This window comes from Colletotrichum navitas, assembly GCF_030913465.1.
Source record: "Colletotrichum navitas strain CBS 125086 chromosome Unknown LY79scaffold_2, whole genome shotgun sequence".
Lineage (NCBI taxonomy): Eukaryota > Fungi > Ascomycota > Sordariomycetes > Glomerellales > Glomerellaceae > Colletotrichum > Colletotrichum navitas.
In genome coordinates this window covers 1-467,618 of record NW_026850548.1, presented here as the reverse complement: position 1 = coordinate 467,618, position 467,618 = coordinate 1, and the positions used below count along the sequence as shown (strand labels likewise).

Genomic DNA, 467,618 nt, shown 5'->3' with positions numbered 1-467,618 from the left:
AGGCGACAAAGGCTCGAAGGGAGGTGGAGACGTATCTTTCTTCTGTTGTAAGCTGCTTCTCCTCCTTGTCCCATACAAGCAAGTCGAGACCAGGTCCTCGGATTCTGTTTGGAGCGTGCCTCGTTCTGCACTGTGCTGCTGATCGTCAAGCTGAGTGTCAAACTGAGTGTCAAAGCAGGGCCTGGGGTGGGCACGTTGTGAAAGCACGCCGTGCGAGAATTTGAAGCAGGAGTGATATAAACTGTATTTTAGGCTAGGCAGCACAGCAGGTACCAGGGGTTTTAATTGAAGTGGGACCAGCAAGTTGACGGGAAGACGTGGGGCAGGCACAGCTTCTGGTGGAAGGAGCCACTACACCGGAGACTTCGGGGACTGGATCGATCGCCCCAAAATCGAATCGTCACACTGGAGATCCTCATACCTAGACATGACATCGACCTCCTTTTTGTTTGACAGTAAGTCTGCATCTGAATGCTATTGTAAACCTTCCATGGAACCGGACTTAAATCACATAGGGTTCCCAATGACTTGGAAAGTATATTTTCACCCTCAATAGAAATCAGCAGCCAGGGTCAAGTAGGTACATCAAGCTACTTAGCTGCAGTCCCTCCACGTGCAGCATGTCAAAGTGGTTGCATCAACAGCGTCAGAACCACCTCTTCAAAATGGCTAGGGCACCAGCTAACAAACTTTTTTTTCTCGGTTGCCGCCAATAGGTATCTGCCTAGGTAGGTACTGTTCATGACAAAGGGAGATCATGTGACTTCGTGTACAGAGCCCGCCAGTGAAGGGCGCGTCTCAGGTTCCTCTCCCTCCCCTCTTGTCCGGCTTTTTTCTCTTCACAGCCAGTCTGCCCAATAAAGGAGTCTTTGGTGGCAATAAGACCGGTTCTTTCCTTGCCCAGTCATTGAACCGCCATTAACCATTCCCCCCCCTCCTTCCTTCCATCTACACCTTGCCCTTTCAGACCGCACCCTTTACCTTCACCGAAGGCCAGCTTGATTCGGCAATTCTCTTTTTCCTCTCTCTCTACAACCAGTCTCAATCTTCCCCCCCTGGCAAAGCGCACACAGTCTCTACCCTACTTCGGCGATAAGCTGAGACTGTTCGCCACCACCAGCCGAGCTTTATTCTGGGTCATCCCAACTTCCCTTAATTCAAGCGACATCAAACTTTTATCTTGTTGTGAATCGCGCGTCCTGAGGGAACTTTTTTCTTCCTCGTCTTTTTAGTGCAGAGGGTGCGATCCGACAAGTTCATCTACAGTAAAGCTTACGGCCACCGCCGAAATGACTGGTCGCCGTGCTCGTGCTGCTCTCGCCGCAGAGGAGAGCTTGGCTTCCACCCGAAGCAGTAAGTAATCACAACGCGCAATAATATACTCACTCTTTTCACATTCAAATAAATGTTACCGAAGAGGACATTCAATCTGACGTTATCTAGATTCACCTGACGCTGCTCCACACACTGGTACAGGCCGCCGCCTCACCAGATCTGCTTCGGCCAAGAACCTTGCAGTTCCGGATCAACCAGTCACTTCAGCCCCTTCCGTTGCGAAGAGAGGCAGAGGCCGGCCTAGCAAGAAATTCTCCCTTGCCAATGATTCGGCCTCCTCAGCTCCCTCTGCTGCTGCATCTGCCGACTTCACCTCAGCTAGCGAGGGCTCTACCCCGGCAACTAGCAATGTCGCCACACCCGCACCGTCCATCACTGCAGATGGTCTGGGGTCTCGCAAGATCGCCTCCAAGATTGAGGTACAGCTCCCCACCGCTGCTGGCCTCCAGAGTGAGCGCGCTCTGCGTCGGAGCCAGTACTCTATGGCACCCATCAAGCGCAAGCGGGTTGAGACTGGAGATAGCGATGACGAGGACGACGAGGAGTACTCCGACAATGATCGCGATGCTATCGTCGCTCGTCGTCTGCAGAAAGTGGAGAACCGCAAAGCGAAAACGACTACTCGACTTTCGGATGCTGCCCTCGCTAGACGTCTTCAGGAAGAGGAGTTCGGAATGGACAACCCCGATGCCCTCGTCACTACTCGACGCGGCCGACGCAACATGATTTCTACCCAGGCAGCTATCGCACCCAGTGACGCCGAAATGTCAGAAGACATACCTCTTGCTGCCCGAGCCACATCTGGCGGCCGCCAGCGAGGTAGACCTGCTAGGAGCAACGCCTCCCTTGCACAGCGACCTACGAAAAGGCAGAAGAACATTCTTCACCATGAAGACGAAGATGAATTGGCCGTTTCTGCGCTTGAGGACGAGCATGATGGCGCTGAATTTGGTCTCCCATCGGACGAAGAAGACTCGGGTGACGAGTTTGAACCCAAGAAATCGGCGTTCAAGGGCAAGAAGCCCGTCAGACAGACCAGAAACACAGCCTCTTCTTCCAACCAACCGCATGCGGCACTTGAAGAGCTTGTGGTTGACGATGAGGACGCCTTGTCGAGCCTTTCGGGCTTTTCCACCGATGACAGCGACGCTAGCAACGTCGCCTCGGCCGTCTCCACCGCGTCCGATAGTGATGGACGCCTCCAGAACGCCGTTGCCAGACAGTCTCGTGGGCGACGTGCTCTTCAACGTGGCTCCAGACGACGTGGTCAGCTCGAGCGTGATAGATTGGTGCATCATCATCCCGAGCTTCTAACCATGTGGCAGGAGCTCGAGGCTTTGCCGCCTTTGAGGCCCGAGAAAATCGCACAACCCAAGCAAATCTCGCGCCAGCTCAAGCCGTTCCAGCTACAGGGTGTTGCATGGATGATTGCTATGGAGCAGACCGACTACAGGGGGGGCCTCCTTGGCGACGAGATGGGCCTTGGCAAGACCATTCAGGCGGTGTCGCTGATAATGTCCGATTTCCCCTCCAAGAAGCCCTCTTTGGTCTTGGTACCGCCTGTCGCCCTAATGCAGTGGCAGTCGGAGATCACCGCCTACACTGACGGCACGCTCAAGACGTTTGTCTACCACGGTTCCTTGGCCAAGGCAAAGAACGTTAGCCTCAAGGAACTGAAGAAGTTCGATGTCATCATGATGTCTTACAACAGCCTAGAGTCCATGTACCGCAAACAAGAGAAAGGCTTCACCCGCAAGGATGGAATCTACAAGGAGCGGAGTCTGATACACCAGATTGAGTTCCATCGCATCATACTCGATGAAGCTCACAGCATAAAAACACGAACCACCATGACGGCAAAGGCCTGCTTCGCCCTCACGACCGACTTCAGATGGTGCTTGACCGGTACCCCGCTGCAGAACCGCATCGGCGAGTTTTTCTCCTTGGTCCGTTTCCTACAGGTCAAGCCTTTCGCCTCGTACTTCTGCAAGCAGTGTCCCTGCGCCAGCTTGGACTGGGACCTCGATGATGATCATCGATGCCGCAAGTGCCACCATGCCGGCATGCAGCATGTTTCCGTGTTCAACCAGGAGCTGCTCACTCCCATTCAGAAGTGGGGCAACAGGGGAGAAGGTGCAGATGCTTTCCGAAAGCTTCGCACGATGACTGATCGTATCATGCTTCGCCGCCTGAAGAAAGATCACACGGATTCCATGGAGCTTCCCGTCAAAGAGGTCTACGTAGACCGCCAATTTTTCGGCGAAGTTGAGAACGACTTTGCGAACAGCATCATGACGAATGGTCAGCGCAAATTTGATACCTACGTCGCTCAGGGTGTGTTGCTCAACAACTACGCCAACATCTTTGGTCTCATCATGCAGATGCGCCAGGTTGCCGATCATCCCGATTTGATCCTGCGGAAGAACGGTGAGGGCGGCCAGAACACGCTCATGTGCAACCTGTGTGACGAGGTTGCTGAGGATTGCATCAGGAGCCGCTGCAAGCACGATTTCTGTCGCGCCTGTGCCAGAACCTGGCTCGCGGCTAACGATCAGCCCGACTGTCCTAAATGCCACATTCCTTTGGCCATCGACTTGGAGCAGCCAGAGATCGAGCAGAACGAGGCCGACGTTAAGAAGTCGTCGATTATCAATCGAATCAAGATGGAAGAGTGGACCTCTTCGTCCAAGATTGAGCTCCTCGTCCATGAACTTCACAAGCTTCGCTCTGACAACGCGTCTCACAAGTCCATCATCTTCTCGCAGTTTTCGTCTATGCTTCAGCTCATCGAGTGGCGACTCCGCCGTGCCGGCATCACCACCGTCATGCTGGACGGCAGCATGAATCCTGCACAGCGCCAAGCGTCCATCAACCACTTCATGACGAAGACGGACTGCGAGTGCTTCCTCGTATCTCTCAAGGCTGGCGGTGTTGCCTTGAACCTCACGGAAGCGTCGCGTGTTTTTATCGTCGACCCGTAAGTATTTTGTGCCCTATGGTCTGACGTTGGCTAACAAACATCACAGCTGGTGGAATCCTGCCGCCGAGTGGCAGTCCGCTGATCGGTGCCACCGTATCGGCCAAACCCGCCCTTGCACCATCACCCGCCTCTGTATCGAGGATTCTGTCGAGAGCCGCATGGTCTTGATCCAGGAGAAGAAGACAAACATGATCAACTCAACTGTCAACGCCGACGACAAGGCTATGGAGTCCCTGAGCCCCGAGGACATGCAGTTCCTCTTCCGTGGATCTTGAGCTTGTCTGGCCAGCGGAAATTCTCGCAGCAGCCAGTGGGTATGGTTTGTCGATGGCTTTGAGGACCAGGAAAGGATACGCATTGGGGCCTTGATCCGGGTCGCTATGGAGTTGGGCGTACGTCGTGTCCTTGTTATACCCTTATTCCCGCGGCGTTATAGCTGCGATCATGGACCGCATTTCTGAAACATGAGAATCATGGTTACGCTTTGGCCTTTCAAACTAGGTAGACTTGGGTTCGGCTAGCTAGGTCCACATTGCTCAATGAATCTGGACGTCAGATCCAGTTGTTAGTCACACTTCAGTGTCCCCTTCGACTGCAGCGTGTATGAGGCGTTGAGCGTCCCGCACAAGCGAGTCCTCCCCCGTGTCGCTGACCAACTTGTTGTCGAGTTCCGCGTTCAATATACGAGGAGCGCGGGCCTTGCCAATCTTGGAATGGGGGAGTAGCGTTGAATCTAACCAAACTGACTGTTTAAGGCTCCCGGGATGGCGCAATCTAGTGGCGAGTCAGGTATTACCTGGTTCCGGGCCCTAAAACTACCTACGCATCTCGGACGGCGGGGAATATTTCAAAGGTTCCCGACACCAATACGGATACTGTCGTCATGGTATCGTTGCGCCGAGAACACCCCCATCGCTGAGTGTCGCGAAGAGAGAGATGAAGTAGCGAATTAGAACGTCGGAAGTCGGCAAAGATGAAAAATCAATAACTATTTACGCGGAAATATGTCTCAACCACGGGGACGCTGCAAAATCCTGGTTCCGATATCCTCTGATAATATCTCTGCCCCAGAAAGAAAGCTCGTTCCTGCTTTAACGGCCATGCCGTGATATATGTGCCGTTTGGTCCGTAATTATGTACATTATTAATAAGTCGGGTTCTGCGATTTAAGCCTGCATAATAGTGTTGCTGAACTCGACGTCTTGAGCAGCCCAGGCCGCGAGGCGCGCCGCGAGGTCCTCATCCGAGATGTCTTCCTCTATCGAGCGGAGCTCGAAGCCGTCGGCATTGCAGGCTTCAATATCGCGCAAGTAGTGCACGTGAGCGTCGGTGTCGAGTTTAAGTGTGAAGCGGCCGTTGCACTCGGTGTTGCGGTCGCCCTCGCAGACCTTGATGTCGGCAAGGGTGTAGTCGATCGTGGTGCCGTTGCCGGTAGACAGCCAGTACTCGGGGCTCGTGTGGCGGTAGCCGAATAGGATAGGGGGCAGGCGGGGGACAGGGTCATCGACGTGAGTGACGCGGTACTCGGCGCCGGGCTGGACGGTGACGAAGTTGGTAAAGGCCTCGTTGCCGACGCGAGGGGAGCCGTAGGTGTAGATGTCGACGGGATAGCCGTCAAGACGGAGGTAGGCGGCGGCAATAGTGACGACAGCACCGCCGAGGGAGTGGCCGGTCCCGACGATGGTGTAGCTGGGGTTGGCGGTCTTGGCCGCCTTGATGGCACTCAAGACCTCCCCCTTGACCTCGTTCCAGGCGTTGGCGAAGCCGGAGTGGACTTTGCAGCCATCGACCAAGTCGCAGTCTTCTAAGCCGAAAAGGAGATTGGTGAGCCAGTTGCGAACGTTGCTGGAGCCGCGGATGGCGAGGACAATGTTCTCCCTTGTGGGGTCCAAGGCGACGAAGCCTTGGAGTCCGGTAGTAGCACCGCTAAAGGTCTGTATCAGCTCTGAGCTAGGAACCGGTAACCGCAAAAGGTAAACTCACGAGAAGGTGTGAATCATCTTTGCACCGTTGACTTGGACGTCGGGGCAGGCGTCCGCGCCGCAGGTAATGGAGGTATTGGCGGCAGTTTCGTCGTTGCAAGAGGTTGCTGCGACCATCTGGACGTAGTACTCGAAGTTGGACAGGTCGCCAGCAGTCACGGTCACGGCTAATGCAAAGTCAGCAGCTGCTCCAAGACACTCTAACCGGCGCTCTTACCTCTCTCGTCGAGTGCAGCCACCGGAGCTCTGGCACCAAGCAGGGGAGTCGCCGCGACTGCGGCGGACAGCAGAGGAAGGAGAGACAGCTTGGCCAACATGATGAAGGGCGTGCAGAATCAGTAAAAACAGCAAAAACGGAACTCGAGGACTTGCTCCTGGGGCACAAGGAACAGAAGGGCGGTTGGTTTAACCATCGTCGCGCGGCCCACGACGTCTTATATATCGCAGGGGCGGGGACGGGAAAATAGAGTGCGGTGGGCCAGCGCCCGCTCGTGGTCCTTGACGGACGGTTGGGTCTGCGGTGGTATCCCACTTCTGAATCCATTTCCCCTCGAAGGGGGATTGGGGTCTGGAAGCAACCCTGCGTGTTGACTGGAGGTGGGTGTGCCGGGATAAGACTCTGAACGCAAGGCCTTGTTTATTCCGGCCGTTCCTCCGATATCCAGGAGCCATATCGCGGGGCACAACTTATAAGACAGGTGGGAAATCGACGCCAAAAGCGCCAGCCGCTCACGAAATGGAAGCGCCTCGCCCCTGCAACGGGCAGTTCCATCTACAAGGGTGTGGTCCTACCAGGAGGGGGGAGCGGTGCGGGATAGATGACAGCTTCGATCATTGGGTGGTCTGGTCAGGCTGACGTGACTGGATACAGTGCACAAGCAAGTGGTGAGGGATGAACGGCATCCATTGTCCAATGGGCTGTGATATCTCCCCGCCCTCTCACTCACCGTTAAGTCCCATACCATCCCATATAATGTACTATGTAAGATTCAACCCCACTCTTCCTTCACCAACATCCTGATTTCCTTCAACCTGTATAGAAACTCTCCTAAGAAAAATTAAAATTGTAGTAACAACGTGTTACGTGGCGTTTCTTAGGATTAGGGTAGAGTTTGGGTTAGGGTACACCTCTACAGGGATTATAAACGTTAGTGATTTAGTTACTAACCAGAAGGGGGGAGGGATCAGTAGGTCAGTATACTTATTAAAAGGTGTAAAATACGCTATATCTAAAGTACTAGTACTGTATCCCTCCTCTATTATCCTAAAGGTACAAGGCTGTAACTGTAGGAAGAGTTACATGGAGCAGCACATGACTCCTATAGACTCTCCTTACTTAGTAGCTTCAGTAAGTAGTTAGGTAGGTTAACTACTCTATAGGTAAATAGTAGGCAATATATAGCTGGCTGGTGATAGTGATAAAGTCATAAAACCTACTAGTACTAGTACTAATCTTTATATGAGAAACTCTTATTAAAATAAGTACTGCTCCTTGCTGTTGTATGTGGGGCATCTCACTGCGCTAACGTTTATAATCCCTGTGGAGGTGTAGAGTCTGAAATGTGGGAGGCGTGCGGCTGTTCGGCATGGTCAGAGGTTAGGACAAGGCTCAGCGTGGCTGGGTGGCAGTAAGTCGCGACAGTGAAGTCAGAGACTGTGGGGAGCCATTCACTACATCGTATGTACCAATAGGCGCCACGTGAGCCAAGCCTCTCCGTCGCGGGGCTTGTTACTCATTGAGCAGCGTTGTCTAAATGGTGGTTCCTGAGCTGTAACGAGCAAGGGTGTTGCTGGGTAGATTCCACTTCTGTTGGACTTTATCAAAACAATAGCGCCTAAGTCGGCAGAGACCCAAGTGGTCACAAGCTGTGACGAAATGGTTACCGGTACTCGACCGCGGGTGCGCGCGGCCCACCTATATGTTCATTGCAATATAGAAACTCCAGTTCGATCCTGCACGTGGCACGCTAAAGCTCAATAAAATGCTACCCACACTTGGGGGTTTGTGTCCGAATTACCGTTGAAGGGCCGGAGCACGAAGACGCATTGAACCGTTCGTGTGGTAAATAATACGTGTAATACGTGGTGGCTGTTACAGGTGGGCAGCCATGATGTCGCGCGGGCGTTGCGTTGCCAGCTTCCGATTCGAGTAAGTAAATCGGCCAAGTAGAGCTGATTCAAGGAAATGACGGCCATTGCCAAGTTAAGTCTGATCATGTCCGAAAAAGACAGGAAAAAGCATGTGGATGTGATTGGAGACGAGCAAGATGCAACCATGCGCCACAAAATGGCAAACTATTGATGCGCGCGAGAGTGAGGCACAGAAAATAAATAAATAAATAACGATAACGTGTTGTTCAAAGGAGTGGGATATATTTCATATGCCTGCCTGCCCAGGTATGATCTATCAGATATGTACGTACTATGTTATGTCATGCCGCTTCCTGCCACTTCTTCCCCCCATGTTCATATGTATCCATCCATCACTATCTCTGTCTCTAACTCTCTCTCTCTCTCTCTCTCTCTCTCTCTCTCTCTCTCTCTCTCTCTCTCTCGTCTCCTGCCTTCCCCGCTTCCATGCGCCGACCTACCATACAGAAATCGTCTCTTCATCCTTTCGGTGCCTGATGATCGGATAAGCATGGATGCAGCAACATAGGTGCATGCGTGCATGATGCAGCTGCGAAGCTAGGCAAGGCTAGGCAAGATTATGGACAATTCCCGTGGTCACGTCTGCAACTGAGGTACTTCTGCTCGCCCTTCCCCTCATCTACCATCGTGATCGATTCCATACCGGTACATCCGCGTCTATACCTCTCGTGCCTGCTTGCATCACGCGCAGATTTCGATGGTTCTCACCGTCATCCAATTCCCCTGTCTTCATGCAGCCATGGCAGTCAACAGCCGAAACCCAACATGCGCGACCCCTGTTCCCTGTCATTGACCTCTACCGCTGGTTTGCGTTGGGCGATCCGCTCTTCGCTTGTAGGTTTCCTTGTAGTTTTCCTTGTAGTTTTCCCTGTAGTTTTCCCTGTAGTATACTACTATGTAATATAAGGACGCCTCAGGGACCCGACCTCGCTAGCTCAAAAGGACGCTTCAGAAAGTCCTCGGGGCATCATAAACTAGCTGACAACCACGCGCGTAATGCAGTGCCTGATGATCTGGCAGCCCTTCCCCGCGTCGGAGCCGGGCCGGATGGGACAAGCATCTTACTGACCGCTCGGGGCTAGTCAGGTCTTCCTTCCAGGTCACGCACACGACAAGTAGTCATGTTTGCATCTATTCCCCGTTCTACTGAATACTACTTAAACCAAACCAAGGTAGCATCGCTGGTCGGATGTCGGATATGTCGACATTTACGGTGACTACGCCCGCCTTGCCCAGCTCCAGAAGTGGGGCCTCTCAGGGGTTAATCTTGTATTTTCCGCACCTTCTCTCAACGCCCTACTTCGCGCCCGGCAAGCATTTTCTCAGTCGAGGTCTACGCAGTAGGAATGAATGCCTGAGAATGCTGCCGCTTCACCTGCTCCCCCTTTTCTTATCTCCCGTCAAGTCTCATAAACATTATCGACGGACGTATATCCCTCCCCGCCTTCTGCTACTAAGTAACTCTACCGTGACTACGGAGTACGTTGTTTCGTTTACGCTATATGCCGATCGACCGGCCTATGCTAGACCTTAACAGGCGTATACCCAAAAGCCCAGCCGCCAAGAGTGCAGTGTGCAACCCTTACATGCTGCAATATTGCACCCTCGTGCCCGCAGCCCCCTTTTGGCCGGTGTCGAGTTCGTACGAACCATCTGCTTTCTGCACGCCTATCCTTGCATCCAATATCACTCGCGCTCTGGAACTGTGATTGGGTCCGTACGTCAACATGTCGAGTGTGAAGCCGATGAAGGATTAGCTCCCATGTATATATAATAATGCTACGCCCGGGAAGTCTCACAGTCGCTTTGGATCGTCTGCCCGCGTCACCCTTGTGCCATCGCACCACGTATTTCTGTGCTCAAGTTCTACTTCGACTGCAGCTCCAAGTAGTGTCAAGGGCCAACCAGCACCATGGCGAGCACAGTCTCTGTCAAATCACTGGCCATAGCCCTCCTTGCCAGCCAGCTTTCCTTGTGCGATGGCGCCGTGATCAGTGCCAGAGCCGACGTACCTGCTGGTTATGTTGCCGCGCCATACTACCCGTCGCCGTACGGCGGCTGGGTCTCGGACTGGTCTGCCAGCTACGAAAAAAGTCTTTCGCTCGTCAAGACGATGACGTTAGCGGAGCTAACTAATATAACTACTGGTACTGGTATATATATGGGTAAGGATTATTAGTCTCCAATGTGTGCTTTTCGTTCAACTTCACTAACACACATGTAGGGTACGTCTTATCTGTCCGTTTCACCAGCTCGTACTGACTAGGCCAAGCCGTTGCGTTGGAAACTCCGGCAGCGTCCCCCGGCTCGGCATCCCTCAACTATGCCTTGCAGACTCGGCAACCGGCGTTCGTCTAGCTGACAACGTCACCGTATTCCCGGCGGGTATTACGACTGGAGCTACCTTCAGCAAGGACTTGATGTACGCCAGAGCGGTTGCAATGGGTAAGGAGTTCCGGGGCAAAGGCGCCAATGTGTTTCTGGGACCGGCCATTGGGCCCATGGGCAGGAAGCCCAGGTGAGTGAGTCCGCTCGCGAATATAACGCCACCCTTCTGATCCCATCTGCAGAGGCGGCCGAAACTGGGAAGGGTTTGGAAGCGATCCTGCGCTTAACGGTCACGCCGCATACTTGACTGTGAAGGGAGTACAGGAGCAGGGTGTCATCGCCACAGTCAAGCATCTTATAGGCAATGAACAGGAGATTTCAAGGATGTTTACGCCCCTTTGGAAAGGTTACAGTTCCAATATTGGTCAGAGCTCCCTCTCGTGTGAGCAAGATGTTTAACCACTAACCGAGTTAACCGAGCAGATGACCGAACGCTCCATGAGCTGTATCTATACCCATTTGCTTTGGCCCTTAGAGCAAGCCCTGGATCAGTCATGACTGCCTATAACGCGGTGAGTTAATTCCTATCATATGACGCTGTGAATAGCATCAAGTTGTAGTATCGGTTGTGAATGTACCCTCTGTGACTAGTGCAGGCTGTGGCTTGTGTCGGCTGTGGCTAGTACCCGTTGTAGCCAGCACCGGCATCGGTACGACTGCGCCTCACCGTACGCACAGATCACTTCATGTATTATGTATTACTACTGGCGTCGTCTCATGCGTAGTCTGGCGACGACAACCACCTACTTTACAGTCCTTTTTTCTCCTTTTTGTTTTTTTTTCTTCTTCCTTTTTTATCTACTGTTCATCACATGTGAAGTTCTCTGACTGACATTTCTAAAGGTCAACGGTTCAGCATGCAGCCAGAACAGCTACTTGATCAACGGCATCTTGAAAGACGAACTCGGCTTCCAAGGATTCGTCATGAGTGACTGGCTTTCGCACATGTCAGGTGTTGGGTCTGCCCTAGCTGGGCTTGACTTCAATGCGCCAGGCGATCAGCAGATACCACTCACTGGGTACAGTTATTGGGCATACGACCTAACGCGTGCTGTTTTGAACGGATCGGTTCCTATGGACCGTATGAACGACATGGCCACCAGGGTCCTGGCAGCTTGGTACCAGATGGGGCAGGACGATTCGTTTCCGGCTACTAACTTTGATACCAACACCCGTAACAGGGTGGCAGACTTGTACCCCGCAGCGTGGCCCTTCTCCCCAAGCGGCGTCGTCAACGAATATGTCCAGGTGCAGGCCGATCACTACCTCGTCGCAAGACAGGTCGCGCAGGAGGCCGTCACACTGCTCAAGAACAACGGTAGCCTTTTGCCCATCACGGCCTCAACACCGATCAAGATCTTTGGCACCGGCGCACAGACAAACCCCAACGGACCCAATGCTTGTACCGACAGGTCCTGTAACAAGGGCACTCTCGGAATCGGCTGGGGCTCGGGAACGGTTGACTACGAGTATTTGGACGATCCGCTTACTGCCTTTAAGAAGAGGTCCAGCAATGTTGTCTACTACAACACTGACTCTTTCCCGTCGGTCTCGACGCCCACGGCCGACGACGTGGCATTTGTGTTCATCTCCTCCGACTCTGGTGAGAACTCGTACACTGTAGAGGGCAACGCCGGAGATCGCAGCTCGACTGGCCTCAATGCCTATTACAACGGCAACAAGCTTGTAAAGGATGCGGCCGCCAAGTACCAAAACGTTGTGGTCGTCATCCATACAGTCGGTCCCGTCCTCGTGGACGAGTGGATTGATCTTCCCAGCGTCAAGAGCGTTCTCGTCGCCCATCTTCCCGGCCAAGAGGCTGGTGAGTCACTCGCCTCCATCATCTACGGTGAAGCCTCTCCCTCTGGTCATCTTCCGTATAGCATGACCAAGCAGGAGTCCGACCTGCCTGACTCCGTCACCAAGCTGCTCAGCGTCCAACTTTTCGGCCAACCCCAAGACACCTACTCCGAGGGGCTCTATATCGATTACCGCTACCTCAACAAGAACGGCATCAAGCCGCGCTTCGCCTTCGGCCACGGACTGAGCTACACCACCTTCTCCTACTCCAACGCGACCATTAACTCCGTGACGCCCCTGACCGCCACACCTCCAGCCCGGCCGGCCAAACAAGGTATCCTTGAGTACGACGCCCCCATCCCCGCCTGGACCGAGGGCGTGGCGCCGGCCGGCTTCAAAAAGATCTTCAGGTACATCTACTCGTGGTGCACCGAGTCCGAGGCCAAAGAAGCCGTCGCCGCCTCCACGACGAAGACGTACCCGTATCCAGAGGGATACAGCACTACGCAGAAGCCAGGCCCCCCCGCCGGCGGCGGCGAGGGAGGAAACCCTGCGCTCTTCGATGTAGCCTTCACTGTCTCAGTGAAGGTGACCAACACGGGCGCCCAGTACTCGGGTAAGGCCTCGGCGCAGGCGTATGTGCAGTTCCCCGATGGCGGACCCGAGACTCCCGTGATCCAGCTGCGGAACTTTGAGAAGACGGCAAACCTGGCGCCCGGGGAGAGCACCACGGTGACGCTGGAGCTGACGAGGCGGGATTTGAGCGTTTGGGATGTGGTCAGCCAGAATTGGATTGTGCCCAGCCCGACGGGCAGGTACAAGATCTGGGTCGGGGAGGCGAGTGACAAGTTGTTCTTGGCCTGTTACACGGACTCTGGGAACTGTGAGGAAGGACTCGCGAGCCCCGTCTAGCTTCAGTCTGCAGTGGTTAGAGTCAACCTGGACCGAGACCGAGGTAAGATGGCGTTGTCTTTTAATCTAAATTCTTCATCGACTAGCCATGGTGAATTCCATTTATTACTAATTACTTAATAAAACCATACGAAAGACTTGATACCTTTTAGTCTGTTGTGCTGGGCAACGTCGAAACCCAGGTGTTTCGTCCGCGCGTTAAAAAACAACAGAATGTTATCCCAATCAGAAGCGGAAGCTGCGGCCGAAGCTCGCTTTCATATTCACAGTAACTGCTGTCGCGACTTATTGCGTTTGTCAGCAACCGTCATTCATCCATGGAGACTTTGCGAGGTACTGCCTTCAAAAGGCTTTAAACTGACGGAGAACTCTTTAAATCATTCGCTCCAAAGCCGAACCTCAAAAGAGGCCGGTGGCCAGGTTAATATCTTCGGGTACTGGAACAACGTGAATGACGCTACAGTGAACAATCCGCGGCCAAGCCCCTAAGAGCCCCTCGGTGCCACCGGGAGGGTTCAGAGACTTGACCGAAGTGTATTCACACACACACACACACTATGGTAAGTACTGTCGGAAGCGCCTTCTTCTTCGTAATGATTCCAACAGTGTGGTAAGTCAACCGTAATCGACAGACAATACAAACACAGACTGTAGCTATGATTCATTAACTTCGTTTGAGATTGCCTCCTCATTGTCTGTGTGATTTATCGGGTCCTGCTCTGAGTGAATGCCTATCTTCTCATGCGCGGCAGCCAGGGAACCCTGAATTACCCTTTTGCTAAGGGAGGCGTTGAGCTCTCTGATCCTATATCAAGTAAGTAATCAGACAGGAGATAGGCAAAAAATGGGTAGAAGACAGACAGTAAATGGATATGAAATAAACATACCTTCTTGGGGCCGCTCTGCGTGTTGCGGCCGTCCTGTAGAGTAATTAGAGAAGCTGACTGAACAAGAGATGTACAACATGCCCGCGCGTCAGGGCTATTCTTTGAATTGAATACATTGCCAGGCGGGAACTTTGGCTGGTACTGGCCCTGGTTCTACCCAACGTGGCATGCAAGAGGGCCAGCAGATCAAAGCGGCAGCCGTCCGACTACTCGATGCTGAACACCGTCAAACGTCCAACAGCCTGATTCTTGCAATGGGGGAATGGTGAGGTTAGGGGTGCTGTCCTCGGTGGTAGTTGAATGTGACGCCCTACTTAGTCGCCAACCGAAGTGCTCGACGAAGACGCGTTGCTGGACTATCCGACATAGGAGTTAAGGGTCTGAGGGAAAGGCAAGGTCATAGATGCTGTCCTCATGGTGTTGTTGACTGGGACGTCCTTACCGAAAGTGTTACTTGGCGAACAAGAAAACGCGTTACAGAGGACTTGGGGTCTACTTCAGGTAGCCGATTGTCCAAGTGGTCGAAGATGAAGACGCTATCAAACAGTCTCAAGATTACCAACAGAGAAAAGAGGACGATGCATTAACAAAAGGCATGGGGCCAGAGATACTGTCCTCGAAGACAAGGGTGGGGGGGGGGGGGGGGTTGCTAAGTGCGGTGTCCTAGTTCTTAACAGTATTGCTTGACGAAAAGGAAGATGGGCTAACGAAGGGCTCGGGGTTAGAGATGCGGTACCTGGGCATTAAATGAGCGCGACGTCCTGCTTCAGGCTGAAGGCCCAAGGAGTGGTTGAGGTTGACCTACTGTTCCAGTTCGCCAACAGTATTGCTCGACGACGAGGACACATTGCCAAAGGACTCAAGGTCGGAGATGCTGTGCTCAAGGGTAGTTGAGCGCCACACCCTGCTTATCGCCACCAGTGTTCCTCGACGGAGACAAAGACGCGCTGCCAAACAGGCCTGACATTAGAGAGGAAAACATATGACTGAGGTGCCTAAGGGTGCCGTCCTCAGCGGGGTTTGTCAAGTACAACGTCCTGGTTTAGTTGCCAACTGTGTTGCTCAATGTAATTAGCAATACTAGCCCTAACCTACGAGTCCATATTCAATACGCCTAGCCAAAGAGACAATAATATAGACTGACCTCGACTTGAATATTTTTTGCGGGAGAGGAAGACTTAGAAGGATACACACAGGACGGATTCTAATATAGGCCACATTGAAGTAGAAATGCCTTCAACAGCTGACTAGTTAAGCCAGCTAACCATGTTGCCTTCTATTTATTCCTCATTCCCCTATTCAGAGGATTGTTCCTATTACAACTTCAACGAGGAGTTCCTGATAAGCGCAAATCACCAGCTTGCATTGACTACGTCCCTGCTACCTATACACACCGTCTGTCGCTACTACCAATTGAATATCTCGGAGAGAATTTCGAACTAGCCCAGAGAGATGAACAATAACTACCTCAGAGAATGGCATCTTACATCTGACCTCACCTTTCTCCGGGCCAGAATCAAGCTAGTGACTCTCGCCGTGTCCCTTTGGGACAAGAAGAATAGAACATACGAGATTGCATAAAACAGCCAGAGCGAGGTAAAGTACGACCACGTTAGACTTGTATTGATCCGTAATTCTTCAAGACGGGAGATTCCAGTGCTTCATCCGGTGATTAGCTATATCGTGAATCATTCGTACGAGAGACAACCAGGTTGCCGCTGCTGTGTTCATTGATCAGAAGGTAGCAGTCGCTTCGCAGCACACTGTTACGGCAACAACCGCCTACTCAAAGAGAATTACTGAGGCTGGCCAGGTCTTGAGGTTAGGTAGTGTTGCGATGCTGGAGGCTTACTCGTCTTGCTGAGCCCTTCTCTAGTTTCCTCGACAAGAAAGTGTTGAATCGAATTTCTTGCCGTTCACCACCAGACCGATGTCAGTGCTGAACTGGGTACCAGCACTTCTCTGTGTACGTAATGCTTCGATAAACTCGAACCGAATCGTATGGTAGCGTCAGCGTTGCCTTCCTAGAGTCAAAAGGTAGACTTTAACTTGTGAGTTACCGTCAGTTGGCGATCAGACATGAAGTCCTCGGTGCGACTGCCGATTGGCGAATTCCTCGCGTATGCACATACTAATTACATACCTACCTACCTAGGTAAGCCGCACCAATAAGCACAGACTGCCAGATAAGCCACAGAGGCGACGGCAGCTAAATACGGGCGGGTATAAGGTACCTACCCAGCGCGGTAGTTGTGACACGGGAAAAGGGACCGTTGGACGCCGAAGCAAAGGTTCGTCCAGATCGCCAATCTTCGACCGGGCGAACATAGTCGGCCTTGCCGACCTCGCCGAAGTCATTGCTCTTCCAGCCAATGCTTCCAGTACCCGGACTGCTAGTTTCTCTTTTCTGTTATTTACTTAGTGTCATGTTTATTCAGGTAGCTAATCTGATGGTGGTTGGGTAGGATAACATTTATAAGGCACCGATGAAAGATTGGAGTTTCGACGCTGCCAAAGCAACAGGCTGTATACGAATTGGCAGAAGCCGCAAAGCCTTGTGACAAATTTCAAAAGTTTCTGTTAGTACCTAGGCCGAAGGGGTGACAAACAGTTGGGATATGGTGGCCATTTTCAATAATTGGTGAAGAAAAGAAGCTATCGCTGGTTACCCTGGTGAAATATGAGATGATACCCACTGTACTAGTGGATACTGTGCCGTATTGTACATAATCCTCTTACCGGCGATAGCTGACGATGTCCGGCATCGCTACAAGTTCAACAACAACGCAGCCAAGTTTCACCAGCAAGCTAGACCAACGCTCCAAATCGCAGAGATCACAACCGATCTATCCAGGCATCATGAACATGCCGTTCTTGATGGCTTCAATCTCCTTCTTCCCCAGAGGGTCCTTGTTGTTGAACGAGGCCCTCTTGCGCTCCACGCTCGGCCAGCTCGTGATGTCGAGATCGTCGCCGCCAATCTTCCTCCCCTTCTTATACTCCGAGAAAGCCATCTCCCAACCCCAGAGATCGTCGCCGTGAGTTTCCTTTGGCAGCTTGACGCTGTCATCCACGTCCGCCAGCAGGTTCTTGAGCCCGGGGACGTCGCGCAGCGTGATGCCGTGCTTCTTGGCGTAGGCGGCGACGTAGTTGTCGAACGTGTCCTCGTCGAAGGGATACGGTCACTTCTTGGTGGACTTCTTCATCCGGGTCTCTTCCTCAAGGAGGAAGTAGTTGCGGAAGATGGCTGCAACCTTCAGCATGCCCGCCATAACGTGGCCGAGGTCCTTGACCTTCGAGTCCGGGGTCAGGACGCACTCGCGCTCGAGGCGGGCGAGCATGGCGAGCATGGCGAGGAAGAGTTTGCCGATGAGGCGGGCGGTGTGGCTGCAGAGCTCGCCGTCGTCGGCCCTGTGACGGGTTTATTCTCGTCAACGAGCCGGCCTCGATGCAGATTGCCTGACAGGGGAGGCCGTGGAGGGGAGAATCACTTACATGGCGAAGTCACCGCCGGAGAGGTACCAGATGAACGGCACCATGGCCTCGCAGATCAACCACTGCTCCCTCCAGTTGTCCTTGGCCTCCTCGAAGTCGAGGACGAGGTTCTGGATGACATGCAAGACTCTACACGTAAAGGCCAAAGTTATCGGGATCGCGAATCTCGCAGTGAATCTGCTGGGTTATGAGCTTGCGGTAGCCGGCATTCGTCATGAAGAAGGGCGCGTCGGGGTGCTCTTCCGCAGGCTTCGTGCAGAGGCAGGTTTCGTCGCCGTCACACCTAGGCTGTTGATTGCCTTCGTCGTCTTCATCATCCCCATATTCATCTTCATCATCGTCGTCAAGATCTCCTCCGGGTTTGGCCCCAAAGGGACATCTGCAGGTGTATGCATAGGCGTCAATGTCTTCCAAGGCCTTCTTATAGTCATTAAGCTCCTCTTCAAATCAACTTTCTGGGATGGTTAATTCATATAGTCACTGCCGAAACTCAAATGACAGCAATGAGCTCGTTCATTGCTGTTTCTCGACGCGCTCTGAACGCGTGTCGAGCTTCCCTGGATTGCTATGGGTCTTGAACCCCTGACCGCATGTGACAGGATTTGGATTGCAATCTCGATGTCTTTTTTTTTTCGCGAGCCAGCTATATTGCTCACAGTGGGATGGGTGTCTCAGTCTGGAAGAGTTTGGGGGTTTCGTGTTGGCTGCGCAATGACGCGATCGCTTGTTCTCCAACTGGGTTGGTTGAGGAGACGGCAGGCAGGGGTGCAAGCGGCATATGCATTTGTTCCCTTGAGATCGATACGTGCTTGTGTTTGCCCGTTTCTCTCATCGTGAGCATCCGATAGTGACGAGACTGGGGCCTGGGTGCCAATTCAATATCAATAACAAGGAATCGGTGAGGCGTCAAGCGTTGAGAGAAAGTGCGGGCGCGGACAGTTGCTGTTACATGCCATTACTTATCTTCCCAAGCACTGGATGCTGCGTGCCTACCTATGAGTGCAAGCCTTTACTGCTTGTTTGGGCTTTGGGCGACACGAGATGATATCCGAGATGATATGCTATGAGTTAAGCCTCCACCGCGTGTCAAAAGCGAGCCTCCAACTCCTAGTCCTGCCACGCCATTTCCGCCAAGCGCAATTGTCGATACCGGACCTTGAAGCAACATGTGGTTGGTATGTTGTACATTTGACTTCATATTGATACATATTGAACACTACCTCTCGTGGAGGCCCTGATGTCTAAATCTCTAGGCCATGCCTAGCCCACAGCCATCCAAGCCAAGCTCGTCTATCGCCTGCGGCTTGCTTGAAGCTCAACTTTCGGATGACAACGGCCCGCCTATGCTTCGGTTAACGCTGCTATCCACGGAGATTCTTTCGTTTTTGCTGTCGCCCCTGGGCAACGCATCACTCAAACGCCCAGCTTCTTGCGCCCCTTCGCCCGTCTTCGCGCCACAATCTTGCGACCGTCCTTGGACTTCATGCGCGAAAGGAAGCCGTGCCTCCTCTTCTGAATCAATCGGGTGTTCCGGTTCATCGTGTTACGAGGGCCGCAGCGGACCTGCATGGCGCCCATGGCAGGGTGCTCTGTGATGGCGCTTGTCGGGACCACGTCGGCGGCACCAGCTGTTGAGGGGGTGAAGGGCGTTGCGGTCGGCCGGCGGAAGGCGGATGTGAGAGGCGTGATAGAGGGACGCAGCGAGGGAAGAGAGGAGAACATCCTAATGGCCAATGTTAGCTGATCAAAGCATTGGCTGGTCCAGCGAACTTGTGGCTGGGCCTTACCTTTGCGAGCACGCCTGTGTAGCGACACGGACAGGTTGGGTTGCTGGGCGGGAGAGGAAGCCCCTCGCCAGACTTGTGATGGGCTGGCGCATCATCTTGGCAGCAGTCGTGTGGTCGTTGTCGTGGACTGCGTGGAGCTCTCACTGATCGCGATCACCAAGCTTGAGATTTTGCGGAAGACTTTCTTCCAACCCGTCGGCAGTTCCCGTCTCTCATGCATAAAACGGGGTACTGCGGCTCATACGGGGTATTTCTGTATGCATGAAGGGCATTGCATGAGGCGGATGTTTCAGACAAATAAAGTCGGGGTAGACTAGGCGGGTGACCCCACTTGGTTGTCGGTTCATGTGGACAGCTTGCCTTAGCTTGCTGCGCCGATGGGTCTGACCAGCTTACGAAAAAGATCCAGAGCTTGGCCCTGTTTCCTCATTCAACATACTCATCATTCCTGTCCCTCCTTTTGTAATCCCTCTGGATCCCGTCGAAGAAGCAAGTTGTGGCCACAATGGATTTCCTCCAACGTCTTGCGCGGTTCCTGGACCAGCCGCTCTTCCCATGGAAGCGCCTCATCCTCGGCTTCTCCATCGGCCAGTTCGCCTTTGAGAGCCTGCTCTCGCTGCGTCAGTACCAAGTCTTGAAGAAGAGCAAGCCGCCCAAGGTGCTCGAGCAAGAAGTCTCCCAGGAAGTTTTCGACAAGTCGCAAGCCTACAACCGCGCCAAAGCCGAGTTTGGTTTCATCAGCAATCTCTGGGGTCAGATCCAGAACATCGCCTTCATCCAGTTCGACGTCCTCCCCAAGTTATGGTCCTGGTCCGGTAACCTGCTGCTGAAGTTCGCGCCGGAGCGCTTCACCGGCGAGATTTCCCAGTCCATCGTCTTCGTCCTCGCTTTCATCATGATCCAGCAAGTCCTCTCACTGCCCACCTCCATCTACCAGACCTTTGTGCTCGAGGAGAAGTTTGGCTTCAACAAGCAGACACCCAAGCTTTTCATTACCGACATGATCAAGTCTCAGTTCCTCGCTTTCGTCATCGCGCCTCCTGTTCTGGCCGGTTTTCTCTCCATTGTCAAGAAAACGGGCAACCAGTTCTTCTTCTACCTATGGGCGTTTGCCGCTGGCCTGCAGGTCTTCATGATCACCATCTACCCGATCGCCATCCTGCCCTTATTCAACAAGCTGTCGCCTTTGGAAGAAGGCGAGTTGAAGAACAGTGTCGAGAGCCTCGCCAAGAGCTTGAAATTCCCCCTTCACGAACTTTACGTTATCGACGGAAGCAAGCGCAGCGCTCACAGCAACGCCTACTTCTTTGGTCTTCCCTGGAAGAAGCACATTGTCATTTACGACACCCTCATCGAGAAGAGCGATACCCAAGAGGTTGTTGCTGTCCTTGCCCACGAGCTTGGCCACTGGAGCCTTGGCCACACCACCCGTCTCTTTGGAATCTCCCAGGTATGTTTTGTGTGGTAATATATTATGGGGTATCACACAGCTAACACCTCACAGGCCCACTTTTTATACATCTTCACCCTCTTCTCTGTCTTCATTAGCAACCAATCGCTTTACGCCGACTTTGGGTTCCTTAAGGAGCACCCCATCATCGTCGGCTTTATCCTCTTCTCTGATGCTCTCTCGCCCATGGACACCGTCGTCAAGCTTCTCATGAATATTTTGAGCCGCAAGTATGAGTTCCAGGCTGATGCCTTTGCCCAAAAGCTTGGCTACTCGGCTGAGCTGGCCCGCTCCCTCCTTAAGCTCCAGATCCAGAACCTCAGCTCGATGGACGCCGACTGGATGTACGCGACCTACCACTTTTCTCACCCTCACTTGTCCGAGCGCCTTAAGGCCCTTAACTGGAAGTCTACCAACAAGGTTACGACGGATGAGCCGACGGTTGCAAAGACGTCGGGAAGGGATGAGTTGTAGGGGTTTGCAATAGAAGTGCTTTGGCACCGAGAATTTAAGGAGGCAACTCGTTCTAGAATCCTTTGTACAATACTATGCTACGTGTAAAACAATGGGCAGTCTCCTCATAAGTGAGGATCACAAGCAATAGATCATCGTATGTTGCGTGGCGAAGGCCCTCTCCCTCAAGTGGGAGAGTTCATTTTCACCGTCTTGGAGCCCTCATGTTGGCCAGCACTCGTGCTAGGAGCTCCTCTCGCGTGTCGTTATCATTGGGAAAGAGATTCCTCTGACAGTTGTAAGCAAAGACCACGATGAACTAGTTGAGATTGCGCGCATACCGCGGCCAGCCATCTCCTCATCTCCTCTCTGGTCCAATTTTCTGGGTTGCCGGTCGGGTCCGGAGCAGCAGGAAACATGTCGCCGCCATAAATGGCCCAGACAGCCGCGGCCGTCACCAATCCACCGAATGCTGTGGCACAATGAGCACCAAATTCACGAGTAACCATTTGATTCGTATACTCACCAAGAACTGCACTCTATTTAGAGTGTTAGCAGACTCGTCAAGGAACCAAAAAAGGCGAGGGAAATGAATACTGACTCTGGACTTCATGGCATTGTCTAAAGGCGTGGGCATCTTATCGCTATGGGTATCTGTGGTGGTGCGCTGGTTCTCTGCTCCGTGTAACGAACGGAACGAAGCTTGGCTTGTTTTCTTGCTTTCTACAAGCGCTACCTATATAAGGACAGAAAACGGGAGGGGAACAGATTGCACAACTGCAGCAACGTGTTTGCAAACAACTTTGAGTTGGAAAGCGTCGTCAACCCACCCCCCGGTGCCACGGGACAGACCGAAGCGGTTGCTCACTGTCCCAGCGCCACGCCTTGCCCGAGAGCTTTTGGCTGACGCGTGCCACAGTGACGTTTCACTGCCACCCAACTTTCCGACCCAAAGCCCCAAGTGGCTGCTGCCTATGGCAGAATAGGTGCATTGAGGCGGAGTGACAGAGTGGGGAAATATGGGGCTCACTCAGTACGGAACCCCCGACCAGCCCTCGGGCTCTCCCGATAAGATAAGGTCGGCACCTCGATAGATTCAACCCGACCTAGTGCCTCGAGTCCAGTACTCAAGAATGGCCCGTGCACCCTTCGAGCGAGCGCTCTCGCCAGGGGTCCATCCCACAAAATCATTTTTGCCCTCAAATCCCAAAACCAAGAAAAGACAACCACCCACTCCGACCAGACAAGACCCCCTCCGTTGTCGCCAAATCCCCCCCAAATACCGCCAAGATGCCTCGCGAAATCGGTGATATCAAGCAGGTACGCTCAATCCAGCGGCGAAACGCTGCGTGGTGACTGTTATCTGGGAAAGATTGGCTAACAATTGACGTTTCTGTAGTTCATTGAGATTGCCCGGAGAAAGGACGCTTCCTGTATGCAGATTCCCTTAAACCCCCACTGCCACCAAAGACTCGAAAAGATGCTGCCCTCTGTCCCAAGACACGGCTGCGAAATTGTTGTGCGAACGGAAAACAAGGGATAGGACAGTCTTCTAACGCTTTCGTGATGTAGCCGCTCGCATCAAGCGCAGCAGCAAGAGCGCCCAGATCAAGTTCAAGGTTCGCTGCCAGCGCCACCTCTACACCCTTGTCCTTAAGGACTCCGACAAGGCCGAGAAGCTCAAGCAGTCCCTCCCTCCTCGTACGTGTCCCTCTGGCCTGAATCCGGTCGCCGCTCTTGGTAACCCATGGAGAGGTGTCGAATTGAAGGAAAGGATGCTAACTACGACCCAACCCAACAGAGCTCCAGATCAAGGACGTCCCCAAGAAGAACCCCAAGGGTGGCAAGGCTTCCGCATAAGCGCTCTCCAACACTGGAACTGGGAAAAGTCAAAATCGCTTCGATGGAGGAATGGAAGAGCATGAGTAGCCCATCTTATGAGGTCTATGGAATGACTTGGTGAGGGGCCATTGGCCGGTGGGTCCTTGGGAAAAATAAAGTGACGGGTTGTGTCTGTTTCCTCGGAAGAGGAGTACGGACCGTCTGTTCACACAAGACATACGGCGTCAAGGGATTATTACCTAGGCAAATTGCGGATTGAGATGGACCTGTCTACTCCTTGCTAGTCGGACATTTCGCCAATGAAGAAATCATTGAACACAACCAAAACGCAGGCCTCGCGAAACAAAACATGAAAAGTCGCGACGAAGATGCCACCCCCGGCTAGGCATGCTTACGCTTATCCAGACAGCCTCGAGCTCCATGGTGGCAAAAATACCTACATGATCCTCTGGTAATGCCAAATGTCAGTACCCGTGACAAACTCCTGAATGCCAGCCCACTCCTTGAACCCCTCGCGCTGCGCAATCGCCTTGTGCTGCTCGACCGTCGACCACCCGCAGTACATGACAAACTCCTCGAGATCCTCGACTGCCTTCTCCATCCGCCACCCGCCGCGGACGGGGTACGGCCTCGCGGCTTCCTCGACGACCCACTTCGACTCGTAGTACTTGCTGGTGAAGTCCTCCTTCTTCTCCGACCGTACACCGAAGCGTCCGACGCTAAGCACCGGCGCCGTCAACAGCGAAGGGGTCTTCCCCTCGGCCTTGCTCTCCGTCTCTGGTGCAGCGGCAGCGGGGGCTTCTGGGTCCTTGCCCTTGGACGTCGTCTCCGCGTCGGTCTCTGTCTTGCTCCCCGCCTCTGCTGCGGCGTCGCCGCCGCCCGCGTGTTCGCCGTTGGCCTGGGTCGGCTGCGCCACCGGCGTCGCAAAGATGGGCGCGTCGACGTGAAAGAACAGCACAGCTCGCGGGCCCTCGACTTGGATGTGTGGCATCAGCTTGGCCATGACATTCTGGTTCTCGGGCGACGCGATCCAATCGAGGTGCGCCTGCTGCGAGTCCCACTGCGCTGCGATGAGGATCACGCTCGGGTCCTCGACCTGCTGGAGGATGGCGGTGCCGCGGTCTACCCGGGTAGGCGGGAGTCCTGGCTGCTGGCGCAAGACCCAGGTGTCCTGGACCGTCTGGCAATAGTCCAAGAGCTCCTTGAGCTCTTCAGTCAGCGGCTCATTGAACTGGAGAAGTGCGAACTCCGTCACAGTCATCTTGGGCTGTGGGTGTGGTGGACGAGGTCGAAAAGATCTGTAGCTTGTGGCACGAGGCGACGTCGGGAATACGGAATACCGGGGCTCGCGGGGTCGAAGCTCTCTTTACCTACCTAGCTACCTAGGTACACGGGGTTCGGTACGGGCCGGAGGCTGAAAGGACAGAAACCAGGGAAGCGGTCTATTCGTACTTTTTGCTTAGAATGATGTCTCAGAAAAGAAGAATTTCACGATTTGCTGAAGACGGTATGTTTTCTGCGCACTCTAGCCTGCCGTCGGGGACTGGGAGGGTCCACTCGGCGGGGTAGGCAGTTAGGCATGCAGGTCAACGTCCTCGCACAGAACAAAGTGACGTTGCTCGCTAGACAAAGTGCAGCACAGACAGAGACAGACTTGAGGGCCACAGGGCCCCGAGACCAGGTACGAGCAGGTGAGCGGCCATTTGTTAACAGACGCGGATTGACTTTCCATGCGGCCGCATTGATCTTATCTCACTAATCGAAATCCCTTAAAAAATTAGAAATAAGCAAGCTGGAGGTCACTACCGGTAGGTAGCCAGTTGGCAAAGACTGGTACGTACGCCATCTTGACCTTAAGTTGAAGATGAATAGGCGCTCATTGGTAGTCCGTGGGACACGAGGCATCGCAGCCATGGCCAGGCAGCTCGCAATATCTCTCTTACTCGCGGGAGGGAGCCTTGAAATGGATGCCTGTCGAACAGATGTCGCGGTCCAGGAGTGAACACAGCTGATTTGACAGCTTGCGGGCTCCGGATTCCGCGGCAATGGCACGCACTATTGGCGCGGATGTAGATGGATGCATACTTACGTACACTCACGGAATGAGCACTCAACCATGACCTCAAACGGCTGGGTCAACGTAACTCGATGGCTCATCTCACTACGGACACCACACAGCCCATATGTATCTGCCAGGCGTCGGTTTGTCCCTGGCCGCCGTCCGCGGCGATCCAAGACCAGGGGAGGAGAGGCAGTGGACCCGTAGAAGCACTGCGCTTTCATCTGAGTGATCAGACAAGCTGATATTGCCCCCCCCTGTCAACCCGAGAGTACTGTGCATAATAACAGCAATAAAGCTCAGCAGACAGTGGATTTAGTGATAACACAACTATCTCTAGAGGCAAAAGGGATAGTTTTGGCCTATCCTGACCCAGAGCGCAACGTAGGAAGCAGGGTGGGTTAGACTATTCTAACCCTCCCTAGCGGAGCCATTTTGGAATTAAAAAAATCTAAGAAAACTGGATTTGAACTGGATTTGAACCTGCAGCCTTTAGGATATGAGGTTTATTGCTGTTATCGCTGTTATTGCGCATAGTACTCTCGGGTTGACAGGGGGGGGGACACTATTAGCTTGTCTGTAGACTCCTTTAATCTTGGAGCTGACAGCTTGTGTCGGTAAGGTATCGATAAGCTCTGCTTACGTGTGTTACTCATTCCGGAGCAGAGAACAATTCCCTGGCGGCAACGGTTTCTTCTATTTTTCTTATTTCTTTTCAGCAGAAACAGACTCTCCCAGGCCCGGCAGTCCGGCTACATTCGACCTAGCCGTTAGGAACTGGGCCAGTTCTCCAAATACCATGTTACGGCGGGGCAAAGCGGTGTTCATCTTCCGAGACACGGCCATGCCAGATCTTGATGTCATGCGAATGGTGTCTCGAATGGAGAGACAAGTTGGCCTCATGTGACGGCATTTCGGTTGTTCCCCTCTTCATAGTATCTGCGCGACCCAACGAAAGACTGACTACCTTGGATACGTATCTCAGTTCTCCTTTGAGGTCGTGATTCTTCACCGCCTCCAGTACCGTATCCTCTCATCGGATGCAAAATCCGCACAGATCATACGCTAGTCCTATAATAGAAGGCGGTCAACCTTCTTACATCCACTCACCCATATAACCCTAACCCTTGCCACTTAACTTGCTGCTGACGTAAATGACTCTCTGCATTTGCTACATCTAGATCCCTGTTTCTGCCAGCCCGCTTACCCCTTTCCAGCAGACCGTGACCCGTGCGGATCTTGTATTTGATGAGAGGATACGGTAGTTTGTTGCTCTGCCTGAATCATACTGTAGGCCAGCAAGGTATAGGGTAACTCCTATCGTCACCCGATTGAAGGGTGCATGAGTTTGGCTCCAATTGAGCCTGGCATCGAGGCTGTTGTTCGCGTCGGACTGCCATTGTTGGACCAGAGACACTTAGCCATCCGTTATGGGAAGCCACTCCCGTCTCGACTCCTCTCGAGGGATCAGACAAAACGGCACTGGCACTCGGCGGCATCAACGGTAATATGCTGCTGGTGACCTAGAGCTCATGATTGGATGAAAGCGTACTGTGCATGACTTGCTGGGTCAGTCTTAGCTGGCTTCAATGACTGTGGTCGGAAGCTTGAGCCACGCAGCAACTCGCCGTAAAAGCTTCCTTCTTGCAACCATGACTTCGGCATCCTCTGAAGTTGTTATCAGATACTGTTGTCCGACTCGCCGCTACTATTTAAGATTTACCGATGGGTCTTTACAATAACATGTAATGCTTGCTATGCGAGGCGGAAGCAGGATAGCACGCAGTACGTCAACATTCAATCTCGCAAGGTATCTCGCAAGCTCGTGAGGACGTCGACGAGCGATGGCAGAGACTGATGGTGCCCAAGCTCCCCGACACCACCGTCAGGGCTGAGCGACTCGTAGCACCGGAGCATGGAATCCCAAAATTGCTTCCAGATTGCGGCCGCCGTCCTTCCACCTGCAGCAGCCCCTGTCAAACCCTTGTCAATTTGCTCGGCGTTTGCCGGGAAAACGCCCATCAGAACGGGAGTGTCGTCAGGGGGGAGGGGCAATGGCCAATAGAGCCGCGCATGAACAAAGCAAGGTACGAATACATTGGGATGAAAAGGTGCAGGTTGGACAGTCCCTGACAGCCTGGCAAATGTAGAAGCAAACCTACAGAGAAATGCAACGGTACCGTATCCTCTGACTTAACTGAATAACCGCACAGACCATACGCTAGACCCCTTATAGAAAGCGGTCAATCTATCTCTACACACACCCACCCATGTAACCCTAACCCTTGCCGCCTAACTTGCTGCTGACGTAAATGACTCCCTGTATTTGCCACATCTAGATCCCTGTTTCTGCCACCACGCCAGCCCCTTTTCAGCAGCCCGCGGTCTGTGCGGTTATTCAGTTAAGTCAGAGGATACGGTAATATACCTACAGTACCACGTTAAGTTGAGCGTCCGTATGTAAAGACAAAGCAATAGGATCATAACACGGTACACCGGTCATGAGGTACTAATCTAGCGAGTCAGAGAGACAGTCGGCCTGCACCTCGAGGGCATCATTGTGTTTCTAAGAACCAAGTCCCAACAAGACCTGCAGCGCCGTAGGCATAGCACAACGCGTCGCGGCGCAGCAGCTTCTATACTGACACCCAAGCTCGAAAGGCCTAGCAGGACAACCAGGAGGTGAGATAATACGTTCCCGCCCAAGACTGACGTTGCCATCACCCGTTTGCCTGCACCGAATTCTGAATCAAGTGTCAGCTCCGCCACGTTTATTTAGGTTTGGTTCTTCCCTGTCGGTTACAAAAGAAGGAGGGGAGAGTTCACTCCAAAGTTCCACTCATCCTTGTTGGCCCCTCCGTGTCTTCCATCCGTACCAGTAAGGCACTTTTGTTATGGGATTACTCTGCAGCTGTCCGTCATGTTCCCCTCCGTCGTGTCTTACGTACGTGTACGGTACTGTTACCGTAGATAGATAGTCCTTGCTACCTAATTATCAGCCCCTCTGGTGATCGTCTTTCCTCACGTTGCCTGTGCTATAGGTGCCAGATCCGTTTCCGTGTTAAGCTCCAGCAACCACGCCGCGGAATTAATTTGCTTGTCGACAACCCCCCGGGACCTGGGAAAGCTAGATTGGCCAACTAAAAGTCTAATGTCCCGTCCTCTCGTCCTCTAATCAAAGTGCTTGTATTACTGTATTACACTGCACACCTTACCCCCAAAACGCCACCACACCCTCTCCTTCTTCTACTTCTCTCTTGCGCGCCGCTATCGTCACTCGCATTGGCCTCGCTTCTCTCTCAACACTTTTTTTTTCTCTCCCGCTTCGCTGTTCCCGCGCCGGTATTTGCGCTAGCTAACACACCCGACTTTCTCGACCTTCCACGACGGCCTATCTTGCAGCTGCAGTCTCGATTCGTTCCGCTCTTGGCACCATCCACCAATTGGCCTCTCAACACCAGCTCCTCGGTTCCTAGACGACCCTGACGGTTGGTTTGCGCCACACCTCCACGAGCTCATTCGACGACTGCGCGACGACCCCAAGGTCTCTCCTCGCGCCTGCCGATCCCTTCACCGATAAGATATCATGGCTGTTTTTGCCCCAGAAACAGAAACGCGGGATGGGGCTGACACCATCGCCGTCAATGGCGTGTCGGCCGCCTCATATGTAAACGGCAATGCCAACCTGGCCACCCGTCTCAAAACGAGTCGTAAACAGTCGAGCCCCATGATGCCTGCTTTTATGGTCTCTGCGCCCGGCAAGGTCATTGTCTTTGGAGAACATGCTGTGGTTCACCGTAAGGTACGGTTGTCCGCGACGCCCCTTTTCCTCGCTCATCCCGTCGCATGGACTGACTCGTAAAACAAACAGGCTGCTATCGCTGCTGCCATCTCTCTGCGATCATACCTCCTCGTCACCTCTCTTTCTAAATCGAGGAGAACGGTTACGCTGCGCTTCCCAGACATCGACCTGGAACACACTTGGAACATCGACGAACTGCCCTGGGAGACCTTCCAGCGCCCCGACAAGAAGAAGTACTACTACGATCTCGTGACGGAGCTTGATCCAGAACTTGTTGAAGCCATCCAGCCACACCTTGCTGAAGTATCACCGCACAAGTCCGAAGAAGTGCGCAAAGTGCACCATAACTCTGCCTCGGCCTTCCTCTACATCTTCCTCTCCTTGGGTTCCCAGTCGTTTACAGGATGCCTCTACACCTTGAGATCAACCATTCCTATTGGCGCCGGCCTAGGTAGCAGCGCATCAATCGCTGTTTGTTTAGCGGCAGCTCTTCTTCTGCAGCTGCGCACGCTATCCGGCCCACACCCAGATCAACCTCCTGATGAAGCACGATTGCAAGTGGAGAGAATCAACAGATGGGCCTTTGTTTGCGAGATGTGTATACACGGCAACCCTTCCGGCGTTGACAATACCGTAGCAACGCAGGGCAAAGCTGTCGTCTTCCAACGGACGGATTACAACAAGCCACCTGCGGTACGGCCACTTTGGGATTTTCCCGAACTGCCCCTTCTTCTCGTCGACACGAAGCAGGCCAAGTCAACGGCATTCGAAGTCGCCAAGGTCGCTAAGCTCAAGAAGACGCATCCCGAGCTTGTTGGCTGTATTCTAGACGCCATCGACAAGGTTACTAATGCGGCAGATAAGCTCATTGGTGATGAGGAGTTCGATAACGAGGAGGCTGAAAGTCTGCGCAAGGTTGGAGAGCTCATGAGCATCAACCACGGCTTGCTGGCCTCTTTGGGAGTGTCGCATCCGCGTCTCGAGCGGATACGAGAGTTAGTGGACCACGAAGGCATTGGTTGGACTAAGTTGACCGGCGCTGGCGGCGGCGGTTGCTCCATCACACTGATTAAGCCCGATGTGGAGAAGGAGAAGCTTCTGAAACTAGAGACCCAACTGGCGGACGAGGGCTACGAAAAGTTCGAGACGACCCTGGGTGGTGATGGTGTTGGTGTGCTCTGGCCAGCCGTGCTCAAGAATGGAATGGACGAGGACAATGACGGAGGTATGGAAATTGACCAGGAGAGCTTTCTGAACGCCGACGGAAATGAAGGCGTCGAAAAACTGGTTGGCGTCCACGGAGGGGCAGGGGAGCGCGAGGGGTGGAAGTTCTGGAGAGTTGAGAGCCGATAGTCAACGTGGTGACGCTCGCTTGGTCTGCTTCTAATAACACTACTGTGCTCTACCAGATTTGCCAGGGCGCAAATTTGGGCAGGATCTTTTTTAACTTTACATTTTATTGCCGGACGACATGATAATGGCGCTGAGGGTGGGGACAGGAACATTTAGCAGGCCACGGTCCATATGTGTAGTTTGGATTAGTTTTTTTTTTGTATCGTACACCTAGATCTTAGAAGCCTACCTAACAACGGTGCTTGAACTTATGCCGTGTAGGTTAAATCGAAACTGGATTGTTTGATAGTTGTGTGTTGGGCATTCGTTCGTATTGTTTATTACATACACCTAGATGTTCAAGAATGAATGAATGCCTTGCCTTGGTCAGGCCTGGGTGGCTGTACCTACTACCTAAGGCAAGGTAAGGGAGGTAGTCCAGGAGCTAGCTGTCTGTGGTGGGGTACTGCGGCTGTAGGCGTAACGTTTCCCATAGTCAGACCAGACCTCGCCGAATCATCCAACCCCGCCATCGATTCAAACCGGCCGCAGACATGCCCGCCAAATCCAAGGTCAGCTCCAAAGCCAAGGAAGCTGAGGGCAAGAGTGAGTTTTTAGCAATTACTCAATCAATCGCTGCTTCTTGCAGCGTCTCTTGGCCTTTGCGCGGCTCGAAAATGCCGAGGCTAGCCTTTCCTTTCCCCTGTATGTGCTAACCTGGCTTTGCTGAAAACAGGCAAGCAAACACAACCTGCTGCCCAGGCCCCGGAGCCCCCAAAGACGGTCAACGAGCGCTCCCTTCAACGTTACTACCAGACGAACCCTCACGAACGGAAACGGGAGGAAGCTGGTGGCCTGCATAGCCTCACACCTGCCGAACGACAGTCGTGGGTCAACGCAACTCTGGTACGCCGCGTAGCGAATAAGGACATCTACCTCACCAACAAGGCGGAGCGCGAATTCTGGAAGCAGGCCAACCGCGAGAGCCCGCCGATCCGCCGCCTCGACCGGCACAAGACCGAGAAGGGTGCCGCTGTCGTCTACGACTGGGGTAAAGACAAGAACGGCCGCGACGTCGGAGAATACTCGCTCGAGCAGTTCGCCGCTCGGGCCGCGAAACAGGCACAGCTCACAGCGCTCGGGGTCCTGCACCGGCGTTTCCTCCAACGGAGGGAGTTTGCGAGGAACGGTGTGACGGACGCGACAACGGGAGAGGTCACGCACATCACCCAGGAGGACATCCAGGAGGAGACGCAGAGACGACGAGAGATGTCGGCTATCAGGAAAGAGCTTTACGGTGACAAGATGGGCCCTTATGCGACGGACCCGGAGTGGGACGACGTCGTGCCCATTCCCGCCGACGAGCCCGAGGGTGCACTGGCTACTATCGCTTACCCGGAGGATTACGCTGAGGGTAAATAATTCAAACCTACTTGTGTCTCGGACAGTGGCATGCATTCGGGGCCTCGTTTTCACTGACACACTGTGCGTTTTCCCAGTCATGAGCTACCTCCGCGCCGTCATGGTGGCCGAAGAGTACACCCCACGGTGCCTTCGGCTGACAGAGCACGTCATTTCCATGAACCCGGCGCACTACACAGTTTGGCTGTACCGCTTCAAAATAGTTGAGACCCTCAACATCCCGCTCGCCGATGAGATCGAGTGGCTGAACGCCGTCTCTCTCGAGCACATCAAGAATTACCAGATCTGGCACCATCGACAGCTGCTGCTTGACCACCACTACGAGGCCATCAAGGCGACGCCAGATGAGGTCAAGCGCTTTGCCCGGTCCGAGGTCGAGTTCCTCACGCGCATGCTCGAGGAGGACACTAAGAACTACCATGTATGGAGCTATCGGCAATACCTCGTGCGAAAGCTGGGGTTGTGGAACCTGTCAGAGCTGCTGTCGACGCAGAACTGGATCGAGGAGGACGTGCGCAATAACTCGGCCTGGTCGCACCGCTTCTTCCTTGTCTTCAACGACCCGGCCGCCTCCACCAAGGGCTCGCACGCGACGGAGCCCGACCCAAAGGTTCCCGCCGACGTTATCGACCGCGAGGTAAAGTACGCTGAGGAGAAGACGCTCCTGGCGCCGCAGAACCAGGCCGCCTGGAACTACCTGCGCGGTGTGCTGGTCAAGGGCGGGCGCAAGCTCGAGACGGCTGAGGCGTTTGCAGCACAGTTCGTTAAGGGCGTTGGCGAGGGCGACGACAAGGAGGAGGTGCGCAGCAGCCACGCGCTAGACTTCCTGGCAGAGGTGCTTGCGGAAAAGGGACAAAAGGCCGAGGCGGTAAAGTACCTCGACCGGCTGGCGGAGAAGTGGGATCCCGTGAGGGCAGGGTACTGGAAATATAGAAAGCAGCAGCTGGAGTAGTCCATTGTAGCAAACAATGTGCCTTGAGGTATTTCTTATTTTGATCTGTCCCGACTTTGAACGTCCACCGTAGTGTGGTTCGATAAGATTGATGGTACCTTGTCCATTCATTTACATCATGTCAGTGCCACGCCAATACCGTCAGGAGCCCGGCCCCAGAGCGTGGCATCTCTTCATACTCATTTCTCGGTTCTGTGGATGATCGGTCAGGACGCCGGAAGTGCAAATCGATGAGATGAGGCAAGCAACCATACCTTCTAATTCGTTTCTCAGAAGCAAACCCAACACCAGTGATGTCGCTTGCAATTTTATACCTACTCTCGTTCGGGAATCTCGACGCCTCACAACGCGCGGAAGTTTTGGCTCATGATCAACCACCGCCTAGCGCCTCTCGGCGGGTTCTTGCCAAACGTATCCCAGTTCGGCACCAGCACAAAGACCTCGTTGAACGTCTTGGCCGGCGCGTCGCGGCCCTTGCCGTAGTAGATGCGGCCGGTGACCTGCGCGGCGATGCTGCACTTGGCGCCCTTCTCGTCACCGCGCTGCAGATGCTCGGGACAGCCGAGCGAGAAGTCGTTATTGACGACATGGGCGTCGAGCGCCTCGATCTCGTAGCGCACGTCAGCGCCTTGGGTATCGAGGAGGGCAATGTACTCGTCGGGCCCGCCCTGCAGGACGGCGCCGTTGATGGAGATGTCGGGTGGCGAGGGGTATTTGGAGCAGGTTGTCGTGTAGAAGTTTGAGAGGGTGCCGGCGGGCTTGCGGCGGTTAAGGGCTTCGTAGTAGGCGTCGGCGAAGTTTGAGGCCGCTTGAGTCTGTGAGTTGAGGATTGAGAGGGATAGGGGGTTGAAGGGGGAGCGTACCGTCAGCTGACGCTCTCATTTCTGTTTCGCGGGAGGGAAGCGACATGATTGCAGTTGTTTTTTCTGGGTACTAAGTCGCAGATTCGCGTGGATGAGGTAAGTCATGGTAATGTTTATTTGGTGATGTTGTCGCAAAGTACTCGGGCAATAAGTTTGGCGGGGCAGCATGGACCCTCGGCGGATAAGAGCTCTGTACCGTTATCGGAGAATAAATTAGTACGGTATCCTTAGCCTGAACAGCATTACCAGAACACCACTCCAAGCTCGACATATCGCGTAATTTTGAAGTCTCCTTCAACTGCATGCTCTCCAAACGGCGGACGCAATCCTCCCACGCTCAATGAGACCAGCGAGAGTACCCACAGTTTCGGCCTTCCGCAGCCGTCGCTATGCCCCGGCACTACGACCAACCTGGTCTTGTCCTTCATGCAGCCATGGCCAGACATCGGGTCGCCGGTTCATGAGCTCTGACAGCAAGAGCGATAAGCCGTACTACGTGACGACGCCGATTTTTTACGTCAATGCATGTATGTGAAGCTGTGCTTGCATCTCAATGCCACATACCGGGACTAATTGATATCATTGTAGCGCCGCATGTCGGCCACATGTACTCGATGCTCCTCGGCGACGTCCTGAAGCGCTGGCAAGTTCTCAAGGGCCGGCCTGCGATCCTCTGCACCGGCACAGACGAACACGGCTCCAAGGTACAACAAGCGGCTGCGCGTCAGGGTGTGGCGCCCAAGGATTTCTGCGACACAACGGCCGAAAAGTTCCGGGACCTGGCGCGCGCGATTGGCATGGACAACGACCACTTCATCCGCACGACAGACCCGGACCACAAGGAGGCGGTACAGCACTTCTGGCATCTTCTTAAGGAAAAGGGTTACATCTACGAGGCCAAGCATGAGGGATGGTACTGCATCAGCGACGAGTGCTTTTACGCGGCCAACGAGATCGAGCGCAAAGTTGTGCCGCAGACGGGAAGAACGGTGATGGCTTCAATCGAGTCCGGGAACGAGGTCGAGTGGATCGAGGAGAAGAACTATCACTTCCGCATGACAGCGTTGAAGGACAGACTGTTGGCGTTTTACGCGGCGAACCCTGACTGGATCGTGCCGAGGGCGCGTATGAATGAGGTCGTCGCGTGGGTGTCGAACAATCTTGAAGACCTCTCCATCTCGCGGCCGGTACAGAGGCTGGACTGGGGCGTGCGCGTCCCCGACGACCCAAGCCAGACCGTTTACGTGTGGGTAGACGCACTCATCAATTACCTCACCAAGGCGGGCTTCCCCGGGTGGCAGCCGGGTCGTGAGCACGAGGGCGGGTGGCCCGTAGACGTGCATGTTATCGGCAAGGACATTGTGCGGTTCCACGGCGTGTACTGGCCGGCGTTGCTCATGGCGCTGGATCTTCCGCTTCCCAAGCAGCTGCTGACCCACGCGCACTGGACGCTGGGCAAGAAGAAGATGTCCAAGTCGCTCGGAAACGTCGTGAACCCTTTCTTCGCGATCGACCGCTGGGGGCTGGATGCGATACGATACTTCATGATGCGCGACGGGGGCATCGAGAAAGATGCCGACTACGAGAATTCACTTGTCTTGGCGAGGTATCAGAAGGACCTGCAGGCAACTTTGGGCAACTTGCTGAACCGTGTCGCAAAGAGCAAGGTGTGGAAGCTTAGAGATTCTGTGGCATGGGCGGATCAGAATGGCGCATCCATGGGACGCACCGTCAATGGGAGCGATGCGCTAAAGGCGACAGTTGATGGGATGGCGGCGACCATGTCGAAGCACATGGACGAGCTGAAGCCCAATGCCGCTATTCGCAGCGTGCTGAGTGTTCTCGAGGAGGTGAGAAGAACCACATGGATTTCCCCTATGGGCTGAACTGACTCGACAACTTAGGCGAACAAGTACATTAGTAAGACGGCGCCGTGGAACCTGGTCAAGTCGACCAAGGCCACGGATCAGGCCGCGCTGCACGAGATCATCTACCATGCCTCGGAGGCTGTTAGGTGCGCGGGGATTCTACTTCAGCCCATCATGCCAGCTAAGATGGGCGCAATGCTGGACATTGTCGGCGTTCAAGTCGACAAGCGCGGGTTTGACCACGCAGTGTTTGGCGCGGATCTGACGTACGGCGCACCGGTGATTGACCCAGGACCGCCTGGGGAGTGGGACAGCCTCTTCCCGCCGCCAGCTTCTAAGAAGTGAGCTTGAGGTTTGGGTATCAATAGTCGCGATGACGAATGTACTTTTTTATGTCTGTATATCTGTAATTTACCAAAAACAGGAGCTCTTTATAAGATTGTATGTAGTACTGTGCAACATCAAAGTGGCAACATCACAAGAGCCGATTACAGAGTTCGGATGACATTTCGGGGTGACCCTGCTCAAGATAAAAACCCATGAGGTGACATCTCCAGTGTTATTTGGTGTCACGGTCTGATGGCATTTCCGAAGACCGGTTCACAATCGTATTTCCTGGACAAGAGGTTGTTCGTTTATACTAGTTTCCTGGAAAACCAACGAGTCACTGCAGTAGCTCGCGGCAGCTTGCAGCTGAGCCCCTGTAGAGTTCTCCACACCACTTGTCAACGGCGCCCTTTGCTTGACGACAGCGAAGTCACTTTGCTGCAAACCGTAACGTGTTAATATATGTTGCCTCCCTGAACATATCAGAAGTTTCCAAGAAGTTGGTTGTCTCTATCTACATTCTTTCAATTCACACTAGTCTTTGGGGGTTTCTGGGTAAATTTTCACACCTAATACAATCATGGGTTCGCTCTCCTCAAATGCCGAGAAGCCATGGATCGAGACACCCTGCATAAGATCGGCAGCCCTATCTCGCATAGCAGGATGGTGAGTCTTCAGCCTACCTCATAGCAAGGACCACGCTAACACACTCTCAGTAACATCTACCTCAAGCTCGAGAACCTCCAGCCGTCAGGATCGTTCAAGTCGCGCGGGGTCGGGAATTTGATGGCCCGCGCTGCGGAAGCCGCCCCGGAGGCAGCAGACGCCCACTTCTACTGCTCGTCCGGCGGCAACGCCGGCCTCGCGTGCGCAACCTCGGCCATCGCGCTCAAGCGCAAGGCCACCATCGTTGTGCCCAAGACGACGTCGCCTCTCATGATCTCAAAGCTCAAGCTCCTGGGCGCGGACTGTGTCCAGGTCGGTGAGAACTGGGCCGAGGCGGACCGACACCTCCGTGAAGTGTTGCTGGCAAATGACCCGGCCGGCGTATATGTGCCGCCCTTCGACCACCTACATATCTGGGACGGCGCATCCACCATCATTGACGAGGTGGCCTCACAACTTGGACGCCGCGAGATCAACGGCATTGTGTGTTCTGTCGGCGGTGGTGGCCTGCTCGCTGGTCTCAGCCAGGGTATTTCCCAGTACCACTGGATCAACCGGCCTGTGCCGAGGCTGCTGGCGGTCGAAACCGTTGGCGCGGACAGCCTAAACGCCAGCGTGCGTGCCGGAGAACACGTCACGCTCCTGGGCATCACATCCATTGCGGGCTCGCTCGGCGCGGTTCGTGTCGCGAATAAGGCGTGGGAACTTGTGCGGGATTTCCCCGAACGGCACAAAAGTGTGACGGTCACTGACGCAGAGGCGGCCATGGCTTGTGTGCGTTTCGTTGACGACGCCCGGTTGGTAGTTGAGGTCGCTTGCGGAGCAACGATTGCGACTGTGTATAACGGCACTCTGCGTAAGCAGCTGGGCCACTTCATGTCGGACAAGGAGTGGGCGGAGATGAACATCGTCCTCATTGTTTGCGGGGGGTCAAATGTGACCATGGAAATTTTAGACGGATACCGTGCCACGTACGGCATCGCCGTGTGAATGGTATATATGTATAACCAATGAACTGGGTAGCTACGCAGTTGATCATATGCTTGTAGATTAAAGGCGACGCCAGAGGGGCGTATGACCTCTATAGACGAAATGGGGCTAAGACAGGTTGTTAGGTGTGTTCATGTAACGCCCCTCAGTTTACTGTTTAATCCAGGGAGTTGATTCTACGGATGAAGGCTGGGTTCATGAACACAAACGAATTTACGCACAACGAACAGATACTGGGTTTCTGACCATAAATAGAGATTCGTATATATCAAAAGGGAAATAAAAGGGAGAAACCCCTAACCTTCTCCTCCTGCCTGATTAATAGACATTTTCCGTTACTTTAAAAGAAACTTGCTCATCGAAGTCGTGTGCGTACGTACGTACAAGCACAATCCGGGCGTGGACGGTGGACCTAGTAGAACCTTATTCCAAGCGACCTCTTCACCAATTCTTTGGTGGGTGCAATGTTTAACGTCTTGCACGGGATGTTTACTTATTGATAGCTCTTGAGAAATATCCTGCTATCGGCGAGGCGCTGCATAGTGCAGCCAGCGTGATGGCTTGAACAAAATGAAAGATGGATAGTATCAAAATGGAGGATGTGTTTCATAACAACCGCTAGTCAAGGTGCCAGAGTGGTTAATGGGCTGCCCTGCTACCAACCTTTGGTTCCAGTTTAGGCAGTGGCTTCGGTCGCGCAGGTTCGAATCCTGTCCTTGACGGTTTGTTTTTGCCATTTTAGCTCTGCTAATCTACCACCTAATTAATCTAGTGCACTTGTTATTCCTTGATATTTACTACTTGTTGTAGTGGTAAGTAAGTATCCGTAGGCCTGTTGTAAAAGGAAACTGTTGCATGTTGCAGGAAGTGTGTAGATGTGGGGCGTGGAAGGGTAGAGAGACAACCACGGACAGCTGTTGCTACCTCAGTGCTAGAAAAACATAACTAAGATAATACCAAATGACTCACTCCAACCACTCGCTCTCTGTGGCCTCACAAAAGACTGCCTGCGACGAGAGAGAAAAAAGTAACACCGTCAACGACAAGATTCGAACTTGCGCGACCGAAGCCACTGCCTAAACTGTAGGGACCAGATCCGAGGACCGAGAATCCGTAGCAGGGCAGCCCATTAACCACTCTGGCACGTTGACATCCACTCAGTTAGAGCTGTTGTGCAACCGAGCAGAATCAACTCCACACTTGACCGTTGTTTGTCTGTGACGCACTTCCTCTTTGGGACGCCGGCAGGAGAGAGCGCGGAGCTGCAAGCGGGCCAGACTGGCGAGGTCTTGGTGTTTGCTTTTAGGCTCCCAGAGTTGAAGTGGAGTTTTACGAATATAGTTATTACAGATTATGCAAGCACACAATGAGGCTGAACGAACATTCAGGCATGTCATCCACTCCTGCTTGTGTCAAGTCCAAACCACAAGACATCTTGAAAGCCAGTATTTACTTACACGTAAAGAGCAGCCATTGCGACGCCGCGGGTGACTCTGGTCCCATATGAGGCGAGACATGTAGAGCGGTATCATGAGTGGATGAGCGACCCAGTCAGCAAACCCCCCAGCTATTCCCTCCTTTCATTTATGACGGCTTCGGTGAAGATGGAGGATGCAACGAGCTAACTCCACTCATTGCTCGATATAGGACATTCAAGAAGCCACGGCCTCAGAACCGTTAACACTCGAGGAGGAGTACGAGAACCAGCAGTCGTGGCGGACATCGCACGACAAGCTCACCTTCATCATCTGCCATCCGCTGCCTGCATCATCCGAGACGAAGCTCGAAGTGGTACAGGCTGGGGAAATTGACGCCCCGGGGCAAATGATTGGCGACATCAATTTCTTCATTTACCCCAATGACGACGATGGCGATGACGATGAGGCAACCCAGGCCGCGGCTGAGAGCTCGTACGTCGGCGAGGTGGATGTTATGATTGCGTCTAAGGATCATCGCGGAAAGGGCATTGGACACGCCGCGGTGACGACACTCCTGACCTACGTACACCGCAACAGGGAGCGCATTATTGCCGAGTACGTTGAGGGCGAGGGTAAGTCTGGCGAGGGGAAGGCACCCGAGCTTAAGGGCTTGATGGTCAAGATCAAGGAGACCAATGCGGCGAGCATCGCGCTGTTCAGGCGGTTGGGCTTCGTACAGAAGGGAGATGTGAATTACTTTGGAGAAATTCAGATGGTCATGGAGGACCTGGGACAGTTTGTGGCGTCTTCTGCTGGCGTCAAGGCCGCCGAGGAGTATAGCGAGGTCGTGTATTCTAGATGACCAAGCATCGTAAATGACATAACGAGAAGCCTTGGCAGTACCGATCAATCCATGCCATTATCCTTTACGCATCCCACTTAACAACTTGACCAATATTATTATTTCCTTGACTGGTGAAATTCATTATATCTGTCTCATGCGGCGACAACGCCTTGTTCTGACAGCCAATTCTCTACTTTACCAATCGATACTTCCAGTAGAACACAAGATTGCTAACGCCAGTCAACGGGAACTTTCTATGCCATACACGCTCTTTCTTTAAGGGTCAGGTAATTAGATACTCTTTCCCTCCTTTTAATCTACTGGCATACCCCCTAGACTGCAGATACCTCATGAGTAATATTAGAGGGATACTCCTTCCCCAACCATCTCATACATAATCGTTAGCTTATCTCTCACCATAACAACCACCTTCCTAGCTTGCTACTCGAAGATCGGGGCTGGCTTCTTTCTACAGGCAGGCGAACAAGATATCACTACGTGCTGGCCTCAGACGACTGAACTGCAAAACACCCCGATTCCTTTCTCAATATTTGGCTTTAGGATCAGATTGCTATCACGTCTCAGTCCGGCTATCTCCGTGCGCTCTTAGGAAGAGCCCTCGGTTTCGGGACTTCTTCTCGCGACCGCAAATACCTTTCCAGGTCGGTCGTTCTTCCCTATAAAAAACTGCGAAAAAGGGTCCTACAGTAGAAACGACTTTGTGCCACAGGTTCCTTTTTTATCTTTGACAGGCAGAAAAGCCGTATTTCTAACTTTCCTCATGCCACCAAGTTATTATACACCAAGACAAAGCACCGGTTAACGGAAAAGGGCATTTGTCCTTCATAGCCACGCAAAAGTTACACCAAACAAACACCAAGGCCTTTTCTGCCACTTAAGCTGATGCTTTTCTCAAGGCCCATGAATAAAGGATAGCTTCATTCGACAACATAACAAGACTATCTACTATTCGCTACATTAAACCCCAAGACCCCAAGCTCAGGTGAGCCGCAAAGTAGAGGCCTACATAGATCAAGTGACGTTCGACGGAACTCTGATCTTAAGTTCCGTCACTCGTCCTCCACAATCCTTTATCAGGTAAGTACCGATAGCTTTCAACCAATTACTCTTGATGAACCCATACTCACTGGCCTCTCTCTCAGCCTCATATCCTCGCAGCATGGCTCCAGGTAAGAACACGGGAGGGGCCAAAAAGAAACAGGACTCTGCTGCTGCATCTCGGAACAAGGCCAACGTTTCTAAGGGTAAAGGCAAAGCACCCAAAGTCAAGGCTCGCGCTTCTGCTTCGAAATCCAAGTCTACAGGACGAACCCAGGCTACGAACAGCGACGGAAGGCACAAGCGCCCAATTCCCCTCGACGAGGAAGGCAGCAGCGATGATGGCACCATCAGACCTACCAAGCGACGCAAAGGGGCCAAAGCCCCCAACCCTCACGACTATCATGCGGTACGTGAGATGCCTCCAGCGCGGGACCATGGTGCGAGCTTTGCAAGAAAGTCGACCGCCCTTTACACATGGGGAGCCAACCCCAAACTTTCCCTTCCGTCTCAACTCAAGACTCAGCCGAAGAAAGCTGAGAGAGCCGTGGCAACTACACGCAAAGAAAAGGCAGCGGTCTACCCTACGAACTCTCCGCAGTCAGGTTTCCAACCTGGTCGTGGCGACCTCTCTTCGAGGATGACCAGCCCCAAGACACCAGACGATGAGAACGCCTTCCCCTTGATGAAGCTTCCCATCGAGATCCGACGAAAGATTTACAAGGAAATTCTCGTTGTCAAGGATCCCATCCGAGTTCGACAAGGTTGGTCCGCAGTCTACCCTCGCAATCGGCCTATGGTCGAGACGAGCATCTTACGAGCCTGCCGCCAGGTCAGAAACGAAGCAGTAGACGTGCTCTATGGCGATAACACATTTCTCTACCTCCTCAGAGAAACCGCCAAATTACCAGCCACCAACATACTGGGTGAGAACGAAATTGTGGTTCATCATCCCTTGATGGCAGATGAGCTTCCCCTTTCAGAATACGAGGGCAGCAGCGAGGACGAGTATGACGAGGACGACCTGCTTCCAGCGGCGCGATCAGCCCGAGACCCCGAAGTCGAGATTGACATCTGCCGCTACGGCCACAAGTTTCGCAATCTCATGATCGTCGCAGAACCGAACCGCTTCGACAAGGGATACCTCTTGAGCATGGCGAACGCCATCGGCGTCTTCCGCAATCTGAAGCCTCTGAGGGCCCGCGTGCATACCATCACCATCGAAATCACACCTATCCGCCAGGTTGATACAGGCGAGATCAGCTTTCTTGACTTTTTCGAGAAGACGTCCGAAGTCATGCGCGCACTCAAAGGGCTGCCCTGCCAGTTCATCCAGGTCCTCGTCAACACAGGCGGCGGCAACCAAGAGTGCATCCGGCTCAACATGAAGTACGCGGCCAGAATCCGGCGCGCGAAGCGCGGCCAGGAGGACATTTGGAAGAACGACCAGGTCATGCAGTCGTACCGCAGCATGAAGGCGGGCGAGACGCAGCGAAGCCTCGAGAAGCTGTCGGTCATGGTTCGTGATATCTGGGAGGGGCCGAACGGACGGTTCGTGGGCTCTCGGGCTGGCGATGATGAGAGCGACGAAGAAGACGATTGGGGTTTTTGAAGGAGAGTAGTTGAGGGGACGGGGGTGCGTATCATCTCGATCGACTCAGTTGGCGCGAGGAAGAATTTGCTTTGGGTTTTGGGTTCACGGGTGTGTATATGCATTTGGGAGGAGATCCCAGGTTAGGGCGATGGCTGCGTCTGATCTCTTCGCATTTGAGGTTGAACGGGTGCGTGCAATAGGCAAGATCGCATCGATCTTCTCCGGGACAGGCGGTCGGGGGGTACTTGGCATGATTTCTTCACATGAAAGCGCTTGGTTTTTCTGAAGGGCCGATTCATTAGGTAGCATTAATATTCACTCCACGAATCTAGACACCTGCGATTTCCATTTCCTTTCCATAGCTTATGGGGGGGGTATATCAAATCATAACTTTCTTGGTGAACGTGCTCTCTCTCTCTCCTTTTCTTTCTTCAACACTCAAGTCTCGACTTGCCCATCATGATGCTGTCGCAGCTGCCGTGGTGATCTTGACCTTGGAGACCTCCAGCGTTTCCGTGTCAACCAGGACGAGCTCCTTGGTCTCGGCGAAGGACGGCACGGTGATGAGCCGGACCTGCTGGCCGTCGCTGCCCTGGATGACCTTTGTCGAGAACTCGGGCTGGCAACCGACGAAGTAGAGGTGGGGGGCGTCCTTCATGACAAAGGGGTCATTGTCTTGGAACGGGTAGGCCCCTTTGGACGAGCGTCAGCAAAGCGTCGAGGGAAAGAAGGGGGTTATAGTGGGGGTTAGTTGCTTACAGAGTGTGTCCGGCGCAGTGGGAGCGCTGCAGCGCCACCTACACATGGCCTCCATCATGCCCAGGCGGTCGTCGCTGTCGACGTACTTGAAGACGTCGTCGACGTTCTGGCCGCCAGTGCCGAGGACCCGCCACCCGTCGACCTCGCCCTCCCAGGGGTTGGTCACGGTGTCGAACCAGCCGGGTTCCTTGGCGCCGGGGGCCGCGCAGTAGGGCCGCGAGCGCGGGAACATGGCCGCGTGGATGGGCTGCTGCGGGTAGCTCGCATTGGCGGGGTCCTCGGCGCCGGGCATGAGGGTGACGGGGATAGAGGGGAGGAGGTCGGCGAGGAAATCGTCGAAGAGCTGGCTGGGGAGGGGGTTGTAGGCGCTGGCGTCGTAGCCGTACTTCTTGTTGGCCGCGGCCCCGGAAGCCGGGTTCGCGGTGGACGTGGAGGAGCTGATGGAGTTCCCTGCGATGATGAGGCGGGAGATGTGGGCGAGCTCGGAGGACTGGGCGGCCGGGGTGAGGGCCTCGCCGAGGAGGAACTCGAGGAGGAGGGAGAGCTCGAGGGCGTAGGAGGCGTCGGAGCCGGAGAAGGAGAGGCCCGAGACGATGGCGATCTTGGACGAAGGCCGTTGGGATGGGTTGGAGGTGCCGGACATGTCGTGGTCTTGGGAGGGGCTGTCGGTGAGGGTCCAGCGGGAGGGCTGCGGGGCAAGGTCCGGGAACTTCACGTCGATGACCTCGAGCTCGCCGTTTGCGTTCTCGATGCCCATGACGCCGATGATTGTGCCGGTGACGAGGTGGATGGACTTGAGGACGTCGCCGACGAGGCGGACGCGACCCGAGTCGTCCTCGAGCATGATGGTGTTATTGTCGTCGTCCGAGTAGTAGCGGTCCGTGGAGACGGGGGCCGAGATCCAGCGCTGCGCGGGGTTAGTCAGTTGCGGCCCTGCGGTGCCGGGATATGAAGGGAGAGACGTACGTCCTTGGACACGTCCTCGAGGATGTTGGGCTTCAGCGCCATGTCCATGTAGACGGTGCCCGTCACCCAGCAGAGCTCGCCCTGGCGGACGTCGAGGACGCGGTTCACGTGCTTGGCCTCCTCGCCGCCGATGACGGTGCCGTCCCAGGCCTCGGCGGCGACGGCGTTGACGGCGGGCTGAATGGAGGTGAGGCGTAGGAAGTACACGTCGGCATACTGCTGCTGGTACGAGCGCTCCTTGGGCAGAGCGAAGGTGTTGAGGGGTTTGTAGTGCGAAGGGGCGCGGACGAGGGTCGTGGAGGCTGCGGCTGCGTCGCTGCGGGCGGGAGAACGTACGGGTTAGATGTTTGGTGGGTTTCTTTGCATATCCATACACGGTTGACTTACGCCGGCTTTTGGAGAAGCGCGGTGGCTTCTTCGAGGGTCACCATGATTTTATTTTACTTTAATTTTCTTCCCTTCTTTTTCGGTCCGGCTTGTGACGTTGCGACTGGAGACTGCTGATGTACCGTTAACGAGGTCAAAGAAGCTCTTGGGCGGTGTCAATGGCTGACGGCAGGGCGTTGAAGCTGGGGTTCGGCATTGCGAGTAAAACCCGGACGCGTCGAAAGAGCTTCGGACCGGAAAAGTCGCGAATTTTGGCGTAAATGGGGTTGGGGCGGGGCGGGGAGGGGTCTCCCGTCTTTGGCGGTCCGGTGGATCGGTTCAGAGACTGGTTCCCGCCTATTATGTCATCCCAGTGCACGGAATGAGGGAATGAGAATGAGGGGCACTGTAATTTTTTCTTTCTTGCTGACAAGTCAAGGAAAGGGCGCGCGGATCCAATTGCCCGCCTGGACCAGACATCCTAGACTTCCCGTGTTATCGCCGCCGGGCGTCCGGTCAGGTCATGACGCCTTCAGTCGTGGGCGGTGTGAATGCTTGGTTGCTTTTCTTCTCAGAGTGCTCTCTATTAACTTTCCTTCCTCACAACCGCACATCAGCCTTCCCCCCCCCCAGGTAATTCGCCTTTCTTCGTGACACCCTTTCTCGCTCTACCTCCCGCATTGTCGAACCCCGCCCCCCCTCCTTCACGCCCACCCATCATGGCCCAGAAATCCCCCACCATTGAGGTGACCAACCTCAGCTACAACTTCCAGGGTTCCACCTCGGGCCTTAAAGACATCTCCCTCTCCGTGCCCTCGCGCTCGCGCACCCTCCTCATCGGCGCCAACGGCGCCGGCAAGACCACCCTCCTCCGCCTCCTCGCCGGCAAGCGCCTCGCCCCGCAGGGCGGCATCTCCATCGCCGGCGTCGATCCCTTCAAGGAAGGGCTCGAGGGCGTCACCTACCTCGGCCTCGAATGGGTCCTGAACCCCATCGTCCGCACCGACATTGGTGTTCTTGAGCTCCTCCGCTCCGTCGGCGGCGATGCCTACCCGGACCGCCGCGACGAGCTCGTCTCCGTCCTCGATATCGACACCGCCTGGCGCATGCACGCCGTCTCCGACGGCGAGCGCCGCCGCGTCCAGCTCGCCATGGGCCTCATCCGCCCCTGGACCATCCTCCTGCTTGACGAGATCACCGTCGACCTCGACGTGCTCAGCCGCGCCGAGTTCCTGGCCTGGCTCCGCCACGAGACGGAGATCCGGGACTGCACCATCGTCTACGCGACCCACATCCTCGACAACCTCGCCGGCTGGCCGACGCACCTTGTCCACATGCACCTCGGCACCGTCCGCGAGTGGGACACGGCCGGCAAGTTCCTCGACGGCGTCGGGGGTGGCACCGGGAACAGCACCCTCGGCGAGCTGGTGCTCGGCTGGCTGCGCCAGGACCTCAAAGACCGCGGCCCGAGGTCGCAGTCCCGTGTTGAGTCCGAGGGCAAGACGTATGCCGCTGGCGGGTACGGGGGCTACGGTGACGAGTCTGACAAGCTGAAATAAGACTGTCGGAGGGCAGGGGACAACCCGCTTGCGGCGGTTGCCTGTGGATCGTGTGGTTCAACAATTTTGCTTTTGCTTTCTTGGGTTAGGAGTGGCGAAACGGCGTCTTGGGCACTCAACTGCTTTCTGGACAGCGTTTTGCGGTCTTTGCCTCGACTGGAGATGAGCACCGGGTCCACTCCGTATAGGTGTCTTTTTCAACTTAGACTACGGGGATATCAGGTAGTCGGTCTCGCATGGGCAAGGATTAGCGGGGGAACGCGCAAGAGGAGAGAACGGAGACGGATACGGAAAGGGTACTCTCAACTGGCCTTCCAGACGGCTTTTAGTTGCATAGACCTTGTTCAACAACGGGCATACATGTCACAGAGGGGGCGGCTTGGTTTCTTTCAGGATTTCCGCGGCTTTCAAGATACCCTAGTCTTCAACCATAAAAGGGGGGCTTTAGATCTGGGCGGAGGAACACTGTCGACTCAACGAGACAGACATACAAACACTTAGATATCGGCGAGATATAGAACGCCAGAAGCACAATTCACCTTCGATGCTGCAGGTCTCTTCTCTCATAAGGGGGGTATCATGACAATATCCATCTCAGGCCGGAAACCGACCAGCCTTTGTTGCCCCGGCGAAGACTGCGCAAAGCCAGTCTTTACGCCACGTTCTTTGAGCTCATGAGGACCTTCATGGTATTCTTCATCAACGCCGGAATGCCGCTTAACCCCTTGCTCTCCAGCGCCCGCAGTACGATTATCCTATACTCAGACCACGTAATGCGCAGGCCTCGCGCTTCGGCCAGCCTCGCCAGACTGTTGGCAGTAACGGGCCCTGCGTGCCGAGTAGAGATGGCGTCCTCGTTCGCGGCCTGCTCACGGTCTTCGAGTTCGCGGACGCACTCGATGGCCTGGAAGCTCAGCAACGGCGAGTACGAGAACCCAAACAGCGTGGGTAGCGCGAGATCCATGCCCAGGTCCTCGACATATCTCTGCAGGCGCAGGGTGACCGAGCGAGCATTGAGACAACCCAGCGCATTCTTGTCGCCGTCATTGAAGGCCTTGCCACGCCAAAGGCAGTTGCAGATGTCCATGAGGAAACCGTTGAAGTGGTTCACGTAGCTCGGGGCGTATATCGTCGGCTGCCGCCTAGACATGGCCGTTTCGAAGCCCTTCTTATACGTGGCTAGAACGGCGCAAAGGCGTGAGACATTGGCGAGAGAGTGGCTGAAGAAGAGGAGGTAGATGAGCTGGGCCGGCGGGTTCGCGATGCGGAGTAGGGGTTGGAGGGTTGGGTCTGAAATGCTGGCGGCGGCTTGTTCGTAGAGGTCGAGCACACTGCCATGAACAGCGACGCTTGGGGAGGCCTGGACAAGGCTGAGGGCAACGATACTTGCGTGCTCCATGACATCATAATAGGCACTGACGGGCGTATCTTTGGGTATCTGATCGATAGACCTCAGGACAAAAGTCCAGCGGCGGATCAAGTTCTGGTAGAGGCTGAGAAGAGCCACCTGAGAGTCGGGTGTGGGAGGGAGGCATTTTTCCAGGGGCTTGAGGACGAAATCGTACAATTCTGTGCTGTGGTCAGCGGCGCACCTGAGTAATCGTCCCGAAGCACTTGCCTTTAAACGCCACCAGCGGTGCGTAATGGAGAATGCTCATGATAGGGTCCCGGGCATCGACGCCGTTCCATGTCGTAAAAAGTTTGGCGAAGAAGCTCAGGAGGACAAATGGGGTTTCCTGGATAGTCAGACAAGCCCGACCACATAAGGGGCATGGAGACACTCACCTTGACGCGCGAAACGTAGTCCGCAAGAACCTCCATTGTTTCCCTGAACAGCTTCTCGTCGGCGTTGCCATTGAGGACGTCCTCGAGAACAGCGTCGATCCAATGGACCACACGTTTCGAGGCTGCATGATCGTTCTTCAAAGCGATAAACTTTTGAAGCAAGGGATCCGCCAACACAGCCGCAAGCTGATTAGGAAGCTCGATCTTTTCAATTGACTGGACAAAGCGATCGGCACTATCAATCTCTTCCAACGTGACAGAGTTCTGTTACGACCGTCAGTCTCGAGATTGTTATGGATTTTCTTGTTGGTCCATCTCACCTCCGTAGCCTCTGAAGTATGGACGGACGGGAGATTATGTGCCTTGCCTCTCCGCGCCTTCAGAGCCAGGTGGTTGACACTGAAGCCATTTCGAGGTTGGCCGGCAGCCTCAGCAGCACGCTGCGAGTGGTCTCTTTGGATCTGGTCAAGCCTCTCCCTCCATTCTGTATCGGGATGCTGCAAAGGTCAGACTAGTTTCCTCAGGCATGTGTTGCTTCCTACCTTGAAGACCGATGCCCTGCCTCGCAGTGCATCGCTGACAATGATTTCGGGATAGTAATCTTTGTAGACCCGCAGGAGCCCTGTCAAGGCTGGATCATTGCCCGTGTTCCTGGAGAGATTTAGTCTGAAACGTAGGGTTAGCATCAAGCAAACTGGCGGTGTGATCAGGACGTCACTTACAATGCTTGGATCCTGAAGGGCCGGACGTGTTTCCGGCGCGTTATCAGGGCGAGCAAATGACACAGTTGCGGTCTGGCCCGCGTTAGCATCCTTCTTTACGCAGTAGGCGATAATTTCTGACCGAATAGCAGCCGTTTCGAGCAGATTGAACAGTACAGCGTATGCTTGCGACAAGACAACCGGCTCCTCGATAACATGATAAACCATGATCAACCATTTGAGCAAGTTAGATTGTAGGGCCAGTGACGGCTTCAGCTCACCGTGCCCTAGGCACCCGACTACCCTCAATACGACATCCCTGGACAGGCGAGTCGCGGGATACAGATTCTTCACCAACGCGTTCAGGCTTGCCTGGTCCAGGTGGCTGGGCCGTGTCAGCAGGTCGATGAGTTCGCTCAGGGGCTCGGGCAACAGCCCTTTGTCATAGGCGAAGGCCGCGATTGTCTCGACGGTAGGCTTAATGCTGGCAGCTCGCCGTTTGGCTGGCAGCTTGGAGGCTGAAAGATGTGTAAGTATGATTGTGTGCTAGAAATGACACGATTCGCAACTCACCCTCGATGACATCCTCAACCAAACGGTGAATGTCCTCAACGCCTTCATCCAAAGACATATCGCCAGTGGGCGAAGCCATTGTGGCCGGCGCTCGTGAAGCCAAGGACGCGAAGGCTCTCTAGTGGCCCTGTAGCCGGCTCTCAAGACGTTTGAGGCTGCAGGCGGGGGCGCAGTGTCGTGATGCCCCTGTAACGACAATGATGCCGAACCGGACAGACGCGTCAGGGGGTCAAGACCAAGGTGAGCGCGTTCAGACCGGAAAAAGAGGGACCGTGCACGGCCCTCATCGGCTTGTCATCCCATGGGTGGAAACGGCCGGGGGGGTGTTATCGTCCCACATTTCAGTGCCTTACAGACCCAGGGCGGAGTACCGGTAGGATGTATTGGTAGGTTCGCAACGCCTGTGGTTCGCTCGATGAGTGCAGCTGCTGCAATAACCAACCAGAGCAGCATCGGCAAGTAATCATCTGCCCTCGCAATATACCTATGTACATGTGCGGGGTTATCTCGGTCAGTGTCAACCAGTGCAAATGTAATGTGTACGGAAGGGGGGATTATTGGCAGATGGGTCTCAATCAGCGAATACACAGTAGGCGAAGTGAGACGGGCCCCTTGGGTTGGTGCGTTGCATTACCATGTTGTTGGTTTGGTGGGTAGTTGGAACCACAGCCAGCGGTTGGAGTCAAGTCGTTTCAAGATCCGAGGGTTTGGCCATTGTGGTTCATGTTGCAAGAAGACGTAGCTGGGGTCGACTATCAGACATGACATTCGGACGACCCAGGACTGCAGAGACGAAGGTGTGGCAAACGTCCAGGCCGTGAGAAGCGCGTATGCCGTCTTGGCCGCCATGGTAAGCTCAAAGACACTAACTAGTGCAGCCGGATTTATGTTCCAAGGCCGGGAATTGGTTTGGGGTCGAAAGAAGAATGAGCTCATGTGAGATGTGAGCTGCAGCAGTAATTTGGAGGGTGGCGATGGGGTAAACTACCTGGCAGTTGGCCTGCCTGTTCACAGTCTTCTCCCCCTTCTTCTTACCTACCCAGGCACTAACCAGGTAGGGTACCCTACCTACCACCCTACCTACCTACCTAGGTAACGTGGACATTGGACATGGACAAAATGCAAGAGCGAGCACACGACAACAACAAAAGCGTAAGGAAGGTGTCATTCATCGTCTCATTTAGGGTTGCACAAAGCGCAATTGTAAGGATAAAAGTGGAACCCCAAATGGAATGTAAGCAAGCACGCAGGTACCTGTACTTGGTTGGATACTTGGTAAAGGCAGCTAAAAACAGATGCATTCATTGTCTTGCCATACATTACCTGCTGGCTCGAGGCTTACGAAGAACTTGGAGGTGACTGACTACCTATACAGATTGATTGCCCAGGTGCCTACCTAGGTAGGTAGGTAGCTAGGTAGGTAGGTAGATAGGTAGGTAGGTAGATAGGTGAGCTTAGGTAGGTAGGGTAGAAACAAGGTACGGAAGTGCAGACGTTGTTCGAGTCAAGCGCGCAGGGTGTGCCTACCTACCTAGGTACCCACCCACCGTATCTGGTACCGTACTATGTACGTACCTACCTACCTAGGTACCAGGCATACTGCTGTATCCCATCCCGCAGGGCCCGTTCCGCAACCAGCTCTCAGTCTTGGTCTTGTCGACATGACATGATCGTCCCGAAATGTGCTTCACTGCACCACAACAACTCCACCATTGTTGGGATTGGTCGGCCTGGCTGACCGGGACACTAGGCGGCTCACCTGCTTTTTTCTCGCCATCTCTGCTTTGCTTGTTGTTCCACAAGCTGGCTAACTAATGCCTCGTCAGAATCCTTCGGCCCCTTCTTGACCCATCACGTCAACCAGACACTTCATCCAACCTCCACCTACTGCTGCAGGACGTCATCCGTGCTTCTCCTCACCCTACAGCTTACTTACACAACTGTTTGTCCATCGAGGAAGGTGTCGCCGTCGTCGTCGTCGTCGACGACGTCTCGTCAGCATCCATCCGTACCCGAACTGTATTTCCACGATCCATCACTGACGTTGCCGCCAGCTCCACCTCACTCACCTGTGCCCAAGGTCATGGTGCGCTGCTGGATGTCTAGTCCACCCCGATTGCCAAATCAATAAGCGGCCGCCGTGCATCACCCATCACGGCCCGGTGTTTCCACAGTCAAGACGACGGATGACGACGAGCTGGGCGAGCTTTGATGTTTATTCACCCTTGTTGCACGGATACACTGTTGCTTGTTCCCCGTCCCTCATTTCACCAGTGCGATACTCCCGGCAAACCCTATGTTTCTGGCCCCGACAAGCATAATTTTAGCCCTGAAGCCTGTTTCTCCTCTCCTCTTGGTTTTTGGCGGGCCTACCCCGGCCCATTGTTGGTTGAGTGGCCCCAGGACCGTGGTCGTGGATGATTAGGGGGTGTCACGGAATCCAGAAGCGCGCTTCGAGTGACCGCTTCGCATGACCGCATCCAAAAGGCATCAGAGGCTGCTATCGCAACTTGCTGCTCGGACGCACTCTTCAATCCCCGCTCCTGAGCCATGGCTCTGGCCCTGGCCCTGACCCTGGCCAACGAAGCAATCTTCTTTTCTCTGCCGTGGGGGTTTTCTCGGGCCGCTACTAAGTCTTGACTGCGTAGTGTCGTATGTCATAGCCTTGGCTCTCTGTCACACGTCGGCCGCCGTGTGGCGGTGTCTGCGTCTGCTTACCCGTCTTACCTCACCTTCTCTAGCTAGCTAGGGATACTGAGGCGCCTCTACGCTGGGCGGAGGATTCTGGACGCCAATTTCGTCTGCAGAAGCGTTTGTGTAACCTCGTGCCTCCACTTCTCGTGTTTTATAGTCGCAAGTGCATGACTCCCCAGGTGGTCAGCATAGTATTGATGTAAATCCCCGTCTTTCTCATCGTTTGGTGATTTCCCTCTCCCGCTTCCAAACCTAGGACGACGGAGATATTGCCGCTCCGTAACGCGTCGGTTACATCGGGATCCATCCATCCTTCCCGCCCACCACTTCTCATTCCATGGGTACACACACACACACTCACGCACACACACACGCACGCACGCACACACTTGCGCTCGCTCGCACACCTACGACCAATCTGCCATCACATCAGTCAGACGGATGTGCCCCAGACCAGACCAGACCAGACCAGGAACCGCGGGGCTCTTGATTTGATTAACCGCTGCCACCAAGACCCACCACATACGGTGAGAGGCGTGGCGGCCCTTGGAGATTAGCCGCTCCCTGTTCGTCTTCCGCTCACCTCTTGTACCACCTTACTCACTCTTACATACACCTTCGCTCAAGTTCGGCATACTCAAGTTATGCATCCCGCCAATGATGCCCCCATGCAGATCCCCTTCATTCAAGATTTTTCTCTCCCTCTCCCCCTCTCCCCTTCGCTCATTTGTGTCCGTGTTCCATCCAACCTGGCGGGCTGGCTGGCTGGCCCTGTCCGCTGAGCCGGTCGCCTCTGCCACACACACTCACACACACACACACACATACCCCCACTCCGGTGCTGCTGCCCCGATGTATTCCCTCCCACACCTATCATGATAAAGATCTGTGTCGAACCCACCAACTTTGACATTCCCGCCTGCTACTAACCGGCCATAGTATGTGCAACCTGTCTTGCTGCTCTCCGAAAATGCGCCTGCTAACATTTAGTCTTACTCTCCCCTCCCGGCTTACACTACCGTAGTCCGGCCGATGTTGTATCTACAGCAATCTTTCCATTTACTGTGTTCATTGAGAACGGTCAAAGACTTTGTTTGCACCTTACATACCGGACAGTGGACGGCACTTATCTCCGTCTTGACCGCTGTTACAGCTTCGCTCAACCGCAACACACCGAATTGCGTCAAATCTGGGGTTTCTATAGTGAACCTTGTCTGACGTCAAACGACTGACATCCCTTCATCTGGTTCATGCTCATCGACTCGCCCGTACTTCCTATCGGCAGTATCATCTCTTATGAAGTGAAAAATCCAGGCTATTGCTAAATCGCTGAGTGGTCACGGCTCTCCTCTACCGGGTCGCATTCATCTGTTCAGGCGGGCCTGAGCAGAAAGGGTGGCTTTGGATTCGTCTCACCACTGCATGTATGGGCTTATTCCTCCCCTGGTAAGAATTGAAGCCTTTGGTCCCGGTATAAAGCTTACTCAACTGGCACAACACTGGTTCGGGCAACCACGCACTAACTTTGAATAGGAATGACCTGAAAGGTGCCGCGTTCTTATATTGCTGCCCTGAGATATTCCCCGGAAATGCGGATCGACCGCCATGCTACGTCCAGAAATAACACAAACCCCAAGCAAAACCTCTCAGCCATGTTGTTGTGGGACCGGCAATACTGTATCCCCTTGAGAAAGATCCTTTCCGAAGACGACGTCATTGTCCTTCTCACGCCCGTTGTCGTGCCTCACGACAGACTCGCAGACAACGACAAGGACCCCTTTGAACCACTGGGCCGTGCCATCGCCTCGAGGCACCCATTAGTCCGACACGTCCCATACACGAAGCGAGGGGGCATCACCAGTATTCACTTTGAGTTTATCAAGAGAGCCAAAGCCATTATATTTGTCATATCAGGGGCTCCTGTAGGCGACGATGTCTCGCAAATCGACTTGGCCGATGCTGCCAGGACAATGGCAGACGAGCGCCCTCAAATCATAGTCGCATGCTGCAACCTACAAGCCTACAACCTGCATGTTGACCATTTTGCCACAATTGTGCAAATTCAAGGCTATTTACCGTCGGAACTCGAGATTGCCGCGTCCGTGATTTTTGGGGATGCTCGACCATCCATGGGACACGCGGTTCCTTTGCAAAATCTTGTCATTACGCCGCAAGTATGGCCGGTTGAGGTTTGCGGTACCGACATGGCACCAATCCACCAGCTTTGGACAGAATGTCTTCCGCCCAAATATCACCTCCCGCAGTATGCACTTGTCCTTCTCCTCCAACGAGATGGTTTTTCCAGGCATTACGTTGTCCGCGAACTCGAGAGTAAGCAGATAATCGGCTTTTGCGCCACGTACACCACGTATCCCGACGGAGGTCAGGACAATCTGCTCGGTTCACTGGCCATCCTGATGGTCAAAAACTCGTACCGAGGGCGTGGGGTTGGTCTGAGTCTTCATGACCACGCGCTCAAACAGCTGCAGAGGACTCGCGGCGTGAATAGACTGCAACTCGGCTCAGCCTTTCCGCGCCTTCTTTATGGCGTTCCCTCCGACTCCTTCTCGGTAGACTGGTTTTCGCGTCGGGGTTGGCAGATGAACGGCGTTCAGCCCGGCCAAGGGCTAGGGGTTTCAGATTGGCTCCTCAAGTTTGATGATATGCCGTTGAAGACCTTCTCGTCAGCTGGACTGACGTTCAGGCGATGCGGCATGGTTGAGTATCACCGGGTTTTGGATATCGTGAGCCGAGATGCGGCCCGCAAGGATAACATGGGGTGGTACGACCAGTACTATACACTGGATGGCACGCCACACATAGAGGATATCATCCTTGGCCTAGAGGGCGACACCATCGTGGTCATTGCTTTGACCTACACTCCCAACTCTGGGAGTCCAGCAGACAACGATATTCCGTGGGCAAAGGCTATTGGGGCCGATGTTGGGGGGGTGACATGCATTTGCATCATAGGTTCGTGACTAAGCTGGGAGACTTTGGCGGTTCTGTTCGCTCACCCCAACTCAGATGATCATCCCGAGATGGTGAACAGCCGAGACTCAGTCATGATCAGGTTGCTCGACACGTGTGTCAAGCTGCTAGCCGAGCAAGGCATGCGGCATATGTTCATCGATGGCGTCAGGGGAGGAGACGCAGGGTTTCGGTCCCTGGGTAAGTGCCAAGCAAACAAGCTGTACTCGGTTTTCTAATTCTGTTATACAGGCTTCCGGGAATGGGCGAGATATAAGGATGTCTGGCGCAAGGTTTGAGGAGAGACGCACTCGTATGTAATACCACACGGTCAACGACTCCTCGTCCGGGCCAAGATGCGGCATGTTGCAATCTGCAGACTCTATAAGCGATCTCAGGAGGCCGTGGAGCCGCTCGGTTCACCTCCTAGGCGGTGAAGTCTGACAACCCGTTCACGACATCTATCTCCCCACGTTGGGCGCTTGGTTCAGTTCATGTCAGCCCCCAGCTGGTAAATCCTGGTGGCTCATACATACTTCGAAAGGCATGGTAGTCACATCGGTACCAGCCGCCAAAGCATCCATGTTTGGAAGAAGCCCACACAGTGAAGTGCGCCTCAAATACCAGCACGGATTCACAAATCAGCAGCAGGGTGGCCATCCTTTCCTGTGACCCTAGACAGGGGCCGCGGGACAGTAAGCAGAGCGCCCAGTCGAGCTCCTTGGCTCTGCTGACCGTGTCTGACATGGGTACATGATGGGGTAATCGTGACACCTATCATGGCCACCCTTCATTGACAATGGTCACTTCGATTTCGCCCTGCCGTGAGTCCTCATGTCAGTTGACTATTTATCTCCACCTTGATTTGAGTTTTGGCCTGATGTCATCCGCCTCACGCTATTCGTCACCCGAACATCAGGACGCATGTTTGATACGTCGGCACCTAGTTCACTTGCAGCCGCCTTTGCCTGGTTCGATGGCTCTGAATTGAACCCAACAAAACTTCGTTGAGGGTCAGCGGCAAACAGATACCTGGGAGTGGTCCTTGAGGGAGTTCAGCAAATGGATGTGTGTCCCAGACAGCCATCTATTCAAACATGCGGGTTACAGGGGGGGGGCAAACACGCACACATTAGAGCCTACTACAATAGATACCACCAGCCCACCTATCGTACAGCAATCATATAAGCATCAGCTTAACAGAAATTCTCTTACAAATGAATTAAAATTTAACATGGACTTTTAACGCTTCTCATTAGTTGTTTATCTTTTGTATTGGATATCTGTAGGTGCTGAGTAACTATACCTTTTTGTTGTTAGTCCGACGTCTTATTATGTTGAAGTGTGCGTTCTTTTTTCTTACAACCTGCATGCCAACGTCCTTAGATAAGATTCCAACTATGCCGAACAGATTTGAATTGCATGAGCACACCCAGAGACTTAGCAACACCTTCGCTTTACCATCTGCGGCGGATAGGCTCAATCTAGACACACTTGGTATAAGCAGTAAAACTCGCACATCTAGACCCTTCATCGCCGGACTTGCCCGAGCTGCAAGCCCGAACTTTGCCTCAAGTTGGGGGGTAGAAATTGGCGAAATACTGACTGGGGGCTGCCGAGACAAGCCGTGGACGTCCGCTACCCTGTTCGGAATGGCGGAGTCATCTCCGCTTTATGGTCCACCTAGTTCGTCCAGATATGTATGGTCATCACCCATGTTCCCCAGACCCCTGGTCGCAGGTTCAGTCACGGTTAACATCAAGAGCACGAAATGGAGAACTTCTGCAGCAGCAGCTCCGGTAAAAGTTGCCATCGGCTGGACTTGCCTGGTGCCGGTTCAACAACAGTCAGGCATCCGAGATACATACATTGGTAATTTAAACACCACGTGAATGGTTGTAGGGCGCGTAGGAGAAGCATGAACATGGGAACGTACACATCTTGACGACGAGCCCAAAGCAGCGGCAAAGGATTCTTAAGTGAGTCATGGAGCACACAAACCACCACTACTGCGTTGTCTAAGCGGCAAAGTGGACTTGGGGAGACCCCATGCCCTAAATTTCTTTCCCGAGCCCGTGGCTGATTCTGCACCCCCTTTGACCAGCAAGTACAGAAACAGAGCCCTCGGCAGCCTATCTTAGGGGTAAAGCAAGTGGCAGCGGCCGCCCTGGACGCAGAACTGAGCCGGAGAGCCATCCCCAACACCCTTGAAGCGGCCGGTTAGCAATGCCGACGAGTAGACGACCAGGGTCAGTGGTGGGAAAGGAGGGTGACAAGGGCTCGAGAAGGATGCTACAGACCGTGGGTGTCTCGAGGATGCGTTGGATCACCTGTTGTGTGGCCACTTGTCGAGATCAAGCGCCTGCTCCAGTAGACACGACACACACACACATACAATCATCATCTGCCCCAAGGCCTCAATCTAACTACACCATTTTCACCGTCGAACCAGGGCGTTATAGGGGCCTGGAACCGAGCGAACTTCACAACCAGGGAGTCTCCCCAGCAAGTTCTGGTGGCTTTGGCGAGGTGAGCAATCCCATCTCCACCACAGGGCCGTAATCAAGGAGCATCGGCTACCTGGCACAAAATGAGCAACTCCTTGGCATCCTCGCCCACCACTGAATACTGGGTTCATGTTGGAGACAGTCTTATCTTTCCCCCTTTCTCTATCGACACTATAAACTTTCGGGCTTGCATGTTGCTCTATCCTCAATCTTGGAGACAGCCTAGCTCCTGAAGCTTCCAGCACTAGAGTACTGGAGCATAACGGGGACAAAGTTGCCTAAACAGGCTTTAAAACCCGAGTGGCATCAGAGAGAACCCGAAGGATACATATCAGCTGCCGGTATCACAAACAGTCGTCAGCCAAGCAGCCTTGGAGACGGTCTTGGCCTTCCGATTTGGCAGTACTGAGGCCGCTCAGTACTCCCAGCATCCAAGCTCGCCCACCAGCGTCCTCCACCGTAATTTCATGTGATAAATATGCCTGGCGGAGATACAGCATGTCAAATTATAATGCTACCCTGATTGTTTGCTCAACAAGCGGCAGTGTGTCTCTGAGAACGACGGAAGTTGTCAGGTTAGCCCTGAGTCAGTCCACCTCATCGATCCTGCTCAAGACGGCCGTTGATTTCGACCTGGAGTAGCATTCTCACGACTGCCTGTATTTGCAGGAGTCAATCCGAGAATTAAATGGCCCGCAGGTTCATTTGGTGAAGGCACCCGTCTCGGAGGGACGCCACCGCTGTGCTGATATTGGCTCACGTTGGGCCAGCGTCTCCAGAACGAGAGCGCACCCCCGTTGGGCAGCGGGATATCCGAGTTCAAAATTGTGAACTCAGGCATAGCATATTACACTTGGTAGCCTTGCGCCGCCTAGACAACCTCCTGGGCTTTCCCAAGCTGCAGGAATTTAGGAGATGTTCCCACGGGTGAAGTATTTTGCTTAGAGAAATAGGGGAGGAAGTTGCCTATTTATAACAAAACCAAGCTAGCCACGTGGATGAAAGGACAGTCCCATTATCCACAGCTAGTATGTCCGTTTCCCCTCATCACTGTTTTATAATGCAGTATTGAATAACTAACAAAGGTGCTTCTTGTTCTGGTTATCATCTCTGGGAACTTTTTCGTGAAAAAAATCATTGACTGTTGGTTCGTGGGGACTGGACAACAGCTCGGGCCGGCCTCCCATATCCTACCCTCAACCCCTCCAATGCCAAGCCATTACGACCAACGGAACATGTTGGCTCTAACCTGCAAACAAGTGGAACCGTAATTTCAAAAACAGGTGACAAGGTCGGCGTGGATCATGACCAAGGTCAAAACATCGTGCTCGTCACGTCGACAGGCCAAGTCGCGCTTTGCGAGCTGCTGTTCACGCCAAGGCGGATAACGGTACCTATAAAGCCTCGCGTAGAGCGGCAACATCCTTTTTGTGTCGATCGACTCCTCTGGAGGGTTACGGGCGCCGTATAGATTTTACCCGGTTACAAGAAAAAGGAAAACCTTAGTCGCACAAACTGAAAGTGTGCCGCGGGAGGGGTGGACGGGAAGACGTTTTGGGCCACCAAGTAGCCAATGAGCGCTGAGGAGCGGCAGGGGGCACTTTTAGGGAACGTCAGTTTATACATTTTTAATCTTTTTTCTTCAAAGTTTTCTTTTGTCGCTTTACCCCAATGATAGTAAGAGCCTGGAACGGGGAAGAGGGATAGACATGGGACGAACGTGAAGCCCAGAACACACGATCAGGGCTCGTAAGGCGATGAGTGATGACGTCAGCTTTGATGCTGGGTAAGTATGAATCTTGAACCGCCCCCTGGGCGACGAATTTCACCTACCGAGTCTATGCCGGCATCTATTTGAGGGCATAGAAGCATCGAACGTAGGCCTCTAGGTTCATCGTAACCTTTGTGCCCTCGGCCTTGACCCTACAGAAAGCCACCGCCATTCCATTGCTAATATCGGCTTGTTTACCTGTGACTTCGCAAAGCACTTTTTCTCGTGGGCATATGGCCACATTCCGTCTTCCTCACCACACGTTTCCAGGGCCCTTCTGACAGCTTCACTATATGCATCTCGTTGGGAGATTCGGATTGTGTCCTGCGCTGGAGGATACCGAAAACTGCCATTTAACCCTATATCACTTTCTCCTCCAACTTCATCGCAGGAATACTGATGCGTAAAGCAGAGCAGAGTCTCGCAGTCCTCCCTTGTTGTCTGACGTCGCAGCTGTTCACACCTTACATCCTACTTTGGAAATAGCCCAGGCTTCGGGATAATGGGATATTTGATCTCGTTGACGAGTAAACACGTGGGCGCAGTGTCGCCATGTCCTTGGGCATTAGCCACGTACGATTGGAGAGGCCTCATGCCCGTTACACAGCCAAAACAAGAAGCGGGACACAAAATGGCATTGAGTTTGGTGGGAGAAGTGGAACAAATCTTTTTCGCGTCAAACTAGCCTACACACATCAGGACTCAACAGTTTTTTGGAAGAGCAAACAACAAGAAAAACAAAAAACTTTTGGTGGTATTCGTTCCCAAAGGTCCGCCGCCCTCATTTACCCCACATCTCCGTGCCTAGTAAGAAGTCGTCAAAGACGCCATGTGTTGAGTGTTTTGATCCGGTTTTCGTCTTTCGCCATTAAGTCCAACACACACATTGACGCCTACTTTTTGTATTTCGTTTTTCGTCGTGGTGGTTTGAGAAGAGATGGCATATCACTGTGTTACGCCCACTTGGAAAAGTCAACCGACTCGATAAGGGATTCGATGCCGTTTCCTGGTGAAACCTCCGTGTCGTTGGTCGTGGTAGAAAGCATTGAACTTCGGTGACTAGTCTGTTCGCTTGTGCTAGTGAAGAAGGTAGCAACCGAAGACCGACGCAGGCTGCTAAAGCTGTCGCGCACATTCGCCGAAGACTTGGACGCATCCACACCCTGGGCGGCAGAGAGGCTGTTGCCAACGACTGCGCCACCCAGGGATGTCGGAGGCGGTGAGGGCGTCGAAGCGCTGTTGATATGGCCGAAATGAGGATGCGACGTCTGATGCATGGTTGGCGCGTTCTTGGGGCCGTACTTCTCACGTAGCCGCTTGATCTCCCTGAGCCTGTTGCGCCAAGAACTTACATGTTCGCCACCTTCTCGATTGGCCCAGACCAGACAAAACACGGAAGCGTTGAGTGCCAGCAACCGAATGAACCCTGGCAACGCCCTCAGGCTAACCATCTTGGTCTCGGATGCTGGGGAGATCTCCGGGAAGCCTGGCTTGCTCATGACTTGGACTTTGTAGAAAGGCGGATGTTTTCCTTCGCTCGGCGGGTTTTCCCTTATGGTCAAAAAAGATGCCCTCGCCTCTGGGGTGATGACTATGTTGACGTAGTTGAACTCGCTCGGGAAGGTATCGAATCTGAAGGGCATGCCAGAGTCGTTGAAGATGATGTTGACAAAGTCGTTGCCAATGTGGCGTTTTTTCAGGATGCATTGAGGATCCCGTTCCAGATTGGTAGGCATCTGAGTGATGACGTGGAACACCATTTCTGTTACCTTGTCACGCCAACAGAAGGTGTACTCGCCGTCGGTATCGTATTCTCTGTCTAGTCCCTGGGTATTGAACTTTGAACCCTTGAGCCTCGTCAGTGTGCCCAGCCCATTGAGGAAAGCCACGTAATCGCTGCTGCCCGAGACATTGGCAAGGATCTCCGTCTCTTGCGTTTGGCCTTCACCGATGTACACCACTCCGACCTTGTGCCCATCCACTGTCGAGTTGCGGTCAAAGACTCTCATAGCTCTCTGGATCGCGTCGTCGTCTGGGAGAGGTATAGGCCGACCGGTCTCCTGAGTTTGAGGAGTAGAGGTCATCAGCTGGACCATCAGATGACTAGGCAAGATATTGTTGTTGGTCAACTGGCCGTCTCTCGATACATCGGAGATGTACGGATCTTGGTGCGCTGGGCGTGGGCGGAAATTCTCGTGGACGATGTATGAAGACGTTCCCGAAGGCTGTCGCTTGGTGATCTGAGCCCATCCAGTCGTTGTTGATTGCTCTATTGTCACAATGCTGTTGCCCATCAGCCATCTTCGCTTTAAAATCTCGCCGAACCGCTCTCTAATAAAGAGAACATCTTCCGAAGATTCGTCTGCGTCAGCAAAGGCGACTCTTTGCATAAAATCGAGCGTGACCAAGGCCTGCTCTTCAGGGTTCTGTCCGCCATCCACGTCGCTGAGTAAATTCTTGGCAATCCATCCGACGTGATTGGCACGATCTGGTAGCTTCAAGGCCAGAAACCAGAACGTGATGACATGGTACGCCAGAGCATATACATACTGAGGTAGGTCGTCTGCAGCGTTCGGATGCAGAAGATCCGGGGTGGAACTAGTCGGCGTTGATGCTTCGCTGTGAAGACTGCTTCGCGGTGTTTGTTTTTTGTCTCGCACGTACTGGAGGTAGCGGACGCAGATTCCAAACACGATGCGGTACTCATCTTCGCGGAAGTTGACGTACAGATTCTGCATTCTGCTCAGGCAAGCAAGAAACTCCAGAATGTGCATGGCCACATGGGACTGCGTGATGATTTGTGCCATCTTCTGCAACATTTGCACCAGCGTTTTGCTCGTAGATAGAGGCAGTTCATGGCAGCATATTGAGAGTGCATGGATACAATACTTGGCGCACCGCTCCCAAGTCGAAATGCCCTTGACGAAAGCCTGTACAATTTCGTCCTCTTGATCCTTGAGGAAAAACTCGTGATAGCTCAGAATCATGGTCAGGCTGTGGAAGAGACAGATAGCCACATCAGCACGCCGCAAGCCTGTAGATATCGGTGGCTCCTGGAAGTTGTTTGTCCGTATCTGCTCGCACGTCACTCGCCGGAGCTCTTGTATCTGCGGCACAGCGCCACGGAATATCGCATGGTTTGTGAGTTGCGAGGGCAAATGGACCAAAACCATACTGTACACCTCCCACTCACAGCCGTGCTCGATGATGTGTACAATGGTGTCGAGCCAAGCATTCATGTTCAATACGATTTGCTTCGCTTCAACAGAGGATGACTCGCTTTCCTCCACGGTCTCCGATCCCAGGTCTTCAACATACGACGCTAGAATGGGGCTTGCAGTGGCTGTTGGGGTTTCAGGCAGGGCCTCCGGATCTGGCAGGACCCATAGTTGTTTGTAAGGATACGATGATTTTGCCCCGCTAATGGAACGGATTGGAAAGACTCTATCCTGGGTTCCGGAGCTGCTAAATGAAATGCCTCGCGTAGTCCGTGAGACGGCACCTTGTTCTGCTCTTGTGGCCCGAACGGGTTGCGATGCGTCTTCGGCCTGCTTCCGTGCCCGGGAAGAGGCTGTGTGTAGGAGTGTGGCCGCAAGACCTTCGGATTCAGTGTCATTGATCAAGAAAACTCGGTTTGCCCAATCAGCTCGGAGTCGGAATAGTAGTTTCATCGCCGTAAGTCGAGCATCAGTCTTGCAATGATTTGTCTTGGCGATGTTGACGAGAGTGTCGTAGAGTTTAATTGACTTGGCTCCGTCGAGGTTCATGCATCGCATGAATAACTTGACATAGCCCCTCGTAACGACTCCCGAGGCCGTGTGAGTCTTTGGGGGAGCTGCTTCGCCACCGACAGGAGTCGTGGGCCTAGACGCTGATGATGTGACGGGAGACAATAGACGGTCATTCACGACAATCGTCCTTAGCGTGTCGGTAATGTAGTTGAAGAGCTCCAAGTCCGAGGAAACAGCGACAGAGACCATAAAAGCAACAACCGATTCCAGTACAAGAAGGTTAGTCTCATCAGCTATGTTATTGAGGAGGTCCCTGATAAGCTTGGGAACGCAATCATTGTCACCGAGCTCTTCTCCGACCAGATCCATCATATCGTAAGATTCAGTCGCCGCCTGTAGAGACAGAAGGCGGGTTTCAGAACTCCGACTTCGGTTTGCATAAAATTCTTTCAGTACCAAGGACAGGTTCTCCTCCCACTGCAGGTCTGAAGGTGAACAGCATCGGAATTCTTGGAAATAGGTCAGCACCACGCGGGCTGTCGAGTCCGGGAGTCGATTGTGAATGTCAATGAAGAACGTGATGATGGTCTGCCGCGGGACGAACTCGCCCGATTTGCGGCAAGCCAGCTCTTCCAGTCGCTTGATCAGCTTCAGCAACTCGACTCCGATGGCTTCATCCGGCCGGTCAGGCTCATTTGCGAGGGCAATCATTTCGCTCCCGACGACGATGCCCGGAGGTGCCTTTTTGGAGCATTCGGCGGCGATGGACAGTAGGGTTGACCAGTCCTCCTCGACAATCAGGCCGTGAATCTTGCCGTCGCCGTCCCGGAAGAGAGAGTTGATCAGCTTGAGGACGGCGCAGTGGACTCGGCCGGAATCTGTGCTGTTGACTGCTGCTACCAACCCATCGAGGAGCAGTGCGAATGGAACAGGGGGATAGCCCCTCTCCGTGCTCTTGGTCAGCAACTTCTCCAAAACAGCCAACACACCCCGAATATCCCTGGTGTCCTTTCCTTTGCTGCTACCATCTGCCGGGAGGTGCCGCAACAAGTCGATCAAGACTCTCACTGCTGCAGGGCCACTGTGCGATTTCAATAGAATGGATATAGTGTGCCATGCGGTCTTGGAAAGCCTTGGCACAAGACAGAATATCGAGCCCAGCACCAAGACGCACTCTTTGAAGCTTGCGGCGGGTAAGGCGCCGAAAGTGACAACAGCGTCAATGACATTGATTGAGGCCCGCAAGTCGTCTTCGATGGTTGTGCTCAAACAAATGGCGATCAGAGTGTCCATCAGAGCAGACATTGCAGTTTCCTCAGCTACGTTGGAACTGAACTTGATGACCTCTGCGATGAAGGAAAAAAGCTGGTGCAAGTTCTTCTCCTCTCCCGCGGCAGAGGCTCTAGCCTTGCCGGCGTTCTTCTTAGCATCACGGCTGGCTTGCTTTCGTGCTGCCTTGACTGCCTGGTATACCTCACGGAGCCATCTTTGCAGCACCCCGATGACTTGATAGTCGAATCCAGATAAATCACGGCCGTGGTTGGTGAGGTCAACAACGGCAGCAAGTTGCAGGTGGAAATCTTCGGGGTTCGCAGGAGCCGTCAGTGTGAGGAAGTACTCTTGGCGCTCGAGATCTGTAGACGACTTGTGCTTGACACACTCCGAGAGGAGCTCCCAGCCAGCGATTCGCTCAGCCTCCGACTTTGACGCATCAATCATGCCCTTTGCGGCGTACCAAATCTCCAGCACCGGATTCATGGGGTATTCCGCAATGGCGTAGCGAAGCGAGTTGGCAGCCGCGATACGATCGGCGATGCTGCCATTCCCATTCTTGAGCAGCTCGAACGACTCCATGTGGTTCGGCGATAAGCCGGGTAGGTTCGTGCGAGTGGCATTTACGTGATCGGCGAGCGGGGATAGGATCGAGGAGGAGGACTGAAGACTCGGTGGAGGGGATTTCGTCAACTTGGCCCCGGTCAGACCCTTGAAGACGCTCGCCAGGCCGCTGGGGCGGGCCGGATCTGGCGACGACGGCGCATCGCCTGGCGAGGGCGACATGTGCTCGTCAGGGTGACGGTGCTCCGGCTGGTAGCCCTTGGACAGGGCTATGCGACGGAGCGTGTTAGCAGAGTAGCAACGCAGCAATTTCCATATCAACTTTGGGTTTTGGGAAGGGCGGGCGGGAGTGGGCTGATACTATCATACGTGTTGCAAATGACGACGATAGACTTTTTGAGGGTCCACAGCCTGCGATGTTGACGGAAAAAGGCAATATGAGAACCGGCGGATGGGCCTCAGAAACGAGGCATTTGCAGATGACAACTTACAGGAAAAGGTTGTATTAAATCAGCTGGGAAAGTTGTCGCAGATGTCTGGGAAGGTACGATGGCCTGCGATCACCCATTCAAGGCAACGAGCTGAGCTGCAGGCCAGATGGTCCCAAAGTGGAAGTGGGAGGGAGCGGGAGGGGTCGGGCGAGCAGGCGAGCAGCAAGGTCCCCGGCGCAAATGGACCGGCAGGCCTAGCGACAAGACGAAGGGAGAGGATAGCGGCCGACGAATAGTGCAAGGATGGGTGACCGGCGACGTAGAATAGTGGTCTGCAATCAGTAAGGGTGGTCTCTTTGGGGGAAGTTTTGTGTCGGTTGTGCTGCTAATGCACTATCACGACATGATATCGCATCGTGGGCTTTTGGTAGAGGTTTGGGCTGGTGGTGCAGCTAGTAGGAAAAGTGACCGGGAGGAAAACTCGACGGAATGCTGATCCCATCGAGTTGGCGCAGCTAAGGGGGGTGGTCTATGGAGTCAAGAAATGCGGGTAGTACCTGCAGCAGGAACCAACAGTTCATGGAAGCACCTGCTCTTTTCCACTCAATGCTATGCCAAAGAGAGCGTACCAGTTTCCAGTGTTGTTCCCCGTTGCAGGTCATTGGGGCCCCACTTGCGAAGCCCAGGTGATCTTGTGTGCTCGGCACCATTATTGTTCCGGCTTAGAGGCCCGGGACCTGCCTTTTCAGTCCCAATCACCCCCCAGTGGTGACGAAATTCTGTGGCGGTGGCGTCATCCAGCGTGTTTGACGCCAGCCCGGACCCAGCATCGTGGGGTGGTTAAACCTAGAGCTATGTACGATGTACAATACCAAGAGGTGGACGAGGTGGGATTGATTCTGGTGCTGGGTTACGCAGCCTATGTACTCCGTCCCAACACACGGAGGCTTCAGAATGGCGTATGCCAGGAACCACAAATTCCATCCAATCTGCCTTCAGAAGCACAGATGCTACCAGTAGTGTATGGCAGCAGATGAAAGAAGGCAGCGGCCAGAGAAGCAGGAACAGGGGAGGAGCCCCGTGTCTCTCGTTTACCTCTTTCATTGTCAGTTTGTCATCCCATACCTGAGGTACCTAAGCCACCATGAAATCTAAGTACTATGTACGTGTTTTGAAGATAGGAAGGCTGGCATTCCTAGCCAAGACATTATCTTCGGCAGCGGTGGCTGTGGCGGCTTCATCTCTCTTTTATCCGCATACCGAACAAACAGTTGTCTGGATGTACAGGACCCCCTCCCTCCCCGCAGTTTTTCCGACTGCATCTCACTCGGACAGGCACTTGTCAGTGTCTTGTCGGTCACCAACCAATAACGGCCACAGCCCCACAGCACCTTCCATGTCTTTTCCACCAACTAAGGTACTGTGAAGGCAGCCTCGTCCCCCACAGCAACACATCCCATCCCAAAAAGTTCCGCGCAGAAAAAGAGTCCAAGAACAGACACTTTTCACCGCCCCTCTTCCTCATTACCATCTACACGACGCTGTGAGCTCTGTCAAGATGGCCTCCCAAATGGGCACCATTGCCCAGCTGCTGGATGCAACTTTAGATCCCGGCACCCATAAGAAAGGTACACCAACCCTCCCGCGCTGCCCTTTTACCCCGCCAAGTTTGTTTGCGTGCTGAAAAACAAACGTGCAAAACAGCCGAGCAAGCCCTCAAACTCGAGCAGGCCAAGCCTCAATACTCCCTCCACCTGCTCAACATCGTCGCCTCAGAACCTCTTCCTCTCAAGACCCGTTTAGCCGCTGCCCTGGCCTTCAAGAACTTCATCCGTTCTAACTGGGTCGACGCCGACGGCAACTATAAGCTCCCCGGCGATGAGGTGCAAACAATCAAGTCCCAGCTCATTGGCTTGATGATTTCTTGCCCACCCACTATTCAGACCCAGCTCGGCGATGCTATAAGTATCATCGCTGACTCCGACTTCTGGGAGCGCTGGCAAACACTGACCCAGGAGCTCGTCGAGCGTTTCTCTCCCGTCGACCCCAAGGTCAACATTGGCGTCCTCGAGGTCGCCCACTCCATCTTCGTCCGCTGGCGCCCTCTCTTCAGAACTGACGAGCTCTACACCGAGATCAACCATGTCATCAGCACTTTTGCACAACCCTTCGTGCAACTGCTGATCCAAACTGACGAGCAGATTACCAAGAACACCCAGAACAAGGATGTTCTAAAGAGCTGGTTCGAGGCTCTCAGTCTCATGATCAAGATTTTCTACGATCTCTCCTCTCACGACATGCCCCCAATCTTCGAGGAACACCTGGCTTCCATCTCCGAGCTTCTCCACAAGTACCTCACGTACACGAACCCGATTCTCGAGACCGACGACGATAGCGAAGTCAGTGTTATCGACACCGTCAAGGCAGACATTTGCGAGGCACTGGAGCTCTACACGCTCAAGTACGATGAGGACTTTGGAAAGTACACCGAGCCCTTCATCACCAACGCCTGGAACCTTCTCTCCAGCACCGGGGCCGAGACCAAGTACGACTTGCTGGTGAGCAAGGCTCTGCACTTCTTAACCGCGGTCGCTGGCACATCACAACACTCGGGTGTCTTCGCCGATGAGAACGTTCTGGGTCAGGTGGTCGAGAAAGTCATCCTGCCCAACGTCGCTCTGCGTGAGTCCGACTTGGAGTTGTTCGAGGATGAGCCCATCGAGTACATCCGCCGGGATTTGGAGGGCTCCGACACCGATTCCAGACGGCGGTCTGCTACCGATTTCTTGAGGAGACTTCAAGAAAAGTACGAGCAGCTGGTCACCGGTGTTGTCTACAAGTACATCAACCACTACTTGGAGCAGGGCAAGTCTGATTGGAAGGCAAAGGACACAGCCGTATATCTCTTCATCTCCATCGCTGCCAAGGGATCTGTCACAGCTGCTCAGGGTGTCAAGACGGTCAATTCTTTGGTCAACGTCGTAGACTTCTTTGAGCAGCACATCGCAGCGGACCTGATGGCGAGCGGAGGCGTCGAGCCCATTTCCAAGGTTGACGCCATCAAATACCTGCACACGTTCCGCAGTCAGTTGACAAAGGAGCAATGGAAACTGGCGTTCCCCCCTCTGATCCAGAACCTGGCCTCCGACAACTACGTCGTCTACTCGTATGCCGCAATTGCGGTTGAGCGCCTGCTCTTTTTGACGGATGATTCCGGCAAAGCCATGTTCCCCCGCGAGGACATTCAGCCCTTCGCCAAGGACTTGCTCGACCACCTGTTCAAACTAATCGAGAAGGAGAGGACGCCTGCCAAATTGCAAGAGAACGAGTTCTTGATGAGATGTGTCATGAGAATCCTCATCGTTCTCAAGGATGGCGCTGCCCCTCTCGTTGAAGGTGTCCTGATTCACTTGGTTGCTATCACCAACATGATCAAACAGAACCCCAGCAACCCGCGCTTCTACTACTACCACTTCGAGGCTCTCGGTGCGCTCGTCAGATACTGTTCTTCCACACATGCGCCCCTGTTCAACCAGCGCCTCTGGGAGCCGTTCAACCAGATTCTGGTCGAGGACGTTACTGGTGCGTTACATCGTTTGCTTTGATGCAATTACAGAACATCGCTGACAACTTCACAGAGTTTTTGCAGTATATCTTCCAAATCCTCGCACAGCTCCTGGAATCGAGCCCCGCAGAAGCCATCTCAGACAACTACCGGGCCTTCCTGTCCCCTCTCCTCGAGCCGGCGCTGTGGGATACCAAGGGCAATGTTCCAGCCTGCACCCGGCTTCTCTCATCAATCATCCCAGCAACTGCGGCCTACGTTGTTTCCGACAACAAGCTCGAGCAAATCCTGGGTATCTTCCAGCGTCTCCTCGCCCTCAAGAAGTACCAGTTATACGCCTTTGACGTCTTGGAGTCGGTTGTGAAGTCTCTTGAGCCGTAAGTCATCACCTCGCCGTGGTTTTGTCGCACTTTATGCTAAGTGGATCTAGTGGCGCCGTCGACCCGTACTTCGGTACTATTCTCAGCTTGATGTTCACCAAGCTACAGGGTAACCCTCCCGACTCGCTGAAGCTCCGCTTCGCTCGGTTCTTCCATCTCGTCTCGGCCCGCGTCGAGGCTGGTTACGGAGCCGACTACTTCATGCAGCACTCGGAGAAGATCCAAGAGGGCATTTTTGCCAAGGTGTACCCGCCATTCGTCTTGGCCGAGACGGAGAAACTGGCTCGTCCTGTTGACCGTAAGCTTGCAGTGGTCAGTCTTACCAAGACTCTCTGCGAGTCGCAGGCTTTCGCACAGAAGTTTGCCAAGGGCTGGGCCAACACGTGCAAAATACTCCTTGCCCTGCTCGTCAACCCACCTATTGTATCGGCTGGACTTGGAGACGAGATCATCGCCGAGGCCGACGTCGACGATATTGGCTTCGGCCTATCGTACACGGCGCTCAACACCTGCAAGCCGATTGCGCGCGACGATTACCCAGAAGTCACAGCGGTGGCTCCCTGGGTCAGCGCGTACATCAGCTCCGCCAACCAGCGCCACAATGGCGCCATCGTCAACTTTGTCAATACGCGTTTGACGCCCGAGCAGCAGCAAGCACTGCAGCAGTACTTGCAATAGGAGACGCTACCGAGCGGTGGGATGGGTTTACCAGACGATTGTGCATTCTCCACGGCCTATGGTGGATGGAAGAAGCTCCAGTAGGGGCCACAATGTAAGGGGCGTAGGGGAGACTAAAATGGTGCAGGACAGCGTCACCAGTGAGGTAATGAGAAGAACAGGAAAGGGGCTTCCAGAAGGAACCAATTGAGTTATGGCGTCTGTCGCGAAGGAAATATCATGAGCAACTCGATCACGGCCTCTGAGCAGACGATATCAATCGGCCCAAAAGACACTGGGCTTGCCGCTCAGCTGTTCCAGTGTTTTCAGCGCGAGAGTATGTTGCAGTGAGCCCATGGAGGTGTTGACAACACGTGTCTACACCCTTTTAGAATCGAGCATAGAAAAAGTAAAAAGCAATTCGTTACCCCAAAGGCTTTATTTAGCCTATGCCCCCCTCCGATCCCAGTGCCGGCGTATACATATACGTGCGTGGCCTTTGACCGCCCTGGTGCGGGAGCGAAAATGGCTGGGCGCCAATCTTTACTGGGGCTAGGAGGCATGTTGTCTGCATCACCGGGCGCCGACCACTAGTTGTTCCGCACGGCCCACACCGCTCCGGGCCGACCAGGCCGGGAACGGGGAACTTTTTATCCCCAAACCTTGGTCCCCCCCGGATGTTCGCCCCCCCCTGGACCCCTGGTGCCCGAATGAAGTGTCTATCGCATTACCCAGGGCCTGGCACTTCGTCGCGCCTTTCATCCAGGGGCATGGCACTTTCCTTGTGGCGTGTAGACTGGCGAGACTTGGCACGTCAAGCTACGGATAGCACGTCGATTGTTTGGTCACCGTGCTTTCCATCCCCCTCTCCCGGGATCAAGAAGCCTAGACTCTACCAGAGCGCATTATCATCATCTTCAGCCGTCCCACCCCCTCCTGCTCCTTCCCCTGGCTCTTGAATCTTTTCTCCATTCCCTTTTTTCCCTTGTCATCATCGAGACGACAGATTCGGTTACCGTATCCGCGCGTTTTGCCCCTCCTTTTTTTTTCTTTTTTTTCCCTTGCTTTCGCTCTAGAAGGTGTGGAGATGGTGGGGGAGGGTGGGGGGGAGGGGGGAAGGGAGGGAGACTATCCGTAGTATGTTGAGAGAAATTCTTCACCGACTCCAGGCCCCTGGTCCTGGAGCCCGTTTGCGGTGACAAGGGCCATGTCATCAGTCAGCGGCGAACCCCTAGAAGTATTCTTTTCTCTGGGGGTTTCCCTGCTTCTTTCTTTCCATCGAAAATCATAATGGATACTCATCTTGATGCTCCGTAGTGGGAGAGGACCGGGGGTTAGAGTTGGCCAAGGCGCTGCTCGGCTCGTCCGGGATACCCTCTTTGTGATCTATCCGCCTGCTTGGATTTATACACTAGTGTACTAGTGTAGAAAAGATATGGTGATGATGGTAGAGTACTATTCGTATCCTGGCTAAGAAGGGTTTTGCCGTGGAGGATGAAGAAACTATTGGTGCCAATCCCAAGAGCTATCGGCCCGGAGGGGGGGGGGGGCCTCAGGGAATGGAGACATCATAAGATGAACGGGGCCACATTGGCGGGGCGTCATGGTTGGCAGTGAGGCCGTTGACCGCCGCTTCAATCTCCTTCACTGGTTGTCGATTCGTTCAGGGCTTTTCAATGGAGATGCCAAGCGTTTCATAGGCAAGGCTTTCTTAGAAATTATTCATTTACTTTGTATGTATCATGCGTTGACTCTTATGTACTATCATTTCTATATGTTCATAAGAACGTAAATCGGTCCCAGATCAGAAAATCGGCACATCATGAACGTCCCACAGACATTCCACATTGTAATGAGATGGTGGCATACACCGCTGTCTGTCGTGTGCATACCGGAGAAGGGTGTGCGGTACGAGGCTGTCAGATTTGAGCTGCTCCATTAGACCCCTGGTAATAATGCTTTTCAAAAACAAAACGGACAAGGGAAAAGTCCCTTCTGGAAGTCGCGTATAAAGCCGGGCTGCAAAAGCAACGCGGAATGAACTGAAGCCAAGATAAACGCCAGAATCCATTTCTGTGAACCGCAATCATAAGTCGTTATTAGATGCGAACAATGGTATCGTAAGATCAGAAATCGTACAACATATGTCAACAATGTTGTAGCTTGTGTTGGGTATAAGGCCGAGTGTAGATGGTAGTGACTTAAGAAGATCGAGTCGGGTCCGGCCAGATTTGATGATGATGATGATGATGATGATGATGATGATGATGATGATGATGATAATGATGGCGACGACGATGAGGGTTGATGAAAGCTGACGGGCACCGTCAGATCAAGCCGCCTTCTATGAATCCGACGCTGTTCCGCCATCCATAATGCCGCTCCTGTTCCTCACGTTCGACATCGTGAGGCTTCGGGGGAACACCCCTAGCGTTCAAAGCACCTTTGGGTGCCAGAGAGGGACTTAGGTCGTATTCGCTGCTGCGGCGACTGCTCCCGCCGCTGGTGTTGGTCTGGACGAGAAGTAAGCTGCTGGTGCTCGAGAGACGCTTGGTGAACTCGGTGAAGCTAAGTCGCTTGGCGCTGGAGCCGGACGCCCGCTTTCCCCCGCTGGCTCGGAAGTTGGCATCTTCGGATGTCTTACCGGATGAAGAGATCGGCACATCGAGCCTTTCCTGGCCCATGGACTGAGTCTGGCTGGTTGTCCTTTGCGTGACGCTCGACCGCATCTTGGAATGAGCCGTATGTGGTCGGGCAGGAGCCTGCAAGGGGACACTGAAGTTGGCGGGCGAACTCCTCATCACGGCTGACCGGGGTGACATTGCGTCGTCTTGACGGCTGGCGAGGAATTCGAGAGCGCGCTGAGCATTTGGCGGGATCAAGGTCTGACGGTTGCCATTGGCATCTGCTTCATGCGCGTACTCTTCATGGTCTTCGTCGTCGTCGTCTTCATCATCCTCCTCTGTCTCATCCTCGGATGAGTCGTCATCCTCGTCAAATGCGCTTAGCATCGCCATCTTCTCGGCGTGCGCCTCCTTTGCCTGCTGACGCATCTTTTGGTCTGCTTCGCGCATCAAGGCATCAAAGCGGGCCAAGGAGGTGAGCTTCTCTTCACCCGGCGTCTCACGTTCAGAGCCAGGAATACAGCGCAGCTGGAAGGCTCTGTCAAGGATCGTCTCTCGTTGATTTGGTGGGGAACTGGAGTCGGCCCCAGGAAAAGGCTGTGCGCCGCCAGAGCTGACGCTGCCGCGTCCGCGGATCGGCGAGCTGACTGTAGACGATCTCCCTTGTGCGACAGTCCAGCCCTCAATCAGTTCGCTTCTTTGATAATCGCTCATCGTAGCCACAGGCGAGGGAATATCGGACGGGAGCACCGTTGTGTATTTGTTGGGGTCCGGCATGGCGAAGCCCATGTGGGCTGGGTGGTTGCCGCTGGTTGGTGAAGAGACGTCACTCGCCTTTGACCGTAAACTTGGGGAATCGGAGCTGTAGGTAGTAGGGCGATCCCGGCTAGAGTACGTCTGCACCGAGTTCTTGTGCTGCAAGGTGGTACGGGAATTCGGGTTTCCACTGGGAGGTCGTGGGAAATAATCGACATCCCGCGACCGCTGCTGTGTAAACGGATTGGTGAAAGATGGAGAGGCCGGGCTCTCGGGGCTCATGGGGAGCTTCCTCGAAAGAATGAAACGGGCCCAGTCGTGGAGACTAATGTGGTGATCATCGGGAGGTGTGCGGAACCACAAGGTGGTGGCGGAAGATTCTTTGCTGGAGATCAGACCAGCAGCTCTACTAGAACGCCGTTTCTTCTCCTTGTCGTTGATCGTGATGACGAGAGTCGGCAGGACGGGGCCTTGTTTGCGATGGGCGAGCATTTGGACTTGACAGTCCACGACAGAGCTGACGGAGTACTGATACGAGGCTTCCCAATCGTCCTGCAAGTTCAGGAGGCTTAGGTTGGGGCCAGAGAACTCCGTCATATTGAGCCTTACCTTGGGCTTGAAAATGGTTATGTAATAGTCGTCGTTGGCGGGAATTTTGGGCTGGATCTTTGGAGGGACGCCATTGCGGTTTATGCCTGTGGTTTGAGGACCAGTCGGGTTGGTGAGGGCTTCTCTCTGGACGTTGCGAGGCCCGACAACTACATATCGTGGCTAAAAAGATGGGGTATCAGAGGTTGGCATTGTAAGGAAGAAAGAGGCGAATGGGCGGAAACAAGCAAATGCGTACCTTCCAGATGGCGCGGCCCAAGATCTGACCGCGGTCAGGAGGGATCAAAAGAAGTCCCTCGCAGGTTTCCATAGCTGGCAGGCTGTCTTGGATTGTTTAACGACAGAGGAGAGGTGCGATAGGCACCGACGTTGCCTTTCAAGAGAAAGGAATGAGATGTCGAAAGTGGTTAGATGGTGTATTAATGAGGCATACTGGAGCAAAAGGGTCTCGGTGATGGTGGACAGAACGCAGTAACGAGGGATGGCGAATGGGCATGCGGAAGAAGAAACGGCAGCCGGTGGTGACGATGGTCGAAATCGGGGTTCGGTGTATGCCGGTTCTGTAGAGAGGGACGAACCAGTTGTGGCTCTCGGTTCTCTGACTACCCCGGAAGCCCTTGAGTTTGCACGTCGGGAACAGGGGGTTTGCGTTCAAACAGAGCTATGGACGGCGCGGAGGAAAAGAGAGGTGAAGAAAGGCAAATCGGCCGGGAGAGGTGAAGGAAGAGAGAGGTCGGAGGTGGTGGGAGAGTGGCCGTCAATAACAGAGGGGAGGGGGGGGGTGGGGGATGGATAATCCAAGTGGAAGGGGGGTGGAAGTGTTCCTAGATGTTCTAAGCTTGAGGTGCAGGAATGCGAATGCAAGAGGTTGAAAAGAAAAACAACTGGGACAGGGAAATGGAAAGGAAGGCGGTTTTCCCCCCTCTTCCCTTTCCTTTCCCTTGTTTCTTTTTGCCTTTCTTCTTGTCTTCGACGGGTACAGAATTCTTTTTGTTTTAAGATTATCGTCATTAACGGCGAATGGAGTGGACGTGCTCTTGGGGGTGGGCGGGCGAGCGGGCGTTCTTGGATTACAATTGTCGAAGACGGAGGGCCATTCCACATATAACCCGCAATGATGGAGCCGGAAAGAGGGAGAGACTAAACCAAGGTCGGGAAGGGGGTTTGAAAAGGATAGGATACAGTACGGTACTACAGGTAGGTAGGTGGTGTACGGAGTAAATGGAATATGGGATCTATGCGGTAGGCGAAATTAAAGCAGACTCGCGCACCTCCATGGGCCAACGCCTCCTCCGTGTGTAAGAGCTCTCCTAACAGGTAGGTAGGTAGTGTGGGGTCTGAACCCATATAAACCGTGTCTCTCACTGGTCAGATTTGCGGTGGATATGCATAATAATCTCCAGTATCCATCGCTGACATAATTGAAGAAGCGCAGCCAGATACCCGAATAGAAACCGCAGTACGGAGTATCCGTATACCTTTCATTTCTCCCCGTTCTCACTGCTGCAATATCTGGGGCCAAGACCTCCGAGGGTGTGTGGATGCGCCGCAATGGGCTTCCAGGGTCAGGGACCAGGCTAGCCGTCAAGATCAAGGGGAAGAAGAAGAAGAAGAAGAAGAAGAAGGGGAAAAGAAAAAGAAAAAGAACCGGGCACCCTTGAAAGCCAAACAGCACGGACGAACGGTACCTGCGCAAAGCTAGGATAGCAGGTGGGAGCTGCAAGTACCAGGACCCGGCCAAGGCCGATTGAACGTGGGAGGAAATCACCCCTTGCCCCCTGTCAATCCTGCTTTTGAGCTCCATTACGGTGGACATCTGCCATAACAGTTTGGGCTGGCCTTTCGCGCTATCCAATAGAAGAATGTTTTCGGGAAGGGTTGAATCGAAAGGTGGGTACTGCGGAAGAGGCAAGACACGAGACACGGTACACTACCTACCTACCTAGGTAGCTAGGTATACCGCCGTGCGGATATACTAGGTAGGTAGGTACTTGGGTAAGTACTGTACACTACGGGTACGTACTCTGTATCGCTCCTCCCCCCTTCTCCTAATCTCTGTCCTGTTCTGTTCTATTCTGTCTGAATACATACGGGCAGGAGGACTGAAGCTGATATTGCTGACAGTAATTGGTATCTCAAGGTAGGAAGGTAGGTAGGTAGGTAGGTACCAATTGGCAACTACCCTTTTCCGCCTGCAATCGAGCAAGTCATAACCAGTTGCTGGTGGTTTCTCCCTCTTTCTCAATCAATCAATTAATCAGCCAATCAGCCAATCCACCACCAGACAGACAGAACTGGCATGGTCAGATGCCCCTCCGAGTCCGGTCCCGTTCCGTCTTACACTCACACACACAACGTTCACGATTGCCTCCCAGGTCTCTCTCTCCCCTGAACAGGAATGTGCTCAGAGTGGAGACGAGGAAGCCTGGGACGACCGTGGTCCTTCTCCTCCTTCTCTTCGGGCCTACTGTTATTACCGGGCATGGTACGGAGTATGCCACCACCACCATCACCACCATCTCTGGGGAGGGACTCGTCTCCTGGGTGCCCCAGCATATACAACGTCTCCTGTCGAATTGCCAACGCTGCTCCGTACCGACCGACGGACCGACCGCATCGTGACGCTTCCACTGTGGCTTCCACTGGGAGGGGCGGAAACAGTCGAAGGCTTCCATCGCTAAAACAGAAACACACTATTTAACACCCATCGAGCCACGCTAGTCCGGGCTCATGCTCAGCCGTCCTGGTCGGCTCTTGGCACCTTGCAGCCACACCCTTGGGTACCCTGGTCGCCCTCTCTCTCCCCATGGCCGTTGATTAATTAGCCGTCCCGTATCTAGGGCCACTTACTCGCTGCCATCTGCCTGTTTTCAGACGACCCCGGGCTCTGTTGCTACCCCAAGGCCGCTTGCGGACATGCAAACTGCCGCATCATGATCCGCCCAACGCCTCGGGAGTCAGTCGTCAGGCCTACGCAGTTGTCTTGTTCACGCCGCCTCCTTCCAACTCATTGCCGGCTTTTGCTGTCTGTGTGGGGTCCTTCACCTTCCACCACCACCCTTTCCCACACCCGGGCCACGCTCTACCGCCGGCCTTGTCGCACAGTTTCAGGCCGCCTTTGCTTGCCATGCAGAGCACCAGGAATGAAGGCACCCGGATCGCACCCGGCGTCACACAAGACCAGAATTGGGATACTATTGGAACTTGCTTGACTCACCTTGCCCCCATCACCTTGTCCGACGCTCGATAATCACCGCTATGTCGGTACCGAGTGTCTTTGCACCACTGCATGACGACCTGGTACGCGGGGGAGGGTTTCAACTCGTCGTCGACCTACGTATCAGACAGATGCAAGACATATGCACCTCCACGCGCTCCCTCCTCGGGGAGACACCACCGGCGGCACGGGAGGCTATACGGCGTACTCGGGCCATGGTCTTTTGATGGCGCGCAACCGGTGCCCGCTCGTTGGGCTGCTTCATGCACCACTCGCTAGGTTGTCGAGGGCGACAGGCACAAGCCTCTTATGAAGCCGCGTCACACAAGTCAAGTTCTGTTTTGGGGTTCGACTCGCTTTGCGCCAGCCCAGAAACGGGTTCCTGACGCTTGTCATCTGCATCACACTAGTCATTCTGACATGCGGCCTCGAGCCTCCAATGCAACACAACACCACCCTTGGGTCATGCTCTACCACATTTGATGGCTGCTCCTGCCGATCGTCGACGATGATGACAAAAGGAAACGAAAGAGAGTGCCAAAAGGTCGACAAAGGCTTGACCGGACACTTTCGTCGGTTCGACAATGTGCGCCCAGGAATGATCACTCTCACTCCAGCACGGTTGTCAGAGAGACCGACACGCCATATTCCCCCTACCGTCACTTCCAAAGACAAGACTGAGGTGTCGAACCATGCCTCAATCAAGCCTCCTCTCCTTCCCCTCGCCCGTGCCCGTCACCTTTATTAGCCGTGCGAAAACGACGTCCCATGTGTGGGAATTTGCAGTGCGGACCTTACGGATGCCAGGGACCGAACCGTCGTCTCCTTCCAATCCCCACACGCCCTCTCCACATAGGTTTCATTGCCCCTCCGCCATCATCGCGTCCGTTTGTCAACCTCGCGGTCTAGTCCTGGGCAGGGCGCAGGTTCTTGCAGGAAAGCTGCAGTTGGGCGGGCGCCCTCGAGCATGCAATGCAGCACATGCAGGCAGCGCAGAGCAGCGCAGTGCATCGCATGGCATCGCGTCGCATCGCATTTCCCATCGACGCTAAAAAAGATTTAAAAAATAAAAATTTAAAAAAAAAATTCCATGTGGTCTCTCTGCCTTCAGGCCAGGCCGTCTTGCACCGCGCCTGACTGGCTAGTCGCCGTCATACCATCTACGTAGTATATAGACTAATGAGCACTAGGCCTGCGGTTGGTCCGAGTAGAGACTTGGCCAGTCCGTCCTACGTTTGCCAATTTGCCAACCCCCTCGCCATGATGCTGCACCATTGCGGAGATTTCAATGCATGCAGCGTAGCGTACGTACCCAGACTTTCCGAGGATCCATACATTGTGCCTTGCCTCGAAATGTGCGTCTCCTGAACTAGGCAGACCAGCCTGCACCACTTGTTCCTGGCACACAAACTGGCTGGCCTGTGAGGCTAAAAGGTCGCTGGTCAGGTGCGGGAACCGAACCAGGGCCGTTGACGCTTGATTGCCAAAGGTGGTGTCGACCTGTTTGCTCTAGTGCAGAAGTTCCGGCAATCAGCTACGGACAACATTCTACTTTGGATGGGCCCGTGCAGCTGACATCCCCTCTCAGTCGTCTTGTCATTGAGATGGATTTTAACTCTAGAGCGTCACGGTGCGAGACAGGTGTCACGACACCTGGTTCCTCCGATTGGCCGGTACTGTCTCCCCGTCATCTTGGCTTACATTTGTTGGAACAAACACGCAAGCCGCTGCATCCCCTGATACCGCCCGGCTCTGTTCGTGAGGAACCTGTCAACGGCTGGAGTAACAACGGGTATGCTTTTGCCTAACACAGCCTTTGTGAAAGTTAGGCACAAGCAAGATGTCTGGTTCACCCAGTGTGTGTGCCCCCGGGCCAATGTCACCATTCTCACGAGGCACGCAGGAACAGAATCGTCTAGCTAGGATCAGGGGTGGCGCCCAACGGATTTACAGGAAGCGCCCCAAATTCGGAGCCGAACATTGGGTCTGCTCTGTTGTCGCCGGAGCAGTTCTCGGGATAATTAATGGCCATTGGAGACAACACCGACATCAGCAGACAACCTCGCCGCTGTTATCTATCTACCCCTAAGCCTGCTCCTGATAGCCGCCCGAAGCCGTCCGCAAGCCTCCCGCTTCGTGCACGAGCAACGATCATCGTCCTGGCTTATCACCGCGCCACCTTACTCACGGTTGACCCACGATGGCGTCCGCCGGTGCCTCGGGTGCAGCCTCTCTGCTGACTACAGCTGTAATACAGAGTGAAAGATGCCGAAGTCCCAGGGGTTCGTTGCATGAAGCATGACAGAACAGACTGATGGTACCCCTAATCGGCAACTCACGTCGAAGCAACTCACTTTCTTTGTCTTCTTCCGTCTAATCACATAGAATTGAGTGCCTTGCATGGGTACCAATTGCATGACGACACGGCCATGGCACCGACATGAAAGCTTTTGAACATCCAGCTTACGGGTGGCATACCAAACATTGCCCCCTAAAGGCCCGCCAAGCTCCCGACCAACATCGAGGTTCTTGTGTGGCTTACAGTATGTGCCGATAGCACCGTCTGCTTACTCGAATGCCTCGTTCTCCTTCCTCCCGTTACTCCATCTGTCAGCTGTGCCGCTGCCGCCACCTCTCTTGCATGCGACGACGTTGACGATCTGAGGAGCCGTTTAGCTGGCAGAAAGCTAGCGCAGGCACACGCCCTGCTTTCACTAGAAGGCATGTCTTGTATCAGGGAGATGAATCCGTTCTTATCGTCCGGATACAGAACGCCCCCCCCCTAGCCGCAGACAGGATCAGCCACTATCTTCTCAAGCCGGCAGTGTCTCACAGGCAAGCAAACCCCACGAATGCGATTGTGTTGTTACTTTGCCCCCCCCCTTTCTTTCCTGGTCTTGTCTTCATCGCTATTGATTACACCCCTGCCGATGAGCACACAAATCGCCCTATGAGCACTAGCTAGCCTGCTGTCGCATTGGGGGCATTGTCTTCAGAACGTGGGGAGACCGGGATGTTGACTCGTATTCTGTGCTAAAGGCCTACTATGTAAAGCACATGGACGACTGGGCCCATCTCGCCTCCCTTGGGCATCACGGAGCCCTCCTCATATGGGAACTTCGCTCATGATGATTCCACAGCGGCTCGTCACACCGACGATTTTGTCTGAGACAAGAACTTGAATGCCTGCGCATCAACGAGCATCACCCCTGAGTGAAGTCCTTTCCCAGCCATCCGGTCTGTAACCCACCAAGGCCCCAGCACGACTTGGACAAGTTTTGACAGCCGAACAAAGTTCAGCTGCAATGGTATCCAATCAACCGGGTCGGTGTCACATAAGAGCTCGTCCTCCGTTTCTTGTTTACCGTGCAAGCTGAAAATGCTCGCGGCAGAGGGGGCAACTTATGTTAACTATCGATAGCCATATATATCCACCCCTCCCAAGCGAGGACGATCGCGAGGTCTGGCGAGTGCACTTGCGACAAGCTAACTTACGCCCCCTTTTCTCCACGTCGTTAATCATCGATGGTAAGCTTACTGCTCTTGCCAGCCCTCAGATCCGAGACACCCGGATCTAATACTTTCGCGAGCTGACTGACAACGGACCGAGGGGCCCAGACAAGCCCAGCTTGGCATCGAGTCAGTTTCTGTGTTTACTCACTAAATCCTGAGTAAACATGGCTTGGACAAGGAAAGCTCCGACCCCGTGCATCTCGGGCTCAGGCTGCATCGCCTGCTTGTCTCCAGGCATTCACCTTACGTTTGTGGCTGAAAGCCATTGCAACGTTTGTTAGAGGCCGGCACGAGTCGAGAGGTCATGGAAGCAGGGGGAGAGATGTGCTTAGTAACGATGCTTGGCTGCAAGGCCACCAGCAAGATGAGGAACGCACGAACGTGCGAAAGGGTGTCAGAATTGTTGTACAAATTGTTGCCCTCCCCCCACCTCCCCGGGATGTACCCGAAAGTGATTGATCTTCCCTAGTCGAGAAAAGCCCGGGTGAAGACTTTCATACCTGCAGAGGCCCAGGCAGACAGGTAGAGGTCATGGAGGCGATGGGACATTGGCGTCTATTAGGGGTCTTGCCAGCTGCAAATAAGCCACCGCAGAAGGCTGCCTTCGATAGATAGTTGGCGCTACCATCTTGTAGCCATCACTCTTGCGGCGGGCTCGAACAGCGTGGCGATACCTTTTATACGTGCTGCATGTGTTGACATCAGAGACTGAAAGGAAGCCATACGTTCCGACGTCGAGGCGGACATGACTGCGAGATATCCCTAGTTTCATTCGTATTTTACAGTAACCGTCAAAGAATACTCTGATAGTGTCGAGAAACGTATCTAGATGTTAGCCAGTATGTCGAACTCCACGTGTTCTCACCACATAAAGCAATCACTAGTGCTCCCTTCTTTTTTTCTTTTTTTTTCCCCCTTGAACCGGAGTCTCTTGATTTCTTTCCGTTTCCTACTGATGTCTTCGCCGAGACAAACCCATCACCCATGAGGCTTGAGTGGTTCACGCCTCTCTTGGCCATAGGTCCGCATGCAGTGGTCTGGCTATGTGGTGGCGGGTCATCGAGACTGGGCATGCAAAACAGACAGACACCTCTCGGCATTCCGAGTTAAGATAAAAAGGGTGAGCAGGTCAGTTCTTGCATTTGTTTGACAATATTTCTCAGCCCAAAGCCTCCTCGGTTTTTCATAGATAGACAGATGCAGGCTGTTCGACGTGCAGCTCCAGACGAGAAGGGGGGTTCTCCTCTGGTGGCTTCACTCCTCTCGTCCATGTCGACTAGACTATCTAGAAGCCGAAAGAAAGGGGGAAGTCATATAACAATCTCATCGTTTTGTCTACCACATACGCCCTGGGTCCAGATACGCCTAGCCACCATGTTACGCGGCGTCTCACTACAGGGCTCATGTCCTATTAATATCATTACCCTTGGCCGTGCTCCATGGTTTCGCTTGTGGGTTCGTTGTTCGATGCGCTTTCTCCCACGCATTATACTCGACTATAGGTGATGCACCTCGTCGGTAGGTGTACGGGTTGTCTTTGTGGAGGTGGAGTATCAATAGCACATCAGCCAAGCCCGGCACGCCTCGGATATATTTTGAGTGGCAAGGGAGACGATTCAACTACTTACGAAGGGCACTGTTCCCATGGCGAGCTCTTCCTCTGACGTTGTTGCCATTCACTTCATCGTGGTGTAAGTGGACAATCCAATCATATCTGACGCCCTCGCACTTCTTCTGGGCCTCGATGTGAAGACGTGAGATCCCCGCCGGGCACATCCAAAAAAACAAGCTCGCGTCGTGCCGGCCTAATTTTCTCCAAGAACATCCAACGGCAGCCAACACGTTTCTCAACCCCTTCCCCCCCAGGGTCCTACCCTGCCTGCATCAACCTAACGCTCACCAGCAACGACCCTTTTCTGCTCCGCATCCAATTAGTGGCCCTTCTGGATGGTTGTGATTTGTTATGTTCAAGGGCCTGCATCAGCGTCGTTGTATTTAGCGAAAAATGGCCCGATGCACGGGACACCCCGGATCGGCGCGCATCCGGCATATGGTTTCGGGTTGGTGGACTTGAAGGGGCCTTTCCCCTCAACCTCTTCCGCGGGCGGGGCGGTGAACGGTAGACGAGACCAAGACTATTGAGAAGAGGGTTCTCTTTTGATGTATCAAATTTTCAACTGTGAGAGAGGGCAAGAGAATCGGTGTTTGATTGTATCCTGTTTTCTTCTTTTTCCCTTCCTGTCTCGACCACAAGGAAAGAACAGCGAGTCTCGGAATTTTCCCTCGTCCCCTGCGACTTCCAGGTTGCCTTGCAGCGAGCATTGTTCCGTTTCTTGGATAGGACAAAATACGGCTCAGCCAAGGAACGGTTCGGGAAGTGCTCTCGGCAAGTTGCGCAACTCGGTGTGCTTGGACGGCGGCTCGTCTGGCTCCTAGGGGTTCCTAGCCCGTTTTACGGCCTTGGCGATATATGCCAAAGTATTTGAGGGACAACAAGGTGGGCCATGTCCGCTCCTCTCTCGACTTCGGCCCTGAGGCGGCGGCTCCGGACAGCTATAGAGGACGATTCCACCAGGCGGCGGCTGTGGAGCTGGGGGAGTGTAGAAGAGTGTGGGAGGAAAGCGGGGAGGGAGACTCCCCTGCTGTCGTGGGAGGAACTCCGTAAGTGTCCTGTACCGTAATGATGTGATCAAAATCGTTTTCTAAGAGGCTGTACAGCCGAATGGCAACAGTGGGTTACGTGTCAACTCCTAGAGGGACAGTGACTTATAGCTGTGATAGATGCGGGAGCGATCACATCAAGACCGGGTATCGGTAGGTCAACTACCCGATGGCCGTCGATTGAGACTGGCTTACAAACTTGGTTTATAGAAAGGCCTGCAATTCGGTGCTTGAATGTTTTGCGAGCTGGGCTTATATTCACAACGAGTCGAGTAAGAGACCTCGGCCCCTTCGTCTTGCGGCTTCGCCCAATTTAATGCTCTGCGTAGTCAACATCTACTCCCATGTCTTTGGCGCAGTTTTGTTCGTCTTGCTGCCGTTCTACGTCTTCGGTAATGGGATCCCGCCCAGATGGGGCATTGCCTCGACAGCAGACGTTGTCGTCTGTAGCGTCTACGCCCTCGGCGTGACCGTCTGCTTCGTCCTCTCAACCGCGTGAGTAGAGCCTGTTCCTGGTCTTTGAGCTGGCCCGAGTCTTCCATTGTGCCTTCTTCTAATTTTGGCCCTGGGGGCTTCGCGAGAGGGTCCAGGTCGACCGTCAAAGTTCGGGGGATAGCATTCGTTAACCCGCACAAAGCTTCCACACTCTCATGTCCCACAGCGAGGCCGTCTATCTCTCGGGCATCAAGGCCGACTTCCACGGCGTCCTCGTGCTGATGTGGTCCTCCGTCTATCCCCTCGCGCACTACGCGTTCCCGTGCAGTCCCCGCACGCGAGACGCATACGTCGCGTCGACGGGCCTGCTCGCTGCCCTCTGCGCTGCGGCGACGGCGCGGCCGGACCTCGGGGCCGTGGACCTGGGCCACCACCGCGCGGCGCTGTTCGCGGCGTTCGGACTCGCGGCATTCGTGCTCCCCATCGGTCACGGGGCGGCAGTGGACGGCGCCGGCGAGGTGTGGGAGCGGGTGGGTGGCGGGTGGGTTCTGGCGACGGCCGGGTTCAACCTCGTTGCTGTTCTGGTATACTGGGCCAAGGTGAGTCGCTTGTTGCGAGAGCATTTGCGGCGGCGAGGGAGGCTTGGCGCCCGTCGCCGGGAACGAATCCTGGCGGTGTTTGCTAACCGTGCGAGAAGTTTCCTGAGCGGTGGTTCCCGAGAACCTTTGACTTGGTAGGGGCGAGCCATCAGATCATGCACATCATGGTGAGTGGAAAATGTCCAAGTCGAAGGGATATCTGCAGCTCCTGCAATGAAGACCTAGGTTGCTGAGTGATGACAGGTATTGGCTGCGGCTCTTGCGTACGCCGAAGCAGTTATTGTCGCCTTCGATTATAGACATGGACGAAGCCTAGTGTGTTGAGCGTCGGCTCAGCCCATTGCAAACCCCCTTTGAACATGCAGAAGGCCGCTCGGGTGGGTAGTTTTTACAAACCATGGATGTTGGGTTGCGGACAACAAAAGAAAGGCAGCTCGCCATCCCGTACATATCAACATTATTCGATGATGAGGGGCCCGTTGTTTCTTCATACTCCATATATACCATAGAGATATAGAACGATGATCAAAAATATACAGAGTAAAGCATTCTAGTCTATCTATGCAGCCGCCAGTAAGGAGAAACGTTTACTCGCCGTCAACCTTGACAACAACCTTTCCTCTCGCCCTCCCGCTCCCAAGGATGTCATACCCGTCCGCAACCTGCTCGAACGCAACCTCTCTCTCGATGACAGCCTTGATCCTCCCGTCCGATAGCATCCCCATAACGTCTTCCATCAAACCCTTACCGGGGTCCATCATGGCCGTTGCCGCCCACCGACGGCCCGTGCCGCCCAACCAGGTCGAACGGGGCCAGAGCGCGTTCATCTGCATGTGCCAGACCGCCTTGGCGAAGGCTCCATACGAGAGAGTCGCCGGCTTGATCCCGACCGCGGAGTACACACCGTCGGGGACGAGATAGGCGGCGCAGTTGACGTAGACGTCCTGCACGCCGACGCAGTCGACCACGGCGTCGAACTGGCTCCCTTCCCGGCCGAACCTCTCCCTCAGGGACTCAGACACGGGCGACGGGGACGCGGTATAGTCGATGACTTCATCCGCCCCCAGCGCCCCGGACCATGTCGGCGTTCCGGCCCGAGCACACGCCGACGACGTAGCCCTCGGGCCCGACGGCGGCACGGGTCATCTGTACCGCCAGAGAGCCGACGCCGCCGCTGGCCCCGTTGACGAGGACCCGTGCTCCCCTCTTCGGCGCTGCGGCGCGCAGCGTCATGGCGGCCGTGCAGCCCGCTGTCAACAGGCTGCTCGCGTCCCGAAGCGATACGTGCGGCGGGACGGGCACGGCGTACCGCACGGGGAGGATGACGTGTTCGGCCAGGGCGCCGGTGCCGGTCGGCCAGCCGTAGGATATGGGGATAAAGGCGGCGATACGTTTGCCTTTGGCGAAGCGGCGGCTCTTGTTCTCTGGTCCTGCGCCGTACACGGGCGACGCTTCCTTGTCCATTGTTCTCGGCGTTGTCGCCGCCGGCGCCTCTCCCGGGGCGGATGCGGACCCGGGGATCCACACTTCTGTGATGGTTCCGCTTAGATCCATCTCCGGAACGGCCGTGCTTGCGCGGGCGAACCTGGGGATCAGGGAAATGTAGAACTGGCCGCCGTGGTTCAGCGCGGCGTATGCGACCTTGACGCGGAGCCACTCGTCGCCGTCTTGGGCGTGGGGTACGGGCCTCGCCTTGGCGAGGAGGGAGGGCGCCGGCGGGAGGGTGGGGGTCGGTCGCGGGGCGAGCGAGAGGACGGAACGGGGGCTGCCGCGGGCCGTGAAGGTCCAGGCACGAGAGGTCGCCATGGCTCTGTGGCGATGGAGGTTCCGTGGAGCTGAAAAAAAGGAGTTATTTTTGTAGGAAGGGCAGGTTGACGGTGTTTTCTTGAAGGATGATGAGTGATATACTTGATGAGAATGTAAATGTGCTTCAAGTTATCTGTCTTCCTCGACCTTCAAGTGAGAGATGGACTAAGGATTGATAGTAGGAACTGGATTGCAACACCAGATCCAAGCGCGTCTAGTTATCTTATAAATCGCGTGCCTAGTGATACGGCAACCATCGGCCGGCAGATTGACGGAATTCGATGCATGTAAGTGTATGCAGCATAACGCCTAAGCATAACGGCAACGTCCACCCCACAGGAGGAATGGCCTGCAGCACCGCGCCCTCGCCCACAGCCAAGGCAGCAGACTCGGCGACATAACGATGCGAGCACGTCCACCTTTATCCTTTTCAGGAACTCTTTCTTGCACATCCGTGGGCGCGTGGGTGAAGTTATGCTGCCCTTACTGGCCTGCGTAACGTCAGAGTTTTGCGGTCGTGAGACATGTAAGACTGACAGCCCAGCCCTGGCCGCCGTTATCATCGCTGGGTCCCTTGGTCAGAGACTCGAGGTTGCCGTTATATCATGATTGGCAGCATTCTCGCTCAACAACCTCTCGACAGAACGGCCTTCAAGTTGGTGAACTCGGTGCGAGGCGATAGGATATGGGATGGGAGTCGGCGTATTCAGACTCGTCTGGGGTCCGGACGATTGACGGGGCTTTGAGGGTCGTCCGTCGTCTGAAGTGAGCCAGCCCAGTGGTCTGCATCAGCATCGGATGCTTTCTGGGGCAAACGAAACAGTGACTAAGGCCAAGAAAGAAATTCCGCGTTGTAATTCCTGCGGCGTGGCGGACCAAAATAGGTACTCGGTCTCGCGAAACTTGGTATCTGTCGCCAAGCGTCCTTGGCTCGGAATGCAGTCAATCAAGTCCGGGCGACTGCCTAAACCACGCGGCAAAAGCCAACATGCCCTTGACACGGCCACTGTGTCCGAAGCCGCGGCGAAGAGAACAATGACAAGAAAGATCCGATGCGCACCTGGCAAGGCTCGCCTCGCCTCGCCTCGAGCCGGGCCGGGTTCATCGCATGAAGTCGGTGGCACGGGAGACGTCTCGACAGTGGGACGAGACAAGCCAGCCGTGAGTCGTGATATGAGCCGAGCCACGCCACGCCAACGCCACGCCAACGCCACGCCACAGAGCCAGCTGGTGGGCAGATACGGTACTTGAAATTCAATACATAGGTAGGTAGGTGTCTTGGTGTTGAAACTCAAGTGGGTAAGATAGACTGGGAATAATAGACAGTGTCGAGATTGAGAAAGCTAAACCCCCCCAACGATGACTACCTCCCTCCTGGGGTGGGTGGCCAAACCGTTCTCCCTCATTGTTGGGTGGCTGACGCCGAGGGGGGCGGCTGAGGCTGCCCCAACACGATAGCTTCGCTAGCGGCTCTGCATTTTGCATTTTGCATTCTGCAATTCAATTCTGCCTATGTACCACGTTTGACCGAATGTGACGGGCCGCATTGCGCGCTGGGTGGCCATCCCGCGGTCGGATCTTCGTGGGGGAAGGGGGGAAAGGGGGGGTTTTTTATGTTGAAAAATAAAGAATAAAAAAAATAAAAAATAAAAATAAAAATACCATTTGGGACAGGAGGACCCTTGGGATGCCGGTTCCAGGGCCTAGAACCTTGTCTAGCCGAAATACAACATACTTACTGTGCCTCCTGCGACATCACAACGACGCCTGACCATTCCTTTTTCCAATCTTTCTCCTTCACCTCCACTCCCCGTGATCGTCTCTCGTTGATTTTGTTTGTGTGTGTTTGGTTTGTCGTGGCTGTCTGGAAGTTCGCTCACTCGCTCTGCTCTACACCGTCTCCATCCATTTCTGTATCTCCGCATCTATATCCATAGTCGATCCTACTGTGCATCACCAACCCAGGGTCCCTTTATCGCCCCCAACTGAGGACATCCTCCGCCTCCCTCGAACCCCCTTTGCCTCTGTATACAAAACAAAGCATCAACACCCGAAAATGTCCATGCCAGGCGCCTTCTCCCCGGACTTCTCACCTTTCGAGCCCGACTCCAAGAAGGACGCATCCTCCTCCAATAACCCTCCCGACCTTCGCCTCGACCAGCCCACCGACGCCTGCTCCCTGCACACGAACGATCCCTACTTCGACGACGTCGCTGCCTCCTCCTCCTCCTCCTCCTCCTCGGCCGTCGCACACGACCTCCCGCCATCATACACGGATGAACCCCAAGACCCGTCCTCCGCCTCGAAGAGCCCCATCACCTCATCCACAACCGCCCTCCTCGCAGACGAAGCCGGCCCCTCCCCGCTTCTCTTCCGTAAAGACCCAGTCACCGGCGCCGAGATCCACACCTCCCGCCGCCTCGACACCGACCCGACCTACCTCGAATCTTACATCACCGCCCTCGCCGAGCTCCCGCCCAGGCCCTACGTCCGTGTCCGCGGCACCCACAACGAGAGCGTCCGCAAACGCGAGGATAAGACCGAGTCCAAGACCGTCGTCGACTTCGACGTCCGCCTCGACCTCACCCCCTTCCTCTACCGAGACATCACCGCCCGCCGCTCCTGGCGCGAGCTGCGCACCGTCGACAACTTCCAAAAGGTCCGTCGGGGCACCGTCTTTCCCACCCGCGCCCCCGGCTTCGGCGGTTCCTCTTCGTCCTCCCACACCGCCGCCGACGGTAACAGGCAGCCCACCCTGCGCGAGTGGTGCCACCGCTACTGTGCCTCCCACGCCGGCCTAAAGTCCTTCACCCTGCTCCGCACCGTCACGGGCTTCGACGAAGACGAGAAGCTCAAGGGCCGCCTCGAGGACCTCGTCCGCGCCACCCACTACTGCGGCCACATTGAAGTTTCCTTCCCCGTCCAGGACGCCCGCGTCGACGTCTACAACACCTGCCGCGTCAACCGCTGGCGCTGGACCCCCTGGGTCCGCTGGCTGTTCTACCTGACCTTCCTCTGGGTCTTTGCCTGGCCCTACCTCTTCTTCCGCACCAAGTGCTTCGAGGTCGTCGAGGCCGAGTGGCCCTTCTCCCGCCGGAGGAGGGACCCGCAGACGGGAAGGGTCACCGGGCGCGAGTACGTCACTCTCTCAGAGCTCGACTGGTACAACATGTGGGGGAGGGCCATCTCCAAGGCCGTCCTCGAGAGGCGCCAGGGCGAGCTGGACCAGCGCGACCTAAGGGACGCCGAAGGGAGGCAGGACACCAGCTTCGAGGAGGTCCTGGCGGGCATGGAAGGGGGCGCGACGAGGGGCCTCGTGATGGCCGGCGTGAGCGCGATGAACGTTGTCAACCGCCACTTTGGATGGGGGGGTAACTGCTGAGCGACACGCTGTCGAGGTGCACGCTCGGGCATTTTCTATACTCTCGACTCCTTCGCTGTATGGTCTATTTTGCATGGCATGTTTGTTTTTTTCGCACGTTTCTTGCTGCTTTCGTTTCTCCTCATGGCCGGAATTGCGGGTGTCTTTTGGGTTTTCTTTCTCTCCTCCCCCCTCTCTCTATCCGTCTACTTGCATCGCCACAAAACGTTACCCAGATTGACGCCTTACGATTTTTATTTTTTTCTTTACGTCTCCTTGTTTCGGTTCTCTGGTGTTGCAAGCCAAGAGATCACTGCTTTCGAGTATAATAGCGAGGGTCGGGAATACTTACACTAAGGAAAAGCATAACTCGATATACCTACATATACACGGCCCAATCGTTACACTGTGAAGAAACATTATGGCCTAGCAAGATTAGAAATCAGCCGTATCGTTAGAGGTGTGTCTGAGAGGATATTTGTACAAGTTAAAGTCGGCCGTACGCGGCATACGCCACAACACAGAAAGAGAGAAGGGAGGCATTTAAATGAACAAAAAGACGCTATACTAAGCATGCAGCAGCCGGAGCTTCCGCACCACGTCGTAGGGTCGCTAGCTCCCCTGCTGCACGCTCGGCCCTAGGTACCTAGGTGGGTAGGTTCTCGGCCAAAAGTTTAGGTAATCCATTTTCCAACCCCCGGTCCTGGACCCTGCGTCCCGTGCCCCGCCATTCCCTCTCCCACCTCGCCGCCCGGGAGCCTCAAAGCTGTCTTTGATGCCTTCGTCACACACCTGCTAGACAACCCGTAGAAAGATCGACGGAGAATGGATATCAAGAACCCGCGCCGGGTCCTGGCTGTCTCGCTCGCCGACTCGAAACAGCACCTGAGCAGAGTCATCAAAGGTGAGTCCCGTCCGAGTTTACTTATCTTATCAACGCCGATCCTCTGACGCGGGATGCGTCCTGCACCGCCGTGACGCTTGAGTGAGAAAGATCAGTGAGAGTGAAGGCGAGCATCACGGGCTCGATGAGCCTCGCAGCGCAACCGCCCCCCCCCCCCCCCCCCCTCCCCCCTCAGACAAAATTAAAATAAAATGGAAAGGAGAGGCGGGAAAGCAGCTCTGGTAGAACCGACGGGAAAGAACAGCATCTGACGCAAGAGGCAGACCTGACGGGCAACCACCCGGAACCCGCATCAACCACACTCGCCGGCACAACGCACGTCCTTTCCCTCAAGACGAGCTACTACAGTGCCGACGTTCCAATCTGGTTGGACCTCATCTCCTCGCCGGCGGAATGGTCCGAATCTTTCCTCTCGCCCGAGGCCAAGGAGGTCCTCTCCGTGCTCGGCGGTATGGCTGTCGTCTTCGCCCTGCCCTCGACATCATCGTCCAGCACGGCTGCACCCGTTGCTGACAAATCACCGGTGACGGCTACAGCGCCTGCAGCACCTCCGGCACCGCCATCTGCAGACGAGACCCGCGCCCTCATCACCGAGGTCGGCAGGGTGGTCCGTGAAGGGCTCGGCGGCTGGGGGTGGGACGGCGTCAGCCTGGGCATCGGTGTCGGCGACGGCGACGCGGACGAGTGGGAAGAGCTCTGTGCCGAGTGGGGGCTCGAGTTTGTTCAAGTCCGAGGAGGGAAGAAGGACGAGGGAAAGAATGAGTTTGGAGGTTCGTGGGTTGATCCTTCCTTTCTTTCTTCCTGGATTTCTTCTATTATTACTCCCACGCCCCCTCCCCCCCCCCGTTATGCCCACTCATTCCGAGCCTATGGCTTGGCACATAGCGGGTGGTGTTACTACGAATGAACGATGATACCGAGCAAGGACCTGTGCTGACACGACGGCCTAGAGAAAATGGGCATCCCCCGAGTCCTAGAGGCCCTGGAGTCCAACGACTGGGATGCTGCAGACGACCTCGACGGCGGGCTCTCCGACCTCGACTCCGACGAGGAGCCCCCATCGGGCCTCCCCAGGAGCCGCAGGCCCCTAGCTGAGGCTGACGGCGACGGCGATGAGGATGAAAATGATCTGGACCCCGAGAGTTTGGACTTTGGCTTCGACAAGTCCGACTTTGAGGGTCTGAAGAAGGCGATCTGGAACCTGGATCAGGAGCAGCAGCCCGAAACGGACGAGGCAGACGATGACGACTACAACGAAAAGAAGTGTGCCACGCGAGAGGCCTTGGCCAAAAACAATACCGAAGAGGGCGCCGGGAAGAGCAGGGACGGAGACGACGAGGATGAGGAGCTGGACGGCGACGAAGTGGAGAAGATTGAGCGGATGATGCGGAAGCTGCAGGCCGTGAGGGACATGAGTGCGGGGTTGCCGGAGGAGCAGAGGCGAAAGATGGCCAAGAAGGCCGTTGGGGAGGTGATGAAGGAGCTGTGAAAGCCTTGAGATCAAGCCATCCCGGCCGTGGCTCTCGGGCAGTATGCAGAACGGTGGACCGCCTCAAGCAACTTATTGCATACCGAAACCTCTGTCTATCTGCCTTGGGCGAGCGAGGCCAGCTGCTCCGGAGACCCGAATGGATGCATCCATGACCTGACGGGCTTCCAAGCCACAACGCAAACTTGCATTTCGGGCGAGCGTTGAACGCGTCCGACATCCGAGCGGGCCACGAGAAGGTCACTCATCACCTAGCTTTTGCTGTGAGCCCGCTACGGCTGGCTGAGCTTGATAGTTCCAGAGTGGAACGTTCGACACGAGGAGTTATGTATGCATACATATATATACGAGGAAAGCTACGCCTAGTGAATGGACGAGATATCTCGTCCACAGTCGCAACTGCAGCAAACACATCCACACGCTTTGAGCTATCCGCGCATACACTAAGCTTCCATCTAAGACATAAGGTCCCAGACCGTATGTCGCCTTCGATATGCGCTACAAGGCTTGACGTTGAGGTTTTAAAACAAAGCACCCCAAAACTTCGACACGGCCCAGAAACCTGTCTCGCAGGACAACGTTTGGGGCCCGTGTCCGAGTAACCCGCCTTGCAGGTGCATATTGATATCTGACGTTTCAACTTCTCTGATATCTCGGGGGGTTGCATCGAAAGAAGACCTCGAAGCTCTTAAGACTGCCACACATGTGCCAGTGCTTGCTAGCACGAGAGACTCGAGCGAGACCACTCGGCCTGGTGCACTGGGGAGTCGGCAATCTCGAGAGCCCGCCTTCCATCTCTATTGTACGTTACTTGATCCCGCTGGGCTCAACTTCGAGAATTCAATCTTTAGGCAGATGCAGATGGTTGTATAATGTCAACGCCGCCGGCCCCATTTTGCCGCTTATCGAGGCCGAAAGAGTGGAATTTCAACGGCGATCCATGCCCGAGAGGTTTGTGTTCGCTGTACTTATCTGGGCCGATTCCAGGTGTTTTCTCACGTACGAGCGTCGATGGAGCGAGGCGGAAGGTTTACATTGCATCAGATGAAGCGAATGCAAGTCGTGCTAACCTGGCGACTGAATATATAGGCCGAGCAAGTAGCCTTTTGGTGTTTTCTTCTGACGGCCCAAGAAGCTGGCATCGTGGTCTCAACATTCAGACATTGTAGTGCTTTCCGTAGCCCTTTGACGGATACCACACTCAGCAGCTTCCAAAGCGCAAGCAAAGCAACATCGCGTTCAGATTCCCAGTCGGCAGGTTCCGAGCGTTGTCGTGCCCTTTTCCACACAGACCACCAACCTGCTACGACGCTGCGCGGGATGATGCTTGTAATATCTATATCGTTGTCTCTTATACGGCTCCCCCGCCACTGTCGAATTAAGATCTGTCGGACCGAGGCGGTGCCTTGCTAGGCAGATACGGTGATACCGGCAGTCATACATACGAGGGCAGACCTTATGCGGATCGGATTGCAATGTAAGCGGCAGACCAACAAGGCGTGCGTAGAGATGGTTGGAGTCATCATGCAACAACATATAGTTTTCTCTTCTGTAGGTAATTCTTGAGTACCATTTATCCCAGTGGGAGCGTGTTGAGTCATGTGCGTCTACCGCTTTCGGATGGGCCGAGTCTCACAAGAAGCTGGGACTACCCAGAGACGATGAACTGGCCCAAACACCCTTGGCCTTCACACTCCATACCGGTCGAGCAGCTGTCAACGGCAGGCCAGCTAGGGATCCCGTCTCGGACAGGGCCGGTGAACACCAGACGATCGATAGCGTCGATCGCTGACAAGCCTTGGATGTGTGATCCTTTACGGATGCGCGACGTCGACGTCGCAGACAAGACGGCGACAGGGACCACGCCGGCACAGTCTCCCTCGTGAGGCCCATAGACTTTATGCTGCCGTGGTCTCCTCCCCCTCCCCTGAAAACCCGAGCACGGAGGTGTTGGCAACAATGTTCTGATGCGCATCGCAAAACAATATGGCGGAGCCGCGTCGAAGCTGGTGTTTCTTTCCGAATCCCCTTGCACCAGCGGGGGGGACTAGACTGAATCGGAAGTTTCTTTGTGACGCCTGCAATGTTTGTCGAAGAAGCGAAGTCTGGTCAGTTTCAGCAGTCTTAATTGGGATTGCTTGGCCCGGTGCCACGACAGGTTTGTATGCCCTGTCAGTCCGTCACATTGTCAGATTCAAACTTTTAGACGAGAAATTTTCCGAACAACTTTAGTTGACTGGTGTGAGCCATGGTCTTTGACTCCATGTCGGTCAGGGTCGTTTCGTAATGCCAGACTCTTCCCGTAATAACTGATACGTTGCGTGCAGCACATTGTCGGGGCGAGTGTATCGATGAGATGTTTAGTAGGAGTCGATGTTCGAGCTCAAAGAAGTACGGAGAAGGGGGAAAAAAAAAAAAAAAAACACCGGGCGCGTCGGAGCGCGTTCTTCAATGCCATATTGAGGAGGCGTGGTGACCTCTCATGCCTCAACGGGATTCTAGGCTGCCGCGACCCAACCACTGTTCGAAGTCGGGTGTTCTGCGCTCTTGATACTCGCTGTGGAAGCTGATGCTCATCTGGTACGATGGCAACCTACAAACAACAATGGGCACAAACCTTGGTTTACCAACTGGGCCCAAACAAAGGAAAAGGCGGTTGTTGATGCGCCACATTATCGTCAAGCCAACCGCCTGTCTTGAGGTGCTGACGTTGTCGATTTCTTTTTGACCCGAGTCTCCTATTTGCCAGTTACTACAGCGCAGGTTTGATGGTGGCCAGCTGTCAAGCACACGTCTGAGAGACATACCCTGCGACGCCGCATTTTCGTGATGGCGGCTTGTCAGCAACGGACCTCCAGGCCACTGGTTCGATTAGTGGGCTAGTGCCACGGACGTCGCAACGGATAACGCCAGATCAGAGATACCTCTGACCGCCCCCCCCCCCCCCCCCCCCCCTTTTGAGCAACTTGCTTGCAAGCCGCCTCGTCTACTTCATGCGGCAATATTACGCGTTATCCATAAAGGGCCCAGCGACAAGAGTCGGTCGTCCCAGGGCTTCCTGTAAGCGAGGTTTAACTTAACAGGGCTTCAGATAGGGGGAGGGGTAGGTCAAGGGAGTAATCCAGGGATCTCAGGTTCGCAGCGTTCGACGGTTATTCTGGAACGACTTTGACCGACCAGGCGATTGGGGGTCTGGTCCAGTGGCTTTGGCCATGGACCCTGAGCGAAACGGGCAGTTGTCGGCGTTATGAAATTCCATCATGAGAGCAGCGGGTCTACGTCGTACGGGGTATACCGTCAACTTCCGCGGGCTTCAAGGGCCGAGTCAGTAAAAGAGCATTGGAGATTCATTGTCTTTGCATCTACACTGAAGCCGCCAGTGAGTGAACTTTGCACATTGACGATCTCTCCAAAGTGCACGGGGTATTGTTACATGCGGCTGTTGCTCGTCACCGCTCGACCGCTTGCCCCTATCTCCTTTATGCGACGACAGTCCTGTTTAAAGACACCGATCAATGTGTCACGTCTTCTCCAGGGACCATGGATGGTTCTGCGGAGAAAGAGAGAACGGCGGCCGCGGTTTGACGGGGCTCTGGGAACCTGACAAGTTGGTGTCGAATGGGAGCAGAAGGCAGACCGGGACCAGGATTGTAGGCGAGAGAGCCTGAAGCGGGAGGAGGAAAGATCAGATGAAAGAAGCACGGTGGAGACGAACTTCGACGACTATGACCACTCACCATTTCCTCTGGTGTCTTGTCATTTTGCGCAAGATCTATGGGCCTCGAATCTTGAGCATTGGGCCTTGAGCTTTGAGCCATGAGATGCCACGGCAGTGGCTCTCTTGGTCTCTCCCCTTGCTTGACTAACCCGGTAAGGTAAACTTTCGGCGATCTTTCGCCTGACTCAATTCGGGCAAGCTCCAACCGTGAGAGCCAATGATGACGACCCTCCGGTCAATCTGGTCAATACCCCTGTCGGCTGTTTCGAGATTGGTTGGCTTGGTCGCGACGCCCCCTTGAGATGCTGTAAGGTACCGACACCGACACTCAGGGGTAAAAGTGGACATTGCTGAAGACAAACCTAGAGCCTTGATACCTGACGAGGTTTCGGGGACAGTCTCATGCATTCCTCAGCACTGTGCTGCACCACTCGCGCGCACGCATGGTGGATGTCATGGATCCTGCCAGCGAGGCTCCTTCTAGTGTAGGAAACGGAGCCGATCCATCATGCGTAGCCGATTCCAATGCCGCCTAGGGAGTCTGCTCCGGGCATTCGTACAGTTTCGATATTGTGGTGCTGACGGAGGTGCTTTCTCGTTCTAGCATAAACTTGCTAGAAATGCATTTGCTCTTTCACAGGCGTATGCATTCGACATGGACTAAGATGTGGTCGTCCAGAACAATGGTAGTGTCGTCATCAAAGTCTGGCCTGGCTGAGACAGGAGACGAATATGAACATGAGCCGGTGAGCCGCTCCATGGGTTTCGTCTGCCGCTGAAGCCATCCGGTCCGTTGCAGAACACCTGGATAGGTAATCTTCGCCGTCGACATTGGGCAGTCTGAGGAACGCCTGACGCTACCACCGATCTCTGGATGTTGAACTACATCGTAGCCACCTTTGCAGGTGCTTCGGCGGCTTATTAGTAGCGCACCGACGCGTGCGTGAACAAATTTCGATCGCGTGAACCGTCAGTCGACGGCGTTACGCCCTGAGAGACGATGCTAGCGGCAGCGTACGCCGGCCAACGTTTGGTCAGAAGGGTGCGACTAAACCCGGTGTCCTTTCATCAGCGGAGAGGATCGGAGCAATCGAAAGGGATCTGATCAAATATAACCAGCAGTGTCCGTAGTTGATGTCCAAGCTTTGGCACTTGTACCCGGAAGCCGACTGCCCCGTTTACAGCCGTGAATTGCCATCTAGAGTTGGATTCGAAAAGGTCTCTATTGGATGTTTTGTACGGAGCTGGTTGAACGGCCAAAAACAGTTAGCGCCGCTGTACGAGTGCCTTGGGCGCATGTGGGACACTGGCGTGTACTACGTAGTGGTCAAGCTGCATGACGCTTCTGCAGGTACGATGCAAGAGAAGCTGCGAACTCTCGAGAATCAAGGCCGAAGAGCAGTGCTTCGTAGAGCTTCCTGCGAGTGACGATGACGGCAAATCAGAACCTTCCAGCTAGACATGGGATGCAGAAGTAGCGGAGGGAGTGACAGGGATTCCACAGTTCGTCTCGAGTCTTGTGCAGGAACGGCGACCCGTAGCAGATGGTATTGGCTCTTGGGATGTTTACTGGAACGCTTCGAGGTGGACACAAGGCCCTCGGCCGTGGACAGCGGCCTTTGTGATGCCCTGTCTGAGACATCCCTTTGGTTCCAAGAGGAATGGCGAAGCAAGCGCCTCGACGCGTTGTTGCCCGATGCTGGCTTTACAGCTCCGTCCCAGGCGTGAGACGGACACTGCCATAATACTTAAGGGAGACGCCGAGCATGCAGCTGCGACCAAAGCCGAAGGGCAAAAAAGACCAATGCCAATTGTCCATGAACCGTCACGGTCGTATAGATCAGGCGACCGCGACTTGAATTGGCGTGACCACCCCTTCCCAGACATGCCGTTCGTGGACGTCGACGACTGGCTATCTGTTCCAGGACGCGCCGCCAACTGAGCCATTGTGGAAGCTCTTTCAAGTCCAGTCTGTCGTCTCGCACGGAGATGACTGGGGGGTTGGCAGTCTAACGGGAGAACAGCTTCCGGATCTGCAGCGCCTGTCTTATTGAGCCTCGAGTTGAGCAGCCTCGCAACGACAGGAATCAAGCCAAGGGCACCGACGATGTCAGAGAGCCGCCGTCAATCAGCCAACTAAAGCGATACGGAGGTGAAGACCAAGGCCGCCTGTCTTCTGCCCGGCCACCCAGCCCACCCAGCCTAACGGGTGGCGGACAGGCAGGTGAGCGATTGCCAGAGGTGCGAGCGAACAGTGTGGTTACGATCATGCACCAGGTCATTTCCAATACTGGGTTGCCTTGTCTGTTAGTCGACTTCCAATGCGTGCCGAGCGCGCCAACGGCGTTCTTTGCATGGCCAAGTCGGCGTTCTTCGTTGTCGACCAAGTCCAAACCGGCAACGCAGCTTTTACCACCGAGACCTTGCAAGCACTCGGCGATGGGCGCACTAGCGCAACTTGAAGCTGTACAGGGTTCGGTCCCAAGACGGATGGATCCACTAGGCTCGCAAAATCGGGACGCCAGCATCTGAGCGGGCGCTTGACTGCCTGCAAGAGCCTCGTCGTCCAACAGCCTGACCATCCCGTCATCGGATGGCAGCTGTCTGCGATGCATTGTTGTTTTGCCACCGCCAGCGTCCCCTCTTTCGAAGACTCCGGGAAGCGGATTGTTGCAGATCCAAGCTCCAAATAGTATGTGTGTGCGTGGTTGAGGAGGGGGGCAAAGGCGGGAAGTCATGGCATCCCTCTCCACAGGTATGCGTGGGACGAGGGGTCGGCTGGAGCAACGTTCCACGGCCGCAGGTGCGCGATGAGGCGATGGGTGGTGCACTCTGTCCGAATGCTGGACGATGATTGCTTGAGGCGGCGAAACGTGCTGTGCTATTTCGAGAGATGCTGGATTGATATGGTGCCCTTGCTGACGTTTTGTTTGGGATCGGCTGCAAGACAACATGTCGGGATGCTGTTGGCTGTTGACATGCTGCGAACTTGTGGCTGCTGCTGCCGCCATTGTGCACTCGTCCGGAGAGACCTGACACAGCTCGTGTCGTGTGAAAGAAGAAGACGCGTCTTGGGTCCTGGAGACTAGAGGGGACAAGCGGAGAGCCGACCAGACACGGATCGCCAGAGACAGGGACAGGCTGGGTACTTGGATGAAGTACAGTGCGGGCGCACAGGCTGACCACACGCGTCGTGCATCAAGTACGGTGTACACCACGCCTATGGTATAGGTAAGGCATGGGTGCGCAGGCGCATTGTCCAATTGCCCGTGCAGTGATGCAGAGTGATCGACCAGCGCCAACCGAGAACGACTGTGGAGCAAGAGAGCGAGAGCAAGAGCAAGAGAGAGATCCCGACGGCGGCAGAGGAAGAGGAGGAGTCTGACAAAGTTCCAGAGCAGGAAGGGACGAACGGACGCCAACAGGGGGACAGGGGTCAAGCGCCGAACGTCTGTTGTGACGGACCCGCTTGCAGTCAGCTGGGTGTCTCTCCTTCCTGTGACTTTTATAGTGCAAATGCGAGAGTAACGGAAGACGGGTTAGCCGCGCACAGTGAGCGCGCCGGTGTGGGTCCATCGCTGCTTCCTCACGAGTCCAAGCCCTCCCCGTGACTGTCTTTTCACAACCGACCGAATTCTAAGTTGCGAGAGTGTGTCTGTCTACCTAGGTAGGTATGTATGTAGGTAGGTAAGGTGCCTTTGGGGTAGGAAGCAGGGCTCGATTCAGCGTAGTAGTTTCCCGATGTGGGCGTGACACTGCAACGGGAGGCAGCCCAGAATGATGGATGGATGGTGGGTTGGCTGGATGGAAAGTGCGGGATAGAATGGAGTATGTGCATACTATCCGTATGTCTCCGTACTATAGTAGGAAAGACGGGATGGATTGGCGGGACAGAGGTGCACCCGGGTACGCACGCACATACATACTAATAGTACAGAGCACGATATGGCAATGCATAGCAAACGACAATATAGGTAGTGTAAGTATTCGAAGTGCCCTCCCTCCCCTCCCTACCTTTATGCCGGTATGGGCTAACGGTTGGGATGTTCTCGCAGAAACAAACCCCTGCTCAAACAGCCCCGACGAGACGGCTGTGGCTTTGCAGTACTTCTTCTGGCGTTGCTTGAATCAATCACCTTTTGCATGATAAAGGCCCGGCACTGTTGGTTCGTACGAGAGACGGCTCCTTGGGCGTGTTTACATACCTACCCAGGTAGATGGGTGCGAAGCAGTATACCTACCTGCTGCTCTATGTCGGTCCTTTCTTGCCTGTTTCTGTTTCTGTCCTTTCCCTGCCCTGTCTTCTTCCTCCCATCCATCCCGTCTGCTGGAGTGACATGAGTACGTACCTCAACGGCGTTACTCACTTCTACTGTACATCCCTGACCGAATGCCCCACTCGGCCCCGAAGAGTCCGTTCTGACCCACACAGTCCCTCCAGCCACAACAGCAAGTAACTTTTTTCCCCCAAGCCCAGTTGAGCAGGTTGCGTTACGCTGGATCTTTCGTCCATCGTTCCACTATCGACTCTGCTCTCCCCCATGAACAAAAGCGATCGTCTGCACAAGCACCAGGCACACGCGGACCCCGGTCCTTCGACCCCCCTGCCAGTGTGAGCAGCGGAGCGAGCAAGTGCACTGTCGTCTCTTCTCGGATGCTGAGCATGAGGCGTTGCAGCAAGTGACTTTCCAGACGGCCCCCAAAAAGGATGGGGACATACCCGTCTGATGAAAGAGCACCATAGCACGCACGTACGAGGCTCGCGGGTATCGCAACACATTTGGCGTGTGCCTGCCTACCCGGCCACGGTCCACCGCGTTTCCTTCTCGACAACACAATGAGCCTAGGTCATGTCCTTCTGGCCTCGTGTGCATGCATAACATCCGTCGCTAGCTTTCCTTCAGCAGTGTGTCTGTCCGTCTGCCAGCTTCACCAAGTACTCACCTAGCGACCACCGCAGTTTGACATGTCGCGCTTCAAAACGGCAGCAGGTGGTGAAGTTGCAAAAACTGAGCCATTGGCCCATTGGGGACGACGCGCTTGCCGGTGTCTCTCCCTTTTCCTTGCCCGCCCGCCTGCTGGGATCGGCGGTGTCTTTCTCCGCCGCTGCGTGTTTCTGCTTGCCTCCACCTTTTCATCGACACCCACTGGACACAAGGAGCAGCCCAGTCAGTATCAAGACGGCAAGGAGCTGCAGCAGACGGTGCAGGCCCGCCAGGTTGTCTAGCAGGGCCAGTCCATGTGTGATGGGATGCAATGATGTATATCTCCTACATAAGCTAGTACCAACAGCCCCGCCAAACCAACGGGCGGCGGTGTGGGAGCTGGGGTGGAGCGAAGACAAGAACCAAGCCGAGAGACCAGCTTGCCTGGAGCATACGGACAGTGATGCACAAGCAGCATGTCATGTTATGCCATGGCACGGCACAGGAACGGGAGACGGAGGTCGAAGAAGTACCTGTCTATCCATCAATCATCCATCCGCGCTACGTAAGCCTACCTAGCAGACAGACAAGCTCGAGAAAAGACTAAACGGGGAGGGAGGATGCCCGCTAAAAAGCCACTTGAAGCAAGGTTTACAAGCTTGAAGCAGGCAGAGGTACGTACCGTTCATCGGCCGCAGGTACGAACGGTGGAGTGGCTTTTCCCCACCAATGAGAGAAGGCGCGTACCTGACACTACCCCTGTTTTTTCCCTTGTCGTATGTGTGAGAGGGTGTGTGTGCCCCGTTCGAGTTGCCCACACATCCAGCCCCGGTCCACGCCCGCGCGCCATCCTCCACTGCTGCTTCTCCGGCTGTCTGGCCTTTTATATTTTTATACTATTTTATCTTACTCCCCCAAACTCTCTCCTCTCCCATTCCCTCCCCTTTTTATCTATCCAAAATTCATATCCTTGCGCATTCTCTCATCCGTAGTACACATCTTAGTCGCCGTTGTGGATCGTCTCTGACAGTGGGGGAAAAAGACTGAGGAGCCAGACGAAACGAGAGAGGGAAAGGGGGAGGCGGGGGCAGAGGTACATGAAGCTGTCAAAAGGGGGAGAGGGGGGAACGGGGAGGGTTATGGGAGTACATGCGTAGCCTTGGCCGATGTGTGCGGTCTCCATGTACCTTGCTCCGTACCTTTCTGACTGGCGATTGTGCAGGTTGTATCCCTCCATCCCATCCCCATCCCATCCCGCACACACTACTGGCTACTGAGCCGCTGCACACCCATCCATCCATACCCCCCCTTGTCCCCAAAATCCCACATCCACACCTCCCACTCTAACTCACGCCCTCGTCCCTCACCCATATTCGTAAGTGCACAAACACATACACGCCTCGCTTCCCTAGGGGGCTCCTCGCTGGAAACCGACTCGACTAGGCTGGGCTGGGCTGAGCTGGCTGTAGACTTCCCTGGACTATGAGGGGAGGAGTGTGGGAGGGAGGGAGGGAGGGAGTGCGTGGGCGTGAACCGTTCCCGACAGAAACCAACCAGCCTAGCTCACTCACACCCACCATCAGAGGAGAACGAGTGGACTGGCACCGGTTCTTTCGTCCGTTCGTCTGTTCCCTTTTTTTTCCTTCCCAGCTGGGGGGATCCGCCCTCCACCTCGCGCCCTTTTCCTTTTTCTCCTCTCTTGCCCCCCATCCCTCCTCCTTCCTCGTCGTCCCATCTATCTCCCCATCGTCATCCTCGTCGTTCACGGCAATCCCTTCCTCTACTTTTCCTCTTCCCCCACTCCTTTTTTATTTCCTATTCACAGTCACTCCTTCAAATAATTCAACCATCAACTCAACTTCCGAATCCCGTCACTCCTTTCCGGGACTTCTCATTACATTCCTTCCAGTCTGGTCGAAGTTGAAACATTCATTCTTCGCGAATCCACGACACTATTTACACATCCCATCTCTTGATCCTCTTGTTGGATCTCGGACCACGCTCCTTAGCATCTTTGCCTCGCGGCTCCTTCTATACCTTCCCTAGCTGTGCAGCACACCATTTTACCACCTTACCCTCCACCTCTTGTGCCTTTGAGCGTCCCCGAGAACTACCCACCCTATTCGAACCCTCACGTCGCCTTCCGGACACGGTTTATACCGAGCCAACTCGACTCGCAAACTATCCGTACCCTGACCGGACATACTCCGCGCTAGAGCGATCAACCACCTTGCCTTCATCTTATCGGACGGAGAAGCACGAAAAAGACTAGCTATGGCTACTGAGATCGATATCCCAGTGGCTCTTGCCCAAAACGCCTCAACTCCTGGCGCTTCGTCTCCTCAGGACACCTCCCCCACGTCCGCGACCAAGATGAACCAGACCCCGTCTCCCTCGGCTTCAGGCCAGAACGGCCAGGGTTCCTCCTCGCAATCGAGGCGCCCGCCTCGCAAGAGTACCCTGACCCAGCAGCAAAAGAACCAGAAGAGACAACGAGCCACCCAGGACCAGTTGACGACTTTGGAGATCGAGTTTAACAAGAACCCGACCCCTACTGCCACCGTTCGTGAGCGGATAGCGGAAGAAATCAACATGACCGAAAGGTCAGTCCAGATCTGGTTCCAGAACAGGTATGCTGCCCGTCCCTCTTCACCGTGCCCTCCCCGCCAACGTTTCTGACCCCCTTCGCAGACGCGCCAAGATCAAGCTTCTGGCGAAGAAGAGCCTCGAGACTGGAGAAGACATTGATTCGATCCCCGAATCCATGCGAGCCTACCTCGCTATGCAGGCGATGGAGTCTGGTAAGGGCCTGGGCGGCCCCTTCCTCGGCCGAACCGGCCTTCTCCCCTACGGCCACAGCAACATGCTTGTCGGCGGCGACCAGAACGGCCAGGGCAAAGTTTGTAAGTGATGCTAGGCTTCGAGACTATTAAGGCATCCTACTAAACATCCCCAGTGATCCACCATCTTACCTGCCGTTCTCTCAGCATCGGCAAGTGGACTCGCGTCGGACAGAACACGATGGATCTCATCATTTTCTACTCCCCTGACAAGTGCACCATGACCTACTACATCAACAACGAACAGGCAGGTTACAAGATCGAATATCCCTTTGCCTGCATCAAGAACATCTTCCTCGAAAACCAAGAGGGCGACCCCAACAAGCCTGGTGGCATTGTCATCGAGCTGAACCGTCCACCCAGCTTCTTCATGGACTCGTCCCCTCAAGCAAACGGGTTCTTCCAGTGTGGCGACTTCACCGAGGACCAGCAGGCCTCGCACTGCATGGTCCACCACCTCGGCGGCAACCCCAAGGTTCTGAGTGGCCAGTTGGCCAAGCTCGTTTCTCTGGAGGCTTTCATGAACCGCAACAACCCCCACCAATTCATCGACCAACAACACGCCCTCTCCGTGTCCGCGCCCGTGTCGCCCACCGGACGTCCCTCGTCCCAGCCCAACTTCGCTCAGCCCCACATTGGCATGTTCCAGGAGTCTTGGGGTATCAACAACATGCATCCTGGCATGCGTGGTCCTGGTCACAAGCGCCAGCGAAGTCGCTCGGTGCCCATGGCCGTTGACTTCTCCATGCTTCAAAACCCCATGCCTTCCTTCTACATCCAGCAACCGGGTGAGATGTCGGCTCCTCAGACTCCTGGCCCCAGCATCTACGCCCCGATCCCCCAGCAGCCTGGTGGCTTGGGTCCGAACCTGAGAATCGACACTCAGGCTGGATTCGGTCTGGACATGAGACAGTATCCCATGTCGGCAACGACCGCTTCTCCCTCCGACTTCCCGACGAGCCCCAACTTCTTCTCTCAGGGTCCGGAGCCGAGCCCTCTCCCGGCCTCGAGCTACAACACGCCGTACGGCAGCGCTTTCCTGTCTCCGATGGCGAGCCATTCACCAAGCATGATCCCGCCTTCCGTATCCCCTCTTTCATTCGGAAGCCATCACGGGGAGCCTTCGATTGTTGAGCAGTCGCCCCCCTTTTCCATGCCAGGCAGATCGGCCTCGGCCGACATCTACCAGCAAGGCGACAACGGGTCATGCGCAGTGTCTGACGACGGCACCGGCCTGAACGAGATGTACTCGAAGCACACCATCAACCTGCCGATGCATCCTCACTCACCGGCATATGGCGACCAGGGCCACGCCGACCTTGACATGAACCAGCTGGTTCAGTTTGACAACGTCGACCCCAACTCCATGTCCCCCGAGTCCATGCATCACACACCTCACTGAGTGGTTCTTTCTACTGCCTGGCAGGGCTTAGCATACCAGAGTTGACTGGGAGCTCCTAGGTATAGGACAACATGGCGTACATACAAATTTGGGGCGTGCTCCCAGATGCTTTCTTGAGAAAGAAAGGGGAGTTGCTTGCCTTTGGTCATTCACAGCTGGCGTTGAGGCGCTCGATATATACCAGATGGGTTTCGCTTGGTTTGCTTCCAACACCGATGATTGCATTGCGTGATCCAGTTCTCGCTCATTCACCCATCGGCCACGACGACTCTGCATGACGATACTTCTATTCGGAATCTCGATCATGCATGTCTGGCACAAGCGATCGTACAATTTGCACGTCGTTTGGATATTACTCCAACACTCGAGTCATTTATTGTCGCGAACGAACAAACTTTGCGTGCTGCGATGGTTAATGGCATATGTTCGTGCCATACTTTGTCATCATTATCATTTTTGCCACGCCGATTGCGAACAGACGACGGCGTGACCCCTAATAACAATTCCCTTCGTCCTCGGTTGGCTTGCGCTGCACATTACTGTCTCGTTCATCTTTTTTTTATCTATTCATTTCACCTGTCGTCGTTCATGAAACTCAGATGTCCTTGGCTGCAGGCTTGGGAGGAATGGAAAATTGGAGAAAAGGCCCGGGTGGCTTGGGATTTCTCCTGGTTCTTAGTCAGTCACACACACTTTTGTGAGGATATACAACTCTCCGACACACTATTTTGTCTCCCTTATACTGTTGGGTATTTTCTTGGGTTGATGGGCTGTGTGGGAGAGGCAGGGGCTTTTGTGGCTTGCGTGTTTTGTATGCCGACATCGCAGCGGCGGTAATGGGAAGCCGCCTGCTCGAGGGTCGAGCAGCGAGGAGGCTTAGCCAGCCGTTGCTCGAAAGAGACGGCTAGCTTATAAGCATTGACGATAGAGTTGAGAGACAGACGGGCATCGAATCCCTATTTTTTCTCACTTTGCACCGACATGAATCCTTGATTCCGTGAAGTTGAAATTTGCCCATACAGTGAGTCGCGAATTGTTGGGGATGTGGAGCCGGCCGTGAAGACTGGCGATGATTTGCGACTAGTGCAAAGACATGGGATGATGCTCCACGGCGTTCGGTTGATCCAGCCCATCGCAGCGACACGATGCGACAACGTCCGGGGCGAGTCGAAGCCCGATGTCCCAAGGCAGGTGACAAGGGTTGATGCGAGATTGCAGAGTTGGATCCGAAGCAGATCGGGGTTAGGAAAGCGCAAACCAGAGTCGGCTGTTGGTTGGTACTGCAACCAAATGTTGAGAGCAGACGTAACATTAATTAGACGGACCTGTTTGTTCTAGAAGGCGCGCGGGGGCTCGTAAGACGCGGTTGTCGCCATTTTTCTCACGTTTACGGTATGGGTATCATGCCAGGTGGGCGCGCATTTAAGCACGGCTTACGTATAGCAATACTCCGTAGTAAGGCTGAGTATGCGACTCAGTTTACGTGTTACGCAAGAATAAGAGGGCACCGCCAGCAGTTTCGTTGACGCCGGCGTGTCCATCCCCCGTTTTCTCTCGTATATGTTCCTGATCTAAGGAACACTGCGAACCTTGTGTGTTGAGTGTCGGCCATGTCACTTTTACTGCGTTTTTCGGACCGTGTTACTGTATCATTTGTGGACTCGTAAGGCTCCGAGATGGACCGACCGCCTTGGATACGAGCGTCTGCGCCACCACGGCAGCCAGAGTTAGTTCTGGTTTGTTGTGACATTGTTTGTGAGCGTGGCGGGGAAGACGTCCGGAACGCGACATCATGTTGGTCGCTTTTTTAGCTCGTCTTTCTTGGCTGGGGTTCCCCTGTGGCAGGACCCGGCATCCTAGCTGTGCGGCCACGTTCGTCTGAAGGTTGAAGGTTTCTGATGCTGTCAGCAGAGGGGCACTTCTGGCCGGCCTAAATCAACGGCGGGCTAAAAATAATGATAAAACGACAACAAGAAGCAAGAAAGGGGAGGGGATAGACACATGATCCATGATGTGAAGGCTGACAGCACAAATCAGTTTGTTTGCCTGCCAATGCGGCCATGGAATCGGCAGCGGATGTTTCGGAAAAACACAGAAACATGACGGAGAAAGTGTGGTGGAAGTCATGACTGTCGCCAAGACGTCTTGGCTTTTTTACCCTTTGGTGGTTCCCGCGGCTTCCGTACTGAGTGGGCTCCGTACGTTGAAGTGCAGTCGCATCCTGGCATCTTCTCACCCGAAGATGCGCACGATGCGGGGCACGCAACACGTGAGATGCTTACTACTTGGGCGATCTGTGCTATGACTACTTCGTGGGTCGTCACTGCACTACGTAAGGCAAGGTAGGTAAGCAGTCCTTTTCTCTGCGTGTGTTGTAAGTGTCCTATGCGGACTGCATACTACCTAGCTAGGCATGTACTCCGTACATACCTGGCCTACCCTCCACTCCATCTCACTCTCCATAATGCACCAGGCAAAAGGGAAGAACAGTGATGGTGGTGGCAGTGCTGAATGCGGGCCAAGACTCGTTGGAGCCACCAACACCGACTCGAGCGTCGTTCCTCACCTCGTGGTTGGATCCCAATGGTTATCTCACCCTACCTACCTACCTACCTAGGTACCTTAGGTAGTGTATTCCTTACCTACTTCCTCACGCCGACGCCTTGACTCTCTCTCTCCCCCACTCCTTCCTTCCCTTTCCAATCCGTCACCCCCTCCCTCCGAATATGAGCCACTGCCACCCACGTCTTGACTTTTTGCCAAGCGCCTTGTTGCGCCCGAATCTCTTGCGTGTCAATGGTGGCACAGCGCAGCCTCTGGACGCTGCCAACCTTTTCCGCGTCCCGCCAGTGACCCTATCTCTTGTCCTTGGCTCTCCCCATCCGCTGCTTTCTCTACCATTCCCAAAGGCGCGACAGAACGTAGGATCGGTCGGTCCCCATTCACGGGGTCTCCGCCGACGCTTACTTCCGCGACTTTCCTCTTTGTATGCCGCCCGAGCCATATTCTTTCTTTCCCGCCTTGCCTTTCTCTGTTGCATCACATTGTCTTCTTGCCTCGACTCGCTCAAACTCGTCTGACTCTGATCTACACCAGACGATTTCAGCCCTGCCAGCATATCTTCCATTCTTCGCCCGCGGCCCTTAGTTAATTAATTGCGCTGACCCGCTGCTTGGAATCCTCACGCTACCAGCAGCCACGTCAGATCTAGAAAGGAACGCGCCACCACAACCGCGCCGGGGCCCAATGAGGAGGGACTTCATGGCAGAGTCACTGTTGTGAACCCGGGCCGCCATCTTAGGGGATCTGGAATAAGCCCAAATTCGCTTCCCGTCTAGTCGCAAAAGAAAACCCTAAAAAAATTAAATAAAAAAAACTAGGTAGACTCAACCACTAACCCCGAGCGCGCCCCTCGATCTGCACTCCTGGCGGGTCTAGGCCGAGACGGCCACGATCTAGACGGGAAATGGCCAAGCCTGTTCCCTCAAGAATGCCCCGACGAGACATGGCCGACGCCCCTTCGCAGCAAGATGAAGACTGCGACCCCGCCACCACCGTTCCATCGAGCTCAAACCTCTTCGACAACGACACCCAGGAACATTCTTATGACCTGCTCCAGTCCTCAGTGAACCCGGCGCATCGCCCAGCGCAACGACTTCACCCGAGACGAGCCGTCACCGATCCGATGGGTAGCAAGCGCACCCTCGACGGCGGCTATGTCCGCTTCTCGGACGAGCTGCCTCGCGACGTTGTGCGCGGCTTCGACCCGGATGAATCCCACCCGAATATGAGCAACCCGGGACTCTACACAATCCCCTCTAGAGGTGACCTGGAAGGCCATCTCTCGCCCGAGCCGTCCTCCTCGCGGCGCGTCCGCCCAAATAGCGACCAGAGCTCCGCTCAACCCTCGGATACCGACCTCAAGTATCCCGTTTACCGGCCAGAGCCGACCAAAAGGACGAAATGGCGTGTTGCTAAGGAGTCGATGAGCGACCAGCTCAAAAAGGCTTATCATGTCTACATCGTCCAGGGGCTGTTGCGCCAGAAGCCCCTTCCCCACAGCGCAGACGGACGACACATCCCGCTTGACATGTCGAGGAAGCGAAGCGACGTCCTCGTTGATGAGCGCACCAAGAAACCGTATGCAAGCAACTTCATCCGATCTAGCCGATACACGATATGGAGCTTCTTGCCGAAGCAGCTCCTGTTCCAGTTCAGCAAGATGGGCAACTTTTACTTCCTCCTCATCGGTATCATCCAGGCCATACCGGGTCTCAGCACCACGGGACAGTGGACAACGATTGCGCCTCTCGCCGTCTTTGTGTCGTTGTCGATGGCCAAGGAAGGCTACGATGACTACCGTCGCTATCTTTTGGCCAAAACTGAAAACCTAAGCCGTACCTGGGTTCTGGGAGAACGGTCGAAAAGGGCGACGGCAAGGATGAAGAGCCGTAAGGGACTCGAAATGGCCGAGGCTTCGGTGGACGGGTGGACCGAGATTGAATGGCAAGACCTAAAGGTCGGCGATGTGGTCAGGCTTCACCGCGACGATGACGTTCCGGCCGACATTGTCTTGCTGCATGCAACCGGACCGAACGGCACAGCCTACATCGAGACCATGGCTTTGGACGGAGAAACGAATCTCAAAGCGAAGAGGGCATCCCCAATCCTGGCCGAAAGATGTCAAACTGTGGAGGGAATCAAGTCTTGTCAGGCGACCATTGTTTCCGAGGACCCCAACATGGATCTCTACAGGTATGACGGCCGTGTGACCGTCAAAGAAGAGACGCTGCCGTTGTCACTCGACAACGTCATTTATCGCGGTTCCACCGTCCGCAACACCACGGAAGTGATCGGTATCGTCGTTAACTCGGGTGAGGAGTGCAAGATCAGGATGAATGCCCATAAGCACGTGCGTACCAAGGCGCCGGCCATGCAGCGCGTTCTCAACAGAATTGTCATCTGGCTCATCTTCGTGCTCCTTGCGCTGAGCAGCGGACTGACGTTGGGCTACTATCTCTGGAGCGACCCTACCGAGGCGGCGTCCTGGTATCTCATGGGCGACAGCATCAGCATGAGAAAAATATTCATCGCCTTCATCCTGATGTTCAACACCCTGATCCCGCTATCTCTGTATATCAGCTTGGAGATTATCAAGATCATCCAGTTCTACATGATGGGAGATGTCGAAATGTATGATCCTGTCACCAACACACCCATGGTTGCCAACACCACAACTATTTTGGAGGACCTTGGTCAGGTCAACTACGTCTTCTCGGATAAGACGGGTACTTTGACCGAAAACGTGATGCGCTTCCGAAAGATGAGTGTTGCCGGTACTGCCTGGCTGCACGACATGGATATCGAACGAGACGAGCACGCCAAGCAGAAGCTTATCGAGATGGCCCGAAAGAAGCGTAAAGGAAAAGGGAAGGATAAGAAACGCGGAAAGACGACAATCGATAACGAGCATGGCTCGTCTCAGCTACAGCCGGCCCAGGGACGTCCGTCCACCAGTTCCTATGGCCGAGGGCAATCCGCCAGCAAGGCCCCTCGTGATGAGCCAGAGCTCAAGACCGAGGATCTCCTCGACTATCTGCGACGCAAGCCGGACACCGCGTTCTCCAAGAAGGTCAAGCAGTTCCTGCTCTGCATCGCTCTCTGCCACACCTGCCTACCCGAGGTCAAAGACGACGGCAAAATTGATTACCAAGCTGCGTCCCCCGACGAGTTGGCCTTGGTCGAAGCAGCGCGTGACCTAGGATACCTCCTCATCGATCGACCCGCACAATCGGTTGTTTTGCAGCTCCCAGAAGCCGATGGGACAGCCAAGAGGGAAACGTACCAGGTCCTCGACGTGATCGAGTTTAGCAGCCAGAGAAAGAGAATGTCCATTATCATTCGTATGCCTGATGGTAAGGTCTGCGTCTTCTGTAAAGGCGCCGACAACGTTATTCTGCCTCGTCTCAAGCTCAGTAGCTTAGCCACGCAAAAAGCCAATGAAGTCAATCGGAGAGCTTCAGTCCGCAGAAGCGTCGAAAAGGAAAAGGCTCAGCAGCAACGCCTGAGCACCAGCGGCACACCTCGCAACAGCTTCATGATTGGGAGAACGTCAATGTCGGACCGACGCAGCATGATGAACCAGAGGATCTCGGGCGACATGTACAGACGTTCGAGTGTCGTCAATGACGATCCTGAAGCCTGGTCCCCACGTAGAGGGTCGGCAGATATCCTCTCACCCATGGGAGCCCACGACATGTGGTCATCCCCCCGTCACAGCATGGCAATGTCGGCGAGTGAAGCTGAGGTCGACGAGCTCATTGACGAGACGATCGCGCTCAACGAGGGCGCAATGTTTGAGCGGTGCTTTCAGCACATCAATGACTTTGCCTCCGACGGTCTGCGGACTTTGCTCTACGGTTACAGATACATCAGCGAAGATGAGTACAGCTCGTGGAGGAAAATCTACCAAGGTGCCACTACCAGTCTAGACAACCGACAAGAGAAGATCGAGGCCGCCGGCGAGTTGATTGAGGATAAATTCGATCTTGCCGGGGCCACCGCTATCGAGGATCGCCTGCAAGAGGGTGTGCCAGACACCATTGATAAGCTTCGTCGTGCCGAAATCAAGGTCTGGATGTTGACGGGAGATAAGCGCGAGACTGCCATCAACATCGGACACTCTGCCGGTCTGTGCAAACCGTTTTCGGAGGTCTTTGTTCTGGACGTCACGATGGGCAACTTGCAAGACTCTATCCTGTCGACCCTTGGCGAGGTTGCGCGTGGTATGGCCCCTCACTCTGTAGTCGTGGTCGATGGCCAGACCTTGAACGTTATTGAAGGGGATGAGGACCTCAGTTTCCTCTTTTTCGATCTCGTGGTGAGAGTCGACTCGGTCATTTGTTGCCGTGCCTCTCCCTCACAGAAAGCCTCTCTTGTGAAGCGCATCCGTCGACAGGTGCCACATTCCCTGACCTTGGCTATTGGGGACGGAGCCAACGACATCGGCATGATCCAAGCTTCTCATGTCGGTATCGGCATTTCGGGTCGTGAGGGTCTGCAGGCTGCTCGTATTTCCGACTACGCCATCGCACAGTTCCGCTTCCTGCAGCGTCTCCTGTTCGTTCACGGGCGCTGGAACTACCTGCGAACCGGCAAATACATCCTCGCCACCTTTTGGAAAGAGATCGTTTTTTTCCTGCCGCAAGCCTACTTCCAACGATACACGGGTTACACCGGAACATCTCTGTACGAAAACTGGAGTTTGACGGTGTTCAACACGTTCTTCACTTCATTGTCGGTCATCATGCTCGGTGGGTTGGAGAAGGACCTGCAGCCAGAGACGCTCCTCCGGTTCCCCGAGCTGTACACATACGGCCACAAGAACAGAGCTTTCAATATCAAGCTTTACATCGGCTGGACATTCCTTGGCCTGATTGAATCGTTGATGATTTTTTGGGTGACTTGGGCTGTCTACAACTCTCTGCCGTTCGACCAGGACACGTCGCTCTACGCGATGGGCAGCGTTCCCTTTACCGTCTGTGTAGTGTTCATCAACATCAAGCTGATGTAAGTCAACCCTGTATGAAGTTGTACCTGAATCCCCCTCTAACGTTCATCCAGGGTTCTCGAGATGGAGAACAAGAACGTGATCATCTTGATCGGGTTTATCATCTCAGTTGGCGGCTGGTTTCTCTGGAACATCATACTCTCAGCCTCTTTCCAGAATGTCTTGCGCAGATACCAAATTCGCCATGCTTTCCTGCAGAATTTCGGTCGAACGCTAAGCTTCTGGACCACGATACTCCTCGCGCTTGCGGCTGTCATCTGTCTCGAGTTAGTGGTCAACGCCATACGCCGCATCTACTGGCCCTACGATGTGGACCTGATGCAGCGTCTGGAGAGAAAGGGACTCGACGAAAGCGATAGGGAGGCCGGACACGGGCACGCTTCGGGAACGATATTAGAAGCAATGGGAAGCAAGACCAAGTCGGTCGTTGGTCAAGAGGAGGAGGTGCGGCTGTCTAACTTGGATGGTGCCCCTAGATTGAGCCATGCCAAAAACCGACCGTCGTTCCACCAGACACGGCATTCGAGAATGTCGAGGGAGGAACATGCTCCCAGGCCCTTTACGCCCCCGGTTGAGGAGAGCAATGGAACTCTGGAGGCGGAGCAGGATGAGCAGAGCTCGCCCAAGAAATCACAGCTTTCTTTGGCAACAAAGTGGTTGGGTAGCGTCAAGGACACCCGTACGGATGGGCCGATTGAGTTGCAGTCCACAAAGGGATGAAGGACGTTGGGTTGGACGCATTCACACAATTAAAGATGTATATGACGTGGGGGTTCGTAATCTGTTGGCATAGGAGTTAGGGTCATGATAAATGGGGAACATACGTGATCTGTACATGCAAACGGTTGCACTTGGGAAGGAGGGCTTCAACCTTGTAGCAGCTTGTGCTGTACTTTACTTTGGTTTTTCTTTCTCTTCCTCTTTTTCTCTAGATACCACGCAGAGGGAGACCTAGGGTCCCCGTGCCTAGCACATGTAGTAGGCCGAAAAGTCAAACACTTAAAACAAGGGGGCTGACTGAATGCATTGTACGTAGCACCCAGGTCGCAAAGAAATAAAGCTTCTCTCCACTTGAAAACCCGGCAACATGGGTTCTCCGCCGACATCCTCTCACCTTTGGATTGCTCACGTTCAGGGAGACAGCGGCGGCTTGCAGGATGTCAATGAGTGAAGCCAATGGGTTCTAGCACAGGGATGTGTGCCATTATGCATTAGAAAAAAAGGGGCAGACATGAAGTGTCGCTTCTATGTACACGGTTATAGTGGGAGCAAATCCCTCTGCCCTCCCTCACAATGGACAAGTCGTGGGCTCGTTTTTGTAGCGTGATTGTGGGTGCTGAGGGCAAGCTTGTCACAATCATGATTGCGCGGAGGTTGAGGCCGGCGGTGAAGGGATCAGTTGCCCTTCTTGTCCTCAGATTCCTCCTTCTTGTCGTCGGGCTTTTCCTCCTTCTTGTCGTCCGGTTTTCCCTCCTTCTTGTCGTCGGACTTTTCCTCCTTCTTGTCGTCGGACTGGCTCTCCTTCTTGGAGTCATCGCCCGACTTCTTGTCGTCCTCGGGCTTCTCCTTAGGCTCATCGCCGGACGATTCTTCCTTCTCAGGCTTGAAGTCTTCTTTTGAGTCCTCGGACTTCTCATTAGAGTCGGATTTCTCCTCCTCCTTCTCCTTGGGCTTGTCCTTGGACTCTTCCTTCTTAGAGCTGTCCTCGGACTTCCCTTCAGACTTGTCCGACTTTTGGTCCTTCTCCTCTTCCTTGGGTTCCTCTTCAGCTTCCTCGTGCTTCCCCTCGTGTTTCTCCTCGTGCCCAGCGTGGGCGCCGTGGCTCTTGGGAGACGGACTGTTCCAAGGTTGGATGACGGCAATGCCGGCAAGGAATACGGCTAGTGAGCCAATGGCACTATTGTGAAAACACTTATCAGCAAAACACACAGAAGAAAAAAAACGAAATAAAAGGGAGGGAGAGAGGCAAGGTTGAAATACAGAGGAAGCTCGCTCTGGGGCTTTGCGCCGTGTTGGCTGGCATAAGTCCTCTGGGCGAGCTGAGGACGGTACTGGGGCCGAATTGTACGACGCGCCGAAACGCGGAGGGCGGAGCGAATGGAAGCAGCTCTGGCGAAAGACATGTTGAAGAAAACAGGAATTGGGCTTCAGAGAGAATCGATATGTCTTGTAATTGCAAGAATATCAAGTAGAAGAGCTCAAATACCAGTCAATTGAGTCGGTGGAAACGTATTCCTGTGATAATCATGGAGCGAAAAAGGACAAAGAATCAGACAGGTGCGCTTGGAAGAAAGGCAAGCAAAAGCAACATTCAACCAAGCCAAGCCGGAGCGGGAGGGATTTCGGGCGGCTGGCCAGGCCTGCCATCCGAAGTTGGGAGTTCGGAGCTGCAAGCTGCACAACAACAGCCACAAAAGCTGGGGTGGAAACTGGATGGGGAACGAGCTTGGAGAGCATCGACCAATGGAAGCTAAGAAACTGGATGCTTCCAGATGCTGGGGTGGGCTAGTTTCCCCATAGCTTGTGGTGACGACATCGCCGGGGATGGAAGCACATGGGCGCAGACCGATCCCGACTTAGGCCCAAAGCTAAGGCCGATTATATAAGCAGACCGCGTCGGGAACTGGATATACCAAATTTCCGACACCTCCTGTTGACGGAGTGCACTGCACGGTGCTCCCGGCAGCAGCTTCAGTCAGCGGAGGTCATTGCGGGCAGGTGGGGTCCACTCCGCGGGGCAGGAACGTCCTGTAGCAGACAGTGAGGGACCTAACCTTGACTGATCTTCCACCCAACGGAGCCGGACCATTCTGCCTGGAGCTCGCTCGCTAGGAAGACATCACGAACCCCACCTTAAAGCGCCTTTTGACGAGGGGTCGATCTACTTCACATACAAACAACAAATCACCCCAATCCGCCTACCATATCCTTCTCAAACACTCACCAATCTTCCATTCTCGCAGGACGGTCCATTTTATCCTCGTCCTCTGCATGGTCAGAGCCACCGAGTCCCGCTAACACGCCACCTGCTGCGACCTCCTCCTCCTCCTCCTCCTCCTCCTCCTCCTCTCACGTCTTGCTTCCTTCCACTGCAGTCGATAGATACCCCCGTCAACCTGCGCCAACGCGACCATCAAGATGTCTTCGTCTAGCGTGCCCCAGAACCCGACGCCCCAGACGGTTATCCAGCTCGTCCAGAAGCTGGGAGATGCTGACCCAGACTTCCGCTTCATGTCCCTCAACGACTTGCTCCAGGTTCTGGCCAACGGCAAGCCCGACTTCTTGCACCACGACTACAATGTTGCCGCGCGTACCGTCGATAGTATTATCAAGACCCTCGACGACCAGAACGGCGAGGTCCAGAACCTGGCCATCAAATGGTACGAGCAGGGCCCACTCCCAACCCTCCTGACACCGTTGGAAAGAGCTGACCGTTTGCCGCTGCAGTCTTGGCCCGCTGGTCATGAAAGTCCCGACACCCATTATTGCCCCGATGATCGAGAAGCTCTCCGCCATCAAGCTGAAGAACTCCGTTGACAACGCTGTGCCGTCGTTGGCCCTGCGCGCCGTCATTATGGCCCTGCCGAAACCCACACCCGGCCTGCCGCCTTCGAAAGAGGTCCAGGAGTCCTATCAGGCCGTCAGCCGGGTGCTCATCCCGCGACTGCTAGGCCCCGGTGGCAAGGTCCAGCTCCAGAACCCCTCCAACAACATTCAATTGCCGCCTGTTCCGCAAGGGCTCCTTAAGGTGGACAAAGACCTGAGCGCAGAGTCGGTTGATATCCTCATCGAGGTCGTCAGGTGCTTCGGTACAATGCTCTCCGCCCTTGAGGTTGAGGCGATGCAGGATGCGGTCATCAGCTTGCTGGAGAACGATAAGACATCCTCGGTCGTCAAGAAGAGGGCCGTGGTGGCGATCTCGATTCTCGCTGTACATCTATCGGATGATCTGCTGAACCAGTTGGTCCAGCGGATGGCCAACGACCTTGGCAAGCCCGAACTCTCCACCGTAACGCGTCGCCTATATATCTCCATTACCGGCTCTCTCGCGAGATCGATCCCCGCCCGCTTCGGTACACATCTCGCCACGCTGGTGCCCTTCATTCTCCAGGCCCTTAGCGAGGATGAGCTTGAGAAGCACTTGGAGGAGATTAGCGACGGAGATGATGTCGGACAGGACTTCAACGAGGTGCGGGAGTCTGCCCTAGTGGCTCTAGAGTCATTCCTGGCGGCGTGCCCGACAGAGATGCGCCCTTTCACCGACGAAACCATCAAGGCGACCCTCAGATATCTCAAGTACGACCCCAACTACGCCATGGGCGACGACGATGACGAAGATATGGAGGTCGACGAGGAAGAAGATGAGGAGGATGCGGACGACGAGTTCGAGGACGATGCCGGTTTCGATGATGACGACGACGCGAGCTGGAAGGTCCGTCGTTGTGCCGCCAAGGCTCTGTACACTCTCATTTCTACCCGAGGAAGCGGCGACTTGCTGGAGAACGGTGTCCTATACAGCCAGGCCGGCCCCACGCTGGTCAAGAGATTCGACGAGCGGGAAGAGAATGTACGTCTCGAGGTTATCTCCTGCCTGTCCCTGCTTGTCTGCAAGACTGGCGAGGGCATCTACCCCACCGATCTATCGCTCGACGACCAAGAGCCGGAGGCTCCTAGCTTGATCCCTGTCAGCCGGAAGCGTAGACGGCAAAGCAGCGGTGGCGGATCTATGAGCGCTCCACACACTGCCACCGGTCTGACATCTCCAACCCTTGAGAGAATCCCTTCTAGTGGCCCTCGCGCCGACCTAGCCCGCTTTACACCGACGATTGTCAAGGCTTCCACCAAGCTGCTCAAGGGCAAGGTCATCCCTACGAAGCAGGCCATCATCAACCTCCTGGACGACATCATCACGGTCCAGCGGGGCGGCCTGTCGGACTACTTCAACGATGCTATTGGTCCCATCATCGAGTCCATCAAGCCCACCGGAGCTTCTGCTCTCGCTTCGTCCCTTGCGGCCTCTGGCGGAAATGCGTCGGCCACGCCCAGTACCCTGCGTGTTGCTGCTCTGAAGCTCACTAGCGATATTGCCAAGACTCATTCTTCGAGCCTTCTGCAGCCGTATCTGACCAAGATCGTTGCCGGTGTGACCGCGGCAGCCAACGATCGATTCTACAAAATCTCAAGCGAAGCCATTGGGACGATTGAGGAACTGGTGAAGGCAATCACACCTCCTCGTTCGAAGATGACGGCTCAGAAATTCAAGGGCGAGCTCCAGAAGCTTTTCGACACCATCATGGACAGGATCACTGCAACCGATGCCGATGCCGAGGTCAAGCAGCGTGGCATCCACGCTTTGGGCGTGTTGCTATCAAGGACTTCTGGTGCCGACGGCGCTGGTTTGATCCAGCAAGACAAGCGTCAAGCAGCCTTGGTTGCTCTGCTCGACCGACTGAAGAATGAGACGACCCGCCTTGCTGCTGTCAGAGCTGTCGACAACGTTGCTGCCTTCAGCACCAGCAGTGGACAGCTCGAGACGTCGTGGATTCGGGAGGTTGCTTTGGAGCTAGCAGGACAGCTGCGCAAGGCCAATCGATCCCTTCGTGGTTCCAGCATCATCGCTTTAAAGCACCTTGTCGTGTCGCCGACGGCTAGAGGCGAGTTAGATGCAAACACCATCCAAGGTCTCGTCTCGGCATTGGTACCCGTGGTTAGCAACAACGATACCCACCTGTTGGGGCCAGCCCTGCTCATTCTTGCAGCCCTTGTCGAAGAGAGTGCGGATCTTGTTGTTACACAATCAATGACTGCTACCATCTGCAGCCTCCTCAAGTCTAGCTATGCTAGCATTGTCTTGGACCAGATTCTCATTCTCGTCACGAAAGTGGGCGAAAGCGGTGTCGGCCAGCCCCTCATGCAAGGCCTTCTCAAGGATGTGAGCATCGAAGGCGACCCAGTCGTGGTTGGCAAGGTCATTGGCGCGCTTCTTGTGGCCAGCGGAAGTTCTGCTGGTGTTACGGTCGAGAGCTTCATCTCCGAGCTGCAGACTAGCTCGAATAACAAGGACGACGCCCGACTGAGCTTGGCACTGGCAGTGCTCGGCGAGGCCGGTCTTCGTCTTGGGGCCAACTCGCCCTTGAAGCCGGACCTATTCTTGCAGCAGTTCCATGACGAGCCCGACAAGGTCTCGATATCGGCCGCAGTGGCGCTCGGCCGCGCGGGCTCGGGCAACGTTTCCGAGTACCTCCCAGTCATTCTGGAAACCATGCAGAAGGGTGGCAACACGCAGTACTTGCTGATTCAATCGATCAAGGAGATCTTGCAGCAAGTCACCGTTCTGTCCTCGGAGGTTGCCAAGTTTGCCGGCGACATCTGGCAGCATCTTCTCTCTGCCTCAACCATCCCCGACAACCGTGTTGTTTGCGCAGAGTGTGTGGGCCGGCTGACCATCATCGACTCCCAGACGTATATGCCCCAGTTGCAGGTGGGTTGACGCTGTTCGTGACGAGAACGAATGTGTGCTAACCTTTGGCAGTCACTTTTGAGAGACCAGAACCCTGATATCCGCGGCATGTCGGTGCAAGCCGTTCGTTACACGCTGCCTGACAGTGATGAAGCCTTCGACGCCATGCTCAAGAACGTCCTTGTTGACATGCTTCTCGTCATGCTCCAAGACTCGGAGATGGACAACCGCCGCCTGGCCATGTCAACATTGAACTCGGCGGCCCACAACAAGCCCGACCTGATTCTGCCTCACCTTGGCGAGCTGATGCCGTTTGTGCTGGCCGAGTCGGTAATCAAGCCGCAGCTGATTCGTGAAGTTATGATGGGCCCCTTCAAACATATGGTGGATGACGGCCTTGAAGTCCGCAAGGTATGTTTCATCTTAATACACGGCTTGAGACTATGCTGACCATGACTAGAGCGCATACGAGACTTTGTACGCTCTTATGGAAACGGCTTTCTCAAGGATCAACAACATCGACTTTTACGACCGTGTGGTCGCTGGTCTGAAGGACGACAATGATATTCGTAGCCTCTGCAACCTGATGGTGTCTAAGCTTATCGTCCTCGATCCTGATGAGACGAGCCGTCGCCTGGACTCTATCGCCGAAGCGTACCGCGCCATTCTCTCAACGAAGTTGAAGGATGGTGCCGTCAAGCAGGATGTGGAGAAGCAGGAGGAGGCCAACAAGAGCGTTCTCAGAGTGACGCTCCTCCTTGGCGACAGGCTCAAGGGTGCCAAGGGTGGTTCTAGCAAGGCGGCAGCAAACGCCAACGCGGGCGGTGCCAGCCAAACTTGGAACGCCTACTGGGAATGGGTTAATAAGGAGTTCCAGACGCAGCTTAGAAATTTGCGTGAGGAGAGCAAGGAGAATCGCGTGTTGTAAGCGAGGAAAAGTTCGAGATTGGTCTGGGAACCGTCAGGCGTCAATTATAGCGATATGAGTAGCAGAAAAAGAACCTGATTCCTGCATTGCCCTGGTGTTTTCCACGCCTGTGCGGTTTTGCCACTGACTCGGAAGGTAGACTAGTTGGTTTCCTGTATGACTGTCAGCAACATAAGAACACATGTGTGAGGTTTGTTACAAGTACTGGTTCGTTCCGAGGAGAGATTCTGCTTGATAACTATCTATTCTAACTACCTACCTACAAGCGTACGCCCGCCTCGCAGGCTCTGATCGCTACACGGAGATTACATTAGGTTTTACTTTCTTCGAGAAGGGTATCGTGTTCTGCTCTACAAATGACCAACCCGGCCACTTACCTTTTCCAAGCTCTGTTGATTCTGTTCGTGATCAGTTTTCTAGTCTTTCTTCGTTGCTCCGGGCTCCGATCCAACAGTCGTCACTTCATCCTCCTGAAGAGAGACTGCGTTGCTGTTCAGCCCGCTTTCCACCTTGGCCGGAGCGACGCCGCCATCCACGCTTCGTTCCCGGAGCTTCTCGTCTTCCAGCTCCTTCTCACTCTCCTCATCAACTTCCTTCTCCTTCCGCGCCTCCCCGGCAACGGCGGCCGCAGCGACCCCGGAAGTCCCGCCCACCGCGGCTCCAGCCTGGGCCGCTTCGACGTCTTCGGTGGCCTTCATCGTCGCCTGCTGCCCCTTCTTGACGCTCTTCCACTCCATCCCTGCCGCGCCGATCAGCGCAGAACAGACCAGCACCAGGCCGACCACAAACACAACCCTCAGCGCCTCGTTGTAGGCCTCCAGCACAGGTCCCCTCACGTCGGCCGGCAGCTTCGTCAGAGTCGTGGCCCCGGTCCCCTTGAGGTCGATCCCTTGGAGCCCAGGGAGGCCTCTGACGCGCTTCACGAGCTCGTTGTTGAGCACGTTCTGCCCGACCGAGATGAAGACGGCGCCGCCCAGCGTCTGCGAGAAGAACATGGCGCTCGCGCCGATGGGCACGTCCTTTTTATCCAGGACCGTCTGGGCGGCGAGGTTGGGCGCCTGGAAGCACATGCCCATGCCGACGCCGTAGATGACCTGGTACCCGATCCACTTGCCCGGGCCGGAGTGGACCTCAAGGGTGGTGAGGAGGCCGGCGCCGATGGCCATGATACTGGCGCCCACGAGCATGACGGGGGTGTAGTACCCGATACGGGTGATGACGCCGCCAGAGACGCCGGCGAAGACGGTCATGGAGAGAACGAGCGGGAGGGTACGGATGCCCGATTCGACGGCGGAGACGCCCTGGATGGCCTGGAAGTAGATGGGGATGTAGTAGGTGAAGACCATCATCTGCGCGCCGATGGAGAAGGCGGCCCAGGCGGCGAAGGCAATGGAGCGGTTGCGCAAGATGCGGGGCGGGATGGTAGCGGTCTCGGGGAGGAGGATCTGGATCGCGACGAAGGAGGCGAGGAGGACGAAGGCAAGGACGAAGAGGGCGATAATGCGTGAGTTGTTCCACTGGACGGTAGTGTTAGTCGTTCGTTCATACGAAAAATGCGCGAGCAAGGATTCCAGAAGGACCCTTGGGGAAAAAAAGGAAAAAAAGGGGGGGGAGGGGGGGACGGTTTGGGTGAGACTCACTGCATACTCGACACCTCCCCATTGCAACGCGAGAAGGAGACACACAACACCGGGGATGAAGACGGTCGTCCCCGCAAAGTCCAGCTGCCTCAGCTTGAACCACAGCGAGGTGTCCTTAAGATCCTGTTCCGGCGGGCTCATGATGAGGGCGATGACGACGAGGGCAACGCCGCCCAGGGGTAGGTTGATGTAGAAGCACCACCGCCACGTGACCTTGGTGGTGAAGGCACCGCCGAGGAGGGGGCCGACGACGGAGGCGATGCCGAAGACGGCGCCGAAGGCGCCCTGGTACTTGGGGCGGCGGTGGAGCGGGACCGAGTGGACCATGACGACGATGGTGCCGGCGATGATGCCGGCGCCGCCGACGCCGGCGATGGCGCGGCCGGCGATGAAGGCGGCGCTGGAGGGGGCGGCGCCGCAGACGGCGGAGCCGACCTCGAAGAGGACGACGGACGAGAGGAAGACGTTCTTGATGGGGAAGAAGGCGTAGAGCTTGCCGAAGAGGAGCTGGAAGGCGCAGGTCGTGAGGAGGTAGGCGGAGCCGTACCAGCCTATGTCGGTGACGGAGTGGAAGTCGTCGGTGATTTGGGGCACGGCGGTGGCGATGATGAGGCGGTCCTACGGTGGTGGTGATGGTGGTGTTAGTCTGGTGAACATTGGAGAAAGAGGAGGAAGGGGCTTGCTTACCAGCGCGACGAGGAACATGGTCATGAAGACTGACATCAAGACGAGGAAGAGCTTGAGGCCGGCAGGGTACTGCATCTCGGAGCGGGATGTCGCGGTCTGAGTGAGGACATTCTGAGGTTGCTGTGCTTGCTGCTGCTGCTGCTGGTCCTCGTCATCGTGGATCTTGCTCGTCCGCGAAGAGGCGGGCTGGTCGACCGCCGTGGTCGTCGTCGGGACGGCGGCGCCCTTGTCGTGTTTCTTGAAGGGCATCGTCGTCGTAAACGCTCGAGGTATCGGTATCAAAAACAGGGTATGCTAACTTCGCCCTTTACGATATTTCCTTTTGGTCTTTCGTGATATTGTTGATATGACTGATACTAGCGACAGGTCTCACACCCAGGACGAGTCCGGTATGGAGGAGGGGGGGGGGGGGGGCGGGGGGGAGCAGTTCAGTTCAAAACTTGACCTTTTTGTTATGAAACGAGAAAAGAAGAAGGAGTAATGGCGATGAGAAGCAAGCAGGCAAACGGTATGCCAAGAAGGATGTCGCGTCTATATGTTATATCTCTCATCTTGATCGCTTCAGTCCTATCATCCCCCCTTTGGAAGTAATGGGCGCGCCTAGTCGAAACGAGAAAAACGAACACAAGCCTCCCCCCCCTTTCCCAGACACCCCTAGTACGCCATTCGGCCTCGAAACAAAAGTCAACGACGTAGATGTTCCGCCTGCTCTTCTTTTTTTTTCGGCCCAGGTTCCCGTTCCTACGCTAGAAAGAGCCGCCTCCAATCTTGGCTCCCGCCCTCCCTGCATGTTCCGGGCTGGACCAATCACAATGGCGCGCGTCGGGCCCAGCACCTCGATTCCGCATCTCTCCTAGCACGGCTATGGCTAACTCGCATGCAGGCAGGGCCGGTCTCATGCTCCGCGAAAGACAAGATTGGATGGTCGGGTGAGCGGCGCCTCTTCCCCCCGTCCACCGATTCATTCGCGTGTCTGGCCCTATTCCCGCCTGCTTGCTGCCTGTCTGACGAGAAGCGACGACGACGACGGCAGGGCATAGTTCAGATTTGTTCCATGCCCGCGAACGCTGAAAAGGAGGAAGAGGCGCCTCCCTATTATCAAACGACAAAGAAGAAGAAAAAAACAATAGATTAAAAAAACAAGCCGTCATGTCAGACGGGGCCGTGCGGGCCGAAAAAAGATAAATTAAAAGGTATGCACGCATGGCCTAGATGAGATTTGCATGCCAGCGATCGTCGGGGCGGATTCGTGGTGGCTACCTACCCACCTAACCTTAACTGGCGAATTCGGTCCCGAGCCCCTCTAAGAGGGGGAGCGGCCGGATAACGGGTAACTCTAGCGCCGAACTCCGAGGGTTGTTTACACATCGGGGATATGCAAAGCTCCACTCCGTCGACTATCCGTCTCTCCCCCCAAAAGTCCTTTTTCGGTTCTTATGGTGTCAACTAGGTACCCCTCACTCAAACAGTATGACTCTTTCGTCTTTTTTTTTTTTTGTTACCCCCCCTCCTTTTCTTCCAAGGCACGTGGTTCCCCCCCCCCCCCCCCCTCCGAACACAACGAATGGCGAGCCGATGTCTCGGAACTGTTGAAGCCTTGACATCCTCCCTTCCCCATCCCTTCTCGCGCAATGGGACCCCATGTTGACATAGTCTGACAAGGAAGCCCTTGCTCGCTGCCTTCAGCCGACTTCCCAAAACGGTCGCGCAGAGACGTGTCGACGGGGATTGGGGCCAGGCGCTGCGTCTTCAACGTGATTCGAAAGGTAAGACGGGACAAACGTCGAGAGTCCATGACGCACCCCCGCGAAGGAATATGCAAGTCTCGTAAGTTCACGGGCTGGTTGGTTGGAGGCGCGCGTTCAGGCACCGGCGGCGCTCGTCGCATCGCGAAATGCCGCCGGAAACCACCGATAGGACCTGGCACCATTTCACCTTTCCCATTTCGTTTCGTCGCAAGGCCAATGACCAAATCCATCACGTAGAGCAGGAGCATGCTGTCGGTCTTCATAGTGCAGTCTCAAAGGGGTCTCTATAGACACCTGTCTTGTTTACCGTTCGGTAGTTTCGTCATCTCATGGCAGTATCGTTACAGATGGGGGAGAGTTGTCACTTTGACTCCCAAACACCGGAGAAAGACGACCCAAAGCCAAAGGGCTCCCCTGGTACAGCCCGCCTTCTCTTTTCCTCTCTCTTTCTCTCTGAATAACGAGACATGTCCAACCGGCACGCAAATGCTCCTTTCTTTTCCAGTGTCCCAAGCATCATGATGCAAACCCATGCAATTGATCACCAGCCTCTATTCGATGGAGGCACGCCAAAGTTTCCAAACTGCCCAAACATGTTTGCAGTGGACTGCTGGTTCATGTTGCCGTTGGGGACCCCCAAGTCCGCCCACATGTCCAAGTCGTAGAAGTTTGTAGTGTCAAGGAAGTTGCCCAGGAACTGATCCATGGGTTGTTGATCTTGCCTTTGCGGTATATCCGCCTTCACCGTCTGCGCCGGGGAGGGTCCACACGACGACGCCTCCGAGCTTGGTTGAGGAACGATCTCCTGCAGTCGCGGGATGGCGACGGGGGTTTCGTAGGGCAGGCCAATCTGGGCCAGTGCCCGCTCTCGTGCCCTCCAGGCTTTCAGCATGTAGACACCCAACTGCGTGTTCTCCTTCTTCGACATGTCCCACAGTTCCTCGTGGTACTGGTATATCTTGTCAACAACTCTCCAGGCGCGATCCGCCAGTTTGCCGGTCGGTCTCTGAAACAGCTGCCCGGCCATGACGATGAAGACATCGATCTGGAAGTGCAGCTTGAAGAACCATACGAAGCCTGTGTTCTCCATGAAGCTGTACAGCTCGACATTGTGCTCGTGGTGCACCAGAGATATCCGAAACATGTTGTCCTGCAAGTTGAAAACCTCGGTGCCCCACTCCGGCAGTTCGCGCATTGGTATCATCATGGTCCGCAGCTTATCGAGGATCATGGAACGGATCTTGGTCGCAACGATGTGGATGTTGCCGGCCAAGGGGTCGCAATATTGCTTTTCCAGGGCAATGAGTTTCGCGTCGAGATTATCGACCAGAGCCCGGTACTTTACTAAAGACGCCTGCAATGCCAGTTTGGAGTCCTGGGTATCGTTGTCCATGGCGCCAAGGACAACGGCCTCGAAGTCAGGGATTCGGTTCTCGACGATGAAGCGGCCCACCTCGTACAAGAGCAGGCAGAAGACCATTTCCGTAGGTCCTTCTCGGGGCTGGACGGGTTCGGTCGACCCGGGGAACAAGTCGGCGTCGTTTACGTTTTGCGGCGTCTGCGTATCCCAGTTCCAAGGCAGCAACGTGTCGGAGAAACCCGACACCAAGGCGTACTTGGTGTCCAGCATGATGATCTGCCACCAGACCCTCCGTCGCATTTCCGTCTCGTACGGTGTTAGGTTGAGAAGCTCGCCGTCCCTGTGGAGACCCATCTTTTGGGCGATTCTGATCAGGATACCACTGAGGACCCAGGCCGCATGGCGGCTGTAGCGGCCCTGAAGAGAAATCTGGCGACAATTAGCAAGTGCGGCTTTTGGATCCGACGTAGTCATGCAGACGAACCAGATACAACAGCAAGGCTTGTAGCGTCATCAGGTCATGGTTCTTGAGAAAGTTGACCTTGGTCAGTGCCGCCTTGACGCCCGCAGTAAACTTCTTGAGCGCCTCCTCTCTAGAAATATCGAGCATCTGTTTCGCTTCTGACTCGGTCATGGTGAGGGATGCCACGAGGTAAATGGCAAAGAGCAAAGCTTGACAATTGTTGGCGACATTGGGGTGATTCGCAGCCGCCTCCACAACTAGTGGCTGTAGACTAGGCACGTGGATGAGTTTGGTGATGGGGTTTACCCTTTCCAAGAAGACCTGCCAGAGTCTAAATATCTGAACAGGGGAGGGCGTGACATCCTCCAGGTCAATCGTGGCAATATCGTTCAGGAGAAGGTCGACGTTGTCGTCAGGGGTAAGGGCGTCGGATCCGAGGACACTCTGTTCTTCTTCCTCGGCCTCGATGATTTGTCGCATAGCCGACAACTAGAAGCAGGTTAGAACGGACTGGCGCAGGTTATGCGGCCACGGACGGGGATTACGCACCTGATCATGGACGGTTGCCCAGACGTAGCTGTCCATGAACCTCACACTGCCATCCTCGACCACTACTTTGCCAGCGGGCTTCCATGACGTAGTCGGTGGGGAAGTATCCTCAGACACTGAAACGGAGCCCGAGGGTAGAGGCAGCTGAGGTATGCTTGGCGAGGGACCAGTTGACGAGGGCGTGTTGAAGGTTGGGGGTGAGTGGGCGCTGGGCGGCGTTGCGGAGGCGGTGGCATATTGCTTTAGCAGAGCCTCACATCTTGCCAACCTTTCTTGCAAGTCCTGGTTCGGCCTCCTCCTCTTGCGCGCGGGAGCCGGTGTAGAGGGAGTGCATGTGACGTTTGCCTAAAAAAATAAAAATAAAAAGTCAGCGCACATCGGGAGGCGGCACAATGAGGGGGCGGGGCACCTTGATGCAGTTGGAGCAAGGAGTGTTCCGGTCGCATTTGATCTTACGATGCTGGCAGAGGACACAAGCCAGAACCCTCTGGCTCTTGTTGTGGTTCGGATTGGTACTCATTGGCAGGGCCGAGGCTGAATAGCCGAATGGGGATGCAGTAGCTGCCACGGCAGGAGCTGGAACTGAGACGAGGTCGTCCGTACAACGGGGTTAACACAACCCAGATTTTCGGAACGTGTGGGCACGCGGCCCTTATGGATGATTCCCTGGCGGGAGCTGTCGGCGACGAAGTGGCAGGGGTTCCGTTCCAGGTAATAAAGGCTAACGGATCTGGACGTGAATGACGGGAGGGGCCTCTTTGGCGAGGTCTGCCCCAGTCGAAAGCTAAAATAAAAATTAAAGTAGAAAATAGAATAAAAAAGTTTCCCGACTTAGGCAGAAGTGAGATGCCGGGTTGCCTTAGGCGTCGGACGCAGTTGATGACCAAGCAAGTATGGGCGCGCGCGCGCGCGAGAGAGAGAGAGAGATACTTTAAAAAACCGTTATGGCAGCGGATGAAGCGGGAAGGGAAAGGAAGCGAAGGGGGGCGACTATGAGTCTTTTAGGACGCTGCAGGCATGGGTTGATCGCAGGTGGGGCCGGGAAGCGCGGGCGGGAGGCCCAGAGTCGAGGTTCTGCTGGGCTGGCAAGGTTGGATAAGTCGTTTAGATTGTGCTGGCGTGAGATGGATCAGGGCGCTTTGTTGGAGACAAGGCAGGTGATAGATATGGACGATGGTTCCTTGAGCCCATAGATTGGCTTACGTGGTAGTAAGCACAGATACCAGTCGGGTGTGAATGGGAGTGCGGGAATGGGCGGGGAGTTGGAGAATCGGTGGCGGAAATTCGAGGGTAGAATGACAAGGGCCAATGCTTGTTGAGGTGTGTGAGTGTGAGTGTGTGAGTGTGTGTGCTAGAGGGAGAGGGAGAGGGAGTATGCTCGGTTGGCGGCGGTGGGCGATGTTGACAGCAGAGCGAAGGCGGTCGGCGCTAACACACACACAGGTGGCTCGATCTGGCTCGTTCGGGATTCCAGCAAAGCCGATGCAGCGCAGGGCAATCTACCTAGCCAAGATGTCGTGTGCGTCTCACTACTAGTAGTGGAGGAGGGGATTCTCTCGCTCGTTTGGCTGCTTCGTTTACCTGTAAGATGCCCTACTGCTGACGGTTTCGCGTCTGTTCCGTTGAGATGTTGACCAAGTAACTCGGAGAAGCCCGGCTCCCCTGTGATTTTTAAAGGGACCGCATTACTGTTGCAGGTACGAGTAATTAGAGAAGAATAAGGGGCAGGGCAGATCATGGAAAAGAGACAAGAGGGGGAGAGGGGGGAGGTGAGGTTGAGGCCGTCGGAAGGAACGGACGAAAAGGCCGAGGAATGACGCCAAACAGCTAAGACAACCTACCTAGGTAGCTAGGTAGGCAGGGCTGTGTAGCATGCAAGGAGCCCAGGCGGACTTTGTGCGTGTGCTGCAGTCCGTCTCCCTTTCTCCCCTAACACCAATAGCCAGTAAGTCCACAGCGGGCCGGCGGGGGGTTAACAGAACTTTGAGACACCACTCAGCAGATGGTGGTTTCTAGAAACACTGATGTTGTGCCGCGTAGCAGTCAATGAGCAGATGTCCTGACCGGGAAGGGATCGAGGGTCGACGAGGGGTGTAGCGTAGACCACCTCCAGACTTCATTGTCAACAATTGCAAGGGCTCCTCGGTCGGTCCGTCACCTAGGTACGATGCGATGCCGACTCAGGGCGCTGATGGAAGAAAGTTGGATGAATGGAAGTCATCGCCTACACACACGATGCTGTCGAATGAATGTGACGCGCCGCGGGGCCGGGATAAGGAGCTCGGGAACAAAGGGGGGAAACGTGGCAGAGATGGGCCATGTGAGCTGAGCCTTCCAAACAGACAGACTCCGGGTCAAAGAGAGGGCGATGATGGCTTGGTTTGCGGAGAGCAGACAACAGACGAGGGCTGGATGGCGGGGGAAAACTCAAAAGCGCGGAAAGAGGCCTAAGATCCACCAGCGGCATATGCCATCATAAGCCATCATGAGCCAGATCCCATCATCTTACCACACCTCCTCATCTTACCTCCTCTCACATACCCAAGCTGCCTCGTCGAGGCCGACTGCCCAGGATAAGGGATAGTGCATCATGACTGCCAGCTAAGTACTACATGAACGGTGAAGCATAATCCGGTTGCGCTTGCTTGCGTGGCCTCGGTCGTGAAAGCACCAACATCCTCCCCCACCTAAGTAGGTACAGGGAGCTGTGTCAAGGTCACACACGTCTTTGCGCCGCGCTGTTACGCTAGCAAATGACCCAGACACCCAGAAGAGTTACGGCAGCTGCAGGCCGAGCACAGCCTACCCCAGCTATTTGTCGTTCCATTGCATGTTGCATGTGGCCTATGGACGGACTTATGCAACGCCAAGCAACGCCAACTCCCGGGGAGATTCACTAACAGCTAAGCTGGAACATTGCCTAGGTAACTTCGGCCTGGTACCATCGTACTATTTATGCAACCTAGGTAGTAAACCAGGATGTTTGGGCCGCCGAGCTGCGGATGCTTCTCGAAACGCGGCGGAGTTTTCTTATCCACTCAGTCTACTCCGTATGGCTTTTTATCTCCGCCATCCGGCTTGCTGCCGGGCCTGAACAACGTCGTATTCCGTGTTCGTTCCCGGTGGTGGGTCAGGGAGGCTGCCTGCATATTTTGTACAGAAGCTAGTAGCAGGGACACGCTGACATACGTAGTAGATAGATGATCGTGAGTAGATAGACAAGCTGATAATGTCCCCACCCTGTTAACTCAAGAGTACCGTACGTTCTAGCCTATACAAGCCTATATCAGTAGGTCTATTGGTTACCTTTTTAGCTATATATCTACCAACTAATACTATATATATAACACTTAAGAATAAAGAAGTTACCTTCCGTCCTAGCTTCTATACGACCTCGGCCCGCCACCGTCAGAATGCGCTCCATTTCCATACCGAGACCGGCCCTACCGCCACCGACTTTCTCGTCTCCAAGCCCACCTTGAAGATTGAGAACCCGCAGACCTTGGTCGAGAAGATTGTTCAGCGATACGCAGTCGGCCTCGCCCCCGGCAAGAAAGTACGCGCTGGCGAATACGTAACCATCAAGCCTGCTGCATGCATGACACACGACAATTCCTTCCCCGTCGCCAAAAAGTTCATGGGACTCGGCGCTGAGAAGATAAGGGACCCAAGCATGGTCGTCTTCACAATAAATCATGACGTCCAAAATCGATCACCACAAAATTTGGAGATCGTTTAATCTAGGAGTTTGCCAAGAAGCACGGCATCGATTTCTATGGTGCTGGCAGAGGAACTGGTCATCAGGTGATGGTGGAGGAAGGCTATGCCTGGCCAGGTACCATGGCCGTTGCATCGGATAGTCACAGCAACGTTTATGGTAGAATCAGTTGTCTCGGGACGCCTGCTGTCAGGACTGATGCTGCGTCGATATGGGCGACTGGCCGTACCTGGTGGCAGGTTCCTCCCATTGCCAAGATCACGTAAGTCGTCTTCTGTCCGTAGCAGGCGTAGGTGTACTTACTTTTGCAAGACTTCCCATCGACGCGAGGCTGACGATATCAAACATGTCCACCGAGCATGGAGCGTTGTCCGCCATGTTTGTGAGTATACCATCTCTTGGGGGAAGTCCTCTGTTGGCTGACTTACTGCTCCACTAGCCAATTGCTGCGACCTTAGAAGCCTGGCTGAGGGCTAGGGCAACAGTCTCAGCCATGATGAGCCCAGATAGTAAGGCGCACAGCCGCCTGAGTCACGAACGCATCGACAGCCTCTTCGAGAACCCTAAGGTTTTGACGCCTCTCAAGGACCTCGAGGCCCAAGATATCAAGATTGACAAGGCCTACCTCGTTTCGTGCACGAAATCCCGCGCCTCGGACATTGCAGCCGCAGCGCGTGTTTTCCGCGAGGCCGCTAAGAACGGTCAACCCGCCAAGACTGCCCCTGGTGTCAAGTTCTACTTGGCTGCTGCGTCTTCCCTCGTACAAGAGGCTGCCGAAGAAGCAGGCGACTGGCAGGTGCTCCACGAAGCAGGCGCGGAGCTTCCCCCTGCAGGGTGCGGGCCTTGTATCGGACTGGTTCGTTTACCGCCTTGTACATCAATCTTATACTTTCACTGATTCTGTAACCAGGGTACTGGTCTTTTGGAGCCCGGCGAGGTTGGCATTTCGGCAAGCAACAGGAGCTTCAAGGGCCGCATGGGCTTTACCAAAGCCAAGGCACATCGCGCTAGCCCCGAGGTTGTCGCTGCTAGCGCCCTGCAAGGCAAGATTGCTGGCCCCGGCTGGTACTAGAAGCCGGAGGGGTTTGACAAGGTAATTCTTGGCGCGGGCGTCGGCAATATAACTGCCGACATTGCAACGTCGATTGAGGATGCTCTCGAGAAGCTCATATCCCAGGCCGACAGCATCATCGCCGAGTCGGAGAAGGGACTCTCCGGCGCCCCTGCCAGAGATACCGCTGCGGCTGAAGGCGAAGAGACGCTGACCGAGATTCTGCCCGGATTCCCCGAGAAGATGTAGGGCGAGATTGTTTTCTGCGATGCTGATAACCTTAACACTTACCCTGGTACGTTTCACGCCCCGTGCATCCATCCCGTGAAGCGCCCACTAACAAACCAAACCAACAGGTAAGTACACGTATCGGGAAAACGTCTCGGTGGAGAAGATGGCCGAGATGTATGGAAAACTACGACCCATCCTTCCGCGACATCGCCAAGGCCGGCGACATTCTCGTGTCCGGCTTCAACTTCGGCACGGGTAGCTCCCGTGAGCAGGCGGCGATGGCGATCCTGGCCAAGAAGATCCCGGTCGTGATGGCGGGTAGTTTCGGCAATATCTTCAGCGGCAACAGCATTAACAATGCGCTCATGGGCGTTGAGGTGCCTAAGCTCGTGCAGCGGCTGCGCGAGACATTCAAGGGCGAGGGCGACGACAAGGTGCTAACACGCCGCACCGGCTGGAAGCTGAAGTGGGACGTGCGCAGGAGCAAGGTCACGATCACGGAGAAGGGCGGCGAGACCTGGAGCGTCAGGGTCGGCGAGCTGCCGCCCAACGTGCAGGAGATCATTGCCTGCGGTCCGGGGCAATGGGTAAAGGCCGATATCCGGAAAGAGAGCGCCAACAACTAGAGATGGCAGAGAGAAGCAGGGGATGGACTATACCAACAGTACTGTGTTTTGAGTACGTACTGATACATATGGGAAACTTAGGGGCTTTGTGTAACTATGGGCTCTAGAAAAGTACTTGATGCAACCGAGAAGTTTGACTGTTGTATTCGGGATCTGGCCTCGCTGTGCTACCATTCCGATGTCATTGGTTCGCCATTGTGGAAGGGGTTTTTAACCGTCCTTCACAGCATTTTAACCCACCCAGAGGGGGAGCGACGCCGGATAACTACAACCTATAGCAGACTTGGGCTCCATGTAGCCTTCCTCAAATGTCAAAAGCTCTTCAGATGGGTTAAAAACGTAGTGGACTTTCGTATGCAAGAGGCCCCCAAGGTAGATTGAAAGTGCCGCATAGGGGTGAACGGACGAGCCAGTAAATGGTAGGTTTAACCTCCCGTGGAGGTCCAGATCTTCATTCCACAATGTGACGCAGAGTTACATTAGAGGGGTCTGTAAGGATGTCGACCCTGTCCCGTAAAACCAAGACGAAGCTACTCCATGAGGGGGGAGGGGGAGGCTTCCAAAGACAAAAGTCAAGCAGGGGCACGGGATCCATGATGATGAGTCGGGAAAGGAGCTCGAAGTGGCGAGCCCTCGATAAACGAACCCGAGGAGATGCGGAGAGAGCAGAGCTGCCGAACGCGAAAGAGAGCCAGAGCGTAAATAGCGTTGGCTTCAACATGCGCGGTCCATCCTGAGATGAGGGAGGAATCCTGGTTCGGGTGAGGGACTGACCACATCGGCTGAGGAGGAAGGAGGGGGGAAGGCCATGGGATGCGTGACTGCAGACCCCCAAGACGAGCCGAGACACTTGCGCCTTTGCAAAAGGTACGTACACGTCAGATGAACGGCGAGGAATGCCGAGATCAGCAGAGTTTCTTCGTATTTCTATTCTTCTGTTCCTTTTGTTATGTTTCGCTTCCGCTTTCTCTTTTCATTACTTCCCGATCTCTTGACGGCGTTCGAGATTCACGCAGGGGCATCGAACATGCCTAGCCCACCGACCTCGGGACTCGAGCCCCTGTCCGCCACTACGGCATCCTCCTCTCGCTTGGCCTCGACCGGGACGACGGCCAGCGGTCTCTCGGCGGCAGTCAGCGCCCTCCTCTTGGTCTTCTTCAGCAGCACATTGTGCCGCCTGCTCTTAACGTGCTTCGTCCAGTCCTGCTCCGTGACGCACGTCGTCTTGCAGACCTCGCACGTCCGGCGGCACAGCGTGCGCGCCGTCTGCGCCGTCGCCTCGCTCAGCACGTCCCGGGCCGTCTCCGACAGCCCCGCGGGCGCGGGCATCTCTTGGCCCTGGAGGAAGCGTCCGGCGATGTCGACGGCCGGGTCCGCGACATTGGCCGACCACCGCGAGACGTCGGTGCTGTCCACGACGAAGAGGTGGTCCAGCGCGCCGGGCCGCTCTTGGAGGAGGGGTACGGTCTTTGTGCGGATCCAGCGGGTCTGGTACTTGGCGTACTGCCGCGTCGACGTCTTCATCTCTTCGAGCCCAGTGGCCTTGAGGGCCTCAAGGGCGGAGGGGTCCGCGGGCGGATCACTCGCGTTGAGGGCCTTGAGGTAGGGCGAAAACTCCTTGAAGCCAATCGACTGCCAGATGCCGCGGGTGTAGTCCACCTCCTGACCGGCGGCCTCCTTGGCGCGGACATACTCGTACATGGACTGCGTCTCATCGTTGAGGCCGACGGCAAGCATTTTGTCCACGCGCTTGTCGAGACGCTCCTTCAGGACCTCGGGGTCCGAGTAGACCCAAAAAAGCAGCGCCTGCCAAGGGCCGGCGCTTGCGGTCTCCGTTTTGCTCTCTGCTGCCTTGCGCTGGCGCTGTTCGGCGTAGATTTCGGACGCCGGGCGGCCGTGTTGCAGGTAGATCTGTAGTGAGCGCGAGATCTTGCGCCTGTCGTTCGGGTGCCAGCGGTCTGCCATGACAGGGTCTACCTCGCGCAACTTGGCCAGTATGACGTCGGTCGGCTCGTCGAGGATGGGGAAGGCGGAGGCGTCTTCGTCAACCTTGACATCGTCGTCCTTTGTCTTGTCGTCGTCGGCGCCGACGAGGGTGTCGTCGAAGAGCAGGGCGTTGGTGTAGTAGTGAGTGCCGCCGACGACGATGGGCAAGTTACCGCGGCTGCGGATCTCGTCGATGACCCTGTTCGCTTCGCGCTTGAAGTCCTCGACGATCCAGGTGGGCTGGTCGAGGCTGATGTGGTCGAGCAGGTGGTGGGGCACGCCGCGGCGCTCTTGGGGGGTGATTTTGTTGGTGATGATGGGCAGGCCCTTGTACATCTGCATGGCGTCTGCGTTGATGATTTCGCCATTGAAACGGGTAGCGAGCTCTACGGCGAGCTATGCCGTGTCAGCATACGGGCAAGCCGTCGCGTGGCCAGAGCAAAGAGGAGCGCGACTCACCTCTGATTTTCCAGTTCCTGTCGAGCCCAGGATGACGACCAAAGGGTCCGAGGGCGGGACATTTCGGGCTGTCATGTTGCCAACAACATTGTGTATGAACCTTCGGCTGATGACAGACCGAAGCGTCATGCCCAGGAAGCCGCCGAAAACAAGAACAGCGAAGGGGCCTCACAGCATCGCGCGATGCTACTTCGTGTCCTGCGACGGGTGACTCAACCTTGGGCCAGTAACTGACTGACTCTGCCTGGTTGACTGAATATCGTTGTCCCAAAACGTGGCATCAGAACGCATCGGAACGCGCCAGAAGGAAAAAGTTTAGCGGGCAGGCAGTGGATTGGGCCACGGTAGGGGGGATTCATGGATCCTTGGTGCCTCGAAGACCCCTTGGAATAATTAAGCACTGGCTGGCCTGGCCTGGCCTGGGAGCTCTTTTCCGAAATGTGGAGGGAACAGCGGTGGTGGTGTGCCCCTTCCCCCCTGTCTCCCCCTTCCCTTCCCTCAGCCATCCATAACGGCTTCAAGAAGTAAAATTGCATGTCAATTGGCTACGGTCACGTGCCATAGGCTCCACTGAATTTTGGACACATCGACAATTTGGCGTTTCTTGAAGCCAGATCGCAGCCGACCCTCTTTTTGTCGCCGCGTCCCTTAGGTCCCAACGCTGAAGCTGTCCTTTTGCTTCCTCTCCCCTTAATAACCTAAACCTTCCTCCTCTCTCCATCTCCCCCATCACCTCCCTCCCCCCCCCTCCCCTCGCCACAACCCCGAGCCATTGTCGCTCTCTACCTCACTCTCTTCTTCTGCCTCCCCTTCATCTGGATGAATTAAGTCCTTTGTTTATTGTTTTCTCTCAGTGTAACAACCCATCATGAGTTCCCGTAAGTTGCATCCCCTCCCCATGCTCCATGCCTATAGCTCCAAGAAAGGACACGCGCGCGATAAATGTTGCAAACCTGCCCAACCACGCCCAGCCCCCAAGACAGCAACCGCATGACATGAAAGAACATCCCAATGGCTAACGCACGCGCTTTCGCATCACAGTACGGTTCCTCGATCTGGTCAAGCCGTTCGTGCCGTTCCTCCCCGAGGTTCAGCAGCCGGAGACCAAGATCCCCTTCAACCAGAAGCTGATGTGGACGGCCTTGACCCTTCTCATCTTCCTGGTCATGAGCCAGATGCCTCTCTACGGCATTGTCTCCTCCGACAACTCGGACCCCCTATACTGGCTGCGTATGGTTATGGCGAGTAACCGTGGAACCCTGATGGAGCTGGGTATTACCCCCATCATCTCCTCTGGCATGGTCTTCCAGCTCCTCGCTGGTACCCACATGATCGACGTCAACCTCGACCTCAAGAGCGACCGCGAGCTGTACCAGACCGCCCAGAAGCTCTTCGCCTTTATTCTCTCCGCCGGCACTGCCACTGTCTACGTCTTCACCGGCCTCTACGGCCGACCCTCTGATCTCGGCGCCGGCATCGTCTTCCTCCTCGTCCTCCAGCTCTTCGTCGCCGGCATGATCGTCATTCTCCTCGACGAGCTCCTGCAGAAGGGATACGGCCTGGGCTCGGGTATCTCCCTCTTCATTGCCACCAACATTTGCGAGTCCATCATGTGGAAGGCATTCTCTCCCACCACCATCAACACCGGCCGTGGCCCCGAGTTCGAGGGTGCCGTCATTGCCCTCTTCCACCTGCTCCTCACCTGGCCCAACAAGCAGCGCGCTCTCCAGGAGGCCTTCTACCGCCAGAACCTCCCCAACATCATGAACCTTCTGGCCACCATCCTCGTCTTCGCCGCCGTCATCTACCTCCAAGGTTTCCGCGTCGAGATCCCCGTCAAGTCTTCCCGCCAGCGTGGTGCCCGCGGCTCTTACCCCGTGCGCCTCTTCTACACCTCCAACATGCCCATCATGCTGCAGTCCGCTCTGTCCTCCAACGTCTTTCTCATCAGCCAGATGCTGTACTCCCGCTTCTCTGACAACCTCCTCGTCCGTCTTTTCGGTGTCTGGGAGGCCAAGGACGGTTCCGCCCAGCTCTCCGCCATCTCCGGCCTGGCTTACTACATGTCTCCTCCCTTGAACTTCAAGGACGCCCTCCTTGACCCCATCCACACAGCTGTCTACATCATCTACATGCTGGGTGCCTGCGCCATCTTCTCCAAGACCTGGATTGAGGTTTCTGGCTCCAGCCCCCGCGATGTTGCCAAACAGCTCAAGGACCAGGGTCTCGTCATGGCCGGTCACCGCGACCAGAGCATGTACAAAGAGCTCAAGCGCATCATTCCCACCGCCGCTGCTTTTGGTGGTGCCTGTATCGGTGCCCTCTCCGTTGCCAGCGACCTCATGGGCGCTCTCGGTTCCGGTACCGGTACCCTTTTGGCTGTCACGTAAGTTTTAAAGTCCCATTCCACGTCAAAGTGCAGTACCTGTCGCTAACAGCATCCCAGTATCATCTACGGTTACTTCGAGATTGCTGCCAAGGAGGGTGACCTGGCCGGTATGAAGGGCATGATTATGGGTTAATGTTGCCAGCCAACGAGAAAGACATGCCCTCTTCAGAATTATCGAAGCTTCTTCCTTTGTGCATGCGAGGCTTCCAGCAACCATTATTATCAATGGCGGCTATCTGTGTAATATCACGGTATACATTTGTTTTAAAAAAGAAAAGTCGCAAAGAGGCCTTGTTTCCTGGTTGGAAAACAAAAGCTATGGGATTTCATGATGATGGGTTAAGGTAGCATTGGGCAACGGGGGCGAGTTCATTCTAGACAGCCGCTCGGCATGGCATGGCGGGCCAGAAGGGACGCCGCGGACTCTTGACTGAATACGTCGTGGTTCGAGGAGGTCCTTGGTCTGATTGCTACTGGGAGCCGCTGATCTAGGAGTATTGTATCTAAAACCACGAATGCGAACAAATCCATTTCACGAACCCCAAAGACCGGACCCTCATCCCACATTTGACTTGCAGTGGCAATGTTATGTGGGGCTCTACCTTTTCGGACCCGATCCGTCTGGTCGACGCTTTCAACGGCCAAGGAGCGGACATGATTCTGCCGCCTATGGTGCGAGAGATATGACATATCATACAGCAAAGCAGCAAGCGAGTCGTCATTATGGGCCGGCCGTAAGAAGGCTGGAGGTAGAAAACCCGAGTTGGTAACACGTTCGCGTCTTAACCGTAATTTACTGGACAAGAACCGAAATGCACAAAGACCCAAGGCCATGTAAGCAACCCCCCCCCAATTGGCCATAATATTCAGCATAAGAGGGACATGTTAATCGAATATCTACTGAGGTCAAACCCGCCCAATGATGTTCTCCGGAGGATGGGTTAGGGTAGTGTGAGCGTGTATGTCTTGGCATGGGGGCTCAATTGTACCCAGACTGGTGCTGGAGGCGTCGAGCCGGCGATGTTGGCCCTCCCTGGTGGCCTAATTGTATATACATACTCATGCGTGTTGACTCAAGGTAGACGGTCCGCCTTGACAGCGCTTGCCGTGGAACGGCTCAGTCTCGAACACCGCGGCGAGGCGACGTTGAAGCTTCTGCATGAGACGGGGGTTCATCCATTGGCATCGACCATTGCTCATGTCTTTGGTCGTTTGAAAAGAGACAGCTGACCACTCGAATAACATGAACCTCCTTGAGGGGCAAGAGGGGGGTGCATACCCTGAGGCTACGCGATGACTGCACTTGATGCTGCAAACTGCATGCCCTGGATACCTAGGCAGCCGGATGGGAGTATATTACAAGCAGTTGCGGGAGGTCTGGCGACGGTTGATGTCCGCAGCTGCGGGGACTTTTAGGCAGCATCGGCACGGGAAGCCGGGTACTGTAGCATGTTCATGCCCCCTCCCGAGAACTGATATCTGCCGAAAAGGCTGCCGCCCCCCTTATCAGCCAATGTGACGCACACCGGAGGTTCCGAAAATCAACATGCGGTCGAGTCGTGAGTGCTTCCTTCACAAGTCATTGTTTTGGCTCAAGGTGGGACATGCAAGGGCCTTTGTCTTTCTCTCTGGCCCGGGCTCCGAGTAGTATCTGAGATCTGTCTCAGGTTTCCATTCTTCTCGTCGAATTCTGCAGTGGAGTTTATATGAAAGGTCATACGTGAGGCATGTCTCCTGAATTGCGCATACCAACCTAGTTACAAACCACTCCCGTTTCCTTCTTCCCCCCGCTCTGAGATGCCGGTCGAGGATAGAAAAGACGGGTGATTGACGAAGGCCTAGGGTTCCCCAGAGAAGCCAGCCTTGTGCCAAGCTGTGCTGCAACGTATAAAAAAAAAAGGGAGTGAAGTGACAGACAAAGCTTTGTCGACCCTGCACTTGCAGAAAGGGAAGAAGAGTACTCCGTACCCTCCCTACCTCTAGGGCCTTGGCTGGGGCAGTCCGATCTGACCTTGGTGCGTGCGCTGCTTCTCGATACACCCATGCTGTTGCGTGTGCTTGCCTGCAAGCCGTCCAGCACGTGAGGGACGGCTCGGCCAATTGACAACGTTGGGAACAGCAATGGCTGACCTGCAGCGCGCTTCCGACCCTGCAACGGCGGGCTGGATGCAGCCGTGGTCGGGTAATTAGTAGCGTTCTGTCCCCCGTTGTGGCCGGGGCAGATGCCAGGACTGGCCAAGGCCGAGATGCTCGTAGCATCAAGTCATCTGAATGGCGGTGAAGGTGACTCATTGGCCGGTTTGTGGTCGTAGCCCGCAGGCCGTATGGACGTGATAGGGATGGACCGGTGAATGGAGTTCGAGCGAAAAAACAACTCAAAAAGGATCGGCCTCCTAGCAGTGCCTTGCCTCAATTGGAAGGTCAGCAACTAGTGGGGGCGGTGGTGGTGGTGGTGGTGGAGGAGGTGCGGCAGGTTCGTTTCCCAAGGGGTCCAGAAGAGGCTCTCGGCTCAAGCAACGCGATACGTGATTCAGTGCTCGAGAAGCGGGAGCACGACGACGAGATTGATGGTAGTGTACAGGGTCGAAGACCAACCGCATGACTTGTGAATAGGCAGATCAGTTGACACACCAGAGCCTTGTATGTCTGTCATGAAAGAGAGCAAGATCGGAGACAGATGCATTGTGGCTCGGTTCTGACCGTTGTTTTCTGCTTCTACTTCCATTTCTATTTCTAATTTTGTTTTTATTCTTATTTTTTTTTTTAAATTCCATTTCTTCATTTCTCGCCATTGTTTTTATAGTATAAGTTGGCGGTACCACTCGAACAGCCAATGGCTGGTGTGCAACGCATCGGGGTAGACGGCGCGTCTGTTCCTGGTACCTGGAGTAGTTTAGACGTTGAAAACCTTGGGCCTGGGACGCTAACAGCGGACTGACTGGGATGTTAGCAAAATCTGTTCCCTCGCTTGAGAGAGGCAGGGAGGGTGTTGGCAGCCTTCCCAGCAAAGGCATTGTCACGGATGGTTATTGTCGACCGGGTTAACATGCAATGGAGGTGCCGTGCTCGGCGATAGGACACTGGTAGACGGACGAAGCGTGCTCAAGATAAGGTGCAGACGAGAGGGACGAGCACACACAACAGTCATCATGCTCGTTTCAAGCATCGACAGTGGTGGCGCAGGCGGACGTGACAAGAGTGCCAAAGTTGTTGCTGTAGTGCGGCCCTCCGTGTCGGGGGGTGTCGAGAAACGGTCCGGATCCGGGTCTGGAGTCTGGCTTGGCTTGAGACATGCATCATCATGCTGATGGCGTGGACCGTTGTAGGCGGCAGCTGTCGTTGGCAGAAGCGTCTTGTCTCTACACTGGGCGAGTGTGCCAGGACTTTCGCTGCTGATGACACGAGCGTTTGCCACCATATCCTGCAACAGCGCACATTGTCAAGTCGACGGTTCAAGACAGGCATCTGCTTGTAAGGGAGCTAGGCTGCCGGGAGCAGCAGCAGAAGCTAAGGGTGCATTGCGAGTGTATGTGTGAGCGGCGGTGGATGGATGTTGTGTTGTAGCAGTAGGTACGTAGGGAAGGGGGAGCATCGTGTGGTCAGCAACTGATCGTTGGCTGCATGGTCACCATCCTACGAGTATGTATGTATGCATGATGGGTAGCTATGGCATGTATGTACCTACGGTAGGTAGGTGGGTTATGATGCATCTAGAAGTGCAGGTGCGGCCTGCTCTTGTTCTTGCTTGTTCTGGCTTTTGCACCTGCCTCGAATGGACGGGGTACCACACACAACAGCACGGACTGTCGGTTCGGTATATACGTACCGACCTACCTAGGTAGCTTACCTACCGGTAGTCAAGCTGGGTAGGTACCGAAGACAAAGGAAAAGAAGACTTCTTTCCATTTTATTCGAAGCAGTACGCTAGAGTGTGGGCCCGAGCTTTCCAACAAGGTGGTCTGGCCTCTCTGGGGGGGAGGCAAGAAGAAAAAAATCGATTACAATAAGATAAAACGGCGAGCTGGGAGAACCACAGTGACGCAAGAACCGATTGTTTGTCCGAGGCGGACTTATACATCAGCAACAGCATCGGGATTCGGCCACGGTGTTTCCTGATGTCATTTCATTCAAACGAGAACCTTGTCTGTAAGTGACTCAGGTCAGGTAGTTCACATGCATGTTATCATCGCCGACCGGACTTCCTTGTCTTTGGGGGGGGGGGGGGGGGCAGAAGAAGTTTTGCATTAATAGTATCCGTACACAGATACACTGCGCAGGGTGCCGCATGCAAGCAAGCTACGTACATCCCTACTTTGGAGCGTACCTATCTGATAAACGTTGCGAGTATCTATACATGCTTGCTGCCAATTGAAGCATCCCACTGGCCAATATTTTGTTATCATGGTGTGTATAGCGGGGACATGATCCCCCACCACCTTCGCATCCTGGATGGGTCTTGGAACTTGAGGGACCCGCTGCTAAGGTGTGCAAGTCAGAAACCAACTGCAGCTGACCCGTTGTTGCTCGCCGCGGATTGTCGTGGGTACTGTGCCATCCTCTCGCTGAACCTATCTGCAGAGTACGAATACCTTGACGAGGGGGTTGTGGTTTGCGTGCCTGTCCACGCATACCTAATGCAAGTGTCACTGTGGGTTCTCATCCACCAGCCGCCCACCTCTTCCGTTCCAGTTCCAACCCAATCCACCTAGGCCAGACAGGCAAGCACGCAGGCAGTCGGTCAGTCAGTCAGTCAGTCCGGCATGACACCACCAGCATAACAAACCGGCACAGGCAACTGCTTTTCACAGACCTAGACGCAGAATAGGTAGTAGGTACTGCTTGCTACCCGGAACCGAAACAGAGGTAGCTTTAACCTCCCTCCCCTCCCCACTCCCCCCGAACCTCTTGATTCTGCAACAGTGTGCCCCCGTCCTTCATCCTCCTCTTCTCTTTTCCTCTTTTTTGTTTTTTTTTGTTTGCATCCTTCCTTCCTCCCTCCACCCCCAGGACCTCACCTGTCCGCGCCGCAACTCCGGTCTCGTCTCGTCTCGTCTCTTACAGATCTCCCTTGCGTGATCTTTGGAGTCCGGAAGACACGGCTTGCCGCTTCCTCTCCCTCACTCTTTCCGCCCGCCCGCGAGGAAACAAGCAAACAAACGCCCTGCCGTTTCTCGTTTCTTCTTCCGCCGCCGCCGCCTCCTCCTCCCTTGCCTTGCCTTTCAGGGCTCCGACCTCGGCCATCGCTCCCGCGCCCTCTCAACCGCTGCCAACCGAAGTGTCTAGCCCGTCGCAAGTCATATTCGTATTACCCCAAACAGCTCCAACCCGCCGCTGTGCCGTCAGAGCTCGACCACTGACCGCTGTCTCTTGGGTTTTTATCCCCGCCACCCGGGAGTGCGGGTACCACCAAACATGAGCAACTTTGCTCAGTGCAGCTGGCCGATATGGGACATTGATGATCTCACCCCGTGCTTCCAGCAAGAGTGAGTCGCCCCCCAATCTTGTTGCGCCCTGCCTCTGCGCATCGTAAACCCAACTTGCCGCGATGCTATCTACCACCCCGTGATTCATCCCGATATAGGCTTTGCTTGGCTTGACTTCAGTTGCTGACCATTCATCTTCCGCAGCTACCTCAAGATTCTTTTCCCCTTAATTGTTATAGGCTTTTCCATCCTCCACCTGGGTCTGCAAGCCATACGAACTATCGCCAAACACCGCAAGCATGGCTACGAGCACGTTCCCCAAGATCAACATCACGGCCACACCAACATCCCTCCCGAAGAAACCGCCGACGGGTATGAAGATGAAGACGATGAGGCTTTGACTATGAACGGCGGCGGCCGCCTAGCTCTGGTAAAGACCACAACCAAGGGTTCCATCGTCCAGGCCGATAGTCCTCCCGCCCAGAACCTGACCATTGTTGTCGAGGAGATCGCAATTGCCGGTCTGATTGCGCTTCACGTTATCGCCTTGGTTACCGGCACCGCCCCTGGTCACCACGGCCTGCTCGTCGCCATTGTCGGCCTTGTCACCTGGGTCTACGTTGCCATCCTCGTCACTCTGCGTCTCTTCCTCGGAAACACAAAGTGGCGCGTGCCTCGCATCTGGAACCACACCGCCTTCATCTATCTCTTTCAGTGGATCTTCACCGTTGCCGTATTCCGCTCCGTCATTGTCCACCCTAGCAGCCGCCTTTCGCAAATCCTCACTATTGTCGAGTTCGCCCTTACCACTCTCCTTTTCGGCCTTGCCATCACGACGAGAAAGGGAAACAAGACGGTGCTGTTGGAGTGGGAAGATGGAATCGAGCCGTCGCGCGAGCCCCTCGCCTCTCTCTTCTCCCTCGCCACATTCTCCTGGGTCGATCCCGTCATCTACCGCGGTTACAAGGAGACTCTCGAGTTGAAGAGTGTGTGGAATCTGGTTCCCAAGGAAAAGGCCGCTGCCGTCATCGCCGACTACCGCGCTCTCAAGAGAACGTCCAGCCTGGCCTGGCATTTGATCAAGTACTTCAAGGGCGAGCTTTTGGTTCAGTTCGCTCTCGCTTCCTTTGCTGGTGTGTTCACTTTCGCCCCAACCCTGCTGCTCAAGGCCATCCTAGAGTACGTCGAGCGGCCCGAAGGTGCTCCCATCAACGTCTTGTGGTTATACGTGATCCTCTTGCCCGTCCTTGACCTTGTTAGATCCTTTGCGGACAACTACGCTCTGTGGATCGGCCGCAAGATATGCATCCGCATCCGAGCCATCATCATTGGTGAGATCTACAGCAAGGCCCTCAGACGCAAAGCCTCCGCAGGCAAAGACAAGGAACTCGGCCAAAACAAGAGCCCGGCAAAGCAGGGCTGGTTTGGCAAGATCAAGGCGAAACTTGGCTTCAAGAAGGCCAAGGCGGATGCCGAGGCAGCTGCCAACGGTCCCGCCAAGGACCCCGCCAAGGACGACGAGCAGGCCAACTTGGGTACCATTATCAACCTCATGTCCGTCGACAGCTTCAAGATTTCCGAGGTCACGGCCTACTTGCACTTCATCTGCGCATCCGCCCCGACCCAGCTCATCATCGCCATCATCCTCCTTTGGGATGTCATGGGACTCAGTGCCATCCCCGGATTGATTGTCATGGCCCTGCTGCTCCCCATCAACTACAGCTTTGCCAGAGGCTTTGCCAACACTTCCAAAAAGATTTTGGCCGCGACCGACAAACGCATCAACGTCACCAACGAGGTTTTGCAGAATATCCGCATCATTAAGTACTTTGCCTGGGAGGCCAAGTTCGGCCGCATCGTGGACGAGAAGCGCGCCGCTGAGCTGAAGGCGCTCCGATCCCGCTACGTCATCTGGTCTTTCGCTGTTGCCGTGTGGAACTCGGTCCCTGTCCTCATCACCTTCTTCTCCTTCCTGATGTACACCCTTGTGGAGCACAAGCCTCTCTATCCATCCGTGGCCTTCACTGCCATCTCCCTCTTTATGCTCCTCCGTGTTCCTCTCGACCAGATGGGCGACATGTTTGCTCACGTCCAAGAGACCAAGGTTTCACTGGATCGTGTCGAAGAATTCCTCACCGAGGAGGAGACCGAGAAGTACGAGCAGCTCGGAGAGGACAATGTCGACGAAAACGGCAACAAGGTCATCGGTTTCCGAAAGGGCAACTTCATCTGGGGCGGCAAGGACGTCGTTGCCGAAGATGGCACCATGGCTTTCCGGCTTATGGACTTGGATGTCGACTTCCAGATTGGCAAGCTTAGCATCATCTCGGGACCCACTGGTTCTGGAAAGACGTCCATGCTGATGGCCCTGCTTGGTGAAATGACCCTCGTCGGCGGCAAGGTCTACTGTCCTGGTGGTCGAAGCCGCGAGGATGTCCGGGCTGATCCCGAGACTGGCCTTGCTGACACGGTCGCCTACGTCGCGCAGGCCGCATGGCTCGTGAATGCTAACATCAAGGAGAACATCCTTTTTGCTGCGCCGTACGATGAAAAGAGATACCGGGACGTTATCGTCGCTTGCGCGCTGGAGCGTGACCTTGAGATTCTCGACAACGGCGATGAGACCTTGGTCGGAGAAAAGGGTATCACTCTGTCTGGCGGCCAAAAGCAGCGCATTTCCCTTGCCCGTGCCGTTTACTCCAACTCTCGGCACATCTTTTTGGACGATTGTCTCAGTGCTGTCGACTCCCATACTGCGCAATGGATTTTTAACAACGCCATCAAGGGTCCTTTGATGGCTGGCCGAACCTGCATTCTGGTTACCCACAACCTCCAGCTCTGTGCTCCCTCCTCTCACTACATCGTCGCACTGGAGAATGGCAGGATTGCTGCCCAGGGCCCCTCTGCTGAGCTGATCGCCTCGGGCAAGCTTGGCGAAGAAATTCAAAAGGCTGCTGTTAACTCGGCCTCGGTTTCCCGCATCCCGTCCCGAGTCCCTTCTAGCGTCGGTGAAGATGGCTCGGAAACTGTGGTCAACCCTGGCGACGAGGGCACCACTGACGCGCGGGCTAAGAAGAATGAAAAGAAGAAGGAGCAGAAGGACGCCATGGAGGAGAAGAAGGCCGAGGGTTCCGTCAAGTGGCCCGTCATCCAACTCTACCTCTCCTCTATGGGTTCCTGGTGGTTCTGGGTCGTAGCTGCCGCCGTGTTCGGTCTTCAGCAGATGTCTGGTGTTGCTACCAACTTCTGGGTGCGAGAGTGGGCAAACCAATACGTCGATGAGGAGGTGGAGCGGATCGCTTTCTCAACCTCGTCCCTCACTTATAGCCAGCAATCGTTCTCCCCGACCTACCTCGCCTCCATCGCCAACTACGGCAGCCGCATCGGCTCTACTGTTTCTGCCACTGCTGCTGCTGCTGACGTCGACGTCAAGTACTACCTCACCGTCCTTGCCGCCATTGGTATCGCTGGCTCAGCCGCTGCGTTCATCAGAGACGTCTGGGTCTTTTATGGCTCCTTGACTGCCTCCAAGAAAATCCACAACGACCTGATTTCCCGTGTATCCAGAGCCAAGTTCAAATTCTTCGACGTCACTCCTCTCGGCCAGTTGATGAACCGCTTCAGCAAGGATCTCGAGGCAGTGGACCAGGAAGTCGCTCCGATCGCCATTGGCGTCTTCGGCTGCGCCCTTGGGATTTTGGTGACAGTCGTTTTGATCACTTGGGTCACCCCTGGCTTCTTGGTTGCCGGCGTCTTCATCACTGCCGCATACTGGCTCGTCGGCGCCTTTTACCTGCGTGCCTCCAGAGACTTGAAGCGTCTTGAATCCGTCCAACGGAGTCCCTTGTTCCAACAGTTCGGAGAGACGCTCTCAGGCATGACAACCATCCGAGCTTATGGCGACGAGCGCCGCTTCATCCGGGAAAACCTGTCCAAGATCAACGTCCAGGCTCGTCCTTTCATCTACCTCTGGGCTGCGAACCGTTGGCTTGCCTTCAGAACCGATGTCCTCGGCGACTTGGTTTCATTCTTTGCCGGTGTTTTCATCATCATCAGCATGAGCACGGGCACCGTCGATCCGGGTTCTGCCGGTATTTCCCTTAGCTACGCCATTGGCTTCACCGAGAACGTCTTGTGGCTCATTCGCCTGTACGCCATCAACGAGCAGAACATGAACTCTGTCGAACGCATCAAGGAGTATCTGGATGTCGAGCAAGAGGCCGAGCCGGTCATCGAGAAGAACCGCCCTCCCGAAAACTGGCCCAGCCAAGGCTCTGTCGAGTTCATCAACTATTCCACCCGCTACCGCGCCGACCTCGAACCTGTCCTGCGGAACCTCACCTTCAAGATTAACCCCAGCGAGAAGGTCGGCATCGTCGGTAGAACGGGTGCCGGCAAGAGTTCGCTGGCCCTGGCCATCTTCCGCGCTCTCGAGGCCGATGAGGGCAAGATTCTCATCGACGACATCGATATTGGCTTGATTGGACTCCGCGATTTGCGCGAGGCAATTACCATTGTGCCACAGGACCCCACGCTCTTCATGGGCACTATCCGTTCCAACTTGGACCCCTTCGACACGTACACCGATGAGCAGATCTTCGAAGCGCTTCGCAAGGTGCAGCTTATCGGCCCCCACGAGTCGACCTCCAGGCCGACGACACCATCGGCCGGCGCAATGCTGCCAACCACGCCCAACCTTGGACTCATCCAGGAAAACGCCAACTCGAGCTCCGGCTCCTCGACTGCGCCTACCAACAAGAACGTCTTCCTCAACCTCTCATCGACCGTCTCAGAGTCTGGTTCCAACCTATCTCAGGGCCAGCGCCAACTTCTTTGTCTAGCCCGTGCTCTCCTGAAACGACCCAACGTGCTCGTCATGGACGAGGCAACCGCTTCGATTGACTACGCCACCGACACCAAGATCCAAGAGACCATCCGTGAGCTTACCAGTACCATCATCACCATTGCCCATCGGCTGCAGACCATTGTAGACTACGACAAGGTACTCGTCCTGGACAAGGGCGCCGTCGTCGAGTATGGCCACCCGTACGAGTTGATCCGCAAAGAAAACAGCAGCTTCCGAAGCATGTGCGACATGAGCGGAGAATACCAGGTGTTGCTCAAGGCTGCCAAGAAGAAGTGGGATTCGGGAAGGTTGGTCGATGTTGACGATGAGGAGGAGGTCACCCAGGACGACAGCAAGACCAAGGCTGTCGAGGACGAGGCTCAAAAGGCCGCCGAGGAGGTAAAGAAGCAGGCCGAAGCTGAAGCCAAGAAGGCCGAAGCCGAGGCTGAAGCGCGGAAGAGGGCAGAGGAAGACGCCAAGAAGGCTAGACAAGCCGAAGAGGAGGCCAAGAAGGCCGAGGAGGAGGCTACGAAGAAGGCCGAGGAGGAGGCTACGAAGAAGGCCGAAGAAGAAGCCAAGAAGAAGGCGGCCGAAGAGCAGGCGAAAAAGCGTGCTGAAGAAGCGAAGAAGAAGGCTGAGGAAGAGGCCAAGAAGGCGGGCGGCGGATAGATAGACGGCCCCTTGGTCCTACATATAAGCGCCCCCTTTTTGTTCGTGTACTATTGTTGCTTGACAGCGACCAGCACGGGGTTGGCCTTTCTTCTCGGAAGCTCTCCCCGACTGTTTGTCTTATCTTAATAAGGGCTAGCTAGTCAGAGATTCGTAGATACTTGGGATAAAAAAAAACTTTCCTTGTCTGTTCAAATAATGGCCTTGCTGCGAGATTGCTCCATTGGTGAGATTATACATGTATGATGGAGAGCATGATGAAGTTGCTGGAGTCCACTTCTGCTCTACTACCTTCCCAGATCTCACTTCTCCGAGGCACCTTTCAGCAGCGAGGCATGTCGCACAAACGAAGAGCGTTATGTTGCGAGTGGTCTTGAAGAAGAGGCAGACGGGGGACCGGGGGGGGGGGGGGGGTCCAATGTATCTTTGCATCAAGCATTTAGACTGAGCAAGCAGGAGAGCCCTGGTACCCAACGGGGAAAGCCTACTGAATGCTATCGTGTAATGACACCGTCGACGATCCAAAAGATCAGCCGCACGCCACCTTTGTGTAGACTCGTGGACGGAGAACTCCCCTCAAGGGCAACTAACCACTAACTTTTAAATCTTCTTGACCGCATAATTTACTCGCTGACCAGACCCAAGGCCCAAGATTCTCCCTTCAATCACCACAACCCGCTTGCCTCATCTGGACCCGAAATCACGACCCCACTAACACAATCTTCGTCGCCAACCCAACTTTTCTACCGCCCCCCTCCATGCTCAACATCCACAGTCCCCGGGCTTCCAGTTCCACAGTCTCTCTCCATCCGATATGAGTTCACAGTAGGGGATGGTAGGCATCGCCTTGTTGGCTCAGTGGTAAAGCGTCTCACTAGTAATGAGAAGATCGGCGGTTCGATTCCGCCACGAGGCATTCTCGTGAGCATTCCGGGGGGGTTGACGCAGTTTACCTTGGAACGTATCTTTTGAAACTTTTTTCTTTCTTTCTTGTTGGCCCCCTCCCCCTCCGAGAGATGGAAACACGTTCCCCGTTCTGCTTGCGGACCTCACTAGGTATTCGGGAACTCGAACAGTTTACTTCCCTCGTGTGTGTGTGTGCCGCTGGTGCTGTTGCTTGTGCTAGTATGGCAGGCTCTCGAGACAAATGCTTTGAAGGCGTGGTGCGACTGCGGCGAGTTCCCGCATAGCTCGGCTACTTTTACTGCCGTTCACGGTTTGCAAGGCAGACGCCGTCGCGGGCTGGTCAAGTCTTGCCCATGTATTCCAGAGATAGAGACCGACGGCCACGTTGGCGCGGTCATTACGGGATTCGAGCTCCGCATGGCATGAGACTTGCAATAGACGTCAATGAACATTGATGTCAACAACATGTTGGACCCCCACCCCCCTTGACCAGTATAAGTACTTCATCTGAGACTTGTTCACACGACAGTGTCAACCCCCATCTCTCTCCTGCCAGCGGTATCACCACACCGACCGAGTACGGCGTGCCTTGAACCATTTTTTTCCCCAGCCTTGTAGCGGAGACTGCGAGTCCCCTTTCCGCAGCGCTCCGCTTCAGCGGTGTTTGAAGACATCTGGTGGACGTTCGTTTCCGTAGATCTCGGGAACCAGCGGCGTATGATTCCATCGACATAGTGCGGTGAAAGGGAGCAAAGCCTCCCCCCAGTCTCGCTCTGGTGCTCGTTCTGTATATTTGCAGGGTGACCGTGTTTGAGACATAGCCTTTTTGATAACAACTCATAGTTTGCCTAAAAACCGACTGTGTGGGTTCATCGTGCAGTCCCGCATGATAGACACACCTATCTGTAGAGGAAATCTCGCCTTCTCGTTGCTGTCGTTCAAACCAAGTCCGGAAGGACGAAAATTCCACCCTGTGAGGCGAAACTGTCGGTCTGTTGTATGTCGCTCCGTCCTCCTCCCTTCTTCTTTCCGTGCCGGGGTTGAACTCTAGGTTTCTAGATTTGCGTATATGCACAAGTAGGATTGTCAATCTTTCTTATACTTGTGGAGTAGGCGGGAGCAAAGGAAGTCGAGTCAACATCGTTGACTTAAAGTCTAGATTACGCTTTAAGCTTATTGTTATCGAAAGCAGGCGACGCCCGGTATCTCAAAGCATGGGAGTTGCCAAACCTACAATAACGTTTGCGCTCCACAGCACCACCGGTCACTTATTTGAGGATCGCGGCAAACGGTTTACCAAGCCGCAGCAAAATCTGCGGACCAGCCGCCAGGACATACACACACATACACACACAGAGCCGGGGCCCGGATGGAAACCACCGGCCGAGTGCCGGTGCCGCCCCTTTTCAGTATTTCTCTCTACAGCAAACGGACATCAAACACAAAGACGAAGAAGAAGAAGAAGAAGAAGAAGAAGAAGAAGAAGAAGAAAAACATACAAAGCGAGCCAAGAACTCTTAGATCACGGACATTGAGACGCAAGTTGGCAGCAAGGTATTCTGAACGACCGCGTCCATCGATGACACGCGGCTGTTGCGCGCGGCTTACGTCTGGGGGCCTATTTCCGGCAAACTTTTCATTTTTATTTAATCTTTTTTTATCGTGGTGATTTGATTTGCTTGGACCCTGCATGGCTCAGCTCGGGTCGTATTAGCCAAAAGGGGGAGGGGGAGGAAAAAAGAAAGAAAAAAGCACCATCATGAACTCTAAGCACCGACCACGGCCTCATCTATCGGCGCCCTGCGAGCCGGGCGGCAGAAGCATTCAGGCAAGGCCCCTTCCGTCCAAAGCTGACACTCGGGCCCGGGTGTGGCGGCACCTGCTTGTTCCCCCCCTCGAATGCCGTGCCCGCGGGCCGCCGGCAGAGAATCCCAAACCCCTCCGCGTCCCAAGCTGTAGGGGGTTACGATGCGGCGTCTCCGACGCCAGGATCTACATGGTAGACACTAGCAATATTTCACTTATCTTGCCGAAACGGTCTCAGCGTTGGAGTTACGAGCCGGTGGGAAGCATCATGCCTTTGGTTTCTCTTTCTCTCCCCCCCCCCCCCCCCCCCCCCCCCTCTCTCTTCCTCCCTCTCCACTTCCCTTCAATCACCACACGTGGATATTGTGCCGCGGAAAATCAGACACAGGGCATAGGAACCATGCTGCCGACTTGGCGGATGAAAGACTCCGCAAGACTGGCGGGGGTTTACCTGACTGACTCGTCACGAGCAAGCATCTTGCCTACTACATCCACTTCCTCGTATTGCATTGCGCGAACGAGCTCAGATAAAACGCTAGCAGCAGCAACTCGCAAGAGCGACAAGTAACCGCAGGCGCGAGATACTTCCGCGGCAGCATCGAATCGCGAAACCCGCTCGTACGGAAGAGTTGGGAGCCGGAGGATGCCCGATATCGCCAACCTGCATATGGCAGATGGAAGAATCGCAAACAGGGTTCTTAACCTCTCCTCCTGCTGACCTCGTCTAACTACCTGTATGTGCCGACCCTCAGATGCATACAACTGGGGAGGAGGGGGGGTGGAGATATGGGAGAAGGAGAAAGAGAAAGGGAGAAAGGACAGCTGAAAGAACGCCATCCAAAGCTTGTGGTTCGTGATGCATGGTGCAGATGATATCTTTCCTCAAATTGTCTGTTCCAGAACGAGTAACAACCCTTGTCGTAACGCAGGCCACGCTCTTGTCGTTTTTGAGTGTCTGCCCGGTATCAGCCGGTCCAGCGTCTACCCCTCCTCGCCTGCACGTCGTGTAGAGTGAGAAAGATAGAGAGAGATATACAAATACCTCAAGCAGCGAGCTAGAACTGCATAGCACGTCTCGATCGGGCACGGCACGTGGGGGCGGGGAGGTTTGATGCTCGGTTATCGTCTCTCCAATTGGGAAACCAGTCTCTGCCGCAAGATCAGCAGTAAGTGAAGCTGGACCGAAGCTTGAGGCAGCACGACTCGGACACCTGGTTTCTCATCGTTTGGTTCACTGCGTCAGTAGGCGGAGAAAATGCCAGATTGTGGACTGAGCGCGAACGAGAGACAACAGATCAAGCCAACCGTCGGCATCCCCCAGTCTAGTCCAGCCAAGTCCAGTCCACCAGGCGGACCCCCCTACCTCCCCTCCGAACGCAACCCGTCTGGCGGGTTTTCCGTCCTAGGCTAAACCCTTCCTCACATCCGTCGAGGTTGCAATGCCTCAACGCTCGTCACCTCTTTTCACTTTTCGCAATCAGTCTTGTCATTTCCGGCCCGGATGGGGTTAGAGAGGCATTCGAACAAGTGCCATCATGTCTTTGCGTCTGTGCCATCAGGGGCAAGCAACCCTCTGGTCCGTCCACGACGTCAACTCGTAGGCTACCCGGTCAGCTCGTTGGTCTCCGACGCTAGAACACGACGGCGGCATCCTACTACCGGTAGCATTCCACTAGCATCCAACTGACATTCCACGCCAGGCGTCGACGCCGTGAAAGGGCCGGCCACCACGCAACTATCCCCCTAGCAAGCCACAGCCATACAGCTTGGCAAATGAGCTTGGCTCTTTTTTTAGCTTCCCCCTCTTGCTGCAACCTTGAACCGTCACGCAGCGCCTCAGTCCAACGCATCAGTTCGTTTTTCGGAGTCCGTATCCCATCCCACCTTGGAGAATGTTTACTTCTGACCCTCGGGTTGGGACATTCGCATGCGCGCACTGTTCTGGGATGAGATGAAAAATCTGAAGAAGTGGGCGCGCACAATGATGGGATGGCGCGAGGGTAACCCCGCCAGTGCGTGCATGAGTCGCTGGTGTTCCGTTTGTGGTGAAGCCTGCGTGCATTTCTTCGTGTGGAGGCAAGTGCGCCACGAGTTGGGCGACGATGGACGACGATACGGTATACGACGAATGAGGGACGATCTGTTTGCCCCTTTGCAGATGACATGTTAGTCCGACTCGTATGCTTGCCCTCGGCAGAAGCAACACGGTGGGGGCGAGTCCGGGATATTTGACCGCTGAGAGGCACAGCAGAGGGATTCACGATGATGACTGGCACGTCCTCCCACTTCCCATTGCAATGCACATGCAGGCCGCGTCAGGCCAGCCGCACAAGGTGGAAGTGTGGCCCCGAATAAATAGGCTTGTGTTGTGTTGTGTTGGCCACGAGAGCCAAGAGACGGAAAAGTGACCCAATAGATGCAAGCTTATCTCGTAGTCTTCCGGCTCGTCATCGTGGTTTTGCAAAAAGGGGGCGGGGGGATTGGGCAGACGACAAGAGGGCAAAACCGCAGGACCGCGACGAGCAGCAGGGCTACAGAGTGAAAGGTGACAGCGCGCACTGAACCACAGGTTCGCTTGGGCTTCTCTCGTGATAGGGGTCGTTCTGGAAAAGTCAAAAGGTGTGAGCTGAGTGGACCGTGGTTGGATGTGCCTTGCATTAGTGGCGAAGTTGTGGTCCTGGACAGTCGGCGACGACGAGAATGTACTGCGAACTGCTGTATGTCGGCGCGCAGAAAAGGGGCCTTTCTTTCCCCTCGTTTTTGCCGGCCAGATTTTGCGTAGTCTGTACGGAGCAGACAGCGCGATTGCGAGAACAAAATGCGGTAATGCTTCAGTTCCAAGCAGCTCATTTGAAAATGGATGCGAAATTTGAGATGCGACACAGACAGCGGCACCGCAACGGTCGACCGCCAACGGCGTAATCTGTTCTGTCTCGCTCCTCATCATGGCGTAAAAGAAACAATGTGTGTGGTATCCGCCATGACGCAGGGAGAAGGGGTCTCTCCGGGAGGACCATAGTTGACGCAGTAAGCGAGACAGGCGGTAAAGTCAAGAATGGGTCCTGTCTGCATCATCCAGAGTCCTGACCTGATGTTAGCTCCAGGGTTGTTCCGCAAGCTTTATGAATGGGTCTTGGATGTGACGGAGCCTGGCAAGCCAGGAGTGACAAGACAGGGGACGCATTGGCAGCATTGTCGGTCATGATTTCAATTTGGGAGCATATGCGGTTGAAGATGCCCGGATGGAAGGGTATTTGTGGGGAGGAAGAAACAGGTAAATGCCGCCATGGAGACGCCGATGAACGGACGGGGACTCGGCCGGATGGCCGAAAAGAACCAGTAAGGAACTGAGCGTGCATGTCAACAATACGAGTGTGCGAGAGGACCGGCGGCAGGCATAATAATCAAAATAGATGTCCCAATACGCCGGGACAGAATGCAATCAATGGTCCTGACTTGCTGCAGCCCAGGCTGCTGCCAGGACGTACGGTAGGCAAGAGAGGGAGCCGACTTGGTCTGGTCCTCTTTTACTGGCTAGGACGAGTATAGATTATGTTGGATAGGACCCGGGGGTGTAAGTGTAGGCGACAGATGGGTGAGCCTAGCTTGCACTTGCAGGCCAGGCCAGAAGCGGGAGAAGGCAGTCGACATTCCCTCATCTCGGGATGAGTTGAGTGAGAAAAGGATAAGAAGCACCAGACCAGCCAGCATATTGCGGATTCGAGGTTAGTAACGCGTCGATGGGCGTGGAAAAGACGGAAACGGCAAGAATTCCAGTGTTTCGTCACCGGCGGTGGCTTGGCTTGGAGGTGGTGGAGGTGGTGGTGGCGTCTTTTGGTTTGGTGACTGACGCGGGCGTAGTGTAGGTAGTTAGACAGGAGGAGACGAGACCAAGACTTGAGTGGCATTGCTGAAAGCTTCTTGACGGCGGCGACGACGACGACGACAACAACGACAAAGGGACGCTGCGGCGTCGGCGCCAGTGGCTGGGTAAGAAGTCTAATAGGAAGGGACGATTAGGCAGGCATTCATGTGAGGATGAGGGGGCAGCAAAATCCACGTACCTGTCCAATGCGCCGGAGTGAGAGAGAGGAGCTTGATCGAAGGAGATGGATGGCGATATGCGCTCGCTGGCTGGAGAATGGAATCCCCCTGCTTGCTGCAGGATGAATTGAGTGTGGTGTGGTGGTATGGGCAAGCGGTACGTACTTATGCAAAGATGTGCACTAACCATGAAAGGCAAAGATGGGTCCTGCCACCCGCTCGACAGTCGACGACACCACACCCACAAGCCAGGAACGAGATGAACCAATCAGAATAAGAGGGGAGGTGTATGTATGGAGATGAGATTGCCGCTTGTGGTCTTCATAAAAAAAGAGGAAAGGAAGCCAGGGCCAAAAACAGCAGCGCAGATGCTGAGGTGACCAGAACCCACAATCTTGCTCATCCAAGCAAGGCAGGACCACCAGCACCATGACCAGGATGGTTCCTGTTTGTGGTACGGATAGCGCGAACCAACCCATCGCAATCGCTGTAAGAGTATCCGTACTAGGTAGTAGGTAGGTACGTACTGCAACCTTCTTTCCAGGTGCGAGGGAAGGTGCGTAGTTCTTTCTTGCTCCTTGAGCTATCGATCTATCTAGGTATCTCCTTCCCCCAGTTCGAGCAGGAGCAGTAGCAGTAGCAGAAAGACCCGCATGAAGCAAAGGAAGGAAGACCGCGGAAGGGGGAGGGGCTTGAGGAAGTAGACAACCGTGCTCCGTAGAACCAACGTGGAATCGACTGCGTGGTCGCCGTCCGACTTGTCCTCCTCTTCCAGCCGGCTGCCGCGCCTTTTCTCCTAATGCTTTGACTGACAAGGTCGTTCGCTGCTGGTCTAGCCTAGCATCGTCTTGGGTCTGTTTACAGTCATCGTCGCCGAACCGAGTCGATGGGCCGAAGGCGGCTCCGTTTCACCCATTGTTCGCCTCCAGTCCACCCAACAACCCACCTAGGCACCATGGCCTTCCTCGACGACCTGGCGACAAGCTGAACGAAGAGAGTGTAGTTCCCCCGCAAACACACAGCTGAATGTAGCCTCTGTCGGCCTTGCACTAGCGACGGCGCATGGCGGGGTGCCTGGCCTGGCAAGTTCCAATGCTGGGCCCCGTGGAGAGTTCACATACCGGTAGTGGAACTACTTACTGCCTAGATACCTAGGTAGATAGGTAGATAGGTAGGTAGTGGCCGGCTGCCTTTGTCACGGACATGTGCCATGGTCGCGCGACGGTCAGACCCGTCAACCGCTGGCTCCCTTCTTTTCATCCCGTCTACGGCCGACGGGATCTGTTGCTGGCTGATGCTACCGCTCTGCGGGATGCCGCCGGTCTCGTGCGGTTTGGACGGAGGGCCTTGCGCCGCTGAGATGACTCGACCAAAGATTGCAATAATGGACCCGTCCGCCCTCGAACAAACCATGAGCCCCAACCGATTCCACGAACCACCACCCGTGACCCTTGTCCAGCTGGTTGGCTTCGAAAATCACTGCTGGCCCACACGGCATGGGCCCACTCATCTGGAAAAGGGGATGCGCCTCCACCACCTACCGAACCGACAAAGAGATGCTAGTGGTACGTACTTGACCCAGTCCGATTTACGGGCTTTGCAGTATCGGTGAACACATCATTACTATGTAGGTACGCAAACCTACCGTTAGTGTGTATTTTGGACGACCAAAGAGAAAGAAAGAAACAACAGGAAGGGGAAGACGAGAAAAAAAAAAAAGATGATTATGGAATGAAAACGAAAACGAATAAGGCGAAGAAGCGAAACGCTAAAAGGAAAGAAGAGTAGAAAGTAGAAACACGCGCGGCCTGGAAGTGCGTTGGACATCAGTGCGTGCGGCTTCTCGACGCATTCGCCGCTGCCGCCGCCTAGCCCTAAACCCCAAGTGCCCCAAGCTCCAGCCTTAGGCCCTGCACTGGAAACAATACCTACAGTAGATGTGAACTTTGCATCAACACCCGGTCTGTCTGTCTATCTGCCTGGTTCCTACTGGTGTTGTGTTGGGGTTGGTGTCGCAGCTAGACCGAGAGCCACAGCACTCGTTTGGCTGGTGGGGCTTACCTAAGGTACGTATTGGTGGGAGAGAAAGAGAGAAATGAAGATACAGTCCTCACGACACACACACGCGCGCGCGCGCAAAGAAAACGACGGGCAGTGGAAAGACGGGAGAAGAGGCGGGAAAATACTGTACCTAATGTACACTGGCACAGTCGTATGCCAAGAGAGGAGAGAGAACCCCGGCCGCCAAGGCTGTACCGCACAATCTTGGCTCCATTCAACTCTTCTCACCCCCAGTAACTCTCCACATGGACTCCCTCCCCCCCAGTCGTCTGGCACTCTCCCCGGGCTAGGTCCCAGACCTCTCTGGTCTCTCATCGGCCCATCTGCCAAGTGCAGGCGGTACGTACCCCATTATCGTGACTACTACGGATACTAGTACAGAGATACACTACCTAACCTAGGTACCTACCTACGTAGGCTGATAACCTCCCCCTGGGTAGAATGGTAGCTACGGTAGGTGCTCCGTACGCAGGAGCAAACCGAGAGATACGTACCGATACGTACCGGGTGTTCCCTGAGCGATGCACATCCACAATCTCGCCCATCCCATGTCTGTCACTCATCAAATCGCCCTCTCACACCACAGAGGAATCAGACAAGCTGATATTGTCCCCCCCCTGTCAACCCGAGAGTACCGTGCACACTGGTCTATGCAGAGTCCAGCAGACAGTGGATTCAGGTGATAACACAACTATCTTAGAGGCAAAAGGGATGGTCTTGGCCCATCCCGACCCGGAGCGCAGCGTAGGAAGTAGGGTGGGTTAGACCATTCCAACCCTCCCCGGCGGAGCCGTTTTGGAATTAAAAAAATCTAAGAAAACTGGACTTGAACTGGATTTGAACCTACAGCCTTTAGGATATAAGGTTTATTGCTGTTATCGCTGGTATCGTGCACGGTACTCTCGGGTTGACAGGGGGGGGACACTATCAGCTTGTCTGTAGACTCCACACCACACCACACTCGTGCTGCTCTCCTCCATCCCGTGCATGTCTCCCATCTGTCTCTCTCTCTCTCTCTCTCTGTCAAAACCCACACGCGCAATCGCTATGCCTGGTGTAATAAAACCATCGTGACACCCCCGTGCCTGCACGCTTTCTCTCCTCTCAGTCCACTCCTTTCCCGCCCGTGTCTTGTCTTCGAGGGTCCAGCTTTGCAACAAGTCCGCCAAGCCCCCAAGGTCGAGCCAAAAGCCCTGCTGTCAAACGGGCCGACACTTTCTGGTTTCAACGTCGTTCAATTCGCCATCCTCGTCCCGTCTTCGCTGCTTCTCCCTCTCCCTCTCTCGCGTCCTTCGCTAGGCTAAAACACCCTCCTCTTCACTTCCACCACAGGCTGGGACGAGATTCCGACAGATACTTAGCTACTTCTGCTTCTGAGGACCCTTCTTCTACCTCGCTCCCCCTCCTCCCTCTACTCGCCTCTCTCCATCTCTCCCTTTCCTCGCCTCGTGCCTCGCTCCTTACAACTTGCCGCCAACCACCATTCATTCCATTGCCAGGTTGACATCACCATACCGACCCTCCCTACCCCGAAGACTTCGATTCCACTACCCGCCTGCCCGTGGAAAAGACAATTCGGCTTGGTACTTGCACAGAACCTTTCTAGCGGCTTGATATCAGGTCACTGCTCCATCACGAAAACTACTCCCCCGTCGGCCGACGCTGTCATTCTCCATTCCTTCCATTCCAGACTGCCTCTCGGGGGTATCTTCTGATGTACGTCACCCCAATTCTTCCCGTCGATTGGATGGATCCTGTTGATCTCAATTCCTGCCCTGCCTTGCCTCCTTCCCCCAGCCTCTCTGGCCGATTCATACTTCTCGACCTCGTCATGCCCTGACTAACTCGTCTTTTCCTTGATAGACTTGGGCAACCGCTTGTTCTCTCCATTTCTTGGATCATACACCTCGGGACACCGAGCTCTTTTGACTCCTCGACACGATACTGTGACCGCACATATTGTTAGCCCGCCTAGCTAGTCTCGCCGAAAACATCCCCTCCGCACCCATGGCCGTCCCGCAGGAAAAGGTGGCTGTCCACCACCAGGTCACCAGCGTCGCCCTCCCCGAGAAGGCAGCGTACGCAAAACTCTCCGATGGCCTCACCTCCGGCAACCTGACTCCCGTCGCCTCGACTCCCGAGAAGAGCTTGGAGATGCCCCGTGACAGCAATCTCTCTACCCCGCGGTCGTACCGCAACGATAACCCCTTTGATACGGATATTGAGGCTATGATCACCACGACGTCATCCACCGACCCTTACGCCATGAAGAGCATCACAACTACAAAGGACTGCCCAACGATATGGCCCGGCAAGCAGGATTGGAAGGCCAAGGCAAAGGCTGCGAAGCGTGACCGTGGCTCTTGCGCCTGCATGGCCCGCATGAGCAAGAAGAACCGCATCATCATGAAGGTCGCAATCGGCCTTCTTATTATCGGTATCGGTGTTGGCGTGGGATTCGGCGTCAGCAAGCCTCTGGGCGCACCCATCTGGGGCGATTCTAATAAGAGCCACTGAGGGAAATACCTTTCGCACCACTTTCCAACAGAAGTCTGCTTGAGATCTTTCTCACCATTCTGCCGATACATATATCGAATGCTCGCCAAGGCATTCACCCGCCACCACCACCACCACCACCGCCGCCGCCGGCCCCACCACTACTACTTTCGATGCCGTACATTTGAGCCGCTTTTCCCTTCAGCTTGTATCATATACAACAACTTTGTTTTACGATCACCCAAAGGCCACATCGGGTGGTTTTCAGCCTCATATTCTCTTTTTTGTCGGTTCGTGTCATCAATCACAGGGAAAATGGGCCACCATAATTACGACCAGGCGTTTTTCGGAGTCAGGGCATGGACAATCGATTACTAGCGAGCAAGCAGTGGCACTTTTTCGATTCGGTATCCTGCCGAGAGGGTTTTTCCCTGGGTCATAATATACGAAAGGGCAGTAGGGCTACGAGTCGCGGAGTACGGGTTGAGCCTCTGCGTGTGCCGCAAGAGCAGGGCTTCTACATGTCGATTCTTCGCTGGGAGAACAGTACCACCACTTTGATGTACAACGGTTTTGGGGAACGTTTGCAGTCTTGGGGGGAAAAGGTGTGTAGTTGCGTCACCACTTGCGAATTGGGAGGAAAATGGTGTACTGTAAGGGATATTACTGTCCTCCTTTTGTTAGACGGCCACTCCATACATTTGGGTGTTTGGCAAGGGAATCAAAGAGTTCACAGGGACACCGCAGTCAAGAAGCGCTCTGGCTGACGGCTCATCCCTCATCATTTCTTTTCGCTTACACACATCTTTCATACTCGATCTTGGTCTTCATTGAATGTCTAGACATGGGTCACCCTTCCCATTAACATTTTGGCTAAAGCGATGACATGAAACTCCACACATTCGTTAGGGTAGACCCCATCTCCCCCCATCAAAAGATGAGCGCTGACATACAAAGCTGGTCCACATCGGCGATCACATTCATGCCATAACCATTGTGAAAGGGGAAAAGAAAAAAAAGCCACAGATACGTGCCGAATCCCGATCTATTCCCACAACAGTAATAGTTTAGGTACCAGTACTGTACCAGTATCCTCGCTCTACACGCAAACAAACTTCGGCCGCCCCTCCATCTCATCCAAGATCCAAGAGGGAACTAAACTATAATGAAGCCACACGCACATGTTAGAAAGGTGTGCCATACTAAGATGGGCAGAGGGCATGTATGTTACCTGTCTCAGTCAAAAGAACAGGGTGGCATCGTCGTCGACCCTGATGCGTAAATCGACGATGAACTCCAGCATTCTGACATGGAAAGCTAAGTCGCCTAGACGGGCCGCAGGGGCCGTTACTTTTCGTCCAGAGAGTTCTTGCAAAGCGATCAAAGCCCATCTCGCCGGCAACCCTGTTCATCCCCCTCCACCGCACGCTTACCGAGCCTTGCTTCCTTCCCGAACCTTGCTTCCTTCCCGAACTTTGCTTCCTCTCGCACGCGTTCCGCACACCACTTTGCCGTACCTTGGCGCTGATGGGGAACAGACCTACCCTACCTGGCCACAGCCGGAGCAGACACGGGGCCACTCGTTGGGCGATGATCTGCGATGGCGCTGACGCCCGATCTCCGTTGCCGCAGTGGCGGGTTGCTGGGATGCCCCGGAAGAAGAGGGGCTGTCGGCTATCGGGCGCCGAGCGGGGGAGGACGACGAGGAGGCGTAGCGTGATGATTCAGCACGACCTCCCGATTTGAATTTGCCTGCACAGCTGACTCCAGGTCTGGCCTCAGCCCCAGCTTTGGCTTTCGATCCGGACTTGGCGGCGGCGGTAGAGGTACCGGAAGTTCCAGCTGCGATTACCGCCACGTCCGGGCCATCGACCTGGTCTCGCCCGTCGTCGCTGTTCTAGGGCTTGACGGGCCGCTTGCCGGCTCTGGTGCTAGGGTCGGCGTAGTAAGAGTGCTGCGGCTCGGCGGGCTGACCACCGGTCTCGTCCTCGGAGGAGGAGAGGTCGAAGCGGTTGCGGCTTCGGTCGGCGCGGCGCTGGACAGTCGTTGGGATCTCGGCCTGGACCTGCGCCTCAACCGTGTTGCTCGAGCCAGCACCGGTGGCGCCGTTGCCCTGAGAGGGAGAGGGCTTGGAGACGGGGGACACGGGGAGGGGTAGGTTGCCGTAGTACGAGGGGATGTGGGCGGCCCAGGGGTTCGGGCTAGCGGCCTCGGTGTTGCCGCCGCCGCGGACACTGCTGATCCAGGGGCCGATATCTGGAGAGGCCCGGCCGGTCGTTGCGGTGACGGAGTCGTTGTCGCTGGCGGTCTCGTCGTCGACTTTGGTGAGCTCCTCTGGGTCCGCGTTGCGGCGGGACCCGGTTCGGCCGTAGATCTGTTTGTCGGAGTAGTCAGCGACCGCTGCTTGTCTTCTGCGTTGGGGCGTCAGGGGGTTCGCGTAGGCCGAATGATAGGCCGCGACTTCCCACCACGAGTGGCGGCGGCCCCAGGAGGGCGGGTCGCTGTAGATGGTCACGGGGGGCATGGGGTCCTCGTCGGAGGGGTGCCACGCGTCTCTGTGTTCCTTCCGGCTGAGGCCTCGGGCGGCGGCGGCGGCGGGTCTACTTACCTCGTTGGGTACCTCACCCGGGTCGAGCTCGCGCCAGGGAAACCAGAACTTCTGGAAGGACTGCATCTCGATGTCCTGGTTGGAGACGCGGCGATGGCGGTCGCGGTGGTTGCTGTACAGGGCGACGGCGAGGACGACAAAGGGGACGCAGATGAGGACGACGTAGGACCAGGTGAGGTCGCCGTAGACGGGGTCCCGGTGCTCGGGCTCCTCAGGGGCCGAGGTGGTTGGGGTGACGTAGACCGTGGTGTAGGAGGCCGCTCTCGGGCCCAGGCTGACGACAGTTGTCATCGAGGGGACCCGGTCGGCGGTGAGGACGATAGAGGTGTGGGTGAGGATCATGAAGGTTGGGGTTGGGGATGGAGAGGGGATGATGGGGAGGTAGGTGAATCTCAGAGCGGCAGCCATCTTGGCGAGTGAGAGAGAGGCTGTTGCTTGTGTTGAGAGCGGTCTTGAGTGCCGTGTGAGCGTGATGGGGTTAGGTGAGTCTCGAGGTGTTGAATTGTTGCCGTCACTGACGTAGGCCGTATTGTGAGTGAGGTGAGTCTCAGTGTGCGAGTTGTAGCCAGTTGCTGATTACAAGACAAAAGTCAGGTAACCAACTGTTGATATTCAATGCCAACAGTGCAAGATCTTTCACTCAAGGACCTGTGAGAGTGAGATTGTCAGTATTCTAGATAAGACTGAGTGAAGGTTGGTGAGGAATTGTTCACATACCAATGGAGCTGCAGGGTGAGTTTCGTTGTTGTCGTTGTTGTTATTCTCTTGTTTGTTTGCGAGTGCAAAAGGAGAAAGAACGCAGTTCGCGCCTCAAAAAGGTCTGGGCCCTGACGTGCTATATATCTCGCTCTGTTCTCAGGTCTCAAGTGAGAGCTCACGAGAATATATCAATCTTGAGTGAACGCAAGACGCAAGTGTGTACAGGTGAGTAAGGTAAATAATGGCTTTTGAGTGTAAGTTGGAGGGGCTGCGGCTGAGGAGGGAAGGCGCGTGGATATCGGCCTTGTTCGGTCGAGGCCCCAAAGGGAAAAAGTCGGGCAGGCTCAAACAACCACTGTGTAAGAGCAAAAGGGAAAGAAAAGGAAAATAAGAATAGAGAGTCGGCTGGATGAACAAGGTAAACAGACGCGGAGACGAGGTTGCTCGCGTCGCGCGCCTGCCGTGGAAGGACGGGAGCCTGTTACAGAATGACCCGGGAGAAACGGGTTGGTTGTGTGTGAAGAGCCCGAGGCCTTGATGGAAGGAGATGGAAGGGATGGATGGAAAGAGGGCGAGAGAAGGCGAGGTTCGTTCTCCTTTGTGGACGTTTGTGTCGTGCCCGCGGCCTTGTTCAGGGGCGAGGGGCTGCTTTGTTTGCGAGAGGGCGTATATATGACTGCGCGGGTTCGATGACTGGATGAAGAACAAGTCTCCAACTGTACCAATACATACAATACACCTGGGTTATACAAAAACGCAGAGCACCTCGAGAGGAAGGCCGGGTTCCATCATCACCAATCAACATCGTCACCATCCGCTTTAGGTTTGCTTGCTAACCATCGCGCTTCCTGGCACACAGGCCCCCGCCCCCAAGCGCTTGACAGGCCCGTCAATGTGTCCCGACCCGACCCCGCCGCGATCCGCCGGGCACGTCACCCTCAGCAGGACGAGGACCATCGAGACGCGGGTTTCGGGCACGGCGGAGCGGAGCGGAGCGCCGAGACGGGAGGAGGGGCGCGCGGATATACCAGCACGGGCCGCGGGCAGCGACGGGACCGGGCGGGCGACGGAGTCATGGACCCTCTCTTGGTCGTCGCCGCCGTGGTCTCCGCTGTCGTCGTTCTTGCTGCTTGCGGGGTTGGAGCGGCATTTCAAGTTCGGAAGGAGATTCGGCGACTGGCTGAAGAGGATAAGAAGGTGATGCAGATGGTTTCTTAAGGGGGAAGGTGTGATTTGGGGAATAAGGGGTAGTTGGGTACGATATATTCCAGGACATATGCTTTTGGTGTGTGTATAGACGTCATTTATATCGTGGAGTAAGTAATTAGGATGTGGTTTCTGTTCAGGAATGATCTCGCGCAATACAGTCTGTCAAGTGACTCAGAGGCTTCAAGAAGGCCAAGTGTGTCATCGTTCTCGCGTATCGTACCACATGGTATGTTGTCCTGTAGCTCTAATATGTGCACTTGGGGTTTTGTATGCACCATTCAAGATATAAAAGACAGAAGTTGCCGTAACAAGAAATGATAACATAGTGAGGGCCGGCCTCGTCAGACTTGACTACATTATTATGGCTCAGTATTGTATCAGAAATCCAAGAGCGTGTATATAACAGAAGTGTTCGTCATTGGTCCTCGTGAAAGCAACAAACAACCCTTTTGTCTCGTAGTCGACGCGGCTTAAGAGGGATTGCCGTTCAGCCCCTTGCCCGAGATGGCCTGTTATCAACCGACGAACATAGATTGTTCCGTTAGAAGCGGTGGTCACAAAGAGCTCGCCTGACGCAACCATGGCCGGTCTCCTGGTGCCAGATGTCGGGTCGAAGACAATGATCTGACATTTATGGAGATCCGCTTCGCTGGCAGCGGCGGTAGCGGCAGCAGTGTGACTGTCCCGAGGCCAAGTGCTTATATACGGCGAGTTCCATTGGAAGAACCATGGAAATCAATTAGCCATTTCCTTTTCATGGCAATAACTAGTGAATATTACCAGGTTAGAACAGAGGAAGGGAAGGTACACGCTCTAGGCCAGAAATGAAAGGGAACTCCAGGGCACCTATTCGGAAGGATCTTGGAAGTGGAGGACGATGGGAGGCCCCGAATGGTTCTTGAGTTGGAAGAGAAGAAGACGATTGTTAAGTTAGGCTATTGTTTCCCTTGAGTTCGAGACATCGAGGGGACAGCGATGCTGACCGGGGCACCTGCTTTGAATACAATGGTAGGTAGTAGAGTAGGCACATGGGAGACACGCGACTGCTGCAGTGTAAATATCCTCAGCTGGGCCAGTAGAGGTGCGGTTGCTCGCGTACCTGGGTGCCACAGCACATGACCAGCTTGGTATTCTGGCACAGGAAAGAACAAAAGAAAAAGAAAAAAAGAATACTCAAGGTTGTGCAAGGATGTGTGCTCTGGATCGGTGTCATCCCCCATGTAGTATTAGCCCTACCTACCGCTACTGCCGTGTCGCCCCAGAATCGCTTGACATGACATGTTACCTTGCCACGAGGAAGTTGGCGTTACCAAGGCAGGACCGAGGAAGCCAAAGACCTCTCTGCAGCTTCCCGAGATGGTTCTTTCCCGACGGTTTCCTTGCCCGCCGTACCTGCCATACCTGCCATGGCAGGACCCGCGGTTCACTTCCTTCCATGAACGAAGCGTCGGTCGGTCGGTTTCCATGAGCATCTACTGATTTGGCTTACGGCGGCTTCCTTCTCTCCTCGGGAGAGGCAGTTTATCTGTCGAGTGATCTGTCGCCTCGTCCACCCTCCTGCTCTCCTATATAACACCCCCAACCCAGACCTGTCAACCTCTGCCATCTTCCATTCTCCAACTCCCATCAACATCCACACTTTGCCCTCTCTTTTTTTTGGAACCACCACAGATTCTCACTTCATTGCTTACTAGTAACACGTCCTCGACACACGCCTACACCAGCAGACGATCCAACTACTCATCAAGATGGTTTGCCCTTCTCTGTCTCTTGCCACCCTCTCGTTGGTAGCCCTCGCCGCCGCCAGTCCCATCAGCACCAAGCCTCGGCAACCCGGCCATGGCAAGACCCCGGCCATTCTTCCAAAGCGTTCGCACCCCGAGGTACGAACCAACAATGGAAAGTCCATGGATTCCAAGATGATCCCCGGCGTTGGCAACAATTGGCAATGCTTCGACGTAAGTTTGTCCTCTCATTGCTCCTCTACTGTTGGCACCTCTTTCCATCGGCGCGTGACACATCCTTCACTTGGAAAATTATTGGCCTGTGGTGCTGGCCTTTCAACATGTCACGTCATGCTGGCTTTTGCCCTGACACATCAAAGCTGACAAGACGTTTTAGCCCGTCGGCACAACTCCTCGCCCGAACCCACTTGACTGTCAAGCCCTCTTCGCTGAATGGAACGCCATGGGCAGACTCACGTTGGAGAAGACGGGCGGCTGCGACTTCAAGCATCATAGGTCATGCTTCACGTATGTCTGCGCCTTGAAAGACACTGTCGAGGTTGACGCCTCGCTGCTTGCTGCCCGAATGATGAACCCGATGCAAACAACGTGCGTCGTCAATGGAAAGAATGGAATTTGGACCAACGACGAAGAAACTCTCAGCATTGTTGTCGGGGGCTCCTCCGACGGCAGTCGCTAGAATCTCCAGCGACACCAATCACGACAGTTTGACGAGGACCCGGACGTCGAGATCCCCGAGGACGCCTTTGAAAATGGGGACTCTGACGACGGCGACTCTGACGACGGCGACTCTGACGACGGCGACTCTGACGACGGCGACTCTGACGACGGCGACTCTGACGACACTGACGAAAACAACGAGTCTGATGACAACGACCCTGATGACAACAACGACTCTGACGACACTGACGAAAACAACGAGTCTGATGGCAACGACCCTGATGACAACGAAGGCGATGCTGACGAGGACTCTGGTGACGAGAACCCAGACGATGACAACACCAACAACGAGGATCCTACGGACGAGGATGGTGACGATGGTGGCGATGACGCGGGGTCTGATGATGAGATATCCTGGCGACGACGGTTCTAGCTCTTTCTTCTGAGAAGAGCCTCGCTGGGGGTTATCTCCACGCAAGGCTGCAGGCCAGTGAGAGGACCCGACTACCTGATTACCCATATAGTATAGCAATAGAATTAATCCACTCGTGCAAGCTTGCAATCCTTCATGTAGCTGTTTTGTGTGAATTACAGACCATTGAAAGGCACACAACGTTGCTTGTCTAGTTGTCTAGTTTCAAAGTTGTCATTTTCTGGCTATTGACATTCATTTCAAGCGCAGCAGCTTCATGAAGAAGGTCATCGGTGTGTGACTTGGGATTATGGTGGCATGGTGATATTTGGTGAATGCGTGTATGCCGAAAAAGATTGACCAATAGGCACTCCATTCGAGGACAAAATCCATCTGGTTGCAGATATCAAGATATGAGATGTGATAGTCCCGGTCAAGTAAAGAAGAGAAGGGCGGGAGGAGTTGGAGGTGGTGAGGGTAGACGGACGTGCGTGTCCACACCTCGGTGAAGATGCACGCTACGCAAGGTGACCCCTGCTAGGACACTGCCAAGTAGTGGGGGGTTCAAGATTGAGCTGGGCCTTGAGGTCTTTCGTCAACATCAGCATCAACACCACAATTCAACTTCGATTTCTATGATAGCCGAGATTGCGGCACCGTCCCTTGCCACGACAACCCCGCGATAAAAACAAAAGACACTTGGCAAGGCACTTTGAATACGCAACAATGGGATTGGTACTTTGTTCTCCTGTTGATCCGAAGCTGTTTGATGGCTAACACCATTGCTTCCTCACCATAGAACAAAGACGCGAGCCACACGTACGTGCACATGCATCGCGCCCGCGACGCCGACCTGTTTGAGGACTTTTGCAAGGAGAAACTGCCCGACGACGAGGTGTACGTGCCGCCGCAGCACCAACCCATCAACCCCGAGGACGAGGACGACGTCGTGCCGGACCAACACGCGGCCTTTGGCATCACCAAGGCGACGCAGAGGCAGCGCGAAGCGGCGTGGAAGGACCTCGGGCTGGGGGGCCTGATGAACCGTGGCCCCCCGCCGCCGGGCGGGTGGGCGCAGGACAAGGGAGCAGCAGGCGGTGCCGGTGTCGCTGGCGCGAAGAGGCTGCCGCGGTAAGAGGGGGAACGATGGCCCCCCCGGGCGATGCGCCGGTCGGAGAACGGTTATTGGCGTTATGGTGGATACCCGGGAAATTTTCATTTGGACAACAAAACAGCGTGGTGGCGTCGAGACGGGCCTGATGGGCTAGGAAGGGAGACTTGTCATAAGCCGGGGGGCAGGTCTGCCTATCTGCGGAGCTGAGAAGCCCGCTGGCGAGTAACACGCGTGAACTACACCATGGACACATATCGCTATCGAGGACAACGCTTTTCTTGTTTTTTTTTTGTCCGGCCTTTTATTTTTCTAGCCGTCTTTGAATCCTGTAAACGTTCACTCGAATGACTCGCGAGCAACCACCAAAAAAAAAGGACACCATAAGAGTCCCGGAATCTTGCCATCGCCCCAAACGCCGCCGATGCTGCCCTTCCCTCCAGAACGCCATTAAATACGCAAACCGCCCTCTCATGCTCGCCGATGCACCTCCCCCTGGGCCCCCATCGTCCGTTCAGCTCTTCCCGAGATAGCCCTCTCTCTCGAGGACCTCGGGGCGGAACTTGACGAGGAAGACGGTCTTGCCGGGCCACATCTCGTGCTCGTCCTTGGCGGCGATGTTGTGGGCGCTCACGCGGGCGGGGAAGCCGGCGCCGTCGCAGAGGCCCTCGACGATGCCGGCGACGTAGGCGGCGCAGTTGAGCTGGGACATCTCGCGGGGCACGCTGATGTAGGCGTTGACGAGGGGCTCGTTGTCGATGATCATGTACTCGTCGGGCTTGGCGGGGTCGGCCGACTTCTCGAGGCGGTCGGCCTGGCGGCCGAAGAGGTGCTGCCAGCACGACTGCTTGATGAAGTGGAGGAGGGCGATGATGGTGAGGGGCCGGACCTGGGTCCGGGGGGGCTCGCGGAAGAGGAGGAGGTCGAGGAGCTTGATGCCTATCGAGTGGCCCTGGACGTTGAGTCTGTGCAGGGTGTTGTTAGCTGAACGATTCGCGGGAGCAATGCGGAGGAGACGTAGTGGAATGGGGAAAGGCAGAGAGAGAGAGAGAGATGGAGAGGAACACGCACCGCTGCTCCAGCTCGGTAATGTCCTTGACGTTGCGCTGGGCGTACGAGACCATCTCGCTGAAGAGGTAGGCGAAGCTGGACTGGCTGAGCTCGGCCGTCTTGGTGCGGTTCAGGGGCCGGTGGTAGATTGTCTTGCCGTTGGAGGGGTAGCGCAGCCCGGGCGTCTCCTTGCCGGGGATGGTCTTGGTCGTCGGGAGGTTCGCCATGGTGCGTCGTCGTGGCGGTGTTGGTAGTGGTGGTAGCGGCGGCGGTGTTGCTGTCGTCTCGCTATCGTGTGGTTTCTCTGGCGGTCGGGGTGCGAAACGGGGGGGGGGGGGGTCCTGGGCGCGAATGGGTCAGCCTTATCGGCGATAACGATAAGAGCTCGCGACGCTGTCTTTGTATCTTGGCTTTTGGCCCTCCCCATCTCCATTGTCGGCCCTGTCATACTCAGCACGAATCAGGAGCACTTTACTCAGAAGCATTTCGTTTTGCTATAACTACCTAGTATATAGTAGTGTTGCCGGGGACATAGTCAAAGTAGGCAATACCCAGAGCAAAAAACCTGTATTAACCTAATGTCGCCTGACCCTATGGTGGCCCCCCTCTATCTTCTGAAATAACATGAGCGATTGAAGCTCTGTCTAAAATTGCTTTTGAATATCCACGCGAGCCGCATGGCACATCATCCTCTACAGCCCAATCATCAAAGATGTCATTCCGCAGCGGGCGTTGCCTCGGCAGTAGCGGCAGCACCAGCACCAGCATCAGCATCAGCACCAGCACCAGCAGCGGCATCAGGGGCGCGGACGCCCTTGGGGATGGCACCGGCGAGGTAGTCCTCAAGCTCGCCAATCTGCTTCCCGCCGGCGACCCAGCGCGCCGTGCGGGCGTCGCGCCTCTCCTTGCACATGCGGTTCAGGGCGGGCCAGTAGACGCTGTGGTCGTACTCGAACTCGAGCTTGCCATCGCTGAACTCGGTCCACAGCTGCTCCTCGGGCACGTACTGGCGCATGTCCTCGTTGTACTTGAGCTTGTCGCGGGTCATGGGGTCAACCAAGGGGGTGATGAGCTTGAAGAAGCCGTTGACCATCCAGGGGACTTTGTACGGCCGTCAGCGCCAACTTTTTCTTTCTCTACCAGCTGTGCACGCACGCATGTGGGCGGAGTCACGTACCGTTGATGATGAGGGCCTTGCCCAGGCGCTCCGGGTAGTGCGTCTGGAGGATGGACAGCACCTCGCGGGCCAGGCCCAGCCCCGGGGCCGTGTTGGAGCGGCTCTTTGAGGACTTGAAGTTGATGAGCAGCGCGAGCTTCTCCTGGCCGGCGGGCATGAGCTCGATGACGCGCTCGAGCATGAAGACAAGGTGCTGGACCTGGCGCGGCGAGGCATCCGTGTTCTGGCGGCCCGGGCTGAGGTAGTGGCACGGGCGGCGCTCCTTGTCGAAGCCGAGGATGATCTGCTTGCCCGTCTCGTTCTCGGGCGAGATGTGGTCGGGGGTGAGGCCCTCGACGCCGTACTCGCGGCGCCAGGCGAGCGTCTCGAGGAGGCGCTTCTCGGCGTCCTTGGGAACCCACTTGGTGGCGCGGAGGTAGCGGAGCAGGCACTCGCGCGTGAGCCACTGGCGGTCCGAGTCGGTGAGGGGGCCCGACTTGTCGGCGTGGGCGGGTGCGGCGCACTTGACCTCGGTCCAGGCGCGGGCCTGGGCGAGGAGGCCGTCGTACTTGGACTGCTGGTCCGGGCTCAGGGGCGGGACGGTTGGGGTGGAAGTGGCGGCGGCCGGCGAGGCGATGGGCGTCTTGAGGGGGCCCAACGACGTCGCGGGGGTAGCCTTTTCTTGCAGGCCGGTGGAGGCCGGCGTTTGATCAGCGACGGAGGCCATGGCGGGCGGAGGCATGTGTAATGGATGGGTGTGGTCTGTCTCGGGAGATGGGCGACCCGAGCGGCTAAATGAGCACCTAAAGTTTGCTCGATGGGGGCGGGGGGGCTTGTGGCGGCAAGAGGGGTACGGATTGAAAGGATCCGATATCTCGAGCGTTTACGAGTGGCTGTCACCTCACTAGAAGGGATTGCACCAGGGGCTGGCGTGAGCTTGCAGTTGTCAAGGCAATATCAGCGCTCTTTGGGGTGTTCGTGTGTTCAGATATGAAGTCGGGAAGCGGCTGTGATGCGGGTCGTAAGAGTTAAGCACACTACACCGCCTGGGTGCAGCAGCAATGGATAAGTTTGTGCGGTATGGGTTTAGGTTGAGATGGAGATGAAATGAGATGAGCTTATGCCGGGATGCTCAGTTCCGGCCGTTAGTGGCCTCCAGGGACCTCCCCCAAAACGGCACTCCGCGCGCTTTAGGTTTGGGCGTCAAGTGTCGCGTAGAGCGTCTATCGAGAGCCAAGAAAACGAACAGACAACGAGCGATTGTTCATGTTTACAGGCACCATTGTGACTTGTGGAACAACCATTGCATCTCATGACGCCTCAAACTTGGTCGAATGTATTACCTAGTATGGAAGTCAGGTCACAGAGTCGGATCGGATTGGCGACTCGCCGAATACCTACGCGTACGTGGGAGGCACAGGTAACTAGGTAGCTTACCTAGGTAGTTGGTTAGTTGTCTCAGTGGCAGGTGCCTTAGGTAAGTATGGTACTGTAGGTTAGGTAGGTAGATAGATACGTACCTACTCTCACTGCCACTCGAGCTTTCTTCCCAAGGTTCCGGGCCTTCCACGTCATGGTCACATTGCACAGCGCTAAACCGGATCGAGGCGTGCCCGGTTCCACGCAGCGTTGGTTGAAGGGTCCCTCCTTCCCCACGGAACGGGTACGTACCCTTGGGATGCCTCTCTCTCTCCTTCTCTCCCTTCTCTATTCTCGCTGTCCCTAATGCATACATACATACATTTACTTCATCATCGATCCATATCCTCTTACCGATAACACAACATACGTACGGATACTCCTGACGCGGATTGATTAATCCCGCGCGAACTCCAAGGCTACGGTACCAATAACGAAAAGTCTATACTATTAGTAACGGTGCTCGTTGGCGGTGCGATCCATGCAAACGTTAATTTTCGTGGTTGCCGGATCGCTCTACGTGAAACCTCGGATCTCCATCAGCCCTCCAACTCTGGCGCGCCCATACGAAGTTCCCTTCTAAATTCTGACAACGGATCAGACCCGTTCCTGTCTCCTGCCGAGTCATGCCGTGGTCACTACGGATACTGTCAACACCGACCCCACGGAGCGCGCGCCCGTCATCCTCTTTCCAGACCACGGAAATGGCCGAACCAAGGATCACCATCATCACTTCCGAAGTTTCCGTCCCATACTCGCTGGCGTTTGATAGGGTCCCCGAATGACGACTGACGAACGCACCAAAACACGCGAGCACGACACCACCACAACCATCGTCGCTGCCACCACTGTCGCTTGGGACTGGAAGCGCTTCCGATCGACCCCGTTGAACAAGCAAGCCTCTATCCGCTTGCAAGCCCCAACGATCATCCGTCATGCCATCTCGTGGCCAACATTGCCCGAACGAGCGACTCAGGCATGGCCAGACGGGCGGCGTTAATCGAGGCGCCGCCATTCCTCCCTCTGCCGGTCCCTCGGTTTTCCGTGTCCGTGGCTGATCACGCTGGTCTCGTTGAAGCCCGCTCGCTTCCCAGCTGCCGGAACTCCAACCATCCGAGCTGTGGCTGCATCCGAGCGTCTGGCTTCTCCTACTCCCGAACCCACCAAGGAGCGAAGGGTTGTCGCTCTCCACCTCATCCGTCCAACTTCCATCCATACGAAGCACTCGGTTCTTCGTTTCCGAGACTTGACACATCCCTCCCTCCTCTCGTTGACTCGCCCGCGCCGTCTCATTCTGGAAGCCGCCGGCCTTTTCACGTCGCATGCTCGACAAAACTTTGTTTGCAAGCCCCCACTCGTGCGGGCGTGCGCCGCTGCCTCAGATGTCTCTTAGTAGTAGACATACTACGTAGTACTATCTAGGAAATTAACTGGTCTCCAGCCTCCTCCCTACACGATATTACTACATCCACTTCCGCTCCTACTACATCCTGGTTACCGGTCATTCCATGCAACCTAGACATCATCCCTGTTGAACCGTGCCGGCTTCTGGACGGATCGTCACCGCAAACAAGCCCCCCCCCCTCACCGCAACGAACTGCGAGCTCTGCCGTCGGCAACTTAACTGTCCAACCCTGGTCGGCACGGCTCCCGGCGTTGGAAAAAAAAAAAGAAGAGGACTGGACCGTATTCTCCCAGAAACCAAGAACCCCCCGGATCCATGGCCGGGATATTACCCAACAGTAACCTAATGTTTCAGCGTCTCCTTGCCTTCTGCAGTTCTGCCTTCAGAATTCTTATATGATGGTCGCCCTCCTCCATTCCCTCTGGCCTCATCCATATCTCAACAAAGTATCTCACCCGTCGTCGCTCGACAGCCTTTCTTCCTGGTACAACAACATGATGTCCCCTACCTATCTCGCCCAAGCGTCCATCGCGGCCTTGGTGGTAATGCTCGGAATGCAGATGCAGACAGCCGCCGCCCAGGTAGCAGCGCCAACATGCTCGACAGTCGACCAGCCAAACCCCATCTTTAGCCAGTACCCGAACAACGCGACAGGCGTTCTGAACGTTACGATGGCTATCATTCCGATCCCGATGACGACGGCGCGCCAAATTATTCCTCAACAATACGCCATCTTGGAGAGCTCCTTCCGGGCCCTCATGCCAGACTTCCCGACTGGCATGTATCCCGTCGTTGTCCAGGCTGGCCACGACCATGATATCAGGTTCCAAACCTTTAGCATTGCCGACTTCAGTGTAAGGACTCAGACGCGCACGCTCTGGCTAGAGGATGCCGGCTAATACTGTGGAATTTTAGAGAGCTGGTTTTGAATTCCCATTCTTGGACATCTTGGGCGACGGCGCATCTTCGTTCCGATGGGCCCCCGCGCAATTGATTTCGGCCAGCAACCCCACAGCAATCACTGGCTCCGAGGCATACGGAACCGAGGTTCACGCCGCTACCTTTGCCCCGGAGTGCGATGCCCATGCGGCTCTCCCCCAAGGCGGCAACTTCTTCAACGCCACGGCGGAAGGCACCTACATGTCTCTGGAGATGAAGAGCTCGTGTGGCTCCCCGTACACGCTGGCCATGTTCGACACCATCATCAACCAGCCGATTTTCGCCAACGGTACGCAATGCGACCAGCAAATCCGCTTCTTCAATACGTCCGTGACCCAGGGCGCCTTCGCACCGGTTCCCGTCCGCGGAACCATCAAGTCCAACCTAGGACCTTTCAAGACGGACGCAGCCTTCGCCGACGTGGCGGGTTTCCAGGTTGCCACGGCCTTTATCGAAAACAACTATCTCTCGTGCGAAATGTTTAGAGGATACAACCCCGTTAAAACCACATGATACCCTCCCAAATTGTTTCGGTTTTATTCTTTATTTTTCTTGGAGTCAGTAGAGCTTCCGGAGCCAATGGGAGGTTCCCACGATCTGATGATAGCCATCCATTTTTATTCTAATACCCTATTGGGCCCGCACATGAAGGGCCGTCATTAATAGACAGCGTGTGCCGCCTGGCAACGCGATTTATATTTTATCCCTACTTTCTAATCTGTCTTGACTATGGTGAATAATTACCGCGTATAACAAGCGAATTACCGCGTATAACAAGCGGCATGGCGAAGAATCAAACGTGATGAGCGAATTGCATGCCAGGTCTGTGTCAATGCAGGAAACCGGCTGCTCGATTCTTTCCGACCCGTCATGGCCCTGGGCGCTGTTTCGCCTCGGGACGAACCATTTTGGCTCGCGACAGTGTCCGAGCCCCCCTTCGTCGGACAATACGCATGCTTCTTGAACACGGACATGTAGAGCTAAGGTATAACTGATCCAAGCCGGTCCCTCATATGGTCACACAGCTACGCAATATCGATCATACCCAATTATAGAAACACGGCGAAGGTATCATGCCCGATAGTTGACACAACATAAGATTTATAAAAGAATGTCATGGCGGTATCCAGATATCTACCATACTGACCGCAGGCGGCAGCCAAACCGTAAAGGGACATGTAGAGCCCGGAACATGTAAATACTTCATTTCCGAGTGGGCTAGTCAGGGTTGGCCACAACCCCGTGGAAACATAGGCGCTCGTTGGAGCAAAAGAATTGGGACCAAAATGTGTGTCTAGACTTGAAGAGACTAATGAAGAATGGAGAAGGGAAGGAAAGGAAAAAACACTTTGGTGCAGTGCAGTCGGTGCAAGAATACTTGACACCCCGTCATCTTTCGGATGCGGCTGAATGGGCAAGCCAAGCTCGGCAGCCTGGCGTGGGGGCATTCGCCGTATGGCCCCACATCATCCCACCGGGCGTGCCGGGAAGCGCATCTTTTTCTCTTTCTCTTTCTTTTCTTTCTTTTTTTTTTTTTTTTTTGCTTTTGCTCTGCCAGAGCTTCGCCGCAGTGAGGAAAGGGGAGGGCCGGAAAAAGCATAGCTGGACGTCCGTCGCACGAGAAGAGAAAAGAAGGAAACAAGGAAGGGGGAGGCAAGCGACACACATGTGCAACGAGACTGACCGCCACATAGGTACACAGGGTAGAAGAAAAGAAGCGCGGAGCTGAGATGGGGTATCTAAGGTGGTCTTCCTCGTTGGATCGCACAGGTTCACAGTGATTAAAAAAAAAAAAAAAGAGGAAAGGGAAAAAAGTAGCAATGAAGCATCGCGCCCAACACCCTAACAAGATGGGAGGGTAGAAGCGCATATCATGCCAGGCAACTGTTTGAGCCATTGGATAGGGCTATGGGCACCGTTGGGGCCGTATCAATTGGCCAAGAGAGTCTCGAGATGATACATTTTGATTGTTGCTTTTTTTTTTCTTTTTTTTTTGTCATGACATGCCGAGGTGAAGAACAGATGACCAGACAGTCACAGCAATAGGTACTAGGTATAGCAACTGGGGGAGTCGTCTCCAAAAACTCTAGCAGCAACCATGGTTAATAGGGAGGTCTACTCACGATATTCAGCTGGTACCGAACTCCTTCCGGAAACACAGCCACCACCGCCACCTATTAGCCACACTTACACAGAATTTTTAGGCATTCAAACCTTGTAGGCCGACAAGTCCGTAAGCCGACGACGACGGTGAGTGGGAAGATGGAGTTGGGAAAGGAGAAAACAAAACGGTGGGGAAATTTGAAGATGGAGATGATGGAATATGCGAGCAATGCGAGCATTGCGAGGAATCTAGTGGAGACAGTGATGGCACCTGCTGAGCTGGGAGAGGCTGCGAGTCATGTGACCCAAGCCAAAGCGGCAGGAACCCGAAATTGGCCCAGTCGGCCGAAATTCGCATCGGTTGAAAGGGTTTTTTTTTTTTTTTGGGGGGGGGGGGGGGGGGGGGGTAACGAAGAGATAAAAGGGGGGGAAGGAACAGAGTTTTCAGCGCGAGAGTGTAACGGGCGACTAGAGCAGGGTCCGAAGCTCGGATATCGTTCATGAGCGCAGCTCAATATAGGCGGTTTTGGTCATTGTGCTTGCTCAAATCACACACGGTGAGTTGTGGAGTCGACGATAGGTTTGTGGATTCCGGATGTGACTGTGCGGAGCCACATCCGGCTTTCACCCTTGTGGCGCAGGTGGCTGTAATGACCTCGCGTCGGTGTGCGACGTATACCCTGTATAAGTTTTGTTATCAAGGTCCGCGGTGGACGTCTCGCCGGATCTGGTGAGATGGTCGCAAAAGATCAAAAGACAGGACAGGGGCTCGCGTTGGAAGGGAAATGCTGCCCCCTTTAGCGCTGTGCCGATTTTATGTATTATTAGGGCCGCTCCTTCGCACAGGGCGGGCTGGCTGTCGCGTCGAGTTGTGCGTTTCGGGATGATGCACGTGTGCTTTGGTGATCATTCTGCCCCGAGTTCCTCAGTGTCCCGGTAGTCGTCTTTCGTGGTTACAAATGTGGGTCATATATCCGTACCCCATGTGTACCCGGTACGAATTATGGGGGCGGGCTTGGGGGTTTATACACACGCACACACAGTTTATCACGCCCTGGCTAAGCCATCAAGAGCTCTTGTATCTATCTAACACGCCCCCTCGTTTAGCGTCTACCCTGGTCTCAAATAAGCCCATATGCAAAGTCCATTTCTGTCTGTGTCAACCTTGATTACTCCTTCTAATGTTTGCGGTTTCTCGTAGGGTTAGTAGCGAGAATCTCAGGGCTAATTCCTCTAAGTGTTCAGGTCCCCATCTTCAACAGCTAAAGCAAACCCTACTGTCAGTAGCACAAGAGTTCATATGCAGTTGGTTGTAGTTGATGTTGGTAATATAATGTAATCTTGTTTCTATGCTATGCTTAATTAATCTATATGTTGATGTTGCGATATCACCAGCCGGCCCGACCGGTGGTGAAGTGAAGCCGCTCCGAGGTTAAGTGGCCTACCTCGGTTGCTCACCTTCACCATGGTGATATCCACGGCAGTGGTCATCTTCTCCTTCTTCTTCTTTGTTCAATCAGCAGCTTCAGCGAATAGGCAATATACGCTATTGCTGATATCGATCAATCGCCTGTGATACTAACAGTTAACTTGTCCTATTACTATAGCAAACTTTACTATTTCTCTTACAAAATCTATACACAGTAACTAGTCGTGAGGGTGAGATATAGCTTTCCCCCCTAGACAGAATAAAAAGTTACTTCTATATAGTGAGATAGGTTGCTATGTCTTTGTAGTGGTATAGTTGTTTCTATCTGGTTTCTTTAGCAGAATAATCTTTATGTGTCTATACTGCTTAGGTAGTTCTTCTGTATCTACTAATACTTAGAATAAGGTGTGCATCTAATGCTTTACTGCAGGATACGTCTGCTTCTACATAGCTACTAGCAGCCTGTCTTCTCTAGGTGCCTTCTATAATTTCGCTACGAAAAGCTGTCTCTCTACCTCTTCTAACGTTCTATTAGGGAAGGGTACAGGCGGCTGCTATAGACGTAGTCCCTTGTTCTTGATGTTGCTTAGGAGTAGAGGGAAGAATGCCAATAGTAGTTCTTTTGCTTACTCTCTGTTCTCCTTAGTCTTCAAGCTAAATAAGGCACCTCTGTTAGCACCTAGATACTTAGTAGCCTTCTAGAAGTTTATATTGTTAGTTAGGAACTTAAGCTAACTAGTCGTTCTTCTTCTGTTGTTAGATTATATTATAGTACCGCTTTACTGCTGTCTATGCTTGCTCCTCTAGATCTAGTGGACAGCGGCCTACCTGTGTCTCTGCCCTAGCCTGGTTTCTCTAGAACGTATAGATCTGATGAAGCTGAGTGAGGTTGGTGTCTACTATATCTTTGTATACCTAGACAGTTTTGCTGTAACCTGTGGGCGTTAGCGCCTCTACTGCTTCTACTGCTGCTGACATGAGCTGCTGTCTGTTGCTGCACTGTGCCTCCTATAGGGACGTGCTGTAGTGCGGCCTCAACCCTGGTATTGATTGCTGTCGTGAAGCTGGAATGGCTTCGTGTGGCTAGTATCAGTGTGCGTTAGGCAGTGTTGCGTTAGCTGTATGACTAACTGTATTGTTAGCTTGGCTGGTTGAGGGGGTTTAGGTGACGGCGGCATAGGATGGCCTAGAGCTGCTTTGCCCTAGGACTTGAGTTGTAGATTCTTCAAGCTTTTTGCGCGTCTTCCTGTTATTGTCTTTAATTTGCTGCTTTAGAGCCTGTAGGTTGCTGCAGACTGTCTGTAGCTTGTCGTTAATTAACTAGAGTTCCTTGTTTGCTAACTAAAGTTTGTCTATAGACTACTGAAGCTTAGCTTAGATACCCTTGTTCTGTAGTTCTGACTTCTTCTATACGTTAAAGACCACTTTTAGTAATGTGTGTAGCTCTTTTGTTTGCTTTGCTATGGCTAGGAGCAGTGCTCTGTTGTTGTCCTTAGTTGCCTTAGTCCTTCCTTTTACTACTAACGTGACCCTAGTGGACGTCCTCTGTCTGCGTGCTGTTTCTAGCTAAATTACTTAGTTCTCTGGTGCTGTTGTTGATATTCTCCCTATTTCATTTGCTTAGTTGGGCCTTGGCTGTTGGTTTACGTAGCTGTCGCAGTAGCCGCTCCGTTCTACTGACGTCCCCCGAGTCAGAGCCAACGTCGATCGTGTCAGATTCGGCCTCCATGTTGCGCGACGGGACGCGCCGCAAGTGGGTCTACCACAGTCAGTTGCGTTGTGTCCAAAACCTTAAGCAGGGCCTGTGTGTGAAAAACACCTAACTTCTGAAAACTAAAAAAGCTAGAATCTATAATATATACTTAGATAGTAAAGGTAAAAGTATAAGAAAAATACTATTATGTAGATATAATGATAAAGCATGTATAGTATTTTATTGCTAAATTATTACTATTTTCCTAGCTTAAATATCTCAAATTCTAGAAATAATATCTAAAATTTTAGTTTTGGGAAGTCATGTGTTTTTCATGCACGGACCATGCTCGAGGTTTTGGACGCTGCCAACACAACAGACTGTGGTGCTGCGCCACGCGTCCTGGTACCGCCCCTTTCGCAAAACACACGATTCACCCTCAACAGCAACAACAAAAGATGATAAAAGCAGATTTTCTCAAAACGATTCTTAACCCTCGGGGCTTATACAGGTACGGATATATCGTACCACCATCGTACACTTGTGAGATGGGGGTCGTGCACTGACCGAGTTACACGTCGTGGGAAGCCAAAAGACCATCAGGCGCACTGGAAAAGAGACTATATTCCTTAGATCGGGGGGCTTGGTGGCATCTTCTTCGCATGTCGTTGGTGTGCGAGTTGAGCGGCGTTTGGTGACCAAGAATAGGTCCGACAGACATATTATATTTAGTACCAAGGCCCATAAGTAGCAAAGGAGAATGAGGAGTTGGGATACGATGAACGAAAGACCAGAGGAGGATGAGACGGACGGCAGCTGAAATGGAGGCCAATGACGCGGCTCACAAGGCGCAACGATGGGCGGATCACAAAACGCAAGACACAGCATACGGGTGTAGGTGCCACCACACATGTTTCAAGGTTGGGGGCCGCTTTGTGGGGCGGGGGTTCGCTGCCGCAAGCTCTGGCCCCTGCCGCGAGCTTCGGCCCTTGCCACTCATACGTCCGTCCACCAACTCGCATTCTACCTCTAATGCCTACTGGCCCAAACTCTACTTTGGACGCGAAACCTAATCTCTATCACAACCAACCAGCCCTACGTAGTTAGTCCCTGCGCAGTAGCTTATTTTTATTGTTTACCTTGAGTTTTCTGTACATTTTCCACCTACAACTACGTAGGGGAAATGAAATGGTAGCTGTCGGGAAACCTCCGAAGAGTGGGGTAATATATCGAATTAGCGGCATATTCCCCCTGATCCTTCTTGTTTGGATCGCTGGGGCGCTGGACTACTGAAACGTCGTCTGCTCTATGTGGCAGTCACAGCCGTGACTGGTTCCTGCTGGCTAGGACGCATCTGCAGGCGGGAAGGCGCGCTGACTGGTCAATGAAGGAAGAAGCGGCAACTGGGGACGGCGCAAAGAGCCCCATCATCCTGGATATTCCTGTGTCTCCCGCCATCCCGAAATTCCAACCTCGGACTCGGTCTTTCCCTTTTCGTCTCTAGTGCGTACGTGAGTGTGAGAGAGAGAGTCTCCCTTTTCGACCATGAACAGCGGGTTAAGTCATCCTCTATCTACTTGTTGAGACTTCATTCTCCCCTGTCCCCCACATTCCGGACTGTTTGCCTACCTACTCAATACACTTCGCATCATCCTTATACTGTGTTTATCTAACTGTGTTGAGAGTATTATTGTGTACCTTGGATACGTACCTCAGTCTCTCTCTCTCTCTCTCTCTCTCTCCCGCTCCCCCTCTCGCTAGCATTAGCCCATCTCTTCTTCAGGATGTAGCATGGGATGAGATGAGACAAAGACAGGAGAACCACGAAACCGCCGCCATGGTTGTGACGGTTCAGACGGGGCAGAGAAAGGGGGGCGAGGCATACCGACAGAAAGAAGATCATAATACCTATCTACCTACGTATCGGTCCACGAGATACTTGCACCCGGCCCTCGCTCTTCTCTTTCTTCCCTTTCTCTCTTTCTCACTCCCTCACCTCCTCCCTCTCCATTCGCTTCTCTGAATCTATTCGTCCCTTCCTCTCCTTGGCGCTGGCGCATTGTCTAAACACGTCTCTTCCGTGCGGTTTATTCGATTCACTAATATATTATCGTTTGATAATCGAATCGGTCAAGTTATCCATCTCTCGAAAACAACAGACGGTTGATCCGTCATCACTCTTAGACTACATCAATACTTTCTGCTTCCTTCTTCTTATTCTTCTTCCCCCTTTCCCCCTAAAATGGACATGTCTGAAGCAAAGTATGCCAACATCGGCCTCGATGACCACGACTGCGATGACCGGAGCAGCACCGAGGTCGAGGAGTCGCTCATTGGCGACGAAAAGGCCTGCCGCAGCTGCCTGACCAAAGAGTACCAGAGCCCTACCGTGAGGAGGACAAACCGCTGGCTGTCCATGCTCAAGTCGTCACGCTACTTCGTCGACACCATCCTTCTGCTCGTCATCCTCGGCCTGCTGGTGAGGCAACAGACCCAGGCTCCCGCCCTGAGCACCTTGACACCCGGGGATGACCTCACTGGCGTCAGCGGAAAGTGTAAGTACAGCCAAACCCATCGACCGGACCCCCGGTTGAAAGGGGAGACACGTCGTGGTATTGCCAGGCACTTGGCTAACGTCGATATTACAGTCTCGACCCAGATCAAGACCTTCACCCCCGACTACGAGGGCAAGTATGCGCCCAACGACACTTCAAAGTTCTTCACCGATGAGGTCTTGAACAACTGGAATGAGCTGATGCCCTGTAAGTCGCTGATCTGGTCCACTATTCCTTGGCACCCGAGTATGTATACTGACGCCACCCACAGACGGCATGGGCTTCCAATGGGTCAACGACACCCACAAGTACCACGATCTGCCCACCCCCATCGTCTGGCCCGAGAAGACCGTCTTCACCACTTCCCTCACCCACCAGCTGCACTGCTTGGTAAGATCCCTCCCTCCCCCTCGGGCTGTCTCCACTCCCTCTGACTCTTGACACAGTTCGCCGTCGTCCAGACGTATTCCGGCCTCAGCTCCGGCCACGAGATCCCCGACGACCACCACTGGCACATGATCCACTGCTTCGCCTATCTGAGGCAGACCATCATGTGCAGTGCTGACATGGCGCTCGAGGGCCTCGAGACCACTTTCCCTGACCACAACGGCGGATCCGACGGCTGGGATTCCAAGCATGGTGAGTTGCCTCACCCCCATCGTGATGAAAAACTCGTAGTGTCCGTATTGGCTAACCGCATATCAATAGTGTGCAAGGACTATAGTCAGGTTAAGAACTACCTGGAAAGCGTCAGGGCATACGACGACAGAGAAATCTTCTAGACCACTGGCGTTTCATTTCAAGAACATACAATGTACAACATAGATCTTTTCAAGCGGAACCATATCCACGTGAATGGTCCTAAATGATTGATGATTAAAAACTTTCCGAAGCTTACCGTATCCTTCTTAGCATAGTGCTTAGTTTCGATACAAAACGGCCTTGTGGGTCCGTTTGTACTCCTTGATGGAACGGGCCAGCTCAGGATGCCTGCTTTCCAGCCACGGCGATTTGAAGTACTTGATCTCCTCAATCTCCTCCTTCGGCTCCTCTTTTGTCAAGAGCTCCCACTCGGGAACTTCGGAGACCGGTAGCGGGAGACACAGAGCGCAGTTGCTCCCCAGCTGACAGTAGCACTCGTTCGGATCCAACCGCCCGGCGTGTCCGTAGCCCTCCCACCGCTCTCGCTCCGCCATCGGCCCCGTCCACAGCTGCCTCTCGAACTCGCGGCCCGACCTCCACACCGCCGCCCGGCTCTCCGGGCTCGTGTCCAAGACGCCGTTGACGTCGGCGCTCTTGTACGCCACCTTGGCGCGGATGCGCTCCCAGACCGCGGGCGTGACGCCCCTGTCGTCCGCGGGCTCGCTGGACCAGGCGCTCATCTCGCCCGAGAAGAAGAGGGGCGTGTGCGAGGCCTTGACGCGGGCGAGGGCCCAGTAGCTTGTCTGGAGGAAGCCGCGCTGGCGCGCCTCGGGCAAGGACATGAACTCGCCGAGGAACCTGAGGGGCAGGCTGCATAGGACGTGGAGGAAGCGAGACATGACCAGCTCCGGGTTCGTCTCCCGCACCGGGGCTCTCTGCGAGGGGTGCGCCCGCTCGCGCCTGTTCCGCGGCGTCGCGCGGCCCCTCTCGGACCTGAACATGGTGCACCGCAGGCCGTCGAACCCGAAGCGGCCGAGCGGAACCAGCCGCGCGGCCGCGGACCTGTCCAGCTCCTCGCGGTCGTCCCTCAGCCGTGCGCGGAGGTCGCAGAACCGCTCGTCCGGCTCAGCGCCCCAAGTCCCGAGATCCTCGCCGTCCGTCAGTGGGTTTCTCTCCCACCTCGGGCCGACATCGTTTATCCCATCCGTTTTCTCATCCCCGATCACGGCATACCAATGGGACTCGTTGGGAGCCGACCATGCGTTGTCGGTACCGGAGGCTCGTGATTGGGCTGGGGACACTGTGCGCAAGTTCGTCAAGCTGTTGAAGACAAGTGTAGAGTGAGGCTGTGATACGGCGGAGACCACAAAATATCATGGCATGTCCGAGTTTGACGAGGTGCAGCAGATAAATTACGGTGAGAGGTTAATAACCTGCTCATGATAGATAGATGAATGATTGCTCCAATAAATACTGCTGTTTGATTGGGACGTTGACTAGCTGACGATCGCTATTTTGAATTGACAGGTCATACCGGGAGAGTTTACAGATTGCCTCCATATAGAGGACCACCAAGAGTCACAGCGCGTTTCTAAGGATGTATGAGATACGCCAAGCTAAACTTGCGATGCTGGTAAGCTGAAATAGATATTCAGCCAGACATGGTTGACTTGCAGAACTAGCGCGCCCGCAATGCACCCCCCCCCCCGGTTCATGAAGTGCTCGCGCGGCGAGCCTAGTAAGACTGTACCTGCCAGGGTCTTTCGCGGGAGATGATATCATCAGGGCTGACACAAGGCATTTTAGGACGGCGATCGGCAGCGTGATTGCGTGCTTTGGAATGCTTACTGCCAGCCAGATTGGCATCCTACAGGTCACTCTCAAGGCAGCCATTTAGCTTCATATGATATAACCCCTGCCACCAAGGGTGGCTTGGTTGGCCAGTGGCTGCATTCGCCTCCGTCTCACTGCAGGCGAAGCGCTGGCGTGAGAAGCTTGAAGAGAGATACGCGCCCTTATCACTGCGCGAACTGGTCGTCTATTACCGTGGGTTTCCTGACATTCCGCTGCCTACGGATACTTAATGTTCGGTCGTTCCCCAGCCATGGTTGCACGGAGCCGTGGTCACATATGCTTCAGAACAGCTTACAGCCAATCTCATACCCGGGCGAGAGTCACGGCCACAACTACACACGAGCATGGGCTCATCGGAAGCGATGGGGGCGGAAACGCCATCCACCAGATCATTTGCGCCTCTCCTTGTCCTTGAGGGACGGTCCCCCAGGAAGAGCCCCAACCTGCAATTCAAACTTGCAAAACTCCGGCAGCGTATGTGGGATAAGAGACAGTGGAAGAAAGCTGCAACGGCCGCATGGAAGGATGTCGGAGCCATCGACTGGTTCGCGACTCTGACCTCAATGTTTGCCCTGGGATGGATCACAGCACTCATTCTTCTAGCGCTCTTCCTCGGTGCCTTGTCCATGAGACGGTGGCCTGAGGCCTGCCAACCAGATGGCAGCTTCGATGTTTTTCTGAATCCCTATAACCTTTGGTCGGCATCTGGGTTCTTCCAGATCACGCTGGGCTGGGGCAGGATGTCTTTCGCAGACGCGAAGGCCATTGACGTGGCGTGGGACGTTGTAAGACTTCTCCGCTCCGAAAACATGTTCCCCATCGTGGGTCAGTATCATCATTAACAAGTAGTTGATAAGGTGTTTGGCCGCGGCGGTCAAGCCTTGCTTGCGTCGATCTCTTGGAGAGCGTTCGCCGACTACACTTCAGTCTCCATGCAAGCCAGGCCTGTGACCTACCAGACGTTTCAGACGATTTTCCTCCAGGACCAACCCGGCATTTGGTCAACGTTTTACCTCGCACGCGATTTTGCTCGTTCTCGTGGATTGCAATCTCGAGTAATGATGACCATCATGGTCTTTGTTGCGGTTTTCATCATGTTGTTTCCCACGCTTGGGAGTGCAATGACTGGATACTCGGCAAACAACGCCGCTTATATCATAGGATATGACGGCAGCCTGAAACCGTTTTCCGATTTCAAAATTGCCGCGTTCATCATTCATGAAGCCCATAGAATTAACATGACTGGCGATGTTGTGCTCACGTATCCTTCCTTACAAGGTGAGTCTTGGAAATGGCACGGATCAATCGATGACCGATCTACTTGGTTGCAGGGCACTGACAGGCAAAGACTCCACAATCTACAATAGAGACTATAATAATGGTGCATCCTTATCATATTCATACAGATGCATAGATGATGGTTCAACTCGACTAGGATATGGGCGATCAAGCCAAGAAGGAACACCCGCTGTACCTGTAGGGGAAAGATGCTCCATGCATCGCAATGTCTCTGACTGTATGTTTTCCCGGCTTCTAGAGTGACGCAATCTTGCTGACACGTTATCTGACAAGACGTCCAGAAATACGGATTTTACGGATTGGAGGATAAAGAATCCACTTGGATGGGTCAATCTCTTCCAGCGCCCGTCCTCAACATTTCGGCAACGTGGCTGCTTCCATCTGCAGCAATATATGGCTGGAACTGGACCGACCCTCGTACAGGCCAGCAACCATTCAGAGACGGAAATCGAGCGAGTTATGCGATTGGAAATGAAACCTACCTCCTCAGCTATATGAAAGCAAACGGAAGCTGCCAGCCCATGCGCGACCGTGAATCCAGCGCCGACTCTGTGCGTGAAAGCTACGAATGGGGCTTCTCATATCTTCAGCTATTTATTCTGACAGTCCTCTTGCTGGCTTGGACGCTCTGCCTTGCCTACATGTGGATCAAGGCTCGTCTGACGATGCGGATGAGGCGGAGATACGACGTGCCAAAAGAGTACAAGGGTGTTTTGGAGCTGTCCAAGGCCATTCGGAAACAACTCCAAGAGTCCGACCCGGACGACCTCTCTCATGAGCAGCTCCGCGAGGAGATCAAGAAGCGATTGAGAGGTGGGAGGATTGAGCTGGACAGAGTAGACGCGCCGGGAACGTACAATCTCTGGCGAGGGACGTGGACATATTGCAAAGACGAAAAATGGTGGCTGTTCGCCATACTGGGTATGTTAGGGCCCTGTATGGCGCTTACCTTGCGTTACAATTCCTTCGGATGGTGGATGCTCGTTCCTATACTGACCGCGATGCTTGCCATGCTCGTGGGCCGCTCGATAGAGAGTAGATGTGTTCTCGTTCTTGTCGGTGCTAGCCTGGGCACCATCATATTTTTGGGAGTCTGGTATGGTTAGTGGAGGCCCCAATCGGTCTGGTTATCATTCGGTCATTCGAGTCTACCTATATACAGAAGCTTACGGGCAAAATAATGTTTGCGATTGGAAAATTCACCTTAGATCTAGGAAGCTTCCTCGTTCTGGTTAACAGTTAAACAACGCAAGCAGTTACTTTGCATCATAGACGCACTTTTGTCAACACTAAAGACCTGATCAAGAACTTGTTATGCAGAATTACAAGGTTGTAACCATCGTATTCATGGCCCATTGATTATTATCATTAGTCATCTATCAAAACACGCTAAATAGGAGATATATATGAATGGACGTTTGTGCTGTTCGTCCCTTCACTCGTTGGGGATACGGCATCGCTGAATGTTGTCGCATGTCCCTGCGAAGTCCCAGAATTCGGGACCCAATGCTCGCTCAAGCCAGCCTCTTCACGCTGCGCGGGTAGCGGACTCGCCAGCGGAACGAGCTTCGAGCACGACGAAGTGTCTGCGAGCTCGTAGGTCTCGCCTGGCTCTTCGAACTGTTTGTAGTAACTATCGTTCTCCCCTTGTATGGAGTTCTGCCGAGGCCATTCAGCCCTGCTGTATGGTGTTACCGGCTCTGCCAACTCCGCTCGCTGCGCAACAGGTATACCAGGGTCACCTTCGAGCTCCATGTGTTCGCCGGGGTTTGCGTGGTGAGCGTTGTCGTAACCTGCAAAGGGAAGTGGACTGTTTACGTGGCTTGCAAGGCCGTGCCCAGGCGGCCTGGTGGGAGGAGAACCGTTTGCGTGGCTGGTGTAGTCATGGACCGCCAACCTGGTGAGGTGAGATCTCGTTGAATTGTTGTTGGCGTAGCCATAACCCGCAAACATGGTGGTAGAGGCGCTGGAACCTGGCGCGTCACGCTTCTCGTTGCGGGGAATGGATCTAGAAGCATCTCTAGACTGGGGGTTGCGCTTGCGGTGCCTTGACCAGATCCACAGCCCGATGAAAAAGAAGACTCCCGCACCGACTGCTACCGGCACGCCGACCTGGATGACAAATTCCGATGCTTTGCCATCGCCCGTCAAGGTGCCATTGCACGCTGCTGTGATGCGGTCAGGTAGAGTTCCGTTGCCAACTTGCGGGCTGAGCCAGAAGCTCCCCGCATCATAGTCAACGTGGAGATAGTTCTGTGAGAGAAAGACGCCGCCGAGAACGGGGACATTCTCGCCCAGATCGCCGATCCCGGACGAGACGGTAGTGCTGAGTCGCGTGTTGTTCAGCACCGAGTATTTGCCCTGCGGGTCGGTGCCGCGGACGTTGCTAACGAGCTCGTAATGTGGAATCACAGTTGTGTAACCATTGGTCAGTCTGATCGTCAGAGTTCCAATCAAAGGCTCGCTATCCAGTGGAAAGTTAGACTCGTCGAAAGCTTCACCATCGGATCCGGCATGGTTGCCGGTGTTGTTGCCGATATTCTCGAATTTGTTGAAAATGGCGGGCGTGAATGCGAAGCTGTTGTGGACGGTGTCGATGCACGCCGCCACTCTGGTACCGGGATCGGTAAGGGGGTGATCGCCGTCCTTGTTGGTCAGGATGATGTCGGCAATGGTGACCTGCAGCGGGCAGGCAGCCGGAGCGTTGGCTCCCCACATGCGGAAAGTGGAAACTTGAGAGGCGTTGAATCGAGCCTCGTTATAGCCACCGATGATGAGTTGACCATCGCGGGGATATAGTTCAGAGGTGGAGCCATAGTCTAGGCTAAAGCTTCTGGCGGGCGCGACCTCGTTTCTCAGGAAACTTTCGAGGGTTGAGGAGTTGGGCCCGAATGCCACAGCGCTCTTGTTCAAGGCATCGTAGTCGGCCCAAACTTCGAAGGGATAGCCAAAGGCCACAGCCGGGCCGTCGGTGAAATTCGCGGCATCGTATCCGTGCAGCACTGTTGTACCGCCATCATCGGGCTGTTGATCGACGGTTCTGTTGGAACTGTTAGCCGCTTACGAGATATAGACAGGAAATGTACGGTGCCGTACGTCACATTCCAGTCTTGAATGTTGACAACCTGGATAAAAGAGCCTCTTGTGGTGTCGTACACGCTCCCAGAAGACCCTTGGCAACCGATGAATGCAAAAGTGTCGTTGTTTGGGCAGTCCAGACTATTCCTCACGCGCGTGTTGTTCAACATGGTGGACATGCGCATGCCTTGTAGTTGGCCGCCAAGCGTGAGCTTGAGGCCTCGATTGGCACCAATGCCATTCGGAAATGTGACGTTCTGTAGAGACGCACAAAGTCAACAAAATGCAACAATATAACAACAAAACACACGGGTGGAAAAGAAAACAGACATGTCGAAGAGACCGTATGGCTCTCGCGAGATCCTTACCTTGATGGGCAGTATCAGTGGTTGTGCAGAATTGTAACAACTCTCGACTGCGAGAACGGGCGGGCAAAGGACGCTGGCCAGCAGGAACGCCGCCCAAGGCGTTGAAGGCAACAACATCACAAAAGTTTGCGGTCTAGATGTCTGTTGTGTCGAGGCATGACGGGCGGCCAACCAAAGCGAGTGCATGCAAGCATGTGGCTCTGACGGCGGAGCGGCCTTTTTGAAAGGTGTTGGCAACCCACCATCCCGGGGCACGTTATAAGTTGAAAGATGCCGACACCCTGTAAGGGGGAAGGAAGACGAAACCCACCTGTAAACTCCCAGGGTGTTGAAGGGGCTTACGGTTTGACACCTTGTGGAAGTCTAATCCCGCTTCAACAACTCGATGTGCTTCCGAGCTTTAATTGGAACCCTTCTGTTGTTACTGTTATATCTTGATCAAAGCCCAAGAGTTTTTGGAAAATCGGCTAGATACGATATCAACTCCAGTGGTACCGAACCGAAAGCCAGGACCACATAGCACATCGCTAAATCTTATGTTTGCTACACCAAAATCTTCAGACGACTGAAACGCAGAGATGCGAGGTGCTTGTCAGTGTCGACGATCACTAGTCATAAACCATGCTCGAAGCATCAAAACCCCTGTCGTCGGACTCCCTCTTCGCTCGGGCTCTGCGGACGCCGGACGGTAATGAGCTTGCAAGAGTGATTCTACACACTATAGCAGGGTCGCATTGCAATCATCTGAAAAAGGGAGCGGGCCTTGTCACTCATGGCATGCCGTGATCCGGCGCTGGCCCAGCGAATCGCTCTTGCCGACATCGATGCGTGCCTGGGTAACCCTTGCGTGACCTACACACCATAACTCCTCGTAGAACAGATGATCAGCATGTTCGCGGACAGGAGGGATTGATGGCCGTGTCTCAGCTGCCGTGGCTGAAGCTGTCTCGACCCCTGAAGGAATGAACCGATTCATACGGCTACCGCTCTCTACTCCAGGACATTGTCGTTTCTTCGTTGACGTTGAATCATTGATAAGGAAGGTCTGCGGATTGCGCACCGCGTGCGTCTTGCCCTTTGAATAAGAGAGAAAGTTGTAAATTTGAGTTACCCTTCCACCTCGCTCTCGGGAGTCCTTGCAGAATATGTGGGCAAATTGCCCCGCCTGCTAACGGCCGAGGGCAAAATCTGGGTCTGCTTCCTTATGCCACCCGGAACCGACGGGACGCCAACGTGGCACAACGTGAACGGACCAGGGAGAAAGGTTTGGCGGCGTTCTGAATATTAATGGCAAATACGTGCAACCTGACAGCGCGCGACGCGTCAGTCTTACACAACATGCTCCTCGACCGTTGCGCCAACAACGGCGTATGATGATCCTAGTTTGCCCACGTGGTAAGACACAGTAAGTAAGCCTGGCGTGCGATTCTTGATCCTGTCAAACTGGATCGCTCAAATCGTCGCGCGAACCAGCCGGAGTTTAGGTTATAGCCGCCCAACCTTGGATGGTTGTGTCACTGGAAAAGATTTCACCAAGTCCTTTGAGCACTGGTGCTCTTCTCTCATGCCGACAACTTACATGTGCCATCGCGACACAGAAGCAGCGTCCCGTGGCTTAGAGAGCCAACGTCATGACTACATGTACTGCGGATCAACAGTTTGTCACCGGTCCATCTACACATTCAATCCTCTGGACCGTAATAAGTTTGTTTGGTCTATAGCCTATCTTCGGCATGTGGGAAGGTTGGGTAAAGTACGTCAGGCTGGACTGCCAAATTCAACTCAGGAATCGAATGAAGCGATTTTGGCTACCGGTTGGAGATTTTCATTGCCCCTTAAGATACGGAGTAGAGAAACTCTATTGAGATAAAAGCCTCCACATTTGGCGTCGCAGGGGACCTATGCCGCTCAGATATGATTGGTGTGGACACTAAGGCGTTGCGGGTCATGCCTGTGGACTCTGAGGTCAAACAAGCTTTGAAGCGAGTTTCAGGCAGCAAATCTGGGGATATAACAGAGGGAGTCGAGCCGTCAAGTTCTCATGGTGAGATAATCAAGATGGTTTCTCACGCGGTTGATGGTACGTAGCATATTTCCCAAATCTCGCCGCCCGAACATCCCTTGGTTCACGACCACGGAGCTCTGATTCCGGCCCAATGGTCTAGTGGTATGATTCGCCCTTCGGGTTATAATACAATCCTCACGCTCAGCGTGACTGGGCGAGGCCCCGTGTTCGAATCACGGTTGGGCCCTATTTTTACTTTCGGCGACGTCCCTATGTATGGCTAACTCAAGCCCCACTATAATAAAGCTATACTTTGTGTCTTGTCCTATTACACAGCTTAAATTTTGACTTGTCTTTTTGTTAGTACTATATGTTAATTAAACTATACCCTTTCTAACTTGGTATAACTTACTAAGGCTATTTAATTATATGAGACTTAATTAAGTAGTAATAAACAATAGTTACTTTTCTACAAGCCTTGTAGAACGTAGCTTCTCCCTATTCTATGCGCTTAAATAGGAGTGTTACACCCGAGTGTATTGTACTAATGTCATTACATAACACACTGCTTACTTAAGGGGACATTGTAGGGTTGTAATCAGTTGCTAGTATGCCGGGGTCACGTCGGAAATGGCTTCAAGGGCATAAATGTATTCCAGTTAAGTCCAATATTGGCCAGGCATACGTACGATAGAAGCGTTGAATTGGGTGAAACAGAGACCAAATATATTGGATTATGATGTCAGGAACTGGATGCAGCGTGTTCGCTTCGGGTCGCATCTTCGGCAGCATCTTGCAAGTTTGAATGGTTGCTATGAACAGCGCGTAAGGTTTAAAGAATTACCTTCCAAGACACAATCGAGATGGGCTGTACCACAGAATTAATCTGCGTTCGCCGATTGTGACAGCGTGTTCCGCCCGCAATCGCTGCTGATGATTGCATCATTGCAGCTCATTGCGTGTAACGAACGTCATCATGACTTCGTTGATTCCTCGAGTTTCCGGGCTCTGAGTGACCAGCCAAACCCCCATAATCATTTCGCCCAATTCAACTTGGTAACCTTGCTAAAACACTACTTTGATAATTCACGAGCCCAATATGTCTGCTATGAAGCATTTCACATTGAATCCAGCTCACAGAGAAAGACTTCTCCGAGAGGGCATTCAGACGAAAGAGCCCGCAAGCCTTCCTCTCGGCAAACAGCACGTGCATCCCCGCGGCATATTTACCGAGGATGAAGACGCGAGTATATCGTTCGTTGGCACTGCGACGACAATCCTCGAATGGCAGGGAATCCGCATCCTAACAGATCCGAACTTTCTCCACGCTGGGGACCACGTTCATCTCGGACCTGGCGTCACAGCTGAACGCAAGACCAACCCGGCGATCGACCTCGAAGAACTTCCACCATTGGACGCGATCCTCCTCTCACACTATCACGAGGATCATTTTGACCGCAAAGTGGAAGACTCGCTGAATCGCAGTTTCTCCATTATCACAACGCCGCATGCTAAAGCTTGTCTAACATCTGCGGAGAAACCCGAACCGTTTAAAAATGTGGTGGATCTCGACTTCTTCCAAGATCTGCGGCTTGAAGTCGCCCGCTCTCCATCAGGATCACAGGACAAGCACGCAGCTATCAAAGTCACTGGCATGCCGGGCAAACATGTCCCGCCCGGCTCTTTATCGGCTGCCAACGATGTCTTGAAAGCTGTACCTCCGACAAATGGATGGATGTTGGAATTGGGGTATTGTCCCAGTATTGGCCCACACGCCAATTCTGCGGCATTTGAGACTGGCTACCGCATATACATATCTGGCGATACGTTGATGGTCGACGAACTCAAGAAAATCCCCGAGTGGCTCAATGATGAGCGTGTCGACTTGATGCTGGTTCATCTCGGGGGTACCACGATCCCAGGCCCTTCAGTTCCTTTGTTGATGGTTACGATGGATGCCAAGCAGGGCATGCAGCTTATTAAGCTGGTTAATCCTGATGTCACGATCCCCATTCATTACGATGACTACGATGTGTTCTTGTCGCCGTTGGAAGACTTCAAAAAGGAGGTTGATGCAGAGAGTATGAATGATAGAGTTGTATACTTGGATCGCGGGGAGCATTACCGTTTCAAAGTCAAAAACAACATATTGACATGGTGATTTTACAAGTCACTGTTATTTCATGATGTACTTGATTTTATACAATTCAAATATTTCAGATACAACAGTAGCAAATCCTGATGACATAGACTAACGAATCATCGTGACTGTTAGCTATCTTCTTGTTATCACTGCTTCGAAGAGGGCTTCCATCGCAGTTCATCGAGTTGGCCTAAGCATGATTTGGCCGACTGTAACTACCTGGTTGCTCTCCTTTCATATAGGGGGTACCGCGGCTGAGGAATGTTTCGGGGAGTTTCCTAAAAGTCCACGATATGCCTCGGTCACAAAATGGGTTCTCGGCCACGACATCGATGGAGGCTGACTAGATGCGTGAAACTCAGATGCCGAACACGGAATCTAAGGTTCAATATAAAAGTATGTAAGACTTGAGTGATAACGGCCAATGCTTGTGCATTTCGTGAAGCTTAACTTACCAACGTCTAATTTGGTGTTACCGTCAGACTAGTGCTGTAGTAGAAAGTCAGACTATAAATTCAGTTTCTTCAGTGTAGACCGGAATCTTCGGCACCTCTGCGGTACATGTTCAAGAGGGCCTTACTGCTGTTTAGATACATATGTATCCATTTATCAAGTCGCGGAACAGATCTCATCGGCGGAAAAAAACATCACTCAGGGTAGTGTAGCTTATAAGATTCGTGAAAAAGAATCTGCAAATCATGGTCGAGAAGTCGGTGTATACGTATTGTGATCGAGCTAGATCCCATGCGCTTTTCGATACAGGTGTACAAAAAATCACATTTAGTTCACGATTCCACTCAACGGCTACCCTAACTAGCTTGTAGCCGTAGAATTTAGCCTGATGATTCTAAGCCATACAGAGCTGCCTAATCAACTACTTCATATGACATGCTTTGATCTCGTGACCGATGGCGTATCCTGATACGAGAAAAGAGGTGTCCCGCGTAGGCTCACTAAGGTGGTAGTAATATAGACGCATAGTCATAATATGAGCAGGCTTAAATGTCACTGTTCCTCACGAAAGATTCCACACCACCAAATGGCCATTTGTATACTGCTCGTGGGATGCAAGACAAAAACATAAAGCTAAATGGACACTGATTAGCATACTTTGAATACTGAAAGACAAGCTCGGTCGCATATGATTTCTACTTACATCACTACCACTCCGTCTCGTCGGCTCCAGGATGGCTACCTAAACATACAGATTACCCTGGTACCAGCATACCACCCAAGGCCTTAGGAGAGTGGCGAAATAAGCCGTGATAACTTTGTCAGAGAGCTAGGTTCATGAATTCCGCATCTCGGATGGTTAAATTCTCTTAAGTATGTGCCGCAATTCCTCAAAGCGGCAAATGAAAATGAAGGGATTCGTAATCTTGGGAGTCGGTAGCTGCCGACTTGGTGGGTGTCCACCTACGCTTGACAAATTTGCCGTGGAACGACGGGTGGGACTACTTTACCAGCGAAATTTGTCCCGTTGGATATAAAGCACTTGAACCGCAATAGTCTTGGGCAGTAATCGAGCCGAGCCTCATCCACCTCGCGGTTCGATTCCCGTCAACCTCGTCAAAACATGTGAAATCGTCGACGTTTCACCTACGGAACCTAAGGAGCCCCAATCAAGATTTCGGCGAGATGCCGATCGGAAGGTTTAATAGTATCAGCCTCACCTACTGGTTATATAGGTGCGAACCTGGCTTCGTGTGTCACGTGAAATATAAGGCGTTGATTACTGCCCGCAATTATTAACAGCGTAATTTCCGATCGCCGGGTCATTACCTAGAAATGAAAGGCTGCAAACTTACGCACAGAGGTTTAACGGTCTTGAGGTTCTTGGCACAGTGAACTCTCAGCATATTTCGTGACGAATTGCGTAGTCTTGGAAGTCGATTGGTGTCTTTAAGTTTCCTGTAACGGGAGATGTACGTGGCCCGCGAAAATCGAACCCCGCCCCTGGGAACCCGTTCCCAGCTGGTCGGGCTCGCATCGAGTGTAAACTTGCCAAACCCCACATGGCGCCTCGACTATAAGGTTCACCGGCTGGGCTTACATCTGACTCAAGAGAGATGCTGCCCAATGGGGTCCTTCGGCAAGAATAAACGCTGTCACTACGGGAAGCTATGCAGTCAGTATGACTTTGAGTTCGAGTCAAATGACCGACTGACACCTTTCTCTGAATCTTTTCGTCTCAAGATGCTTAGAACATAACCCAAAGGTAATATACAAACCACCTACACCAATTGAGGAAGCGTAGAGACTACATTCAAGTACAGTCAGTAAACACCACGCCCGCATGCCCGCGCAGATTTGTGACCCGAGACACGCAGCCGGGCTTTCGGTCATTAATTGACAGGTGAAGATTAAGTCACAGAACGACGATGTGCCGAAATCAAGGCGGAAATATGGATCGTCTCGGACAACCAGCTTAACCTTGTTGGTCGGTTCAAGTTTGTTCAACATTTATTCGCTGGTACAACATGTAGCTTCCTGGTACAGACAATATGATCCAAAGAAGGCGAGATACATTAGCGCAGAGGCTCGGGTATTAAAGAAAGGGGAGACCACCAAGTTCTGAAAAAAAGAAATCCATCTGGTGAATCTTTTGTAGGTTACCACAGAATGAAGGTTCTATTCCGTCTCCCCATATCATATCATCGCTCAACATGACCTCCCTTAAGTTTATCATACTCTTTACACTCGTCTTGAACATCCTTGGCGCTCCTCTCATCCGCGAAATTGAAATTAGTGGAAATTCTGCTAGTGACCTCCAAAGTCGCGGTATCAGGGACCCAGCAGAAGCAGCTGGAAAGAACATTGACAGCAGCTTTTACTCCCGTGACTCTGGAACCTTCAAAGACATCCAAGATTCTGATGAAAAAGAGCCCAAGGAGATCAGCGAGATTTCTTCCATACGCCGACCGCATGAAATTGACGAGGAAGCCAACAACCTTCAGAACCGCAATTTAGAAGTCGACGAAGACTTGGCCAACATTGAGGGTCGCAACGAAGACCAGAACAAAAAGAATTCGGATTCTGCAGCCAATGCTCGTGTAGACAAGGAGAAGAATGAGGTCAAAGATATCCAGGCCGCGCAAAGGGCACAACACCAGGCGGCCAAACAAAGCGAGGATCGTGAGCGAAAAGAGATTGATGACGCGCGTCAAAGGGAGAAAGCAGCTACCAATTCTCGAGACAAGGCGGCAGCCAAGAAGGATAAGGCCAAAGAACAAGCGGAACTAAACAATGTGAAGCAACAGAACCAGAAGGACAAGGCCCGCCTTCAGAATGAAAAGAACAAGGAGAAGCAGGAGTTGGAAGACGCTAGGCGAGCGCAGAGGGGCAATAACCGTGTTGTAGATACCCAGTACCCCGGATCTCTCGGAAACTACTACAGTCCCACAAAACGGTCTGAGACCTACGACAAGGACCTCACATACAAAATGCCTGAGGTCCAATCAAAGGGCTACCATGATGACTATGCGACACAAAGGGCTAATGAGGATGAGCGAGTTCGCAAGGCGTACCTCGCTAAAGACAACTGCGGCGATCGGAGTCGATACCTGCAAGGAGTGCGACAGCAACAGCTCGATATCATCAGCCAGGCTCAGCACGAAAAGACTCAGAGCCAGGCCCGCGTCAGCGAGCTTCAGCACCAAAAGGCTTACAGTCCTGACAAAGACTCGATCGACCAGCAAATACGGGCAGAGGAACGGCGTCAGCAAGATGCAGACCGAAGAATCAACGGGGCACAAAACAGCAAAGAAGCCCAAGACCAGTTGATTCGGGCAGACGAGAAATGCCGAGACCAACAGGATGCGCTGGTCAGGACCGATCAAGATAGGAAGAACAGGGATGATGAGCTGATCCGCGAGCAACAACAAGCCAAGGCTGCCGAGGACCTGCGCCTTCAGCAGCAGCAAGCCAAAGATGCCGAGTACAGACATCAGCAGCAGCAAGCAAAAGATGCTGAGTACAAGCATCAGCAGCAGCAAGCCAAAGATGCTGAAAACAGACGCATCCAGCAGCAGCAAGCCAAGGATGCCGAGAATAGACGTATCCAGCAGCAGCAAGCAAAAGATGCTGAGTACAAGCATCAGCAACAGCAAGCCAAAGACGCGGAGGACAGGCGTGTCCAGCAGCAGCAAGCAAAAGATGCTGAGGACAGGCGTATCCAGCAGCAGCAAGCCAAGGATGCTGAGTACAAGCATCAGCAGCAGCAAGCCAAAGATGCTGAGAACAGACGTATCCAGCAACAGCAAGCCAAGGATGCCGAGAATAGACGTATCCAGCAGCAGCAAACCAAGGATGCTGAGTACAAGCATCAGCAACAGCAAGCCAAGGATGCTGAAAACAGACGCATCCAGCAGCAGCAGGCCAAGAATGCTGATCAGAAACAGCGTGAACAGCAGCGAAAGGAAGACCAGAGGCGCATTGATCAGGAGCGTCAAAAGAATCAGCAGCGTAAGGAGGAGGCGGATAGGCTCAGAGAGCAGCAGCGCCAAAGCGACAACAAGCGCAAGGCGAAAGATGGCAGCTGAGGCTATGAGGCTTGTTCCGAGTTTTGGCCTTTGGATCAGTAATGACACGCGATCCAAGTCTTTGGCGTTGTGTGTGATACGTGGGGGTTTCTACTTCCTTGTGGACCACTGGTCAGTTGTTAATTGGGATAGTAATGACAAAAAGTGATTCTTCTCCACAACATTGGCTATAGACTTGAGGTATCTGTCAGTATGAGGACTAGAGTATCATAATCCTGCTTGGTGGTGAAGATACAAGGGGACAACGAACGCAAACTGGAAACGCAGACATCAGCCCGCGCGGTCGCTATGGCTGTGGCTCGGCAGCTGAGGTTCGTTTCTTCTCCTTCTCAAGTAGATCGAAAAGTGACCCTTCTGGCACATCGTCGCGGTCCATGAAAACCTCAACCATTCGTAGCCCTTTCCCATTTGACGGCATCTCACCAAATATTGTTTCAAGTTCTCCCCAGGTTCTCGCCGACCGGACATACGTCTCCGCGCTGCCTCCAAAAAAGGCGGGCGCCTGCAGATAACGCCAGGAGGCAACATCATTATACGGTTGCTCCAAGCCGTGTATGCATCGCTCAATGGTGTACCCGTCGTTGTTGACGAGGAAGATGATGACGTCCAGGTCGTGACGAATGATGGTTGAAATCTCTTGGACGGTCATTTGAAAGCTACCATCGCCGATGAAGAGGATCGTGCGCGCGTCCTCGATCTTGTGGTATCGGTCCGACTTTACGAGTTCTCGCTGTGCTAGGGCGGCGCCTTGCGCAGCTGGAAGCATGTAACCGATGGAGAGCCAAGTAGCTGGGACGAAGAGTCTAGTATGGACTGGCAGCGGCAGCAACCGGCAGCCATGACCAGATGTGCCCGTCTCTCCAAGAATGATGTCTCCTGGGCGGATGAGATTGGATACAAGGTGCCAGAACCTGGAATGGCTTATCTTTCCCTCCCTAGGGACTTGCGAGAAGCGGATGCTGTAGTCTCGAGGGAGATCCGGGTAGGGTGCATATTGATAGGGCTTCAGAACATCCAGCTTCTGGAGAAGCGAAGTCATGACGCTCTTGGCATCCAAGTCTCGGAAGACCTGGTCGGCCACCCTCACTTGTCTGTCGTAGAAGAGCACTGAAACGTCTGTCTTCGGGATGCTGGAGAAGGCGGAGGTGTTTGTTGAGCTGAAGTGAGGCCCAAAACACAAAACAAGGTCCGCACGGTCAACGAAATTCTTCTCAGCCTGCTTGGCAAACTTCCCTGAATATACTCCATGAAAATTCGGCAGGGTCTCGTTGACTAGAGATTTCCCAAAACTACTCGTCCATGTAGGCCAGCCAGTGGCTTTAACCAGTTGATTAACCTCTTCAATGATGCCTAGAGGCCTCACTTCCCCGTCGACAAGAATCATTGGCTGCTTCGCTTTTCGTATCCTCTCCAATACCACCTCCAAAGCAGCCTGGGTCGCCGAAGTTGTTACAGAGCCCGGAACCTGGATAGGGGTCTGCAACTTAACGGCCGAAACGGGGACGGCCACCAGGTCCTGAGGGAATTCAATATAGACTGGCCGGCTCTGAATGAGGCACTGCTTCAGCGCTTCATCGACTTGGTCCGGTGCAAGCAGGGCATTTCGCAGGTCCGCCTGCGCGACGGTAACGTGGGCATGCATTTGCGCAAATCGCCTATATTCCCCATCGTTGAACCCGTGATGTATCATGAGGCGGGCATCCTGCGTGTCCCTAGAGGGGGTGCCGACGATGTGAACAACTGCCGCGCGTTCTGCGTATGCACCGGCGATGGCGTTGATCGCCGAGAGCTCGCCGACCCCAGAAGTCGTGATGAGGGCTCCGATGCCCTTGATGCGAGCGTATCCGTCCGCTGCGTACCCGGCGTTGAGCTCATTGGTATTGCCGACCCATAGCAGCCCCGCCGGTTCGACGTGGTCGAGGAGGTGCAGGTTGAAGTCCCCCGGGACACCGTGGATGGCACCTATGCCGAGCTGGTGTAAGCGGGCGAAGAGGTACTCCGCCAGCTTCACCGTGGGCCGACTGTCGTCGCGCGATTGAGACATCTTTTTTTCTTTTCTTTTCTGACGTGTTTGATGAATCAGACGGGAACCGAAGAGGCGGCAGCAGTCCTCGGATGATGAGAAATCTTAGTTTCCCATGTGCATAGTAGATCAGCCTAGTGGCAGTTTCCCCTCATCTTAGTTCGAGAATCACGGCTATGACAGCGCCCGTGATATGCGGGGCACCTGTGTAACTCATTCCGGTACTCCAGCGGCATGCACCGGTACATATCTAGTCCATCTTTTTGTTTATGCCCACGTGAACATGCTTCAGCCAACCCGATATGCGAAGATCACAAGTCGGGATTCGAAGGGAGTTGCAGGCATAGGCAAGAGGCCTGCAACGTGTTCGATAAAGGAATAGCGAAGTTGTGAGCGGGACAGCCATATACTGCCGAAGGTGGTTGAGCGGAGATTAAGAATGAGACCGCGGCCCAAGGACTGCATGGCTCTACTCTTGGTCTGGATTGAACGCCATTTAGGAAAAAGGAAAAAAGAAGAAGAAAAAAAAAAAACTCTAGCCAAGAACCAGAATGACTTCATTAGAAACACGTCGCGATAGGCGCAGCTCCCCGCCTGAATCTTTGTTTGTTTCGACATCTCAAAAACACCGTCTGGGCATGATCCACAAGGCTTGCAGGATGTCAGCTTTGGAGGCTGATCGGCCTGGCCGTGTCCATGAGATGTCTATTACAGAATCGGTCAGTGGAGAGTCGCGTTATCAGTCGGAGAAACATGCGGTCAAGATCATTCAGGTCTTCGCACAAACTGTCCACGCAGGCTGGACAGACCCTGCCACGAGTTGGGACCAATCGCATTACAAAATTCAAGCCATCATCCACCTAGTAGTAATGCGACCAGAGGTAAGTCGACAGCAAAGGCATTAACTTTCAACCTCATTCTCTTTTCCGCTTTTTGCGTCTTGCAGTAGGGTTGCCCGTCAAGCCAGATATCTGCCCAGAGGCAGCGGAGTGCTCGTAGTCCCAAGTAAGTTACATTTAACATGGACGAGACCTGAGATGCACGACAGACAGCATGTATGAGAGCATCTGGAAGGTTGGAGTATGAGAAAGAGGAGCACGAGGATCGAAGCGAGATAAATGCTTGGTTTGCCGGGCCGGGTGATTGACTCAGTCGCGACCCAGTTCCAAGAGGGCCTTGTCCTGGTGTGTGATACGGATGCGTGTACGGAGTAAAGACGCGAGTTTGTTCTTTTGGCTCCGGCTATGTCCGCATCCTCACACCCAGGGTCTCCTCTCGAGGTTTGAGCAGTGTCTTGACTCGGGAGGATCGACTGGGGCGCGGATACGAGGGATACACTAGGCCACAATCACTAGAATCATACCAAGGTAGTTTTTTATCCAGTTTGGTTGTTTCTGGGACCTCCGGAAACAGCTGCTGATCTTTGGCCATGGCGTTGGGCGTTCGGACGAGAGGACGGTAGAACTGTGGAACTGGTTAGGCCCAGGAGGGGGGGAAAGAACGGATAGCTGATCGCTCGAAAAAAAATGGGATGGTTGACGATCATCCAAGCTTTCTGGAAACCCTCTTGGCCAGTAATGCACAATTCCGATCCCATCCATCCACCTTGGGTTGCTAGGACAGGCGGGAAATAACAATACATAGTACTCCGTAATGTTAACAACAAGGTTGTCAGGCTGGGAAGGTAGCGGTTAACAGGCAGACACATTGCGGGGCAGCACTTGAGTCATCAAAGTACCTCTTAAAGTCTCTCGCTTAATTCTGCACAGACATATGCACAGACCAGCTTACCCTTTTCCTACAGAAAAAAGAAGAAAACAGAGATATCTCTATTAGCTTAAGGTATATCTAGAATTTAGTAACACAAATCAACTTTTTAGAGAAACTTACCCCTAGAGACAGTCTCCTATATATAGAGGATACTAGGCATAGTATAAAGGGTGTAGTATATACTATTAAAAAAGCTTTTTTTTTTCTTGTTGACTTAGTGTTAAAATTTTGAAGTTGGTGGTGTAGAGAATTTGGAGTTGGTGGTGTGGGGACAAAAGTGACTTAAGAGGAGGTGGGTCAGTACTTTGAGATAGTCTGAGATGCTAAGGTTTGACCCGCAAAGTGTCTGCCTGTTAACCGCTACCGCTGGGAACTGGGTAGGCGGGGTGAGATGGATACATGTCTCCATAGAATACCTATTTCTGTCCCAACATGACATGAAAGTTTTGGGGACAGGAGGCTGTCCGAACACGGGCTCTCCGGCTTGGGCAGGGTAACGGTTCTGATCAGGCCATTAGAACCGGGAGCGGCAAACGAGGAGAGCGTTGTTTCTCAGGAGGAGATGAGTTGCACCGCGAACAAACAGCCCTTTCTCTACTCCGTACCGTCATAGCTACACTACGTTGCCAGACAGCGCAGGCAAACTATAGTAGAGGACCTCTACGGAGGCAGTTGACCACAGCGATGACGATCGCGCGTGTTCTGACGGAAAGCCGGCGAATCGCGGGGTCATTCGCCTCTGAGCTAAACCTCAGCCGAGGGGCTTGAACGGCGGAGTTGTAGAGAGCACTAGGGATGATGCACTGATCAGCGTCGACCGAGTTATTAATAGTTAAGGTTCGTCGGCATGATGGAGGGCCAAGGCTGGTGGCGTTGGGTTCGGGTAAACTACCGTAGAATCTCTCTCTGGACGGTCCCAACCCCCCTTTCAGAGTACCTAGCGTCCGGGACCCAATTGCCTCTCTACCTGCATGCTACGTTGCCTCCCCCTAATAGCGAGCGGTGTTTGCCTCCCCGGGAGAATGTGACCCTTCGGCCCTTCGGGGGCATGTAACCTACGCAGGGAAAGGTGGAGAGTAGACTACCCACCTATGCCATCCATGTGTTGAGACATTCGGTGGTATGTGCTGACGCCTTGTAACACGCCTGCTATGTCCTGTAGATGCTCTCTGTAGCGCGCGCATGGGTTGCGACGCGGCTTTGAGGTGGGCGATCCAGGGATGTTGGCAGTATAGTTTCCATACATAGCCACCAAACAGCTGTGACAGCCCAGCCTCCCCCTTCCCCATCCAGCGGCCCATTCATCATCTATGTGAGTTTCCCGGGTTAATGAAATGACGGCCCAAACCAATAGGGTGCTTTGCAGGCTCCATCTGCAGATGCTGCGCTTGCTTGTGTTGTCTCCTTAACGGTGTCGTCAGCTTGGTCACGGATACTACGTACGCAAACTATGACCTACCACGAGCTGTACGGAGTAGAAGAAGGGTTGATCAGAGTTACGGGGCCAACGGGATGGCGCAGCAGACGGTAGCGGCAATGCCGAGAGAGACGGATAGCCCATCGCCAAGCCCAAGCCCTGCCCAATAGCAGTAGACTGACTATTACTCTCCCCGCCTTTGTTGAGGCTCCTCTCGTATTTGCCATGTTCCCTCCCTATAGGCACACTATACTAGAGGTCTCTATGATGTCAATCGGCTCTGCACTGCCCATGATTGGCATCACGAAAAAGATCTCCGCTGGGCGGAGCACCCCCGCGCAGCCTTGCCCCTGCACCCCATGATTAGTTACGAGGTGATGGTTGACGGACGGGACGGGGTTCCTGAGAAAGCTCTGATGGCACCACGACAACCGGTGGGTATTGCCATTGTGAGCCATCTTTGATATAAAAGGGATTGGATAGAGCCGCCGTAATACCGGTTGTGACACCTCTCACTCATTCCATCTTCGCCCTCATCAACAGTCACTCAACTCTAATACCGATCTAATAATCAACCGACCACACCAGTCTTTACATCCACACTCACTCGAACAACACCCAACCCTATTACCAGTATGCAGTTCACCAACGCCCTCGTTGCGGCCACCTTGGCCTCCGCCGTCTCTGGCGCCTCCATCCCTTCGCAAGTCTACGCCCGTCAGAACGGAACGGCCAACAGCACGCTGCCCGCCTACTTCAAGCTCCAAGTCGTTGCCATCGACACACCTCTCCACCTGCAGCACTTCCAGGCGGCCCAGAGCAGCATCTTCGTCGGGCTCCCCAAGCAGAACGCCACCTGCGACATCACCCCGGACCAGCCTACCGAGCAGGAGGCCACCTTCACCTTGGACTCTGAGGACAACGGACTCTACCTCTACGCCGCCTCGACGACGCCCCAGCAGCTCTTCGCCGACCTCTCCGGCATGGGTCAGGGCAAGCTCGGCTACACCACCGGCGCACAGCCTGCCCCCCGCAACGCCCAGCGCACCGGCTGGGAGCTCGACGAGGCTGGCCACCTGATGTTCGATAACGCCGGCTTCACCGCCTGCCCCAACAGCATCGAGGGCTCATGGAGCGTCTGGGTTTACAACAGCATTGACAACCCCGGCGGCAACAAGGACTGCGTCCGCATCGCCGCCCGCCCCGTCGCGATCCCCAAGCCCAACGGCTGCAGTTACACCTCCTAAGCGGGGGTGCATATCGTGCTTGACAACGAGCAACTCACCCTGTGAGAATCGATAGCGGTTAGACAAAATAATAACGGACCAAAAGGTGGGGGGAGGGCATGACGGCCAGCCCCTGTGATATCTATATAATGGCGGGGGGGAGGGGATAGGTTTTGTATTCTTGCCATGGCATAGCATGGCCGACATGGGCACGTATGTGCTTTTAGTGTCTTCTATACCTAAAATAACATCACATTTCTCACGCATTAATTTTGCTACAAAAACTTTGTTTTTTCTAACACGATGTGACCGTCACATGTTCGACTTTGTGGTTTTGGGACACCCGACTCGTGTACGTGCATGCGCCTCAACTCTCTCATTTAACAGGGGACCTGTCATCCTGGTCGGCTGCTGCAGCCAAGGGAGAAAATATCGCTGGTTCCTTTGATTGGCAATGCTTCGGTCGTCCTTGGCACGGGGTGTATGTACTCTCGGTTGTCCACGTCTGAGGGGCCCGAAGGAAGAATGTCTTACTGGGGGGATGCAACGACGAGTGGTAGCTAGCGATCGGTCGCGGACACTCATCCCGTCACCACAACCACAATTGAAATGGAGAAAATAGGTAGGTGAAGAGAATGGATTTCGGCAGCCTAGCCCTACCCCGTCTAACCCTCAACCGCGGCGATGCCCTCCTTGTCCCCCTCTAGCTTGGCCTTGGAGAAATCCGGGTCGTTCGTCGGCAGCTCCACGTGCCACTTTGACATCTGCGCCGCGCTGATCTCGACGTCGCCGTCCGTCCCGAGGGACAGGATGTGGCCGCCCTGGGTCCGGTCCTCGGTGATGAAGTGCAGGTGGTCGCCGGCGACGCTGATGCCCATGGTGTACTCGGGGGAACGGAAGCCGATGACATAACCGCGCACCGGCTCCTCGAAGGTATGCGAGACCTGGTTCCTGCCGACCTCCATCAGGCCCTCGCCCGGCCTGGTCTGGCCGGCGGCGGTGCGCACCGTGATGCCCTTGAAGACGCCCTCGATGCGGATGGCCAGGAAGAAGTTGCGCGAGTCGGGGAAGCGGCTGGACAGGTGGGCGAAGAGGGCCTTCTTGTCGGCGAAGGCGGCCTTGAAGGTGACGGTCGGGCGGAAGCGGGTGACCATGGCGAAGGGGGCGACGGCGTCCGAGGCAGGGCTCGTGTCGACGGGGGTCACGGTGTTGTCCGACTTCATCTGGTAGAGCTTGCCGTCGAGCATGACCATCTCGCCGCGCATGTAGCGGAACGTGCCGAGGCCGTGGTCCCCGTGGGAGACGAGCTCCGAGATCGGCAGGCCCTCGGAGGCGACGCCGTCCATGAGGGCCGAGATGATGGAGTACTGGAAGACCTCGTTGACGGCCATGCTTTTGTTGGGATGAAGGATGGATGAGCGAAGTCGAGAGAGAGAGAGAGAGAGAGAGAGAGACGAGGTAAAGATGAGAGAGCCCAAGGTTTAGTAATTGAGCAAATAGAGTTTAGGTAATTAGACTTTCCGTCTGAAAGGGATATACCGACTCGACTACGGTAGGTAGACTAACCCTAACCCTCGCACCTTGGGAACTGCCTTCTTGTCTGTCTCTGGTTCCTGATTTGTTGAGCCATCAACAGATACGCCTTCCTGGTCCCACACGACGACTTTGGGCTGTTGGGCGCTGACGTCAGTCGCACGGCATGGCATCGTCGGCATCGTCAGCATCACCGCCTCACATACACATACACATACACACACATACACATAGACACACTCTCTCCCCCTCTCCCTCTCTGCCTGTTCCTCTCTGTCATCGTGCCGTCGTGCCGTCATTGAGAGATATTAAATCCTGCTGCATGCGTGCTTATCAACGTTTTTCGCCAGAGTCCTTTTGTGTTTGACGAAAACGGCCTACTTCCCCCAACATTCATTCCATCATCAGAGCGCTTGATTGTTAAATGCCACCCTTTTCCCAAACACTTGATTGACCCAGCCGGGCTCTCGTCCCGCTAAGAAACCTCTAATAGCCTACTGCATCGCCGAAAAATGTCGACAGAAACAGTCGACGTCGTTATCGACTCCCTCGTCAACGCCGGCGTCACCCACATCTTCGGCGTCCCGGGTGCCAAGATCGACTCCGTCTTCAACGCCCTCACCGACCGTCCCGAGATCAAGCTCGTCGTCTGCCGCCATGAGCAGAACGCCGCCTTCATCGCCGGCGCCATCGGCAGGATCACAGGCAGACCCGGCGTCTGCATAGCCACCTCCGGCCCCGGCACCAGCAACCTGGTTACCGGTCTCGTGACCGCCAACGACGAGGGAGCCCCCGTCGTCGCCCTCGTCGGCGACGTCAAGCGCATCCAGGCCGCCAAGAAGACGCACCAGAGTCTGCGCGGCGTTGCGCTGCTCGAGCCCGTCACCAAGAAAGCCACCGGCGCCGTGCATCCCGACCAGATCTCGGAAATCATGCTCGACGCCTTCAGGACCGCTGCCGCCCACCCCCAAGGCGCCACCGTCGTGAGCCTGCCAACCGACATCATGACGGTCGGCACCAAGACCTCCATCCCTGCGTTGCCGCCGAACGCCTTCATCCCGCCCCAGTACGGCACGTCTCCGTCCGCTTCCCTGAGCCGCGCCGCGTCCATGATCCAAAACGCAAAGTTTCCCGTGCTGTTCCTCGGCACCAGGGCAGCCACCCCAGAGGCCGTCCAGGCCGTCCATGGATTCCTGCGGAAGCACCCGATTCCCGTTGTCGAGACCTTCCAGGCGGCCGGTTCTATCAGCCGAGAGCTGGCCCATCTCTTCTTCGGCCGCATCGGTCTCTTCCGCAACCAGCCGGGCGACAAGCTCCTTGCCCAGGCTGATCTCGTCATCGTCGCGGGCTACGACCAGTCGGAGTACGACGCCGATGCTTGGCATAAGAACCAAAGCCTCGAGATCCTCCACCTCGACTGGATCCCCGCCGACTACGGCACCTTCTACAACCCCAAGCTCGAGCTCGTGGGCTCCATTGCCGCCAATGTCAAGGCCCTCAGCGACATGCTCGCAAACGTTTCCCGGCCACAAGAGTCCGAGCTGGCAAAGGCCATCTTTACCGAATTCCACGCCTGGGAGCAGAGCCCTGAGGCCCTTGGCCGAACGGGCGACGGCCCGGTTCACCCTCTCTACTTCATCAAGCTGATGCAGGGCATGCTGCCCCCGTCGCCAACCGTTGCGTCTGACGTAGGCAGCATGTACATCTGGCTCTCCCGCTTCTACTTCGCCTACAGCCCCAAGTCCTTCCTCGTCTCCAACGTCCAGCAGACCCTCGGCGTCGCCCTGCCCTGGGCCATCGGCGCATCAATGGCCCAAGATCCGCCGTGCTCGCGGAAAGTCATCAGCATCAGCGGCGACGGCGGTTTCCTCTACAGCGGACAGGAGCTGGTGACTGCCGTGCGGCACGGGTGCAACATCACGCACTTCATCTGGAACGACGGAAAGTATAACATGGTGGAGTTTCAGGAGGTGGACAAGTACGGACGCAGTTCAGGCGTCGACCTGGGAGGGGTCGATTTCGTCAAGTACGCCGAGGCGTTTGGCGCCAAAGGCTTGCGCGTCAGCCGTTCGTCGGAACTGGAGGCTGTCATGAAGGAGGCGCTGAGCCACCAGGGGGTGTGCGTGGTCGATATTGAGATTGACTACTCGCATAACTCCGAGCTCATGAAGAACGTCATCCAGGACAACATTAGTTAGAGTTTCAAGGGGAATGGATAGAGAAATACTATACAATGCGCAGTTGCGGTCAGCTGGCCGTTCCGTCTGTCTGTCCATCGTATATCAAGCAACCCTTACCTTTTTTCTTTTTCTTTTTCTTGAACCCCCCTCCTTTCCCTTTGCGCCTGAAAGACGCGATAAGCCTCGACGGGAGCTCGGAAAACCTTGCTTTACTATGTCCCCGAAAGGGCACGGCAAACGGAATTGGAATTTGACCCGAGTCTTCACCCTCTTTATTCCTTTAGACGGCCGCCACCCCCGGATTGGTGTAATCTACTTGAAGCCAGAGTGCCGGGTCTGACGCGTCTTATCGAAGACACCGGAGGTTTTACCACATCGTCAGGCCTGCAAAGTCAAAATGCGAGTGTTGGTTGTTACTTAGCCAAACAGACAACTTGGCTTGCCTGGCGCCCTCATCCCTCCTACCCTCCCTAAAGGCTGTTTTGTTTCTGTCGCAGGGGTCAAGAACGGCAAGGCACAATGACCGTCGCTTTGAGCAGAATAGATCCATTCAGCTCTACAAGTCTCCCAAGGACTCAAGGAGATATGTGGTAAACTCCGAGGGTTCCTGTCAACCTGCCCCCCCCCCCCCCCCCCTTCACCCACCTCAAGACCTGGGCACGCACCGCAGCCCGGCCAGAACCGACGAACCCGCCGGCCGGACAGAGCCATTGCAGCGGTACGTACAAGCAGATGGCCAGTTGGTGACCAGAGCTCCAGAAGCGGCCATCTGTTTCGGCTTTGTGCTAATGCCAGCACCTTGAGGTGATTTATAAGCCGTGATTGGTCATGTCTAGCTAGCTCCCGTCAATGCAGATTCATCTCATGACGAAGTGAGGTGACGGCCAATGCATCACGACATTGGCTGTCTAATGATGCAACTTGAGACCCATTGCTGGGAATCGGTAATCAGCTATCGGACGCTCCATCTGTTCCGTTCCGTCTGTCGCAATTCACTCAAATATTGGGCCCCTCTCAACCTGCCAGCTAGTCTTTATATGTAACCAGGGAGAGAGAGAACCGGCCAAGCCCTCAAGTTTCAAAACATTCACGAACCCCGCCTCGCAGCTAGACAGACCAGAGACACATATCGCCTACATTGCCATCCACCGCCATGTCCACCGCCGCCCCCAGGATCAAGCTGTACACTAACCACAGGTGCCCTTGTAAGTGAATCCTAGGACAGCATAAACTCATCATTGGGCCCGTCCCCGTCTATGTTTTACAAAGCCCCCACCCCCACCCCCCCCCATTCCCGACCCCCTTCACACCCTCCTCTCCGTAGAGCACTCCGGTCATGTGCGGAGGAGCACCGGAGCACGGCGATAGAATGCTATCCCAAGACCATCCGCTCCGCGTTCTAACACGACCGCCATCCCAGGGGCTCAACGTGTACACATCGCCCTCGCCGAGCTCGGCCTCCCCTTCGAGGAGGAGATCGTCGACCTCTCGGTGCCCCGCACGCAGGAGTACCTCAAGATCAACCCGCGCGGCCTGGTCCCGTCGCTCTCGTACGACGGCGAGATCGTGACCGAGTCCGCCATCGTCAGCCAGTTCCTCGCCGACGCGCACCCCTCGCACCTCCTCCCCGCCGCGGGCTCCAAGGACGCCGCCCTCCGCCGGGCGCGCGTCAACTTCTTCGTCGACACCTTCTTCAGCAAGGCCAACTCGCTGCTGCTCAAGATGCAGCTTGCCGGTTCCGACGCCGAGGTTCAGGAGTTCGCTGCGAACTACGTCGACGTCATCGCGAAGGAGATCGAGCCGCTCCTGAAGGACGCCGCGCCCTACTTTGGCGGAAGCGATAAGGTCACCTTGGCCGAGGTGAGTGAGTGAGAGAGAGAGAGTGTGTGTGTGTGAGAGAGAGTGAGAGTGAGAGTGAGAGTGAGAGAGAGTGAGAGAGAGAGAGAGTGAGTGAGAGAGAGTGAGTGAGAGAGAGTGAGTGAGTGAGAGATAGAGAAGGGGGGAGAGAAGGAGATCCTACTAGTGGCGCGCTGCCCATTGGGGCGACCTTGCGTGGAATTACCAAAGGGAAACGGACACATGCTGAGAAAAAGTACGCGTGCTAGGTTCTCACCGGCTCCTTTACCCTAAGGCTCGTCAGCTTCGCAAAGCACGGCCTCATCCCGGAGAGCGTCCTCAGTTCCCTGGAGCAGAAGGCCCCCAACTTCTACAAGTGGGCTCAGGCAGTGAACAACACGCCCAGCGTCAATGGAATCTACGACGAGGAGAAGGTCGTCGAGCTTACGAAGCAAAGACTGGCCAACATGAAGGCTGCGAAAGTTTGAAAAGAGGAACCTCGGCCCCCCCCCCCCCCCCCTACGTCACCTCGTAACCCCCTCGTCCCCCTCCCATAAAGTCATTACGAAATAGCGTCCTGTCGCAGGGCTTTCCGGAAGTATAGCGGTTCAGTCTAGTTAGCATCAGAAAATACTTTGTTCCCTTTGGGTGCCGCCTCACTTTTTGAGTTGGTCATTCCCACTTCGGGATGAAGGTCTGCTGACAGGAAAAAGCCGATGGATCGAGCGTTTATCGCGAGGCGTGTCATTGTGAAAGACTGTTCTTTTGGCTGGTTTTGGGAAGCGTCTTCCGAAAGACCTATTCCGGCAGGTTCAGTTATCAAAATACATGCTACTGTGTTTCTATCCAGAGACCTTCCATTTTGTGTCCAGCCTTGGCTGCGTATCTCAGTTGTCGATAGACCGTGTAATCAACAAGTGAAAGCCACGCCAGCAGGCTTTCGGATTTCTTTTTCAGCGAGGACTTATTTGATACTGTGCCATTTTTTCAGATCGCGCCTTTGAAACCAGTTAAAACTACATGTGCTTTCTGACGGTCTGCCCGTGCAGGCTATTGGCCTTAGCAGACACATAGTTTCAGCGACAAATGATCACCGTACGAGCAGGACAATGCTTCAAGCACTATACGGGATTGTCTCCAACGCCCTGGTCAACCCGGGAGCCGTTGATCAGCTTGTTTTGCTATTTACCCACTCCCCCCCCTCCTTCGCCAGCCTTTCGCAGTAGGCAACACCTCATCATCTGGTGTAAGCGAAGCTAGATAGTGAAACTACAATCCCATCATGACCAGAAGGCCAATTACTAGAATACCGAACTGCACAGGAGGCAGAAAACCTAATCGTGGTGGGTTAACTGCCGATGTTTGATATTCACATGGCTAATGCAAGAGCCAGCTGGTTTGGTAGAAAGTCTAAAACCATTTCAGGCTATAGGAGCTTTCCACGGTTGCCCTCGTCACAAGAAGACAAGTCCGAAGTATCACTTGGCACACAGCTCCGTCGTTCGACCAGAATCGCCTCCGAGAGGCAGCACCGACTCGGTGTCTGACGCGGTATCCGTCAAGACTGCGCGTACGCTTGACGCCGCTCTGGAGGGAATCTGCATGCGCTAATGGCCGAGACCATGTCCCGCTGGTTTGACTTTCTCGTTCCCAGAAAAGGGTAGGAGGAATTTCCTAGTTCAAGACGGAGCTTGGGGCCCCCCAGATAGTTTTTCCCAGGATCAAGCTCACAGCGAGCGGAAACCGATTGGAGGTCAAGGCCAAACGCGCCCACGACACTGCAGCTTCGTTCGCGGGAGGAGGGAGAGTATGGACGAAAAAGAAAAAGCGAATATACGCCGCCGCCTTCTCCTGGAAATCCGCCATCACTCCCAGCACGTCCATCTTACAACGATATCATATTCCAGACTATAATATTAACCCGAACCCTGACCTCTGCCCTGTTAGATTCTACGGGACAGTAATTCATTCGGTAGAGTTTCTATATGGATTAAAGTAGATAAGGATGTTAATGAGGGGCTATTGAAATAGAATATGGGACCGTCTAGAGTTCAGCGGCGGATGAGCAGGAGTGGGCGGCGGGATATCACAGCCTAAATGAAAAGACACGATTCGGACCCGACCCCTCCCCAAGAATCTGACCAAGCGGAAGAGGGTTCCTCGACAGCCCCGGCGGCGGCCCCCCACACACACACACCGAATATCGAGCAAAGGGCAATTTATCTCCAGATGCTGTTGAGGACGACCAGCGTCGGATTGTGTGACAGGTTTCGTTTCTGTTGGAAGAGGGGGGTCGCAGGAATACATCGAAGTCTAAAAAGAGTTTCTACTTGGCCACAGCGGGAACAGCTGCAAACCAGACCAAGCATTGACCCCCCTCTGCTTCCAGGCATTGGCCTCGGAGCCTTTCTCCAGTATCAACTATGAGTGGTTGGTTTGATGGGGGAATAGATAGACAATGGACGTGAGAGGCTTGGCATCCTTCTCGAAGCTGTCCACCGAAACACGCCAAGCGTACAACATCAGGCTGTACATGTACCTACATCCCAGCCGGATAGAAAGCAGGGATGGCGCTGCGGAGGAGCTGGGACGGGCGCAACTCTAGACTGCCTTGCACTAGTAAACTACAACCCGATGCCATGAGGACACGGGCTTTGCAGCCCGGCGTATGGCATATTGCTGGGCGAGAGGACGACTGGAAAGGAGGGGGCTATCATGCAACTCGGCCGCTTGTCGACCGACAATACATAGGGCACATACTAGATACTTCAAGCCAGATACATACACACAGACGCAGGTCCAATGAAATTCCTGGCACAGAAAGCCAGACGCACACCTTATCCTCCTCGGAGCTTTCGTCCCAGCACACACAAGACCATGCAACGCCTTAGCCATTGGTGCGGAGCCGCAACGTAAGGGGGGCGGAAAGCTTGGTACGCTTGGTCCGCCACAGAGGCCCATTCGCGTTGTTTTCCGCAGCTGTCCAAGCCGTACCGTCTGAAGCAGAGACTAGTCATCCTTGAAATCCCAAGCTTCAATGGGCGAACCTGTCCAGCTGCGAACGGTACCCTTGGGGAGGAGATGGGGAGGCGTTGATAACATCGTTTCTTCCCACCCCCCGCATCGACCCGGACTGCTTGTATCTCCAGCCGACTGCATCCCATGAAAAGCTCAGCCAAGACGGGGAAAACCCATTTTGCTGTTTTCTAAACCTGATACCCGGGGAATTGGTAACGTGCCCGCCCCCAGCGTGTGGCGAGCTGGCTGGCGCCTTGCCCTGCTGACGTCGATAGCGTCGCTTCGACCCGCAGATCTGCCAACGTCCAACCTGCATGGAGTTACGCGCGCCAGCGGCGGCAACGGATCACTACTTTGCTACTTCGATATGAGGTCACTAATATCGGCGGCGGCCTCAGTTGGCCTGCTATGGATCGTGTGTTTTGCTTTCTCGATAGCCGGCGTCGCCGGGGACGATCATCGAGAAATTTACGCCGAACAAAACGTGCAGCTGCTCGCGAGACAGCAGTTGCCTGACCTCAGCAACATATCAACGTGTGGAGTGAGTGGTAGATAGAGCAGCGGTCGGGGGCATAGACTAGTCCACTTTGGCTAACACCATTCCACACTCAGTTGAACTGCCTCGTTCAGGGTATCCAGGGGGTCGGATGCGACCTTACCAACACGACATGCTCCTGCGAAAGTACCGATCTGGGCCAACTGGTTGTCCCTTGCCTGTTGGACAACTGCACAATGCAAGATTCTCTAGGTGGGTGACCTAGAACCGGACGCTGGCGCGCCTGATGCCCCAGAGACGGAAGGGAACGCTGACCACAGTGGCAGACCTCGCGAAGCTCCAGGCCAAACAGTGCAACCTCCCACACGAATCCCAGACGACAAAGGTTCTCGCGATCCTCATTACGGTGTTCGCAACTGCATCCGTTGCTGTTGGCTTGCGGCTTGTTGCAAAGAACATGGCGAAGACATGGAGTCTGGATGATGCCCTGATAATCTCCGCCTTGGTGAGCACACAAAACCCATTTAGATATGAGTATGGCACCTGCGAGCTAACACATTCTACAGGCTCTCTGTATTGCCCCCGTGACCTTTATAATACTGAGTATGTTCCATGGTATCCGGGCATTGTTGGTACGAGAATGCAGCTGACAGGCCGCAGTGGTAAAACAAGGATTTGGGACGCATATTTACGACCTTGAGCCGGGCGACCTGTCCGACATATTACGACTCCGTGAGTGAGCCATGCAACAATCTTTCTACCCGTGGAGACAGCTGACCCAGATACAAAAGTATACGCTGCCGAAATTGTATATGTCATTGTCTTACTCTTGGCGAAACTCTCCCTGGTCATCTTCTACTTGAAGATCTTCGTCGTAAAAATGTTCCGCATTGCCGCCTACTCACTGATTGGGTTTCTCCTCGTCGGACAGGTCGTCATCGGGTTTCTTACGGTGTTTTCCTGCCACCCCATTGAGAAGTTCTGGAACAGGAACATTCACACGGGCGGCTGTCTCGATGTCAACCAACTGGCATACGCCAATTCTGCCTTGGCCATCATCCAGGACCTGATCATCCTTGCGCTGCCCATAGCGATGCTCCCAGGGCTGCAGATGAACCTCAACAAGAAGATTTCTGTCGCGATTGTCTTCCTTCTCGGCTCGATAGGCTTCATCTCCACAATCATCCGGCTGCAAGTCCTCTCCGTTTTCGGCAACTCCATCGACCCGACGTGGGATTACGCCCCCGTGGTGTGGTGGACGACGGTCGAGCTCGGCGTGGTAATTGTCTGCGCGTGCGCGCCCATGATTCGCAACCTGATCGAGAAGGTGTTCCTGGGATTCACCCTCTTCAGCAAATCGACAAACCAAAAGTCGTCGAATAAGGGCAGCTTTTCGTCCTCGAGCGGCAGCGAGAACTTGAAGAAGATGGGGCATTGTCAGAAGTTCGGGCGAGTCCACAGCCCACTTCAGTTCAGCGATAACTACGTCCGCGATCACATCACCAGATCGGCCGGGCAACCGGTCCCACCGAAAGATGGCCGGACGGTCCCCTTCCGCTACCGAGACATGTATGCCTATCGGGGGTCAGAGACGCCCAAGGTGCTGGAGCCCTCGATACAGCCGTTCGATCTCTCGTGGAGGTCCACGAACCCTTACGGCATCGAGAAGGAGACGCTCAAAGACAGGGTTGGGAAGACGAATTATGACATAGACATTGAGATGCTGGAGAGGAAAGCGAAGAAGGGCGTGATTGTGGAGGAGGTCGAGCACTGTCCTCTCTGCGGGTGGCGGGAATGCGAACACATGTAGCAGCATCGCGCATCTTCCGAATAAATCGTCAAATATCCATTTGATTCTGAATTGAAGCTCACCCAATAGACGTGTTAGCATGGTTGTTGTTGTTCTTGTTATTGTTGTATCGGTAACTCGTCCAACCGGAGGTAGTCCGGTTGGGCCCATAATCCATCCGGCCGGGGCGGGGCCGGTATCCGCCCGGAACAAGCCGGCGAGGGCGGTGTGGGTTATACCCGTTTATGACCGACGACACTAGCTGGCACTGATAACAAAGTATACCATACTCCCTATCATCAACCTTTGCTCGTTATCTTTCTTCTGTCGAAACGGAATAAACAAAGATACGCGGAAATGCGGGGCGTCACACACATCGGGCATGGCGTTCGCGCCTATCTCCTCACTCGAACATTCCCCCGCCCCCCTCCCAAAGCTGCGGTCTTGGTTTGCTCGCCCATCCGTGTGGAAAAGAGAGGCCCGATTCCATCGATTAGAAAAAGCTCATGACCCAGCGATCTTGGAAACACAACCCAAACGGCCGGGCTTTAGCATCGATAAAACAGCCCCTGTAGGGATACGCGCACAAACACCGAACCGTTAAGGTTTGTCGCTTCCGCCGTCGCGTGTTTCGCCAATCCCAAAAAAGCCTCCTCCGAGCCTTGGCTTGAACGAATCTGGGTCGAAAGCCGCGTCGCATCTTGAACTCGCAGCGCGTCCGTGAAACATGCGCGTCCTCTCCCTCCAGTCTCCGAGGCTGCTCACCGCGCCCCTCAGCCTCCTCTTCCTCCTCCAGGTCTCCCCAACAATCGGGTGCGTCAGCGAATGCAGCGCCGCGACTTCGCAAGACCCGATCACCGCCCCGCGGCTGGTGGTCGAGGGGGACGATGGCGTCAGCCTCGCCACGCGGGCCTACTGGATGCGCCAGGCGAACCTGGCGCTCCCCAACCCCTGCCCGTTCGCGGCCTTTGGCTCCGTCGTCGTCAACCACACAGCTGCGGGCTTGGGCGAACTGATCTGCACTGGCGCGAACAACAACAGCGTCTCGGGCAACCCGACGTTTCATGGTGACCCGTCCCAACCCTCCCGGCTCCCTCACCGAGAGCAGGGTCTGCTTCATCCGTTGACCCAGGCGTGCTGACTGTGAAGCAAGGCGAAATGGTGGCCATCAACAACTGCTCCGCGATATTCGTGGACCCCCAGGGACCGTTCAAGATGACGCCGGCCGAGGCCCTCGCCGCCTTCGCTGACCTGACGCTCTACACCAACGCCGAGAGCTGCCCGATGTGCGCGTCGGCGATCCGCTGGGCCGGCTTCAAGGAGTACGTCTACGGCACGAGCATCGACGCCCTCATCGAGAACGGGTGGGGCCAGATTAACGTCAGCTCCAGCTACATCTTTGAGGAGTCGACCGGCCTGCCCCGTCAGACGGGGTTGATTGGTCCGGTCTTGACAAACGAGACGGACGTATTCTTCGGTTGGCAGTACGTGCCTGATGCGCCGTGTCCCCAGGGCTGCTCCAGGGTTCGGGACCGAGGCGTGTGCAGTCCTGCATGAGGTGTCAGAGTTGACCGGAATGTTCTATTCGGGGGATTGGGCCGTGGTACAGCAGCGAACCCCATCCCACTGAGGCAAGACCACATATCTGGCAGGTGACATCGTCCATAATCGCAGCTTGCCGATGTCTCATACATGGACCCAAAGCGTTCATATGTCGTCAGCATTGGCCTCCAGCCACCTGTATGTGAATTGGGTTTCTATGTTAGAGCTCTGGCACTAGTGCGGCGAACTCACGCTTGGCTGGCAGAGATCCAGAGGCACGGAGGTATCTCGCGATAGGAGGCATCTCGCGATATCATATGTCAGTCAACAAACACTAGAGTAGAATACACGAGTAATTTTTCCAACGGGCAATCAACAGAAATCACACCCTGACCGGAATGAAGAGACCTGCAGAATGAAACGCGAATTGACGATCGCTTACGTCTTATTTTAAAACTCGAGGCCCTGCTCTCATGGCAGAGTCCAATGAGGCGATAGTCAGCTACCGTAATCCAAGTAGTTAACAGTCTCAAGCATTGTTTCCATGTGGTTCAAGGATGGCCAGGCTGAGCCGAGTTCGATATGGGAAATGCACTGTAACATAACTTTCCCAACGTAAACATTCGACACGAATCTTGCCTAATTGTTCTTGGAACTTGCAACTTCTAGCGGGATTCCTTCTTGGATATATTGCTTAGTTCGAGGCCGACCCATAATCCTGATCAAACAACCCATCCGGCACCAATGGCTAGCTTGCACTGTCATCGGGAGCACTGCTACTAGCCGAGCGTGATCGCCGCACGTGAGAATCACAAAGATGGCGTGATTGGATAGCCGCTGCTCCGCATCCTGACTCGTCGCACCCGACTTCTCCTCTCAATCTTCAACCTTTACCTCAAAGTTGGGCCAAGAACCGCAGACCTGCTCCAAAAAATGACCATGGTCACACATGCAACGCCTCCAACGCCGCAAAGTGATCTGAAAACAGTCGTCGAATCTAGGACTCGGGAGTGGCACTTCCACATTTATTTCCTACTCCAGTCGCCCAAGGAGACTGCTGCCGCACTCGCCCTCCGTGATGCCGTCTTGAAGCTGCGCCGTGATGGTAAGTTGGACGAATGATACACGAGACAGGAGGCGTGGCATTGCGAGTCACTGAACTCTCTCACTAGGCGCCTTCGTTGCTGTTCCCTTGTTCAGGGTTAACGAGCATCCCATGGGACCGCACCCCGCAGGATCATATGAAAGTGAGTCAAGTTAGCTTATAGGATAAGATTGGACGTAGTGGATTGACTTGGGTTGTATAGTCTGGGTGCCGGACTCTTCATTCTCCGACGTGTTCTTCTACTTGGCGTCGAACCGAGGCAACTTGAGGTGAGTTCGTTTTGGGCCTCTTCCTTAACGCAGCCTTACGATCAATCTCGCTCAGCAATTACGGTTAAAATGTCCTTGGGCATCTTTCTAACACGTTCAAGTGTCCTCGTCCACCCTCTAACTTCAAGCCAACGACGAGATCACGAGACCCGGAACGCCTGGATGGGTACGCCGTGGCCGATTTACTTGGATGTTCTGCCGGCTGAGGGTGACATTCCACTTCAATACCCGGAACTGGGACTGGGATGGTCCACGTCCCCTAAACAGGAAATTTCCTTGGAGGAGCGGCGTCGGAAAGGCGCGGAAGTTGAGGCTTTACTGGCCAACGATCCAGAAGCTGCTCCTGCGCCCAAGGATCTGTGACAATCTGATTTGCTCAAGACACTGCGTCAAGGCCTATCGATGTCAAGAGTACCAAGGACGGTGATTTCAAACCGAGTTCGAGGCAATAGAAGCCTGGCTAGGCTCCAAGCCAAATAAGGAAGCGAAAGCTGTGGCAACCCAGCATCAATGGAAATCAGTCAGGTTCTTGTCTGCATCCGTTCTGGGAACAAGTAGTGACTTGGCCCCATTAAGTCTCGCAATGTATCAAAGTATAAAGCGAGCCTAATCGGATGTCGAAACCTACCCACTTCCAGATTCGCAGTTGCTGTAGTCTACAGACTGTTGTGCAGCATAGATCCCAGTGAGATGATTCCAAGGAAGAAACCACCACCACTGCGTGAAAATTTTGCCCCTTCAAAATAATTGTTTGGACTCTTCTTGAGTGACGTGTCTGAAGAACCCCTCCCTAATATTGCCCCAAGCAGGATTTCAAACTGGTAGTTACTTTGGGATTTCATGCATACATCCGGGAATAGCTATGGTCTGACGGATTCAATCAACACCCTTGGACGCCGGACCGGTATACTAGTAACGATTGGGGAATTGCTAGCGGCTTCTTTGTTGTCTGCTGGTTTGTAATGATAGCTTTAGACTGTTTGCCTCAGTCCAACACAGCTCCAGGGACAAGTAGCACACAAGAATATGTTTGCAGGTCACCGGGCCAATATAATAGTCATCTTAGGCGACGTGCAGCATCTGTATGAGGGGTCGCGGTAGCTTAGGCTTCAGGCATTGCGCCCTTTGCATTCAGGCGTGGGACAATGTTACAACGCAGCCAGCGTTATAAGGACGTATCTCACAGCCAGAGATATCTCCCTCTTTTCTTTTCTTTTTCACTAAATCCTATCAATAATTCTCACAAGTGCCCAATCCGGCGTTGATTTGCTGCCCGTAAGTTTAGATCCTATGTCAAACCGTCTCGATCGAGCAGATCCATTATCTGGACTTCGGCCTGATTGCAGTTTTACCCAGCTAGACACTGAGCACTACATGAAAAATGAAACAAGTTGCCTTTATGGTCGCTACAGTGTTCGCAGATGTGTCTTGCGCGGCCTTCTGTGCTGCGTCTGCTTACGTTGGGTCCGGCCGGCCCGGGAGCTGTACCGGGCAGAACCTCGCCTACGGAAACTTATCCCGAAGGGGTGTCAGCGATTGTTTCACGGCAATAAACGGTGCCTGTGGCCTGGTGGTTAACAAGGCGCGAGGAGGTGGCTGTAACTGCAGCGTCAACTTTTTCTCCGGGGGAGATTGCAATCAAACTTTGGTGGGCACACTGGCATGTAATAGAATCGGTTCGTCGCTGCAGGTCAACTTCGATCACTTCAACATTGGATGTTATTAAACCGGAGGCAAGATTCACCTCTAATTACAAAGAGATTCGGTAAGAGGACTTCACTCATATCAACGTTATCTTTGTCCGCGTATCAGAGTTGGTGCAGGTCATCAGCTTCCACCCTCTCATCATTCAAATGCGTGTGATGCCATTGCTTTGCAGTACAGTCATTGTATTTATAATGTCACCCCATAGACCTGACCTTATAAATCGCCTACCAAGGATACTTTCGCACCTCTTCCTCCTTTTTTAAGTCCAGCCCTCGATCCAACTGCTTTTGATGCTCATTATCAAGGTACTCCAGCAGAACCTCCCCAAACCTCTCTCGACCCTTGTAATTCGCTACTTTCTCGTCCCAACTGCGAACAGCGCTTGCAAGTCTGCCAGGGACGTAGTCCTCTGAAGCCATCTCTGTGATAGGATGGAAATAGGTGCGAATCGTGAATACTATCGCTTTGCTCTTGGGAAGGCGACGTAGGGATTGCCTTTCTGAGCGGAAGTAGTGATGCTCTATGGCTTTGTCTTTCTCGGCCGTACTCCAGCTGACCACAGGACTGTCCTCTCCACCAATGCTCCAGCTCCATGGCAGCGAGTCGTCGAGTTGAATGAAGTAATTGTTGCGGGAGTAGATTTGGTCGCAACGTAGGCGCTTGAAGAAGCTGGCCATACCGTTGTGCAGCTTCTCCTTGTAGTGGGGGACATCGCCTGATGTGTGGATCTCCTCGAGAGACATACCGAACTTGTCGCGCAGTCGCCAGAAGCCTGCGAGGAGGATGGCCCCGGCGAGAAAGTAGTATTTGCCATCAGGTCGCTCCATCATAATGGCAAGATCGTCTTGGACCAGCTTAGCAGCAATAGCCATGGGGTCTTCTTTGAGCGGTCTTTCAGTAACGTTGAAAGACTCTCCAGACCATATGTTGTCAAGTCCAACGGCGGTGCGCTTGAACAGCGTAGGATATCGGGCAGGCAGGTACTGAGCCAGCTCTTCCAAAAGCTCAATGGCTGCCGGGTAGGCCTCGGGGGAGGTTGCGAAACATTTATCGCCTCTTTCCTGGATCCGATTTGTCTTGTCGCTGTAGAATTTGGGGAACTGGTTATCGAGCTCAATCCATTCATCTGGCTGGATCGAGCGAAGTCCCATCGTTGTATTGTACTTGGGACCGTAGCGGAATGCGCGATAAGGGAGCGGCTTCGTGTTATCGATGGACCAGTTAGGGTAAGGACTGGGAATTGGCATTCGCCATGATTCGGACTCTTGTCTGGACTTCTCATGGCCTTTCCTGGCCGGGTTGTTATTGTTTTTGAAATTGGCACCTTTGTTCCGTCGCAATGCGCAATGTGATCGCCAAAGGATGAGTGCGGAAAACAGAGCGAGGAGCACGATAAGCAACTTCCACTCCTCTAGGCTGAGGGACTGTGAAGCCAGGAGTACCATGATTATTAAGTGTAGGATCAGTCTATCTTGTCAGACATAAAGTTTGCAATAAACAAAAGATGTCAAAGCGCCTTGCAGCCACATCAAAATCAGGCTTGCTGTGAGGGCGAAGGCAACTTATTAATGACATTGTCAGTCCAGACAGATCTCTTACGCAACTTATGTGTTGGAAGAATGCCCGCGCGCTTGATAGATCCTTTAGCCGATTGGCCTGCGTTAATACATCTGTATCCGATCTCCAGACCCGTTCCCCGCAAAGTCAGCCGCCTATGAGAACGGATTCCCCCCCACCAGACAGACATTCCCGAGATATGGATCGGAGCACTTGTCCGGATGGGGTAATTCTACCCTATCGAACTGTCTGTCGAATCAAAAGGTTGGTGTTCAACCTGTGCGCAGACTTGCGGAAGTGAAACCAACCTTGTTTCCGAAGTTGATTTTTATCACCGAAAGGTATTCTGTAGAATTTCCCAAAGAGGCATCTTTAGACAGCTCCATCTTTAGACAGCTCTTCCCTCCAAGCCATATATAATTATCTCTTAAACCCTGCAGCCTGCATGCACATATCCTCCAATACATCGAAACAACATCCTATCATTACCTTCCATATCTATTCTATTCCTTTGAGGGTCCAGCAATCACAATGGCTGCCTTCCAACACTACGCCAAAGCTCAGTCGACGTTTCAAATTCCCCTCCTCGGTGGTGACAATGCCTACCTTGGCGATGTCTTCTCTAGTGACGAGACGAACCCTGAAAAGCCCATCTCCTCCGGACTGTTCCGACTCAAGAAGGGCGAGCCCCTCACATACACATACAAGTACGACGAGATGAAGATCATTCTCGAGGGCGACTTTACGATATCCGATGAGACCGGCCAGAAGGTCGAGGCCAAGCCTGGCGACATTTTTCACATTCCGAAAGGCTCGACGGTTACCTTCACAACAAGCGACTACGGCCTAGCCTTTTACGTTGGTCAGCGGAAGAAGAGCGATTTCTAGGGTTCATCATGCGGCTTGACACCATCAGGTTTTCAATGCAGGCAGGTGCGGCGGCACAAAGGGTGCAATATGTAGAAGCAGTCATACATAGAGAATCCGAGAAGCACTCAACAGGTATACGGCTCGCAGAGTTCTGTTCTACTATACTATCTCTGAAATGTATTTCCTGAACGTTGTAATTTTCCACAATTTTCTTTGAACAAACTATTCAGATAACAGGCGTGCGAGTACCGAACATGAACTCATTAAAAGCCAGGTTCACCGTTATCCAAACATTGAGCGTAAATCATTATCTTCCATGACATCGATCCAATGAACTGTAGGTGATCCAATATCGTTGTCGTATGCCCGCCAGATACTCTGAACAAGCTCCTTCGCCACCACAACGGGCGTTGGCGGGAGACTACTCTCCAAAATGCTCAAGCGGCTCATCACAAAATGCCTAGCACTGCCAACGTCAAGGGTCATATTCGTCACCGAAGCCTCGTGCGCTGGTGCATCCGCCATCTGACTGATGTATAATGACAGGTTCTGGGAGTCCAATAACGGCGGCGGATTGACGAAAATTGACGCTGTGCCCCCCGCAAGATCTTGCTGAAGAGAAAGAAAACCGTGCAGGATATCGGGGACAGCCGGGGTGTCATGTCTTAGTCCTGTACTTGCTGAAATGTACAGCAGTGGCTGCACAACACGAGTCCCCGAAGTAGCTGGGATGTGTTCAAGCACCTTGACCAGTCGAAGGGCCAAAGGAATAATCCATTTGTCCCACGGCACGGAGCCACTCTCTGTCATGGGCGATTCCGCAGGGAGTCGTAACGAGACTAGGTCGGGAAAAGTTTGATAAAGGTGTAATAGCGAAGAGAGTCTGTATGCTTCGGCAATCCCGGCAAGGTGGGAAATGGGGGTGGAACTGTCGCCGGTGTCGACTTCTGGGTTCTCCGAGGGGATATCCAGTTCCAGGAGTTGCTCTTCAAGACGTTGGGCCACTATCAAATCTTGCAACGCACTTGAAAAGTATTTTTGAGGATCGATGGCCCGTCGAAGACGATGGCGAGCACGTCGACAAAGCCGAATGGATTCGGAGAAAAGTCGCGTTGTCAGGGTAGATACCCCCGTCCATGGATGGGGTGAGCGTTCTTCTACGACTTGAAGCTGGGCCGCAAAGTCTTCGTTGTCTTGGTCGAGAGGTTCGTCGTCGCGAACTACTGAAAGAAGCATCTCGCAGTAAGCTGAGCTCTTGTTGAAGAACAACAGCATATCCTGGTTTGAGCTCGAAAACATAGCTGACTGTGCATTAAGACGTCGAATGAGGGATCTCGCTTCTCTGAGGAAGGGCAGTCCGTAAAGACGCGAGTCTACCCAGCAAAGGGTTGTGCCCAGACAAAATAGAGAGAATATGAGGCCAGTCGGGACGGTTCGATATTCAGGCTGGGCCTTGACGACCTGAAGCTCGGCTTGGATGAAGTCCGTCGCCCTCTGCATGAGTCGTAATGCCGACTGCCGCATGCCCGGGAGACGCGATGCAAGGAAAGCGGCAGACATGGCCTCGAGAGAGCTGCAAACCGTTGCCGACGTCCGCCACAGGTCAATGGCTATTTTACGGTTGAGGTTTGTATTAGAATCAAACCCAGACCATGCCGGGCAGACCTGGTCAAACCAATTAATGACGAACGCAGAAGAAGTGTCGGCAAGGCCAGGAGTCAAAGAGTAGGGCGCTAGAGGGTCTTGATTGTTGGCCAATGGAGAATTCGGCGTTTGCGCCAACTCACTAACTGCCGTACGTCGAGGTGAGATGGGCTCTTCCAATGGCGCGCTTGTGCTCTCTCCGAACCCGCCGTCGTTTAAGCCGACTGCTTGCGGACTGTGTTCCTCCCTCTGTTCCCCTGTATCGTTTCGACTGGAAGTCGTGGAAGATGAAGATGAGACTGAATGGTGGCTTCTTGGGGAAACGGTGTCGTACGGCCCGGGTCTTGCCCTTTCGGCGCAAGCTCGACCATTTGATTCATCGTTCGTCGGCCGCTTCTTAGCTGTCTGCGTTGTGTTGAAATCCTCGAACGTCGAAGTTTGAAGAGCGGGCTGGTGTTTAAACGACCATCTTAGACCCTGCGCGAATCCTCCGCACTTGATTCCTTTCCGCGTACACTGTTGGCATGCTGGTCGCTTCTCGTCACATTTAAGCTGTACCGTCAAAAGTCATTAGTCCCCAGAAATTACTTGGTTGGATGCTCGAGAACGACGTACGTGTTTGGCTTTGCAAGTAACGCACCCTGATCTCGACCTGGAGCTGAGACCGGTTCTGGTTTTGATGACAGGTTTGGAATTCTTCGAGGGCACCATTGAACTAAGCAAGCTCGATAAGGTAGATGAATACGCGGCACTGAGCAATTACCCCGTTCCAAATGGCGGGGATATCGTGTCAATAACTCAGGCTCGCCAGGCACGCAGAGTTGATAGACCAGGAAGCTAAAAGCAGACGGTCAGATGTTTTTTCCAAAGTCACCAGTCGCCGGCCCTCATCGTGATCGGAAGAAGTCCCGCTTCATAGCGCGGCCCATGTACGGGGCCAGGAACGCGGGGGAGGGCATCTTATGACGAATTATGTACGGAGATTATGTAGCCCAGGGTACATTGGATGGTCGGCGATAAGCCTGTACCTTGGTTGATTGGCCGTGGAAAGCAATAGACACGAGCCTGCTAAAAGTAGGTCGCTGATGATCCGGGCTGACGTTGCAGGCCGATATCGCACAGAGTTCGTCAACGGCCTGCCTTCGCTGTAACCTCAGTTCTGCAGCGGCATAGCATAGGTGAGCGGGAATAAAAACCCATATTCGGGAAGTCCTGGTTGTGGGAAGATCATGATCTCTAACAGCGTTGAGGTTGAGCAACATTAGCCTGCATCAACTTTCAGGCGCGATCGTGTAGTATGACTCGAGTCATTCGCGGGGCACAAATACACAAGCGATAGACCGCGATTAGCCCAGTGTCTTTGACATTGAGGCATACACTCCGGTCTCCTCAGTTTTGTTGGGGTCACGGCGATAAGAAAACCAAGATCCAAGGAGTAACAGACCAAGAACACAGCAACCACCGGGGGAATCCCCGCATTATGCGGGCATCTGATCCAATCACGGAGCCTTTTGTTGTCTTCTATCTCTCCCGGTGCTGGGTGCCGCTTGCACAAGATAAGCCAGCAGCAATCTTTCCGTCTAGGCCAATGCATTTATACCGTGGTCACCGGAACCTTACAAGAAGTCCGCAGAATCAGCTAACGTTAGGGTAAGGATTAGTTTAGGGTTAGTTTCCAGTAGGATTATTATTTCTGTCTGCGTACAAAGGCTGCTGCTACTGCCTAGTTCTTGATGTAGTTAGAGATCGTCTACCAACCAGGAGGAGACCGTAAATCTACCTGCTATCATCGAGCCAGGAGAACCAGGAAACTATCTAACACTGTAGAGCTTTATTTCATTTTAAACAGGTGCTAACAAGTATACGTAGTAATGAAGTTCCGTTCCCGAGTAACGATTTCCCCAAGTTCCACGGATATTAGTTAATGGTTTCTACCTGAATCGTTATACCGCAATATCGCTCGGCATGATGAACTTGGTGTGTTCTGTTTCTCCACAAAACATACGTAAAGCAGACCAGCGACATGGCTGGGGGAATTATGATAATCTAGTAGTATATAACCCAGTACTTGAACCACAGAATGCGCACCATGTTCATAAATGACCGGCTCATGTTGCAGACTTTATTCTACAGTCCACTTCGTCTCCCGTCCTCTGAAAAACGGTGATTCCGGTAGAGTTTGAGTTTCCCAATTTCTCTCGATAAGACCGCTTTCGATTTGGTACCTCTCGAATTCCATCAAGGTTGGCTTCGCAACGTGCTCCACATGCCATACGCCTTTATACTTGAGAATACTTTCTTTACCCTCGTTAAGGACCTTGAGCACTATTGAAGGTATGTATGGCTCGTTCTTGAACTCATTGAGCGGGGTGAACAGAGCTTTGAAGTTGAAGACGACGGCGCCGGACAGTGGAAGACGACGCAACGTCTGCCAATCGACTCGTAGATAGATATCCTCAGGCTTCAAGTCGGGTTTTTGAGATTCACGATGAGCAAATTTAGGGTCTTCTGATGGCAGAAATAGAGGCTGGCCCACTTCGAGGCCCCATGACCCCCTTTGGATGGGCTTGTTTGTCGGCATCTTGGTGAAGAACCTAACCTGAGGTGAGTAATGGTTGGTATAGCGTAGGGTGCTTCTTACCGGTCCATGCTAAATTGCATCTTCTCCTTGTAATCAGGAACGCCCCCGTGGATGCCAGGGAGTCCCATGCCCAGTTTCTCACTAACCTTCCACCCGACAGCTGAGCACACAACGCCAGCTCGCAGCACATAGCGGCCGGTTTCATGATCCCTGATCATGACGGCAAAATCCTCGGGGATATTGTTCAGCAACACAACAAGCGGCTCGGTTCTTGAGAGGTCAGTCGTAGTTCCCAAGATGTTGTTGAACAGGATGTTGTCATCGCGCTTGAACTGGTTTGGATACCTCGCGCAAACGAACTGAATGGCCATCTCCATGAGCTCTTTGCAGGCGAGCTCCGAGCCCGGCAAAGTTGCCAAAACATCTTTGCCGTGCTTAGCATATAATTCTTGACGCTGGGCGATTCGGCTCTTATAGCTGTTTTCAAGCTCGATCCAAAAGTCCGTGTCCATCTTTGTTAACGCTTATGGTCGGCACGTGAGCCCAAGTCTTTTTCGACCAAATGAAGCTGACTTACACATGGTCTGATGATAAGCCCATCTGAACGGTCGATACGGCCGCGGGACCGCCTTATCAATGTTGAAACCTGTCAACGGCGATGGCAGGGGAACACCGGAGAGCGTTGCGTAGTCAGGGAAATCACCGAGAGACTGAATATCGGCGATGCTGAAACCACTAAAGTTGAATTCATCAGGGCTGGCAGTGCGGTAGTCTGCATCCAACTTGAGGAGAGGTTTCGTCGCGGTGGCCAAGTCAACCTCCTCCACGTTCGCATGTTGTGACCCAATCTCAACGAGTTTGGCTCTCTGGGACGGCGGAAATGAATTCACATAACTCAGATCCTGCCCCGTCTTCCCCAGAGTTTTCTCAGTTCCGTGACTAAATGAAGGGGCGCGGTTGAATCTCGAAAAGACCTTGCGGCTGTCAATGAGGGCGCTGATGAGATAAACCAAACAGCCAACAAAGGCAGCGATGCCAAGGGCTGCCGTGGTGGTATGGGAATTGCTAGTCTCTAGAGTAAAAAGCATCATGAAAAGAGGTCTTGCACACGTGGCGAATCAACAAGGACCGTATCTTTCTTCAGATGAAAGCTACAGGATATGAATCAAGTATCAACGGCTCATGGAAACATGAGTATCTGTTAGCTTCACTGTGATAGCAGGTTCGCGGTAAAGATGTATCAGGCAGATTTAGCCAGCTATCACCACGCGCTGTTGCCCAACGTGCCGCACGTTACATTGTACAGACCAAGAGCGTCGTCATACGGGCCTCTTCCTCCACACCATGCCCGGAAGCGGATAAATCATACGGCATGAACTCAAACAACTGCGGCGTGGCTGAGTCTAACCCGTTTTGTCAATTCTACCCGGCCGCCGCTTCTGCCAACTAACGATGCCGCGATAAGGAACATGGACATTGGGTGCGGGATAACCCCGCTTGATGACCACCCTCTCCGCCCAGCGCCCCATGCAGCGGCCGTGCAGACTCTAGTGATAGTACTGCGTAGGCACACAGTCAGGGTTCCCTTGCATGACATAGCCGTCAAGAAACATCTGGCTGTCTCAATGCCGAGCTGGCAAGTATTGGGGGTGAGGATCGGATGGATTATGACGCCTTGCTACCTCCCTTTTTCATGTATACACTCCGATTTGTTGAATCCAATTAATATCCTTTACCCCTGAGCCTCGCTGCTATTGGTTAGGATCATGAGTCCTGTTCCAATAGGTTACCGTATCCTCTCAGCAGATTCGTACACCGCACAGACCACCCACTAGGCCAATTTCGAAAGGCGGTCAGCCAGCCTAGCCACCCACCTAGCCATCTAACCCTAACCCTTGCCACCAAACTTGCTGCTGACGTTGACTAACCCTTGCATTTGCCACTTCTAGATCCCTGTTTCTGCCAGCCTGCTAGCCCCTATCCAGCAGCCCGTAGTCAGTGCGGTGTACGAATCTACTGAGAGGATACGGTAACCCGGTTGATTGCTGACAGGTAAACCCGCCGATCCTCCTCCCTTGCAATGGCCCCCCCTAAGCAGAGACCATGGTTCATTGCCCGGGGACCTAGTTCAATGCATCTTCATCTGTGTAGAAGCATACTCACCTCTTGTCTCACCAAAAGCTTTGTGAGCTTTCCTAACCAATGATCGACCTTATCCTTATCTCGATATCTTGCGGCGATGGAGGCTAAGACAATGATAAACATGCTTGGACTTTGCTACAGTGCTGGCGTGTGCTCTGTCTTATCTGCCTCTAATTTGAAGCTGTCGGACCCAAGTGATACCTACCAAGGAGATACAAACACAGGCTAATGGTAGCAATTTGAGAATAACAAATTTAAGCACGTGGTTCCCGTCGTTCCTTTTGGAGTACTTTTGCTCGGTTTCGTGGTTATGGTCCTTCAGCACCAAAAGAGAGCAAGTTGGCAAAGTATTTGACGATCTGCATAACACAACCCGCTGAGCTCGACTTCTGCACATCATGGCAGAAATTATCCCGGTGACGGAGTTCCCGGACTATGCCGTCGACCCAACAGGCGGCAACCCCATCACACATGATCTCAATGCGCCTTATGATAAGGTGAGCGATCATCGGCAGTAGCGCGAATGATTCATCGCTGCTATATCGACTACCGGTGAAATATACGCGTCTAACAAATGTATCCAAACTGTTTAGGGCGACCTCTGCTGGATGCTGGTATCCACCGTTCTATGCTGGCAGATCACGCCGGCCATTGGCTTTCTCTATGCCGGGATGCATCGTAGAAAGGCCGCAATGACGATGATATTGCAGTCTCTTTTTTGCGCTTGTGTTTGTGGACTGCAGTATTGGCTTTACGGCGCCTCGTTATATCAATCACGAACCACGAATCCTATTCTTGGCGACGTGTCACAGGCGGCCTTTCACAATATCTTGGCATCTCCATCCTTTGCAAACAAAGATATTCCGGATATCTTATGTAAGATCACATTCCAAAGCTGCGAGGCCTTTTCACTCATCAGACATGGAACCAGATGCTGCTTTTGGGTTTACATTCGTTACGGCGACGGCCATGATCTTGGCTGGCGCCATGCTTGAGCGTGGTCGCCTTGGTCCCAGCATGCTGTTTATCCTTTGCTGGACAACATTCGTTTACTACGTGTAAGTGGAAATATCATCGAGCCCCTTGCCTCCACGGCGGAGTATCCTGACGCTGTATAGTCTGGCATATTGGGAATGGAACCCCAGCGGCTGGCTCTATCAGCTTGGCCTTTACGACTTCGCCGGCTCCGGTCCGGTACATATTGCTAGCGGCTTCGGAGCCCTTGCATGGTCCATGATGCTGGGCCCCCGCATCGACGACAGCGGCTCGACGAGCAAGAGGCATATGCCCCATTTCAAAGCACACGACCCGCTGCTCATGACCCTCGGTACCGTTCTCATTTGGTTTGGGTGGTTTGCTTTCAACGGCGGCAGTACCGCAAACCTTAGCCTGAGGTCCATTTACGTCGTCGTGAACACCAACTTCGCTGCCTGTGGCGGCGGTGTGGCCTGGGCTGTATTGGACTACTTCTACATCAAGAAGTTCAGCCTGGTTGGCTTTTGCTCCGGTATCATCTCGGGCCTGGTTGGAATCACGCCCGCAGCTGGCTACGGTGCGTAATGTCACTCGCTTCGGTCTTCACCTTTTTCACGAAACGTCGGTCTAACACGTAGTCTCCAACAGTACTCGTATATGTATCACCACTGATTGGCATGCTGACAGCAATCTGCGCTTTTTACACAATCCGATACCAGCATCTCCTTCGCGTGGACGATGGCCTTGATATCTTCGCGATCCACGGCGTTGGCGGGTTTGTCGGTGACGTGCTGACCGGCATCTTCGCCCACAAGATGGTTCCTGCTCTTGACGGAGTCAGCGGGGACACGTACGAAGGTGGTTGGTGGAACGGCAATTTCAGACAACTGGGTCTGCAGCTGGCTGGTGCGACAACTTGTGCCGCCTGGTCCTTTTTCGTCTCATGCATTTTGCTGTTCGCCATCAACAAGATCCCCGGCATGCGTCTTCGTGTTAGCGAAGAGGACGAGATCAGAGGTCTTGATTTTGCGTATATCGACGACGTCATCTCGGATTATGATGGCGGCAATATGGTTATCCATAATGGCCAGGTTGTCGAGACACCGAGACCTGCCAGTTATTCCAAGAGTGCCTAGACCTTCCGTCGTTGTCATGTTTTTTTAGAGGCTTACATACACGCATATGATAGGCATTCAATAATTGCCTGCTTCTATGCATCCGCATCGTACGCTCTTCTGGGATAATGGACATGTCTAGAAGGAGAACTGCCTCGTCTCTGGAGGGCACAGCCTAAAAAATACACCGAAACACCACTTCGACTTTGTTCGTCAGTTGATTAGGTTGTAACACGACAACCGCGGAGCCAGCAGTGCACTATAACCCAATTGCAAAGATACAATACAGTGATGTGGGAAGGGGACCCTAGGCACTTGTGAATGTGCTAGTATCGGTTACTGGCTTTGCTTTGTGGCCAACGTGGTAGACCTGAGTGTTGAATATTGCTGAACGGGTTCTAGAAGGGTAAACTTCGTGTGATATCTGAGATAGATATTTTGTATAGACGTTGAGGACATTTTCCTATCCCTCTTTGTCTGATTATATGTATCTGCCGCCACAGCTCCAAGAACCGCGAATTGCATGCAGCTCCGTAACTTGAGAACATAACGGTTGCATTCAAATTAAGGGTCAGAAAAAAAACTCCGAAACCAACGAGAGCGGATTTCCCGCAAGGATAATGACTGTTATTAGTGATGAAAGTATCTACGCAGAGGCGTTTAGGGCAGAGTGAATATAATGTTGCTTGGGGAGCCCCTAAGAATCGACAAGGTGGCCAGGGTGTTCCCGCCCTATGAAGTGGTTCCTGTGTCCGGATTCAGCCTAAGCTGAAGCGGGTCACAGTTGTCAAATTACTTGTGCGACTCATGGCTCCTCGTCCCTCACATCACCCTTTAAACACCTCGATTTGATCGCCATTCGTGACCCTCACGGGACAAAAAGAGCCACACCATGGAAACTGAGGCCAAGGAACCGCTTGAGCAAAAGAGTTACTTGCCACTCGTCAACAAGGTCGACAAGTATGCGCCTCGGAACTCAACCCCTCATGAGAGTCACCTCATCACTAACTCAATCCTAGTGTCCCCTTGGACTTCGACTTCGACACGCTTTACAAGCTTATGCTCCCCAGGGACGCCAGGCCACATGGCTTCATGGTCCCAAGCACCGTCGAGCGCCTCCCCTGGACCTCGGACTTCCGCGTTGATCACGATGGACGCAAGGTTTACCTCCTCGACACCACTGGCAAGGGTAGCGAGGATCCCGGCAAGGCTTGCACCGCTGCGTTTCAGCGCGTCGTAGACGCCGCCATAGCATCCGAGTCTTTCCCCACGCTGAATAAGATGCACAGCGAGCACTTTCGGATCATAGGCGCAAACCACTTTGTGTCGATTGAGAGGTTCCCCGCCCCGCTGTTCGGAATTTCGTCGCGGGGTGCACACATGACGGCATTTGTGAGAACCGGCGACGAGATGAAGATTTGGGTTCCGAGGCGGAGCGCGCATCTGTTCACGTTTCCGGGCCTGCTTGACACAACTGTTGCAGGCGGAGTCAAGGCCGAAGACTCTCCCTTTGACTGCATTGTCGCCGAGGCCACTGAGGAGGCGTCGCTTCCCGTGGACTTTGTCAAGAAAAATGCCCGCGCGGTCGGGGCGGTCACGTATGTCAGTATGAACCAGCAGAAGGGCACATTCTTCCCGACTGTCCTCTACGTCTACGACCTTGAGCTTCCAGAGTCGATCGAGCCCGTACCTGGTGACGATGAGGTCTCCAGCTTCATGCTCATGAGCATTCCCCAGGTCAAAAGCGCCATGTTGGAGGGGCAATTCAAGCCCAATTGTGTTCTTGTCATGCTTGACTTCTTTATCCGCCATGATATCATCACTTCGGAAAACAACGATGAGTACCTGGAGATCGTCACGAGATTGCGGCGACACCTGCCTATACCCACAAGCAAGGAGATTAGGTAATGATACGAATGATAGTTACCATAGCCAAGAATGAGTCACACTGAGGTCCTTCAGATAGGAATTCTCCCGTTGGATCATGGGGGTTATTTTATTACATCCACCAATGTGCGTCTATAGATGACTTCAGTCCATATTCAAGAGCCTTTCACTGAATCTTGTGCCATACTTGAATTCGTCCCAGTCCTCCGCCCCAGGAGTCATGACGGCGTAGGGGACACCATTGGGGTTGCGCTTCATGTAAACCCTGAGCAGCGTCGACCTATCAGTCGATGTTAGTCATAAATCACCTTTTGAAAGTGCCCCATTGTTGGCTTATCTCATTGACATAGATGTTTCCCTCTGGCTCAGCCTGCCCCATGGCGTCTCTCGTCTTGGATGTTTCTCAAGACGTTCAGCAGTCTGCCCTCTTCTCCGGGCTAGCACCAGCGGGAACCGGCATAATGTTGATGGCGAAATCAGTCGCAACTCTGAAGGCGGCATGCGTGGCGATGTTTGACTCGGGCCACCCGTAACCAGCGTTCCACCTGTGTTCAATCGTGATTAGTCCTCTGGCTACACGTGCTTGGTGAGCAGTTTCGGGGAAGTCACGTACAAGTGTTCCACCATTACGCCGCTATTCCGCGAATCCTTGCAGTGACTGATAACTGTCTTGAAAGTACAAATGACCTGGTCATTGAGTTTTGAACATGTATGCCAGCATGGCTAAACAACTAGCCGCCTGTCAACGAGTATGCGCCCGCCGCCCTTAATTCGAAGAACAAGTCATTGATATCCTTGGCCGTTTACTATAACTTATATGCCGTGGGCGATGATGACCTCAAACTAGGGACGTTGTTTGCGGTCCTGTCGTGGAGGGTGGTCGACGGACTGTGGCCGCCTCCCACAACGAGACTACCGACAATTCCCACGTTAAGGCATTCACCTGTGGCGATTACAATATGAAGATTTTGAAAATTTGCCGCCCCCAATAGTGCGTGTCCGTGTACGTATGCCTGTCCCAATTGTGACAGTATGCTGCCGGTGTTACCGCCGCGACCAGCCCACCACTGGTCGAAATTGATATGAAACAGGCACCACGACCGGTGCTAAGGCCAGTGAAGTCGTGATATGTGTTGCTAATGATCAAGCTGGGGTTATGATCCCGGGCAAAATGGATGCCGGCCGTGATGTGCTGCCTTTGATTGCCTTGATCGCATAGAGACACCGTAGTTGTCTCGCGCGCATCGCTATACAGGGTTCCCTGTCGGTTGACTCGTCGCATTGATAACATACTTACAGAGGTTAAGGCCGTAGGGTTCAGCCACAATCGACCTGACGTTTGCTAGGACCAACAAAGTTGATATCGACACTCTAGGTTGTAAATATGGACTCACAGTCAGTGGCGGATTATATCAAGCTCGGAACAGGTTCCGTGAGAAGCTGACCCTTTATCGAGCGTAGTACTAGAATCACATTCTAGTGTTACTAATTAGCTTTATCGATAACTGCTTGCACTTGAGACTAATAGGGAGCAAGGTTCAGATCGTGTCTAGCCCAGATTCATGGACGCAAAGACAGCGTTATAGCAGGAATAACAGAGCACCTGAGTGAAAAGAACCTGATTGACTGATTTATGTACCATGAATCAACCATGTATGTAAGTATTGCCAGACATGCCACAGTGTGAGCTGGCTACATTACGCATATTTCTACATCTTCAAGAGATAGCCTTTCGGGACACCCGCAGACGCCACAAGAGTTCAATCTCTGACTGAGCAGAAAAACAGAGAGTATCTAATGTAACACACTTCTGAGTATTCGTTATGATTCTCAGGATCATTGGTGGAAATCACTTGGCTCCACCCATTCACTTCAGAAAGCTCAACATAATATGCCGCAGTGGCTTTGCCGAAGACCTGACCGGCGTCGAACCTCCTCACGCTAGACCTTAGAAGGCATTTTTATCATGCATAGAGATTACAAAGATTGTACTAATGCGGAGACTGCATGTCGGTCAGAGGAAGATGGAGTGTCAAGCTGTCGTCTCATGGGCTTGTCGACTTGCCGGCAGGAGCTAGGCGTCAAGACAACTAAGAGAAGACTATTTATGATGTGTCAAGCTGAGAAATGCATGAGACTACTGGTTTGCGCATGGAACTTTTGAAACGGATCCAGTGATGGCGTGACATTGAATCAGTTGGTCACCTGAACGTGCCGCTTCAAGCAGGCTTGGGTCCCAAAGCTGACGACATGATAGCATACCACACGAATCCTTGGTCCTCACCGGAAGATAGACTCATTTCACGTCTGCCCGAACCTCAAGACCCAAACATTGAGACTTGCAACCTTATTCTTCTTCAACGGTTTTCTCGGCCAGATTGCCTCGTGGTTCGCCTTAGGCTCTAATCCCTTCTCATCAACTTCAACATGGAAGATAAAGCAACAAAAGATTTTTGCCCAGTCTCAGGAGCCCTCTCTTCTTGTCTCTTTGCTTCAGTGATGGACTTTTGGTCGCAGCTTCTTCGACAAGAATCTTGGTTGTTAACCTTTTCACCCCAAGTTCCAGCTCCCGAAAGTCTTCAGAACTATAATGGCGAAGAGAAAGAACCAAACTCTCAAGACCTGAACATGAATTATGAGTCACGTTATTCGGAAGACAACGCATCGGATATAACAAGGTTTCTTCTGAGTGAAGAGCGTGATCGCTTGTGTCTGTGGAAATTTCAGTTCAGCGACGAGGATTTGGACCTTCTTAATCAAATCGAGCCCAACGTGTTCGGCGGTGCTGTTGTTCAATGCCTTGTAAGTATTGGCGAGGCGTTGACCAAAAATACAGGTATGTCGCCAGTATAAGTCAGAACCTCAGACCACTTGCCTAAGCTGATCGCATGAGCTTCTCCAAAATATGACACTCTATTCAAGACCTTGAGATGTTATACTAACTGTAAGCAGTTATCAGCAGTTGTGGGGAGTCAACTCATGATCTGGAAGCCAGCAAAGCGACTCTGGATGCAACTATTCGGGAGGGAAAGCGTCACATTCAAAGCATTTATCATGATGACGATATAGCCGAGACAATAGCCAGTACTGGGTATGAGGGCTCTGTTGCAACAGATTACACAGTTCCTGACGACAAGCCAACGAGCCTACATGAGAGTGTGAAGATCGAAATAGGAAAGCTACAAAGACTGAGCTTTCCGATAGCACAGACACTTGCTGGAAAGAAGGGTTAAGTGAGTGATGAGAATTACAGACAAGTTGTCGCCAGCTAATAAGTGATCAGTTCTATGTGTGAAATGCAACGAATGAGAAGCGATAACCAATTCGACGGAGATGGCAAATAACTTTTGAGATTCAAGACTGCGGGTCTGACACTGCGTATGAAATCCAAGGACTTTAGACAAAACCTCGGTTAATTCAAAAAGCTCTCTTTAACACCCAGAATATGTGAAGTCGTTCAGTACAGAACGTGTGAGAACATGTATTCTTGCGAGGCTGCAATTTCCCTTCCGAACCAGAACAATGAGATTCGCGGGACAACGTGACATAGAACGAAAACAGCTGGCTGGCAGCAGCCAAACAAGGTAGGTTCTTCGTCAACCATCCATGCCTGGCAGTTTCATGTGTTTGGTAAGATAAGCCAAGTTTTTTGCTGATGTCCCACCCCCAAAAAACAAGCCACCTTTCTTGACCACGTTGTTCTCAATGATGAGCTCGTCACGATGGTGGATTGATGTCTCATCCCCGCCGTCTCTGCCTAAATCGCCCCCAAAGAAAGTAGCGCCTTCGACTTGGTTCCGCTGCACCACGCTTCGAGTCTGGCCTGGGGCCAGGGGAGCGAGCTTGTAGTAAGGTGGTGGGTTCTGCAAATCTGCAAGATCGTGGTCGGTAAGATGCAACTCTCCCTTTTTATCCTTCCATGCACGTTGGTGAAGCAACTGCGCAAGGCGCAGCCCCTCCTCCAGGCCTGGGCACGTCTGAACGCGCTGGTCGACCTTGGTGACAAGCTCAACATTAACAATGATATCGCCCTTGCCCATCGATCTGATCAAACCAACCTGTGCCATTTGCAAAGCCAGGATCAACGTGGTCTTGGAGTCACTCAGCTCTGCGCGTAACATTTCAAGCCTCCGTTGCTCTCCAGGTCCTTTTTGGAGCTGATCCATGAACCTTTGGAACCCACCACCATTCTGAGACTTGTCCCTCAAGTCTTCTATCAGATTGCAAAGATCCTGGCCTTTTTTCGCCACCTGATGGGCTGCCTGGTTGACATGGTCCTGACGCAGTTCTGGCTCAGCCGCCAGAAGCTCAAGAACGGCGAGGGTGGCCTTGACGTCACCAATAACGCCATTGAGATACGATACTCCATTCTTCTGACGCATCCAGGCGTTTCTAGCTTGTTCAAGGAGGAGCACAGAACGAGTGAGGATGTCTATGCATGCCGCTACGGCCCCGAATGCTTCCTACACATCAGCCATAGATAAGCTTCAAAGTCTTTACAGCTACATTGACATTGAGGTTAGGACTTTGGGACCTACCATTTTGTTGATTTTGGGCACTTTTCGTCACTGCGGGTTATAAGGCCGAACGATAGGCGTTTTCAAGGACGGTATTCTTGGTTGAAAAGTGGAAATTCCACGAGCAAATGATCGAGGAAGAACTGAAGGGGAGGCTCCCAATACGAGGAACAAACCCCGCAACTGTAAAAGGGATAGCTGCATTGCGACTGAACTGGCATGATGCAGCGACGTGTGAATTGAGATGCCTCGAGTGACAACCACATGTATACTGAGAACTTGGCTGGATGGTTCGGAGATACGACTCTTCCCCCGGATAAATGGTTCGCATTTCGCGAGTCACCTGCCGAGTATGACACGCAGGCAGCATAATATGCATGCAGGTGTCGAACGCTGGAAGCAGGCTGTGGACTTGGAGGGGTAAGCTGAACCCACACTTGGAGGAGTTACCAACAAGAGAGTCTGCCCTTGAGCCATTGATAAGCAAGCCACAGGCTCGTGCAGATGGAAAGAAAGGGTGTGATCCGATGGCTGTGGCCTAGTGCAACACAATACTGTGTACTTCGGTCGCCTTCCACCCTCGCGAGCTCAACGAGACTATCGTGAGAGGGTAATTGATTGGTTATTAAGTCCCACGTATCTTTTCCCGAACACGAATGGTGTAAGGCCGGATCAAGGAAGAATGGAAGGCAGTAATACCTCTGGGCGGCGTTTCCCCAAGTTTGTAGCCGAGCTTCCTGGGGGTCCCAGATCCGCAAAAGCCTTCCTCAAATCATTATTATATACATCACCTGTATACCTACATCTATTGTCCCCGAGCTTTTCTCTTGCCTGCTCGACGGACGCCATAGTTTGGTTTGATCTCTTTTACTCACTTTCCCAAAATGCCCTTAGTTCCGGCTACGCAGTTAGGTCAGGGCTCTCAAGCCGTCCATGCCCATGAGAACGAGATTAGCACTGGTAGCGTTATGACAACCGCCCAGAGCCGGAACATCACAACCGCCCCAACTGGTGTCCAGAGCGAGATAGACAACAAGTCTGTTCACCATATCATCGTAAACGGTGGCACTTGCAATTGGTATCAACCAACACATCAACACGCGGAAAACTCCAGCGGTCAGGACATGAAGAACGACCAGCGATTATCATCAGGCTCGCCTATTCAGCGGCCCACTTTCGGCGCCGCTGATCTCATTACATCCACGTCGCCATCAGGCTCTGCTTTGTTGTCCCCATGCCTTACGACAGAACCACAAAGCCCTACTCAAAACGCGTGCTTACCTCTGCCGCCGCTTGAGTCGCCGTCTCTCGAGAAACATGGTCAGCGCTATGAGATGTTTTCTGTTCGGGTCGAGGGGGCCTATGATACTGTTCTTAGTCAACTCGACTCAAAGCGTTTCCGGAGGTCCAAAGAGACACGTCGTCGGTTCGACATCAAAGTCCAAAAGGCCTCATGCTTGAAGACCGTAAAATCTTTGGTCGGAGTTCTGGTCAGCCCGCCGCTGGAAGCCGCATCATCGCAAGACGCGAGCATCGAAGTCTGCACCCAGATTGATGATGCTCTCAACAGCCTCTGGATTCAATTGAGTTATCTTGCTCGCGATATCGCGAGATTCGGCCAAAGGTACGAGGTACGTTTGTCAAGAATGCGGTCTCTGTGCCCATTGACGTCTCTCAACTCACCGGATTGTAGCAGGACCGCCAATTGTCTCCTGAAGTTAGCCGGAAAGATCTTGTAGATGGATTCAAAGCACTTGAAACTGGTTTTGAACGTTTTGACAACGTCGCCTTCCAGCTAATCCAAGAACTTTCCCCACCCGACCTATCGTCGAGAACAGCAAATGCTCGCCATAACGACCTGGAGCTGAAGGAACTTGACAAGCTGTCGACCGAGGGTCGCATTTCAGCCATGCTCTACCAGTGTCTATGCAGAGCGTGCCCAGAACAGTGCCACACTCTGCACACCGCTTATCTCAGCCTTGAGCCAGAAGAGGCAGACACCCGCGCATCGCCAGACCCATCAGACACAACACGGATAATGTGGCGGTGTCATATGGCGTTCAAGTCCACCATAAAAAAGAAGATGCAGTTGATTTGGTACAGAGTCGTTTCATCTGAAATGGGCGACTCGGGACACCAAGAGCTAGCAATAGTTGATGAACAAACTAACTCAGAATGCGGCACGGAGCAGCACCAATTGAACAAAGAATCCAAACACAACCCCAAAAAGCGGCGAACAACGTCGACTCCCGCAGAGCCCCCTTCGAAAGTATCTAAAACGCGACCGGATCAAAGCATTCGAAGGATTTCCGAACCAGCTGCCTCTGGGAGTTCCGAGTTACCCAGTCAATTTTCAGTCTGTCCCGAGCTACTCGTGCAGCATGACCTCGATACTGTCGTCATGAAAATGACTGACGCCAGGGGATATAGTCATGATGTCTTTTACCTCCCCAGAGACAAGAGACCGCTTCACGACACCAAATTCGGCGATCCTGTCAGCCTTTCGGATATTCTTGGCAAAGGCCATCTCAAACGCCAGTACGACAAACTGTGCAGCAAGAAGCTATCGATGATCCGATTGTCCAGACTTATCGCCGAGGCGGTCTTGAGATTCGATCTGCGGGACCGGGATCCGAGTCCGGAACACAGTGTTGTCGTTTACATATCCCCCGAGAACGACCTTGCGCCATTCCTGGAGAGGGTCCTCACGAGAGCAAAAATGCCATCGATTGCGGCTGAAGACGACGACAATGCTTCTCAGCAAAGGTCTCTGCAGTTGCTCAAGCTCGGTGAGATTCTTCTACAGCTGGGGCTTCCTAAGCCACAACGAGTGAGAAGCCCGCCCTTGGAACCAAAAGACCGCAGGATATTCATCAAGTCGGCTGTGTCGGGTGTCCGCTCCAATATAAACAACGCCTTCTCCGATGTCATCATCTCGTGCGTTAAACTCTCGGCTAGATACGAAGACACAAGCAAGTGGCCCGAAGAGAATTTTAATCAAAGGTTTTATAGGAATATCGTGCAGCCGCTCAAGGATATTGAAAGGAATCTATCGCAGTATCAAATAGCCAAATATTGAGTGTTGGTATGAGGAAGCTACACCGTAACACAACCACAAGTATCAAAATGAGGATCGAAAGTTACTGTTTCTCGATTCGCGTGGCGTTGGTCTTGTTGTCGCTCCCAATCGTACCAACCTTGCGCACTCTTCAAACATGAATGTCAACCCTATCGGGTTCCATAGTTTCCTCGTCCATTTCTCCCAGTAATTGCTTGATCTCTTCCTTGTCCTCTGGAATGTGAAAAATTCCCGACTCAGAATACAAGGTACTTGACCCTATGGACATGGCCTCGGCGTTATCCAGTTCTGTGTCTTCTGTTTGCGGAGTCCTATATTGCGCCAAAATCTCCTCAAAGCCATCTCCATACTCTGATACGGTCTTGCTTCGATAAGCACCCATGGCCACTTTTGTGCTCTTCTTCCGAAGCGCTTCAATCGCTAGAGATGAGAACCATGTTTTCGGCTGATCGGTAATCGTGATGACTGCATGTAAGCGAAAGACAATCATTCAAAAACGGTGCAAGGCTACCAATCACCAGACCCTAGGATGATCGCATTTTGAATTATTAGCGGCAGGTTACACGGAACGGTGCACTGATGGATTTAGCGGTTGCTGTAGTTGGGGTTGATTCCGCCCTCCTTCGTTTCGTGTGGTGAGTAAAAGTGCATCATTCACATACTGTCACGAAATGAAGGATGACATCGATCGATGGCCCAGGGCCAACTGAAATGGATGCAAGCACTTGTAGGAGGAGTACAGGGATCGATCAGGACGCATTGGTGCTTATACCCAAGAATCTGGCTGCTGGTTTTCACCCTCGAAGACCGAACGCTAATTTTCTTGTTTCCTCAAGCCAACATCCAGCATGACACTATCAAAACAACTCCGAGCGATATGCCGGGAACAGTCCTTGCCCCGAGTGCCTCTTCTTGCACCTGTTCTGCGAACCGGCCAATGATGTTACCCCTCGGCCAGTATTCGCATACAAGGTACCACTGCCCGTCGTCGCACAATTTGCGGCCGCAGCCGACGTCGGTGGTGTTCTTCCACACGAGCTGCGTAAAATGGCCCGTTTTCTCGTCAAACTCTCCCCTATGGAAATCGTAGTCATCGCGCTCGTCGCCCCACGCCTCGACGCTGCGTGTTGCGTTGGGGTACCCCTTGGCCAGGTTCTCGCCATAGGGTCCGCCAGAGTGCTCAAAGTCGCAGCTGTCGCCCGGCATGTCGTCGAGGTATTCGGCCGCGAAGCCGGCGAGGGTGCCGTTCCAGGTCACGTCGGAGGCGTTGTGCTGGTAGCGGTATGAGTTTGTGCTATTGAGGACCGCCGACGTGAAGGCGTTGTCCGATGTCCATTCCGGCTCCGCGGTCGGGCTCGGTGGCCCTCGTGTTATTGTCACCACAGTCTGGGCCGACGCAAGCCAGGTGGCAAGGGAGAGTGCGGCAATGCTGGTGAGATGCATGGCGTAGGGCGTTGCCAGGTCGGTTTCAGTGATCAGCTTTACTTGCCAAATTCTACCCGTTGTGGCCAAATATTGAGATGAACGAATGCAACAGTCCATTGACGAGTCCCACGTCGTTGGGATGATACGATAACAATGGAGACATGGTCACGAGACACTAAGTAGGATACCGATTCCCTAATGGCTTGGTCAATAAAGGATGAAAACCTCTCCTGACCACGAGTCCTAGCCAGATAATTGGGCTGTCAGTCCGTGAGATGACGCATGCCGATCTTGTTAGGGGGGGTTCCAAGACTCACTGCCTGACGTTGACAGCAGTCCACCTACTTGCCGGGCCAATTGGCCGTGCTCCTCAGTGCCTTGGCAGCATCCCCAGTTTCTTGGGGCTGTTCATCCGGAGCTCTCGGGCAATCATGGTGGCGGCGGCGCAGGGCATGGGCCTATGCAGATCACAAAGTCTGCTTCATACCAAGGTGCGAGCCATGCTGTGCTAAATGGGCGGCGTGTTGCGTGTGCAGTATGATTCCATATTTGCTATGGATATGCTGTCGTCAGCTTGGGCGGGAGCAGAATGCGGACGATAAGCATTATACATGACCATAAAACAATGCACTGGAGGGAACGGATATGGTGAAGTACTACCTTGGCGTGAACCAACTAGACCGAAGGTGCGTCAGCCCCCGGTAGTTTGGACACAACTCAAGAGCCGATCATCAGAGCTGTATATAGTAGATCCTAACCAAATAACAGTCAACTTTAATGGACTCTACTCCGCAAGTGATTTTAGTAGGCACGCGGGGCCGTTGCCTCAACTGCTACAATAGACTGCATCTCTACCATCCGATGTTAGGTCAACAATAGGTCGAAAATGGTTCCGAGCCTGGCTCACCATTCGGTGAGGTCGGGAGCCAAAGTTTGATCTCATTTTGAAGACCTATTCTTGGAAAGGATAGTTTCGGGCCCCAACTGAACCCGCACGCCTTCGCGCCACCAACTCATATCGTAACACTGTGTTTTTGACCAGCTGAGTGAAAAGGAAGTGAGTATGTCTATCGAGTCTGGACGCAAACTAACGCAATGCTCGAAACGCCCTGCTTGTTTTACAGGAAACTACCACAAGGAGGTTTTTTGCATAGCCCGTCCGTCAGCGATGGTCTTCGGCATTAGATGCAGCCATTTATAGAAGCTCTCGAACCGCTCCGTCACGGAGATCCAGCCCAAGACGCCCCATTTTTGCATCAGCGGCGTTGCGATGTAAGTGAGAAAGATGCTCTGGACAAACTCAAACGGCATGGCGTACCGCGCCATGAATCAATTCCACCACGAAGCCCGTTCATGCATCCTCGTCATACGGGCCGAGGACTTGCGGTATGCCTGTACCTCCTCCTGCATCTCCTTCCGGTGCTCCTTGAACGCGCGCTCCAGGGCCGAGAAGTCAGTCGTCGCCGCGCCCGCCGCCTTCTTGCCGGACTCCTGCGGGACGTGAAGCTTTTGCAGCTTGTCGCAGACCATGACGACGTCCTGGATACCGGTGTTGGAACCGTGCCCAACGTTTGGCGTGAACTTGTGCGCGCTATCGCCTACGAGGATGATGCGGCCATCCCGGCTCCAGCTCTCGCATATGCCCTCCTCCAGGCCTGCGCCGCCGACATTGAAATGTTCTTCGAAAACGTCCTTCGAAAACGTTCTTCGCCTTAAGATCTCTGCCACATGCCATTGGGCAAACCTCTCGGGTGTATTCTTCAAGCTGCTTACTGCATATGGAGAAGGTGATGCGCTCTGCCGTTGGCTCGGGCAGCTTTTCATAGAGAAAGACCCATCCGCGCTCTCTGCCAGCTCAGTCCATGGCAGATCTATCGTTGCTTTGCATCTCGTAGCTCTGGCCGGATTCAGAGGGTCGTGGGAAGGAAGCCCATAGGCACTGATAGTTACTTTTGGAAGGCATCACGGGATCTCACCTACTCTTGGAGGAAGACGTCGAACAACAACCTGGTAGACTTGAACACCCGTTCATCGATGGTGAAGGCCTTATTGTCGAATAGTTCAGCGCTAATCTTGACAAGTTGATCGAAAATGCCGAACTGGTGGAGGATGCGCAGACTCGGGGCCGCGGGGACCAAGCTCGAGCCAAGGTCCTCGACGACGTTTGTCCTCCGCTCGAGCACAACAAAGTCGATGCCAGCGTGTTGTATGGCGTAGTGGCGGCTAAACCACTGGGGCCGCCGCCGACGATAATGACTTCAAACGGGTCGTTGGCCATAGGTCACGGTCGCACGGATTGTTAGTAGTCTGAGATTCCGGGCCTGGAATGACATGTTGCTAGATGATTCACATATTTTCTAGAGCTGCATAGTTCCTGAACAGATCAATATACCTACCGCTCTTAGCCTTTGACTACCGCCGTCATATCGTGCTTTGTATATTATGGCAATTCCACGGGATCGGGGGGAGCGGGCGTCCGTTCAGTGGTGCTACCACCTGATATGTGACCAAAATGGCTTTGTAATAGCCAGCACAATAGTAGAATAAAGTGACAAAGCCTGAGCTATGATATTCTAGACTTCCGTGGCACGTGAAATTCGTTGCCCTTCAAACCCCATGACTTGGCACATCTCCGAAGAATCCCCGAGTGAGTTGAGCCTGGGCCTCTTACGGAATGCATAATATCCCCATTCACCCGGTGATGGCACTTTATAATATGTCTTCTCTACGATTCCCACAAGACGTTGTAGGTTTTGGCAACCTTTTAGCTGATTGCCTTGCATGATGCACCACGCCCCGTGCTGGCAAGATCCCCAGCATGGATCTCGAACTCCTACACCTAGTCCGACTTGCCTAGCTTGTCCATTGTACTTTTGAACTCGTCAGCAGCCTTGCCTTCCCTGAGCATGAAGAATTGCTGTACCACTGCCCCGTCCGGTGCCGTCATGTCCTCGCGATCAACGGTGTGGAATCCGTATTTTTCATAGATGGGCTTGGCCGCGGCCACGGCCTCCAGAAACACCAGCTTGCCTTCCTCATCCGCTCTCGAGCAGCCCCATTTCATCAGAGGAGTTGCGGCACCCTTGCCCTGGTGCTCCCTCCGGCAAATGATGAGCTCCAGATAATAGTGACGGACCTCGCCCATGATCTCGGCATGCTTCCTCCCGAGGGTGCGGAAGAAGTAGTCGGCGAACTCCGGGTTGCCTTCCTTTGGCCATGTTTCCTTCGGAGGCATTGGCTCGACGTTGTGCCCACCGTTTTTGGCCGGGTATACCCATTTTGCGCATGCGATGGGGAGGTCGGGGTCGTCCTTGAAGTCTGAGTCTGTGATGACGAGCCACTGGAACCGCGGGTTGCCCATCTCCTCGATGAAGGACGCGGTGAGGAACTGGCGGCATGCTTGAGAGCTTGAAGGGAAACAATTTGTCGCCACCGGGCTGTCGTGGAACGCTGACAGGTAGATGGCGACTAGGGCCGGGCCGTCGGCCGGCGTAGCAAATCGCAGGTTGAGAGGCATGATTGGGCCAATCCGATCCTAGTCGTCGGCGGGATTTGTCGAAGAGAGACTTGCGCCGCCACAAACAACGTTGCGAAGGACTTTGCGCTTCAAATTTGAGCTTGGGTTTCAAAAGGGATCGAAATATCAAGCTGGAATATATATGGTCTGCTCAATCATTACTGACGCGCATAACGCGCCATTTTCTGTTTACGATGCGGGAGTGGCGCATACAACTTCTTCTTTTGGCAGTGAGTTGCGCCGGTGATTAATGTTGCCTATTATTACTTAGCTGATGCCGCGCAACAGCGGTAATGATGTTGCATAAGTGGGAAAGAAACATGACTGAAAGGATAATGTAAACAAACGATAAGTATGTATCAAAAAGTGTAAAAAACTTCTATTTGCGACAGAGATGAGATTTGAACTCATGCGGCCGAAGCCATGTGATTGCGATTCGAATTCGAGTCACACCCATTAACCACTCTGGCACTCTGCCCTGGTTGGGTGAACGGTAACGTCGGTATAAAGTTTTATATTCCATACCTAGTAGTACCAAGGTGCGAGTTTGGCCTGCGAGAATAGGGAGTCTCGAGGACTGGAGATGTTACATGACATATCACATTGCCGTCTCTGGTTATTCCTATAGTGGTGCTGTATTATCTTTACTCCTTCCATGTAATATACTAGAGACAGTTATATCCAGCCAAATGGGCCAGTTGTAACCCTGCATGCAATAACGCAGACAAATGTCTGCCTCTAGGACAACACATGTGGAGCTTGGTTGCATTCAGCCTAAAGCCTAAATCCAAGCTTAAGCGGCAGGTCGCTTCATCCTGGCAAGCGTGTTTTTCGGTTGTTCTCGGCCGCGGAGTGAAAAGGCGATCTGATCAACAGTATCCGTAGACCGCTCGCAATCAATCATCCACGCTCTATCCTACCACTATGCGTGCACTGCATGTATGCGACCCTACAGAGGCAGTCTTCGCCGGGTCTTAAAAGACTAGCTACAACTGTGGAGGCTTAGAACAACCATACCGTGATTGTTTCTCAGAGATCCAAGCAAAATTAAAATGCCATCTGACAGGCCGAGGTCTAACTGAAGCTATCGCGGCCCCTACACAGCTTAGAAATACGTTGCGACTGTTCAGCCGGATGGTTGCATGGCTGGTTTTGTGAACTGTAACATCGTCACCTGCAGTACCGTTGCTCTTCGTTCTGGCTGACAGTGCCTACTGCACATATTTACCTCAGGGTCGCTCACACTTGGCACGACAAGATCCGGTGACAGCGGAGGTACTTTGACTAGCCACGGCAGCACAACGAATCAAAAAGGCAGAACTCTCAAAGTCCCTCGGTCCAAAAGCTCTGCTGTGGTTGACAAAAAGTGTCAAGAGCTTGCGACATCGTAATCACCTTTCCCTTTCATCTAAGCAAACAATAAAGAACCTCTGTTGTGCGTTAATCACCGACAGACCACCCACTAAATGGCCTTATTTGAACGACGTTGTCGCCATTGCTTGGTCTATGCAGATCCTGCGCGATGATATGACAGGCGCTGAGGTGTCCCATGCAGGCTTGTTGCAACCCCGCGGACCACTGCATTCTGGAACTTTTGCGACGTGCAATGAATATCGCATTTCTTGGCTTGAGCCATGCATATGGGCAACGCAAGTACAAAAGGAAGGCCCTTTCTTTTGGTTCATTCTTGAAAAGTCTTGCTGTGATCCGTGTTGCCCTGCATTCAGGGTCCGACTTGTGGCTGTGTCTGCGTTCAATCACCCATCAAGATGAAAGCCGTACATTTGGGTCTTGCGATGAGCGCCCTCTCGGGGGTCTCCATCGCTAGGGAGCTGGAGCCCAACGCCGATCTATCAGCTTGGTATGACAGTGGCGCCGCCCATCAGGAGAACATGGACTACAAGATTGTATATCGGACAGTCGAGCCAATCCATCCGTTCAAGGGCTAACGTCGCATAGGCCCAATGGGAAGAAGCCGAGGCCGACGGGAAGTTTGACTCCGCTCAATGGACGGGACGCGTCAAGGACTATGTTGCTTGCAAGGACGGCAAGGTGGAGCTCGTCAAGGATGACCCTCTCCAAACCTTCAAATGCAAGGACGTTAGTATTATCTTGGGCCGGGTCAATCTTGAGATGAAACATCGTCTTACACCTACCAGATCGACCTCTACGACTTCCAGCCTCATGCGGCTTTCGGTAACTCTACCGGCAAAGGCTCAGGTTCTTGGGGTTGGACGGCTCCCAATGGCAGAGAGTTTTTCGCGATCGGTCAGCTAGATGGCACCGCCTTTGCAGAGATCAACAAGAACGGCAAGCTGGTCTAACTCGGCACCCTGCCGTACTACTCCGAGCCGAGCAGGTGGCGCGAGATCAAGACATACAAGAACTACCTGGTTGTTGGCAGCGAGGCTCCTGGGCACGGTTTCCAGTTCTTTGACTTGCGCAAGGTTAGAACTCGCCACCAATATCCCCAGGCCGCAGTGTTTGGGAAATCGGAATGAGCTGACGCGGATGAAGCTTCTCGACATTGACCCCGAGAACCCAGTTATATTTTCCAACGAGAAGGACTTGACAGCGCACTGGATTGAAGCCCTCCCCCTTGGCCGCAGTCATAATGTCGTTGTCAACGAGGAGAAGGGCTTTGCCGTTGCTGTCGGTGCCCAGCCTCGTCGTAACCTACCGTGCGACTCTGGTCTGCAGTTCCTCGACCTTGCAGACATTGCCAACCCCGTCTACCTGGGATGTGCTGCCGGCGACGGCTACGTGCATGATGCTCAATGCATTGTCTACCGCGGGCCCGATGTGAAGTACTGGGGGCGTGATATCTGCTACGGATACAATGAGGATACCTTGACCATGTCCGTTTCCCGCGGTCTTTTGAACACTATCTGTTCACCTCAAAATATGTGGACTGACCGCCGTGATAGCCACGATGTCACCGATAAGAACTTCACCAACATCATCTCTCGCACCAGTTACGAGGGCGCGACCTATACCCATCAAGGCTGGGTGTTCGAACCCAGCTGGCAGGAATTCCTCGTGCTTGATGACGAGATCGACGAGCGGAACAAGGCGGGCCCCGCCGCCGACGGCTTCCCGGTAACGTACTTCTGGGACATTCGGTCTCTCCAGAAACCAAAGCAGAGCGGCATCTTCAAGGGCACCGTCCGTAGTGTCGACCACAACCAGTTCATCCACCGCGGCCTGACGTACCAGAGCAACTACGGCGCCGGCCTCCGCATTCTGGACGTCTCGTCCGTTCGTTGGGACCCGACGTCCAAGCACGTCAAGGAGATCGCCTACTTTGACATCTTTCCCGAGGACGACAACGAGCCTGGCGGCGGTGCCAACAACTACACTGGTACCTGGAGCCACTACCCGTACTTCAAGAGCGGGTACGTCGTCATCAACACCATCGAACGCGGCGTTTGGGTTGTGAAGCGATCGAACCCGTGGTGGTGGCCGCGGTGAACTCTCATAGCCGTAATGCGCCAAATAACTGGAAACAATGACTCTTGGGACAGAGTAATGACGAGGAAAAAGAACTAGGAAATTGTTAACTTCTCGGTATATAGTATATCAGACGCAATGCAACCTTTTTATTCTTGAGCCTCTTCACTAATAATTCTAGTCCGCAATGTTCCGCAGTCATCGGCGCCCATAACGTTTCAGGCAAATGTTAATGGAGTTTATCATTGGAAGATTAGTTCCGCCTATACATTATGCTGTTCTATTTGATATCATCACTGATGTATGGTATGAAAGTGCCCTCTCACTTGACATCACTTTGCGATGGATCGACAGCCACGGTCATTAAAATGCCATGACAAACTCTGATGATCAGGGATTCAACACTTTCTGGAAGAAAAGTAAAGGAAAGCTAACCACTTGGCCCTTGAGAACGAATCTTTCTCCGGCAGAATATGTGCAAGTAGGCTGCCAGCACGGTTTTGGACGATATGGCAACGCGAAACAGAATAGTGCTGTCGTTCTCTTTGATCAGGCAATGTTTATCAAATACACCAGTGCCACTTCGGTAGGGAGTCTCTCTGAAATTGATAAATATAAACCTTAGCTGAGGTTCCCGCGGCAGGCTTGGTATTACTGCATCAACGTGAACCTCCATTCTCGTGCCAGTTTAGTCTTCATAACTGCGCCACACCAAAGGTGTTTTGAAGGCGTATTTTGTATGAGGAACTGAAGTTGGGTTCAACGACTGATGTAGCAGGGGACTAGCAATGGCACGTAGTCTCCACTAATTGCTCCCCGCACAGTGTAATGTAAGCCACTGGATGAGTATGTACAGTTGCATATCAGGTTACGTTGGAGGACTCTCTCGGCAAGCGTACCTTACTTAGTAAAGCAGGCTGACAGGGGGGTGTTGGACCCTTTGATAGGAAAACCGTCTCCTGTTCCAACAGATATAAAGTGGTGCTCATGATCCTCGAACCGTGACTCAGAAACTACCTTCTTTACACTCGATTGAAACCACCGCTAGAACCCTTGTTATCTTATCCACCCCTTAAGCGCAGTAACGGAGCTTGATAAGTCTTACTAAACCTGTCTCGACGCATACAACTACAATGGCGTCTCAAGACTCAACAAAAGTCCCCCTCGAAGTCGTCACTCCAAGGCTGATCATCCGCACCGCTGTCCAGTCAGACGCAGAGGCTTATCTGAATTATCTCACGAATCCCGACAACTTCCCGTTCCAGGAGCCCGAGAAGAACCTGACGATGGACAGGCTCCGCACGCGTATTGACAAATTCGCCGACTTCACGAGAAATGGCGAGAACGGCTGGGTCGTCATTGTGCTCCGAGACACGAATGAGTTGATCGGCAACGGTGGTTATAACACCTTTGAGTCCCTTGACCCCTCCGAGTTCCTCCCCGGGACAACGACCCTGCCGCCAGGGAAGAAGCGCATGACGGACCTCGGCATCGGCATAGACCACAAGCACTGGCGCAAAGGCTACGGCCTTGAGGCACTCGAGGGATTGGTTGAGCATGCTCGGTCAAACTTGGGCTGCGAGCTGTTTAGGACCGAGACGGGCGACGACAACCAGCCATGGAGGTCGCTGATGCGTACCGCCGGTCTCGGCGAATTTGAAGCTCGCAATCAAGCCAGCTACGACGCCAGTCAGGAGGTCTGGGTGTGGAAATTTGACGCGGGTCATTGGAACCAGTCGATGAACAAGCTTAAGGGAGATGGGAAATGGCTCATTTAAACGCTTCGGTCGGACGTAGATGCAACCGTAGTAATTGGCCAAAAGAAGAAACAGTTTTCAGCCGCTTGACGTTATCATCAAAACATCTTCACGGTTTTGTTCAACTCCGCTTATCTGGATTATCTAGTGTCGAGATAGTGAAGATATGGGAGAGCCCTCTCCCGTATGGACTATCCTTCGTGATATTCGCCAACATGTCTTCTTTTCATATTGGGATGTTCTAGGGCCGTACTGGGGCCTGTCCGGACGGCTAGCAAGGGATTTCTCGGTTGATGGGATTCGACGCCGATTTCAAAGAGAAATTACAATATTTCGATGATTAATTCGAAGGGGTTGACAGACATTAAAGCGAATCTTCGGTAGCCCGGGTGGCAATGTTGGGGCAACTCTTGAGCTAACCATGACCATCCACCTACCTCGATACATGACTCTGGGCAGAATATTAAAGTCATAGGCAGGCCTCACCACACTCGACACAGGCGGAGTATATAGCCCATAGGTCGCGGCACAGAAACTGGTGTTGCAACAGTATCATCAGGACTGGAACAACGTAGACATTCGTAACATAAAGCCATCCTTAAGGGCTCTCAGCCATCATTCCCGCATCAACAATACTGCTTCACTCACAATATAACATACCTTGAACATATTCACAAGATACGCAGCGCATAATATTGACACAAGAAAAGGTAACATATAGGTAAAGAAAGGTTTTTCTACGAGCAAGGCAACTAATGACAAACTCCTTAGCAAGTTAGGCTTCTTACGCTACGAGGGCGGCGACTGTGATACCGAGCTCGGCTACCTTGGGGTCAAATACTCACAGATCCACAACCTTATTTACACTGTGCCGATTGAGGTTGTCATATTTGCTACACCGGCGGATGTGTTTTAATCGTGTTGGAGACTGCATCTTCGATCCATGAGAAACCTAGGTCGTTGATCTCTCCAGCACCCCAATTGAGTTATGAGTATGAGTTTAGTATAAGAACTAATGTGACCCTATTGAGTGTGGATTGAAGTTGCCCACAGGAATAGGCGGAATAACCCTTGAAAATAATATCCAGCTTTCTGTATAGCTCGTCTTAAAGGGCCACAGCCCTGTGTTTGGAGAGCCATAGCAAGAAGCACCCTAGGATACTTTATGTTAAGGCTCTATTATAGAGCTTGGGGCCGGCTCGCAGTAAGCCTGGTCAGCCCGACTTGCTGTTGACGGAACGGCTCCCGAAATCGAGATGACCAGGATTAGTGATGGACCGAGCCACATCCTCTTGGCAATGAATGCTTTGAATGGTACGGTGAGGAGGGTTACTACAGGAGACAAGCTTGCAGCGTAAATAAACTAAATGCATGCTATATATGGGGTTGTGAACAGAACTGACGCAACCGGTCTCTCAGTTTCCTATGAGACTGGTTATCAGTGCTCTTACGCCTATCATTCAAAAACAGGTTCTTGTTTGAAACGTATCTATGTTTTCTGAAAAGTCCAAAGAAATTTTTTGTTACAACATACAGAATCATTGACTCTTGGCAGCTTTCTAAATGGCAATGTCCAGTTCAGTTCACGGCAGGGGGAGGTTGTTGGCCAGGGAGAGGAATGCTCTGGGGGTGAGCGGTGAACATGCCCTCGGGGTCGTACACAGTCTTGAGCCGTTGGAGCTTGGCGTAGTTCTTGCCGTACAACCGCTCGCTCCATTGGTCAACGGTAAGGGCGGTGTCACGATAGTTGACAAAGCCGCGCAGAGGCACACCCTCAGCCGCCAGCTGCTCCCTGAAGGGCTCGAGGCCGTTCTGCAAGTAGGAGAGGCCGTCGGCGGGGAACTTTGTGAGACCGGCCGCGAGGCGGCCCTCCCAGCGTATGAGCCACAAGCTGTTGGCGTGGGCGAAGGCGGTGTCCCCGTCCGAAAGGGACTTGGCGGGCTTCCCGCCCCAGAGGTCGATGAAGCCGAATTTTGTGAGGTCGGTGCGGTTGAAGGCCAGAGTGGTGAATTCGTAGAGAGCGGTGGCAAGCGTCTTGGTAAAGGGCTGGTCCTCGCGAAGGACGAGGGCCTGGAGGTAGAAGCTACGGGGAGGGTAAGCGTCGACGGGGACGTCGATGGATGGGGTGGCGACGTTCTCGACTGCCCAAAAGTCTTGAACGGTGCGGGTGAGCTGGGTGCCGCTCGGGAGCTTGTCGACGAGGGGCTTGAGCAGCGTGTCAAAGTCGTCGGGGTTGCCCCAATAGAAGCCAGAGCCGGTGTAGGGAGGGGCTGTCAGAGACCAGCGCATAGTCAGCTCATCAGGCCACCGGCCGGCGAGGTAGTGGTCCTGGATGGCGAGGAGGGCATCAACGCCGGCTCCGGGGGAGCTGTCGGTGAGGGTGATGGTGTAGTTGATGGCCTGCTGGTACGTTGGCTTCCAGGTCTTGGTGGTCAGATTGAGGATGATCCCGTACGAGCTGCCGGCACCCTGAAGAGCCCAGAAGAGATCGGGGTTCTCCGTGCGGGATGTCTTCACGACAGTACCGTTATATAGCATGTACGTGGCGCCCTCGAGGTAATCCATCGGGGTTCCGAGCATGCGGGACAGCGAGCCGAACCCGCCACCGATGGAGGACCCGACGAGGCCAACCATGTTGGCGCGGACGTGGGGGAACCGGGCACCGTGGGTTTTCCAGAGCCAACTAACGACAGGGCTCACGAGAGCACCGCCGCCATAGGTGAGCAAGCCAGTCGACTCGTCATAGCTGACCTCCTGGAAGTTGGTCATGTTGATGGTAAGGCCGGCGTTGGGGAGGCTGTACGAGCCATAGCAGTGGCCTCCATCACGGGCGGCGACGAGGACCTTGGCCTCCCTGGCGCAGGCAAGGGCGGCGGCGACCTCGTCAGCGGTCCTTGGCCAGGCGACACCAGCCGGGGTGGGGGTGATACGGCGTTGCCATGAACGTATGTCGTCGGGAAATGATGCGTTGGTCCCGGGAAAAGACGTGATGAGGCCGGCTGACTCGAGGCAAGTCTCCAGATCTTGGGCATGGGCGAACGCAGCAAGCGTGGCTATCGCGAAGGCAACGATAGCGGAAAGGCGGCCCATGATCGGAGTAGCGTTGACGTAGTGAAAGACTGAGGTTTTAGCTGACGAGTTTGGGAGAGAGGTCACCCAGGGCCTCTCGACCCAAGCAGGGAGAATACTCCTTTTAATATATCAAGTCGATTGTCATTGTAGCCTTTGATCATATAAATCTGTTTTCTTTTGTTATGAAAAGAACTCGGCCGCCCCAATCGTGTCATTCCGGAGCACGCGGAGAGAAATCAGCTAGCAGAAACCTTATAAGGTAGTATCCAATTACACATTCAGCCAGCGCTGCACGCCGAATCAGGGATGTACTAAGCTGGCAGTTTTGAAAACTGCTACTTATTGTAGCTAAAGCCGTCCATTGAAATGAGTGCCAAGAGAGCTAGTCAATGCAACCTATTCTTGAGGAGAACCCTTAGCGAAAGTCAAAATTGTTATCTTGTGGAGCTTACTTACTGTCTAGCGAGGTGAATATCTCATCACCAGTGTCATTGAGATCAGCCGAGTCGATTGGTGGGTTAAGGAAACATTAGCTTTTGCTTAGGATGTCCTTGATAGGTGATATGTGATCCTCCGCCAATCACAACAGCAGCACCCATAAGGTTACTGGCCATTGGGTTGTATAGTGTAGTGGTTATCACTCCAGATTTTGATTACATCAAGATTTCTGGTAACCCCGGTTCGAACCCGGGTACGACCTTGACTTTTGCTTTTTCTTTGTCTACTTACTTACGACTGTTAAACCAGGCTTTTACTAATGTTAGGCTTATTTTTTTACCCTAGCACGATTTGAGTGTAATTTATCCACCTGGCTTATTTCACTGCCGCTAGGTAGTTGCTACGTAATAGGGTTAATGTGAGATGACAAAAGCGGATCCGTAATTGCCACTACGCAATTACGGCCTATATCACGACAAAATACTTTAAATGCTCTGACGCTGGAAGCAAGAGTGAACAAACTGGGCTAATAATTTATTTGCATCCCCTGATTCCACGTGGAGTAAGTGGAAGGATAATGCACTTTGGTCCGCAAGATTAACCTCCGGGTTGTTTTGTTAAAATTCCATTCAGCTGCTGTTCAGCTGCTGTGGAAAGCATCATTAACGCTCCTCACTTAACCGGGCAAATATGTGCATTAGGACTCTGTACCAATGCCTCCTTGCGTAAATCATGATAGCCAAATGGCGTTTAGTTGAGACGCAAAGTCTCTCGGTCCGGCTCTAGGGCACGTTCTAATAGAGACTCAGGTTCCACGTCTATCTAACTCCAAGGTCCGCCTGGGTATACTAGTAAAGACTCTATCAACAAGCTTTTTAAACCTATGAACACGACGAATGCTGACGTTAAATACAACCTTAGCCTCGGTTTGTAGTTTTCCTCTGGTTTCCTACACTTGAAAGTCTACAGCTACCGGCTGTCTAAGTTGTAGACGCTTCAGCGTTTAGCATTGAGTAGATCTCATGTGCACTGCCCTAGCATCGAGGACCTCCATGGATGTTTCCTCTATAATTCCTAAAAGGAAGTGACTGTATTCTAGTGGCTCTGTGCTGATCTTCTGAGTGATGACGAGTACTAAGGCTTTGATCATAACAGTGAGGCAGCCTTTGGCTAAGGCGTTTGACTTTTACCTGGCCATTAACCAACGCGAGGTGTAGGGGGATATTCCTGGCTCTTCTTCTAGAAACAAACCTGACGACGAGATATTGGTTCCGTCTGCGCGTACCTTGTCTGCCGCGGTGGGGAACGTGCCGGCGCGGTTTACCTCAAAGGGATAATAGTGCCGCTAGACATTCAGCACTTTGCTCCCACAGAGCCGTTCGCCAAAGAGCTGACGATCAATAATGGGAGTTTCAAGAAGCAGAGCGGAAACTGTCCACGCCGATACCCAAAGGGGGCGGGGGGGCTATTTTGATACGTCTTAGAGGGTTCCCGAGCTACTGCGAAGGATATTGGTGGGGAACTCGGGAGCATGCTGCTTTTTCCTTTCCCGGGATTAATGAGTCGTGGCTTTGGAACGAGTCAACTTGCGATAATTACAGAAATCGTCCAAGGGAGGCATATAATTGAATGAGTTATGGGTGGGAGAATTGACGAGTTGGGAACTTACAGTTCACTTTGACGGACGCGAAGGTATCAGTTGCCGGTCAGAGCGCCGCATCGTAATTAATCCTGCATTTTCCCCTCGTTGATGGCCCCCGCAACTCAAGGATGCCTCAAGTTCAAAGTGTGCTTCCGATATATTTCATAAACTCACATTCCCTTCCTATTTCTGTTGTGGTAGGTTCACCTAGCCACGATATCCCCGCGCCAATAACCTAGCAATTCCAAATTGGGCCACACCATCCATGGTGCTGGGAATAATGTAAACTTGTTTTTCGTTTTTCATAGTCGCACGAGCCATGTGGGGGGACATTGTCAGTGAAGTTGTGCCCACAACGCAGCTTCGCGAACTGGTATCACTCGTCGGCACGGCCACATTAGTCGCGAACCCCTCTCAATAACAAATGATAACCAAGACCTATCGCGTTCGACCTTGACAAGCATCCAGCACTTCGCGTTTGGTTTCTGCGACGCCGTCCGCCGGAGGATCCCTGTCTCGATTCTCGTGCACTGTCCACCCAACACCCCCTTCGCGCGGGATCGTACATCTTCCCGCTCGACATTTACGCATCCCATCCCTCGTGCGCTGGTAAAGTACGGAATGATGTGCCGCCAATGCAAATCACGTCGAGACCCAACAGGCGCCGAAAGCCCGGATCCGAATGTAACAGGCTCTTGGTTCGGGGAAAGATGGATTTGTCAAGACAGCGATACCACACATGCTGTAGCTTTACCTGCGGAGACAACGTTTGGAAATATGCACGTCTTAGCGGGGGGTAGCAGCTAAGAGAACCTCGTCGAGGGGCCCGGAACTGGAGATGTCACTGAGAACCACAGGCCTTAACAAGAGTTTCTTTTAACCTTAAATACAACGATGCGCCGTTAGGAGTTGTCTCATAACGCGGCCAGGCAGTCGGGCGTACCATGTCTTTGCTGTGCAGCAGCCGGCACCCCCCGTTGCTGCGTGTTGCTTTTGCGTCCCATCATTTCCTAGTGATCTGGCTTCGCAGCCTCATTCACTCTCGAGAATGACAATATTCAAGTCATCTAAGTCTCCACTGCAACCGGAAATCGACATCGAGAAGGCTCGTTCGCCAAGCTACCTCGATCGCCTCCAGCGTGGCCTCGGCTTCCTCGGCCTGGCAACGGTCGGCGGCGGGACGGCGCTCGTCCTCGGCATCCTGGGATTCCTCCTCTTCCTATGGACGGCCGAAGGCCCAGATGACGGAAGAGGCGCGGCTGTCCTTTGGAGATGGATCATGCTCCGCCAGTATGTCACGCAAGCCATCACCTTGTTGACGGTCCTCCTACGCGTTGCCATCACCGCACAAGCCTCTATCTACACCAGTCTCATCGCAGGTGTTGTACTAGAGAGACATGGGGTCCCCCTCTCCCGAGTCGCCGAGATGTCTATTATCCGATGTATCAACGACGGGCCCCTGAGGTTGTCATGGCTGCTCGTCACATCAGCACGGAAGTCGTACATACAGGCTGGGCTGGTCATGCTGCTGCTCCTCACCACCGTTACTATTCAGTTCTCTTCAACATTCCTTGTTTCCGACTTGGGCGTCTCCTCCCTCATTGGGGGCGCGACGAACACGACTCTCCAAGCATACATGAGTACCGAAGTGATCTCGCTGAACCGCCAAATGAACAATTGGCCCCTCCGGCCGGCGTCTTACATGCCTTTTGGCGAGGCCCCCTCAGAAGCGGATGCACAGCCGAACCAGTTCGGTGTCAGCGACACCAAAGCTGTCCGTAGAACGTTCCTCCCCGTCCCGAGCGCGAAACTGTCTACACTCCGCCAGTACAACGGTGGCACATATGGCTTCGAATCGCGCTTCGTATGCATGCGCCCTTCAGTCTCTGCTGCCCTCTCGGTCCGCATGCCACCGCCGTTTTCAGACACGGTACCCTTTTTCCTACAAGTGAATGGCAACTTGTCCTACGGCACCATGTTCCGCGAAGCGGGCTTGCCGCTGCCACCAAACTGCGAAGATGGGAGCTGCTTTCCTTCCAGCTTCAATTGCTCCATACCGCAGTTCCAGTTTGCCCAGGCACAGGCGAGACAGGGTCTCGCAGACAGCCTGTGCGTCCCGAACGGCACCAACGCGCGGCCCAGCGCGCAGAACTATACAATCTCCGACGAGCCCGTGACCGCCTACTCCCAGGTGTTCCTCTTCTTCAGGAATAACGGCACGCATGACCTATGGCGAGCTCCCGGCAGCCGATTCCTCGTGGGCAATTTCGGGCTTAGCAACATCTCGGCAACCACCAACGGCGAATGGATCACATGGGAGCGAGCAATAGGCGGACGCACACCAGAGGGAGAAAGGCTCGAAAAGGGCGTGCTGAGGCTAGACATGTCGATCTGTTTCCAACAGCTGGCTTTCAACTATGCCGAAGCCGAGCTCTCGAGCGAGAAGGACCTGGGCGGAGCACAAGTCTCGTGGAACGCAGAGGCGATGACGTGGAACACCACAGGGGTGCAACGGCTCATGGGCATCGGGTCTTATATCAACACAACCGCGGCGGACCGTGGCATCTTTTCGGTCGTATCGACCAGGAACCCGCGCCACCTTAACGCGACGCAGTACCTCACAAACAAGCTCATCAACGACTTATACAACTCCCCGCGCACCAACAACATTTCCATCTTCATGGACCCCCAAGGGAGCGGCATATCCGACGTCAAGCCGCACGTCGAGTACCAGGCCATCTTCGCCGACATCCTCATCGCGACCAACCGTCCCGGCGTCGCGATGCAGTCGACGCTGACGGCCCTGTCGGGGTCCATCATCCAAGAGGCCATGCCGCAGTTCGACGTCGGGGATAACGCGACCATGACCCCGTCGGAGCGGGTGCTGACGCCCCAGGGCTTCCGGGGGCTGCTCATCGTCTTTGGCGTCGTGGCGCTGAACATGGCGTGCGGCCTGGCGGTGGTGCTGGTGTTCATGGTGCAGAGCCGGCATTCCAGCCAGGGGAACTACTGGCAGGCCGTCGCGCAGGTTGTTTCCGACGAGACGGCGTGGATCTTGGAGGGTGCAACGAGTTCGAGCGATGGGCATATCGCGGATGAACTGAGATGTGCGGACAATTTTGTTCTCATTAGCCAGTCTGAGAGAAGCGGCAGGGTCCGAGTGATTCTCAAGGAATGACAGAAGCAAAAAAATGTCCCCTTTGTCTTCCTTAACGATCATTATGATGAAAATGCTTTCCAGTGTCACGTTCCCTCATTGTGACTCGTTTTAAGAAATTTCCTCGCTGACCTTGCATGGTTCGGCTTTGGCGTAGTGGCATGCAGTCTATCGGGGCTTCGATTCTCGCGGCAGGGTCGGAAGACAAATGGTACCTGCGGTAGCCGTAATCCATGTCACGATATACTACTAGTAGTGTATGAAGAAGCCATAATCAGCTTACTCCGTTCTCTTGATTGTATCTAGACAACAGCAAACGAGAAAGTCGATTCAGAAGACGCGCCCCCTCGGCAGGCTAAATATTGCCCACACCCAAGCACTATAGACCAAATCTCAGCTAAGAAGCCTGTAGTGAACATAGTTACTCTATAAGAGAAAAGGAGCTTGACATCTGTAGTTGACGCATAGCCATGGATAATCATCTAGCTTAATAAATGTTTTCGATATGTTGTTTTATGTAGTCTTCAGATAGCTATATGCAATTAAACTACAAATATTGTGATACATGTACCCCCGGCCTGGTTCCATCTACTAGGTGGGGGATTTCAAAGTTGGGTGATCTACTCAGACTACTTGATAGCCCCAAACAGCCTGGAGTTATTGCTGGGCTGTGGCTTGCCGTGCCGGCGACAACGACTCTGTTATACCGTACCTCAAATACACCACAAGTTTATCCAAAGACCAGGGGGTTACCGCATTTCACGGGATGATGTCGGAAGTGTCCGGGTTGCTCACCCGCACTTCGGCGCTGACTGGAACCGGAATACGGCCAACGATACGCGGGGCTGACCGGGCACCGGTTCCGGGGGGTCTTGAGTCTTGATCTTAATCAAGAACCTGAACATAACACTATCGCTATCACACTGGCTGATCTAGAACGCTGTGCGGTCAACCCCGTGTCAGATTCGTGCGGCACAAGTCACCTTCCATTCGGCTGGCTAAAGTATCTGCAGTCAGACTCCTAATCCCCGGTCCAATAGTTTGTCGTGGGTCAACCTTAACGAGACTGCCCCTCATAGATTGACTAAACGACGAGATATAAAGACATGGTAGGCTTGGCAATCTCAGTGAGAGCACACTAGCAGGGCGAACCTGGATACCGAGGATGGTCACACCGCCAATGCCGGGCATCTACATAGCCAGGAAGAGCTATCAGGCCTGGCCATCTCCGTCCATCACCGTGGCCATTTCTCCATAAACGCGGACCGTCATGCAGAATCACTCCAATTATCCCGTAAGCATCGCTTCCTTCTCCTAGGCAGCAGGTGGTGGAGCAAGAGGCCTCCATGCCTGGATCGGCGGTTCAAACCTCATCATCGGTCGCATTCCAGGAGGACCATGCCTGTTGAGAGGCCAAACACTTGCATCCACAAGGGATAAGTACTGGGGCTTCTGCGCAGAAATTACGCAAGCCGAGAAGCACATCGGCTCACCCTTCCGAACCTCGGCCTGGCGTGGTTTTTCCCGGCGCTCACCCGCCTCCTCGCCGCCGCCGCCGCCGTGGGTCAGGCCCACCCGTGCCGGAGACAACATTTATGCATCCGTCATCACGGCGGCGGCGTCCTCGACCGGGTTCTTCCTGGCCTGCACGTCCGTGTGGCGGTCGGCGTCGGCATGCTCGCAGTTGAGCGGCGTGACGCTCACGTACGGCGATAACACGATGAGAATTGGGTTCAAGCGAGTTTCTTTGGTCTACGACGTATCCTCCCCTTCCACGATGGCTTCCGAGAACTATGTTAGGGAGGGTGCTTCAGTGAAGGTTCATGACCGACAATTCTTTCAGGTCCGATTCCTATGACTCGGCCAACGCGCAGTCCGTGCTCGCCAGCTCCGAGTCGGCGGCGTGGTTCACGGCGATCACCGTCGTCGACGGCTACGACAAGCTTAAGAGCGCTAAGGCAAGGACCTCGGCTGCAACCTCGACCGACCCGGCATCGGCGGCGGCGGCGGCGGCGGCGGTTGCCGGCGGTTTGGTGGCGCTGTGTCTGTGATTGCGATCCTTTGAGTCATGTTATTTATGTGTGACGAGAGATCACAACTTGGGCGCCCTAGATGATATCGACTGAGCTCAGTGAGGGGAGAACGGTTGGGTAATGGCAAGCGACGCAATCCAAGAGGCCATGGGAACTAGGCCCGCAATGCTATTGATGGATGCCGGATTCGTTCAATGATCCAATCCGTCCACGCGAGCCCGTGCTTCGTGCCCCTGGGGGAGTTCGTTGCTTCTTCCAAAGGGGCTATATGCGGTTCGTACAGCTTTCCTGCGCCTGACTAGCGTCTCCAGATAGCCGTTATTCACATGGACGACGGGAACGCGGAATCGAGATATTATTCTCTCTCCTCGGCCCCAGAGATACATCCTGTATGGTCCTCAGAGAAATGGGGGCGACGGGCTTCCGTTTCAGACCCCCCCCTGGTCGAGGTTGACCGAACCTCTCTCTCTCTTGGTTGGTACCCAGTGGCCGCGACCAAGCATTACCCACAGCAGCGGCTACATAGCTGGTGCTTATTTCGTTAGCGTACTGTCGCGAAAGTATGTTCGGGATGATACGCCGTAGTGCCCCTCAACTCCGCAACTGAGCTCCCTTTCCTACCTGTCGGTAGCGATGGGCGCTTATTACCGGACGAGAGCAATGCTTATGTCCGTTGCTCGAGAAGTGGGCGGCCGGTCGCCTTCAGAAGGGTTCGTTTCTGTACAGACACTATAATGGGTAGTTTATGCCGTGCACATCTGCCGCACCACGTTGGGAGAGTTCAGTGAGAGTCAAAGCGACACTTGTCAGCCAATGTCAAAAGAAGTGCCACACTGGGTACGGACGAAAAGAGATGGGGATGGGCTTGTAATTGCAAGAACCCCTGCGAGAAAGAGAGAGAGGAGACTGCACAAATGGGCACCTGATATTGGTTGGCTTTCGTTATGGTGTTTGGGATCGCCATAGGATCACCGACTCAGGAACACTAGGGCACATCATCGTCTGCATCGGCCGTGCACCAATCCATTGCAGCGCGCAAGAGTCCTCCCGCCATCCATCGTCATCTCCCTCCTGGGGGGGAGAGAGAGAAGCATGACTGAGGGGCGCCGGTCCACCTTTCTCCTCTCCCACGTCTGAAAGTTAAGCTTGGCAGTAAGACGCAGGGGTTCGTGAAACCGCCAGCGTTGTCGTTGCCCCCCCCGTCATTGATGTGCGCGAGTCTGTTAGGTGCGAAGCCACCCTATCCAGGGGTCAAAAAGTCCATGGTCGAGGTCGAGCACAGAGAGACCCGAAACCCTGGGCCACCACAATACTGACAGCCTGTCAGTGATAGGGAGGCCGGTGATCTTTAACACGCTGACCAGCATGAGGTCTGCTCTCCCGCCGTCCACCTCCTCGCCTCCGTCTCAACCCAGGACCCATCTTGTCCCCTTCTCATCAGTTGTCCACGTATCCGGCTGTCTGCAAGGAGCCACGCGAGCCTCAAAGTCGTAACGCCCCTCCCTGTCGCCCTCTGACAGTTTGGTTCGTTGGCTGGCTTCCTGATCCGGCCGTGCTCCCGCACTTGCAACGCCTTGGCAGCTTCATCCCATCCATGCCGTGGGAGCTCCAACCTGGGCCTCGTGGCCCTTAGAGAGTGAGAATACACACGCAAGGCTGTATATTCGCAAGGGGGGCGTCTCAATTGATCGGCTCGCGGCCCCATGTCATCCCATGTTGGACAGCGTCTATTGGAGCATGTAATCCTGGCTATATTTTGGCTATCGTGAAAGGATTGGCAGATCGTCCGAAATAGTGTATAAAGATCACTCTCGATCTACCTCTTGGTTCCGTTTCTTCTCCTCTCTCCTTGTCACGCCCTCACAATCATTACAGCCTTCGTTTCATTCCTTCTCTTCTAACAAGCAGCTGCGCTGTCTTATCTCTTCCAAAGCGACTTGATCACTCTTTTCGTTTCTTCATCCGGGCCAGTGTCCCTCCTTTCGTGTCCGCATCATCGACTACTTCTTTCCACGCCTTCAAAAACAACCACCCCTACCCAGACCGCCAACATGAAGTTCTCTCTCGTCGCCGTCGGCTTCGCCACCCTCGCTGCCGCCGCGCCCCTTGCCGCCCGTCAGAACAACGTCTTCTCCACCCAGACCTACGACGAGCTCTCCATCAGCGGCGGCGTCGCCGGCAATGCGAAGCAGGAGGCCCTCCAGAAGCTCTCCGGCCTCCCCACCGACCTGACCAAGGTCAGCAAGGCCGACCTCGACTTCCTCAACAGCGTCAACCAGATCGCCAACGACGCCGAGACGGAGGCCTTCAACCCCGCCATCGAGGCCGCCACCGGCACTGCGGCCGACGCTCTTCAGGTTCGTGGCGCCCGTGCTTCCCGAGACGCTTTTCCATTCGAAGCGGTTGGCTAACTCGATCCACAACAAAAAACAAACAGTGCGGCAAGATCAAGAACAAGGTCCTCAAGCTCACCGCCACCGTGTTGAAGCTGCAGGCTCAGGAGGCCCAGGGCAGCGACGTCGCCTCCAAGCTGGCCACCGAGCAGAAGAAGCTCGACAACAACATCAAACTGGACACGGCCGAGGCTGGTAACGCCTGCACCGCCCTCAAGTTTGACGCCACCACGAAATAATTTGTCTATTGCGCCGCAATCAAGACGGAGGGTATATGGAGTAAGTCACTCCCGCAGCTCCTGGCTGGGAAAAGGGCTTTTCTAGGGGTTTTTTTTGAGAAAAGAAAAAAAGAGGGGGAAGGGGTCGATTATAAGATATTCACGAGAGAAAAAGATGCTGCGTGCCGGCTCGCATGATCCGACCAAGTGCTGGCCGTTATAATTATTGGGGAAGTACGGATATGGGTACGAATTAGCACACTCTAATAACCTAAGAGAAGAGAGAAGGAAAACACCGTTTGAAAGAGTTCTTATTTGCTCAGCCTGCTATGCTATTGCGAAGCGTACCGGTGTCTTTGCGCTCAAGACGGCTACCCCAGTGTGCACCACGCCATGCTATGATCGACAACTTGCAGTATGATGTCTTGCATGGATGCACCCCCGTGCAAATAAACAGCGCGCTTGTTATGTATAACGGTTCCATTAAGCCGAAGTTTTAATAGATTGGATCAAGAGAGGCTATTCGATGTCGGCTCAGTATGCTTCGGGATAAAAAGTTCTGATATCCAGTCGATGTACTTGTTCCAAAGTCCATCTACGTAAGCTGGTTAACCACAGACCATCTTCGTAACACCACTTTTCATGTAAACACATGATGCTGCCTGTCAAAGCTTCGATGTGGCTGAGAAGAAAGGCGATAGTAGGCTAAACCACCGGTTGAAGCGAGTGAGAGCAATGTACAAGATAATGACTTGTGTGACAACGCTCTGCGTCAATGCCCTTGGTTTTCACTCCGGTCACACCAAGTACTCTGTACGCCATCCTGGAGAACCTTTGTCCCGTTCATGTTTGGCTATGTCTTGGGGATCGTCGGGGTCATGTCGGCTCTGCCAAAGTTTGGGTGAGTTGGCGCGGTAGCTTTTACTCTCTCTCTGCCGTGTCACTCTCAGGCCTGTCCAACGTCATGTTTTTGCGCATCTACTAGGGACAGAAAGCTCGCTATAGACTATATGGCAAAGGCCATGTCGCGGTACACAGTGGGATGGTCTGAAGGGGCGGGGAGGTGGAAAGTTCCGAGTTCCACCACGGACTCATAACGCGGTGCGGTCATGTTCTTATATCCAAAGCCGGGATTTGTCGGGCCTGAGAACCAAAGCCGCTGCGCCAATATGCGCTTCTAGTGTTGTAGCTTTCTTTTCAGCGGAGCCAGGATCGAATTTCCTTCATGCATAAACATTGCAAATTGTTGAACACTCTCTCAGGCGCGTTACCCCGAAATAAGACAGTCATCCCGGAGATCGGAACAATAACTCTGCGGCCCAGGCAGCATCGTTACGGACCACTCCCGGCAGCTCTCTCTGCTCGCATCTCCGGCCGTATGCATTCCCTTTTCTTGACGGACCCAATGCCAGCCCAGCATCCACTTGTCGTTGGCTCCTGGACTCGATTCGTCCTTGACGTTACATAGTAAATAGCCTGCAAGGCCGTGCGCATGGCCTTGATCGCATCCACTTATATCCGTACTCCAGCCTGAAACCATGCCTCTGAGAGGGTTTTTCGGCACACAAATAAGAAACCCACACACGAAAAACCCGGGATAGGCCGGGGCTTGATAACCTGTCCGGAAGCCTGCCGAACCCAACAGCATCCTCTCGGCTCGCAAAAGAGCTCATCCCCGATGGCACAATTGGCTAGCGCGTCAGACTGTTAATCTGGAGGTTGGTGGTTCGAGCCCACCTCGGGGAGGAACAAGTGGTTAAATCCCACCGAGGAATCACTTTTGATATTTTTCACTTTTCTTTTTCCTCCTCATGTCAACGACTCGGGGTAACTGAGTCTCTACGGAGTAGTCTTATTCCTTTTTTAGTTTGATGACCCTGCTCCCTGGCCATGGTGCTTGTTGCCACTCAACTTGTACTAACTGACGCCATCTATCCCTCTCTCGGTTGCATCAACGCTGGGGTAAACATGACACCATATCATTCAGCCGATACCGCTTGGGTTCCATCGCGACATACTTGTCCAGACGAACTTGCACTAGTCGCTGTCGCATGCTAATCTACCACAGCAGTTTAGTAGTAATAATTGTCCACGGCAGCAGTTGATCTAATCTGACCTGACCGCTTCTTTGCCTTTTGCGGGAGGCCGTCAAGGCCCAATCATCTCAACCTGCTTGCCACATGGAGGCACTAAGACATGTGGTGGAGCTAGTGTCGTCACTTAGGAGGGGAGGATCTCGAGCCTCCCGATGCCTCCAGCCGTCAGGGCATATCGCCCTAGAATATACCTACATCGTACGTGGTCCCTCCATCGCTTTGTTGCATTATTGGTTGCGTTCGCAGCAGCCCGCGCTACTCTCCCTTCCACCTGTTCAGAGCTTTGGCACTTCCACGACATGAATCATGAGGTTGCACGCATCCGGTCCCCCTTGACAACAACAGCTCACGGTAAGTGAGACAGACCCTCTGGCGCGCGCCTCCTCGCACGCCCATGTGCGGACAAAGCCCAATTCAACCTGTACGACAATGGGCATTCCACGACTCAACGAGGGAAAAAAGGAAAAGAAAAAAAAAAAGTCTGGAGCTGGTCGGGGGAAAAGGGAAGGGGGTTGTTATGCCGCGGGGAGGTGTGGGCTCTATTATACGGGGGCGATCCTTACTCGCAACCCCAATCTAGGTCACGCCCTGCGATTCGGTTTCCGCGTTGGGTAAGATGCTCGTCGAGGATCCATCTGATAACGGGTTTATTTTATTTTATTTCTTTATTTCCTTATTTCTTTTGCGCTTCGGCTTCGGACACACGCCTGTCGTACCGGTCATGGACCCACGGCGCCTCTCGAAACGCCGTCATCATAAAGCTTTTTTTTATTTTTTTCTTTGTAGCTATGAGTGGAATTCAATGAAGGGCGGCCTGGCACTGGACAGGCGGGCGTGCGGAATTCTAATAGCCCGCATCCGTCTCCGTTGCCTCCCTGGCACGCCCGAGCTTCGATGTTATAAGACTCTTCCCGTCTTCCGGAGAGCGGGCAAAGTTTCTGAATCGTCGAGTTGACGTCATTTGCATCCAAACCTCTCGCCGGAGAGAAAGAGACAGCTCAATCAAGACCATTTATGATGTTGAGCACGGCCCTGCCAGGTCGGACTCTTGGCGGCGGCGGCGGCGGCGACGGGGCTTTCGGCACGAATCTCATCTCGCCGTCCCACGCTCTCCTGGTCGCCGCGGCATGCCTCCTATTCTACGGCCTCTACAGGTGGGCTCTGCCCAAACCGATCCCCGGCATCCCTCACAACGCGGCGGCAGCGAAGCACATCCTGGGAGACGTCCCCTCGCTGCTGGAAGGCATCGGCCGTACCGGCGAGTTCAACCTCTGGCTCCTCGAGCAGGCGTCCAAGCTGGGGTCGCCGCTCTTCCAGGTCCTGATCCGCCCGCTGGGCAAGCCGATCGTGGTCCTCGCCGACTTCCGCGAGGCCCAGGACATGCTCATGCGGCGCAAGGACTTTGACCGGTCCTCCCTCGTCGCCGACCTGCTCGAGGGCGCCGGCCCCAAGCACCACATCATCATGAAGACGGGGCCCGAGTGGAAGCAGCACCGCCGGCTCCTGCAGGACCTCATGTCGCCGCAGTTCCTCAACGAGGTGGCCGCGCCGACCGTCTACGCCGGCGTCATGCGCCTCATCAAGCTGTGGAACGACAAGGCGAGCATCGCCGACGGCCGGCCCTTCTCCGCCGAGACGGACATCTACTACGGCGCCCTCGACGCCGTCATGGCCTTTGTCTTTGGCGGCGGCTTCCCCAGTAGCGCCATCCGCCCGACGATAGAACTCGTCGAGGGGCTGGCCGACGACGACGTCGCGCGTCTCCGGCAGCGGGCGGACGACGGCAGCGGGCCCGTGGGCTTCCCTGAAGGGGAGTGCGACGAGACTCTCCAGGCGACGCTCGACGTGGCCACCTCGATCCAGCAGCTGCAGGGCTCGCCGATCCCTCGGATCAAGTGGTGGTTTCTCGAGAAGCTGCCCGCCATGCGCCGGACCTTCCGCATCAAGCAGGCGTACGTACGTGAGGAGATCGCCAAGGCGCTCAGGAGGCTGCACGAGGTTGGCAACGAGGAGTCCAAGGCCCTCTCGGCGGTGGAGCTCGTCGTGCTGCGGGAGAGGAGGATGGCGGAGAACGAGGGCCGACAGCCCGACTTTTTCTCCGAGACGATGATTGACGAGGTAGGGCGGACCTCCCTTCGGTATACTCCAAGATAGGTCATGTGCTGACGTTTTTTCGTTACTCAAAAGGTCTTTGGCGTCGTCGTCGCGGGCCACGACACCACGAGCACGACCATGTGCTGGGGCGTCAAGCTCCTGGCCGACCACCCCGGGACGCAGACGAGGCTGCGCTCCGCCCTCCGGTCCGCGCTCCCGGAGGCGATGGCCGAGAACCGCAGCCCGACCGTGCGGGAGATCTCGGGGACCAGGATCCCCTACCTCGACGCCGCCATGGAAGAGATCCTCCGCTGCGGCGGCGCCGCGCCGCTGCTCGACCGCGAGGCCATCTGCGACACGGAGCTGCTGGGCCGCCGCATCCCCAAGGGCACCGTGGTCATGTGCCTGAGCCGGGGGCCCAGTGTGCTGAAGCCGGCGCTGCCGGTCGACGAGGCGGCGCGCAGCGAGAGCAGCCGGGCCGCCAAGGGGCGGGCGTGGGACGACGCCGATATTTCGCAGTTCAGGCCGGAGCGGTGGCTCGTCGAGCCGCCGGCCGGGTCCGCTGCCGGCGCCGTCGCCGAGTTCGACCAGCAGGCCGGGCCCCAGCTCGCGTTCGGTCTGGGAACCCGCGGCTGCTTCGGGCGGAGGCTGGCGTATCTGGAGCTGAGGATCATCTTGACCCTGATCGTGTGGAATTTCGAGCTGCTCCCTTGCCCGGAAGAGTTGTCCGGGTACGGGGCCCGGGAGGGTTTGACGTACAAGCCGAAGGACTGTTACGTCCGCCTGTCAGCTCTTGGCGTGAAGGACAAATGAGTGGGAGGCCCGGTGACGGCGGTCATGGGCATCCGAGTGCTGCGAATCTGGTGGGGTTCAATCTTCTTCGTTAGATACTAGATAATTATGACTGCGCCGTCAACTGGCCTCACACGAAGTCGGACCCCCGAGCGGAGAAACATGGCTACTTCCTGTCTCATCATGCACCCCCTAGAATGATGTAGCGAGCGACAAAGACGACTCAGCGGTCAGGGTTGCTCGACTGCCCAGCAACCCAAGTGGAAAACACACCCGCCAACGCTACGAAGAAGGCTCCTGCGGTGTAAGCTACGCCCCAGTCCCCATGTATTACGCGGGCCACAAAGATGATGACGCAGAATGTGACGATACCCCCGACGACGGAGGGGCGAGGAACCACGTTCTGTCTCCCGTAAGGCCACTCTGAGAGACGGAAGCCTGTGAACTCTATCTGCGCCACGCTATGTATGACTTTTCTTTTTCGCGAAGGGATGATGGTCCTGAACGCACCGTTAACGCGACCCCGGCATCTTGCGCACAAAGCACTTACGTGGTGGAATGGTATATCCAGTCCTCCAGTAGAAGGTCATTCCCCCACGCTAAGCTTGGTTCCGCGAGGAACATGGGCCAAGTTGGTATCAATTCCAGCTTTGAGATTTCTTCTAGTCTGTCCCGCTGGTATTGTACCTTGCAATACCAATCGTCGCCCTCGACAATGTCGACAGCATCGTCGCAGAAATGCGAGTGGTTAACGCGGTCACTGCTTGTGTCATGCCAGCATCGGGTCTCAAAATCCTCATCCAACTCTGTAGGCCCTGTAATGTACGACCGAAGCTCGCTCGCCTCTTTTCGAAGCAGCGACAGGCGAGCCGCAACGTCCGCGGGCTCGAAGATTCCCTGGAATGCCTTCGCACGCGTTTCATGCGGGCCGACGATCCGGATCTGTGACGGACGCAATGTAAGCACAAATGACTTCGCGTCGAGCTGGTTTATCGGCCCGTCTGCACTCACAGTCACCAACTCAAGCCTCGCAGGGCTAACCCATGATCTCCAACGCGACACGTACTTCCGTGAGGTATTTTGGATGGCGGTCCACTGGTCCACCGCATCGGCGTTCTCGCCGATGGCCACCGGCACGACCACGGCACTCTCCGGGTCGCCGGTACACATCAGGACGAAGGGGGCCGTGTCGCAGAGGGGTTCGAGCGCTGTTTCGACTCGGTCCCGGCGTTCCTTGGCTTGATTCTTCGGCCGACGAGAGGAAAGCATAAGAATCCTGTCCCGGACCCCCGACTGGAGAAACGGGTTGGTCTCAGTGGCCGACAGGGCGGTCGCAACCGGAGTTGCATTTATCGCGGGTCCCCGGTTGGGGTTTGCCTCTGCGGCCACTCCGGCCTCTAGGTCTCTGACCTCAGAACCCCGACGATGTGCGCGCGGGGGAGTAACGGGCAACGGCGTGGTCGAGCTCATGATTGGCTATCGGTTGCTGACGTTCCTTTTCTGGAAGTGCTAGCTGCGGGATCGCACTCGGTTTGCGACGTGGGCATGGCGAGGCATCTTATCGTGCGGACCGCACCGATCCAGGACGAAGTAATTTGAGAGTCAGCCTAGCAAGGAGCCTTTTCCGCGTTGGAGCGGCTGCATAACCCGAGGGCAGGTTCACACCATCGGTGGTCTCGAGGCTGTGTTATGCAGTCATGCCCACCAGCCTGCTTCGAGGCCGCCATATAGAGCCGATCGTTTCATCAGGCTTGAATCCGGCAGGCTTGGCGGGATGTCGCGGTGCTGAAAGGTAAATATGGGCGTTAAGTTTACAGGCGACGTACGTCCAATTGGCTTCACAAGGAGGGGGGCGGAGGGGCGAGGGCATGGATAGAAGGTTGTTCTCGTGGTTCTTTTTTTACATTTACTGCATTACCATGTTACAGCTAGACAAACAATTACTGCCGAGGTTGGCGCGCACCCGGGTCAAAGTGCCGATTCGAGGCAAGGACTTATAAAGCCTCGTTCGACAACGGGTGGGAGCAGGCAGTGTGCTTCCCCGATATATACCCTGTGCTCTGGACCCATGCGGGGGGGGCACGAACGACGCCGGCGAGACGACGCAGCATGCAATGCGTCGACATGACATGGCCCTCTTCCAGGGGCAAGACGAAGGTCTGTCCGGTCCTTTCGGATCGGTGGCCATACCGAGGCGTCGTGCCGATACGCCGCCGAGGCTCGGACAGGTACTGCCCAGCCACTTTCAGCGGTCGCGAAGACAAGGGAGTGGACAACGACATTGATCGATGACGATGCCTGCATGCATACAGGGCCTGTCGGGAAGATACGTTTAGGGTTTTTGACGATTAGGACACTGCCCCGCCCGATCAGCATGCACAAGCTTTAAAGTGGTAGTGTAGACCCCATCCAGGTCGGTATGCTGCAGCGTTCCGGACTGAAGCAAGCGGCGGCGCGAGGCCCATTGTCCCATGGCCTCAGTGGTGTACGCTTGGGGCTTCGGGACAATGCCGGCCGTCCTCGCCATGGCCGACTGCAGCGGCATGGCTTGGTGAGGGGTTCGCGTGTCTTGGTGGCTTGTCTCGCTAACTCGGCATGATGCGTCCGACGTCTCGTTTCCTGGACGGGATGAACCAGGGCCGACCGAGCGAGACAGGCGGGGCGAGGCGGGTTAGGAGACGCGCGAGTGTTCCACCGACGTTCCGACCACATGTTCCGGAAGACGAAAAACAGATCATACAAAAAAACCGTTGAGTCGTCGAGCCCCACGGGGATGAACGGATGACAGAAAATTTGGGCATGGTCAATGGTCCCATCGTCAGCATAATCATCATCATCGGTGGTCAAGCACGCGGAAGATGGACGTGTTTTTGACGAAGCATTCCTCGTCCTGGGGTCTGCACCCAAGGGCTATCTTTGTCTTGCGCTCGTCGGCGCTGCCACCTTGCATGTCGGCGATGATTCGGGCGGCGGCATTGCAGGACATTTCGTGGGGGGAGAGGGTCGACAGATGCTGGTGTTGGTGTTGGTGTTGGTGTGGTTGCTGGTGGTGTGGTTGTTGGTGACGGTGCGGTTCGGCAGGGCGTGGGGGCGTCTGGCTCGTGCGGTCGTAGGAATGCGGGCTCCGCGAGGACTCAGACGAGGTGCTGGAATGCTGTGCGGGTGGCTGGGTTGAGGAGCGGTTGAGACTAGCGTCGGCGAGGACGGCAAGCCTGTCGAGGGCAGAACTCTGCTGGACGTCGGGGGTGGGCGTCAGCGTGAGCACCGGCGGCAGCAGGGCGTCGCCGTATTTTCTCTTCTTGGAGGCAGCGGCAGCGGCAGTAGCGGCGTCGGCGTCGTCGGCGGCGGCAGCGTGGTCGGGGTGGAAGGTCTTGCCAAAGTGCTCCTGCAGGGGCGGCAACTGCGTGGGCGAGGGCTCGAGGACGACGGGCCCGTTGAGGATGGGGGCGAGGGTGGTGTTGATGGAGACGGCGGACGAGCTCTTGGGGTCGTCGTCAAAGGAGCGCAGGTAGGCGTCGACCTGGTCGCTGGAGACGCCGCGACTCGCAAGCAGGGCGCGCAGGCGCGAGTTCTCGATGGCGACGTCGCGGGCGGCCTTTTGCATCTGCAGCGAGGCCTCGATGCCGCGCTTCTCGTACTCCTGGACTTTGCGCTGCAGCTCGTCGACGAACTCTTTATGACGGGCGCGAGAGCGTCGCTGGTTGTCGCGGATGCGGATCGCGTTGGCGGATTTGTCGGTTTGGAGCTGTTGCTCGAGTAGGAAGTCAGCAAAAGGGAAGCGGAAGAGGAACGAATGCTTTCAATGCACACGGATATGTTTGCTTGGTTAGATTTGACTGATTGATTGATCGATATCGATCGGTTCGGATGTGATTGGGAAGTCAATGGCTAGATGACTGGCATGTCACTCCAACCAGACAATAAAGAAACAAGGAAGAGAAGATAAAGAAGCTTGGGTAAAAAAATAAAAAATAAAAATAAAATAAAAACCTCCGTCATGGGACGCGTACGCGGACTAGAGAACACGCCCATTGATTCACTCACCCGACCTCGTTTGGCCTTTTTAGCCTGAGGGCCAAAAAGATCCTGATAATCTTGCTCCGACGACATTGTGAAGACCGTTGGCCGCCTGTTCCATCCGAAGATCCCGGGAGGATATGGACGCCGCGTCGTACATTCGGTGAGCGGTGAGAGGCAGGCAGGTTGATCAAGACCTGCCGTGCGGTGCGGTGTTTGGATGATGAGATAGAAACGGGGAGGGGGAGGAAGGGTAGCCTTTTTTTTCCTTTTCTTTCTTTTTTTTCCTTTTGTTTTTATTTATGTTGGTGGTTGGTCAGTGTCGGTGACAAACACGACAGTGAAAATAAAAAAATAAAAAAAAAGTCGAGTTATGGGCCCACTTTCCCTCCACCGACGTGTGGAACCACCTGCCATGATAGAGGTACGTACCCTTTACCGGCACATGACTCATCAAAATCAAGACCCTCTAATCAGCCAATGAGAAGCTATGGAACTACATCCGGGTGGGGCTCTAATTGGAAAAGCTGAAGCAGAGACATTCTAGTGTATAATGTCTCTCTTCCCCCCGACTTCAGAAACCATGCTTTCGTTTCCCAGCCCTGGTTCTCCCTTTTTTTGTCCATCATTGAGACAGATCCCTTGGTTTGGGAATAGAATGTCATGAGAGCAAAATGCCCCCCCCCGTTGGCCTCTCTGTCACTGTCGCGCTGGTTGGACGGAACCCCTCGGAGCTACCACCGTCCAATCGCAAATAGCCCACCGTGTCTTGGAGTTGGAGCGCGCGTAAGCACGTTGGCGTCATTGATATACCTCTCTCTATCCGGAGCTCGGATACTGCGTATGTCAGGTGTACTAAGTAGCGTACTGCCCAGCACGCGGTGGATGTGATGTGACACACACACAGTACGGTCCTTTCCCGTGTAAAACTTTTCCGTCTTTTGGACTGTCACTGGCCGCAGCTCCGCTCGCTTGAATGTCACTGGAAACGTGCTGGTCAATTTGGGTGTGTGTGCCCTCTTTCCGATACACTACACATAGTACCCAGGTCGACCTCGGCCCACAAGATACGGATCCATGGCCGCCGCTTACGGAAAGGCATCCCCACCGCCCTGCACGCGATGTATGTGTGTGTGTGTGTGTCTGCAAGGATTCATCCTTTGCCGAGTCCGAGTTAACCATCGCGTCTCCCTTTTGTCCTGTCCTGAACTGGTGGAACCGCAACATGCCTCGACACAGACCTCTTCCCTCGTTGGCTGCCATGGCAATTTCATCACTACATCTTTTTAACGGGCGCGTACTGTGCCACACATATCAATGCTACGGACCTTGCATACACTCGCTCACTCTATGGCTGGACGGACCACAGAAACTCCCGCCTGGGTTGATGGTACAGGTACCATTCGTAACCGGCCGAGAGTCATGGAGAGTGACCAGGACGTATGTCATCCATCCCGTTCAGCATGTGTAACCCAGCTCGCATCCTCTTTCTTCTCCGAGCTGCATGCTTCTGCGCCCTTGAACCTTCGTCTTTCCCACTTTCCTCAAATCGTCCCTCGGCCGCGATAGTGCGAATGCCGTCTTGCCTGTCTCAGCGCCACCTCGGACCTTGCGTTGTACACCAACTAATACCATCACTGAATTCCAGAACCTTGCTTTCTCCCAAGTATTGAGGCTCTCGCGTGGCGGACAGGCAAGGGAGTACGCCAATAACGAAACCGACGTTTGAAGCTCGCGTTCTGGGTCTTGCGGCCATTCAACTTGATTTAGGCTGGGGTCAGGTGTTATAATCAGGCCATATCTGTGTCGATCTTGGGCGAGAGCGCCAGAAAATGATTGGCCATGTCAACATCGCCGCCGCCCTTCAAGTATGTGAATCAATAGTACACAGCATTGGCTTGCTGTGATTGGTGGTTTTGACAGCGATACGCTTCCTCGATGGCCACGCCACAGGACATGCTGCTTAAAACCATATGCCGGGTGTCGATTCACCCGCCGCTTGAGCATGCTGTAAGATAGCATTGTCTTCCTCGGCTATGATGTTTTATGCGCAATATCTCGTTAAAGGACTCCACGCGAGGGGAGGGCAATCGTTTTCTTTGACTTGTTTGCGAGAGACCACCCGAGCAATAGTCAGCACTCGCTATTTATTATTAACAGAACGACGCCCTAAAGACCCGAAATAGAGAGAGGTGTTTCACAACGGTTGAACATCAGGCAAACATTGAAATCCATTGAAGAATGCCTCGGGTTCTGCGGGCTTATGATGCCATCAGCATCGAGGAGCTAGCCGGGTGCATCTCTTTCTTGTACCCCTTACAGCCTGAAAGGCTGGGTCCGGAAACGAAGGTTACGTAAACAAGTATACAAGATGAAGCTGTCCAAGATGGCTTGCAGTATAGCACTGTGTGATCAGCCGCAGCGTCTGGTTATCTAAGAGTAAAGTAGTGTCATGATACACTTATTTGATCACAGAAAGTCATAGGAAAACGGCTTGCCTATCTACGTTCTAGACTGCCTGATCTGGCTTGTAGATATGTGTCTCTATGGTGGATCCAGGCGGTAGGTACAGATTAATAGATGTTCCTGCTCCGTTCGAATCCCCACCAGGCTACTCGATGTGGTAAATTCATTGTAACAAGTAGTTATCCCATTAACAATCTACATATGAACTGGAGAATCAATAGTGTTGCGATGTTGACCATAGCCGGTAACTATCGGAGATATTGTCTTAACTCCGACGACCAACTGCCGGCTAATTCTCGGCTATTGGACGACTGGATCCACCGAGAATTCGCGGCAATTAACTGGCTGCTCAACCAGCCAGCCCACGATAGTTAGTTACCCTTCTTTTCTTTACGCATAATAGAGATCAACAGTTACCCCTAATATTCGTTAATAGCCACCGATACGTACGGTTAACTGTATTACCTACCTGTTTAAAACCAACAGATAGAAATATCTATCCTAAGTAGTCTGTGCGGGTGGTACGCCACATTTGGAACGGCCGCCACTGGTACTAGCCACACGACACTATTCCAGCTTCACGGCACATGACTTTAGAATCAATACCTTTTGGCTTACCAAGAAAAATTCGGCATTGGAGATACCGAGCTCCAAGTCGATAGCTTGGAGCTTTGGAGCAATTACGCTACTGACCCCTCAGATAACGAGTCTACGGGGACTTGAAAGCAAGCACATCGCCATCATCCGGGCGACACGAAAATTCATTCCTGGGCTAGGAACTGAGAAGAACTACCGGAACACGATCTGAAAGTGACAATGGAATGAAAGCTCATCGTAAATACCAACTGTAACATGCACGTGTTGTTAGTTTGTTCAGCCGTCATCAACACTTCTTCGAACCAGCCGTAAAAGTGGTCAAGATGCGGCTCTGATGTTTAGTGCCGCCTTCACTAACACGAACATCAGTGGTGAAGCAATGCCATTCCATCATTGTGATCGCATCATCATGATATCAATTCGCCGGTACATCAATAACTTTCCATGATAGAGAGCCTAGGCAAACTCAGAGAGACTGGGGTCCTTCGCTAAGGCCGAGCGTCAGGGCGAGATGGCCGGTGAGTCACGGACGCACGATGCTCTCCCGGTATTTTCTGATGCCATCATCATCAAGTATAATGACTAATTGGGTTCTTCCTCACTATGTCGATTGACGATCAGAATGCCGTTGATTCGTGGTTTAAAGTGGTGTAAGCTAAATATCTATGGCGTCCAAGAACTTGTCGTTAGTTCTCAGGGCTTGCAACGGAATTGACGAGCAGTTGCATAAGGCAAAGTAGATTATGTGCTCATCGGAGTCGACAGGCATGTCTATACCAAATACAGAGCGATCGATTATAACCAAGTATCACCTGGGAACCCATGGCAGTAAGTACATTCTGCCAACTTAATAAATCTTCTCATAAATATCGAGCAAACTACATCCGACCATGCACAACTTCCATCACCTACGCTTAACTTGAAATTAATTCAGTGCGTTTGATCATACTACATAGTGCAAATATAAGATATACGCTCATGTGTGCCATTCTCTGAGCAAAAGCAGCGGCCACATATAACTCAACGGCTACGTGAGCGTGCCTGTTACAAGCAAGCCACTCTGATACGACGAACGCAGTCAAGATGTTCCAATGAGTCCTTTTTTCTTTTTCATTTTGCATGAAACATATCTGGGCGGATTGAGAATACCTAAGAGGTTGAAAGTAGACCAGGAGTTCCTGGCACGGCACTGGGAACTGTCACCGCAGAGTCGTTTGAAAGTCAGTCACGGCAATGGCATATATTTCAATAACTGAAACTTCAAATAGAAAACTAGCCAGTTGAGACGGCTGGAGTTGATTCGAGGTCAAATTGACACGTCAATATGTCATCGCTGCCCAGACTTGGTCGGTGTGCCATCCGTCCAAGCTCGGTTGGGTAAAGAGGTCGATTCGGACTCTACAGGTCAGTACAGCTTGCCAACAGTGGCATCATCGTCACTGCGGTTCAAAGATTTGTTCTGTATCATTACATGATAGGCATGGACAGCAGTGGTTTGCCCGCGATTTCTCGATCGTGACTGAATCAAGGTACTCTATAATGCTGCATTTATGTCAATTCAGTCTTCTATCTTCACCCACAAAACAACCATATCAAACGCGAGGAACCGGATTTCTTCGAAAACCTGATACACGAGGTACACGTGTCGTGTTTTCTTTTCCTTTGCCTTGTGTAGGAGAATATGAGTAGTTTCCATACTTGGAATCGTTTTGGAATTCAAAACGCCTCCATCATTGAACCCAAACAGACTGGGTTAAAGAACCGAGATTGACAGAACGTGTTCTGAATCCGTGTTGAGCGCTCTTCCTTATTCGGAAACTGGCTAAAGATCGCAATAGCTTCATGGTCCGATCCTGACAAGAAACATCGTATGTTCTCCATGCTTTGGGGTTTGACGTAAATCCAGTCATTAGCGAAGCATTTTGGACGAAAAAGCCGCAAGAAACCTGCTCACTTTGAGTTTTGGGTTCAACTTTCGATTTTGGGGTGACCAATCACGGCTCTTCCCAATAGTCCTAAGGTAAGACAGCATAACTTGCATTGGGTATATCAAGTGCAGGTACTTGCACATCGGATTTTTCTTTGAGAATCTTTGCCTTTTTTAATTAGACACCATTATTCCGGATATGAGACAACCCACGTTACTCGCGTTGCCCTGGATTCATCCCCTGAAGGTCCAAACAGTTGCAGACGGACCGCATTTTCTCGCTGTTCATTCCGTACAGAACTTGTTAGGTCGATGCACCGTGCTAAAGGCCACCACCAATGTGCCGTGTTCGCTCCATGCGGAAAGATTTCATAGCACCGCATGGGTATTTGCTTTGGATTTTATACTTCTAACAAAGGAACATGGTAGTTGGGATTAGGAATTATGAAATAGATGCCTAAATGGAGCGACCGCGCATTGCTATCAATCGCCACCTATGCTAGCTGCTGAAGGCTTCAGTGCCCCCAGCAACATTAGACCAGTAGCCGCCATCATCATTCATCGGTCAGAAGCGGTCTCTCTAGTTCTTGTTGTCTTCGCAGTCCTCGTTGTTGACACTATCGCTCAGCTGGCCGCGGACGGCGCCGGGGACAGCCAGGCTGGAGTGGACGTCGGTGAAGAAGTCCGAGGGGCTCTCCTCGATCTGGCGGACAGTGAAGCCCGTGCCGGTGTCAACACCAGTGGCGTTGACGCCGGTGCGGAAGGGGCCGCTCAAGCAGCCGATGCTGCGGCGGACGTCCTGGGTACCCTCGACAGGTGCCGGGTTGGGAAAGGCGATGCTGGTACGAACATCAGCACACACTAAAAATCTCCTTCGTCTCTGTTGTTTCTGTCAGACTTACCGAGGAGGCCCGGCGAGGCCCTTCTTTGCCTGGTGGATGTGGGTGGCCGACACAGCTGGGGACTGGTACTCGCCCCTGAAGCCGACCAGAGTGATGTTGTAGCAGATGACATTCTCGTAGGAGTTGATGCCGTAGCTGTAGTAGCCGATGGCCCCGGCCAGGCCGCCGGTGAAGGTATTGTTGCTGTCGACGACCTGGTCCGGCGTGGCAATCACGTCGTAGGTCGAGGTAAAGGAGAAGGGACCCGAAGCGCCCTTGTGGCCACTGTACTCGCCTCCCTTGTTGTAAAAGCCGATGGAGTGGGCGACGTCTTCGATGATCTTGATGGGGTTGGCGGCGGCAACGGTCGCCAGGGCGAAGGGGAAGTAAGCTGACTTCATTGTGAAAGAAATTTGAGAGAGGTAGTGAGCGACTGGGGTGTTGGATGTACAAGGATATTTGGTGATAGATACTGAGTGAGTAGATGGAATGAGCTGCTGTGATGTGAACCAGACTTCGATAAGACGGGCAAATCCACTGCTCTATATAGCTTGCCCAGTGCCCAGGCCGGATGCCATCGTGAGGGTGCTGTGAGCACGCTCATTTCCAGTCAATTCCACCACGCCTCCGGAGCTCACTTGCATCGGTAAGATCTGGTGAGGTGTTCACTTCGCCAAGGACCGGAGCAATGGGAATCTGTCTCTCCACCATTGCCATTACCGTGGACTGGGCTTTCGTGATGAAGAGGCCAAGAGAATTAAAATTGCGGCACGCACCTGTTCATCCTGGCGCAGTACCCGCAGGGGCGCAGTGCTATTTGTTCTGGTTTCTCGAGGAAGAGTTGTTAGAGCTCCACGGTTGCGACGCCGCCGATCTCATGGGGTTCGGCAGCGGAAGCGTGAGTTGCCGCGCACAAGCGGCAGAGTCTATGTCTTGTTTAGTTTCGTTCTGCAATGTGGGCTATCGAGGCAAGCCCCTTGGCGCGTCCTTGGCAACCCTCTGCCCATCAGTTTCCCCGTATGCACCGGCCACTTCTTCCATAAAGAAATGAAAATTAAAAAAACTGGTCGAGGCAGTAGAGGCTGCTGACGTGGGAAACCCTTGGCTCCGCAGACGATCATTTGGAATCCATCAACCCAAGATTCTTTGTTGGCGGTGATGTCAGCGCTCACTGATCCCTGACGGCACTAGCAAGTCTACACAACATAGACCCTTTTTGCGCCTCATTAGGACTGGGGACGACTGAGCATCTCTCGGGAGGTTACTCTTCCGATGAACTGTCTAGATCCAAGAAGAAAGTCTTCTTGGCTTGTTCACCCCTACCAAGTTCGATAAGACAGTATGTCACCCGGTAGTCCACAGGAGAAACCTCCGCGCCTTCATTGGAGGAGCTTTGGTCTTGGCGATGAGGTAAAGCGGGAAAAACTGAGACTGTCTGGCATCGCTTACAGCACGTTATCCATCAGGAGAGATTCCGTCCAATTTCATCCAGTTGTACTTTCTCTCAGACAAACTTCTGATGGACTCCATTGCTGTATTCAAACGTCAGGTCACGGCCTCCGCACGATATCTGTCGTCAAGTCTGCCATGAAAAATTCTCCATCTCCTCGAAACGACAGTATCGACTGACTGTTGTCGTGTAAATATTCACGTTGTAACAAGTCTGAGGCGCGGAGTCTGAAACCTGACCAGAATGCGTTGGCTTTCGAAGGATGGTTCCCAACCGCATCCTGCAAACCCAGTCACGAGCAAAGTTTGCAGGCGTTATGAGTTCCTTCGTTTTCAAGCATCATGGATATCGTAGCACGCAGATTAGGCCATGCTACTAAAGAGACTAAGTATCAGATAACTGGCATATACTACTGAGCCGAGGACTGTTGCGCAACAGCATTCCGGGACCTTTCAATGGCGATTGGAAAGGACACGCTCATCGCTGCAGTCCCATGCATATGTTTTGCGGAGAGTTTTGGTGGATACGTAGCTTCTGGATGCAGGAAATGCAAATGAAATATGCACGTGGACTACGTAATTGCTCAAAGACCGCCCGTTATTGTACGCGTTAGAATATACTCGGTAGTCATCGGGGTTACTGGTAAAATGACGGCCCCCTTTTGGTATATTGACGGACCCCCCGGAATAACTAGAAATACCGCATGCTGTCACGCGAACTCTAACTAACCCTAATCCTAACCAAAATCCTAACCAACCCCAACCATCCTAACAATCCTATCTACAACATTCTAGCGATTCTGAATAAAATCTTCTCTATAGTTAGGGTAGTTAGGGTTGGTTAGGATTCTGGTTAGGATTCAGGTTAGGGTTAGAGTTAGTTAGAGTTCACGTGACGGAGTGCGGTATTTCTAGTTATTCCACAAAAGTGGCTAGGGCTGTGGCAGCTGTGGCAAGTGCCTGCTGAACTTACCTTAGAGGGCCGTCAATATACCAAAACAGGGCCGTCATTTTACCAGTAACCGTTACAAGTATGCCAACTTATCCCTTTAGTTGCGAACTGACCTCACTAACCCCTAGGTGGACCCACTCCCACTTTTACCCCTCACTTTTGGACATACTCCGTACATGACAATACATTGATTTTGAATGTTATTTTGTTAGCAACCACTAGCTATTTCGATATTATCACCAGCATCATCATTAAAATCACAATGTCTTATAATTCAAATACCTCTATTTATAGCACTATTCACGTGGAGGTCTAGCTAAAGGACCTTGCTGTTGCCTGCCTAGATAACTGTATCCTAGAGCAGTGCAATAACGTAATAATCTAGCCTAATAAGCCTCTAGTAGACCTAGGCCCTTAGGTCAATATCTAGTAACTGGCAATAAAAAACCTAGCAAGGTTACTTAGATTGCAATATACCTTTATGTAAAGGTAGAGATTGTTAGGGCCTTTAGTATAACTAAAACGCCATATATATAGAAGTACCTTAAAACTATTGGCTTTTGGCGTTAATTACCGTGGCCTAATTTGCTCCTACCCCTTACGGGGGTTAGCGAGGTCAGTTCGCAACTAAAGGGATAACATTGTCACATCACACAGCCTAGGAATATACAAAACTGTGTTTCAAGCTGACAGAGAGTATGTACCAGCCTGGAATTTTGGGAATTCTACACCTTTTCATATTTCGCAACAGACCAAATACTGCTTGCTTTGCCATGGCATATATGTGCACCTCAGACTAATACACAAACAGACCATAGAGAAGTTGACGTAGGCATTTGATTGCGTGTTTAACTCTATCAACGCGTCTACCTCAAGGGCGGATGTCTGGGGCCTGAAAAATGGAAACAAGCTTTCAAAAGTGATTGAATACGAGGCTTCTGACAAGGAGTATCCAAGTAGAATTACCGGGGCAGGGGCGATTATAACCCTCACAACGGAAGGCTAAGCGATTAGTTCAAAGAAGCTGCCTTTAGCGCTTACTGGATCGCCCTCGAGGGAAACCTTTGAACTACTACGGAGTATGCCGACGGACTGCTGTACTATGTAAGGGGCGTCTTTGCCGCTCATCCGGTAGTGCTTACTGTAGTGTAGCTTTGAAAGATCCCCTTGCATTATTCCAGCAGCGTTGACGTATGAGTGCGGTTATTAGGACCGTATATTTTCATTATACAGACCGTAAGTCGCCACAACCACATGCCCATTACTAGTACTATTCGCCTTGGTGGGCGCCTTCGCCTAAATGAATTAATCTTAATTCTAGTAATGATCTGATAATGTGCTATAAGGCTATAATAATAGAGACTCGATTACTACCTACAGCTGTTAATATATAATAATACGTACCCAAAGGGGCGCTAGTAGCGCTCTGTGGAACGAAAGTTCCCGGTCCCAATTACCGCACTCTTGAAGTATAGCTCCAAGAAGAAATATAAATACCATTCGCCAAGACCTTACAGAGGTTGCAAACTGGAAATGGTTACCTGATCACTCGGCCTCCACGACTTGCATTCAAAATACTTAACGAAATGATCAGCGGCATAAAACTAGCGATTCTGGCCCTCGCAGGCACAGCCGCCGCGGTGCCACGCCCCGAGGCTCAGGCCACGCCAACCAAGCCGGGCGAATGCACGACGACGACCACTTACCTTGACGCCGGCTTCACGGGCGACTGGAAACCAACAACCACCATCACGGTCTACAACACGACTGTCACCGTCACGAAACCCACCGATTGCCACGGCTGCAATCACATCACCTCAACCACGAAGCTCGCGCCCGGGTGGGGTGGTATTGGACCGCAGATCCCGCACGTCACCTACATCAGTGCGACCGTGCCGACCACCGTCACCACCTTGGTGTGCGCCACGTCAACAGTCTAAACAGATGAATTACAGCACCCATGAAATTGGCACTGCGAGGAGTATTGTATTTTCGTTATGGATCTGTCCAACGGTTCGCCATTGTGGTGGAATCGGGGTTTATTTTTATTATTGATATGAGGCGATGAGAGCATTGGGACTATCTACGATGGCTTAGGGGATGAACAGACATGGGTAATAGCAAACGTTTTTGGCCACCTGATATTCGTCTGGCAGAATTGGTTCGACGCATCTAGATAGTTGAAATGAGATATATTGGGCATTCAAGAATCGTTTTCGAATTGTTTGCTGAGTACCGGACTGGTGGAACTATTGGGCATGATTGACACGTCCTTAGAATATTTCTATATGTTCTAACATCTTGGTAAACATCCAATGGAAGTGGGCATAGCCGGCCGCAAAGTAGTATTCCCAGCGGCAATGACACCGCTGTCCTTGTCACTCTGTAAAGACTGTTTCGAATAGTTGCGCCACCTGCTAATAAGATATTCTAATACTGTGTATTCGAGCAGTCTATATGTACGTCTGAAGGGTATCCAAAGTCATTCGTAGCAGATCATGATGTGGCTTCGGGGTAGTGTTCTGGTTTTAATAATACACCCACGCTCATAATCACGCTTCTTCTCTGTCCATGGACCCCCCCCCTGAAAAGGGAAGAAGAAGATGGAATCGTCACTGTGTAAAACCTGCCTTTCGTAAGTTGCAACTTTGGCTCCGTGTCCTCCTGCACCCACCCCTTCCCAGACCTCAGCGGTCTCTCGGCAGCCACCCCCGCCCGAACCCCTGCTGTACTGTCGAGTTTGGGTTCGTAAAAGCCCCCGCATCCCCATTAGCATTAGGCAGCGCATCCCCTTCCGAGGTGGTCGATATCCCCAGGCCATGACGTGACGACATGGTGCTCGAGTCCGGCGACACGGGCGAGACGACCGAGCAGAGCGTATCGCGGGCCCCGGAGTCCGTCATCGGCGACACGTACGCAGGCGGCGGCGAGCCCGCGTCGAGCGTCGGGTCGTAGTTGTCCGCCGGCAGCTCGCTGAGCTGGGTGGCGGAGTGAGAGTCCAGCTCGGCGAAGTGCCGGTGCACGCCGGTCGTCCGCGGGACCGCGACCGCCGCCGCCGGGTCGAGCTCCGACAGCGAACTCGGGTCCAGTTCGGGGACGGGCCTCGGCTCGCCGTCGAGCTCCGACTTGTACGCGTGCACCGTGGGGTCTTGGGATCCGGACTTGACAGCTGCCGCCGCCGCCCCTCCCATTGCTCCGGCGGCGCCCCCGTTTACCGCTGCGGCTGCGGCGTCTAGCCGTTTCGCTCGGTACTTCATGAGCGTCTTGTACCCTATGAACATGAGCAAGAGAACGGCGAGAACGACGCCGATGGCGAGACCGGCTTTCGCCCCGTCGTCCATCCCCCTGTTTCCGTCCGGCGTCGCTGTAGTTGTAACGGTCGCTGTCGTGATGCCCCCGGCGCCTGTGCTAGTGGTGGTCGCCACTCTTGATGATGTCGGCGTCGCTGTGGTGGCGGTCGGGATTGGCCCAGTCACGTAGCAGTACCGGATCTGGCTGAAAATGGATGCGTATTGTGTGCAGCTGGCTTCTAGCTTCGTGATGTCGTCTAGGTCGTCGGTGTACCAGGAGGACATACGGTTCCTGAAGGACGCATAGGTAGCCGAAAGCTCGGCGCCCGAGAGCGTCGACGTGTAGTCGCAGGCGGTAGCACGCCATGGCATTGACGTTGTCGGCGCATTGTCCAGAATGTCTGCGAGGTCTTCGGAGCACTCTCTCTCGTTTTGTCGTCGTATGTGCTGCGCTCGGGCATAGACATCCGGCCGGGCTGCGGCCGGACCGGCAACAACCAGGACGCCGGCCAGTAACCCGAAGGCGTAAGCAGATTCGGGGCGCATCGGGTCGGGCAGGGTAGTAGGTCCGATTCAAGATGATGCTTATTTTACATGAGTTCCCCAGCGAGCATCAAACTCAATTGAAGAGGTGCGGGATGACAGACATGTGTTTGGAATCGAGGATTGTTCAGCTCCGTGGGGAAATTGCGCGGGAGAAGCTCAACTCAATGCAAGTCACGGCGTGGAGACTACGCCGCTCGTTGGGGTTAACCGGCTATCTAAGCCAACATACAGCTACCTACGTCAATATTACCCGTCATATTCCGTGATTGATGTTACCCTCTCCTGTTTCCACTGTATACGGATATGTGTGACCTCACGGGGGACCTCTATTCCCCTCCCCGGTAAAAGTCTGCGCTACTATAACTCCACAATGCAGTGCAAATCCATACACCAGAGGGGAAGAGGGGGGGGGGGTTATCATTGCGCGGTCATACTAATTATACGAATATGCATTTGCCAAGTCTGGGCCGGCCAGGGAACGGACCAACAACAGCGGTTCGTCCCAATTGCCAAGGAGACCCGGCTTGCCTCTCAGCCACGGTGATTGCGCTGGACAGGGCTGTGCTTGAGGGATCAATCAGCAATCGAAATGCCGAGAGGCTGGCGTTCTCCGAGCCCACCCAATTGGTCGACAGCGTTTCTCTGCTTGAAACGATATGGTAATCCGCTTTTTGGCCTGCCGATTGTTGGGGGTCCTGAAGTGCAGTACCTAAAGTGTATTCCTAGAGAGATCTGATGATTGGGTCTTTTATGTTCTTGCTGCGCTTGATAGCTTCCATAAAGGCGGGGTTTTCGATCTTGGTTGAGGAAAGGGTTTGGCGTGTCACCCACGTCGGCGAGCTCTTCGATGAGAGAGTACATGTCAACTGACCATTGTGGGGGGTATCTGACCTGACCTGACCATTGCTCTTACCTCTTTTGGATGTGGGTCTAGTGATCTCGTTTAATTTTAGGTAGGTGGGGCTGTCTAGAGCTTAGATACTCTATCTAGACAAATAAAACCCGAATTTTCGTTCTCCTCGGTCTACATAGTCTAGACAGTAAGTCTTAGCCTCCTAAAAATAATCTCAACCTCATGGGTTCAATTCCAGTTTTACTACCTTTTTCTTAGATTTTGAAATACTAACCTACCAAAAATTCCAAAACGGCTCCGCCGGGGAGGGATGGTATGGTACTAACCCACCCTGCTTCCTCCGCTGCGCTCGTGAACTCGCGCGTACGCTCCGGGTCGGGATGGGCCAAGACCATCCCTTTTGCTTAATTAGGCTAGTAAGAATTTTTAACCGATTGCACTAAAAATTAGGCGAGAGTGCTAGCCCCACATCCAAAAGAGGTAAGAGCAATGGTCAGGTCAGGTCAGATACCCCCCCCAATGGTCACCTGGACTACAGACTCCTTCGATGAACCGCAACCCAGTTCTACCTGAACAAGTTGCGCAGAGCTAGACTGGGATCAGGCATGCGGAGAAGCTGTGACCCCCCGTCAGAGCCAAAAGGAGCAATTGCACGCGTGACCTGTAGCTCAAGTCTCCGTAAATGGGCGAAATGAGTCCCGGGGTCACCGCGGTTCATGACTAGCTGTCGACATTTCACTACCTTGTGAGGAACTTTTTCGGGTCAATTCTATCGTCGTATCCCCAGAGAACATTGCAAAAAATGAACAGTCGGTATATTTCTCGCTAAAAAGAATATGTGGGCCAGAGATGGATAACAACCAAGCCCAAATGAACATTCATCTGTCCAAAGGCAATCGAATAGCAAGATCTTATTCTAGCTTGAACAAATGAGATCTAAGTGGTATCAAATGGTGTTATAAAACCCGGAGAAGAAGCCGTGTCAGACCCCCTTTCAGTAGAGAGCTGTCATGGCGACGGCCATGGGATTCAGCTTGGTCCCCAAGCTTTCCGCCGCTGCCTTTAAAGCTACACCCGCGGTCTCAGCAACTGTCTGTGTCAAGGCCCTTGGCCACACCTTGGGCCGAAGAATATTGCCTCCCCCCTCCCCTACCTACTCGTTGATGCGGTGCTGCCAAACCTCCTGTTCAGCCCTCGCGCTATAGGTGCTCGCGCCCAGGATACTCCTCATCTGATCGACACCTATGTATACGACTTGACGGGCGACGAACCATCGGATGCCTTCGTGGCAGGGCGGGCTTGTCAGGCTTCCCTGGTACGTCCAGAACTCGTTGAAGAGCAGCACGCTGCCGAGGGCCAGCGTATGGTCCATGCTGATCCGCTGCTGCACCCCCGCATCGTTGAAGCCAATCATCGACGGAAGCTGGCCGAAGAAGGCGTCTTTGCTGTTGGCGTTGCCGGGGTCGAGCCGGATGGCCAGCACAGCCTTGTCGTGGCCCCGGGCGTCGACGTGGACGAGGTGCAGCTCCGCCTTGGACCTGCCGCCGTTGACCGGGTGGTCCGCCGGCGAGTGGATGTGCCAGCCCTTCAGATAGACCGTCATGTTGTCGTAGGTGAAGGACGGGTTGCCGGCGTAGACCCCCTCGGGGTGCGTGACGGTGATGGCGGGGCCGTAGCCCCAGTTATAGAAGTTGCCCGTCGTCTCGTTGGGGTAGGCGAACTTGATCTTGTGGTCCAGGGCCAGGCCGTTGTTCAGACTGAGCGCGATAGGCGACTGCTGCGTGCCCGTTTGGCACAAGCTGTAGTCTGCGGCTGTGTCAGCACACTGGCCCGGGGAAGGCCGTCTTCGCTAACTCGAGCCAGACTCGCTGGAGCTGATGCGGCCCCAGTTGAAGGAGGCCTCGTACGCCCAGTCGGATGAAGTCTCAGGAGCCGACATCTTGCGCCTCCTGTCGCCTGCCTCGTAATGGTTTCCGTGTCCTGCACAGGCAAGGACGTGAGGTACCAGAAGCAAGAAGCTGACAAAAGACTGCGCGGTCATGACGGCGAGGCAAACCTTTCGACGGAAAGGCAACGCGCGAACGGGGACTGGCAGAGTTTGGTCATTGATTCTGTCACGTCCCGCAAGGGACCTTATGCCATTTATAGTTCCGACGAAGACCATGAACCGACCATGCGCATCTCTAAGGGTGACGGCCTTGATTCTGGCTTGTCGTCGTATGCAGCGGCTCTACCAGAGCATCGGGCGAGTCCAGATGCATTGGGGAGAGGTGTCTAGGAGCCGGCAGTCGAGCCCAGCTAGCAGAGTAAAATAAGTGTAAAAACAGAAATAAAAAGATTTGAGAAAGAGGGAAAAGAAAACCCTTACCGGAACCCCAAAACCTTGAAGTGCTTTTTTGATATACTAAGCAGAGGGGGGTTCTAGACTCGGGGGCCCAAACTTTGCGTCTTGTCCGCAGAATCCTTTGCGCGCAATCTTCCTGATAACATGCCGCTGCCACACACACACTCCGGAGCAGCCCACCAGCTTTTCAGTGTGAGACGCGGATACCAAAAAGGTGAACCGGAAGTTCGGCCTTCATCCGGGTCTCCGTGGCCGAGTCTCAGTTCCGCAGCATCTCGTTGCTTGGCTGACGTCTCTTCAAACGGGTCTTCCTTTTCCCCAAGACTTGCGGGGGAACGAGAGCGTTTGTTTGGGGTCATTCTGTGCCTGTCCCTGCCGTGGTTAGACGTTTCTCCGCCCTTTTTGACATTTTTTCAACATTTACATTTGTTGGCAGTGATAACTAGCCCTGGCGGACATGACCTGATGATGGCGGCTTTTGCAACATTCGTCCAGTGGTTACCGGTAGAATCGAAATATATTGCAGACGTTTCCCTCGGTTAAATAGTATCTAGGCCGGTAAAGGCTTATAGACACGTAATCTTTACCTAGAAAAAAGCCACTCAATCATCTCGTACTATCATTCATTATGATGCGATTCATGGTCTTTCCGCTGATCCTCAGTCGTGTCTTCTCCAGGTGTCACTGACATTCTTGAGGGTGGCACTTTTCCCGGGTTCGCATGCCTAACAGGTGTCTTGTCGTCGAGACTAACATGGAAAATTCGAGCTTTTGTATCATTTTTGAGGAGCATTAAGTCGCTTTGTCGGACACCTCGCACAGGGCAACATCTCGAAGCCGTCATTGATAAGTTAGGGAGAGAGATGTGAAGTAGCAAGAAAAATATCCTGTAATGTACGTGCATTGATGGAGTCGAGGGCGCCGGCTAATCGAACAGGCTAGTGGCTACGAAATGCGATTACTCTCAAGTCGTAAGCTACAGTGTGCTCGATATACCAGTCCCGCGAGGCGGTTGCATCGAGCTGGCGTAGAGCCGTTGTTCTTCCTCGGGGGCGGCCAGCTAGTTCTACCCGGGCCTAATCACGATGGGGACCCTTTTACCGTGGACGCAGGCTCGCTGAAATGAGCCGATATTGCCTTTAGGCGGGCTCATCGCGTCGCACTCCACTGTCGACTAGACGAGCTCGTCGGTCTGTGAGAGGGCAAGGCGGTTCAGCTCCATCATTGCTTGTGCCGCGACGACAAAATCAGGAGGGCTTCGGTGACAAAAGCCGTGTGGGAGATGCACAATCACCAATGTGGGGCTTCGGTCGTTCTTGTGAGGAAGATTCATCCATGGTTGCGGTGATGATGATTCTGCACAATGTGGAACCATTTGCAGGAGCTCGAATCAAGTCACACCCTTGACCTTGGGATGGAGGGAGGATAGGGGCCCTGAACAATGCAGACAGATCGAACGACTGCAGTGGCATGGACAGGGGCGTTCCCGGCCCTGAACTATCCGAACGTTCCGTCGCCTGGCGTCCCTCGCACTCGTTGACGCTTGGGGCGACGAGCTCGTCGAGCGGCAGCCACCCGGAGAGGGTTGCGTACTGTACTCCGAGGCCGGCCTCACGAAGAAGACCAAGGCGAAGCAGAACCTGGACACAGTGAGCCACACCTGCCGGCCCGACTGGCTGAGCCTGCGGGTGAACAAGTAAACTGCGCGGCCCGTCTTCTATACGGTCGATCCTTAAGCTAGCTTCGCAACGAGCCGGCCGGATAGGCTTATGCGCAGGATGCTACGCTTTTGAGGAAGCTGAGCTAATATGGTTGGTTGGATTGATTGTGCCTCCGGTTCGGAGTTCGTCCGAGCAGATAATGAACCAGCGAGATGTACTCCGTAGGGATACCTATAGCATGGTTGTGCTAAACAGTGTTTTAGCATTAGATTGGTGTGCGCTGAAAGGCGAGTGCGGGGCTAGCCCGTCCCGCATTCATTCTCGATGCTCATATAGGGAAACCGGAGTAGTGTTGCCAGGTGGATGCCGAACCGACGTTTCTGTTGAAGAGATGGTAGAAGACGAAAACGAGGCAAGGAATTGATTGACGTGATGGGGGTGCTATATCATTGATAAGCAATGCCCGTCTTGCTCTCCTGGACACTTGACAGCTCCCAGAGGCTCTTCTCTGACAGCCAAAGCACAGCACCGACACGGCGGAGAGACTTCATGCCCAGCTTCCGAGTTCCGATCCGCGGTCTGGTGGGGAGTCGCTGAATGCCAATTCGCATATATCGTCGACGGCCTGCTACTTGTCCGAGTTTGAACTTGATATTTCGAAGAGGGCTTGCGCTGACATGGTGCAGGTGCGTAGTGAGGGTACGGTATTATCTGCTCCGAAGGTCGCGAGCGTTGTCTAATGACTTGCAAAGTGGGCGGTTCGGTTGGGACATTGTGACATATCCAAGGGGCGGTTATACGGGCTTGAAGGACCGGAACAGGGTTGTTTGGCGTTTCGAGAGACGCGGGGATGGGTAGCCAAACGAAAGGCGAGAGCAGCACATTTGGGTTTCTTGTTGGATGTAGGCGAGACCGGACTAGTACACAGATACTCTCGTCAAGCTCGTCAAGGAGTGGATGACGGAAATGGGTGTGTTGAAGACCATGGTGGAATTGAACAGAACGAAGAGTCGTTTCTGTTTCAGCCATGGGTAGGACGGGATCGTGATAAGGCCTCGGCACCCTTCATGAGTCGGTGCGGTGCGTCTGGTAGGGGAGGGACCCAGACCGGGCCAGACCGGTGCCAAGGTTATTTATCATCTTCAGCTTCGGATGGAGCACATACCTACAAGGGAAGGGACAAGACAAAATAGGCAACGTGCGTGCGGCCCTTGGCTTGTTTGACCTCATGTGCATTTTTGTTTTGTCTTCACTCTGTTGTCTTTTCTGTTTCTTTTTCTTTGCATGTTGGAATATTCGATCAATTGCTTCATTCCTAGGTAGACTTGCATTTCCGTGTTTGAGGAAGGAGCCAGCTCCGATCGGTACCGGATTCGGCGCCACCAGCAAGCACACTTTCCCATACGCCCTTCCCCTCGCTTTTTAGCTCTTTCCCATCTTTTCGTTGGTGGAGGGGTTACCTGGCAAGCCCACCGGACGGTAGGAGCAAGCTCCTTCACGCTCCCATTGGCTGAAGAGTCTTCTCTGACCAATGAGAGGGGCTTGTTTTGTGCCCCCACGTGATGGAGTTTTCCGACCAGGGGGGGTGTATGTTCCCACCGATCGAGATCGCACTTGCCCAAGTCGAGGGAAGGCAACGAGCATCAGTGGGACCTGAGGCGAGAGGAAGGTGCTGCTTGCTGCTGCTGCTGCTGCTGCTGCTACCTTCTCTGCTCTGCTCTGCTCTGCCCTGCTCTTTCCTGCTCTGCTTTGCGCCGGAAGCACAAGCAAATCCCAATCCATTCAATCTCCCCTCGGCCAGCAAAACTGGCTCATGCTCTTTTCCCCTTCTCTCTGCCTGCCTCTCCTTCCCTTTGAACGAAGGAGACGGGGGGCGAAATATCCCTGCTGCGGGTGCTAAACACCACTACTGTTACTGCCCTAGAGAGCCCACGCCTCGTCTCGTTCACACATACCATCCATACCTGCTAGCTACTACTCCGTACCCAAGAGACAAAATCCGACGAAAAAAGCACCGCATTCGGCCACTTCGGTTCAATCTCATGTCGCTCCCCCCGAAGCGTCGTCGCGTCATTCTTCCTGCCCCGGGCGCTCAATCCCCGGGTTCGCTTCCACCTACGGCCGCAACTGTAGTAGGCCAGCAGGCCTCAACCTCGGGCCGCGACTCGGCCGGACGAGGGAGCAGCGACGGCTCCATCAACTACCCAAGCACAAGTACAGAGAGCAGAAGCCAGAGTGACGACTCATCCTCGGCCGACCCGAAGCCGCGTGCTGCCTCCAAGCGGCAGGTCATTGCCGTTGCTTGCGATAACTGTCGACGGAGAAAGGCCAAGGTGAGAGATACTGCTATTTTGTTTCTTTTTTTATCAAAAAAATAAAATAAAAATAAATCAAGGACACCAATAAAAAAGCACCATTTACACAAGAGACACACATACACCCCCACATTCTCCCGCGCCACGCAGCATCTTGCTTGCGCGCTACTTGCACCCCAAGGCTGATATTTCTTCTTCTTCCTTTATCCAGTGCGATGGCCAACGCCCAAAGTGCCAGCACTGCTCCAAGAGAGGCGTCGACTGCCATTATGAAGCGAACCAGGGCGAAACCGTGAGCCTCGCGCTCAAGCGCAAGGCCAGCGTCCTGGAGACCGAGAACGCCCAGTACAGAGACCTGTTCCGCATGGTCTGCACCAAGTCCGAGGATGAGGCAAAGGAAATCTTCAGACGCATAAGGGCCTCTGGCGACCCCATCAGGGTCTTGGAATCCATCCGTCAGGCAGAAATCTTGCTCCCCACCCCGGCGACAAACGACAGGACACGCGACATGAGGCTGGCCAAGATCGACGAGAGAGCTCTCCAAAGCAGCCTGATCAGAGTCCCCGCGAAACCTTGGACCACCGTCGCCGACGACGGTCTCGTGTCGGAGCTCGTCACCAGCTTTTTCAACTGGGAAAATGCCAGCTGTTTTCCAGCTATCGAGCCGACCCTGTTCATAGACGACATGCGCACCGGCAGCATCAAGGAAGCCAAGTGGTGCTCGCCCATCCTGGTCAACGCTATCTGCGCAGTCCGAGCCGTGAGCCTCGAACCCCTCTCGGGCTGTTTTTCGTCTTGGTATGCTGACCGTTTCCTCTCGACAGCCATTCCTCGAAAGCGCCAAACAGTACAGCGCCATCACGGGCCGAGACCTGTCCAAGACATTTCGCGACGAGGTCATGCAACTGGTTGAGAAGAGCCATGGACGAGCCACATTACCCACCATTCTCGCCCTCGTCCTTGTCGATTGGTCGGCGAGTATCGCCGGAGACGAGAGCAGCGCCAAGATGTACCGCTTCATGGCTTGGGAGCGGTACAAGCGCTTCAAACCTGACCGGAGGTTCGCTATGCTCAACAAGGACGACCCCGTCGATGCCAGAGAGATGCTCAGCATCTCAAAAGCCGTATGGTCAATCTTTCTAATGGAGAGGTGAGATTCAGTCCATCCCGTTGCTGGCCATATCGTCGCTCTGCATGCTGATCTGTGGGCATAGCCGCATTTCGTACTTCTACAACTCAGTTGCCGACATCCCGCCTCCAACGATACCAAAATTATTCGATAACTACGGCAAAGATGCAACCGAGCCAAGGGGCAACGTCGACGTCCTAGGGCGGCCATATATGGAATCAACAACCCAACTGCCAATCGTCCCAGGGATAGCAACAGTTATCACAAGCCTCGCATGCTTACAATACGACGTCATGCAGTACCTGACTTCCGGGAGCACCATAAAGGGCAGCATAGAAGACATCAGACGGAGGAAGCACTGGTACTGTAGGTTGCGCGAGTTTAGGAAAGCGTTGCCCGACCGTTTCCAGATGGAATACAACTTCACTCCCGGCACATGCTTCCTCAGGTAAGCCTATACTAATTGACGCCGAGACTTTTTAAATTGCTAACTTTGTCCAGGATGCATGAAAACGAAATCGCATACGTTCTGCTACAACCCCTCCACCCATCAACAAAGTTTGACGGCCCTTTTACGGGGCCATCCGCCACCGTGAAATCCCTAATCCTGCAACACTGCGTATCCGACACCACCCTTGCAGAAGCGTTCCTACTACGATACACCATCCACTCCTTCATCACCCGTCAAGTCTTTGTGACGATGCAGAACTTGATGCCGTTTCTGAACGATGACCACGCCGCGACAAGCGACCTATTCACGCGTCTTTGCAGGGTCGGCGGCCTCTCGGCCCGCGTCGTCCGCATGTCCATGTACCTCTTGCAAGCGCTCCAGGCCATGGCGTGGGCGATGAAGCAGGATATCCCCGCCTCGGCAAAGCAGTTTCTTGACCCGTGGGTCAAACTGGCGATACAGGAGACCGAAACGAAGCCCCCGAGTTACGCTGTGCCGGATAGGGAGGAGATCAAAGCCCTGTTGGCGGAGGACGACCAGAGTTCTGGAGGATCCGGAGATGGCGGCGCCGAGCTATGGGCCCTGGTCGAGAAGTGGGCCGTCAATAGTGGCAGACAGTCTTGATTCGGAGTCGTTGAGCGGGCGTTAAGTTGCACATCAAAATGGTTTGCCTTGAATTATGAGCGTGTTGGGTCGTCGGGCCGTCGGTTTTGGGTGTCTGCAGGTGAAGCTTTGAGTACTAGAACACACTCTTTGCTGAGAAGGCCACATATTCTCTCTATATAAATGATGAGTCCTGAGAATCAGACTGAAAGATATCCGCCACGAAACTATCCTACATTTATTTAATAGCATGGCCTGCAATGGTCTCTGATCCATCCTACCCCCTTTTTTCAATCTTCTCGTGTAATGTTTAGAGTGTAAGTGATTCGGTTGCTTGGGTATTGCTCTTCCATGTCCAAACCATGATGCATCCGCGGTAAAGGGCTATTGTTCAAACAGCTTTGCGGCGTTGCGCCTCCTGACGTCTTGAGCGTCATCCGTACCGTTGAAGACCTTTGCTACATCAATGTCAAACTTGGTAGCCAAGAGCTTCCCCGCGGCCCACGGGGTGAAAGGCACGTCGCTCCCCCACACGATCTTCTCGTGGCTTACCCAACGCAGCAGCGCCGGGATGGCCGACGTGACCGGCCACGGCCCGGCGAGGTCGAAGTAGAAGCTGCGCTCGAGGGTGGCCCTCATCGACGCCTCTGTCAGGTTGAGCTCGGGCGTGCTGAAGCCGACGATGCGGTCCAGCGTCGGAATCAGCGCGCCGCCGGCGTGCGGCATGATCCACTCGATGTTGGGGAACCGGGTCGGCACAGTCGAGTAGAACAGGTCGGCGAAGGTGCGGGCGGTCTCGAAGGGGAAGTCGAGCGTCGGCGCCCGCCCCAGTCGCGCGTCGGCCGGCCTGTTGAGGGCCAGCCACTCCTCGGGCGTGATGCCGGGGTCGGCCCCGGCGATCTGGAACTGCTGGTGGTTATGTTCGGTGCACGGGACGGCGGGGTGCTCGAAGACGGTCGCGTTGAGGGCGTCGAGCGCCTTGTACACCGGGTCCATGGCCGGGTCGCCAAAGTACAGGCCGTACGCGTTGGACATGAGCACGACGCCGTCGGGCTTCGGGTCCAGCCTGGTGAAGCAGTAGGCGATCTCGTCGACGGACGCGGCCACGTCGGGCAGGGGGAGAGAGGCGAAGAAGCCGAACTTGTCCGGGTACTGGGCCTTCAGGCGCGAAGCGTACTCGTTGATCCTGCGCGCGAGCGAGATTGCTTTCTCCGTCGCCGGGCGCGACGGCACAGACAGGTAGACGCCCGGGCTGGAGACGGACAAGTAGGACTTTTCAATGTTTTGCGATTCCATGAACGAGAGGTGCGCCTCTGGCGACCAATCCTTAACCCAGGGTCAGAGATGCCAAGGCCACTTGTGCCGGCTGTTGGTGAGAAAACCTACAGGTATACTGGGCATCCCGTCGGGGCCGGGCAGATGCCCGGCATCCCGCAGTGCTTGGGCGTAGAAGTCGGGGAGGAAATGCGAGTGCGTGTCTATCTTGACCGTCGACGGCTTCCACGAGTCGCCCGCGGCGGCCTCTACGGCCAAGAAGCATCCAAAGAAGAGCGTACGTTTCATGGTCGTCAGTCCGGGCCGAGGTCGAAGGTGGATCTGGAGAGTGAGATTGAGAGGAATCTGTCTTACAGACGGGAGATGTCGACCACTTTAAGTATCGCGACTCAAATTATAGTGTTCCGAGTTTATTTCCCTTTTGAGACGGCTTCTCGCGCCATTGCGTCAGTCGAAGACACGATCTTGTACAAGAATTTGTACTTCCCTGGACGGGAAGACAGGCGAAGGAAGCGCCATAAAGTGCGAGCATGACTGCAGCTAACGCGGCTATGTGGCACTAACAAGGGGGACCGTGAGGCCAACTTCTGTCGATCCCTGTTTTTTCTTTTCTTTTCTGTATGCAAACTTTTATCTTTTCAAGAACGGCGGTCAACCGGATTTTATTTCTTGGGGTTTGATACATTCCATCGGGGCGGACATGCTACATACGTGCCATGTCACACTCATGCTATACGCGAATCTACATAACGCTTTTGATGTTCTGGATAGTATAGAAAACTTGGCGGCTACAGCCTAAGACCTGGATCTTACCATTCACTTTAAATTATAGATAACCCTTCTCAAGGAGACCTATATGATCATAAAGTGTGTCCTGCGGCGTTTGTTCTACTCTGTGAAAAACAACGAGTGTGCCTGCATAGGTCTTCGAGGCTTTGAAAGGCATCAGCCATCCCAGCAAAGTACCAGTGCATGGCCAACTAACCAAATGAATGAATATGGCTCGAACAAGATCCCACAATTTCAGTTATGCAAGCCCATGGGCCAGGAATATGTAAATATGGCAAGGCGCAGGAAGAGGATGTTGATCGACCTAGACATGTTCCATATCGAGCTAACGCTAATTAACCGACGAGGCGGAAATAACCTTTGGCTTGTATCTGTGGCGCGTTACAGTAAATCCCGTGTTGAATCAAGAATAGATAGCTCGCGCAAGGATTCCCGGAAGGAGGGACTTTTGTACTTAAGCATGGGTTGACAAATACTCGCCTCAACTCCAAGCCAAGACCGAGGCTCTGCGCCGTTGCAATGCTAGCTGCCTAGATAGCTCTTGTTAGCCGTTGCATGAGGGCGTCCACGTCATCTCTGTTCCTGCCATCAGCTCTCCATAGCCTTGTAAGGCAAGCTTTCCAGTATTATCGCAATTTAGGCGAGCGGGTGTAAGCAGCTTAGCTCCAATGGCTTCGGATAGTCTTCAGATAATCCCTGCATAACCGGGGTGTGATGCTGCCTGATGCTTACTCCTACGTCCAGCTGAGGAGAACGAACTGCGCCCTTTCGAAAACATCGTCCCTTGCCCTTACGCTCGTAAAAAGATCTTTTGTACGCCAGCCCAAGTCAAGCGATCACAAAGGTCTTCCTACACTTGTGGTCCACCTCCCAGAAATCAAGTTTGCCCTGCGCGCGTTCGGCTGATCATTACCCCCGAAACAGACACTTTGCGGTTGCAAGCTCTTCGTATGGGTCCCACAGAGAGCTACAGATATCCCGGTGAGAAACTGGAGCTGGAAGATGCGTTTCGGCTCGTCGAGGTTCAGCCCGGGGAGCGTGATGCCCCGGTCGCCGTCCACCTCCTTGCGTCCAATCTGCACGGTTGCCCGCAGGACGAAGCTCTCTCGTACGCATGGGGCGATGCTACGCAGACCAAGATCATCCATGTTGTCACTTTCGCGTCGTGTGGCGATACCTCTTCGACGACGCCCCTGTCTGTCACCCGCAGCTGCGACTCCCAACGAAGCCGCGGATGTTATCTGCGTTGAGGCGCTTGCGACTCCCAACGAAGCCGCGAATGTCATGGATCGACGCCATCTGCACCAATCAGTCTTCTGTACCGGAAAGAAACCATCAGTTGGGTCTGATGCCGCGGATTTACAGCGAAGCTGCAAGCGTGGTAGTCTATCTGGGCGAGAGCAGTGAAGTCGAAAACAGCGACGACGCCATGGACTGGCTACGCGAATCTCAAGAGTCCTCGCTGACTTCGGGTCGTCAAACTGTACAGGGATCGATTCCGTCGCTGTTGCGGCGGCCATGGTTCCTGCGCACGTGGGTCTTGCAAGAGATTCAGCTGGAAAGGAGAGCGACTGTGGTTTGCGTGAGCAGAGAAGTCGGTTAAGGAGGCATTTGACGAGTTACGGTACATCGTCGATAATGACACGCGAGCCGAGCCACTTCCATACGCGGTGACCCTGGCGAACAAGGGCGAGATCCGGCAGGCAAAATGAGTACCGCCCTATCCTATCCTGTACGTCTGCTGAATCTTTTGCAGAACACGAGATACCTCGAAGCCACGGATGCAAGAGACAAGCTCTACGCCATCCTTTCCGAAGGGGGACTACAGCTGTTCGCCCTCCGAGACTTTCACCCAGCTCGGTCGAGCTCTGATCGACGCCCTCGGACTGAACGTTCTCCGCAGCGTCGTAACCCCGACTAAAGTATCAGGACTTCCGACGTAGGCCCCAGACTGGAGCACGCATGGCTTACGGTCGTTCCGCGGTACTATGCCGCCGATGGAGTTTGAAAGGCGGACAATGAGGGAAAGATATGCTAGCGGCCAGCTCATTTCAAAAACGACGGCCGACGGAGCCGGCCACAGGCAGTGGAGATTTCCAGAGTGCACCGCTTCAGAAGGAAGCCAAAACACACAGCTACACGTCCGGGCTGCAATCATTGGGACAATCGTCAAGTTGGGCGAACTATGCGACATATACGCCGATCACTTACCCCTGGAGCAGTGGGAGCATATGCGAGCCATGGCATCTCCAGAAAAGTCCCGTCGTACATGGCAAACACGCGGGGACGTCACCGGAGAGACTCCCGCCGTTTATCAAAGCCTTGTTTGGCACGTTGCTGGTATACCCAAGCGTGATGATGGAGGCGGTCCAGGAAGTCGGGGAATACCACCGTCAGAGGCCGACCATTCCGCTCACCTATATCGAGCTCGAAGATTTCGTTTACGTAAAAACGTTGTTGCTGAGGGACATCTTTGCGTCTTGGGTGGCTAGCTCCAGGAACACCAGGCTGAGGACATGTTTTCCACCTGCCATGGGCGGCGGTTTTTCGTTACGGACGCGGGGTTTCTCGGGCTCGCTCCGGATGCAACTATGATTGGGGACCGAGTGGTTGGGATAGAGGGCCTCGACGTTCCTTTTGTGGCCAGGTCAGTGGGAGACGGTGACGCGAGTCTCGCGGCTGTGCAGTTGGTAGGCCGATGCAGCGCACGCGAGGCGCTTGACAGTGCGGTTGGCTATGAAGAAATGACAATTCGGTGAAGAAAATAGGCTTCAGACATAGATGAAGACTTTGGACAGCCCACTGAAGGAATGAATGTGTACCAGTCTGCGCAGATTATGGAATCAGCCGAAGTTGGACCAACCAGCTGTATAGGCTTTGTAGAGACAACAAACATATAGATTCGGTGAGTTGGCTTCCTCGAAGCCGATACTTGATCTGACTCGTGCTAGCACAGATCATGGCCACCAAAACACCGAGCACGTACTTATGACATGAACAAACATCCACTCCACCCATTGCAGCTGTGCGAACCGCACAAGCTAGTCTGAATGACTACAGGGCTCGGCGAGCGTGATTCCTTGAGGATCCAACCTCTGGTTCGTTTCCATGACTCCTGGGGCTTACTTGAAATCACTGAGCTCTTTCCTCGGCCAGGTTCTGTGAGTAGGGGGAGGCAAAACCCGATCCCATGACCACTTCTTGGCCAGACTCTCTTCAAGAGACCCGTCCAGCATCTGCATCACATACTTACCCAAGATGGGCAAGAACTTCCAGCCGTGGAAGGACCCGCAGGTGGCGACGTAGAGGTGTTTGCTCGCCGAGTGCGGGGAGATGATGAAGTCTTCGTCGGGCGTCACGGCCTCCCTGTTCCGGGTGTGTGTGTAAGTACATTCATTTCTCACGCTTTGACGGGCTCCCCGATGGCGTAGCGCTTACCAGCAGATGCGGTAGTTCTCGTTCTTGAAGCCGGCGCTGCCTTTACCGTAGAGGCTCTTCCCCGCGTAGTCCACGTCGTCCCTCAGCGTCTTGGGGACGTCGAATTGCGCGTAGTCGGCGGCCGGCGGGGGCGCGGAGTACCGGCCTCCGTTCGGGTGCGGCTGCGTGTTCCTGAAGATGATCTGGCCCCAGAACTTGAGGGTCTTGTCTTTTGAGTGCGGAACGCTCCCGTTGCTGGCGCCTGAAGTGGTGTCAGAGGGCCCAGTCTGCCAAAGGGGGGGGGGGGGGGGGGGGGGTTTGCTACCGTGATCGGAAACGCACCTCTCGAAGGCGGCACCGTTGAGATGCCGACCGGCCCGTCGTACAGGTCCTTGGCATTCTCTCCGGTGACGCGCGTGAACCCCTCCGTCACAGCAGCAGCAACGAATCTGTCGCCGGCATGGAGCTCGGTCCGCTCGGGAGCGCTGTCGGCCAGCAGCTTGGCCGTGTACGCGCCCGTCGACAGGATGACGTGCGCCGCCTCGATGCTCTCGCCGCCGGCCGTCTGCGCGCCCGTCGCGGCGCCCGCGGCGTCGAACTCGAGCCTGGCGATCTCGGCCTCGACGTACTTGACGCCCAGCCTCACGGCCTCCTCGATCGTCCTCTGCAGCGCCTCCTTGGCCTCGCCCCACCCGCTGTTCCTGTTCACAAAGACCTCGTCGACGTCGGTGAAGTCGGAGTCGGCGAAGATGCCCGCGTACTCTCTCCTGGCCTCCTCCACCGAGAGCGAGGAAAGCCCCGACTCGACGCCGAGCTTCCTGTAGTTCGCCTGCATCTGCCGCGCAAAGCTGCTCGGCGAGACCCAGTAGACGCCGCTCTCGTGGTAGAAGGGCCTCCAGAGGGGGTCCTCGGCCCAGTGCTTCTTGGCCTCGAGGGTGAGGCGCATGTACTCGATGTCGACGTAGTCGGCGCGGACGACCTTGTTCCAGTCCCAGGAGGCGGCGACGCGGACGGGGGCGTCGAAGGCGTTGCGGTCGACGAGGGTCACGCTGGCGTCCGGGCGCGCCCTGATGAGGTGCAGGGCCGTGGAGGCGCCGAAGACGCCGGCGCCGACGATCAGGTACGAGTTGCTCTTTGTCTCGGTCATCGTGTCTTTTGCAGAACGCAGTCAAACGGTCAAAGTTAAACCTAATCCTCTATTCGCGACACGTCGAAGAGCAGCAGCTCAGTCCTTATCGCCGTTGTCGGGATGCTGCCCGCACTCCTGTCCCCGTCTTATGTCCTGGCGTCATGTGATCAACTCGGCACTCAATTGGCGCTGTGGAAGGTTCTCCGCAGGTCAGAGAGTGGCAGAGGGTTTAAATAACTTGTGTGAGCGGTGTCGCGTCGATACTTCAAGTCATGATTCTGCTATGAGTGGAATACGCCACAGCTTCTGCTTGACCGCCCAGCAGATGGTCGTCCATGACGCATCGACCAGCCAGAAGAATTCGATCGATAATGAAGGGAGTTTACGGAGGGGGAAAAAAAGAACTAATAAAGTCGAGCTCTCTGCATCAGTCCACTCTCTAAATGGAAATGGCCGTCGGGTTCGCTGTGAACAGTAGCATTTCGCCACGTTCATGCACCGCCAGCTCGATTACAAGGATGATGGAGGTGTTACGGTTCTGCTGAATTGAAGGCTAAATAAAGGGGAACTTGAACATTGGGTGAAATGAGATCGGTCCACCGGCATGGACGCTGCTTGATTTGTGCCGATGTTGATCAGCACAACAGGCATCTTCTATCACGTCTCTCATTTGCCGATACGGGGTCACGAATGCCGCGGGGAACAATAAGATATCTTCTCTGCTCGTTATCGGTTGCGTCAACCACTTTCAAGATCCCCGAACATGAGATGGTTTTACCCTCATGGTTGGCTCTTTCACTGTGATTTGGAACGGCGCTGCGTGCGAGTCGGAAGACGCTCCGCCAACACCGGGGAACCCTGTGATAATGGAGCTATCCTATTCCCTCCTTGCTAAAGTAAGCTGTGTGCCTCGCTGATGAATACGCGGCAGCAGTAGGGGGACCAACGGAGCTTACTCATATGCTCTGGCAAGGGTCTGTTAAGAAACAACTTGGACGGGCGACTGTGTCAGGCGTCTAACTCGGCTTTGACAAGGTACTGTGATAACAGCCCTCATAAGCTCGTCAATCTCGCATCCCAGTGCGATCCCCAGGCGCCGGGCGAAGCACGCTTCGGCTGAAACACCCACATGTCCTCATCAGCATCGTTACATAGTATGTAGGAGCCCTCCCTTGGCTGACTGGGGCTTGTCCGACGGACCCGGCGTCCGTCTCTGGTCCGTCTCGTATTTCTTGCTCTCCCAGCCGTTGCCGATGGCACTCATCAACCCCTCCAGACCAAAGACACTGAGCAAAAAGCAAGGAAGAGCAAGTCAAGACAGATTGTCATGAGAGCAGCAAGATGACACGTCCATCTGACGAACTGAAGGCCGACCACTACCTCATTAGTGCTTACGCGGTGCATGATGACGACCTCCTGAAGGAGGACGAACCGGAACTGTTCCGTAGCTCGTCCCGCTGGCCGCGACGGTTCTCGGCCCGCGGATGGGTCGGTATCCTCTTCCGCCTCGTCGCGGGCGGCCTGCGGGCGGGTTTCCGGGGGCTCGACGGGCTGCTGACGCCTTTCCGGGCCACCTCGCCGCGTGCCGTCATCTTGGTGCTGGCGCTGCTCAAGTTCGCCCTCACGTACAAGCTCACGATCCAGATGATGCCCATCATGCGCCTCATTGAGGACCACATTTGCCACCAGCACTACCGGCTGGGCCCGGAGGCGCGCATCCCCGAGATGAAGTGCAAGGTCGACGACGTGCAGAGGGACCTTGCGTGGCTGCAGGGCTGGCAGGCCCTCTTTGGTGCCGTCGTCAACATGACCGTCGCGTTCCCCTACGGCGTCCTGTCTGATAGGTCGGTGTTTCCTGTTTCCAAACTCGGTGATGATGATGATGATGATGTGTGTGTGTGTGTGTGTGTGTGCGTGTGTGTGCGCGCGCGTATCGAGACTGGCTGACAGGGGAAACAAAACCAACAGGATCGGACGCAAGGCGGGTATGCTCCTCGCGTACATCGGCACGCTGGGCGCGCTCATATGGGGCCCCCTCTTCCTCGGCCTCTTCCCGGAGGCCAGCATCTACCTCATCCTCCTCGGGATCCTCTTCTTCCTCATGGGCGGCGGCGTCGTCGTCTTCTTCAACAACCTCTACGCCATGGCCGCCGACGTCAGCACCGCCAAGGACCGCGCCTCCAACTTCGTCTTCCTCTCCGTCGGCGCCGTGGCCGGCGGCCTGCTGGGGCCCCTGACGGCGGGCTTCATGATGGAGCGGCACGGGCCCTGGGCGCCGATCCGCCTAATGTTCCTCGTCGTGCCCGTCATCTTGCTCCTCATGATGCTGCTGCCCGAGACCCTCCGCAGCCGGTCGGCCGGGTCGCCGCCCCGGAAGCGGCTCGCCCTCGGCGCCGCCGTGGGCGAGGCGCTGGACAACGGGCTGCACGAGGTGCGGGAGTATGTCGGCATCCTCCGGGATCGCAACGTCATCCTCTGCCTGGCGCCGTCGCTCGTGCAGGGCCCGCTCAACGCATCGAACGGCCAGACGCTCCCGCAGTACATAAGCAAGTACTTTGGCTGGACGCTGGCGCAGACGACCTTCCTCATGTCGCCGTTGAGCCTGGGCCATCTCGCCGTCCTCCTCGCCCTGCCGTGGGTGTCGCGGATCATCACCGATCCCCGGGGCCGCTTCCGCCGCACCGGCTGTGGCAAGGACGCGCTCCTCGGCAGGGTGTCGTACTTCATGATCGCCAGCGGCGCCCTGATCGAGAGCCTCAGCCACGATGTCGTCGTCTTCGCGGCCGGCCTCGTGGTCACCACGCTCGGCTCCGCCAGCTTCCCCGTCTCGCGCGCGCTCATCACCGGGTTCGTCGAGCCGGAGCACACGTCGCGGCTGTACGCCCTGACCAGCATGGCCGAGACCCTCGGCTCGCCGCTCGGCGGCCCGGTGCTCGCCTGGGCATTCTCGGTCGGGCTGGAGAAGAAGGGAGGGTGGAAGGGGCTGCCTTGGTTCTACATCTTCTTCTTGGCAACGGGGGCCTGGGCGGCGCTGATGTTTGTGAAAGAGCCGAGGGGGAACGATGCCATCCGGCTGGAGAGCGAGGATGGCATTGAGGCAATGGGTTACGAGCCCGTCGCAGGAGATGAGCCGCGAGAGGCTATACCAGTCCGGGAATGTTCTGTATAAGACCAATCACTGTAACTCCATGTATTTCTGCGTAGATCAGGCGGGCGCTGGCTGGGCATAATGGGAGTTTTGGATCTAGAAAAATATGACTTGCTACCTTATCATGAGTTCACAGCAGCAGCTTGGATCGGTACAAGAAGGGAATAGACCACAAGAGCGTGTCACCGTCAATCCCGTAGTCATCACAGCACCTACCTACCGCGGAGAGGATTCCGGTTGTTATGCGACCAATCCCCAGTCGCCGACGACCAGTCCGGGAAGCGTGCCTGGGCCAATGCCGCAGGGCATGACAGAAGCAACGAGGTTCATCCCGGGCGACGGCGGTGATGTGGAGGAGCGGACAACCTCGCTGGCGGTAGACGATACCAGCCATCGCTCGCCACGTAGCGGGGAGGGGGGCCAGAGCAAGTCACGGAGAAGGATAACAAGGTTGACCTGAAGCGCGTCAAGTCTAGATATCGTACGGGGGGATCCTACAACGCAAGTGAGGGGGTTTTGTTTGAGTTGTTTCCCACGATAAACGAGGTCAATGCGCATGAAAGCGGCCGTCTCCGATGTTGACGTCTGGGTTGTCGGGCATCGTCATCCATCATGCATGCCACGGCTTGGCTTGCGCCTTGCTGCACTTCCCGAAGCCGACGGAAGAGCCAATGCATTGCAGTCACGTTATCTATCACTCTATGCTCAGAGTCTTCTGCGACGCCAAAAAAGGGAGGGAGGGGCAAGTTGGCAACAGAAGTGGAAGAGCCGACATGAACTCATGGTCTTTGGCCGAGAGGGAAGAGAGGGCAGATTCCAACGCATCAGCCACATGCAAAAGTTCCACCCTCCCAATCCCTCTCTCTCTCTCTCTCTCTTGGCCCCCTATCAAAATTGACAAGTGCCATCGCTGGTAACGAAGATCCCTGCTGTTGAGGGGTTGGGTGTGACCCTCCGGGGCAAAGACATGAGCATCATCCCAAGAGATTTAGCGGTGCTGACACCCCTTCCCCCTTTACCGGCCGGATCCTTGGTTCTTGGCATGATTCTAGCGGCGGTTCTTTTGGGACGCGAGACTCGTTTGCTGGCCAACAAAAGCCGTCTGCCTGGTTCTGTCCCACTCCTCTCTACGCGGAGTGAACAAGACGTGAGATTCTTGTACTATGCTATCCTGCCGTAGCTCAGTCCGGTACATGGCGGCGGCGGCGGCGTCAGCGACAGAGCTCGCCGTGCTGGTCCGTGGCGCATGTCTACAAGCACCGATGATCCCCGCCCAAGCCCGTCAGCAGCAACCCGGACCGGGCGTGTTGTTCGACACATCACACACACACACACACACACACACACACACACACACACACACACACACACACACACGCCATACCATACCATGATCCACGTTCATATTTGCGACGGTCCTTGGTGCGGTGTCGTAGCAGAGGCAACCCGGCCGGCGAAGATCGAGGGATCTGATGTCATTGGCCACGCATGCCACATGCCCCCCAATCACCATCGTCATGCTACAATGATGTAGAGGATCGATCGCTTTGGTCTGTCTGCGTCCCGTCTTACTGATATCTACTACTATGTGCGTATACCCACCTCTGCCGTGGATCGTCATTGCAATAGCGCTGGTTGACAGGCGCCTCTTATCCTCCCCGCCAAGGATTGCTGGACATACATATAATGCTCAGTCAACCTCCGGGGAGGGTCTCCCTGATGGTGAATCCATTTTGATGACGAAGCCATTTCCCGTATTGTTGTTTTTATGGTACAGTTGTCGCCAATATCGACTTGACTGCCACACTCCTATCTTATACACAGCATACACCTTTTCCTCGCGTGGAATCGTGCAAGTTTTGTTTCGAAACCTAGCGGTATACACCTCGCGCCTTTGCGCCGGTATCATCGCCTTGAGAAACACATTGAGAGAAACTCTTGAGGCACCCTTTGAGATTACCCTAGACAGGAGGGCCGCACACGCATTCCATCGCCAACGCCACGACGCCATCACAATGTCCTCCGACCTGGAATCCAAGATCCTCCAGGCGGCCGTCCGGAACCGCGAGCTCCTCGCCGTCCTCGCCGAGACGGACAACGCCATCCCGGACCTGACGCAGCAGCGCCGGCTCATCGCCGACCTGGACCGCCAGCTGCAGCAGTCCGACAGGGCGCTCGGCGCGCTCGAGGCGCGGCGCAAGAAGGAGCTCAGGGAGCACGAGAAGTACCGCGACAGCGTCATGCGGCGGTTCGTGCACAAGGCGGTCGGCAAGCGCGGCAAGTTCGACGAGCGCGCGGCGTGCGAGGAGCGCGAGTACTTTGACGCGCTGCAGGAGGAGCACCGCGAGAAGGAGCTCAACGGCAACCTGCGCGCGCAGCTCGCGGCGGCGCGCGAGGCCGGCGTGCCGCTCGAGGCGGCCGCCCGGCGCCACGACGAGGCGCAGTGCGACCTCGACACCCTCTACGACTCCATCTTCGCCGGCCCCACGACGACGACGACGACGACGAGCTACCCGGACGAGGACCGGCTCGAGCGCGAGGCCGACGACGCCCGCCGCGCGTACCACGACACCCGCGGCAAGGCCGAGGCCGAGCAGCACGCCGTGCGGCTGCTGGCGGCGGCGGCGGGCCGCATGGGCGACGCGCTGCGCGGCATGGACGACGCGCTGAGCCGCTCGCGCGTCGACATGTTCGGCGGCGGCACCATGACGGACATGATGGAGCGCAGCGCGCTGCAGCGCGCCGAGGGCGCCGTCCAGGAGGCGCGCGGGCTCGTCGCGCAGGCCGGGCGCATGACGCCGCACGTCGGCAGCCTGCCGCCCGTCGCCATCAACCACGGCGGCCTCGTCGGCGACGTGCTCTTCGACAACGTCTTCACCGACATGGCCTTCCACGACGAGATCAAGCGGTCGCGCCTCGAGGTCGAGCGGTGCGCCGCCGCGCTGGGCGCCATGCTGGGCGAGACGCGCGCACGGCGCCGCGAGCTGATGCGGCGGCTCAGGGCACAGGGCGCCCGGCTCGAGAGCACGCGCACGGCGCTGCAGAGGGAGAGGGAGAAGGTGTTCGACAGGATCGCGGGGGGGCACGTCGGTGCCGAGGGCGTCGTGGCGGCGTCATCGGCGAGCGGCGGCGTGCCGGTCAAACATGAAGAAGTAGGACAGTGACAGGGCGCTCGGCCGGGACATCTCGCGCCGCGCGCTGGGAATGGGTGAGCAAGGAGAATTGGGCGGGATTAAAGGAGCAGACGGCAAGTCACAAAAAAGGGACCTTGTGTCTGTCACTATTAGCAATGTATGATACCTATTTGCGCGTCATATGCTTGGTCACGTTGCTCATGTGTTCAACAGTAAATATATCTCATTTCATCGTGCTATTTATGTGTCTGTCCGTTACAGACTCGTCATCCCTACCCGAATCTAGTAGTCCGTCGACTCGTGGCGGCCGCGCTGATCACTACGGACATTATCAGCTTCTCTGTCTTGTTTGTCGTCGAAGCCGCGCCTCGGCAGGGCAGGAATGTTAACTCACGGGTTGTACTCATCCATGTCGCCGTACTGCTCCTGGTACAGGTGCTCGGCCTGCTTCTCAGCGTGCCTCTTGGCCTTCTCGCGGTCGATGTAGTCCAGTCCCTTGGTCTCGACCAGCTTGTCGACCTCGGCGCCGGCGATGCCGGCGATCAGCTCCTTAGCGAAGGCGTGCTTGATGGGCTCTCCTGTGTCGCGGAAGACGTGTTAGTTTTTGGACGGAAGATGGACGGGCTTCAGTAGTGGGGGAACGCACCGTTCTTGCGCTGGCGGTCCTCGAACAGCTTCATGGCCTCGAAGGCAGCTCCGCCAGCGAGGACCTCGTGGCTGAGCTTGCCCTCGTGCTGGTCGTCGTAGACGGCGTCACGCTGCTCCTTGGCCTCTCCTGTTCTTCGAGTCAGCGATAGTGACCGATGTGCTGGGCATGGTAGCACGTACCGAATCCGAACATGTTGGCTTGTTGGGGGTTTGGGTAATAAGAAAAAAGTAGGTATGTGTTGATAAGTAGGTATGTGTTGATAGGTAGGGTGTTGGTATTGGGATCTGGTTGAGAGTGATGGAAAGTGATAGCTTGATATTCAAGCTGTGAGGGGCAGGCCGAGGGGTTCTTATCCCCCTCTCCCCCCTCAACCCGAGCTCTCATGTGATCATAGATCGTCAAAGGAGGGGGAGGTCTCAGCTAAGCTTGATTCATTCAAGCAATCTGCAATACCTACGTTGAGCCTTTGCCCCTAGTCCCCATGCGTGGCATGATGGAGGTGCCGCACCGCCCCCGGATCGCCCGCAGCTGGACCGAGAATGCGCGTTTCTCATTCATTCATGCTCCAGACCGCGTCCCTGGAACAGAGTCGACGCTCCGGAAACGCTGGAGCGCAACAAGCCTGTTGCGGACAGAGAGAGGGTGTTGGGGCAGGGGGACCAGCCAGCCGATCCCCATCGAAACCCGCCATTGGGGCGGGGATCGTCCGGGCTGGAAGCTCGACAAGCAGATGGGGACGGACGCCGGTTTGCCGAGTTAGTCTTGCCCCGACACGACCCTGACGTAGTACGTATGATCAAACAAATCGTGGATGCGGCATTTGCCGGTGGTGGGGAGTCTGGCTTGGTCTGGATATCAGCAGCGTCTTTTTGGACCCCGCGGGAGGGCACTGCTTTGTCCGCGCCCCCTCCCAATTCCGTGTGTCGTCTAGAGAGAGAGAGAGGAACACATGGTTCGAGCAGAGGTCCGAGGATCGAGTTAGGCCTTCTGTACGAAATCGAGGCTGGCCGCCGCCCAGTCCATTCAGACTACCTAACTAACCATTGAGACAGACCATTGAAAGCCATTGGGGGCCGCCACTGGGAAAACATTGGGCAAAGACCAAAGGGCATTACTGAGCAACACAGGACGAACCCGGGCTCACAAAGGCTGTGGTCCGAAGTATTGCTCGGATGGGGAATCTGATAGGTAGGCATGTGGAAAACTCTCCAAGAGGACGCCGCTTGCAGCGAATCTGGCCAAGCCAATCCCCTCCCGCCATATGCCATGTAACACAGGGAGCTTCGGCATTACTGCGTCGGCCACCCCTGCTGGGCTGAAGAAGACACACGACTGGGGTGGGGGAGGGGAGGATTAGCGTCGAAGCCAAGAAAGCTTGACCGTCCCGGCTAACCGGCAGCGAGAGCTCCACGGCCTGGAATGCCTTTAATGTCGATCGATTTCAGTTCGTGGTCCTCCTCTAATACCGTATCCTCTCGTGAGATTGATAAAACGCTAGTGGGAAGGCTAACTATTAAAGGCAATACGCTAGCCAAAAACCGCTAGCGTATATCCACTGCGCTAAGCTTTATTTAGAAAGCGGTCAACTGGCTGACCCCACCTACCTTCTTGCCAGCCAGCCAGCCAGCCCATCCAACCTATCCAACCTATTAACCCATTAACCTATTAACCTACTACAATATTCACAATGCCTAACTGCCTACCGCTGGGCAAAGTTAACCTAAATACACTACTGTTACACAAGAAAATAGGTAAAAATCCTACGCCTATTATTAACTAATAATATACACTAAAAAAGCCTATCTAATAAGTTAAATAGTCTTATTTTTAGTAAAAAAAACAGAGGTATTAATTTACCTTAAACACTACTGCTACCTAATTAATCTATTATAGCAACAGTAATAGTAATAGGCTAGCAATATCCCCTAGACCTAGCTAATAGCCTCTACTACTTAACCTTATAAAAGGCTACTGCCTACTTTAAAATCCTTCTCCTAATAATATCTAAGTAGTATTAATAATAAAGTATAATTACTAGTATAAGCCTCTTTATTTATTAACTAAAGTAGCTAAAGATTAAAGCTAAACTATATAGCTACTTTTAGTAATAATAAGCCTATAATAAAGTTATTACTACTAGATAGTTTAAGCAGGAGGCCTAGGCCCTTTTTACTGCTAGATACCTTAACACCCTTATAGCTAGTAATCTACCTACCTATACCTACCTCTTCTAATTTTTTACTAGCTAGTTTAATAGCTTCCTTATATAATAAAGTATTTTATACTACTAGCTTATAAAGTAAGCCTTAAAGCTACTTACTAAATACCTTATAGTTATTACTAGCTTTTTTTACTTTAACTAATATATTAGCTAGCTATTACTAGCCTAGTAGTAGCTACCTATTAGTAGCCTTTATTTTTTACTTAACTATATTATTAACTTTAATAAGACCCCTATACTTTTTAAATACCTTAATAAATCTATATAAGTAGCTAAAAGGTCCTATATAGTAGCTAGTAAAAGTAACTATAGTAGCTAAAGTAAGCAGTAAGCTACTCTTATCTTTTATATCTTTACTAATAAAGTCTAATAGCTACTACTAAAGCTTATTTTTTATAGTAAGCCTATTAGCCTTAGTAGCTAAATAGAGGTATATAAAAGTAACTTATATAGTAAAAAAGTAATAGTTAAATATAATAATATAGCTTATAATAATAAGTACTTTCTTAGGTAGTAGCTAATAAATAAATTTTTTTTTTTTATAATAAGGTAAAAATACTTATTAGTTATAAATATTATAACTTTTTATAAGACCTTTTTTATACTATTATAACTTTACTTTTATTATATTATACTTAGCCTTATACTACTAGGTATAACCTTTCTTTTTTAACCTTTAGATACTATTATTAATAAGCCTTTTAAGTAGTAGTTATCTAAAGTAATAGATAAATATATATAGTAAATAAAGTAAGCTACTACTTATTAGCCTAGCTAGCCTATTTAGCCTATTTAGCCTATTTAACTTATTTAACCTAGCTAGCCTAGCTAGCCTATTAAGTAGTCTATATTAATAAAATATATTATAGTTACTTATACTATTATAATAGCTACCTATTGCCTAGCTAAAAGGGGTAAAATAGTCTAGTAATCCTTTCTTTAGTATAAGATTAATAGTAACCTAAATAAAAGTAATATTAATAAGATTTAGATTAAGGATATACTAAATAAAAAGATATTATAGGATAGTTAAAATAACTTTAACTATAACACCTATATAAAGAAAAAAATAATATAAAAAGAGATATTTAATGTTAATATAAATAATAACTGCTAAGAGTATATATCTCTAGCTAAAGATGTCTAGTAACCTATTAGAAATAGTTTAACAAGGCTATAGGAGATCTAGAGTGGGAGGGAGGGAGGAAATCCAATGTTAACCATAAGTCTGTTTGCTAGCCCTTGCCACCTAACTTGCTGCTGACGTACATGACTAACCCCTGCTTTTGCTACTTCTAGATCCCTGTTTCTGCCAGCAGACTATACCCCTTACAGCGACCGTCAAAGCGGCCGCTATACCTCTTGCCGACTAGCGTTTTATCAATCTCACGAGAGGATACGGTACCGTCCTGTACCAGTAAGTATGTAAACTGTATACATCGGCCCTGCATATGTCACAGGCTCCTCACACCGACATCATGTCATGACGTGTCACTGAAGCCCCTTTCCCCCTCCCCCCGTACAACGAGCGTCTCAGAGCACCTTTTCCCCCAAAGCAATACGAACAAAGGCGGGAGGGGGAATGGGGGGGGCCTGGATGATGAGGGGTACTGTACGTAGGTTCGCGATGTATTACGAGATGCTTAAACCCCTCACCGCACAGGTCAAGGCCACTTCCGGACATTAACGGAGGCAGCTCGTCGCCGCGTCATGCTGCGTGCCATGCTGATCTGGCTAATTAGAATCCGGTTTACTTCGCATCATCTGCCCAAGCTTTACACCGTGCATTGAACCCGTCACACCTTTGATACCATACCCAGCAGGACTCGATGGCAAAGCTCGGCTACCTGTACGAGCTACGCGCTGACCGGTGCTCGAGATCCCCGGAGCCTATCCGTCCTACGAGCCCGGTTTGACGGGTCCCTCGTCCAAGCTTCTCGTCACTGATGATGATGATGATGATGATAATGATGATGGTGATGATGATGGTGATGCTGCTGCTGTCTAGGAGACGGAGCGGCTCTGGAACGAATCGACGCGGCCGACGAGAAGCCAGAAATCCCCCTTCCCTCCCCGCATGATAACGTAGCAGCCACCCATGAACCGGGCAGAGGCGATCGCATTTCTTGGCAAACAAGCGGGATCGCGTACCGACCGGGACCCTGCCCGGCCTGGCAGGGTCTAGTTTCAGGGGTCCCGGCGTCTTCCCACCCGCGCCGCCCCAGCCACGAAGCTTGAAGCTCTCTCGTGCTCATCCATCCAGTCGGTCTCTCCGTCACGTCACGTTAGCTTCGGTACGCCACAAGTGCACGCCGCACCGCGAGAGCTTGTTTGCTTGCTTGCTTGCTTGCTAGCTTGCTAGCTTCCATGGCTATGGCTCAAACCCGTTCCCATGTGAACTTTGGCGAGGGCCTCACCGCTACGAACTAGGTAAGCGTTCCCTCTCAATCGTGTCCTCACAACGTCGTTAAATTGCCTGCTTTTTGAGATGCTAACCCCGGCCCCGCCCCCGTCTCTATGATTTACCGCCACCAAATTTGACCAGATACTCCTCGTGCGCCTTCTTTTGGCTCTGCCACTGCTTCTGCAGCTTCTTGAGCTGGCTCTTGGGCACGTCGCTGCCGTCCTTGAGCTTCGTCGGCAGGCCCTCGGCGTCCCACCCGGCGTACTTGTCGTCGCCCTTGAACATTTCCGTGTGCGGGAGTTTGGCCTTCTCCCACTTCTCCTTCTCCGCCTGCTCGCGCGCCCGCTTTGCCTCCTCCTTGGCCCGCGCCTTCTCCGCCTCCTTGGCCAGCTTCTCGTTCTTGGCCGCAATCAGCTCGCTCGCCGGCACAAACTTGATCAGAGACGACTTGCCGTCCGGCCGGTCGTCGAGATACACGCCCAGGTTCGTGAGGTCCTCGTCGCGGATCCGGTCCGTGAGGGAGAGGATGGCCTTCTTCGTCTCGGGAGACACCGTCGACACGATGCGTCGGAGCTCATCACGCAACCTCGAGGCCGCCCGCAGGTAGGGAAGCGCCAGCTGTTCCGGGTCGCGCACACCCTTGTCGGCGAGGGATGAAAACTCCGCCTCCGGGTCTTGGCTCAGCAGCTTGGAAACCGAATCGGCCGAAAGCTCGAGCGCTTCCACGTCCGACTTGACGCTCTGGAACACGGCCGCGTACGGTTGCACGACTGTCTTGGGGTCCAAGCTCGCCTTGGACGCGGGGACGGCCCAGCCGAGGCCTTCGTACGGCGCCGTGGCGTTCTCGTCAAGGCCAAAGGTTCCGAGAATCTTGGTGATCCAGCGGGCAACAGCAACAAGCGCCGGCAGGTTCGCCTCGGCCTCCTGGGAAACGACAACCTTGTTCGCCTCGCTAACAAGCTCCTGAATCACGCGCATCGCCTGGGGGGTATCAAAGGAATTGGTAAGGGCGGTGTGCAGGTCGTTCTTGGCCTTTTCCAGCTCGGACACCAGGCCACCGGACGGCTTTTCGGAAATGGAGAGGGATTCGACTCCAGGCGTTGACGCGCTTACGTCCGCAACGAGGGCCTTGACATTGGTGAAGAAGTTCTGCGAAACGGTTAGGCATCATCTAGAGTTTAGTTGGATTGGGTAGGGCGGCACGCACGTTGATTGTGGCTTCCCAGCTGGAAGCCTGGGCTCTCATGTCGGGGGAGATCTCGACGCCGTCGTTCCACTTGCCCATGAGGAAGACAATGCGCATCCCCCTCGACGTGTACGTCGTCGCGAGAGCATCCTGGATGGTCTGGAAGTTCTTCAACGACTTGGACATCTTGGACCCGGAGATGGACAGGTGGCCCATGTGCAAAAAGTTGTTGACCCATGTGTGTTCCCCCTTGGAGTTGTCGACGTAGTAGGCCTCGCTCTGGGCCAGCTCGTTGTCGTGGTGGGGGAATGCCAGGTCGACGCCGCCAGAGTGGATGTCCATCTGTGCCCCGAGAATGTCGGAAGCCATGACTGAGCACTCGATATGCCAGCCGGGGCGGCCCTGGCCCCATCTGCTGTCCCAGTAGGGCTCTCCCTTCTTGGACTTTTTCCAAAGCGCAAAGTCCCCCTCGTTGCGCTTCTCGCCCAGGTTCTTGGACAAGGCACCCTCTCCGTCCTCCTGCAGCGACTTGTCGTTGCGGTTGCCCGGGCGCAGGCGCGCGTACGTGTTGCCGGCCTTCTCGAAAGCCGCGATGTCGAAGTAGACGGAGCCGTCCGATTCGTAGGCGAATCCCTTGTCGACAATGCGCGCGACGAATTCGGCAATCTGGGGCACGTACTCGGTGACGCGGGTGATGACGTCGGGGCGCAAGCAGTTGAGGGCGTCCATGTCGTCGAAGAACTCGCGCTCCATGCTCTGGGTGAGGTCGGTGAAGATGGTCTGGTCACTCGTGTCGATGGTCTCCTTGTAGAGGGAGTCGAGGTAGGGCAGGAGGATCTCGTCGATGCCGGGGTAGAAGTTCTTGTCCTTGATGGCAAACGCCGCGTTATCCATATTGCTGATGTGCATCTTCGTCTTGGCCTCGTCGTCGCCGGGCTTGCCCTCTCCGGTTAGGGTGCCGCCCGCCAGAACCTTGCCATATGCGCTGTCTCTCCGCTCGAGGTAGTTGTTTTCGTCGAGATCTGCGGATTGGAGGAGGGGCAAGCTCTTGTCGGCGTATGCGCGGAACGCTGTGAGAGCAAGCTTGGCCAGCTCATCTTGGGAGTAGCTCTTCTGCTTTTCGAGTTCGAGCAAGCGTTGCCTGCGGGCCTTGATGATGATCTAGAACAAGACAATAAATTGTCAGGAGCTGTGGCCGGGAAAAAAAAGCAGTTCAGACAGAAGAGGGACCAACCTTGTCGTCAACATCGGTAATGTTCATGACAAACTTGACATCGGCGCCAAAGTAGTGCATCATGATGCGCCGGATAATGTCGGTCGAGACATAGTTGCGCGCATGGCCCAAGTGACTCTTGTCGTAGACGGTAGGTCCGCAGGCGTACCACGAGACCTTCCCCGGGTTAATGGGCGTGAAGGGCACTGGCTGGCCAGGCTTCAGCGAGTTGTGCAGCTTCAGCGACTCCATCGTCGCGATGGTGGCGCAGTACCTCCGAGAGAAACGAAGCGTGGGTATCTGAGTGGAGAGAGTAACCGAAAACCTGGTGAGTCTAAAGAGGCGATTCATCCAGTATAGAAGAAAAAGAGAGTCAGGGACGACGTGGGGAAGAACTTGGACAGAAAGGAGGAGGAGGGGGAGAGGGAGGGGGTTCGAGGACTGAGGGAGGATCGTGGTGAGTGACTCAAAATGCCGGGGGAGGGAGGGACGGAAGGGAGGGGACCGGCCGAGAAAAGAGTATCAAATAAAGGGTGTGACACCATCTTCAGCCTTGCAGCCGGTGGGGCTGTGGCGTTGACATATGAGTGGCTGGAACCCTTGAAGGGATGGCCATCAGCCACATGTGCCCCGCGTCAAGCCACATTGTGACTTTTTTCCTCAGCCTCGCGAAGTTTTTGTCCCAGATGCTTACATCCGACCTTTTTCGTCCCGTCTGTTGCTCGCTCTTTTTTTATTTTATTTTTATCATTCAGGCCCGAGCAGCACTTGGTCTCGGCCGTACGAAGCATCATAATGGCGAAACCCTCGCCTTTCCTCGAGCCCGGTTCTAGGACATCGGCCAATTCCCTCGCCATCGTCCAGCTCTCGCGCGACAACCTCGTTCCCCTGATCCTCCGAGACTCGACCGGTGCCGTCGACGGCTACGCCGAAGGTGCCGTCCTCAACACCCGGTTCGGGTCCTTTCCTCACTCCACCCTTATCAACGTCCCGTGGGGCTCGCAAATCCGCGCCTCGGTCGTCGATACCGGCTCGCGGGGCCGCAAGCGCAAGAGAAAGGAGGACGAGACCGATGCGTCCACGCCAGCCGCCGCCGACGACGCCGAAACCGAGTCGAGCGCGCCGGTCAAGAAGGCCCCTACCGCCGCCAGCGGCTTCGTCCACATTCTCCAGCCCACCGCCGAGCTATGGACCGCCGGCCTACCCCATCGGACGCAGGTAGTCTACACCCCCGACTACAGCTACGTCCTCCAACGCATACGAGCCCGTCCTGGCACGCGATTGATCGAGGCCGGCGCCGGCAGCGGCAGCTTCACGCACGCCTCAGCACGTGCCGTCTACAATGGCTACCCCGAGAACGAGACGCAGCGCAAGGGCAAGGTCTTCAGCTTCGAGTTCAACAAGGACCGGTACGAAAAGATGCAGGTGGAGATCGAGGCGCACGGGCTGGAAGGCATCGTCAAGCTCTCGCACCGCGACGTCTACAGCGGCGGGTTCCTGGTCGACGGCAAGAGCCCCGAAGCCGAGTCCGTGTTCCTTGATCTGCCCGCCCCCTGGGACGCCCTCCGCCACCTGTCGCGACGGAAGCCCGCCGCGCTCCAAAAAGACGACGAGGACGCGGCGGCGGAATGGGTCTCGCCGCTGAACCCCAAGAAGTCCGTCTACATCTGCACCTTCTCGCCCTGCATCGAGCAGGTGCAGAAGACGATCAACACGATGCGGACGATGGGCTGGGTGGACATCGACATGGTCGAGATCTCGCACAAGAAGTTTAACGTCATCCGCGACCGCGCCGGCTACGGCCAGCCCGAGCGCGGCATCCCGCCCGTCGCCCGCGACGTGAAGGAGGCGGTCGGCAAGCTGCGGGAGATTGAGCGCCGCACGAGGGAGTACCACACCTCGGCGGACCCCAACTCGGCGGAAGACTCGCCGGCCGCGGGCACCGCCATGGACGTGGACCAGGCGGTGGCGGCGGAGGCGGAAGCGACGAACGGCGGCGGCGGCGGCGCCCGAGAGGACGACCCCAACGCGGGGAAGCCGTGGCTGCAGGGCCGGGTCATCCACCGGGCGGAGCCGGAGTTGAAGACGCACACGTCCTATCTCGTGTTTGCGGTGCTGCCGCGGGAGTGGAGCGACGAGGAAGAGGCCGCGGCGCTCGCCAAGTGGCCGTGCGGCGCGGAGACGGGCGTCATCGGGGCCAAGGACAAGGAGACGCGCAAGCAGGAGAAGCGCGAGCAGCTCCAGGGCAAGGGCAAGAGGAAGAAGAACAAGAAGGCCGAGGCCGCGTAGGGAAATGAACGAGGCAAAAGATGGGATTATTCACGGCTTATTTCGAAGAAAAAAAAAATTGAAAAGAGGAAAAGAGAATCAAAGTAACGACGGGAAATAGTAGATACCCTAGCATCATCGTCTGGACTACGTTTCGGGAGTACATAGGTGGAAAATAATTCAAGTATTTCGGAGCCACGAGCCATTTCACACCAGCTTTTGGGCCTTTAGTCACATGTGCGATCATGAATGACCTTATTCACGGCTACGATGGATAATGGACGGGAGAACCGCTAAGCTTACAAATTTATTTACTTCTTATTCCAGTGGGTTTCTTTTAGTCCCTGACCACCATGGCCTCCGGCTGCCTCCCCTTGCCCTCGACCAGGACGCTCGCCTTCCTCAGGATGTCGACGGTGCTCTGGACGACTTCGGGCTTGACGCCCTCGACGCCGTCGGTGAACTTGACCGTCTTGAGCCACTCGCGGGCGTCGGCCTCGGAGTAGTCGAGGCGAGTGCTGATGTACTTGACGGCCTCGTCCTTGTTCTCGTTGAAGTGGCGGATGCCGCGGTCGAGCTTGGCGAACAGGTCCTTGACGCGCGGGTCGAGCTTCTGACCTTCGTCCTTGGCCAGCGCCGTGGAGGCGACGATCTTCCAGCTGCTCCAGGGGGTGTAGATCTCGCCGACGCGGCGGATCTCGCCCGAGTCGTAGTAGCGCTTGGAGGTGAAGTGCTCCCACATGAAGAAGTCGGCGGCGCCCGAGTTGACGGCGTTGCGCAGGTTCTCAAAGTTGTTGAGGATGACCGTGTCGGAGAAGGGCTGCGGCGACGACGGCGTCAGCCAGCCGTGCTGGTCGGCGAGGACGAAGCCCATGATCTGGCTGCCGGAGCCGATGCGTGACACGCCGATCTTGCCGCCCTTGAGGGACTCGACGGACTTGATCTCGGGGCGCTGGGCGCCGGTGGAGATGGCCCAGCCTGCGGAGGGGGGTCAGTATCCATACCGAGTGTGTGTGGTCGGTGATTGCCTCCAGAAGAATGGAACATGCGACTTACACAGAGGGGTGTCGACGTAGGTGCCGACGAGACGGTAGCCGCCGTCGCCGGGGGCATCTTCCTTGCCGAGACCAGCGATCCAGCCCTCGGTCAGGCCAATTGCGACGTCGATCTCACCCCCGCGGATTGCGGTAATCATGTGGCCGGTTCCGGACGGGAAGGCGATGAGGGTGGCGTCGAGGCCGAAGTACTGCTTGGCGAAGTGGAGGGGGGTGGAAAAGTGCTCGGGCACATAGCCGATTCTGAGAGGGGAGGCCATTTTTGAGACGGTGATTTGAGAGCACGAGCACTAGCAATGAGGCAAGACACACGAGTTTGTGAGTTGTGGGCTGGTGTTTGTAGAGGGAAGAGGGAGCGAGAGCGTTTATGTATATGAACACTTCTTGAACTTACTTGTATGGTGCGGGGTCCCCGTTTCCGATTCTATGCGCTCGTTAGTGCCCGCGAGCTTCATCGGCAAGGGTGTGGCGGAGCCATGGTGGGGCATCCGCGCCCGCTCCCGCTCTCACCCCCACTTCCGGCGCCTCCGTGCACCCGGCACATTATTACATAATACATCGATAAGGGTGGTTTACGTAACTTGCCAGCTTTAGTCATCCATGAGCCGAGCTAAGAAACCCCCTTATGTAAGCAAACCAGAAGATATACACCTCCTCATCTGTGCATATATCTATCTAGTATACACTCGCCGGCAGACTTGCGAACCTCTTTGACTTCGATTTCATTCGGTTTCAATCTCTTGTCAAGCCTCGAGTCACAATTTATACAAACCTTCACCACGCCGATCTTTTTTGGATATCTCTTCACTGACCACTCAACAGTGCGCTTTCGACGGACGAACTCATTGTTTGGAACTTCTGCGGCATTTTCGAAACTTAAAAAGGCCATTTTGCCTTTCTTGGGGGCTCTACACGTAACATCGCGCGCCGGCGGTGCCAGTGCGGTAACAAGGCAAACCCAGAGACCACAGGGAGGGGAAGATGTTCAGTCCCTGTTTCCGTCCCGAAAGGTATGTTCAGATGCATCGACACGGTGTCCCCATGCTGCGCCATCTGTATCCTTATCGAATCTCCCCTCTGCGTCGTTCCAGGCCGGGGACATGCTCACACGACAGACACGTCTCAACATCAGTCCAGCATACGGCAAGCAGCGAGATAGTGGGACACAGTCCGATAGTGACCCATTCATCGGCCCATGAGCCCTATATGCCTGAGAATATCATAGTATAGTTGTAATATAGGTCAATTTCTCTGCTCCCTTCTCTTCTTTGATCTTTTCTCCTGGGGACGAAACCGAAACATACGACCTGTCGACCGTCTTTGGAGGATTTGTCACCAAAGCTCAGTGCCATTCATTTCTATGGAATCAACGCCTTGTCTCCAAAGAGGCATTTCTCTGTCCTGGACTCATGGCATTACTCATTCTTTTGATCATTGCCTGGTCTCTCGGGAGGGGCCATGACCACGGTCTACGAATGGGCCTCTTCTCCTAAGTCGTTTCTTCCTGAAACGGGCCGAACGGTCTCGAGACCGGTGTGGAATCCAGAGGTTGAATAACAAGAGATTACACTAGATACCCGAACAAATAGATGGCAGAAATTTCAACTGTTAAATATCTGCAAAGCCTTCCATCTCTACATGTTTACGATAGCAGACACAGAAAGCCAAAGCATCCTCCTTCTTGCAACTCATCTATAAACCTGCCCTTTCATCTTCGGTTTCAGAAGCTTCGCTTTGGCGGTCGAATCTTCTACCTTTACTACTGATTCACCTTCCACTTACGACCACACCGAGCAGAGTACTAGGGGGTTGAAATGGAAGACCAGACTGCCGAGTTGGGCAAATACATTGCAAAGTGTCGCAGCAAACGCCACCCCGCCGTCTTCAACACCGATAAGCAGCCTCTCCTGAAGAAAGGACAGAAGAACCGAGTGCTGGTCTATGCAGGATGCTTCAACCCCCCTCACCTCGGCCACTACAACATTCTCCGGCGCGCCTTTGAGGGGAGCCGAGACATCAACGTCATCGCCGCCATCATCCTCCCCCTCGACGACAATTCCCTGGAGGCCAAGTGCAAGAGAAAGGGCCAGAGCCTCGTGCTGTCAAAGTCCGAACGGGCACACCTCTGGCGATCGGACGCGAGGTTCATGCCCGAATGGTGGGTGCACAGCAGCAGCACGGACAGGTGGGACCGGCTGCGGAGGAGACTAGAGAAGGCGGTTGAGGTGGACGGGTTCGAGATCCAGTTCACCGCCGTCCTCGGGCCGGACTATGTCGCGCGGTACGAGCGATACGACGGGTATTGCTGGGACTGCCACGAAACCATCACCAGCGACGCCGGCAGATCGAGCGACCTCCTCAAGCCCGACGGCTCTCTCTTCAAGCTCCGCCCCTACTTCACGCCCTAGGAGGACGTGGATGTCGCCGGGGAGAGCGTGGTAGATGAACTCTCGGACGACACGGATCAGGACTCGTTCACGTCGGCGCTGCCGGCGCAGGACGGAAAGACGACAGTCAAGACCTGCCATCTCACATGGGACAGAAACGTGTGGGTGCGGTTCGTCCCGGCTGACGCCAAGCCTTTGGATATCAGCGCAACGGAAATCCGAGACCTGATCGAGCGTGACCGGGAAAGCGATCATCTTTGCGAGAGCCTGCGAGGGCTGGTCCTGAGCCCCGAGATCCTGACTGGCATCGTCCGGCGCCGCGGTGTCTCTGATGAGTTTGAAACGCGTTCGATGGAGCAGATTGTGAAGGAAGTTGATTGATAGGAGTTTGTGTACATGGGGGTCGGAGATTGGAAAGTATGTTGCTTTATCAAACGACGGTTCTCTCCGTCTTGGTATGTTTCTTATTCTTTTTTCTTTTCTTTTCTATTTTTGTACTGTTTGTTTAGTACTTGGATTAGCCGAGTTAGGTAGCCTCATTCTCAATGTCGTTTGCATAAAGCCCGGGTCTAGATTAACATAACGTTACCTTACAGCCAGAACCTAGATGTCATACGATCCCCTCACTCACACGCAGCTGCCAGCTTAGCAAAGCCCATCTGGAGCTTTCATCGATTGGAACAGAAAGTGCCATGTCCTCCCAAAAGGTTACTCCTCTCGGACTAAAGTGTCGCGGTTAAATGCCCCCTGCCTTGGCTCTCAGAACCGGGCTCCGAGGCCCAACTACCGACATGCTGAAGTTTAGCCGCTATACACTGGGAAATCATGTGGAAGGCGGCGCTGTGGAAGCAGTTCCTTGACATCCGGGTTAATATGTACCAGGATAACGATACATAGCCACCGCATACAGTTGCTTTATTGCGTGCTGTTCTGGCGACCTCGTGTTGCTAATTCGTAGCAACGGATTGGGCGACAAGCAGATGCCAATACTGAGTGTCGACCGTCGTGTGATGGCGTACAGGCCTAAATAGATATCAGATAGACCGTGAACTAGCAAAAGTCAAACTGCTCCTTGAGAAGTCGGAAACAAAGCTGCAAACCGCTTTCTTTATCTCTTGATACTCGAATCACCAAGCATGCCGGCCAGACAGCCTCTTTTTCATATGCTGCTGGCCATCCCGTCAACAAGCCGTACAATGAGAGCACGCCGGCCTCGGAGCTGTTTGCGGATTCCGGGGCTTGCATGCTGACGCACGAGCAGGCCGAAGACCCTCTATGTAAGAAGCTCTCACACTCTCCAAGAGGTGACGCTTGTCTCGACTCATCTTTCAGATGTCAAGGGCGAACAAGTCCGCAGAGAACTGACTGAGGGCGAGAACGGCGTCAAGATGACCGTCGGCATCCAGGTCGTGGACGTCAGAACTTGCGAGCCCATCGCCAACGCTGCCGTTGACTTTTGAAGCGCCAACTCGACTGTAAGTCACGAGCCTCTCAGCGTTCGTAGAAGACGTTTTGGACGTTTGCGAATGGGCTCCAGGGCGTCTACGGAGGTGGCCTCAACTACCCCAGCAACGGCAACCCCAACGACCTGTTCCTCATAAACACCACCGCCCTTAGCGGAGTCCAGTTCATCGACAACGAGGGCACGACTACATTCGACACCGTCGTTCCGGGTCACTACGTGGGAAGGACCAACCACGTTCACGGTCAGTATACTCTCGATCAAGGCCGTTGCCTCGTAGCAAAGTCTGACCTCCATCCAGCAATCGCCCACATCGGCGCCGCTAAACAGCCCAACAACACCATCACCGGCGGCAGGGTCGCGCATATCGGCCAGATGTACTTTGACCAGAAGCTCCTGAACGCCATCGAGGAGCTGCCGCCGTACTCGATCAACCACCAGGCCGTCACACGGAACGCGCAGGACAGGCTGATGATGGCGTCCTCCGGCGCGGAAGACCCGGTCGTGCGCTACGCCCTGGTCGGCCGCGCCCTGGCCGACGAAATACACGCCGGGATCCGCTTCGGCGTTGACGCCGGCGCCGACCACACGCTGAACCCGGCCGCGTGGATCAACGAGAACGGCGGGCACTAGAGTAAACCCAACTCAAGGGTGCCGACGGTCCCGGGCTGACCCAGCCGCGTCGGAGAAGGAGCAGAGAGTAGTGACTAAGGGGGGAGGGGGGGTAGGGGTCGTGAGAACATGTGCCAGGGTGGCCAAAGCAATGCGCTTTGGTTCGATGCGCCATCTTGGGTCATCCCGGGTATCGTTCGTGACTCTCGTTTACAATTGGGCCAAGCCAATGAAGTGGTTTCTTTTCTCCAATTGGGCAACCCATTCACTGTCTGATAGGGTATTTCCCAACACTGATACCTTCTACATAGTATATAAACACTGAGAATCGTTGGGTGAACTGGACCCCGAGGGGGTTCAACATGCCCCTCAGCTCTATTCTCGCTGACTGGCCCGGCGTTATGTCGCATGCTGCTCCAAAGTAGCCATAAAACCCGGCTATCCATGCAACTCGCCAGGCTTTTCTGCGTGATCCCGGCATGGAAGCAAGCGGTAATACTGCGTAGCGCGGTGCGGCTGAGAGCACAGCTTGTCAACTCTGACATGCTTCACTCCAAACTGTCCCTGCACCTTGTTCGGATTTGCCCTTGTCATGGTTGTAAACCAACATACCCCGCAGTAGCGCAATCGATAGTTCAACTGACGCATCCAAAGCGGAACCTTTCAAGACCCCGATCTCGGTCGACATGACACCAGCCCTACCGCATAGCAAAAGGTGGCGTGTGTTTACACGGAGGGGGAGGGGGGGTACTTGAAGGGCAGACCCTGCAGCTCTCAACATCACACTGTCCCCCTCTCTCCCACTTGCGCTTGGGCGTTCGTTCCCTTGCGTTGTTCGACCTGGAATAGCCGCGCCAGCTGTGTTGTCCCATCGCCACACGTACGGGAGTCATGGCTTCCGTGCCGAAGTTGCCGAGTCGGCAGAACTCTGTTCCTCACTTTAGCTACGACCGGGTACGCCTACCCTCGGCATCAACCCACATCAGGCTTCTCGAACTCTATCCGTCCAGACACGCCACGGGCGCCGCCATAATATCTAGGGAAGACCCTCCCCCAGACCAGGACGACACCGGACGCGGTGCGCGCGGCCCAAGCCCGCTGCGGTGCGTCGTCTCGACCACCCCAATCGACACCCCGCAGCCCTACAGGGCGCTCTCGTACACCTGGGGTCGGCCTGACAAGTCCCACAGTATTGACGTCGGGGGCACGCGTCTCTGGATCACGGCCTCCCTCGACACGGCGCTGCGACACATCCGTCGAGAAGACGAGCCCGTCACGCTCTGGGTAGATCAGATCTGCATCAAACAGGAGGACGCAGCGGAGAAGAGCGAGCAGGTGCCGCTCATGGCACAGATCTACAGCAAGGCCGAACTCGTCATCGTCTGGCTGGGCCCCGCGGCCGACGGCTCCGACGCGGTGATGGAGTGCTGGGGGGACGTCGGCCAGGCGGCCCGCGACTTGGGCATCGAGAGCTACCTCACCAGGGAGCGGCTCCCGCTCCTGTTCCCGGTGCTGGAGAACCGCGACCCCGGGGACGAGGTGACGGCGTCGTTCCAGGCCCTGCTGCAGAGGGCGGCGCCGGCGTTCCAAGCCGTTCTCGAGGCGATGCTCGCCTTCAACGAGAGGCCGTGGTTCAACCGCGTGTGGACGATCCAGGAGCAGGCCCTGGGCGCCAACACCTTCTTCCTGTGCGGCTCCAAGACGCTGGACATCGACCTGCTGCCCCCGGCGAGGTTGATATACGACCGGTGCATAAGTATTCTGTGCCGTGAGAACATGGGCGACCGAAATTACCTCAATCTGTTAGACAAGGCCCAGGATCAACGGTTCGGTCCACTGATGTCTCTACGGCGGCGGAGGCGCAACTTCGTCAAGGGCGAGGGACCCGGGGACGACCTCTACACCCTCCTGGGGAGGACATACGTGACCGGGGACGCCGAGGCGACCCTGCCGCGGGACCGCATCTACGGCCTGCTCAGCATCGCCGTGGACGCGGAGCGGCTGCAGATCGTCCCGGACTACGCTTCCCCAGACTGCCATCCCACCTTCGTGGAGGCCGCCCGCGCCCTCGTCCGCGCCGGCCATGTCCAGACGCTCTCCTTCTCGCAGTTCCCCAAGGACATGGGCGGTCTGCCGTCTTGGGTGCCGGACTGGAGGCCGACGCTGGCCCCCTCGTACCTGGCCGGGTTCGAGAACGCGGAAGGGCTGACCATAGGAGCGGCGGGCGACAGCACGGCCGAGGTGGTGCACACAGAGGACCCGTGCGTGCTCGGGATACGAGGCCTCGCCGTCGACACCATCGAGGAGACGGGCGACGTGTGGAGGCGGGAGGCGGACAAGGAGGCTCGCCTCAACCACCTGCGGGCCGTCAAGGCCTTCTGCGACAGGTCGCCCGCGGCGGGCGGGCACGACGGCGACGTCTACGAGAGCAGCGAGAGGCGTGCCGAAGCCGCGTGGAGGGTGCCCGTGGGAGACCTGTACTGGAACAGCACGGCCGACTATCACCGCGCCACGCAGGCCGACAGGGGCGACTACGAGGTCTGCCTGGCCGGCCTCGCGCTGATCGTCGAGCGCTTCGCGTCCGTCTCGCCCGAGATACGCCAGCAGCGGCTGGGCGAGTTCAAACGCCTGGCTCGGGTGCAGGCCAGCTACAGCCTGAACATGGACAAAATGACGGGTATGCGCCCGTACGTGACGCGGCTAGGGTACGTGGGCATGGCCCCGGGCGGCGCACGCCCGGGCGACGTGGTCGTGGTACTGTTCGGCTCTCGGATCCCGTACGTCCTGAGACCGTCCAGAGATGGGACGACTTCCCGTTTCGTCGGCGAAGCGCACTGCGACGGGGTCATGGATGGCGAGATGTTGACTAAGCGGGCACACGAGACCTTTCTGATTGCTTAATTGGGGTGTCATGTCATGCACGAAAGGGGTGTGCGAGTGTGTGTGTGTGTGTGGGTGTGTGTGTGGGAGGGAGGCGGGCAAGAGGAACACGTCTGAGAGTTGGGGTCAGGAGGCGAATAGAATACGTCGGAGCAGCAAGTTCTTGTTTTATCTGGAGTAAACTTCGTCGAGTGTTTCCTCTATAGGCGTGCTATCCAACGCGTCTGATCTCTCTAGTGTGTGAAGTAAGTCTATGGTGGTGCGAAGACCCAAACCGGATTCCCTCCCCCGGCGTTTCTGATGGTATGAGTTTACATACTCTCGGTAACCGAGAAGGGGGATCCCGAAGACATCGACCAAATACTAAAAAAGGAACTAAGACAGGTAGAGAGCGTGAAAGGGGGTATTCAGATATATGTATAAAAAAAAAAAAAGAGAAAAGAATCCAATTTGGAATCCGCGCGCTTCTCTGACGCTGATGATGATGATGATGATGATGATGGTAATATGCTGATGGCTTCGTTCTCTTTCCCCATCTTTGCCAATAATGATAACGCCACTTCGCTCAGCCGGAGCGGAAATATTGCCATGAAAACCCTTTCCCAGATCCAAGCTCTGGTTGCTGTGAACATCGGAATGAACAGTGAGCTCAAAAACAAACCGCTTGTGACCATTTACCCAATCTCGTATTCAGTCTCCGGTGGACGCCCACTCGCCCCGTGAGGCCGCCCTTTGTCGACACCATTTTTGCTGCCGTCCCCCAAAAACATACACACGCACACACGCACACACACACACACAAACACACCTTCCACTTCGCTTGGTGCTTTAGTGGTCGTTGAAGTCCTCGTCTCTCATGGTGTACATGATGTCTTGGATGACGACGGCCCTGATGTGGTGGTAGAGGACGTACAAGTAGGTGAGGAGGAGGCAGACGCTCATGCCGGTTGAGAACCACAGCACGGCTTCGTTCCCGAGCTGTTTGCCGATGGTGATGGTGGCGAGGGTAAAGCCGGTGTTGGGGAACACCATGGCCCACCATCCCAGGTGGAAGTAGACGGGGGGCGAGGAGATGACGGCGATGGTGGCGATGCCGAACCACCAGGCGGCGAGGGCCCAGAGGAAGATGGCGGCCATGAGGGAGATGGTGCGGATGATGCCGGCGTCGATGATGATGCCGTCGCGGTCGGGGTCGAGGTTGTTGGGCAGGCCGTTGGCCATGCCGATGAGGGCGAGGGCGGTGAAGGCCGGGGGGCCGACGTTCATGAACAGGCCGGGGCGGTGCTCGCGGTTGGGCAGGCCGGCGGACATGAGACGGCCGACCATGTGGGCGTACATGAGGACGGCGACGGACAGGCCCAGGCCCTGGCAGGTGAGGCCGGCGACGACGATGGGCACGGCGGTGATCTCGGGCTGGGTGTCGGCGATGACGGAGGCGATGGTGCCGGTAAGCATGATGGGGAAGATGGGGAGAATCCAGGTGGGCATCATGGTCTGGAGGCCAAAGTTGTGCTTGGCGAAGACGAAGCTGTACTGGCCGATGGCGAGCATGAGCGTGACGACGAGGTAGCCCCAGAAGGCGACCTGGATCGCCCACACGAGGGTCTCGTCGTTCTCGGGGATGGCGTAGCGGCTCGTGCTGGTGATGAGGGTGGCGATGGACAGGAAGAAGGTCGGGAAGAAGAAGCCCTCGCGCTCGTGCGTCAGCGACCTCTTGAAGTCGCCGGGGTACAGGAGGAAGCGGGCGAGCATGACGGAGCAGATGAGGGTGAAGATGATGAGGTTGATGACGTAGATGACGGTGCCGATCTGCCGCAGGCCGGGGAACTGGTGCGGCTGGGCGAAGATGAGGAGGGCGAGACCTCCCGTGCTCATGGAGAGCGTGTACCACGCCCATGTGAAGTGGTGCAGACGCGCCTTCCAGGTCATCCTCGGCCGGTTCGGGTCGTTGATGTCGACGTGGCCGTGGCCGTGGTTGTCGTGGACGGGCGAGGCACCCTTCTCGATGATGGGTGTGACGTTTGTTTCCTTGTCATGCATCTTGCCCTTGTCGAACTTGACGTCCAGAGGTGCCAGCCTGGGGGAGCTTGGCCTTGACGTTTGCCATTCCGCCGAGTTCTTGCGTGTTGACACCGCAGACTCCGTCCAGGCCGAGCTCGTCGGGTCCCTGTGATCCATCTTGGATTGTGTTGTTGTCTTCTTTTCTAGTTTTTTTTTTTGGAGGTGTTGCTGTTGTATGAAAGCACGTCGAATCTCGCAGAGAATAAGTCGTTTGCTCGTTGGGGGATGGAAGAGGGGGAGGGAGGGGGGGATAGGGTAATAAGTGGTCAAGCTGAGTGAGTGTCGACTTGTTCGGGGAAGAGGACGAAGCACCTGAGATACCACGGGAAAGGGGAATGTTGATATATGTTCTTGAAGTGTAAATAAATGTGGGTTGATGATGATGAAAACTTGGCAAGGGACTAAACAGGTACTTAATAAAGATAAAGTTGCTTTCGCTGACCAAGGGGAATCCAGCTCCGGTGGACCAAAATTTAGTTTTGTGGCCTTGGACCAGATGATATATGTCCTCTCGAGCGACTGCAGGGCGTGCCACAGGAGCCCAGATCTTCAGACCAAAAATGCCAGCGTTTCTCAGAATAGATACCGAACGGGACTGGGTTTGAAGGTGCCAACAGGGTATCAGTCCGGTGGAGACGCGAGCGTGCAGTTCGATTTGAGTGAGGGAGCCAGGGGGGAGTGTGTGAGTGAACGGAAATACACCAAGTGTGCGTGTATGAGACGACTAGAGACAGAATCTGGGAGAGAGTGTGGATGCGTCGTGGTTTGCAACCACCCCCTGTCCGAGGCCAACTGGGATGAGTAGGCTTGGCGGGGGAGATCCCTCTCTCTCTCTCTCCATGTGTCCGTGTGTGTGTGTGTGTGTGTGTGTGTGTGTGTGTGTGTGTGTGTATGTGTATGCTGTGTGGCTGCGTCTCTCCCTCCATGAACATACATAGTACTCATCTGCTACCCTCAAGGTGTTTGCCAGGCTCCCTGACCCTTGAACGGCTGTGCGGGTACGAGAGCGCAAGTCTCGACACCAAATTGGGGTGGAAGTTGGGATGAGAAGACCCGCCCCACGACCATGCATCCGCGCCAAAGTGCCAATCTGCCAAGACCAGCACGAGCATCAGAAGGTTGCTTCGGGCTGTGATAATGGATCCGCGGCCGGCGAGAGAGGGGGGGAGAGAGGGTCCCACAGACATAAAGGTTTTCAAATTGGCCCGGCGGCAATACCGGGATGTAAGTCCCATGGAGCTGGAGAGATGGAGACAGAGAGAGACACAGAGAGGGAGAGAGAGGGAGAGAGAGGGAGAGAGAGAGAGAGAGAGAGAGAGAGAGAGAGAGAGAGAGAGAGAGAGAGAGAGAGAGAGAGAGAGAAAGATGCGTTAGATTCGGCTCGGGCTCGGTGGCCGAGTGCTGAGCCGGTAACCCATATGCCGGACAATAAGAGCAACGCCTGCCGCGCCGCTGCGGTCCACATTGTTTAGCTCGGCATCGTTGAGGCTCTTTGAGAAGATGGCGGGCTGGCGTTTGGACGTGTGTGACGTGGCGGCGGTGGCGGCGGTGGCAGCCCTCGCAGGTTTCCAAGACTAACTAACCCCCACGGCCAGACACACAAACACACCTACACACACCACACACACAGCATACCCAGTACGCCACGGCAGCCCAGAGGACCCAGTTGGGCGACGAGTGCATGCCAAAAGAGGAAGGATGTCGAGGTAAAGGGGGGGGACTGACCCGGTAGACGACATGCAAGGGGTGTGGCACAAGGGGCCGGTATGTTTACCGTAGCAGGGGGGGGCATGTAGGTAGACTAGGACTAGGTATCCTTACACCAAGACACTAGGGGAGACTGCGGTTGAAGAATGATGATGAAGGGCGCCTACCGTCCGGATGTCTCAGACGAGGTTCACGAATGCGGTAGGTGATGTACACTGAGATGAAGGAACCTGCGGTCAGGGTCAAGGCGCGGGCTGGTCGATATGAAGCGCTACAAGCGTCGAAGTATTTCGAGCCCAAGGGGTACCTCCTGAACCGTCACATCTGCTTGGGAGACAGAAGACCACAGTTCGGTCGCAGCCGCGCCAAGGCTTGGCATTGTATCTCTTTGCCAAGGGGAAGAAGACGTGCGGAAGATGGACTGGAAGAAAGCAGAGAGGGGGAGGGGTGTGTGTGCGTGGCATGACCGTGGCCAATCGGGGGGTCGCCAGTATACGCCCTTTTGGCTGTCCTTTTTTTGCTGGTGTACGGATACAGCCTACAGGTCTTGCTTCTCTGCTTGGCACTTTGGTTCCTAGAGGCTTCCTTATCTAGACGGTGTAATTGAGATCCATGGGTGCCATCTCGGCGTCGATCATCCACTCAAAAGGATGTCTGTCTGTCCTTTGCAGATATCTGTGTTGCGGCCACTTGGCCTGCGAGAAAGACCCGTGGGCATCCGTCTGGGGGGGGTGGATAGTACAGCACAGTACTCCGTACTATCTTTGGTTTACAGTGTCGGTGGGGCATATTAATAGCTTCATGCAGCTTGGTATTGTATTTTGCTTCAGGTCTGTTGGAACGAGATCATCGTAGACTCGATGGGGTTACCCAACGTACTCACTCACGTACGTACAATATGACATCAAACTGCAGTACTCGGGTGTACGCAGCAAGCCATCATCAGCAATGGTGGCACGAACAAAGATCAGATTATGAAAATTCGGGATCGTCAAGGAGCACGCACGCACACACGCACACGTACTGTACCCACACGTACACACACGTCAAGAGTTCGTCGCTGCGGTCCGCCCTTTTCCCCTTCCCTTCCCGCTGCCGCCACCAGACGGGGTGATGCCGGCAAGGCTGCCACAGCCACGAAGCTCCTCGAAGGGCAGGGGGGAGGCCTGCCATGAGAACGGAGGGCTCGGTGCGGGTGTGTGGCAGGCCAGGGGGTGTGGCCCTTCGGGTGTCCGAGTCGGGCAATTCGTTTCACGATCTGAGAGCTCTGGCCGCCAAGAGATGGGAGGACCCGCCCCTTGGACCTCGAAACAGGTTCTGGCAATGACGGGATTCGCACCCGCACAGCTTTCCCTTCCTCTCCTTGCTCTCCTTTCAAATTCGCTCGTGGTGGTGCAGTGTAGAGGTGCGCTAAGGCCAAGCCACGCCAAGCCGCCTGTCTTCATTGACGCTGGGCCGCCGCCAGCTCGTGGTTGCGATATAGGAAAGTCGGAGGGCGTTCGTATCGTGATGCTGCGCATCGCTGCCAAGCCTGGCTTCAGATTGCCATTGATATCATGCCCCAGAGCCTGTAGGCTTGTTGATGGGAAAAGCTCCCCCCTCCCCCTGTCTCCTAATCATCGCGTGTCGGTCACAGCGTGCGCGCGCCCAAACTCTGTCTCGTTAGCATTTTTTTCTGCGTCATGGGGGACGATACGTCAGCGGTTACGCCTCGTTATCGATGCGCTCTCTGTCTCTCTTTCTATACGTAGTATCCGTACTCCTCGTGCTCCTCCCCCGCGGATCAGCCACATGTCATCGCAATCACGCTCAACCTTAACTACGGAGTACACAGACAGATAGACAGATAGACAGACAGGCGCGCACATACAGTTGGCGCTACCCACTTGCAATGGACACGAAAATGGGTCGGAACCACAAAATACTCGACACAGAACGTCAACTGCAGCAGAAAAGCGGCCGGCGTTGCAGTGAGGTGACGGGAGGGGAAGGGAGAGACAAGAGCCTGGACCGGGTTTATTTTGGTAGCCCGCCGTGGTTTGTGGGAACGGGGATTCAGGAGACGGAACCCACACGGGCGAAACGCCGCTCTGGCCGGACATGTGAGGAAACCGACTAGGGAGGCGACTCCGTCTCCGTTTCTAGAGAGCCCGGCGATAAGGGACGCCCAAGAACATCACTCAACTCGCTCGCTCTCCAGCTGGACTGTCCGCTATTTCCCTAGATTAAAGTTTCCAGTCGTCCCCTCCCCCACCCCTCTCTCTCTCTCTCTTGACGTGTTCGCCTGTCAAGAGCGAGAGGGGAGCATCACCCTTGAACGTCAGGGGAAGCCTTCGCGGTTATCACTAGTATATTGAAATAGAAGTAAAAAAAGAGGGTCATCCGTCCCGTCGTCTCCTATGATTTCCTCTTCAAGCGACCCCTCCCCCCAACCCGGCTTGGAAAGTCAGAAAGTCTCACCTCCCACACCCCTGGGTTTGTCGGGTCCGTCCTCTTGGGCTCGACACTATAGGGTTTTGGGGCTGGTTGACTGGACTCGGCCGGGTCGCCAAGTCCTGACGGCGAATGCAGGTTTGGAAAAAGACACACGCCGTACCGCTCAGAGTAATGATGCCCATGGGGAGAGACTTCTGCTGATGTTTCCTGATCGCGCCCACTTGAATCCCCCACTACAGAGCCGTGCAGTCCGAGGCTACCTAGCTCCCCGTCCAAGGGAATCTGTTCATTGTCCATTGTCGGGTCGGTGATCAAGTGCTTCTGACAGCGGGTCGAGGAGACAAAACACACACACACACACACACACACACACACACACACACAAATACACACAAATGGCCGCCGCCAACCAGCGTGGCCAGCAGTACAAGCCTCCTTGGCCCTCCTTGGCCCCCTTGGCTTCTTGGCCTCTTGGCAGTTCTTCATGTGCCACCCGGCATCTATCATCTATCCGTCTTATCAGACAGGGAAGACTGGGTGTGCATATGCGCAACCGCACATCATAAGTGGCTCTGTGTGTGTGTGCCTTCCAGGGCTTATCGGCACAGGCGCAGAGCAGAGCCTCTCTCATACTCACTGCGTTTCCCTTGGGCTCCCGCAGGTCCAGACGGGACGTGATGCCGGATCGCCGTAGCGCACAAAATAAAGCGAGCGAGCAGTCCAATCCCACTTCGGACGAAGAGGCGGATGGGTGGCAAAGCGTGCAAAGCGTGCAAAGCGTACAAAACTCCTAGCCGCCCGTTGCTATTCTGGTGCATGTCTTGGCTCTCGTTTCTTCTTTCACGCCATTGCGCCGTCTCTTCCCCTCCCCCTCTTCTCCTCTTGTTCTCCAATTGCGATCGATGGATTGGAAAGCCTCGACGGACGGCCATGGTACCAAAAAAAGGTCCGAGTTTGGCCTCCTCCTCATCATCATCATCCGTCCCCCTTACTCGACGACTTGACCGGTACCACCGTGTTTCCTCGTATCTCGCATCGCCTCGCACGGCATCGACGCCCGATGATGCCACCGAGCAGCAAAGGGCCAAGACGATGCATGACGGACGGAATGCCCACTAAATGAGGGTGGAAGATACGCAACCGGGGATCCCGTGGCAAATTTGCCAGTGACAGAGCCCGGGCCAGCTTGCGCTCCTATGCCGGCGAACATTCTGTTGTTATCTATCTACATAGTAGCCCGCCGAGTTGGCTCTCGACAGGGGCGCCAGAGGAGACAGAGAGAGAGCAAGCATAGCAGTCTGCATCACTGGTGGGCGTCTTGGCGACACGATCTACCGCCGAGTCGCCAAGCAGGAAAATCCCTCTTCTCTCAACGGCGCTATGCGAAGTTTGTGTTGCAACGGCACACCAGGCACGTGTATGCCGCTGAGGTGTCGACGCAAGCATGCATGCATGCACCACACATACGCCCCCCCCCCTTGCCGTTGGACTTGGTCCATCACATCTGCCAAGGCGCGCCTCGAAACGTGGCCGCAACCGCTTCCGTGGTTGGCGGGACGCTACAAACCTACACCGCCCGGCGCTAACCACTGCACGCCGCGGCCGGGCAGCTCAGCTAGCTCTTGCTCCGGGCCGTCGACAGCGACGGTGCCGCGTCATCGTCGTGGGCAGCCAAGTGTAACTAGCTATCTACTGTTGTTGCTTCATCGTTCACGCTATGGCAGTGCTATCTATACTGCAACACCGGACCCACGGATCTTGGCGAGACCCTCACTCCCCCCCCCCCCCCCCCCCCCCAACCGGAAGCAGAGAGAGATAGAGAGACATGTTTTTGGAGGCTTTGCTTGCGAAACGAAGGCGTCCATGGAGAAACAAGAGGAAACATCAATGTCTTTAGACCGTCCGTCGCACGGATCGCCATCATCAACGTCAATACCGGGCGCCGGATGACGCGTTTGATATCGACTCGCCCACCTAGCCACCGCCCTAGCACGAGAGACAGTCTGGCCTCATCTTCGATTCCGATCCGGCCCGGTCGATTCATCGATATTCAGTCGACGATGACTCCTCTTCTCGATTCTCTCGCGCATCTCCGCACCATTCTGGGGCAAGCACTGCGCCTTCAGCGTGTCATCCACAGTGGAACCTCTCATCAGGTTTGTAACGGAGCATCTCGTCTTGGCGGGACAAGCGAAGTCCAGGGCAAAGCCATAAGCCTGTTGCAGATCCTTCAGCCGCCCATGAGTAGAGCAAATTGCCTAATCTCTTGAACCCCCCACGCATCTCAGTCTCCCTCCCGTTCACTCGTCTCTACGGCCCTAGAAATCCTATATTGCACAAGGGGAGCCCGAACCCACCTGTTAGGGCCGTGGGAAGCCCGAACCCACCTGTAAGCGCCGTGGGAAGCCTGATGGCCCTGCGCATGCTCGCGAGGCTATGGACAAGCGACGGGACTCACTCACGGACCACGAAATAACAATTGGGGGATACCGGAGGAATAGCCATGCCGGGACCCGGCCTATAACACCAGAGAAGGTATTTGTCTGGGTCCGCCGGCAAAACGAAAAGGTGAAGCCCCCAACGTTGGGCCAAGACGCCCGGTTCCGGAAAACCCCGAGGACCAGGGGTTGAGTGTCATTTATTTTCTTGTCTAACAATTCAATCTGACGTCGGTTCACATGCTGGGGTTATGGTGATGCAATTTAAAAAAACAAATCGAAAACCGGAAGGAAAGGAAAGCAAAGGATGGAAAAATCTTCCATGGCTATAGCATGTGATAACGACCAGGTCTGGAGAGCCTCTACCCACTCTCTTGGTGCCCGATATCCCCTCTATGAGTCAACGAACCCGTCCCAGCTTGTGACACCCATCTATCGCCCTCCCCTGCTGGCTTCCCACCCTCTCCTCCCATTGCCCTCATGCATAGGGCTGGAAGGTGTCGGGCCCGGGTGTGACCGGTCGTTCGGCGGACGTACCTACGGCCATCTCGAAAGCCAACGGACTGCGGTCGGGCCGGAGATATACTATTATATATATAAGGTTTCGGCGCCGCCTTTTCCTCGCATCGCCCCCCCCGAGACGATGCCGAAAACGGGCACTACGTAGACGTAATTAGATGCTTAAGCTTCACACTCCCGCCACAGCTCGCTCTCCGGTTCTCTTTTTGCTACGCCGTCGGCATTCGTCATCAGCCCGACATGGTCATAAGTGATCAGACAAGCTAATAGTGTCCCCCCTCTGTTAACCCAAGAGTACTGTGCATAACAACTGTGATAAACCTCAGCAGACAGTGGATTTAGTAATAACACAACTATCTTAGAGGTAAAGGGGATAGTCTTGGCTTACTGTAACCTAGAGCGTAGCATAGGAAGCAGGGTAGGTTAGTACTATTCTACCCCTCCCTAGTAGAGCTATTTTAGAACTAAAAAATCTAAGAAATCTAGATCTAAACCTGTAGCCTTTAGGATATAAGGTTTCATTACTGTTATTATGCATAGTACTCTCAGGTTAACAGGGGGAAGACACTATCAGCTTGTCTATAGACTCTATAGTCATGACTCATCTACTCTTGTGCAACTTTTTCTGGGACCTAGGTAATCCTTAATTAAATCTTATTAAATTAATAGCTAGTAGTAGAAGCTCTGTCTTAGTAAAGTAATTAGACAAGCTAATAGTGTCTTCTTTATGTCTATCTAAGAGTACTATATATAATAACTATAATAAACCTTAGTAGATAGTAGATTTAGTAATAATATAACTATTTTAGTAAAAAAAATAGAAGTAAAAGAGATAGTCTTAGCTTATCTTAGTCTAGAGTGCAGTATAGGAAATAAGGTAAGTGTTATAGCGCTGGCATAGGCAGTGCCTATGTGCACCTACCTACTTAAGTATAGTTGTTCTAAGACCTTCTAGTCTTAGAATTCTGTATCCTTTTGCGTAGATGCCACAGTGGAATACGCACAGCTAAGGACACGTCAGCAGTGTGACTACCACTGTAGCAGCCTGGCTGCTCAGTGCTAGTACATGACATAAGTTAGTACTATTCTGACCCTCCCTAGCGGAGCTGTTTTATAACTAAAAAATCCAAGAAAACTGGATTTAAACCTGCAGCCTTTAGGATTAAAGGTTCATTACTGTTATTGTGCACGGTGCTCTTGGGTTGACTAGACTTGCGGCAGAGGCTCTGTCTTAGTGTCACCACTATCAAGGGGTACCTGTCAGTGGAAACTACACTAGGACACATCCCCCTGATTGACGCTTGGCGAGGGCTTGATGTCGAATTGGCGCATGCGCCGGGAGGCACAAAAACGACTCAAATTTGGTAAGGCGTGAAGTTTTCTATGCATCAACATACAGCTACAATGAAAGATAGAAGAAAAAAAGAAGAGAGGGAAAAAAAAAAAAAAAAAAAAAAAAAGGCTGGTTGCCGGACTCGACTTACACGCAGGATTGGCTATTTGTGGCTGTGCGATTCAGCCAGCTATAACGCCCAGGGGTTACGAAAAGTCTCGCTGGTCACATTTGTTTCAACTTGTTATGACCATAGCAAAATGTTCTCTCTCTCTCTCTCTCTAGCTTCGTGTCTCACTTGACACGAAGATACAATATCCTAATCCCCGTTCCCAAGACGGCCGCAGCAAAGACCAAATAGAACAGAAAAGATGCAAACGCCCGCCCGCGCGCTAGTTCAAACATGGCGGCGGATTCGCCTGCATGCCCCCCAGATATCTGCAAGAATAGAACGAAACAAAAAGGGAAAATACTAGAGAAAAGGGGAGGGGACCGAGGGGTGAAGGGCCACGCAGAAAAAGAAAGAAAAAAAAACTACGAGATCTAAAACTCGTCAAATCCTCAGATTCGGGAAGGGGTTCAAATATAGAAACGTCGGAAAATTACGAAACGGCGTCCACCCCTGTTCCGGCCGCGTCTCAAGGAGGCACGTCTTTTCGACCAACAAAACCTCGGATCTCATCACCACAGGTCTCCACAGCATCCAGTGGACGTGAGAGGCCCTGCTTTCTGGTCTGCATATCTTTCTTTCTCCGGAATATATGCACACGCTTATCCGGAGAGCTTACCGCGTAATACAACTTTACACGCCCCCCCCTCCCCCACGGTCTGCCCAAGGCCCGCGGACCTCTCAGGCGTAAATGTCTCATCTCCGGGTTATTATTGGCCTCTTCCCCCGCGTCTCCGCGATAGATAAGCCAAAGAATAAGGGGGAGGGGAAGCGATGTAGATAAAATAGATAAAGGAAATGAAATCACTGGGAAAGCTATCGTGAACCGGCCAGCGCCAAGCAGTGAGACCCCACAGGCGGTTGTTAAGGGGGGTTGAAGCGGTTTGTGACCTCTACAGTCGCAGCTATTTCGAGAACTACCAAGCTATTTCACGGTTAAAGAAAGAAAGCAAAAAAAAAAAAAAACCGGCAACGGGAGCGGACCGCGATGAAAATACACACTCTGGACAGCGACGTCTTGGTACGGGTCGACGGGCTTCCGTCCATCAAAGCTTTTGTTTGCAACGTTTTGAAAACACCGTCTTCCTTGGAACGGGTTTTCAAATAATCCCCTCGTCGGTTAAAGCCTTGCGATCCGATGGCCTCGTCTAAACTAACAACGACGCGGCGAGAGCGGTCATGCACGGAGTGGAAAATTGCGAGACCCTTAGAGAACGTACGTACATTAGTTGATTTGCTCTCTATCCTTGGAGCCTCTTTGCACGGTGGCATTGGTCTGACCTTTTAGATTGGAATGTACATGATACTGCTTCGCCTCTGGAATCTCGCATGGGGACAATTCGTCATCCGAGGTCTCTCATAATACCGGCATCCATCGTATGGTTGGTCGGCCCATGGCACATTGCCATAATGTCTCTTACGTCTCTTGCTACGCTAATAAACCGTCCGCTTCGGGTTAAGCCGAGAAATTCGTCACTCATAGCTATATTAGGAGACGGGAAGTCTGATGTTTGACCTCAAGACATCATGGCCAAGACGGGAGGAACAAAGGTATCCTAAAACCACCCCAGGAAGCCTAAGAGATATACTTACACCTCCATTGGGGTTCTACATGCTAGCGTTTTGAATCCATTCAGAAACCCACAAGAAGGTTGTTTTCCTTACGATTTTAGAGTAGCAGTACCTCCGCAGAATTACACAACCTCTTAATTATATCTCTAGAGCAATGTTATCAATATGAAGAGTATTTACTCTTACTCGATGATGAGTATGAACAGGGTGTGCCTCTACATGCTTATGCGTGGGGCTGGTAATAAACTGACATTTAGAACACCGACTGATTGGATTTGCGAGCTGTTCTGTCTGGGCCGGATGTTACGGAACGAGCTCGGCGTCTTCGAAGCCGGCCGAGGATGCTGGCCACCGTGTCAGCCCGGCAGCCTCGTCACTTTCATCAGGGGAGAGCAACTAGTGAGTGTCGATCTTGGGTCTTGCATTCGTTAGTCAAGGATTACATACCCTCTTTTCACTACCTCAACTCGCCCACTTTACTATATGAGCAGTGGAGCACCAGATGACGCCTCACCAACTACACCGTTTCAGTGGCCATGTGTCTTCTAGGTAAGACAATGTCCAATTCAACAAGACTTCAATCTGTGATACGTCCTACACCCTATATTCCGACACCCCGTTGCGTTACGCAACCATTCCCATGCCCCTACAGACAGAAAGAGGCAACCCGCTTTTTCACACCTCACCACATCTGGCAAGTCGGCTTCTTGTCCTTGCACTGGAAGCTCTCCTTGAACTCACGACTGTTGGCCATTGTGCCAAGGATACGGGCCCACTTGGGCGCATGAGGATCAGTGTAGATACGATTGATAGCCGTATCCTTGCGCGACTTGCCACACCACCAGTTGGAGTAGGTGACGAAGAAGAGCTGATCCTGCGTGAAGTGCCCCAGACCCGGCAGATCCTTGTTCGGGTGCTTGTGCGCCCGGCGCTTCCACGCCTGGTACGAGGCCGAGAGCCCCCCAGCGTCGGCAAGGTTCTCGCCCAGAGTAAGGCGGCCGTTGACGTGGAGCGGCTCGTCGTTGGGTCCCGGGACCGTGAAGTTGTGGTACTGGTCCACGAAGCACTCTGCCCTCTCCTCAAATGCCTTGACCGTGGCGTCTGACCACCAATCCGTGTAGTTACCGTTCTGGTCAAAGTGGCGGCCGGTGGAGTCGAAGGCGTGGCTGAGCTCGTGCCCGGCAACAGACCCAAAGGCGCCGTATGACATGTAGGCAGGGACATCGACGTCGAAGACCGGGAACTGCATGATGCCGGCCGGGAAGACAATCTCGTTGCCAGGAGGGTTGTAGTAGGCATTGACCGTGGGCACTGTCATGTCCCACTGATCACGGTCGACAGGCTTGCCGAGGGCTGACCATTCGTAGTCGACCTCGAACTTTCGCGCCGCTAGGGCGTTCTCGAAAAAGGTCTCGGGGGTGACGTCAACGGACTTGTAGAAGTCGTTCAGGCTAGGCGGATCCATGATATTTGGGCTCTTGGTCGGGTAGCCAATCTTCTGGATAATGTTGTGGACCTTGTCAACTGCCTTGGCAGTCGTCTCCTTGTCCATCCACTTTGCGGCTTTGATCTTCTTGATGAACTCTGTCTTAATGTCGGTGATGATGGTGTCGCCAAACTTCTTTGCCTCGGCCGAGAAGGCTTTCTCGACGAAGAAGCGGCTCAGAACCCACCCCAAACTGTTGTCGACGTGACCGACACATGTACGCCACCTTTCGGGGACGGACTCGGGGTCCTGCAATAGTTAGCAAAGGAAGAGACTATAAACGGAATCGGAATAGCTGACCTTTCCGGCAAGCTCGTTGACAAAACGCCTGTAGGGCTTGACAGCGTCTGCATCGACGTAGGAGGAGAATGACTGAACGGCCTTCCAGATGAAGTAGTTCTGGATGATCTCCTTGTCGGTTTCAGCAAGGATTGTAGACAGCTCCGACATGTACTTGGGTGCCATGACAATGACGCGCTGCACGACGAAGCCTTCGGGGGCCAGGTCGTGAATGAGTGCCGTCAGCTCGATCTCAGGTGTGAGCGCAGAAGCCTCATCAATCGACATGGGGTTGTAGTATTTCTGCCGTGGTGTTAGTGGACACGCAAACCCTGGTCTGGTGAGCAAAGTACTCACAGTGACGTCTTCGAGCTCCTCGGTGCTCGGGGAGGCAGCCGCCAGAAGCTTCTCGAAGTCTGCAACTTTGACAAAGTTGTCCTTGTTCTGGTCGGGGAAGAGGTTTCCGAGAACCTCGACAGCAACGCCGCGGTATTTCTCGAACAGCTTATCGTCTTCGTAACGCTCCTTGGAGGGGAGTCCCAGTCTCCCGGGGGCAACAGATACGACAACCGTGTCGGGGTCTCTGTCGTCCGCGCCAGTGCCCGTCGAGACGAGCGCGCTGACGCCATATCTGGCGAGAAGAAGGATGGCATCCTTGGTCGGCCCAGGGACTGAGGCAGCACCCTCAATCGGGTAAGCGTTCTTGATATCGTCCAGAATGCGAGAGAGCGGCTCGATTCCAATGCTCTTGATCTTTTCCTCATTGATACAGGCATCATAGACGGCCTTCATCTTATCAAAATTCTGCTCGTCCGCGGACTTGTCGGTGGCGTCGAGCCGGAGTGGCGAAAAGTAGGAATGCTGATGGAAGAGTCGGTCAGAGTGTTTTCGGACATTGGCAGCAATGGGATTGTTACCTGGGAGTCCTTGGGGTAAGGAGCCTCGAGAATGTGACGAAGGAGGAGCTCCGAGTTCTCGGACATGATGGTGCCAGTAAAGGCATCGCCCTGATCCGCACGAAGATCATGCTTCTCCCTCCATCCACCGCATACCATCTCTTCGAAGTCGGTGCATGGGTCGAGCTGCTTGTAGTCGGGGGATAGATTGTATAGGATTTCAGAGGCGGCATGAACACAGGCGGGAGTCATGCAAACCGGAGTCTTGCTCTCGTGCAAGTCATGCTGGGCTACACAAACAAACGTCAACAACCTGCAATGGAGACTTTGAACGGTTTACCAACCTTGGGGGAAGTGGGAGTAGAGGAAGCCGGCAGCGGTAGCAAGGACAAAGACCTTGACGATGACTCTTCCAACGGAGCACCGTTTGGCGTACGGGCACCGCGTTGTCGGCGGATCGTGGGAGACGCGTTGCTCCGAGATGAGAGGTGCCTTCTCCGACATGGCGACGGGGGTTAGGCGAGAGCTGTATATTGGCTAAGAAGACGATGAGACGGTCGATTGGTTAACCCAGCCAGCTGAGTATCGAGATATGGTGGTAAGTGAAAAGTGATAGAAACAGATCCAATCCGGATGGTGGGTGGGTTGACACAAGGATGGTGATCTGATGGGGGAGCTCTCGGAGCTTTCTTTGGCGGAGCTTGGGGCTCGGTTGAGCACGATGATGCTTGGATGCGGCGCAGCATCTGGGGTGCAGCTGGCGGGGGTGATCTATCCGAAAATACTTTGACTTGCACACAAATCTCGCTGATGATCTAGTACCTACTGATAAAGCAAGCTTGCATACCTGTAACGGCCCGTGCTGGGGAAACTCCGCATTCCGGCACTTGCCCCTTCAACCTTGTTTTCTAGGCTTCTCACTCTTACTCTCACTCTTACTCTCACCCTCACTTTGCCTCTCATTCTCAACTCACTCTCTGTTACCTACCCAACAACTACTCACTTGAAGCTCACATGTCCACAGGCGCCGGGCCTAGTCCGTCCGCCTAGAGCACGCCTGTTCCCGCACGAGCTCTGTCATCTGTGCCTAGCTTTAATCAGTAGCGGTGGCGCTTGTCATCGAAGCGCCGAATCACCATGCTCGCATAACGATTCTAGCACAGTTCCAAAAGGACCCTTTGTTTGATTCCACCTCGACTGCAAAAGCGCCGTTCCCTTAGTGAATCGAACTGCCGAGTTGTCCGGCCGTCCTGGATCAGACGCTCGGTGATTCCCACGTCCCCGTGTCGCTGCGCCAGTGACTAGCTCAAATGCTCTGGTGGCGGCAATGATGTGAATGTAGTCGTCCTGCTTGAACCCCCACTTCGTCCCGGCTCCGTGATATTCAAGGAATTGAACCAAAAAGCGTCAAGTTACTGGCGACGTGAGTGACTACGCACGCCAAGATTTACCCCACGCCCGAGGCCATCAAGGAATGAACCATCCCTCACTGGCAACCAATCCTCCCAGAGATGTAAGCTGCATCTCGACCACCGCGAATCCCTTCATTCTCCGCTTGCTCACGTTGCATTACATGAACGCTACTCCAGATAGGAAGCTATCATGATAAGACGATTGTTGTTGCGGTTGCTCGGAGGCCGGGCCAGGGGAGTGTATCCCCGGCGCTGACTGGCGCCATCGACCGCCCTCTGCTTTGATTGCGCTCGCCTATTTGGCTTCTGGGAAGCTCAGATAAGGGGTTGATGATGATAGTACAGCGCGGTAGCATTGAAAACCGCCTATAAATACCGGTGGGTGGGTGATCCTCCTATGGCTGTTGAGAAAGTCCGGAAACACCTAGGATACAGGATCCGCGCTACCATCCCATACACGGTGTCATCGGTAACAGCCTAAGAATGCGTCGGACTCTGATAGCTGTCGCCTTTGCGACTACCTGCATCGAAGCTTGCCAGCGTGACTGGGATGCCCTCAACCAACGTATCAGCAGTCATAGTCACCGTGGCCATGGACACAAAAAGCGCGATCTTGCTGTTGAATACCCGCCATTGCTCTCAGAATATGAGACGATCCTCGTAAATTCATTCGACAGTAAGTCTTTGGACGAGTGGTCACACTACTACACGTCTGGCGATCATCTGGGCGGACACAACCGAACCCAGGCCGAGTGGACACAGCAGAAATGGGCCGATGCTGGGTGGAACGCATCCATCAAGGAATACTGGATCTGGTACACTGCGCCAATAGAGACCACATTGAGGCTGAACAGGCCAGACGGGAGCATTCATCACGTCAGTTTGATAGAGGATATGCTGGAAGAAGATCCCACAACGAACTACCCTAACCGAATCCCTGCTTACCACGCGATGAGCGGGAGCGGCAACATCAGTGCCGAATATGTCTATGTTGGGTAAGTCTCGCTCAAAAAGGCCTGGAGCCAATATTCATTGACTGACGACTCGACTCGTATTAGCCGTGGCCAGAAAGCCGACTTCAAGGCCTTGAAAGATGCCGGTATAGAGCTGAAAGGCAAAATCGCGCTTTCCATGTACGGCGGCATTTACAGAGGCACCAAGGTCAAAAACACCCAGGTATGGGTTCCCTGCGAAGATGCCGCGCGTGGTTGCTAACACGACTTCTTCAGGACAACGGCATGATCGGAGCGGTCCTCTTCACCGACCCCCTCGACGACGGGGAAATCACAGTCGCCAATGGTTATCTCGCATACCCAGGTCAGCTTTGTCCCTGGTTTCCCAACTAATTCGCAACACCAACAGTAGAGCTAACGAATGATGTTCTGCAGACGGCCCCGCTCGGAACCCTTCCATGATCCAGCGAGGCAGCGTCCGTTTCTCTTCTCTATATTCTGGCGACCCCTCCACCGTTGGCTATGCGTCCGAGAAAGACGGCCCGAGAAACGACGTGACCCCTTACAACCCAACGATCCCGTCCGTCCCCATCAGCATGAAAGACGCAGCCCCCCTTCTCGCCGCGCTGGACGGAAGTGGACTGTCTGCAAAGCAAGTGAACCGTACCGGCTGGGTTGGCGCGCTGCCGAACATCACTTACAGCAGCGGGCCGGCGACTGGGGCTACCCTTGACATGGTGCATTTCATGAACCAGACTGTGGCGCCCTCATGGGACGTCATTGGCATCATCAACGGAACTCACCCCGACGAAGTCCTCATCATCGGCAACCATCGCGATGCGTGTGTCATTGGTGGCGCCGCGGATCCCAACTCCGGCTCTGCGGTCCTCATCGAACTGGCCAAGGCTTTCGGAAAGCTCGTTGACAAGGGGTGGAAGCCTCGGCGAACCATGTAAGTTTCGCCGCCTCTGACACTATAAGATCAATATGCAGTCCGACTAACACGCCTCGCAGTATCCTGGGTTCCTGGGATGCCGAGGAGTTCGGCTTGCAGGGCTCGACCGAATGGGTCGAGAGTCACTTGCCCTGGCTGGTAACGAACGCCGTCGCCTACCTGAACCTGGACGTCGCCGTGTCGGGACCACGCACGGCACTTTCCGGTTCCGGAGAGATTCAGACTATTGCAATCGAGATGATGAAGAAGGTTATATTCCCTGAAGGTTGGAGCGTCGGTCCGACCCTGTACGACATGTGGTTCAACACGACCGAAGGAGAAATCCCCCCTCTAGGAAGTGGAAGTGATTATGCCGCCTTCTACCACAATGGTATCAGTGCTGTAGGTTAAACACTGACATTGCGGCTCAGTATAAGACACTAACCTTTCCCCGCAGATCGATATCGGGTCTGATGGTGGGAAGACTGATCCCGTGTACCATTACCATGGGCAAGTCTCCGCAAGCGTCTGCCGGAGTGCTTGTAGTCAGGCTAACGCGGAACAGACATTATGATTCATACACCTGGATGACCAAATTTGGCGACCCTGGCTTCAAGATCCACCGAGTGATGGGCCAGTGGCTCACCTTGATAGCTTACCACATCGCCGACGATGTAATCATTCCATGGGATCTCCCCAACGCCGGCCGCGTGCTGCGGACTCACTACGACGACCTGAATGAGACCCTAGCCGGAGTCTACCCCGACCTTGACCTCTCCCCCATTGGCAGTGCCATCGCCGAGTTCGAGTCAGCCGCCGAGCGCATCGCCACCGTCGCCAACCAGGCCCGCGCCTTCAACGACACGGCCCTCATCAACACAATCAACGGCAAGTACCGCGACTTCTCCCGCGGCTTCGCGAGCGCCGGGGGCCTCCCGGGCCGCCCGACCTTCCATAACGTTATCAGCGCTCCCGGATTGGACAACGGGTACGGTGCGGACGTCTTTCCCGCCGTGTAGGACAGTCTCAACTCCGGCAACGAGGAGCAGGCACGGGAATGGGTCGAGAAGAGCGCTTTGGCGGTGTCTCGCGCCGCCGAGATCCTGCGTGTCTAATTGGATATGATTGAATTGCAACTACAAAAGAGTTTTAAGAATACTTTGTAGATAATGCAATAAGCAGTTATCTACGACTGTGTAATAATAAAAAAGACGGGGGGGAGGGGGGTATTGCCGAAGGCCTTTTCTCGAGCCCGCGTAGTCGTCATAATGCCAAACTCATAGTGTTCTGACTTTCGCTACCAATTACCAATCGCTCATCTTTCTGCCCCTAGTCGACCCGCCGTATAATGACTGAGACGGCTCGCTGGGCATGATTTCCGGAACGCTGTCCGCCGTCAGTCGCCGCAGGGGCACGCGGTCTGGTGTCACACTGCCGAGGGAGCCCTTCTTCCTGGAGTTTGCGGTCGAAGACTCGGGGACCTCGTCGGTGGCGATCGTTGCAATGTCTTGAGAAACAATCTTGACGTTTCCCGACGCTCTAGTCGATCCCCTGTTAGTCGACAGGTTGGCGACGTAGAGAAGGTCTGGGAAGAGGCGTCTGGCCAGGGACCGGGCCGCCGGCATGCATGCGACTACCATGCCCACAGACAGCTCGATGTGTGACCAGAGTGCGAGGCCAAAAAAATCATCTAGAAATAGCGTGAGTTCGGCGTCCTGAACGGGGCATCCGTACTGGTACTTACACGTCGGGTTCCATGATTTGCTAAAGACCGACACGCTTCTTAGACGCACGGCGCTGACAACCGTGATACTGCTGTGTGTTAGACCCACGGATGAGAACGGAAAGGGCATAGATATGTGCTCACAAGATACCGAAGCCAAACATGGACATAATACCAGCCTTCTGCCTCTTTTGCAAGTTGAGTTTATAGATCTGTGTTGCCGGGAGAACCAGCATCCATAAGTCGATGGCAATGTTCAGGGAAGCGTGCGAGAGCGTCATGGCGGATAGATCGATGCAGTATCCTGGGTATGTGCCGTCCCATCCGTACCAGAAGTAGCTGAGAGGCTTGCACTGATTGATGTTCACAATGATGAACGTGATGCATACAGCGACGTTGAAGATTTGTGTGCCCCAAAGAATCCGGCGGAATGTATCCGTGATGGCACCGAATATTCGTAGGTAGAGGAATAGGATCGAGGCTTTTATAACTGCCAGAGTCACAAAATACATGAGCTCGAATGCGAAGAAGCCCTTGGATCCAAGGTCAGCCATACTGATCGTACGCGCAGGCGTGGCGCTGCCCTTACCTTTATAAAGGAGGTGATTTGTGACACGGTAAGCGCCCAGATGTCTTTTCCGAATCCTTCTTGTCTTCCTACTATTGTCGCGACCAAAAACGCAATCATCATGACCTATTCAACTGATCGTCAGCTGTCGTGTCACTTTTGCCTTTCGCCCAAAGGAGGCCTCCACGTACGTATGCGAACAAGATGGTCCAATCGTCCCAGCCCCACGTCGAGAGGCCCATCCATTTCGTTACCAACCGAGCCACGAAGAATAGGGTGACGAAGCCAAAAAGAAACGCGGGAACCCAGTAGATCGTGGCGCCTTCATCGTGGTATTCGAGCCCGCAGTCCTGCCAGGTTTGGTTCTTCGTCTCTGTCGATGCATCGTCAGTCCCGACACACCACAGAGTGGCCACGGAGAGACCTACTCAATGCCTGCTGGACACTACATTGCACGCGGACGCAATGGATGACGGCCATGTTGTAATTCATGTCGAGGCATAGACATGTCGAGTTCGTGAAATCGCATGGCGTGTGGTCAAGCGGTTCAAAGAGACACGGCTCCTAGACAATGACTGTTAGAATCAGGCCGCGTAGGACTGACATCAGAGACTCAAGAAGGACAGGACAGGTCAGGCGAACTCACAGCGCATTCTGGAACATCTTCGTATAGGCCGTGCACAAGCGACAGGCAGGATAAAAACGAGAGGACCCAGATAAAGGGCTTCATTGCAAGTAAGTTCGCTGGGGGGTATCAGAATTTTGCGACAATCAAAACATGACGGACAGGAGGGAGATTTGTGACTCTACGGAGCTCTGGTAACGAGACCAAGTCAGGTGACGGTATCGCGGGGAAGAGGAGGGAGGGAAAGACTTCACACAAAGCCGAAGTCTAGGTAAAGGCAACAAATATGAGCAAATATTCGGCTCGAATCAGCGGTCGCGGATGAGGCGGCTTCGTGTAAGCCACGGTAGGACGGGGCGGAATGGCTTGCCGGATGCGGAAGACCCGGCCAGACCTTCTGGGCCGACATGATCGGATTCTTGTCAAGGTCTAATATAACAGGCAGAGCGATCCCCAGCAGATTCATGGTGCCAGCCACCTCCTCGTACTCTTTTCGTGATTCCGACAGCGGCCTTCTACGCCGCTAGATAGACAATCGTCGGAGTTCCCTGACACCACGGCTCCCATGATAGGGCCAAGGGTAGCTATAGATGCCAAAGCTACGATTCTTACCTACATACCGCTGGAAGCAACTGATGTATGGCATCCAAAAACCATCGTCTGTATTGGGTCGCCAGCGCTCCGCAACTCGAGGATTGGACGAAGGCATGGATGGCAACGTGGACAAAGTCCCTTTCCGGGCAAGTTCTGAAGTCGAAAGCAATCGAGCAGGTAGTGACAGATCTTCTGATCGGCAATTCGTGGGCCATCTTTTGGGGCTTTGGCTTTGGCTTATAAGGTAACCGCATGCGTCATTGAGATGCCCTAGAACTCCTGGGGACTTCCACTCCATCATGTGCCTCTTCCAGGGCCGAGAACAGAGCGGGGGGAGAGGTCAAAAGCCGGTTCTAGTCTCGAACGGTATTTAGTGGCAAAAGAACAACGGGATTTGAGGGGTCTGAAAGGAATGCGTTGGGGGCGCCTGTGGAATTTTCACGCTTCGAGACATGTTTGTTTTAGTGCTGAGAAGTCTAGCCCTCTATTCCCACAATTCCGAGTCGTTTTGGGTGTTTGCACATCAATAGTAGAAACCCTTTCGATGATTGGGAGGCGGCGTCGAGGAAAATGACGATAATGGCCGTTTAACCACAGATCTGGGATTTTTCAGATTTCCATCCGGGGCTAGGTTGACGACAAGCAGAAAGATAGCGTCGCCATCTTTTGGGATTTGGACGAGTTACTGCTGCAACGCCTTGCAGTCTCTCCCTGACATAATCCAGGTTCTACTGCAACTTGAGTTGTCTTATTCTCTACTCCTTTCCTGCAGCAATGAACATCTAATACATCATTCTTGGGCTCAGGCAGATATGGGAGCCGTGACAGAGGCAGTCTTCTCGTTTCACCGCAAGAAAAACCAAAACGAAAAAGCAGGCCTCAGTTTTGAGTCTCGCCGGGCACTCCATTACCACGTCGCCAAACAATCGCCGGCTGCTATGACGATTCCATACCACCGCAAATGGAAGAAGCCTACTTTGAGACACCCAAAATTCACGGCCGAGTGACCAGAACCGCCCTCTCTTGGCTCAGCAGCCTGGCGGTCCTCCACGCACCCGGCCATTTCCTCCTACTTCTGCATCGCAAGCTTGACCGAAACCGTGTGGAACACCGAGTACATTTTGTTTTACCATAATTTCACCGGCAACGTCGATCATCATCGATCTTATGTAACAGAATGTATCGAAGCAGACAAGAATGTTAGCTTGTCTCAAAGGCGCCCTACTTCCCAACTAGAAGACCGCTTTGGGTACTGTTTGGCGACATATACCACTCCGTTCACGAAATCAAATAATTGTGTACCGGATGGGCTACACTCTACTTGTAGGGCATGAAATAAAAGGCTCAGCCCTATGCAATAGTCCACACTGGCCATTCCCAATCATCTGTGCCACGAGTCTATCTGATGCCGAACTACCGGACCGGTGGATCGGCTCTTTCTGTCAACGAGATATTAGCAACACCACACGATATGCAAGCGCTTCTTAATCACTTCAGAGCTTACCCAAAAGTGATCACTTTTGATGTTACTAAGAAATACCCAAGATGAGCATGGTAAGCACCATGGTAAATTTACAGCACTCATTATTCAGGCAATATGCTCTGTCCAAAAACTCGAATCCGCTCAACACCCATCAAAAACTGTCCACATGAAGTATAAGACACGAGATTATTCCCAATATCCCAGGGAAACCTCTGTCAACTGCACATTCTCCAAAGAGTTGGCTAGCTTCACAGTCACGACCTCTTGAGGGCAAACGCCTTGCACAAAGCCCATAGGCATTGCCGATAATATGTAATCTTCAGCCAACACGCCTTATGATTCGGATTGAGTTACCTAGGGCAAGGCTTTACAGATAGCCTAGGATGCTGGTCAGCCGACAACGGCCAGTGTGTGGCTTTCGGCTCAGGGTAAGCTATAGTGAAGAGTGTCCCCTTAGGGTGAGTTATAAGAAAGCAAGGTGCGTAAAGCTAAAATAACTAGTAGTGTAGAGGATAGGGGGACTTTAACGTGGTTTTTATAAGATACAAAGCAATTCTTTGTATTCTAGTTCTTCTTTCTTTCTATGGCCTATCTATTAATTTCTCAACTTACTAGTAGATTTACTACCTTATATCCTGCGTACTACATTCTTTACTACATTCCGTATAAAACTTTAAAAAACACCTCTTATTTTACTACTCATATTGGATACTGAACTGAGGTATTTTCGACTTAGAGCTGTTGAAGACATGCAACCGAGTTTCTACTGGCGTTGTCCTAAAGTACTTCGCCTCAACTGAGGCTCAATGTAGTCCTTAGGCCCGGATGTTGCTGTCTCAATCATAAAAAAGCGTGTTACGAAGAATCCATGACAGTTTCCTAGCCTTCTACTATCTAGATCGAGGTTTTTCTGCCCTGTGGGGAGTTCTTCCAGATTGCGACACGGTAAAGGTTTCCTTGGTCGACCTATCCGGCGGCGGGACAGCCCTGGCCAAGGGGTCGAGGACTTCGGAGAAATACCACCTCTCATAACTATGTTTGCCCAGGAACCCCCACCACGACTTCAGGAACTCTTGAATACGGATCCGCGCACGATTCGTCTCAAGCCTGCAAATGGCAGGCGACAGGAAACGCAGTCGGCGCACGGGATGGCTCATCGGTCCGTGAGACAGGACGATTCAGCGCCCGGTGAGGCGTGTCCATGCCTCCGAAATACTGGGCTACTGTGGGCGGATCAGTGCCCAGAACTAAGGTTTCATGAACCGATGATACTGTCTTTGTCATCCGCTTGACCGAATCGTCTCGAAGACGATTATGACTACGGAGAAGACAGAATTGCAAGTGCTCCAGGGGACCATACGTTTGACGGTTCTGATGGCCTTCGCGGCCTGAATAGCTGGTTGAGCCTAATGTGTTCCCATTGGTCAACCAAAACCCTACATTATTCCTCAGTGTCGCTATGATTCGAGTTTCCAAGGCGTAAGGCGGCTTTTCTTGTGTTCTGCTTTGCAATACTACCGACCAAGGACTTTCAAATTCACATCATACGATACCAAAACATACGGATAATTGAATAGCTCAGCCATATGTTCCAGTTTCAAAACCATGCATTCTAGCTGTCTGGACGAATGCGGCACGGCTGGAGGCACGGGAACGCTTGTCGCGTGTTGCGTGAGAAGTAATGGGTGTGCGGGGAGTCCCGTCGCGGGTTGGTTTCCTCCTATGCTCTAGCCGAGTGGCTGATGTCTTGAACCCCTCAGTTATCCCCCATGCCACAGAATGACATGATGCGCGAATTGAAGCCAAAATGCCGTATACATCTTCATTCGTCGGAATTGCGCAATGTTTAAGGTCAAGAGCTTTCAGGGACAGGGAGTAGAGACGGGAGCTGAAGACGGGCCGCGTGCCTGGTTTCTCCCCGCGTGGAAGCCGGAAACATGTGCTTGGTAGATGGCCCAACTAGTGAAGACAAGCTGCGGCTGAAGTGTAGACCACAAGTTGTGCCTTCAAATGAGGTGGCTGGAACAGGAGGCGTCTATGGGATGTCGGTTGCGATGTGTCTCTTAGCATATCATACGAGACGATCCTTCATTTCAACCACAGGTGGATGGCGATTCGTGATCATGGCCTCATTTCTACGACCGAAACCTTCGAAACGTGGCTGGCTGAAATGCCAGCCGAAACTATCTCACTCACTGAGTTGCAATGTTTCGGTGTCCTGTCACTCGCATCCTTCGACTGAAGCGCCATTACGGTGGCTTTTGACGAATTCAGCGACAGTGTTTTCCGTGGTTTGTCAGCCAGAGAAGTCATCGACAGCATCTTCTCATCGGTACTTATTGTGAAGACAGGCCCTCTCTGATATCCGCATTCTATGCTATAAGAAGCAGGCCTATGTCGGCATCAAAAAGCTCGACCATGACTCTCATCGACTCAATCACAAGCCTGACTTTCCACAAGCCCGTCCAAAGCTCTCAAGAAACTTCACCTTCGTTGACATCATCCTCATCTGACACCATGGCCTTCCTCGTTCCTGTCAAGGAGTCTGATATCTCCGCCTTGTACGACTCCAACCATCGCAAGCTCGTTCTCGTGGCCAAGGGTGAGATTCCCAAGGTCTGGTTCACCCCTTTCTTTAAACAGGAGACTTTGCTCGGCGGCCTGAGCTTCTCCATCCGCGCCTTCGCCGGTGGTGTCCCTGTCCAGAAAGGCGAGAAGTCTTTCGACATCTCGCTTGACTTCCCGGTCAACTTGCCCATGCAGCACTTCAACAACAAGAGCGTCCTGATCGAGACGGCCAACGGCAGCTATCCTATCGAGATCAAGTATACCGGCTTCGCGCCGGGACCCGTCATCAGCGGAGGCAAGGACGGCGAGGAGAATGGTACTACCACCCGGAGCGTCTTGCCTCCGGTTCAGGAGTTCCTACCTGCTGGACAGCCCTTGCGTATCACCGCGCAGATCCCGAAGGTTGAGGCACCTGCTTCTGTCAACATCGAGCCTTCTTATAACCCCAAGTTCCTTGAGTTGATTCACTCCACGGCCCAACATGGAAGCGTGTCCTGGACATTCAAGTGGAAGGAACTCCCCACTGAGGAGGGCACGAATCCTCAGCTGATCGAGATCACCACTCACCAATACAACGGTCTCGTTGGCCCTGCAGCCCGCAACTCCTACGTCATCCAGGGCTATGTTGTCCACTTCGTCGTTTTCGAGAAGAAGTAAGGATAGCCACACCCGACCTCTGAGTGGCCTTTTCAATGGAATTCACATGTCTACTTAGGGGCATCAACGTGGTTCGTGGCGGGGATGTCGTTGAAGGCGGTTGGCATGTGGTGTGAACCGGTCGTGGACCTTGGCTATTATTCTCAAGTTGGAAACCAACTTGGATCTAGTTATCTAATTGACTACTTTTCTTTTGTGAGAGACTCCCTCTGCTGAGATGGATCATCGACCAGATGCCGCGTATTTCAAGAAAGTCCATGGCAACTTATTTGACGACCAACTACTAGTATGCAACTGGATGCTTGTGTGTACCACGTAATTTCTGTAGACTCTCCTTGACTGGCAAAGACAGTTCTATAGGGGTTATGATTAGGAGATCTTTTGTTTTCCATATGCTAAGACCGCTACTTCCCTTACGTGGTCATTGATTGTCATTACTGTCATTTCCGCCACTATTATCACAATGCTCACCGTTGTTGTGGTTTACAATTAGCATATCAATTTACACTTACCCTTGATCGAAGCAACCTTTTATATCCATGGGCATCCAGTACGCGGGAACTACAACTAACTACCCTGACTTGGGAAAATCAGGGCGTGGCCTAGGTAGTATGATTTTTCCCCTCATCGGCCCATCATTTTCAAGAAGTCATCAGTCCAATTGTATTGGTTTACAGGGTTATGATTAGGGGATCCTGTTTGCCAACGCATGCTGTGTTACCACACTTTCGCCTAGATGCATACCGTATTTTATCGTGGCCGCCGATTTGCAGACGAAAGAAAGCAACAGAAGATCACAATGGTTCCACATCCTTTCTGGAGCCAATGAGGGCAATAAACTTGGGGTTCGACCAGAGCTTGACTGGTTAGCTGTTGGAACTTCTCAGCCTGACAGTCTCAGTATCCAATCGGCACCGAAGATGGGCCACATAAAGCTAGCAGTAAGCCTTCCGGTGCATTGTCTCCGAATTGTTGAGAAGTCGCTGGTAACGACGCAGGAGGCGAAGCCATTCCACACCCTGGCCATGGCCCCCGCGACCACGAGTCATCATGGGAGCTCGCCAAGGCGAACGAATCCTCCGATATCAAGACCTCTACAGCAGATATTCTCGGCTTGGTCTCTCAGAGAATCATGATTGTACTATGGCTATCAACGGTCTCCAGGACCGGGTTCTCAAGGCTCTTGGTGTTCTAGGAGGTTACGGCATTTTCGACGAAGGAGACGAAGATGGCAGGAATCGTGGGTTCCTCCGACGAACGGCAGTTTGAATCCAGATCTCCAGACCGATAAAAGGGGCGGGAATGTGGCTTTGATTGCAGAAGCGAGAGACTACAATGCCCTCAATCTTCGCAAGGGGCAAGGTGAGATCGTTTTGGATCGCCCTAGTGGCTCTCAGCAACCTGCCGCAAAATGCGTCGTGTTGGGAAAACAGCAGGTCAGCGCTGCTTTGGGGGAAGACATGAGAGAGCACTACCTCCTGATTGTGGCATCAACAAACAAAAGAGACAGAGATGGGCACTTGATATACGAACGTATGGGGGCAGGATACTTGCCTGGCAAGCTCATCGCATCCACTGGTGAGACGATCAGAATCCACTGAGATGTTGTCACGCTAAAAACGACGCCGTTAGTTGCGGCAGCACAACTAACGCCTTATATCACCCCGTGACAGATGTGCTCCGGCCACTATTTGGGAGTTATGAAGCGACGGAGACAACAAACACGACTGGCCCATTCAGCATGGTCCCGAATGAAAGTTTCTGGCTCTGGGTGGCCATCTGTAGTTCCTGAGTCTATTCGTACTCGCTTATTCACTCACTTACAATCATTCATTGATCTGGAAATATGAAAAATGTCATACGCGACAAAATCGCTCGGTGAACCATCTATTGGGTGTATAGCGCAGGTCTGTAGGACGTTTGGAGATGCCAAAGATGCATCTGAGTCGTCGGGAACCCCTGTAAACTTGTCAGGATGTGAACGCGCCTCAGGACTAAAAAAAGATAAGACATTTGCTGGTCCATATTCTGGAAAGTATCCCAGCGTTTCCTCCTTTCCGATGCACTACATCTCTTCTATAAGCCACTAAACGTAGGCGTTATTAGTGCATTCTCTCTTTAAGATTTGTCGTGTTACCAGCAGTTCTGTAAGAATCCGGCGATGATACACATTCCCTCGCACTGACTTGAGAATGAACAGAACAATATCATTACATGTCCACGTAACTATTTATATCCCTACAACTATCATAACAACAAACACGGCATACTGATTTCCTATCCTAGCAAGCCACCTCCACCTCCTCCGAGCAGGCCTCCGCCGCCTCCACTCTTCTTGTCACCGCCGCCACCACCCCCAAGAACTCCGCCTAGGAGACCGCCGCCATTGTCTTTTCCTCCTCCTCCAACGCCGCCGAGAACACCTCCAAGAAGACCTCCAACTCTGCATAGACAGTCAGTTTCCCATAAGGATACGATAATAAGGGGGATGTTTCCCAAGTACGGTAAACATCGTGGATTGTTTGCTTACCCGTCGCCGACACCCCCGACAACTTCACCGACACCCCCGAGCACATCTCCCTTGCCAAGTCTGCCAACGCCCTTGCCAAGGCCACCGGTGATACCAGTGACGGCATCACCGGCGCCCTTGCCGACGCCGCCGACAATGCCCCCTACCGGGCCGCCAACGGTGTCGCCTACGCCCCCGAGGGTACCGCCGACAGTGTCGCCCTGATATCGTTAGACGAAATGCTCCCAAAATGGTCAAAAGGAATAAACTCACCAGCCCCTTCCCAACACCGCCAACGGTGTCGCCAACTCCGGCAGTGGCACCGCCAACAGTGCCCATGAGGTCACCTCTTCCGAGCGCGCCGGTAGTGTCGCCGAGTGTCTTGCCGACACCGCCGGTCGCAGCTCCGAGGGTGTTGCCCACGCCGCTGGTGGCACCGCCGACCGTCTTTCCGAGCCCGTCCGTCGCACCGCTGACACCCTTGCCGAGCGGGCCTCCGACCGTGTTGCCGACCTGCTTGCCCACGCCCCCGGCGACACCGCCGACGGTCTTTCCAAGGCTGTCGACAGTGCCCCCGGCCGACCTGCCGACCCCGTCGACAACGCCTCCGGCCGTCTTGCCGACTCCGCCGACGGCCTTGCCGGCTCCGCCCACGACGCCACCAGCGGTCTTGCCGACGCCCCCGACGGTCTTGCCGACGGTGTCGGTGACCTGGCCGACCGGTCCACCAGCCTGGCCGGACCTGTTCGCGGCGCGCTTCGACTCGATCTCGTGCGTGGGCACCAAGGCACTGGGGTGGTATGTCTTCTCCTTGGACCCAGCAGTCTTGGCGGCAGCGGCCTTCGCACGCTTGGCCTCAAGCTCCGCAGTCGGCACCAGGGCGCCCGGCGCATAGACCTTCTCCTTCTTCTGGACCGGCGAGGAAGAAGCGGTCTTGGCCGGGGCCGGGTTCGCGGCCGGGACGTTTCTCAAGGGCGGGGCCGGGATGACGGCGGGCTTGACCGTCTTCTTCACAGGCGCCGGCGCGGTCTTGGGAACCGTGACCGGGGCCCGGGGTACGGAGGCCGGCTCGGCGGACACCTTGGCGGACGACGTTGTCTTCTTCGCTGCGGCCTCGGCCTTGGCCGCGGCGGCCTTGCGTGCTTGGATCCTCTTGACAATGTCGGAGCCCGTCGTCTCCGAGTATTGTGGGTTCTTCTTCTCCTGCAGCCTCTTCACGATGTCTGCGCCGCTGCTGCCGCCCGCGGTCTTCTGAGCAGTCTGCGATGCAGACTTGACCGGCTTGGAGGCATGCGAAGCCGTCTTGTGCGCGCTTGATGTCGCTGTTTTTGAGGCTGATGACGGTGCGTGTGTGGTGGAGGCCGCCGGTTTCGATGCCGATGAAGACACCTTCTTCGCTACGGGCGTCGTCTTCTCCTTAGTGGCGGCCGCGGCCGACTCTTTCTTGGGGGTCGCATGTGCTTTGCGCTCTTCGACCTTGGCTGGCGTCGCCTTCTTGGTGGCAGACGACTTGCGTGGGGTTGAAGCTGGGCCCAGTCGTGTTAGCCCGGCGCATGCTGATCACCTCCTCATACCATGACAGGGGGAACAAGACTAGACTAGACATCTCACCTTCCAAAGGAGCACTGTGGTGCTTAACTGACGATGACATTTTGCTGAATATAGTTCAAAGAACAAGACTGTACCGCAAAAATACTTGTGGTCACGGTATACAGAGGTAATATTGCCAGAGATCCGAGTTTACACAGAAACGGGTTGGGCAGCGTGTGGCTTGTACTCTATATAGATGAATAGGTATGCTTCTGCTGCAGCTGTTGGTAATGACGTACGTAGATCAGAGTCTGGATGAGGAGGTGGTGTGTGAGCTGACGTGCGTCCTCGGTCAGTGACGTCGAGTCTGGGGTTGGCCTGGGGTCTGATAGGTCTGGATCAGACACAAGTTATGCGAGACACCAATCGACCCCAGAACCACCCGCCACACATGTGAATACGTATGCAAAGCCGACGCACGATGATAGGAGGACTGTTGCGCCTTTCTTTTGCTCATCTGCTCCCTCCCAGCGACTAGTCTACCGTTCCAACGCCGATGACGATGTCTGGAATAACATAGCATGACTGAGGATCCCTGGTTTTTTTTTTTTTTTGTTGCTTTTTGGAGAAACAGTCGAACCCATAGAATCCCTGAAAGACCGTCGAGACCACCACCCTATCAAAGTCTCAAAAGGGCCAGATAACTGCGAAACAACACCCTCTGCGAGGACCTCTGCGTGAAGGCTGGCGCACGGTTTTTTCGGACTGTCTCGAAGTGACGCCAACCGGCAGCCGCTGGGAAGGGTTTTGTGCTTCGTCTGAACGATCCGGCGCCCCTCTTTCTAGTTGTGGCCTAGCCTCCAAATGCTAGGCCGGGATGTCATTGCGGCTCGATACCCACAGACGGCATCCTGCGCGGGATCGTGTCGACATTGTGGAGAGGGAATGTCGGTCGACGCCTTCGTTGCGGAGTAAAAGAGGTGGACAAGAAGAAGTGGGACAGGATTGCCTGCACGTCTCGGCGAGCTCGGAGAACAATGCGGCGTGCCTTTGCCTCCCATGCGATAGGTTGCCGGCGGCGTTTACTGTGTGCAGCTAGGCGTGCCTAGTGTAGTGTACCTCACGCCATCGAGATCCTAGCAATCCCGGGTGGCGGCGGGCCCTTACCTAGTCAAGGGATGAGCGGGCACGAATTAACTGACAGCTCCAGTTAGTTTGGGGTGAAATCGACTTGTGGTTGTCCATCCCTAATGATACTTAGCTGGCAGGCTGGCAATTGTCATCTGATGAACGGTGTGTCGACTGGTCTAGTTTCCGAGCGTTATGTTCTTTGGTCTGAATGCTAAATGGTTAAAGATGCCGATGAAACCCTTCATTTCGAGGACGCGCCCTGTTTTGTAGGTAAGTAGAACGAACGCTTTATCGTTCGCCCTATAACTGTTTAGTCCACCTAGACACTGGTGAATGACAGTAGTAGTCCAGCATACTAGCGGGGGATACACAACATGATGTAACATTCCTAAAGGACGTGCAGGTACGCAGTTGCTTCGGGAGTCTTGAGTTGCTTTGCCTTGGAATGTTCCGTACTGTTCTGTGCCATACAATCGCTCTCCACGGAAGAGCATTTTGAAATCCGAGCGGCATCCGAGCGAAGTCTTCTGCATAGTAGACAGGGATGGGAGAGGAGAAATTGCGATGAGGGGGAGGTTGCGACTGAGCCCTCGAGCGTGTTCATCCGTCACATCAGCCTTGCTGGCTCGAGCATCTTGTTCATACACTCATCCCATCCATCTCGCCGACCCCTTCAAATCAGGTACGACCTCCACCAGGCCTCCTCCTCCTCGAGCCACAGCCTCGGGCTCCCGGGCTGGCCAAACATGTGCCCCTCGCCCTCCACCTCCCTGATGCGCACGTCCCCGCCCTTGTCCTTGACCGCCTTGTACACGAGCCTGGCCTGCTCGACGGGGACCACCGTGTCCGCGACGCCGTGCAGGAGGAACAGCGGCGCCCCGACCCGGTCGGCGTGGAAGAGCGGGCTCCGCTCGCGGTACCTCTCCTCCTTCTGCGCCTCCGTCATGCCCGGGTCGAGCACGAGCGCGCCCATGTACTCGGACTCGAGCTTGTGCGTCGACTCGCCCAGCTTTTCGACGTCGCTCACGCCGCACACGCAGAACCCGGCGTCGAACGCGCGCGGGTGCCGCACGAGCGCCTGCAGCACGTTGTACCCGCCCGCGCTCGCGCCGACGATGCCGACCCGGCCGACCCGCCCCGCGCTGACGAGGTGGTCGGCGACCTCGGCGGCGTCGTCGGCGTCGACGACGCCCCAGCGGCCGAACAGGGCCTCGCGGTAGTCGCGACCGTGGCCGGTCGACCCCGTGTAGTTCAGGGCGAGGTAGGCGTAGCCGCGGGAGGTGAAATACTGCGTGCGCAAGTTGAGCCCGGAGCCGGTGTAGCTCGTCGGCCCCCCGTGGGACGAGATGACGAGCGGGGGAAGCGTGTTGTCGGGGGCCAGGAACTTTGGGTTGCGCGGCATCCACAGGGTGCTGTAGACGGTGCGCGACGGCGAGCCCTTTGACCGGAACTTGACCAGCTCCGGTCGCGAGAAGAGGGAATCGTCCAGCTTCTCGTCCGTCGTCTCCCGGATAGTCGTGGTCTCACCGGTCGAGATGTCGATCTTGTACAGCGCAGGGGGTGTCGCCGTCTGGTCGGCAACGAGGAGCAGGGACTCGTCGCTCATCCGCACCATGGCGTCGAACACGACGCCGCAAATGTCGGGAGGGCCGATGGGCTTCCAGTTGTCCTTCTCGAGGTCGATGAGGATCAGCTTCGCCTGGCCGAAGACGATGGCGGCGGCCGCGACGTAGCGGGCCGACAGCGGCGCATACGTGTTGCTTGAGAATCAACTGTTAGCATCACCGCGTCGGCCAACCCCGGACGGCCCGTTAGGTCACCCACCTTCCTTGAAACCAGCGGATCTCCCCAATCTCGGCGTTCTCCAGCCCCTCGAGCTTGACCTGCGATGGCTTCTCGGCGCCCGGGGCCAGGCGGAACAGTTTCCGAAACCCGTCGGTCTCGATGCATACGAACAGGCTCCCGTCGGGACCCCATCGGGGCTCGGCGGCGCCCTCGCGGTTCTCGCCCGCGACCAGCACCGCGTTCTCGACGCCGGCCGAGGACGTCCAATCGGCGGCAAAGATCTTGGCGGCCGCGAAAGGCAGGTTGGGCTGATCCCACTCCATCCACGTCAGCCTTTTGCCGTCGACGCTGAACTGGGGCGTGTAGTAGAAATCAGCCCCCTCGACGACCCGTTTGACATGGCCGGTGTCCGCGTTGATGGCTACAACGTAGTTCCGTATGCCCTTTGGTGTGGGGATCGCATGGTCCTCCTCGATGGCCAGCACCCACGGGCTGTTGGGGTTTGCACTGAAGTTGGAATACCGCAGCCCCGAGCTACCGGCCAGATCAGACACCTTGCTGGTGTCGGGATCTAGGATCTTGACGGTGTTGTCCTTGTGGGAGAAGATGATGCGCCCGTCTGCGACTACGTCGTAGGCAGAGCCGCCATACTCATACACCGTGTTGCTGGCGCTGTAAGGGGCCGGAAGCAAGTCCCTCGGGCCATGCGGCGTGATCTCCACGATGCCTTTGCGGCCGTCGTCCTTGGACTCGATGAAGAAGGCGCGTCCAGTTCCGCGCTGGGGGGAGGGACGAGGTCAGTAGGTCGAATCACGAGTCTTCAAGACAAGTGACTCACATGCACCCGTGGCGAGGCGACGGTCCGGCTTTTGGAGGTGACAGTATCGGCTGTGATGGGGCTCTCCCAATCGCCGTATCGTACAAGTCTTTTGATGGCCATTCTATTCTCCTCTTACTTGGAACCACCCGACGAGGAGGACGCAGCAGGTCGTGAATGCAACGGGCTTCTTTGAGCTGTTGCAGGTGGGTGTGAAGGCGGAGGTGACGCCGAAGTGAGGGGCTGAAGATCTGACGCACAGTCAGACTGAAATTGAGAGTCTGATTAAGGCAGGAGCAAAGCGTGCCGTGAGCAGCCGGAAGCGAGCCCGGTTCCGACCGGTCTCCGTCTCCACTTTTGTTTGTCCTAAAGTCGGCTCAAAGCGCCGGTGGCCGTTTTCTTGCACGGCGTTCCTGGGCCCGGATTTCAACACGAACCGCCATGGCTCTTGGTGCAAGTGTTGAGCGTGGCGGTTATCCATCTCATCCCCAAGCGGCGTCGATGCGGGCAGCGCAAGGAGGTCTTCGCATCTCCACAGAACCTTTCTCAGGAACCAAAGCATTGGGTTTGTCAGTGTGAGAGAAAGGTGCTGCACGTAGTAGTATGGGAGGTCGAGCCGAGAGACACTCGGGCTGGGCCGTGGGTGTCTGTCCATTTGCTTGAAATGAATCTCTGAGCCTTAAACCCAGCTAGCCGACGTGCAAGCCTCCGCCAAGCCCGGCGCCTCCTCTGAGGAACGCATTTATTTGGCTCGCAGAGCTGCTAGTGCAGCCGAAGACGCGGCCTTACCAAGGCATCACTGAAGCCAAGCAAGCAGTGCTCCTGATTGCGCGCGCCTGCGGGCCCCCGATCCTGGCCGTCACCGGCGGAAGCGCGCACGGGGTGGTGGAGGGAGGGCCAAGGAGATGGGCAAAGCTTCACTCTGCCGGGATACCACCGCATATGGAGGGACCGAGTCAAAAATGGGCTGACTGCCAAGACGAACAAAAATGCCGTTGGCCAAGTGGCCGTCGTTGGGGCACGGCGAACCTTTTTTTCTTCCTTTTTTTCCCTTTCTTTCTTCCTCCATTGACGTCTTCTTTAACTCGGGATAGGACGAGCATGTATTTGAACGAAGCCATAGTCTCGAACCTCTCTCTCTCTCTCTTGTCCTCTGTTTTCAATTTACGAGTATCAACCGAATGAAAAGGCGATAAACTTCATGATGACCCCTGCACCGATCACAACCAGGCAGCCAACTAGCCGTGTGGTGTCTCTGCGCCGTGGTGTTTCAGTCTAGAGCAAGTTCAGCCGACAGCCCTTCCCCCCCCCCAACAGAGCGCTACGGACATAATCTCCGGAGAGCCAGCCAGCCATTCAGTCGCATGACCGCCCTGTAGAAGAGTTTGTCGGCGTGGAGGCAATGCGAGACGAGAGAGAGAGGGACCTGGACATGGACAGGGGGTAGAGGCCTCTCCCGCAAGCTGATTCGACCGCCGGAGGAAGCACGTTTGAGAGTCTAAGTTTAGCCCATACGACACCTGCCATCCGAGACCCGCAGGCAGGGGAACGCCCAAAAAACGAAAAAGCAGCCGAAATTCAGGGCTGATGGATGGATGGGTGGGAGGTTCGGTTCGGTTCGGAGTGGTGAAAACAGACTAGTTTCCACCGAGATGGTCCAGGGCTTCCCGGGGGGCCACGAGACGGGGTTGATTGAGACTTAATGTGTACAGTGTAACTGTGTAAGTGGCCACAAGCACCACTAAACAAACATTGACGTTGATTAAGCTTAGATGCTGGCTTTCCAGCCCGTGCCGTGAACTATACGGCATGGAAGAGAGAACCCAGCGTTCGCCAGCACCAACAACTCCCCTCTCTCTCTCGTCGTGCACTCGTTGCACTCGTTCCATTAATCGACTGTGCAAATCCCGACTTGTCTGACGTAGCCAGGTTGGCCCTCCCGCCCCCGCATGAGCCCAACGTCCATTAGAAAGAAACCGTCAAGAAGAGACGAGCTGCCACATCGCCAAGCGGCGCCAATGCAGATGCATCTCGAAGAAAACAGGCATGACCAGCCGCCCCGCGTGTTGTGCACTGCAAAAAACCGCTGCTTACACCCTAGCTGTGAGGCTCTCTCGTAAGGGGGAGGGGGGGGGGCTGCTCGACGAGATTCCCCTTGGCGAGCTTGGCGGTGCGGAACGTGGGAGAGGAGGCAAGCCCATCCGTCCTAGTGGTCTTATGTCGGGTTTCATGATACCGCAATTCTTGGCAAAAGGTGGTCGACTTTTGCCCTTCGTCTAAAGGAACGAAGAGACATCCCCCTGTGTTGACCACGAGACTCGCGGATCGGGGAAGCGTTCGCCGGGGACATATAACCTCGTTGGTCTCCGTGCCTGCACCGTTTCCCAGTACTGTTTCTTCCGTTGCGCGCTTATTCATTCCTTCTCTTTTCTTGATTATTCATTAACCAAACTCGCCTTGTTCTCTTCTCTTCGCGGCCAGTCCGTCCGATTTTACAACGAGCCCGACTGCGTCGGTCCTCTATCCCTTCCTTTTCTATTCCATCACGCCATCCCGTTGCATCTTTCACCGCCGCAATGAAGTTCTCGACATTGGCCCTCTTCTTCTCTTCCCAGCTGCTGCTGGCGACCTCGCTGCCCCTCTCCGCCAACCCTGCGACCAGCCTAGTCCTCCGGAACGACGCCCCGGTGGCGGGCTTGGGCATGGCGAAGCGGGTGCCCGCCGAGGCCGCTCCCGGCAAGGCCGAGGAAGAAGCCAAGGAGGGCGCCGAGAAGGGCGCCGAGGAAGAAGCCAAGGAGGGCGAGCAGGAGCTCGAGGGCCAGTTCACCGTCGCCTTGCGGCTGGGCGGCGCAAACGTCAAGCAGGACATCCTCTTTCCCCCCGGCGTAAGCAACAACACCCACCAACACGCATCCCTTCCCCTTTGAACCGACGCGGCGAACTGACATCTCTCCCCGCTTCCCCCCCCTTCCAGACCAACGGCCGTCTCGAAGTCGAGTTCCAAAACTCCGTCGGCCGCACCCTCACCGTCACCGAGAACAGGAGTCCGGCAGCCGCGCCTCCGGGCTTCGTGGCCGTCGAGCCCGTCTCCTACAGCATCAACCTGGCCGAGGGCGCCCAGGGCCTGACTCTGTCCAAGGTCGACTACATCATCAATCCCGGCAGTGAGTTTCCTCTTTTTTTGCTTTCTCTCTTTCTCTCTTTCTCTTTTTATTTTTCTTTTTCTTTTCCTTCTTCTTCTTCGACCGGACTTGACCCGAATGGGATGGATGCCTGTTGTGCAACGTGACTGACACTGACACCCCCGCAGACGCGTTGGACATCAGCAAGGGACAAATCGGCCGCCTCTTCAAGGAGATCAACGCCTTCATCATCGACCCCGCCCTCGGCGAGCTCGAGTTCGAGGCCGAGGAGAACGAGCTGACGCTCACGGTCGCCAACATGAACGGCGAGTTCGCCATCTTCGTCCCGCAGGCCGCTGCGGCCGCGCCTCCGGCCGCAGCGCAGGCATAGACGTCTGGAAGGGGGAGGGAGGAGGGAAGCCAAGGAAACAATCACGTCCTCAAGGGCGTGGTAGCAGGCTGTCTGGGCTAGTGTGTGTGTGTGTGTGTGTGTGAGAGAGAGACAGAGAGAGAGAGAGAGAGGGCGACGAGATGGAAAACTTTTGCCGAATTCCTTATTTTAATCCACATCAAAACACTTTTTTTCCACTTCGCCTTCAACATCTTACCTGAGGTTGCCTCTTTCCGCTTGGATGAGATCGAATACGAGACGGGCTCAACTGGTGAGACTTGATACTGGGCAACCAGTATGTCTCACAAGCTGGGTTCCAAGTCCACAACGCCTCCTGACCATCGTCGCATTGAGTCCATCTAGCTTGATCGCCACATCTTGACGCTCTTCATCTTCAGAATTCGAAAATTTCCACACACACTTGATGGCATCAATTAGGCGAGCGACAGCACGTCATCGAGGCTAATCCATGCGGATAGCCCGAGTGTCTGGATTCCATGCAAGTTTGAAAATGGTCCAAGTCTGTGCTGTACAGACACCATACCTATTGTAATGGCCATCCAAGCATCATGTTCTTTTGGCTACCAAGCTTCTCCAACATCCTACGGGTCGGCGGGCACGGCAACATGTCCATCTGCCAAGGATTGACGGCATCTTGGCTTGAGTTGGTAACGACAAGCCTACAACTCGGCCTTTTACTGCCTGGTTGGGTTGTGCTAGCCGTGGCGACTGTTGCACATGCTGCTATTTATTGGGCCGAAAAAGCCAGCGTCTCGTCATCTCAGCATTTCCCGACAGACCTTCAGCCTGTCACTGGCTTCCCTCAACAACTCCGAATGAGACTGCTCCAATCTCGTCTTCAGCAGGTCCAGCAGTTCCGGCAACCTCTCGTTAAGGTCTCGGGTCGCTTCGTCGGTAAGCTCCTCCAAGCTCGCAAAGTGCGCCAGGTACCGAGCAATCTCGCTATATCTCCCGGGCGGCGCGTTCCTGCTGGGTATACCCAGCGCCTGCACAAAGGACCAAATCGTCAGGGCCGCGTAGTACATGATCCACGGCCGATGGGGGTCCGCCTCGCTGTGGCACGAGTAAAAGACCGACACGGGTTCCGGTAGGGAGCCGAAGCTGCTCGTCCGTCGCTTGGGTCCCCTATGGTCGACGAGGACACGATATAGGAGCTTGAAGGCGTGGAGGACGGCGTGGCGGGTTGACGGGGCGTTGGACCAGGTCCGCATTCGCGCAACCGCGTTGGAGTGGTCGCGGGTGGAGACTTTGCGACCGACGAGATATTTGGCTCCGGCGTATACCTGGCAATCGACAATGTCCACATGGAGGCTGATGTGTGCCAAATGATGGAGCACGGCGGCTGATTGGATCGGCCCGTTCGAGCTCGACGGCTGCCCTGGATCTTCGGACGTGTCGTTCGCTCCCGCGGCGCTGTCGAAACTCTCTTTCCACTCGTCGAACGCACGGAGAAGAATCTTTTTCCACCCATCGTGCGTCTCCGTGCTAGGTGTGCGCAGATCGAGCCACTTGAGATGGGATTCCCGGTGGGATAGATGCCACCCTACGCTGAGCAGGCCCGACATGATGATCATGCGCCCAAACGTGTGCGTCTTGACTTCCTGGCCGTGCAGGGCACTTTTCAGCCCGTCCAGGAAAGACACCTGCTTAATGCCATACATCCTGTAGTTCCCGTCGAGATGGCGGAAGGCATCAGGAGTCGGCGCGGTCCAGAGGCCGTCGTCACACGGCAGTGGGAGCCGGATCTCGTGAGGGGCCATGTTGGCAGCGTGTCCAAACATGGCTGCGTGAACCACGTCCATCATGAAGGCTGCGAAGACAACGCGGTACATCGACTCGCTCTCCGCCCACCTGACCCACCATGTTCTCGAGTCAGACGACACCCCGTCGTTGGCTGTAGGAGCTGCTTCTTCTGGGGGCGATTCACTGCCTCCTTTCCCGATCAGGGGGCTACCTCTTCTCAAGAGGGTCAAAGTAGCCGAATGGTAGATGTGTGCCCTTTCGTGCATGCGCCTGGATGAGAACATCTTCTCATAAAACTCGAGCAACAACAGCGACTGGGCGATGTATAAGCCCACTGGGGGCGAGGCCTCCTCGGCGGTGAGGATTTCCCATCGAATGCTAGAAATGATGACATCAGCAAACCCTCCATATTGTTCCAGATTGCCCGTCGAGTCCCTGCTGCTGAGAGATGCGGCTCCAAGCGCAATCATGACCATCAACAAAAAGATGGGACAGCGGTTGGATGAAAAGGTTGGCTGATGTATGATGGGCAGCCTCGGCGAGACATTCTTCCAGTACTCTTTCAAACAGTCCCTCATCATGTCCAGGTTCAGAGCAGGCAGGTCTCCGCCGCTCTCTTGCACCAGGCTCACGATACGCGGCTCGTACTTGGGCTGCTTCTGTCGGAAAACCTGAAACCATCGAAGGATCTCTTGCCGGCGATGCTCGCCGATGAGTCCATCACTGACTTCCACTTGGCGTGGCGGGGTAGAGTCCAGCTGCGACCGGCTCGTGAGGGAGTCGTAGTCATAGTGGATGTTGTTGTTGAATGTCGACTCGAGGCCGCCTTCAAGAAAGGGCAGATTGGCGACACCGTTGAGCTCGGCGAACGTCGCCTGGGGGTCGAACAACCACATGGCAAAGTTCTCCCTTGACAATGCCTCGTTGGACTCAAAGCCAACCGAGGTAAAGGGCGGCATGATTGGCGGCGCTTCGGACAGGGACGCCTGCTTCGGGCGCATGATATCGACAGCCATGTCGTCGATGGATGGCCATGTGGACGGCTGGCCGATCCTCGTCACCTGTTGGGCCATGGAGAGGTTTGGTGCGGCCATCGTCGGAGCGGGCGTCGCGTTCGTGTCGGGAGTGAGAAGAATGGCGGCGTCATGAGGCCCACCGGACGAAGGCAAGTGGAACGTCGTCCGAGGCGGAACAGCCGAGGTGGGCGATGAGACTGCTGCGGAGGCGACAGAAGTGCCGAAGCTGGGGGCGCGGTTCCGCGGTATGTACGAGGAAGAATGGCGCTTCCTGTGTCGCGAGAGCAGGTCGGCGCGGACGAACTTTTGGTCACAACCTGGGATGTCACAGACAAAGATGTCTTTGGGGTTGTCTGATGAGTCGCGTCAGTCGCGTCAAGGGTGACTAAGGTAACCCATCTCGGCGTAAGGTCTCACGGTTCAACTGGTGTCTCTGAAGGTGCTCCGCCCTCGAGTACAGCTTATCACAGCCCGGATGATCGCAAGGGAAGCGACGCGGGGCGCCCTTGCGACTGGCGCGTTTGTAGTTGGGCCCAGCACCGCCATGCTGACCGGAAGATGGGAGGCTCGCCATCAAGCGCAGTTACGGGAGCATCGTCGGCTGTTCTGTCTGGGTCGTCATCCGGAGGCAATGAGATGCTGTTCGGGTAGCCTTAGAAGCCAGACAGCGCACTCCTCATCCGTGAAAGGAAGTGGTTTGCGCCAAAGATGTCGCGATGGCTGGTAAGATTGTTTCCGACGGTGCGAATTGGGATGAGACGGGGATCGGGTTGATTGGCAAAGTTTCGCCTTAGGCGCCAGGGACCAACGCGGGGCGAGATGAGGGAGCTCCTTCCCCTTCTCCACACATCCCTGTGTTGGTCTCTCCTACCAGGAACGGGAAACATGGAATGAATGGGGAAGTTGCCCGTCCCCCACGCGCTTACTAAGCCACCTGTCTGAACTACATTGTATTTACCTATTACCTAAGGTAGCAAGGTAGGTAGCAGAATGTATTAAATACTGTGTCATAGTAGGGTGCATACAATATAAGGCGTTAATTACTGCCTGCAATTAACAGCGTCGTTTTTATGACAGTTATAAGCCTAGTTATCTACAGCTGTTGTGCCTTAGTAGTATAAGTGTGGCTTTAGCGTCTAAGCGTTATACCTAGACCCTGTAGGTTTAAATACTACATAGGCTATAGACAGGTTGTAATAAACTCCTACTAGATAAGTTGGACAGTAACTATAGAAGGGTTGTAATGAGTATCTACCCTAGGGAGTGTAACCTAGGGGGGCTAAGGGCTTCCCTGTTAATCTAGTGATTATGAAGGCAGTCAGACTAGACAGATAGAATCTCTGCAATCTAGGGGGGTGTGTCGTAGTGGGGTGCACACAATATAAGGCGTTAATTACTGCCCACAATTAACGGCGTTGTTTTTGCGACATACCGGCAATAGGACCAGAAGGTTAGTCTGGGTGCCAGGCGGAATCCTACACCAATCTCCCCGGCACACGGATCGCGCCATACAGCCGCCCTCTGAACTCATTTTAAGACATGGGTGACAATAATCGCGAAGCGACTGGCCATGATCTCAAGCAAGTGACACGTCCGACTTCGCCCACGAGATACGGCTACACCAAACAGCGACATGCGTGTTTGCAGCTGAGCAATCGCAGGCCGTTGGATGATGACCTGAAGGCGAGACACCACTAGTGCGAACTATCGTCTTTTGTCCTACTGGGGAATTCCCAACGAGCAGGGTAGCAACTGAGACTAGACGTTTCGGCAAGGCAAATCTTTGAAGATTCCCCAACGTCCTCAGTCTACCTAGTTTACGTAATTAGCCTAGTTGACGTGGTTGCAACCATACCTCGATTAGGGTGACAATCTCCGTCTTATGCAAGAGAGGAAAAAAAGGATATTACTATAAAAACATGTTTGTTGGCCGAGCAGCATTGGCAACAGCAGAGGTGAGTTTCTCGGATATGAAGTAGTCAGAGTTTATAATATATACTATGTAAAATTGTAAATGATGATTTGAGAAATTTGGCCTCTCTATCATTCAACGTCTTTGCCATGCAACATGGCTCACAGATCGTCAGGTCTCCTGCCGGTTTTTAAGTGCATCCACCACTAGCACCTTACTTCCTCCTTTGTATCACCACTCACAGGATCTGGCGGAGTTCTGGACACGGAAGTCGACGGAGAGGCCCGTGTCACCATGTCCGCTGCAAATCCCACCGGTGCTAAGAAGGAGTAAGCAACAACTCTGACTGACATTACTATAGCAGGCAGGGGAGGCGTAGAAGGGTCGATGCAGGGCAACTGTAGGATAACACAGCGGGAGAGGGGCAAGTATGCTCACCAAGATGACTTTCCACCACAGCACTTGTCCCGAACATATCCCATGCCCCAGCCCACCTCCCATTCCTTGACGTGGGTGTTGTCAGAAAGGTACATGTTGATAGCGCAGACTTTGGCGGTGCCGATACTCCATGAGATCGAGGACCACGCAGGCAAATAGGCCAACTTTTCGGGGTTGTAATTCTGCAGCTGTCGCTGGAGCTCGTTCGCATCAGCTGTGTTGTAGGACCCAAAGCCGCCGCCACACTTATCGGCACGCTTCTCGAGGCCAGTGGCCGGAAGCTCGCTTTGGGGGGCTGCGGTGGACTTGGGCCGGGCGAGAGGGAATGGGCCATCCTGGATCATTTCAGGCGTAGAATGGGCCGCAGAAGATTCCAAGGGGATCGCGTTGGTAGCCAAAGCTCCCAAAGCGATGGTGAGTAGTGGAGAGAGATGCATGGTGAGAGGCTTGGTTTCGAAGGGATGGAAAACCTAGGATGATTGATGAGTGAGGATGCAGTCGATGGGGACGGCGCGGTGCAGCTATTTAAAAGGAGTTTTGCCAGATGTTCTTTCACGGGACCCGCGGTGTCGTATGTTACTATTCGCAATCATCTCCGCATCAGGCAGCAATAACGAGGGGATCGTCAAAGGTAAACCCCGTATCAAGTTTACCGCTCCTATATTGAGCACCACCACCACCACCACCACCACATGGTCAAGAAACTGCACATTCTCAGTCAGCCACCAAGAGCTGAATGGCGGTATGAACTCACGGAGATTGGAACCAAGACTAAGTCGGAGAGGCTAGCCGAAGATGTCGACTTTGAACGTGTTGCTGAATAAGTTCAGGTGGATAGGGTGGGTAGGAAAGCAAGGATTCGTGCTAAACGCCGTCAGTGATGATGGGTGATTGGCTGAATAGTTCCCAAATAGGCACCTTGACTCTCATGACTTTTTTGAATAGGTCGGTCTAGGCAGGGCCCACTGTAGACTGACCTGGGCTTTCACTGGCTGGGTTTCGCATGGGTGCTTACACATATATCATAATGATATGGGGATGGGCACCAGGCAGCTGCCAAGCCTTATTGAATTCTCTTTCTGTAACGGACTTTGTGAAAGGAGTTAGTTTAAACGAGAAAGTAGACTAGTTAAGAATAAAATGGTTATATATTTACTGGTCGTCAAGTAGCAGAATCACTTCATCACTCAAGCAAGCCCCTCTCATCACTGCCTTGCAACAGAAGACTAAGCTATCATTTCGACATGCGTCCTCAATCTGTTCTGGCAGTCATTGCCTCAGTCGTCTGCTCTGCGGCTGCGGTTCCTGCTGAAGACCATCCGGAGTCTGCCTTTTCTGGTCCTTTCAATATCACCAATGCAGCGGAGACGGACTCATTGTTCGCTCTCGACAAGCGAGACGACTGCGGCACCAATGGTCCCCTATTCAGCAAGGACAGCATCAACAACCTCATTCGGGACCTTCAGAACAACAACCCGGATGGGATGACTTACGTCCCTCACAACAACCTCGTGAGCTGGTCAAACGGCGACGCTCAGGTTTGCGTCAAGAACACTTATGCTTTTGAGAACACCCACGTCAAACGGTAATTTCGTCCAAGCCTTTTCGTGAAAAGCTTACTAACACACATTTCAGGTGGGAAGTTGGTTGGGCTGTTGGGTACATCCGCGATATGTGCTGCACTGCTTCGGGGAACCCACAATGGTAAGTTTCTTTCTTTTCTTTCTTTCTTCTTCTTTTAGATGAAACTTTCTACAGCAGAGTTGAACTAATCTTACAACAGCGAGGGAGGTCAGGCTTTGGCTCATGGTGACAGTGGTCTGGCACTTGTTGTGTATCTGCGCTCCAAGTCTCGCAGTTGTGGCGCAAACACGAACTAAGACATATTGGGGACTGAACCTTGTAGAGCAACCTGATGCTAGTGAAGCATAGAAACACAGCAAATTTGAACGCTTATATCTCGTCCTTTGAATACTATGAGTGAAGTTCCGATTGATGTGGCGGCCCTGTCAATAGACCCCTTGCCCCGGGTCTACCACGCCGGCGAGGTCTTTGCACATGATGGATGCCGCCCGAAGAACGTGGTTGTCGACATAAATTGTTCTTCTGAAAGCCTATGTCCATGGATTATGCATGTAGGCATGCAAATCATTGAATTGCCTCAGGAACCTGAACTATCCCTTTGAACAAGAGCGCTAGCTAGGTATTCTAGTGTTGCTGCTGCATCACCTGGATCTGGTTCTTGGCCTCCATCATGCAGTTCCGCTTGAATGTTGAATGCCTCCATCTGCTCCGGCGGGATGCTCTCTACAGCACTGCCCCATTGTGCTGCGAGATTAGCAATCTGCTTGTTGTAGATCGCTTGTCCTTGGATTTTGACCTGGTTCGTAAGCGCATTGTTTGTCGCCTGTTGCTGCAGGAACTGTTGCTGCTGCTGCGGCGTCATATGTTGCGGGTTCATGTCGTCGTTCATCATGTTACCCATGCCGTTCTGCATAGCTGCCGCCATTTCGACCGGTGGTGAAGTGGAGCCGATCCGTTCAGTCAATAAGTCAATATACGCCATTGCTTTGGTGTCTATCATGTTGGTGTGAAAATCAAGCTGTTGCTGGTGTTGATTCTCTAGCACCGGTAATGTCTCAGGGACTGATGCTGGTTCCGCTTTTGGTTGTCGGTTGCGCTGGTGATTACGTAGACGTCGGTCGTCGAGAAGGGAATCCAACGTCATTGTAAGGACATCCCGCTTCTAGGCATCTGAGTCGCCCTTGGTGACGAGCCTGGTGCTCTTTCAGAATTGACGCTGATGAGAACCCAATAATCGCTCTTTCGCATCCTCCGGCGGAGCAGACAAACGCGAATTGCTTGAGTTCTTGTTTGAAGGAAATCATATCGGTTTGTGACAGCCCAGGATATTGATGAGCAAGAAGCTGGAGAACAAGATTATGATAGGCGTCCCGAATTAGGGGAAACGTGTTCAGATCCTCGTCACCTTCTTGGGCTTCTATTGGCATGTCAGCTATATCTTTCTAGGATGTGATTGTGGCAGCAGATGTCTTGCTATAGACATGCTGCGCCATTCATCTACCTGTGGTGGCGGGTAATGGTACCCAACTGACGCCAAGGCAGACTCCTACAGGCAGACTCGAATTTCGAACCTGATGAGCCTCCATAGCTCCATGACTTGAGGACATTCTCCAGAGATACAAGACCTTGAATTAATACACCGTCTTTTGATCATTGCCTCAGTTATTGTCCTTGATATTAGCCTGCTGGTTTACTCAGCCAGTACTTCGGGGAATTGGTCCCCAAATAACTCTATAAGCAATAATCAGCCTGGCCCCGGCCCCTGGCAAACCTCATTGCCATGGACGATGACCATCGTCCCGTCAAACGAGCGCGACGTCACGACGAACACTCGTTGTACGGGGAGGAGACACAACCTTGGCTTTTGCCTCTGGCACCGGAGAGCACAGTCGAAAGCTCTGCGAGACCGTATCATCCCTAAGATCTACCCGCTACCGGCGCCTATGATGGAACCTGGTTTCATGACGACGACTTTTTTCAGTCACACCTGTCGGGATCGATCTCATTTGGTCCGTCGACTTTGCCACAATACGCCAGCCACCACCCTTCAACAAACATGAACCCAGACATAGCCTTTGATGCGCAACAACTTGGCGAACCAGTTCCTCGCAATTCCCACTCAGCAGAACTCGTTTATGGTAGTGAAGGGTTTGCAACATCATATGTTCTCTCAAAACAGGAGTGTTGCCAGCTTTCCTGCAACGACCCCAATCGACAAAACACTCTGAACTTCATTCATGCTATTCATCCTTTGAGCGTTCAGAGTCCGCTAGACAAGATAACAACTCTCCCTCATTATTTCCTTTTGCAGTGACAGAGAGTGAGGAACTCATTTGCTTTGGAATGGTAAGCTGATTTACTCATCAAGTATGAAAGTCGATGTAATTGAACTAAAAACATTTAGTTAACGACGCTGACCGCCCACGTTGTTGACCCACTGCCCCTAAGTAGATACAGAGAATCTGAAGCTCCCATTCACCTGCAAGGTGATCGGAGCTTGGTATTTTCTGACTCGGGGCTAAAGTGTGGGAAGATCGAATCCCGTGACAGCCAATTACTCCAGTTACTTACGAATGAAGGTATTGAATTTGACTTATTATATCTTCATCGAGACCACCACCTGTCGCCTGACTCCGTGTCAATATTGGCCACAATATACGGGCCTCGTGAAAAGGCCAAGAGTCTCGGGGTAGTTTTGCAAAGCTTGGATTATTACTTGCAAGACCCCAAATTCGCTGTCAGAGACTTGGAGTATTTTAACCCACACCGCTTTGCAAATACTCCGGATGCTCGGGCAACAGACTTCCGCACTACGATACCCCTCGGTGAAAGTCTTACTTCCGAAGATGAAGCTGTTATTTCTGTTGCAATCCTGGACACATTTACAACTCAGTTGTCGTTCCCTACTCAGCTCGTAGACCCACCTTACCTTCTCACGCAACTCAAAAGGTACAGTTCAGGGCTCAATAAATGGCTGAAAGGCATTTGCTAACTACTTGTAGTCATCAGAAGCAAGCCTTATGGTTCATGGTTCAACGTGAAACTGGTTGGAACATGGGTGAGCATGGAAAGGATGTCTGGTCTCAACAACACGATTCCCACGGGCAGGCAATGTGAGTTTAGAATGTGGAAGAGATTGTTTTTTCTTCTTCTTTTGTTTTCGTGCACTAATCTCTGGCGAGTCCAGATACGTTAATAACATTGATTCCTCGCTGCACTACTCTCCGCCCAAACCTTTCAGGGGCGGCATTCTTGCAGATACGATGGGCCTGGGGAAGTCTCTTAGCATGATTTCTCTCATTGCTCATGGAAAATACTTCAACAATTAGAAAGAGAATACTCCTTCTGGAAGTGGTACACTGTTAGTTCTGCCGTATTCTCGTAAGATCACCCAGCCCCTGTACCGCCAGACCGAAGCTGACACTGCAAGTTCTTCACAATTGGGAGCAGGAGCTACGCAAGTAAGTGATTCCATGTTCCCCAAACTATCTTTGATGTCAATTCAGATTAAAACTTTCCGTAGAAATCTCTCTGATAAAGATTTTGTTTGGCGACTCCATCATGCCCGGTCTCGAATCAAGGACTTCACAGTGCTGAAGGTCCACGACATAGTACTTACCACCTACAGTACGCTTGCCAAAGAGTGGCAGTCACCAGATGGGAACCATCAAATATTCTCCCATAAATGGCACCGTGTCATTCTGGACGAAGGCATGGGTAGATTTTGATCGAGATATTCACAAGAGTCGCTAATGTTTAATCGTGAACAGCCCACGAAATAAAAGACCCTAAGACTGCAAAGTCCCAGGCAGTATTTGAACTAAGATCACACCGAAGATGGGCTGTTACCGGAACGCCCCTTCAGAACCGGGTCTCAGATCTCTTCAGCCTCTTTCAATTTCTAGAGGTTTTCCCTTACTGCGAGAAAGACACGTTCAAAGACCACATTATCAGCCCCTGGTTGCGAGGAGAGGATGCCGGACATTTGGCCCTGAAAAGGCTGCTGGGTTACATTATGCTACGGAGATCTACAGGGACGATTGAGCTTCCGCCGCGACATGACATTCGACGAATGCTCTCTCTGAGTGCATCTGAGCAACAAGCCTATGACTTGGAAAAGGCAAAGACGATAGAGTATCTCGACGCTGCATTGGCTTCAGCAAAGCCGCGAGATGGCTACAGAAACGCGCTGGAAAAGGTTAACGCCTTAAGACTCATCTGTGAGCTTGGCTGTTACCGCAAGGAAAATAAGTTCAAGACTTTGGCACCCCAAAACGGTAGAGCTAGGTCTCGGTCGGCTCCTGGAACACCAGTTGGACCGTTGACGCCCATGACACCGACCGAGGAAGACGAAGACAACGACACAGGGCTAGACACCGACCTAGCTTGGAGGCTCGAGCAATGTTTCCCATCGTGTAGCGACTCTAAACGGAACGGTTTCCTTGCCTCTTCCCGTGGCCAGCCACGCACAGAATCAATTGGAACTATACCGCCGCATCTGTTGCCTACCAAGGTCAGGGCTCTATTGGTAGACCTCCAGCAGTGCAAAGAGGGAACGAAGAGGTAAGAATGGGCGTCAAAAAGCAACACCTCAGTTCTCCAAAGTATTGACAAGTAAAAGCGTCGTATTCTCATACAGATCCACCATCCTTGACGTAACAGCTGCGGCTCTCAACGATGCTGGTATAAGTTGGGTTCAAATTGATGGCAGGGTAGGCCATAGAAAGAGAAATAGCATCATCGAGACCTTCACGTCAACCACAGGCACTCAAGTTCTCCTTCTTTCCTTGGGTTGCGGCGCAGTTGGGTAAGAATTCCATACATGGCTTCTGTGCCGGCCGAGGGTCTTTCGAAAACTGAATGAAATGTGGTTGCTTACGGGTGAGTAGGCTCACTTTGACCGCGGCCTCGAGAGCGTACTTGTTGGAACCTCAATGGAACCCCGCCATAGAAGAGCAGGCACTGGCACGCATCCATCGCATGGGACAGAAACAAGAGATAACCACAATACGGTTTGTGATAAGCAATTCTATCGAAAAGGTTGACACTCAAAGCGCTTCACGTTTCTTCAAGGGGCAACTGCTGACATTGCGCATGTAGTACGTCTTGGATATACAGGACGGGAAGCGAGATCTTACGACCTTGCTTTTGAATGCCAAAACAAACACGGATGGTCAAGTCATGGGAAAATTGAAGGTGTGTTGAGGCATTTCCCATTTCGAACCATTGCTTAACGCATCGAGGCATACTGATGACGAAATGTCAAAAAGGAACTTCGCCAGCTATTACATTGACTCTTTTATTTGCTATGCTGCTATCTTTTTTAGAGGATATTGTTATTTCGGAGCCAGAGTTCAACGACGCAGGATACCGCATGTTATCAAGGCAGTAACCATAGTTCGGCTTGAATCTAGTCGAGCACGTGCATGCAGTCTTCATCGCGTGAATTTGATTCCTGGATAAGCGCCACCATGTTGATAAACGTTTCTAATGCACTCAGGAAGTTGATGGCCATGAAGTATATTCATAGCAACGCCAAGTCCGCTTCTATTCGCCCTTATGTGCATATGAAAGAGCTTTTGTTGCTGGTTATTTATCAGACAGGTCTTCTTATCTTTTGAACCAGATACAGTGGGGTGCCATAAGTCTCCTGACAGCCTATAGTGCACCACACAGAATTCACTAAACTTAGTACTTGTATATGATAGTATCTTAAAAGTCTTAGTGTATAAAGTATATATATTTTACTATATATAAGAGTCTAAGTTACTATATTATAGCTCTATATCTAGTTATAACTTATATTTTTAATATAAAATTTAAGTACTAGAGTTAAGTAAAGTAAAGTCTTAAGGTGTTAAAAAAATAAGTAGATAGATACTAAGATAAGTAGTATATTTTCTGTAGATAGTTTAAGTTATAATTTTAACTTGTCTAGAGAGTATAATCTTTATAATTAAAGAATGCCTATTTTGGTGAAAAGACTGTGGGCTGTCAGGAGACTTACGGCACCCCACTGTGTAAGGGGTTTTGTCTACATACGCGCCAAGATTAGGGAGGATTTATTCCAACAGGGCGTTCGTTTTCGCTCGTTGTTGCAAAGAAAACACCAATCTTGAGTTGTCCAAAGTCATGTCTTCTCCGCTTACGTTGTCAAAATTTCTCCTGTTCTTGTATACTCTCTTCCCACTCACGCTCGCTATCCAGAATGAGTGAATAGATGAACCCAGCCCCCCTACGGAATACCGTTCCGGGCCCTATTCGCGATCCTCTTCAGCGCAACGGAATCCTTCTCAATCTTCTTAAAGTCAGCGCGGTGGGCCGCGGCCGCCGGGCCGAGCACCTCGAGTAGCCGCACGCTCGGCATCCCGTACCGGCCCTTCGGCTTCCCTGGCACGCGGTCGTACCGCCCGTTGCGCACCGTCACGTTGTCGTCCGTGTACCTGTGCAGCTCCGCCGGGATCCCCCTCGCGTTGCCGCCGCCGCCGCCGCCGCCGCGCGCCTGGTGCTCCAGCACCTTCATCAGGTCCACCCACACCACCCGCGCCGGCGTCTCGATGCACAGCGACTCCATCGCCCGCCGCGTCTCGCGCAGGTCGTACCCCGCGATGCACACCGTCACGTACTCCTTCGCCAGCGTGTCGAACGTCAGCGCCGCCTTGAGCCGCGCCTCCTGTGTGCACACGTCGAACCGCTCGTACGACCGGTGCTCGAAGTAGCACGGCTCCGGCACCGACCACTCGTTCCCCTTGGCTCGCTTGGGCTCGCGCGTCTTCTGCTGCTGCTTCTTCTTTCTGTCAGGGCTCCCCGGCGCGGGCTGCTCGAGGGGCAACAGGGTCTCGACGGTCAGGACGGAAGAGTTCATGTAGCTAGGGAACCTGAAGTTGTCGGCTAGTTCGCATGTCGCGATGGCGACCTTTTGGCTCTCCCAGCATTCTGCTAGTTTGGCGTTCTCGTCAGCGCAGTCCTCGGCCCTGCGGAGTTCGGCCTCGGTAAGAGGGCGCTTCAGTGATTGTGCCATGGGTACCGACGGGCCTCCGGCTGTGCAGATGCTGCTTGACGTTGAGAGCGTGGATATAATGCAAGTACGGGTTGGAAATCCGACCGAAATTTTGGTTTAATTTGCCGGTGCTACAGAAGAGCAAAGTGAAGCGTGCCTTGTCGTTGTTCTGGTTGTTCTTGTTCTTCTGGATAAGCCCAAACATTGCGGATGCAGCCGCATCAAATAGCTCGCCGGACACCGCGAAACGCATGCTACGATTGGCGGGCTGCCTCCGCGCAGAGTCACACCGAGCGAAGCATAACCCTGGGTCCGCGATGCGGTGGCTGTGTGTCCAGTCCAGCGATGGAATGCCATGGATGCGCCGCCGGAGCAACATGCTATTCTCAAACCAGCATCGGGTACGGAGTACAGGCGACGGCATCCGGCCCCAGAACCCTTGATGCGGGAACACTCCTGTACTGGACGGGTGGCGTCAACTACCTTCTGGCAAGCCCACCCCCGGTAGCCCTGCAAGCCGAAGTAAAACACACAGGGTTACACCGCCGTGTGACTGACTCGGGGGCACTCTTCGGGGCTCGGTTCTAGGAGTCTTGGTAGCGAACAAAGAAAAGACGAAGATTACACCGAGCCTATTCTTGTGCAAAGTGTTGGACATACCCGATAAACACTCTGATCTGAGGTTTCATAAGCTCAGCCCACCCAGTACAGGGGGGTTGAAGAGTTGTAGTACCTATATTTCCACAGTATACTTTTCAAGTGGGCCAGTCAGCATAAAGCATTTCGACGTTGACAATATACTTACAGCGTCTACGGACACATCTACAACTCCCAAGATAAAGAGACCGGCTTATCGTTACTCACCAGCTTTCAGTTTCAGTCTGCCACCAAGCTCCTTAATCCTCTATTTCCAAAGTCTCATTTTTCAACTGTCGATCATACATCTGGACCGCCTCACTCCACCAGCCCGTAGTGTGTTGATTCATTATCATTTCGTTCCTTACAGTCCCTCTGGTCTCCATTATGTCCGGGGGCGGCCGTGTCGAGGGAAGTATGAAGTACGTAGGTTGTAGACCCCAAGAGCCATGCAGGGCTCACAGTCTGGCCCTTTTCCCCGTTGAATGTGTATTGATATCTTGGATGCTAGTGAGATTCAAAAAGACATCAAGGGTGAAAGTCGGATTAGAAATGGATGAAGGTAAGGGCTCTGCACCATCTTCTCGAGCTGATTCCCTTATGAAGCTCTTGGTTTCTTAACGCTCCTCACTACACTTTCACCGTGGAACCCAAAGATCAAAAACAAAACAAAAAGGCCCGAAAAATGACGTTCACTCGTTTTGATTTTTTTGATTTCTTTTCGTTTCAACTCATAAAAGGCTCAGTTATGAAGCTTTGCTGCCCTCCCCGGCCTTCTTCTCCTCCCCCTCGCCATCGTCCTCGATCTCGACCCCCGCCGCCGCGCCGCTGAGGCCCTCCTGCTGGTTGCCGCCCTCCATCTTCTCCGACTGCGCTAGGAACCAGTCCGCCACCTCCCTCTTGCCGTTGAAGAGCGCCGAGTCGAGCGGGATCTGGTCCTTGTCGTTGGCCGCGGCCGGCGAAGCGCCGCTCGCCACGAGCAGCTTGACGACCTCGAGGTGGCCACCCAGGCAGGCCCAGTGCAGGCCCGTGTTGCCGAACTCGTTGGCCGCGTCGACGTAGGCCTTGCGCTCGTCGACGGGGCGGGAGTCCAGGGCCGCGATGAGGGCCTTGACGACGTCTGATGGGTGTCAATCCGAGGTTCTTCTCTTACGGTGACAAGATCGGGCGTGATAGAACATACCGATGTGGCCGTTGCCCGCAGCCATGTGCAGGCAGGTCGACTTGCCCTCGTCCTTGGCGGCGATGATGACCTCGCCGACGGAAGCGTTTTCGCGCTCCGACAGGGACTGAAGCGTCTCCTGAAGATCGACGAGCTCGCCGGCTCGCGAGAAGTAGATCAGATCATCGATCTCTTCTTCCGAGAGTTTGGGGGCCATTTTCGGTGGTTTTTGTGAGCGCTGTTTGAGGGCCTGAATGAGTCTTCAAGCAAAGTAGAAATTTTCGAGTAATGTGTGTGGAGGTACAGTGTGTAAACTAACATCGCGCACTACGCACAGTCTTCTGCCATTTGTTTAGGTGAATCAGAGCGACGTGCCAGCCAAAGTGAAGTCTGCACTAAATGGGCCAACCAGTATCTTACCGGGAGCCAAAACCATCCGGGCGGCTCTAATTAGTGAATAAGTGATCCCCCATGTTTCTGTCAAGCCAACTCGACATGTCACCGGCGTCATCCACGGCTTGAATCTCGGCCTTGATACTCAGAAACAACATCACCTGCAGCTCCCGTCTGCACATAATGTCGCAATCAGCGCCGTCTTCTCCAATCTCCATGATAATCCTGGCAGCTGATTTCCTATCCTTTTTTGTCAGAGAGCTCGAGTGCTCGAACAGGCTCGTTCTAGGTGATCTTTGGCTGCCAGCAAGGACCTGTACTTGGGAGTAGAGCAGGCCCGATTGAGGGGCAAGGTCGCCGCTCTTGATGCCGAGCCATGAAATGCTGGAGACGACTGTGTTTCTTTCGTGTGCATGGCCACGCGAGCCATGGCTGTAACAGCGCATGATGGCAATGCCATCCGAATCGTAGTCCACAAGGGCCATGATTGGAAGCTCTGGCTTCACGTCATGGATGAGGTGGAGGAATTGCTTGGTGAGCAAGTCTGGATAGCCTTTGCCCTGATTTGAGTGTTAGAAGAGGGGGCCTACTAATCGAAGTTGAGCTGAACCCAGCAGGATCTACACACCGTGACAAGAATGCCGCTTCCGCAGGTAGATGTCTCCCAGTATCTAGCGGCGGCCAGCGTACGAAACGTTGCCTTTGAAAGTCAGAGGGGGTCCGGGAGAAGAAGGGTATGGGGTCTTGCGTCTTTTTCAATGACTAGCACCCATCGCGCGTGGCCGAAGTCAATCTGGGAGATGTCCCTTGCCGGAGGTATGAGGACCCCCTGAAAACTCGTTAGTAAATCTACCCACACAAAGTATGGCACCACCCGGCAATCGTACGGCTGCGCTCGAAGATGCGTCGAGATTGGGTGGCGCCTCCGAGGACGAATTGAAAGCGTGATGGGTCTTTGCACGAATCAGAATCGGACCTGCGACCAAGCCTTTACCAGTAGCAACCTATTCTCAGAGTGAGAAAGTACTAATTATCGGCGGCATGGGGCCTACCTACGATACCAAGGTCCTCCCGACCAAGCCCGAGGGTGTAGGCTAGATCATCAACGAGATTGTCGACGACGCTTTGCTTCTTGAAAAGATCCTCATCTTGATAGTAGATGTTCCTAGGCCCTCTTGCCTTTAGCAACGCGGGAAGCAAGCAAACGGAAGGGTAGCGATGACAAACCTCTTGGTGATGGTGCGGCCTGCCATGAGGGCGCAGAGAGACATTTGGAGGATCCGCATCAATCGGCCTACATGATAGAAATGTCAGAAGACCGTTACCTCTAAAATGCCCACTCACGCACTGAACTTGGTGGCTTCGTGGACCGTCCGGCCAGGAAAGCGAACAGCAGACCGGGGAGTTCGAGAGCGGGCTTGGTCGGCTGCTGATCGACTAGCCGAAGAGGGGCGAGATCTGTAGGGAATAGACATCTCTTCATTTCTAGACAGTGACTCTCGGACGGCGACGAGAATGTCTTCCAGCTTGGCGATGGCAGCCCCTGTGGTATTCTGCTGAGGATCATGATCAGGGATGGTCACCACGTTGCTTGAATGACTGAGGTCGGGTGTTAGTCGGCCCTGCTGGCGGCCGTTGATCATCGGAGATGTAGCATAGTCCATAGAGAACGTGGTCCGAAGAGCCCGCGGTGTGCGTAAAAGGACAGATACAAGACGCCCCGTACGCTGCGGTGATGTGTCTTCTCGGCTTGGACCTGGAGAGATGTCACGATCAGGAGAATTACACTGGCGCCGAACTTGGAGGTGGGCAAGTCGGTCCCACATCGAAGCCCCATTGACAAATGAACCGTTGGTTGCTCAGCGCTGATCAGTTCTTGTCTTGGACTGGGACTTTTGGAAGGATCGGATCGCCCACGGGTACCTACGTACCTGTAGCTGTAGGTACCTGCCTCAGGAAAACGATGGGTGCCAGACGGTGCTCCCTTCAGAGGTCGCTTATCTTATCGGCAAGTGCCTATAAGCTTCGACCATCCGAAACCCCTAAACTCAATATTTAAAAGCTGTAAGGGTCTTCGTCAATCTACCTTATTCCACCAGTGTGAAAGGTTACAACTCAATGGAACTGGGGTCGGCTTGGCAAATGGCAAAACTTCTGTGTAGCTCGACTTCGAAATTGCAAATAGTGGTGCGTCTGTACCTAGTTCGTGTTCCGATAGGTTTTAGCTAATCACATCTCTCCAATGGGATAGGTACGTACCTAGGTAATCTAGATAGGGGCGCTGTGCAAGGGTGTGGTGGGTTTCTCCCGCCCATATGCAGCTTGTCGCCAGCGTTTTTTTGGAATCTGGACACCGCCTCGAAGAGGTACGCAAGGGGGCACGGGACTGCGTCTTGACTGGACTGGCCAATTCATAAACGCACTTTGGCCTCCACCTTCTGGTACGGCCTGAGACCTCGGACTCGTCTCTCGACAACGCTCCTCCCGCGCATTCTCGTCCAGAGCGACAACGGCATAGCAGCATGGTTGTCGACAAAGCCTCGTCTCTCGCCTCGAGCAATAGCACTCTTCAGGCCGACTCGGTCCAGTCTCGCAAGCGCGTCGCTGAGGCCATTGCCGAACAAGAATGGCCCAAGAAACCCCGTATCGACGCAAAGACCGATCGCACGAGATGGCGCATGAAGGATGAGGATGGACGGCACACATGGCAGTACTTGGACGACGATGACGAGGCTGCGAAGAACTGGCCCCAGACCTATGCCGACAAGTACTACTTGGGTCTTCCCCTGGTCAGCTCACTCTAGGCTCACGTACCGTGACTTGTGTTTCTTGTTCCTCTCATTACTGACCATCCTCGCATACACAGGACCTTCCAATCCTCCCCGAACCCAAGAGCCCTCTCGACGCCTCCCGCAATGGCCTGGAATTCATAGAGAAGCTACAACTGCCCTACGGCGACTGGGGATGCGAGTACGGCGGACCCATGTTCCTTCTGCCCAGCGCCGTCATCGCCTGGTATGCCACCAAGACGCCTATCTCGTCTGCCTTCGCGACCGAGATCAAGAACTACCTTTTCGCGCGGGCCCACCCCGAGCTGGGCGGCTGGGGCCTCCACACCGAAGGCATCAGCACCGTATTTGGCACCTCTCTGAACTACACGACCCTGCGACTTGTCGGCGTCGATGCGGACGAGCCCATCATGGTCAAGGCCAGAGCGAGACTACACGAACTCGGGGGCGCCACCCAGGCACCCCATTGGGGCAAGTGGTGGCTCGCCGTCTTGGGCCTCGTGGACTGGGACATTGTCAACCCGGTCCCCGCGGAACTCTGGCTGCTGCCCAAATGGGTGCCTATTCATCCAGAGCGATGGTGGGTTCACATCCGCCAAGTCTTCTTGCCCATGTCCTATATTTATTCGAGGCGCTGGAGCTGCGAGGAGACGGACCTGATTCGATCGCTCAAGAAGGAGTTGTTTCCCGAAGACTGGGCGTCCATCAACTGGAAGGCGCACCGCAACAGCATCGCGCCGGGTGACAACTACTACCCCAAAACATGGCTTCTCAACACGGTCAACTGGCTCCTGGTCAATATATGGAGTCCATATCTCCGAACCAACTATATCAAGGAGAAGGCCGAGGCATGGACCAGCGAGTTGATCGACATGGAAGACGCCAACACGGACTATCTAGGACTGGCACCCGTCAACGGCCCCATGAACCACGTTGTTTGCTACATCCGGGACGGACCCGGATCCTATGCCGTCCGCAGACACGCCGAGAGGATCATGGACTCGCTGTGGGTCAATGCTGAGGGCATGCTTAGCAACGGAACGAACGGCGTCCAGTGCTGGGACACGTCTTTTATGATCCAGTCCGTTGTAGCGACTGGCCTCGAGACCGACGACAGGTGGCGCCCGATGCTCGAGAGGGCTTTCGGGTTCCTTGACAGGCAGCAGATTCGCGAGGATTGCAAGGACATGGAGAAGTGCTACCGCGAGCAGCGCAAGGGTGGCTGGCCGTTCAGTAACCGGGATCAGGGCTACGCCGTGAGCGACTGCACATCCGAGGCGCTCAAGTCCGTCATAATGCTGCAAAAGACAGAAGGCTATCCTCAACTCCTCGAGGACCAGCGCATCTTTGATGCCGTCGACTCCATTCTGCTGTACCAGAACGAGACTGGGGGTGTGGGTTCCTACGAAAGACGACGCGGCGGCGAGTACATGGAAATGCTCAACGCCGCCGAGGTCTTTGGCCACATCATGATCGAGTACGACTACCCAGAGTGCACGACCGCCTGCGTCACAGCCCTGTCGCTCTTCCAGAAGTACTGGCCCGATTACCGACAGGACGACATCCGTATCTTCATCAAGCGTGCCGTCAACTGGATTCGGTCCCACCAGAACATTGACGGTTCGTGGTACGGCAGCTGGGGCATCTGCTTCACCTATGCCGGCATGTTCGCCTTGGAAAGCTTGGCAAGCGTGGGAGACACCTACGAGACTAGCAAGGTCTCCAAGCGAGGATGCGAGTTCCTCGTCTCCAAGCAAAGAGAGGATGGTGGCTGGTCTGAGAGTTACAAGGTAGGATCCCCGCAAAAGCCGCCTAGAACGGGCTTGACTGATAGCAATAGGCGTGCGAGACGATGCAATACCACGAACACCCCAAAGGGTCCTTGGTCGTACAGACGGCATGGGCCCTTATCGGCCTCATGGAGGCTGAATATTCCCACATGGAGCCTCTCCGCAAGGGAATCCAATTTCTCATGGACCGCCAGCAGGCCAACGGCGAGTGGCTTCAGGAGACCATGGAGGGCGTTTTCAATAATAGCTGCACGATCGCTTACCCCAACTACAAGTTCACCTTCCCCATCAAGGCGCTCGGCATGTTTGCCCGCAAATACCCCGACGAGAAGATGACCCCTGGCATCAGCGAGAAGGAAGATGAATAAGACCCAGACCGTCTTGCTTCCTAGATTTCGACTACATGTCCGTAATATACTTACTTATATTAATGAGAGATGCGAATTTTCTTTTTTTGAAGAACAGCAGAGAAGAACAGCAGAAAAAAAAAGACAGAGAACCAAATCTGGGTATATTTACTGCATTGGTCATGGTGGTCAGTCAGTGGTCTATTTGCCATGAATGCCAGGATAGGTCTGTCTGCGTTTGGGTTGTCCTAGTTGTAGAAGATTGGTTTTGTAATCGCTATGACCTGAAGTTCAAGGCCAATCCACCAAGGCCAAGTAGATGTGGACCATCATTACCGCCCCCGTGGTTTCCTGTGGTGTCCTGTCTTTCACGAGTTTCCGACATGAAGGTCCGTCTGTCGGGCTTTGTGCTTGATAAAGAAGGCGGTGAGACGGGGGGTGCGGAGTGACCCACAGCTGGGGGGGGGCGGGCAGAAAGAGAAGGCGATAGGCGGTTGCCCCACCACAGCTTCCAGAACAGTCCGAACCTTCAACCCGCAGCTGCGTCACAGTCCGCTGTTTAGTCTCCTCCGTTTGGTCACTTCCCAACCTCAAGACACCACTCGATTTTCGCAGCAACGCTTTCCCCAAGCTACGACTGACTCTTTCCAGCACACGATAAGCATCACCGCTAATCGCATTAGCCCCGCTCAGGTACATACCCGCCCAATCATGTCTGAATACACGGCCGGCCAGGCGGGCATGGACGCCGTCGAGGCCAAGGACTGGCCCCTCGCCATAGAGAAGCTCTCGACAGCCCTCAAGTCGACCAAGTCGCCCAAGTGGCTCATCGGCCGGTCTAAGGCCTACATCGGCACCAAGGACTACCGCCGCGCCCTCCGCGATGCCGAGCTCGCTTACGCCGCCGCCGCCGCCCGCGGCAACCGCGCCTTCATCACCGACGCCCAGTACCGCCGTGCCGTCGCCCACCTCCGCCTCGGCGAGCCCGCCAACGCCGACGCCTGCGCCACCTGGGCCCAACGCCTGGCCGAGGGCAAGACTATGTCCCTGCCCGAGTGGAAGGAGCCCAAGGTCGACGCCCGCGGCTTCGCGATCACCACCAAGAAGGAGCTGACGGACGAGATAACGGCCGTGCGCGCGACCGAGGACCCGGCCACAAGTAAGTACGGTGCGCTGTGGAACTCGATCTGTGCCCTGCGCCTGCAGATCCTCTCCGGGTTGGAGAAGCTCGCCCAGGACGACGAGAAGAGGAAGGTGACGGTCAAGTACGATCCGGGCGTCTCGCTGGACGCGCCCGAGGAGGACGATGAGGAAGAGATCACCAAGGAGGAGGTCCAGGCCGCCGCTGCGGCGGCTGCCCAGAAGCCAGAAGTCAAGAAGGATGTGCGCGTCGACTTCTTCCAGAGCAACGCCACCATGTCGGTGTCGGTGTTCGCCAAGAACATCCCCAAGGACGAGTTCAAAGTTGAGTATGATGACCAAGAGGTATGGCCCCCTATCCCCCTCGAACCGAAATGCTGTCACCGAGAGCCGGCATACTGACTTTTTTTTTTTTTTGCCTGATTGCAGATCCGCATGACGCACATTCCCGGCCACGAACCCTGGTACACGATCCCCCTCTGGGGCCAAATCGACCCGGCGGGCTCCAAGCATACCGTCACCGCGAACAAGGTCGAGTTCTCCCTCAAGAAGCTCGAGGCAGGGAAGTGGCCCACCCTCCAGCGCTCCCAAGGGACCGCGCCCGCCGCGCCCAAGGCTGCGGCGCCGGCTCCGACGCCCGCCGAGCCTTCAGCACCTGCAGCCCAGAAGTCCGCCGCCCCGGCGTACCCGACCTCGTCCAAGTCGGGCCCCAAGAACTGGGACAAGCTCGAGGGCGCCGACGACGAGGACGAGCGCGACATCAACGCCTTCTTCAAGACGCTCTACAAGGGGGCCACGCCCGAGCAGCAGCGCGCCATGATGAAGAGCTTCACCGAGAGCAACGGCACCGCCCTCAGCACCGACTGGGACGACGTCAAGAGCCGCAAGGTCGAAACTGTGCCCCCCGAGGGCGTCGAGGCCAAGAAGTGGGACTCGTAGGCCCGGCGCGCGGGGAACCCGGGGGGAGAGAGCAGGGTTCCATTTAAATCACAGATTCGATTCCGGGCAAAAAGAGTCTTGATGACAAGGGCGTTTTGGGGAGGGCTCATGGGACATATTTTTTCTTCTTCTTTTTCTATGAACCAAAAATGTGGAAAGTTGGGGCCTCGTACGGGGTCTGTCCACTGTTCTCATCGATTGCATGGCGTCCGGTTTTATTTACACAGGGGGCACGGGAGCTTGGGTGCCTTGCCCAGTAGATCATCATTATTGGTATCCTATCGTGGCTGCAAACAACAGCAAGTGTTAATTCTAGTGCGAAGACGTCCATCCTGGACTGCGGTCCAACAAAATTCGGCTTCGAAATCGGCCGGGCGTGTGGCCCGCTATGGCCCTCCCGTCCGGCTGACCCCCCTCGTGACCTCGTTGGAGTGTTCAAGCATCATCGTCGTGTAACCCAGAAATTAAGGAGCACATCGTGGGTATCATAGCCCAAAATATAGTGGTACTTGAATAGCATGAAGGTGAATTTAGAGCGACTCCATTTCGCCCTCGAAACAGGAGGGGCTAATTTCCAGCCCGCGGGATGGCTCGCAGGGTGCTCCTAAAGTCCTCGTCCGCGACGTAGGTGCCCTTGAGCCAACGGCGACCGCTCCCCGTGTCGAAGGCGCGGCGGCCGTGCAGCACGCGCCGGTTGTCGAAGAGGACGCACTCGCCGGGCCGCAGCTTGTGCTGGTAGACGCTGGCCGGGTCTTCGAGGACGGCCTGGAAGGCGCGCGCGGCGTCGAGCCACCGCGGCCAGGCGGCGGCCCGGGCGGCGGTCTCGTGGACGGGGAAGGGGGCCTGGAAGGGCGGCGACCACCATACCTCGCGGAGGTCGGGGTCCTCGGCGTGGCTGACGACGGGGCGGGCCTGGCGGTAGAAGAAGCCATTCTTGCTGTAGTGGTAGGGGACGGGGACGGCGCAGAGGGCGTCGTAGTGGTCGGGGCGGGCGTCGCGGAGGCGGCTGACGGCGTGGAAGGCGTCGCTGAAGATGGACTCGCCGCCGGAGCACGAGTTCTCGAGGCAGTGCAGCAGCTGGATGCGGGGCGGCGAGTCGAGGTAGAGCATGTCGGAGTGCAGGCCCAGGTAGGACGAGGTGTAGGCGACGTTCTCGGCGTCGGGCTTGGAGATGACGTCCCAGGTGCGGCCGTAGAACGTCTCCTTGACGGCGCCGAACCTGAGGGCCACGTCGGCGACCGCCGTCTCAGTCTGTGGCATGCCGGTGAGGAAGACGAGGCCGATCTGAGACAGCGAGAGGACGGTGTCTCGGAAGTGGGCGCCGCCGGCGACGAAGTCGTCGTAGCGGATCCGCAGGAGGCGCGGGGTCAGGGTCTCGGTCGTCCAGCCGAACCTGGGCACGCGGTCGGGCGCCCAGTCGTGGCGGGCGAAGAGGACGGGCTTCTCGAGGGCCATGGCGCCGAGGGCGTCCTCGCCCGTTGCGGGGAAGACGGAGACGTGGTCGATGGCAGCTGCGCGCGGGATGTCGTTGGCCCAGCGGATCTGGACGGCGCCGTCGGCCAGCGTCCGGACCTGCGAGAAGGCGATGTCGCGCGGGATCTCGGTGGTGGCGAAGGACTTGTTACCCGAGGACGGGCTGACGCAGTGCGGGCATGGGCAGCGGTCGCGGAGCCAGGCGGCGTCGAAGACGGCCGCGGGCTTGCCCGTGCTCGCGTCGACGATGTGGAGGAGATGGGAGTCCTGCGCCGGGGTCTCATAGCGCAGCGCGCGCGGCGAGCGGCGAAGGTCGTTGATAGACGGTTCCGCGGGCTGGGAAACTTCGGTTTGGCGGAGCGCGGCGGCTTCTTGGGGCTTGGGGGAGGTTGTGTGTACACATGCCAAGGGGATGCGTGGGGTGTTTTGTCGGCCGGGGAGGCGGGAAGATAGAGACGGCCTCATGGCAGATCTGAGGAACCCCGCCGCGCGCACCACAGGGCGAAGCGCAGTTGTCGGGGCCATGACCGAGGCGGATATGAAGGATCGAAGTAAGTACTCGGGAGAGGGCTTACTGCCTGCTGAAAGAAGACGGGATCAAGTAGTCTGCGACAGCTGCTGGGAAGCCGTTACAGCGACGAACAAAGAGAAAGCTGAAGAAGACGAGGGGATGTTTAGCTCCGATAAGGCTTCATTATCTCGCGGAGAGTCGAACAAGGGGAGATTTAAGTTGTCCGGGGGGGAGATGCGAGGGGGGCATTGATCCGATTAAGGCGTAGGTACGATCAATAAGGACTACAAGACAATGGTGACAAGGGTTTGTTTAGTCCGATGTCCCAAGAGCTTCCCTCCCTCCTCTCCGGTTGGCAGCGGGACGGGAGCTCCCAGAGTTTAGTGACAGGCAGGGGACCCTGCCAGGAGGGGACGAGCCTCGGTAGGACGGCACATGTACTTTGTATACTAATCTAGTATGTAAAGTACTTAACGTGCTGGGTAGGTAGTATCTATGCAGGAGCTAAACTGGGACGGTGCGGGGTAGGTAGCTTGAGACTGTGCCTTCATCCGTTTTTTTTTTTTTTTTTTCGTCTTCTTTTTCACATGCATTTTCATCCTCTTCTGTTTCTCACCCCACCTCATCCCGTCCTGTCTCATCCGTGCTGCCACACGCGCACATCTTTTTCCCATGTTAACCAAGCTCTCATGTGTCTCGAAATTACATGGTTAAGATCGCCAGCATTTTCACTGAAAGCACCTCTCGACATGCCAGCAAAGCCCCGGTACGTCCATCAGCTATTTGCCCATGAATTTTGACCGAGCAAGACGAACCCCTTGGCAGTGATGCGATTTCACATGACACTGCCGCAACTCGACCCCCGCACCAAGTCCGCGGCCCCCGTGACCTCCTTCCCTCCGCCCGGTGGCCCAGCCGGACGACGGGAATCTCATGCGGTGTGGCTTAGCCTCCTTCACATGGACGTTGAGGCTTTGGAACTGTTAGCTTAGGCAATATGCGCCTTCCGTTTTCTGTTTTTCCCTCGTGAACCCCGCCATACAGCCCCAATACCCGGTCTTGCCTGCGGCTGAGGCGGTTGTATCCTCCAAGCAGACAGAGCTACTATTGAATAACTCTCGAGGTGGAACATTGTTGAAAGATTTCGGGGTTGACACTGATACGTTAATCGAGGGCGACGGACCGATTGTCCATCGTTACTCCAACATACGAGACTCCCAGCAAACCCATCGACTCGGACCCGGAGTTGAACGCCATGCAATCGCTCACCATATCGGAAAGACACCCGAGGAATACTGGCAAGGGTAGTTGAACAGTGAAACAGACCGGCGCTACACTCAGCCTACATCACCAAACATCCCCTTCGACACCTTTGTCCCCACCCTACACGGGCGAACTGTCGATCGCCTTCCAGATCTCGTCGCTCAGCGCCTCGTCCGGCGTGAACCACTGCGCCAGCTGCGGCTCCTCCCGCAGCAGCAGGTCCGCTACAAGGCGCCCGAACACGACGCTGCCCTCGTCGTTTAGGTGCGTGTTGTCCCCCGGCGCGAGGTTGTACGAGTGCGCCTTGACCTCGCCGACGGCCTGCACGTACTTGCGGCTGTTGAGGTTGAGGTCGACGTACGTCGCCCCGGCCGCCGCCGCCGCCGCAATCGTCCGCTCGCGCTCGTTGGCCAGATTGTTGGTCACCACGCCCGCCGAGTCGAAGCTGCGCCGGGTGAGGGGCGTGACGAGGATGGGCGTCGCACCGAGCGCCTTGATCTCCCCGGCGAGGTTGGCTAGGTTGGTCTGGTACTGGCCGAGCGAGATGTTCTTCTCGGGCTTCTGGTCGTTGTGGCCGAACTGCGGACGGGGGGGGCGTCAGCACCGCGCTTCGAGATGGAGACGGAAGACAGAGAAAGGTTTAGAGGGGAACCGACGAACCTGGATCGTCACGTAAACGTCAAAATCGCCCGTGTTGGCCTTGACGGCACCCTTGACTGTGTCCCAGTAGCCCATGGTGACGTAGTCCACCGTCGTCCGCCCGTTGCGACCGTAGTTCGTGCCGAACGCCGGCTCCTTCAGGAAGCCGAGGAACCCGTTGCCCCAGCCGCCGCCGCCCGTCGATTGCACCGCCGTCGTCGAGTCGCCGGCGAGGAAGAAGGCCGGCGGCTTCACCGCGTCGGCCCTCTTGTCTGCGGGAGTTGCCGTCGCAAAAGCCGGCGGCAGCAGGGCCGCCGCCGCCGCCGCCGCCGCCGATAGCAGGGATTGAGGCTTCATCGCGCTCAGTTCGCTGTCGTCAACGGGCCCGTCTTGCACTTTCGGTGGTGCCTGCTGAGAGCCCGGTGGCGAAGGTCGTGAAGCTAAGGCTGAAGCTGGAGCTGGGGAAGACGAGACCGCGCGTCGCACCGGCCGTCCATCTTCGTAGACGAGAACCATCTTTGCAGGTCCCTTTTATACAACCTGCAAAAAACAACTGGCTAATTAAACCCTGCGTCGTTCCCTCCCCCTTGTAAAACCGAGTCAGCCAAGTTTCCCGGAAGAGTGGTTCCACGAGGAGGCTGTAATGAATTACACTGCACGTTCTACCAAGCGATGCTTAATCCCTGACAGGTCCGGGATGATACTGGGTGCTGGTCGACAGATCACTTGCCACTCTCGGTAGTGAGCTCGATTTCTTCCGTCAATGGGGACGAGGTTGAGGTCGAGTAAACCTAGATCAGACCACATTTCCCCGCCAATTCAATTCCTCTCTCCCCCTCCCTTGTCAGGACCCCGAACGAGACCAAGCTTTTTTGGGAGGGGAGGGGAACATGTCAAACAAAAAGTGGACGAATGCTCCAGCGAATCTCCGAGCATTTCAGCTTTGTCTTGCGCTGGGAGTATTGCATCATTTTTGAGGACAAGAGGTCCGGGCGGACTGTCTATCTATCGCGCCCTATTTGGTGCCATCACCGACACTGGCAAGCGGACGGCACTAAACCCGGTCAGATCTCTTGGAGATCGCGGGTTTCCGGGCTAGCCGGCGAGAGCCAATGCATTTGTTCATGGGCCTTCCAAGTCGAGCTCGTATGGGCATCGCAGCTTTGGCCTGGCCAGCCCTGGAATGGGATTCGCCGTTGCACTCCGTCCGAGTAGGACGTGAAGGTAGGCAGGCCTACCAGGTACCGGCAGGATATAGGCATGGCCATGGACGTCCCTGAAGCGAGAACTCAGGTAGATTTGTGCGTGCTTAGCGTATTGTTTGTCTTCGAGGGTCTCAAAAAAGACAGGTTGCTTCGTCATCATCGTACATTTGGGGGGTATTCTAGTGTAGTAAGATCTCCACGGCGCGGCGCGAGCCAAAGATGCCGTCTTCCCGAGTTTCCCGTTTTTTACTCATACAAGGTAGCGTCTCCCGTTGGTACTTGCCAACATCATCAAACTTGCAAGTACTCGTATACACTCGTCCCATCCCTGCGTGGGCGCAGCCCTAAGCCCAATACACTCCAAGCATCCCTTGCTTGTATAAGAATTCGTCTCTCATGTCCTTTGCAACGCCGCCTTGAGCCTTAACGGGGAAACCAATCATCTGTTGCGGTTGCTAGACCACCGTTTGACCATGACCTCGCGGATCTTATATAGCTTGAACACCTCCGCAGGACCCTTCTTCATCGCCTCGTCGAACTGGGGAGGCGGCGGGACGTCGACGTACACCAGGACCAGGCTTTTCTGGACATGCGACAGGACGCGCACGATGCCGTGGAGCCAGTGCCACGTCTTGCGCGGCAGCCGGCGGTCGCTCTCCTTCCACCACTGGTCCGAGTAGGACGGCAGGATGATGGCGCCGAACTCTGCGTGGTCGAACACGGGCCCTCTGGCGTAGAGCATCCAGTCCACGCCAAACTTGATGCCGGCTCGGGGAACCCATCCCAGCGAGCGGAAATGGTGGTATACAGCGTAATTGACCAGGAACCCGTCGTCTGGTTGGAGCTCTCCGACGGCCCGCGAGGGGAAGTAGGAATACGACCGGAACAGGTTGAAGAGCTCGGGGGTCGGAATCGGCGCCTTCGTGGCAGGGTCGATGACTCGGAGGGCACCCATTCCGAACGAGAGGAAGAAGGCTTCCTCAGAGGTAAGCTGGAGGTGCTCCTTGTTGACAATCTCGGTAGTCACGGCCTCGCTTTCGGTCATGGGCTCGAGCCGGTTGCTGTTATCAGATTTTGCAATGTCTTTGGTACCCGTCTCCAGGACACCAGGTCCGAGCGAAGTGCCATTAGCAGGCGGTGCTGCCTTTCCGTTGGTTCCATTGAACATGGCCAGGCTGGGACTGGGAGGGTCGGAGTGTTCGAAAGTGGTCGACTCAACCTTGGGCGAGAAGCGAACGCTCTTACGGCGCTTGCCGGACTTCGGCGTCAACGGAATTTCGGTAGAGGTGGAGGCAACCGCCGCCTTCGCTACTCCGTTCAACCCGTTCAGATGGACCGCTTTGTCGCCGTCGACCAGATCGTTGATCAGGTGCCCAGATCCTGCGCGGTTTCTACTCTCCGATTCACTGAAACTAGTATCCTCATGGATCGTTGACAGCTTCTGCGACCCAGTCGGAGAGCTTTCTGTAGGGGAGGTATCAAAAGTGTTGGTGGCTTCAGCCGATGTCCCGTTGATGAGCGGTGTGCTCGCGTTAGGTAAAGACAGCAACTCCAACGGCCCGACGGGAGATACAGTAGCCGAGGCCGACGGCACAGAATCGCCATTGGTGGCTGAAGGTTGAAGAACGACCTTGGGGTCGATCACAGCATCGACGCTCTCCGAGACATCCTTGGCTTGCTCAACGATGGCCACGAAGGCGTGGGAGTTGGGGAGAGTAAGAAGTTCCCTCGGCCCAACAGGAGCCCGGGCCAATGCAACTGGTGTGGGTAGTTTATTGACTGTCTTGGGGACGATTACTGATTGAACAGTAGGCGAGGCTTCCTCTCTTGATTGCAGGAAGTCACTGGGCTTGACGATCTTGGCGGAACTGATGTCTGCTTCGAGATTTTGCTGGGGCGCCGAATGGGCTGCAGTAATGCTTGCAGACGTGTTGTGCGACGATGACACCCCATTGATCAATCGAGCGGTAGTCTCATTGCTTGTAGGTGCATCGTCTTCAACGGACAGATCAAGGACCTCAGGTTCGGCGCGGAACGTGATTTGGTGGGCGTCTTGAGGTACTTCAGGTACGTCTGTCTGTACGGCGTTGGCCGCAAGCTCGGATTTAGGCAGTGGAAACGTTGATTCAGGCACGGGTTCCGCGTCCGTCGACGTTTTTCGGGCAGGGACATGGTTGGATAGGAGCTTTGGTGAGGGCTCTTCGGCCTCAGCAGCCCAAGTTGACGGTTTTACTGTATCAGCGGATGCCACTTGAGCGGCTAGTTGTGCTTCTCGGATCCGTAACTGTCTGATGGCCTCTTGTTCGGACTTGGCCCTCTCCCACTTCATCTGCTTTCGCTCTTCACGTCTGCTGGCCGTCACCAGCTCGCTGACCTGGCCCGGCACCAGCCCGCGCCTAACCTGCTCGCGCTTCAGCCAGTTGGGTTCACTCCTACTTAAGTTGCCCTTGCCGTAGAACCCTTGTTCCCACAGCGCGCGCATGGACTTTTCGTCGGTGATGTTGACAGATTTGGATTCCGGGGACCAGATACCCTCGTGCACAGTGGACGGCTCAGCAGGCGGTGGGAACAAGGATTGTTTCGTCCATGCAAACAGAACATGTAAAAGAGAAATTGGATTATTCGGGTAGAAGCTAGGGAGCGGAAAGGTCCGTATGGGAGCAGGCAACTCGTAGATCTTGTACAACGGCAGGCCCTTCGGCCGCGGCGTTGTCGTGGAGCCCGAGGCGCTCCGTGAAGCATCAGGCGTCATGACCTGCGCAGTCGGCAGAGCCGTACTCTTAGTTTGCGACATTGTGCTAGCATGTCATGTCTGTCTTTGGAGCAATGGTTAGCTTGAGAGTCCATTGCAAAAGCCTCGCAACATTAGAGAAAATGATTTTCCATGTTTACATCAGATACCGTTGTAGTCTATATTTGTGGCATCATCGAGGTTCAATGAAGACGCCTCTTCGCACAAATGGGTAATTGGTGTCATCATAGTAAACAGCAGGCGGAAAAGAGCGGAAGAGCAAGCAGGATTTTTCTCTCTAGTCGCAACCGAAGATTGCGGCAAAAAAGAACAAGAGCCATGCCCATCGGCTACCACCACCAGGGACGAAGGGAAGAAACCGACAGAGAGAGACGGGCAGCGACTTACTTGTTTGAGGAGTTTTCCACCCGTCTGACCGACAGATCACCCGTCAATTGGGCCATTCAAGCCGAAAAAATCACCTCACTTTTTCGACGTAGCTTGATCCTGTGCGGCAGACGCGTGTGGTTGGAGGGAAGAAGAAGGACGCTTTCTGTTGGCTCTGTGCAGAAAATTTCAACGTAGAAAAAGGTCTCCGCCGTATCCATAGCTCGCTTCCTCCCCCCGCCGTCTGACTCTTCCTCTTCCCAGGATGCGCCTTCCGTCCGGAATAACTCGGGTGGAGACAGATGAGACGGGTGCGGCTGAAAATAGGTCCGAATCAGCCACATCAGAGACCCCAACTCGTCGCATAAGCTCCACCCTGTGGCTAGTGCATATATGTAATTTCGAGCTTCGTCCAGTCAATCGTGGTGGGGCTTGTGGGATTTCTATGCCACGCGACTTTCCTTTCCGGTCCTACCGACTTTCTGACAGTGATCCCTCGCCCTCGTCCGCTTCCGAGATAACCCAATTTGCTTTTGGGACCGTCTTGTGGCGAGATTTTTTTTTGTCATGCCTACATCCTGCTGACGGCTTTTTCTCCCTCCCATGGCGTCTGACAGTAGCTAACAACTCTGTCTTGGGTCTCATCTTGCTTTTCCACACGCCCATCTCGCACCTAGACGCCATGGCAGACTGGTCCTCAGCGGTGCAAGCCATTGCTGTTGTCTGCGCTGGCTGGAGCACTTTCGTTTACATCGTCCAATCCATTGGTATTATTAGAATGTCAGCATGATACCAGCCCCTCGCTGACCAAAACTGACCCTGCCTAGCATCTTCTCGTACTCTTCGCGTCTAAAGCCAGCCATCTCCCCTTCGCTCAAGAAGCAAGATGTGCCGCACATCACCATCATCCGTCCTGTAAAAGGCCTCGAGTATGGTCTCTACGACTGCATCGCATCTTCGTTCCGACAAGACTACCCACGCGACAAGCTGACGATCCGCCTATGCGTGGCCGACCAGAGTGACCCGGCGTACCCTGTCTTGGTGCAACTGGTCAAAGACTTCCCAGGCTTCGATGCGCAAGTGCTGGTTGAGGAGGAGGACCCCCTGCTACACGGCAGCGGTGGCCACGTCGACAATCTCGGGCCCAACCCGAAGATCAGGAACATCAGTCGAGCATACCGGGAAGCCAAAGGCGATATAATCTGGGTTATGGACTGCAATGTCTGGGTTGCCAAGGGTGTCGCCGGGCGCATGGTGGACAAGCTTTTGGGATACGGGCCCGGTGGAAGCCGAGTCAAGCCCTACAAGTTTGTTCATCTCCTTCCGATTGTTGTTGACACAGTCTCTCCCCGAAGCATCTCGACGGAAGCACACTCACTATTGTCTTCGGAGGGAAGCTCCTCGCAAATCAGAAGCCCAGGCCACACCTCCTCTCTGCTCGACTACGTCAAGAACCAAGGCGGCGGTCGCCTCGACGAGATGTTCATGGCCACGAGCCACGCCAAGTTCTACAGCGCCATCAATACCGTGGGCGTTGCTCCTTGCGCCGTCGGCAAGAGCAACATGTTCCGCAAATCTCATCTGGACATTGTGACGGACCCGTCACAAAACCCCATCTTGCCCTCCGACAAGAACCTGCCGAGGGGAATTGACTACTTCTCCGAATACATCTGCGAGGATCATCTGATCGGAGACTTGCTGTGGCGGTCCAAATTTCCCGGCATGAAGAACCACGGCCTAGTCATGGGTGACCTCGCCGTCCAGCCAATGGCCGGCATGTCTGTGCAAGCATATTTTGCGCGTCGCGCCCGCTGGCTTCGTGCACGTAAGTGGACGGTTCTTGCCGCCACGCTGGTTGAGCCCGGTGTTGAGTCACTGTTGTGCTGCGCCTACTTTGCTTTCGCTGTCACCACCCTTCCCTGGTTTCACGATATCTTTGGCACCGCACAGACGTGGAGTGCCACGGGCCTGTACTGGCTGGCATTTGTGACCATCTGGATGGTGTGTGACTGGTTTACCTACAACCGTCTTCACGCCGGCCATACCATGGAAGTCGACGAAAATACCCCCAAATTTGCCAGAGGCACCGCGACGCCTAGCGGGGCCCCTCCGAGGTCGTTCTTGGAGTGGTTGCCTGCTTGGATCGGCAGAGAGTTTCTTGCCATGCCCATCTGGACCTGGGCTGTGTTCTGCGGTTCGACAGTGAACTGGAGAGGCCGGACGTTCAACGTTCGCTCGGACATGAGTGTCGTGGAAATCGGGTCGCAATCTTCGAAGACCTCGCACAGCAACTTGAATGGCTCTGCCAACACAGAAGGTGGCCTACGATCGAGAAGCAAAGACCGCATGGACTAAGTCCCCATAAAAGGATATATTGTAATTACTTAATGACTAAACTTCATAATGACAGCTTTCTGTTATACCTCATTTCCTGCAAAGCTCTCCGTTGTTTGCAGATTGGAATAATGCACTTGAATTGGCTCATTTCTAGAGGAAACACACTGTGCACGTTGTGCTCGAGTCGCCCGGCCTCTACGTTGGCTTTCTTCGTAGATATCCTAACCAAAGTTTCTCATAGCACAACCATTCGCGTTGGCCCTCATTTCTTTCACAATTCTACTCAAGCCGTATCATGTGATCGAAATTAGACGACTAGTCGTTGTATTCCCTTCGGAAGATCGGGGCAGGTTCTGTTCAACAGCTTGGAGGAAAGCTAGGCAGCTTTCTGGGAACTGCTTGCTGTTCATGTCTGGCCGTGCTGAAGCGAAGACATGCCCACGTCGCAAGTATCTACCCGCCTCTTTATCCAACTCCTCCAGAAGCAGGCCCCTGAGCTCGGAAAACCGCTGGTGCATCACTCCGGTGTCCGGTCCCTGCACATCGAATACGGGAACAAAGAACAGAGCACCTGCTGCATCGACGGCATCGGCCGTGTCCAGTGACAGATCAACCAGATGCTCCATTCCAGGACCGATTAGCCGAGGTTGAGGTTGGGCCTCAAGTGTAACGGGGCTCAGCACGCCGCGGAGCCAGATGCTACCTTTGTTGTCGGTCTCGGCTGTCTCATCGACATCGACGACCTTCGCAAGAAGCCTGACGACATAACGATCGTACTGGTGATGCTGCGGTGTGTCGACGGCGCAGTCGACGCTCATCCACGACCACGATGGCGCAGAGGCGTTCCGCTTCGCCGCGCTCGACCCCACCACTATCCAGCAGAGCTGCATCTCCATCTGCGCCCTCCAGAGACCTGCATAGAATTTGTCTCTTAACTTGAGCCTCAAGTAATCCACCACGCCGGAGAGGGCAACGACCTTGTCCGAGGGGACTGTCAAGTGGCACTGAGAATACGCTTTCACAATCGTTCCCCACTGGCCGAGGGCCCGGTCCTGCTCTGGCGGCACCTTCAGCAGGCTCGATCCGCGCTTCGGCCCGATACCCAACGGGACCATGCGTGGCATCGCCTGCGCGCCCGAGGGCACCGTCTCAGCTGCGGTGAGCTCGGCGCAGTCCCAGATGACCTGGTCCGAGGTGAAATGAGCTACGCGGGGTGAGATGACACGCTCCTGCAGGACCCAGCCACGGGTGTTGAGCGGGGCATTGTCCACCGCAGCAGTCCAGTACGGCTCGTCCAGCGCGGCTTCGACGGCGATGAAGGAGCCGCTGAGAGCACCGTTGGAGATGGGGAACGGGCCAGAAAGCAGACTCCCCGGCGTGCGGTGGACGAAGAGGCCGGTATGGCTGTTGCGGGACTGGGTGGCGGCGAGATTCAGGATACTGTGCTGGTAGACGTTGAGCATCGTCTTGGATTCGGCAGCCCAGTCAGAGGGGGAGTCTTGGACAATACACAGAGAATCGATCCAGATGTAAGCCAGTCCGAGGGACCGGGTGGCGCTGAGGGCATCTCGGAAGGTTGCGGGAAGGTCTGAAGCCCGAACCCCCTTTCGGAGCTCAGGCAAGGTCTTTTCGGTGCATTTGATGATGTCAGCGCCGCCCCAGCAGTGGCTGAGCGATATATACGGACCCTTGGGCGGGGTCTCCTTGGTAACGATCAGTCTAGCATTGGGCCCCTCGATTTCAATCAGCCGGGTCGGAAACCAGGCCTCTTGGGCTCTGGACGCTCTACAGACTTCATGGTTGGCCAGGCAATGTTCGAGACAGGATGTTATAAAACGTTGTGTCCCGAGCGAACCGGTGCTCGTGCTTTCCACCGGTGCGAAAAGGCTCTGTTTCTCTATAACACAAGAATAAAATAAGCCGATGGGGAAATTGAAAGCCACTGAAGCATCATACCTTGGCCATCGACCTGCTCCAAAAGTATACAGGGGCAATAGAGGTGTTTCTGAGATGCTGCGTCCGAGACGTCAAAAGTCGCGTACGGCATTGACTCGAAGAGGCCGTCGTGCGTTCCGGGGCTAAAAAGAATGCCTCTCAAGCTCAAGGGTCGATCATCCTCGAGCTCTAAGTCGGCTTCTCGGAGTCCACGCATAACGGCGTGGCAGGCAACGCACGTAGCGCCGTGGGCTTGGATGGCGGCAAGAGACGTGCTCCAATTCGATTCAGCAAACCAGCGGCCACCGTGGCCGTGTTCCGCCTTCTGCTCAAACACGCGTTGGCAGTCGCCGCACAGCATCTTCCAGGTGAGATACCTACACTACTTATCAAAGCTTGAAGATGTTGGAGTGGGCCGGTGACTATAGTACTTACAAGAAGCTCACCCCGCTCGGCTTATGTTCTACGACTCTACCTACGGCGGGGTTTGCTCCGGATGATGGAAGGGTTTATTGGTCGACAGGCGCAAGTCTGCCTTGCTTACCTACCTCGATGGGAGGTGCACTTCAACGGAAGCCTTGGCTGACCAAATGTTAGCAGAACCGGCCTTTTGCGTAAGCATCTTTGGACAACTACGTTTCTGACAGGGGCCGCAAAACCAACGTCCATAGACATCAGCTTTCCAGTCACGGCAAAATCCATGCCAATTGTCAACAATTTCATCCCGAGAGTTATGGGCGCCGAAATCTTCGTTAAAAGAAAGGCCTTTGATGAGATGAAATCTCAAGCGGAAAAAGTGAGACAAGTAAGTATCTTGGGCTCAAGGCAGTTAGTTGATGGAGACTGACATCGAAACGTTCTCGTTTATAAATGACTATTGTTCCTTTGCTTTCACCAAATAGATATATGGCACAACATACTCGGCACTCGCTCGGCTTACCCATATTTGCCCGTCCCGTGCGATTCTAAAGGGGCTGGTTGCAGCACGTAGCTTATCCTTTCAATCAGCAGCACAGCTGGGATGGGAGGAAAATCCGCCCACTCGTTGCTGGGTGTGGCGGATGAGTTCGAAACAAACAAATGATCACAGCCAGGATATAAGGGTAGCATTACGAGGGTCGGATACGTCCGTTTATGATTCAGCACCTGGCAAGGGTACCCCAGATGTCAGCCACCTGGAGATCGGTTCTGCAGCCGGAATGCCCCTTAATATGCCAAGCACATTCATGCACGGAGCTGCCTGAACGGAAATACGTTTTACCTGTCCTACTGGGTTGTCAGACCTGGAAATCCTAACTGCCAAGTTCTGGGTGGCAGATCCCCCTGGATGTGGTATTCAGAAAAATAACCGCGCTGTCAGCCGTCAAAACGTTTAAGCACCCACTTCCATAGACTGCTTGGCGTAATATCAGTGCTCATGCCCCGAGCGTCGAGAACAAAGTAAGGGTCTCCTTGCCATTATATGAGGAGACACGAACTGTTTACGTGGATGACTGCCGCTTTCTGTATCTCCGCTGTAACGTAACTTGAACATATATGGAGTCCTGCGCCGAGTTTACCCCTATGATTAGGTAATATTGAAGTAGAGGCGGATTTTCGTAGCATTTTTGACCCATATCGCGGGGAAGTATCCTTGCACCATACCCGGAAACAAGAGTGGGAGAAGGCGTCTCTACCGGGGGAGTATATCGGCTAGCTGCTCGAAAGGGGTCTGATGATATGAACCATTGCGGGTTGTCCGACCAGTCTCCACGATCCACATTACCGTGCTAAGGCACCCATTGGGTGTTCAACTAACATGGTCTGACAAATCTTTGACGACTTATATAGCAGTGATATCGATGGACCATGTGGAATACTACACCTGTCGTAGAATAAGACCCATAGAAGTGATGCGTCGCTCGGTGTCCCATCCCACTCCGCGAAATTATGTATATGCTGACTTCTCGCAATATTAGTTCTGCAATAATTTACACTTTACATCTCGTTAATCCAGTCACTCACTTATTCGTTCTTTTCAAATCTTGGCCCGTCTCCCAATATGCTGCCGCTGGTGCTTCTTGGTGCTCTAGCACCCGGCGCCAGAGCTGTTGGACCCCTGGCCAAGGCTAATAATGTCACCTTTGAGCAACAATGTTCACAATTCGCAAGTTCTTTGCAGATCCCTGGCGCAAATACCACAGCCACTGAGTACATTCCCGCCGGAACTACCCTTCAATTCCCCGGCTCGGATCCCACCTGCACCCGTCCCTCCCAGAATGTCACGGCAAATCTCTGCCGTGTCACTGCGCGCATCGCGACTTCAGTTCGGTCCGGGATCAAATTCGAGGCATGGCTGCCCGAGAACTGGACCGGTCGTTTTCTCAGCACTGGCAATGGCGCACTCGGCGGTTGCATCCAGTACGAGGACCTTGACTACGCGTCCTCTCTTGGGTTTGCTGCCGTGGCCACCAACAATGGTCACGACGGCATGAGCGGAGCCTCTTTCATGAACAATCCCGATGTCATCGAAGACTTCGCGTACCGCGCACTTACTACTGGCGTCGTAGTCGGCAAAGATGTCACAAAGGCCTTCTACAACAGGCCACATACCAAGAGTTACTACCTGGGCTGCTCGACTGGTGGACGTCAAGGCTTCAAGCAAGCGCAAGCTTTTCCTCACAATTTCGATGGCATTGTAGCTGGCGCCCCTGCTTTGTCTTTCAACAACCTCACCTCATGGAGCTGCCACTTCCTCCCCCTCACTGGCCAGCAGGGCGCTGATACCTTCATTCCCATGTCTATGTGGCCCACCATTCACAATGACATCTTGAACCAGTGCGACGAACTCGACGGTGCGAAGGATGGCTTGCTTGAGTCCCCGGACCTCTGCGATTACAACCCTGAAAGCCTCCTCTGCGGCGTGTCCAGCAACCAGACAGCCGGTTGCCTCACTCAGAAACAAGTTGAAACCCTTCGCGGCATCTACTCTCCTCTGATCGACGCATCTGGCAGTCTGGTCTACCCGCGTATGCAACCCGGAGCCGAGATGACGGGCGCCTCGGATGTCTATTTCAGCGGCCAGCCGTTCAACTCTACTGACTGGTTCAAGTACGCAATCTTGAACGATCCTAACTGGGACCCGGCTACCATAACCTCTGAAGACTACGTCAGGTCTTCGAGCATGAACCTCTTCAACATCGAGACCTGGGATGGTGACTTGTCAACATTCCAACAGCGTGGTGGTAAAATCCTTCATTATCACGGCCTCGTGGACGGGATCATCTCCAGTGAGAACTCCCCAAGGTACTACGAGCACGTTTCGCAGACAATGGGGCAGACCCCGGCAGAGTTGGACGATTTCTATCGTTTCTTCCGTATTTCCGGAATGGCTCACTGCAGTGGTGGCCCTGGTGCTGTTAATATTGGCAACCAAGCCAAGAACTTGGCTAGCTATGATCCGGAAGAGAACGTCCTGATGGCCATGGTCCGTTGGGTAGAGGAGGGGATTGCCCCTGAGCACATCACCGGAACTGCCTTTGTCAACAATACGAGAAGCGCCGGCGTCGACTACAAACGCAAGCATTGCCGCTGGCCTACACGCAACGTTTTCAACGGGAAAGGGAGCTACAAGGACGAGAATAATTGGGAATGTGTGGCATAATAGAGGACAACGGGGCTATCTAGTCGTCGAAAAGTTTAGTCGTCCAGAAAAGTTCAAATGAAAGCCTCCATAACGCAGTTAAAAGCGAAACTCATCTTTGACCATTCGAAAGCTGGTACACGACCGTGCCTGGTCTCAGACTATTATCATACAGACAGGTTCAACGTCAACCTCCGCGCTGCAAAAAGTCTGGTAAACTTCAAACCCATTCTTTGGGCTTCCTGAGAACTTCGAGAAGTTTCCCTTCCGGGCTGTCAGAGTCCGGCTCATCGTGCATGTATCTCCACTGCGCCGTTATCGGAAGACTGATGAGGATGCTCTCAACCCTCGAACCGGGAACATTCAGACCGAACGCTGTTCCCCGATCATGCACAAGGTTGAACTCGACGTACCGTCCCCTTCTGATCTGTTGCCATTCCTTCTCCTGGTCGTTGAACGGCATATCCTTCCTCTTCTCGACGATAGGAATGTATGCTGGCAGAAGGGCGTCCATGGCCGATTGAGCAAAAGCGAAACCTTTTTCAAGGTCCACACAATCTTCATCGAGGTCGTCAAAGAAGATGCCGCCAATGCCCCTCCTTTCGTCCCTATGCTTGATGTTGAAGTACTCGTCACACCACTTTTTGAACCTAGGGTAATATGCGGGATCGTGTTCATCGCACGCCTTCTTCAGGGTTCTGTGAAAATGTTCAGCGTCATCGTCGAACAGATAGCTGGGTGTCAGGTCGCTGCCACCGCCGAACCATGCCGTTTGCGCTAATCCATCCGATCGGACGGTCTCGAAATATCGGCCGTTCATATGTACTGTCGGCGCCATTGGATTTCTGGGATGAACGACCATGCTCAGGCCTAGTGCGTAAAACCCCAAGTCTTGATCATCCGCGGGCAACCTTTTGTGATTTTGCCGCATCTTTTCGATCGCCGCCCTGTCAAGCTTCCCATGCACGATACTGATATTCACGCCCGCCTTTTCGAAAACCTTGCCATCCTGCAGGACGCAAGTCCGACCTCCCCCGCCGTCATCGGGCCGCTCCCATTCATCTGTTCGAAAATGTGTTCCGTCTACTTCTTCCAACTTGGATATGATCTCTTGTTGTTTTCGTCGGATGAAAAGTTCCATGCGGGTGCGCATGGGCAACTGCTGATTATCTTGTAAGGTTGGCTATGTGTCGATTGTGGTCAGCATGGCCTCGTGCTTTGCCCCCTGAAACCCTGACAGTACAAACCATGGTGTGTTTTCACTGTTTCAGGACGACAACGCCATAGGATAGCGCTGCTTGACTTTTCCGGATCCCTTCAGGAGGAAAATCTGGCGACTTGTTTACCTACTGAAGGATATATTGGCGGGGTCATCAAAAGCTTGACAACAACGCTTATCGGCCAATCAACAATTGCTTCTGTGGCGCAGTGATTCTCAAACAACTTCCACCTTCCTTCCACCTTCCAACTTCGGTAAGGGAAGAGATAAATTGCTTTCGGTGGCGTGCTATCAACAAGCAGATTAGCATGGTGGTTTGCAGCCATTAGAGTCCGAAAAACTTCAAGTAATTAAGTGAATAGAACGGTGAGATAGCAGATTATTACACAACTTCACTTTGGCTACATAATCTCGAGCTATCTTCTTAGTTCATCTGCCATGCCGTCCGCTCATTATGAGTGGAGACGGGCATGAGGTCCCAAGCCAAAGGGGAACTGTCACAATTGGCGAATCACTATATGATGTTCTAAGGAAAAGGCAGCTGCGGTAGATTTGAGCCAACTCCTAAAACTCTGTATTAGATCAAAGAATTGGGAAGTGAAGACAAGATCTCGAGCCAACTGACTCTGCATGAATATGATGATGCTAAGACTCAGATCATCTCAACCTTTCCCTGTCGACTTGATAACTATGTGGCTGAAGATCATTGTGGCGTAAGCAAAGACCGCCCCGTCGGATTTCAAAGCACGCGATAACGCCCCGCATGTACGCGATAGCGAAACCGCTATCAATTAGTAAGAGTCCGAGTGCCGAACTCACCACTGACAACTCCACTGGAACACCTTCAGAAACCATATCACCCAGCCAGCAATCTCGTTGCTTTGCGTTGAGACCATGGCAGCTCAAAGAGATTTAGAAAGCCAGAGGAAACCCTCGGATGAGCGGACCCCGCTACTGGGGACGTCCGCCGAGGACGAGACAAACCAGCAACATGCCCGGGATCGGGGTGACGACGACGACCGCAGTGGGGAACACGAAGACGCAGAACAGGTTCCTTTGATCGCATCTCAGGATGAGGAGGGAGAAAATAAGCGCACGACCGGTTGGTGGCTGTGGAGAGCTTTTTGGATCGTCCTTGCGATTTTCTGCTTGGGCATCTTTATCAAAGGCTGGATTGATGCCAAGGACACAAATGTGAGTCGCTCAGCTGTTTCGTATACATCTCTCGGCCCAGCAGCTAACTTCGATGCAGTTTGATCTCAAAGCAGCACTTAAAAGGGCCCTCGGTGGTGGGTTGAGCGGTGCTGCGGCTATGGTCTTGCAAGTGTTGACTCTCATGGTACGTATGCACTTTTTGATAGCTCACCCGCATAGCGTATAGTCTTGTTATGGGGCGGCTATTGCTAACCCAGGATCTTGCATAGCCTATAAGGACGATCATGAACTATCAGTACCGATTCGGGACTGGATTCCAAGAGGCTGTCAGCACTCTTTATCAGGATGGTGGAGTGCGAAGATACTACCAGGGTATTGGGGCTGCCCTCATTCAAGGTAAATTCCTAAGCACATATATGCGCGGCCTGTTCGTGCTATCTCTTTAATCGGGTGCATGCGGACTAACCTTCGTAACGATAGGACCCGTATCTAGGTTCGGCGACACCGCTGCCAATGCCGGCATTCTTGCCCTCCTTGAGTCGAATTCCTTCATGAACCAGCTGCCTACGCTCATCAAAACAATCTTCGCTTCTCTTTGGTTAGTCTAAGCTTACCGGTAGTGAGCCATTCACAACTGTGCCGATACAAAACTAACCGGATTTTGTTATGAAGCGCTGCTGCTTTCCGCATGATCCTGACGCCCATCGATACTCTCAAGACCACACTGCAGGCTCAAGGCTCCAAGGGTACCGCGATCCTCCGCAAGCGTATCAAGACGCATGGCGTTGGAAGCTTATGGTGGGGTGCCTTTGCAACAGCCGCAGCGACATTCGTTGGGCATTACCCCTGGTTTGGAACAGTAAGCAGATCAATCCCAGCCGCTACATGTGCAGCGGTGACTTACCGACTACCATAGTACAACTACCTCTCCGCCAACATCCCTGAGCCGGAAAAGGGCCAATTATTCTTATGGCTTCTCCGCCTGGCTTTCATCGGGTTTTGCGCTTCGATCATCTCGGACTCTGTGTCGAATTCCCTTAGAGTAGTGAAAACTTACCGGCAGGTCAACGACACCCAAGTGTCCTACTGTCAGTCTGCCTTTCATTTATCCTTACTCTCCTTATCTATCTGATGAACATGGGTCATTTTACTGACTTCCTCTTGCTCCCATACGTAGCAAAGGCAGCAAAGCTTGTCATCCAGCGGGACGGGTTCCTCGGTTTCCTTGGGCGTGGCCTCAAGACTCGAATTCTTGCCAACGGTCTGCAAGGCATTCTTTTCTCCATCTTGTGGAAGCTTTTCCTTGACCTGTGAGTTATGAGAACGTGTCGCAAAGCTGGTTCGAGACAAACTAACTTATGATTGCAGCTGGGAGAAGAAGACGCATTCTTAATCTTGCCCCGATTCCATTTACTTCCAGCTTAACCTGACATACTGGCTATTCGGTGGAATAACAGTTTCACAAAGTTCACATAGTAAATGAGGAGAGTGTCTGGCGTTTATCTTTGAAGTATTGCTTCAGCCTAAAGCCGGCTTATCTCGAGGGGACATTGGGATTTATCATATAAGTATGCACATTAGGAGCACCGCTGCGTCTGTTGGTAAAGAGTACACACATAGATTAACCTCCAGCAGACAACACAAAGCCTTTTTCGGCTTTTAAGCCATAGCCTTTTCCCAGTAACTTGACTGCGGTTTGATCCTATGTCCCGGCAGGAACAATTCATAAGGATCGTGTCACCAGCTAGAGCTGATTATGCGTATGCTTGTTACAAACACAATGGGCATACAACGCAGCTGGGAGAGTACATTTGAAACATGATCTACAGCAGTAAAACTATTCATTTATTGAAAAGAGATCATAAACTCTCCAACATTCTATTTCCCCTTATCCCTCAGGTGTACCAGGTAGGCTCGGGGATCTCACCTAGAAGCTGATACCTTCCCAACTCCCGGTTCTTAAAAGCCACCGGGTCGTGCAAACTGTGTGTACGGATATCCCTCCAAAACCTGTCCAGGCCAACTTCCGTCGCTGTAGCCCTCGCCCCGGTGACTTCAAAGACGCCTGCTGTCACCCGCAGGCCTGTGTCTGTCGCGGTCACCTTCACGCTTGCAACCCACTCAGCCGCCTCTCCTCGAGCCTCCGCAGTTACGTTTGCCCTCTCTGACGGGTCTCCTGAGCTTCTGTACAGTTTGTCGATCTCAAGACCAGCCTTGTCGGCCAACGCTTCAGCGGCGCGAAGATGGGCAAAGAAGTTGCCGTAGGTTGAGAGAACGTAGAACTCATCCACTGCTTTCTCCTTGTTCTTTATGTGAATTTCAGTGCCTGTCTTCCCAGCAAAGTTCTACAACGGATACTTACATCACCGCCAAAAGGCCAAGCACGTGTGTTCCGTTTGGTGTAGGCCGAGGCAAAGTCCAAAGCACCCCAGGCGATGCCGATGTAGAAGTTACTGAAAACCAATTGAATCCTAAGACATAGCATCAGATACCGTCAAGTATCCGCATTCCACAAGAAACCTACGTCGGCAGAAGCAGAGTCGCGAATGGGATGCTCAGAATTGAGGGGTCTGGCTTCTTTTTGCTAGCATCCCATCCCAGGGCGTCAGCCCAAGGCGCTGTGACGTTATCAATAACGACGCTTCCGGATTCGCTGAGACGTAGTCCGACGTTATCCCAATTATGGAGAAATCTGACCCCTGCCTGGTCCGTCTTCACGATAGCGTATAGATGATCTTCCGTGCCCTCCAACACACCTTCGAGCACTGTCAAATCAGAAATGACACCGCCTGTGTTGAAATGCTTGAGACCGTTGAAGATGATTTTGTCGCCGTCCGAAGTGATCCTGTGGTCACTGTCTCTAGGGTTCACTGCTCCTCCGACGAAGTAATTGTTAGAGATAATTAGATCTTGAAAGCGGTCTGCTTGCTCTGGGCTTCCAAGGACGTTTGCTGTAGTTGACCAGAGCAAGTGATAACCCAAGAGCATTCCAATTGAACTAGAACTGCTAGTCAGAACACGGAAGTGTGTCAATTAGGTCCATCCTTACCCATCTCCTTTCGCGACTGTGCGAATAACCTTATAGCCAACGCTCCACGGCTGCTCGCCGCCACCGTACTTCTTCCAGCCAAGGACCTTCAACAGTCCAGAATGTTTCAGAAGCGCAATCTCAGCCCGAGGTGACTTATTCTCTCTCTCACGTAGTGCGGCATCTCGTGCAAGAATGTCTGCAATCTCCTGAGATCGCTGCAGCCACCCGGTCTCGTCGGTTGGGAGGTCTGGCCATCTTGTCTTGTACTCATCGTAGACCTTGGGGTCTGTTGAGGGCACGTCGTGGGCGTTGCTGCTCATCGTATCCGGCTCGAGCACAGACTTGAACAGATACGTTGAAGTATGTTGAATCCTATATCCCTAGTAGTTGGATGATATGACAAGAAGAGAAACAATCAATGCTTGGGGAGAAAAGTCTGCAATCAAGGACCATGTGTAAAGGTTTTGCGAAGCTGAAGATTGCCTATTTAAAGCCTTTTGATACGATGCGAATTTAACGAGCTTGAGCAATGGAGTTCGACCCCTTATACTATCGGAAGGCCGACTGAGCGATGATCACCGATGCTCCCTGTCATTGACGCAAGTAGGTTGTGATATGTCGCAATCGCTACTGGTGCGTTGCTCCAATGTCACACCTTCAGCTCTTTACTGCATGTATTGATACTTCCAGTTTTGTAGGATACGTATGTACAATGTTGTACTTCTACCACTTTCTTAGGTACCTCTACTGCTTCTAGACAGATGTTATAAATGTGTAGTTGGAGGTGGTTAAATGTTATTGATACTGCTAGCTGATGAAATTTCAGCCATTTAGGCAACAAGCCTAATGTAGGCTTACTTAGAATTATGTACAGTCTGTTACATTGGCAGCGTCCAGTTATAGCCAATCAGAGGCCAGGAGTGGAGAATATTATTGACCTCTGATTGGCTTGGACGCTACCAGCGCAACTGTTGCATTAACAGCGTCCAAAACCCTCGCGTTGCGTTAGCAGCTTCTAAAACCTATATCTCTATTAAAAAAAGTCTAAATAAGTAAAAGAATACTGTGTATATACTTTTGTATATAAAGAATCTTTTAAGACTTATTTTAGAATTAATAAGATAGAGGTGGTTTAGATATTCAAGAGGGAACTTGGGTGCACAGACATTTTTAGGTTTTGGACGCTGCCAACGCAACGGACTGTACTCTAGGCAAGTATTCAGCTGCGTTACATAATCAGCATATACTGGGCTATCTAGTTACTAGTTGAATAATGTAGCGTACAGCTTCCTTGATCCATGATGAGAGATATTGACCAAGATATAACATCATAAACTTTAATGTTCCGTGATTAATCGAAATAACCAGCCCCCTTCCCCTCCCCAAGAACTTATGTTTGTTATCCTAGGACGCCATCATTCTATATTCTTCCGTGTCTTTGGAAAATACTGAGACGTGTCTCCTAATGGTAGCTCCAGTACCGAGTCCTTCAGCAGTAGGTGAAAAGTTAGATACCTAGAGATGTTAGCTGTCCAGTTTCCTGAAAGTGTCAATCAGTCTCACCACCCAACAAGCCCCGCAAGAAAGGCGAAGACGCCGCCAGTCTTCTTTAGTCCGATTGAGGCAGTATGGTTGCCATCTGCTGCAGCAAAGTAACTCGCAGCGACAGTCATAAAGGCGAGTTCTACGAAGACAAATATCAAGATGTAAACAATGTTCGTCGGGAGAGATGCGACCAAATATGCGAGAACGAAAACACTCCAGACTGTTCAAAAGCAATATAGTCAGTCCCATCCGGAAAATCTGTACGTTTCATGGCTCACTAATCATGAAAAGACCCAATGCATTGTTGAGCTGCTGAACGTCATCGCCGTATGCAGCAGCCACCCCGAATGAAGGAGTCAAGATGGCTCCGTAGCCCGCGTAGAATAGTCCTATCATATGCGTGAGTATTAATGAGTTGCAAAATCCAGATTTGTTCCAAAGCGACATACCGAAGGCGCTGAAGACGCTGTAGCCGAAGCCATTTCCAGCAGTAAGCTCCCATTGAGCCGAGATCAGGAGTCCAAACGCGGCGAGGAAGAAGAAATTAGCGATGTAGACATTGGTAGTAGTGACTCCCCGCCATTCCATCAAGCTAAGCGAAAGTGTTGTCAAGGTCGTCGAGAAAGCCCCAATGGGCAGCGAAGTCTGAAATATTGGAGGTCAGAAGCCGATTCATCTGAGGCATTGAAGCAGTTTCGCTGGCCGAATAACAAACTTACTGCTGCGGTGGGAAGTGGTCTCGGTACGGGAACCCGAGATGCATTGATTTGAACCGTTTCAGAGCTTTGTACAGTCTTCTCGGCCCTCAAGGGCTCGATTCCTGTCTCATTTGCCCCATTTTGGGCTGAAAGATAGGGAGGCATTGTGAATAACTAGTTTTCGACGAGGAATTTTGGTCGCATGCAGTTCATGGAGCAATAGCGAGATGAAAAAGGGGAAGTACGGCGTTTTGTGCCACCTCAAAACTGCTCGAAGACTCAAGGCAAGCGGAAAGATGACGAGTATTGACAGTGCTCTTCAAACTTAACAGTTCTCTAGAACTTGGTTACATTGATCCCTAACCACATAGAAAAACAAAAGGCTCGGAGACACTAAATCTCAGAGTCGCCATCAACTAATTAGCTGAAGCAAGTATTCGGATAAGGTTTGCAGATCTCATGGGAATCACACTTCGCGTCATTCTTTAGAGCAATAGAGTGATGGATGGGGTAGTATCGACCCCACACGCAGGTCGTCAGAATACTACAACGTCTCTCTACCGTTCATGAATCATCTTGCTGCTTTTTCCTAGCCTCGAAGATCTTGGACGAGGTGGAGTAATTGGAAGAAACAAAGAGACGGAAACTTTCGCTGGGTCCATCGTACGGCCTTCGTCCCCCAATCAGTTGCGAATTCTCAGGCTCGCCATTGTGCCCATAATGATGTGATTGCCTCAGAGAGAGGTTGATTAAGAGGAGCAACTGTATCGATCGGCTTTCTATCTGCCGTTATGTGCCGTGGCATTCCATGATTGGGTTAAAACGCATCTATCTGAACTTTGACATGCATCTGTCGTTGCAATCCAAGATCACGCCATAGCTTAATATCCGATCAGTGATGCAGCTCCTCCAACCGGACCTTCCTGCGAGATGTCGATCACTCAGTCTTCCATGATGACAGAAAAACTAATTGAACAAGCTCGCCATACTGTAACCTGATTATCTTATAATATGTCAGATGCCTGAACACCACAGTCTACGCATAGCCACTGCGCAACAGCCTGTGTTCGGTCCACAAAATCTGGATAATTCTTCAATTTGAGCGCTGCTTTCAAAATCACTATAACTGGCATCTAGAGCGAATTGCCTCAGAAGCTCACAGGTATCCGCGCATCTATTATTGACATTCTACTCTTGGGCTGGCTGTTCGTCATTTGTCAAGATGTCAGCTCAACCGCATCCCCTCAATACCGAAGCTGACAGATTACTCTTCGCGTAAGCTTTATTGTCTCAAAAGAATCATACACCGATCACTGACCTCTTGATTAGTTACTGGATCCCGAATGTTTCAGGGGGCCTGATCATCAGCAAAATCCCCCAGAAGACCAACTGGGATCTAGCAAGCAACGTCAAGTACGCCAAGGCGGCGGAGAAGGCTGGCATCGAATACGGCCTGACCCAGATCCGATTCACTTCCGGATATGGTGCCGCAAACCAGCACGAGTCCGTATCGTTCTCCCAGGCGATTCTCCAAGCCACGGACACTATCAAAGTAATTGCCGCTATCCTTCCCGGACCCTGGAATCCAACGACGGTGGCGAAGCAGATTGCTAGCATCGACCACTACAGCAACGGCCGCATCGCCGTGAACATTGTCAGTGGCTGGTTCAAGGGCGAGTTCACAGCCATCGGTGAGTGGTGGCTAGAGCACGCCGAGCGCTACCGCCGCAGCAACGAGTTCATTCGCTGCCTAAAGGGTATCTGGACCGCACCAGATGACACTGGATTTACCTTCGGCGGCGACTTCTACCGCTACCGAAACTACGCACTCAACCCAAAGCCAATACAGAAGCCGCACCCAGAGATCTTCCAGGGTGGCAACAGTGACGACGCTCGGAACAATGGCGCCGAAGTCAGCGACTGGTACTTTATGAACGGCAATGACCTCGACGGGTTCCGCGCCCAAATAGAGGATGTCAAGGCTCGCGCCGCCAAGGTCGGTCGCGAAAATGAGGTCCGCTTTGCCGTCAACGGCTTCGTCATCGTCCGCGAGACCGAGCAGGAGGCCGTCCAAGTGCTGCAAGAGATCCAGGGTCAGGCTGACAAAGAAGCCGTTAACGCCTTCCGCGACTCTGTTCAGCAGGCTGGGGCCAGCACCTCCAATAAGAAAGGCATGTGGGCCGACAGCAAGTTTGACGACCTCGTACAGTACAATGACGGCTTCAAGACAAAACTCATTGGAACGAAGGAGCAGGTCGCCGAGCGTTTGGTCCTCTTGAAGAGTCTCGGGGTTCACCTTGTTTTGACAGCTTTCTTGCACTATGATGAGGAGATTGAACAATTCGGAAAGCATGTTCTGCCACTCGTTAGACAATACGAAAAGGAGGGCCGGGGCAAGGACGTCAACTTCGAGATCGAGAGGACTGGGGATGTTTACAGGAAGAAGCAGTAAATGAGTACTATCAATGCGCTGAATGGATACTTAAATACTTCTCATTCAACCGGGGTCTGCTCAAGAACAAGACGATAGATTATCAAGCAAGCTTTCGTTCGGATTGTCTCACATCTCTCGAACCCCCCGACCCTAGACTCGCAAGGTTTCCCGAGCCTTGTTATATTCATCCAGAACTCGTTTTGCCCTTTCTGGACTCCTTATCTTGAATTGCATGGGGAAAGGCAACGGCTCGAGAATGACATTCGAGTTCGTCGCTTGGGTATCGAAAGTCACGTCTTCGCCGGTAGCCGGGCACTTCTTCAGCCCCATATCGAACGCCCAGCACACGCCCGCTCCCGCGATGAACATTTCATCGTCGACGAGGGTCTGGCCCAGGCAGGTCCGGCGACCCCATCCGAATGTGTGCATACCTACGCCATCGCGGAAATTCGGATAGCGCGTCAAGGGTTCCTGGTAGGTGGGAAAGCTCGGGTCTAGGTAGCGATCTGGACGATAGTTATCGTAGTCAGGGTACCTTTCGGGGTCGCGGTTGATGTTCCTACGGAACTCGTGTCAGCAATGCTTTGTTAAAATACAGGTGGGCATGGAATACCATTCGCAAGCAAGGATGATGGTGCCTTTTTCAATCCGGACACTTTGGAACTCAGAATCCTTCTCGCACTGGTGAGGAACCCCTGTACAAATCTGTCAGTTCCCAAGTCTTGTCATCGAACATGCTCTGCTGTCAGTCTGACTTACCGAGAGGGACTCCAGATCTCCATCGAAGAGTCTCCTTCAAGCACGCCCTTACAGTCGGCAGCTGGGCAAAGTCATCCCGGGTTGGCATCCTATCGCCACAGGCCCTGTCGATCTCATCTTGACACTTCTTCAGCCACTCGGGGTGAAGCGCCATGCACATCAAGAAGAATTGCAAGGGCCCGGAGATGGTCACTACCCCCACAAGACACTGGAACCCGAGCATGCAGGCGGCAAAGTCCTCCTCCTTCCCGTCTTGCTCCAGCGTCTTATTTCCGCCGGCCTCCAATTGTTCAAAGTACCTATATGCCCAAGTGTCCACGGGCAAGTCGCCTTTCCGGAACCTTGCTTTGGCAAGACGGAACGACTGCAACCACCACGCGCGCTGGTTATTGACTCTGTTGACTTCGAATTTGCGCCATGGGTTGTACCGGACAAAGTCTGCGAGATGCCACAGTGGCGTGATGGTGTTGACAATGGGACCTGAAACTGACATTCGCGTCAGTGTCTCAAGAGCGCTGTCCCCGTAGGCTTTCCCTTGTGTGGAGTCATCCCAAGAAAGGCGGCTCATGATACGGCCTGTCATCTCGCGGGTGTTGCTATGGAACTTCTCAGGGTCCAGCAGGAGAGTCACTAGCCACCGTTTGACCTCGTTGTCGATGTGCCCGTAAAAGTGGTGCTGGTGGGCGGCTGCCATGGCAGCGTGAACCCATTTCCGCTGGTATTTCCATGTTTCTACCCAAGGAATAAGGTGTAAGTGTCAGTAATCACCTCCTAGCCGTGTACTTGGTCTATACAAAAACCACTTACCGTTACGGTCCATTAATGCAGAATACGTGGGTCCTAGCTTGTGGTCGATAAGAGCTCTAAGCTGAGGCCGGCCCGCGAAGTTGTTCCCATCTTTGATCAGAACCTCTTGCGCCATCTTCTCATCTGAAATGACGACAAACTTCTGGCCAAGCATGCTCGTCTGGTAAATTGGTCCGAATTCGTCCGCCCACTCCTTGAGCTTGAGCCACATGCCGAATCTGGGCAAGTCATGGACGCGTCCGACAATAGGATACTGTTTGGGGCCGGGGAACCTAGTGCGCTTCTGACGTGCCTTGTCGTCTTCGCCCCTGCGGCTGGTCCATAGTGAGAAGCGGCGGAACGAGGAGAAGAGCAAGCCCGGCACGACGAGAATGCCGAGATAGAGCCAGAGCGAAGAAAAGCTCTCCATATCCGAAAGTGTCGATGTGGACGAAACGTGGGAAAGTAGCAAATTGCTTATTGAAGAAACTCGGATAACGACTATGGTAAAGAAACAATGGGGGGCTGAAGATCATATATGTAGGTCTCAGTTATCCTACAATGTCACATGCAGGACTGACAGGACTGACAGGCATCCATTAGTCGCCTGCTGAGTCTGGCTATTCAAACCCGCTCTTGATCCAGCATTCAGCCACCCAGTAAGTCGAGGGCAAGAAGAGGATCGCATCTGCGCTAGCCAACAACAGCATCCAAGCTAACGGCCATGGGATTCAGCCCCCTACCAAGTGTCAAGTATGCCAGCAGCTGGGACGGCTCTGACAGCATGCCAGCACCCCGGGCCTACCTCTATCATGGTCTGCTTTATTCGTTTCTCAATAACCAATAAGGCGGGAAGAGAAGTGTAATGAGGGTGTACTACAGAAGCACCTACTCTCCTCATGCTTGAGCTTTATTATTGCAAACTCTCGAGAACTCTTCAAGTTCACCATTCTCGCTACCGGCTTCCCGGACCAAAAAAAAGTCGGCATATTAGGGACTTAATTCAAGATGCTCCTCTCCCCTCTATCGATCTGACCAGTGACAACGCAACAAAAGAGCGCATCTGTTGTCAACTCGGTCAACAAATGCTTTGGGAGAGGATGCCACAGCGCAATTGTGATAAGCACGGGCAAGGCGCCACCGGGCAGGATCGTCGGCAAGATCGTAGGCCGGAATAGCGCGAGCATAGGCTCCGCAATGCTATTTTAGCGTTACATCGTGGCTAACACACAACCTTACTTCCAAGTTCCGATTCAACGGTGCATGCTAGTAATCGCTAATGCTCCTGCCTATGGCATGCGCTTGGCGGCCGTTGTGAATCATGGCTGCAGGATCACTTCGGTTGAATTGGCATTCGATACAAAGCTATGAATTCCAACCCCAACATTCGTATCAGACATTTAAAGCTGGAGATTAAGCCTGGCGTCGAAAGGGGCGGGTAAGCAAGATGCAGAATCAGTTATGGATGAAGTGGGGGGTTGGTGTGCGTGCTGTAAACATTGACAGGCCGCACAGCAGGGCATTGCAGCGGCGTTCCCAAACTGGTGACCTCCTCGTTCCCACCTGCGCTTATTATGCAGTACGATCCAAGAAAGCACCGCTAGTGGGTGAGATTGGGGGCCTACATGTCTTACCTGTGCGGGCGCTAAGAAGAACACCTCGTCAGGATCAAGAGTGGGTGGAAGCGGCTGGTGCCTAGATTTCTCCTACTAGTCTCTTGACTAAATGTTGGGGAGATCGAGTGGCGGCTCTTGTGACGTGTGTAGCGTACGCAGACAACGTTGAACAGTAGACGTGACCTGTTCATCCGATGTATTGTGAAAGTCAACTGTAACATCCTTTCAGACCAAAAAGTTCTCTCCCAAGCATCTTTCACTTCAATCCGAATCATCAGCAGGAACAAATTTTCATAGAAATTAAGTGTTCAAATCATCGTAAAGCCGGCGCGGAGCCCTTGGACTCACTTCATCGTTTACTTCGGTCAGCTTCCTGGGAAGATGTAGTATCACACATTCCGGCGATGTATTTCTCTCATCTCCCGCTGTGATTGGATATCAAGCACAGGGCTATTTAGCTTTCAAATTCTAGGATCAAGAAGGCTCTGAAAGATAAAAAATATCGTTGCACATATCAACCGGCTCTTACATCAAAGGTCAGCTTGCTACCTTGTATCACAGACTTACCGACCCCCCCCCCCCCCCCCCAGCTGCCCAAGTAGCATTCGCTGGAACGAAGCCAGCTGTCTTCACTTTTCCGGCCCGCGTGAAACCTCGGCGCGCCATGCATTCTACTAGATAACTCCATAACCTGACCCGCTTCATGGGTCGATGAAGGGCGGCACCGGTTGATCGGGGTGCTTGTCCTTGATGTGCTATATCATGAACCATGGTCAGCAGACACATTCTGTTCCTTCCCGAGTTTGCCTTCAGAATAATATCAGATAGGGGAAAGGGGGGGCTTACCCGAGTGCGCGTCCATGCGGCCGTGTACGACTTATCGCAGCCGGCGAAAGGGCAGCGAAAGACGCGCCCACCACGCCCACCACGCCCACCACGCCCACCGCGTCCACCGCGTCCACCACGTCCACCGCGTCCACCGCCCTTACCTCGCTGGCCGGCGCCGCCAGAGCCGCTAGGGCCGGGTGCGCTGCCGCTGTCGTCGTCCTCGTCGTCCTCGTCGTCACTGTCATTGTTACCGTCACCGTCACCGTCGTCTTCGTCTTCGTCGTCCTCGGCGTCCGGCATATCAACGTCCTCTTCCATCGCCGCCGCCGCCTTCGCGATCTCGTTGCTCATCTTGGCGAGCGCGTCAAGCGCGGCGCACTCGAACTCGTGCCAGTCGGCGGGTGAGCTATTATAGACCCCGACGAGCGCGTCGCGGATGAGGTCCGCGAGGGAGTCGTTGGAGGAGCCGGGCGATGACATTTTCTTTTGCGCCGTCTATTGTCGTCAGGCTCGTGATGATGTCCGATACCAGTTGGACGCTAAATACCACGAGATTATGAAAGAAAAGATGCTCTTCGTTGCTTCTGTATACAGACTTTGTTGATGAGGAAACATGGAACTGTACGGTCGAGTCTGCGGTCTTGATTATATAGTCTTCCGGTGCTTCCATCTCAGTAACAGCATTAAGGGAGTTGTTCTCGCCAGTCCAGTCGCCATCAAAGCCTCGAAGCCATCGGGAAGCCCACAAAGGCGGTTTGTGCCCTGGGCCTATTGATGCTCGAGGGCAAGGGTCGAGTATAACAATGTAATCACAAAGAAAGACTCAACGGCGAGATTTTGAAAGCCGACGACGAAACATAGCACTCATTGTTTTTCCCTTTCCCAAACTATTACCATGGTAAGCTCAAGTGCTCAAAAAGACAACGGTGTGAACTTGGTCATGATTAAAGCAAGCAAAGGAGTCTGGCCAAGAAAGTATTCAATCTTTTACCACCTGTTCACGGAGAGTTTGGATTATCTACAACCACAAAAGGGAGGGTCGGATAGACTGATCTTTGACCGTTACCTTGGGCTTCTACCGGGCCGTTTCGGCCGTGGCCGATGGAGTATGCTTAACAACCATCATTGTCGTACTCATCACTGTATCCGTTATCATACTCTTCATTATCATACTTACCGGATCTACTATCAAAGTACTCATCACATCCCTCATGGTACCCATATTCCTCCTCATGATTCACTTTGCGCTCCTCCTCTTCATCACCGTACCCTTCCTTGTCCTCTTTGGGTTGGTGCCTGTAGTATCCGTGCTGATCCAAGTCCTAAAACACACAAGCAGCCTGTGCTGTGCAAACAGTAGATAACAACTTGTCTTCCAGCTCAGCAGAAGCAGGAAGAGGAAGCTCATGCAGCCGATGTGACGTCTGGTAAATGTGTTGCGATGCCGGGCCTATCTCTAATAAGCTCCTCTACCGCCCGAGGTATCCACCGCGGCGGTGGCTATATATAGTCGTACTGCGTTTCAAACAGGCAACCAACCTTTGCTTTAATACGTACAATTGAACCAGTGCCCCGATTATCCGTCACAACTCGACCAAGGTCATCGCCCTTCTAATAAAGAAACTAAACAGCTACACAGCAAAGGTGGAGACGGCGGCGCTCAAGTAGCAGCGACAGACACACTTAAGCAGTATAGATAGATGCAGCTGCAGCAGCACTTAAGCAGTAGAGTTTACAAAAAGAGTTCTTCAAGTGGAAGATTCTTGTATTGAAACTACCTACTTGTAGGTACTTGCCAGATGTAGCGTGGTGCGGTGCAGTGTGGCACTTGTCTCAGCCCACGGTGGCTGCTTTTCTTCGTTACGCATTACAGAAACCATTATCCCTTATTATCCGTCACCAGTTCTTTGCAGGTCACCATGCCTGTGATACCAACACACACAATAAGCGTGTGCAAGAGCCCACGACATCTCCGTCTGGATACACTTGCTAGTATGTTTTATCTGTAGTCCCATGGGTCGTCGCCCCAGTCATCCCCAGAGTAGTCGACCGCAGAACTTTTTGCCCACTTATCTTGCGGTCCAGGCCCTTCATTGACCGGGACAGGACTCACAGCCGTCTGTGAATGAGGCTTTGAAAAGAGGGGCGCTACAAAAAAGTCGCTCTCTGCAGGAACCCTCGCCTCGTTATGTGTGTGTATCGTGGATGGCAGTTGAGGCTTCTGCATTAGGGTGGCAGCCTGGACTAGAGAGTCTGGCTGCTGTTTTGAGTGGACGATGGCTTGTTTTCCAATAGTCACCAGTTGCGGTTTCAAAACTGGTTGTATCTGTACCTCCGAGACGTCCATGGTAGAAACTGATGCAGCATCTGATAAGTTGTCAACGGTCTGGTCTTTGGACGGTCCTGTGGGCGGGACCAGTCCGACAGGCGGCACAGTTGTTGGTCGCTCTTCCACCTCGTTTGGTTGTTGAACCGCAACTTCTGTGCTAAATTGCGGCGTTGTAGCTGAGTACGGCTTCTGTTGAAACGGAGGATCTTGCCTGTGGAAAGGTTGGTGAGAGCTGCTGAAGCCTTTGCTTTGAGACACGGTCTCGTCGACTAGTTTTGTTGACAGATTGGTTGGAACGGCAGCAACATGGCCCAACATAGACCCTTCTGGACTGTCAGCTGCAATTGAGGCGGCCGGTTTATCGACGACTTTATCGTGAAGATGGGTATCAGCTCGGCCGTGCGGGTTGTGCATATTTATCGGCGGTGCAGCTGGTGGCTGGTATTGTAGTCTTTGAAATTGCTGCTGCTGCTGCTGCGGCAGGATATTGGACGGCGGAGGAGCGACCTGGGGTGGGTTATGTGCTGTTCGGAACTTTTGCTGCTGCGGGGATGGTGTTGGCTGTTTTTGGAGGACCGATGCCTTGTTGCTCTTTATTAACTTGGAAAGCCAACCTCCTTTGTCTTTGTCCCTTGTCGAGGTTTGCATGACTGGTGGCGTCGATCCCGGGCGCACAACATTTTGAAATGGTGAGCCGCTTATGTTGATGGGTGAGTAAGGCTGAAAAGGATTGTTTGCCACCGGCGAGTAATCTGGATGAGACGGCAGGCTAGCAGAGTTCATCGATCGGAGAGGTTCGGATATGGGCTTTTGTACGTTCGCCTGACTCTGGGCTGCTTGGTTCATCAGCCTTTCAGCGTTGTAGCCTCGGGAGGACTCGGCAGATGAAGGATAAGCAGATCCGGTCGACAAATTCAGACTAGAACCTTGAGAATAGCGGCGGTTCTCTCGAGAAGTAAGACTTATGGAGGCTGCTGGAGGTGTGCCTGTAGAATTGTCGTTTTCTAAGTGCTCTTGGATAGAATGTAGGACATGCCCCGGAGACCTGATAGGTGTCGAGGGGCTCGTTGAGCCATACATATGCTGCGAGGGCGGTATTACTGTGGGGCGCATTGGTCGCTCTGATAGAGATTGGGCGGTTGAACGGCCGTTCTCAGCTGGGTACGGTGGTTGCGAACCGAGTGGAGGCGGGGTCGGATGCTGGTTTTCACTCGGGAATGGTGGCTGTGAACCAGGCAATGGTTTAGGCCTGGAAACGTTATGAGAAACAGATGTGATCGCGTCAACTGGACCGGAGCATTGGACTTGAGCAAACGGAATATAAGGTTGACCATGGCTTTGGCCAGACAGTCGATGCTGTCCAGGTGATGGTCCTTGAGAAGGAGGCCGGGCCGCAAGACTGGCCAAATTATCGGGAGGCAAAGAGTGACGGCGACTCGATGCTGGCGAACTCGCGCTGCCGGGTGTTTGTTGACCAGATACTTGCTGGATGTTGCTAGTCGAAATGGAAATAGGAATCTTCTGGGGTACCACGGAAAAATGTCGGCTTGTTGTTTGTTTAGCAGCTTCTGTTTGTGCGATTGGGGGTAGCCCAGAAAAAGACGCAGGCCTCGAGCCTACAGGTCGTACGGGAACGCTCTGGCCGGCAGGACCTGTAGTGGATCTTGACGAGGAGTCGGAATAGGTTCCAAGAAGGAAGCCAGACGATGAGCGTCTGCCCTCACTCTCTAGGGGCGAAGGTGTTTGTAGAGACGCGGAAGACTGGCCACCCGTCGGTGGGCCAAGGGACGAGACTTCACTAGAAGCATACGATGTTTGGCGTGCTAATTCAAGGTTTGGCGGCGGCGAAGAAGGATCCAACGACTGTATGCCCCTCGTTACACTATTGAGCGCGAATTCCAAGTATGCCCGATTTTGTCTGGACGAGCTTTGCTGCTGGCGTACGTCGCTCTGAGCTCTGGGGCGCTGCAAGAAGTCAGGCAAGGGTGGCGCGGATCTGTTGGACAACCCATAATGGGACAAGGGAGGCTGTTGCTGGTCTGTCGACGACTGTTGAGGCGCTGTTTCGACTCTGTGAGCCTGGGGCCGAAGCGCAAGAGGTAACTCGGGACCACGAGTTGGAGGGAGAAATTGGGACTGAGATTGAGGCAAAGCTGGACGTTGAGTTGCCTGAAATACATGGGATTCTTGAGTATTCACACCCCCGGGCTGAAAGGCCGTATACCGCAATGCGTTCTCTGCGATCCGGTCGGTAGGGGCTTGGGAAGTCAGTTGAGACGAAGGCGAGGTGCCCGAGATGGGGTGCCTTGGATTGCTTGGCCCTTGAGCAGCAGAAGGGGGCGGCAGAGGCAGAGATTGCTGAGATTGGCCTTGTAGTTGCCCCCTCGCCGGCTTCAGCACCGACGGGACATGCTGTAAACCGCCATGCGAACCCCTCCCTAGGGATTGGCCAACACCTGTGCCAGCAATTGATCCTTGAGTGCTACTCGGGTTCATCGACAGTGATGCCGGGCCTGCGTCTTGATGTGGTGAGGGCTGGTTGGGTTGAAACGGGACTTTGGGTGGCACTTGCGGAGGCTGCAGAACGGACGGCATGCTTGCTTGATCGAGGCTGGGGCGCGGGCCCATCATCAACGACATTTCTCTCGACAAAGAGTTGCTTTGGTCTCGGGGCTTGAAGGTAGGCTCTCTGCTTGACTGAGCCTGAGTCACGCTGCTTGTCACACCAGGAGCATAGGGCTGATACTGGCTTTGGCGGGCTACTGGATTCGAAGGTTTTCCCTTGATAGCGAACGTATTGTTGTTGGCATCTGCAGGCAGCTTTTGGGTCTGCTGGGAAGCTTTTGGGGAGGGCGAGCTGCCAGGCCTAGGCCCGGGTTGCACAGCCTCGGGATGGAAACCTGGAGAGGCTTGTGATGCGCTGGGTAGCGACGATTTCTGGGGTCTTGATCCTGTCCCAAATGTTGCCCCGTACAAAGCTTTGTCACTCATATTGGTTTGGTGAAGGAGATCGTGAGTTGATTGGGCTGGCGGCCTGGGCTCTGAAGGACTTGTGCGTTCGGGCAGTTCGGCAATGCCAAAGTCGACGATTCGCGTCTCTATGGGGGCTAGTACGGCATTATCAGCCATTTCTACGGGGTCTGGATGGGTCTCGATGTGGGCTGGGGCAGTATGCTCTGTTGCCATCTCGGCCATGTTCCCTACAGGATCCCAGGGCGGCGGCTGGAACGTAGAAGAGTGTCCCGGGCGAGGTTTTTCAACGGAGTCGAGAAGGGGAACATCAGGGGAAGCTGCGACAGCGTTGGTGGGGCTGGGGAGATCTTGAGTCCCGCGGAGGAGTGGGAGTTCGACGGGGGGCTTCGCTGCTATGTCACCCTGCACGACGATTGCTTCTTGAACCGGCACACTGTTGACTACGGAAGGGGTGTTGTTCTCGCTCTGAAGAGGCGACACGCCTGACGTTTCGCCGACGGCGTCGAGAAGTGCTTTGTTCTTCATGTTGTTTCCGCCGGCGTCGCCGTCAGCGGTCTTCTTGGGAGAAAGAGCGTCCCGGTCGTCCTCGTCGGCGTCGGGACTAATATCGATATATGCATCAGGGCCCAGATACATGAAGTTTTCTGGTTGGAAGAAGAAGCCGCCGTCGTCGTCGTTGTTGTTTAGGGGCCCTCCGAAGCCACTGCGGTCCATGGCGAAATCGGACAGAGGCCCGCCGGTAGCGCGCATCTTGGACTTGGGGTCGTCATCGATGGTTGTGCGTCTCTTGAGCTGTTGCTGGCTTTCCAGCTTCTCTTCGGGGGCGAGCTCAAGTGCCGGAGCGAAGTTGTCAATGAAGTCGGGAAACTCATCGCCTTCCTTGGGAAAGTGGAACTGGACGTGGCCGTTCGGCTTGTAGCGGTAAAACCAGCGGGTGCCATCGTAGTCCCACTCCCAGCCGGGAGGGAGGCCCGACATGTTGATACTTCGGCCGTGGCAAATGATGGAAGCTTGGGTTGGCGTCGCACACTATGCAGGCGGGGGTAGTCGAAGGCTCGGGAGTTTCTTTGCGAGTCGCCGAGATGGCGGAGGCCAGATTTGCGATCTCTGCTGGAGGGCTGATAGATGAGACGAGGCCCTCAGCTTCGGGTGGGAATGAGCGTTGTGTCGAGCTTGGAATGAGGCGGGTTTTCCTGAAACAACAGTTACGGTACAGGGTAAGAGGAAGACTGGTGCTTCAGAGTGCAACTTTTCGGGTAAGTTGACGAGATGTCATTGTCACGCGGAGGTTGTAGCGCGCAGCACCAGCAGCACCTGCAACAACAGCAGTGGGCGGGAGTGGCCATGTCGCGAAGAAGAGGAGGAGGGGAAATGGAGGGAAAGGTGGCGCAGGGCGTCTTCTTCTGCGACATGACTCTAATAGCGTAAGGCGGTCGGTCGGACTTTGAGATGATAGTAAGGGCGGAAACAGAAAAGTCGGGCCAGGTCGGAGAGCTGACTAGACTGGATCGAGAAAAGCGGTGCGGCTGAGTTGCTTGAGGCAACGAGCGAGCGGTGGTTTGGTGAGATTTATGTGAGGATGGGCGGCGGATGAATAAGACGGACGGGCCATCCATCTGATGATGACTGAACAAGGGCCCACTCCCAATGCGGGTTAGGCTTATTTTTAGGGGTCTCGAGCGACGTCTGTGCGGTGATAATAGCCGGTTCCCCTCATTACAGCAGGGTCAGACGGTTGTTATTGGACGCTGGCTGTTCGTTGGTTGAAGGGGGCCCTGCATCTTTGATTTTCGACAAATTCGACGTGAATGAATTGCATCGAGACGTGGCCGGCTTATCCTTCTTCGCAGTGTCCCTCTTCCACTTCCATCTGTCTGGCGTATACCGAGATTTTTCTGATAGAGCAACCAGCTACCTATGCTGGTCGATTCACCCGACATTCGGGTACCTTTCCCCAAAGATTTGACGATGCGCGTGTACGTCAAAAAGAACAGACCTGTCCCACCATGACCGGTTAATCCCCGCCAAAGGCCGGCCGGGGACAGGGACTATAAAAAAAGGTTATTAAGAAGCATCAGCCAACTCTGCGCATGACCAGACGAGGGTTTCCTGGCTCCATCCACGTGTCGTGGAAATACTATTCACTATACCTTTCTTAGCCTTATAAGAGACTACTTGTATAAGTGCATGTCCAAACGTCGACCTACTCGGCTGATCTCACCAATGACGACTTGCCTGTCTCTGGACTGGACGATAGTCACCTTCCGGGAGAAACCAGAGGCAAGACATCTCAAGACCATGCCTTCAGCTCTCATGGCCTACCTCGGTAGGTAGACGCACTGCTGTGTCCAACGCAATGGAATAGAACGGAAGGATGCCATGCATATTGCATGAATTGATCTTGCTGAAGCCGCCTTCATACACGACCACGCGTATCAAGTTCTTGACCTTCCCTGTGGATGTGGCGCGAGACACTTCATCCTGCTTCAATACCTCATCTTCCGGAGAACCTGTGCCGTCTCCTCCTGCAAAGAAAGAAGTCGCGATAACATCCACCTCCCGGACATGGTGGCCGGAGTGGTGCCTACCTACAATAGTTAGTCTCTGGGTTGTCAGGCAAACAGCATCATACCTCTTTCCATCTCTGGCTACTTACCTAACCATCTTGTCGCGGCAAGGACGCACCGTAACAGCAGCACTACACGGTAGGTACTTGCCATTGTCGATTGAGACGCAGCTTCCTATAACACAATTCCTTTCGTCTGGAATAACACCGTCTCCCGCCTCCATCCCCATTCCCTCGTGCTTCACCTCCTCTCTACGACACCTCTCTCTATCACCACACTTTTGGACCTCGCCCCGTTCCCCGTTGTCTGAACTCTACCAAGACACTCTCGCTACCTACCCTTTTTTGGTTCGTCTTCCTGCATCATCCCTCGTTCTCTAACTCTTTCTGCCTCTTGATATCTCTTCAAGATGACCGTCTCTCGTACCCTCAAGGCCTTGACGGCCATGTCTTCCTTGAACCTGCAACCCTTGAACCTACAACGACACGCCCAAGTCAACACTGACCAGAACCTGGTTTTGGCTGACTGCGGCATTGGATCCAACCCCGAGAATGCCACTTGGTCTACCTCACGCCAAATGAACTGGTACAAGGGCCCCGTCTGGTCTACCCCCGCTGAGACTGGCCCTGCCAATCCTGACCTACTCGTACAAATGCCCTACGATGATGGCAAATACCCCTGGAACTTTCAAGGAGCTTCTGCTACTTTCCCCAACGGCGAGACATGGTCCGCTTGGATCGAAGACGGCACCCCCGAAACTCTTCGCGCTGGCAAGGCCATGAGTACCAGGGACGGCGGCACCACTCTTTGGTGCTACACTTACCGCGGACGCCCTCTCGGCCTGAGTGCGTCTGGCAACTCGACCTGCAACTCGGCTTTTGTTTGTAACCATCTCGAGACTGGCCCTACCCCGTGGGCCCGAACTCCAGGTGCAGATGTTCCTTCTGACAACGCCACCATCTTCACTGACACCATCAACAATTCTTCGGCCGCTGACAATACCTTGGCCGTCAAGGTCGACGTCAGCCCACGCCCTGCACTCTGGTACGGCACCATCAACCAGTTCCTGAGTAGTATCATCTTCACCGCCGGCGGCATTTGCAGCCCCAATCCCTTCTCCAATCGCTTAAACTCTACCGTCACGGCCCGCTGCCAGGGCACCAATGACACCCCTCTCAACTTCCTGCCCATCTTCTTCGACGTCCTCAAGAACCTCGGATCCCTCACCGGCCCTGACGGCTACTTCATCCACAATCACGGACCTGCCCCTTTCGCCAATGACACCGCGGACGACACCCTCACGCTTCCCACCACTTTCAACCTTACTGCGTACGATATGGTGACGGGAAATCTCAAGGGTTTTATTGGCTACGAGATCGAGTGGCCAGAACAAGGCATGGGCGTCCATTGTTTTGACTGTAACACGACTGAATTTGACACCAACTACAACACGGCCGTCGCCTCCGCATTCGACGTGCTGTATCCTACCTACTCTAAGATAGTCATTGAGAGCAAGTGCACATTCAACACTCTTTGCTGGTAATGGCTCAAAGGCAGGGGATTCAAATTTCATCCCCAAGAAGCTACGACCGACCGGCTGTTTGGATGGTGTGCTGGTAGCACTAATGGACGCCATATCATTGTATGACGGGTGTTACAATATCGCCGGCTATGAGCAACGCTTATCCCGAGAAAGAAGAGTTATTTGCAGTGTATGGCGCACAATGATGAAGTCCAAAGCCCATTGGCCATTACACCGGTTCTAGTATGGATACCATGGTCTAGTAGTAGTATGCCGTTCGGAATCGCAGTCTGTTCAAGTCAATAAGAAACTCAGCTTCTCAAGATGATGTCTCGATTACCTGTTCGTTGGCCTCACGTGAACAACCACAATATCCGTATACTGCTTGGCTAGATGTGTTTTTCTTTTACAATTTGCATCAACACTTGTGACAAGCCGAATTCAGAAAGGAAAAAAAAAATTTGGTTGAGTTATGAATCGAGATCTCTATTGGGTATTTTACCCCGATTGCAATCTACCAAAAGGTTCCTTCTCAAACCCTCCAATGGTTTGAAAACATACGCTGAAAAGCCTGTGCCAAATTTTTGTTTTTTAAAAATCAACTCCGTCGATCCCCCACCTCTGGACATCGTGATTTTTATCGCCACCCTCGGGGATTCAATTAAAAATACCACATTATGAAAGGAGTGTATGCGTGCCGAGCCCGGGGCATTCCGGGACGAAGTGTTCCGTACTTTCGGAAAGGAAATGGGTAAATGAGAAATGAAACGTCTGTCTAGACAATGTCGCTGTTCTTCGTCCTACTGGAGCTCCGTGGGCGGCTGAAAAACCGGCGGCGCTGAGAGCCAGACTCTTGAGATTGTCTCGGCGCAGCTACGCCAGAAGTGGAGCTGTCAGGGCGCTCAAGATCGGATCGCTCGCGGATGCTTTGGAGCCGCGCGACATGAGGCTGATGGACTTCCCTGCGAGCTTCAAAGACGTCCTGGAAATCGCTCCAGTTGTCGTCGATGAACGGCACCACCCCGGTGCGCGAGTCGGCGCGAGCACGAGTAGCAACAGCCGAGATACCGACGGCGGAATGAGTGTTGGAGTGGTTCGATTGGGTATCGCCAGGCGTGGCAGGCTCGTTGCCACTGGGACCATGGCTGGACTTGGACGAGTCGTACGACGGGGGAGCACCGCCAGCCCAGTAGAAGGGAGTGTTGCGGGAACCACCGGGTTGCACCTGCCAAGGGCCTTGGAGACCAACACTGCGAACCTCGGCCATCAGCTGTGCGGCGAACTTGTTGTGTCTCTGGAGACGGAGGAGTTCGTTCTGGAAGTTGGACTTGTGGAAGAATATCAAGTTCATTGTGAAGGACTGGACCTCGTTGAGAGTCCTGACCTCGGTGATGATGCGTGGTTGATAGTCTCGCTTGTTTTCGAGACAGAAGTTGAGCATACGAGACTTGAGCTCCTCAATGAGCTCCGGGTCGGTACCGAAACCAAGCTTGAGCTCGATGGGATCAGCAAGTCCAGCCGAGCGACGTTGGTTCAGGATGAATAGGGTGTTGAGGACACTGTTGGGTGCCTGGACAATGTGGCCCTCCATCTTCTTGAACTCGGTGTACAGCAGGGAGATCTCGGTTACGTAGTAGTCATCGCCGGTTCCCAAGGTACCGGTGTTGCCGTAGACAGTAACTCGGTCACCGACATCGAAGGGGTGCTTGACGAAGACGAAAATGATGGACTGCAGGAATTCCTGGGCCGTGGCCTGGAGCATCCAAGCGAGACCGAGGAAACTAGAACCGGCCGAGGCCAGGCCGGCGGCGGCCGAGCCCGAGAGGATGGAGATGAAGACAACGATGGCAATGATGACAATGATGAAGAGGAAGACCTTATCGAGCTTCTTGATGACGGAGTCAAGATCCTTCAAAGAGGCGGCAATAGCCTTGCGTTCCAGGTGAATCTCGTTGCAGGTTAACTCCATCTCCTCCATAGAAATGTCGCCGTTGAGATCCTTGTCGAAAATGCCGAAGGCATGCTCTGCTTCTTCTGGGGTCGCGAAGGCAACCTGCATATCTTCAAGGAAAATGGTGTCCTGGCCGTCCTTGACCAAACTGCGGAAGATGAGGCGGGCGAGTGCATGAGCCGATCCAGTGTTACGCAGCATCTCGTAGGTGATCTTGCGGGCATGGTTGAAGGCGACCTTGCGTCCTATGAAGTCGTTCCCAACGCGGGCCGCCATGCCGCCGGCCTTGTTGAAGGCTGATCGGACATTCTTGCCCACCACGCCCATTGGAGTACGAGCACCTGACCTGTTGACATTCTCCGTCGTGAGCCAGATGGAGTCCTCGCGGTGGATGCGCGTCTTTGAATGCTCATACAGATGGACGAGGTGATCGATATCGCTCTTGTTGGTCTCGATTCGCTGGGCGTAGGTGCGCTGGTGAAACGTGGTTGCGATCCACTGAATGCATATCTTTTCGACCCAGTTCAGGGCAGCCAAGACAAAGAATGATATGATGACCTTCTGGACAACGTTAATCCACTGGACGGAGGGCAGGCTGTCCTCGTCGGGGTTGAAATTGTCTGGCAAAACGCGGTGGCCGTTGAGAATGGGCGAATACGAGATGAGTATCCCGAGCATCCACATGAAGAGGGCGGTATGCAGCTCGAGACCCTGGCCAATGTCCTTCCACTTCTTGTGGTTGCTGGAGCCCATGACTATGGCGATGCCGCCAAAGATGAGGGGCATGAAGCTCGTGATCATGCGCGAAGCCCACAGTGAGCACCAGATGACCTCAAGCCAGATGCCGAACCAGGTGAGATAAACGCCATTAGGGCCGCCGACGGCTGCCTTCTCAGGGACGATGGCGAAATGACCGAGGAGAACGGGAATAAGGAGAAGAGCGCCTCCGGGGATCATGTATACAGCGTAGCGGATAAATCGAGGGAACTTCCTCAACCACTTCCAGATGGCGTAGGCAAAGGCGCCGGCCTTCTTCTCAGGGGGGGGCTTTGCGGCATCGGCGGCGGTGGGGTTGGTAGCGAAGACGTCCTCGGGCTCGCGTTCACGGGTCCTACCCTGGCGAGAGCGCTGTTGGGACAACTCATGTTCCTGGTTGGAAACGAAACGCTCGGCGCGCAAGACTTCGAGATCGTCGTTGAGACGCGAGGCTTGCTCCCGGCTATCTTGTGGCGACATGGGGCGGTGTGCGTCGTCGGGAGGAGAGAGTAGGTTCTCAGTGTTAATGCGGGCCATCTTCTCCTGCTGGGGGGGCACAGAACTGGGATCTGTAGCTGTCTGGAGGCTGTCGTCCGTGTGGAATGAGTGCTTCTCATTTTCGTCCGAGTTGGATCGCTCACGATTTGTTGGAGTTGTCATGTTGGGCGGGATGAAGGGGCCGCAAAGGACCAACAGACGAGGTGTGAAGACTTATGGGTGTAAGTGAGTATGGGTGGGAATATCGAATTAGTTTGTTGGCGAGGGAAAGGGGTTGGGTTGAGTTGTCCTGCTTGATATTGGCAGTCGGTAAATATGACCAAACCAACCAACAGCGGTCCTCAGTCGGCTACCCAGCTGTGATGGGCGAAGAGGTGAAACGAACGTCGGTTGTTGAACACGCTTGGTCGCGGTTGGTTTGGTTTGGTTTGACGCTTCTCGGTATATTTCTTGGTGGGGTAACAGGCGGGATGCCGGGAAAGGTCCTAGGCAAGGAGCTAATGGATAGATATATCCCGGGATCTAGCCGTCGTCGTCGCCGTCTGGCTGAATTCCACCACTACCTATCCGTATGTCGGAGGACTGGAGATGGGATCACAGTCTCTTCAGCTAAGAAGAAACGGAGGGAGTACTGGTCGGTGTTGAAACTGCTGGGTGCTGGTTCCTTCCTTCCTTTTTTTTTTTTTTTTGTTCCTTTTCTTTCCCCGCGGGTGAAGTGTAGGGGCAGGAGCATGAGCAGCTGGGGAAGGAGGGCGAAAGGGCTGGGGAAGGAGCATCTTTTGCAGGGCGAGGAGAGGAAGGTGTGGATAAAATATCTTGGATGCAGGAGCCAAGCAAATATCCGCACAAGTGGGAAGTTACAAGCAAGGGACCGAGACCGAACAGGCAATGAGTAGCTGGTGCCGATACGGACGGACAGAGCAAAAGGAAGCTCCTGTGCGTAGGTACATCAGTACATACACACGAGATGGGGTGTGTCAGTCTCCCACTCTCCCTTGCCCCTTGGCTTTGCCGGTCATTTAGAAAACAGGGACTCCATGAGCAAAAAACTGGGCCATGATCTCTGGGCCCCGGGAGGGGGCCCCCGGTCGCGGCTATTTGAGCGCAATGAAATGTCAACCATGAATCGACGACGGGCGACATGTGCTCTAGAATTCCTTGTCGTCTGCACGAACCGAGTGCTGTCGCCCACTCATCCGCTCATCCACCCATCCACTCGCTGCCACTCGCATCATCCTTAGCACCCAATGGCCGCGTTGCGGCGCCACGTCGGTGCCCAGAGTTAAAACCGGGGAGACGAAATGCTGATCGCGCGCCTGGAGCCCATGGACGGCCACACTGGGGGTGAACTGGCTCGTCATTAGCATTTCGGAAAAAATTGAGTATCCATTTATTTATTTTTACTCTTCACGCCAGGTGCACCTTAATCTTGGTAGACTTGATGGAGTCGTCGAGTGGCATTGAGCATTCCATCAGATTGGTTTTTGGGCGGAAGGCCATGCCATGGCCATGGCGAACCGGGTCCATGTTGAAATCAACTGGCAGGAAAGAAGAGCCTAGGAGGGTGGGTTCCACTGGGATGGACAGGACGTTGTTTCCCGGAGATAGGACCTAACCCCCCCCCCTTCCCTTCCCTAAATCATCCCATTTTTAACACATTTAACATCATGGAGGAGGCAGCCTCTTCGCAGCAACATCGTAATTTACTCAAGGCTCCATCTCCCCTTGCCAGCTCGCTGTTGACCGAAAATCCGTGCTGGAAACTGCAGTATGGCATACATATATCCGTACAGCACTGCCATACTCTCCACAATGATGGCTTGTCCGCAGTACCAAGAAAAAAAACTACCGACACCCGTCGCATCGCATCGCATCACATCGCATCGCCGCCCCATCGTTGCTGGCTCGCTAGTTGCTTCCTAGCTGCACGGTAGCTCTAAGCTGATTTGCGGTTAGCGCCTTGAAGATACCACCCGGCACTCTCAGACTCCCATCGTCGTCATATTTTCCATTGGACTTCATCATCGCTGTACATGCGCATTGGGACGATGACTAGATGCAAATCAGAGTCTCTGCACAGTTGGATCGGAAACGGACACCTCATCAGAATCGCGTTGCTGCATCTCACAATGAATCACAAAATTTAGTGTAGCCGCGAAGGACTGGACCCCCACCTGTTATCGCAACCCTTTCCCACGCCTTTTGCACGGCCATCCGCACGTCCCGAAGTGCGGCGCTACTTCTGAGACACTGAGGCTCTCTGCTGTGTTGCACCAAACTGTCTCTCCCGCTCCGCAAATACGGGACACTGGCTGATCATCCATCCATCTCACGCTATCTACCATCCGAATCGTCGTGTAAAGCAGGGGGGCGGCATGATGAAGGGCTAGCCCACCATCCGATGCGCACATGGCCGCCACCTCTCGAGCTCTGGAAAAAAAAGCACATACTGTACTCAGTATGTAACATTTACTCACAAGCCACTCTCCATAGAAGATTATCGTCAAGTTCGTGATATACATACCTGCCTACTGACTAGTATGGACTGCAAAAAGTCCGCGTCGTAAAGGGCCGAAGAGACAGGGCACCATCGGTCGCCAATACAAGCCAGTGACGACAAGCGTGCTCGCCGGGTCCGGTGCGCACTCCCGAGGAGACATGGATATACGTAGCGGCAAGCTGTCCAGACGGCGAACAGCAAAACCCCGAAGCGCTGGAGGATAACTGTCATCGAGCACTGACAATGGATCAACCCGGACCTAATACGAGCGCCCGCCGCAAATCTATTCCACGAGCAGACGGCATCGCACAAGCGGTGTGTCTTGGCAGCAGCGGGTGCAGCGGTGGTACTTCTGAATCTTACAACTCATGTGTCGCCAATGGCTGCTAGACGCAATCGGTACTGCCTATGTATGCTGTCTTCCGACGGATGACGCAAACCTGCACCTCGACGAGACGAAGGTCTGGCAAACCGTGCTCTTTCACCCTAGGTGGGCGGTCATCTTCAAGCCTCTCTGTCTCTAATTCCCTCCCTCCTTCCTCGAGCTCAATTGAAAGCCGCCCCTTCCTTTCTAAAATTTCAAAAGAACTGGAGATGGAGACCCCCACTCTTCGCCCTGGTCGTGGCCCCACCTGCCAAGGCTGACGTCACGTCGCATTCTCCCCTGTTCTGCTTCCTTTCAACGGTACCTACCTAGGATCGGCCCCTCGCCCGCCATCCCCCCTGCCAAGATACATACCAACCTACCCCTAATCCTCAGCTCGGTCCACCGTTCCCTGAACGCTCACAGTCTCTAACCTCCGATACCGTCACTGTCCGACATGCCTACCTATGGCGCGGCCCTGACAGTGCCGACTGTGGGCCAGCGTCTTCCAGGCACGGAGCTCAACTGATGTCGTGGAAAGTTCTAGCGAGCATCTGGAAGAGAAGGGAAGGGAAGGAAAGGAAAGTGAAGGGAAGGGAGAGAGGAGACGGATGCCCCCAAATCGACTAGGCCTGGACCTTTGAACTCCGCAAGGTCCGCGGGCCAGGCTTCGGTCAAGCCAGTCAGTCATCTCCGTCCTGGCCACCACCACTGAGTACTGAATCGCTCGCAGACTTTTGGAGGATTGAGATGAAAGCAAGCGCATCGGCCGCCCGTGCCAATCTGATTCGCTACACGCCGCCTGTAGTGTAGTCCTCACCCTTCACCCGTTTCACCAGGAACCACCTTTCTAAACAACAATCACACCATCTCGCGGCGTGAGACATGCTATAACATCACACCCACCACCAACTACATCCTCAACAAGGCCGCCTTCTAGCGCCTCTGGAACAAGGGCTCTTCTGAAAACCTGTCTCCTCGCACGCCTCTGCTTGTCTTAGTGCGGGAAGGGGTTTCCAATCACCACCACCACATCATTCGCGGCTTACCACCTTGGGTCTCCCGCTGGCGCCCCGCCGCCCATAGGACGTTTGCCACCACACAGCCGCCATTGTTCATGCCATCGACAACGCCGCTGGATGCAGGTACCGCACGCGTTTTCGTCGGCGGCTTGGTCGCATCAGTGAAGAAGTTGTTTCTCTTGCTCTCCTGGAGTCTAAAAATAGCTACCTGAACCGCCGTTCCTGTTTTTATTTTATCTTTACTTTTATGACAGCTGGCCACGACAACAAATTCTATGTCCATCCACTGTCCAAGTCGCGGTTCATCGTAACGCAGATGTGGCAATGCCTCGTCCGAAGCTCGCATCTGCGCCCAAGACACTAGCAGTCCCTACGTCAATGGATTCCAGGCCGCTTAATATCGTTCGCTGTCGGATCACCGAGGCTGCAACGCCTACTAGGTCAACCGCATACATACGTCACATTCTCGGCAACACAGACACTATCCATCATCCCTGGATGCTCACGGTTTACAGTATCGGTCAAGCTTTCCAACCCCCAAAAATCATCTGCGCGCATCTCCCAGCGCATCTCCCAAACATACCATCCTGCGCCCGCACATGTCTGTCCGGCAAAAGGAGTGGCCGATGTCGATCCAAGAAAACAAAGTCGGGGTTGACCCAAATCCCCTAGCTGGCCTCCACGGTGCCCCGGCCGTCAAGGCAAGCCAAGGGAAAACACGCATCACCTCAGGCCACATTTCTCTCAGCTTTTCTCCCCTTCCTTTTTCGCAGTTGTCTACCAATAATTGATGTTCTGATTTTAATTTCAACACCTTGACCAGACCTCCCCAATTGTAGAACAATCAGGTCGGTTGGAATTGAGAGCGCCAGATCACCTTAGCCCTGGCAAGTACCGGAATATCAAGCCACAGACGCACGGGGAACAGGCCACCGAGAGCCCGTGGCCAACACTTCGAACGCTCCTAAACCAGTGCGTGCCGGCCGGCAGACTGCCTACCCTTCCCGGCCATGACCTTACGGCGGGCCCTGACCTTGCCATGCTCCTCTCCGAGACCTCCGGGGAAGAGCCAGCAGCCACCCGCTCATCATGGCGTAGGATCATGGAACCGCCGACCGGGCACGATCGCACGGGAGCGGGAATACGAGGATATAGAGCATCGACTGCGACGCGACGTTTCTTCACATGCAAGGCTCCTAGTGGGTAGCCGCCTAATTATCCCTCCTACCCCCTAACCATCAACTACCACCATGTCTTTCATGCCAGTGCGCGCGATAACAGGAATGAAAAGGGGTGGGCGGTGGTACCGACGCGACCCAATGAAGAGAGTTTCCTTATCTCTCTCCCCCCTCCCAAAGGGGCGCGCTGCTGCCGCGAATCATGCTACCGCTGCCGTCTCGGAACCATGCATTTTTGGTATTTTACTATAGTGCCGCTCCTTCAAGCAATATTATAGTAGGGGGGAACTCAAGTCGATGGTATGTTATGCCATCGCCGCCCCCCCCCCCCTCTGAACTAGGTACTGCACAACGAAAAGCAGTACATACGAGCGAGTTGTCTTGACGAGATGTGAAAAATATGAGCCATTATCGGATGAAGGATGAGGGAGAGAGAGAGAACGGTTTTGATGGTGAAAAAGCCCCCCAGACTTTTGTCACCAATCCCTAACGTCCATGGCCCAAAAAGTGGAAGTACCAAAATTTCAACCATGTTAACGAGTACCCGCCGCTTACGGGCCCTTCGGCTCCAAAAGCAATGATCTGTGGGGGGAAGGTGGAAGCCACCCCCCCCCCCCCCCCCCCCCAAAAAAAGAAAAAACCTCGCAGTCCGCACGACGTCGCAGACTAACGAGGCTGAGCTTCTCTTTCCCTTTCCCCCGGTCGAAAGAGGGGGTGGGAGGTGGTTCTGCCGCGCCGCCATCGTCGTTGGCTTTGGTTCAGGGGCGTTTCTGTGAAAGAGCGGTAGCGATGGGAGATTTGGGCGGGGACCCTCCATGGAAAGTTGAGGCTCCACGGAGCCCACCCCGACGAAACCCTTTCCTCTCTCCGGGGTCCGTCGATACATTTCTGGATCGCTTAAACGAAATCACTTGGAGCCGTATCTTTTTTTGGTGAGTTTATGTTTTTCTTTCCATCTTTCTCTGCCAAGTGTTTCTTCTCTAAATGAAGCTCTGATGGCTGTTTGATTTGTCAATCATCAAATCCCGGGCGCCATCTGCGCGCATCTTGTTCTCTCTAATCCTGGCCCGCGTACCTTATCCGCTGCCCAGGTTTATATCCATCGCTCAAATGTTTGCCGCTCCGTGATGCACACACTTCATCTTTTCCTAGTACCATGAAAGCCAGCCTCGGCCTACAATACGCCTGTGAAACCTTGGTGCCGCCTAAGCCCAGTTGATGCTCCAGTCCTCTCCGATGCGAGCACCGACTCTGCCCACAACAGCGTACGCCGCGCGACCCTTGTCCGCCGCATGGTACTGCACGGGAACAGTCCAAGTTTTGCCCTCGGACTCGATAGTGACCTCTTTCTTGCTGAGAGCGCCCGGCGCGCCAACAATGACGATCTTGTCGACATAGACCTCCTTCATGGCCTTGAGCCAGGAGCCAGCCTTGATGGACTTGACATCGCGGCCCTCAGCGTCGGAGGAGGTGAGGGTGCTGCCTGCAAGGCTGAACTTGCGATAGATGTACTGACCCTTCTCGTGGTCGAACGAGTCGCCGTCATCGACGTACAGTTCGCCCTCGGCTTGGCCATCCTTGCTGACGCTGACGACCAGCGTGTAGTCGTCAAATCGCATGAGCTTGGTCGAACGACGGGGGCGGTCACGGCGCGGGAAGATGTGGCCGCCACGCATGAGCAACGCGACCTGGTCGATGGCAACAGCCTTGGTAATGTACTGGCCCTTCTTGGTAGGAAGCTTCTCGTAGGTGAAGTAGTCGTAGTAGACCTCGTCATCGGGAATGAAGATGTCGACAGACTCCTTGTCCTTCTCTACAACGGGCTTGTGAAGCAGGCCGGTCGAACCAACGAACAGCTGGTCGTCAATGGCGAACCCAGACTCCTCGTTGGGGTGGGTCCAGAACATCGGGCGCACGATCGGGCTGCCGTCTCTGTGCGCCTGGAAGAAGGCGGTGTACCACGTAGGCATCAGGGTGTATCGGAGACGGAGGGCTGCCGTGAGGATGCTTCTGAACGGCTCCTCGAGCATGTAGGGTTCGCGACGGCGGGCGTCAATGTGAGCGTGGCCACGGAAGAAGGGGTAGAAGGCACCGCCCTGATACCATCGGGCCATGAGATCCGGCTCGGGGTTGCCGAAAAAGCCGCCAACGTCAGCGCCAGCAAAGGGGAAGCCGGAGATACCCTGGTTGAGAATCATGGGAAGGGCAGCGCCCAGGTGCTCCCACGACGCCTGGTTGTCGCCGGTCCACATGGCACCGAGACGTTGAGAGCCGGCGTAGAAGGAGCGAGTGAGGACGAAAGGTCTGCGGAGCTCGCCCTTCTTGCGGGTAAGCAGGGCCTCGAAGGTGGCATTGTGGAAGGTCATGCCGTTGATGTTGTGGACATCACGGTGCTCCCAGCCACCGTGGTGAATGTTGTCCTTGGGCATCGTGACCTCGGGGCCGTTGAAGACGGAGGGCTCGTTCATGTCGTTCCAGATAAAGGTGTTTTCCATAGTGCCCTTGAAAGTGTCGTATTTGAAGAGGCCCTTCCACCACTCAACTGCCTTGGGGTTGAAGCAGTCGACCCAATGCGACGAACCAGGCCAGCACCAACCCTCAAAAGGCTTGCCCTCCTTGTTCATAACGGCAAGGCCCTTGGAGTTCATCTGCTCCACGATGTCGTACTTGCCCTCGTTCTTGATATGGGGGTCTATGATGACCACGAGCTTTCTCCCATGCTCGTCGAGGGCCTTGCCCATGCCCATGGGATCCTTGAACATGTCGCCATCCCAGGTGAAGTATCTCTTGCCGTCGGTGTACTCGATGTCAAGCCAAATGACATCGTAAGGCATCTTGAACTTATCAAACTTGCGGTCAACTTCCTTGACATCATCGTCCGAGATGTAGTTCCAGCGGCATTGGTGGTAGCCGAGCGCGAACTCCTGGGGCATGGCGGTAGTGCCAGTAAGCTCTCCGTAGTTCTTAGAGACATCCTTGGGGGTAGGGCCCAGAAAGACGAAGACGTCGAGAATGCCAGCCTCGGAAATCCAGTGGGTCTGGGTGATGGTCTTGGAGTCGGCTCCCAGAGCCAATGGGTTGGAAGAGCTCGTGTCCTTGGTGATGTCGATCCAAGTCTCGGCACCGTTGAGCCAGAAAACACCGACGGTGGAATCCTTGCGGTGCGCTTGCATCAAGGGAATGGCTCCGTAAAGAGTCATCGGGCTGTCAAGGACGTACTCAAAGACGTCCGAGTTGTAGAGCCTATAAGGTTCGGTGTACTTGCCGTCACCGCCACGGGTCTCCTTCAGAGAAAGCGGGCCAGCGTGCTCAGGGATGCCGAAGACGTGGTCATAGCCAACAAAGGAAATATCAAGAGCGACGCTCTCGGGGCCGCGGGGCTTGGTATCTGTGTTGCCGCCAAAGGTCTCGTCCCACCAGGTGCTCTCATCCTCCGTCTTCACGTCAGTGGACTCGGCGGCGTCCGCCTTGTCGGTGGTCTCCTCGCCCTCCTTCTTTTCCTCGACGGGCTTGTCGACCTTGGGACGCCAATGCTCCATGTTGAGCAGGCCGCGGTCATTGAGCTTGATGTGCGAAGAGCCATCGCGTTTGAAGTCGACGCTGAAGGGAGAGAACTTGATGACGGCCTCGAACTTGGACGAGGGGCCGTATTGAATGGTGATCTGGTCCTTGTCCTGGTAGGTAACCTTGGCGTCCTTGTCCAGGTTAAGACCGCCGACAATTGTGTGCTTTTCGGCCTCGTTGTAGCGCTCCTTGCGGACGGGGCTGTCGTTGCGCAGCACAATGTCGCCCTTCTGGCGCTTCTCCTCATCGACGCTTACGCGAGCGGTGCCGGACGCGAGGAAGGAGACGGTAAGTGGTAGGCGGACGGTTTCCTGGGCATCGTTGATGGTCTTGAGGATGACGGCTTGGAGCTGACCGTCCTTGAAGGAAGCAGAGTCGGAAAGGATGTTGTAGGGGGCAGCCCAGGTTGAGGCCTGGGAGACGGCATTGTCGGCGTACTCACGGTTACGCTTGCAGAAGCCGGACTGGTGGCACTTCTTGAAGTCGTTCTCCTTAACCATGACTGCGATTGTTTGTGTCAGAACGGCGTTGAGTCTGAAGCCAAATTGGTAAGGCGAAGTAGGACAGAAGTCATGGCGTCACGAAGAATTCCTCACCTGCAGGCTGGATCATGCAGCTCAGTGCCGCCAGTACACCAACGAAAGCTGTCCATTTGCTGGACAACCTGCCGAGGGACCGCATGGCGGAAGGGGGGATATCGGTGATCGCGATGCCGTCTAGAGAGTTAAGAGATCGAAAGAGAACTGCAATCAAGGAGAAGACACAGGAGCAAAAAGAAGGCGGCTCTTCTCTGTGGTGCTCCCTCGTTGATTGTTTAGATGGCTGTACTTGGTGGATTGATGGGATTGGGTTGCTCGTGGGTGAAAGGTACATGCGTCAAGGTGAGACGCCCAAAGTTCAACAGCTGTCCACTCGCTAGCTCCGATTCGGGGTTAGCGTGGGACGTCTAGCTGCAGGAGCCAGGGGAGGTTTGGGGAAGGAACGTTTACTCTAATACTGGTGGCTTGGATTGATGCATATACCCTACCCCGCCATCAGAGGAGAGCGCCCGAGATGCTGCAGTCTATAAGGGCCCATTTCACAGACACGTGTACCAATTATGGAGCTGAGGCAGATGGTGCATTATCTGCACCATACAGAACCAGTGGACGTTTCAATTGGCATTGTTCTAGAGCGAGTTCTTTGTTGGACGTGTAGTCTCAGCCAGTTGAGGCGGTGAGAGGGTTATTTCTCTATCAGGTCTGGCTTTCTAATGCAGTTAAGCGCTAGTGGGGACTGTGTGTGCCTGAACTGACATGGTTATTCCACTGTACAACTTTTCAGGCACTCACTTCACTCACTCGCATCAGCTTGCTTGCATTGAACGTAAACAAGACGGCATCCAAACTTCCTTTCCACAATCCTAGCCCTTCGACAGTCAGTGTTCCAATCTACAAGATATCTTGTTTAAAAGGCTTTTCTTTCAAAAAAGCTGCAAGTAAGCAACCTCCACCTAACCTCAGTCTCCATCTATCTACCTAGGTACTCAACACACAGTAACAGCATTAAGAGAGAGAAAATATAGATAGTCTGGTCACAGTGTTCAACTGCCGTGTTCCAAGCTTATCCCACTGTATGTTCCTCTTACGTAAGATACTTGCATTTCTGCCTATCTTCTCTCTACCTACACAAGTTAGAGGGCACGAGTACGGAACTCGGTAGCGTGTCGACAGTCCCAAGCAGCAAACCATGGCTGAACCCGGATCCGGACCCCACTATGCGCAGGACGGTGACCCCGCCTCGAAGCACAAGAAGCCTCAGGGACAGCAGCAGAATAATGCAGACACGAGCTTCCCCGAATACGCCCGCCGCACCGCAGAAAAGCTGCCCCCACCTACCTTCATAATTCTTGCGCTTCTCTTCGGCTTGTACATAATTTTTTCCTCGAGCCAACAAAACCAGCGGTCAGCAGCAGACCTTTCTTCTCCCGTCGTCCCCTCCGTTGTCACCACCACAATCTACCAACAACATCAACAACAAACTCCTCTTGCTACAGACTTTGTCGTTGACACATCACCCAAAATGGCTTCTGAGCAGACGTAAGTTTGAAACCTATCCATTGTCCTGCACCACCCCGTTGTCACTGTTGCCTCTCTCTGTCTCGCTGCCGCTACCCTGATTACCCCGCCATCGTGGGACAGAAAGAGGTTTCGGGCTGAGAGGGGCACACAACCATCGCCACCACACGCCCAGTCTCACAATATTCGCTGACCTCGAGACAGCTTCATTGCCATCAAGCCCGATGGCGTTCAGGTACGCTTCGTCATCCTTCGGCAACGCTGCCAATTGCCTGCTTCAGCAAGCTAACTACCCTTCAGCGTGGCCTGATCGGCCCCATCATCTCTCGCTTCGAGAGCCGTGGGTAAGTTTTCCTGTTTACAGTCATTTTCTGCAACTGATCCTGACGTTTGTCCTACGCAGTTTCAAGCTCGTCGCCATCAAGCTTATGACCCCCGGCAAGGCCCACCTTGAGGCTCACTGTTAGTACTACCCGAACCTCCCCCCGCCATACCGCATCGCTAACCGCCCGCTAGACGCTGACCTCAAGGACAAGCCCTTCTTCGGTGGCCTCATCGAGTGTATGTTTTTGTCTCCTTGTGCGCCGCATCTGATTTCGAGCTGACAACCCCGCAGACATGAACTCTGGCCCCATCTGCGCCATGGTCTGGGAGGGCCGTGACGCCGTCAAGACTGGCCGCAGTAAGTCTCGCAAATGACCCAACCCACCACAATCTCCTGCTGACTGCCATCTCTTCCAGCCATCCTCGGTGCCACCAACCCCCTTGCCTCCGCCCCTGGCACCATCCGTGGCGACTACGCCATCGACGTCGGCCGCAACGTCTGCCACGGCTCCGACTCCGTCGAGAATGCCAAGAAGGAGATTGCCCTCTGGTTCAAGGACGGTGATGTTGTCCAGTACAAGTCTTCCCAGTTCGACTGGATCTACGAGAAGCCTTAAATTTCTTGTCTGCTAGTTTCACGAGCCACTTGACGTCCCTGATCCGTTAATCGGATGAGTGGGGCGCGTGTTGGCATGTCGATAGGTTGATACAGAAAAGTCAATTAAAACAAAAGCCCGGCGTTTGAAAGCCACATCAACTTGTTCCCTCAAATTTTGAACTCCCATTGTGACTACTATCGATTCGATCTGAAAACCCCGCGTGCCCTCCCTATGACTCCCGCAAACCACGGCGTCCCCCAAACACTAACAAGTATCCGCGCCGGCAGCAGCGCCTTCGTGATCGCCCAGGCCATGGCCACCTCCACCACGACTTTGTACTTTCCGTCCTGCTGCCACCGCTCCAGAAGATCCTGCGTACTGTGCCCAGAGTTCTGCGGTGCGTCTGCCGTCTCATAGTCCCCGCTCTTGTTCATCTCCTTCGTCATGGTCCCGCGGTCCCCGGCCTCAAATCCGAACCACCCCTTCCTGCTGAAATATCTCTCCGCCATGCCGACGCCGTCACGAACGTAGCCCGCCCAGTGGCCCGAGACGTACTCGAGGGGCAGAAAGTTAGTGTAGTGGAAGAGCCCGAAGAGCCCGAACAGGGGCACGACGGCCGTTATTTCGTGAAGGACAAGGAAAGAGACGACGTGCGACAGGGGCGCCTTGCGGAGCCCCGTGGTGTATTTCTGGAAGCGGAGAGGGAGACGGTCGAGGAGGCGCTGGGCGGCGCGGGAGGTCGAGGAGGAGGGAGAGGGCTTCGTCGACGAGTTGCGAAAGGCGGTTCTTGTCGTCGGGGGCTGGCGTGGTCGAAGGACCGGCCGCGCCCTGGCGAGCGCGCGACTTACGAACATGCTGCAGAAGCCAGTTGTCCGATTCGCGAGCACAGAATTGAAAAGAAAAAAATTTGATCGAAAAGGTGATCGAATGGTGGAATTGAACTAGGCGGGCGTCGGGTATTTGTGCTGGGGAATTGACGGGAGCTCTGGCGCCAGATGAAAAGCAGAGCTCGCGGTGGGGCAGGAGGGAAAGCTTGGATGGAGCTCACCGAGGTGACGGGGGGGCGGACCCGAATTGGCCGAGCGGGCCGCCACACCGGCCGAGAAGCCAACGCCGCCCGGTAACGATGGTCCGATATCAGTCGCAAACAGTTTGTGCACATTACTTCGAGATCTTAATAAGTCTGCTCCACCAAGATTTTTCTTCATCTTACACTTGACAACATACTGTAGAAAGATCAGCCGTTTTACGACTTATTTAATGTAACTGAGAGGGGAGTACGAGGCAGAGACAATCAGGTATAATAACTAAAGAGTCTGTCGCTACGGTTGCAAGTATAACTTCAATTCCCGTGGTGGCCTATTTTGTGATTATATAGTTCAAATGCACCTGTCAGACTCACATACTAGATATTTTAGCTGGAAAGTCATAGGATTCGTTCCTTCGCAGCTGGGCACAGGTTCCAATGCGCGACATAGACACCTGTTGATTGATGAATTAATTGAAGCTGAAACTCCGCAAAGCAGAGACGATATTAATATACAGTCATGGTATCCGGTCAATTTTTTGCCAAGAATGCCAGTTGTCATATATAGGCCTTACACTAGCGTGGTTCAATAATCAATGCATCGCAGACACTCTTCTTTCGAACAGTCTCTGCTTCGCCGATTCAGGATCTAGGATGAAATTTCGCACCTCCTGGAATTCTGGCCCCTTGGTTATCCTTCTTCTATTAACCTGTTCTCCTTCTCCCTCTGCTTCTTCTTTCCCCCCAGCAGTACGAGACCTTTTGAAAATGAAGCGCATATAAGGCGTTGCGGGAGGCAAGATTAGCCTGAGCACATCGCGCAACTTTGTAAATGCTGGCAATAGGTCTTTTCTAGCGTATCGGGTGCCGCGACAATCAACGGTCGGTTGCCATCCCCCTTGTTCGGTCTCGTTTGAGGTGAGGTAGGTGTATGTGAAGCGCATGAGAAACCCGTCGCTCTTGTCTCCGTCCCACAGTATGAGGCTCTTGAGGTTTGGCATAGACACAAACGCGAAGCGGCCTGCCATGTAGATGAGGCCGAAGAACTCCGGCGCGCGACAGCTAACGCGGGCTTCCAGGATTTCGGACGTCATGACTAGGTGCTCGAGCTGGGGATGGACCCGACGTCCCCGGCGAAGATCGCCCTCCACAAAGTCCTCGAACGAAACCGTGTACGTCGCACAGAAGGAGCGAAGGCGCCTGGCTAGCGTGGCGGCGGCCAAGCCCATATCTACTCCACCAAAATGTGGTTGGTACATTATGGAAAGTGTAATAGGAAGGCCGACATGGGTATTTTTGAGCTCGCATAAAAGACTGAAGTGATCAATAGTAGTAGGCAAGGCGGCAAAGAGGTCCTGGTATCCACCCATAGACTGTCTTGCTGGTACACCAATAGCCCTCCACGTCTCGCGGCGGAGGCTCTGTAGGCTTGGGAAGCCTTGGCGGATAACGCAGCCAAGGACAAGAAGAGAGATAGGTCTGTAGTAGTGGCGGGGAAGAACCAAAGAGGTAATAGCTGGGGCAGAGACAATACCCTTGAGGACTGTATGCGGTTGAGTATCCCAGTGTCCCTCTGTGAACACTTCAGAAAAGTGTCGCCGTCGGACGTCACCAATAGTTGCCAAAATTCTCTTCTTGGAGGATAGGGAAGGCGAAGAACACTCGTCATTACAGCTGCGGTTCCACCCGGGACAGGTGCTCTTCTGGTTCTCGCCGGCCTCCTGAGCTCTGCAGAGGACATCTGCATGCTGCTCATGACTGGTCTCCGGCGCCCCGTACTGATATTGGTCGGAAAAGCGGTAGTCGCGAAAGCCATGTCTGCCATCGCTGGGCGAGTAGGCCCCAAGGTCCAGTGTTATTCCAGAATTATGCTCCCTTTTAGGCCACGCCGACATGATGGTCATAAACCGCCGCAAGACTTCAATAAAAGCCTCATCATTAGCGCAGGCGGTGGCGTCGTCTTCTTCTTCATCACAGGCGGGACAGTCGTAGTCAGGAAGGCGGATACGCAGCACGATGCGTTGTACGTAGTTGCGCCGGACCTTGTTGTTACTGACCATTTTCTCAAAGTCGCTAAGCCGGTCTTGATCGAGCACCAAGAGGCGGAAGTTCTCGTGGACGAACCAGCTGTGCCACTCGCGGCATACGAGAAGAAGCTGTCTGTATGGGATATCCGTTGCAGTAGACCGAAGGCTTTTGATGTAGTCCCGAACCATCCATCGAATCTCCAAGGGGAGGGAATTCCAGTCGGCAGGCATATTGATGATGGACTTTAATGACAAGCCGGATTTTATTGTGGTGTGTTGAGTTGTAGAACAGAGGGCAAGACAGTCACAGCAACAGATCTGGAGCACTAGGTATAGAAACTAGGGAAGCCATCTCCGAAAGCTCTGGCAGCCTTGGTTGATAGGGAGGTTCAACTACGAGATTCCATGGTACTCGGTTTCTATCCAGAAAGTGAGAAACCTTCTTCTATTGTGTTGGGTCTTGGGCATGATACTTTTACCATGTATTTTCAACTGTGGATTATCATTGCGTACCTGTGCGAGCTTAAGAGGGACCGCTTTGGATACGTACCTGAGTCCGCCCGTCTGGCTTTCGTTTTATTCAAGCGCCGCCCGTCGTTTCAAATCTCACCTCGTTTCAAATCTCACCATGTTAACCCTCACTCGATCGAGAAACTTGGCCGCATCGTTTCTCTCCATACACTCAGCACTTCAAGCTGGCCAAACCTGGAGACTTCCCGTTTGATTCGGTGACTTTGATGAAGAACATGTTGCAAGAGCAACATCATCAGTAAGAGCAACGAAATTATTGGCGAATCATAAGCATTCTAGAGAATATTTTGCTGGGCTGTACGCGATTCCATCAGAAACCAAAGCGAGTGTTTTTGTTGGTTTTTCACTGGTTAACCGATGGGATATCCCGAGTTCGCAATATCACGAAGTGTGGGAAAGAGTGGTCAATTAGTGGTTGTTGTTGATAGTTAACTAGTTGCAAGGTGAAGTGGGAGCGCAAGTGTGGCACCACCCTTGCGCGTGGGCAAGGGTGAGGGATACTGCCGGTAGGCGGTGTGTCACGTGACACACCTCCTCCGGCCGCATCACCCATATGCCAACAGTTTTTGATAAATATCATTTTTCATAAACAACATGGCACTCAAGGCAATTATGTAGAAAATTACATGATTAAAGTGAAGGGTAAAATGCCCTTGTGATAATAAGATAATACGTACCCCAAAATAAGGCAGGTCGCTACAATCGCGAGGTCTGCCAGATGATGGTCTTAAAAGGTAAAAAACAAAAACCACTAGTTCCTATAGTCTATGGTTTAGCAGATCTTGTGTCCCGAGCTATTATCAGCTCAATTGTAGGTGCCAATAAAACGTGCCCCTGTAGCCCAGTTTCTAATTAAAAGTCTGGACACGCATGGGGCTGAGCAGTGGGAAACGACCTGGCATCGAGGAACCTAAGATTGTTAATTTTATGAGGTTGATAACCCGGTATGAGGAGATAAAACCATGCTAGGACCCAGTAAACATCGGATGAACGCCAATCCTTGTAAGGATAATCCATCAAACACTTTTTCGCCGCATCTTGTATACATCATTAGCACAGGAACTCATTCCGCTGTCATGCAGTAAACAGTTTACGCCCCTGACTAGGAAGAGTAAACATCGCTAATTGGTCGCCATGCAGGCCTCGGATGTTGCGGGATGGATTCCTTGGTAGTGGGTTAGCTGAGAGACAAAAGAGAGGGAGGGAACTGTACGTAACCGTCAATGTCAGCCGTACGTAACGCAGCGTTGTTGTGTAAATAGAAGAATTCTTCGCTGTTTGCTCAACTATTGGTGCGAAGCAGGGGTCTGATTACTCGTCCAGCGCATCCGGTGCCATAATTGCAAGAAAAATACCGCCAAGTAAGCTTCATTAGCGGAAAGGCGGGTAGTGGATGACGATGTCGAGACCCCCCAACCAAGATCTGGGCGACGGCGCAAGTGGAGACACGGGCTGAGCTGTCGATCACTAGCAGTGTTGGTTGCTTTCCCACCAACATCGATCCAATGGAAAACTGGAGAGGGACGGTAAAGGAGGTGGACGTGGCTGGCCAAATACGAGGTCCACGAAAACGTCATGCGATGGGACAGGTCTATTTTTGGTGAACAGACGTCGTCCATGGCTGCTGCATTGTTTAAATACGTGTGACTCCTCCACGGAATAAACGGTCCAAGATAGGTTGATCAGCCCTCCGGAAACGCTTCTTCAATACTCTAGTTTTAATAAATCGACGACCATGTACTTCAGAAGTGCCCTCATCGCCGGTCTGGCCGCCAGCGCCCTGGCCCAGGTGCAGCAGGGGTTTAACTACGGCGCCACGAACGAGGACGGCTCATGCAGAGGCTACGATGACTTCCGGGGCTACTTCGAGACCGCAAAGAGCCTAGCTGGCGCGGGGTCCTTCACGTCGGCCCGCCTCTACACGTCGATTCAGTGCGGCACCGTGAACGACCCAATCTCAGCTTACCAGGCCGCCATCGACACCGATACGTCAATCCTGGTCGGCCTGTGGGCCAGTGCCGGACGTGGCGTTTACGAGAATGAGCTGAACTCTCTTCTTCGTGCAGCAGAGCAATACGGCGCGGCCTTCACCGACCGCATCGTTGGCATCTCTGTCGGCTCCGAGGACCTGTACCGAAGCAGCCCGGATGGCGTCGCCGCCAACGCTGGGGTCGGAGCCACCGCTGCCGAAATTGAGGGATACATCGGATGGCTCCGCGATTGGATCCGCGGTACAGCCTTGGAAGGCAAGCCCATCGGTCACGTCGACACTTGGACGGCCTGGGTTCGTGGCGAGAATGCAGGAGTCGCTCGATCTGTATCATGGCTGGGCCACAACAGCTTTCCGTTGCGTCGTCAAAAACATCCCGTCGCGGCTGCCGGAGTCTGCTTTTCTAGTTGCTTCGTGATATATAAAGATGTCTCACAAGGGGGGGGGGTAAGACATACAGTATACATATGCTATTAGATTTCCTTGTTTAGGAAATTAGTCCTCTAGATTATGCTAGTATCTAGCTGTAGATTTAGCCTATTACCCTTAGTTAAAGCTGTTTACAGATATAGTTTATTACTACCTTAAGACTTCCCTTTAGTAATTATAACTAATAATTATATTATAGCCTTACTAACTTAAAGTACTAACTACTATATAATTAATTAATAGTAAATAATATAGCTCTCGTAGCAGCTGTTCTAGATTTAACAGGGTTAATAGGCTAGATATACTAATGTGTAGAGAGATATAACAGTATTATAAAGATATATAGTAAAAGAGTAAAATATAATAGTAAAGAAGTAAAAAATAATAAGTAAGTAAGTAAAAGTATTAATAATATATACATAAGCTAGTTATACATAAGTAAGTCTATAATTTATAGCTAGCTATATAGGATAATTTAATATAACTATCTAATATACTTAAGAGTATATAAGAATAGTATATTATATTAATTTATTAAAGTGCGTAGGGCCTACTACCTAATATATAGTACACTTATAGCTACTAAACCTCCTATTCTACCTAAACTAACCTTTAATTATCTAGTAGCACTATATATAGCCTCTTTAGTAACACTATCCTAACCTTAATAATAGTTAATATATAAAACCTCTATATAAGCAGAAGGTTAAAAATAGATTTATAGTCTTATTAGCTATAAAAGAATAAGGAAAATAACTAATTTAGTATTACTAAGAGTATATATAAAGATATTAAAGTCCTAGTGTGCTTTTTAGTTACTTTATAATCTCTTAAAGGCAGTATTTATAATAATAATAATAATAATAGTAAGAATATTAAAATTTCTTATAGCTATTTCTAGGTTAATTATATACTTCTATAAACTATCCTTATTATCTATTGCTTATTATACTTTACTTTTACTATAATTTCTTTAAGTATACCTAACAACAGTATTTAGAAGAAGGCTATATAACGTAGAGCTTCTAAGAAATCTTGTCTAGCTGACCCTAAGACTTTCACTAAGTTAATATAAGAGTAAATCTTAAAGAAGATTAAAGCTAAGAAAGCTACCTACGACTAGCTTCTTAAGTAACTTAATAAGTCTTATAACCTTATTACTTAGTAAGAGTAGCTCTTAGTAATGTCTTTATCTATAGCTTTTTTTAACTAGGCTATTAACAAGAGCACTAAGAACCTAGATATTACTAACTACACTAAGACATCTAAGGGATCTACTACTGTAATAGAATTTAATAGTAAAGCTAATAGTAAAACTGTTAAGTCTTAGTACCCTACTGCTATAAATCTAGCTTTAGCTTCTAGTAAATATATAGTTATAGTAGATAATAACCCTAATTATAAGTATAGTAAAGGTAGTAAGGATAACAACAAGAAAAAAGAAGATTCTATAAATAAGAATAAAGATAAGGATAAGGATGTAGAAGATAAGGAGTATAAGGATAAGGATAAGGATAAGGACAAGGATGCCTAAATCTAACCTATTATTACTAGCACTAAGTTATTAGTGGTTCTATTACTAAGAGATACTTAAGTTATAACTATAGAATATAAAATTTAACTAGAAATCTTAAGTAATGTCTTATAAAACCTATAACTAGGATTACGCCTATTAGGGATAAAGGTTTAAAATATACTAAGATAGTAATAAGCTAATGTTAAAGTAAACAGAGGATACTCTTGGTTTAAGGTAGCTTAGGAGGAATTTAGGCTACTATAATAACACAGGAGGTAGCCTTTTAACTAATTTAGGGATTAATAACTTTAAAGGCTTATTATAGGAAAGTATTTCTTTAATATTAATAGGATTTTAATATATAAAGATAAAGAGATAGAGAGGAGAAGCAGGAATAATATATAGGGGTAGATTAGTATATATATTAGTGTAAACAGATAGGTTTTTACTTAGTATTCCTTATGTACTTCTGTTTTCTTATCTAGATATAAGGTAGTAGACTAATAGTCCTAGTAATTACTAGAGGGAGTTACCTAATGTTTACTTCTAAAGAATTACTTTTTCCTACTACTCTCTTAGTGCCCCCTAGATAGTAATAGAGAAGCTAAATTAAGATATTTATAACTTTAACAAGGTAAGCTAACAGCTAAATAAAAGCCTAAGCTTAATTTACTACTAACGCTATCTAAAGTTTTTTTACTATAAGCCTATCTTGTCTTATACTTATAATAGCTAAAAGATTAGCTTCTGTTAATAATATAAAGGCACTATAGTTTATACACTTATTAAATTTAAATTTAATCTATTATTACCTATGTTTACTAGTAGCACTAGTAGTATATAGGACTAGCTTTAGCACCTTTGTGATCTTTGTCTATACCTAGAGCTTTAATGATTCTGCCTAGGCTTTAAGGAGATAATTTAATATATAGGAAGAGAGCTTAAGAGGAATAGTAACAAGGAGGACCCTGTTGTAAGGGCTAAGGTAACGCCTAGTAGTAAGTGGACTAATAACCTAGCTACAGTATATATATAGTGGAAGTTAGGCTATATAAGATAAGCTAAGGAGCATAAGGGTAAAGACTTTATTAAAGATAATAGACAAGACTACTATAGTAGTAGTACTAGAGATAGCTATAATAGTAGTAATAGTGCTACTACTGCTGCTACTACTATTACTGTTTATCTATAGCTACTACCTATAGCTATAATCTATGCTTTAGGCTAGCTTAATAAGCTCTGTCTTAAGATTATTAAGGCTTATAATAAGATATATAAGGTTATTATAGTCTAGGTAGCTTAAGACTTAGTAGACGCAAGATTACTAGCCTACTAGAAGTATATAAGCTAACTATAGTATTAGTATAGCTATAGTAAAGGATTAGTAGGGCTAGCTATAGTCCTAGTTATACTTACTAAGAGGGTTAAAAATACATTATTAGCTTTAAAAAAGTATAAAGTAAAGTTAGTAATAAAAATAGCTAAGGCTTTTATAAGTAGCATAGTGTTAGCGTAGAGTAGTACGCTAGAGTATTTACTATAAGTAAGTAGTATTAGCTAAAGTTAGTATAAGCTAGGTGTACTTTATAGTAATTAGTAGCTATTTAGCTTAGATATATTTATAAAAACTACTACCTAGTTCTTATAGTATTCTTACTTATAAAACACTATATCTTTAAATCTTATTTAAATAAGAAATAGCTTTCCCCTTTTCCCTTATTTATTAAGCTATTTAAAGATAGTTAAACTTAACTATTATTCCTCTAACTATTCTCCTCCTTCTTTAACTGTTCTATGTACCTATAGTGGCTAATGCCCTTAATAGCCTAGATATCTACTGCTATACTTAAGATAGCTACACTCTAAGCCTATTTTTTATATTTAGGGGCATCCTAGTTATATAGCCTAGTAAGTAGAATTAGTGTAGTAGTTGTAGTACTAATAACTAAAGGGTATATTAGATAGCGTAGATTAGGATTTATAGTTAGAGGTAAAGGTAAAGGTAGTAGCATAGGTAGGTTAGTTATCTATTTAGTAGCTACGTTGCTAGGTAGTTTATTATAAGGGTTTTATAAGGTAGTAGAGTTAGATTTTTGCTCTATAGTGTTAACTAGGGTCTATTAGCGTCTGAATTTATACACGATAAGTTAGGTAGAAGTAGGATATTAGCACTAAGTTACCCTTTTCTTGCTCTTCTATTTCCCTTTACTACCCTTAGAGCTTATTCTAGTAAGCCTTAGAGAGGAAATAGTTCTATAATGTAAAGAACACCTTGTAATCTTTCTATTTAGGCTCTTTATCTATATCTAAGAAAACAAGGCTTCTAGTGTTATCTGTTTATTAGATAAACACTACTTACTTTATAATAGTAAGATCTTCTTTATTAAGCTTTTCTATAAGCTAGTTATATATAGTTATATTTATATCTTTAGTCTATTTTAGGTACTTAAGCTAATAGTATAGTTAGGTATCCTAATTAACCTTAGAAGGTATAGTTATAGCAGATGTTTTTTATAGGGCAATATTATACTTTATAGTAAGAAGGTAAGTGTAATAAGAAGGTAGATAAGGACTAAACTAAAGCCTTGTTAAGAAAGGCAAAAGCAGTAGTTAGTGTAGAAGAAGAGACAGGTACTTGTATAATAAAGCAGGTGTTCTTATTCTCTAGCTAAATAGGGCTAAGAAGAAGACTAAGTTTATAAAAAGGATTTCTAAAATATAGGCTATATACTAAATATATTATTAATTTACGCTGTTATCTTGTATAGTATATAAATATAACTAAACTAATATACTATAGATTTTAAGGGTAATACTAATAAAGCCTACTAACTAGCTATTAACTAACTTCTAGTAGCTACCTATTAGCTACCTATAATAAGATAATCTAATTACTTTATTAATAGGTAAATATCTTAGTCTCTAGGGTTACCTTTAACACTATCCTTACTACCTATAATATTACTACTAGTAGCAAGGGTGTCCTATAACTTAGTTACGCCTAGTTAAGCTACTCTAAGTTAGTCTAATAGCTCTTGTCTACCTTAAACGCCTAGATTACTAGACCTAACTTAGCCTAGCTGCTGTATCTTATATAATTACCCTCTATAGAGTGTAATTAGCTTTTACACTAGTGGCTATACACTATCTATTAGCTTGTCTATTACAAAGGCGCATTAAATTAATCCTAGAATATAAATTATACTAACCTTGCGCTTAGAGATTATAGTTAACTAAATTTCTATAACACTAGTAATAAGTCTATTAAGACACTTATAGCTTAACTTAACTTAGTTAAAATAGTTTATATTACCTTTATGCAGAGGAGGTAGTACTTTAGGCTATAGTAGTTCTATTAAAGAAGTAAAAGTAGGATAAAGAGAAGTAGCAGCAGTAGTAGTAGTAGTAGCAGGAGGAGGAGGAGGAGGAGGAGGAGGAGGAGGAGGAGAAGAAGGAGGATAATAAGGCAGTGCTAGCAGAGGACTAGGCTAGGTTAGTGCTGGCGGTAGCAGCAGTAGTAGTAGTAGTAGTATTGTAGAAATAAGAAGAGGACTTTTTACTAGCTATTAATAAACTCTACTATAACTATTAGGATTAGGGGCTAGATATAGCTAAGAGAAATAAATAGCACTTATAGACTTTAATAGATAAATTAATAATAGCCTATTATAAAGCTTAGAGTCTATGTTAAAGCATAAGGCAGTAATACTATGCTTTAAAGACAGGAGATATAGCGTTAGCTTATAGGTTAACGTTAGTAGGCTACTTAATAATATATTTATTCCTCTTAGAGACTAGGGTAGACTAAGAGCGTAAAATATTAAGGTAAATATTAACGTTAATAAGCTACTTAATAGGCTATAACAGCTAGGATGTTCTTCTATAACCTACTATAGCTGTTAAGGTAGCTTAACTAGTAGAGGTATATATAGAATATAAAATATTAGCGTAAAAGATGTTGTTAATAGGCTACTTAATAATAAATTTACTTCCCTTAGAGACTAGGATAAACTAAGGGCGTAAAACGTAGGGGTAAATATAGATATAGAAAAACTACTTAACATATGTACAGGAGAAAAAGTTCTATAGTACTAGGGACCCTAAGACAAAGCCTCTGTTAGTATTAGGGATACTATAGAAGCCCTATTACCTTAGGCTACAACTAGCGCCTAGGGAAACCCTGACTACTAGTGTTTATCTCCTAAGAGGACGTATAGAGGTAGTATAATATCTTTACCCTACAATAGTAGTGTCTAAGTATATGTCTATAGGGGCTATATAATAGTCTATAGTGTTCTTTACTAAAGGGTGTTATTCTATATTAACTCTTAGATAAGGCTACCTAGCTTACGTTAGATATAAGGGTATACAAGAGCTAGGTACTTACTATTCTTGTAGATATAGTTAAGCTTTATAAGTAGGCTGTTGAATTTAATATAGTAACAGGAGTAGGTGTTAAGCTAGTAGGTAGCTAAATAGGTGTATATTAATTAGATTACCTTAGGGCACTATTTAATTTAGCCTATATTTCTAGCCTAAAGGTAGGCAAGACTAGTATTCTTAATAACCTAGAATCCTCCTATTAGTTAGATAAAAAGACAGATAAGAATATAAATAGGGTGTAAATTTACTGTAGAAGTGTTACCTTAACATATAATAGCAGTAAAATAAGAGCAAAGGAAAGTAGTACGTCCTATGTAGTATTAAAGTACCTAAAACTTATGGCTTTTTTAAGAAAGGTACAAGAGAAGGAGTACTTTTAGTAAGTAAGGAGGGTAGCGTTTCCTAGGGAAAGGGGCTAGGGTTTTATATATTGTTAAGGACTTGTAGTAGAGTAGTAATCTAGAAGCTAGTAGCTAATAGGCTAAGAGGAAGAACTGGATAGTAGATAAAGCAAGATAAAATAAGTATACCTATAGCTAAGGAACAGTTGTTAACTAGGTGGTTTACTTATTTATGCTCTCCTTTTATATAAGGGTAGAGAGGAGAGAAGTTTATAAAGTGTAGAGTAGTATAGAAGGCTATATAGACATAGGCTTATATAGGTAAGCTAACTATTCTGTCTACCTTAGTAAAGATAGTACTAGCAGAGAGTAGAGAGGTATATAGGTGTATAGGCAGTAGACCTTAGTGACCTTATTAAAGAGTAAGTTAGTTTAAAGAAGTAAAGAGGTAATAAATTACTATAAATAAGCTAGTTTATTTATCTTAGTTAGTTATAGTAAGAGTGTTAGTAAGATCTTGTTTAGAGGAGGACAGAGGAGGACAGTAAGTATAAGCAAAAGTCTTAAAGTATAGCTAGATAAAGAAAAAGCAAGGTAAACAGTATATCTAGTAATAGGAGGGTAAGTCTACTAACAGTAGTAGTTAATCTAGGCTATCTCTTCTAGGCACTATCTATATTTCTTAGTTATCTAGTTCTTAAAAGATCTAGCTTATTATCTATTAGCTTCTTAGCCTAGTAATCTAAACTAAAAATAGGAAAAGTGTATATTCTCTATAGTACTTTATATAAGTAAACCTATTAGGGATTTATAGTAAAGTATAGTGTAGTATAACGTAGTCCTAGCACTAGACACTAGACTTAACACCCTTATTTATTTAAAAGTTGTTTATTTAGTATTTATAAGGTGTTGTTTATTAAGTATTTATAAAGTAACTAAATTACTAGAATAGGTAGTAAGAGGTTAGTTAAAGGTGTTTATTAAGGAACAGAGTATAACTAATAATAATAGTAGGTTAAGCAAGAGAGTAAGCTCCTTTCTAAGGGAGTCTAGCTAGTGTCTACCTATATATACTCTTTAGGTTAGTAGAAAAGGTAAAGAAGGGGATTAATAGTGTTAAGATAGGAAATAATAACTAACTAACTAGGGACAGTAGATATAGTATATAAAAGTATAAGGGGTTCTTTATTTTAAAGCAAAGGTCTATATAGTTAATTAAGGTTTATACAAGGTTAAGTTAGTGTTAGTAGTTAAGTGGTAGTAACTAATAGGCTAAAAAAATAAATATATAGTAGGCATATTTATTTATTTTTCTACCTTGTGCTATTACCCTTTGCCCTAGAAATAAATTAACTAAGATTTACTTGCCTAGAGATGTCTTATTTTATAAAACATATATTTAATAATAGTCTTAGCCTAGTAAGTCTAGGAGATAGAGATAAAAAGAAGGACTAGAAGGGAACAGGTGTTATAGCTATAGTATAACTATCTTATAGCTAGCTACTATAAGATAGTAATACTTAGTTAAATAGTTACTTCTTTTCTAAAGGCCTTATTAAACTATAGTGTTCTACTTATTTAGTAAAATAACTTAGTCCTTAGGTGCCTTTACTATTCTACTGTTGTTTATTGTTCTGCGCGGTAAGTAAGGCTAGGTGTAGTAGGGCTTATATAAATTAGGAGAATAGGCTAAAATCCCTTCTAATACTAGCAAAAGCTAGTGACTAGCTAGCCCTTTAATTAGCTAACTATTAACTAACTAGTGCTAGTTATTTTAACTACCTATGTGTACTTCTACCTCTAGATCTTACTCTAGTGTTTAGAGTGTTTAACGCTTTTTACTTAGTTTTCCTACTGTATATAGGAAATAACTATATTATACTACACTTAGTCTCTTGCTAGATACAGAAGACTTGACTATATTACCTGGGTTTCCTGCTGGATATAGGAAACTTTAATAAAATAAACTACACTTAGTCTCTTGCTAAATACAGAAGACTTAACTATATTACCTAGGTTTCCTGCTAGATATAGGAAACTTTACTAAAATAAACTATACTTAGTCTTTTGCTAGATGCAGGAGAACCTCTATAATACTCCCCTCCCTAGGGCTAACAAAAATAACTAACTTTACTCTTCTTAAACCCTCTTAACCTAATTTTAGCTAAAAAAAATTATTAAAAAATCTACTAATAAACGTTAGTGGTCCCTAGGGAGGGGAGTTAGGAACTTAAGCGTATATTATATGCGTTAGAGGCAGAAGGCTAAGAGAGGCTAGAGAATAAGGGGGAGGGTAGCGTATATATACGTTAATTAGAATAGATTTAACTAAATACGTGTTTATAATTATAGTACAAAAGATTATTAACATATATAAGAAGTAAATAGGTACCTATATATAAATATATATATATGTATATATGTGTTTATATAGGTGTACATAATCTAGTGTATATAATAATAAATCTAAATTAAATTTAGAAAAGTTAAAGGGTCTATCTAGCTCCTGTAATAGGCCTACTTACGTATACTAAGTGTAGACTAAAAACTCTATATTGTTAATATATGCTATATAAGCCTGGCTGTTTATAGTAAGATATTACCTCTACTTATATATAGTAACTCTATATACTTCCTTAATAGAATATTACTAAGTATATTAGTGTCCTACACCTTATGCCTTATTTTACTTCTTATGTTAGCTAAGAATACCTACTAGGCCTACTTAAACTTTATTACTAACTACTTTACCTCTAATTCTACTAAGCTCTTGCTATTTAGCCCTAGTCCTCCTGCTAATGTATCTTCTGTCCTACTACTAGTAGTATTCTTATTACTACCTTTACTTAGCCTAATATATATTTATAGTCTACTTAACTAGTTAACGCCTATGTCCCTATTAGCTATATCTACTATAGAGTCTAAAGCCTTATAGAATTCCTATACCTAGTGCTCTTTAACCCTTTTGTCTTTATCTAATTTAGTATTTTATTAGTCTATATTGTCCTATAGGGCATTATATAGCTGTACCTGTTGCTTCTAGAGACTAGTAATTGCCTAGGATAATACTTAAAACACCTCTTCTGTATTAGGGTAACTAAACCTAAACCTAAACTTTTATATAAGACCTTCTAGTATACCTTACTAGCTAGGAAAACTTGACTATAGTAGGATAGTAACCTACTGCCGCGTAGTCACTACTACTCTTCTAGTAGTTGTCTTGCCTTTAACTCTATCTATTACTTAGCCTTATGTCTAGACTAACCTAGTATAGCTATTTCCTATATCTTTATTATAGATGCTACTATCTTTATCTTTATAGTGTACATAAAACTACCTACTAGAGTAGGCAGCTAATATAATAGTGTTTAGTAGGTGCTAGGTTGTCTTATTCTAGCTGTTAAGCGCTAATAAGTTAAAGAAGTAATAGTAATTTATAACTATAGCTATTGCTATACTAGGGTTAGCTATAATAATAATAATAAGTAGTACTATAGTTATATTTTTAACACCTTGTAGTATGTTTCCTAACTAGTAAACGTAGAAGTTAACTTTATAGACTAATTACTTAAGAGCTTTATGTTCCTTACTGCCTTACTTTAAGGGCTCTAGGAGTTATAATCCTGTCTTATTAACTACGTCTAGTGTAAAGAAAGGAAGAAAGTACTAGTTAATAGATTATCTAGCGCACTATAACTACGTTGTAAACGTTAATAACTTTATCTAAACACTAGTAATACTATTAAGGATGCTTATTTATACCTTAAATATAGTAGTGTTAAGTGTTAAGCTAACTTCTGGCGCAAGATGGCTAACCTATTCTTAAAGGGTAACTAGAGCCTTTTTTTCCTCTGCTGTAGATAAAGATAGTATTATATGTAGTTCTAACTTCTTAGATTTATCTAATTTACTTAGTAAGGCCTATCCTTTAGTAGTTACCTTAAGCTATATAGTAACAAGTAGTAGTAAAGTTATATAAGATAAGATTAAAGTATTAACTTAGGAAAGGTTACACTAGGCTATAGTAAGGTCCTAGTAGATATACTTATATAGCTAACCTAACTTTTATCTTGTTATACTATTAAGTATAGTTATAAGCCCTACTGTCTAGGAGTCTAGCTAATCTTTATTATAGTATAGTATTTAAGGCTTTTGGTAGATGTAGTTAGTGCCCTTAGTAAACTTGGCTAAAATGTCTATGTAGGGAATAGGCTCTTGGATTGTAAGTGGCTTAAATAACTAGAGGAAGTTAATAATAGGGAGGTAGATAAGAAGGTAAAATTTAGTAAGGTTAAGGACATAGGTAGCTAAGACAGTAGTAATAATAATAATAGTAAAGGTAGTAAGTAAGGTAATTATAATAGGTATAATGTATATAGTAAGCTATTAGGTAAAGCAAGTGTATTAATAGACGCTAGATAATGTCCCTTATAGTAGTGTGCTAGGTTAATTTTCTAAACTGTACTAGACCTTAATATAGCTATCTTAGCCTTTACTACTACTATTATTAGAATCTAGGTAGGTATAGTAATAGAGTTAGATATATGTTGTAAGACAGATAGCGCCCTATAGATACATAGGGATGTTAGGAAATAGGTAATAAGTCTAGTAGACGCTATTAGGTGTAATATAAATTATTGTTTCTAGTAAAAGAAAGTATCCTTTGTAGAAGTATAGGAGTAGATTATATAGTTATAGTAGGTTAAGGGTAGTAGTTAGTAATAAGGCAAGGGTAGTAAACTAGTTAAGTAGGTGCACTTTGCTTTTTTTAGTAGTAGGACTGCTACTATTGTTAGCATTATCTATAGGCAGACTATCTTAATATAGAGAGGAAAGTTAGTGTTAAGAGTCTAGTAGTAGTAAAGACAATAATGCCTATGTTAATAATAGACAGAGATTACAAGTTATTACTGCTGTAGTAGATATATATTATAGTAAAGCTAGGAATAAGGATAAAGATAAAGCTATTCTAGTTATTATATCCTTAGTGTACTAAAATATAACTTACTTTAAATTTAACCTTAATATATAATAATATACTAGCTAAGGTATACGTATATAGTACTCTATAGATATATAGAGTAAAGAGGTAGCTAGGTAGGTTTTTACTAATATAAGATAGGTAGATAGGTAACTTGTTATATAATTAGATAGTTAATTTATTTTACTTATATAATATAAGATTATCTTTATCTATACATCTATATCTATATATTAACCTAGATACTACCTATAATAATCTAAATAAAAAAATAACTTATAATTATCTTACTCTATATCTAGTTACCCTCCTTTATAGCTTAGTATATAGCGTAAGTCTAGTTAACTTTAGCTTATAGACTAGCTAAATAGGAATTACTTTATTAAGGAACTTCTGTCTTTGCCTCTTAATATACCCTTGTAGTATTTACCTATAACCTCTTGGCCTTTACCTTAGCTAACTAGCGTTTAATAACTAGGCTGATTTCCTAAATTATCCTGCGCTCTATATTTCTCTGCGCCTTGTTGCTTATGTTAGGGATATCCTTAAATAAGTTCTTAGTAACCTTAATAATATTTTTAATATATAACTGCTTACTTAGTTTAGGTGTACCCTCTGTAGGAATTATTAATACTACTAAGATAGGCCTCCCTAGGCCTTGCCTTTCTAGCTCTTTCTCCTGCTTATATGCTAGCGTTTATTATACTATATATAGCTAGTGCGTTAGGTTTAAATTTAGATGTAGGTATACCTAAGGATATATGTTTACGTAATTGCCTATATTATATTTACCTGTATTCTTTATGTTTTTCTTAGCCTACTTTTACTGTCTATTAATATACTTAAGCTATACGTATATAACTTTAGGATCCTCCTGCTATTACAAGAGAACCTTGTCTTTTAGGTTAAATATGCTGTTTTAAAGTATATAGAAGTAGGCATACTTATCTAGCGTTTTTACTAACTTAATAACTATTTTAACCTAGGATAGTATAAAAATATTAAGGCTATTATGTAAAAGATAATAGAGGCATCTTAGAGTACTAAAAAAGGTTAAGACCTCCTTAGGGTTAGAAATTTTGCCTTTACCTACTGTAAACTATATATACACTAGTTCTAGAAACTAGATTAGCTTATATAAGCTAAGCTATACTATTCCTAACGCTTATATAATACAGCCTTTTAATACTTAACAGAAGTAAACCTTTATTTTATCCTAGGCCTTATTAAAGTATAAATCAACAGGGATACTATAGAGTATTTACTTAATAATATTAGAAGTCTAAGGCTATAGTTATAGGAAAATAGAATAGAAAAGGAATATACTTAGCTAGAGTTTATAGGACATATACTAAATATAGCTAACCTTAAAACTTAATTACTACTATAGTTCTATAGTAACTTAGAAAAGTAAAAATATAATAGCACTAGTAAAAAGAAGTAATAATTAAAACATAGGTCCTATATTTTACAGAAGCTAATTCTTAACCTAGCTATTACTAGCCTTTTGCTAGAGGGTTAGCACCTTTTTAATGTTATATTTATCTAGCCCTACTAGGTAAAACACTTACTAAACTATATTAAGAATAATGTTCTTTTAACCTACTAGGTCTACCTAGGACTTTAGAGTAATTACTTATTATCCTATAATAATTATACCCCCCTCTTATGTAACTGTCCTAGTTATACTACACTAGCCTTAATCTAGTAGTCCTTAAAAAGGTTTAGTTAGCCTATTAGCTATCTATAGGGCCCTTTATACCTCTCCTTAGAGCTACTTCTCTAAGCTTTACTTTTCTATTATTTATTTACTTTTATAAACTTTATTTTCTTTTTTTATTATAGCCTTTTATTAAGTTCTTATACTATTATTACTGCTTTTTCTTTTTTTTTATTAGTGTTTTATTAGATCTTTAATTTTTTTTTTTTTTTTTAGATTTTTAATAACTAATTCTTAATAAATAATAACTAATATAATAGTAAGACTTAGCTAATTCCTTAGATTATAAGAGAGGAATTTATAGTACACTAGCGCTAATCCTTTAATAACTTATCTTAACTAAGCTATTTATAATTAAGCTATATATTAGAAGTAATTAGCTAGACTTTACTATACTTAAGCTAATATTACTATAACTTACTCCTTTTTATTAGTAATTAACTAACTATTCTAATATATTTATATTCTAATAGGCCTACTAAACTACTTATAAAGTAAGCCCTCTTATTAAAAATAGTAAATATAAAGATACTAGTAATAAATATAACTCTTTATCTTTTAATAGTTCTAGATTAATTTATTACTAATTAAAATATAATAATAATATAAATAGTAACTAAAGTAAAAGTAACTTTTATTATCTTTCTCTTATTAGTTTTAACTAGTGTTCCCTTAGCCTTTTACTACCTATTATGCTTAAGAACTATAGCTTTACCTTACTAGGTTCCTAGGGCTTTAATAATAAGTTTTATAACACTAAGGATAAAATTAGTGTAAATAATCCTAATAATAAGGTTACTTAACCCTCTAATCCTCCTAGTAATAACCTACTAAATAAGATCTAAATCCCTAATCCTCTTCTAGAGAGACTAGTTTTATTATATTAGCCTTATATATACTATATTTATACTACTATTAAGGATTAGGAGGCTAAGTATACTTTTACTAATACTCTTTTAATTCTAGACTATTAATTTACTTTTAATAGTAGTACTAGATATATATAATATACTACTTATGTTAATAGCTATATACTAGTACCTAGGTTTTTTTCTTTATTTAGTAGGCTTTTACTAATATTTATTTATCTAGTGTACTACTATAATCCTAGGTAATTACTAAGACACTATAAATATTTTTATAGCACTAGGCACTTTAATTTAGGCTAATAAGTTTATAGCTATTTATAAGCCTATTTTTACTATTTTAGTAACTTTTTTAAATAACTTAGCTACTCTAGATGTTTAGTACTAAAAGGCTTAGTATTAGTTAGCCTTAAAGAATCTTTTTTATATTTATTTTTCTCTATATTTTACTAGGCTTTTACTAACTTATTACTATAAGATAACTTTTTTAAGGTTAAAAATACCTCTATTACTTACTATAAACTAGTGTTTAAACACTATAATTAGATCTACTATAGGTGCTTTAATTTACCTCTACTTTATATAGTAAGTGTTACCTTTTTACTTATAAAACCCTATAAATATTTACTAATTATTAATAAGGACTACTAAAATAACCTCTGCCTTTTTCTAGGTAATTAAGGCTATATTATACAGTAAATATATAAGCGTAAGGTATATAATAATATAGTTTATATTATCTATAATAAGGCTAAAGAACTTATTACTTACTGTCTTTTTACTAAGACCTTAGCTATAATTTACTCTTAAATTAAGGATTTTAATTATAGTTTATAGTAGCACTAGATATACCTTAAGTATACTACTTCTTAAGTTTTTTATTTTATTTTTTTAAGTTAGGTTTCTAGGCTAGTTTAGGTTTAGTTATTTTTATTTAAGTATACTTTTTAGGTACTATATTATTAGGCCTATTAGTTCTTTTATATTTACTTAAGATTTAGCTTTACTAGCACCTAGTAGTAATTAATCTTTATACTTTTAGTTCTTTTTTACTTAGCTTTCTTTATATTCTTTTATTACTTCTTATACTAATTCTATATTATTACTATTAACCTATAAGTTATACTTAGATAGCTAGCTTATTTACTTAACTAAGTAAAATATTTCTTCCTTTATAATATAGTAATTAATAATATAGTCTAGTTTTTACTCTAGATTATTTTTCTTTAGGTTAAGAAATAGTAGGCTTTAGTTACTTTATAACCTTTTTCTCTAAGGCTTTAATAAGCTAATATAGAAAACATTATATATCTATAAGTACTTCTTAGGTAACACTAGGTAATAAGCTTACTTACTTATAGCCTATATTACCTAAAATAGTCTAATAAACTTAGGTGCTAATTTACACTATATAGCTTTAAACTATAAGTTCTTTATAGATAATAAAACTAAATCTCTTTATTTAAATACTATAGGTTTATAATATTTATTATAGCTTTTTACTTACCTTTTAATAGCTTATTACTATACTTACACTAAATTTAGCTATAACTTATATAACTTCTCTAGGTAATCTTAGACACCTTATACCTTTCTTCCTTAAATCTTGTCCTTAAGATTTAGGTAGAACTCTAGTAAGTACCCTAATAAGGCCTAGAAAAGGCTATATTTTATTATTATATTTTTAGTATTATTTACTATAAATTCTACTAATAGTAATAAATTAGGCTAATAAGACTTATTACCTATAATAAAACAGTATAAGTAATACTCTATAACCTTATTTATAGCCTTTGTTTACTTATTTATTTATAAATAAAAAGCTATTAAAAGCCTTCTTTTAATCTTAGACTAGTAGTATAAGTTTAACTAGTATTTATTTATAAATACTAATCCTTTATCTAATATAACCCCTTATAGTATACTAAACTAAAGCTTTACCTTCTTATATAGTATTTTAGTAAGCTTTTCTATAGTAATTAATATACTTACTACTATATATATATAGTACTTAGTAAAATAGTTAATAATTACTAGGATTATATTTACTTTTTACCTTTTAGTCTATACTAAAGGTAAACTTATAATAAGGTTTATTAAGATCTCCTTAAAAGGCTTTTAAAGTAATAGTAATAACTATAGAGTACTATATAGCTTATAGGTCTTAGCCTTTATACCTAAGTATATTTTATAAGCGTTAATATACTTTTTATATCTTGCTTTAGCCTTTTTTACTAGAACTTTTACTAGATTAGCTCTATAGTCCTATCTTTACTAAAGTGTCTTACTAGTAAATTATTATAATAAAGAGAGATTATCTCCTCTTTTAAACTAGCCTCTTATAAGACTACTAACTAATCCTTATAAAGAAGTAGACTATTCTTAAAGTCTAGTCTCTTTTTTAGCTTTAGTTACTTTTTACTACTCTTATATCTTCTTATTATCCTACTATAGATAGCTAATAGTTTTAACTAATAGCTTTAATATATCCTCTTAATAGGTATTTTCTTTTACTAATACTTTTTTTACTTTACTTTAAGTTAAGACTTAGACTTTATAAACCCTTTAAACCTTAGTCTAATTTACTATATCCCTCTATATTAGTGCTTTAGAGTAAAGATTATCTAATAGGTTAGTGTTTATTACCTTTTTAATATAATAATTTAGCCTTTTTAATAGTTTATCTATAAGGTTATACTTCTTCTCTTAATAATAGATAGTAAAGTTATATAGAGCTAGTATTATATACTATTTTACTTACTTATTATTTAGTTACTACTTACTTATAAAGTACTATAGATTATTATAATTTATTAGGACTTCTAGGGGTTTTACTACCCTTTTAATATAGTGTTACTATATTTTAAATAACTCTATAATTATAAATATCTCTTAATCTAGGGTACTATAATTTAATTTAGCCCTCTTAAACTTCTTTAACTAGAATATAACTAGGTACTATAGTCTATTTTTATATAGCTATAATAGTATTCTTACTACTATATAATATAATGCATCTGTCTTAATTCTAGTTAGTAACTTAGGGTTAAAATAATAAAGAAGTAGTACTATTTTAAAGGCTAATAAAAGGCGTCTAAATACTACTTATTCTCTAAAATTAAACTATACTTCTCTTAGCTTTTTACTGCCCTTTATTCCCTTTAATAGGTCTAATAATAGGCTTATTATTCTTATAAAATCCTATATAAACCTATAGTAGAAATTATAAAACCTAAGAAAAACTTAGACTTCTTAATATATAGTAGGTTCTAGCTAGAAATATACTGCTTTTACTTTCTTTAGGTTTATTAAAACCTTATTAATAAATAAAATAAACCTTAAAAACTTTACTTACTGTTTATAAAATTTATACTTTTTTAGGTTAGTATATAATATATTATCCCTTAAGTGCTATAAGATTTTTAGTAAGTGTTCTATATAGGATTCTCTGTCTTTTAAAAAAATTAAAATATTATCTAGGTATATAATATAGAATATATTTATTAACTTTTCTAAAATAATATTAATAAGGTTTTAAAAGGTTACTAAAGCGTTAGTTAAGCTAAATAGTATTACTATATACTTATATAACCTATAATAGGTCCTAAATATAGTCTTTTATTTATCTCTTTTAGTAATCTAGACTCTATAGTAAGTATTCTTTAAGTTAATCTTAGAGAAGTACTTTACACTTATAATCCTATTAAGGATCTCTAAAATTAGGGGTAAAGGATAGTAATTCTTTACTAAAACCTTATTTAGTCCTTAGTAGTCTATATATAAGTAAAAAGTACTATCCTTTTTTAGGATAAAGATTACTAGTACTTTTACTAAACTTTAAGACCTTTAAATATAACCTAATTATAGGTTTTCTTTAATATACTTATAAAAAGTCTTTAATTCCTTTAGTAAAAAGGAGTAGATTAGCCTAAATAGTGCTTTTTTTCTTTTTATAATATTAATCTTATAATCTATAGGTCTTCTTATTAGAATAGCTAATGTACTATTTATACTAAAAATATCCTTTACTTCTTTTAACTTTTAAGGAATTATTAAAATTTTTATTATTATATTATTAAAATCCTTGTCTAGTAGTAGTAATAACTTAGGTAAAGTTACTATAGTAAAAATATAGCTTTCTAATTATAATTACTTAGTAAACTTATATACCTTTAGTACTATTTAATCTTTCTAAGATATAACTTTAAACTACTATATTCTATTATAACCTCTTAAATAAATATTTATATCTTTAATTATAGTTATTAATAATAATATAAGGCTACCTTTTAGCCTTAGGTCTTAATTAATAGTAATATAGTCTTAAGTAAATTACTTAGTTATCCCCTAGGAATTAGTTACTATTAGAGGGACTTTATAGGTGCTATAAGTAGGCACTATTATACCCTTTAGCGCCTTTAAGACTAGAATACTCTATTTACTTTATTCTAATTCTATTTTCTTTATAAATTTATATAAGATAATATTATATTTTACCCTTAAATCTAAATCTAGGAATAAATCTAGGGATCTTTAATAGGTCTTAACCTATATTATAATATAAAAACGCTATACTATTAAGAATATTAGATAAGATAAAGTAGTTAGGTCTACTTTATCTTTACTTTATTTCCCTAAAGATTAGAAATAGTTTAAGATATAGTAGTAGCTTTATTTTACTTCTATTTAGGTTAAGTGTAGTCTTATAAAAAGTGCCTTAGCTTATTATAATTATAGTATACCTTAGTAGGTTTTTATTATTTATAACTTTAGTTAGTAGTTATTATTAATACTTCTAATTTAATAGGGTGTTTTTTCTCTTTATTTTTACTACCTTTTTAGATATACTTTAATAGTCTTTTAACCTATTATATTAACCTTTATACTCTCTAAGCTAGCTTTACTATTTCTATATACGTTTTTAGTAGCTTTACTACTAATTTCTGTACTTTATCTTAGAGTTTATTAGTTAATTAATAGTAAAACTCTAGGGCTTATTTTTTTTCTAGTCTTTTATTAAATTCTTTTTTAAGAAAGTTAAGATATATATAAAATTACTTAGGATCTTAACCTTCTTTTTACCTTACTATAACTATAGAGTATATAATATTTAGCTTTTAATAGATAGTGTCCTTAAGAAAGGTTTTAGTCTATTTTAAGAAATAATTAAAGTCTTTAGCTTTTTCCTTATTTTCCCTCTTTAGAAAGTTAATATATTAATCTTATTTTACCTAGTATTTATTATCTATGTTATCTTTTACTAAAATAATTCTTTTTTCTAGTTTTTTAAACTTTTAAGGTACACTAGTAATAGATATATATAAATTATTAATCTATACCTTTTACTATTATAGGCTAAACCTTAACTTTAATTTACTTATTTTCTTAAAGGTATATTCTTTTTTACTACTTAACCCTAAAGTATTAGAGTGTTACTAGCCTTTTATTACTTAGGTAATTAATTTTTCTAGTTATAAAACTTTTAAATTTTTTATAGTTACTACTTTAACCTACCTCTTAAGCACCTAAATATACTTAAGGATAGCTTAAGGGATTAAGCCTAATATAGTGCTTAGGCTACTTTACGCCTAGCTATTACTACTATTTCTAGGCATATATAATATTAACTTAATAGCTTCTATTATATAAAATAAAAGATAAATAAGGAGAATTAGAATTATAATAGCACTAGTAAAAAGAAGTAATAATTAAAATATAGGTCCTATATTTTATAAAAGCTAATTCTTAACCTAGCTATTACTAGCCTTTTGCTAAGGGGTTAGTACTTTTTTAATGTTGTGTTTATTTAGCCCTACTAAGTAAAACGCTTACTAAACTATATTAGGAACAATGTTCCTTTAACCTACTAGGTCTACCTAGGACTTTAGAGTAATTACCTATTGTCCTATAATAAAAAAGGTTATTATTATATCTTTATATTAAGGGTTAAGAAGCTTAGAGTATCTAAGGGTTAGTCTAGTTACTTCTATTATGCCTAGGAACTATTTAGATATCTTATCTAAATATATAGGAGTCCTATTGCTTTGTTCTTTCTAGATTAACCCCTATATATTACTATTATATACTTTTAATTCCTTTAAATAATATATTAAGAACAGGGACATATAGTTAGAATTAGGTAGTAGATAATAAACTATATTAGTGTAGCGCAGGGAGGTAAGACCTAATAATAAAACCTATATACTAATAGTAACTCTTTATTTAACAGCTGTACTTTATAAAAGAAAGATAATAGTTTATATTATAGTAGTAAACATGTCTAAGTATATATAACTATTACTTTTATAACTTTGTAATAAGCAAGTAACTAGCGGCTAGTAGCTAACACGTTTACTAATTTAGTAGAATATAACACCCTTAGTCCTCTTTTGACATATTTATAAGGACTTAAAACGCTAGTATATGCTTTTATTAAAACACTCTAGAAACTATAAAATATAGTAAGGTATAAAGGAACTTCTTTCTATTGCTTATTAATATGTTTCTGTTGCTTATTAACATGTTTTTATACTATAATATATCTTTTTAGCTATCTACTATCTATTAAGTAGTATAAAAGGACTAGCGTAGAGTCCTTTACTGTAGACAAGGAGAGAGGCAAGTATTATATCCTATTATTTTACTAAGTTAGTTAGTTAATCTCTATAGATATTTGCCTACTTGCTGTTGTATAAAATTGTTTTACTATAGATAATTACTTTTATAAAAGCCTTAGAATTAAACCCTTGAACAAGACTAATAAGAGACAAGAGAGAAAGCCTTAGCTACTAAATAGTATAGCGCCTTTTTTACTACTTCTAATCCTTAAATCTCTGTTGTTTTACGCGTAGAAGGCTTATAAATATATTTATATCTATGTATAGAACTAGGGGTTATAGGTGTTTCTTAGTGTTATTATACTTGTCTTTCTTACACTTATTGTCTAGGTCTTCTAAAAGTTAAATTCTATTATCTTTTTTACCTTTAGAAGTATATTATAGATTCTAGGCGTTAGTTCTGCTACTGTAGCCTAGATATTTATAGCACTACTAGCTAGACCTTATTAGTTCTCCTTTGCCCCCTCCTTATTCCCTAATATAAACAGCGTAGCTATAGTAATAGGTATCTATAGTATAAATAGTATAAAACAAGTGCTCTAGTTACCTTTAGAGCTAGGACTAGTGCTCTTTAGTACTAGGATAAGCCTTAAGGTGGCTATAAACCACACTATATTCCTTATTAACACGCTCTCTAACGCCCTGTTTACATAGGAAAAGCCTATACTTAACTTTAAAGTCTAGAAGATCTTAAGGTTATAGAACTCTACCTATAGGAAATAGGTAATAGTAAAGAACATGTAGAAGACAAAGATAGTAGGCTTCTTCTTTAAGGTCTTATAGGAATTAGAGCAGTTAGCTACCCTTGTTAATATATAGGATAAGGCTAATAAATAAGCCTATAACTAACTTAGGAGTTCTATGTAGACAGTAGATATAGTATTACTAAAGCTACAGTGGCTACTTCCTAGGGGTATTAAGACTACAAGGACTAGACAGTAATTTACTAAGGTAGCTTAAATTATTAGCTAGCTCTATAAGATTTTAGAGCATTAGCTTAACGTTATTAGTATAATCTAGAATAACCTATAAGATATATACTATAACATAGGCATAAGCTAGTCTATAGCCTATAGTGTAGGTAAGTTTTTATAATTAAGGTAGAAGAGGGATTTAAAGAGCATTAATAAGGTAAGTAATATATCTTTACTTTAGGCGTTAGACTTTATATATACCCTTTATAAAACGTTAAAGACTAGGCTTATTAAGATAGATCTCCTTATGTCTAAGGCTAGTGATAATATAATCCTTTTATAAAGGATTTACTTAACTATATTAAGTAGTTTAGATAGTCTAGTCTACTATATAGTAATTAAGGAAGATAGTCTTCTAAGAGATAGCGCTAAGGATATAGAATCTAAAAGGCTTATTTAAAACAGTGTAGTAAAGATTATTCTAGATGTTAAGGACTAGATAGCGTGTTACTTTATAGCTTAATATAACTAGTAGAGAACGCTTAGTGTATACTATTTTAGTCTCTTTATTAGTTAGCTAAGGCTAAGACACTAGATTTAATGAGAGACACTAAGGATTAAGATAGACTATCCTAGTGCTAGAGAGCACTAGTCCTAGCTCTAAAGGCAACTAGGGCACTTATTTTAGTTAAGATATTCTTTATAAACTAGTGTAGCTTAAAAGTTTCTGTCTTAGCTTTTGTTCTATATATAAGATACCTTAAAATAGTATACTCTTTTACTAGATATAGGTAAAACCTATAGCTATTTTTATAAGTATATAGCTAATTAATCTCTTAGTTCTTTGTCTTTTCTTAGCTATACTAATAAACATAAGATAGTAATCTACTATAACTTTATTATTCTAGTATGTCTTAGGGCGTTAGCCCTCTTTTATTAGGATTCTATACTAACTAGAGTAGCTATAAGTAGACATAGTCTTCTTCCTAAGATACTAGTCCTAAGGGACAAGATACTTAGTAAGTATTATATATACTATAATTATAGGACAAGAGGCTAATAAAGTCTATAGAGGCAGAATATAACCTCTAGAAGGATATTTTTATGCTTTATAATAGATATATAACTATATATAAGTTCCTAGATATATACCTAGACGCTAGTAAGTTAGATATAGTGTAGGCGCTTTAGAAGATCTAGGAAAAAAGTAA

At 52.8% G+C, this 467,618-nt stretch overlaps 171 protein-coding genes and 7 non-coding genes across 178 annotated transcripts; 90 read left to right on the top strand and 88 right to left on the bottom strand.

The window, feature by feature from the left end:
* Nucleotides 1-1,289: 1,289 nt before the first annotated feature.
* LY79DRAFT_504987 (SNF2 family domain-containing protein) lies at nucleotides 1,290-4,590 on the top strand (the record flags this gene model as incomplete). Its single annotated transcript, XM_060553565.1, has 3 exons — nucleotides 1,290-1,353; nucleotides 1,444-4,312; nucleotides 4,362-4,590. 3 exons carry the CDS (start codon nucleotides 1,290-1,292, stop codon nucleotides 4,588-4,590), a joined length of 3,162 nt encoding a protein of 1,053 aa, XP_060420029.1.
* An 891-nt stretch (nucleotides 4,591-5,481) lies between these two features.
* Nucleotides 5,482-6,614, bottom strand: LY79DRAFT_665115 (lipase; the record flags this gene model as incomplete). The annotated part of the gene is made up of 3 exons (XM_060563011.1): nucleotides 5,482-6,241; nucleotides 6,299-6,464; nucleotides 6,515-6,614. 3 exons carry the CDS (start codon nucleotides 6,612-6,614, stop codon nucleotides 5,482-5,484), a joined length of 1,026 nt encoding a protein of 341 aa, XP_060420028.1.
* Nucleotides 6,615-8,678: 2,064 nt separating this feature from the next.
* Nucleotides 8,679-9,516, top strand: LY79DRAFT_575141 (uncharacterized protein; the record flags this gene model as incomplete). The annotated part of the gene is made up of 3 exons (XM_060559676.1): nucleotides 8,679-8,694; nucleotides 8,978-9,282; nucleotides 9,451-9,516. 3 exons carry the CDS (start codon nucleotides 8,679-8,681, stop codon nucleotides 9,514-9,516), a joined length of 387 nt encoding a protein of 128 aa, XP_060420027.1.
* An 844-nt stretch (nucleotides 9,517-10,360) lies between these two features.
* On the top strand, nucleotides 10,361-13,678 carry LY79DRAFT_699322 (glycosyl hydrolase family 3 N terminal domain-containing protein; the record flags this gene model as incomplete). Its single annotated transcript, XM_060564888.1, has 5 exons — nucleotides 10,361-10,566; nucleotides 10,721-10,966; nucleotides 11,019-11,200; nucleotides 11,260-11,348; nucleotides 11,680-13,678. 5 exons carry the CDS (start codon nucleotides 10,361-10,363, stop codon nucleotides 13,546-13,548), a joined length of 2,592 nt encoding a protein of 863 aa, XP_060420026.1. The 3' UTR covers nucleotides 13,549-13,678.
* Nucleotides 13,679-16,351: 2,673 nt separating this feature from the next.
* LY79DRAFT_575139 (uncharacterized protein) lies at nucleotides 16,352-16,863 on the bottom strand (the record flags this gene model as incomplete). The annotated part of the gene is given in 5 exon segments (XM_060559675.1): nucleotides 16,352-16,459; nucleotides 16,496-16,550; nucleotides 16,587-16,644; nucleotides 16,674-16,835; nucleotides 16,854-16,863. The coding sequence occupies 5 exon segments, from the start codon at nucleotides 16,861-16,863 to the stop codon at nucleotides 16,352-16,354; spliced, it is 393 nt and encodes a 130-aa protein (XP_060420025.1).
* A 418-nt stretch (nucleotides 16,864-17,281) lies between these two features.
* Nucleotides 17,282-17,785, bottom strand: LY79DRAFT_575138 (uncharacterized protein; the record flags this gene model as incomplete). The annotated part of the gene is made up of 2 exons (XM_060559674.1): nucleotides 17,282-17,599; nucleotides 17,729-17,785. 2 exons carry the CDS (start codon nucleotides 17,783-17,785, stop codon nucleotides 17,282-17,284), a joined length of 375 nt encoding a protein of 124 aa, XP_060420024.1.
* LY79DRAFT_140819 (uncharacterized protein) lies at nucleotides 17,704-18,490 on the top strand. Its single transcript, XM_060550952.1, has one exon. The coding sequence runs from the start codon at nucleotides 17,931-17,933 to the stop codon at nucleotides 18,396-18,398; it is 468 nt and encodes a 155-aa protein (XP_060420023.1). The 5' UTR covers nucleotides 17,704-17,930; the 3' UTR covers nucleotides 18,399-18,490.
* An 853-nt stretch (nucleotides 18,491-19,343) lies between these two features.
* LY79DRAFT_575137 (ribosomal protein L34) lies at nucleotides 19,344-19,812 on the bottom strand (the record flags this gene model as incomplete). The annotated part of the gene is made up of 2 exons (XM_060559673.1): nucleotides 19,344-19,653; nucleotides 19,718-19,812. The coding sequence occupies 2 exons, from the start codon at nucleotides 19,810-19,812 to the stop codon at nucleotides 19,344-19,346; spliced, it is 405 nt and encodes a 134-aa protein (XP_060420022.1).
* Nucleotides 19,813-20,071: 259 nt separating this feature from the next.
* On the top strand, nucleotides 20,072-21,697 carry LY79DRAFT_655205 (peptidase family M48). Its single transcript, XM_060562664.1, has 2 exons — nucleotides 20,072-21,167; nucleotides 21,222-21,697. Exons 1-2 carry the CDS (start codon nucleotides 20,223-20,225, stop codon nucleotides 21,639-21,641), a joined length of 1,365 nt encoding a protein of 454 aa, XP_060420021.1. The 5' UTR covers nucleotides 20,072-20,222; the 3' UTR covers nucleotides 21,642-21,697.
* A 128-nt stretch (nucleotides 21,698-21,825) lies between these two features.
* LY79DRAFT_665111 (uncharacterized protein) lies at nucleotides 21,826-22,257 on the bottom strand (the record flags this gene model as incomplete). Its single annotated transcript, XM_060563010.1, has 4 exons — nucleotides 21,826-21,909; nucleotides 21,962-22,092; nucleotides 22,147-22,159; nucleotides 22,222-22,257. 4 exons carry the CDS (start codon nucleotides 22,255-22,257, stop codon nucleotides 21,826-21,828), a joined length of 264 nt encoding a protein of 87 aa, XP_060420020.1.
* A 372-nt stretch (nucleotides 22,258-22,629) lies between these two features.
* On the top strand, nucleotides 22,630-23,785 carry LY79DRAFT_535058 (ribosomal L38e family protein). The gene is made up of 4 exons (XM_060556488.1): nucleotides 22,630-22,940; nucleotides 23,020-23,053; nucleotides 23,193-23,321; nucleotides 23,422-23,785. The coding sequence occupies exons 1-4, from the start codon at nucleotides 22,911-22,913 to the stop codon at nucleotides 23,478-23,480; spliced, it is 252 nt and encodes an 83-aa protein (XP_060420019.1). The 5' UTR covers nucleotides 22,630-22,910; the 3' UTR covers nucleotides 23,481-23,785.
* LY79DRAFT_535057 (uncharacterized protein) lies at nucleotides 23,786-25,145 on the bottom strand. Its single transcript, XM_060556487.1, has one exon. It carries the CDS (start codon nucleotides 24,721-24,723, stop codon nucleotides 23,899-23,901), a length of 825 nt encoding a protein of 274 aa, XP_060420018.1. The 5' UTR covers nucleotides 24,724-25,145; the 3' UTR covers nucleotides 23,786-23,898.
* Nucleotides 25,146-29,107: 3,962 nt separating this feature from the next.
* LY79DRAFT_504669 (mevalonate kinase) lies at nucleotides 29,108-30,676 on the top strand (the record flags this gene model as incomplete). The annotated part of the gene is made up of 2 exons (XM_060553531.1): nucleotides 29,108-29,323; nucleotides 29,393-30,676. 2 exons carry the CDS (start codon nucleotides 29,108-29,110, stop codon nucleotides 30,674-30,676), a joined length of 1,500 nt encoding a protein of 499 aa, XP_060420017.1.
* A 469-nt stretch (nucleotides 30,677-31,145) lies between these two features.
* LY79DRAFT_622085 (prenyltransferase alpha subunit) lies at nucleotides 31,146-33,029 on the top strand (the record flags this gene model as incomplete). Its single annotated transcript, XM_060562066.1, has 3 exons — nucleotides 31,146-31,261; nucleotides 31,392-32,069; nucleotides 32,155-33,029. Exons 1-3 carry the CDS (start codon nucleotides 31,210-31,212, stop codon nucleotides 33,027-33,029), a joined length of 1,605 nt encoding a protein of 534 aa, XP_060420016.1. The 5' UTR covers nucleotides 31,146-31,209.
* On the bottom strand, nucleotides 33,028-34,127 carry LY79DRAFT_535041 (nuclear transport factor 2 domain-containing protein). Its single transcript, XM_060556486.1, has 3 exons — nucleotides 33,893-34,127; nucleotides 33,284-33,837; nucleotides 33,028-33,221 (listed from the first exon to the last, which is right to left on the bottom strand). Exons 1-2 carry the CDS (start codon nucleotides 33,936-33,938, stop codon nucleotides 33,371-33,373), a joined length of 513 nt encoding a protein of 170 aa, XP_060420015.1. The 5' UTR covers nucleotides 33,939-34,127; the 3' UTR covers nucleotides 33,028-33,221; nucleotides 33,284-33,370.
* A 225-nt stretch (nucleotides 34,128-34,352) lies between these two features.
* Nucleotides 34,353-36,105, top strand: LY79DRAFT_665105 (tRNA synthetase class I; the record flags this gene model as incomplete). Its single annotated transcript, XM_060563009.1, has 3 exons — nucleotides 34,353-34,419; nucleotides 34,481-35,742; nucleotides 35,797-36,105. 3 exons carry the CDS (start codon nucleotides 34,353-34,355, stop codon nucleotides 36,103-36,105), a joined length of 1,638 nt encoding a protein of 545 aa, XP_060420014.1.
* Nucleotides 36,106-36,667: 562 nt separating this feature from the next.
* On the top strand, nucleotides 36,668-37,743 carry LY79DRAFT_586163 (pyridoxal-phosphate dependent enzyme; the record flags this gene model as incomplete). The annotated part of the gene is made up of 2 exons (XM_060560592.1): nucleotides 36,668-36,753; nucleotides 36,804-37,743. 2 exons carry the CDS (start codon nucleotides 36,668-36,670, stop codon nucleotides 37,741-37,743), a joined length of 1,026 nt encoding a protein of 341 aa, XP_060420013.1.
* A 621-nt stretch (nucleotides 37,744-38,364) lies between these two features.
* Nucleotides 38,365-38,465, top strand: LY79DRAFT_t23. The gene has a single exon. It is a non-coding gene; the product is annotated as a tRNA-Ser (tRNA).
* A 312-nt stretch (nucleotides 38,466-38,777) lies between these two features.
* On the bottom strand, nucleotides 38,778-38,894 carry LY79DRAFT_t15. Its single transcript has one exon. It is a non-coding gene; the product is annotated as a tRNA-Ser (tRNA).
* Nucleotides 38,811-40,077, top strand: LY79DRAFT_655198 (N-acetyltransferase). The gene is made up of 3 exons (XM_060562663.1): nucleotides 38,811-39,131; nucleotides 39,214-39,293; nucleotides 39,391-40,077. The coding sequence occupies exons 1-3, from the start codon at nucleotides 39,110-39,112 to the stop codon at nucleotides 40,021-40,023; spliced, it is 735 nt and encodes a 244-aa protein (XP_060420012.1). The 5' UTR covers nucleotides 38,811-39,109; the 3' UTR covers nucleotides 40,024-40,077.
* A 1,108-nt stretch (nucleotides 40,078-41,185) lies between these two features.
* Nucleotides 41,186-42,676, top strand: LY79DRAFT_683421 (uncharacterized protein; the record flags this gene model as incomplete). The annotated part of the gene is made up of 1 exon (XM_060564611.1): nucleotides 41,186-42,676. The coding sequence occupies one exon, from the start codon at nucleotides 41,186-41,188 to the stop codon at nucleotides 42,674-42,676; it is 1,491 nt and encodes a 496-aa protein (XP_060420011.1).
* Nucleotides 42,677-42,946: 270 nt separating this feature from the next.
* Nucleotides 42,947-45,034, bottom strand: LY79DRAFT_535035 (DNA polymerase alpha/epsilon subunit B). Its single transcript, XM_060556485.1, has 4 exons — nucleotides 44,771-45,034; nucleotides 44,384-44,699; nucleotides 43,418-44,324; nucleotides 42,947-43,351 (listed from the first exon to the last, which is right to left on the bottom strand). Exons 1-4 carry the CDS (start codon nucleotides 44,812-44,814, stop codon nucleotides 43,116-43,118), a joined length of 1,503 nt encoding a protein of 500 aa, XP_060420010.1. The 5' UTR covers nucleotides 44,815-45,034; the 3' UTR covers nucleotides 42,947-43,115.
* A 434-nt stretch (nucleotides 45,035-45,468) lies between these two features.
* Nucleotides 45,469-46,308, top strand: LY79DRAFT_504878 (ABC transporter; the record flags this gene model as incomplete). Its single annotated transcript, XM_060553553.1, has 1 exon — nucleotides 45,469-46,308. The coding sequence occupies one exon, from the start codon at nucleotides 45,469-45,471 to the stop codon at nucleotides 46,306-46,308; it is 840 nt and encodes a 279-aa protein (XP_060420009.1).
* Nucleotides 46,309-46,354: 46 nt separating this feature from the next.
* LY79DRAFT_140475 (uncharacterized protein) lies at nucleotides 46,355-46,885 on the top strand. Its single transcript, XM_060550950.1, has one exon. The coding sequence runs from the start codon at nucleotides 46,471-46,473 to the stop codon at nucleotides 46,807-46,809; it is 339 nt and encodes a 112-aa protein (XP_060420008.1). The 5' UTR covers nucleotides 46,355-46,470; the 3' UTR covers nucleotides 46,810-46,885.
* Nucleotides 46,886-46,960: 75 nt separating this feature from the next.
* LY79DRAFT_504334 (Mis6-domain-containing protein) lies at nucleotides 46,961-49,446 on the bottom strand (the record flags this gene model as incomplete). Its single annotated transcript, XM_060553500.1, has 8 exons — nucleotides 46,961-47,882; nucleotides 47,923-48,044; nucleotides 48,094-48,357; nucleotides 48,414-48,590; nucleotides 48,636-48,759; nucleotides 48,816-48,887; nucleotides 48,937-49,312; nucleotides 49,368-49,446. 8 exons carry the CDS (start codon nucleotides 49,444-49,446, stop codon nucleotides 46,961-46,963), a joined length of 2,136 nt encoding a protein of 711 aa, XP_060420007.1.
* Nucleotides 49,447-49,870: 424 nt separating this feature from the next.
* On the bottom strand, nucleotides 49,871-50,426 carry LY79DRAFT_140435 (uncharacterized protein). The gene has a single exon (XM_060550949.1). It carries the CDS (start codon nucleotides 50,301-50,303, stop codon nucleotides 49,998-50,000), a length of 306 nt encoding a protein of 101 aa, XP_060420006.1. The 5' UTR covers nucleotides 50,304-50,426; the 3' UTR covers nucleotides 49,871-49,997.
* A 3,287-nt stretch (nucleotides 50,427-53,713) lies between these two features.
* Nucleotides 53,714-55,042, top strand: LY79DRAFT_586158 (acetyltransferase; the record flags this gene model as incomplete). The annotated part of the gene is made up of 1 exon (XM_060560591.1): nucleotides 53,714-55,042. One exon carries the CDS (start codon nucleotides 53,714-53,716, stop codon nucleotides 55,040-55,042), a length of 1,329 nt encoding a protein of 442 aa, XP_060420005.1.
* Nucleotides 55,043-56,308: 1,266 nt separating this feature from the next.
* Nucleotides 56,309-56,749, bottom strand: LY79DRAFT_534989 (uncharacterized protein). Its single transcript, XM_060556484.1, has one exon. It carries the CDS (start codon nucleotides 56,563-56,565, stop codon nucleotides 56,332-56,334), a length of 234 nt encoding a protein of 77 aa, XP_060420004.1. The 5' UTR covers nucleotides 56,566-56,749; the 3' UTR covers nucleotides 56,309-56,331.
* Nucleotides 56,750-60,262: 3,513 nt separating this feature from the next.
* On the bottom strand, nucleotides 60,263-65,098 carry LY79DRAFT_504940 (uncharacterized protein; the record flags this gene model as incomplete). The annotated part of the gene is made up of 1 exon (XM_060553561.1): nucleotides 60,263-65,098. One exon carries the CDS (start codon nucleotides 65,096-65,098, stop codon nucleotides 60,263-60,265), a length of 4,836 nt encoding a protein of 1,611 aa, XP_060420003.1.
* Nucleotides 65,099-66,541: 1,443 nt separating this feature from the next.
* Nucleotides 66,542-70,411, top strand: LY79DRAFT_646026 (CAS/CSE protein). The gene is made up of 4 exons (XM_060562453.1): nucleotides 66,542-66,935; nucleotides 67,012-68,889; nucleotides 68,946-69,249; nucleotides 69,303-70,411. Exons 1-4 carry the CDS (start codon nucleotides 66,866-66,868, stop codon nucleotides 69,928-69,930), a joined length of 2,880 nt encoding a protein of 959 aa, XP_060420002.1. The 5' UTR covers nucleotides 66,542-66,865; the 3' UTR covers nucleotides 69,931-70,411.
* A 1,825-nt stretch (nucleotides 70,412-72,236) lies between these two features.
* LY79DRAFT_504838 (uncharacterized protein) lies at nucleotides 72,237-74,229 on the bottom strand (the record flags this gene model as incomplete). Its single annotated transcript, XM_060553550.1, has 3 exons — nucleotides 72,237-73,841; nucleotides 73,899-74,060; nucleotides 74,137-74,229. Coding segments are annotated over 3 exons (1,860 nt in total), but the record flags the coding sequence as incomplete, so codon positions are not given.
* A 2,027-nt stretch (nucleotides 74,230-76,256) lies between these two features.
* Nucleotides 76,257-76,758, bottom strand: LY79DRAFT_575120 (uncharacterized protein; the record flags this gene model as incomplete). Its single annotated transcript, XM_060559672.1, has 2 exons — nucleotides 76,257-76,591; nucleotides 76,749-76,758. 2 exons carry the CDS (start codon nucleotides 76,756-76,758, stop codon nucleotides 76,257-76,259), a joined length of 345 nt encoding a protein of 114 aa, XP_060420000.1.
* A 1,451-nt stretch (nucleotides 76,759-78,209) lies between these two features.
* On the bottom strand, nucleotides 78,210-79,840 carry LY79DRAFT_655189 (uncharacterized protein; the record flags this gene model as incomplete). The annotated part of the gene is given in 5 exon segments (XM_060562662.1): nucleotides 78,210-78,344; nucleotides 78,428-78,590; nucleotides 78,817-78,892; nucleotides 79,470-79,643; nucleotides 79,658-79,840. The coding sequence occupies 5 exon segments, from the start codon at nucleotides 79,838-79,840 to the stop codon at nucleotides 78,302-78,304; spliced, it is 639 nt and encodes a 212-aa protein (XP_060419999.1). The 3' UTR covers nucleotides 78,210-78,301.
* Nucleotides 79,841-83,605: 3,765 nt separating this feature from the next.
* LY79DRAFT_665095 (hemolysin-III related-domain-containing protein) lies at nucleotides 83,606-84,560 on the top strand (the record flags this gene model as incomplete). Its single annotated transcript, XM_060563008.1, has 4 exons — nucleotides 83,606-83,784; nucleotides 83,927-84,323; nucleotides 84,422-84,490; nucleotides 84,549-84,560. The coding sequence occupies 4 exons, from the start codon at nucleotides 83,606-83,608 to the stop codon at nucleotides 84,558-84,560; spliced, it is 657 nt and encodes a 218-aa protein (XP_060419998.1).
* Nucleotides 84,561-84,910: 350 nt separating this feature from the next.
* LY79DRAFT_665094 (uncharacterized protein) lies at nucleotides 84,911-86,129 on the bottom strand (the record flags this gene model as incomplete). Its single annotated transcript, XM_060563007.1, has 2 exons — nucleotides 84,911-85,336; nucleotides 85,401-86,129. 2 exons carry the CDS (start codon nucleotides 86,127-86,129, stop codon nucleotides 84,911-84,913), a joined length of 1,155 nt encoding a protein of 384 aa, XP_060419997.1.
* Nucleotides 86,130-86,809: 680 nt separating this feature from the next.
* Nucleotides 86,810-87,486, top strand: LY79DRAFT_140024 (uncharacterized protein). The gene has a single exon (XM_060550948.1). The coding sequence runs from the start codon at nucleotides 86,928-86,930 to the stop codon at nucleotides 87,378-87,380; it is 453 nt and encodes a 150-aa protein (XP_060419996.1). The 5' UTR covers nucleotides 86,810-86,927; the 3' UTR covers nucleotides 87,381-87,486.
* A 699-nt stretch (nucleotides 87,487-88,185) lies between these two features.
* On the top strand, nucleotides 88,186-89,511 carry LY79DRAFT_504748 (uncharacterized protein; the record flags this gene model as incomplete). The annotated part of the gene is made up of 1 exon (XM_060553538.1): nucleotides 88,186-89,511. One exon carries the CDS (start codon nucleotides 88,186-88,188, stop codon nucleotides 89,509-89,511), a length of 1,326 nt encoding a protein of 441 aa, XP_060419995.1.
* Nucleotides 89,512-90,315: 804 nt separating this feature from the next.
* On the top strand, nucleotides 90,316-91,883 carry LY79DRAFT_665092 (alpha and gamma adaptin binding protein p34-domain-containing protein; the record flags this gene model as incomplete). The annotated part of the gene is made up of 3 exons (XM_060563006.1): nucleotides 90,316-90,394; nucleotides 90,658-91,164; nucleotides 91,345-91,883. The coding sequence occupies 3 exons, from the start codon at nucleotides 90,316-90,318 to the stop codon at nucleotides 91,881-91,883; spliced, it is 1,125 nt and encodes a 374-aa protein (XP_060419994.1).
* Nucleotides 91,884-97,615: 5,732 nt separating this feature from the next.
* Nucleotides 97,616-98,667, bottom strand: LY79DRAFT_139934 (uncharacterized protein). Its single transcript, XM_060550947.1, has one exon. It carries the CDS (start codon nucleotides 98,610-98,612, stop codon nucleotides 97,689-97,691), a length of 924 nt encoding a protein of 307 aa, XP_060419993.1. The 5' UTR covers nucleotides 98,613-98,667; the 3' UTR covers nucleotides 97,616-97,688.
* A 1,465-nt stretch (nucleotides 98,668-100,132) lies between these two features.
* On the bottom strand, nucleotides 100,133-100,786 carry LY79DRAFT_534951 (uncharacterized protein). The gene is made up of 2 exons (XM_060556483.1): nucleotides 100,546-100,786; nucleotides 100,133-100,490 (listed from the first exon to the last, which is right to left on the bottom strand). Exon 1 carries the CDS (start codon nucleotides 100,737-100,739, stop codon nucleotides 100,578-100,580), a length of 162 nt encoding a protein of 53 aa, XP_060419992.1. The 5' UTR covers nucleotides 100,740-100,786; the 3' UTR covers nucleotides 100,133-100,490; nucleotides 100,546-100,577.
* Nucleotides 100,787-101,917: 1,131 nt separating this feature from the next.
* Nucleotides 101,918-102,686, top strand: LY79DRAFT_139739 (uncharacterized protein). The gene has a single exon (XM_060550945.1). It carries the CDS (start codon nucleotides 102,009-102,011, stop codon nucleotides 102,570-102,572), a length of 564 nt encoding a protein of 187 aa, XP_060419991.1. The 5' UTR covers nucleotides 101,918-102,008; the 3' UTR covers nucleotides 102,573-102,686.
* Nucleotides 102,687-102,800: 114 nt separating this feature from the next.
* LY79DRAFT_504567 (homeobox domain-containing protein) lies at nucleotides 102,801-104,768 on the top strand (the record flags this gene model as incomplete). Its single annotated transcript, XM_060553520.1, has 3 exons — nucleotides 102,801-103,156; nucleotides 103,218-103,429; nucleotides 103,483-104,768. 3 exons carry the CDS (start codon nucleotides 102,801-102,803, stop codon nucleotides 104,766-104,768), a joined length of 1,854 nt encoding a protein of 617 aa, XP_060419990.1.
* A 204-nt stretch (nucleotides 104,769-104,972) lies between these two features.
* On the top strand, nucleotides 104,973-105,639 carry LY79DRAFT_139776 (uncharacterized protein). The gene has a single exon (XM_060550946.1). It carries the CDS (start codon nucleotides 105,177-105,179, stop codon nucleotides 105,603-105,605), a length of 429 nt encoding a protein of 142 aa, XP_060419989.1. The 5' UTR covers nucleotides 104,973-105,176; the 3' UTR covers nucleotides 105,606-105,639.
* A 2,619-nt stretch (nucleotides 105,640-108,258) lies between these two features.
* On the top strand, nucleotides 108,259-113,058 carry LY79DRAFT_586150 (phospholipid-translocating P-type ATPase; the record flags this gene model as incomplete). Its single annotated transcript, XM_060560589.1, has 2 exons — nucleotides 108,259-112,337; nucleotides 112,392-113,058. The coding sequence occupies 2 exons, from the start codon at nucleotides 108,259-108,261 to the stop codon at nucleotides 113,056-113,058; spliced, it is 4,746 nt and encodes a 1,581-aa protein (XP_060419988.1).
* Nucleotides 113,059-113,386: 328 nt separating this feature from the next.
* On the bottom strand, nucleotides 113,387-114,872 carry LY79DRAFT_534946 (uncharacterized protein). Its single transcript, XM_060556482.1, has 2 exons — nucleotides 114,319-114,872; nucleotides 113,387-114,235 (listed from the first exon to the last, which is right to left on the bottom strand). The coding sequence occupies exons 1-2, from the start codon at nucleotides 114,459-114,461 to the stop codon at nucleotides 113,734-113,736; spliced, it is 645 nt and encodes a 214-aa protein (XP_060419987.1). The 5' UTR covers nucleotides 114,462-114,872; the 3' UTR covers nucleotides 113,387-113,733.
* A 176-nt stretch (nucleotides 114,873-115,048) lies between these two features.
* LY79DRAFT_655179 (TATA-binding protein interacting) lies at nucleotides 115,049-119,914 on the top strand. Its single transcript, XM_060562661.1, has 4 exons — nucleotides 115,049-115,718; nucleotides 115,786-118,819; nucleotides 118,871-119,209; nucleotides 119,259-119,914. The coding sequence occupies exons 1-4, from the start codon at nucleotides 115,477-115,479 to the stop codon at nucleotides 119,724-119,726; spliced, it is 4,083 nt and encodes a 1,360-aa protein (XP_060419986.1). The 5' UTR covers nucleotides 115,049-115,476; the 3' UTR covers nucleotides 119,727-119,914.
* A 25-nt stretch (nucleotides 119,915-119,939) lies between these two features.
* On the bottom strand, nucleotides 119,940-122,458 carry LY79DRAFT_534941 (major facilitator superfamily transporter). Its single transcript, XM_060556481.1, has 3 exons — nucleotides 122,054-122,458; nucleotides 121,367-121,984; nucleotides 119,940-121,243 (listed from the first exon to the last, which is right to left on the bottom strand). The coding sequence occupies exons 1-3, from the start codon at nucleotides 122,300-122,302 to the stop codon at nucleotides 120,143-120,145; spliced, it is 1,968 nt and encodes a 655-aa protein (XP_060419985.1). The 5' UTR covers nucleotides 122,303-122,458; the 3' UTR covers nucleotides 119,940-120,142.
* Nucleotides 122,459-122,463: 5 nt separating this feature from the next.
* Nucleotides 122,464-123,550, bottom strand: LY79DRAFT_534940 (uncharacterized protein). The gene has a single exon (XM_060556480.1). The coding sequence runs from the start codon at nucleotides 123,256-123,258 to the stop codon at nucleotides 122,800-122,802; it is 459 nt and encodes a 152-aa protein (XP_060419984.1). The 5' UTR covers nucleotides 123,259-123,550; the 3' UTR covers nucleotides 122,464-122,799.
* Nucleotides 123,551-124,342: 792 nt separating this feature from the next.
* LY79DRAFT_586147 (fungal-specific transcription factor domain-containing protein) lies at nucleotides 124,343-126,693 on the bottom strand (the record flags this gene model as incomplete). Its single annotated transcript, XM_060560588.1, has 4 exons — nucleotides 124,343-125,590; nucleotides 125,646-126,113; nucleotides 126,174-126,518; nucleotides 126,583-126,693. The coding sequence occupies 4 exons, from the start codon at nucleotides 126,691-126,693 to the stop codon at nucleotides 124,343-124,345; spliced, it is 2,172 nt and encodes a 723-aa protein (XP_060419983.1).
* A 2,310-nt stretch (nucleotides 126,694-129,003) lies between these two features.
* LY79DRAFT_586155 (uncharacterized protein) lies at nucleotides 129,004-131,799 on the top strand (the record flags this gene model as incomplete). Its single annotated transcript, XM_060560590.1, is given in 8 exon segments — nucleotides 129,004-129,097; nucleotides 129,536-129,906; nucleotides 129,918-130,116; nucleotides 130,176-130,273; nucleotides 130,331-130,747; nucleotides 130,802-130,909; nucleotides 130,964-131,187; nucleotides 131,346-131,799. 8 exon segments carry the CDS (start codon nucleotides 129,004-129,006, stop codon nucleotides 131,797-131,799), a joined length of 1,965 nt encoding a protein of 654 aa, XP_060419982.1.
* Nucleotides 131,800-131,923: 124 nt separating this feature from the next.
* Nucleotides 131,924-132,695, bottom strand: LY79DRAFT_534933 (uncharacterized protein). The gene has a single exon (XM_060556479.1). The coding sequence runs from the start codon at nucleotides 132,518-132,520 to the stop codon at nucleotides 132,251-132,253; it is 270 nt and encodes an 89-aa protein (XP_060419981.1). The 5' UTR covers nucleotides 132,521-132,695; the 3' UTR covers nucleotides 131,924-132,250.
* Nucleotides 132,696-132,807: 112 nt separating this feature from the next.
* Nucleotides 132,808-134,319, bottom strand: LY79DRAFT_504953 (IPP transferase-domain-containing protein; the record flags this gene model as incomplete). The annotated part of the gene is made up of 2 exons (XM_060553562.1): nucleotides 132,808-134,181; nucleotides 134,245-134,319. 2 exons carry the CDS (start codon nucleotides 134,317-134,319, stop codon nucleotides 132,808-132,810), a joined length of 1,449 nt encoding a protein of 482 aa, XP_060419980.1.
* Nucleotides 134,320-135,112: 793 nt separating this feature from the next.
* On the top strand, nucleotides 135,113-136,766 carry LY79DRAFT_665081 (pre protein translocase; the record flags this gene model as incomplete). The annotated part of the gene is made up of 3 exons (XM_060563005.1): nucleotides 135,113-135,122; nucleotides 135,286-136,630; nucleotides 136,691-136,766. 3 exons carry the CDS (start codon nucleotides 135,113-135,115, stop codon nucleotides 136,764-136,766), a joined length of 1,431 nt encoding a protein of 476 aa, XP_060419979.1.
* A 52-nt stretch (nucleotides 136,767-136,818) lies between these two features.
* LY79DRAFT_139433 (uncharacterized protein) lies at nucleotides 136,819-137,599 on the bottom strand. Its single transcript, XM_060550944.1, has one exon. The coding sequence runs from the start codon at nucleotides 137,504-137,506 to the stop codon at nucleotides 137,003-137,005; it is 504 nt and encodes a 167-aa protein (XP_060419978.1). The 5' UTR covers nucleotides 137,507-137,599; the 3' UTR covers nucleotides 136,819-137,002.
* A 567-nt stretch (nucleotides 137,600-138,166) lies between these two features.
* LY79DRAFT_139294 (uncharacterized protein) lies at nucleotides 138,167-139,044 on the bottom strand. The gene has a single exon (XM_060550943.1). It carries the CDS (start codon nucleotides 138,923-138,925, stop codon nucleotides 138,206-138,208), a length of 720 nt encoding a protein of 239 aa, XP_060419977.1. The 5' UTR covers nucleotides 138,926-139,044; the 3' UTR covers nucleotides 138,167-138,205.
* Nucleotides 139,045-142,045: 3,001 nt separating this feature from the next.
* LY79DRAFT_504726 (ABC transporter) lies at nucleotides 142,046-147,571 on the top strand (the record flags this gene model as incomplete). Its single annotated transcript, XM_060553536.1, has 2 exons — nucleotides 142,046-142,116; nucleotides 142,261-147,571. 2 exons carry the CDS (start codon nucleotides 142,046-142,048, stop codon nucleotides 147,569-147,571), a joined length of 5,382 nt encoding a protein of 1,793 aa, XP_060419976.1.
* An 844-nt stretch (nucleotides 147,572-148,415) lies between these two features.
* On the top strand, nucleotides 148,416-148,487 carry LY79DRAFT_t24. The gene has a single exon. It is a non-coding gene; the product is annotated as a tRNA-Thr (tRNA).
* Nucleotides 148,488-152,497: 4,010 nt separating this feature from the next.
* Nucleotides 152,498-153,435, bottom strand: LY79DRAFT_139191 (uncharacterized protein). The gene has a single exon (XM_060550942.1). The coding sequence runs from the start codon at nucleotides 153,228-153,230 to the stop codon at nucleotides 152,541-152,543; it is 690 nt and encodes a 229-aa protein (XP_060419975.1). The 5' UTR covers nucleotides 153,231-153,435; the 3' UTR covers nucleotides 152,498-152,540.
* A 4,627-nt stretch (nucleotides 153,436-158,062) lies between these two features.
* On the top strand, nucleotides 158,063-159,074 carry LY79DRAFT_139118 (uncharacterized protein). The gene is made up of 2 exons (XM_060550940.1): nucleotides 158,063-158,104; nucleotides 158,252-159,074. Exon 2 carries the CDS (start codon nucleotides 158,396-158,398, stop codon nucleotides 158,903-158,905), a length of 510 nt encoding a protein of 169 aa, XP_060419974.1. The 5' UTR covers nucleotides 158,063-158,104; nucleotides 158,252-158,395; the 3' UTR covers nucleotides 158,906-159,074.
* A 1,563-nt stretch (nucleotides 159,075-160,637) lies between these two features.
* On the bottom strand, nucleotides 160,638-162,089 carry LY79DRAFT_139125 (uncharacterized protein). Its single transcript, XM_060550941.1, has 2 exons — nucleotides 161,493-162,089; nucleotides 160,638-161,258 (listed from the first exon to the last, which is right to left on the bottom strand). The coding sequence occupies exons 1-2, from the start codon at nucleotides 161,898-161,900 to the stop codon at nucleotides 160,782-160,784; spliced, it is 885 nt and encodes a 294-aa protein (XP_060419973.1). The 5' UTR covers nucleotides 161,901-162,089; the 3' UTR covers nucleotides 160,638-160,781.
* Nucleotides 162,090-162,432: 343 nt separating this feature from the next.
* On the top strand, nucleotides 162,433-163,409 carry LY79DRAFT_665076 (uncharacterized protein; the record flags this gene model as incomplete). The annotated part of the gene is made up of 2 exons (XM_060563004.1): nucleotides 162,433-162,445; nucleotides 163,051-163,409. 2 exons carry the CDS (start codon nucleotides 162,433-162,435, stop codon nucleotides 163,407-163,409), a joined length of 372 nt encoding a protein of 123 aa, XP_060419972.1.
* A 1,237-nt stretch (nucleotides 163,410-164,646) lies between these two features.
* On the bottom strand, nucleotides 164,647-165,233 carry LY79DRAFT_534907 (uncharacterized protein). Its single transcript, XM_060556478.1, has one exon. The coding sequence runs from the start codon at nucleotides 165,031-165,033 to the stop codon at nucleotides 164,824-164,826; it is 210 nt and encodes a 69-aa protein (XP_060419971.1). The 5' UTR covers nucleotides 165,034-165,233; the 3' UTR covers nucleotides 164,647-164,823.
* LY79DRAFT_665075 (uncharacterized protein) lies at nucleotides 165,149-166,238 on the top strand (the record flags this gene model as incomplete). The annotated part of the gene is made up of 3 exons (XM_060563003.1): nucleotides 165,149-165,358; nucleotides 165,522-165,794; nucleotides 165,852-166,238. The coding sequence occupies 3 exons, from the start codon at nucleotides 165,149-165,151 to the stop codon at nucleotides 166,236-166,238; spliced, it is 870 nt and encodes a 289-aa protein (XP_060419970.1).
* A 585-nt stretch (nucleotides 166,239-166,823) lies between these two features.
* On the top strand, nucleotides 166,824-167,652 carry LY79DRAFT_534902 (Apc13p protein-domain-containing protein). Its single transcript, XM_060556477.1, has 2 exons — nucleotides 166,824-166,952; nucleotides 167,017-167,652. The coding sequence occupies exons 1-2, from the start codon at nucleotides 166,944-166,946 to the stop codon at nucleotides 167,350-167,352; spliced, it is 345 nt and encodes a 114-aa protein (XP_060419969.1). The 5' UTR covers nucleotides 166,824-166,943; the 3' UTR covers nucleotides 167,353-167,652.
* LY79DRAFT_534900 (transporter particle component) lies at nucleotides 167,653-168,694 on the bottom strand. Its single transcript, XM_060556476.1, has 2 exons — nucleotides 168,400-168,694; nucleotides 167,653-168,293 (listed from the first exon to the last, which is right to left on the bottom strand). The coding sequence occupies exons 1-2, from the start codon at nucleotides 168,603-168,605 to the stop codon at nucleotides 167,843-167,845; spliced, it is 657 nt and encodes a 218-aa protein (XP_060419968.1). The 5' UTR covers nucleotides 168,606-168,694; the 3' UTR covers nucleotides 167,653-167,842.
* Nucleotides 168,695-169,093: 399 nt separating this feature from the next.
* Nucleotides 169,094-170,261, bottom strand: LY79DRAFT_504550 (CRAL-TRIO domain-containing protein; the record flags this gene model as incomplete). The annotated part of the gene is made up of 2 exons (XM_060553519.1): nucleotides 169,094-169,479; nucleotides 169,556-170,261. The coding sequence occupies 2 exons, from the start codon at nucleotides 170,259-170,261 to the stop codon at nucleotides 169,094-169,096; spliced, it is 1,092 nt and encodes a 363-aa protein (XP_060419967.1).
* A 1,014-nt stretch (nucleotides 170,262-171,275) lies between these two features.
* Nucleotides 171,276-172,515, bottom strand: LY79DRAFT_139055 (uncharacterized protein). The gene has a single exon (XM_060550939.1). It carries the CDS (start codon nucleotides 172,275-172,277, stop codon nucleotides 171,444-171,446), a length of 834 nt encoding a protein of 277 aa, XP_060419966.1. The 5' UTR covers nucleotides 172,278-172,515; the 3' UTR covers nucleotides 171,276-171,443.
* A 337-nt stretch (nucleotides 172,516-172,852) lies between these two features.
* Nucleotides 172,853-173,810, top strand: LY79DRAFT_575096 (uncharacterized protein; the record flags this gene model as incomplete). The annotated part of the gene is made up of 2 exons (XM_060559671.1): nucleotides 172,853-173,212; nucleotides 173,274-173,810. The coding sequence occupies 2 exons, from the start codon at nucleotides 172,853-172,855 to the stop codon at nucleotides 173,808-173,810; spliced, it is 897 nt and encodes a 298-aa protein (XP_060419965.1).
* A 6,845-nt stretch (nucleotides 173,811-180,655) lies between these two features.
* LY79DRAFT_139022 (uncharacterized protein) lies at nucleotides 180,656-181,928 on the top strand. The gene is made up of 4 exons (XM_060550938.1): nucleotides 180,656-181,077; nucleotides 181,171-181,284; nucleotides 181,349-181,467; nucleotides 181,524-181,928. The coding sequence occupies exons 1-4, from the start codon at nucleotides 180,765-180,767 to the stop codon at nucleotides 181,857-181,859; spliced, it is 882 nt and encodes a 293-aa protein (XP_060419964.1). The 5' UTR covers nucleotides 180,656-180,764; the 3' UTR covers nucleotides 181,860-181,928.
* A 69-nt stretch (nucleotides 181,929-181,997) lies between these two features.
* Nucleotides 181,998-182,618, bottom strand: LY79DRAFT_504762 (uncharacterized protein; the record flags this gene model as incomplete). The annotated part of the gene is made up of 1 exon (XM_060553540.1): nucleotides 181,998-182,618. One exon carries the CDS (start codon nucleotides 182,616-182,618, stop codon nucleotides 181,998-182,000), a length of 621 nt encoding a protein of 206 aa, XP_060419963.1.
* Nucleotides 182,619-183,745: 1,127 nt separating this feature from the next.
* LY79DRAFT_534887 (uncharacterized protein) lies at nucleotides 183,746-186,178 on the top strand. The gene is made up of 4 exons (XM_060556475.1): nucleotides 183,746-184,358; nucleotides 184,431-184,851; nucleotides 184,922-185,089; nucleotides 185,146-186,178. Exons 1-4 carry the CDS (start codon nucleotides 183,918-183,920, stop codon nucleotides 185,976-185,978), a joined length of 1,863 nt encoding a protein of 620 aa, XP_060419962.1. The 5' UTR covers nucleotides 183,746-183,917; the 3' UTR covers nucleotides 185,979-186,178.
* Nucleotides 186,179-186,221: 43 nt separating this feature from the next.
* Nucleotides 186,222-188,204, bottom strand: LY79DRAFT_596878 (uncharacterized protein). Its single transcript, XM_060561795.1, has 2 exons — nucleotides 187,969-188,204; nucleotides 186,222-187,912 (listed from the first exon to the last, which is right to left on the bottom strand). Exons 1-2 carry the CDS (start codon nucleotides 188,133-188,135, stop codon nucleotides 186,262-186,264), a joined length of 1,818 nt encoding a protein of 605 aa, XP_060419961.1. The 5' UTR covers nucleotides 188,136-188,204; the 3' UTR covers nucleotides 186,222-186,261.
* Nucleotides 188,205-190,468: 2,264 nt separating this feature from the next.
* Nucleotides 190,469-190,570, top strand: LY79DRAFT_t25. The gene has a single exon. It is a non-coding gene; the product is annotated as a tRNA-Pro (tRNA).
* Nucleotides 190,571-191,340: 770 nt separating this feature from the next.
* On the top strand, nucleotides 191,341-192,545 carry LY79DRAFT_534879 (beta-lactamase-like protein). Its single transcript, XM_060556474.1, has one exon. It carries the CDS (start codon nucleotides 191,423-191,425, stop codon nucleotides 192,482-192,484), a length of 1,062 nt encoding a protein of 353 aa, XP_060419960.1. The 5' UTR covers nucleotides 191,341-191,422; the 3' UTR covers nucleotides 192,485-192,545.
* A 3,859-nt stretch (nucleotides 192,546-196,404) lies between these two features.
* Nucleotides 196,405-196,878, top strand: LY79DRAFT_482048 (uncharacterized protein; the record flags this gene model as incomplete). Its single annotated transcript, XM_060553273.1, has 1 exon — nucleotides 196,405-196,878. A coding segment is annotated over one exon (474 nt), but the record flags the coding sequence as incomplete, so codon positions are not given.
* Nucleotides 196,879-197,293: 415 nt separating this feature from the next.
* On the bottom strand, nucleotides 197,294-199,051 carry LY79DRAFT_504656 (thiamine pyrophosphate enzyme; the record flags this gene model as incomplete). Its single annotated transcript, XM_060553530.1, has 1 exon — nucleotides 197,294-199,051. The coding sequence occupies one exon, from the start codon at nucleotides 199,049-199,051 to the stop codon at nucleotides 197,294-197,296; it is 1,758 nt and encodes a 585-aa protein (XP_060419958.1).
* A 2,026-nt stretch (nucleotides 199,052-201,077) lies between these two features.
* On the top strand, nucleotides 201,078-201,721 carry LY79DRAFT_534868 (uncharacterized protein). Its single transcript, XM_060556473.1, has one exon. The coding sequence runs from the start codon at nucleotides 201,121-201,123 to the stop codon at nucleotides 201,295-201,297; it is 177 nt and encodes a 58-aa protein (XP_060419957.1). The 5' UTR covers nucleotides 201,078-201,120; the 3' UTR covers nucleotides 201,298-201,721.
* Nucleotides 201,722-202,716: 995 nt separating this feature from the next.
* LY79DRAFT_138867 (cell wall protein PhiA) lies at nucleotides 202,717-203,610 on the top strand. The gene has a single exon (XM_060550937.1). The coding sequence runs from the start codon at nucleotides 202,853-202,855 to the stop codon at nucleotides 203,462-203,464; it is 612 nt and encodes a 203-aa protein (XP_060419956.1). The 5' UTR covers nucleotides 202,717-202,852; the 3' UTR covers nucleotides 203,465-203,610.
* Nucleotides 203,611-204,108: 498 nt separating this feature from the next.
* LY79DRAFT_505041 (alpha-acetolactate decarboxylase) lies at nucleotides 204,109-204,834 on the bottom strand (the record flags this gene model as incomplete). The annotated part of the gene is made up of 1 exon (XM_060553570.1): nucleotides 204,109-204,834. The coding sequence occupies one exon, from the start codon at nucleotides 204,832-204,834 to the stop codon at nucleotides 204,109-204,111; it is 726 nt and encodes a 241-aa protein (XP_060419955.1).
* A 654-nt stretch (nucleotides 204,835-205,488) lies between these two features.
* LY79DRAFT_504872 (acetolactate synthase) lies at nucleotides 205,489-207,174 on the top strand (the record flags this gene model as incomplete). Its single annotated transcript, XM_060553552.1, has 1 exon — nucleotides 205,489-207,174. One exon carries the CDS (start codon nucleotides 205,489-205,491, stop codon nucleotides 207,172-207,174), a length of 1,686 nt encoding a protein of 561 aa, XP_060419954.1.
* An 807-nt stretch (nucleotides 207,175-207,981) lies between these two features.
* Nucleotides 207,982-209,512, top strand: LY79DRAFT_534861 (glutathione S-transferase domain-containing protein). Its single transcript, XM_060556472.1, has 3 exons — nucleotides 207,982-208,361; nucleotides 208,577-209,016; nucleotides 209,262-209,512. Exons 1-3 carry the CDS (start codon nucleotides 208,310-208,312, stop codon nucleotides 209,478-209,480), a joined length of 711 nt encoding a protein of 236 aa, XP_060419953.1. The 5' UTR covers nucleotides 207,982-208,309; the 3' UTR covers nucleotides 209,481-209,512.
* Nucleotides 209,513-212,377: 2,865 nt separating this feature from the next.
* LY79DRAFT_504778 (CFEM domain-containing protein) lies at nucleotides 212,378-214,316 on the top strand (the record flags this gene model as incomplete). The annotated part of the gene is made up of 6 exons (XM_060553542.1): nucleotides 212,378-212,551; nucleotides 212,623-212,758; nucleotides 212,827-213,011; nucleotides 213,073-213,109; nucleotides 213,167-213,238; nucleotides 213,298-214,316. The coding sequence occupies 6 exons, from the start codon at nucleotides 212,378-212,380 to the stop codon at nucleotides 214,314-214,316; spliced, it is 1,623 nt and encodes a 540-aa protein (XP_060419952.1).
* A 706-nt stretch (nucleotides 214,317-215,022) lies between these two features.
* On the top strand, nucleotides 215,023-215,852 carry LY79DRAFT_504803 (cytidine deaminase-like protein; the record flags this gene model as incomplete). The annotated part of the gene is made up of 2 exons (XM_060553544.1): nucleotides 215,023-215,362; nucleotides 215,449-215,852. 2 exons carry the CDS (start codon nucleotides 215,023-215,025, stop codon nucleotides 215,850-215,852), a joined length of 744 nt encoding a protein of 247 aa, XP_060419951.1.
* A 918-nt stretch (nucleotides 215,853-216,770) lies between these two features.
* Nucleotides 216,771-217,574, top strand: LY79DRAFT_504511 (dopa 4,5-dioxygenase; the record flags this gene model as incomplete). Its single annotated transcript, XM_060553516.1, has 4 exons — nucleotides 216,771-216,942; nucleotides 217,010-217,084; nucleotides 217,145-217,211; nucleotides 217,313-217,574. The coding sequence occupies 4 exons, from the start codon at nucleotides 216,771-216,773 to the stop codon at nucleotides 217,572-217,574; spliced, it is 576 nt and encodes a 191-aa protein (XP_060419950.1).
* Nucleotides 217,575-218,592: 1,018 nt separating this feature from the next.
* On the top strand, nucleotides 218,593-218,937 carry LY79DRAFT_504640 (uncharacterized protein; the record flags this gene model as incomplete). Its single annotated transcript, XM_060553527.1, has 1 exon — nucleotides 218,593-218,937. One exon carries the CDS (start codon nucleotides 218,593-218,595, stop codon nucleotides 218,935-218,937), a length of 345 nt encoding a protein of 114 aa, XP_060419949.1.
* A 205-nt stretch (nucleotides 218,938-219,142) lies between these two features.
* LY79DRAFT_575082 (uncharacterized protein) lies at nucleotides 219,143-220,363 on the bottom strand (the record flags this gene model as incomplete). The annotated part of the gene is made up of 1 exon (XM_060559670.1): nucleotides 219,143-220,363. The coding sequence occupies one exon, from the start codon at nucleotides 220,361-220,363 to the stop codon at nucleotides 219,143-219,145; it is 1,221 nt and encodes a 406-aa protein (XP_060419948.1).
* Nucleotides 220,364-220,901: 538 nt separating this feature from the next.
* Nucleotides 220,902-221,489, top strand: LY79DRAFT_534851 (RmlC-like cupin domain-containing protein). The gene has a single exon (XM_060556471.1). It carries the CDS (start codon nucleotides 221,007-221,009, stop codon nucleotides 221,361-221,363), a length of 357 nt encoding a protein of 118 aa, XP_060419947.1. The 5' UTR covers nucleotides 220,902-221,006; the 3' UTR covers nucleotides 221,364-221,489.
* Nucleotides 221,483-223,997, bottom strand: LY79DRAFT_645999 (fungal-specific transcription factor domain-containing protein). Its single transcript, XM_060562452.1, has 2 exons — nucleotides 223,605-223,997; nucleotides 221,483-223,541 (listed from the first exon to the last, which is right to left on the bottom strand). The coding sequence occupies exons 1-2, from the start codon at nucleotides 223,698-223,700 to the stop codon at nucleotides 221,628-221,630; spliced, it is 2,010 nt and encodes a 669-aa protein (XP_060419946.1). The 5' UTR covers nucleotides 223,701-223,997; the 3' UTR covers nucleotides 221,483-221,627.
* An 821-nt stretch (nucleotides 223,998-224,818) lies between these two features.
* LY79DRAFT_534849 (uncharacterized protein) lies at nucleotides 224,819-226,825 on the bottom strand. Its single transcript, XM_060556470.1, has 3 exons — nucleotides 226,148-226,825; nucleotides 225,631-226,093; nucleotides 224,819-225,583 (listed from the first exon to the last, which is right to left on the bottom strand). Exons 1-3 carry the CDS (start codon nucleotides 226,659-226,661, stop codon nucleotides 225,112-225,114), a joined length of 1,449 nt encoding a protein of 482 aa, XP_060419945.1. The 5' UTR covers nucleotides 226,662-226,825; the 3' UTR covers nucleotides 224,819-225,111.
* An 86-nt stretch (nucleotides 226,826-226,911) lies between these two features.
* Nucleotides 226,912-227,201, bottom strand: LY79DRAFT_534846 (uncharacterized protein). Its single transcript, XM_060556469.1, has one exon. It carries the CDS (start codon nucleotides 227,165-227,167, stop codon nucleotides 226,949-226,951), a length of 219 nt encoding a protein of 72 aa, XP_060419944.1. The 5' UTR covers nucleotides 227,168-227,201; the 3' UTR covers nucleotides 226,912-226,948.
* A 909-nt stretch (nucleotides 227,202-228,110) lies between these two features.
* On the top strand, nucleotides 228,111-229,823 carry LY79DRAFT_586124 (ammonium transporter; the record flags this gene model as incomplete). The annotated part of the gene is made up of 5 exons (XM_060560587.1): nucleotides 228,111-228,209; nucleotides 228,306-228,588; nucleotides 228,644-228,770; nucleotides 228,831-229,264; nucleotides 229,336-229,823. The coding sequence occupies 5 exons, from the start codon at nucleotides 228,111-228,113 to the stop codon at nucleotides 229,821-229,823; spliced, it is 1,431 nt and encodes a 476-aa protein (XP_060419943.1).
* An 871-nt stretch (nucleotides 229,824-230,694) lies between these two features.
* On the top strand, nucleotides 230,695-231,710 carry LY79DRAFT_586123 (NUDIX domain-containing protein; the record flags this gene model as incomplete). The annotated part of the gene is made up of 2 exons (XM_060560586.1): nucleotides 230,695-230,762; nucleotides 230,822-231,710. 2 exons carry the CDS (start codon nucleotides 230,695-230,697, stop codon nucleotides 231,708-231,710), a joined length of 957 nt encoding a protein of 318 aa, XP_060419942.1.
* Nucleotides 231,711-233,893: 2,183 nt separating this feature from the next.
* On the top strand, nucleotides 233,894-234,993 carry LY79DRAFT_534835 (uncharacterized protein). The gene is made up of 2 exons (XM_060556468.1): nucleotides 233,894-234,525; nucleotides 234,642-234,993. The coding sequence occupies exons 1-2, from the start codon at nucleotides 234,117-234,119 to the stop codon at nucleotides 234,920-234,922; spliced, it is 690 nt and encodes a 229-aa protein (XP_060419941.1). The 5' UTR covers nucleotides 233,894-234,116; the 3' UTR covers nucleotides 234,923-234,993.
* On the bottom strand, nucleotides 234,949-236,300 carry LY79DRAFT_138675 (uncharacterized protein). The gene is made up of 2 exons (XM_060550936.1): nucleotides 236,228-236,300; nucleotides 234,949-236,148 (listed from the first exon to the last, which is right to left on the bottom strand). Exon 2 carries the CDS (start codon nucleotides 236,069-236,071, stop codon nucleotides 235,286-235,288), a length of 786 nt encoding a protein of 261 aa, XP_060419940.1. The 5' UTR covers nucleotides 236,072-236,148; nucleotides 236,228-236,300; the 3' UTR covers nucleotides 234,949-235,285.
* A 1,030-nt stretch (nucleotides 236,301-237,330) lies between these two features.
* On the top strand, nucleotides 237,331-237,945 carry LY79DRAFT_504495 (uncharacterized protein; the record flags this gene model as incomplete). Its single annotated transcript, XM_060553515.1, has 1 exon — nucleotides 237,331-237,945. The coding sequence occupies one exon, from the start codon at nucleotides 237,331-237,333 to the stop codon at nucleotides 237,943-237,945; it is 615 nt and encodes a 204-aa protein (XP_060419939.1).
* Nucleotides 237,946-238,607: 662 nt separating this feature from the next.
* Nucleotides 238,608-239,285, top strand: LY79DRAFT_586121 (uncharacterized protein; the record flags this gene model as incomplete). Its single annotated transcript, XM_060560585.1, has 1 exon — nucleotides 238,608-239,285. The coding sequence occupies one exon, from the start codon at nucleotides 238,608-238,610 to the stop codon at nucleotides 239,283-239,285; it is 678 nt and encodes a 225-aa protein (XP_060419938.1).
* A 65-nt stretch (nucleotides 239,286-239,350) lies between these two features.
* LY79DRAFT_138654 (uncharacterized protein) lies at nucleotides 239,351-240,040 on the bottom strand. Its single transcript, XM_060550935.1, has one exon. It carries the CDS (start codon nucleotides 239,773-239,775, stop codon nucleotides 239,416-239,418), a length of 360 nt encoding a protein of 119 aa, XP_060419937.1. The 5' UTR covers nucleotides 239,776-240,040; the 3' UTR covers nucleotides 239,351-239,415.
* Nucleotides 240,003-240,996, bottom strand: LY79DRAFT_534828 (SCP-like extracellular protein). The gene has a single exon (XM_060556467.1). It carries the CDS (start codon nucleotides 240,825-240,827, stop codon nucleotides 240,117-240,119), a length of 711 nt encoding a protein of 236 aa, XP_060419936.1. The 5' UTR covers nucleotides 240,828-240,996; the 3' UTR covers nucleotides 240,003-240,116.
* A 1,043-nt stretch (nucleotides 240,997-242,039) lies between these two features.
* Nucleotides 242,040-243,213, bottom strand: LY79DRAFT_699261 (uncharacterized protein; the record flags this gene model as incomplete). The annotated part of the gene is made up of 4 exons (XM_060564887.1): nucleotides 242,996-243,213; nucleotides 242,691-242,941; nucleotides 242,455-242,557; nucleotides 242,040-242,402 (listed from the first exon to the last, which is right to left on the bottom strand). The coding sequence occupies exons 1-4, from the start codon at nucleotides 243,041-243,043 to the stop codon at nucleotides 242,040-242,042; spliced, it is 765 nt and encodes a 254-aa protein (XP_060419935.1). The 5' UTR covers nucleotides 243,044-243,213.
* Nucleotides 243,214-243,288: 75 nt separating this feature from the next.
* On the bottom strand, nucleotides 243,289-244,358 carry LY79DRAFT_534825 (acetyltransferase). The gene has a single exon (XM_060556466.1). The coding sequence runs from the start codon at nucleotides 244,225-244,227 to the stop codon at nucleotides 243,550-243,552; it is 678 nt and encodes a 225-aa protein (XP_060419934.1). The 5' UTR covers nucleotides 244,228-244,358; the 3' UTR covers nucleotides 243,289-243,549.
* Nucleotides 244,359-244,613: 255 nt separating this feature from the next.
* LY79DRAFT_t14 lies at nucleotides 244,614-244,705 on the bottom strand. The gene has a single exon. It is a non-coding gene; the product is annotated as a tRNA-Ser (tRNA).
* A 1,291-nt stretch (nucleotides 244,706-245,996) lies between these two features.
* On the top strand, nucleotides 245,997-247,698 carry LY79DRAFT_586117 (uncharacterized protein; the record flags this gene model as incomplete). The annotated part of the gene is made up of 6 exons (XM_060560584.1): nucleotides 245,997-246,134; nucleotides 246,187-246,327; nucleotides 246,387-246,545; nucleotides 246,579-246,674; nucleotides 246,745-247,085; nucleotides 247,155-247,698. The coding sequence occupies 6 exons, from the start codon at nucleotides 245,997-245,999 to the stop codon at nucleotides 247,696-247,698; spliced, it is 1,419 nt and encodes a 472-aa protein (XP_060419933.1).
* A 923-nt stretch (nucleotides 247,699-248,621) lies between these two features.
* LY79DRAFT_534823 (acetyltransferase) lies at nucleotides 248,622-249,548 on the top strand. The gene has a single exon (XM_060556465.1). The coding sequence runs from the start codon at nucleotides 248,811-248,813 to the stop codon at nucleotides 249,453-249,455; it is 645 nt and encodes a 214-aa protein (XP_060419932.1). The 5' UTR covers nucleotides 248,622-248,810; the 3' UTR covers nucleotides 249,456-249,548.
* A 1,361-nt stretch (nucleotides 249,549-250,909) lies between these two features.
* LY79DRAFT_138630 (glucooligosaccharide oxidase-like protein) lies at nucleotides 250,910-252,997 on the bottom strand. The gene is made up of 2 exons (XM_060550934.1): nucleotides 252,963-252,997; nucleotides 250,910-252,907 (listed from the first exon to the last, which is right to left on the bottom strand). The coding sequence occupies exon 2, from the start codon at nucleotides 252,522-252,524 to the stop codon at nucleotides 251,013-251,015; it is 1,512 nt and encodes a 503-aa protein (XP_060419931.1). The 5' UTR covers nucleotides 252,525-252,907; nucleotides 252,963-252,997; the 3' UTR covers nucleotides 250,910-251,012.
* A 125-nt stretch (nucleotides 252,998-253,122) lies between these two features.
* LY79DRAFT_t26 lies at nucleotides 253,123-253,206 on the top strand. Its single transcript has one exon. It is a non-coding gene; the product is annotated as a tRNA-Gln (tRNA).
* A 2,428-nt stretch (nucleotides 253,207-255,634) lies between these two features.
* LY79DRAFT_621962 (uncharacterized protein) lies at nucleotides 255,635-257,764 on the top strand (the record flags this gene model as incomplete). The annotated part of the gene is made up of 1 exon (XM_060562065.1): nucleotides 255,635-257,764. The coding sequence occupies one exon, from the start codon at nucleotides 255,635-255,637 to the stop codon at nucleotides 257,762-257,764; it is 2,130 nt and encodes a 709-aa protein (XP_060419930.1).
* A 1,249-nt stretch (nucleotides 257,765-259,013) lies between these two features.
* Nucleotides 259,014-259,760, top strand: LY79DRAFT_683344 (uncharacterized protein; the record flags this gene model as incomplete). Its single annotated transcript, XM_060564610.1, has 2 exons — nucleotides 259,014-259,037; nucleotides 259,062-259,760. The coding sequence occupies 2 exons, from the start codon at nucleotides 259,014-259,016 to the stop codon at nucleotides 259,599-259,601; spliced, it is 564 nt and encodes a 187-aa protein (XP_060419929.1). The 3' UTR covers nucleotides 259,602-259,760.
* A 2,067-nt stretch (nucleotides 259,761-261,827) lies between these two features.
* On the top strand, nucleotides 261,828-262,408 carry LY79DRAFT_504361 (uncharacterized protein; the record flags this gene model as incomplete). The annotated part of the gene is made up of 2 exons (XM_060553502.1): nucleotides 261,828-262,133; nucleotides 262,214-262,408. The coding sequence occupies 2 exons, from the start codon at nucleotides 261,828-261,830 to the stop codon at nucleotides 262,406-262,408; spliced, it is 501 nt and encodes a 166-aa protein (XP_060419928.1).
* Nucleotides 262,409-264,059: 1,651 nt separating this feature from the next.
* LY79DRAFT_t27 lies at nucleotides 264,060-264,133 on the top strand. Its single transcript has one exon. It is a non-coding gene; the product is annotated as a tRNA-Asn (tRNA).
* An 865-nt stretch (nucleotides 264,134-264,998) lies between these two features.
* LY79DRAFT_534816 (cytochrome P450) lies at nucleotides 264,999-267,477 on the top strand. Its single transcript, XM_060556464.1, has 2 exons — nucleotides 264,999-266,601; nucleotides 266,671-267,477. Exons 1-2 carry the CDS (start codon nucleotides 265,498-265,500, stop codon nucleotides 267,388-267,390), a joined length of 1,824 nt encoding a protein of 607 aa, XP_060419927.1. The 5' UTR covers nucleotides 264,999-265,497; the 3' UTR covers nucleotides 267,391-267,477.
* LY79DRAFT_138569 (uncharacterized protein) lies at nucleotides 267,422-269,225 on the bottom strand. Its single transcript, XM_060550933.1, has 3 exons — nucleotides 268,381-269,225; nucleotides 267,920-268,311; nucleotides 267,422-267,869 (listed from the first exon to the last, which is right to left on the bottom strand). Exons 1-3 carry the CDS (start codon nucleotides 268,837-268,839, stop codon nucleotides 267,593-267,595), a joined length of 1,128 nt encoding a protein of 375 aa, XP_060419926.1. The 5' UTR covers nucleotides 268,840-269,225; the 3' UTR covers nucleotides 267,422-267,592.
* Nucleotides 269,226-270,162: 937 nt separating this feature from the next.
* LY79DRAFT_138566 (uncharacterized protein) lies at nucleotides 270,163-271,714 on the bottom strand. Its single transcript, XM_060550932.1, has 2 exons — nucleotides 271,414-271,714; nucleotides 270,163-271,114 (listed from the first exon to the last, which is right to left on the bottom strand). The coding sequence occupies exons 1-2, from the start codon at nucleotides 271,477-271,479 to the stop codon at nucleotides 270,203-270,205; spliced, it is 978 nt and encodes a 325-aa protein (XP_060419925.1). The 5' UTR covers nucleotides 271,480-271,714; the 3' UTR covers nucleotides 270,163-270,202.
* Nucleotides 271,715-276,956: 5,242 nt separating this feature from the next.
* Nucleotides 276,957-277,658, bottom strand: LY79DRAFT_505047 (uncharacterized protein; the record flags this gene model as incomplete). Its single annotated transcript, XM_060553571.1, has 2 exons — nucleotides 276,957-277,215; nucleotides 277,279-277,658. The coding sequence occupies 2 exons, from the start codon at nucleotides 277,656-277,658 to the stop codon at nucleotides 276,957-276,959; spliced, it is 639 nt and encodes a 212-aa protein (XP_060419924.1).
* Nucleotides 277,659-281,061: 3,403 nt separating this feature from the next.
* On the top strand, nucleotides 281,062-281,971 carry LY79DRAFT_138520 (uncharacterized protein). The gene has a single exon (XM_060550931.1). It carries the CDS (start codon nucleotides 281,245-281,247, stop codon nucleotides 281,596-281,598), a length of 354 nt encoding a protein of 117 aa, XP_060419923.1. The 5' UTR covers nucleotides 281,062-281,244; the 3' UTR covers nucleotides 281,599-281,971.
* A 374-nt stretch (nucleotides 281,972-282,345) lies between these two features.
* On the bottom strand, nucleotides 282,346-283,494 carry LY79DRAFT_504596 (uncharacterized protein; the record flags this gene model as incomplete). The annotated part of the gene is made up of 2 exons (XM_060553522.1): nucleotides 282,346-282,765; nucleotides 282,826-283,494. 2 exons carry the CDS (start codon nucleotides 283,492-283,494, stop codon nucleotides 282,346-282,348), a joined length of 1,089 nt encoding a protein of 362 aa, XP_060419922.1.
* A 1,951-nt stretch (nucleotides 283,495-285,445) lies between these two features.
* Nucleotides 285,446-286,388, bottom strand: LY79DRAFT_504622 (carbonic anhydrase; the record flags this gene model as incomplete). Its single annotated transcript, XM_060553525.1, is given in 3 exon segments — nucleotides 285,446-285,491; nucleotides 285,505-286,153; nucleotides 286,202-286,388. The coding sequence occupies 3 exon segments, from the start codon at nucleotides 286,386-286,388 to the stop codon at nucleotides 285,446-285,448; spliced, it is 882 nt and encodes a 293-aa protein (XP_060419921.1).
* An 884-nt stretch (nucleotides 286,389-287,272) lies between these two features.
* Nucleotides 287,273-287,766, bottom strand: LY79DRAFT_138493 (uncharacterized protein). The gene has a single exon (XM_060550930.1). It carries the CDS (start codon nucleotides 287,593-287,595, stop codon nucleotides 287,311-287,313), a length of 285 nt encoding a protein of 94 aa, XP_060419920.1. The 5' UTR covers nucleotides 287,596-287,766; the 3' UTR covers nucleotides 287,273-287,310.
* Nucleotides 287,767-288,705: 939 nt separating this feature from the next.
* LY79DRAFT_138490 (uncharacterized protein) lies at nucleotides 288,706-289,603 on the bottom strand. Its single transcript, XM_060550929.1, has one exon. It carries the CDS (start codon nucleotides 289,379-289,381, stop codon nucleotides 288,794-288,796), a length of 588 nt encoding a protein of 195 aa, XP_060419919.1. The 5' UTR covers nucleotides 289,382-289,603; the 3' UTR covers nucleotides 288,706-288,793.
* A 791-nt stretch (nucleotides 289,604-290,394) lies between these two features.
* LY79DRAFT_586107 (uncharacterized protein) lies at nucleotides 290,395-292,871 on the top strand (the record flags this gene model as incomplete). The annotated part of the gene is made up of 5 exons (XM_060560583.1): nucleotides 290,395-290,685; nucleotides 290,906-291,427; nucleotides 291,492-291,817; nucleotides 291,882-292,244; nucleotides 292,298-292,871. 5 exons carry the CDS (start codon nucleotides 290,395-290,397, stop codon nucleotides 292,869-292,871), a joined length of 2,076 nt encoding a protein of 691 aa, XP_060419918.1.
* A 363-nt stretch (nucleotides 292,872-293,234) lies between these two features.
* Nucleotides 293,235-294,413, bottom strand: LY79DRAFT_504461 (amidohydrolase; the record flags this gene model as incomplete). Its single annotated transcript, XM_060553512.1, has 2 exons — nucleotides 293,235-294,176; nucleotides 294,237-294,413. 2 exons carry the CDS (start codon nucleotides 294,411-294,413, stop codon nucleotides 293,235-293,237), a joined length of 1,119 nt encoding a protein of 372 aa, XP_060419917.1.
* Nucleotides 294,414-295,113: 700 nt separating this feature from the next.
* Nucleotides 295,114-296,164, top strand: LY79DRAFT_575055 (uncharacterized protein; the record flags this gene model as incomplete). The annotated part of the gene is made up of 3 exons (XM_060559669.1): nucleotides 295,114-295,179; nucleotides 295,555-295,564; nucleotides 295,659-296,164. 3 exons carry the CDS (start codon nucleotides 295,114-295,116, stop codon nucleotides 296,162-296,164), a joined length of 582 nt encoding a protein of 193 aa, XP_060419916.1.
* On the top strand, nucleotides 296,149-296,517 carry LY79DRAFT_504377 (heterokaryon incompatibility; the record flags this gene model as incomplete). Its single annotated transcript, XM_060553504.1, has 1 exon — nucleotides 296,149-296,517. The coding sequence occupies one exon, from the start codon at nucleotides 296,149-296,151 to the stop codon at nucleotides 296,515-296,517; it is 369 nt and encodes a 122-aa protein (XP_060419915.1).
* Nucleotides 296,518-297,923: 1,406 nt separating this feature from the next.
* LY79DRAFT_138368 (FAD dependent oxidoreductase) lies at nucleotides 297,924-299,604 on the bottom strand. The gene is made up of 3 exons (XM_060550928.1): nucleotides 298,674-299,604; nucleotides 298,353-298,593; nucleotides 297,924-298,280 (listed from the first exon to the last, which is right to left on the bottom strand). The coding sequence occupies exons 1-3, from the start codon at nucleotides 299,476-299,478 to the stop codon at nucleotides 298,037-298,039; spliced, it is 1,290 nt and encodes a 429-aa protein (XP_060419914.1). The 5' UTR covers nucleotides 299,479-299,604; the 3' UTR covers nucleotides 297,924-298,036.
* Nucleotides 299,605-300,801: 1,197 nt separating this feature from the next.
* Nucleotides 300,802-302,933, top strand: LY79DRAFT_645978 (major facilitator superfamily transporter; the record flags this gene model as incomplete). The annotated part of the gene is made up of 2 exons (XM_060562451.1): nucleotides 300,802-301,304; nucleotides 301,429-302,933. The coding sequence occupies 2 exons, from the start codon at nucleotides 300,802-300,804 to the stop codon at nucleotides 302,627-302,629; spliced, it is 1,704 nt and encodes a 567-aa protein (XP_060419913.1). The 3' UTR covers nucleotides 302,630-302,933.
* Nucleotides 302,934-303,968: 1,035 nt separating this feature from the next.
* Nucleotides 303,969-306,020, top strand: LY79DRAFT_534761 (uncharacterized protein). The gene is made up of 2 exons (XM_060556463.1): nucleotides 303,969-304,196; nucleotides 304,275-306,020. Coding segments are annotated over exons 1-2 (1,500 nt in total). The 5' UTR covers nucleotides 303,969-304,194; the 3' UTR covers nucleotides 305,773-306,020.
* Nucleotides 306,021-306,024: 4 nt separating this feature from the next.
* On the bottom strand, nucleotides 306,025-306,583 carry LY79DRAFT_665029 (uncharacterized protein; the record flags this gene model as incomplete). The annotated part of the gene is made up of 4 exons (XM_060563002.1): nucleotides 306,025-306,061; nucleotides 306,137-306,320; nucleotides 306,389-306,517; nucleotides 306,571-306,583. 4 exons carry the CDS (start codon nucleotides 306,581-306,583, stop codon nucleotides 306,025-306,027), a joined length of 363 nt encoding a protein of 120 aa, XP_060419911.1.
* Nucleotides 306,584-311,127: 4,544 nt separating this feature from the next.
* On the bottom strand, nucleotides 311,128-313,667 carry LY79DRAFT_504999 (tRNA synthetase class I catalytic domain-containing protein; the record flags this gene model as incomplete). The annotated part of the gene is made up of 3 exons (XM_060553566.1): nucleotides 311,128-312,165; nucleotides 312,224-313,363; nucleotides 313,437-313,667. The coding sequence occupies 3 exons, from the start codon at nucleotides 313,665-313,667 to the stop codon at nucleotides 311,128-311,130; spliced, it is 2,409 nt and encodes an 802-aa protein (XP_060419910.1).
* Nucleotides 313,668-314,025: 358 nt separating this feature from the next.
* Nucleotides 314,026-315,896, top strand: LY79DRAFT_534755 (tRNA methyltransferase complex GCD14 subunit). The gene has a single exon (XM_060556462.1). It carries the CDS (start codon nucleotides 314,211-314,213, stop codon nucleotides 315,702-315,704), a length of 1,494 nt encoding a protein of 497 aa, XP_060419909.1. The 5' UTR covers nucleotides 314,026-314,210; the 3' UTR covers nucleotides 315,705-315,896.
* Nucleotides 315,897-315,901: 5 nt separating this feature from the next.
* Nucleotides 315,902-317,194, bottom strand: LY79DRAFT_534753 (uncharacterized protein). Its single transcript, XM_060556461.1, has 2 exons — nucleotides 316,740-317,194; nucleotides 315,902-316,661 (listed from the first exon to the last, which is right to left on the bottom strand). The coding sequence occupies exons 1-2, from the start codon at nucleotides 316,996-316,998 to the stop codon at nucleotides 316,021-316,023; spliced, it is 900 nt and encodes a 299-aa protein (XP_060419908.1). The 5' UTR covers nucleotides 316,999-317,194; the 3' UTR covers nucleotides 315,902-316,020.
* Nucleotides 317,195-318,395: 1,201 nt separating this feature from the next.
* On the top strand, nucleotides 318,396-319,458 carry LY79DRAFT_683322 (uncharacterized protein). Its single transcript, XM_060564609.1, has 2 exons — nucleotides 318,396-319,176; nucleotides 319,246-319,458. The coding sequence occupies exon 1, from the start codon at nucleotides 318,553-318,555 to the stop codon at nucleotides 319,144-319,146; it is 594 nt and encodes a 197-aa protein (XP_060419907.1). The 5' UTR covers nucleotides 318,396-318,552; the 3' UTR covers nucleotides 319,147-319,176; nucleotides 319,246-319,458.
* Nucleotides 319,459-320,299: 841 nt separating this feature from the next.
* LY79DRAFT_504592 (Intradiol ring-cleavage dioxygenase) lies at nucleotides 320,300-321,220 on the top strand (the record flags this gene model as incomplete). Its single annotated transcript, XM_060553521.1, has 4 exons — nucleotides 320,300-320,402; nucleotides 320,458-320,573; nucleotides 320,630-320,831; nucleotides 320,889-321,220. Coding segments are annotated over 4 exons (753 nt in total), but the record flags the coding sequence as incomplete, so codon positions are not given.
* Nucleotides 321,221-321,997: 777 nt separating this feature from the next.
* On the top strand, nucleotides 321,998-324,228 carry LY79DRAFT_534746 (heterokaryon incompatibility protein). Its single transcript, XM_060556460.1, has one exon. It carries the CDS (start codon nucleotides 322,091-322,093, stop codon nucleotides 324,098-324,100), a length of 2,010 nt encoding a protein of 669 aa, XP_060419905.1. The 5' UTR covers nucleotides 321,998-322,090; the 3' UTR covers nucleotides 324,101-324,228.
* A 305-nt stretch (nucleotides 324,229-324,533) lies between these two features.
* On the bottom strand, nucleotides 324,534-326,673 carry LY79DRAFT_534745 (C4-dicarboxylate transporter/malic acid transporter). Its single transcript, XM_060556459.1, has one exon. It carries the CDS (start codon nucleotides 326,255-326,257, stop codon nucleotides 324,908-324,910), a length of 1,350 nt encoding a protein of 449 aa, XP_060419904.1. The 5' UTR covers nucleotides 326,258-326,673; the 3' UTR covers nucleotides 324,534-324,907.
* Nucleotides 326,436-327,204, bottom strand: LY79DRAFT_138117 (uncharacterized protein). Its single transcript, XM_060550927.1, has one exon. It carries the CDS (start codon nucleotides 327,070-327,072, stop codon nucleotides 326,614-326,616), a length of 459 nt encoding a protein of 152 aa, XP_060419903.1. The 5' UTR covers nucleotides 327,073-327,204; the 3' UTR covers nucleotides 326,436-326,613.
* A 306-nt stretch (nucleotides 327,205-327,510) lies between these two features.
* Nucleotides 327,511-327,823, bottom strand: LY79DRAFT_665022 (uncharacterized protein; the record flags this gene model as incomplete). The annotated part of the gene is made up of 2 exons (XM_060563001.1): nucleotides 327,511-327,714; nucleotides 327,776-327,823. 2 exons carry the CDS (start codon nucleotides 327,821-327,823, stop codon nucleotides 327,511-327,513), a joined length of 252 nt encoding a protein of 83 aa, XP_060419902.1.
* A 3,169-nt stretch (nucleotides 327,824-330,992) lies between these two features.
* LY79DRAFT_534742 (uncharacterized protein) lies at nucleotides 330,993-331,658 on the top strand. The gene has a single exon (XM_060556458.1). The coding sequence runs from the start codon at nucleotides 331,031-331,033 to the stop codon at nucleotides 331,400-331,402; it is 372 nt and encodes a 123-aa protein (XP_060419901.1). The 5' UTR covers nucleotides 330,993-331,030; the 3' UTR covers nucleotides 331,403-331,658.
* A 5,058-nt stretch (nucleotides 331,659-336,716) lies between these two features.
* On the bottom strand, nucleotides 336,717-339,681 carry LY79DRAFT_621907 (peptidase family M13). The gene is made up of 5 exons (XM_060562064.1): nucleotides 339,320-339,681; nucleotides 338,997-339,265; nucleotides 338,437-338,940; nucleotides 338,101-338,382; nucleotides 336,717-338,049 (listed from the first exon to the last, which is right to left on the bottom strand). The coding sequence occupies exons 1-5, from the start codon at nucleotides 339,477-339,479 to the stop codon at nucleotides 336,997-336,999; spliced, it is 2,268 nt and encodes a 755-aa protein (XP_060419900.1). The 5' UTR covers nucleotides 339,480-339,681; the 3' UTR covers nucleotides 336,717-336,996.
* Nucleotides 339,682-339,707: 26 nt separating this feature from the next.
* Nucleotides 339,708-343,389, top strand: LY79DRAFT_586094 (peptidase family M28; the record flags this gene model as incomplete). The annotated part of the gene is given in 9 exon segments (XM_060560582.1): nucleotides 339,708-339,726; nucleotides 340,890-341,382; nucleotides 341,446-341,563; nucleotides 341,617-341,704; nucleotides 341,776-342,292; nucleotides 342,355-342,676; nucleotides 342,732-342,784; nucleotides 342,840-343,289; nucleotides 343,299-343,389. Coding segments are annotated over 9 exon segments (2,151 nt in total).
* Nucleotides 343,390-343,578: 189 nt separating this feature from the next.
* Nucleotides 343,579-345,295, bottom strand: LY79DRAFT_504651 (CFEM domain-containing protein; the record flags this gene model as incomplete). The annotated part of the gene is made up of 7 exons (XM_060553529.1): nucleotides 343,579-343,964; nucleotides 344,019-344,086; nucleotides 344,142-344,530; nucleotides 344,587-344,691; nucleotides 344,757-344,938; nucleotides 344,994-345,129; nucleotides 345,212-345,295. The coding sequence occupies 7 exons, from the start codon at nucleotides 345,293-345,295 to the stop codon at nucleotides 343,579-343,581; spliced, it is 1,350 nt and encodes a 449-aa protein (XP_060419898.1).
* Nucleotides 345,296-349,286: 3,991 nt separating this feature from the next.
* LY79DRAFT_534733 (uncharacterized protein) lies at nucleotides 349,287-349,649 on the top strand. The gene has a single exon (XM_060556457.1). The coding sequence runs from the start codon at nucleotides 349,310-349,312 to the stop codon at nucleotides 349,610-349,612; it is 303 nt and encodes a 100-aa protein (XP_060419897.1). The 5' UTR covers nucleotides 349,287-349,309; the 3' UTR covers nucleotides 349,613-349,649.
* LY79DRAFT_534732 (uncharacterized protein) lies at nucleotides 349,650-351,079 on the top strand. Its single transcript, XM_060556456.1, has 2 exons — nucleotides 349,650-350,488; nucleotides 350,551-351,079. The coding sequence occupies exons 1-2, from the start codon at nucleotides 349,662-349,664 to the stop codon at nucleotides 350,606-350,608; spliced, it is 885 nt and encodes a 294-aa protein (XP_060419896.1). The 5' UTR covers nucleotides 349,650-349,661; the 3' UTR covers nucleotides 350,609-351,079.
* A 1,619-nt stretch (nucleotides 351,080-352,698) lies between these two features.
* LY79DRAFT_137888 (uncharacterized protein) lies at nucleotides 352,699-354,767 on the bottom strand. The gene is made up of 4 exons (XM_060550925.1): nucleotides 354,613-354,767; nucleotides 353,275-354,527; nucleotides 353,023-353,222; nucleotides 352,699-352,935 (listed from the first exon to the last, which is right to left on the bottom strand). The coding sequence occupies exons 1-4, from the start codon at nucleotides 354,650-354,652 to the stop codon at nucleotides 352,770-352,772; spliced, it is 1,659 nt and encodes a 552-aa protein (XP_060419895.1). The 5' UTR covers nucleotides 354,653-354,767; the 3' UTR covers nucleotides 352,699-352,769.
* Nucleotides 354,768-356,335: 1,568 nt separating this feature from the next.
* Nucleotides 356,336-358,387, bottom strand: LY79DRAFT_575037 (prolyl oligopeptidase; the record flags this gene model as incomplete). The annotated part of the gene is made up of 3 exons (XM_060559668.1): nucleotides 356,336-357,422; nucleotides 357,487-358,226; nucleotides 358,286-358,387. 3 exons carry the CDS (start codon nucleotides 358,385-358,387, stop codon nucleotides 356,336-356,338), a joined length of 1,929 nt encoding a protein of 642 aa, XP_060419894.1.
* Nucleotides 358,388-360,692: 2,305 nt separating this feature from the next.
* Nucleotides 360,693-362,165, top strand: LY79DRAFT_137901 (uncharacterized protein). The gene is made up of 3 exons (XM_060550926.1): nucleotides 360,693-361,149; nucleotides 361,239-361,428; nucleotides 361,575-362,165. The coding sequence occupies exons 1-3, from the start codon at nucleotides 360,841-360,843 to the stop codon at nucleotides 361,775-361,777; spliced, it is 702 nt and encodes a 233-aa protein (XP_060419893.1). The 5' UTR covers nucleotides 360,693-360,840; the 3' UTR covers nucleotides 361,778-362,165.
* Nucleotides 362,166-362,553: 388 nt separating this feature from the next.
* On the bottom strand, nucleotides 362,554-365,131 carry LY79DRAFT_586088 (fungal-specific transcription factor domain-containing protein; the record flags this gene model as incomplete). The annotated part of the gene is made up of 2 exons (XM_060560581.1): nucleotides 362,554-364,910; nucleotides 364,975-365,131. 2 exons carry the CDS (start codon nucleotides 365,129-365,131, stop codon nucleotides 362,554-362,556), a joined length of 2,514 nt encoding a protein of 837 aa, XP_060419892.1.
* Nucleotides 365,132-366,567: 1,436 nt separating this feature from the next.
* LY79DRAFT_534708 (uncharacterized protein) lies at nucleotides 366,568-367,493 on the bottom strand. Its single transcript, XM_060556455.1, has 2 exons — nucleotides 366,908-367,493; nucleotides 366,568-366,788 (listed from the first exon to the last, which is right to left on the bottom strand). The coding sequence occupies exons 1-2, from the start codon at nucleotides 367,342-367,344 to the stop codon at nucleotides 366,701-366,703; spliced, it is 525 nt and encodes a 174-aa protein (XP_060419891.1). The 5' UTR covers nucleotides 367,345-367,493; the 3' UTR covers nucleotides 366,568-366,700.
* A 658-nt stretch (nucleotides 367,494-368,151) lies between these two features.
* On the top strand, nucleotides 368,152-368,787 carry LY79DRAFT_665013 (uncharacterized protein; the record flags this gene model as incomplete). The annotated part of the gene is made up of 3 exons (XM_060563000.1): nucleotides 368,152-368,492; nucleotides 368,543-368,611; nucleotides 368,691-368,787. The coding sequence occupies 3 exons, from the start codon at nucleotides 368,152-368,154 to the stop codon at nucleotides 368,785-368,787; spliced, it is 507 nt and encodes a 168-aa protein (XP_060419890.1).
* A 328-nt stretch (nucleotides 368,788-369,115) lies between these two features.
* Nucleotides 369,116-369,416, bottom strand: LY79DRAFT_665012 (uncharacterized protein; the record flags this gene model as incomplete). Its single annotated transcript, XM_060562999.1, has 2 exons — nucleotides 369,116-369,154; nucleotides 369,219-369,416. The coding sequence occupies 2 exons, from the start codon at nucleotides 369,414-369,416 to the stop codon at nucleotides 369,116-369,118; spliced, it is 237 nt and encodes a 78-aa protein (XP_060419889.1).
* Nucleotides 369,417-370,547: 1,131 nt separating this feature from the next.
* Nucleotides 370,548-371,608, top strand: LY79DRAFT_575031 (uncharacterized protein; the record flags this gene model as incomplete). Its single annotated transcript, XM_060559667.1, has 4 exons — nucleotides 370,548-370,629; nucleotides 370,803-370,837; nucleotides 370,896-371,440; nucleotides 371,494-371,608. The coding sequence occupies 4 exons, from the start codon at nucleotides 370,548-370,550 to the stop codon at nucleotides 371,606-371,608; spliced, it is 777 nt and encodes a 258-aa protein (XP_060419888.1).
* A 955-nt stretch (nucleotides 371,609-372,563) lies between these two features.
* LY79DRAFT_575030 (uncharacterized protein) lies at nucleotides 372,564-374,112 on the top strand (the record flags this gene model as incomplete). The annotated part of the gene is made up of 4 exons (XM_060559666.1): nucleotides 372,564-373,054; nucleotides 373,131-373,203; nucleotides 373,592-373,687; nucleotides 373,906-374,112. 4 exons carry the CDS (start codon nucleotides 372,564-372,566, stop codon nucleotides 374,110-374,112), a joined length of 867 nt encoding a protein of 288 aa, XP_060419887.1.
* A 556-nt stretch (nucleotides 374,113-374,668) lies between these two features.
* LY79DRAFT_137867 (uncharacterized protein) lies at nucleotides 374,669-375,606 on the bottom strand. Its single transcript, XM_060550924.1, has one exon. The coding sequence runs from the start codon at nucleotides 375,510-375,512 to the stop codon at nucleotides 374,727-374,729; it is 786 nt and encodes a 261-aa protein (XP_060419886.1). The 5' UTR covers nucleotides 375,513-375,606; the 3' UTR covers nucleotides 374,669-374,726.
* A 1,267-nt stretch (nucleotides 375,607-376,873) lies between these two features.
* On the bottom strand, nucleotides 376,874-377,506 carry LY79DRAFT_504935 (ankyrin repeat-containing domain protein; the record flags this gene model as incomplete). Its single annotated transcript, XM_060553559.1, has 2 exons — nucleotides 376,874-377,247; nucleotides 377,311-377,506. 2 exons carry the CDS (start codon nucleotides 377,504-377,506, stop codon nucleotides 376,874-376,876), a joined length of 570 nt encoding a protein of 189 aa, XP_060419885.1.
* Nucleotides 377,507-377,735: 229 nt separating this feature from the next.
* On the bottom strand, nucleotides 377,736-379,346 carry LY79DRAFT_586085 (type IIB DNA topoisomerase; the record flags this gene model as incomplete). Its single annotated transcript, XM_060560580.1, has 7 exons — nucleotides 377,736-378,242; nucleotides 378,311-378,382; nucleotides 378,446-378,511; nucleotides 378,570-378,686; nucleotides 378,739-378,847; nucleotides 378,910-378,976; nucleotides 379,031-379,346. The coding sequence occupies 7 exons, from the start codon at nucleotides 379,344-379,346 to the stop codon at nucleotides 377,736-377,738; spliced, it is 1,254 nt and encodes a 417-aa protein (XP_060419884.1).
* A 666-nt stretch (nucleotides 379,347-380,012) lies between these two features.
* LY79DRAFT_621884 (squalene/oxidosqualene cyclase) lies at nucleotides 380,013-382,967 on the top strand. The gene is made up of 3 exons (XM_060562063.1): nucleotides 380,013-380,471; nucleotides 380,549-382,261; nucleotides 382,312-382,967. Exons 1-3 carry the CDS (start codon nucleotides 380,205-380,207, stop codon nucleotides 382,627-382,629), a joined length of 2,298 nt encoding a protein of 765 aa, XP_060419883.1. The 5' UTR covers nucleotides 380,013-380,204; the 3' UTR covers nucleotides 382,630-382,967.
* Nucleotides 382,968-383,319: 352 nt separating this feature from the next.
* LY79DRAFT_575026 (CS domain-containing protein) lies at nucleotides 383,320-384,687 on the top strand (the record flags this gene model as incomplete). Its single annotated transcript, XM_060559665.1, has 2 exons — nucleotides 383,320-384,093; nucleotides 384,178-384,687. The coding sequence occupies 2 exons, from the start codon at nucleotides 383,320-383,322 to the stop codon at nucleotides 384,685-384,687; spliced, it is 1,284 nt and encodes a 427-aa protein (XP_060419882.1).
* A 567-nt stretch (nucleotides 384,688-385,254) lies between these two features.
* LY79DRAFT_504789 (TfdA family taurine catabolism dioxygenase TauD) lies at nucleotides 385,255-386,625 on the bottom strand (the record flags this gene model as incomplete). The annotated part of the gene is made up of 1 exon (XM_060553543.1): nucleotides 385,255-386,625. One exon carries the CDS (start codon nucleotides 386,623-386,625, stop codon nucleotides 385,255-385,257), a length of 1,371 nt encoding a protein of 456 aa, XP_060419881.1.
* Nucleotides 386,626-388,054: 1,429 nt separating this feature from the next.
* On the bottom strand, nucleotides 388,055-388,930 carry LY79DRAFT_575024 (GDSL-like Lipase/Acylhydrolase; the record flags this gene model as incomplete). The annotated part of the gene is made up of 2 exons (XM_060559664.1): nucleotides 388,055-388,513; nucleotides 388,595-388,930. The coding sequence occupies 2 exons, from the start codon at nucleotides 388,928-388,930 to the stop codon at nucleotides 388,055-388,057; spliced, it is 795 nt and encodes a 264-aa protein (XP_060419880.1).
* A 1,281-nt stretch (nucleotides 388,931-390,211) lies between these two features.
* On the bottom strand, nucleotides 390,212-393,030 carry LY79DRAFT_137506 (tRNA intron endonuclease). The gene is made up of 2 exons (XM_060550923.1): nucleotides 392,918-393,030; nucleotides 390,212-392,590 (listed from the first exon to the last, which is right to left on the bottom strand). The coding sequence occupies exon 2, from the start codon at nucleotides 392,570-392,572 to the stop codon at nucleotides 390,218-390,220; it is 2,355 nt and encodes a 784-aa protein (XP_060419879.1). The 5' UTR covers nucleotides 392,573-392,590; nucleotides 392,918-393,030; the 3' UTR covers nucleotides 390,212-390,217.
* A 548-nt stretch (nucleotides 393,031-393,578) lies between these two features.
* On the top strand, nucleotides 393,579-395,251 carry LY79DRAFT_575022 (ceramide glucosyltransferase; the record flags this gene model as incomplete). Its single annotated transcript, XM_060559663.1, has 2 exons — nucleotides 393,579-393,676; nucleotides 393,724-395,251. The coding sequence occupies 2 exons, from the start codon at nucleotides 393,579-393,581 to the stop codon at nucleotides 395,249-395,251; spliced, it is 1,626 nt and encodes a 541-aa protein (XP_060419878.1).
* A 137-nt stretch (nucleotides 395,252-395,388) lies between these two features.
* Nucleotides 395,389-397,675, bottom strand: LY79DRAFT_137408 (heterokaryon incompatibility protein-domain-containing protein). The gene is made up of 2 exons (XM_060550922.1): nucleotides 397,190-397,675; nucleotides 395,389-397,130 (listed from the first exon to the last, which is right to left on the bottom strand). The coding sequence occupies exons 1-2, from the start codon at nucleotides 397,527-397,529 to the stop codon at nucleotides 395,527-395,529; spliced, it is 1,944 nt and encodes a 647-aa protein (XP_060419877.1). The 5' UTR covers nucleotides 397,530-397,675; the 3' UTR covers nucleotides 395,389-395,526.
* Nucleotides 397,676-399,209: 1,534 nt separating this feature from the next.
* LY79DRAFT_575020 (tannase and feruloyl esterase) lies at nucleotides 399,210-400,811 on the top strand (the record flags this gene model as incomplete). The annotated part of the gene is made up of 1 exon (XM_060559662.1): nucleotides 399,210-400,811. One exon carries the CDS (start codon nucleotides 399,210-399,212, stop codon nucleotides 400,809-400,811), a length of 1,602 nt encoding a protein of 533 aa, XP_060419876.1.
* A 199-nt stretch (nucleotides 400,812-401,010) lies between these two features.
* LY79DRAFT_586077 (coproporphyrinogen III oxidase) lies at nucleotides 401,011-402,905 on the bottom strand (the record flags this gene model as incomplete). The annotated part of the gene is made up of 3 exons (XM_060560579.1): nucleotides 401,011-401,398; nucleotides 401,429-401,973; nucleotides 402,903-402,905. 3 exons carry the CDS (start codon nucleotides 402,903-402,905, stop codon nucleotides 401,011-401,013), a joined length of 936 nt encoding a protein of 311 aa, XP_060419875.1.
* LY79DRAFT_534664 (mitochondrial carrier domain-containing protein) lies at nucleotides 402,832-405,025 on the top strand. The gene is made up of 8 exons (XM_060556454.1): nucleotides 402,832-403,203; nucleotides 403,262-403,348; nucleotides 403,434-403,560; nucleotides 403,645-403,762; nucleotides 403,837-404,023; nucleotides 404,081-404,252; nucleotides 404,342-404,474; nucleotides 404,533-405,025. Exons 1-8 carry the CDS (start codon nucleotides 402,904-402,906, stop codon nucleotides 404,555-404,557), a joined length of 1,149 nt encoding a protein of 382 aa, XP_060419874.1. The 5' UTR covers nucleotides 402,832-402,903; the 3' UTR covers nucleotides 404,558-405,025.
* Nucleotides 405,026-406,746, bottom strand: LY79DRAFT_534658 (acyl-CoA dehydrogenase domain-containing protein). Its single transcript, XM_060556453.1, has 4 exons — nucleotides 406,214-406,746; nucleotides 405,689-406,162; nucleotides 405,527-405,635; nucleotides 405,026-405,470 (listed from the first exon to the last, which is right to left on the bottom strand). The coding sequence occupies exons 1-4, from the start codon at nucleotides 406,513-406,515 to the stop codon at nucleotides 405,060-405,062; spliced, it is 1,296 nt and encodes a 431-aa protein (XP_060419873.1). The 5' UTR covers nucleotides 406,516-406,746; the 3' UTR covers nucleotides 405,026-405,059.
* Nucleotides 406,747-407,400: 654 nt separating this feature from the next.
* LY79DRAFT_534655 (GPR1/FUN34/yaaH family-domain-containing protein) lies at nucleotides 407,401-409,039 on the bottom strand. Its single transcript, XM_060556452.1, has 5 exons — nucleotides 408,460-409,039; nucleotides 408,190-408,385; nucleotides 408,019-408,129; nucleotides 407,759-407,960; nucleotides 407,401-407,710 (listed from the first exon to the last, which is right to left on the bottom strand). Exons 1-5 carry the CDS (start codon nucleotides 408,601-408,603, stop codon nucleotides 407,611-407,613), a joined length of 753 nt encoding a protein of 250 aa, XP_060419872.1. The 5' UTR covers nucleotides 408,604-409,039; the 3' UTR covers nucleotides 407,401-407,610.
* A 621-nt stretch (nucleotides 409,040-409,660) lies between these two features.
* Nucleotides 409,661-410,890, top strand: LY79DRAFT_664996 (methanesulfonate monooxygenase; the record flags this gene model as incomplete). Its single annotated transcript, XM_060562998.1, has 2 exons — nucleotides 409,661-409,713; nucleotides 409,768-410,890. 2 exons carry the CDS (start codon nucleotides 409,661-409,663, stop codon nucleotides 410,888-410,890), a joined length of 1,176 nt encoding a protein of 391 aa, XP_060419871.1.
* A 132-nt stretch (nucleotides 410,891-411,022) lies between these two features.
* On the bottom strand, nucleotides 411,023-412,847 carry LY79DRAFT_504888 (cytochrome P450; the record flags this gene model as incomplete). The annotated part of the gene is made up of 4 exons (XM_060553556.1): nucleotides 411,023-411,431; nucleotides 411,486-411,567; nucleotides 411,632-412,363; nucleotides 412,439-412,847. The coding sequence occupies 4 exons, from the start codon at nucleotides 412,845-412,847 to the stop codon at nucleotides 411,023-411,025; spliced, it is 1,632 nt and encodes a 543-aa protein (XP_060419870.1).
* A 1,887-nt stretch (nucleotides 412,848-414,734) lies between these two features.
* LY79DRAFT_664994 (uncharacterized protein) lies at nucleotides 414,735-415,341 on the bottom strand (the record flags this gene model as incomplete). The annotated part of the gene is made up of 2 exons (XM_060562997.1): nucleotides 414,735-414,788; nucleotides 414,880-415,341. The coding sequence occupies 2 exons, from the start codon at nucleotides 415,339-415,341 to the stop codon at nucleotides 414,735-414,737; spliced, it is 516 nt and encodes a 171-aa protein (XP_060419869.1).
* A 1,271-nt stretch (nucleotides 415,342-416,612) lies between these two features.
* Nucleotides 416,613-421,254, bottom strand: LY79DRAFT_137234 (uncharacterized protein). The gene has a single exon (XM_060550921.1). It carries the CDS (start codon nucleotides 421,139-421,141, stop codon nucleotides 416,861-416,863), a length of 4,281 nt encoding a protein of 1,426 aa, XP_060419868.1. The 5' UTR covers nucleotides 421,142-421,254; the 3' UTR covers nucleotides 416,613-416,860.
* A 1,885-nt stretch (nucleotides 421,255-423,139) lies between these two features.
* On the top strand, nucleotides 423,140-424,273 carry LY79DRAFT_664992 (uncharacterized protein; the record flags this gene model as incomplete). Its single annotated transcript, XM_060562996.1, has 1 exon — nucleotides 423,140-424,273. The coding sequence occupies one exon, from the start codon at nucleotides 423,140-423,142 to the stop codon at nucleotides 424,271-424,273; it is 1,134 nt and encodes a 377-aa protein (XP_060419867.1).
* Nucleotides 424,274-425,027: 754 nt separating this feature from the next.
* Nucleotides 425,028-427,619, bottom strand: LY79DRAFT_504677 (mechanosensitive ion channel; the record flags this gene model as incomplete). The annotated part of the gene is made up of 1 exon (XM_060553532.1): nucleotides 425,028-427,619. The coding sequence occupies one exon, from the start codon at nucleotides 427,617-427,619 to the stop codon at nucleotides 425,028-425,030; it is 2,592 nt and encodes an 863-aa protein (XP_060419866.1).
* A 5,033-nt stretch (nucleotides 427,620-432,652) lies between these two features.
* On the bottom strand, nucleotides 432,653-433,566 carry LY79DRAFT_137194 (uncharacterized protein). Its single transcript, XM_060550919.1, has one exon. The coding sequence runs from the start codon at nucleotides 433,405-433,407 to the stop codon at nucleotides 432,859-432,861; it is 549 nt and encodes a 182-aa protein (XP_060419865.1). The 5' UTR covers nucleotides 433,408-433,566; the 3' UTR covers nucleotides 432,653-432,858.
* A 160-nt stretch (nucleotides 433,567-433,726) lies between these two features.
* LY79DRAFT_575010 (family 31 glycosyl hydrolase) lies at nucleotides 433,727-436,766 on the bottom strand (the record flags this gene model as incomplete). Its single annotated transcript, XM_060559661.1, has 2 exons — nucleotides 433,727-436,587; nucleotides 436,682-436,766. 2 exons carry the CDS (start codon nucleotides 436,764-436,766, stop codon nucleotides 433,727-433,729), a joined length of 2,946 nt encoding a protein of 981 aa, XP_060419864.1.
* A 615-nt stretch (nucleotides 436,767-437,381) lies between these two features.
* Nucleotides 437,382-439,225, top strand: LY79DRAFT_534632 (nucleoside diphosphate kinase). Its single transcript, XM_060556451.1, has 8 exons — nucleotides 437,382-437,562; nucleotides 437,628-438,163; nucleotides 438,347-438,377; nucleotides 438,443-438,486; nucleotides 438,546-438,604; nucleotides 438,659-438,703; nucleotides 438,759-438,824; nucleotides 438,884-439,225. Exons 2-8 carry the CDS (start codon nucleotides 437,814-437,816, stop codon nucleotides 439,081-439,083), a joined length of 795 nt encoding a protein of 264 aa, XP_060419863.1. The 5' UTR covers nucleotides 437,382-437,562; nucleotides 437,628-437,813; the 3' UTR covers nucleotides 439,084-439,225.
* LY79DRAFT_534629 (uncharacterized protein) lies at nucleotides 439,226-440,143 on the bottom strand. Its single transcript, XM_060556450.1, has one exon. It carries the CDS (start codon nucleotides 439,917-439,919, stop codon nucleotides 439,260-439,262), a length of 660 nt encoding a protein of 219 aa, XP_060419862.1. The 5' UTR covers nucleotides 439,920-440,143; the 3' UTR covers nucleotides 439,226-439,259.
* A 388-nt stretch (nucleotides 440,144-440,531) lies between these two features.
* On the bottom strand, nucleotides 440,532-442,698 carry LY79DRAFT_137060 (F-box domain-containing protein). The gene is made up of 2 exons (XM_060550917.1): nucleotides 442,593-442,698; nucleotides 440,532-442,538 (listed from the first exon to the last, which is right to left on the bottom strand). Exon 2 carries the CDS (start codon nucleotides 442,348-442,350, stop codon nucleotides 440,686-440,688), a length of 1,665 nt encoding a protein of 554 aa, XP_060419861.1. The 5' UTR covers nucleotides 442,351-442,538; nucleotides 442,593-442,698; the 3' UTR covers nucleotides 440,532-440,685.
* LY79DRAFT_137063 (uncharacterized protein) lies at nucleotides 442,468-442,918 on the top strand. The gene has a single exon (XM_060550918.1). It carries the CDS (start codon nucleotides 442,586-442,588, stop codon nucleotides 442,841-442,843), a length of 258 nt encoding a protein of 85 aa, XP_060419860.1. The 5' UTR covers nucleotides 442,468-442,585; the 3' UTR covers nucleotides 442,844-442,918.
* A 1,295-nt stretch (nucleotides 442,919-444,213) lies between these two features.
* Nucleotides 444,214-445,275, top strand: LY79DRAFT_534627 (uncharacterized protein). Its single transcript, XM_060556449.1, has 2 exons — nucleotides 444,214-445,087; nucleotides 445,118-445,275. The coding sequence occupies exons 1-2, from the start codon at nucleotides 444,386-444,388 to the stop codon at nucleotides 445,145-445,147; spliced, it is 732 nt and encodes a 243-aa protein (XP_060419859.1). The 5' UTR covers nucleotides 444,214-444,385; the 3' UTR covers nucleotides 445,148-445,275.
* The last annotated feature ends 22,343 nt before the right edge of the window (nucleotides 445,276-467,618 follow it).

Excerpts from the sequence above, each read along its gene's own strand:
- LY79DRAFT_140819 (XM_060550952.1), top strand. The coding sequence starts at position 17,931 with ATGGCGAAGTCACCGCCGGAGAGGTACCAGATGAACGGCACCATGGCC.
- LY79DRAFT_655205 (XM_060562664.1), top strand. The coding sequence starts at position 20,223 with ATGGATTTCCTCCAACGTCTTGCGCGGTTCCTGGACCAGCCGCTCTTC. Across the intron at positions 21,168-21,221 it reads GTCTCTTTGGAATCTCCCAG|GCCCACTTTTTATACATCTT; the intron begins GTATGTTTTGTG and ends AACACCTCACAG.
- LY79DRAFT_535058 (XM_060556488.1), top strand. The coding sequence starts at position 22,911 with ATGCCTCGCGAAATCGGTGATATCAAGCAG. Across the intron at positions 22,941-23,019 it reads AAATCGGTGATATCAAGCAG|TTCATTGAGATTGCCCGGAG; the intron begins GTACGCTCAATC and ends ACGTTTCTGTAG. Across the intron at positions 23,322-23,421 it reads CAAGCAGTCCCTCCCTCCTC|AGCTCCAGATCAAGGACGTC; the intron begins GTACGTGTCCCT and ends CCAACCCAACAG.
- LY79DRAFT_535057 (XM_060556487.1), bottom strand. The coding sequence starts at position 24,723 with ATGACTGTGACGGAGTTCGCACTTCTCCAGTTCAATGAGCCGCTGACT.
- LY79DRAFT_535041 (XM_060556486.1), bottom strand. The coding sequence starts at position 33,938 with ATGTCGCTTCCCTCCCGCGAAACAGAAATGAGAGCGTCAGCTGACG. Across the intron at positions 33,838-33,892 it reads AATGAGAGCGTCAGCTGACG|CGGCCTCAAACTTCGCCGAC; the intron begins GTACGCTCCCCC and ends CACAGACTCAAG.
- LY79DRAFT_655198 (XM_060562663.1), top strand. The coding sequence starts at position 39,110 with ATGAGGCTGAACGAACATTCAG. Across the intron at positions 39,132-39,213 it reads GAGGCTGAACGAACATTCAG|CCATTGCGACGCCGCGGGTG; the intron begins GCATGTCATCCA and ends CGTAAAGAGCAG. Across the intron at positions 39,294-39,390 it reads ATGAGTGGATGAGCGACCCA|GACATTCAAGAAGCCACGGC; the intron begins GTCAGCAAACCC and ends TGCTCGATATAG.
- LY79DRAFT_535035 (XM_060556485.1), bottom strand. The coding sequence starts at position 44,814 with ATGGTGACCCTCGAAGAAGCCACCGCGCTTCTCCAAAAGCCGGC. Across the intron at positions 44,700-44,770 it reads GCGCTTCTCCAAAAGCCGGC|CGACGCAGCCGCAGCCTCCA; the intron begins GTAAGTCAACCG and ends TCCCGCCCGCAG. Across the intron at positions 44,325-44,383 it reads TCGAGGACGTGTCCAAGGAC|CGCTGGATCTCGGCCCCCGT; the intron begins GTACGTCTCTCC and ends AACCCCGCGCAG.
- LY79DRAFT_140475 (XM_060550950.1), top strand. The coding sequence starts at position 46,471 with ATGAGCACCGGGTCCACTCCGTATAGGTGTCTTTTTCAACTTAGACTA.
- LY79DRAFT_140435 (XM_060550949.1), bottom strand. The coding sequence starts at position 50,303 with ATGAGCTCATTCTTCTTTCGACCCCAAACCAATTCCCGGCCTTGGAAC.
- LY79DRAFT_534989 (XM_060556484.1), bottom strand. The coding sequence starts at position 56,565 with ATGAAGGGTCTAGATGTGCGAGTTTTACTGCTTATACCAAGTGTGTCT.
- LY79DRAFT_646026 (XM_060562453.1), top strand. The coding sequence starts at position 66,866 with ATGGCCTCCCAAATGGGCACCATTGCCCAGCTGCTGGATGCAACTTTA. Across the intron at positions 66,936-67,011 it reads TCCCGGCACCCATAAGAAAG|CCGAGCAAGCCCTCAAACTC; the intron begins GTACACCAACCC and ends CGTGCAAAACAG. Across the intron at positions 68,890-68,945 it reads TCTGGTCGAGGACGTTACTG|AGTTTTTGCAGTATATCTTC; the intron begins GTGCGTTACATC and ends ACAACTTCACAG.
- LY79DRAFT_140024 (XM_060550948.1), top strand. The coding sequence starts at position 86,928 with ATGCTTTCTGGGGCAAACGAAACAGTGACTAAGGCCAAGAAAGAAATT.
- LY79DRAFT_139934 (XM_060550947.1), bottom strand. The coding sequence starts at position 98,612 with ATGGCGGCAGCAGCAGCCACAAGTTCGCAGCATGTCAACAGCCAACAG.
- LY79DRAFT_534951 (XM_060556483.1), bottom strand. The coding sequence starts at position 100,739 with ATGAAAAGGTGGAGGCAAGCAGAAACACGCAGCGGCGGAGAAAGACAC.
- LY79DRAFT_139739 (XM_060550945.1), top strand. The coding sequence starts at position 102,009 with ATGAGGGGAGGAGTGTGGGAGGGAGGGAGGGAGGGAGTGCGTGGGCGT.
- LY79DRAFT_139776 (XM_060550946.1), top strand. The coding sequence starts at position 105,177 with ATGGTTAATGGCATATGTTCGTGCCATACTTTGTCATCATTATCATTT.
- LY79DRAFT_534946 (XM_060556482.1), bottom strand. The coding sequence starts at position 114,461 with ATGTCTTTCGCCAGAGCTGCTTCCATTCGCTCCGCCCTCCGCGTTTCG. Across the intron at positions 114,236-114,318 it reads CCCCAGAGCGAGCTTCCTCT|TGCCATTGGCTCACTAGCCG; the intron begins GTATTTCAACCT and ends TTTTCACAATAG.
- LY79DRAFT_655179 (XM_060562661.1), top strand. The coding sequence starts at position 115,477 with ATGTCTTCGTCTAGCGTGCCCCAGAACCCGACGCCCCAGACGGTTATC. Across the intron at positions 115,719-115,785 it reads CAGAACCTGGCCATCAAATG|TCTTGGCCCGCTGGTCATGA; the intron begins GTACGAGCAGGG and ends TTGCCGCTGCAG. Across the intron at positions 119,210-119,258 it reads ACGGCCTTGAAGTCCGCAAG|AGCGCATACGAGACTTTGTA; the intron begins GTATGTTTCATC and ends GACCATGACTAG.
- LY79DRAFT_534941 (XM_060556481.1), bottom strand. The coding sequence starts at position 122,302 with ATGCCCTTCAAGAAACACGACAAGGGCGCCGCCGTCCCGACGACGACC. Across the intron at positions 121,985-122,053 it reads CCATGTTCCTCGTCGCGCTG|GACCGCCTCATCATCGCCAC; the intron begins GTAAGCAAGCCC and ends CCACCACCGTAG. Across the intron at positions 121,244-121,366 it reads GGGGAGGTGTCGAGTATGCA|TGGAACAACTCACGCATTAT; the intron begins GTGAGTCTCACC and ends ACTACCGTCCAG.
- LY79DRAFT_534940 (XM_060556480.1), bottom strand. The coding sequence starts at position 123,258 with ATGCGTGCATACCTTTTAATTTATCTTTTTTCGGCCCGCACGGCCCCG.
- LY79DRAFT_534933 (XM_060556479.1), bottom strand. The coding sequence starts at position 132,520 with ATGTTGAAGCCAACGCTATTTACGCTCTGGCTCTCTTTCGCGTTCGGC.
- LY79DRAFT_139433 (XM_060550944.1), bottom strand. The coding sequence starts at position 137,506 with ATGCTGAATATTATGGCCAATTGGGGGGGGGTTGCTTACATGGCCTTG.
- LY79DRAFT_139294 (XM_060550943.1), bottom strand. The coding sequence starts at position 138,925 with ATGAGTCACCTTCACCGCCATTCAGATGACTTGATGCTACGAGCATCT.
- LY79DRAFT_139191 (XM_060550942.1), bottom strand. The coding sequence starts at position 153,230 with ATGATGAGGAGCGAGACAGAACAGATTACGCCGTTGGCGGTCGACCGT.
- LY79DRAFT_139118 (XM_060550940.1), top strand. The coding sequence starts at position 158,396 with ATGGCCGTCCCGCAGGAAAAGGTGGCTGTCCACCACCAGGTCACCAGC.
- LY79DRAFT_139125 (XM_060550941.1), bottom strand. The coding sequence starts at position 161,900 with ATGGCTGCCGCTCTGAGATTCACCTACCTCCCCATCATCCCCTCTCCA. Across the intron at positions 161,259-161,492 it reads CGGGTGAGGTACCCAACGAG|ATCTACGGCCGAACCGGGTC; the intron begins GTAAGTAGACCC and ends TCCGACAAACAG.
- LY79DRAFT_534907 (XM_060556478.1), bottom strand. The coding sequence starts at position 165,033 with ATGTTGATGGGAGTTGGAGAATGGAAGATGGCAGAGGTTGACAGGTCT.
- LY79DRAFT_534900 (XM_060556476.1), bottom strand. The coding sequence starts at position 168,605 with ATGGCGAACCTCCCGACGACCAAGACCATCCCCGGCAAGGAGACGCCC. Across the intron at positions 168,294-168,399 it reads ATTACCGAGCTGGAGCAGCG|ACTCAACGTCCAGGGCCACT; the intron begins GTGCGTGTTCCT and ends CACCCTGCACAG.
- LY79DRAFT_139055 (XM_060550939.1), bottom strand. The coding sequence starts at position 172,277 with ATGCGACGTGAAAAGGCCGGCGGCTTCCAGAATGAGACGGCGCGGGCG.
- LY79DRAFT_139022 (XM_060550938.1), top strand. The coding sequence starts at position 180,765 with ATGGACATGTCTGAAGCAAAGTATGCCAACATCGGCCTCGATGACCAC. Across the intron at positions 181,285-181,348 it reads CTGGAATGAGCTGATGCCCT|ACGGCATGGGCTTCCAATGG; the intron begins GTAAGTCGCTGA and ends CGCCACCCACAG. Across the intron at positions 181,468-181,523 it reads CCCACCAGCTGCACTGCTTG|TTCGCCGTCGTCCAGACGTA; the intron begins GTAAGATCCCTC and ends CTCTTGACACAG.
- LY79DRAFT_534887 (XM_060556475.1), top strand. The coding sequence starts at position 183,918 with ATGGGCTCATCGGAAGCGATGGGGGCGGAAACGCCATCCACCAGATCA. Across the intron at positions 184,359-184,430 it reads TTGACGTGGCGTGGGACGTT|GTGTTTGGCCGCGGCGGTCA; the intron begins GTAAGACTTCTC and ends GTAGTTGATAAG. Across the intron at positions 184,852-184,921 it reads CACGTATCCTTCCTTACAAG|ACTCCACAATCTACAATAGA; the intron begins GTGAGTCTTGGA and ends TGACAGGCAAAG.
- LY79DRAFT_596878 (XM_060561795.1), bottom strand. The coding sequence starts at position 188,135 with ATGCGCATGTCCACCATGTTGAACAACACGCGCGTGAGGAATAGTCTG. Across the intron at positions 187,913-187,968 it reads ATTCAAGACTGGAATGTGAC|AACCGTCGATCAACAGCCCG; the intron begins GTACGGCACCGT and ends CAGTTCCAACAG.
- LY79DRAFT_534879 (XM_060556474.1), top strand. The coding sequence starts at position 191,423 with ATGTCTGCTATGAAGCATTTCACATTGAATCCAGCTCACAGAGAAAGA.
- LY79DRAFT_534868 (XM_060556473.1), top strand. The coding sequence starts at position 201,121 with ATGCTAAGGTTTGACCCGCAAAGTGTCTGCCTGTTAACCGCTACCGCT.
- LY79DRAFT_138867 (XM_060550937.1), top strand. The coding sequence starts at position 202,853 with ATGCAGTTCACCAACGCCCTCGTTGCGGCCACCTTGGCCTCCGCCGTC.
- LY79DRAFT_534861 (XM_060556472.1), top strand. The coding sequence starts at position 208,310 with ATGTCCACCGCCGCCCCCAGGATCAAGCTGTACACTAACCACAGGTGC. Across the intron at positions 208,362-208,576 it reads CACTAACCACAGGTGCCCTT|GGGCTCAACGTGTACACATC; the intron begins GTAAGTGAATCC and ends CCGCCATCCCAG. Across the intron at positions 209,017-209,261 it reads ATAAGGTCACCTTGGCCGAG|GTTCTCACCGGCTCCTTTAC; the intron begins GTGAGTGAGTGA and ends TACGCGTGCTAG.
- LY79DRAFT_534851 (XM_060556471.1), top strand. The coding sequence starts at position 221,007 with ATGGCTGCCTTCCAACACTACGCCAAAGCTCAGTCGACGTTTCAAATT.
- LY79DRAFT_645999 (XM_060562452.1), bottom strand. The coding sequence starts at position 223,700 with ATGGTGCCCTCGAAGAATTCCAAACCTGTCATCAAAACCAGAACCGGT. Across the intron at positions 223,542-223,604 it reads TTACTTGCAAAGCCAAACAC|CTTAAATGTGACGAGAAGCG; the intron begins GTACGTCGTTCT and ends TTGACGGTACAG.
- LY79DRAFT_534849 (XM_060556470.1), bottom strand. The coding sequence starts at position 226,661 with ATGATGCTTTTTACTCTAGAGACTAGCAATTCCCATACCACCACGGCA. Across the intron at positions 226,094-226,147 it reads GGCTTATCATCAGACCATGT|CGTTAACAAAGATGGACACG; the intron begins GTAAGTCAGCTT and ends GCCGACCATAAG. Across the intron at positions 225,584-225,630 it reads ATGCAATTTAGCATGGACCG|GTTCTTCACCAAGATGCCGA; the intron begins GTAAGAAGCACC and ends ACCTCAGGTTAG.
- LY79DRAFT_534846 (XM_060556469.1), bottom strand. The coding sequence starts at position 227,167 with ATGTCATGCAAGGGAACCCTGACTGTGTGCCTACGCAGTACTATCACT.
- LY79DRAFT_534835 (XM_060556468.1), top strand. The coding sequence starts at position 234,117 with ATGGAAGATAAAGCAACAAAAGATTTTTGCCCAGTCTCAGGAGCCCTC. Across the intron at positions 234,526-234,641 it reads GGCGTTGACCAAAAATACAG|TTATCAGCAGTTGTGGGGAG; the intron begins GTATGTCGCCAG and ends AACTGTAAGCAG.
- LY79DRAFT_138675 (XM_060550936.1), bottom strand. The coding sequence starts at position 236,071 with ATGCGTCAGAAGAATGGAGTATCGTATCTCAATGGCGTTATTGGTGAC.
- LY79DRAFT_138654 (XM_060550935.1), bottom strand. The coding sequence starts at position 239,775 with ATGATTGTCTTTCGCTTACATGCAGTCATCACGATTACCGATCAGCCG.
- LY79DRAFT_534828 (XM_060556467.1), bottom strand. The coding sequence starts at position 240,827 with ATGGACTGTTGCATTCGTTCATCTCAATATTTGGCCACAACGGGTAGA.
- LY79DRAFT_534825 (XM_060556466.1), bottom strand. The coding sequence starts at position 244,227 with ATGCCTCTCAACCTGCGATTTGCTACGCCGGCCGACGGCCCGGCCCTA.
- LY79DRAFT_534823 (XM_060556465.1), top strand. The coding sequence starts at position 248,811 with ATGGCGTCTCAAGACTCAACAAAAGTCCCCCTCGAAGTCGTCACTCCA.
- LY79DRAFT_138630 (XM_060550934.1), bottom strand. The coding sequence starts at position 252,524 with ATGGGCCGCCTTTCCGCTATCGTTGCCTTCGCGATAGCCACGCTTGCT.
- LY79DRAFT_534816 (XM_060556464.1), top strand. The coding sequence starts at position 265,498 with ATGATGTTGAGCACGGCCCTGCCAGGTCGGACTCTTGGCGGCGGCGGC. Across the intron at positions 266,602-266,670 it reads CCGAGACGATGATTGACGAG|GTCTTTGGCGTCGTCGTCGC; the intron begins GTAGGGCGGACC and ends GTTACTCAAAAG.
- LY79DRAFT_138569 (XM_060550933.1), bottom strand. The coding sequence starts at position 268,839 with ATGAGCTCGACCACGCCGTTGCCCGTTACTCCCCCGCGCGCACATCGT. Across the intron at positions 268,312-268,380 it reads CGAGGCTTGAGTTGGTGACT|ATCCGGATCGTCGGCCCGCA; the intron begins GTGAGTGCAGAC and ends CGTCCGTCACAG. Across the intron at positions 267,870-267,919 it reads TGGATATACCATTCCACCAC|GACCATCATCCCTTCGCGAA; the intron begins GTAAGTGCTTTG and ends CGGTGCGTTCAG.
- LY79DRAFT_138566 (XM_060550932.1), bottom strand. The coding sequence starts at position 271,479 with ATGTCGTCGGAGCAAGATTATCAGGATCTTTTTGGCCCTCAGGCTAAA. Across the intron at positions 271,115-271,413 it reads AAAAGGCCAAACGAGGTCGG|CTCCAAACCGACAAATCCGC; the intron begins GTGAGTGAATCA and ends CTCGAGCAACAG.
- LY79DRAFT_138520 (XM_060550931.1), top strand. The coding sequence starts at position 281,245 with ATGATCAGCGGCATAAAACTAGCGATTCTGGCCCTCGCAGGCACAGCC.
- LY79DRAFT_138493 (XM_060550930.1), bottom strand. The coding sequence starts at position 287,595 with ATGCACGTACATTACAGGATATTTTTCTTGCTACTTCACATCTCTCTC.
- LY79DRAFT_138490 (XM_060550929.1), bottom strand. The coding sequence starts at position 289,381 with ATGGCTGAAACAGAAACGACTCTTCGTTCTGTTCAATTCCACCATGGT.
- LY79DRAFT_138368 (XM_060550928.1), bottom strand. The coding sequence starts at position 299,478 with ATGACCGAGACAAAGAGCAACTCGTACCTGATCGTCGGCGCCGGCGTC. Across the intron at positions 298,594-298,673 it reads AACGGTGCCGCCTTCGAGAG|GCGCCAGCAACGGGAGCGTT; the intron begins GTGCGTTTCCGA and ends ACACCACTTCAG. Across the intron at positions 298,281-298,352 it reads GAGAACTACCGCATCTGCTG|GGAGGCCGTGACGCCCGACG; the intron begins GTAAGCGCTACG and ends CACCCGGAACAG.
- LY79DRAFT_534755 (XM_060556462.1), top strand. The coding sequence starts at position 314,211 with ATGGCGAAACCCTCGCCTTTCCTCGAGCCCGGTTCTAGGACATCGGCC.
- LY79DRAFT_534753 (XM_060556461.1), bottom strand. The coding sequence starts at position 316,998 with ATGGCCTCCCCTCTCAGAATCGGCTATGTGCCCGAGCACTTTTCCACC. Across the intron at positions 316,662-316,739 it reads CTACGTCGACACCCCTCTGT|GCTGGGCCATCTCCACCGGC; the intron begins GTAAGTCGCATG and ends CCCCCTCCGCAG.
- LY79DRAFT_683322 (XM_060564609.1), top strand. The coding sequence starts at position 318,553 with ATGGAAGACCAGACTGCCGAGTTGGGCAAATACATTGCAAAGTGTCGC.
- LY79DRAFT_534746 (XM_060556460.1), top strand. The coding sequence starts at position 322,091 with ATGGCTTCCGTGCCGAAGTTGCCGAGTCGGCAGAACTCTGTTCCTCAC.
- LY79DRAFT_534745 (XM_060556459.1), bottom strand. The coding sequence starts at position 326,257 with ATGGATCACAGGGACCCGACGAGCTCGGCCTGGACGGAGTCTGCGGTG.
- LY79DRAFT_138117 (XM_060550927.1), bottom strand. The coding sequence starts at position 327,072 with ATGTTCATGGAGGGAGAGACGCAGCCACACAGCATACACATACACACA.
- LY79DRAFT_534742 (XM_060556458.1), top strand. The coding sequence starts at position 331,031 with ATGGGTGGCAAAGCGTGCAAAGCGTGCAAAGCGTACAAAACTCCTAGC.
- LY79DRAFT_621907 (XM_060562064.1), bottom strand. The coding sequence starts at position 339,479 with ATGTCGGAGAAGGCACCTCTCATCTCGGAGCAACGCGTCTCCCACGAT. Across the intron at positions 338,941-338,996 it reads CTTACCCCAAGGACTCCCAG|CATTCCTACTTTTCGCCACT; the intron begins GTAACAATCCCA and ends CTCTTCCATCAG. Across the intron at positions 338,383-338,436 it reads AGGAGCTCGAAGACGTCACT|AAATACTACAACCCCATGTC; the intron begins GTGAGTACTTTG and ends ACACCACGGCAG.
- LY79DRAFT_534733 (XM_060556457.1), top strand. The coding sequence starts at position 349,310 with ATGTCGGTTGCGATGTGTCTCTTAGCATATCATACGAGACGATCCTTC.
- LY79DRAFT_534732 (XM_060556456.1), top strand. The coding sequence starts at position 349,662 with ATGTCGGCATCAAAAAGCTCGACCATGACTCTCATCGACTCAATCACA. Across the intron at positions 350,489-350,550 it reads TTCGTCGTTTTCGAGAAGAA|GGGCATCAACGTGGTTCGTG; the intron begins GTAAGGATAGCC and ends ATGTCTACTTAG.
- LY79DRAFT_137888 (XM_060550925.1), bottom strand. The coding sequence starts at position 354,652 with ATGTCATCGTCAGTTAAGCACCACAGTGCTCCTTTGGAAG. Across the intron at positions 354,528-354,612 it reads CCACAGTGCTCCTTTGGAAG|CTTCAACCCCACGCAAGTCG; the intron begins GTGAGATGTCTA and ends GACTGGGCCCAG. Across the intron at positions 352,936-353,022 it reads GTCGGGGGTGTCGGCGACGG|AGTTGGAGGTCTTCTTGGAG; the intron begins GTAAGCAAACAA and ends CTGTCTATGCAG.
- LY79DRAFT_137901 (XM_060550926.1), top strand. The coding sequence starts at position 360,841 with ATGAAGTTCTCGACATTGGCCCTCTTCTTCTCTTCCCAGCTGCTGCTG. Across the intron at positions 361,150-361,238 it reads ACATCCTCTTTCCCCCCGGC|ACCAACGGCCGTCTCGAAGT; the intron begins GTAAGCAACAAC and ends CCCCCCTTCCAG. Across the intron at positions 361,429-361,574 it reads CTACATCATCAATCCCGGCA|ACGCGTTGGACATCAGCAAG; the intron begins GTGAGTTTCCTC and ends ACACCCCCGCAG.
- LY79DRAFT_534708 (XM_060556455.1), bottom strand. The coding sequence starts at position 367,344 with ATGCATCTCTCTCCACTACTCACCATCGCTTTGGGAGCTTTGGCTACC. Across the intron at positions 366,789-366,907 it reads TGTGGTGGAAAGTCATCTTG|CACCGGTGGGATTTGCAGCG; the intron begins GTGAGCATACTT and ends ACTCCTTCTTAG.
- LY79DRAFT_137867 (XM_060550924.1), bottom strand. The coding sequence starts at position 375,512 with ATGGCACAATCACTGAAGCGCCCTCTTACCGAGGCCGAACTCCGCAGG.
- LY79DRAFT_621884 (XM_060562063.1), top strand. The coding sequence starts at position 380,205 with ATGGTTGTCGACAAAGCCTCGTCTCTCGCCTCGAGCAATAGCACTCTT. Across the intron at positions 380,472-380,548 it reads ACTACTTGGGTCTTCCCCTG|GACCTTCCAATCCTCCCCGA; the intron begins GTCAGCTCACTC and ends TCGCATACACAG. Across the intron at positions 382,262-382,311 it reads GCTGGTCTGAGAGTTACAAG|GCGTGCGAGACGATGCAATA; the intron begins GTAGGATCCCCG and ends TGATAGCAATAG.
- LY79DRAFT_137506 (XM_060550923.1), bottom strand. The coding sequence starts at position 392,572 with ATGTCGCAAACTAAGAGTACGGCTCTGCCGACTGCGCAGGTCATGACG.
- LY79DRAFT_137408 (XM_060550922.1), bottom strand. The coding sequence starts at position 397,529 with ATGCTGTGCGGCGACTGCCAACGCGTGTTTGAGCAGAAGGCGGAACAC. Across the intron at positions 397,131-397,189 it reads GGAGCAGGTCGATGGCCAAG|AGAAACAGAGCCTTTTCGCA; the intron begins GTATGATGCTTC and ends CTTGTGTTATAG.
- LY79DRAFT_534664 (XM_060556454.1), top strand. The coding sequence starts at position 402,904 with ATGGCAGCTCAAAGAGATTTAGAAAGCCAGAGGAAACCCTCGGATGAG. Across the intron at positions 403,204-403,261 it reads TTGATGCCAAGGACACAAAT|TTTGATCTCAAAGCAGCACT; the intron begins GTGAGTCGCTCA and ends ACTTCGATGCAG. Across the intron at positions 403,763-403,836 it reads ACAATCTTCGCTTCTCTTTG|CGCTGCTGCTTTCCGCATGA; the intron begins GTTAGTCTAAGC and ends TTTGTTATGAAG.
- LY79DRAFT_534658 (XM_060556453.1), bottom strand. The coding sequence starts at position 406,515 with ATGAGCAGCAACGCCCACGACGTGCCCTCAACAGACCCCAAGGTCTAC. Across the intron at positions 405,636-405,688 it reads GCGACTCTGCTTCTGCCGAC|GATTCAATTGGTTTTCAGTA; the intron begins GTAGGTTTCTTG and ends GCTATGTCTTAG. Across the intron at positions 405,471-405,526 it reads CTTGGCCTTTTGGCGGTGAT|AACAAGGAGAAAGCAGTGGA; the intron begins GTAAGTATCCGT and ends ATTCACATAAAG.
- LY79DRAFT_534655 (XM_060556452.1), bottom strand. The coding sequence starts at position 408,603 with ATGCCTCCCTATCTTTCAGCCCAAAATGGGGCAAATGAGACAGGAATC. Across the intron at positions 408,386-408,459 it reads GACCACTTCCCACCGCAGCA|ACTTCGCTGCCCATTGGGGC; the intron begins GTAAGTTTGTTA and ends CCAATATTTCAG. Across the intron at positions 408,130-408,189 it reads CAGCGTCTTCAGCGCCTTCG|GACTATTCTACGCGGGCTAC; the intron begins GTATGTCGCTTT and ends CGCATATGATAG.
- LY79DRAFT_137234 (XM_060550921.1), bottom strand. The coding sequence starts at position 421,141 with ATGTCGGGCCTCCCTCCCGGCTGGGAGTGGGACTACGATGGCACCCGC.
- LY79DRAFT_137194 (XM_060550919.1), bottom strand. The coding sequence starts at position 433,407 with ATGTATCGACGGACCCCGGAGAGAGGAAAGGGTTTCGTCGGGGTGGGC.
- LY79DRAFT_534632 (XM_060556451.1), top strand. The coding sequence starts at position 437,814 with ATGGCTGAACCCGGATCCGGACCCCACTATGCGCAGGACGGTGACCCC. Across the intron at positions 438,378-438,442 it reads TCAAGCCCGATGGCGTTCAG|CGTGGCCTGATCGGCCCCAT; the intron begins GTACGCTTCGTC and ends ACTACCCTTCAG. Across the intron at positions 438,825-438,883 it reads CGCCGTCAAGACTGGCCGCA|CCATCCTCGGTGCCACCAAC; the intron begins GTAAGTCTCGCA and ends CATCTCTTCCAG.
- LY79DRAFT_534629 (XM_060556450.1), bottom strand. The coding sequence starts at position 439,919 with ATGTTCGTAAGTCGCGCGCTCGCCAGGGCGCGGCCGGTCCTTCGACCA.
- LY79DRAFT_137060 (XM_060550917.1), bottom strand. The coding sequence starts at position 442,350 with ATGCCTGCCGACTGGAATTCCCTCCCCTTGGAGATTCGATGGATGGTT.
- LY79DRAFT_137063 (XM_060550918.1), top strand. The coding sequence starts at position 442,586 with ATGATACTTTTACCATGTATTTTCAACTGTGGATTATCATTGCGTACC.
- LY79DRAFT_534627 (XM_060556449.1), top strand. The coding sequence starts at position 444,386 with ATGTACTTCAGAAGTGCCCTCATCGCCGGTCTGGCCGCCAGCGCCCTG. Across the intron at positions 445,088-445,117 it reads ATGTCTCACAAGGGGGGGGG|ATTTCCTTGTTTAGGAAATT; the intron begins GTAAGACATACA and ends ATATGCTATTAG.